This window comes from Pagrus major, chromosome 2 (genome assembly GCF_040436345.1).
Source record: "Pagrus major chromosome 2, Pma_NU_1.0".
Taxonomy (NCBI): domain Eukaryota; kingdom Metazoa; phylum Chordata; class Actinopteri; order Spariformes; family Sparidae; genus Pagrus; species Pagrus major.
Genome location: NC_133216.1, coordinates 7,662,194 through 8,183,009, shown reverse-complemented (window position 1 = coordinate 8,183,009; position 520,816 = coordinate 7,662,194). Strand labels below are relative to the sequence as shown.

Sequence of the window (520,816 nt, the reverse complement as noted above, 5' to 3'; positions counted from 1 at the left end):
AGGGTTAGGGTTAGGGTTAGGGTTATGGAGCTAGGGTTAGGGTTAGGGTTAGGGTTATGGAGCTAGGGTTAGGGTTACGGTCGTCTTTTGACCGATTGACTCGAAATTCGTCACGAATGTGGTCCTCTACTCGCTGAATGAGACACAGCAGTCCCCATCGGATTCCGGTGAAATTTGTATTTTTGGTGAATATTTTAAAGAAAAAAGTGGCCCATTTTTTCAATAGCTTCCAGGTCTTTGGACCGATTGACTCAAAATCGCTCCCAAATGTGCTCCTATACTGGCTGAACGAGACACAGCAGTCCCCATCGGATTCCGGTGAAATTTGTATTTTTGGTGAATATTTTAAAGAAAAAAGTGGCCCATTTTTTCAATAGCTTCCAGGTCTTTGGACCGATTGACTCGAAATCGCTCCCAAATGTGCTCCTATACTGGCTGAACGAGACACAGCAGTCCCCATCGGATTCCGGTGAAATTTGTATTTTTGGTGAATATTTTAGTGAAAAGAGACAATGTTTCATGAGACTGCCTTAAGGCTGGCATTAGGGTTAGGGTTAGGGTTAGGGTTATGGAGCTAGGGTTAGGGTTAGGGTTAGGGTTATGGAGCTAGGGTTAGGGTTACGGTCGTCTTTTGACCGATTGACTCGAAATTCGTCACGAATGTGGTCCTCTACTCGCTGAATGAGACACAGCAGTCCCCATCGGATTCCGGTGAAATTTGTATTTTTGGTGAATATTTTAAAGAAAAAAGTGGCCCATTTTTTCAATAGCTTCCAGGTATTTGGACCGATTGACTCGAAATCGCTCCCAAATGTGCTCCTATACTGGCTGAACGAGACACAGCAGTCCCCATCGGATTCCGGTGAAATTTGTATTTTTGGTGAATATTTTAAAGAAAAAAGTGGCCCATTTTTTCAATAGCTTCCAGGTCTTTGGACCGATTGACTCGAAATCGCTCCCAAATGTGCTCCTATACTGGCTGAACGAGACACAGCAGTCCCCATCGGATTCCGGTGAAATTTGTATTTTTGGTGAATATTTTAGTGAAAAGAGACAATGTTTCATGAGACTGCCTTAAGGCTGGCATTAGGGTTAGGGTTAGGGTTAGGGTTATGGAGCTAGGGTTAGGGTTAGGGTTAGGGTTATGGAGCTAGGGTTAGGGTTACGGTCGTCTTTTGACCGATTGACTCGAAATTCGTCACGAATGTGGTCCTCTACTCGCTGAATGAGACACAGCAGTCCCCATCGGATTCCGGTGAAATTTGTATTTTTGGTGAATATTTTAAAGAAAAAAGTGGCCCATTTTTTCAATAGCTTCCAGGTCTTTGGACCGATTGACTCGAAATCGCTCCCAAATGTGCTCCTATACTGGCTGAACGAGACACAGCAGTCCCCATCGGATTCCGGTGAAATTTGTATTTTTGGTGAATATTTTAAAGAAAAAAGTGGCCCATTTTTTCAATAGCTTCCAGGTCTTTGGACCGATTGACTCGAAATCGCTCCCAAATGTGCTCCTATACTGGCTGAACGAGACACAGCAGTCCCCATCGGATTCCGGTGAAATTTGTATTTTTGGTGAATATTTTAGTGAAAAGAGACAATGTTTCATGAGACTGCCTTAAGGCTGGCATTAGGGTTAGGGTTAGGGTTAGGGTTATGGAGCTAGGGTCAGGGTTAGGGTTAGGGTTATGGAGCTAGGGTTAGGGTTACGGTCGTCTTTTGACCGATTGACTCGAAATTCGTCACGAATGTGGTCCTCTACTCGCTGAATGAGACACAGCAGTCCCCATCGGATTCCGGTGAAATTTGTATTTTTGGTGAATATTTTAAAGAAAAAAGTGGCCCATTTTTTCAATAGCTTCCAGGTCTTTGGACCGATTGACTCGAAATCGCTCCCAAATGTGCTCCTATACTGGCTGAACGAGACACAGCAGTCCCCATCGGATTCCGGTGAAATTTGTATTTTTGGTGAATATTTTAAAGAAAAAAGTGGCCCATTTTTTCAATAGCTTCCAGGTCTTTGGACCGATTGACTCGAAATTGCTCCCAAATGTGCTCCTATACTGGCTGAACGAGACACAGCAGTCCCCATCGGATTCCGGTGAAATTTGTATTTTTGGTGAATATTTTAGTGAAAAGAGACAATGTTTCATGAGACTGCCTTAAGGCTGGCATTAGGGTTAGGGTTAGGGTTAGGGTTATGGAGCTAGGGTTAGGGTTAGGGTTAGGGTTATGGAGCTAGGGTTAGGGTTACGGTCGTCTTTTGACCGATTGACTCGAAATTCGTCACGAATGTGGTCCTCTACTCGCTGAATGAGACACAGCAGTCCCCATCGGATACCGGTGAAATTTGTATTTTTGGTGAATATTTTAAAGAAAAAAGTGGCCCATTTTTTCAATAGCTTCCAGGTCTTTGGACCGATTGACTCAAAATCGCTCCCAAATGTGCTCCTATACTGGCTGAACGAGACACAGCAGTCCCCATCGGATTCCGGTGAAATTTGTATTTTTGGTGAATATTTTAAAGAAAAAAGTGGCCCATTTTTTCAATAGCTTCCAGGTCTTTGGACCGATTGACTCGAAATCGCTCCCAAATGTGCTCCTATACTGGCTGAACGAGACACAGCAGTCCCCATCGGATTCCGGTGAAATTTGTATTTTTGGTGAATATTTTAGTGAAAAGAGACAATGTTTCATGAGACTGCCTTAAGGCTGGCATTAGGGTTAGGGTTAGGGTTAGGGTTATGGAGCTAGGGTTAGGGTTAGGGTTAGGGTTATGGAGCTAGGGTTAGGGTTACGGTCGTCTTTTGACCGATTGACTCGAAATTCGTCACGAATGTGGTCCTCTACTCGCTGAATGTGACACAGCAGTCCCCATCGGATTCCGGTGAAATTTGTATTTTTGGTGAATATTTTAAAGAAAAAAGTGGCCCATTTTTTCAATAGCTTCCAGGTCTTTGGACCGATTGACTCGAAATCGCTCCCAAATGTGCTCCTATACTGGCTGAACGAGACACAGCAGTCCCCATCGGATTCCGGTGAAATTTGTATTTTTGGTGAATATTTTAGTGAAAAGAGACAATGTTTCATGAGACTGCCTTAAGGCTGGCATTAGGGTTAGGGTTAGGGTTAGGGTTATGGAGCTAGGGTTAGGGTTAGGGTTAGGGTTATGGAGCTAGGGTTAGGGTTACGGTCGTCTTTTGACCGATTGACTCGAAATTCGTCACGAATGTGGTCCTCTACTCGCTGAATGAGACACAGCAGTCCCCATCGGATTCCGGTGAAATTTGTATTTTTGGTGAATATTTTAAAGAAAAAAGTGGCCCATTTTTTCAATAGCTTCCAGGTCTTTGGACCAATTGACTCGAAATCGCTCCCAAATGTGCTCCTATACTGGCTGAACGAGACACAGCAGTCCCCATCGGATTCCGGTGAAATTTGTATTTTTGGTGAATATTTTAAAGAAAAAAGTGGCCCATTTTTTCAATAGCTTCCAGGTCTTTGGACCGATTGACTCGAAATCGCTCCCAAATGTGCTCCTATACTGGCTGAACGAGACACAGCAGTCCCCATCGGATTCCGGTGAAATTTGTATTTTTGGTGAATATTTTAGTGAAAAGAGACAATGTTTCATGAGACTGCCTTAAGGCTGGCATTAGGGTTAGGGTTAGGGTTAGGGTTATGGAGCTAGGGTTAGGGTTAGGGTTAGGGTTATGGAGCTAGGGTTAGGGTTACGGTCGTCTTTTGACCGATTGACTCGAAATTCGTCACGAATGTGGTCCTCTACTCGCTGAACGAGACACAGCAGTCCCCATCGGATTCTGGTGAAATTTGTATTTTTGGTGAATATTTTAGAGATAAAAGTGGCCCATTTTTTCAATAGCTTCCAGGTCTTTGGACCGATTGACTCGAAATCGCTCCCAAATGTGCTCCTATACTGGCTGAACGAGACACAGCAGTCCCCATCGGATTCCAGTGAAATTTGTATTTTTGGTGAATATTTTAGTGAAAAGAGACAATGTTTCATGAGACTGCCTCAAGGCTGGCATTAGGGTTAGGGTTAGGGTAAGGGTTAGGTTTATGGAGCTAGGGTTAGGGTTACGGTCGTCTTTTGACCGATTGACTCGAAATTCGTCACGAATGTGGTCCTCTACTCCCTGAATGAGACACAGCAGTCCCCATAGGATTCCGGTGAAATTTGTATTTTTGGTGAATATTTTAAAGAAAAAAGTGGCCCATTTTTTCAATAGCTTCCAGGTCTTTGGACCGATTGACTCGAAATCGCTCCCAAATGTGCTCCTATACTGGCTGAACGAGACACAGCAGTCCCCATCGGATTCCGGTGAAATTTGTATTTTTGGTGAATATTTTAGTGAAAAGAGACAATGTTTCATGAGACTGCCTTAAGGCTGGCATTAGGGTTAGGGTTAGGGTTAGGGTTATGGAGCTAGGGTCAGGGTTAGGGTTAGGGTTATGGAGCTAGGGTTAGGGTTACGGTCGTCTTTTGACCGATTGACTCGAAATTCGTCACGAATGTGGTCCTCTACTCGCTGAATGAGACACAGCAGTCCCCATCGGATTCCGGTGAAATTTGTATTTTTGGTGAATATTTTAAAGAAAAAAGTGGCCCATTTTTTCAATAGCTTCCAGGTCTTTGGACCGATTGACTCGAAATCGCTCCCAAATGTGCTCCTATACTGGCTGAACGAGACACAGCAGTCCCCATCGGATTCCGGTGAAATTTGTATTTTTGGTGAATATTTTAAAGAAAAAAGTGGCCCATTTTTTCAATAGCTTCCAGGTCTTTGGACCGATTGACTCGAAATCGCTCCCAAATGTGCTCCTATACTGGCTGAACGAGACACAGCAGTCCCCATCGGATTCCGGTGAAATTTGTATTTTTGGTGAATATTTTAGTGAAAAGAGACAATGTTTCATGAGACTGCCTTAAGGCTGGCATTAGGGTTAGGGTTAGGGTTAGGGTTATGGAGCTAGGGTCAGGGTTAGGGTTAGGGTTATGGAGCTAGGGTTAGGGTTACGGTCGTCTTTTGACCGATTGACTCGAAATTCGTCACGAATGTGGTCCTCTACTCGCTGAATGAGACACAGCAGTCCCCATCGGATTCCGGTGAAATTTGTATTTTTGGTGAATATTTTAAAGAAAAAAGTGGCCCATTTTTTCAATAGCTTCCAGGTCTTTGGACCGATTGACTCGAAATCGCTCCCAAATGTGCTCCTATACTGGCTGAACGAGACACAGCAGTCCCCATCGGATTCCGGTGAAATTTGTATTTTTGGTGAATATTTTAAAGAAAAAAGTGGCCCATTTTTTCAATAGCTTCCAGGTCTTTGGACCGATTGACTCGAAATCGCTCCCAAATGTGCTCCTATACTGGCTGAACGAGACACAGCAGTCCCCATCGGATTCCGGTGAAATTTGTATTTTTGGTGAATATTTTAGTGAAAAGAGACAATGTTTCATGAGACTGCCTTAAGGCTGGCATTAGGGTTAGGGTTAGGGTTAGGGTTATGGAGCTAGGGTTAGGGTTAGGGTTAGGGTTATGGAGCTAGGGTTAGGGTTACGGTCGTCTTTTGACCGATTGACTCGAAATTCGTCACGAATGTGGTCCTCTACTCGCTGAATGAGACACAGCAGTCCCCATCGGATTCCGGTGAAATTTGTATTTTTGGTGAATATTTTAAAGAAAAAAGTGGCCCATTTTTTCAATAGCTTCCAGGTCTTTGGACCGATTGACTCGAAATCGCTCCCAAATGTGCTCCTATACTGGCTGAACGAGACACAGCAGTCCCCATCGGATTCCGGTGAAATTTGTATTTTTGGTGAATATTTTAAAGAAAAAAGTGGCCCATTTTTTCAATAGCTTCCAGGTCTTTGGACCGATTGACTCGAAATCGCTCCCAAATGTGCTCCTATACTGGCTGAACAAGACACAGCAGTCCCCATCGGATTCCGGTGAAATTTGTATTTTTGGTGAATATTTTAGTGAAAAGAGACAATGTTTCATGAGACTGCCTCAAGGCTGGCATTAGGGTTAGGGTTAGGGTAAGGGTTAGGGTTATGGAGCTAGGGTTAGGGTTACGGTCGTCTTTTGACCGATTGACTCGAAATTCGTCACGAATGTGGTCCTCTACTCCCTGAATGAGACACAGCAGTCCCCATAGGATTCCGGTGAAATTTGTATTTTTGGTGAATATTTTAGTGAAAAGAGACAATGTTTCATGAGACTGCCTCAAGGCTGGCATTAGGGTTAGGGTTAGGGTAAGGGTTAGGGTTATGGAGCTAGGGTTAGGGTTACGGTCGTCTTTTGACCGATTGACTCGAAATTCGTCACGAATGTGGTCCTCTACTCCCTGAATGAGACACAGCAGTCCCCATAGGATTCCGGTGAAATTTGTATTTTTGGTGAATATTTTAAAGAAAAAAGTGGCCCATTTTTTCAATAGCTTCCAGGTCTTTCGACCGATTGACTCGAAATCGCTCCCAAATGTGCTCCTATACTGGCTGAACGAGACACAGCAGTCCCCATCGGATTCCGGTGAAATTTGTATTTTTGGTGAATATTTTAAAGAAAAAAGTGGCCCATTTTTTCAATAGCTTCCAGGTCTTTGGACCGATTGACTCGAAATCGCTCCCAAATGTGCTCCTATACTGGCTGAACGAGACACAGCAGTCCCCATCGGATTCCGGTGAAATTTGTATTTTTGGTGAATATTTTAGTGAAAAGAGACAATGTTTCATGAGACTGCCTTAAGGCTGGCATTAGGGTTAGGGTTAGGGTTAGGGTTATGGAGCTAGGGTCAGGGTTAGGGTTAGGGTTATGGAGCTAGGGTTAGGGTTACGGTCGTCTTTTGACCGATTGACTCGAAATTCGTCACGAATGTGGTCCTCTACTCGCTGAATGAGACACAGCAGTCCCCATCGGATTCCAGTGAAATTTGTATTTTTGGTGAATATTTTAAAGAAAAAAGTGGCCCATTTTTTCAATAGCTTCCAGGTCTTTGGACCGATTGACTCGAAATCGCTCCCAAATGTGCTCCTATACTGGCTGAACGAGACACAGCAGTCCCCATCGGATTCCGGTGAAATTTGTATTTTTGGTGAATATTTTAAAGAAAAAAGTGGCCCATTTTTTCAATAGCTTCCAGGTCTTTGGACCGATTGACTCGAAATTGCTCCCAAATGTGCTCCTATACTGGCTGAACGAGACACAGCAGTCCCCATCGGATTCCGGTGAAATTTGTATTTTTGGTGAATATTTTAGTGAAAAGAGACAATGTTTCATGAGACTGCCTTAAGGCTGGCATTAGGGTTAGGGTTAGGGTTAGGGTTATGGAGCTAGGGTTAGGGTTAGGGTTAGGGTTATGGAGCTAGGGTTAGGGTTACGGTCGTCTTTTGACCGATTGACTCGAAATTCGTCACGAATGTGGTCCTCTACTCGCTGAATGAGACACAGCAGTCCCCATCGGATTCCGGTGAAATTTGTATTTTTGGTGAATATTTTAAAGAAAAAAGTGGCCCATTTTTTCAATAGCTTCCAGGTCTTTGGACCGATTGACTCAAAATCGCTCCCAAATGTGCTCCTATACTGGCTGAACGAGACACAGCAGTCCCCATCGGATTCCGGTGAAATTTGTATTTTTGGTGAATATTTTAAAGAAAAAAGTGGCCCATTTTTTCAATAGCTTCCAGGTCTTTGGACCGATTGACTCGAAATCGCTCCCAAATGTGCTCCTATACTGGCTGAACGAGACACAGCAGTCCCCATCGGATTCCGGTGAAATTTGTATTTTTGGTGAATATTTTAGTGAAAAGAGACAATGTTTCATGAGACTGCCTTAAGGCTGGCATTAGGGTTAGGGTTAGGGTTAGGGTTATGGAGCTAGGGTTAGGGTTAGGGTTAGGGTTATGGAGCTAGGGTTAGGGTTACGGTCGTCTTTTGACCGATTGACTCGAAATTCGTCACGAATGTGGTCCTCTACTCGCTGAATGAGACACAGCAGTCCCCATCGGATTCCGGTGAAATTTGTATTTTTGGTGAATATTTTAAAGAAAAAAGTGGCCCATTTTTTCAATAGCTTCCAGGTCTTTGGACCGATTGACTCGAAATCGCTCCCAAATGTGCTCCTATACTGGCTGAACGAGACACAGCAGTCCCCATCGGATTCCGGTGAAATTTGTATTTTTGGTGAATATTTTAGTGAAAAGAGACAATGTTTCATGAGACTGCCTTAAGGCTGGCATTAGGGTTAGGGTTAGGGTTAGGGTTATGGAGCTAGGGTTAGGGTTAGGGTTAGGGTTATGGAGCTAGGGTTAGGGTTACGGTCGTCTTTTGACCGATTGACTCGAAATTCGTCACGAATGTGGTCCTCTACTCGCTGAATGAGACACAGCAGTCCCCATCGGATTCCGGTGAAATTTGTATTTTTGGTGAATATTTTAAAGAAAAAAGTGGCCCATTTTTTCAATAGCTTCCAGGTCTTTGGACCGATTGACTCGAAATCGCTCCCAAATGTGCTCCTATACTGGCTGAACGAGACACAGCAGTCCCCATCGGATTCCGGTGAAATTTGTATTTTTGGTGAATATTTTAAAGAAAAAAGTGGCCCATTTTTTCAATAGCTTCCAGGTCTTTGGACCGATTGACTCGAAATCGCTCCCAAATGTGCTCCTATACTGGCTGAACGAGACACAGCAGTCCCCATCGGATTCCGGTGAAATTTGTATTTTTGGTGAATATTTTAGTGAAAAGAGACAATGTTTCATGAGACTGCCTTAAGGCTGGCATTAGGGTTAGGGTTAGGGTTAGGGTTATGGAGCTAGGGTTAGGGTTAGGGTTAGGGTTATGGAGCTAGGGTTAGGGTTACGGTCGTCTTTTGACCGATTGACTCGAAATTCGTCACGAATGTGGTCCTCTACTCGCTGAATGAGACACAGCAGTCCCCATCGGATTCCGGTGAAATTTGTATTTTTGGTGAATATTTTAAAGAAAAAAGTGGCCCATTTTTTCAATAGCTTCCAGGTCTTTGGACCGATTGACTCAAAATCGCTCCCAAATGTGCTCCTATACTGGCTGAACGAGACACAGCAGTCCCCATCGGATTCCGGTGAAATTTGTATTTTTGGTGAATATTTTAAAGAAAAAAGTGGCCCATTTTTTCAATAGCTTCCAGGTCTTTGGACCGATTGACTCGAAATCGCTCCCAAATGTGCTCCTATACTGGCTGAACGAGACACAGCAGTCCCCATCGGATTCCGGTGAAATTTGTATTTTTGGTGAATATTTTAAAGAAAAAAGTGGCCCATTTTTTCAATAGCTTCCAGGTCTTTGGACCGATTGACTCGAAATCGCTCCCAAATGTGCTCCTATACTGGCTGAACGAGACACAGCAGTCCCCATCGGATTCCGGTGAAATTTGTATTTTTGGTGAATATTTTAGTGAAAAGAGACAATGTTTCATGAGACTGCCTTAAGGCTGGCATTAGGGTTAGGGTTAGGGTTAGGGTTATGGAGCTAGGGTTAGGGTTAGGGTTAGGGTTATGGAGCTAGGGTTAGGGTTACGGTCGTCTTTTGACCGATTGACTCGAAATTCGTCACGAATGTGGTCCTCTACTCGCTGAATGAGACACAGCAGTCCCCATCGGATTCCGGTGAAATTTGTATTTTTGGTGAATATTTTAAAGAAAAAAGTGGCCCATTTTTTCAATAGCTTCCAGGTCTTTGGACCGATTGACTCGAAATCGCTCCCAAATGTGCTCCTATACTGGCTGAACGAGACAAAGCAGTCCCCATCGGATTCCGGTGAAATTTGTATTTTTGGTGAATATTTTAGTGAAAAGAGACAATGTTTCATGAGACTGCCTTAAGGCTGGCATTAGGGTTAGGGTTAGGGTTAGGGTTAGGGTTATGGAGCTAGGGTTAGGGTTAGGGTTATGGAGCTAGGGTTAGGGTTACGGTCGTCTTTTGACCGATTGACTCGAAATTCGTCACGAATGTGGTCCTCTACTCGCTGAATGAGACACAGCAGTCCCCATCGGATTCCGGTGAAATTTGTATTTTTGGTGAATATTTTAAAGAAAAAAGTGGCCCATTTTTTCAATAGCTTCCAGGTCTTTGGACCGATTGACTCGAAATCGCTCCCAAATGTGCTCCTATACTGGCTGAACGAGACACAGCAGTCCCCATCGGATTCCGGTGAAATTTGTATTTTTGGTTAATATTTTAGTGAAAAGAGACAATGTTTCATGAGACTGCCTTAAGGCTGGCATTAGGGTTAGGGTTAGGGTTAGGGTTATGGAGCTAGGGTTAGGGTTAGGGTTAGGGTTATGGAGCTAGGGTTAGGGTTACGGTCGTCTTTTGACCGATTGACTCGAAATTCGTCACGAATGTGGTCCTCTACTCGCTGAATGAGACACAGCAGTCCCCATCGGATTCCGGTGAAATTTGTATTTTTGGTGAATATTTTAAAGAAAAAAGTGGCCCATTTTTTCAATAGCTTCCAGGTCTTTGGACCGATTGACTCGAAATCGCTCCCAAATGTGCTCCTATACTGGCTGAACGAGACACAGCAGTCCCCATCGGATTCCGGTGAAATTTGTATTTTTGGTTAATATTTTAGTGAAAAGAGACAATGTTTCATGAGACTGCCTTAAGGCTGGCATTAGGGTTAGGGTTAGGGTTAGGGTTATGGAGCTAGGGTTAGGGTTAGGGTTAGGGTTATGGAGCTAGGGTTAGGGTTACGGTCGTCTTTTGACCGATTGACTCGAAATTCGTCACGAATGTGGTCCTCTACTCGCTGAATGAGACACAGCAGTCCCCATCGGATTCCGGTGAAATTTGTATTTTTGGTGAATATTTTAAAGAAAAAAGTGGCCCATTTTTTCAATAGCTTCCAGGTCTTTGGACCGATTGACTCGAAATCGCTCCCAAATGTGCTCCTATACTGGCTGAACGAGACACAGCAGTCCCCATCGGATTCCGGTGAAATTTGTATTTTTGGTGAATATTTTAAAGAAAAAAGTGGCCCATTTTTTCAATAGCTTCCAGGTCTTTGGACCGATTGACTCGAAATCGCTCCCAAATGTGCTCCTATACTGGCTGAACGAGACACAGCAGTCCCCATCGGATTCCGGTGAAATTTGTATTTTTGGTGAATATTTTAAAGAAAAAAGTGGCCCATTTTTTCAATAGCTTCCAGGTCTTTGGACCGATTGACTCGAAATCGCTCCCAAATGTGCTCCTATACTGGCTGAACGAGACACAGCAGTCCCCATCGGATTCCGGTGAAATTTGTATTTTTGGTGAATATTTTAGTGAAAAGAGACAATGTTTCATGAGACTGCCTTAAGGCTGGCATTAGGGTTAGGGTTAGGGTTAGGGTTATGGAGCTAGGGTTAGGGTTAGGGTTAGGGTTATGGAGCTAGGGTTAGGGTTACGGTCGTCTTTTGACCGATTGACTCGAAATTCGTCACGAATGTGGTCCTCTACTCGCTGAATGAGACACAGCAGTCCCCATCGGATTCCGGTGAAATTTGTATTTTTGGTGAATATTTTAAAGAAAAAAGTGGCCCATTTTTTCAATAGCTTCCAGGTCTTTGGACCGATTGACTCGAAATCGCTCCCAAATGTGCTCCTATACTGGCTGAACGAGACACAGCAGTCCCCATCAGATTCCGGTGAAATTTGTATTTTTGGTGAATATTTTAAAGAAAAAAGTGGCCCATTTTTTCAATAGCTTCCAGGTCTTTGGACCGATTGACTCGAAATCGCTCCCAAATGTGCTCCTATACTGGCTGAACGAGACACAGCAGTCCCCATCGGATTCCGGTGAAATTTGTATTTTTGGTGAATATTTTAGTGAAAAGAGACAATGTTTCATGAGACTGCCTTAAGGCTGGCATTAGGGTTAGGGTTAGGGTTATGGAGCTAGGGTTAGGGTTACGGTCGTCTTTTGACCGATTGACTCGAAATTCGTCACGAATGTGGTCCTCTACTCGCTGAATGAGACACAGCAGTCCCCATCGGATTCCGGTGAAATTTGTATTTTTGGTGAATATTTTAAAGAAAAAAGTGGCCCATTTTTTCAATAGCTTCCAGGTCTTTGGACCGATTGACTCGAAATCGCTCCCAAATGTGCTCCTATACTGGCTGAACGAGACACAGCAGTCCCCATCGGATTCCGGTGAAATTTGTATTTTTGGTGAATATTTTAAAGAAAAAAGTGGCCCATTTTTTCAATAGCTTCCAGGTCTTTGGACCGATTGACTCGAAATCGCTCCCATATGTGCTCCTATACTGGCTGAACGAGACACAGAAGTCCCCATCGGATTCCGGTGAAATTTGTATTTTTGGTGAATATTTTAGTGAAAAGAGACAATGTTTCATGAGACTGCCTTAAGGCTGGCATTAGGGTTAGGGTTAGGGTTAGGGTTATGGAGCTAGGGTTAGGGTTACGGTCGTCTTTTGACCGATTGACTCGAAATTCGTCACGAATGTGGTCCTCTACTCGCTGAATGAGACACAGCAGTCCCCATCGGATTCCGGTGAAATTTGTATTTTTGGTGAATATTTTAAAGAAAAAAGTGGCCCATTTTTTCAATAGCTTCCAGGTCTTTGGACCGATTGACTCGAAATCGCTCCCAAATGTGCTCCTATACTGGCTGAACGAGACACAGCAGTCCCCATCGGATTCCGGTGAAATTTGTATTTTTGGTGAATATTTTAAAGAAAAAAGTGGCCCATTTTTTCAATAGCTTCCAGGTCTTTGGACCGATTGACTCGAAATCGCTCCCAAATGTGCTCCTATACTGGCTGAACGAGACACAGCAGTCCCCATCGGATTCCGGTGAAATTTGTATTTTTGTTGAATATTTTAAAGAAAAAAGTGGCACATTTTTTCAATAGCTTCCAGGTCTTTGGACCGATTGACTCGAAATCGCTCCCAAATGTGCTCCTATACTGGCTGAACGAGACACAGCAGTCCCCATCAGATTCCGGTGAAATTTGTATTTTTGGTGAATATTTTAAAGAAAAAAGTGGCCCATTTTTTCAATAGCTTCCAGGTCTTTGGACCGATTGACTCGAAATCGCTCCCAAATGTGCTCCTATACTGGCTGAACGAGACACAGCAGTCCCCATCGGATTCCGGTGAAATTTGTATTTTTGGTGAATATTTTAGTGAAAAGAGACAATGTTTCATGAGACTGCCTTAAGGCTGGCATTAGGGTTAGGGTTAGGGTTATGGAGCTAGGGTTAGGGTTACGGTCGTCTTTTGACCGATTGACTCGAAATTCGTCACGAATGTGGTCCTCTACTCGCTGAATGAGACACAGCAGTCCCCATCGGATTCCGGTGAAATTTGTATTTTTGGTGAATATTTTAAAGAAAAAAGTGGCCCATTTTTTCAATAGCTTCCAGGTCTTTGGACCGATTGACTCGAAATCGCTCCCAAATGTGCTCCTATACTGGCTGAACGAGACACAGCAGTCCCCATCGGATTCCGGTGAAATTTGTATTTTTGGTGAATATTTTAAAGAAAAAAGTGGCCCATTTTTTCAATAGCTTCCAGGTCTTTGGACCGATTGACTCGAAATCGCTCCCATATGTGCTCCTATACTGGCTGAACGAGACACAGCAGTCCCCATCGGATTCCGGTGAAATTTGTATTTTTGGTGAATATTTTAGTGAAAAGAGACAATGTTTCATGAGACTGCCTTAAGGCTGGCATTAGGGTTAGGGTTAGGGTTAGGGTTATGGAGCTAGGGTTAGGGTTACGGTCGTCTTTTGACCGATTGACTCGAAATTCGTCACGAATGTGGTCCTCTACTCGCTGAATGAGACACAGCAGTCCCCATCGGATTCCGGTGAAATTTGTATTTTTGGTGAATATTTTAAAGAAAAAAGTGGCCCATTTTTTCAATAGCTTCCAGGTCTTTGGACCGATTGACTCGAAATCGCTCCCAAATGTGCTCCTATACTGGCTGAACGAGACACAGCAGTCCCCATCGGATTCCGGTGAAATTTGTATTTTTGGTGAATATTTTAAAGAAAAAAGTGGCCCATTTTTTCAATAGCTTCCAGGTCTTTGGACCGATTGACTCGAAATCGCTCCCAAATGTGCTCCTATACTGGCTGAACGAGACACAGCAGTCCCCATCGGATTCCGGTGAAATTTGTATTTTTGTTGAATATTTTAAAGAAAAAAGTGGCACATTTTTTCAATAGCTTCCAGGTCTTTGGACCGATTGACTCGAAATCGCTCCCAAATGTGCTCCTATACTGGCTGAACGAGACACAGCAGTCCCCATCGGATTCCGGTGAAATTTGTATTTTTGGTGAATATTTTAGTGAAAAGAGACAATGTTTCATGAGACTGCCTTAAGGCTGGCATTAGGGTTAGGGTTAGGGTTAGGGTTATGGAGCTAGGGTTAGGGTTACGGTCGTCTTTTGACCGATTGACTCGAAATTCGTCACGAATGTGGTCCTCTACTCGCTGAATGAGACACAGCAGTCCCCATCGGATTCCGGTGAAATTTGTATTTTTGGTGAATATTTTAAAGAAAAAAGTGGCCCATTTTTTCAATAGCTTCCAGGTCTTTGGACCGATTGACTCGAAATCGCTCCCATATGTGCTCCTATACTGGCTGAACGAGACACAACAGTCCTCATCGGATTCCGGTGAAATTTGTATTTTTGGTGAATATTTTAAAGAAAAAAGTGGCCCATTTTTTCAATAGCTTCCAGGTCTTTGGACCGATTGACTCGAAATCGCTCCCAAATGTGCTCCTATACTGGCTGAACGAGACACAGCAGTCCCCATCGGATTCCGGTGAAATTTGTATTTTTGGTGAATATTTTAGTGAAAAGAGACAATGTTTCATGAGACTGCCTTAAGGCTGGCATTAGGGTTAGGGTTAGGGTTAGGGTTATGGAGCTAGGGTTAGGGTTAGGGTTAGGGTTATGGAGCTAGGGTTAGGGTTACGGTCGTCTTTTGACCGATTGACTCGAAATTCGTCACGAATGTGGTCCTCTACTCGCTGAATGAGACACAGCAGTCCCCATCGGATTCCGGTGAAATTTGTATTTTTGGTGAATATTTTAAAGAAAAAAGTGGCCCATTTTTTCAATAGCTTCCAGGTCTTTGGACCGATTGACTCGAAATCGCTCCCAAATGTGCTCCTATACTGGCTGAACGAGACACAGCAGTCCCCATCAGATTCCGGTGAAATTTGTATTTTTGGTGAATATTTTAAAGAAAAAAGTGGCCCATTTTTTCAATAGCTTCCAGGTCTTTGGACCGATTGACTCGAAATCGCTCCCAAATGTGCTCCTATACTGGCTGAACGAGACACAGCAGTCCCCATCGGATTCCGGTGAAATTTGTATTTTTGGTGAATATTTTAGTGAAAAGAGACAATGTTTCATGAGACTGCCTTAAGGCTGGCATTAGGGTTAGGGTTAGGGTTATGGAGCTAGGGTTAGGGTTACGGTCGTCTTTTGACCGATTGACTCGAAATTCGTCACGAATGTGGTCCTCTACTCGCTGAATGAGACACAGCAGTCCCCATCGGATTCCGGTGAAATTTGTATTTTTGGTGAATATTTTAAAGAAAAAAGTGGCCCATTTTTTCAATAGCTTCCAGGTCTTTGGACCGATTGACTCGAAATCGCTCCCAAATGTGCTCCTATACTGGCTGAACGAGACACAGCAGTCCCCATCGGATTCCGGTGAAATTTGTATTTTTGTTGAATATTTTAAAGAAAAAAGTGGCCCATTTTTTCAATAGCTTCCAGGTCTTTGGACCGATTGACTCGAAATCGCTCCCAAATGTGCTCCTATACTGGCTGAACGAGACACAGCAGTCCCCATCGGATTCCGGTGAAATTTGTATTTTTGGTGAATATTTTAGTGAAAAGAGACAATGTTTCATGAGACTGCCTTAAGGCTGGCATTAGGGTTAGGGTTAGGGTTAGGGTTATGGAGCTAGGGTTAGGGTTACGGTCGTCTTTTGACCGATTGACTCGAAATTCGTCACGAATGTGGTCCTCTACTCGCTGAATGAGACACAGCAGTCCCCATCGGATTCCGGTGAAATTTGTATTTTTGGTGAATATTTTAAAGAAAAAAGTGGCCCATTTTTTCAATAGCTTCCAGGTCTTTGGACCGATTGACTCGAAATCGCTCCCAAATGTGCTCCTATACTGGCTGAACGAGACACAGCAGTCCCCATCGGATTCCGGTGAAATTTGTATTTTTGGTGAATATTTTAAAGAAAAAAGTGGCCCATTTTTTCAATAGCTTCCAGGTCTTTGGACCGATTGACTCGAAATCGCTCCCATATGTGCTCCTATACTGGCTGAACGAGACACAACAGTCCTCATCGGATTCCGGTGAAATTTGTATTTTTGGTGAATATTTTAAAGAAAAAAGTGGCCCATTTTTTCAATAGCTTCCAGGTCTTTGGACCGATTGACTCGAAATCGCTCCCAAATGTGCTCCTATACTGGCTGAACGAGACACAGCAGTCCCCATCGGATTCCGGTGAAATTTGTATTTTTGGTGAATATTTTAGTGAAAAGAGACAATGTTTCATGAGACTGCCTTAAGGCTGGCATTAGGGTTAGGGTTAGGGTTAGGGTTATGGAGCTAGGGTTAGGGTTAGGGTTAGGGTTATGGAGCTAGGGTTAGGGTTACGGTCGTCTTTTGACCGATTGACTCGAAATTCGTCACGAATGTGGTCCTCTACTCGCTGAATGAGACACAGCAGTCCCCATCGGATTCCGGTGAAATTTGTATTTTTGGTGAATATTTTAAAGAAAAAAGTGGCCCATTTTTTCAATAGCTTCCAGGTCTTTGGACCGATTGACTCGAAATCGCTCCCAAATGTGCTCCTATACTGGCTGAACGAGACACAGCAGTCCCAATCAGATTCCGGTGAAATTTGTATTTTTGGTGAATATTTTAAAGAAAAAAGTGGCCCATTTTTTCAATAGCTTCCAGGTCTTTGGACCGATTGACTCGAAATCGCTCCCAAATGTGCTCCTATACTGGCTGAACGAGACACAGCAGTCCCCATCGGATTCCGGTGAAATTTGTATTTTTGGTGAATATTTTAGTGAAAAGAGACAATGTTTCATGAGACTGCCTTAAGGCTGGCATTAGGGTTAGGGTTAGGGTTATGGAGCTAGGGTTAGGGTTACGGTCGTCTTTTGACCGATTGACTCGAAATTCGTCACGAATGTGGTCCTCTACTCGCTGAATGAGACACAGCAGTCCCCATCGGATTCCGGTGAAATTTGTATTTTTGGTGAATATTTTAAAGAAAAAAGTGGCCCATTTTTTCAATAGCTTCCAGGTATTTGGACCGATTGACTCGAAATCGCTCCCAAATGTGCTCCTATACTGGCTGAACGAGACACAGCAGTCCCCATCGGATTCCGGTGAAATTTGTATTTTTGGTGAATATTTTAGTGAAAAGATACAATGTTTCATGAGACTGCCTTAAGGCTGGCATTAGGGTTAGGGTTAGGGTTAGGGTTATGAAGCTAGGGTTAGGGTTACGGTCGTCTTTTGACCGATTGACTCGAAATTCGTCACGAATGTGGTCCTCTACTCGCTGAATGAGACACAGCAGTCCCCATCGGATTCCGGTGAAATTTGTATTTTTGGTGAATATTTTAAAGAAAAAAGTGGCCCATTTTTTCAATAGCTTCCAGGTCTTTGGACCGATTGACTCGAAATCGCTCCCAAATGTGCTCCTATACTGGCTGAACGAGACACAGCAGTCCACATCGGATTCCGGTGAAATTTGTATTTTTGGTGAATATTTTAAAGAAAAAAGTGGCCCATTTTTTCAATAGCTTCCAGGTCTTTGGACCGATTGACTCGAAATCGCTCCCAAATGTGCTCCTATACTGGCTGAACGAGAAACAGCAGTCCCCATCGGATTCCGGTGAAATTTGTATTTTTGGTGAATATTTTAGTGAAAAGAGACAATGTTTCATGAGACTGCCTTAAGGCTGGCATTAGGGTTAGGGTTAGGGTTAGGGTTATGAAGCTAGGGTTAGGGTTACGGTCGTCTTTTGACCGATTGACTCGAAATTCGTCACGAATGTGGTCCTCTACTCGCTGAATGAGACACAGCAGTCCCCATCGGATTCCGGTGAAATTTGTATTTTTGGTGAATATTTTAAAGAAAAAAGTGGCCCATTTTTTCAATAGCTTCCAGGTCTTTGGACCGATTGACTCGAAATCGCTCCCAAATGTGCTCCTATACTGGCTGAACGAGACACAACAGTCCCCATCGGATTCTGGTGAAATTTGTATTTTTGGTGAATATTTTAAAGAAAAAAGTGGCCCATTTTTTCAATAGCTTCCAGGTCTTTGGACCGATTGACTCGAAATCGCTCCCAAATGTGCTCCTATACTGGCTGAACGAGACACAGCAGTCCCCATCGGATTCCGGTGAAATTTGTATTTTTGGTGAATATTTTAGTGAAAAGAGACAATGTTTCATGAGACTGCCTTAAGGCTGGCATTAGGGTTAGGGTTAGGGTTATGGAGCTAGGGTTAGGGTTAGGGTTAGGGTTATGGAGCTAGGGTTAGGGTTACGGTCGTCTTTTGACCGATTGACTCGAAATTCGTCACGAATGTGGTCCTCTACTCGCTGAATGAGACACAGCAGTCCCCATCGGATTCCGGTGAAATTTGTATTTTTGGTGAATATTTTAAAGAAAAAAGTGGCCCATTTTTTCAATAGCTTCCAGGTCTTTGGACCGATTGACTCGAAATCGCTCCCAAATGTGCTCCTATACTGGCTGAACGAGACACAGCAGTCCACATCGGATTCCGGTGAAATTTGTATTTTTGGTGAATATTTTAAAGAAAAAAGTGGCCCATTTTTTCAATAGCTTCCAGGTCTTTGGACCGATTGACTCGAAATCGCTCCCAAATGTGCTCCTATACTGGCTGAACGAGACACAGCAGTCCCCATCGGATTCCGGTGAAATTTGTATTTTTGGTGAATATTTTAGTGAAAAGAGACAATGTTTCATGAGACTGCCTTAAGGCTGGCATTAGGGTTAGGGTTAGGGTTAGGGTTATGAAGCTAGGGTTAGGGTTACGGTCGTCTTTTGACCGATTGACTCGAAATTCGTCACGAATGTGGTCCTCTACTCGCTGAATGAGACACAGCAGTCCCCATCGGATTCCGGTGAAATTTGTATTTTTGGTGAATATTTTAAAGAAAAAAGTGGCCCATTTTTTCAATAGCTTCCAGGTCTTTGGACCGATTGACTCGAAATCGCTCCCAAATGTGCTCCTATACTGGCTGAACGAGACACAACAGTCCCCATCGGATTCTGGTGAAATTTGTATTTTTGGTGAATATTTTAAAGAAAAAAGTGGCCCATTTTTTAAATAGCTTCCAGGTCTTTGGACCGATTGACTCGAAATCGCTCCCAAATGTGCTCCTATACTGGCTGAACGAGACACAGCAGTCCCCATCGGATTCCGGTGAAATTTGTATTTTTGGTGAATATTTTAGTGAAAAGAGACAATGTCTCATGAGACTGCCTTAAGGCTGGCATTAGGGTTAGGGTTAGGGTTAGGGTTATGGAGCTAGGGTTAGGGTTAGGGTTAGGGTTATGGAGCTAGGGTTAGGGTTACGGTCGTCTTTTGACCGATTGACTCGAAATTCGTCACGAATGTGGTCCTCTACTCGCTGAATGAGACACAGCAGTCCCCATCGGATTCCGGTGAAATTTGTATTTTTGGTGAATATTTTAAAGAAAAAAGTGGCCCATTTTTTCAATAGCTTCCAGGTCTTTGGACCGATTGACTCGAAATCGCTCCCAAATGTGCTCCTATACTGGCTGAACGAGACACAGCAGTCCCCATCGGATTCCGGTGAAATTTGTATTTTTGGTGAATATTTTAAAGAAAAAAGTGGCCCATTTTTTCAATAGCTTCCAGGTCTTTGGACCGATTGACTCGAAATCGCTCCCAAATGTGCTCCTATACTGGCTGAACGAGACACAGCAGTCCCCATCGGATTCCGGTGAAATTTGTATTTTTGGTGAATATTTTAAAGAAAAAAGTGGCCCATTTTTTCAATAGCTTCCAGGTCTTTGGACCGATTGACTCGAAATCGCTCCCAAATGTGCTCCTATACTGGCTGAACGAGACACAGCAGTCCCCATCGGATTCCGGTGAAATTTGTATTTTTGGTGAATATTTTAGTGAAAAGAGACAATGTTTCATGAGACTGCCTTAAGGCTGGCATTAGGGTTAGGGTTAGGGTTAGGGTTATGGAGCTAGGGTTAGGGTTACGGTCGTCTTTTGACCGATTGACTCGAAATTCGTCACGAATGTGGTCCTCTACTCGCTGAATGAGACACAGCAGTCCCCATCGGATTCCGGTGAAATTTGTATTTTTGGTGAATATTTTAAAGAAAAAAGTGGCCCATTTTTTCAATAGCTTCCAGGTCTTTGGACCGATTGACTCGAAATCGCTCCCAAATGTGCTCCTATACTGGCTGAACGAGACACAGCAGTCCCCATCGGATTCCGGTGAAATTTGTATTTTTGGTGAATATTTTAAAGAAAAAAGTGGCCCATTTTTTCAATAGCTTCCAGGTCTTTGGACCGATTGACTCGAAATCGCTCCCAAATGTGCTCCTATACTGGCTGAACGAGACACAGCAGTCCCCATCGGATTCCGGTGAAATTTGTATTTTTGGTGAATATTTTAGTGAAAAGAGACAATGTTTCATGAGACTGCCTTAAGGCTGGCATTAGGGTTAGGGTTAGGGTTAGGGTTATGGAGCTAGGGTTAGGGTTAGGGTTAGGGTTATGGAGCTAGGGTTAGGGTTACGGTCGTCTTTTGACCGATTGACTCGAAATTCGTCACGAATGTGGTCCTCTACTCGCTGAATGAGACACAGCAGTCCCCATCGGATTCCGGTGAAATTTGTATTTTTGGTGAATATTTTAAAGAAAAAAGTGGCCCATTTTTTCAATAGCTTCCAGGTCTTTGGACCGATTGACTCGAAATCGCTCCCAAATGTGCTCCTATACTGGCTGAACGAGACACAGCAGTCCCCATCGGATTCCGGTGAAATTTGTATTTTTGGTGAATATTTTAAAGAAAAAAGTGGCCCATTTTTTCAATAGCTTCCAGGTCTTTGGACCGATTGACTCGAAATCGCTCCCAAATGTGCTCCTATACTGGCTGAACGAGACACAGCAGTCCCCATCGGATTCCGGTGAAATTTGTATTTTTGGTGAATATTTTAGTGAAAAGAGACAATGTTTCATGAGACTGCCTTAAGGCTGGCATTAGGGTTAGGGTTAGGGTTAGGGTTATGGAGCTAGGGTTAGGGTTAGGGTTAGGGTTATGGAGCTAGGGTTAGGGTTACGGTCGTCTTTTGACCGATTGACTCGAAATTCGTCACGAATGTGGTCCTCTACTCGCTGAATGAGACACAGCAGTCCCCATCGGATTCCGGTGAAATTTGTATTTTTGGTGAATATTTTAAAGAAAAAAGTGGCCCATTTTTTCAATAGCTTCCAGGTCTTTGGACCGATTGACTCGAAATCGCTCCCAAATGTGCTCCTATACTGGCTGAACGAGACACAGCAGTCCCCATCGGATTCCGGTGAAATTTGTATTTTTGGTGAATATTTTAGTGAAAAGAGACAATGTTTCATGAGACTGCCTTAAGGCTGGCATTAGGGTTAGGGTTAGGGTTAGGGTTATGGAGCTAGGGTTAGGGTTAGGGTTAGGGTTATGGAGCTAGGGTTAGGGTTACGGTCGTCTTTTGACCGATTGACTCGAAATTCGTCACGAATGTGGTCCTCTACTCGCTGAATGAGACACAGCAGTCCCCATCGGATTCCGGTGAAATTTGTATTTTTGGTGAATATTTTAAAGAAAAAAGTGGCCCATTTTTTCAATAGCTTCCAGGTCTTTGGACCGATTGACTCGAAATCGCTCCCAAATGTGCTCCTATACTGGCTGAACGAGACACAGCAGTCCCAATCAGATTCCGGTGAAATTTGTATTTTTGGTGAATATTTTAAAGAAAAAAGTGGCCCATTTTTTCAATAGCTTCCAGGTCTTTGGACCGATTGACTCGAAATCGCTCCCAAATGTGCTCCTATACTGGCTGAACGAGACACAGCAGTCCCCATCGGATTCCGGTGAAATTTGTATTTTTGGTGAATATTTTAGTGAAAAGAGACAATGTTTCATGAGACTGCCTTAAGGCTGGCATTAGGGTTAGGGTTAGGGTTATGGAGCTAGGGTTAGGGTTACGGTCGTCTTTTGACCGATTGACTCGAAATTCGTCACGAATGTGGTCCTCTACTCGCTGAATGAGACACAGCAGTCCCCATCGGATTCCGGTGAAATTTGTATTTTTGGTGAATATTTTAAAGAAAAAAGTGGCCCATTTTTTCAATAGCTTCCAGGTATTTGGACCGATTGACTCGAAATCGCTCCCAAATGTGCTCCTATACTGGCTGAACGAGACACAGCAGTCCCCATCGGATTCCGGTGAAATTTGTATTTTTGGTGAATATTTTAGTGAAAAGATACAATGTTTCATGAGACTGCCTTAAGGCTGGCATTAGGGTTAGGGTTAGGGTTAGGGTTATGAAGCTAGGGTTAGGGTTACGGTCGTCTTTTGACCGATTGACTCGAAATTCGTCACGAATGTGGTCCTCTACTCGCTGAATGAGACACAGCAGTCCCCATCGGATTCCGGTGAAATTTGTATTTTTGGTGAATATTTTAAAGAAAAAAGTGGCCCATTTTTTCAATAGCTTCCAGGTCTTTGGACCGATTGACTCGAAATCGCTCCCAAATGTGCTCCTATACTGGCTGAACGAGACACAGCAGTCCACATCGGATTCCGGTGAAATTTGTATTTTTGGTGAATATTTTAAAGAAAAAAGTGGCCCATTTTTTCAATAGCTTCCAGGTCTTTGGACCGATTGACTCGAAATCGCTCCCAAATGTGCTCCTATACTGGCTGAACGAGACACAGCAGTCCCCATCGGATTCCGGTGAAATTTGTATTTTTGGTGAATATTTTAGTGAAAAGAGACAATGTTTCATGAGACTGCCTTAAGGCTGGCATTAGGGTTAGGGTTAGGGTTAGGGTTATGAAGCTAGGGTTAGGGTTACGGTCGTCTTTTGACCGATTGACTCGAAATTCGTCACGAATGTGGTCCTCTACTCGCTGAATGAGACACAGCAGTCCCCATCGGATTCCGGTGAAATTTGTATTTTTGGTGAATATTTTAAAGAAAAAAGTGGCCCATTTTTTCAATAGCTTCCAGGTCTTTGGACCGATTGACTCGAAATCGCTCCCAAATGTGCTCCTATACTGGCTGAACGAGACACAACAGTCCCCATCGGATTCTGGTGAAATTTGTATTTTTGGTGAATATTTTAAAGAAAAAAGTGGCCCATTTTTTCAATAGCTTCCAGGTCTTTGGACCGATTGACTCGAAATCGCTCCCAAATGTGCTCCTATACTGGCTGAACGAGACACAGCAGTCCCCATCGGATTCCGGTGAAATTTGTATTTTTGGTGAATATTTTAGTGAAAAGAGACAATGTTTCATGAGACTGCCTTAAGGCTGGCATTAGGGTTAGGGTTAGGGTTATGGAGCTAGGGTTAGGGTTAGGGTTAGGGTTATGGAGCTAGGGTTAGGGTTACGGTCGTCTTTTGACCGATTGACTCGAAATTCGTCACGAATGTGGTCCTCTACTCGCTGAATGAGACACAGCAGTCCCCATCGGATTCCGGTGAAATTTGTATTTTTGGTGAATATTTTAAAGAAAAAAGTGGCCCATTTTTTCAATAGCTTCCAGGTCTTTGGACCGATTGACTCGAAATCGCTCCCAAATGTGCTCCTATACTGGCTGAACGAGACACAGCAGTCCACATCGGATTCCGGTGAAATTTGTATTTTTGGTGAATATTTTAAAGAAAAAAGTGGCCCATTTTTTCAATAGCTTCCAGGTCTTTGGACCGATTGACTCGAAATCGCTCCCAAATGTGCTCCTATACTGGCTGAACGAGACACAGCAGTCCCCATCGGATTCCGGTGAAATTTGTATTTTTGGTGAATATTTTAGTGAAAAGAGACAATGTTTCATGAGACTGCCTTAAGGCTGGCATTAGGGTTAGGGTTAGGGTTAGGGTTATGAAGCTAGGGTTAGGGTTACGGTCGTCTTTTGACCGATTGACTCGAAATTCGTCACGAATGTGGTCCTCTACTCGCTGAATGAGACACAGCAGTCCCCATCGGATTCCGGTGAAATTTGTATTTTTGGTGAATATTTTAAAGAAAAAAGTGGCCCATTTTTTCAATAGCTTCCAGGTCTTTGGACCGATTGACTCGAAATCGCTCCCAAATGTGCTCCTATACTGGCTGAACGAGACACAACAGTCCCCATCGGATTCTGGTGAAATTTGTATTTTTGGTGAATATTTTAAAGAAAAAAGTGGCCCATTTTTTAAATAGCTTCCAGGTCTTTGGACCGATTGACTCGAAATCGCTCCCAAATGTGCTCCTATACTGGCTGAACGAGACACAGCAGTCCCCATCGGATTCCGGTGAAATTTGTATTTTTGGTGAATATTTTAGTGAAAAGAGACAATGTCTCATGAGACTGCCTTAAGGCTGGCATTAGGGTTAGGGTTAGGGTTAGGGTTATGGAGCTAGGGTTAGGGTTAGGGTTAGGGTTATGGAGCTAGGGTTAGGGTTACGGTCGTCTTTTGACCGATTGACTCGAAATTCGTCACGAATGTGGTCCTCTACTCGCTGAATGAGACACAGCAGTCCCCATCGGATTCCGGTGAAATTTGTATTTTTGGTGAATATTTTAAAGAAAAAAGTGGCCCATTTTTTCAATAGCTTCCAGGTCTTTGGACCGATTGACTCGAAATCGCTCCCAAATGTGCTCCTATACTGGCTGAACGAGACACAGCAGTCCCAATCAGATTCCGGTGAAATTTGTATTTTTGGTGAATATTTTAAAGAAAAAAGTGGCCCATTTTTTCAATAGCTTCCAGGTCTTTGGACCGATTGACTCGAAATCGCTCCCAAATGTGCTCCTATACTGGCTGAACGAGACACAGCAGTCCCCATCGGATTCCGGTGAAATTTGTATTTTTGGTGAATATTTTAGTGAAAAGAGACAATGTTTCATGAGACTGCCTTAAGGCTGGCATTAGGGTTAGGGTTAGGGTTATGGAGCTAGGGTTAGGGTTACGGTCGTCTTTTGACCGATTGACTCGAAATTCGTCACGAATGTGGTCCTCTACTCGCTGAATGAGACACAGCAGTCCCCATCGGATTCCGGTGAAATTTGTATTTTTGGTGAATATTTTAAAGAAAAAAGTGGCCCATTTTTTCAATAGCTTCCAGGTATTTGGACCGATTGACTCGAAATCGCTCCCAAATGTGCTCCTATACTGGCTGAACGAGACACAGCAGTCCCCATCGGATTCCGGTGAAATTTGTATTTTTGGTGAATATTTTAGTGAAAAGATACAATGTTTCATGAGACTGCCTTAAGGCTGGCATTAGGGTTAGGGTTAGGGTTAGGGTTATGAAGCTAGGGTTAGGGTTACGGTCGTCTTTTGACCGATTGACTCGAAATTCGTCACGAATGTGGTCCTCTACTCGCTGAATGAGACACAGCAGTCCCCATCGGATTCCGGTGAAATTTGTATTTTTGGTGAATATTTTAAAGAAAAAAGTGGCCCATTTTTTCAATAGCTTCCAGGTCTTTGGACCGATTGACTCGAAATCGCTCCCAAATGTGCTCCTATACTGGCTGAACGAGACACAGCAGTCCACATCGGATTCCGGTGAAATTTGTATTTTTGGTGAATATTTTAAAGAAAAAAGTGGCCCATTTTTTCAATAGCTTCCAGGTCTTTGGACCGATTGACTCGAAATCGCTCCCAAATGTGCTCCTATACTGGCTGAACGAGACACAGCAGTCCCCATCGGATTCCGGTGAAATTTGTATTTTTGGTGAATATTTTAGTGAAAAGAGACAATGTTTCATGAGACTGCCTTAAGGCTGGCATTAGGGTTAGGGTTAGGGTTAGGGTTATGAAGCTAGGGTTAGGGTTACGGTCGTCTTTTGACCGATTGACTCGAAATTCGTCACGAATGTGGTCCTCTACTCGCTGAATGAGACACAGCAGTCCCCATCGGATTCCGGTGAAATTTGTATTTTTGGTGAATATTTTAAAGAAAAAAGTGGCCCATTTTTTCAATAGCTTCCAGGTCTTTGGACCGATTGACTCGAAATCGCTCCCAAATGTGCTCCTATACTGGCTGAACGAGACACAACAGTCCCCATCGGATTCTGGTGAAATTTGTATTTTTGGTGAATATTTTAAAGAAAAAAGTGGCCCATTTTTTCAATAGCTTCCAGGTCTTTGGACCGATTGACTCGAAATCGCTCCCAAATGTGCTCCTATACTGGCTGAACGAGACACAGCAGTCCACATCGGATTCCGGTGAAATTTGTATTTTTGGTGAATATTTTAAAGAAAAAAGTGGCCCATTTTTTCAATAGCTTCCAGGTCTTTGGACCGATTGACTCGAAATCGCTCCCAAATGTGCTCCTATACTGGCTGAACGAGACACAGCAGTCCCCATCGGATTCCGGTGAAATTTGTATTTTTGGTGAATATTTTAGTGAAAAGAGACAATGTTTCATGAGACTGCCTTAAGGCTGGCATTAGGGTTAGGGTTAGGGTTAGGGTTATGAAGCTAGGGTTAGGGTTACGGTCGTCTTTTGACCGATTGACTCGAAATTCGTCACGAATGTGGTCCTCTACTCGCTGAATGAGACACAGCAGTCCCCATCGGATTCCGGTGAAATTTGTATTTTTGGTGAATATTTTAAAGAAAAAAGTGGCCCATTTTTTCAATAGCTTCCAGGTCTTTGGACCGATTGACTCGAAATCGCTCCCAAATGTGCTCCTATACTGGCTGAACGAGACACAACAGTCCCCATCGGATTCTGGTGAAATTTGTATTTTTGGTGAATATTTTAAAGAAAAAAGTGGCCCATTTTTTAAATAGCTTCCAGGTCTTTGGACCGATTGACTCGAAATCGCTCCCAAATGTGCTCCTATACTGGCTGAACGAGACACAGCAGTCCCCATCGGATTCCGGTGAAATTTGTATTTTTGGTGAATATTTTAGTGAAAAGAGACAATGTCTCATGAGACTGCCTTAAGGCTGGCATTAGGGTTAGGGTTAGGGTTAGGGTTATGGAGCTAGGGTTAGGGTTAGGGTTAGGGTTATGGAGCTAGGGTTAGGGTTACGGTCGTCTTTTGACCGATTGACTCGAAATTCGTCACGAATGTGGTCCTCTACTCGCTGAATGAGACACAGCAGTCCCCATCGGATTCCGGTGAAATTTGTATTTTTGGTGAATATTTTAAAGAAAAAAGTGGCCCATTTTTTCAATAGCTTCCAGGTCTTTGGACCGATTGACTCGAAATCGCTCCCAAATGTGCTCCTATACTGGCTGAACGAGACACAGCAGTCCCCATCGGATTCCGGTGAAATTTGTATTTTTGGTGAATATTTTAAAGAAAAAAGTGGCCCATTTTTTCAATAGCTTCCAGGTCTTTGGACCGATTGACTCGAAATCGCTCCCAAATGTGCTCCTATACTGGCTGAACGAGACACAGCAGTCCCCATCGGATTCCGGTGAAATTTGTATTTTTGGTGAATATTTTAAAGAAAAAAGTGGCCCATTTTTTCAATAGCTTCCAGGTCTTTGGACCGATTGACTCGAAATCGCTCCCAAATGTGCTCCTATACTGGCTGAACGAGACACAGCAGTCCCCATCGGATTCCGGTGAAATTTGTATTTTTGGTGAATATTTTAGTGAAAAGAGACAATGTTTCATGAGACTGCCTTAAGGCTGGCATTAGGGTTAGGGTTAGGGTTAGGGTTATGGAGCTAGGGTTAGGGTTACGGTCGTCTTTTGACCGATTGACTCGAAATTCGTCACGAATGTGGTCCTCTACTCGCTGAATGAGACACAGCAGTCCCCATCGGATTCCGGTGAAATTTGTATTTTTGGTGAATATTTTAAAGAAAAAAGTGGCCCATTTTTTCAATAGCTTCCAGGTCTTTGGACCGATTGACTCGAAATCGCTCCCAAATGTGCTCCTATACTGGCTGAACGAGACACAGCAGTCCCCATCGGATTCCGGTGAAATTTGTATTTTTGGTGAATATTTTAAAGAAAAAAGTGGCCCATTTTTTCAATAGCTTCCAGGTCTTTGGACCGATTGACTCGAAATCGCTCCCAAATGTGCTCCTATACTGGCTGAACGAGACACAGCAGTCCCCATCGGATTCCGGTGAAATTTGTATTTTTGGTGAATATTTTAGTGAAAAGAGACAATGTTTCATGAGACTGCCTTAAGGCTGGCATTAGGGTTAGGGTTAGGGTTAGGGTTATGGAGCTAGGGTTAGGGTTAGGGTTAGGGTTATGGAGCTAGGGTTAGGGTTACGGTCGTCTTTTGACCGATTGACTCGAAATTCGTCACGAATGTGGTCCTCTACTCGCTGAATGAGACACAGCAGTCCCCATCGGATTCCGGTGAAATTTGTATTTTTGGTGAATATTTTAAAGAAAAAAGTGGCCCATTTTTTCAATAGCTTCCAGGTCTTTGGACCGATTGACTCGAAATCGCTCCCAAATGTGCTCCTATACTGGCTGAACGAGACACAGCAGTCCCCATCGGATTCCGGTGAAATTTGTATTTTTGGTGAATATTTTAAAGAAAAAAGTGGCCCATTTTTTCAATAGCTTCCAGGTCTTTGGACCGATTGACTCGAAATCGCTCCCAAATGTGCTCCTATACTGGCTGAACGAGACACAGCAGTCCCCATCGGATTCCGGTGAAATTTGTATTTTTGGTGAATATTTTAGTGAAAAGAGACAATGTTTCATGAGACTGCCTTAAGGCTGGCATTAGGGTTAGGGTTAGGGTTAGGGTTATGGAGCTAGGGTTAGGGTTAGGGTTAGGGTTATGGAGCTAGGGTTAGGGTTACGGTCGTCTTTTGACCGATTGACTCGAAATTCGTCACGAATGTGGTCCTCTACTCGCTGAATGAGACACAGCAGTCCCCATCGGATTCCGGTGAAATTTGTATTTTTGGTGAATATTTTAAAGAAAAAAGTGGCCCATTTTTTCAATAGCTTCCAGGTCTTTGGACCGATTGACTCGAAATCGCTCCCAAATGTGCTCCTATACTGGCTGAACGAGACACAGCAGTCCCCATCGGATTCCGGTGAAATTTGTATTTTTGGTGAATATTTTAAAGAAAAAAGTGGCCCATTTTTTCAATAGCTTCCAGGTCTTTGGACCGATTGACTCGAAATCGCTCCCAAATGTGCTCCTATACTGGCTGAACGAGACACAGCAGTCCCCATCGGATTCCGGTGAAATTTGTATTTTTGGTGAATATTTTAGTGAAAAGAGACAATGTTTCATGAGACTGCCTTAAGGCTGGCATTAGGGTTAGGGTTAGGGTTAGGGTTATGGAGCTAGGGTTAGGGTTAGGGTTAGGGTTATGGAGCTAGGGTTAGGGTTACGGTCGTCTTTTGACCGATTGACTCGAAATTCGTCACGAATGTGCTCCTCTACTCGCTGAATGAGACACAGCAGTCCCCATCGGATTCCGGTGAAATTTGTATTTTTGGTGAATATTTTAAAGAAAAAAGTGGCCCATTTTTTCAATAGCTTCCAGGTCTTTGGACCGATTGACTCGAAATCGCTCCCAAATGTGCTCCTATACTGGCTGAACGAGACACAGCAGTCCCCATCGGATTCCGGTGAAATTTGTATTTTTGGTGAATATTTTAAAGAAAAAAGTGGCCCATTTTTTCAATAGCTTCCAGGTCTTTGGACCGATTGACTCGAAATCGCTCCCAAATGTGCTCCTATACTGGCTGAACGAGACACAGCAGTCCCCATCGGATTCCGGTGAAATTTGTATTTTTGGTGAATATTTTAGTGAAAAGAGACAATGTTTCATGAGACTGCCTTAAGGCTGGCATTAGGGTTAGGGTTAGGGTTAGGGTTATGAAGCTAGGGTTAGGGTTACGGTCGTCTTTTGACCGATTGACTCGAAATTCGTCACGAATGTGGTCCTCTACTCGCTGAATGAGACACAGCAGTCCCCATCGGATTCCAGTGAAATTTGTATTTTTGGTGAATATTTTAAAGAAAAAAGTTGCCCATTTTTTCAATAGCTTCCAGGTCTTTGGACCGATTGACTCGAAATCGCTCCCAAATGTGCTCCTATACTGGCTGAACGAGACACAGCAGTCCCCATCGGATTCCGGTGAAATTTGTATTTTTGGTGAATATTTTAGTGAAAAGAGACAATGTTTCATGAGACTGCCTTAAGGCTGGCATTAGGGTTAGGGTTAGGGTTAGGGTTATGGAGCTAGGGTTAGGGTTAGGGTTAGGGTTATGGAGCTAGGGTTAGGGTTACGGTCGTCTTTTGACCGATTGACTCGAAATTCGTCACGAATGTGGTCCTCTACTCGCTGAATGAGACACAGCAGTCCCCATCGGATTCCGGTGAAATTTGTATTTTTGGTGAATATTTTAAAGAAAAAAGTGGCCCATTTTTTCAATAGCTTCCAGGTCTTTGGACCGATTGACTCGAAATCGCTCCCAAATGTGCTCCTATACTGGCTGAACGAGACACAGCAGTCCCCATCGGATTCCGGTGAAATTTGTATTTTTGGTGAATATTTTAAAGAAAAAAGTGGCCCATTTTTTCAATAGCTTCCAGGTCTTTGGACCGATTGACTCGAAATCGCTCCCATATGTGCTCCTATACTGGCTGAACGAGACACAGCAGTCCCCATCGGATTCCGGTGAAATTTGTATTTTTGGTGAATATTTTAGTGAAAAGAGACAATGTTTCATGAGACTGCCTTAAGGCTGGCATTAGGGTTAGGGTTATGGAGCTAGGGTTAGGGTTAGGGTTAGGGTTATGGAGCTAGGGTTAGGGTTACGGTCGTCTTTTGACCGATTGACTCGAAATTCGTCACGAATGTGGTCCTCTACTCGCTGAATGAGACACAGCAGTCCCCATCGGATTCCGGTGAAATTTGTATTTTTGGTGAATATTTTAAAGAAAAAAGTGGCCCATTTTTTCAATAGCTTCCAGGTCTTTGGACCGATTGACTCGAAATCGCTCCCAAATGTGCTCCTATACTGACTGAACGAGACACAGCAGTCCCCATCGGATTCCGGTGAAATTTGTATTTTTGGTGAATATTTTAAAGAAAAAAGTGGCCCATTTTTTCAATAGCTTCCAGGTCTTTGGACCGATTGACTCGAAATCGCTCCCATATGTGCTCCTATACTGGCTGAACGAGACACAGCAGTCCCCATCGGATTCCGGTGAAATTTGTATTTTTGGTGAATATTTTAGTGAAAAGAGACAATGTTTCATGAGACTGCCTTAAGGCTGGCATTAGGGTTAGGGTTAGGGTTAGGGTTATGGAGCTAGGGTTAGGGTTACGGTCGTCTTTTGACCGATTGACTCGAAATTCGTCACGAATGTGGTCCTCTACTCGCTGAATGAGACACAGCAGTCCCCATCGGATTCCGGTGAAATTTGTATTTTTGGTGAATATTTTAAAGAAAAAAGTGGCCCATTTTTTCAATAGCTTCCAGGTCTTTGGACCGATTGACTCGAAATCGCTCCCAAATGTGCTCCTATACTGGCTGAACGAGACACAGCAGTCCCCATCGGATTCCGGTGAAATTTGTATTTTTGGTGAATATTTTAAAGAAAAAAGTGGCCCATTTTTTCAATAGCTTCCAGGTCTTTGGACCGATTGACTCGAAATCGCTCCCAAATGTGCTCCTATACTGGCTGAACGAGACACAGCAGTCCCCATCGGATTCCGGTGAAATTTGTATTTTTGGTGAATATTTTAGTGAAAAGAGACAATGTTTCATGAGACTGCCTTAAGGCTGGCATTAGGGTTAGGGTTAGGGTTAGGGTTATGGAGCTAGGGTTAGGGTTACGGTCGTCTTTTGACCGATTGACTCGAAATTCGTCACGAATGTGGTCCTCTACTCGCTGAATGAGACACAGCAGTCCCCATCGGATTCCGGTGAAATTTGTATTTTTGGTGAATATTTTAAAGAAAAAAGTGGCCCATTTTTTCAATAGCTTCCAGGTCTTTGGACCGATTGACTCGAAATCGCTCCCAAATGTGCTCCTATACTGGCTGAACAAGACACAGCAGTCCCCATTGGATTCCGGTGAAATTTGTATTTTTGTTGAATATTTTAAAGAAAAAAGTGGCCCATTTTTTCAATAGCTTCCAGGTCTTTGGACCGATTGACTCGAAATCGCTCCCATATGTGCTCCTATACTGGCTGAACGAGACACAGCAGTCCCCATCGGATTCCGGTGAAATTTGTATTTTTGGTGAATATTTTAGTGAAAAGAGACAATGTTTCATGAGACTGCCTTAAGGCTGGCATTAGGGTTAGGGTTAGGGTTAGGGTTATGGAGCTAGGGTTAGGGTTACGGTCGTCTTTTGACCGATTGACTCGAAATTCGTCACGAATGTGGTCCTCTACTCGCTGAATGAGACACAGCAGTCCCCATCGGATTCCGGTGAAATTTGTATTTTTGGTGAATATTTTAAAGAAAAAAGTGGCCCATTTTTTCAATAGCTTCCAGGTCTTTGGACCGATTGACTCGAAATCGCTCCCAAATGTGCTCCTATACTGGCTGAACGAGACACAGCAGTCCCCATCGGATTCCGGTGAAATTTGTATTTTTGGTGAATATTTTAAAGAAAAAAGTGGCCCATTTTTTCAATAGCTTCCAGGTCTTTGGACCGATTGACTCGAAATCGCTCCCAAATGTGCTCCTATACTGGCTGAACGAGACACAGCAGTCCCCATCAGATTCCGGTGAAATTTGTATTTTTGGTGAATATTTTAGTGAAAAGAGACAATGTTTCATGAGACTGCCTTAAGGCTGGCATTAGGGTTAGGGTTAGGGTTAGGGTTATGGAGCTAGGGTTAGGGTTAGGGTTAGGGTTATGGAGCTAGGGTTAGGGTTACGGTCGTCTTTTGACCGATTGACTCGAAATTCGTCACGAATGTGGTCCTCTACTCGCTGAATGAGACACAGCAGTCCCCATCGGATTCCGGTGAAATTTGTATTTTTGGTGAATATTTTAAAGAAAAAAGTGGCCCATTTTTTCAATAGCTTCCAGGTCTTTGGACCGATTGACTCGAAATCGCTCCCAAATGTGCTCCTATACTGGCTGAACGAGACACAGCAGTCCCCATCGGATTCCGGTGAAATTTGTATTTTTGGTGAATATTTTAAAGAAAAAAGTGGCCCATTTTTTCAATAGCTTCCAGGTCTTTGGACCGATTGACTCGAAATCGCTCCCAAATGTGCTCCTATACTGGCTGAACGAGACACAGCAGTCCCCATCGGATTCCGGTGAAATTTGTATTTTTGGTGAATATTTTAGTGAAAAGAGACAATGTTTCATGAGACTGCCTTAAGGCTGGCATTAGGGTTAGGGTTAGGGTTAGGGTTATGAAGCTAGGGTTAGGGTTACGGTCGTCTTTTGACCGATTGACTCGAAATTCGTCACGAATGTGGTCCTCTACTCGCTGAATGAGACACAGCAGTCCCCATCGGATTCCGGTGAAATTTGTATTTTTGGTGAATATTTTAAAGAAAAAAGTTGCCCATTTTTTCAATAGCTTCCAGGTCTTTGGACCGATTGACTCGAAATCGCTCCCAAATGTGCTCCTATACTGGCTGAACGAGACACAGCAGTCCCCATCGGATTCCGGTGAAATTTGTATTTTTGGTGAATATTTTAAAGAAAAAAGTGGCCCATTTTTTCAATAGCTTCCAGGTCTTTGGACCGATTGACTCGAAATCGCTCCCAAATGTGCTCCTATACTGGCTGAACGAGACACAGCAGTCCCCATCGGATTCCGGTGAAATTTGTATTTTTGGTGAATATTTTAGTGAAAAGAGACAATGTTTCATGAGACTGCCTTAAGGCTGGCATTAGGGTTAGGGTTAGGGTTAGGGTTATGGAGCTAGGGTTAGGGTTAGGGTTAGGGTTATGGAGCTAGGGTTAGGGTTACGGTCGTCTTTTGACCGATTGACTCGAAATTCGTCACGAATGTGGTCCTCTACTCGCTGAATGAGACACAGCAGTCCCCATCGGATTCCGGTGAAATTTGTATTTTTGGTGAATATTTTAAAGAAAAAAGTGGCCCATTTTTTCAATAGCTTCCAGGTCTTTGGACCGATTGACTCGAAATCGCTCCCAAATGTGCTCCTATACTGGCTGAACGAGACACAGCAGTCCACATCGGATTCCGGTGAAATTTGTATTTTTGGTGAATATTTTAAAGAAAAAAGTGGCCCATTTTTTCAATAGCTTCCAGGTCTTTGGACCGATTGACTCGAAATCGCTCCCAAATGTGCTCCTATACTGGCTGAACGAGACACAGCAGTCCCCATCGGATTCCGGTGAAATTTGTATTTTTGGTGAATATTTTAGTGAAAAGAGACAATGTTTCATGAGACTGCCTTAAGGCTGGCATTAGGGTTAGGGTTAGGGTTAGGGTTATGGAGCTAGGGTTAGGGTTACGGTCGTCTTTTGACCGATTGACTCGAAATTCGTCACGAATGTGGTCCTCTACTCGCTGAATGAGACACAGCAGTCCCCATCGGATTCCGGTGAAATTTGTATTTTTGGTGAATATTTTAAAGAAAAAAGTGGCCCATTTTTTCAATAGCTTCCAGGTCTTTGGACCGATTGACTCGAAATCGCTCCCAAATGTGCTCCTATACTGGCTGAACGAGACACAGCAGTCCCCATCGGATTCCGGTGAAATTTGTATTTTTGGTGAATATTTTAAAGAAAAAAGTGGCCCATTTTTTCAATAGCTTCCAGGTCTTTGGACCGATTGACTCGAAATCGCTCCCAAATGTGCTCCTATACTGGCTGAACGAGACACAGCAGTCCCCATCGGATTCCGGTGAAATTTGTATTTTTGGTGAATATTTTAGTGAAAAGAGACAATGTTTCATGAGACTGCCTTAAGGCTGGCATTAGGGTTAGGGTTAGGGTTAGGGTTATGGAGCTAGGGTTAGGGTTAGGGTTATGGAGCTAGGGTTAGGGTTACGGTCGTCTTTTGACCGATTGACTCGAAATTCGTCACGAATGTGGTCCTCTACTCGCTGAATGAGACACAGCAGTCCCCATCGGATTCCGGTGAAATTTGTATTTTTGGTGAATATTTTAAAGAAAAAAGTGGCCCATTTTTTCAATAGCTTCCAGGTCTTTGGACCGATTGACTCGAAATCGCTCCCAAATGTGCTCCTATACTGGCTGAACGAGACACAGCAGTCCCCATCGGATTCCGGTGAAATTTGTATTTTTGGTGAATATTTTAAAGAAAAAAGTGGCCCATTTTTTCAATAGCTTCCAGGTCTTTGGACCGATTGACTCGAAATCGCTCCCAAATGTGCTCCTATACTGGCTGAACGAGACACAGCAGTCCCCATCGGATTCCGGTGAAATTTGTATTTTTGGTGAATATTTTAGTGAAAAGAGACAATGTTTCATGAGACTGCCTTAAGGCTGGCATTAGGGTTAGGGTTAGGGTTAGGGTTATGAAGCTAGGGTTAGGGTTACGGTCGTCTTTTGACCGATTGACTCGAAATTCGTCACGAATGTGGTCCTCTACTCGCTGAATGAGACACAGCAGTCCCCATCGGATTCCGGTGAAATTTGTATTTTTGGTGAATATTTTAAAGAAAAAAGTTGCCCATTTTTTCAATAGCTTCCAGGTCTTTGGACCGATTGACTCGAAATCGCTCCCAAATGTGCTCCTATACTGGCTGAACGAGACACAGCAGTCCCCATCGGATTCCGGTGAAATTTGTATTTTTGGTGAATATTTTAAAGAAAAAAGTGGCCCATTTTTTCAATAGCTTCCAGGTCTTTGGACCGATTGACTCGAAATCGCTCCCAAATGTGCTCCTATACTGGCTGAACGAGACACAGCAGTCCCCATCGGATTCCGGTGAAATTTGTATTTTTGGTGAATATTTTAGTGAAAAGAGACAATGTTTCATGAGACTGCCTTAAGGCTGGCATTAGGGTTAGGGTTAGGGTTAGGGTTATGGAGCTAGGGTTAGGGTTAGGGTTAGGGTTATGGAGCTAGGGTTAGGGTTACGGTCGTCTTTTGACCGATTGACTCGAAATTCGTCACGAATGTGGTCCTCTACTCGCTGAATGAGACACAGCAGTCCCCATCGGATTCCGGTGAAATTTGTATTTTTGGTGAATATTTTAAAGAAAAAAGTGGCCCATTTTTTCAATAGCTTCCAGGTCTTTGGACCGATTGACTCGAAATCGCTCCCAAATGTGCTCCTATACTGGCTGAACGAGACACAGCAGTCCACATCGGATTCCGGTGAAATTTGTATTTTTGGTGAATATTTTAAAGAAAAAAGTGGCCCATTTTTTCAATAGCTTCCAGGTCTTTGGACCGATTGACTCGAAATCGCTCCCAAATGTGCTCCTATACTGGCTGAACGAGACACAGCAGTCCCCATCGGATTCCGGTGAAATTTGTATTTTTGGTGAATATTTTAGTGAAAAGAGACAATGTTTCATGAGACTGCCTTAAGGCTGGCATTAGGGTTAGGGTTAGGGTTAGGGTTATGGAGCTAGGGTTAGGGTAAAGGTTAGGGTTATGGAGCTAGGGTTAGGGTTACGGTCGTCTTTTGACCGATTGACTCGAAATTCGTCACGAATGTGGTCCTCTACTCGCTGAATGAGACACAGCAGTCCCCATCGGATTCCGTTGAAATTTGTATTTTTGGTGAATATTTTAAAGAAAAAAGTGGCCCATTTTTTCAATAGCTTCCAGGTCTTTGGACCGATTGACTCGAAATCGCTCCCAAATGTGCTCCTATACTGGCTGAACGAGACACAGCAGTCCACATCGGATTCCGGTGAAATTTGTATTTTTGGTGAATATTTTAAAGAAAAAAGTGGCCCATTTTTTCAATAGCTTCCAGGTCTTTGGACCGATTGACTCGAAATCGCTCCCAAATGTGCTCCTATACTGGCTGAACGAGACACAGCAGTCCCCATCGGATTCCGGTGAAATTTGTATTTTTGGTGAATATTTTAGTGAAAAGAGACAATGTTTCATGAGACTGCCTTAAGGCTGGCATTAGGGTTAGGGTTAGGGTTAGGGTTATGAAGCTAGGGTTAGGGTTACGGTCGTCTTTTGACCGATTGACTCGAAATTCGTCACGAATGTGGTCCTCTACTCGCTGAATGAGACACAGCAGTCCCCATCGGATTCCGGTGAAATTTGTATTTTTGGTGAATATTTTAAAGAAAAAAGTGGCCCATTTTTTCAATAGCTTCCAGGTCTTTGGACCGATTGACTCGAAATCGCTCCCAAATGTGCTCCTATACTGGCTGAACGAGACACAGCAGTCCCCATCGGATTCCGGTGAAATTTGTATTTTTGGTGAATATTTTAGTGAAAAGAGACAATGTTTCATGAGACTGCCTTAAGGCTGGCATTAGGGTTAGGGTTAGGGTTAGGGTTATGGAGCTAGGGTTAGGGTTACGGTCGTCTTTTGACCGATTGACTCGAAATTCGTCACGAATGTGGTCCTCTACTCGCTGAATGAGACACAGCAGTCCCCATCGGATTCCGGTGAAATTTGTATTTTTGGTGAATATTTTAAAGAAAAAAGTGGCCCATTTTTTCAATAGCTTCCAGGTCTTTGGACCGATTGACTCGAAATCGCTCCCAAATGTGCTCCTATACTGGCTGAACGAGACACAGCAGTCCCCATCGGATTCCGGTGAAATTTGTATTTTTGGTGAATATTTTAAAGAAAAAAGTGGCCCATTTTTTCAATAGCTTCCAGGTCTTTGGACCGATTGACTCGAAATCGCTCCCATATGTGCTCCTATACTGGCTGAACGAGACACAACAGTCCCCATCGGATTCCGGTGAAATTTGTATTTTTGGTGAATATTTTAGTGAAAAGAGACAATGTTTCATGAGACTGCCTTAAGGCTGGCATTAGGGTTAGGGTTAGGGTTAGGGTTATGGAGCTAGGGTTAGGGTTAGGGTTAGGGTTATGGAGCTAGGGTTAGGGTTACGGTCGTCTTTTGACCGATTGACTCGAAATTCGTCACGAATGTGGTCCTCTACTCGCTGAATGAGACACAGCAGTCCCCATCGGATTCCGGTGAAATTTGTATTTTTGGTGAATATTTTAAAGAAAAAAGTGGCCCATTTTTTCAATAGCTTCCAGGTCTTTGGACCGATTGACTCGAAATCGCTCCCAAATGTGCTCCTATACTGGCTGAACGAGACACAGCAGTCCCCATCGGATTCCGGTGAAATTTGTATTTTTGGTGAATATTTTAGTGAAAAGAGACAATGTTTCATGAGACTGCCTTAAGGCTGGCATTAGGGTTAGGGTTAGGGTTAGGGTTATGGAGCTAGGGTTAGGGTTAGGGTTAGGGTTATGGAGCTAGGGTTAGGGTTACGGTCGTCTTTTGACCGATTGACTCGAAATTCGTCACGAATGTGGTCCTCTACTCGCTGAATGAGACACAGCAGTCCCCATCGGATTCCGGTGAAATTTGTATTTTTGGTGAATATTTTAAAGAAAAAAGTGGCCCATTTTTTCAATAGCTTCCAGGTCTTTGGACCGATTGACTCGAAATCGCTCCCAAATGTGCTCCTATACTGGCTGAACGAGACACAGCAGTCCCCATCAGATTCCGGTGAAATTTGTATTTTTGGTGAATATTTTAAAGAAAAAAGTGGCCCATTTTTTCAATAGCTTCTAGGTCTTTTGACCGATTGACTCGAAATCGCTCCCAAATGTGCTCCTATACTGGCTGAACGAGACACATCAGTCCCCATCGGATTCCGGTGAAATTTGTATTTTTGGTGAATATTTTAGTGAAAAGAGACAATGTTTCATGAGACTGCCTTAAGGCTGGCATTAGGGTTAGGGTTAGGGTTATGGAGCTAGGGTTAGGGTTACGGTCGTCTTTTGACCGATTGACTCGAAATTCGTCACGAATGTGGTCCTCTACTCGCTGAATGAGACACAGCAGTCCCCATCGGATTCCGGTGAAATTTGTATTTTTGGTGAATATTTTAAAGAAAAAAGTGGCCCATTTTTTCAATAGCTTCCAGGTCTTTGGACCGATTGACTCGAAATCGCTCCCAAATGTGCTCCTATACTGGCTGAACGAGACACAGCAGTCCCCATCGGATTCCGGTGAAATTTGTATTTTTGGTGAATATTTTAAAGAAAAAAGTGGCCCATTTTTTCAATAGCTTCCAGGTCTTTGGACCGATTGACTCGAAATCGCTCCCATATGTGCTCCTATACTGGCTGAACGAGACACAGCAGTCCCCATCGGATTCCGGTGAAATTTGTATTTTTGGTGAATATTTTAGTGAAAAGAGACAATGTTTCATGAGACTGCCTTAAGGCTGGCATTAGGGTTAGGGTTAGGGTTAGGGTTATGGAGCTAGGGTTAGGGTTAGGGTTAGGGTTATGGAGCTAGGGTTAGGGTTACGGTCGTCTTTTGACCGATTGACTCGAAATTCGTCACGAATGTGGTCCTCTACTCGCTGAATGAGACACAGCAGTCCCCATCGGATTCCGGTGAAATTTGTATTTTTGGTGAATATTTTAAAGAAAAAAGTGGCCCATTTTTTCAATAGCTTCCAGGTCTTTGGACCGATTGACTCGAAATCGCTCCCAAATGTGCTCCTATACTGGCTGAACGAGACACAGCAGTCCCCATCGGATTCCGGTGAAATTTGTATTTTTGGTGAATATTTTAAAGAAAAAAGTGGCCCATTTTTTCAATAGCTTCCAGGTCTTTGGACCGATTGACTCGAAATCGCTCCCAAATGTGCTCCTATACTGGCTGAACGAGACACAGCAGTCCCCATCGGATTCCGGTGAAATTTGTATTTTTGGTGAATATTTTAGTGAAAAGAGACAATGTTTCATGAGACTGCCTTAAGGCTGGCATTAGGGTTAGGGTTAGGGTTAGGGTTATGGAGCTAGGGTTAGGGTTAGGGTTAGGGTTATGGAGCTAGGGTTAGGGTTACGGTCGTCTTTTGACCGATTGACTCGAAATTCGTCACGAATGTGGTCCTCTACTCGCTGAATGAGACACAGCAGTCCCCATCGGATTCCGGTGAAATTTGTATTTTTGGTGAATATTTTAAAGAAAAAAGTGGCCCATTTTTTCAATAGCTTCCAGGTCTTTGGACCGATTGACTCGAAATCGCTCCCAAATGTGCTCCTATACTGACTGAACGAGACACAGCAGTCCCCATCGGATTCCGGTGAAATTTGTATTTTTGGTGAATATTTTAAAGAAAAAAGTGGCCCATTTTTTCAATAGCTTCCAGGTCTTTGGACCGATTGACTCGAAATCGCTCCCATATGTGCTCCTATACTGGCTGAACGAGACACAGCAGTCCCCATCGGATTCCGGTGAAATTTGTATTTTTGGTGAATATTTTAGTGAAAAGAGACAATGTTTCATGAGACTGCCTTAAGGCTGGCATTAGGGTTAGGGTTAGGGTTAGGGTTATGGAGCTAGGGTTAGGGTTACGGTCGTCTTTTGACCGATTGACTCGAAATTCGTCACGAATGTGGTCCTCTACTCGCTGAATGAGACACAGCAGTCCCCATCGGATTCCGGTGAAATTTGTATTTTTGGTGAATATTTTAAAGAAAAAAGTGGCCCATTTTTTCAATAGCTTCCAGGTCTTTGGACCGATTGACTCGAAATCGCTCCCAAATGTGCTCCTATACTGGCTGAACGAGACACAGCAGTCCCCATCAGATTCCGGTGAAATTTGTATTTTTGGTGAATATTTTAAAGAAAAAAGTGGCCCATTTTTTCAATAGCTTCTAGGTCTTTTGACCGATTGACTCGAAATCGCTCCCAAATGTGCTCCTATACTGGCTGAACGAGACACATCAGTCCCCATCGGATTCCGGTGAAATTTGTATTTTTGGTGAATATTTTAGTGAAAAGAGACAATGTTTCATGAGACTGCCTTAAGGCTGGCATTAGGGTTAGGGTTAGGGTTATGGAGCTAGGGTTAGGGTTACGGTCGTCTTTTGACCGATTGACTCGAAATTCGTCACGAATGTGGTCCTCTACTCGCTGAATGAGACACAGCAGTCCCCATCGGATTCCGGTGAAATTTGTATTTTTGGTGAATATTTTAAAGAAAAAAGTTGCCCATTTTTTCAATAGCTTCCAGGTCTTTGGACCGATTGACTCGAAATCGCTCCCAAATGTGCTCCTATACTGGCTGAACGAGACACAGCAGTCCCCATCGGATTCCGGTGAAATTTGTATTTTTGGTGAATATTTTAAAGAAAAAAGTGGCCCATTTTTTCAATAGCTTCCAGGTCTTTGGACCGATTGACTCGAAATCGCTCCCAAATGTGCTCCTATACTGGCTGAACGAGACACAGCAGTCCCCATCGGATTCCGGTGAAATTTGTATTTTTGGTGAATATTTTAGTGAAAAGAGACAATGTTTCATGAGACTGCCTTAAGGCTGGCATTAGGGTTAGGGTTAGGGTTAGGGTTATGGAGCTAGGGTTAGGGTTAGGGTTAGGGTTATGGAGCTAGGGTTAGGGTTACGGTCGTCTTTTGACCGATTGACTCGAAATTCGTCACGAATGTGGTCCTCTACTCGCTGAATGAGACACAGCAGTCCCCATCGGATTCCGGTGAAATTTGTATTTTTGGTGAATATTTTAAAGAAAAAAGTGGCCCATTTTTTCAATAGCTTCCAGGTCTTTGGACCGATTGACTCGAAATCGCTCCCAAATGTGCTCCTATACTGGCTGAACGAGACACAGCAGTCCACATCGGATTCCGGTGAAATTTGTATTTTTGGTGAATATTTTAAAGAAAAAAGTGGCCCATTTTTTCAATAGCTTCCAGGTCTTTGGACCGATTGACTCGAAATCGCTCCCAAATGTGCTCCTATACTGGCTGAACGAGACACAGCAGTCCCCATCGGATTCCGGTGAAATTTGTATTTTTGGTGAATATTTTAGTGAAAAGAGACAATGTTTCATGAGACTGCCTTAAGGCTGGCATTAGGGTTAGGGTTAGGGTTAGGGTTATGGAGCTAGGGTTAGGGTTACGGTCGTCTTTTGACCGATTGACTCGAAATTCGTCACGAATGTGGTCCTCTACTCGCTGAATGAGACACAGCAGTCCCCATCGGATTCCGGTGAAATTTGTATTTTTGGTGAATATTTTAAAGAAAAAAGTGGCCCATTTTTTCAATAGCTTCCAGGTCTTTGGACCGATTGACTCGAAATCGCTCCCAAATGTGCTCCTATACTGGCTGAACGAGACACAGCAGTCCCCATCGGATTCCGGTGAAATTTGTATTTTTGGTGAATATTTTAAAGAAAAAAGTGGCCCATTTTTTCAATAGCTTCCAGGTCTTTGGACCGATTGACTCGAAATCGCTCCCAAATGTGCTCCTATACTGGCTGAACGAGACACAGCAGTCCCCATCGGATTCCGGTGAAATTTGTATTTTTGGTGAATATTTTAGTGAAAAGAGACAATGTTTCATGAGACTGCCTTAAGGCTGGCATTAGGGTTAGGGTTAGGGTTAGGGTTATGGAGCTAGGGTTAGGGTTAGGGTTATGGAGCTAGGGTTAGGGTTACGGTCGTCTTTTGACCGATTGACTCGAAATTCGTCACGAATGTGGTCCTCTACTCGCTGAATGAGACACAGCAGTCCCCATCGGATTCCGGTGAAATTTGTATTTTTGGTGAATATTTTAAAGAAAAAAGTGGCCCATTTTTTCAATAGCTTCCAGGTCTTTGGACCGATTGACTCGAAATCACTCCCAAATGTGCTCCTATACTGGCTGAACGAGACACAGCAGTCCCCATCGGATTCCGGTGAAATTTGTATTTTTGGTGAATATTTTAAAGAAAAAAGTGGCCCATTTTTTCAATAGCTTCCAGGTCTTTGGACCGATTGACTCGAAATCGCTCCCAAATGTGCTCCTATACTGGCTGAACGAGACACAGCAGTCCCCATCGGATTCCGGTGAAATTTGTATTTTTGGTGAATATTTTAGTGAAAAGAGACAATGTTTCATGAGACTGCCTTAAGGCTGGCATTAGGGTTAGGGTTAGGGTTAGGGTTATGGAGCTAGGGTTAGGGTTAGGGTTAGGGTTATGGAGCTAGGGTTAGGGTTACGGTCGTCTTTTGACCGATTGACTCGAAATTCGTCACGAATGTGGTCCTCTACTCGCTGAATGAGACACAGCAGTCCCCATCGGATTCCGGTGAAATTTGTATTTTTGGTGAATATTTTAAAGAAAAAAGTGGCCCATTTTTTCAATAGCTTCCAGGTCTTTGGACCGATTGACTCGAAATCGCTCCCAAATGTGCTCCTATACTGGCTGAACGAGACACAGCAGTCCCCATCGGATTCCGGTGAAATTTGTATTTTTGGTGAATATTTTAAAGAAAAAAGTGGCCCATTTTTTCAATAGCTTCCAGGTCTTTGGACCGATTGACTCGAAATCGCTCCCAAATGTGCTCCTATACTGGCTGAACGAGACACAGCAGTCCCCATCGGATTCCGGTGAAATTTGTATTTTTGGTGAATATTTTAGTGAAAAGAGACAATGTTTCATGAGACTGCCTTAAGGCTGGCATTAGGGTTAGGGTTAGGGTTAGGGTTATGAAGCTAGGGTTAGGGTTACGGTCGTCTTTTGACCGATTGACTCGAAATTCGTCACGAATGTGGTCCTCTACTCGCTGAATGAGACACAGCAGTCCCCATCGGATTCCGGTGAAATTTGTATTTTTGGTGAATATTTTAAAGAAAAAAGTTGCCCATTTTTTCAATAGCTTCCAGGTCTTTGGACCGATTGACTCGAAATCGCTCCCAAATGTGCTCCTATACTGGCTGAACGAGACACAGCAGTCCCCATCGGATTCCGGTGAAATTTGTATTTTTGGTGAATATTTTAAAGAAAAAAGTGGCCCATTTTTTCAATAGCTTCCAGGTCTTTGGACCGATTGACTCGAAATCGCTCCCAAATGTGCTCCTATACTGGCTGAACGAGACACAGCAGTCCCCATCGGATTCCGGTGAAATTTGTATTTTTGGTGAATATTTTAGTGAAAAGAGACAATGTTTCATGAGACTGCCTTAAGGCTGGCATTAGGGTTAGGGTTAGGGTTAGGGTTATGGAGCTAGGGTTAGGGTTAGGGTTAGGGTTATGGAGCTAGGGTTAGGGTTACGGTCGTCTTTTGACCGATTGACTCGAAATTCGTCACGAATGTGGTCCTCTACTCGCTGAATGAGACACAGCAGTCCCCATCGGATTCCGGTGAAATTTGTATTTTTGGTGAATATTTTAAAGAAAAAAGTGGCCCATTTTTTCAATAGCTTCCAGGTCTTTGGACCGATTGACTCGAAATCGCTCCCAAATGTGCTCCTATACTGGCTGAACGAGACACAGCAGTCCACATCGGATTCCGGTGAAATTTGTATTTTTGGTGAATATTTTAAAGAAAAAAGTGGCCCATTTTTTCAATAGCTTCCAGGTCTTTGGACCGATTGACTCGAAATCGCTCCCAAATGTGCTCCTATACTGGCTGAACGAGACACAGCAGTCCCCATCGGATTCCGGTGAAATTTGTATTTTTGGTGAATATTTTAGTGAAAAGAGACAATGTTTCATGAGACTGCCTTAAGGCTGGCATTAGGGTTAGGGTTAGGGTTAGGGTTATGAAGCTAGGGTTAGGGTTACGGTCGTCTTTTGACCGATTGACTCGAAATTCGTCACGAATGTGGTCCTCTACTCGCTGAATGAGACACAGCAGTCCCCATCGGATTCCGGTGAAATTTGTATTTTTGGTGAATATTTTAAAGAAAAAAGTGGCCCATTTTTTCAATAGCTTCCAGGTCTTTGGACCGATTGACTCGAAATCGCTCCCAAATGTGCTCCTATACTGGCTGAACGAGACACAACAGTCCCCATCGGATTCCGGTGAAATTTGTATTTTTGGTGAATATTTTAAAGAAAAAAGTGGCCCATTTTTTCAATAGCTTCCAGGTCTTTGGACCGATTGACTCGAAATCGCTCCCAAATGTGCTCCTATACTGGCTGAACGAGACACAGCAGTCCCCATCGGATTCCGGTGAAATTTGTATTTTTGGTGAATATTTTAGTGAAAAGAGACAATGTTTCATGAGACTGCCTTAAGGCTGGCATTAGGGTTAGGGTTAGGGTTAGGGTTATGGAGCTAGGGTTAGGGTTAGGGTTAGGGTTATGGAGCTAGGGTTAGGGTTACGGTCGTCTTTTGACCGATTGACTCGAAATTCGTCACGAATGTGGTCCTCTACTCGCTGAATGAGACACAGCAGTCCCCATCGGATTCCGTTGAAATTTGTATTTTTGGTGAATATTTTAAAGAAAAAAGTGGCCCATTTTTTCAATAGCTTCCAGGTCTTTGGACCGATTGACTCGAAATCGCTCCCAAATGTGCTCCTATACTGGCTGAACGAGACACAGCAGTCCACATCGGATTCCGGTGAAATTTGTATTTTTGGTGAATATTTTAAAGAAAAAAGTGGCCCATTTTTTCAATAGCTTCCAGGTCTTTGGACCGATTGACTCGAAATCGCTCCCAAATGTGCTCCTATACTGGCTGAACGAGACACAGCAGTCCCCATCGGATTCCGGTGAAATTTGTATTTTTGGTGAATATTTTAGTGAAAAGAGACAATGTTTCATGAGACTGCCTTAAGGCTGGCATTAGGGTTAGGGTTAGGGTTAGGGTTATGGAGCTAGGGTTAGGGTTAGGGTTAGGGTTATGGAGCTAGGGTTAGGGTTACGGTCGTCTTTTGACCGATTGACTCGAAATTCGTCACGAATGTGGTCCTCTACTCGCTGAATGAGACACAGCAGTCCCCATCGGATTCCGTTGAAATTTGTATTTTTGGTGAATATTTTAAAGAAAAAAGTGGCCCATTTTTTCAATAGCTTCCAGGTCTTTGGACCGATTGACTCGAAATCGCTCCCAAATGTGCTCCTATACTGGCTGAACGAGACACAGCAGTCCACATCGGATTCCGGTGAAATTTGTATTTTTGGTGAATATTTTAAAGAAAAAAGTGGCCCATTTTTTCAATAGCTTCCAGGTCTTTGGACCGATTGACTCGAAATCGCTCCCAAATGTGCTCCTATACTGGCTGAACGAGACACAGCAGTCCCCATCGGATTCCGGTGAAATTTGTATTTTTGGTGAATATTTTAGTGAAAAGAGACAATGTTTCATGAGACTGCCTTAAGGCTGGCATTAGGGTTAGGGTTAGGGTTAGGGTTATGAAGCTAGGGTTAGGGTTACGGTCGTCTTTTGACCGATTGACTCGAAATTCGTCACGAATGTGGTCCTCTACTCGCTGAATGAGACACAGCAGTCCCCATCGGATTCCGGTGAAATTTGTATTTTTGGTGAATATTTTAAAGAAAAAAGTGGCCCATTTTTTCAATAGCTTCCAGGTCTTTGGACCGATTGACTCGAAATCGCTCCCAAATGTGCTCCTATACTGGCTGAACGAGACACAGCAGTCCCCATCGGATTCCGGTGAAATTTGTATTTTTGGTGAATATTTTAGTGAAAAGAGACAATGTTTCATGAGACTGCCTTAAGGCTGGCATTAGGGTTAGGGTTAGGGTTAGGGTTATGGAGCTAGGGTTAGGGTTACGGTCGTCTTTTGACCGATTGACTCGAAATTCGTCACGAATGTGGTCCTCTACTCGCTGAATGAGACACAGCAGTCCCCATCGGATTCCGGTGAAATTTGTATTTTTGGTGAATATTTTAAAGAAAAAAGTGGCCCATTTTTTCAATAGCTTCCAGGTCTTTGGACCGATTGACTCGAAATCGCTCCCAAATGTGCTCCTATACTGGCTGAACGAGACACAGCAGTCCCCATCGGATTCCGGTGAAATTTGTATTTTTGGTGAATATTTTAAAGAAAAAAGTGGCCCATTTTTTCAATAGCTTCCAGGTCTTTGGACCGATTGACTCGAAATCGCTCCCATATGTGCTCCTATACTGGCTGAACGAGACACAACAGTCCCCATCGGATTCCGGTGAAATTTGTATTTTTGGTGAATATTTTAGTGAAAAGAGACAATGTTTCATGAGACTGCCTTAAGGCTGGCATTAGGGTTAGGGTTAGGGTTAGGGTTATGGAGCTAGGGTTAGGGTTAGGGTTAGGGTTATGGAGCTAGGGTTAGGGTTACGGTCGTCTTTTGACCGATTGACTCGAAATTCGTCACGAATGTGGTCCTCTACTCGCTGAATGAGACACAGCAGTCCCCATCGGATTCCGGTGAAATTTGTATTTTTGGTGAATATTTTAAAGAAAAAAGTGGCCCATTTTTTCAATAGCTTCCAGGTCTTTGGACCGATTGACTCGAAATCGCTCCCAAATGTGCTCCTATACTGGCTGAACGAGACACAGCAGTCCCCATCGGATTCCGGTGAAATTTGTATTTTTGGTGAATATTTTAGTGAAAAGAGACAATGTTTCATGAGACTGCCTTAAGGCTGGCATTAGGGTTAGGGTTAGGGTTAGGGTTATGGAGCTAGGGTTAGGGTTAGGGTTAGGGTTATGGAGCTAGGGTTAGGGTTACGGTCGTCTTTTGACCGATTGACTCGAAATTCGTCACGAATGTGGTCCTCTACTCGCTGAATGAGACACAGCAGTCCCCATCGGATTCCGGTGAAATTTGTATTTTTGGTGAATATTTTAAAGAAAAAAGTGGCCCATTTTTTCAATAGCTTCCAGGTCTTTGGACCGATTGACTCGAAATCGCTCCCAAATGTGCTCCTATACTGGCTGAACGAGACACAGCAGTCCCCATCAGATTCCGGTGAAATTTGTATTTTTGGTGAATATTTTAAAGAAAAAAGTGGCCCATTTTTTCAATAGCTTCTAGGTCTTTTGACCGATTGACTCGAAATCGCTCCCAAATGTGCTCCTATACTGGCTGAACGAGACACATCAGTCCCCATCGGATTCCGGTGAAATTTGTATTTTTGGTGAATATTTTAGTGAAAAGAGACAATGTTTCATGAGACTGCCTTAAGGCTGGCATTAGGGTTAGGGTTAGGGTTATGGAGCTAGGGTTAGGGTTACGGTCGTCTTTTGACCGATTGACTCGAAATTCGTCACGAATGTGGTCCTCTACTCGCTGAATGAGACACAGCAGTCCCCATCGGATTCCGGTGAAATTTGTATTTTTGGTGAATATTTTAAAGAAAAAAGTGGCCCATTTTTTCAATAGCTTCCAGGTCTTTGGACCGATTGACTCGAAATCGCTCCCAAATGTGCTCCTATACTGGCTGAACGAGACACAGCAGTCCCCATCGGATTCCGGTGAAATTTGTATTTTTGGTGAATATTTTAAAGAAAAAAGTGGCCCATTTTTTCAATAGCTTCCAGGTCTTTGGACCGATTGACTCGAAATCGCTCCCATATGTGCTCCTATACTGGCTGAACGAGACACAGCAGTCCCCATCGGATTCCGGTGAAATTTGTATTTTTGGTGAATATTTTAGTGAAAAGAGACAATGTTTCATGAGACTGCCTTAAGGCTGGCATTAGGGTTAGGGTTAGGGTTAGGGTTATGGAGCTAGGGTTAGGGTTAGGGTTAGGGTTATGGAGCTAGGGTTAGGGTTACGGTCGTCTTTTGACCGATTGACTCGAAATTCGTCACGAATGTGGTCCTCTACTCGCTGAATGAGACACAGCAGTCCCCATCGGATTCCGGTGAAATTTGTATTTTTGGTGAATATTTTAAAGAAAAAAGTGGCCCATTTTTTCAATAGCTTCCAGGTCTTTGGACCGATTGACTCGAAATCGCTCCCAAATGTGCTCCTATACTGGCTGAACGAGACACAGCAGTCCCCATCGGATTCCGGTGAAATTTGAATTTTTGGTGAATATTTTAAAGAAAAAAGTGGCCCATTTTTTCAATAGCTTCCAGGTCTTTGGACCGATTGACTCGAAATCGCTCCCAAATGTGCTCCTATACTGGCTGAACGAGACACAGCAGTCCCCATCGGATTCCGGTGAAATTTGTATTTTTGGTGAATATTTTAGTGAAAAGAGACAATGTTTCATGAGACTGCCTTAAGGCTGGCATTAGGGTTAGGGTTAGGGTTAGGGTTATGGAGCTAGGGTTAGGGTTAGGGTTAGGGTTATGGAGCTAGGGTTAGGGTTACGGTCGTCTTTTGACCGATTGACTCGAAATTCGTCACGAATGTGGTCCTCTACTCGCTGAATGAGACACAGCAGTCCCCATCGGATTCCGGTGAAATTTGTATTTTTGGTGAATATTTTAAAGAAAAAAGTGGCCCATTTTTTCAATAGCTTCCAGGTCTTTGGACCGATTGACTCGAAATCGCTCCCAAATGTGCTCCTATACTGACTGAACGAGACACAGCAGTCCCCATCGGATTCCGGTGAAATTTGTATTTTTGGTGAATATTTTAAAGAAAAAAGTGGCCCATTTTTTCAATAGCTTCCAGGTCTTTGGACCGATTGACTCGAAATCGCTCCCATATGTGCTCCTATACTGGCTGAACGAGACACAGCAGTCCCCATCGGATTCCGGTGAAATTTGTATTTTTGGTGAATATTTTAGTGAAAAGAGACAATGTTTCATGAGACTGCCTTAAGGCTGGCATTAGGGTTAGGGTTAGGGTTAGGGTTATGGAGCTAGGGTTAGGGTTACGGTCGTCTTTTGACCGATTGACTCGAAATTCGTCACGAATGTGGTCCTCTACTCGCTGAATGAGACACAGCAGTCCCCATCGGATTCCGGTGAAATTTGTATTTTTGGTGAATATTTTAAAGAAAAAAGTGGCCCATTTTTTCAATAGCTTCCAGGTCTTTGGACCGATTGACTCGAAATCGCTCCCAAATGTGCTCCTATACTGGCTGAACGAGACACAGCAGTCCCCATCAGATTCCGGTGAAATTTGTATTTTTGGTGAATATTTTAAAGAAAAAAGTGGCCCATTTTTTCAATAGCTTCTAGGTCTTTTGACCGATTGACTCGAAATCGCTCCCAAATGTGCTCCTATACTGGCTGAACGAGACACATCAGTCCCCATCGGATTCCGGTGAAATTTGTATTTTTGGTGAATATTTTAGTGAAAAGAGACAATGTTTCATGAGACTGCCTTAAGGCTGGCATTAGGGTTAGGGTTAGGGTTATGGAGCTAGGGTTAGGGTTACGGTCGTCTTTTGACCGATTGACTCGAAATTCGTCACGAATGTGGTCCTCTACTCGCTGAATGAGACACAGCAGTCCCCATCGGATTCCGGTGAAATTTGTATTTTTGGTGAATATTTTAAAGAAAAAAGTGGCCCATTTTTTCAATAGCTTCCAGGTCTTTGGACCGATTGACTCGAAATCGCTCCCAAATGTGCTCCTATACTGGCTGAACGAGACACAGCAGTCCCCATCGGATTCCGGTGAAATTTGTATTTTTGGTGAATATTTTAAAGAAAAAAGTGGCCCATTTTTTCAATAGCTTCCAGGTCTTTGGACCGATTGACTCGAAATCGCTCCCATATGTGCTCCTATACTGGCTGAACGAGACACAGCAGTCCCCATCGGATTCCGGTGAAATTTGTATTTTTGGTGAATATTTTAGTGAAAAGAGACAATGTTTCATGAGACTGCCTTAAGGCTGGCATTAGGGTTAGGGTTAGGGTTAGGGTTATGGAGCTAGGGTTAGGGTTACGGTCGTCTTTTGACCGATTGACTCGAAATTCGTCACGAATGTGGTCCTCTACTCGCTGAATGAGACACAGCAGTCCCCATCGGATTCCGGTGAAATTTGTATTTTTGGTGAATATTTTAAAGAAAAAAGTGGCCCATTTTTTCAATAGCTTCCAGGTCTTTGGACCGATTGACTCGAAATCGCTCCCAAATGTGCTCCTATACTGGCTGAACGAGACACAGCAGTCCCCATCGGATTCCGGTGAAATTTGTATTTTTGGTGAATATTTTAAAGAAAAAAGTGGCCCATTTTTTCAATAGCTTCCAGGTCTTTGGACCGATTGACTCGAAATCGCTCCCAAATGTGCTCCTATACTGGCTGAACGAGACACAGCAGTCCCCATCGGATTCCGGTGAAATTTGTATTTTTGGTGAATATTTTAGTGAAAAGAGACAATGTTTCATGAGACTGCCTTAAGGCTGGCATTAGGGTTAGGGTTAGGGTTAGGGTTATGGAGCTAGGGTTAGGGTTAGGGTTAGGGTTATGGAGCTAGGGTTAGGGTTACGGTCGTCTTTTGACCGATTGACTCGAAATTCGTCACGAATGTGGTCCTCTACTCGCTGAATGAGACACAGCAGTCCCCATCGGATTCCGGTGAAATTTGTATTTTTGGTGAATATTTTAAAGAAAAAAGTGGCCCATTTTTTCAATAGCTTCCAGGTCTTTGGACCGATTGACTCGAAATCGCTCCCAAATGTGCTCCTATACTGGCTGAACGAGACACAGCAGTCCCCATCGGATTCCGGTGAAATTTGTATTTTTGGTGAATATTTTAAAGAAAAAAGTGGCCCATTTTTTCAATAGCTTCCAGGTCTTTGGACCGATTGACTCGAAATCGCTCCCAAATGTGCTCCTATACTGGCTGAACGAGACACAGCAGTCCCCATCGGATTCCGGTGAAATTTGTATTTTTGGTGAATATTTTAGTGAAAAGAGACAATGTTTCATGAGACTGCCTTAAGGCTGGCATTAGGGTTAGGGTTAGGGTTAGGGTTATGAAGCTAGGGTTAGGGTTACGGTCGTCTTTTGACCGATTGACTCGAAATTCGTCACGAATGTGGTCCTCTACTCGCTGAATGAGACACAGCAGTCCCCATCGGATTCCGGTGAAATTTGTATTTTTGGTGAATATTTTAAAGAAAAAAGTTGCCCATTTTTTCAATAGCTTCCAGGTCTTTGGACCGATTGACTCGAAATCGCTCCCAAATGTGCTCCTATACTGGCTGAACGAGACACAGCAGTCCCCATCGGATTCCGGTGAAATTTGTATTTTTGGTGAATATTTTAAAGAAAAAAGTGGCCCATTTTTTCAATAGCTTCCAGGTCTTTGGACCGATTGACTCGAAATCGCTCCCAAATGTGCTCCTATACTGGCTGAACGAGACACAGCAGTCCCCATCGGATTCCGGTGAAATTTGTATTTTTGGTGAATATTTTAGTGAAAAGAGACAATGTTTCATGAGACTGCCTTAAGGCTGGCATTAGGGTTAGGGTTAGGGTTAGGGTTATGGAGCTAGGGTTAGGGTTAGGGTTAGGGTTATGGAGCTAGGGTTAGGGTTACGGTCGTCTTTTGACCGATTGACTCGAAATTCGTCACGAATGTGGTCCTCTACTCGCTGAATGAGACACAGCAGTCCCCATCGGATTCCGGTGAAATTTGTATTTTTGGTGAATATTTTAAAGAAAAAAGTGGCCCATTTTTTCAATAGCTTCCAGGTCTTTGGACCGATTGACTCGAAATCGCTCCCAAATGTGCTCCTATACTGGCTGAACGAGACACAGCAGGCCCCATCGGATTCCGGTGAAATTTGTATTTTTGGTGAATATTTTAAAGAAAAAAGTGGCCCATTTTTTCAATAGCTTCCAGGTCTTTGGACCGATTGACTCGAAATCGCTCCCAAATGTGCTCCTATACTGGCTGAACGAGACACAGCAGTCCCCATCGGATTCCGGTGAAATTTGTATTTTTGGTGAATATTTTAGTGAAAAGAGACAATGTTTCATGAGACTGCCTTAAGGCTGGCATTAGGGTTAGGGTTAGGGTTAGGGTTATGAAGCTAGGGTTAGGGTTACGGTCGTCTTTTGACCGATTGACTCGAAATTCGTCACGAATGTGGTCCTCTACTCGCTGAATGAGACACAGCAGTCCCCATCGGATTCCGGTGAAATTTGTATTTTTGGTGAATATTTTAAAGAAAAAAGTGGCCCATTTTTTCAATAGCTTCCAGGTCTTTGGACCGATTGACTCGAAATCGCTCCCAAATGTGCTCCTATACTGGCTGAACGAGACACAGCAGTCCCCATCGGATTCCGGTGAAATTTGTATTTTTGGTGAATATTTTAAAGAAAAAAGTGGCCCATTTTTTCAATAGCTTCCAGGTCTTTGGACCGATTGACTCGAAATCGCTCCCAAATGTGCTCCTATACTGGCTGAACGAGACACAGCAGTCCCCATCGGATTCCGGTGAAATTTGTATTTTTGGTGAATATTTTAGTGAAAAGAGACAATGTTTCATGAGACTGCCTTAAGGCTGGCATTAGGGTTAGGGTTAGGGTTAGGGTTATGGAGCTAGGGTTAGGGTTAGGGTTAGGGTTATGGAGCTAGGGTTAGGGTTACGGTCGTCTTTTGACCGATTGACTCGAAATTCGTCACAAATGTGGTCCTCTACTCGCTGAATGAGACACAGCAGTCCCCATCGGATTCCGGTGAAATTTGTATTTTTGGTGAATATTTTAAAGAAAAAAGTGGCCCATTTTTTCAATAGCTTCCAGGTCTTTGGACCGATTGACTCGAAATCGCTCCCAAATGTGCTCCTATACTGGCTGAACGAGACACAGCAGTCCACATCGGATTCCGGTGAAATTTGTATTTTTGGTGAATATTTTAAAGAAAAAAGTGGCCCATTTTTTCAATAGCTTCCAGGTCTTTGGACCGATTGACTCGAAATCGCTCCCAAATGTGCTCCTATACTGGCTGAACGAGACACAGCAGTCCCCATCGGATTCCGGTGAAATTTGTATTTTTGGTGAATATTTTAGTGAAAAGAGACAATGTTTCATGAGACTGCCTTAAGGCTGGCATTAGGGTTAGGGTTAGGGTTAGGGTTATGAAGCTAGGGTTAGGGTTACGGTCGTCTTTTGACCGATTGACTCGAAATTCGTCACGAATGTGGTCCTCTACTCGCTGAATGAGACACAGCAGTCCCCATCGGATTCCGGTGAAATTTGTATTTTTGGTGAATATTTTAAAGAAAAAAGTGGCCCATTTTTTCAATAGCTTCCAGGTCTTTGGACCGATTGACTCGAAATCGCTCCCAAATGTGCTCCTATATTGGCTGAACGAGTCACAACAGTCCCCATCGGATTCTGGTGAAATTTGTATTTTTGGTGAATATTTTAAAGAAAAAAGTGGCCCATTTTTTCAATAGCTTCCAGGTCTTTGGACCGATTGACTCGAAATCGCTCCCAAATGTGCTCCTATACTGGCTGAACGAGACACAGCAGTCCCCATCGGATTCCGGTGAAATTTGTATTTTTGGTGAATATTTTAGTGAAAAGAGACAATGTTTCATGAGACTGCCTTAAGGCTGGCATTAGGGTTAGGGTTAGGGTTAGGGTTATGGAGCTAGGGTTAGGGTTAGGGTTAGGGTTATGGAGCTAGGGTTAGGGTTACGGTCGTCTTTTGACCGATTGACTCGAAATTCGTCACGAATGTGGTCCTCTACTCGCTGAATGAGACACAGCAGTCCCCATCGGATTCCGGTGAAATTTGTATTTTTGGTGAATATTTTAAAGAAAAAAGTGGCCCATTTTTTCAATAGCTTCCAGGTCTTTGGACCGATTGACTCGAAATCGCTCCCAAATGTGCTCCTATACTGGCTGAACGAGACACAGCAGTCCCCATCGGATTCCGGTGAAATTTGTATTTTTGGTGAATATTTTAAAGAAAAAAGTGGCCCATTTTTTCAATAGCTTCCAGGTCTTTGGACCGATTGACTCGAAATCGCTCCCAAATGTGCTCCTATACTGGCTGAACGAGACACAGCAGTCCCCATCGGATTCCGGTGAAATTTGTATTTTTGGTGAATATTTTAAAGAAAAAAGTGGCCCATTTTTTCAATAGCTTCCAGGTCTTTGGACCGATTGACTCGAAATCGCTCCCAAATGTGCTCCTATACTGGCTGAACGAGACACAGCAGTCCCCATCGGATTCCGGTGAAATTTGTATTTTTGGTGAATATTTTAGTGAAAAGAGACAATGTTTCATGAGACTGCCTTAAGGCTGGCATTAGGGTTAGGGTTAGGGTTAGGGTTATGGAGCTAGGGTTAGGGTTACGGTCGTCTTTTGACCGATTGACTCGAAATTCGTCACGAATGTGGTCCTCTACTCGCTGAATGAGACACAGCAGTCCCCATCGGATTCCGGTGAAATTTGTATTTTTGGTGAATATTTTAAAGAAAAAAGTGGCCCATTTTTTCAATAGCTTCCAGGTCTTTGGACCGATTGACTCGAAATCGCTCCCAAATGTGCTCCTATACTGGCTGAACGAGACACAGCAGTCCCCATCGGATTCCGGTGAAATTTGTATTTTTGGTGAATATTTTAAAGAAAAAAGTGGCCCATTTTTTCAATAGCTTCCAGGTCTTTGGACCGATTGACTCGAAATCGCTCCCATATGTGCTCCTATACTGGCTGAACGAGACACAACAGTCCCCATCGGATTCCGGTGAAATTTGTATTTTTGGTGAATATTTTAGTGAAAAGAGACAATGTTTCATGAGACTGCCTTAAGGCTGGCATTAGGGTTAGGGTTAGGGTTAGGGTTATGGAGCTAGGGTTAGGGTTAGGGTTAGGGTTATGGAGCTAGGGTTAGGGTTACGGTCGTCTTTTGACCGATTGACTCGAAATTCGTCACGAATGTGGTCCTCTACTCGCTGAATGAGACACAGCAGTCCCCATCGGATTCCGGTGAAATTTGTATTTTTGGTGAATATTTTAAAGAAAAAAGTGGCCCATTTTTTCAATAGCTTCCAGGTCTTTGGACCGATTGACTCGAAATCGCTCCCAAATGTGCTCCTATACTGGCTGAACGAGACACAGCAGTCCCCATCGGATTCCGGTGAAATTTGTATTTTTGGTGAATATTTTAGTGAAAAGAGACAATGTTTCATGAGACTGCCTTAAGGCTGGCATTAGGGTTAGGGTTAGGGTTAGGGTTATGGAGCTAGGGTTAGGGTTAGGGTTAGGGTTATGGAGCTAGGGTTAGGGTTACGGTCGTCTTTTGACCGATTGACTCGAAATTCGTCACGAATGTGGTCCTCTACTCGCTGAATGAGACACAGCAGTCCCCATCGGATTCCGGTGAAATTTGTATTTTTGGTGAATATTTTAAAGAAAAAAGTGGCCCATTTTTTCAATAGCTTCCAGGTCTTTGGACCGATTGACTCGAAATCGCTCCCAAATGTGCTCCTATACTGGCTGAACGAGACAAAGCAGTCCCCATCGGATTCCGGTGAAATTTGTATTTTTGGTGAATATTTTAGTGAAAAGAGACAATGTTTCATGAGACTGCCTTAAGGCTGGCATTAGGGTTAGGGTTAGGGTTAGGGTTATGGAGCTAGGGTTAGGGTTACGGTCGTCTTTTGACCGATTGACTCGAAATTCGTCACGAATGTGGTCCTCTACTCGCTGAATGAGACACAGCAGTCCCCATCGGATTCCGGTGAAATTTGTATTTTTGGTGAATATTTTAGTGAAAAGAGACAATGTTTCATGAGACTGCCTTAAGGCTGGCATTAGGGTTAGGGTTAGGGTTAGGGTTATGGAGCTAGGGTTAGGGTTACGGTCGTCTTTTGACCGATTGACTCGAAATTCGTCACGAATGTGGTCCTCTACTCGCTGAATGAGACACAGCAGTCCCCATCGGATTCCGGTGAAATTTGTATTTTTGGTGAATATTTTAAAGAAAAAAGTGTCCCATTTTTTCAATAGCTTCCAGGTCTTTGGACCGATTGACTCGAAATCGCTCCCAAATGTGCTCCTATACTGGCTGAACGAGACACAGCAGTCCCCATCGGATTCCGGTGAAATTTGTATTTTTGGTGAATATTTTAAAGAAAAAAGTGGCCCATTTTTTCAATAGCTTCCAGGTCTTTGGACCGATTGACTCGAAATCGCTCCCAAATGTGCTCCTATACTGGCTGAACGAGACACAGCAGTCCCCATCGGATTCCGGTGAAATTTGTATTTTTGGTGAATATTTTAAAGAAAAAAGTGGCCCATTTTTTCAATAGCTTCCAGGTCTTTGGACCGATTGACTCGAAATCGCTCCCATATGTGCTCCTATACTGGCTGAACGAGACACAACAGTCCCCATCGGATTCCGGTGAAATTTGTATTTTTGGTGAATATTTTAGTGAAAAGAGACAATGTTTAATGAGACTGCCTTAAGGCTGGCATTAGGGTTAGGGTTAGGGTTAGGGTTATGGAGCTAGGGTTAGGGTTAGGGTTAGGGTTATGGAGCTAGGGTTAGGGTTACGGTCGTCTTTTGACCGATTGACTCGAAATTCGTCACGAATGTGGTCCTCTACTCGCTGAATGAGACACAGCAGTCCCCATCGGATTCCGGTGAAATTTGTATTTTTGGTGAATATTTTAAAGAAAAAAGTGGCCCATTTTTTCAATAGCTTCCAGGTCTTTGGACCGATTGACTCGAAATCGCTCCCAAATGTGCTCCTATACTGGCTGAACGAGACACAGCAGTCCCCATCGGATTCCGGTGAAATTTGTATTTTTGGTGAATATTTTAGTGAAAAGAGACAATGTTTCATGAGACTGCCTTAAGGCTGGCATTAGGGTTAGGGTTAGGGTTAGGGTTATGGAGCTAGGGTTAGGGTTAGGGTTAGGGTTATGGAGCTAGGGTTAGGGTTACGGTCGTCTTTTGACCGATTGACTCGAAATTCGTCACGAATGTGGTCCTCTACTCGCTGAATGAGACACAGCAGTCCCCATCGGATTCCGGTGAAATTTGTATTTTTGGTGAATATTTTAAAGAAAAAAGTGGCCCATTTTTTCAATAGCTTCCAGGTCTTTGGACCGATTGACTCGAAATCGCTCCCAAATGTGCTCCTATACTGGCTGAACGAGACAAAGCAGTCCCCATCGGATTCCGGTGAAATTTGTATTTTTGGTGAATATTTTAGTGAAAAGAGACAATGTTTCATGAGACTGCCTTAAGGCTGGCATTAGGGTTAGGGTTAGGGTTAGGGTTATGGAGCTAGGGTTAGGGTTACGGTCGTCTTTTGACCGATTGACTCGAAATTCGTCACGAATGTGGTCCTCTACTCGCTGAATGAGACACAGCAGTCCCCATCGGATTCCGGTGAAATTTGTATTTTTGGTGAATATTTTAGTGAAAAGAGACAATGTTTCATGAGACTGCCTTAAGGCTGGCATTAGGGTTAGGGTTAGGGTTAGGGTTATGGAGCTAGGGTTAGGGTTACGGTCGTCTTTTGACCGATTGACTCGAAATTCGTCACGAATGTGGTCCTCTACTCGCTGAATGAGACACAGCAGTCCCCATCGGATTCCGGTGAAATTTGTATTTTTGGTGAATATTTTAAAGAAAAAAGTGGCCCATTTTTTCAATAGCTTCCAGGTCTTTGGACCGATTGACTCGAAATCGCTCCCAAATGTGCTCCTATACTGGCTGAACGAGACACAGCAGTCCCCATCGGATTCCGGTGAAATTTGTATTTTTGGTGAATATTTTAAAGAAAAAAGTGGCCCATTTTTTCAATAGCTTCCAGGTCTTTGGACCGATTGACTCGAAATCGCTCCCAAATGTGCTCCTATACTGGCTGAACGAGACACAGCAGTCCCCATCGGATTCCGGTGAAATTTGTATTTTTGGTGAATATTTTAAAGAAAAAAGTGGCCCATTTTTTCAATAGCTTCCAGGTCTTTGGACCGATTGACTCGAAATCGCTCCCAAATGTGCTCCTATACTGGCTGAACGAGACACAGCAGTCCCCATCGGATTCCGGTGAAATTTGTATTTTTGGTGAATATTTTAGTGAAAAGAGACAATGTTTCATGAGACTGCCTTAAGGCTGGCATTAGGGTTAGGGTTAGGGTTAGGGTTTTGGAGCTAGGGTTAGGGTTACGGTCGTCTTTTGACCGATTGACTCGAAATTCGTCACGAATGTGGTCCTCTACTCGCTGAATGAGACACAGCAGTCCCCATCGGATTCCGGTGAAATTTGTATTTTTGGTGAATATTTTAGTGAAAAGAGACAATGTTTCATGAGACTGCCTTAAGGCTGGCATTAGGGTTAGGGTTAGGGTTAGGGTTATGGAGCTAGGGTTAGGGTTACGGTCGTCTTTTGACCGATTGACTCGAAATTCGTCACGAATGTGGTCCTCTACTCGCTGAATGAGACACAGCAGTCCCCATCGGATTCCGGTGAAATTTGTATTTTTGGTGAATATTTTAAAGAAAAAAGTGGCCCATTTTTTCAATAGCTTCCAGGTCTTTGGACCGATTGACTCGAAATCGCTCCCAAATGTGCTCCTATACTGGCTGAACGAGACACAGCAGTCCCCATCGGATTCCGGTGAAATTTGTATTTTTGGTGAATATTTTTAAGAAAAAAGTGGCCCATTTTTTCAATAGCTTCCAGGTCTTTGGACCGATTGACTCGAAATCGCTCCCAAATGTGCTCCTATACTGGCTGAACGAGACACAGCAGTCCCCATCGGATTCCGGTGAAATTTGTATTTTTGGTGAATATTTTAGTGAAAAGAGACAATGTTTCATGAGACTGCCTTAAGGCTGGCATTAGGGTTAGGGTTAGGGTTAGGGTTATGGAGCTAGGGTTAGGGTTAGGGTTAGGGTTATGGAGCTAGGGTTAGGGTTACGGTCGTCTTTTGACCGATTGACTCGAAATTCGTCACGAATGTGGTCCTCTACTCGCTGAATGAGACACAGCAGTCCCCATCGGATTCCGGTGAAATTTGTATTTTTGGTGAATATTTTAAAGAAAAAAGTGGCCCATTTTTTCAATAGCTTCCAGGTCTTTAGACCGATTGACTCAAAATCGCTCCCAAATGTGCTCCTATACTGGCTGAACGAGACACAGCAGTCCCCATCGGATTCCGGTGAAATTTGTATTTTTGGTGAATATTTTAAAGAAAAAAGTGGCCCATTTTTTCAATAGCTTCCAGGTCTTTGGACCGATTGACTCGAAATCGCTCCCAAATGTGCTCCTATACTGGCTGAACGAGACAAAGCAGTCCCCATCGGATTCCGGTGAAATTTGTATTTTTGGTGAATATTTTAGTGAAAAGAGACAATGTTTCATGAGACTGCCTTAAGGCTGGCATTAGGGTTAGGGTTAGGGTTAGGGTTATGGAGCTAGGGTTAGGGTTAGGGTTAGGGTTATGGAGCTAGGGTTAGGGTTACGGTCGTCTTTTGACCGATTGACTCGAAATTCGTCACGAATGTGGTCCTCTACTCGCTGAATGAGACACAGCAGTCCCCATCGGATTCCGGTGAAATTTGTATTTTTGGTGAATATTTTAAAGAAAAAAGTGGCCCATTTTTTCAATAGCTTCCAGGTCTTTGGACCGATTGACTCGAAATCGCTCCCAAATGTGCTCCTATACTGGCTGAACGAGACACAGCAGTCCCCATCGGATTCCGGTGAAATTTGTATTTTTGGTGAATATTTTAAAGAAAAAAGTGGCCCATTTTTTCAATAGCTTCCAGGTCTTTGGACCGATTGACTCGAAATCGCTCCCAAATGTGCTCCTATACTGGCTGAACGAGACAAAGCAGTCCCCATCGGATTCCGGTGAAATTTGTATTTTTGGTGAATATTTTAGTGAAAAGAGACAATGTTTCATGAGACTGCCTTAAGGCTGGCATTAGGGTTAGGGTTAGGGTTAGGGTTATGGAGCTAGGGTTAGGGTTAGGGTTAGGGTTATGGAGCTAGGGTTAGGGTTACGGTCGTCTTTTGACCGATTGACTCGAAATTCGTCACGAATGTGGTCCTCTACTCGTTGAATGAGACACAGCAGTCCCCATCGGATTCCGGTGAAATTTGTATTTTTGGTGAATATTTTAGTGAAAAGAGACAATGTTTCATGAGACTGCCTTAAGGCTGGCATTAGGGTTAGGGTTAGGGTTAGGGTTATGGAGCTAGGGTTAGGGTTACGGTCGTCTTTTGACCGATTGACTCGAAATTCGTCACGAATGTGGTCCTCTACTCGCTGAATGAGACACAGCAGTCCCCATCGGATTCCGGTGAAATTTGTATTTTTGGTGAATATTTTAGTGAAAAGAGACAATGTTTCATGAGACTGCCTTAAGGCTGGCATTAGGGTTAGGGTTAGGGTTAGGGTTATGGAGCTAGGGTTAGGGTTACGGTCGTCTTTTGACCGATTGACTCGAAATTCGTCACGAATGTGGTCCTCTACTCGCTGAATGAGACACAGCAGTCCCCATCGGATTCCGGTGAAATTTGTATTTTTGGTGAATATTTTAAAGAAAAAAGTGGCCCATTTTTTCAATAGCTTCCAGGTCTTTGGACCGATTGACTCGAAATCGCTCCCAAATGTGCTCCTATACTGGCTGAACGAGACACAGCAGTCCCCATCGGATTCCGGTGAAATTTGTATTTTTGGTGAATATTTTTAAGAAAAAAGTGGCCCATTTTTTCAATAGCTTCCAGGTCTTTGGACCGATTGACTCGAAATCGCTCCCAAATGTGCTCCTATACTGGCTGAACGAGACACAGCAGTCCCCATCGGATTCCGGTGAAATTTGTATTTTTGGTGAATATTTTAGTGAAAAGAGACAATGTTTCATGAGACTGCCTTAAGGCTGGCATTAGGGTTAGGGTTAGGGTTAGGGTTATGGAGCTAGGGTTAGGGTTAGGGTTAGGGTTATGGAGCTAGGGTTAGGGTTACGGTCGTCTTTTGACCGATTGACTCGAAATTCGTCACGAATGTGGTCCTCTACTCGCTGAATGAGACACAGCAGTCCCCATCGGATTCCGGTGAAATTTGTATTTTTGGTGAATATTTTAAAGAAAAAAGTGGCCCATTTTTTCAATAGCTTCCAGGTCTTTGGACCGATTGACTCAAAATCGCTCCCAAATGTGCTCCTATACTGGCTGAACGAGACACAGCAGTCCCCATCGGATTCCGGTGAAATTTGTATTTTTGGTGAATATTTTAAAGAAAAAAGTGGCCCATTTTTTCAATAGCTTCCAGGTCTTTGGACCGATTGACTCGAAATCGCTCCCAAATGTGCTCCTATACTGGCTGAACGAGACAAAGCAGTCCCCATCGGATTCCGGTGAAATTTGTATTTTTGGTGAATATTTTGGTGAAAAGAGACAATGTTTCATGAGACTGCCTTAAGGCTGGCATTAGGGTTAGGGTTAGGGTTAGGGTTATGGAGCTAGGGTTAGGGTTAGGGTTAGGGTTATGGAGCTAGGGTTAGGGTTACGGTCGTCTTTTGACCGATTGACTCGAAATTCGTCACGAATGTGGTCCTCTACTCGCTGAATGAGACACAGCAGTCCCCATCGGATTCCGGTGAAATTTGTATTTTTGGTGAATATTTTAAAGAAAAAAGTGGCCCATTTTTTCAATAGCTTCCAGGTCTTTGGACCGATTGACTCGAAATCGCTCCCAAATGTGCTCCTATACTGGCTGAACGAGACACAGCAGTCCCCATCGGATTCCGGTGAAATTTGTATTTTTGGTGAATATTTTAAAGAAAAAAGTGGCCCATTTTTTCAATAGCTTCCAGGTCTTTGGACCGATTGACTCGAAATCGCTCCCAAATGTGCTCCTATACTGGCTGAACGAGACAAAGCAGTCCCCATCGGATTCCGGTGAAATTTGTATTTTTGGTGAATATTTTAGTGAAAAGAGACAATGTTTCATGAGACTGCCTTAAGGCTGGCATTAGGGTTAGGGTTAGGGTTAGGGTTATGGAGCTAGGGTTAGGGTTAGGGTTAGGGTTATGGAGCTAGGGTTAGGGTTACGGTCGTCTTTTGACCGATTGACTCGAAATTCGTCACGAATGTGGTCCTCTACTCGCTGAATGAGACACAGCAGTCCCCATCGGATTCCGGTGAAATTTGTATTTTTGGTGAATATTTTAAAGAAAAAAGTGTCCCATTTTTTCAATAGCTTCCAGGTCTTTGGACCGATTGACTCGAAATCGCTCCCAAATGTGCTCCTATACTGGCTGAACGAGACACAGCAGTCCCCATCGGATTCCGGTGAAATTTGTATTTTTGGTGAATATTTTAAAGAAAAAAGTGGCCCATTTTTTCAATAGCTTCCAGGTCTTTGGACCGATTGACTCGAAATCGCTCCCAAATGTGCTCCTATACTGGCTGAACGAGACACAGCAGTCCCCATCGGATTCCGGTGAAATTTGTATTTTTGGTGAATATTTTAGTGAAAAGAGACAATGTTTCATGAGACTGCCTTAAGGCTGGCATTAGGGTTAGGGTTAGGGTTAGGGTTATGGAGCTAGGGTTAGGGTTAGGGTTAGGGTTATGGAGCTAGGGTTAGGGTTACGGTCGTCTTTTGACCGATTGACTCGAAATTCGTCACGAATGTGGTCCTCTACTCGCTGAATGAGACACAGCAGTCCCCATCAGATTCCGGTGAAATTTGTATTTTTGGTGAATATTTTAAAGAAAAAAGTGGCCCATTTTTTCAATAGCTTCCAGGTCTTTGGACCGATTGACTCGAAATCGCTCCCAAATGTGCTCCTATACTGGCTGAACGAGACACAGCAGTCCCCATCGGATTCCGGTGAAATTTGTATTTTTGGTGAATATTTTAAAGAAAAAAGTGGCCCATTTTTTCAATAGCTTCCAGGTCTTTGGACCGATTGACTCGAAATCGCTCCCAAATGTGCTCCTATACTGGCTGAACGAGACACAGCAGTCCCCATCGGATTCCGGTGAAATTTGTATTTTTGGTGAATATTTTAGTGAAAAGAGACAATGTTTCATGAGACTGCCTTAAGGCTGGCATTAGGGTTAGGGTTAGGGTTAGGGTTATGGAGCTAGGGTTAGGGTTAGGGTTAGGGTTATGGAGCTAGGGTTAGGGTTACGGTCGTCTTTTGACCGATTGACTCGAAATTCGTCACGAATGTGGTCCTCTACTCGCTGAATGAGACACAGCAGTCCCCATCGGATTCCGGTGAAATTTGTATTTTTGGTGAATATTTTAAAGAAAAAAGTGGCCCATTTTTTCAATAGCTTCCAGGTCTTTGGACCGATTGACTCGAAATCGCTCCCAAATGTGCTCCTATACTGGCTGAACGAGACACAGCAGTCCCCATCGGATTCCGGTGAAATTTGTATTTTTGGTGAATATTTTAAAGAAAAAAGTGGCCCATTTTTTCAATAGCTTCCAGGTCTTTGGACCGATTGACTCGAAATCGCTCCCAAATGTGCTCCTATACTGGCTGAACGAGACACAGCAGTCCCCATCGGATTCCGGTGAAATTTGTATTTTTGGTGAATATTTTAGTGAAAAGAGACAATGTTTCATGAGACTGCCTTAAGGCTGGCATTAGGGTTAGGGTTAGGGTTAGGGTTATGGAGCTAGGGTTAGGGTTAGGGTTAGGGTTATGGAGCTAGGGTTAGGGTTACGGTCGTCTTTTGACCGATTGACTCGAAATTCGTCACGAATGTGGTCCTCTACTCGCTGAATGAGACACAGCAGTCCCCATCGGATTCCGGTGAAATTTGTATTTTTGGTGAATATTTTAAAGAAAAAAGTGGCCCATTTTTTCAATAGCTTCCAGGTCTTTGGACCGATTGACTCGAAATCGCTCCCAAATGTGCTCCTATACTGGCTGAACGAGACACAGCAGTCCCCATCGGATTCCGGTGAAATTTGTATTTTTGGTGAATATTTTAGTGAAAAGAGACAATGTTTCATGAGACTGCCTTAAGGCTGGCATTAGGGTTAGGGTTAGGGTTAGGGTTATGGAGCTAGGGTTAGGGTTAGGGTTAGGGTTATGGAGCTAGGGTTAGGGTTACGGTCGTCTTTTGACCGATTGACTCGAAATTCGTCACGAATGTGGTCCTCTACTCGCTGAATGAGACACAGCAGTCCCCATCGGATTCCGGTGAAATTTGTATTTTTGGTGAATATTTTAGTGAAAAGAGACAATGTTTCATGAGACTGCCTTAAGGCTGGCATTAGGGTTAGGGTTAGGGTTAGGGTTATGGAGCTAGGGTTAGGGTTAGGGTTAGGGTTATGGAGCTAGGGTTAGGGTTACGGTCGTCTTTTGACCGATTGACTCGAAATTCGTCACGAATGTGGTCCTCTACTCGCTGAATGAGACACAGCAGTCCCCATCGGATTCCGGTGAAATTTGTATTTTTGGTGAATATTTTAAAGAAAAAAGTGGCCCATTTTTTCAATAGCTTCCAGGTCTTTGGACCAATTGACTCGAAATCGCTCCCAAATGTGCTCCTATACTGGCTGAACGAGACACAGCAGTCCCCATCGGATTCTGGTGAAATTTGTATTTTTGGTGAATATTTTAGAGAAAAAAGTGGCCCATTTTTTCAATAGCTTCCAGGTCTTTGGACCGATTGACTCGAAATTGCTCCCAAATGTGCTCCTATACTGGCCGAACGAGACACAGCAGTCCCCATCGGATTCCGGTGAAATTTGTATTTTTGGTGAATATTTTAGTGAAAAGAGACAATGTTTCATGAGACTGCCTTAAGGCTGGCATTAGGGTTAGGGTTAGGGTTAGGGTTATGGAGCTAGGGTTAGGGTTACGGTCGTCTTTTGACCGATTGACTCGAAATTTGTCACGAATGTGGTCCTCTACTCGCTGAATGAGACACAGCAGTCCCCATCGGATTCCGGTGAAATTTGTATTTTTGGTGAATATTTTAAAGAAAAAAGTGGCCCATTTTTTCAATAGCTTCCAGGTCTTTGGACCGATTGACTCGAAATCGCTCCCAAATGTGCTCCTATACTGGCTGAACGAGACACAGCAGTCCCCATCGGATTCCGGTGAAATTTGTATTTTTGGTGAATATTTTAGTGAAAAGAGACAATGTTTCATGAGACTGCCTTAAGGCTGGCATTAGGGTTAGGGTTAGGGTTAGGGTTAGGGTTATGGAGCTAGGGTTAGGGTTACGGTCGTCTTTTGACCGATTGACTCGAAATTCGTCACGAATGTGGTCCTCTACTCGCTGAATGAGACACAGCAGTCCCCATCGGATTCCGGTGAAATTTGTATTTTTGGTGAATATTTTAAAGAAAAAAGTGGCCCATTTTTTCAATAGCTTCCAGGTCTTTGGACCGATTGACTCGAAATCGCTCCCAAATGTGCTCCTATACTGGCTGAACGAGACACAGCAGTCCCCATCGGATTCCGGTGAAATTTGTATTTTTGGTGAATATTTTAAAGAAAAAAGTGGCCCATTTTTTCAATAGCTTCCAGGTCTTTGGACCGATTGACTCGAAATCGCTCCCAAATGTGCTCCTATACTGGCTGAACGAGACACAGCAGTCCCCATCGGATTCTGGTGAAATTTGTATTTTTGGTGAATATTTTAAAGAAAAAAGTGGCCCATTTTTTCAATAGCTTCCAGGTCTTTGGACCGATTGACTCGAAATCGCTCCCAAATGTGCTCCTATACTGGCTGAACGAGACACAGCAGTCCCCATCGGATTCCGGTGAAATTTGTATTTTTGGTGAATATTTTAGTGAAAAGAGACAATGTTTCATGAGACTGCCTTAAGGCTGGCATTAGGGTTAGGGTTAGGGTTATGGGGCTAGGGTTAGGGTTACGGCCATCTTTTGACCGATTGACTCGAAATTCGTCACAAATGTGGTCCTCTACTGGCTGAACGAGAGTCAGAAGTTCCCATTGGATTCCGGTGGAATTTGTATTTTTGGCGAATATTTTAGTGAAAAGGGACAATGTTTCATGAGACTGCCTTAAGGCTGGGGTTAGGGTTAGGGTTATGGGGCTAGGGTTAGGGTTACGGCCGTCTTTTGACCGACTGACTCGAAATTCGTCACAAATGTGGTCCTCTACTGGCTGAACGAGAGTCAGAAGTTCCCATTGGATTCCAGTGGAATTTGTATTTTTGGTGAATATTTTAAGGGAAAAAGTGGCCATTTTTCATGAAAACCTTGGCCCATTTTTTCAATAGCTTCCAGGTCTTTGGACCGATTGACTCGAAATCGCTCCCAAATGTGCTCCTCTACTGGCTGAACGAGACACAGCAGTCCCCATCAGATTCTGGTGAAATTTGTATTTTTGGTGAATATTTTAGAGAAAAAAGTGGCCCATTTTTTCAATAGCTTCCAGGTCTTTGGACCGATTGACTCGAAATCGCTCCCAAATGTGCTCCTTGAGTTCCTCCTTGAGTCGACACTGGCTCGAGGGGACTAAACTGCCGTTTCTGGTATGGACAGACCATAAGAACCTTGAATACCTCCGGTCCGCTAAGAGACTGAACTCCCGCCAGGCCCGATGGGCACTCTTCCTGACCCGCTTCAACTTTTCCCTCTCCTATCGACCGGGGTCCCGCAACGTCAAGCCCGACGCCCTGTCCCGTCAGTTCTTGGAAGAGGAGAGGGACAGGGCCGACCCAGACACTATCCTGCCTTCTTCCCGTCTGGTGGCCACACTCACCTGGGAGATCGAGGAGAAGGTCAGGGCCGCCGCCCAAGACCAGCCCGGACCCAGCGCTTGTCCTCCCAACCGTCTGTTCGTCCCGCCTGACCTCCGATCCGAGGTTCTTCAATGGGCCCACAGCACTCGTCCAACGGACCAAGGACGTCGTGCAGCGCCGGTTCTGGTGGACATCACTGGACGAGGACGTTCGGGACTTCGTCACCGGTCTACCACCATCCAGCGGCAACACAACTATCCTAACGGTGGTAGATCGGTTCAGCAAGATGGCACATTTCGTGCCCCTGCCCAAACTTCCATCTGCCAAAGAGACGGCGAAACTACTACTCCTCCACGTCATCCGTCTCCACGGCATCCCAGTGGACGTGGTCTCTGATCGGGGTCCCCAGTTCGCCTCAGTATTCTGGAGGGAGTTCTGCTCGCTCCTGGGAGCCACCGTCAGCCTGTCCTCGGGGTACCACCCCCAGTCCAACGGCCAGACCGAACGCAAGAATCAGGAGATGGAAACGGCACTACGCTGCATGACGTCTCAAAACCCTACTTCCTGGTCCGAACAGCTTTTATGGGTAGAATACGCCCACAACACATTGACCAGCTCTGCCACCGGTCTCTCTCCCTTTGAGTGCACCTATGGGTTCCAGCCACCGCTCTTTCCTGCACTGGAAAAGGAAGCATCCTGCCCCTCTGTCCAGGACTTCATCCGCCTTTGTCACAGGACCTGGACCCGAGCCAGGGCGGCTCTACTCCGGGCCGCTGACCGCTACACCGCGGCCTCCAATCGCCACCGCTCCAAGGCCAGAAGGTTTGGCTCTCTACACATGATCTTCCCCTCCGGGTGGAATCCAAGAAACTGGCTCCACGCTTCATCGGCCCATTCGAGATCCAAGAGATCGTCAACCCGGTGGCAATGAGGCTCAAACTTCCTAGATCCATGCGAGTTCATCCCACGTTTCACGTCTCAAAGGTAAAACCAGTCCAAGAGAGCGCCCTGGTTCCTGCCACACCGCCTCCACCGCCTCCTCGCCTCATCGATGGAGGTCCCTCCTACACTGTCCGTCGCCTCCTGCAGTCTCGCCGGCGTGGGAGGGGATTCCAGTACTTGGTGGACTGGGAGGGTTACGGCCCTGAAGAAAGGTCCTGGGTCCCTGGGAGGGACATCTTGGACCACAACCTCATCAGGGACTTCCATCGACGCAACCTCACCCAGACATCCAGAACCAGGCCACCTCCCAGACCACATCCTCCGTCGGAGTCCCCGAACGACAGCGACGACGCCAAGGACAGGGCGGGCCCCCCCTACTCTGAGGAGGAGGAGGACGACGACACCCTCCCCGGGACCAGGGAGGTGGAGATGGACGCTGGACTCTCAGATGAGTATTAGCCCTCCTCCAGGCCCCCCGCCTCCCACCCGGCTTGGTCCATTCTTCTTGGGACGTCGAGAGCTGTCCCTTGAGGGGGGGGTTCTGTCACAGTCTGCTCATCTCCTGGTATTATTCCACTCACCTGTCTCTGCTCCACTCTGCCAGTCAGCCACACCTCCTCATCAGGCCAACTCTCCACACCTGTGACAGCCCTGGCTGCATTTAAGCCTGCTCCTGTCTCTGCTTCAGTGCCAGATTGTTCTCGATGCTTGCACCAGACTCTCCAGCGTTTTTCTGCCTGATCTCCCGGTTCCGACCCTGCTTGCCTCTGACTATCCTGCCTGACCGATCTCCTGGATATTACCTCAGCCTTCTGTCTTCGACCACGAGTTTCGCCTATCTCCTCCTGGTTACACACCTGCTCGGCTCTGCGGCTACACAGCCCACCACTGGACCTGTCTGCCTGCTAGGTAATCCACCTGTTGCCGGCTTTGCCTTCAGTCAGCGACACCAGACTCACTCCTTCTCTGATCTCGCAGATCACTGTGAGCCAAGACTTTTCTCCCCATCACTGTATAAACTGTTTAAGTCATTACCGACTGACATCCTGTCTGCCTGTGCTGCTTTTGGGTCCTCACCTTACCCGTGACACATAGTGTAATATGCTTACATGGTTTCCTTACCTTAAATGATTGTAATTTTCTGTTGTGAATTTGGCTTAATGGCTAATAGATTACTTAACTTTTTAAGGAGGATAGGCACCATTTAATGATGCAGCAATATAGGTTACAGCTGCACCAAAAACGTAAGGAAGATTAGGGGTTCAGCACTTCCTCAGTTGGGGAGGGAGTGGGGCAAGAGGAGGGATTGTGGGGTTTAGTATGATTTTTTTTTTTTCCCGTTTAGTCTCGTTTTCTTTTTTCTTTTTACACTCTCACTCTGCGCACAAGACATAGAATTGTATCTCTTAGATAAGACAATAGCCTGGATTTATTGCCCTGGTTGTTTCTGGATCTTGCGTCGCCTCATGGGAGAAATAGATTAAGAAGATGACAGTTGTAGCTTTTAAGTATTTGACATGGAATACTAATGGCATCAATGACTTCTCAAAACGTAGAAAGGTACTCAACTTCCTTAGGAATCATAAAATAGACATAGCTCTACTACAGGAGACCCATCTAACTGATGCTGAGCACTTTAGACTAACACGCCAATGGCAAGGGCAGACCTTTTACTCCTCCTTCACATCCCAATCTCGAGGTGTTGCCACATTGATTGTCCCCCTACAAACAGGGCAGATACTTGATACTTAAGGGCTCCCTAGCAGGTGAACCTATCACGCTAGTTAATATTTATGGCCCAAACTATGACTGCCCTCAATTTTTTCCGAAGTTTGTTTTTCACACTAATCTGTCATGCTAGTGAACTTTTCATAGGTGGTGATATGAACTTAGTTCTGGACCCATCCAAAGATCGGTCATCCTCTAATCCCAAAACTCTATCCCAAGCAGCTAAGACTCTCAAAAAAGAAATAGCACATTTCAAAATTATATATGTCTGGAGAGAAAAACATAAGTCAGTACATGAGTATTCCTTCTACTCACACGCTCATAAAAGCTACTCCAGGATTGATATTTTTCTTACTCATGCTGACAGATTCCACCTTATATCCTCATGCGAATATCTGGCTATGACTCACTCGGATCATGCCCCTCTCATGCTCCAGGTGGCTCAAAGGAACGTTACTAGTAGTTACAGACTCTGGCAATTCCCCACACACCTACTTAACGACGAAAACTATGTTAAACTTAAATTGACAGTTTTATTAGCATTAATAGAGGGACTGCCTCGCCAACGGCTGTGTGGGAATCCTTAAAAGCATGTGTGAGAGGTGAGACTATAAGCTACACATCATGGAAAAAAAAACAATACATGCTGAAAACCAAAACACTTGAATCAGAGATTAGGAATCTTGAAAAGGAACATTCTCAAACTCATAGTGAAGCGACTTTTGATCTTCTAAACGTCAAAAGGACCGAATATAATCTGCTAACCACTAGGGTGATTGAGAATGCCATGGCTAGAACGAAACAACAGTACTACGAACATGGGGATAGGAGTGGTAAATTATTAGCCTGGCAGATTCGAAAAGAGGAAAACTCTAGATGCATCCCCTCAGTTAAGACCAGAGATGATGCCACAATAGTCCATGATCCCAAACGTATCAATGACATTTTTAAAGATTTTTATGTAGACTTGTATTCCTCTCAGGGCGTCGATACTCATAAAATGGTCAACTTCTTAGAGGGGCTTGTCGTCCCGGGGGTGGGGGTGGGGACACGGGATAGCCTAGAGGCAGATATCAAACAGGAGATTTTGAACGCAATTGGTAAGCTTTCAGCAGGAAAATCGCCGGGGCCAGATGGGTTCTCTATGGACTTTTATAAAACATTTGCATCTAATTTAATAACACCGCTGATGGATATGTTCAAGCACTCACTTAAAATACGCCAACTACCTAAAACTTTGGAACAGGCTCTGATTACTGTCCTGCTAAAACCAGGCAAGGACCCAAAACTCTGTGGCTCCTACAGGCCCATAGCCCTTCTCTCATCAGAATATAAGATATTTACCAAGGTCATAGCCACCAGGCTGGAGAAAGTGATACCTGACCTTATATATAAAGATCAGACTGGCTTCATTCAGAACCGCTTTTCCTCTGATAACATTCGTAGGTTTCTGAATGTAATTTGCTGCGCCAAAAACATTAATGTGCCGGTCGTTGCCCTTTCATTAGATCCTGAAAAGGCATTCGATCGTTTAGAATGGCCCTATCTCTTTGCAGTTTTAGAAAAAATGAATTTTGGTCCAAATTTGATACAGATGATAAAGATACTATATCTTAATCCATCAGCAATGATTCTAACAAACTCTGACATCTCATCTCTTTTCCCCTTGTCACGTGGCACTTGCCAGGGCTGTCCCTTGTCTCCGCTCCTCTTCTCATTGGCGGTCGAGCCCCTCGCAATTGCTATTAGAGCACGTCCTGTAATAGAGGGCGTTATGGTCGAAGACGTGAAGCATATTATTTCGCTTTATGCTGACAACATTATGCTGTATTTGACTAATATAGAGACGTCGCTCCCCGCCCTCTGCACCTTGTTAGAAGAATATAGCTGCATTTCCGGGTACAAGATAAATAAACAGAAAAGTGTGATGATGCCTCTTAACCCAGCTGCTCAAGGATTATCAAGGGGAAACATTCCCTTTCATTGGGACCCCTATAAGGTTTGTTATCTTGGTCTGCAAATACCTAACCAGTTACATCAGATTTACTCTCTCAACTATGATTCTCTGTTTAAAAAAGTTGAAGCCGATTTGGACAGATGGAAGTCTCTTCCTATATCTCTAATTGGAAGAATAAATTGTATTAAAATGATTATTTTACCAAAATTTCTTTACTTGTTTCAAGCACTGCCAACACCAATTCCGAAAACTTTCTTTAAAAATCTGGACAGACTGATATCTAGATTTCTGTGGAACGGTAAAATTCCCAGAGTTAAGCTCAAGACCCTCTGTCGGCCCACAGACCAGGGAGGCCTGAATTTACCAGATTTTCAGTTATATTATTTGGCTGCTCAGTCCAGAGCTATCTGGACTTGGATTAAAGATCTAGAGCACCCTCCAGCTTGGAAACAGATTGAACAATCTTATACAGCGGAAGTGTTATCTAGCATTCCATTTATTCTTATCACAAGCAAAAAAATGTAACTCCGAATCCAATGGTAAAACTTACATCAAAAATCTGGGATGAAATTAGAACAAAGTTCCATAATGTCCGCACACTATACGCTTCCACTCCATTTCATTTTAATCCGACTTTACCTAGGGCATTGAGAGATGGCATTACCAGAGACTGGTATAACAGAGGTATAAGCACTTTTGGACATTTATATGAGCACAATAATTTGAGATCCTTTGAACAACTGAGGCTCGCTTTCAGGCTCCCCTCTGCACATTTTTTTAAAATATTTACAAGTCAGAGATTTTATTAGGGTACAGCAAGGTGGGAAACTTATCCCATTGGAGGATTCTGAGATAGACAGTATGATGCGAGACAAGCATAACTCTAAAGGCTTTGATACGGCTAACTGGAACCAGTAAAAACAATAAGCCGCGGTGGGCTGAACACGGGAGAAAATTGTTTACGCGCACACCAACTCCTATTCTTGCTTCCGAGGCACCTTTATTTTTATCTCACGACAGTACAGCTCCAATACTTACAATCGTCCGAGCAAAGATAATAAGGAATGCACACAGGAAACAAATGATTATGATGCGACAGTGTTGCGGTCAACAGAAAATATCACTCCCGACGCTCACCCCACGCCATGTCCAAAAAACCAGCTGATGAGACCAGGTGAGTGCAATTACAAGTAACCACGGTGACACACCCCCACAGTGACACACCCCTCACCTGAGCGCCAACGCAGCGTGCACACACCCACAACCCAAGCCCATAAACACAAAACTTACATTATGGCTCCTACAGGCTTTTTATCCTATGCTTACAACAGACTAATGAGCCTGGCAGAAAATAAAGCTTTTAATGCAAAACTTAAGTGGGAAACAGACACTGATTCTGCCTTTGAGGACTTTGAATGGAAGGAAATTTGTAGTAGCTCTCAATCATTCTCCTATAACAGCCGCCACAAACTTTTACAGTTTAATCTTATACATAGGGTTTACTTGACTCCCTATCGTCTCCATAAGATAAGTAGTAACCACTCTGAATGCTGTCCTAGGTGTAAGACTGTTAATACCCAATGTTCACTCTGGATTACTGTATTGTATTTTGTTTGAAAATTTGAATAAATAAATTGTTCAAAAAAAAAAAAAAAATCGATCACAAATGTCGTCTGGTCGAATGAGACACACCAGTTTTTATTGGATTTTAGTGGAATTTGTATTTTTCATGAATATTTTTGAGAAAAGTCACAATTTTTCATGAAAACATCAGCCGATTTTTTCAATTGCTTCCAGGTCTTTTGACCGATTTACCCATAATTGATCACAAATGTCGTCTTATACTGTTTGAATGAGACACACCTGTTTTTATTGGATTTTAGTAAAAAAAAAAAAATTCATTATTACTTTAACAAAAAATCACCATTTTTCATGTATGAATCGACCACCTTTTTCAATACTTTCCAGGTCATTTGTGCCATCGACTCAAAATCAAATTGTCATGTTATACTGGTAGAATGAGACACACCTGTTTTTATTGGATTTTAGTGGAATTTATTTTTTTCATGAATATTTTAAAGAAAAAACACAATTTTTCATGAAAACATCGGCCAGTTTTTTCAATACCTTCCAGGTCATTTTAGGCATCAACTCAAAATCAATGCCAAAATGTCTTGTTATACTGGTAGAACGAGACACACCTGTTTTTATTGATTTTAGTGGCATGTCTTTTTTTCATGAATATTTTAAAGAAAAATCTGCATTTTTCCTGAACTTATCGGCTTTATTTTTCAATAACTTCCAGGTCATTTGAGCCATCAACTCAAAGTCAATGCAGAAATGTCTTCGTATACTGGTCGAATAAGACACACCACTTTTCATCGGATTTTAGTTGAACTTCTACTTAGAAGAAGCAGAAAAATCCAATATAAAGAGGTGTGTCTTATTTGTCCCATCTGGCTTTGCCAAACCACACTTAATTAAACAGCATTGTTTAACAGCCAGAAAGGTCTGCTGAAAGGCTAAACTTCAGGGTGAAGATGCACCATAAGTTTCAAGCTTGTTAACCTGTTTTAATTGAACAATCGCGGTATCTTCCTGCATAATCACCACCTACTGTTTACAGAGTCACCCACATGTTCATGTGATAATGGTGCGTTCCATCACAAGTCGGAAGTCGGAATTTCTCGAGTCGGTATGTCCGACTTCCAGTCTAAAAGCATTCCAGTGCATTTGCTGCTAACGTGTGTTTGAATGACAAGTCTGCGAACTTCACAAGCAACTACAGCAGCTGATTTAACAATTAAGGGCATTTTTTAAAAAAAGAAACAGGACGACAAGCCTCCTAACGCATACTCCCAAAGACTTCTATTGAGTATGATACACAGATCAACTGAATGATCGTTCAAATGACAGCTGCGAGGTTGTGTTAGCTGCACGTTTCACAAACAAAACACTTTTTGAAGTTAAAATTGACGAAGAGGTCAAAAGTCATGTTTAGTGTGCGTGTCCGATTGCAATGGAACGCACCATAAGTAACACGCAAACAAATGAACGTGTGTAAAAAAAATGACGTTTCATTTAAACAGGACTCTTATTTTGAAGTCGTGCTGGGTTTCCGCTACACGGCGCGCGAGGTTTGTTTTCGTAGCAGGGCTAAAGTAGAGTTAGCTAGCTAGCAGCTTAGTTGACTCATAGTCATACTGAGTTTATGTTGTGGTTTATCATTAACGTCGTTAACAAGAGTTTCATCACGACATGAAAGTCTACGTTCTCGTAAGCCGCCATGGTAAATCAGAGTTTCTCTTTGTGAACAAGTAGCAGTCAGTGTCCGTCAATCGTAATTTATGTGATTTCTAAACATTGTCAGCTCACTCCAACTGTGAATTGAACGTTAGCTAAAGATGCCCTCTCGACAATTCGTCCAAAGCAGCGTAACTATCACGTTATCTAAACTTCACGTAAGCTAATGTAGCCGCTAGCTACAAAACCTGTGGTCGGAAGTGGCAGTAAGGGTGGCCGTGCCCACCCATCATTCATCTTGAGGCTGACTAGCTTCGACAAATCTGAGCTCGTTATCTTAAGTCATAAAAAAAAAAAAGAAATGTTGTCTTTCTTCTCAGGTGTGCCACACAACAAACTTTAGGGTTTACACAAGTCAACTGGGATGGATTTGCCCTCCAAAAACATGTACGACACATTTAAAGATGACATCTGGAAAGGTAAGATAAACATTATAAGGTGCACAAATACTGATTTTGTAGGATTTTGTAATGGATTATTTTGTGTCCAGCTTCCTGAGCTCTAAATGGTTCTTCTACAAAGAAAACACAATGGTCTGTATGTTGGAAGTTGTGTACTTATTACTGATCTTCAAACCGTTTTTAATGTCCCAATTTAGAGCTGGGATCACTGGACCCTGACTGGTTTGAGACGCTGACAGCTCAAACTTTAAACAATGAGGGAAATGTCTCTGATCAAGATGAGCTGTGCGCTAACCAAGAGGGGAATTTTAAAGCACCTTTTGACAAAAGCGCAGCAGAGAGTCAGCTATTTTCAACCCCGAAAGTTTTCAGACACAGTCGAGTCGTTTCACCTGAAACTGAGGATGAACATTCGTTCACTGCTGAACATGGTAAAGTTTGATTAAAGTTTGACTGTTAAAGTGTTTATGCAGTCATCTAAGCTAATGAAAGTCTGTATGTTCATTGTTGTACATTTTTGTAACATTCTCGTGTCTGCATTGAAGTTGTGTCCAAAAAATAATGATTCTCTGTGGTACATCCTAGAAAAAGAAACATTGCCATGGACAGCAACACAAAGTCCATGTTTGTTTGGGATGTTAAAAGAAGGGTGAGTGCAACTCTGAAACTTTGCTATCTTTGCTGTTTCAAAGAGATTTTTTTTGTTTAATATTCAAAATTCATTTTTTGCATATTTGTTGTCATCAGTAGGAACGGTGTTTGTTGTTAGACATCTCAAAAAGCTTTTCAGTTAAAGCAACAAAAAAAACAACCCAGTTTTAATATAACCTTGATGGTAATAACTATGCTTTGAAAAAAGACTAATAAGTTCACAACTAAAATCCATTCCCATTCGTTAATTTGGGGCTATTTTCAGGGTAATTTTGTAGTTACTTGTGTTGTCCCAGCAGTTGACAGTTTTTGATTTCTGTCTTGTTCTTTTTTAGGTTCCAAGGTGCAAAACATGGAAGTATCCAGCATCAGAATGAGGACAGTTTTGGTGAGCTGCAAATGTATTTCTTGTGTTTTGAATTATATTTTGAAAAAAAAAAAAAAGTATCCTCACTGGTTTATTTGTTTGTTTGCTGTTGTTATCTGTACAGATCTGCTTCGTACCCCACAAAAATCCCCAGTAAGTATATTAAAGTCTAACAGTCAGAAAATGCCAGTATTGAATGTGGAGCAATGTTTGATATTTTATTTTTGAATGAAACAGGTCAGCTATGCTAAGCATATATCTGAAAGTCTCGGTGCACAGATTCATCCTGATATCTCGTGGACCAGTTCTCTGAATACCCCACCAGCAATACCATCCACCCTGATTTTAAGTAAGTGAATGACACAGTTGGTTGTTTGAGAAAAGGATATACGTGATTTGTTAAATAATTAGTGTGTCTTCTCAATTTTTATAGCTAAACCTGATGAGAGTCCCTGCCCACTGAGTGCGTCTGCAGACAAAAATGTTGTCGTGAGTACTCTGGGAAAAGGGTTTTGGATTTTTCTAAATAATATAGTAAATGCAACAGAATTGTAAGTAGTTGTCAAGTCTCACCCAAAGAGGAAGGATTCAGATCTTGTTCCCAGTTCACATTTTTTTCTGGTGTACGACAGAGGAAGTCTGCCATTACAGTAAACATAACATGAAACTCTTTTTCTGTCTTATCTTCCTTAGTTTGTTCGGAAGCTTTTTCCTTCTCTTTCAAATGCATCCAGAGTTGGAGCGGTGTCACCCAAAAATAGTGACATGCCAACTGTTCACAAAGGTACTGTGTTTTTTCTTTACAGTTTGCTAATATCCAAGATTTTACAGTAGCTCTGAGTCTGAATTACACAACTATACATTAAAACAGATGTACATTTTGTTGCTGAAGGTTTTGGGTTGATAATACAAAATACTGATGCTTGTCTGTAATCAACAGGTGTTGTGTCCCCTGTGGCTGGTCAGAATCCAGAGTCCCTCGGCTCACCCCAGAGTTCTTTGAATCAGAGTGAGGGAGTTTGGAGACCAAAGCTACCAGATGCTATTGAGGATGGAGACATTTGCAGCACCGTAGCAAGTGTTCTTGATGGAGCTGAAGATGTTCTCTCTATATTTTTCCCCAACAGTAGTTCAGCACTGAGAAAAGTGAAAACCGACAGAATCAAAAGAAAACAAATAATTCCCACAAAAGAACACAGTTGCAGCTCTGCGGACGTCTCAACAACAAACAACCCTGCATCCAATGAACAGAAAACAGCTGATCAGGACTCTGGCAGACTTCTCTCACCTCCACCTGTGAAAACAGGAGATATGGGAAACACCCAGTGGTCTCCATTGAGTTTATCTGATATTCCTCCTTGCACTGTGGATTCCTCTTGCCACGATAATGGTTCTGCTACACATGTGGAAAACAGTATTTCAACAGGACAACTGCGGGGAGACTTTGATTCTGGGCAACTAAGCAGGCCACATATGAAAATCACAGACTCTGGATTTACCAAGAAAAAGAGGACATTTGTTTATACTGTTAAGACTTCAAAACTGCAAGTTGAAGGAATAGAAAAACAGTCTCAGAAGATGGACTCGTCACCTGGGATTCCAGATTCTGGTAACATTTAATATGCATGCAAAGTGTAAAAATTCTATAATATCTAATGTGTTTACATGCCCCTTTGAATGCCTAATGAATGTATTTTTTTATTTTTTTTATCATCATGCTTTATTTCAGGTCAAAACGTGAATGTGAAGCAGTTGGTGAGGGCCCCAGGTGAAGCAGAGTGTTGCAGCATCAGCAAGAATGACATGCAAAAACAGGGAAATCTGACTGAAGAAAATCTACCTCCCTCTGTGCAAGCAAAAGTCCAGGATCTTGACATATCGCAGCTTTCCAGAGATTTTGCACAAGACTTCAGTCAAATGCCAGACCCGGTTACACTGAGTAAAGTGGCAGAGGATACTCCTCGAAATGACTTCTCTCCATCAGCTTGCCTGTCAGCCATGAAACGAGCTAATCAGAAAGCAGGGCAAGCAAATCTTGCCCATGACTGTGATGACGCCAGTAACAGAAGATCCGTTGCTACGACTAATCAAAATAACTCTATCAATGAAGGCACAATAAGTGACAGTGGATTCCAGTCTGCTGTTGCAGATATCATTCATGTGACTGCATCATCCTTTGTTGTTCCCAGCTCGGTGAACAATGGGCACAGTCAACAATGGACAGGCTTTAAAACTGATATCCAAAGGACTACTTTTACATCTACAAATAAAGGAAGCGGAAAAACACATGTGGATGATATTTTACAAGAAGCTGAAACTGATGCCGATATGCCCAGCACAATAGAGGGAAGGGAGACACTTGACCCTGGCAGAGAGAGTGAGTTGCACATGGAGAGTACATCAAATCGACTACCGAGCAGTCCAAAAGGAACTGTTGATAACACTAATTGCATTCCACTTAATGGTCAACTTCATGGCAGTCTGCCAAAGAAAACAACAGTTTCTCTGTCCTCCGTCCATACGTCAGGATTCAAAACAGCTTCAAATAAGGGCATACAAATCTCCTCAGCCAACCTGGAGAGAGCCAAGCATCTCTTTGAAGAAACGAAAGGGGAAAGGATTTTAAGTGATCAGCACATCAAATGTGCCTATGACACTGAACATGAACTTGGTATGAGTCATGGATCAGTCAAAGACGCAACCTTCAACTCAAACCAGCCTCTTTCTTCAAATGAAAAAAGTGTGGACAGCAGTTGCCAGTTAACAGCTTCACAGAAAGCTGATGTGACGGAGCTATGCACTCTCCTGGAAGAAGCCGATAGCCAGTTTGAGTTTACTCAATTCAAAACCGCAAAGCTAAAACTAGATAATGTCACCTCTCCCCAAAAAGTTGACAAGGAACTCGACCCTGATTTTCTCACGGGTATAGATTTTGATGACAGTTTCAATTCAGATCTTGAAAAGCACCTGAGAGTTACGGCAGTGCATGACAAAATGACAAAAGTTTCAGATGGCGAAACATCCACTGCCACAAGTAAATCCACAGGTTTGTCCTTGTCGAGTGAAATGAAAAAAGAAAATTCCTCGACTGAAGATGCATCTTCCTCTTCAAAGCAGATCTCTGAAGGCAGTAAGAGTGTTATGTCAGATGAAAACAAAAATCTTTACAGAGCTGGCCACACTGAAACAAGCAAGCTGGAGAACAATAATCCTTTGATGCTTGGTGTTGGATTTAAGACTGCAGGAGGAAATGTTTTGAGAGTATCAAAGAAGTGTCTGAGCAAAGCTAGAGCTTTGTTTGCAGATTTAGAGGAGAATCTTATGATAAATGAAAAATCCCCGGACAAACAAAGTAGTGAAACTGATGCTAAAACACAGCGCAAATGCAAAATGGACAAGCACACTGGTAATGTTTTGCCTCATAAACAAGATGGAGGAAAAATAACCTGTTCAGACACACAGGTCACTGGCATTAGAGATGAAGATGCTACAAAAAGTCTAAACAACAGCAAAGTGGACACAACCAAGTGTCAAAGTGGTTTCCAGATGGCCAATGGGAAAGGGATTTCTATTTCAGCAAAATCCATGCAAGAGGCAGATGCTTTCTTCAAAGACTGTGACATGATGGATACTAGCGCTGGCGTGTCAGTAAAACATAAAAAGAGCACAGAACCCTTGCCTGGAGTCAGTGTCAGTGTCAGTGTCAGTCATAAGAAAAACCTCCAGAAATTTAAGAATGTTCAAGGGATGAAAGCAAACATTTCTAAAGAACCAATCAATGAAGTTGAAGATGTGAATGCTGGGCCAACTGCACATCACACAGACGTTGTACGACATAAAGTGGAGACTCACAATTTTGGTTTGAAGAGTACACTGACTTTAACGAGCGCAGCTTCTTACCATGGAAACCCATCTTCGACTGCAAAGGCACTTTCATCTCTCTCTTATACAACATCAAAGAATATTGGCTCTTCTGTCATCAATGAATTGAGCGCCAGTGGTGGATTTTGTACAGCCCGTGGGGAGAAAGTATTGGTTTCAGCTGACGCACTGAAGAAAGCAGAGTGTCTTTTGAATGACATTGATACACTTCCGGACACAAACAAACAACGGAAACAAAAGGAAGATGCTTTAAGAACAGGTCATCTCGTCAATCAAATTCAGGGTTCACCCCCCAAAAATGGTGGATTTCAAACAGCCAGTGGCAAAGGATTCACTATTTCATCTGCAGCTCTCAAAAGAGCGGAAATGTTGTTGAGTGAATGTGGTGAAGTTGATGATAAAATAGGTGTAAAACCAACACATTCCAAGATGCCAGTTCCCGGTCCGACACCCAGGAATCGTGGATTTCTTGCAGCAAGTGGTAAACCAGTGGCATTTTCATCTGAGGCCCTCCAGAAAGCAAAAGCTCTCTTCAGTGACATCAATTCCAGTGCAGAGACCCCAGCTGTTTCACACACAAGGAACGGTGACAAGAAACAAGACAAGGATAAACATATGGAGAAAATACATTCTGGTTTCTCAACTGCAGGGGGAGCAGAAGTCCATGTTTCACAGAAAAATCTGTTGAAAGCAAAGAACCTCTTGAAAGAATTTGATTCTTCTATTTCAGCAACAGCAATGCAAGATTCAGATGTGTTCTTCAAGGATTGTAACTCTATGGATGTCAAAGAAAGCATGTCAGTGACTCATAGAAAAAGTATATTATCTCTGAGTGGAAGTGGCAGTGAGAAAAAAAACCTTTCCTTATTTAAACAAGATCAGGTGACGACAAATGAGGAGTCTGGAAGTGGACACACTGAGATTGAAAATGTGACAGTGGGACGAGTCGTAAACCATGAAAAGATGCTGCATAGTGAGATTCATGATGAGGGTTTTAAAACGATGCTGGAATCAACCAGTGCAGCAGCTTTAAATGGAAATCCACCTTTAATCTCAAAGCACTCTCCATTTTGCCAAAAATCAAAAAACATTAGTTGCTCTGCCAGCAATGAATTGAGCAACATTAGTGGATTCTGTACAGCCAGTGGTAAAAAGGTATCCATTTCGGATGATGCAATGACAAAGGCAAGGTCTGTGTTTAATGAAAATTCAACATTTGAGGACACAAACAAACCGGTGAAACAAAAAGTAGACACTTTGTCACAACCGAACGGAGGATTTCAGACAGCTAGCGGCAAAGGAGTTGCTGTTTCATCTGCGGCCCTAAAGAAAGCAAAAGCTCTGCTTAGTGAATGTGAAGGAGTTGAGGATAAAATTAGTGTACAACCAACATGCTCCAAGATGACAGTTCCTGGTCCACCACCTAGGAGTCATGGATTTCTTGCAGCCAGTGGTAAACCAGTTGCATTTTCATCTGAGGCCCTTGAGAAAGCAAAAGCGTTCTTCGGTGACATCAGTTCCAGTACAGAGATCCCAGATGTTTCACACTCAAGGAACAGTGATAAGAAACAAGACAAGGGTGAAGATAAGGAGAAAATACATTGTGGTTTCTCGACTGCAGGGGGAGCCAAAGTCCATGTTTCACCAGGAAATCTGTTGAAAGCAAAGAACCTTTTGAAAGAATTTGATGGTTCTATTTTAGCAACAGCAATGCAAGAAGCAGATGCTTTCTTTGCGGACTGTGACATTATGGACAGTAGAGATGGCATATCAGCCAGTGGGAAAAACGTATCTGTGTCGCATGACGCATTGACAAAAGCAAAGTCTCTTTTTAATGAAAATGCTACATTTGAGAAGACAAACAAATGGCTGAAACCAAAACTAGAAACTTTGCCATCACAGAATGGTGGATTTCAGACAGCCAGTGGCAAAGGAGTTGCTGTTTCATCTGCAGCTCTCAAGAAAGCAAAAACTCTGTTCAGTGAATGTGAAGGAGCTCAGGATAAAATTGATGTAAAACCAACACATTCCAAGACGCCAGTTCCTGGTCCACCACCCAGGAACCATGGATTTCTTGCAGCCAGCGGTAAGCCAGTGGCAATTTCATCTGAGGCCCTTGAGAAAGCAAAAGCGCTCTTTGGTGACATCAGTTCCAGTGCAGAGATCCCAAGTGTTTCACACACAAGGAATAGTGAACAGAAATATGCTCAAAATGATAAAGAAGAAAATCATTGTGGTTTCTCAACTGCAGGTGGAGCAAAAGTGCATGTTTCGCAGAAAAATCTGTTGAAAGCAAAGAACCTCTTGAAAGACCTTGCTGATGGGGAGTGTCACGATTCAAGTCCACGTGACACCCATAAATCAATCGTAAAAGATGTAAGAACTTCAAATGTCCCCACAGCCAGTGACAAAGACATTCCTGTGAAGGACAATGCCCCCCAGGAAGTAACATTTCAATCCTCTTTACAACAGTTTGATCGTGAAAATGAAACTTTTCAAAAATCACATGCTCTTGGTAACATTTTAATCAAAGCCAAGGCACCTTCAGATGCATTTAAGGTTAAAGAAGGAAAAATGACCAACCTCCATGACGGCCCTGGAGAGGAAATGGCAACTGTGTTGGACCGTGAAATGAATCAGACAAGCAGCAGTGAAGGATCTGAGGTCAAACGGACAGAAGAGTCTTCAGTTCTGTACTTTCACTCACTTAACCTCAGTGGCTGCACTGAAACCCAGCAGAGGTTTCTTGCCCAGGAAGCTCTGGACTGCACTAATGCTTTGTTAGAGGATGAAAATCTAGCAGAACAAAGACTCTCAATGACTTCAGTAAATGTGCCACTGCAAGATAACCCCAAATCCTTTGATAGATCTGTAGAGGAACAAAAAGGAAAAGGGAAAAGACTGGTAGAGGATCCAGATATGACCGGTTAGTGTCTATGTAATTATATTACATTTATGTACTATAATATTGTGTGTTTTTGTTCATGCTACACAGATTACCTCAATGTTTTCAGATCTTATTGAATCTGAATTGTTTCAAGAATAGAATTATTTCACCATGGCCACCGCTTGCCTAACTGTTTTAAATTTTCTAGGTCAGCCTCCCCTGAAGAGACGATTGCTCGAAGAATTTGACAGGACTGTTGATGGTCCAAGAGGTTCGACACTCAATCCACAAAAAAGCAGTCCAAATGGTAAATTACTGTAAGAAATTATCTAAATAAATCCTGTTTTGTCTTCTAAATTACATAACTGCTGATCTGTATTTATTTTCTTAATTAAGGTGTTATGAAAGACAGGAGAGTTTTCAAGTACAGTGTCTCTCTGCATCCAAACATCACAAGGCCACACAGGTAAGTCACCTGTGAATCGTTGGACATGTTTTCAAGCAGCTGGCCAAGTTAATCATCCCTCTGTCATGTCTGTTTACGTCTTACAGGAATGGAAAAAACTATGTGGAAACCAGATTGCAAAAGACAACACCAACACAACACTCAACTCCAGGAGACAGCAGATCAGCCCATTCCAAGATGTCCACGTTTGATCCACCATTCCTCAAGAATGTAAAGACGGAGAGCTGCAATCATGCAGTGCTCAAGGACAATATAAGAACACCTTCTGCATTCGTTCCTCCATTCAAAAAACAAAGAACTGTTGTCCAAGAGAGCTCTTCTAAACTACAGGAGGAGGATAAACAGCACCATCTCTTTGTAATGCCCTTTAAGAGCAACACTTATGTACCGCCCACTAAGAAAACACAAAGCTCTACAGGTGTAACTGATAATAAAAGCAACGAAGAACTTCAGATTGTGACCATGGCTGACACTACAAAAGATAACCTGATCAATAATCAAAGCCTGCCTGTTGGCTGTGAATCTGAGGAGTCTGCCCCAGAGGCCTCACTCTTGGAGGACAAACTGTCCAAAAGCCAAGGTGCGGTAAGCTTTTTGGATGAAGTCAGTATCACTGTAATACTCTGCACAACGTAGGTAAAATAATGGTGTGTTTATGGTCTACAGACATGTTTCAGAATCTTCATAACGTGGAGCTGGCACGAGATATACAAGACATGAGGCTGAGGAAGAAGAAGCGCCAGACCATTCGGCCTTTGCCAGGCAGTTTGTTTCTAACCAAAACCTCCGGAGTGTCGAGGATACCATTAAAGGCTGCAGTAGATGGGAAGCCCCCTGCAAGATACACCCAAAAACAGGCAAGGCCAGAACTGTTGTCAGTGTTTTTTTTTTGTATTTAGTTAAAACTGAAATCAGTGTCATGTAAACAGCTTTATTGACATGTTCATGTTCTTGTTTTTCCAGCTGTATAGCAGAGGACTTCATCAGCATGTGTGTGAGATCACCAGTGAGACTGCAGAATGTTTTCGCTTCAGTTTAAAGCAGTTTGTCAAACAGGAGGCATTTATAGACGGAGGTGGTGTTCAGCTTGCTGATGGAGGATGGCTGATCCCCAGTAATGATGGGACTGCAGGGAAAGAAGAGTTTTACAGGTATTGAGTTTAAATTGTGATTTGTTAAGTGAATCTCTCTATTATAACAGACCAGGTGTATCTTAGTGTGCAAATGCAGACTTCGGGCTCATTTTAATGATTGTCTTGTCTGTCCACAGAGCATTATGTGACACCCCCGGTGTGGATCCTAAACTCATCAGTGAGGAATGGGTGTACAATCACTACAGGTGGATTGTATGGAAGCAGGCCGCCATGGAGAGATCATTTCCAGAAACAATGGGCAGCCTCTGTCTCACCCCAGAGCAGGTTCTCCTACAGCTGAAGTACAGGTACAAAAGATTATAGCTTATTTTAGATCATTATGTTCCTGTAGTTGAAGTTGATTTTCCTAAAATTGTATTAACACATTGCCTACCTGGATTTTGTGTAGGATTTAATGGCTTCTTGTAACACAAAAATGACATTTTATAAGCATTAAATCAAAAGAAATCACCAAAAAAATACATATTTATATATTGTACTTTTATAAAAAAAAAGAAAAAATCACCTGCCTCTAAAACTCCCAGGAGAGTCAAAATGAGGAGGGAAGTTGTCAAATGTAACTAATTGTAACATGAGACTTTAAAACATTACCTGGGATGTGTACATTAGTGCCTGACTCACTTAGATTTAATCAGCAGTGGTGGATTTTAAACTGAAATTGAAGACAAGAACTCCCATGATCCCATGTTACTTATGTTTTCTGTTTTTTGTTTTGATTGAGAGACCCCTCTTGGCAGAAATAACAATTTGCGTTTTAATTTCATGTTAAAATATTTTAAGTAGTTTTATTTAAACACTTTCTAAGGCATTGATTATATTTTATGTGTATTAGATACGATGTAGAGGTGGACCACAGCCGCAGGCCGGCTCTGAGGAAGATCATGGAAAAGGACGACACAGCAGCCAAAACCCTGGTCCTCTGTGTTTGTGGGGTTGTCTCTGGGGGTCACTCCCCAAAAAGACAAAGTGGTGTTAAGACCCCAGGTGGCGACGCCAAGGCAGAAAACCCATCTGCGGTTGTTTGGCTGACAGATGGATGGTATGCCATTAAAGCCCAGATGGATGAACCTTTGACTGCCATGCTTCGAACAGGTCGACTGGCTGTCGGTGGGAAGCTGATCATCAGTGGGGCTCAGCTGGTGGGATCACAAGATGCTTGCTCCCCTCTGGAGGCACCTGATTCCCTCATGTTAAAGGTACTTTAACAGGGACGCTACAAGTTATGCTATCTTTCCACGACCAAATAACAAGTTGGGTTATTTATTGTTTGTGTTTAGATTTGCGCCAATAGCAGCAGACCCGCACGATGGGATGCCAGGCTGGGATTTCACAGAGATCCAAGGCCATTCTTGCTTCCTGTTTCCTCTTTGTACAGCAATGGAGGACCAGTGGGATGTGTGGACATTGTCATACTGAGAAGCTACCCCATACAGGTGCGTTCAGTCTTGCATTGATATATTTATACTGTTTCTCCTAGAAATTAATATTTATATTCATATGCTTGTCTCATTTTCCAGTGGATGGAGAGGAAACCAGATGGAGGTGTTGTGTTTCGTTCTGTTCGTGCAGAAGAGAAGGAGGCGAGACGATACAACAGCCACAAACAAAAAGCTATGGAGAGCCTGTTTGCTAAAGTTCAAGCTGAATTTGAAAAGGAGGAGAAAGGTAGGAATCATGTTTGCAGCATGATGAAAAAAAGTACAGGTTAAAATGAGATAAGTGTTAATAAATTGTCTTCTTCAGGTAATGAGAAACCTCAGCGCAGAAGACGGACAATGAGTCGTCAGGATATTGCAGGTCTCCAGGATGGGGAGGAGCTTTATGAAGCAGTGGGGCATGACCCAGCTTACCTGGAGGTGAAATTTACTTCACAGATTATTGTCTTCATTTCTCTTTATGAATAGAGTTCTAATCGCACACCTATTTTACTCTCATGTCCAAGGCTCATTTGAGCGAACAGCAGTTGCAGACTCTACATACGTACAGGCGTTCTCTGATGGAGAGGAAGCAAGCTGAGCTGCAGGATCGGTACCGACGAGTTTTAGAAAACGCAGAGGACCGCGAAGGTAGCTGTCCCAAGCGAGACGTTACACCTGTGTGGAGACTCTGCATTGCGGACTCCACGGATCAACTTGGCAGTGGTGTGTCTTTATTTTCATTAATTTCAGATGCACTACGGGTACTTTAATGTATGTACGATTGGGTATTCAAATGCTGATTCAACATTATGTTTTTGTTGTTTTAGTTTCCCAGTTGAATCTTTGGCGACCTCCCTCAGATCTTCAGTCTTTGCTGAAGGAAGGCTCTCGATACAAAGTGTATAACCTCACTGCTTCTGAAGGAAAGAAACCTGGTGGCAGCACATCTGTTCAGCTGACTGGGACAAAGAAAACACAGTTTCAGGACCTACAGGTTAGAGTTAGAAACGAACTATCTTCAACATGCTTAGTGTGCACATTCAACTGAAGATACAGTATTCAGAAAGATGATTAAATATTTTATAATACTTATGATTTGTGTTATCTTTCAGGCTTCTCAGGGATGGTTATCAACACATTTTCAACCAAGGTTCTCAACCCATTTTGTGGATCTTCAAAACACAGACTTCCAGCCGCTGTGTGGAGAGGTTGATCTCACAGGATATGTCATCAGTATCATAGATGGACAGGGTAGGTGATTTATTGTTTTTGCTCAACTGTTTCCTCCAGGACTATATTATTTACTAAATGGTTATTTATGTTCTTGCACACAGGTTTCTCTCCTGCGTTTTATTTGGCTGATGGGAACCTGAACTTTATTAAAGTGCGCTGTTTCAGCAGCTTGGCTCAGTCTGGCTTGGAAGATGTGTTAAAACCACGTGTCCTGTTGGCTCTGAGCAACCTGCAGCTGAGAGGTCAGTCCACATCTCCCACTCCCGTTGTGTTCGCTGGAGATCTGACCGTCTTCTCTACAAACCCCAAGGAAGTTCATCTACAGGAATCACTCAGCCAACTCAGAAGCCTGGTCCAGGTACAGTGCTGAAATCTGAAACTGAAAAGCTGCTGACAGGCTTAAAAAACAGTGTTTGCCAATCATTTTTTAGCAATAACTTTCATCATATGTTTTCAGGGTCAGGCGAACTTTTCTCAAACTGCTGAGGAGAAGCTTTCACATTTAATCAAATGTGGTGGGCTGAGCTCCATCTCCTCTCCAGCTCTGCAAACACGAACACCAGCTTCAGCTACTACAACGGACAGAGGACAAGACACAAAGCCGAGTGTGAGTAAATGTCTATGACTGTTGGATACATTTACTCATATAACCACTTCATGATGACTAAAAAACAAAAAAAATAATGTCCTTTTAAATAATGCAGGTCACGTCTCAGCAGCCAGTCAGAAGCTTGGGATCATTCACGCCTCTCAGCAGGAACCCTCCTGCACAGAACTGTTCAACAGAGAAAGATCCGAGCAGCCTGAAGAGGAGGAGAGCTCTGGACTATCTGTCTCGTATCCCGTCTCCACCGCCTCTCTCCCATCTGGGCTCTGTGGCTTCTCCATGTGTAAATAAGACATTCGTCCCCCCTCGAAGGTCTGGGACACCCAGCACTTTAAAAACTGTACAGACTCCAGCTCGCAAATCTGTTAATTCACCTGTGGAGGAGGAATGGGTGAATGACGAGGAGCTGGCAATGATTGACACTCAGGCGTTGCTTGTTGGTGATTTGATGTAGGTACATAAGACTGTGTGATGATGCTACAACTTTAAAAACAAACTGTACAAATGAGTGAATGCAAAGGCTAAAAGCTGCATCTGGCACATATTCTGTAGTTGTTTTTGTCATCTCACTGGACTCATTAAAGATGTAAAATCACTTCAACAGTTAAACCGCTTCTTACTGATCTACATTCTCCTCTGCAGCACACTGATTTGTCTGTAAAGCTCAGTAAGTAGAAGACAAATTTGGAATTGCATCCCTGCAGTTTAGCTCAATATAATCCATTATTGGTGTTGTAAGAAGCTGTTTTTCTGTGAATTCTAAAATATACATATTCTGGATAGGATAATACAATATTGAACAAACTGAGGCTTGTCATAGTTATGTTAAAACAAAAATGTTAAGTTCTTAAAATAGTAATTATGGGCTTCTTTTGAAAAGGGATTCTCCATTTTGATGCTAACGTTGTCTACATGTGAAAAAAGGTTAATAATTAACACTTTATTATAACCATCATTCATAAGTCATTTGTAAAAAGTTATTACACCGTTAACAAATAAATGCTTATAAACCATTTAAGCAATTCTTTACTGAAGTTGAAGCTGATGCTTATAATACTTTGTAAATGGTGGTTAAATACTGTGGAGTTCATCTATAAACATTTGAATGGCCTTATAAAGTTTTACTTTTAAAATGACTTAAAGGTGCATGTGTAAGAATTGTCCCTCTGTCAAATTCATCAGCATATCACCACAGTAACCACTAACTGTTGCTAAGTGTAGCTGCACTTAGCTAGTTAGCTCAGTTAGGCGGGCACCTAGCCGTTCAGACTGGGAGCTCAGAGACCCGGGGAGTGTTGGTGTTCAGACGGCTAGCATGAGGGCCTTGGACCAGGACAGGCCGGGCTAGCTGGTTAGCATGCTAACTTCAGTTGAAATCTCTGCAACACAACACATAGGCATCACAATGTCAATACTGCTATTAATTAACATTCTGTAGATGATTGTAGTTAATTTTTTTCTGTTTTCAAATAAAATTCTTACATATTGCCCCTTTAATGGTTATAAAGCATTTCATTGTTAACAGTAAAGTAACTATTAACTCGGGATGCATGATGCACCAAGACTTTTATCTTAATAGAAACCCAATCAGTCATTTTGTGCCAACAGGAGATGAAGCGTTGCACTAACAGTCCGGATGGGGGCGCTCACGTACTCATCTGCTGCTTCCTCTGCGCTAACGAGGACACGAAGAAGAATGTCGTCACTTCCGTAAACACAAGACACTTGCAGTGTGGAGATTGTGAACCGCGTGTTTTATTTATTTTTTTGTTAATATTTCCATCATTTAGTTATGTGTGCTGATTGTTTACGGTGAGCATACATGAAGAGCGACATTTGCGCTGTGTACTTTGTGTTAAGGCGGTAAATTATTATCGTAAGAGTTGTTTTTACAATCTTCTGTAACGCTACAGTGAGTGAGGTGGCACTAGCTAACAGCTTGTTTCGGATTAAGCTTCAGTTTATGGTAGTTTCTGAACACAAACAATCATAAAACGTTTTTATAAATGTTTCATATACGTCTACTTATGTATCTACTGGCTGTAATTATAATGAATTGACGGCACCAAGACTAAAAATGAAAATAATAACACTAATTACTTATTCAAATTGAATAGTTTTTGATCGTCCAGTGTATTAACCGTGTTTTAATCTGTTTTAATGCAGATGTCTGATACTAAATCCTCTCATGGCATAGAAAACCCTTATGAGGATGTGTGTGAAACAACAGAAGATGGCTCTGCTGGTAGAGACACTACATCTGTGAGTGCAGACATAAATGTGAGGCGCCGTGTGTTGAAAGAGGTGGGACTCACCAGCTCCACCTTCATCGGTCCAGCATTTCCTCCACCAAAAAACACAGTCAAGTCTGACATTGAAGACTCACTGAGTGAGTTTTACAAAGAGCTTGAGAAGATCGATACACCCGATGCAGCTTTTCCTCAACCACCAATACCTCTCAAAATATCTACCAGCAAAGAAGAGATTTCTCAGGATGTAAGCAAGGAGAAAATTGTTCAATCTGTAGAAACAGATGGCTACCAGAAAAGCAGTGGGCAGAGACAGCCATCCTGGCCACACTGGTATCAAAATGAGCCATACTACCCCAGAAGACCAAGGCCAGGCATGGACCTGAACTCTGGTAGAGCTGCTCCTCCTCAGAATCAGTGGCATCATCCTCAAACACTGAACAGACCACCAAACCCAAGATTTCAAAGACCACCATTCCACCCCCTGACACCCCCACCTGCATTCCCAAATCCACAAAACCTACCATCACACGTGAATCACAACTGGAGTGGTTCGAGCATGACAAACCAGTATCAAGAGGAGTCGCATTTTCCAACATTTCCAAACTTCCCACCTCCGAATGTATGCAGTCGCCCCCCTCAGGGCTTTTATAGAGATTCTCCACACCACTTTGACAGGGACGAACGGGGCCGCACCTCAGATAGTGTCAATATTGGATGGTCGAGAGACAGAAAAGAAGAACGGTGTCAGTCGGGTGAAGATTATGACAGGCACCAGAGATATGACCCAGAAAATGAGGAGTGGGAGAATCACTGCCAACAACCTGATAACAATGATGTACACCGTTCTTCATTGGCGCTGATCTTGATGAGGGGGTTACCAGGATCTGGGAAATCAACACGGGCCAGGTACGTCTGTGTGATATTGAGTCTCATAAATAAGTGCAGGTCTGCAAGCAATTAATCAATTATTGAATCAGTTGGTGATAACTGTAATAGTTGAAAATGTAATATTCATCTTACATTTGTGTCCAATCTTTCGCACAGGGAGCTGCTCTCCACTGGTCCCAGTGGGATAATACTGAGCACAGATGACTACTTTGCTCACAGAGATGGCTACCGCTATGACGTAGGCCTTCTGGGAGCAGCACATGAATGGAACCAGAGCAGAGGTATTGCCTCCTTAATCTTAAGAAACCGAACAGTCCGTGCAGAGAGCACAACAGGCAGAACACATGGCAGCCAAATGTAATCTCGGGACCCATTGGCTATCATTTGATGATGATTTAGCTTTTTATTTCCTTTTTAAAATTTAATCTGCTTATATTACAATATCTGTTTAAAGAAATTAGCCAAAATGTGGCTTCTCACTTCTTAAGCTGCTAATTGGACTGTGGGCAATGAGCTTGAATATAACCAGATATCCGCTGGCTACACTGGAAGGCCAGAAATGTTGGCCATTGTCCCCTGAGGCTAAATTGTTGTCTGACCGTAGCCAATGGGTTTAGAGATTTATGATATCTTAAACGCTCACACGGCTCAACTGGTTTATAAAAGTGTCAAGAAAAAGTTTTCATGCATCATTGTGAAGGCATCTCTGTCACACTGCAATCAGGACAGTCCTCTCTGTGTTGTGTTCGCATTGAAGGTAATTTCAGATACATGAAGAGTAGTTACAGTGGAAAATGAATGCCATCCATACGCACAAAAACATAACATAACCCCCTTTCAGCTAACAGAGATAAAATATGAGATGACATATTAGATGTCAGTTTAGAATATCTGATTTGTTGAGGTGTTTGTTTCTTCTCATTTTATGTTTTCTTTATTATTTCAATCTTTTTTGTGTGTTATTCCTCGTCCAGCTAAAGATGCTATGCATGACGGCCGATCTCCAATTATTATTGATAATACAAACCTCCAAGCCTGGGAAATGAAGCCATATGTCAAATTGGTGGGTATTGGATTTTCCATATAATTGAGTGTTAAGTTATAGTGTACCAATCACACGGACTTCATAGATCCTAATAAAAATGTGTGACCTTTCAAACAGGCGTTGGAGAGAGGATACAAAGTGGACTTTTGTGAGCCTGACACCAGCTGGAAGTTTGATCCTTATGAGCTGGAGAAGTAGGATTTCTTAATTATCATTTTATGTTTACAAGCCAGTGCAGACTTCGAAAAGCGTATAGAAACTTGCGTTATGACACCATACTGTTTTCCCTCCAGGAGGAACAAGCACAGGGTGCCGCAGGAGAAGATCGCACAGATGATGGATCGTTTTTCGTTTCCCATATCCATCGACATCGTCATGAGTTCACAGGAGCCACTTCACGTGAACCAGAGACGTCGACCAGAGCAGCCGCAGATGAGGCGGAACAACGATTTTCATTAGACCTTTACAGAACTTTAACCAGCCAAAGTGATTTGCCTTGAAGAACATTTTTGTAATGGTGTAAATATTGTTAGTTGCTGTTTCTACTTGATTTTTAATATATTTTGTAAAGTGTAAATTTATACAATGAGAGAAGAAATGTATTTTTCTGAATAATTTTTCACGACTGTCGTGTGTGACATTTTTGCAAGGAAAGGAAAGCAGCACTATTTTTGCATTTAGTATTAAATTACTGATATTTCAAACTTGTCCTTGTGCAGTTTGTGTTCTGTACGATATGCAACATCAAGGAATAGATTCATAGTTAGTTTACGACTCTAGTTACGTCAACATGTTTCTTTTTAATACAAGGACTTGTTTTCTGCTGATGCCTGCAAGGCTGTGTTTCTCCCAGAAAGTACTCAATAGCTTCTATTGTGAATATCAATATAATTCACATGACTGAGCACAGCACTCAGGGGGGTATGTTATGTATTATACAGTATATGCAGTTATGTAAGGAGAGAGACTATAGTCTCATTATGAAGGGGGGGTTAATCTGTTAATCAGATATCAATGGAGTCAGAGAACATTTATATCATGATTTTATCAATTGGACTGTTTTGTAAGTTTTTAAAGGACAAGTACACAATTCTTTGTCTTTAAATCTTTGTCAGGTTATATATATATATATATATATATATATATATATATATATATGAACACTGAAACAGGTTTTACCTGCTGTGATGGTTCCTGTTTTTCCATTAAGACAGCTTCCTTGTGCGTTTTCATTTCAGAAGTATCAGTTTTTCATGGTCTAAAAAGTCTGTATCTTGGGGAGGTAATCACTTGATTTGTCTAATTCAGACAGCTGAAGCCTAAATTAAGCTACAGATAATCTTCTGAAAACATTTTTGCACAGAGGGAGGACTGTGGATTGGATTTTGTCCCCCATCGCTTACATTGGAATAGTATGAAGGAGAATGACTAAAGCCAGCAGGAGCTGTGTTTGTTCAGATGGGCCGACCCAATCACCAGAATAAACGTTAGCTAAGTATGTTAAAACTGAAGATTTCTTTACGTTGCAACTTGATGTTTAGCTCGAATTTTCTATTTCTCTCGTCAAAACGCTGTGCTTAATATGCTCTGCTTAGGTTTATGCACAAAAAACACCTGCCAATGGTGTCACAGTGTTACACTGATCTACAGGTGGCGCTAACAGCCAACATTTACAGCAATGAGTCAGCTTAGGTCACATTTGTGACACCTCAGTGATACACTCAGTGTATTTGGTGAGTAACACTGAATGTAAACATGACTTCTGTTTGTTTATGTGAAAAAACTCCACAGAGCCCCTTTAAATTATGGGTGTGTGATAAGTGTGAAAGTGAAGAGATGGTAAATATACTAGTTCAAAACATTCATAAACAGTCAAGTGGTAAAATAATATATACAGACCTTACCACAGAGAAAGCCCTGCTATGATAACAGTGGCAGTGGAGAGCTCTGTGTCTGAGAACATTCATTATTGTGTCTCGCAGGAAATCACATTTTGCCTTTGTATTCCCTGTGGTGTTCATTAAAGCGGCACACAGAGGGGCTGTTTTGTTGACATTCTGTTCTTCTCTTCCAGTCAGTGAAGTCCTGTAGAGAAACAGGAATTATTTTTCTCTGGACCTCAGACTTTTTTCACTCGACACCCTCCATTGGAGCTTGAAAATTTGATCCAGTGGGTTTCCACATGATAGATGTAGTTGGATGAAATGTTGATGTTGGAAATCATACCGTATGTTGCTCCCTGTGTATTTTGGGACATGGTAATATTTGTCTGTGGAGCTTCATGTGACAGATCTGGGTTAGCTTTGCTGCTCTCTGCTTCACATTATGCAAATGCCACTATTTCATGTTTAATAATAGCAACAATAAAAAAAGAACAATTTGGTGCACCAAGTATGTGTTGTAGAAATGATCTGTGGAGGCTTAAACCCCCAACAGGAAATGAGAGAAAATAACAGACAGATCTTACAGTAGTAGCTCTGCAGTAAACAGTCAATTTGGTGTATTTGGTGTCTGTTTTTTTTTTTTTTGCATTGATGCTGTCAATGGTTATGTATAGTTTGTATGTGTTGTTAAGCAAATATGCTTGTTAAGGCTAGTTTAACCTGTGATGGTGAGGATCTACGTGTGATCACCTCTGTATCTTTTGTTTTTTTAAGACTTCCCTGCTACATTATCTCATTCGGCAGTGTTTTAAACTAATGCTCTTCCAACCAGCCGACGTGGTATTTACTGCCAACACATTGTTTTGTATTATTTGTATTTCCATTCATTTATCTACCTCCCGTCGGACAGACTCAAAGCTCACACAGCTTTTAGCAGCACTTTCGTCTTGACAGCTGTGCAATTTTCAGCTGGCCTTTGTCCAATTGGTTTGAAAGCGTTGCACTGACCCAGAAACTGTGAGTTGCTGAGGAGAACACTTATCCCTCTACAGGCAATGAGCTGTCACTGTGATAACAATGGAAGTAAAGTTAGTGTTTGGTATAAAAACACTAAATTACATCTTGCATCTTGGCGTTTCAAGGCCGCCTGATGAATCTGACTGCAGTATCCATTGTACTTCTGTCCGCAGCTTCCTGTCTTTGCTCTGGGGGTTTATTAACACAGCACTGACCTTGATCTGAATCCAGTTCCGATGTGTAAGCAAAGGATGTAATGTAAAGCGCAGTCTTTTTCTGCAGTATGTATATGGTGAAGGTGAACCGAGATGTTGTTGCTTCAGAAATCTTGTTACAGCCTGAACAATGTCAGTTTTGTTGGGAAATAAAAAGACCTGCACAATTTGGGATCAAAGTAACTTAATCTGGAGCAGGTACAAGAAGGAAAATGCTGAACTGTTGGATTACTAATAAAGATGTGTAGGGGGAAAAAAGAGGCATTTTCAGTTTTGGCACCACAAACACAAATGATGGATGACAGGAAGATGATGTTAAACATGAGATGCAGAGTTGCCAACAACCTCAACGGCTACATAAGCAATAATATAATACCCAGTTTATAACTTTCTGACTTCGCATCACAGGTACACTTAGAAATATGAAGTCATCATGATTCCTACTTATTAATATTAAATGAGTCTTGCATAAAATGTCACGTGGGGGTTTTGTGTAATTAATTCATGTAAATGACTTGTTTTTGTAAACTGTTTTTAGTGTGCTTGACTACAGAAGAGTCTATGGTAAATTACAAAGAGAGACATGCAAGGAAGATAAAAGAAGACGACATGAAAGAAGTGTGACAACCATTTCATGGATTACCAAATTCATTTTTAATCTTGATCTTGATCAACAAGATGTAGAAGTGGCCCCAAATCTTTGACTTTTAGGAGATAAAAAGAGAAAGCTGTGTAGTCGGGTCTCCCTGAGATAACCTTGTGGAAGAGTGAAGGCAGTTTTAAAGGAGCTTAAAGTGGGTTTACCTTCCAACATGTAGATGGAAGAATTTTAACTCATTGTCAATTGTTTAACCTTAAGCTTATCTTGTTTTATTGCAATCTAATACACTGATGCTCACAGGCCAAAATGACCTTCAGCAATTATGTAAGTTAAAGAAAAGATGACTAGTTGTTCCGACACAGTGTCGACAAAAATTGTGTTGAGCGCTCTTGGAAAACGGGGAAAAAGAGTACTTCAAAAACAAGACAAGCCAGGCACTCCAAACAAAAAGACGTATCAGAACGAGGAAGGAAATATTAAAAAGTCTTTATTACAGTGGTTAAATCATTAAAAGGGCAATCATTAAAAAAGCCTACATGTTCAAGGTGAAGACCTTTTTTATTTTTATGCTTTCTTGTTTAGAGTGCCTGGATTGCCTCTGGTTTTTGAATTTATGTAAGCTGTTCCTGTAATTATAAACACTTCAGTCCCAATTTTCTTTTACAGTTACAGAGTTTGTAAATGACGTGGTTTATATCTGCTTCTATATAAAACAGTGGCCTTTACAAACATTTCAGAGGCTCCATCCTTCCAGAATATTTCATTTCCTTGAAAAACAAAATCAAGAGCACCACCACATTCTCAACAAGAAGCTCGGTGTGAGCTGCCTTCTTTAGCTTGAAAGTAAAAGCTTTGACCTTTTGAAATCCTCGTTAAAGCCAGCAGCTGTACATGAACGGGAGCACTGATCACTCTGACAGGGGGGGAAATGAACAGCTCGTTTGCATGGAAAAAGCTTGTAGTTAACACGGAGCTCCTGAAACAGAAGGTCAGTTAGCATCCTTCACACAGATTATCTGTGAGATGACCTCATCCAGGAAGTTATTAAGATTTCTATTTGAACTTTAATTCAAATGAAAAGAAGAAGGTCTGCCCGCTCCGATCCGTGCAGTATTCATTGCTTTCACTCAGTGACCCTCTTCAAGTGTTCCTTGAAATGATCTTCCTATTATTAGAAAGGATCAGATGTACTTTCTGTCATACCTGAGTTTTAGCTCCAGCTCAACAAGACTTAATCAGATGAGGTTTTCAACTATGATTAAAATACAAATATAGACTGTTATTTCATGTGATTTCAGTTCAGCTAAGTTGTATTTTTGCACTTCATATTGTTGGGATCCTTGCACATCACTGTATTTTTAAAGCTACAGCAAATCTCTCATATATATGCTCTCATATATCAACACTATTCCAACGGATTTCAGTCCCCAGAAAGTCAGAAAGTACACAGTACGGCTGCCAGCACTGCTATGCCAACTGTGGACTGTAACTTCTTTCAACAATGACACAATATCCTGCTGTTTTTCATCAACAGGATGTTAGAAACAGGAAAAGCCACGCTGTACGTTTATATCTGTGGAGGAGCTAATGTGCCCATTCTTCCTGCACTGGCATCGCAAAAATCCACGTCCCTGTTCTCAAAATTTTCTTTAAAATTCAAAGTATATTCTTTAAATCTTATTACAGTCTATCTCAGTGGTAAACACAGTACAACTGTATGATATATTACAGTATTTCATTGCAAACTCCAACCTTGCAGTCAGTTACTGGCAGCTGTGGTTGCCAGAATGTCAATGTAAAGAATACAGTAAAACACATGAGGCATTACAGTTGTTTGGCGTAGATTTTACAATCAACAACTGCTGAAGATAAGTCACAAAGGAAACAACAAATAAAGCTAATTGTACACTCAGGTACAGACTCATTTACGGTCTTTTGTGCACACATTTCGGTGATGCTAACATAAACATACAGAGAATAGAAATTGACCAAATCCACTGTAAACGTCAATCAACAAAATAATAATATGGTTCAGTTTTTGGCTGTCAGTGACATCTGTTCGTATGTCTTCCATCTTTACTCTGCTTTAGTTTCTTGACTCTCCCGGTTTTTCAGATTTCTTCAACCTGTGAGATTATCTCTGCCTCTGAGGAACATTTGTATCTCTATAAAAACACTAATCTTCTAATGTAATCTCAGGCTGGGGGGCTGGCGAGAGTCCTTGAAACGCAGACATTATGGAGGACGGAGCCTGACTCCTGTCTGGATTCATGATTGAGTAGATTAAACAGAGCGATGGAGCAGAAACTGACAGCAGCGATGTGGAGGTGGAGGTCTGCAAAGTGACTGCTGTTCATCGCTGCAACATGTTAAACCTCGCCTTGAGGGGACACGTGTGTTTCTAACATCTCACCCTCTTCAGTTGCCAGCAGTGTAAGAGTGTGTTTTGTAGTGTACTGTGTCATTGTAATGTTAGGCAGCCAGCAGCAGAATAACAGCATGTGTGCTTTGAATGATGATGATGTGAGGGAGATGTGATGAGCTCTTTGTGCTCCCTGAATGGCAGCGATGAGCCACAATTAAGTCACTGCCATTAACCATTGCAGAGGCAAAAAGGGCAGATGAAATCAGAGCTGACACCCACGTAGGAGGCAGAGGACGACAAAACTAGGCACGACAGCCTAATGTGTGCTAATTACCACCCTGACAAGCAACACTTCATGTTGGTGAACTCAAAGCTGTCCTCGGTTTGTTGCGTTTTTGTAGACACCTTTTCATTTATGCTTTTGCAAGTAGAAGTTCAGGATGAGCAGGAAACAGATTGAAACTGTAGCTCATTCTATCCTGTATACTTGGTACTAAAGGGATCAGGTGGTCACTCAAACAATGCATTACTTTGTTATCCAAACACATGGGTCATTGCTGACATGAATGGAGAAGGTCAACTTGACAACATGCAGGCTGTACTGTAAATGTACACATAGATGGTTGTCAGCCTGATTAGATGAGATTATTCTCTAGTTTCTTTAACTGCAAACAGACATTAAAAGCCACTTTGCCTGAACGGAGATGGAGAGTAAAATCAAAATTCTGATATTAATACAGCAGATTTGTCATTAATGATGTTTTTTGTTTTTACAACTAAAGGCATGAACATAAACCCCTTTTCTAGGCCTAATGTTCCCTGTACAAACTCATCCTTTTAAAGGGAACAGGAGGTGTTGTCTGTCGGCTCTACACGTTGTTTACTGTGGTTGTCACGTGAGGCTGCCAGCCAATGACAGGCGTGTTCTGCAACCGCACAGCGTGTCATCTTTTTACACACCGACGACCAATAAGCAGAGTCAAGTCAACCACGACAAGACAGGAAAGCTAGGAGTAAGAGCTTCAAAATAAAAGCACGCAATTGTGTTATTTTGAGTAAAAGGACAAGAAGTGAACAGCTGTGAAGAAACAAAACAGCAAATGATACAATACTACCGTATACTTTATTTATATAGCACCCTTAAAAACAGAGTTTACAAAGTGCTTTGACAAACAAGCAAAAGCAGGAAACTCAGGAAGACAGTATTACAGAATAAACTCTCAACAGTGAAGCCAAACACAATTTAAGACTTTTACTGGAGCACTATTTGTATGGGTGACTTTAAATTGAATATAGTAATATTTAAGCACGATATCTTTACTTTTACTCGAGTATGACCTTTGTGTAGGGTCAACATTATAAAACAGTCTGCTCAGTGTGTTCTTAATACTTTTTTTGCTTTTTAAATGTCCACGATTTACTGCTTTGAGTGAAAAAACACATCAGTTATTTATTTATTTAACTTTCAGTTAACTCTCGTGTTCTGACAGAGGGGAAGATATTGGGCGAATACAATATTCGAGTCTTTCACCAGTGAGGCTTTTTATTTTGAAACCCCTCACCGGAAGTGTGGCTGTACCCCCTCAGCACGCTGACAGGTGTGTGGGTCTCTCACCGAGCCGTGGCTCTGATCCCGTCCGGCGGGCAGGACGCTGCTGGGCTCGCGGTCACGCTCGGCAGGTGTTTCCCTCGGGTCACGTTCCCCGTCCTCGCGATGTCGTCTTTGATAATGCACTCGGTGCCGCCGTGTCGAGCGCGAGCCTCTTATGCTCGTGGCAGATCGATCATATAGATCCATCTCATGAGCGGCGGACAGGGAAGTTTACCTCCAGCGACCTGAGCAGAGAGGCGGATCACTGCACGGCGGTTCAGCCTACACGCTGCACGGTAAGTGGCTTTGCATTTTCGGTGGATTAAGGATGTAAACATTGACGTGATTACAGCAGTTCTTGCAGCATGTTTACTATATTTACGTTGGTTTCATCTACAGAATCCGACTTTGGAAATACAATCATGTATATTTCAATTCGTCCTTTTCAAAAAACTTTAATGGAACATAAAGAAGTAGCCCACATGTCCTACTTTGAAATCATTCTTAAATCTGGATAAATTTAAATGTAGTTTGGTGCACATTTCAAGGAACACAAAATGGGCAAAGAGATGAATGATTCTCAGCTTATGAAAACATTAACTCATTATTATCTGCATATTAAAACAACATGTTACAGTTCCATACATCACAGTGGGGGAACAAAAGCTGCCTGAAGCGGTGAGAGGAGTCTAAGTTTGGCAGACCATCCTCTCACCACATGTTGACTCATTAACTGCTGGGTAAACCTGTTCTCTGTGGTTCCTTGTGTTCATCCAGCGGTTAATAGCACTGGGCAGCCCTGACTGTCTGCTCATCGTGACACCACTAATGTCATCAGAGCACTGCTGAGGTCTGACCTGAGGGACATTTGTCTCAAGATATCTGCAGAATTGTACAATTTTAAAGCCAATCTGATGCTCATATTCTGATATTTGGAGATTTTACCTGCTAAATTAAAAAAAAAACACCAAAGGCTACAAGTGATGTCTGATTCACGTCCTACACCTCGGTCAAATCTGTGTGCCAGACGTTCCCTCTGTCCCCTGATTCAATTTTAGTTCCCATTGTCAGTCAGAGGCAGTGCTGAGCCTCCCCAGCTGCCGGTTACATAATGTCAGCCGAGGACCGCCACAGTTTAGTGAGCAGAGGGTGGGAAACACAGGCGAAATTGAGCAGCAGAGAGAATAGTGAAGGAGGCCAGATTACAGCGTTACATAAGGGATGTTTTCCTTCCACTTGGCTGAAATGATGCAGATGATGGTGGTCCAGAAATAGGTCTGAGTGAGGGAAGATGCTGCACACAATATATTTACCTACGGAGGCAGCGAAGGTACAGCTCAGTTTATAGAGAGATGTACTGTCATCTCATGGAGCAAAGGTTGGCCTCTGATGCTCATATCCTGTGGTAAATGCTCCCAGTAATATTCATTGTGTACAGCTGTGCACACAATTGGCACCAGACGATGTTGCATTCAAGGACATATGAGTCTAATGTCTTTTTAAAGAGGTAGAGAGGAAATGTCTGATAGCTTTCCTTCTGGTTTCCCTCAAGTGCACAGTGGATCTAATTTGTTATTGAGAGTTTCATTACAGGCAGAAGTACTTGTAGCAGAGGCAGATATAGTTGTGACTGTCTCTCAAAATGCAGGTACTGAAGTGGAAGAACAGTCTGACTTGTTAATTTCCAAAACTCGGTGGATGGAGAAGATTGAAGTGGATTGTAATTGAATCTTATGTAATGCAATCGGAGATAAACTTTCCTCAAGTATCTGCTGCCAAAGTTGTATTATATTTACACCGCTTATTGATTTTGCAGCATTTGGCAGCTGCATGCTGGCAGTGATGTATGATGCTCGCTGGTACGAGTCGGTGCTGACGACTTTGATCCATCACACACGGGAGATTCAAAAGAGCAGATAATCTCTGTACAGCAGAGCAGAAAATCCCTGTCACATCGCTCAAGATGGGGTGAAAAGTTGAAGTCAGGTGTCACTGATTTCAAAGCAGACGTTTGTCAGCAAATGTGCTCATATTTTGCGCTGATCCTGCACTGATTTAATGAGGATTTTAAACAACTGATGTACCTGGAGACTTATTTTTATAATAGATGGTTTGAGTTTGTTCTTGTATGGATGCTTCAAAGAGAGGCGCTGTGAGCTGTGGCTAATCACTCTTTGTTTGGATCTCAACTCCTCCACTGAACCTCTCTGGGTAGTGAAGAGAACAGTTTTCACCAGAGGATTAGCATCCAAAAACGCATGGAGCAAATATACAAGTGTTCGAGCTTGTGCACCCACGTCAAGACAGGTTTTAGCTTAGTGGGGCTGAATAAACATTTTTTCTATTCAATTTTGGATCTCAGACCTTCCGTATTTTTTTGGTCGTCCCCATCTACATCAGTTGTTTAGGGAGAATGCTACAATGCTGTTTTGCTGTGAAGCTCCAAAAATGTTTCGTGGACTACGAAACTTTCTATCACATGGGGGTGAGCAGATAATGACTGAGTTTTCATTTTTGGTGAACTGTTCCTTTAATATCAGTGTAAGTAAAAACCAGTAGTTGAATGCAGATGAAGAAAAAAGCTTCCCTCCCATATTGCCATATTCAGTTGTTAGAAGCTACCCTTTTTCTTTTTTTCTTTTTACTATCATCTAATTTAAAAGTTGGAGATACATGATCTACAAAAGATTTTTAAAGCAAAATATTTCTAGAAACCTACATTTTTTGTAAAATAAACTTAGTCACTCAAACAGTGAAAAGAGGAAAGAGGAATAAAATCGCTGATATATTAAGTCTTTTTTTAAGAGTCAGATGTGATAAATTAATAGTTCAGTTGTGTTTTTGTTAAATATTTGTTCTGACCTACTTAAACCATCTGATGCTGTGCTACTAAAAATAATGTGTTAAATTAATGCATCACAACTTTCTGAGAAAAGGCAGAAAATCATATTAAGATTATTACAGTTTGATTAAATTCTTCAGGTTTGCAAACATCTGCTTATCAAACCTCCTAGTGGTCACCACGTGATGCAAATTGTGTGGGTTTGTTTTGCATGAAATGAAGTGAACCTCCTGATAATGTGCTTATGAAAGATAGCCCACTGGGGTCAAATGAGAAGTCTGCATATGGAGGTATTTGTTTGACTACAACAACAGTGTCATCTCCTGGTTAATAACGCAGAAAAACTCTTTGTACATGTAGTGCTTGAGGGAGCCGCAGCAGCACTGCAGGAGCTGTGGGCCGCATCCTAATAAAATGAGATGACTGCAGTGGGAGCTGTGAAAACCAGACAGAACACAAACACCACAATTACATAATCCCCAAATTTGCAATCGGTTCTGAAATTCAACAGCGCTCTTCTGAAAGTTAAACAGTGAAATTTGAAACCATATTACATCCCAACACTTTATATCGAGGATGTTGGAAGAAGCGTTAGTTAATAGATCTTAAAAGGCCCTTTTAAGTCCTTGAAGGAGGATAAGATGCTTATTAACAAAAATCAAATTACATCAATGATAATTGACTTCATAAACACATTTATTGTTAGATTAAAAGACATTTTGAAGCACTCATATGAAGCTTGTTATCAGTTTATAGATGCTTAAGAATGTTAATAAAAGCCTTATGAGTTTTTCTAGAAATGTTACATTATATTTATTTATTATTGAGTTTAACCAAGTCTAACTAATAAAGGATTTATTAATCTTAACAAGGCCTTGTTGCTGTTAATAACAATTTTAATAAAGCAACAGAATAGGTTTTAAAATGACACGATAGGTAGGTTGGCGAAACTCAAATGTTTTTGTAATGATATTATAAACCATGATAAGAAAATCATAATGTTTTTAATCATTAAAGTGTCTATAAACTGTTAACAGGCTTCTTAAAAGTGCTTATCTAACAATTAACATGTTTATGATGTAATTATTAACACTTATAGTCTTATTCATGTTAATAAACATCTTATAAAGGGCTTAAAAGGGCCTTTTAAGCTTATTACAAGGACCTTAATACAAAGCATTACTATAATCTTTCTGATAAATAAACACAATATTATCTCCTCATTGGAAAAAGCTGTGACAGGACTACAAGTAGCCACAATTTTGTATCAGAAGAAGACAAACATCTTTCTATTTCAACTAAAGCTGTGACGCAGCTAAATGATATTCATCTACGCAGCCGTGTGCTGTCAGATGATAGAAAATCATGCAATCCGACTGAAAATCTCTCCACGTGTGCACATATTAGCCTTGCACATCCAGGGAAATTAAAGTCCTCCTCAGAATCAATGAGGGTCATCATAGGTAAAAGAGATTCCTAGAATGTGAGCCAATGCTGAGATCTTTCATTGATACCGAATTAGATGTTATTATAATAATATCAAACCCAGCAGCAGCAGCAGCAGCCTGGTGTCCACTAACACAGGCTAACATGGTTTCTGTAAAAGAACCTCTCACTCAAACTTGATTGATGTTGTTCGTTTGGCATGTTGTTGGCAACAAACATGATTTATGTGTTGACCTTTTGCTGCTGTGTTACCGAAGAAAACAATTTGACATGGCTCTGAGGGCTCTGTGAGAGGGGGACCTCGTTAGTCAATTTATGATCCCATCTCTGTTTATTTCACAGTTTCAGATGATTCATGACAAATTAAACCTGATGACTTAGTGTTGAATATCAGAGTCCTTCTGGAGGACTGCAGGGTGGCTGAGAAGGCGGACTGATCATGACTGCAGCTGCAGCAGGTACTTCAGCCACAAAGGGAGGGTTTAAATTACCGCTGCTGCCTGACAGATGTTTGAGTGTGTCTGCTGATTATGGCCTCTAGCTGACCTTGTTGGATCTTAACAAGCATGTAGAGAGGAACACCGCTGTGCTGGTGCCTGCAGGGGGTCTACACTGCCAGTTTTTATATTCCTAATGAAATAAAGTAACTATTGGATGGATTTATTTGTCCCTGCAGACATGATACTGTGAGGCCGCTGCGTGAGGCAGCCCGGACGAACATGATGGAGGAGGCTGCCAGTCAGCTCGAGAGGGACCACGTGCACAGCGTCTACGACAAGATCGCTCCATATTTCAACGACAGCCGCTATAAAGCCTGGCCGAAGGTACGACAGTTCCTGCTGGAGCTGCAGCCGGGGAGCATCGTCGCTGATATTGGTGGGTGACACCTCCAGGCTGTGACACTTGATCATTAATGCATTGTTTGTACTTTTTTTTTTATTGGCTTTTGCAAATAGAATGTTGTAGCTGACTGTCTTGACCTTGGCAGGTTGTGGCAATGGCAAGTACCTCCACATCAACAAAGAGGTGTTCAAGCTGGGGTGCGATGTCTGTCGCCCCCTGGTGGACTTTGCCTGGAGTCAGGGACACGAAGTCCAGATGTGCGACGGGCTGCATTTGCCTTACAGAGACAGCTGTTTCGACGCTGTGCTCTCTATTGCAGGTAATGGACAAACACAAACAGATAAAGGGAGGTTTGGATATTGTTGATTCCTCCCACTCAGTCACAGATCACTATCTTCACATGCACGAAGCTCAACTGCTGCAGCTGCCATTAAACGAACACATAACAATGACAAACATCGGTTTACCACGAGCTTGTGTTGCCTAGCCAACAGTGTCAGATAATTCACGTGTGTCCGCCAGCAAAGAGTGTAATTAGGACAAAAGACAACGGCGCCCACCCACACTATTAATTTATGTTGTGTGCCGTACACAGTGTACATAATGTGTTTTGTTGCCTGAGGAGCTGAATGTGACACATCATAATTAAATGAATGCCTACTCGTCGCTTTGTTCGTTCTAACAAATTAATGTTTTTTTTCTCAGTCATCCATCACTTGTCCACCAAAGAGCGTCGTATTCGAGCAATAAAGGAGATGGCACGCACCCTGAGAGTGGGCGGACGCATCATGATCTACGTGTGGGCCATGGAGCAGAAACGCCGAAAGTTTGAGAAACAGGACATCTTCGTCCCCTGGAACCCCAATCCACACTCGCCCAGACGGAGGGCGGCAGCTCAGAGCGTGAGCGAAGCCATAGACACCGACAAGCACAGGAAGGTTAGAAGCACATCCTCCGTGGCAGACGAAGAAGATCTGACCTGCACCACGCCACAGCAGAGGACACAGAGACTGTGGTTCTTCTCCAGGTCTCTGGATTCTGTGTTCGACTTCGGAAGCTTAGCCATCTCCCGGTCGTCATCCAGAGACCTGAGCACTTTATCTTCACCCACAGGGGAGAACGAGGGGAACAAGGCCACACAGCGTGGGAGAGGACGGGGCCTCATTAAGCAAGTGTCGAGCTTCTTTTCCCCGCCGTCTGTGATCGGATCAGAGGAGGACGTCTTTGACTCAGTCACAGACCTGCACAAGGGACAAAATAACCCTGAAGGCGGCAACAACAACGGCACAGGAAACCAGAGCATCTCAGTATCTTTAGTCCAGGAGTGTGGCTCTCTAGCCCTGCCGGATCTGGTCCCTTTCCAGAAAGAGCACCTGAAGCAGGCTGGAGATGAAAGCGAACGAGCCCCGCAGGGAGAAGAGCAACAGGAAAGCACAAAGAGTCCTCAGGGGAGCGAGGGGCAGGTGGAGGGCTCCTGCCTGAGGTACTACCACGTCTTCAGGGAGGGAGAACTGGCAGAGCTGATAGAGAATCATGTTGAGGAGCTTCATGTCAAACACACCTACTTTGATCACGCCAACTGGTGTGTGGTGGCAGAGAAAGTTCAGTTATGGAAAATCTGATTTTAAACTTGTTTGTTTTTAATTTTGCATCAACTCTGCCTCAAGTTTCCGCACTGAATCACACAGTTGATGGTCATTAACTGAAAGGTGGAGAAATATACAGATGTAGCCATTGTTGAAGAACACTAAACTACTCTGCTTCTTCAGCTCCCTTCTTAACAGTATGGACTTTTTATTTTTTATCTAGCATTAAACTTATTTGAGATGGTTTTGCAGCAGGATGCTCAACAATGGCTACCACTGTATACTACACCACAATTTTAAAGTATTTATTCTATTTCAATACATGAAACCAACAAGCAGTGTCCATATATCCATTGTGTTCTCTTTTAATGTCAATAATTTCTTTTTATTATAAAACCACAGCAAGCTCTAGTGCTGTTAATGACTCTTTTTTAAAGGGGCATTTCTGCAAAGGGACACGATAAGAAATGCACTGATTTCCTCTTTGGACTTTTTAATATGAGCCAAAGAGGAATTTGTGACATTACAGTTTACTCTTCCATCCACTCTTAAATGTTTTAATGTATTAATCGCAGTGGAAAATGTGTACTTTATTCTTTGTGTCTGCCTGTTTTAAAATTGCACGTTCTTTAACTCTGAATATGAGGAGCTAAACTTGTAGCCAAGTATCTGTTATGGACTTCTTTCTGTGAACTGCTCGTGTGTAATCTATCATAAGAGGAGCTCAAAGTTGTGCAGAATTATCTTCCAAAACATTTGTGCAGTTGCTTGTTGTGTTTCAAAGAACGTGTTGCCAGTGTGCGTGTGCGCTTGATGTTTGTAATAGTCGTGCACTGTCTCGTGTTGAAGTAACAAATCAACTGCCTCATATACTGTGAATGAACATTGCACTGTACCACTAAAATGTCGCTGCTTGATGTCAGTGAAAGACATAAAATTAAGTGAAACTTGAAACATGCTGGTGATCTGTACCCATTGTGCCAAGGACGGTACACATCGTATCAGTACAGTATGTGTGGACCAACTGTGTTTGTTCTGAAGTGACACTGGTACCTTAATGTCTTATGTGACCTGATGGAAACACTTAAGAGTTTGTTTTTCCTTATTAAATATTTTTGTTCATGAGTGTCGTTGTGTTGATTTTACTGTCATGAATGAAACCTGTAGATCTTCAGTCAGTGACAACCACAAACTGTATAGTTCAATAACAGAATATTTAACATTTAATACAGTATGAGGTATTTGATGAGGTAAACAACAAGATGAACAACTTCTGAAAACAGTCTTCAGCAAACATACTATCAGTGGTGGAAGTATTTGTATCCATTACTTAAGTAGAAATACTAATACCACACTGAAAAGGTCCTGCATTCAAAACCTTACTTGTCTAAATGTACATTTAGCTGATAAAACTTTAATACTTTTACATAAGTACCAAAGTAAAACTACTTCTTGTGCAGTAAAATGTCCCTGTCAGTGTTTTCCTATTATAGCTGATCTTTTTGGATTAATATTACTGCTACATTAAAAGGGGCACCATGTATTTTTTTAGAGAAGAAATTCAAACTTTACAATATTAATGAGGTAATAATACAAGCTCTATTAAACTTTAGCTTTTTCATGACTGAATAAACAAGCTGTTCTCACTGTTTGAAGCTAGAGAGTTGGCAGGGTGAAGAGCATATGGTGGACCTGTTAGGAATCCATTGTCTCTGACATCCTTTTAATAATTAATGTAAAGCTGTTGCATGTACAGCAAAAAAAACAAAAAACCTTCATACAGCAATACAAGATTATTTTTATCCCAAGTGTCGGAATTGGCTCCTGAAGATCAAGTTTCATTTAGGATGTGATGTCTTCTTGATTTACGGCTTAAAAGGTTTTACATTCCACACTCCCTCCAAACCTAAAATATGAAAAACATGAAGAACATAAATACAATATTAAATCACGTTCAGGCTGGCATTTTTTACCCTGTTAAAGTCAAGGATTTTGTATTAAAATGGTCATCCAACAACATTCACGTGTCCAGTACCTGAGTCGCTGCTCTGTGGACGATGGAGTGTCTGAGGGCCAGCTTGTCGATGTCTCTCGAGTATCCTCCTCCAATAACGGCAGCGACGGGGATTCCTCTGCTCACCACAGTCTTCATCACGTACAGATCTCTCCGATACAGCCCTGAGAGATACTCACAGTCATTCACAAGCAGTCTAGAGATAATTTGCAGGTGAAGATATGTGGGTGTCAAAGTTATCTCTCACCTTGGTCGGTGAGACGGAGCCTCCCAAGTTCATCTTCCCAGTGAGGGTCGACACCTGCGTCGTACAGAACCAGGTCTGGACGAAAAGTCTCAAGCAAGCTGGGCAGGTGAGCCTCCACTGTGGATCATCAGACAAGGACTGTTTATATACTGCTGATTACAATTTATGTTATAATTTTCATTTAGCTTTTTCATTTTGGGATCCAGGAAACTGTGATGGGCGTTTTTAAAATTTTTTGTGGCATATTGTTGACTAAATGATGAATCAGTGAATCACGAAAATACTCATCAGATTAACTCATAATGAAAATAATCGTTAGTTGCAGCCCAAACATGTATTATCATGGCCTGTGTTACGTGCCTGTGGAGAGGTACTCCTTGTCCTCCAGCCCATCCTCCACACTGACATCGAGGTCGCTCTGTTGTTTACGGAGGGGGAAGTTTTTCCCACAGTGCACCGAGAAAGTAAACACACACGGCTCCTCTTTAAAAATGAAAGCTGTGCCGTCACCCTGTTGGATGCAAAAGACAGAAGTCTACTGAAGAGAAGAAGTTGTGCTTATCAGTAGGAACAAAGACAAATGTTGCCCACAACATTCAAGTAGCAGAGACACGTTAAAACTACCTGATGCACATCTAGATCCACAATCAGAACCTTTCTTCTGGGAGAGGAGGAGATCAGGCATTTGGCTGCAACCGCCAGGTCATTGAGGAGACAGAAGCCTGAACCAAAGCTGGGAAAGGCGTGATGGGTTCCTCCTGCTGTACTGCAGGCCAGACCCCTGTGCAGAGCCACTTCAGCAGCTAGAACAGTCCCACCTGTCGACGAGAGAGAAGGTGAGCAGCTCGTGGAGCCATCCAGCTGTTACATCATCAACAGACATCAGACGCTCCTCTCACCTGTTTCATATCGACAGCGTCTAACTATGCCTTCGCTCCAGGGGAAACCCGTCCTCCTTTGTTCTTGCTCATTTATTTTGCCGTTTATGAAGTTGTTCAGGTATTCCTCCGTGTGCACACCGCGGAGTAATTCTTCAGAGGCTATTTCAGGGACCCACACCTACTGTGAAGAAGGAAATTCACATCAACAGGAAAATGTGGGAGAATAGAGAATATTCATAATATCAGCCCTGCAACTAACAATGACTTCACTATCCTTTAAAGGAACAGTTCACCCAAAAATGACAATTCAGTCATTACTTATTCACCCCTATGCTGATGGAAAGTGAAGTCGGCTGAAGTCTCGCAGACCACAAAACATTTCTGGAGCTTCATAGCAAACCAGCACTGCAGCATTCTCCTAAACATTGGAACTTGTTTTACAACGTAAAAAAAAAAAAAAAAAGATTATTTACGACCTTTCTTAAGCCGAACTCTTCACTGTAGTTGCACACACCGTTTGTAGTGAGTACAAAAACTTGACCGCGCCTCGAGGGTGTGAATGACGTCTTTTCAAATCAATCTTCCAGAGACTTGGATTACGTCGGACAGCTTTATGGATCCATTTCATGTTTTTATTTTCTTAGTTGTTTAAAATAAATCCCCATCTACTTCAGTTGCTTGGGAGAATGCTGCCACACTGTTTTGCTGTGAAGCTCCAGAAACTGAACTCACTGAACCCTCCATCAAAATCAGGGGGAATGGGAATGGGACTCCCAAAATGGGAGTAGATAATGAGCGAATTTTTATAATTGGGTGAACTGTTCCAAAAAGTGACAGAACATTACCCAGCAGGGTTGCAGCAGTATGAGATGTTCACTGTACAAGTATCACAGCACACAATAACTATTATCATTATTATTGTAAGTGTATTTTTAATGGAGATATGGGATGGCAACCTCCAATGCTTCAGCTCTGGAATAGACTTGCGAAGATGTCTGATCATAGACCCACTAAAAAGATATTTAATTGGGACATCTCGCATGGTCATCTCAGGCAAAAGAGTTGAAATCCTTATTCTATTTGAACGACTTGTCTTTCATTTTTTCGGAAAAAGTATAATGTATAAGAAAAATGGTCCGTTGATATATGGTCTAAGCAAAAATTACAAACCTACTGTCTCATAAAGGACAGCTATACTGTAGAACCTTATGTGAAGTGTAATTTAAACAACAGGGAAAGGTCCCTATGTGCACAGTAACGATCAGGAACATTATCGTGAGCCCTGGAGACCGGAAGGTTTCGTGCCACTCCAGAGGAGGACAGACTTGAGAGTGATGGTCATTTCTTGTTTTGTTGTCCTTGTCTATGATGATGTAAGGAAAGTACTTCATACTAAAATGCCCTCCATTTATTCTGATTTCTTTTGGTTGAATTATTATGAAAAAACTTGAGCTGTGCTTCAGGAAGGGAACCTTTTTTGTAGCAGATTTCCTTTGTCAAACATGGGAGAGGAAGCAGAATGTTTTCTATGATACCGAGCGGCAAAATAATTTCTAATGTTGTCATGAAATGTAATGACCTGTTTGACTGCTGCAGCTGTATGTTTGGTGTCTTGTAAACCCATGAGGGTTGGGCACTCTATGTGCATGACACAACAATAAAAATCAAATTCAAAAGTTACAATGACAGAAGGGTCTTTTTGATTGAACATTCACTTTATTATAATAAAGTGTGTAAAATATATAAATATATACAAAATATGTTAAATTTACAGTCATATTAACCCTCATCCAACTGTTGATCCATTTAATGTTTTTTAAACTTTCATTTGTGATCACTTTGGCTGTAGTAATGCATACTGCATACATTTTGGTAAAGGTGTTTGTCCCTTATATACACAGTGTATTATAGACATAAGGGGTGAGGTAACGGATAGCTTAAACTGTTGTACATAGTATGTACCATTAAAACTATTTATTTTTTTCATCCCACTGTCATTACAGCATAAAATCATGCATCCCATATCATCAGGTTTTCATTCTGTGGTCCTGGGCGAGTTTGTAATTTTTAATAATTGTTACTAGACAAGGCAATTTACCTGAATTTTGGCCCATATATGCCGTTTCCCCTTTGTCTCGTAATAACATTAAAACCTCATGCAACTGATAAAAGACCACATTTAGTACAAAAAAATGTCAAAAACTGCCATACGAATACTATATATTCAGTATATGGAAAATAACAATTTAGTAACAACAGTGGCATCATGTAAACAAACTGGCATTTAAGGGGTTAAAATCCTGGACATGAATAACACAGTGAAGGTTGAAAATAACATTAGTATATAGTATTTTATGGCAGTTGCAAGAGGGTTAAACCAGGGGAAAGCACCATTATCACCAGTAAACATCAGAATGACTGACTGACTATATGATTACATTGGTATTCCCCATCATCACAGGTGTGCTCTTACGTCAGTGAGTCACTCACCTGCTTCTCTGTAATGACCTGATCTTTGATCAGGAAGTGTAAAACCCTGGGGAACTTCTCCATCGGGAACCTGTGGTTGGCTGGAAGGTCACACACATACTGACTGTGATGAACAACAGGCAGTCCGCTGGACTCAGGTCTCACCTGTGAGGTAAACATGTTCACTGTGAGCTCAGGATTCATTCAATGAACTGTGTTTTGCAATGTTCAGTGAAATACTTAATGAAAGCTGTGAGTTCTCACTAGTTCAGCGTGGAAACATCTGCAGGAGGTGAGAGCTGCTCCGAGCAGGCGTCCGACTTTTAACCGAGGTCTTTTAGAAAACATGTGTCTGATGCAGGTCATGCTCTGAGCACAGGGGTGTTAGGTGTTGTGAAACGTGCTGAAGGTGTCTGCTGTTTGTTGACGGATGTGTGGCTGTGTTTGTCCTCTCTAACACCGCCACCTGCTGTCAGGGAGTGAGAAGAGTAACACTCAGTGTGACGTTACATGGCTCATTACCACCACCTGCTGGTGTGGAGTGAACACTGCAGACTGATGTGAATGAGTCAGAGCCAGACAGGCTGTTTTATGATACATTTCATTTTCCTATAAATGCATCAGATTTCTCCTTTTACCAGATCTAGTGAAGGTTTTTAATGAAAACGTTTTTTTACCCGCAAACAGGCTCTCAACATAATCATTCTGAAAAGCACTGTAATATGGTTTTATATTGTATGTACTTATAATTGTATGGTTTTTAATGTCTTTATTCTTTTTAAAATCTATATTTTATATAGATTCTTATTTATATTTTACTGTTGTTACTATTATTATATAATAACTTTTTTAAATCAACATTTACGTGCAATATTTTATTGCTTGTTTTTATCTTAATCAATAATGATGTAAGTTGCACAGCAGGATAAAAATAAATTGAAATAACCATTACAATGTGCAACAATAAAGTAATGAACTGAGTAATGCATCAATATGATATCCATTATAATCTATCTATCAATGTGTCAAACAATTTGTGTAGCATATGCTGCAATAATTGGTAGTAATTCAATAGACAAATAGAGAGACTAACTCATCTAGTAACATGAAGAATAAGTATTACATCTGATCTATAGTGTATTCATATTCAAACTACTGTCTTTACTGTATAAGAATAATAATAATAATTTCATATTATTGCCATTAGTTGCTCTTTTACCTGCACTACTCCTCAGACTGTTTATTCCATATCATATATTACCATTAGCTAGACTCTGCACTGTTTTTGCACATATGGTTAGATGCTAAACTGCTGTTCTTTGTCTCAGTATGTGTACTTTCTTTCTTTTAGTCGACAAATCATAAAATTATCCTTTGATGATCGAAAATTTACACATTCTGTCTGCAGTTCGTTGAATGCAGCTTTCACTCTGTTAAGAAGAAACATTTATCAGTTTGACTTGAAAGAAAGTCAGCTCGAGCAGACAGCTGATTCAAAAGAGGTGGATTTATAGATTCATGAGGATCTTTTCATTCTGCACTCTGTTTTTTCCTCTTGATTCATCAAATGATCAAAACTTATTTTAAATGTAGTTCAACCAGTGACAAATGGCTCATCCTTTTTGGCTCATCCACATCCACTTTCTCTCTGCATTCACCAGATTTCCTCCCCCATTTTGGTTCGTACCGTGACCATCTTCATCCATCCTCCTCTCTCCTCCTCTGCAGCCTTCACAGTCAGCTCTCCTCCTGTCAAACCGAGTCGTGCTGTGGACGAGGTTATTAATCACAGTGACAGAGGATCATTTATTCTGTCACACTGAAGTCACGTCAGACTCAGAGCCTGAGAGGTTTGCTGTCTTCACTCCCACGTGTCACAGTTTAAAGTGACAGAAGGGTAAGTGATGTGATGCAAATAATTGCCTAATGCCTTTTTATTTGTCCACAAAACTTCCAATATCATTGCTTTTGAAAGATGAGAACTACGTTTCCTGAGCTTGACAACACTGCAGTTTTGTTTCCACTGCACTAAAACATTTTTGTGTCTGGTTTTGCTTCTCCATCTGTCTCTGTTTTACATTGCTGGCAGGCTGCTCAAGGCACTGTCTGGCGGACTGTTGGCTGTGGGGTTCTCCCATGAGTGTGTGTGTGTGTGTGTGTGTGTGTGTGTGTGTGCATGAAGAGTCTGGTGGATGGGGATTAGTACAGCCCCCACTGGGAGGGGCTAAAGCACTCGGGCAGATAAGAGAAAAGACAGAGCGCTGGCCCCAGGTGCAGAGGAGAGAGCTCCTCATAATGGAGGGAGGAGATTAGAGAGGTAAAATCAATTACTGACTTCAGCCTTGTTAACAGGCGTTTCAAACAGTGAGAGAGGAAGGAGGAGAGGGGACGCTGTCTTCAAAGACTCCAATATATGCTGACAGAAAGATTGTCTGCTCTGAGCAGCAGATGAAGGTTAATTTAATGAATTAACATATAGATGTTTTTGTGCTGATTTAGCTTGATTTCATCCCGTCTTTTTAAAGGACAGTACTGGTTGTTGTAGATCCATCACAGCATCAAGTCTTTATTTATTATAGATTAATCAATTGTTTTACTTAATCTATATCGTTTTGGTTGATAAAATGTTACAAAATAGGAAAAAAATACTCATCACAACCTGCCTGAGTCCACAGTGACATCCTCACATGCTTCTTCTGCCCAACAAACAGGCCAAAAATACATGTATTATAAAAAAGGACAAAGGACCCAGTTTATATTCACACTTTATCAGTTGGAACCAGCAACAATGAATCAATTGACAAAATGGCTGCCAAAACATTTCCTTGAAAACAGACATGATAGTCGCACACTTGGCTCCATCTGCATTTCTCTTGTTATTCTGTTGAGGTTTCAGCCCTCAGGCCTTCTTCAAGATCAACGACCGTACTGAGACACAAGCGCTGATATGTTGCACAAGCCACACCCTAGTAACACATGTGATGCTGACCAGACAATCGTCCTCGGCTGCTAGGGTGGGAACAAACGCTAAAGAGGCTGTGAGCGAGTGACTTAAAACTCTGAAATAACAGTGACAGGATTCAGCCAATCAAATTACTTCAAAACATCGCATACCGATTACAATTTTACAAACATTTTTGGTGAAACACCTTCCAAAATGATTAAAATACATTAATTCTGAGTAGATTTCAAACAGATGTAAAGAAAAAGTTAAACATGAGCTCTAAATTGTAAACATCATAAAACTGTTTCAGCTCTACTGCTGACCCTTTCTAACCAGCCTACATGTAAACTGCATTACCATGCAATGATAAAATGACAATAATAAGTAATGCAGACAAATCAAGCAAGAATTTGCTGAAAATCAATGGCTGCCTGGAACAGCTGTAACGATACATCCAAAAAAGAGAAGATACATTTGAAAATGGTCTACAAAATGTGAAGTACACATGATTTTTAGTCGGAGTTCAAACCTTGCCTGGTTCTTTAATATTTAATAAAGAGAAAGCACAGCTGACAGTCAGCTGTGAGCGAGCAGCGGTCTGCTTCAGGGCAGCTGTTTCCAAGGCCTCGCAGTTCTGCTTCTCATTCCTGTCAGAGACAAAAGAAGAAGCTGACGACTGCTCGGCTTTGATCCAGCGTTCTCTTCTCTCATCAGGCAAAATAACTTAAGTCAGCCCTCTGAATACAGTTTGATTTTACTCTCAGCAGTGTGTTGTCATAAATTACTGTCAAATTATCTCAAGGGTCAACGAGTTGTTTCTTTTCTTTGAAGGTAGCGTTTAAGTTTATCCAGCTATACGAGCCTCACAGACTTGGCTGAAAGCTCCATACATGTTGGGTTTTTTTTCACACATGGATGGGATCAATGATTTGCTGCACGCAATGTGTGTTTAACCAGATGAATAACCCCGTCATCTCTGAATAGCCCTGTCATCTTGGCATGTATCTTCACGTTCTTGGAAGTGTTTGTTGTCCGACCCCAGCAGGGGAGAGGGCGGTGTGCAGTTTGCATCAGACATTGGATTCAAACTGTCAATTACACAACATCACAATCACAACACTGAGCCCACAAACCCCCCGTCCTTCACCTCCACCTCACAGCGGAAGGAATTCGCTGGTTGCAGAGCGTGTTGCAGCAGGCGAGGACAGGGGCTGTTGTTGGAGTGAATTAATTTGTAGCTGCTCTGTGTGTGTGTGTGCGTGTGTGTGCGATGGTGGCGGCCTGCTGCCTCTTCGCTCAGGGCCAACCCTCAGGACACATGAAAGACTGAGCTGATTCACCTCCCATGCATCCTTGTCCTCCTATAATCACAAACTCGTTGGGCTGTGAAATCATTGTGCAGTAATGTCATTTCCCATCATTATAGTCGTTGTTTACATCTCCCCTCATTATCACTGGAGCTGACATCTCCCTTCTCTCTTGCATCGTTCATTGTTTGGGAATGTCCGTACAGCTGTTGACGTTTTAAGTTTAAGATTTGGCATCTTGTCGTGTGGTAAACAGCGGGTGTTACAGGCCGCATGTGTTGTCTGAAAGCAATTATGTGTGGCCCAATGACATACCAAGGTTTCATGAAGAGAAGCCGCGAATAAACACTCGCGTCATGTTTTTTAGATCAGACATTTCCTCAGATTTTATAGTATAGCAACAGTTCATAAATTAAGTTGTGGGAACAAGACTCTTGTGGTGTTTGAGGTTATCAAGTTTAGTTACTTCACCTTTTCATCTTATGTTTGAAACAATTCAGTCTGAATAATTGGATAACTTAAGAAAACCAGTTAATTTGTATTCAAAATAAAGTAACACACCAGCATTTTTAAGATTAAAGTACACCAGGGAACCGCCACACTCATTTTTTGTCCCTTCTTTTGCACAAATAGCTTCAATTACTTGCAAATATAAAAAGAGTATTCAGTGTTGTTTTATCAGCAAAAGACAGCCTCTTCTTTCTAACCAATTATTAATCCACATTCACATCTGTTGGCTGCTTAAAGTAATAGTTCTCATGGGGTGTTAAAGGAGCAGGTGGGAGTCTAATTAACTGAACAAAACGTGTCATTTGAAGTGGTTTGGATGATGGTACCACTGATGTGTTCATTAGGATGTCCGCACCCTTTTGCATGGACAACTCTTTTACACTTTCTGTTGTTTCACAACCACCACTGCTGAAGAAATCTATCTGACTCGACTCAGGCAGGAATGGTCACGTATGAGGTAATCTGGTGTTTCCACAGAAGATATAGCAACAGGCAGCCACATGAAATTACTTTGAATAAAATTACATATTTCCCTGGGTGTGAACATTGTTGGAAGCATTTAGTTTTCTCACATTTTAATGCAGAAATGTTACAGTACATTCTATATATTTAAATTATTTAACACAATAACCTGAGGTGACTTTGTCCTCTTAGTATCTATCTGCGACCCAACTTAGACTTTCCACAGGAAGGTTCGTACACTCTTATGTGCTCTTACACATGAAAAAATGATATTGGTCTTGGCTTCATCATTGATGTCGTTACCTGCTGAGTAAAAACTTTATTTATAATTTCTCATCTGATGTTACTGTCACATTTGACTCCGTCCCATTTGCTCGCCTTTGTCCTGAATTTGCTTGTTTAATTAGCCATTATTGTTAATTAGCTTGCAGTTGCCCCATTCTGAAAAAAAAGGATTTCATGGAGGAAAATTCTTTATACTTTTTCAAATTCAAATAATGAATTGCTCCTTATTATGGCTGGGGAACAAAATATGAGATCACCTTTATACCTTATACCGGTTTTACATTTGTTTGTCTATGAAAGAAGTCAAATGTTAAAAGGAGCAGTTTGTTTGTGACAAAAACTAAGCTTTGAATTTAAACCTCGACAGCCTCTGACACAATCTGAATCATGGCAACATCAACACAATTGTCTTTGCACCCACAACAACCCTCTAGTGATTTGATCAGCTCTTTGGATAGAGACAAAGTGAGACCGCAGAGTGAAGTGATAATGCCGAACATCTGCCCAGGATCTGTGGTATGCTTGGAATCCACAGGGGAGTTGAAAAGCTGCAGAGATATTGAGTCAGACTGTGGTATTGCTGGAATGTTTTCTAATGATGTTTACGTTTGGTATTGTATTCATCTGTTTTCCACAGCTGGGTTTGCTTCATGTTACATAAGAGAGGTGTGTACAGCAGCATAACAAATAGTAGACTTTATGCTTTTTACACATATTATTCTCAGATATAAATTCAGCATGGTGTGAATGTTAGTGTTCCAGCAGTAGATTAGTTTAATAATTTTCAATACTGTGGATGTAACTGAACCCTGTCAGTCTTTGTTGTCTTAACAGACTCACATTTGTTCTGTGCAGCAATAACACGCCGCGTTGCTGGCAGGCAAACCTGCAACCGTACAGCCACATGTTTCAGCAACACAGCTGGCTCCATTCTCTTCCCCTCACTTTAATCTCACTGTGCCATGCGAGGACCACAGGCACTTCACAACGTCTGCCCCGTCTTGACAGCCGCGTTGATACGGCTGATAAGGAGAAGAGGGAGAGAAGAGACAGCAAGTGAAGTGACAGCGCACAATGTGTTTCTGCTCATACACTGTAAAACAATCTCACAAGCCGTGAAACCTTCGATGGCTGCATGTACACTGATTTTAGTTTGAAAAAGTAAGTTTCAGGTAACTTGATGCTGAAGAATTTATCATTTTTGTGATTGCGATGTGATCTTTGCCCATATCTGATCATATTTTTAAGAAGTTTATTTATTTATCATTTATTTGTATTGGTGTGATGTACTTATGACAAACATACATATTACTGTTGACTTTATGCTCAACACGTCCACAGGTTCCTCTGTCAGAAGTACACTTTAGAGCTGGATTACATTAGAGTTTTTTGTCATTAACTGATTTGTGTTGTTCTCCAACCACAACAAAAATTAATTTTGCACTTCAACACTGTTGTGGACCTCATGAGACGCACATTTAAAACTGAATAGTCAAAATATTTGCACCAAACTCCAAATAATTTTCTTATATTTCTCATAATGCACATCAAAAGCTTCCTTTGTATGACCCCCAGTGCCTGAATCTAAAACGGATCATTTCATTGGAGATTCAAATCATTTATTTCATATTAAAGCAGCTACAAGGAACTTTCATTTTGTGTTGATTCTGGCGGCCCCTGTGGACAAAAGCAGAATGAGCTCCACCGCCTCGTGCAGTAAAGATCTTGATTGTGCTTTTAATACTGTTTTTCCTTTTTTTAACTTAGCAATGAATAACAGACCAACTTAAGCTTTTTTTGTTCTTCACTTTTTTTTTCTCTTTCCCTTCCCAAGTATCTGCCGTTACCACAAAATAGAACATCAAAAATACAATCATTAAAGGAAAAACCTCCTCCTGCTCCCTCTTAAGTGGCAAATATATGCTGCAAAACTTTGCCTGGGAAAATGTAAACATATCAGACAAAATGATTTATGACACAAGACCAGAAGAGGTCTCGTGTCATAAATAATTTTGTCTGATTTCGCAGCAGACGTTAATAATAACTATATACACTGAGACTGTTTCAGAAGCAGTTAAAACTCCTTGTAATGTTTTCACTTCTCTAAAGTAAATATTAACAAAGCTTTTTGTCTTCAGTAGATCCAAAGAGAAGTAGGTGAAGGTAAAAGAGGAACCTTTCATTCATTCATATTTAGTAAATGTAAGTCAGTCTAACTACTGTAGTTGTTTTGCAGCCCTGAGATGTTTTGATGAGTATTTTTTACAGTGAATCAGACGGCTGTGTGTACTTAGGGGCCGTTGTGGAGGGCTGAAATATTTTGCACAAGCTTGAGTCATGTTACTTGTGTCAAACTGTCATATCTTATAAAGTCTAAAGAGAGAACAGACCAGAAGAGAATCCAAAATGGAAGCAAATGAGCTGAACAGATTAAATTTTTATATTAAAAAGTGTGTGTTTCTAGTCGGGTTTAAGATTGATAATTCATTGAAAGAGTAATTTGTTCCCTCAGGTGTTGCAATTCTTTAGTGAACGGGTCGTGAACTCTGTCAATTTCAATCTCTTACACTCAGCTGAAGTGAATGGTGAACAGACTTGGAAGTTATCATTCTTATCGCTCTGTAAATCAGCCAAAAACAAACAGTAATATCCTCTTACACTTACATTTGCTTCTTTCTGGAGGGGTTGGCACTCAGCTTCCCTGCCTGCTGAGGATCTGCGAACGACCCTTGGTATGCTTGCCATCTCTGGCAGTTTGCTTTGGCAGCCGGTCCACGTCCCCCCTGTCGTGTCTTGACATAGTTGTCATAGCGGTGATCTGCAGCAGGAAGCCTTGTCTTGTTTGCACTTAATTCAAAACAGCTCTATGTACATATGACTGAAGTAAATAAAAGTTAGAGTTAGCATTGATACTGATGGGATTCAAGTTTTTATTTGGATCAGTAGAAGACAGAGGCTCAAATTGGCACACAGTACCCAAACTTTAGGATAACGCAATTCAAATCTAAATATACTTTATGTTTATGGTCATGTTAAGTCAGTTTTATTTATATAGCCCACAATTACAAATCAAAATTTGCTTCAAAAGGCTCAACAATCTGTGCAACATACGTCACCCTCTTCCTTACACCCTCAGCTCAGATAACGTCCAGGGAGAAACAGACGATACATCAGAGAGGGACAAAGGAAGTTGGCAAAGTAGCGAGCTAGCTACTGTTTACTGTTGTTGGTGTTGCTCACTTGTAATAACTTGTTTGTCTACTACCTCAGACAAACTTCTCCCACATGCAATTCAGTAGATATCGTATACAGTAGAGTTGAAACAAACAAATAAAATTACAATATTGAGGAACAGAATGACAATTTAGTGAAAAAACAAATATGAAGGATCAAAAATGACCATGCCCATCAACCTCACCTGTACTTTGTGTTTAGTGCTAATTAGAAAATGTCAGCATGCTAACATGATGGTAAACATGGTGAACATTAACATGTTAGGAGTTGTCACTGTTAGCATGTAAGCATGCCGACATTAGCATTCATCTCAAGTATAATCCCACTGTGACGTCACCCATTTGGTTGTGAACAACCATTTTTGAAGTCTTGATTTTGTGACCATATTTGGATGAGAGGGCGGAGCTAAGGAGGATATCCTGTCTTGTCAATCACAAGGTAGCCCCGCCCTAAAGCATACCCTGCTTTATTGTCTATTTTACTGTAAATGGGACCATAACTTACAAAATGAACGTCATGCTGTGTTGAAGAAGAGTTGAAACTAGTGACTGAAATAATAAATCAAGTGAGAAGTAGAGTCATTTTCTCATAAGCTTACGTACAGTCAGATTTATTTGTGAAACCAGTGGAGTCGCTTCCTGCTGGCCATAAGAAAGCAGCACTTCCAACTTTGCTGCACTTTACAGACCTGCTGTGCCCAAGTACAGCCTCATAGAGCCCCTGCAGTATTTTTATTAGACAAATTACCCCAAACAAATACTTCCAAGTCATAGCAATAGCAACTTATTCTGCCTATGAAAGTGAGAATATGAACGTGAATATGACACCTGACATAACACAAGTGAACCTGCCAACTTCAATCAGGCCTGGCTGAAGTACAGAGTCAGAGGTGGTGTTTGGTCAGTGTAAAGTGACTTCTTTAAATACACAAAGACCTTGTTGTCTCTTATTTCTTCCCTCCTGCTCCAGGTGCTGATTCTGCCGAGGAAGCAAAGTCGGTGTTTTCCTGGCAGTGTCGCAAACAAGCTTGTTTTTTCTTTCTTATTTCAGACAGAGCCTCCCAGGTTAACTCGTGAGAACGTCCAGCTGTGTTTGAGTCTGACTGTTCTCCCTCCCACTGGCCTTGGACTGTTCACCTCCACAGCTCAGATAGAGAAGGCTGCTATTTATTCAGTGCAGTCAATTGTTCAAGTTGGTGTTTTTTCCCAAATGTTTTTTTTTTCTGTAGGTAGATCAACACAGGGGACAGACACATTTTCTGTTTCTGTGTTTCCCTCTTTCTGTCTCTCCTCCACTCTTTTGCTATCTCTAACATGCACCTGCAACCCTTTGTTACCTCTCTCAGACTGAGTAAACAAGACCACAGCACATTGTCTGACACACACGGTCTGTACCGAGGATATCTTCATGACTTTAAAGCATGTGTATTCTCATAGGTCACATATTCTGAACTTCTCAAATCTTGCCCCAGACAAATAGCCACCATATTATATGATAAACCCTTTTATTCTTACTGAAATGAATTCAACTTAAACTAAAACTGAAGATTTTAAACAATGAAAGTTAAACTGAAAGGAACAAGCCCACTCTGGAAACTGAAACTGAAATGAAAACAACAATTTAAAACCAAATAAAAACTAATGAAAAATACAAAACCATAATTACAAAACCACAATAAACAATTATTCTACAGAGATATATTTTGGTTTTAATACTGTTTTAATATATAAACTGATTTAAAGGAGCAGAAATGATCCACTTGTCCTACTTGACAAAAGCCAAAGCTCTTGTGTGCCGCCAGTAACCTTTCCATGTAACCATTCAGACAGTAGGGGAAATGTAAACACAGTTACCAAACAAGGACATCAGGAATGTCACTCACTGTGAACAAAAGATCTGGAAACATTAAAAGTTTGCACACACGCCTTATCTCACCAGCCAAACAGTGGATTTAATGCTGTTGCGTGGCTGCTGTGACAAGCATGGCTTTATATAGAGCAGACTACGTCTCCTTTTGTCTTTCAACACTTGTGTCTGAATTTCAGTTGGCAAAATACCCATAATTTCTGTATACTGTAAATATATAGGTACAGAAGTTAGGTTAAAGAGAGACGAGGGGATCTCCATTTAATAAAGTGAATATGTTTTGACAGCACAGAGCAGGGGCTGAAGGTGACTTGTAAAAACCAAAAAAAGAAAAAGAAGCTTTTTAGAGAGATTGACAGCCGAGGGCAGATTGCAAAGTGTTTTATGAATGAGAGGAGTCAGTCAGCGCTCATTTTCTTCCCCCTGGCAAGAGGTCAAACTGAGTCCAAGTGTTGATTTGTGGCCGAAGCTTCACCACCTCACTCCTGGTGCGGAGACTGAATAAACGAGTGAATCGACAAATGAACCAATCGTATAAAGTCAGGGACAACTCACAGAGTGTGACCTCAGAGATTATTTCTGCAACACTCCCGTCCTATCAGAGGGCCCAGGAGCAGCATGAACAACAAGTCCTCAGCCAATGAACAAGCAAACGCTCAGACATCCCCCTCTCATGTTTACTCTCTGTGCTCGTCCCTCACTCACTTTCACCCTACATGTGGTATGCTTGGCTCTTCCTACATGCATTTTTAACAAAATCTCAAGGGGACTATTGTTTACTGAGGAATGCCTGGGCTCACATTTCCAAGACAGTGTTTATTTTTGCTCTCTGATTTTGCTTTTGTTTATCAGCCACGTCAAATGGGAAGCTCTTGTAGCTTCTGTTCCACATACCGCAAATGATGAGCAAAACACTTAATAGAAAATATGTTGTTATTGCGAGGATATCGAAAGATGGATGCATTTGAGAATGAAGCATGAGGCAGCGCAGAACCGAGTGTACATCTACTCAATAACCAGGGGCTAGCTAAATAAGTTAACAAACCTAGCTAACATCACAGCTCAACCAAGAAGGAAGGAATCCGTTATTCTATCATGAACAGGACCCTTTAATCGATGGGTAGATGCGCGTGTGCGATGATATGGTTGAAAGACAATGGGCAGATTCGTACAGTAAAATTGTCCAGAATAAAGCTCAGTCAGAGCTGTTTGAAAGTATTTATTTCAGAAGCTTAAAGTTTAATTATTTTCTGTCTGGAGACTTTCCTCTGTCCTGTCACGTTTATAACTGAAGCTTTTTAGTTTCGCTGCGTAAATGTGTCGCAGTATTTGTTGCAGTGATGTCACTACGTGCATGGAAACATTCAAAATAACTGAAAGCCCGCCTGTAGGTGCCTCTTACTATCTAAATAATGTGCCCTTTAATTGCACCTGACCACACCTCACTTTAAGACCGACACACCCAGGGGCGCACAGGTGGACGAAAGTGTGTTTGCTATTTATACAATGTGGGCGCTGGGCCTGAAAATGGCAACTGCGTCGGTCTACTAGCGTGCCACTTTGCGCCGGGCGTGAGATAGAGCCCAATAAGTCCTGCATGGAACTCCTTCCATTATGTGATAGTTCAATTATATTTAAGAGAAGGCAGACATCTCTACAGCTGATATCAACAAAACATAGTCACTCACAACAAAACAATCTAGATGTATCAATAACATTGCAGGTAGCTTTTTTAGACACGAACAAAATATGAATCAACTGTCAAAAGTGTGTTTGCTTTGCTCTCACAGACAATTAAGCGTCCTGTCAGTTCTTGATTTATAATGTAATTCCTTCACCACAAATTGCCTCTCTGTCTGATACGCTGTCCTAACTGGCAGTTTTTCTTCATTTCCTGTCAAATCAAAACTTGAGGAAACATGCATTTGGTTTCAGTTCAGCATCAGATCCCCTCATGAAGATATCATCTTGATCTAAAGTAGAATACGCTCCAGTAAATCATGCTGCTTCACAGCTTCCCCCTTTGACTTGAAAGCATTCCTCAGCCGGGTGTTTTGAAGCCACAGGTCACTGCAGCGGCTCATCTTGCTCCCTCGCAGCTCGGCCACAGTGAAGTTGGCCGTTCCTCACGGCCTGTTTGTGAGGGCAGCAGTTCACCTAGTTCTTTTACAGTGCCAACCACTGCTGCTGCTGCTGCTCCCTCCAACAACCCACCCACCCTCTCCCTCCCTCTCCCTCCCTCTCCCTCCCTCTTTGACCCCCCCCCTCCTCCCTGTCTCCCTTTCTCCTCCTCTTTCCATCTCCCAACAAGAACACATTCTCCCTGCTCTTACGTATATTCTGAATGGTTGAGTCGCTGCTAACTGAGCACTCCTGCAGGCCCCCGGGGGAAACACAAGAGGAGGGGGTGATAGTTGTGATGATAAGCTTGCCTTTTAGCAGAATAGGCCTATGGGGACATAAGTGTGTCTCTGCGAGGGGCCGTCCAACCCTCTCCGCTCCTACAGGAACAAGTCTCACTGTCACTGTTGTGCCATGATCTCAGTGACACTGTTTGGGCAACACAGACAGCTTTTTTTTCTTCCACTCAGCAGGTGAGTCTCCTTTTTCTGTTTTCCTCTGAATCTTACTCAGTGACGGCATGATGGAGAAACACTTGATAAATCGACTCCTCTCCTCACTAACCCTCCTTGACTGAGCTGAGAAAGTTATACTATAGGTTGTTTGTACGTGAGAGGACTTGTTCGACCTCTCCGTTGAAAATTCTTCTTTTTTTTTTTCACTCTTCTAAATAAGTTGTGGTCTCGCCTTGCCAGTCAACACTCCCAGTTCACTTTCAGTCTGTGACTTCTTCCCTCTATTTAAATGTGCTCTGCATTCATTTGGGAATAATGAGACCCTCTTTGCAGAGTGTTTTTTAAAAGAGGGGTTTCTTGGAAGGAACCCTAATCTCCTATAGGCTCGCTTTACTTTCACCATGTAGGAACAGGTTGTACAGAGGGCATTACTGAGAATGTAATTATGCTGTGTAGAACTGGGAGTACATACAAACAGAGTGCAGGACTCTCCAGTTGTCCATCAACATGCAAGATTCATAAAAAGCATCGTCCGAGTTAGATTTTGTCTTTGTATGAAGTTGTTGTATCCGTGTCCTAAAAGCAAAAGAGAGTGTGTGCTTATTTGTGTGTGTGTGTGTGTGTGTGTGTGTGTGTGTGTGTGTGTGTGTGTGTGTGTGTGTGTGTGTGTGTGTGTGTGTGTGTGTGTGTGTTTGTCAAATGTCTCAAGGCCATGGTAAAGGCGCTGGCAGCTGCAGCTTTCTCACAGAAACAGCAGAGACCCGTGTGTGCAAAAATGACTTGAATTAACTTTGTGCAGCTGCGTGTGCATGTCTTTAAAAATGCACTGAAATATAACTGATTATTTAAAAAAAAAAAGATCTCTGGTCTTCCATTTTGTACAATCAAGAGAATTGCTGTTAAACCATGAGAGGTAAAACATGTTGGCTGGACTCAGCTGGTCTTCTATGGAAGCTTCCTGGTTATCCCATCTACAAAAAATGTCTTCTGAGGAAAGGTGATAATCATCTGCAGCAGCACAACCACCCCATTGTTTGTTTTTCCTCGTCTCTATCGGATGTCTCTGACCTGTCCAAGGTGTGTTCTCAAGAAGGCCTTAATGAAGGGGTGAGTGGGATGTTAACCACGGTCGACCGGGGACACCTTCTGCCCTGATGAATGGTGTAGCGCGTAGTAAATCACCGACTGGGGAAGAGCAGTCGGATTCCTCAGTGCAGTGATGTCACTGCGATCGTGTGTGAAACAGATCCAGACTTGAACGGCGCAGGCTGAGCCAGATGTTGAATTTCAGAGCAAGCTTCTTGTGGTATGGCACGTAGTCAGAGCTGTTCAGAGCTGGATTTAGGAGCTTCACATTCAATTCTGGTTGTGTACTGAGACTTTGATCATCACAGGATACAGAGACATGTGGTAACAGCCTGAGGAGTATGTATAGTCCATCATATTTTCTTTGGAATGATCCCTCTGTGCTTGTTTGCCATTCACGTGTGTTTATTTCTGTTTTTCAGGTTATCTGCTGTGTGGCTTGACTGAGCATATTGGGTAAAAAAAAAATGGCCATCCGATACATCAAGCACAAGTACCTGTGGATTTATGTTCTGAATTATGAGAAACTGTAGAATAAAAGAATAATGGAGATTCCACCTGTGGTGAGTTTGGAGGGACAGCAGTCTTGGACAGCTTCAGGATTACAAACATTGACCTTCTCCAAACAGACTACACAAAGCTCTGCTCTCTCAGCTAATGGTTCAGCAGACCACAGAGGGGATGATTGTCTACCTGAAGCCCGAAGCTCGCTGTTGGAGCCAGGTGAGGACATACACAAGCTGAAGGAGAGTTATGTTCTTGTCAGTCAAAACAACAATGAATTTTCGGAAACTGTGGGCCTACAGGAGCCTGAACGAGTCGCTGGTGAAGCACATCTGGGCGTGAATCCACTGGTCACAGCTCAGCTTCATGAGTCCACATTACCTACATCAAATAACTTTACACTTCCTGAGGGCCAGTCACACCAGGTGCTTTATAATCATGTTGGTCAGACAGTAGATTTGAACTCTGGATGTGTAAAAACAGACCTCGAGAGGTCAGAACCACTCACAAATGGCCATGTCTTCAGGCCGTCAGAGGACGCCATCTTCAATCTGGACTCCAGTCCTACCCTCGCTGTCACTCAAGCTGCTCCTGATCCAGGCCAGAGAGTCCTGGATCTCCCACGCATCGTGAAGCACAAACCGAGCTCCATCACCTTTTCAAACTACACCTGTACCTCCGGAGCTGACGGCCATTGTTTCCTCAATGAGAGCTCTGACGATGGAGAGTGGTCACCTGGCGAAGAGAAGGACGATGGCGATGACGATCACGATGATGGGGATGATGACGACGACGACGATGACGATGTCTTCCTAGAGCTACCTCAGAGTAGAGAGCGTCTGGTCAATCACAGACAAAGGAGCAAAGACAAACAGAAGAGGAGAGGAGCTGTGAGTGCTCGAGCAGAAATCGATCGCACGGCCAGAAAGTGTGGTTATGAAGCAGAAGGAGAAGGCAGCAGTAAGGAGGTATGCTGCTATTGATTTTAAAATCATCCACAGATAGTCAGTGTTGCCCTTGCATTGTAGTATTAATCACATATTAACTAACAACAAATCATTAGAAGAAATGTTTGGCACTAGGGACTAGAATTTGTTTACATTTATTTATTTTATACGTTTATTTGACAAGGGCAGTGTCCGTGCTGTGATAACAGTATACTCTGGTTAGGTTCTGGCAGGAAAACCACTTCGTAAGGGATAGCAAAACATCATGTTTTGGCTTAAAATGCCTATTTTGGTTGCAGAAACTATGACTGGAGACATTGTGAGGTCTTGTCGCGACAAACAAGGCTGGATATTGTCTCCTTTTAAGGTCAAGTGTTGAAATGCCGTGGTCCCTTGTCAGAAGTATCCAGTGGTTTCACACTTACGCATGTTGAAACATAGTCATTGGCTTGGCCGCCTTCTCGCCTGTAGTTTGCCGATATGAGAGTCATTTCGTAAACATGTAATGTGAATATAGAGGTTTTGAACACATGTCAGTATGGTACAGTACATTGCCAATGACACCTACAGATGTTAATGTATCAGCGGTTTGCAGAAACAAGAACAGCCAACATTTTATCCTGGCACCTGGGCTGGAATGAATTATTGTCTCCTACAAAAGCACAGCAGCTTATAATGTCTTCACTTGTGATGCCTTCAGTTTCACTTATGAAATATCTCAAAACCATGAAAAATGTCATCAAACCGTGTGTGCATAACTGTGAATTAATCACACAGACAGTGTTTGACATGGGCTGAATATGTTACGTTGCACAATGTAATAAACTGTTATGTAAGATTTTGAAGGGAGACAAGTAATATGTCAGATATCTAATGCAGCTACTATTCAATAGGCTGTTATTATTATAATAATATTACAAAGGTACTTAAAACTAAACTAAAAAGGAAATGGACTTGTGGCAGCTTTATTTTGCCATTCAAGGAAAAGACCCCAGTGTCATATTTGCCATTTCTCAGCAGCTGACATCATTACACTGTGAGATAATGCATAGTTGGTATAAGTGTGTAGGAGTACACTGACTTAACGTTTAAACCGGTGAAACACAGATTCAGAAGGAATGCAAACAGCTTCTGCTTTCCCTCCACTCCCTCAGCAGGCAGTGGCTTTTGACAGCAGGCCGTATTAGCACTGATCTTAGCCTTCCATTACTGAACGGCTCCCTTCATCTCGAACAAGTCGAGGCACATTGGAGTCTCTTTTTCACACAACCTCTACCCTGACCTTGGTTGTAACCATCCTGTAACCCCTCATCCCTGCTTCTTTATTGCCCTTTAAAAGACTCATATGGACATTTATAAATACATGACATAACTGCCTCCTCTTCCTTAACAGTCTGCAAATCATAGCGCACATGTAAACACGACAGAGACCATGTCAGCTTCTCTGTCTGTTGCTCGGGTTGGATGTTGAGGTCACACCAGCTTTATGTGCAGAATCACACTCACAGTAAAGTGGAAGGACAGCAGGTCATGCTTCTCATGCTGTCACACCACAAGCTCAGTTATCATAAGATGTGAGCATCCAGAGAGGAAAGTCTTCAATTTCATGCAGCAGTCAGGGATGAAAAAGTCTACTGGTATTTATTTCACAGAAAAATAGAAGCCAAAACAAGCTGTCTTGACCATGTATATACACTGCATTAACTTTATGTATATATGCACACATATATAGATGCTTTGTGTTTTAAAAAGGAGAGTCTTTTCATAAAATTCTCTTGAAATTGAGAGCAGCATATCACCAGAGTAACCGTTAGCTGCTGCTAACTGCAGCTGCTGTCAGCTAGTTAGCTAAGTTAGCCGCGCAGTAAGCGGTTTGGACTTGGAGCTTGGAGTGGTTTTATGAGAAAAGACAGCTTCCTTCCTCGAATAGCGGCTTATCATACTAACGTCAGAAGATATCTCAGCAAAACAATACTTTTTTTGTCGCTGACAAAATGGCAGCACACTTATATCCTCACACTCTGTTGATAATGTTCAACTATGGTTCTTACATATTGCACCTTTAAGGAAAGTCAAGTCCCAAATCCAATCATGATAGAGAACTGCAACCGCTGCCTGTTCACATGGTGACATAGAGAGGAGGGGATCAGTAACTGCAAAACGGACATGAAGTTAGCTAAATTGACGACAGAGCTTACAGCAGTGTTCTCTGGAAATAATGCATGGATCTTTATGAAAAAATCAGACGTATTCAAGTGGCTGGTATCTATGAGTGAGCACAATTTGATGCTGATCCAAATAAAAAAGTTTAATATGATACTGGATGAAGTTTGATTGAATTGTTGGGCCTTGGTGGAAGTATATGCTTTATTGAGTGCCGTTGTGGTTTATTTTCAAATTTCTTCTCAATTAAAAAAATATTCCCTTTCCCTAATTTTTCCACTTTTAAACAGTGAAATACTGACAGCCAGACTAAAAACAAAAAAAGCATAAAATCATCATGTCTCAAGACTCAAGTCAAGTCAAGTCACAAGTCTTAAACTTCCAAATTGAGTCCCAAGTCATTAATTTTCAAGTCATCAAAACACTGATGTCCACATCTTTGTTATAAATAGCCAAAAGCTAAATCAGAGCAAAAAACATCATCAATATCATGAACAGGATTCTTATTTGCATTAAAATAACACTTGAACTGCATCCAAAAAACAACCCAACGGATCAAAAAGTCTAAAATCTATTAAAAAAAGACCCAATAATGACAGGATTAAGACCAATATTAAAACCTTTAATGCATGTGTATGTTTTCATTATTAGTGAAACAACCACAAATTGTCCAAATGAGGGAGTAAAAACGCATATCACCCACAAAAGTCTGCAATTCTGATAATAAAACACGTGACTGCAGAAAGCTTAAACAAAATGTTTTAGTAAAGGTGTGGTACACATTCATGCTTGTGTTAAAATTTAGTGAAAGTACTCAAGTCACTGGGGAAACCTATGGATGCAGTTGTTAACATGAACCATATGAGGGCACTGTATGCATAGTGTTTCCACTCGGTCTCATCTCACAGCTCCTCGCTGCTTTCATCATTTAGTTCAGCTGTGACTAAAAACCTCTAAAAATACACATTTCTTCGCTCCTTCCTCCTCTGCAGACATGTCCGCTGCTGTGTTCAGTTGGTGCTTTGCATGGCAGGATATTAAGAATGTAATTTATTCGTCCGAGTAGCCAGGTAGCCGTTGCCCTTTCGCATGACCGGCTGCTACATTTGGACACCTCCATGGTGATCTCTGGCACTCTCTGTGGGTGGCGCAGACTAGGCACCAAGCCCAGAGCTCACACACTTAACTCCTCATTTCCATGTCAAAGCCGCTGTGTTTGGGTTCACAATGTGGCCAATTTGCGCTGATAAAGTTATAGTCAGCTCACATTTTGTTGTCCCCAGAAGATAACATTAATGCATTTATCTCAAGGATTGACTCATACCAGCTCAGTTGCCATGGTGTGAGGACTTCACACAATCGCCGGGGCCGGATCGAGGGGAAAGGCACGAAGAGATGAATCAAGGGTAGTGTCTCACTTGAGCGTCAGGCCCTCTCTGGAATTTGTCTCATTCTAAGTAAAAGTGCCCACATTCCTGAGCAGCACCTTGTGGGGATGTCGCTGAAAAGAGACAGTGTGAATGTGTTCCAGATTTGGCTCACGCATGTGCCAGAATGGGGCATCTGTTTCTTGCATTTGTGTTTGTCTGACTCCGGGGGTTAATTAGGAGTGCAGCTCACAAGATCTTCAGCTTCTTTCATTTCCTTTTGTCGTAGAAAGGACATTTTTCATCATTTGGCTCAGAATATGATGTTTTTTGCCAACCAAAATCTTTAAGGACGACTGAAGTCCAGCTTTTTGCTCTTGATTTAAAGAGGTAAAATTGCCCAGCAAGAACCGCCGAAGTCAATTTCTTACTTATGAACATGTCAGCAGGATCATAACAGCTAAATCCATCGCCTTATTTTAGAACAGTTTGGGCAGTCGCTGTCTTATCTTTAGCTGGAGGAATGTACACCCACTGAGGTGCAGACATGAGGATTTGTTCAGAGCTCACATGCGAAAACAGTTTAATTTGCACACACTTGTTGTTCCTTTTAATTTGGTGCTGACCTAATTTTACCAAACGTTCTGGCTGCAGGATGATGAAGAAGAACGACAGCCATGTCCTGTCCAAAAACATTTTTATAAATACTGTGACAATTTATTCATCACATAGCATCATGCTAAGTATTTTTGTGATCCACAGAAATGTTTCTAATTACAATCAAGACAGAAGTCTTCCTAGTTCCCTCATTTATTGTGAATGAAGCTGAACTTTCAATCTTGTCGAGATAATGTTAACAGGTATTCCTCTTAAATACCATTTGAAATAGCAGAATATTGAAGTATTATACACCAAACACACATTATATTCCTACAGAGGCCGGAAAAAAGAAAGGGAAAGCATGCAAACAGTTATAACTTTATCTTATGTGTCAAAGCAAAGTACCCAAGGCATAAACTTAACTAATTAAACACACAGTGCTCTCATATATTAATGACAAGCCGTAAACACAGGGCCGCCCAAAGCTGGCCCGCCAGATGTTTTGAATTAGAAAATTAGTCAAAGAGAAAATGATAATATGAATCTCTGTCTAGCAGGTTTAGTTTTTGTGAAGTAAAAAGGCGACAAGGCTGACAATTTGTGCAGGAAATCAGTCAGTTAAGGGACTTCAGATTGTGGCATTTTGCATCTTGACATTAAAATAGTAATTTGTTTTTCGCCCGTCACCCACCATTATGTTTCAGTTTTGGCACCTCCAAGGGAAAAAGTTGGAAAATGAAAAAGTCACTGAGCTAAATCAAACACCATGTCCTTTAATATAAATTCATCTGTCAGGTCAAACACACTGGAATGTCCTGCATATATTCAGGAGACGCTCAACTCCATGAATCTTTCAAAAGTTTGTAAATTTCAAGGGAAAATATCAAGACCTTGAAGGTTATGGAAAATAGACATGGGCCATTAAAGTGCTAACATTTTTACATTTAGCAGAAGAAAAGTTATTGAAGTCCTTTTGATATAAATATTTATCTTAACATTAAATAAAAAGGCTATGTTCGGCTGTGTGCGTGTCTCTCTCTAGTTTTCTGCGATCACTATGACACAGCAAAAGTGTTCACACATTCAATTCAAGCACCTCCCTTTTTCATTTTTGTCTGTGAGCATCTGTGGAGCCTGCTCGTTGTCATTTTTTACCTTGAAAGTCCTTTTAAATGTCCTTCCATTTGATTTTTGGAAGGTGAGGGAACTCTGTTAACTCAAAGGACCAGAGACTAGAATATAAAATGCCTTTCATTCTCCATCTCATCCCATACATCTTTATGTGTCTGACTCTATAAAGAGGAACAGGAGAGCAACTTGTCTTTAATCTGCGACGACACTCCTTCTGATGATATCTAGGAAAGCGGGGAACAGAAACTGTAAAAGTATGTAGGAGGGTTTTCCTGGAATCAGGGCTCATTTCTTTGAACTCGTATCTTGTTATAAAGCCGACACAGAGAAGAAAGTGTGAGGAAAGGTTCCTCTGTATTATTCTTGTCTCACTGAATACAGAGGTAGCTTTAGTGTGAGCATTTGTGTTTGAGTTTGTGATGTCTGGATCCTGTTCTCTGGAGTGGATGTTCACGATCTGTCGCTGATCTGTCTTTACATCAGCAAAGTCTGAAAGTATGTGAGTGCCTTTTATTTGTTAGCAGACACAGAGGATTGAGCTGTCTAAACATAATGATCCCAATGTCAAACCTTTTATATTCCCTGGTCAGAAGCTTTATTTTTTCCTCTCGGTGACCCCAGGTGACCTCTCAGGCCTCAGAGGTCAGCAGGGGATTGGCCAGATTTAGGTCATTCCTCAGGGATTGGGAGGAAAAAGGCACTTTCTCCCAGTGCTGGGTCAGTCAGCTGACACTGGGTGGTCAGCGGGATGAGTGGGCCGTCTGGTGTCTGGTCCCTTCAGTCCTCACAATTTAGGGGGAATGCAACTTAATTTATGTTTATCAGTGCCTTAATTCGTAATATACTTCAGATGTAGTGCTTCATGGAGTCCGTGGGAAAATGTAGAAACCTGACCGAAATTATGACTCAATGCAGTCTGTTTGTGATTTCAGTTACTGAAAGTAAACAGTTTATGGACTGGACAGTGATTACACAAGAACACAACACAAGAATCCTGCTTTTCTTTTATCTCTCTCAGTATATTTTTAGTCAGAACACAGTGAATCAATGAAAATACCAAAACAATGTCAAGCTTGTTTCCAGAATTTAAGAGTTTATTACTTCGGACAGGGCTGCAGGGGTTTCCCATCAGGACATTCATTGATGAGTCCCTTCAATGAAATGTTTGTTCATTGAGAGGCTTAATGTCTAAATGGAAACATGGCTTAGTTTAGAAGGAACTGGCAGTAATCATGACTCATTTACATTTTTTTATTTTGTATTCCAGGAAAGGAAAGTAATGTGTTTGTTGTTTCAGGGGTTATTTTGATGGTGTTTGGTGATCTTCACCTTAAAATTCAGCTAGACAGTCACTGATTATTGATTGATAAACACATGCAGAACATCTTCACTAATATCAACGTCATCCTCTTTCCCAAAGGTGGAGGTCACTCCTAAGCAAATTTAAGTGGTCTCTAAACAGATAATGAATGACAATATAGTAAAACAGAGTTGTTACTAAATGAAAAGTCCTTATAGCTGCGTACAACTACATATAAGCATATTATGAACCATCGATTAAATGTTTAAAAACTGAATGCTTCATGGGAACGCTCACAGTAACTTGTTGGATGAACTGAGGATGAATATTTCTGGATCCAAAAAGTCAGACTCCCGTTGACCAAACTTCTCTGTCGGCCCTCATTACGAAACTTTCCACATCAGTCATATTCCAGGAGGAGCTTCATAAGAAATATATGATGAAACAACTGTGTCACAAACTTTGGAAAAGAAATCCCTCAGAGAGCCCACTCCTCTGTGGTTCTGGGATTCTTGAAAAGGGTCCAGCATGATGCTTTCAAAGAGTATGTAGCATGTGTGACCCTCTCCAGGACCAGGCAGGAAACTGATATCTCACCGACATTCTGCTCAGATTGCAGAACAGCGATGTTAATTTATGCTCTGGTGACTGAGGTGTATCCTGCTGATTTATGGGGCGTTTTGTTTATGGGGACCTCCAGATCCTCAGACACAGCTCCTGTCTGTGTGAGGATGGTCTATTTATATACACGGTGTGTCTGGGGAGCAGTGAAAGCCGGTGCAGGGAATTCCATCAGGCTCTGTATGGCACACATGTCTGGAGCCCTCCTCCTTTGCTCTTTCACCCCGAGACACGGCCGAGGAGATCACATTTCCATGTGTGGCAGCACTGATGTAGCGTCTGCAATTTACAAGAGACTTTTCTGGGTTTGCTTGTAACTCTTTTTGAGTTTAGGACAGTGTGGTAAACTGACAGCTGCTCTCACCTTCCCAGACAAGGCTCTCATGTGTTAAATAAGTCTGGCACGGATGAAAGGCAATTATTAGATGAACTAATGATTTTTACTGATTTCAATTACTTTAACTGCGGGTTTGAGAGTTAGATCATTGCAGAGTTAGATGAAAATTAGCTGGAGCGTATAATTAAGCAATTTTGATGAAGTGTCAGCAGCTCAACTTGACATTAACCTCAAATGAATGCCTGAAACCCCTGTGAGTAACACTGTGAATATGTGCAGATATTGATATATGCTTTTTGATTTTGTCGTGCAGTCAGTGCTTAACATTTATTAAGTGCTTTAAAGGAGATTTCAAAATATCAATATACGTATTGTTTATCGTGATATAGCCCGAAAATCTTATTTTGTCTTATAATCCATATTTCCGTGATGCAAAAATGCTTACATTATGTTACAGGCATCACAAATATGGATAGAAGAGCAAGGTGTTAAAATACCAACATTTCACAAGAAATCTGGAAATCCAGATAAAGCTAGAATGGCAACTAAGCGTAGAGCGCATACCTCCGCCAAGGCCTAACAGTCCCCTTTTGTACGCCATCATAGATACCAGCCACCAAAACATGCCTGTTGATCCATCCATGCATCATTTCTTGAGAAAATGTCAAAAAGCACAATGTTATCCCTTTATCCAGATCTGCACCAAATCTGAGTTTCGTGGAAATCTGTTCAGTAGTTTTTGTGTAATCCTGCTGACAAACCAACCAACCAATAAATGGATATGGGTAAAAACATATCCTCCTATGTCAACATACCAAATTTGGAGGAAGAATATCTGAAAATCTGATTTTAATAAAATACAAATTCTTGCTTTAAAATGGTTTAATCCATCATAAAGACATCTGATTAAACAAGACACAATATCTGTGCTCAAACATACAAATCTGGCACAGGAAACCCTGACATGTGTCAAAAAGTGTATCAACATGCTGATACTAGCTCAATCTTTGGTTGCAGGAGTGTCTTGTCTTTACTTAAATCAGTGCTTTCCTGATCACCCGCAGGTATCTCCGCAGGTCAAGTCTCCTTGGTCGGAGTCGATGAACCAGCTGATGAGGAAACTCGACCAGCTTAATCTTGACATCGAGGAGGCTCTGAGTGCAAGCTCCTCCCCCTCCAACACACCCTGCACCACCCGCAAGAAACAGGTGAGCGTGCTTGACAGCAGTTTTGTCCACATACTTAGATACAAACACAGTACGTACTCTGCATTATAAAGCAGCATATGGACTGCAGCACTCCAGCCTTCAGTACTAATGGTATGGGCACTGTCACGGTTGGTACTGTACACATTCCTGTGAAGCGTATGCTGCATACTTGGTCATGCTTGTAAACTTCCCCTAAATCAATTTACTTTGCTCTGTGGAGAGAAAATCCCAGCGGATTATTCGGACCTGTGAGCAACAGGTGTTGCAGAACAGAATTTTATGTCGTGGTCAGTTTTGTTCCACATTAGGTTTAGATTCAAACAAGCTCTCTCGGGTCAAGCAGCGGTAACACATAAAGCCAGTCTGTGAGGGCAGATCCAGCATGTTGAGTTGTAGCTGTGTCTGTGACTCGTGAGATATGGGGATATAGTCTGTCTGCCACACTGTGGGCTTTGTCAGGCCATCTAATAGTGTCCTCTGACTTGTTTTATGATGTAGGTCTGCAGCCCTTAGATGTGATACTGCAGTGTACAGTGCTTCAGCCGGGTCAGAATGTTGTGGCAGGAACAGACAGCACCATTGTGCTTTTGAGGTTGCAACTGGGACCATGCAACTCTGTTCCTAAAAAGGGCTCGTCTCATGGTGGCATGTTTCATGAAATATCCCACTAGAGTTAGCATTCAGGAACAAAAGTGCTCTTTCGGGGTCCATATGTATGTACCGCACAGAGGAGCTATTGTACTGGAGGGAGTTTGTATGATTTGGTCCATTAGGAATGGTTGAGAGAGGCTCACATGCCTCCCAGGCATCTGCATAACCATCCCAGGCATTCACCATTACTTGCTTTAACTAATGACAGGCGACTGGGCAAGACAAGACATCTTTACTGGGATATTTGACGAGGTCATAATCTCCGTCCTCTCAAGGAGATCCACACATACAGGCTCCTTTGTGTACCTCTGTCAAGCTGAATCGAGGCTGGAGATTTCACTTCCCCAGCAGTTGACCTCAGCCTCTTGTTTTCTTTCCCCCTGGCCACCGTTGAGACCGTCCTGTACTTGCCTGTTCGGCCACCCAGAGCCGGACCCACAGTCTTGATTGTTGTTGTGATGTTGTTGCAGTGGGGTGCTGTTTCAAAGTTGAACCAAGCCCAGAACGATCTCCAAAGACCGGATAGAAGGGGATGCCCGAGCCAGGAGAGGTCCTCTGATCCTCGCAGCGCCTCAATGGGAACGAGAGCGACAGCCAAGAAGACGGTGAGTTTCTCTGAACACTTCCTGCAGGCGTCACAGTCTCTCTGAAAATCAAACAGGTTGTGTGTAGTGCTGTACATGCAACTTGCTACATTCAATACTGTTGTCCAGTTCTCCTCTTTAAGGCTGTGAGATACTAAATTCCTTTGAGTCTCCACAACTGGTTGCACATGTTTTTTTTTGTTTTTTCAGCTAAAATCTGGCTTTAGCCTTTTTGGGTGACTGCCATGACCTGTTCCTTCCTGCACTGCACAACCTAGTTCACTCTGATAATTTGTGACAAATTCAATGGAACTAAATTGGACTTTTCAGTCTTCATTGTTGAACTTAGCTCTTCGTCTTCTTTTAGCCTTACGGGTTTATGTTCCTGTCAAAATGCCGTGTAGTACGTCATCATCCAGATCCATTCTAGATGTTTTAGTTGCTTTAAAGTTACTTTTATAAGAAAATGAGGGTACAAATACATGATGGCTGCGTGGAAAGAAGAACAATTTATCCTCTTATGAAAGTATTTCCCTAAACTTTCTTATCAGAGTCCTTCATGAATAAAACCACACTCTGTGAAACCTACATTTCACAATCACATATTTGACCCTTATGCCATGATGTCTGTGCTGACAGAAGACACAAAAAGTTGCAGAAGTGGATTTTTTTTGTTAAGATAAATCCATCACCAGTTGGCCGAAATTCTGACATTCCCTTCTGTGCAGCTGCTCTTTCCTCTACATCGGTAAATATTTGAGGTTTGCGTTGGGAATAAGGTCAGCTTAGGCATTCTCAAACAAGCAGGACTCACTTCTGCTGGACAAAGTATATAAATGTCACTATTCAGCCGCCCTAAAGGAAACAGACAACTGAGAGATTTGCAGAATGCGGGGCGGGTTTAAATTAAAGCCTTTCAGCTCGTGCTTTGTGCTTTCCTGATGGCTCCGCTGCAACGTGATGGCAAACAACCTGCTTATAAGAGCAAACTGTGGCCGTCCGCTCAGACTCTCCGACACTTTCTAATCTCATTCAGTGATATCAGATATAATTTGGCACCATGTTTCCTTGTGTGTCAGGCTTATCAGTATATTTTATAGACTGGACGTAAAGAGAGGGCTGAGACAGACTGCAGTGTAAAGAAAGATTATTTTGTCTGCGGGCACTTCAAATGAAATGAAGTTTAGTTCTAAGAGGTGTTGCCACCTGTTTTTTTACCTCTTGAAAATGACGGCAGCATGGGTGAAAACTTGGCATGAGGACAGCTGGGAATGTTCACATGTGTTAAAGACAAGAGTATTTTGGCTGCAGTGTAACCTTGAGCATAATGAGATCGCATGTTCAGCGGCGACATGTTTTGGGGTGTATGATGATTATATGTTTTTTTCTTGACAATCTCTCCAATTATAAAATGATAAATTTCACATATGCACTGCTGTTAATGATATCCTTGTAAGTGTCAATGTAAGATTCAGAGATGAGAGCAAACTGATCGTTTTCTGCATGGAAAACTGGGTGAAGGCTGAAAATTAGGATCGGAAAAATAGGATCTTACTGGCTAAGGAAAAGTTTAAGTTTAAAGGAATAGTTCAACATTTTGGGAAGTACAAAAGGGATAATGCATGATGAGTGACAAGAAGGTGAGTCCATGAATTTCTGATAATGGACATCTCAAAGGTCATCCCATTACTACCTTAGTCACTTCCCTACAAAAAAACTTTTTAACGCATTTTTCGATCAGAATCTAAAGATACTCATATAAGCCATAACTCACTTTCCCTGGCAACACCTGATGATTTGACTAATACTTGGAACAAATATGACCAACTTTGCGTATGATTGACAAACCCTAAAAAATATAATTTGACGGTCATGTATTCGAGTCCGGCCTCCACACCATCCATCATTATCCCTTACTTAATGGTCATCATGCAGCCAAAATTGAGTATTCACCCAGACAGTAGTATAAGCTTATGTGCTTTCTGGCAGACAGCTACTGTATAAGGCTACAGCCAGCAGTCCGTTAGCTTATCTTAGCAAAAAAGAATGGAAACAAGGGAAAACAGCTAACCTGGCCCTAACCGAAAGCAACAAAATTCCCCGACCAGCGATGTCAGGGGATTTTCAGCGAGCACACATTCCCGAAAAAGTCAAATTATTCCTTTCAGTTTGTCCACTGGGTTAAGTGTGACCTTGCAAAGTTTCCGATAACAGTTAGGACGACGTCCCAGCAGCACTTCACATGCAGAGAGATCCCCTCTGAGTCTTACATAAGAAGCTCTGGAGTCAGGATGAAACTTCTGACAGCAGGGAGCGAGAATGCGATACAGACTGAATCACAGCCTCGAGTCTAAGAATAAACAGGCGAACGTGTGAGCCAGTATGCCCTGCTCAAACAGGCAGTTACGGCTTTACTGCAAGATGTTTTATGGAAGTATCTGGTAAAAGTTTTTGGCACCTGTCCGACAACCTTTGACTCCCCCCTGCCTCTGTATGATCTCTATAAAGTGGAATGCACCTCATATCTCTGTCAATCTGCTGCACATCATGCAGGCTGAGCTAATCTGAGCTGGAATGTGTTGGGTGTTGATTTGGATGTCGTTTTGTTCGAGGGAGAGTTATAAGTTCATATGTTCATGTTTATGCTTCATATCGTTAGTTACGCGATGACTGTAAGAAGATGGTATGCACCTTTTGTGGACAAACTTCATATCAGCCATTGTCCTTAAATCACTTCCAATAGCATCAAGCAAAATAAGGAATTTCCAAGTTTTTAACTATTCATCTACCAGAGCTGCTCCATGTCGTATCAAATAAAAGTTATTTTTCTGACTCCTCAGTGCCAGATATGACTCTATACACTCAGCAGCTATAAACAAGCCGAGGTTTATGATGCAATTTATGTTTTCTTTTTTCTAACTTTGTTGTAATCCTCTGTAAACAAGTTATTCAAAGCCATGCAGGAGAAGAATTGACTGTATCTTCCATTTAAAGTTGTTACAAAGATGCTATTCTGTCTCTTTCATCAAGTGTATATGTTCAAAACCAGTCTTAAAAGATCTTTTTATGCACTGAATATGGAGCAGAAATGACTTGCTGATCAATCAAATTGTCAACTGGTAGGAAATGTATCTGACATTCACAGCTTACAGCCGTGTTACTCTACTTATTTGGATAATGGGTCAAGTCTGGCTCGCAGTAGGGTGCCGGGAGGCCAGCAGAACATTTACTAATTAAAAATAAACTGAGCAGATTCACACTGCGATTTTTAATTGTTTGTTTGTTTATACCAATTATGAATTCATGACGCTTGGCTGACAGACGCCAGTTTTGTATGAAGATACAAATTAGGCTGTTAGTAACACAGAGAAGGCTGATCTTTGAGTTATGGCCTTTGAGGCTGTGCAAAGTGCAGCAGGATTAGACGGTGAAGTGTTCAGGCGAAGACAACTTTTAGCTGAAGATGAGCAAAAGCAACGAAGAAACTGGTAAAATTCTGATCCGATAAATGTGTATTTCACATTCAAAGAGCTTGAATATGATGTTCATTCTGTAACTGGAAGGAGCAGTTTATATGTATGAATCATTCCAACATTTGAGTTATTACATGATAGAGGAGACTCATACAGGAGAGCATAAACCACAGAGTTTACAACTAAAATGCAGTTGCAGCTATTAAATGCAGTAAAACATTTGATTTGTCTGTCAAAAAGGCCCACTGTCATACCCTTGTACCCAGTAAATCTAGTTAATAAGTTAAGTTCATTTGAAAAAAATAGATTTTTCAAAAACAGATGATAGATTTTATTTTGTATTCATTTGATCTGATAACAGTTATTCATGTTGTTTCCCCTTGGTTTCCTTTCTATCATTGTAAATCATTTTCTAACATGTTATAGACTGAACAATGAGTCCATTAATTCTAAAAAGTAACTAAGCGATTCCTTGATGATGAAATAGTTTCTGCTCTGATTGTATGTTTGAAGTTGTCTTGACCTTGCTGCTCAGCACAAAGCCTGGTTGAGCCCAGCTGTACACTGTGTTCTGTTATCGGTGCGTAGAGACGTATTTGGGTTGAGGATTCCTAGTTTTAATTGGTGTTGACAGAGACGGGCAGAACAGAGGACGCGCCGCTCTGTCATTCGGACTGACCGGTCCTGTAACTGCTCTGTTGACTCTCGGGCAGGGTGTCATTTGTGCTGGGACAGCAGCTATCATTCACCCACACAGACCTGTCACTCCATATAAACATCCTTGTTGGTGTAAGCAAAGGGAAGTTTCCCCTCTGACAACAGCCCTGAAAGGGACTCAGCGCCGCTCCTGCGTGGAGGAGGTTGTCACTTTTCCTGACCTGCAACCTTTGACATGTGTCCGCCATGTGAGTGCGACTGCACTGAACTAGGGCGTTGTGTGTTTAAAGTGGGTCAGCGCTCGAGATATGCCAGGATGAAATACTTTCTCTTGGCTGTTGAAAAAGAGAGAGAGTGATGCGTTCAAGTCTTTGAAGCCTTGTCAAATCGGCACATCTCCGCCGGGGCCCAGCATCTGGTTTTTTGGAGTGCTAATTTTCATGAGTTTATTTCTGAAACTGGGTCTAAAGCTGCTCCTTGGAGACTAACTTATCAGGTCCATCGCATTTACACAAGACAGTCCTGTCTCTCTCTCCTCAAAGACACATGTAGTATAAGATTTTGCAGGCACCAAGATAATGATCCTCCCTGTTCCTGTACATTAAACTCAGGCTTTGAAGTCAGTTACAGAAGTGTTTGGTTGTGTGATGGAATTCTGCCAGACTGTGGCAAATCTCACAGTCAATAATGAGGGATACATCAGTGGCTGCACCTTTCAGAGGCCCCGCTCCCCTCTTTATGTGTAAACAGAGGTAAAAATGCATACATAAGCATATGAGTCATACTTTTATGACCTGTTTTCTTATTTTCTTGTTTCTTCTGTTGAGTCAGAGTGAGAGAGTTGGAGCCTGATAACCCTGCAGCCACATGAACACCCCTGGCGGTTCAAGACAGAAACCTGCCAGGAATTTCTTGGCTGCGACGCTCTCTTTCCTTTTAAATCTTCTTCTTCACCTGAATAAATCAAAAACGGGCTGCCAGGTGCCCGCTGTCCTCTGACCTCATATGCCGTTTGGCCTAAAAGTGTCACAGAGCACGTAACGAAGACAGATAGGGCACAAACAAAACCACCTGTCCTGTTTAATCCAGCCAGTTAGGTCTTTTTTGTTGTCACAGCAAAAGTGGCCACCATATAGGTCGCTCGTCCAGCCAAGTTCTTCTTTACACTGCGAGCGTTTCTGGTGCCATGACAACACCGGGGGGCCGTGGCCCTCATGAAACATGCAGTACAAGACTGACTTATTGTGTTGAGTCCAACTTCACAAGAAAACCTTTGCAGATATGTTGATAGAAGTTTGAATCTGCACCGCGTGGGCTGATTGCCAACTGACTGTCAGGATGGAGAATCAACAGTATTGCAAAAAGGCAGGCTGGGAGTTTTCTGCAGCGTTTTGTCTCTGCCAGCGCAGAAATGTGGAAACGGGGCAAGCAAACAAGAGCGTAAATCAGACCAGTGGGGTACAGAGGGGAAATAGAAGAGAGAGTTTGGCAAGAGAAGGGGAGCAATCCTGACTGGTCCAGATCAGGAAGATACTTCGAGTCCTCTTTCAGTCATTTTATCACCTGCTCAACTGACAACCCAATCGCCAGAGTAAATGTTAGCTCAGTATCTTCCTGCGAAACTACAGAGAAGTTCAAACTGAATGTTTCTTTATGTTACAACTTAATGTGTCTTTAGGTTGAATTTTCTATTTCTCTCTTGTTACAACGCTGTGCTTATGGTTTGGCCTAAAATACCTGTTTTGGTCGCCGCGATCATGGATGGAGATGGTCCGACCTCAGGTGAAAAACAGGCGTCTTTGGTTGCCACAATACCTGCTGGAAATATCCCCAGGTCTCCTTAAAAAGCTGCTTACTGGGCTGAAATGAACCATTAAAGCAACATTTTGCAGGAATGCACCTCTACAGTTTACAATTCACTTATACACCACTGTTGTGAATGTAAACAGCTGTACAAGTGAATTTGGTATGATTACATTACTTATGATTAACAACACAAGACATCGCAAGCCAGCTAATTCTAATGGCTAGAAGTCCTGCTCGGCGTCCGTCTTGCAACTTTTTATTTTACGAAGCTTTCACAAATTAATAAAAACCTGTCCAAGATTTACTCGTCTCTTGCCTACTTCTTGGTCACTGTTTTTTCTTCTTGTTCTTCTTCTGTCAACATCCTCATCAGTCTCCCTGCCTCTGTCATAATGTCCATAGAGGCTGCTGAGCCCTGTTGCGTTGCCTGCTCACTTGGCTTCAGTTTTGGTTCTTATGCCAGCGCTGCTCCTCGCCGGCATTCTCCCACTCCGAGCCTGAAAACCTCCTCAAAAGCTCCTGTGCTTGCAGTGTAAACACCAACACTCCCCTTGCAGTCCTCCAGAGTCGTCTAGCTGTACAGCTAACTGAGCTAACTGGCTAACAGCAGTCACAGTTAGCAGCAGTTAGCGGTAACTTTAGCAACAAGTAAAGCTATCTCTGTAAATCACAAACAGTTGAAGAAGAACAGTCAGAAAAAAACATTTTCGTCATGAAATATGATCCAGTTGTGTAACATAGTGCTGTAAAGCGACTTTTTAGGTTATAGAGTGAAAGAACAGGTGTTTGGAGTGCAGATTATAAATCAGTGTGCCATCAAAATGATTTCTAAGCTGTTATTTGAAGATATAATAGGTAAATCTGCATCACCCAATGTTTTTAAGTGAGAATCCTTTTCCAAGGTAACATGTGTCATCTCATCTTTCCACTTCCTTGTAACACCTCCAGTACAAACACTCTATTCCTGGGAAACAGTTCAGCTCAATAAAATTCAATAAAAACAGCACAATAAAATATTTTTTAATCTTCAGCTGAATGTTTTTAAGCTCCTGCTATTTCCTTTGGGTTTTTTTATTTCCTGACTTATCACCACTTCACTGACAACACATGACTGGGGATAGCAGGCTGGTGAGCACGACAGCAGCCTCCCAGTTAACAAGTGTTAAATCATGCCACCATTTCTGCTGTGGATGCCCTTTATTGCCTTTACAGCAGTAGTAACTGCACTACAGCAGAATGCAGAGAGACATCCTCTATCCCTGAATTCAAGGAACTGGGCGTGTGTCTCTAATGGTTTTCACAGCCTAATAATGTGAAATGCTTGTTTTCAGAGTGTAGCTCCGTTCAGGAAAAGATTATATCCTGATTTTTTTGCTCACATCTACCTTCCATGGTTACATAGGTATCCACCATCTAGTGCTGATGAGTTCAGAACCTACTGTTCTGTAGTCACTGAACTTTTGTTGTTTCTTTTGTCTTGTAGATATTCAATAAGATGACCAATGCAGCAGGGGCAGGTAAGAAATCATTTGTTACCACTTATCCTTTACCTTCGTGCCAATTTCACCTTCCACAAACATGTATTTCAGGTAAGATGTGTGTGTGTGTTTCTGTCCTGTGATGGACTGACAACCTGTCCACGGTGTTTGTCTTCGTCTCTGCTCAGTGCATGCTGGGTAGCACCCAGTGACCTGTAAATGTTAGAGAGAAAAATGATTAAATGTGGTAACAGTAGTGGCTTAAAGCAGCTACGGAGAACTTTCATTTTGTTGATCTGGGCGACCCCTGTGGACAAAACTGGTATGAGCACTGCTGCCTCCTGTCAGAAAGATCTAGATATGGCTAGAGCACTTTTGCTTTTGAATTTTTCTTTTTTAAACACAGCTGTTTGCTTTACGTGCTGTTTATAGACCTCGGTTACATGTAATTCTGCAGCTTACATATTCAGTTGCTCTGTAACAACAGTTTTGTTGAGCTAAAGCTGAAGTCATCAACATTCCCCTGTAATGTTCTGTCTTCATGATGATAAGCAAATAGCAAGATATAGTTCGGGGGCAAGGCCAACCTAAAATGATACATTATAAGCCAGATGTTGTAAGTATGCACTGCTGAACCACCAGACTACAGAGCAGCTTCTTTCCTCAGGCTAATACCTTTATAGAAACTGCTAATCTTCTAGCTGATGGTGTTAAAAGTTTCTCTTTGTACATTTAATGATTTAGAAAGCACAATAAATACTCATTTGAATGGCCGAAATGACTTTTAGACCTCAGCACACTTTTCCTGCGTATTCATACTGAATTACATCAGTCTAACATTTACTTGAACTGTGCAGGAAGTCCAATCAGTGTAGTAGCCTGTGCATTGATTTCCCATTTTAGTTCATTTCAACCAAGACACTAAACAGATATTCAGCTGGAGGAGAATTAGATGTCCCTGTATATCACATCATTGTTGTTCACAATTAATTTAAAAATATAGCAAGATAAGAAACTTTTGTACTGAAATATAGAATGTAGGCTCTTTTCCAGAGGTTTCTGTTGGATCTATTAAAGAATCTGTTCAGTCTCCGTCTACTATAATTGAAGCAGTGCTGCGCTGCTGTCTGGCACATCAGGAAAATCTCCCTGCAAGTTGATCCTGCACTGTGTCCTGGCTTCGCTCAGGACTCAGACACTGCTAATAAGACTGACAGCCACAGGTGTGTGCTTGCTCCCTCCCAGCCGGTGTCTCGAGAATGTCCAAGTGCTTTGTCCCTTATTTTAAAGCCTTCTATATATTGGTCACTTGGCGGGATGCAGTTAAAATTAGGCAGCGTGCCAGATCATTGTTTCTGTTTTGCTGAGGGGAAATATTTGGCCTGGTGTGATGTGGCCCTCGGGGGGCAGCTGCGGGATTTGGGTAGATGCCATTTTAGGCTCAGGTTGCACTCTCACATGACCTCAGTTGTGCATGATGGTACCGCACAAGTGGACATTATGGTCTGGAAAAAATTCCATGTCACTTTTATGCAGCAGTTAACTAATGTGTGGTCTGCGGGCGTGCATGAGATATGCCCTGTGACCGATCGCTGGTCATTCCGAACTGTAACTCTTGGAAACCTGAGTGTGAGACCACCGTGAATAACATCAACAAGTTTGTCAACACGGCTCTCTGAGGCTCTCCTCTAATACATTTATCATGATATTTTTTCCACCATCGCAAGCCGTGTATTCAGCCACACGCTTTCTCTTTTAGGTGCTATAAACCTTCCCAGAGACAGTGTCACTGTCAGCTTGATTATGTCATCAAGTAGATGAAATTAACGTGCTTTCAATTGAAATCTAATGACAAAATACCTTGTAAAATGATAATGTTGTAAAAAGGGACAAAGCTGGCAGAGAGTCAGACACATTAGGTGTGATATTCCCTGTTTGTATTTTACAGCTGGGCTGAGGAGACTCGGATACGAGGTGGCCAGATGGTTCCCGGTATCGACCATAACAACACTGTCCACCTCATTAAAATGACATTGTCCAGGAGAGGAAAGCACATTCTCTGGGTCCAGATCCAAAATAGCTGAGCAGCAGTGAGAAAACGCTTGGTATTCTGCGCTATAAATGTGCAGTGTCTTTTTATGGCTCTCATATGCACATGGTTGAAGTATTCAGCATGTGTGTCAAGTACACACAACATTTTCATCGATGGCTGCCTGTAAACAAAACACTCTGGTTAGCAAGCAGCTATTAGAACTAGAGCTGCGACAATTGATTGATTAGGTGTCAACTATTAAATTAGTCGACAACTATTTTGTATAATCGATTAAAATTTTTAAGATAAGTGACAAAATTCTCTAAATCCAGCTTCTTAAATGTGAATATTTTCTGGTTTCTTTGCTGCTCTATGACAGTAAACTAAATATTTTTGGTTTGTGGACAAAACAAGACATTTGACGATGTCAGCTTGGGCTTCTGGGAAACACTGATCATTTTTCTGAACATTTTTCCCCACAGTCATAGAAACCTGTATTTGGCTGCATCTCAAAAACTACAAGGAATTATATCAAATTCTTGGTAGCACTGGATCCAGAGCAAGTCTAATTGAACTAATGCATGCTTTGTTCTCATGTAAATCTTATATTTAACATGTCAAATGAATGTGAAACTTATTTTGGTGATTTTTGGCATTTAAGTCAACTTTATCTACCAGTTATAACATGATAAATATGTGAAATCAAAACTTGTCTTGACAGTCTCTGCAGTAAATTTATGTCTCCACCTATAACTGAAAAAAAAATCTGTCAGGCTTTTCCTTAACATGCCAAAAATAGTCATGAGTCATTAAAGGGTTGAATTTAAATTGATTTCTTGACACAGTGATGCAGTTTGGCATCTGAAAACACATCTACTACAAACACACACAACTTTGCATGCACTTTGCATGATGGATTTGTTTAGGTCATGTTTTTGCCTTATTTTTATCAAGTTACGTAACATGTCCCATATTGTATAACACTCTGTTAACGTTGGTTATTCAGTCACAAAGGTGATCAGTCAGTTGTCATAAACACTGGAGGAGCGGCCTGTAGGAGCCACCAGTGGGCAGCTTTTTTAAACTCTCATTCGTTTACATTTCACTCATCTCTGCAGTGCTTTTAACAGCCTTGAATTGTGTTGAACAATGGCCTGCTTGTTTGTCATATAGTCAACACTGAGATTGTGAAATGGAGATGGCATGTCAAAAACAGTTCTGGGGATTTTAAAACTCTTCCTTCTAGTTTTTTATATATTTAAGCGCGTCTATGGAAAAAGCACTAGACCTTTGAGCCCTCTTGACTTGTTGTTTTGTTTTTCCTGAGGCAAAAAACAAAACCCGGAGCTCCATCCTGAAACTGCATATGGTTATGCTCAGAGAACATTTGGTCTATGGAGAGAGCAAAAAAGAAAAAAAACCTTAATCCTCCCTCTCAAATGTTTATTTTCTGAAGGCATTACTCAACGTTTATAGAGCATTTTTCAAGTCTTGAGTAGATGATGGGCCAAAAGTGCCTTATTCCCTCTCACGCAGTGTAATTTGTATGGAAATCTATTCCCTATAGTCTCTTTAATTGCAGTGTGGAAATTAATGGCTTCCTCTGGTGAGAGGAGGCAGCTATGTTCATCCTCACAAACCCTGCTGCCTCAACCGACATTAATCATAGAATTAATGAATCCGCAGTGACACTGCAAGCTGAAAGCTCCCCATCCAGTCAGGTTTCTATCAGAGATACAGTACAGATAAGGAGGATGAAGCTGCATTCACCTGCCTGGCCTAAAACATGTATTTAGCAGTGGACAGACATAAGATTTTGTAATGGGTGTGTGTTTTGTAATGTGTATTTTGTAAATGTGTTTGTGTTTAACAGGAAAATAAAGTTCGCAGTGGAGAGGGGGATAGACAAACAGAGGGATTGACAGGGTCCAGGGAGAAGCAGTTATGCAGAACTCAGTGACTTTTAACTTGCATAACTAAATGGTCATGCGCTTTGTTATGATAAACATTACCTTCCCAAATGCCACAAGGGAAAATGACACAAGTGAGGCTTAAACAGCACTTTCTGGCGCAGAACTGAAAGTCCGAAGCTTCCAACTCTGCCTCTAAGCTTCTCAACAGACAGACTGTGTGCGTTTACACTGATCCTCTCTCTGAATGAATATGCTAATCTACTTTCAATGTGGAAATCTCCTGCTACTGATTATAAGGAAAACAAAGAGGAAACCTTGTGGATCCCTTGGAGACTTTTTTTTCTGTTAGTTAGGAAAGTAACGTAAAGCCCTGTGTCCCTCACACGTTGGTGTGAATGACTCCCAGAGAAAAGCTGCAGAAAAGAGGGGAAAGGGATATTTGAGTGTTTTAAGCCGGTGTTTTTTTCTTTTGCTGTTAGTGTTAAATGTCAGCTTGTGATTGATTCCAAAATGCAGCCTTTATTGATTTAGATGTCAGGGTCTTCTAATCAAGCTGCAGACTGAGAGGATTGTCTTTGTCATGTGCTCCAGACTGGGAAAGTTAGACGAAGTAAAGGTTGAATGTGTGGGATGTAAAGCCGGAGAAATGTGCAGCCAGCACAGTCACTAGAACAAAATCATGCCACTGTACTGTTCTGTAAAACACAGATACTTTAAATGTGTGTTTCATACATATCTTATCAATATTTCTTCAGTACCTGTAATATCATGTCAGATTATATGAGCTGACTTTCATCTCAGAAGGAAGAGTAGAGGATGTTGGTGGTGGGTAGCAGGCAAGACAGTTGCCAAGCGAGAGAGCACCATTCACACAATAAAATTGTGGATTATATATTTTTTTTAAGACAGGACCACGCAGACACTTGGCATCCATGTCATTGTGAATAATGATATAATGTACGTCAGGCGCATATCTGAGATTTGCAGGAGCGTACATTGCCAACATTTATTTTGGTGGTTGGGTTTTGGCAGCAAGCGTTTCTACTAGAAAAATGAATTATATTAATATTTTTGTTTTGGCAACATTCCTGGTGATGTGCAGTGATGGCTGTGGTGTTTTGCGGTGCACATACTGTGCATAACAAAGGGCAGTTGAATGGTGTCAACAATGCAGTGACGCACTTTCCCCTGAATTATCTGTTGATGAAGTTAGAGCGTCTGTAGGTTCTGTATTTCATTATGTAAGTTTCTCCACTTTGGGTATCCCTGTTTTACTGCTGTTGCTGCTTGTAGTAAGACAGTAGTCGTGTCTCATCTTGTGGATTTTGTCCTGATTGACATCAGGTGTTTTGATCCAGTGTTGGTGGACGATCAGGATGTAAAACCTTTATTTATTTATGTGAAACATCATCCCAGATTTTACAGTCAAGACGAATATGAAAAATGTTGAGTCAGTTTCACTTGAAACAAAGAAAACTTCTAACGTGCCTTGATGATTTGGATTAATGGCGCAGCAGAGTTACAGTCATTTACCAGCCTTTAACTCCCACTGTATGAGACTGGCCAGTATGAGCATCCATCTTAGTGTGAAATGACTCCCCTGTGGGCCCCCGGTGAGTATACACTGCTGTATAAATCACCAGTCCAGTTATGGATGAAGCACTGGTGGGTATTATATAATGCCTATAGCTGCTAATGCATTACAGCAGGCTTGCCTTGTCTGTTTTTGCCTCCTGCATGTCCCTCAGCTGTTCTCAGAGCCTTCAGTCTCACCCAGGGTCACTGCCTGCTGGTGGAGGCTGACTGTGACCTCAGACAGCTGCAGTCTCTCTCTCTCTCTCTCTGGAGGCCTGTTAGCGACCGTAATATACACATCACAAGGCTTCGTGGCAACAGATGAGGACATATGAAACAGCCTGTCACCTACGTAGTTGTCATCAGAACATGAACACGGGGGCAGAATATTGAAATCATATGTAACCCTGGATGTTTTGAGCTGTGAGCAGGATTATTAACTAATCTTGTTGTTATTCACTGACCTCAGTGCTGTTTTTATTATGAAATCTTTCTTGTTGTGACAGAAAAGGTCCAGACTTAGCTAAGTGTCACATAGTCCCCAAGGGGAGTCCACAAGGTTTTTAAAGGAACAGATCATTTTTGAAGAATTAAACCCTTTTTTTCCTACTAGAATTGTGCAAACCGTGATTATTAATGTGCTGCCGTAACAGCATCCAATCTTCTCGGAAGACTTTCCATCAGATTTTGGAGCCTGGCTGCAGGGATTTGTGCCCATTCAGCCCCAAGTGAGATGACCAAAGTCACGGATGGATGTTGTACGATGAGTCCTGGCTTTCAGTCAGTGCTCCATAAAGGTGCTTGATGGGGTTGAGGTCAGGACATAGGCCGGTCAAGCTCTTCCTCAACAAAGATTTCTTTATTGTATTCTTTTATGGAGCGATGGAAGCACACTATTGCCGTAAATATCACTGGCTGCATATTTAATAATATTGATATAAAGAGTTGATTATCAATAATATTTCATAATAGTTGAATAGTTCATTAATAATCTTCAGGTCAAATACTGTAGTCACTGCAGCTCTAGACTGCTGTAGCATTTTAGATTCCTTTTCATTTGAAAGGGAGTCCTCATACTGTTAATAATGGTCAGATAACCTCCAATGTAATCATCTTTTGTCATTTCAATCATTTCTGTTATTGTGGCTGTGGGCACCTATAAACCCACGGATCAAAATGTTTACATGATACATTCTTGTTATTCAAAGTGAAAATAGTGACAGACCAGCTGCCCCTCTTTAAAGGCATATTGTCATCATTTTGCTCAGCGGTGGAAGAAGTACTCAGATCCATTACTAAAGAAAAAGTACCAATACTACAATGTAGAAATACTCTGCATCCAAAACGCCTGGCCTGGCATAATTTCTATCTGCCTTCATGTCTTCACTTTTGAATAATTGAATGATTAAACTAGCTTTTTGTCCTGCGTTGTTGGTAGTTGCTTCTGTGAGGACAACAGAAAGTGACTGGGAATCTTTGCGACAATAATAATACTCGGAAAAGTATTAACAAGAAAATGTTCTTAAAGTATCAAAAGTGAAAGTACTTGCTCTGCAGAAACATGTGACTGATGCATGATTCTGATATTATTAGATTGTTAATTTTGGTGCATCAATGTGTGAGCAGCACACTGTTGCTCAGGCTGGAGCTAGTTTTAACTTTTACATTTACAGTGCACAGTTTAATCCAGTGCAAATACATGAATAAGACATTAACATTTCTGTACAAATCTGACACGAACGAATGTGGCTAAGCTTGAATGTGCTGATGGGAAGAGAGACTCGTCTTCCTTGTGAACAGTCCTGACATAGGAGTCATCACAACACAGGACTATTTAAACTTGGTTTAAACATGTCAATGAATCCGTCCTACTTCTGTGTCGCTGCAAAGAGTTTGTGTGGCGCATTTAGAAGTGGCGTCAGTATTGAGCAGAAAAGGCAACGAAGCACATTTTGTTCCACAGCGCTGTTTGAATATGGCCAAGCATTTTCATCTGCTCTGTGACTATTTAAAGGCAGAACTGAACGTTGTGCAACATCTTGATTTAAAGCACATGCAGTCCTTAAATGCTGCAGGAAAATCCACTTTCATGAGTTTGTACCGTTATTTCTGTTCCCCCGTCTATCCGTTGCCTGACAGGTGCCAGATCAGTGACATCATGCGCTAAATTTATAAGGAAGTCGTCATTTGTAGATCCAGCTCAGACTATAAAGGGTGCTGCTGGCATGACGAGTGCATGAAAAATTCCACACATGGAAAGATGGAAAATGACTTGTGGTTTCCTGAGAGCAGAGGCCAGCTCGGCTGTTTGACAGGGAAAGAGAAGGAGGGGGGGAAAAAAAGAAGCCTGGTAGTATTTCTAGACTTTCCTTTGTATATACAGTAATTTGTCAAGGTTGTGAAAACATTAGAGAAACTATTTGGTTAACCCGCTCTGAAATCTTTTAACGTTTTTATTGCAATTTCAACATTTTTACTGCAATTATTGTAGCGATCATACATAAAATAGAACATAATATCATTTAATAGTGCCTTCAAGGCCTTCGTAGTGAATGAGATCATCATGTTCAACAATTCCCATCATGTTAGGGCAGAATTTATCCCCCAGTATAAATCAACTGGTATGATCCTGACATGACGTGTACGTGTGTTTGAACAGAAACCGTCTTATCTTTAGTGAGAGGAAACAGGTTTATTGTCCTGATTTTCAATTATTTCTACACCGCCAATTAGAAAAGAAGCAGCCAATAAATCGTTTGGGGACGACTTCCTCAAAGGTGAGAGTGTTTTCTGTGTGCGTCTTGAGGAATTTAGGCCTGGGCTTTGTAAAGTAAGGGGAAGGAGACGTGGGCAGCCGTGTCAGGATGCAGGCCAGTCGCAGGAGGACAGGCAAGCTGTGTGTCCAAGTGTGTAAGTGTGTGTGTGTGTGTGTGAGGCAACACAAAAGCTAACAGGTTGGTCCAGCACTCAGCTGCCAACTGAGAAGAAAGGCAGAAACAAGATTTAGGAAGTAATGAGCCAGGAAGGGCCACACCACCTCAGGACCCTGCACCAGGATGTAGTGACTAAACAGTCAACAGGCTCCAGTCCTGTTATCTCCTTTTGTGTGTGCGTGTGTGCACAGCTTTCCTATGAATGCACACCACTCTGCTGGAAATGAATCCAAACAATAACTCCTTTCTCATCCAAATCTGCTGCTCCACTTTGTAGTTCCTCAGTGATCCTGCTTACACACACGTTCTCTCTCACACACACACACAGTTTCCAAGCCAAGAACATTTCCGCAGGGTCGGTTTAGATACAGTAACCACATTGGCTCTGTCACTGGCCTCCCAAATTTCCCACATAAACCACAGAGATTCCAGATGTTGCAGGGAGGCAAAAAGTCTGCGCCTCCGCTGGGCCCACGGCCCTCGCCTCTCCATCCTCGGGTTGGCCAAGCACGTGGCACGGCTCACACCTAAACACTGTGTCCTTCTGCACAGGAGCGAGGCCACGGGTAACCATGCTACTGGAGATTTACATAGCTGTGCGCTTCCACCTGTACCCGGATAACAAAAAAGCACAGCCCTCCGTTAAAAGAGACTCTGTCCTGGGGCAGTGTAGCACTGCAGCTTTCTTGTGGTTTCAGACCTGATTAAACAATTTGGCTCAGCAATCAAAGAGCAATAGCAGGCAGAGGCAGAGCAGACTTCCTGCATCCTCTCCGCTCTCCGGCTCGCCGGCTTTAAAAGTTAAGGGCCCAGCAGGACCTGTTTGTGTCTCAGTTTGAAAACAATACCTGCACTGTACTTCCAGCTTATCACGGCTGATGAGTTGAGCAGAATTGTAGGCCAAGCTGATTACAGTCCACACACGCATCCTTCAGAAAACCGATCATTTGTTTGCTGTTCAAAGTATAAATTCTGCTTTTTATTGTTTTGGAGGCATGAAAACTATTTGTTTTGTTCTTGTAATGCAGAAAATCATTTTCCTCTGTGTTGCCAACATAACTCAGCTTTGCAAACATCTGGTCTGAGTGTTCACACAGATGTTGACTGCCCGGGTTTGGTTTCTATTAAATAGAAATGTTTTGTACAAAAAGTTGGGACACTGTGTAAATAAAAACAGAATGCAATCATGTACAAATAAACAGTGTTTACCGACAAAGTTTTCCCAAGCCCATGGAGTAAAATCATGTGTTTCACAAAGTGGTGAACCTCGCCCCATCTTTGCTTCCACAACTTTACCGGTCTTTTGTTGCTCCTGTAGTTGAAATGTGAAGCTGTCATCAAATTCTGAATTCTGAAAACTGAACCTCACATCATATTAATATAATTCAAACACTATTAAACTTAAAGGTAGAATCAGTAAGATTTGTCCAAGCTGGTCATAAACGCACCAGAAAGATAGCTGATAGTTAAATCTCATTCCCAGTCTCTGTCTGTTTCTGTTTTGTTGACGTCTGCCATGCGTGAAATGCACTGATAAGTTAGAAAGATAAGTTATAAAATAAAATAAATTAAAATAGAAATAATCGATAATTCTCCTTAGATGCATTAAAACTAAAGTAAGAAGCCTGTTTTGAAAACGTAAGGGGGAGAAAGTACAGATATTTGTGTTAAAATGTAAGGAGTAAAAGTATGACGATACCTGAAAAATCTACTTAAGTACGATAGCAAAGTATTTGTACTCTGTTACTTCCCACCTCTGGATATTTCTCATGAGAGGAAAAACTACAAGACCAACTGTAGTTTCATTTTAAGCAGCTGTCATTTGCTCCTTTGGTCTTTGTCAGACTCTTAAACTCCAGTTTCTCCCCTGGGATGAGGCTCAATCTCGAAACATAAACATCGACTTCCTGTTTGAATTTGTTTCATGGAGGCTAATGTCATGCTACAGTATATCACAAGATGTCATGTATGAAGAGTCGCCCTGTTGCTGTGTAGCTGCCTCGGAGCAGAACTCCCCTAATGTGAATTTCACATCGTCAGAAAGGTGATGGAGATTAGTCCCCGGTGGAAAAAAGGAGACTTGAAATCAGCTTGAAAATGACTTAAAATCAATAAAACATGAGCTTATTTTACATCCGCCACCTTCGAGAGAGGAGAAGTGAGATGGAGGGAGTGAGAGTGATTGAGAGAGAAATGTACCTCTGTGATTAGATCCTCATTGCTCTAATAGAAACCAGGTGCCGGACGGTGGTGTAAATGTTTTCCCATGCATTTTTGCGGGCAATGCAGGCTTAACTGATTCAGACCTGACAGCATTACATGCTTTGTCATTCAATGAAACAATAGCCACGTACGCTTGTCATGCCAGTTTTACGTTCTTCGGGCCTCTTTATAGAAACTTTGACCCCTGCGAGCTCTCACTTCTACATACGTTTCATGATATGGAAATAAATGTTTGAGTTATATATGTTAAGTTATGTAACAAACTGCTGCAGCGGGATGCAGTTATTTTATATTTCTAAACATATCTGACATAATTGATCACGTGTTTGGGAATTAATGAATCTATAAAGATGAAACTCCACTGAAGGATGAATCTATGACGTTACAACAGGCGGCCCTCTAAGAAAACAGAATTAGTGGCCACTTTAATGGATTGGGACCAAAGTCTCCTCCTTCCCCAACCCCATAATCTAAACCCAGATATACACCACATGTGTGGCTCCTCTGGAAAAATGAACTCGACTTGGGAATATATGGTCAGGAAATTTATAGCACATGCCTGCGACGAGCCCTCAGGGGCCGGGGGTAGAGGTGGAGGGGCGATCTCCCCCACTCCCCGCTCCCCGAGCCTTGTTTCCATTAGGCTGGGAAGAGCAATCTCCCAGACTATTCAAGGGGGCCTGGTGTAAGACCTCCTGGCCAACAACATGACCCAATCGCGTAGGAGAAATCAGTTTCCTCACATCTGGGATTTTCCCACTGCAGCCATGGGGCAGCATTCCTCATCAGTCACCAGACACGCACAGCAACTCTGGAATTCAGATAACTTGTGTACAAATAAATATGTGAGTGAGGGGGGGAGGAAGAGCGGACAAAAACTAGCCCAGGAAAACGTGCCAGTTTTTCAGGGAAAACGGGAAAACGAGCGCTTTCTAAAAAGCTGCCTGGCCAAAACAAACAAGTGGGTGAGTCAGCGAAGGGAAAACATTCTCAAGCTGATTGATGTTTCCTCTCCTCGCATCTGCTATTACTTCCACTGCCAAGGACCACTCCAGAGGCTAAGTCATCGTCTCGCCACAATGATACTCGCTGCGATAATGCTCTTCATTGTGAGAGTTTTCTGTTATAGAGTAAGAGAGAGGAGTGCTTACCTCTCTGGTGATTCATGTCCAGAGAGGTCAGAGCCTTGTTGCTGCGCTTCCTCCATCACTTTTACTGTCGGGGGCTGACAGGGACGGTATTGTCTGTCTGTCCATTCCTGCCCTGTCAGTCACTGGGGATTGATAGCTTGTTTACAACTTTGACAACTAGCACACTCATTCATTATCCTGTTTTCAACCCATATCAGCCAAAGGATTAGTCAGATGATGGACAGATGACTTTTGAGGATTTTGAAGATTGTTTAAAGGGACAGTTCTGCCAAAAAACTCTTAGTGCTGTTTGTCCATCTGGATTTTTTTGGTGTGATTTGCAGTTTTGGAGATAGGAGATCAACCATAGAGAAATCTACCTTTTCTCCTATAATGGAAGTAGTACTTCTCCTGACTTCCTCCTTTGCTGCTGTAATGATAACTACTACCACTAGAGGTCTCCACCTAACAATAGATTAAACTACGATACGATGTGATGCTACTTTATTGTGAGTTTAGACTGAAATTATTTTTGCATCTTCAGGCAGCTCCACTAAATAAGATTATACACAAATTGGACATACAGATACACATATGGCACGTATTCATAAAAGCACAATTAAACAGTCATGACGATGAAATATATCCCATAATGTCCTCAGATCCAGATCTTATTTAGCATCACACTGATTGTGGTTTAGCAACAGGATAGACTGATGTATAAAATAATTGTTTAGCCTGTTGCGGCGCCTATGGCTATGACTGTCTCGTGCTGTCACAAGAATGAGAATGAAAATTTCTAGATGAAATTGCTCACAACAAGGTCTGTGGATTATCTTGAGTAGTGAGAGACATCACTGTTGTGTCTATCAAATGTATTTTATTGGGCTTTATGCACCATAGTCCGAGTGTCATCTGGTTCCATATCATTAGACGGAAGGCTGATATCTCCAAACCTCAGAGCTCACACTAAAACAATCCAGATGAATAAAGCACGAGACAAAAAGGAGAAAAGTACATATTTTTTCTTTGATTTTGTAGCAAATAGACCACAGGTCCTTTATAAAATGAAGGATGAGTTATTGTTTAGTTTAGTTTTGTTGTGTTTTTGTTTAGTTTTGGTGTTAAATTGGCAGAATTTGTGTGTTAACTTTCAGCCTCTGTCTCTGTAAGCCTCCTGGTTCACGTGACCAGCGTAAAACAAGGTGCTTGACTCGGCCTAACCCTGACCCTTCCTGAAAAGTCACAGGCTCAAATGAAACAGGTTCTCTAGACGTGTGTGTGTGTGTGTGTGTGTGTGTGTGTGTGTGTGTGTGTGTGTGTGTGTGTGTGTGTGTGTGTGTATTCTGTCCTTCAAGCTTCATTTTAGCCTGAGGTCCGAACAAGTGGGGCTGAAAATAGCAGCATGCTGATCACAGGCAAACAGGTTTCTCCCTCTGACCCACGCTGAACCAAAAAAGCAACCATGTTTTCTCACATATTTTCCATTCCTGCGACTTGCTAAACCCTAAAATAACGGTGACAAATTCAGTTAGATGCAAATGCAGATGAAAAGCTTTCACGCTCTGAGAATGATCGAGTTTCTTTACCGTGAATGAGCAGAAAGTTTCGATGTTTTGCTTCGTAGGAAGGTAAAGTCTTTGATGTTTTCTAACCTGACATATGTAGATTTTAATGTTTTCATGTCACATCCAGTGAGATCAGAGCAGGTCTTAGGTTTATTTCCTGACGCCACCTCATTTCAGTTTTAGACAGAACTAATGGAAAACTGATCCCTTCATTTATATTCTCCCCTCAGCTGCAGATATCTCACTGTGTGACCTTGTAACGATCTGTAAATCACTCGTCCCGCTCGGTGGCAAATGGGCTCTATCTGCTTATTGAAATGAAGTAATGTTAGCTCAGCTTCATACGGAGAGGGCAAACTGAGGTCAGCCCAGATTTGCTCATTTAAGAGACTGTCAATCTTCAGCCAGTCACTCTGTGTTAAGACCGTGTGTTTATAATGGTATTAAACCTGTTATAGCAGTAATCCCAGCTGGTGAACGAGAAATTAAGGCAGCTGATATGATATCACTGCTCTCAGGTCACACGCTGCCTGAATGGGCACACAATAATAGGAGGAAATTCCTAAAATAATTATGGTATGATGATTACCGAGATCTGGCTGGCAGCAACAGCTGTATAGAAGAACTTATCATGTTTGTTCCTCGGATGTGAGCTGAGGTTTTCTTTTCTTCGGTATCTGCGGTGCAAGATATTGTGACAACAAAAGTCAATGGTGCTGAAACTGAAACCATGTTTCTGCTGCAGGGTTGACCTACTCTGATCTACCTCGAGAGAACTGGCTGAACGCTCACTGAGCTTTAGAAAAATAGACAACATCGTCCTGACAGAAAATGTTGGTCAAAAATTCCTAATAATAGTTGATAAATAGGTCAATCGCATTTTTTTGACTGCAAAAAATGACTACCAGATGTTGATGAGGATTTTTTGAAAGGTTTTTTTCCTTTACATCTTATTGTTTTGGGGATGATAATGGAGAGAGAGAGTGGACTGGAGAAAGTGTTTGCTGAGTTTTGAAATGTGTCATGTGAGAGCCACAGTGATGTTTGTAGTGGTGGTGGTGGGGTGTTGAGTGGTTTGCAGTTTGTGATGCCTTCGGGTGCTCTACGTAAATCTCTATTTCCTACATCAAAGTGTTATAATGCACTGTTGATCTGAATGGATTTGGATCGAGAACTCTGGAGTGTGTTTTATTCTAGAAGTCAGGTCCCTCCCCTGGCTACATGTCAAACTATCCTTGAGCAAGATACTGAACCCCAGATTCCTGATGAGCAGGTTGGCACTTTGCATGGCAGCTTCTGCCATCAGTGTGTGAATGTGTGTGAATGTGACAAGTGTTGTAAAGCGCTTTGAGCTGTCAGTCGACTGGAAAAGCACCATAGAAATGCAAGTCCATTTACCAGTTCACCATCTCCTGATGTTCAAATCCACTTTCTGTGGCTCTGTGCTGTGATGGTAATCTGGTGTGTTTTTTAATTTGGTCAGTCAGTGGAGGAGCCGCAGGACGCTGCATACAAGGTTTCTTTCAGACAGTGATGAACTTAAATAGGTAGCTCATTAGATATGATTAATGTTTACAGGTTACTGTTACTAATGTACATTGTACGCTCACAATAGCTTTATTTTTATATATAAATATCATAGATTTGTGGGAAATGTACTTCTGGGTGAGGCTCTTCTTGGTCCCTCCCCAGTGTCAATACCATAGTTCTGCCCTTCTCCAGGAGAGTTTTCCTAATGTTCTGTAAATCAATCCCTTGTGATAAATGAGATGGAGCCAAAACTTTTTTAACCTTACCAGAACGTTGCATGGTTCTGAAGAACTGTGAGGCTGGGATAAATCATCATGAAAGAAGCATTAGTATTCACACAGCCGTGACAGAACATTATACGGAGACAGAACCTTCATGGAACATTACAGATCTCTATGTTTTCTGGCTCATAACGTGTGTGATATTTAATATTAAACAAAGGCTGAGTAGCCTGTATACAATCAATCATCATCAATACGATAATATTTACATATCATGCAAAATAGCAATCATAAAGTGGTTCACTTTCACCATCTGTTGTTACCATCAGCTCTCTCCCTTCCTGCTTTCCACTCATGCGCTCAGCTCGTCTGGCAGTTCTCATATTTCCCGCAGCACATGAAGGTACCACATCTTTGTAGCGCTCGCAGCGCGTGAATCCTTCACACACAAACACACACACACATCTGGTGTGAAGTGTGAAAGTCTGCTTCACTATCACTCTGTGACTTTTTCACTCTGAGGAGTATTTTTTATTCTTTCCACTCAAAATGTTGACAGCTGTGTTTGAGGACCGGGCGCCTGAGTCAGGGTAGAGGAAAAAGTTAATAACCGGGAAAAAAAGGACAGGAGACTTTAACATAACGGGCGTGTGTGTGGGGGGGACGAAGAGGATCCAGTTATTATGAGCGAGTGGAGGATTTGCGATGACATCTAGAAGAAACTCAGCGAAACTGAAGCTCCGGCGGTCGTTCAGCGAGCAGCTGCGGAGCTCCACATCCAAAGCCTGGGATCTACTCTGGAGGAATGTCAGGGAGCGGAGGCTGGCAGGTCAGTAGCCCGCTGCAGGGACACCGGAGCCCGCAGACAGAGGGGACTCACCCGTGGGCTAGATTAGGTGACATCAAAGTGCTGCAACAGGGGGACTCTGAGTAAAGAAATGCTTTTTCATTCATTTCTTTTGTTTTTTGATAGTTTATTTTATTGTATTATCTCTAATTAAAGGGTCAGCCTGTAGTTTTACACAGTGCACAAACATATTGATCCTTGCATTGTCGGATATGAAATGTGCATGTGGTCCAGGGTCATTTAAGACATTAAAATGTGAGCTTTGCAGGACTGAAGCTGTGTGCTTTAACACCGCCTGAACAATATGTTCAATTTATAACCTTTTGTACACGCGGAGGAAATCCTTGGCCCTACGCTATGGTACCATGTTAATCTTTAACACCAACTTTATTCATTATAAATGAGCAGTGGCGTCGTGGTGCCGCTGAGTGGCGCTGATGGGTCGATTTTAGCACTGTGAAATGAAAGAGGAGAGTGGGAATGGACAGTGTGTGGACATTTTTCCCATTTGAATTGTGGTTTTAAAGTATTAAGGTGCTCATAAACAAATCTATCTATCTATCTATCTATCTATCTATCTATCTATCTATCTATCTATCTATCTATCTATTTCAGATAGTATAGACCCACATTCAAATACAGAAATTACAGTAGGATTTAAAGTTCATCTCCTGTTGCTCTGTTTGGCTGCAAATAAACCGCGGCGCCACTGAAATGGTCCATTCATATTTGCTTTAACCGCTTCAGATGCACCTGTCTCTCTCTGCAGGAGAAGACATTGTGTTGCCAAACATTGTTCAGTCATGTCTCTTCAAATACAAGTATTTCCTGCATGATGTGCTTAAAAGTAATAAAAGGTTATATGTGACCTGTCATGCACTGTGGAGAAATGAATTTATCTTTAAAGTTACTTTGGGATAAATTTGAGAGAAACACTGGAGATTTAAGTTGACGTCTGCTGCAATGATCGGTCAGAGATCTTGAGAGTTTTGTGTGAGAATAGTTGAATCAGTGATTTGTGCAGTAAGCAGAGTCCACCACTGGGTGCAGTGAACTGACCGCAGCAGCCTCCTCATGAATCACAGAGCGGCTCTGCCTTCATCAGGAGGAGTTTGAGTGTCACACTGTGTGTGTTCTCCTTGTCAAACAGGATTCAGAGCTGCTGTTTTGTTGTATTTTGTGGCTCAGCTGTGCAGCCTGTCGAGGCACGCCACTGATGCGGCAACTGAGTCGTGCGTTATCTGGATATCTGACACATTAATCTTGCGTTCTTTTCCATATACAGTAGGTATCGCAGTGATGGGTGCCATGCAGTCTCTGCAGGCCTTGAGCTGCTTTAGAACAAGCAGACACATATAGACCTGATGCAGCTGACAGACTCGACACTTGGATTGAACATTATGTGAAGATTGTTATACTTTTTGACGCCAGCAAGGAAGTTTTCTACTTTTTGCTCGGTGTGCTACAGATATATACTTTTGCAGTTTTTCCGTGCCGCTTTGTAGATGATGTTGATCGTGAACGTCACATCAGGCTGTATCCGAGATGGATGTGATATCTGGGGCAGACAGGAGAAAACTTTCTTAAGGAGGAATTCATGATTTGTACAAAATTTAGGTCAGCTCTGTTAGACTGGTAATTTCTGGCTCATCAGGTGATCTGGCCGGTCAACAAGGAAATTCATGTGTCAGATCGCAGATGGTGGTGGCCTCTTTACAGCCAGATACTGACACATGTCAGCTGTGTCAGAAAGTCAGATATTAAAGGTGCAATATGTAGTTTTGGGGAATAGATTTTAATCAGAAGAGAAAGATCTTCATTAACAGTCTTTTATGCCTAAAGAAACTAAATAAACAAACTCCCTTTGTTTTAATGACTGAATATTAAACACACTGATCTTAAAGGACAACAAAGTTACATACTGTTTTACTTTGCCACCTTTCTAGCTTCAAACAGTGATCTGGGACCTTATTTTCCTCTGAGAACAGCTTCTTTATTCAGTTATGGAAAATAATAATATTTCTGAGTTTGTATTATTACCTCATTAATATTGTAAATATTAAAATTCTTCTCCAAAACCACATAGTGCCCCTTTAAAGAAAGATGCAAAAGATCATTTTGTTCAATAAAGCTCAGACTCTGACCTGATGGACTTGAATTATGTGCATCAATCCATCACATGAGAAGTGTGGAGCCTATCTTTTACATTTAAACTGTGTCTGAACCCTGCTGCTATGTTGAAGGTCCCTCTGCAGTAAGCAAATATTTAAAAAGACGTGGTTGGCCTCACATACTCCCGTGTGATTAATAGGTTTTAACTGTCTGGAGCCAAAAACTGATAGATGTGAGCTGTCATACTCTATATATGTGAATGACGCTCCAACAGATGAATGAAAATACAGGATATTGTGAAACACTGATGGAGGAATATTATCTCATTTTGAGCAGAAAGTTGGGCTGTGAATTGAAACTATGTTATATATGTTATGTTATATATGAATATATGTTGAAACTTTATTTTTCTTTACATTTCAATTTTCAGTTTAATATTGTGACAAGTCTGATTAAGTTTAGGCACAAGAACCACTTGTTTAGGGGTCAGGAAAAGATTATGTTCTGGCTCAAGTTTTGTCACAGCTGGAAAGGTCCCCATGTCTCATTAAAAATATCCATATAGAAGTGTTTTTATGTAAGATGGCTAGATGACCCAGCAGCTTCATGCAGTGCTTGCTACGAAAGAAGAGATTAAGCTCTGAATAGATAATCATGCACGGAGTGGTGAGTCACAGTTGTAGGCAGTAAGAAATTTGCAGTAGAGCACCTACCACCTCCTCCACTGAGCCATTATTCAATTATAAACTGTTTCAGGTTACCTGCTGAGCGAGAAGACTGGTCCTGCAGTGTGAGAGTGTGATTTAGTCCCAGACCTGAGCTCAGAATTCAGACATTTGATGGCTCATGAGGTGGAAACCTTCAGTCACACTGATGCTATTCTTAAGCCTCAACCACAGGAAACTTAGCCGCACCAGAGCCAGAACTGCCCAGTGCAGATTACATGTGTCTGCTGCTGAATCAAACCACATCAGAGCAGCGCCTAAACCCCACTCAACTGCCTCCTTACTCATCGTCTGTGGGGCCCGAGCCTCCACTCCATGATTCAGACTTTATGTTTCCCTTTTTTTTAATCACTCCTGGCTGAAGATGCTGAATGAAGGCTGGACATTTCATCAACATGGTTTCATTTGTCATCACACAGTTACATTTACTGTCTTCATCCACTCTACCAAGCTGGTCGGCATCTTACTTCCAGAGCCTCGGTATGTGTTTGTGTGTAACGTGAGTCTGGATTCCTGTTGCCATGCTGTATAGTAGTTGAGCTCTGAAGCCCAGACAGGCATGCTGGAACAAGTTTGATAAGGGCTGGAGTCACTGCGCCTGACACACAACACTCCCACTAAGGACACACCACAACCATTTCTTCATGGCATGCAGCACAACGTTAAACACAGGGACATTCACAGAGGGCACAGGAGATCTCGCTGCTCTTTCACAATCCCCGCCGAGGTATCTGAGTGCCGACAGAGACGAAAACACCATTAATCTCATTCATTATGATGTTGCATAGCAGTGGGTGATTGATTCCGTAATGCGATATGCATGATGCGCGCGGTGTGTTTCTTTCGTCTAGACGGGGAGGGAAGAAGAAAACACAGAAATGGGTTCAGAGAGATCGCGCTGCTGCCAACATCCTGTCACTCATTTTTTAGTATCTGACACCTGAAGCGATCCCTGTACAGTATGAATGAACACAGGTGTTTGTGTGTGTGTAGAAAATGAGTCACAGCCGAATGAAATCATCTGAATAGTGTCACACCACCGCTTAAAAAAGCAACAATCACATATTTAAATGCTCCACCTGAGAGTGTGAGAGGGTCATTAAACCCAGGAGGAGTTTATGAAAACGTGCAGTGGGCTCTGAAGTGTGCTGCTGAATTGTGCTCTTTGTGAGCTTAAGCTTGGGTGGATTTTGCCAGCCAGGGAGTGAAACAGACAGGGGCTGTGTTTGACTTGGTCGCATGCCCATTTGTGCTCGTTTCACATATATGGCGCCATGCTTATACTACACAGGCAGGCCTGTATGAAGAGGCCAGGTCCCAAGGAGAGTGGCAGAGGCCCTGATTGGCGTTGGGTGGGTCGGCTTGTGCGGATGTGGACTTTATTTCAGGTGTGAGGAGATCGTTGTTCCATGTTGTAAACTGGCAGATACACATGAATTTTAATTCAGGGAAGTATGAGTTTTAGTTTTCATCAAAAATATTCCAAATTAAGGCTGCAGTCTACAATTTTTATCAAGTAACAGTCAAAAAAAAAAATGCTCATCCCAGAGCCCAAAGTGATGTCTTAACATGGCTTTTTTTGTCCGACCGACTGTCTAAAACCCAAACTCTTCATTTACTACCATAAATGATAAAAACAAGCAGTAAATCCTCACATTTAAGGAGCTGGAACCATCAAATGTTTGACATTCTTGCTTGAATAGTTGCTGATTGATTTGCTTTCTGCTCAACTAATTGATTAGTAGACTAATTGTAAGACTCTGTCCCAAATTCACACACGCTCACATCACATAATATATACACTGAAAAAGTTGCTGTTGATTGACACTATTGTCCCATGATGCATATTGTGGATAATGGTCAAACAGGTCCTGAAAGATCTTCACAATGGAAATAGCATTTTTTTCCCCCGTAAAATTGTTTTCAAATTGTCAAATTTTCAGGTTCACATGCAATTTTTCATGTCTTCAAATCAATGAAAATACATATTTAATATTTTTTTATCATGATTTCTTAGTTTATATATGACCTTCTACCTGCCTAGTCCTAATCTTCTGTAGATTATATATATATATATATATATATATATATATATATATATATATATATATACATATATATATATATATATATATACATATATATATATATATATATACTTATATCACTTCCCTCTTGTATACTAACTGCAAAAATATAGAACATGAACATGAGCATGCTAGATGTTTGTAGTTGTGACTGGGGACACACTGTAAGAAGAGGCTTTGATTCCTGTCACTGAACGGCCACCAGAGCTGAATGGATGACTTGCCGGAGCTTGATCTTTCCTTTTGTGCTGAGCTAAGGGGATATAGGTCACTCATATGTATTCAAGCTAAAATTTCGTTTCCCCCTGAGGAGCTGACACTTTGAGGAGACCTGCTGAGAGGCCTTCCTGTAGCTGGAACGAGGGGTTATGTGGTGGGGGTGGGGGAGCAGAAATTAGCATTCTCCAACCAGGAAAACAACTTCTCCCTCTCCGCTCTTCTTTCCCTCTCCTCTGTAGTACTCTCTAAAATGGCCCAGACTCACTCTCGCCCAGTAAACTTGGCACCTGTGTGACCAGCAGCAACAGCAGAAGAGTTGTTCTAGTGCAGGGCGGGTCCAAAACCACTATTTTTGTAAGCCCTCCCACACCCCTCTTTCTTCCACTCCTGCTCTCCTTAGTCAGTTCATAGGCATTCCAATGGTATTTATATTTCCCTCCAGAGCAGGGGGAAGTTGACAAGCGTTCACACAGACATTGGATTCAGCTCAGCAAGGTGGGCAGTACTCCCACTGCTCCCCTATCATTGGCCTCCCTGTGGTCACATGGCCTGCACAGACAGGCTGAAGTGTTGGCACTCCTCCCCCTAGGCTCTGCTCTGCTATCCGTCCCAGCTCACTTAAGGCTTTTTGCGCCTGGATGTGAAGTTTTTCTGTTGGTGGGAGAGTGTGTGGGTGAGTGTGTACTAGCCAGCCAGCCAGCCAGCCAGCAGTCAGGGGCTTGTTTTGGGTCCAGTGTTTCAGTCATGTTTCGGGAGCTCTCAGAGTCCTCAGGCAGCGAGTGTCTTGGGAGTATGACCCCAGAGACTCAGGATATCTACCTGAGAATGGACCATCACCGCAGACGCTCCGGGTACAGGTTGGGCAGGATCATTGCCAGGCAGCAGCTACTCAAGAAGATCGCTGGAGGTAGGAGACGTGACAGTTCGGAGTCTTTTGGTTGGATATGTAGCCCTGGGTGAGGAGTTTAAATGAATCATTCCTGGTCATACCTCCAGGAATGCAGGCTGGTAGCCAAAACATGCAGTGAATAAGACATGACACATGAAAATGAGAGTGGGAATGCGGGATAACCTGGTGCCAAGTGAGCCAGTGTTTATTTTGGAAATGTCACTTCATATCTGGCTCTTTTCTTTGTTCATTTATTTCCAGATAAAGTCAGAATTCAACAGAAATAATCTTTAGAGGGCAGATTTAGAGCTATCAAAGTGTGTTTGTGTTTGTGCCACTCCAGACAAAGCCAAACTTGACCTTCAGCCAATAAGCAGTCAAGGGTGCAGTGCTGGTAAACACTTAGTATTGACTGACCATAAGGAACGCTGATAAGTGATAAGCTGTAGGATCTGTTACGTAACAAGAGTCCAGCCCGCAGTGTAAACAAGAGATATCAATGAACGTGTCGCCTGACAGTTTTACAAGCCCTCAGCTCATTTGTGGAACTGGCCAGGAGAACAATAGTGGTGTTTTCTTACTACGACGTAGCCCGACCTCCCATACATCATTTACCTGGTCAGTTGGGGAGGGGCCAGGGCAGCATAACAATAGAGAGGACAAAGCACCACCACTCCTGCAGGTGTGAGCGCCCTGATGCTGGTCCAAATGCTGGCTGCGTTTCATAACAGAAGAAGCTTCATCACACAGCATAGTTCTCCTCTCAGTCACTCTGAGGAGCACATGAGTCAGAGAATGGTGCCTCTTGTATGGCCTGGATCACCACGGAGGACTGAGGCGACGCATGAGTTTTGTGATTGTGACGATGTGAAGGATACACAGAGGGCCTACTGTTGGATGTGAAGATGTCCCCTGAGCTGTGTGGGCGGAGGGGGAAATCTGCATGATCTGATGTTCGCAGGCGTGTGCGGTCATGTAACCTGGCGGCATGTGTTTTCAGATTGCAGATGGCTGGTTTGACAGCAAACCGACAATTTGGGTCATCTGTGACCAGGACTGAAAATATGTACATGTTTGAAGTGAGGTGCAGGATTCTTTTAGCTGAGTTAAAAGTCATTTAACAGCTTTAACTTGCACGTTTGTTGTCTGGTGTGAACATTTTAACTACTTTTAAACATAATGTGCTTTGGTTTTACCTGCTTTCAGAGTGACCGAAGATAACATTAAGCTTTGATGACTGTTTCTCCTCAATATCATGAATCTGTATTAACTGTTAACATGCCACCATATGCAGACAGTCATGTTCCTCATCTCCCTTAAAACTGTTTCAGCTAGATGTCCAGTAAAAATCATGACATCATAACCCGAAAAATAACCCGTAGGAAAAGAGCTTTATGTCCTGAGGTGTCAGAAGGTCAGAAATGTACCTACATTAATGAACAAAATATGAATAAACAACAGTAAATGTTGACTTTCTAGTGAAAGTATCCTATAATATCTAGCAGTTTGTTGAAGAAAATGAATAGAAACACAATGTTCCTCACACATGGTGGATACTTTTCTGAAGTGTCCTTTTCTTACAGGATAAAAGACTAAAAACAGCTAAAACTACGAGACACTTAATGTGTTTGACGTCTGTTTTCATTGGCTGTCTGAAGTACTGTGATTATGCCTAATTTAGGTAATTGTAGTTTTTTAATCTGACTTGCTCTAAATGCCTCAGTTGAGCAATTTTCTCACCACAGTTTTCCTTCATTTTCCCCACGAGTGCAGTTTCAGCCCTATATGAGTCTTAGCTCCTTTCATACCTCATGCCTCACCTTGTCGATGCATACCTGCTTGAAATGAGAGATAACAGCGAGGTAGCATTATGAGAGACCGACTGCAGAGAGTGCAGAGCCACAGGATTGATCCCCATGTGTCGCAGTGGCTCCTGCATTCCAGCTGGCCGGCCCTGTTGACATAGCAGGTTGAAAGTGAGAGGGGGCCATGGCGATGGGCAGAGTTACTCAGTATTGTTTCACCTCAAATTCCAGGCAAGCCTGTGGGGGTCTTAGTCATGTTTCCGATTTGATGGCATCTCCAAAACAACAGAGCTATGTCTGTGGGTTCTCTTTCAGTCCACTGTGATGACCAGGATAGACTGAAGGCCAACTGTCCAAAATGTTCTGACCAATATGTCACATCAGCTTTTAGAGTCGATGGATATGAATGCACAGCTGTGTGAAGTAAGATGGAAAGAAACAGGCGTCAGACTGCAGCACAGTGGGATTGTTGTGTAAGAGTCTGTTTTCATTTTGGAGGAATGTGTCCTGAAAATATTCCTCGGATTTTGGGGGACTATTCCGTACTTCATCACTGTGGAAGGGCTACTGTGCTTCTGCTCTGTCTGCCTCCATTCCTCCCTGCTTTCTGGAGCAACATCTGGAGTCCAGATTCTCAGAATTGCTGCGTCTGTTGTCACTACTCATGCATTTAATGTATGCGACCAATGTATTTAATTTCCTTCATTTTTTGTACAACTGTACATAAACCAGCGTTTTCGAGTTAGCTGTTCGTGCCATCATCGAGAAAAAAATAATCTCTATTTGTTTATCAAAATTTTTCATAAATCGCTGTATTTTTTAAATCAATTTAATTGCATAAATGTCCAAAAAAAATATTTTTTCAATGTTAAATTGGTTGATCGTTATAGTGCGTGTCTGTGCATATTGCTCTTGATGAAAAACTATGTATTTATTATTCAGATCTCACAGGGGACATTGTTTGCCTTGAGTTTATATAATATCAGACAGTGTTGAGAGGTACTGAGGTGCGTTTCATTCTTTAATGTGACTAATTCAATGGGTATTTCAGCAACTGTCAGCATATGAGTGAATCATCTCATAGCAGTATGCCCACATATAACTTACAGACCACATTTATCACGTTAGATGATGGTTTTCAGCTGTTTTCCTTGTGCTGGATCATAGTGAAAACCGGACAATTCACAGATTGTTCACAGACTGTTTTCAGCCTGTGGAAGTGTTCCTGTTTAGCCGCAGAAAAGTCCTGGAAACTTCGGTGGAAACCCTGAGCAGCTGAATGCTGCACCGTGACTAAAAGGTTGCTCGCTGACTGTGTCTGTTTGCTTCTATTTTGCCTCATTGAGGAGCTGTTGTGTTGCGGACAAGAAGCTCTGTCCGGCGTGACCCCTGCGTGGCCCTTCTTCGTGGCTTATTGACCTCGCTGCAGCCAGCGGGCTCCGATCTCTGCCCTGGAAAGGCCATTAGTGCGTTCTGCCGTAGTCGAGGACGTTGTGCCTCTCTTGTCAAATGACACAAGTTATTGCGCGGCAGCTGGGTGCTTATCATGAATGTGTCTGTGTGCTGGAGTTACAAAGCGTGCCTTTTGTCTGGCTGTCACGGCTGAAAGGCTTGTGTCTCAGGTTAACGTGCTATCAGTCACATTTGTTCTCCTGCTGGCATGTATCAGTGTTTGTTCTGTACATGCACAGTGCTGTCTTACAGTGCTGTCTTACACTTATATTTTAATGTGGTGTTGTCAAGGTTTGAAACGTGCTTGGATTTTGGCTACTTACTATTACTTTCATAGTAAACTGTTTTATATTGGCTCAGCTCGGACTGGGGAATATATATGTATTATATCAATATCGTGATAGGAGATAAAATATTGTCTCAGATTACAGCTATTGTTACTTTGTGATTTGGCATAGATGTTGTCTTTTCGTAATATAAAGACAGGATTACAGTAAAGTATTTCCAAAATACCAAATATACTGTATATATATAATATATTGTGTCTCACACATTATTTTATGACCATTTCACCCAGCCCTAATCTCAGCCAGATTACACAGGATGCCAGGTCTACTTACAGACCGTTGACACATTTTGAAACAGCTGTTCCTATAATTTGTCACCCTTCTGTACAATTGTATTGTATGTTTGACTGGTTATAGCACACAAACATCTGATTAAATGTGATGAAGTGAAATATTCATTTTGATTATAAATATGTAATGTACCACAGATGAAAGTTGCTGGAGAAGCTTAGGCGTAGAGAGCCCGCATTTTCAACTATTTTGTAACAAAGTTTCATTGTTAATCATTGTTAAGAGAAGTTCAGTGACAAAGTTTTAACCTGCCTAAAACTTTGAAGGGGCTTTATCAGCAGAGAAAACCTACTTAGGGAGCAACAAACTGTGTCTAAGCAGGATAACAGCGTGTAACAGTTACACACTTGAAGATTTTGAATGCGCAGCACAGAGAGGACGGGGACACTTCAGCTCAAGAGGACAAGCTCTACCCTTCTTCCTCTGTTCTGCCCCTGACTAGCAGATGGATAATTGTTAGAAACTGGCTCTGAAAAGTGGCTTGTTCTGTTCTGTCTCTTCTGAAGTTGTAACGGTACAAAGGGCTCTTCAAGGTGAGGAATCTAGTTAGACTCTGTCCTCGCCCACTCAAGACTCCTCGCTCTAAAAGCACTGAATTATTCATCAATGGCACCACTACAACACGAGGCACGTTAGATCGTCTTTGTGTGAAACAAATATAACTGCTCCTTCATTCAGATGGAGGTTTGATGATAAGTGAAGATGTAGCCTCACACATTGTTTACTTAGTACACACGGAGCTGGTGTATCTTTTATTCATGAAGCTCTCTGTTGTGGATGTGATTGTTATGCAGATTTTGTTTGCTACCTTCAGAGGGCAGTAAATAATACTGTCAGGGAGGCAAAAGCAATTATGACAATGTGATTAGCTGGTCGTCGTTATCGCACTTCAACTAATTAAATCTGTGGCTTGTACTCTTGTTTTGTGCTGCTTAATTTATATGATGATTTGGTTCAACAGGTACTAAATACGTATTAAAGTAACAAGGAAATAATGTCACACAAGGGTTTAATGACGTTACAGCTCAGTCCCAAATCCTACTGCAAACTAATTCTAATTACATTTAAGTCTGTAGTGTTTTTACACTGGAAAAGGGACAAAATGAAGTACACTCAAGCCCGACAGTATGCAGACTGAATGCTCTCATTTTTGAGGCAGCTCTTGATGAACACTATACCTTCTTATTGCAATGTTCAAAGGAAGCTGCTCACAGCTGGAAAAATGAAAAGAAATTGTGGGTAGTGGTGAGACAGCTTGGAAAAGAGATTATAAGCAAAAGTATATCTAAAAAATAATACATTTCTGATCCTACCCTCTCACTGAAGTTACATAGCGCAGGAACAAGTGATAGGGGGACAGACAGAGACACCACTCACCCTATTACACGACACTGTAACATCAACATGATTTTGAAGCTGCTATTTTAAGGTAAAACAGTGACATAATGTTGCTTAAATGCACTTAACCAACAAAGAAATCCTGCTTGAGCAAAGTGTTTCCAAGCAGGGTAATAGTTTGTAATACTTACAAACAGAGAGGACGGGAACACTTCAGCTGGTTTACAAGACAAGCTCTTCCCTCCTTACCAAATCCATACCACATACTAATTTGAGTAGGTAGTGTTTTTACATCAGAAAAGGGAACAAGTGACCAAATAAAGTATACTCAGACCAGACATGATGCATTCTTATGAATTAAAAGACATTTGTCTCTCTCTTTTTGAAGTTTTACTGGCGGTAACTGTCCAATGATGCAGTTTGACACCTATCATCACTTACATAGTAAAATTTACTGTAAATAGCTATAAAATTGAACAGTATGTTATTTTATTATATAGTAATTGCTATGACAGTTTACTATGGCATTAGTGTGTAATATCTACATCTATAGATTTAGTATGTAGTATGGATTTGGCACAGAGCCGATGTTTGCCATGTGCTTCATGATTATGTGAACGTGTTAGCTCTGTGATAGACTGGTCCAGAGTGCATGCAGGTAACTAAGTACATTCACTTACTTATCTGTATATTGTTATTTTCTAACACATTATCTTTACTTTTGAAACTGGATAATTTCCTCATATATGAATAACTTGCTCATAGGTCAGCTGTCAACAGATCTGATTTGTCTGCAGCTCTGACTGGTTCTCACTATACATCCCACATTTCACCAGCCTCTGCTCCGGAAGCCAGAATGTCCCAACAGTCAGTTGGCAGCCGTTAGTAATTTCCCGCCCCGCTGATAAAGAACGAGTAAATGATTCAAGAATCTTCCAACGGCTGGGAACAAACTGACTCCATCCGACAAATAAAGGTTACACTCGTAAAGCTCTCATGTACAGTAGACTCCCCCTCTCTTCCTTTAGGTGGCAGGCTGAGCTCACATCCTTCCTGTAAATCTTTCTCCTGTGTGTGTGAATCAGTGTTGTGCCCACACAGTCAGAGAGGCTGACAGCTGCCACATGTGCACAGCTAATCATTTACTAAGAGGAGATTTGAGAAATGCCTCTGTTGCACTGTAACAGGAACGGAAAGTCACATATTAACCGAGCTGGGATGGAAAACTTGTCCTGTTGTACATTCCACAGATTAGAAAATGGTAATTCACAGAGAAAAAAAAGCCTTATTAACCTACATCCAGTACACAGTACACTACATACGTTTTGACCCAAATAATCACGTCTTAGTCATGAGGGAGCTGCAGAAAATGTGTCTTGGATGAATAAAGCATGTAGAGATATCGACATGTTTTGTTTTACAAAAGGATCCAAATGTCCACATCTGCTTGTCTAAAGAATATAGATTTCAAATGACAGTATCGACAACTGTCAGGTGGTATGTAACAACATGTGTTGGACAGTCTATTCATCAATATAATACATTTTCTCCTCATCTGCATGTAAGACATCCCAGAGTTCAGCACTTGGCTGCCCTCTTGTGGTAGAAATGTCTATTACAAGTCATTAGCTGGAAAAACTGACAGAGGCTGAAAGGCGGCGGGCATCCAGACCCCAGACATTCAGCCGCTGTCTCTTCACTTTATTGGCCTTACAGCCGGGGAGTGACTGTCTGAACACAGCCTGTCATTGATGGCCACGCATGACAAACAGTCCTATATTTTCTATTAGCGCTCTGTGTCTGTGAAGCCGAACAATCACTGATCTCTTTCAGCGCATTCTTGATGAGCTACGTCGCACCTCATCATACACAACAACACATGCCGATAGGATCATCATCTCTGCTGCGACTTACAAGTCTGTTGCGCTCCTGAGGCAGTCCTGTGGCCATTCACTTTGATGTTGTTAATTAGGCCCGGCGTCCCTAGGGATGGCTCCATGCTTTTATTGTGGAGGTCCTGCCAGGGCTTTCTCACGGTAGGGGCCCTTGTTCTGACATTGGCCCCCTCTCTACCCTCTGACTCTCAGAGGCCACTCTCAGAGAAGGAGGGAACCCCGAGTAGTCCCCTCTGGGATCCAGTCCAAATGAGAGGGAGGTGGACCTAATGGAGCTCCGCAGGACTCGACTTCAGAGGAGTTTCTTCTGCATGTTTTTCTTTACTCGTATCCTGTATTTTACAGAGCTGTGGTCACATATGAGACATCATCTGTTAGTTTAGAGAAGTTAAGCTAAAGTCTTTCATCTTGAGGCATTTGATTCGTGTGGGTGCCAGTGCTTACGAAACATGTGTTGATAAACTTTCCAGTCAGTCTCTTTTCCATGTTTGAGTCAGGATTGTTGGTCAGCCGGCTGAGCGTTTGTCAGAAATCATAGTCATCCCGCTGTAGTTGTGTTATACGGCGCTCTCGGAAAACCAAATTACAGTGTTTATATAGGCTATCAAAGGGAAGGAAGAATTACAGCCACACAACCGTGTATTATGAGTGGGAAAACAGTATGACACGGCAAGGCATGCATACTGTGGAGACATGTATGGACTTCATACCAGGAAGCACACAAACACACGCCTCGAGAAACTTGATGTATATGTTGGTGTGACTAAATACAGTTAACTACATGACCACATGGGACAGTGCAGGAGCCAGCTGTTAGGGATCAGGAGGGAGTTAGAAAGACATCTGAAGAAGAGAGAAGGAGTGGAGAGACTCAAGGAGATGTTAGTGGACAGTAGAGCTGCAACAATTAGCTGATGAATTGATTAATTGATTGACAGAAAATTAGTTGTAAACTATTTTGAAAATCAATCTTTTAAGCCATTTTGTAAAGGAAAAGTGTCAAACGTTTACTGGATCCAGATTCTTAATGAAACACTTCACCCAAAAATGGAAATTCAGTCATGATCTTCTCACCACCATGCCGAGGGAATGTCTGCTTTCATGCAGCTGTCAGGGCATTATCCAAGTTTCAAGAAGCCCTAAGTTGATTTGAGAAGACGTTATTTACACGCTTGATGCACGGTCCAACTTGTGTATCCACTTTAGATGGCTTTTTGTGAGGAGCATTTCTCAGAATTTTTAGGACATTTTAAAGACTAATCGCTTAATCGTGTAGATTAATCGATAATGAAAATAATCTTTAGTTGCAGCCTCAGTGGACTGGGAACAAAGTTGAGGGAAAGTCAAGTCCATTCTGAAGTTTCTGAGCCTTACATCTGGAGATGCCCACAGATACCTCTGCTGATCTGTTACATCAGACTTTCTTACTGTTTATATTCTTCTTAGGAAGATTTGTCATGCTATTATTAACTTTGAGGAGCTCACTTTAATAAAGAATATTTTAGAATGAAAAATAACAGAGATAAGAGCGCCTGTTTGGTTAAAATCACCGTTTCTGAGAGAAGAAAACCAGATAGCGATCCCTTGATGTGTCTTATCTCTGACTAGCCTGCATTACTCACCCCGCACTGTGTTGTTTATTTATCTGCGAGTAGAGAGAATGACTGAACAACTAGGACAATGATTACTCTGCAAAGATCAACACTGGCTTGAAGAAATAGTCCAGGGGTTTCGGGGAGGTACGCCCGCATGAAATGAAAAAGGAAATTTCGAAAAGCCAAAGTTGATGTTTTTATCACCAAAGAAAGCAAATCTTTCATAAAGGCCTCCAAGATGGCTGCCAAAACACTTCAACATGCGTGGGAACATGGCTGCGGTCCAGTGTCTGGAAGTGTTTAGCTTGTGCGTTGTGCCTTGGAAGTCACTGCAGTATGTATTTCACAGAAAGCTCTGCTGATTGATTTCTGTTCTGTACAGAGTTACTGGCTGTAAAGTGGAGGTACTTGGGGATCTGGAAATTGCTGAGATGTCTCCTCCTTCTAAGAGGTTCGGGGTCAGGGGTCCCTTTTCTAGTAAAGGACACTTCTCTTGATGTGTCTGCTGGAATTCATGTGCCAGAGTGTCCTGCAGTGTGACCAAAGGGGAAGAAGGAGAACACCTGTCTGTGGAGCTGCAGCACACTCGACACGTTCCTCAGAATCAACTTGAGGTTGTTAGAACATTTTCTCAGAACTGAGTGAATGTGAGACATCACAACGACTTGGATGAAAACACTGCTGAACAGTTTGAACTTTGAAGTCCACACAGCCCACATGTCTCAGCCCATTATTTGTCTTCTGGCTGTGACACCCAACAAGATCCAGTAGGCTGTTATTTCGCAGTTTGGGTCGGGGGTAATTTGTAAATCCTTCGCGAAAAGCTATGTGTCGGGACGAGACAGTCGCTCTCTGAAAATCTTTCCCATTTCTCTCCCAGGCTATTGTGTGGCGTCTGCTTTTGGAAACACTTGAGAGTTTTTCCATCGTTTAAAAAATGTTTACAAGATCATGTTGACCCCACATGGTTTTAACTGGAGGCTACAATCCTCATTCAAGCCGTCATCCATCTTGATTTTGTGTCACAGGCAGGACTGTGTAAAAAAAAGAAATGAGACTGCTGGTGACCAACACTGCACAGGAATAAAGGTGAATAAACGTCTAGGTATTCCAGCATTTCATCATCATTAGTAACATGTAAATGAAGCGGTAACTGGTATGTCCAGAGACACAAAGAGAGACAGAGAGCGCATTGATGGGTTGTTGCCCCTGAAGATGAAAGAAGCTTCTCTCTGGGTGTCCTTCAGAGGTGAAGGAGAGTGTTACCACAGCTGTGCTGCTCTTGTTTAAATTCAATACAGGACCTCAAGAGAAAAACACAGCTCCGGTGACTTTTGACCCAGCAGGCTTTGGCAACGGTCAACAACAGCAGCTCTGTAGCTCACATGTTATTTACTCTCACAATCAATAAGCTCTCGCTGTGAGTGTGTGTCTGCTCGGAAGTGAAAGGTGGACCTCTGAAAAATTCTTGAACCAGACTGTGTTTATACTTTAAAAAGTATGTACCTGCTGTTTGTCAGAAGAGAAAGAAAATGATGATGATGTGCTTTATTTAAACGGCTGGTTCTTGTCTGTGAAACCCCGACTTACGCAGGTTCAGAATGCTAATGCCTCCTTGGCACTGGCTTTTCCTGGGCTGGCACCGTGTTTGTCCTCAAGTCCCCGGTCCTCCAGGAGGCATTGATGTCTGCTTTGTATATCCACTTGTTACTGGAGACCTGTGGCCCACTGAAAGCAGCTCTCCGCAGGTCACCGTGGACCACAGGGCAAAAGCAGGGTCGGGGATTTGCTCGCTCATTTGTATTTGAGGAAATTTTATTTTGTCGTCGTAGCAACACAGCCAAGAGCTGATCATTTTAAACCTGCATCCCGTGTCGGCTGGAGGATAACAGGTCCCCCGTGTGCCCCGCGGGATCAAATGAGGGGGCTGGAAGAAGTCCGTGAGTGATTCAACGCCGGCTCTCTGTAATTACTGGGCCTGTGGATCCAGCCGGCTCATGTGCCAATCACTGCAGAGAGAGAATAAAGAATAGAGTCACATCCACAGAGGCACTGTGTTGTTACTCACCTCTGCAGACAGATTATCTCTGAGATTTGGCTGTTGTCCTTTGTCTCAACACCTTGAGAGTCTGTAGGTGATGAGAATGAGCCGAAGATGTCTCGTGATATTAGCGAGTGGCACCTCCTGTTAGGCTGATGATTTTGGCGTATTGTGCCGAGGATGTTGGAGTCTCGGGGACGTGTAGAGCTTTGTTAATTAAAACCTGCTGTCGAAAACAGGCAGGCTTTATTCCCACGACATTAGGTGAATTACATGGGGCACTGCAGTGTTAATCCATCTTGGGCATTCCCAGTATTTCCAGGGAACAGATCTGCCGTGCCTCCTGTACAATCATACAACTTCTCGGACATCACGTCCATATTTTTGCCGTCATTATTTTTACTTCCTGTTTGCTCCATTATGCACAATTGCAAACCTTGAAACAGAAGGAAATGTTTGGCTATTTTGAGCATGAGACATCAGATGTTGTGGTTTCTGGGCAGACTAGAGGAGAGGGGGCAGTGTGTTTCCCCTGGCTGTCTGTCTAGTCTTACTTTTACAGTAAGGCTGACTGCTCTGTGAGTGGGTGTCTGTATGCAATTAGCATCATAAAGGGGGAAGAGAGGCCTCTCCTCCATGCCTCCCAGCGTGACGACACCTCACCGCCAGCCAGCCCACGAGTGGAATCATTTTTTTTTTCCATATAGCTGGCTCGCTTTGTTTTTCTCCAGGTGTTTTTGATACAGACAATCTCAGCGCTCAGTTATTGTCTGTGTGTTTTCTGACTGATTCTGGCTGGCTGATTCATTCACTGCGGTGCAGGGAAGGAATGGGCAGGCACATTAAGGGTCCACACAGTTAGTTTTAGAGTGCTTTTAAAGCTCTGAGTGTATTTATTGTTAAATTTGTTAAGGTGACTGGTGGCCTGTCTACGTCATTGTGTCTGTGTTTGCAGAGGTGTACCCATTCCTGGCCCCAGTAGGTCAGAAGACGTGTGTTACAAGAGGAAATGGCCGATTCGGGAAGGCACAGCAGAAGCAGCCACATATGGGATTCTACTCACGCTGTAGGAAATTATAGATGGATGTGATGTCCTTACGTAATCATGGTGCCATGGTAAACCCCAGTAATTGAAAGTGCTGGTCATTTTATCCACATGTCTAAACTAATACATTTTCCTTACATATTATAGAATTTTGTGATCTCATCTTTTAAAACATAATGTAAAATTAGGCTGTTAAGTGGATATAATTGGGAAAAAATGACGGCAGATTTGCATTTGAGGAAAACGGATCTCCTCTTTTTCTACTGTACATACAGGACTGTGTTCTTAGTGCTTTTTCACTACTTTTGTGTTTTTTACCTCCACCAAGGAGGTTGTGTTTTAACCTGTGTCCATTAGTTGCTTGGTTTGTCAGCAGGATTACACAAACAGAACTGAACAGATTTCGGTAAAACTTGGATGGAGGATGTTTTTTATTTTTTTCCAGTTTGATGCAGATCCTAGATCTCATGTTGAGCTTGATATTTGGATTAGGCTTGATTGAATTAAAGGGGGGACTGTTGGGCCATGGCGGAGGTATGCGCTCTACTGAGTGCGGGTCTAATTACATATTGATTTTTATTGCTATTGATGCTGCAAGGTTGAGGAGTGGACACCAAATAATTTTACTCTATTATACCGTATATTTAGACATAACAATAAAGGAATCTGAATCTGAGTCTTGAAAACCCACTCATCATATCCTCTTAGTTTATGTGTGTATATCTCCTTTTTGGATTTTTATCAGTTTTAATTCAGCTATTATTACCTTTTTTCAACACTTTGTATTATATCTTTGGATAGATGATGAAACTAGTTGCCTTTACTAAGTCTTTTAAATGTGTTTTAAATATCATTCACTTAAAAGTATAATACATATCATTAGATACAATCAGCCATCATGTCTTTTCTACCACATTTCTTTCATTCATGATGTTAAAGGAAAATTATAGACGCTCTTGAAACTACTCGTTCGTTTTGTGTCAGCAGCAGCACTGTCCCAGATGACACAGGTCACACAATTCCCCCTCATTCATTGATTTCTCCTCAGACAAAGAGGCTGAGACAGAGGTGTAACAGACAGATATATCACTGTGATGATGTGAGCGTGGCGGAGTCTTGTGAGCTTAGTGCCTCAGCATGATTCACTGCTGCTGATTGCTGACAGTTTATGTCATGGTTTTCCCCCGGCTCAGCTGCCTACGTTTTTCCATTTCGTAGATCTACTGGAACAACATCTGGACTCTCCAAAAGCCAAGCTTCCCTTTTGTTTGTTTAAAATGAAACATTTCCCACAGTGTTAACACTTCTCGGATGAAAATTTCAGAGATTGCAAAAGCTGACGTCGTGTAATCTGGCCAAAGTGACTGAAAACAGAGAAACATATCAGGAAATGGGAGTAAATTCTTCACGTTTAAAAACAGGGTCTTGATATACAAGAAGGGTCGCAGAATTCAGAGGCAATGCTCGCTCAGATCTTTGCCAAAAATGTGCTGAGTGGGGTATAAAAGAGTTGTCGTGGGCAGAGCTGGGTAGGAGGGTCGGGCACAAGAAGCTGAGGGGGGAAGGAGGGAGGAGGGGGGAGTGGGTGAATGTTAGGGAGGCTGACACAGAAAGGGGTGGGTTGGAGGAGAGATTTAGTGTTGGGGCAGGCACATGGTGGTTGGGGGTAGATGGAAAGAGAAAGGGGAAAGAGGGAGCTGTGGATCTGAGTTCAAACTGCAAGCTGTGCTCAGAGAGAGAGCAGGAATGTGGCTCAGCGTGGGAATGAAGATGCTCTGACATGTTGAGAGACACTCTTTAAGTCTTGACGGATATATGAACCTCCCTGGCTGTATGATGAAAATATCCCGTAAGTAGGCGATTATTTGTTACCGGAAATAAGCTATAGTTTGTGTTGATTGAAGGATTTTGGAGAGTAGACATACAGTATTAGGGCCTGTGCTTCAGTGATGATGACGGCTTGTTTTTATTCACAGTAAGCCCGGGTGGATGAATCTGGTATTTATTTTGTTGAAATGAAAAGGCAGAGGATTAGTGTTAGTCACAATATTTTGCTGTCAGAGAGAAAAAAACAAAGCGTATCATAAAATATTCGAAAGTTTTCAGCCTGTAAATATTTTGCGTGGGAGTGGAATGTGAACGAGTCTTTAAAACTGTCATCATTTTGGCAGTGTTTGTGTCCGCTCTGCCAAAGTGTGCCATATCTCTACCTGTGGCACTTTGTCACATGTCATATCTCAGCCAGGAATTGCATAACCAATGTTCTTGATAGTGAATGTTGCATAAAGCTGTAAAGGAAGGAGTCGCCCTTGCCACGGATACTTTAACCATACGCAGCTTTTTGACATTCTGGGCCTTTGTCCTGCAGCCAAACTGGGTTTCATCCCTTTGTGAAACTGTAATTTTATACTGTACACAGTTTTAAAGCTGCGGGTTGTGGAGAGCAAACACAAGTTCTCATTCATTGGCACGATGCCCGTCCAGCCTTTTATCCACAAGAGATTTCCTTAGAGAGAGGATGAGAGGACAGAATGTCTCGGTATCGTGTTACAGAATGCCAAACAGAGAGGAATTCCCAGCTCATGTTACTTGCTCCCAGTGGTCCAACCTGCGGCTGTGGGACACAAGAGGACCTGGCAGCGCTCTCACTACGCGCTGCAGTTGAATAATACAGGCCTGATATTATTCACCTGGGAGGGAAGCCTAGCTGCACAGAAAGCCTGCAGCTCCTGGTGATACAGGTGGGAACAGAGCAGAGCGGAGCAGAGAGGCTCCTGGCAGCGAACACATGTTGACTCAACTGCTGGTTACAGGGGTAAACAGTAGAGGTTTTTTGTCATCCAAGGACACAGGGAACTGTTAATATTTATTCAGTTGTGGGTCAGTCTGACGACCAAAGTCACTTCTCATTGATTTCTCTGTGAGGCAGACGTGAAGCAGCGCAGGTGAGTCCTGGCACAACAGTTTAGTAGTAGAAGAGGTGATAGCAGTATCTCGTTCGCAAGGTTACCGTCGCTGTAATTGCACAGTATTGTGTGATGAATGAGCTCGGTTCGTGTTTCAGCTGTAGTGTGACAGGCACAGACAGGGAGTGGAGCTGAGATATGTGATGGGAGAGCTGTTTGTTACCCGTGGGTAATTCCTCTTGGACGGGATGTTTACGCTCTTTACATTGTGGATAGCTGGCTGAATCTCAGGTGTGTGTGTGTGTGTGTGTGTGTGTGTGTGTGTGTGTGAGAAGCAGCGGGAAGTTTATTAGCTGTCTGAAACTGGTAAGAATACTTTTGTCTTTCAAGTCTGTGCGTTAAAGTTTTTTTAATTTAAATGATTTATTTATATAATTTACCACATTGGCGTTGTGATTTGTAGTTCTCATTTATAGCTTTGGAGTGACTCATTTTGGATATAAGTGAAGGAAAGCATGTCTATTTGGGGCATCCTCATGTTTTCAGATTTTTTTAGATTAGATTTCTGTTCGATTACTTATTTTCATCATCCATTTCATCATCCATTCACCTATTAGTTTTTTTCTTTGTTAACTGATTTGTTGTTTAGTCAATAAAAACATAAGAACATGGTAATAAAAAGTTTATACAAGTTTCCAATTTCCGTTTTTTTGTCCTACCCACGGTCCAAAACTCAAAGATATTTATTTATTTATTTTTAGCAGAAACTAGTAACATGTGAGACCAGAAAAGAATGAATTACCTAAACAACTAATCAGTTATATGAACATTGTCCTGATTGATTTTTCTTTTTCCATTAATGGACAGTTCGTTTTAGCTCTTTTGTTACAGTTAAATGAAGGAAAACTGTCTCTATATATATGAAGAATACATTTTACTTTACTGGTGCAATAATTTTAAGTGAGCTTTAATTTAGTTATTAAGGAAACATAATCATATATATTCTTTCTTGACCTAAAGCGGACTGTGTGCTATAGCACTGGTGTGTCAGACTGATGTCTCACCGAGGCGGTAAATGGCACCCAACTCTATTAGCATTAATGGAAAGGTGCCAACGGTCTGTTTCCTCTCCTTGTCATCAGCGGCGCTGAAGCCTGCAGACGGCTCGGCGTGCAGTTCAGCAGGAGCAGCATGTGATCCTGACGGCTGGGGTCATTTGTTTATCAGAAAGTCAGTGTGATAGCTCGCTTGGACTGTACTAAGGATTCCCGGAAAGCTCTGTAGTTTTTCTATCAGTAGTGTAATGTTGTTGAGAGCTGAAAGTAGTGATTATTTTTATTGTTGATTTATCTGTTAATTATTTTCTCGATTAATCGATCAGTTGTTTGTTCTATAAAATGTCAGAAAATGGTGAAAAATGTTGATCGGTATTTACCAGAACCCAAGATTACGTCCTCTAATGTCTTGTTTTGTCTAAAACTCAAAGATATTCAGTTTTTCAGAAAATATTAACATTTAAGAAGAATTTGTAAATGACTCAAAACGAATTCATCCATTATCAAAACAGCAAGTAATTTAACGTCTGACAACGAATCGATTAATAATTGCAGCTCTGTAGCTTTTGTCTTGAAATGTGTTACTTCTCTTTTAACATGTGGTTTACATGATAGCCTCTCTGGCTCTACGCAGTGTATGGTGCTGTCCTTTCCTTTTCCTTTCCTTTGTGTCATTATCTGCTCATCCCACTCCCAGTCCACAAAACATTTCTGGAGCAAAACAACGTTCTCCTAAACAACTGAAGTAGATTTCAGTTCTGAAACTTCTTGTAAATGTAAAAGAAAAAAACATAAAATGGTTTCATACACCTTGTCTGGCTTAATCCAAGTCTCCGGAAGCCCAGAGATCCCAAATTGATTTGAAAAGACATTATGTACACACTTTCTAAACTAGCTGCTAAGCTAAAAGCATTAGCTCGCAACCTGTCTGAAGAGAGTGCTGCAACACTGTTTTGATGCTAAGCTCTAGAAATGTTTTGCAGACTACGATACTTCACATGAATTACCAACTGCATGGGGGTGGGTGGATAAAGACAGAATTTTCATTTTTGAGTGTATTTATCCTTTAAAAGTAGAAAGACGACAGATGGTTATATAATGTCCCATGTGTCCCATTCATGTGAGTGAGCTGCTTTACCTTTGCCCAGACAGGCTGACCTGCAGGGTCATCATCACATCCATGTTATCTCAGAATAATCAGACTGGGGAAGGGCGTCCAGTTTCAGAATCACCCAAAAGTCTGTAGTGTTTCTGGGAAACCAGGTGCAGGGGAGTTTATGCTGCTTTTGTTGTTGTTTTGTCAAAGTGAAAATGTCTTACAGTGGTTTAGTTTCACTTTTTATCCCTGTTTCAAAACACCTACTTTCTTGTGTTTCAGAAATTGAGGCAAAGGAGGCGTGTGACTGGCTGCGGGCAGCAGGATTTCCCCAGTATGCTCAGCTCTTTGAAGGTAATAAAAGCACTCGGTGAACTCCCACACACATTCATCACAAAGAGGGGAAATGTTGTTTGGTTAAAAGGTAGAGAAGAATGAATGAAAGGACTCTGTGATGAACCAAAAAATGGCATTTTCGTTACAGCTAATTTTATATCTGTTATGAAATGAAACACTTAACTTTAATGTGGCCTTTTTAAGATGGTGAGTGAATAATGGCGCACAGTGTCATCTGCTCTGACGCTGTAGTCCCAAATAATGTGCACAAAACCATGTATTCACGGGGTGCACAGTGAGCCTCATTTACACAACTGTCCTCAGGAAGCCTCGCAGCTACGGCTCCAGTCGGATCCCCAGACACCACAAAACAAGCGGAACGTCAGCTGCTTTTAAGGTCTAATCTTCTCCAAGCTAAAGTTACTACATAAACATGTCTTCTGTGCTTAAAGACTGAAGTCATGGGAAGAAATGGGTTTTTATCAGAGCTTAAAGGAGCTCTACTCCCTCAGATCTCTGTGCCGAGGCCAGACGTTTGATGTGCTTCAGTGCGATATATTTGTTTGCTGACAGTTTGTACATAGTTGTAACAGAGCTCCAGCACTGATAGTGGCTGCTGGAGTGCACAGTTTCACTCCTGATGCAGGGCGTCATGTATTAGAAATGACATTAATGAAGAAATATCTTATTATCATATTTCAAAGCCTCCAGTATCTCTGAATGTCTGCCCCCTCGAAGAACAGACCGAGCCTTGTTGAGGTCTTAGCGTTCAATGCTGCTTCTGCTTTTCATAAAAAGTTAACGACTTCTCATGAATGTGGTGGAATGTTGGATTCAGAGGGTCTGGATTCAGTCTCTTAAGTTATGTAAGAGGAGGCCCATACCCAGAGCAAGACGTAATGCCTGCACAAGCCTGAGCGCCGTTATTTGGGCAAATTCTGTCTCTTCCCATTAGCATCACATGCAAAACAAGTTTGAGAGTTTCCCAGCAATCATTGTACTTCTGGAAAGAATGTGGTTTCCAGATCTTTCTTTCCAATTTCTCCTATCCATGAGCACTGTCTGAAATAGCACATGTAATTTTGACACTTATCTAATTTTTATGCTTTTTTCCCTTCAGATTCCCAGTTCCCCATTGACATCACTCCGGTGAAAAGAGATCATGACTTTCTGGACAAAGATCTCGTGGAACCTCTGTGCAGGTAACCAGATTGACATTGTGAGGACGGTGGCTCATCCATGACTCATTGATGAGCAACCATGAGTGTTTCCATCACAGAGATTAGGGTCTAATTTCAGTTCAGGGGACATTATTTTAACTCCAAAAAGTCCCTGGTCTGGAGGTAGTTCTTTTGAAAAATACAGGGATTATGTGTATGAGGCCTACAGCACCGAACATTTCTGATTGGTCATGTACTCGCAGTATTAAGGACCCTGTCGGGGCCATCGATGAGCATCCACTTTTGGCACTAGTTGGTTCTTGTCTGTGGCTTTTTCAGCCGACTGAGCAAGTAGAAACTGCCTCTGTCATTTGCAGCGTTTTATTAGACATGTTCTTGATTTGAAGTTGCTGTATTATCGAGAGTGATGTGAAAACAATAAATGCAAATACTAGTGTAATCCCATAAGAGCAGTTTGTGTATTCCGGCGTCCCTTCTTTAGCCATAGCTCCCTGAAAATTAATTAATAATTTCCTTGCCAAAAGTAAATGTGAGAATCCTTATATGAGCTTCCCTTTATAATCATAACATTATGTAACTTGTATTTTCTAATCCTGGGTATGAAGAATCTCATTAAGAAAAGACGATTTTCCACACACTTACTGTTTATTTATTTTATTACATCACTCCATAGACCTCCATCAGACCCTCATCTGTCAAGACTAAACATACTGGTTTAACAAATTCCAAAAACACTGGCGGGAATCCTCTTCAGTACTCTGAGCCTCTCTCTGTCGTAACAGCGTGGCAAACGTTGGATGTGTGGGTTTTTCTCCCCAATTAGCCAGACAGTATTAAGAATAGAAAAGTGCACTAAGCCAACAACTGGTGGGTCCGCATCGTTCCCTTGTAGGGCAAGACGGTTCGTGCACTTTCTTCAAGCCGAGATGAAAACAGCACTTCAGTTACCACGGTAACCATGGCAACCACCCCGAGCGGGGAGCGCGAGGGTTGCCTCACACAGCTCAATATACTGTGACTCTAAACAACCCTAAAGCAACTCATCTAAATTCCAAAGTAGCCACGGGATAAATGGAAGACAATTGGAAACAGTTCCACCTCCAACGTGATTCTGCCCATGACTTCCCAGCATCTCTATGGTGACATAAGGATGGCTTTGTTGTCGGCTACGCCACTCCAGTCTAGTGTGAAAAAATAAATACCACCCTACGTGCTGTGGGTGTCTTTGATAGAACTGAAACTGATAGATATTTCATGTATGCGAGTGCTCTCCCAGATCCCCTGGCTGAGCAGCCCCTTATTTTAGCAACCACATTCAAAGCTCTTTAGACCAGTGGAATAAAGGGCCCCCAGCTTAGAAATCCTCTCTTCACTTGGGTCCCACTATCTACAGTAACAATCATGAGAACGTTTTGTTTGCCTAACCCCGACCATCTAAAGCACTCGGGGATAGTTACAGCCTCCATCTGAGGCCGTTTACTGCCCAGCACAATGCTCTCGATCTGTAAAAAAAAGACTGTTAGCAATATGTGGAGCTGTTAAAGCTTGTGATTATCATACCACAAATGTGTTTCCTTTTGTGTAAAGCCAAGGCACAATGAGCTGGAGTGAACTCTGTCATGCCGTCATCTTTTCCCCTGTGCTATTGTTGGTTCATGTTATGTTTTCAGTGCTGTTACTTAATATATCCCAGTTTGCACACCCACAAAACCTCTAATCACTGAGCACATGCTCCAAGGCTTAGACTTTTGGTTGATTAAAAATATTGCAAAAGTCTCATTGCTACTGCGAGAGACGTTTGGAAAACTGAGTTCAGGGGAGTTGCAGCAGTAGTTTTTCAAAAGCAAAGTTTTCTTATTGCACTTGAGAAAAACTATTACAAACTGTATGTAAGAAGCAAATGATGAGCATGCATCTGTAGATTGAGATATACATATGACTATATCGATCGAACCAGGCTGTGATTAGGGCAGACATGTAGCTAATCCATTGCTTTACCTTAAATTGACCTTCATTCAATCTACTGCACACCACATTTCAAGCCACAACCCCTTACATCCAGTGCTGAGAGAACAGAGCAACTGACAATTACCGCTGTTCATTAGGTTTAGGAGTTTGTGGCACGGACAAACTGAATTTCCCTCCGGGTCTGGTTGTATGTCCAGACCAGAAGCTGATCCAGTTAACACATAACAGCCCCGCACAAAGGGATTTCTGGAGAGCTCATTAGGGGTAACTATTTTGGTGTTTTCTCCTGGAACAGTTCTCATCCTCGGGCCATTTTTCTTTCAGGCGACTCAACACCTTGAACAAGTGTGCCTCTATGAAACTTGACGTGAACCTTCCGAAGAAGAAAGTAAGTGTCGACTGCAGATCACAAGGCTTATCATCACAATGACGCTTCTGCAGTCTTTGACTTTGAAGATGAATTATCGTATGAAAAATGCAACAATGTGAGAAGTGTGACACTTCAGTATCTCCCCAAATGTCTATTTTCCAAACTTAAAAAAAAACACCCTGATTCATTTGGTAAAAAGAATACTTATCAGTCAAGAGTTGTGTCATGCTTTCTTTCTTTCTCTTTTGAAACATAGCACTTTGCACTCATGTACATTTTGTCACGATTTTACCCCTCAAAAAGCCTCATTCCTTTACTTGAATATCACAGTTGTCATTTGAACTGTGTAAGAAAGAAAAGGCAAACGTCAGCGCCTCCATAAGAAATGGTGTTTTCTTACAAAGAAAGTCATACATCTGCTTCCTGCAGCAACACAAACATAATCTGGCTTCATCCCTTTAACCCAGATTCTATGATATTTGAGACTGTACCATTGTTGTATTCATGTCTTTTTGAGGATGAATACTTTTTATCTGTCCCTACTTTGGATTGTAGCCTGCTGGCTTGTATTAATTTTCCTGCCTTAGTCTATTTATGGAAAACTCTTCAAGTCAACGGAATCATTTGTCTGGTGTTACATCACCATTGGCTGTATAATGTTATTAAATCTGAGCAGAAGCATCCTCCAGCTTTTTCCTGCATTTCCTCTGAAGCTGTTCTTTGTGGCGTAGATGATATGTGTCGTGCTGTATGTGCCTAACTTTGCAAGCCAGCTGATGTTAATATGTTTTTACTCATAACTAAAAGAGAAATGACTAATTATCTTGTGTAAGGTAAGCAAGGTTTGAAAAATATGCAAAGGCTGTGTAGGTTATTTTTATGTTGGACTCAATTATTTTATTTCCACACTCTGCACTGTATTTGTATGCGTGATCTTTCTAATTTAATTGTATTTATAAATTTAATTGGGTAGTTACGAAGACCTTTTGGAGAGACCTAAATAGAAGCATCCATTATGGAAAATAAGGTCAAAAATACTAAATTAAATCAAGTAAGTTGTGATCATCTGTCTTTCCACAGAGTGAAGACTCTGATGAAGAAGACCTGTTTGCTATCAGTGATAAATGGACCTTTGAGTGGAGCAGTCGGCGCTGGTCCAGGTTACAGGACATTGACTGTCTGCTGGAAAACCACGGAGAAGGCCAGCCCTCCAGGGACGGCGTGCCTCTGAGGACCACCACCAGCAGCGAGAGTGTTCTGACAGACCTCAGCGAGCCGGAGGTCTCCTCTTTGCACAGTGAAAGCAGCGGTGGCAGCGGCCACAGGGGCCTCAGCACAGAGGACTCTGACTGCTCCAACCGCACCTGCTCGGATTCTGCAGCAATGCCAGACTCTACTTCCCTCACAATGCCTCACATCCCCAAAGAAATTGCTCACTATGGCTCGCTACCTGATAAGCATGGCAAGACGAGCCGCATCCGTGCCAAAGACTTCCTAAAGCGCATGGAGACACTGCGCTCTCGAGGAACTCTGGGAAGGGGGCGTAAGACGTTGGTGATCAGCTCTCCGGTGCTGCAGCAGGAGGCCCAGGCTCTGAAGACATTGCGGTGTGTGGAGATCATAAATGGAGATGGTGGGGCTCCAGAAATACCGTCCAACAAAGTTCTGCCGTCCCACTCCAGTAGTGAAGGTAGCAGCCATTCCAGTGGCAGCGCTGTCAGCACACCCAGCCTGAAAGAGCGCAAGCCTCACCGGGCTGACCACAAGCGCAGCGGCATGTATCTGGAGGACATAGACATCTTCTCAGGCACTCAAGTGAATAAAGTCGCAGAACAAAACCGCAGGAATGAGTTCTGCTCCTATGAAGACCTGGTGGTCCACATTCCCAAAGACCACAAGCCAGGAACCTTCCCCAAAGCACTGTCCATAGAGAGCCTGTCCCCAACAAACGGGGCCTCTATCAACTGGCACACAGGCAGCATGCACCTGGATTCCCCACTGATTTCAAGCAGGAAGGAGTCCAGGCCTGTCACCCAGTGCTGCTCCAGAGGCAGCCGCATCAGTGTGTACGATAATGTTCCCGGCTCGCATCTGTACGCCAGCACTGGAGACCTGATCGACCTGGAGAAAGAGGACCTGTTCCCTCACCTGGACGATATCTTGCTGCATGTCAATGGTCTCCAGCAGATAGTGGACCACTGGTCTCAGAATGTGTTGCCCGTTGGAGAAGGGCTGACGCAGCTGGACGGCGCGAGGGAAGACTTAGGGGGCCTGCAGTCCTCTAGTCAGATCACATTGGACTTTGAGGGAAATTCTGTTACAGAAAGTCAGACCCCACCTAGTTACGGGGACAGAGACAGAGTATCGCTCGCTGAGACAGAATCTACAAGGCTCAGGGAAAGGAGGGACTCTGGAGTAGGTGCCTCACTTACGAGACCTAATCGGTAAGACTCATGGAGCTGTATCAAAAGTACTGGAATATTTGAAATATCTTCTGTGAACAAAAAGAACATTTTTTTATTTTCTTGCTGTTTCATCTTTTATGGCTTTAGGTTACGATGGCCCAGCTTTCAGATATCTAATCGTCTGAGTCACTCAGTGGCTTCGCTGCAGATTACCAACCAGTCCGCAGGCCAGCTGAGTCTGCTGCAGAAGTTTTCTCTGCTGCGTCTTACTGCAATCATGGAGAAGTACTCCATGTCCAACAAGCATGGCTGGACTTGGTAAGTCTAATTTTAACATCCATTTGGTACATGATGTACTGAATCTTTTATTTATTAATGAAAGAACATTTTATTGAATTTCTTTGAACTGATGACAATTATGATGTTGGAACTGTTAATTTCTGAGTTTGTCCAATACGGTTAGGCCTTACCGAATTACTTTACCTGATTCACTTTAGGTTTACAAGCTGTTAATACTAGTTCATGTAATATAAATGTGTATATAGGGTTCGGTAGTAACAGATTACATGTAATTGGGATTATGTAAAAGGATTACAAAAAAAGTATCTCTCTATAGTATCTATTATCAGCCCAGATAGCATTTGAAAAAACATATGATTAGACTGTAGAAAGATTGTTAAGGATTACTTGATAACATTTTTCATTACGTCTTTAAAATATGGCAATTTGAAAAATATTCAACTTTTTTCACCAGTGCTCTGTTAACCCATGAAAAGCGTATCTGACATATGGGGTTCAACTTTCACCAACTTGTGATCAACTTTTGCAGGAATAGGAAAGTGATATTACACAGTAGACAAGGTGTCAAAGATGTTGTGTTGATGTTTCTCCTAGGTCCGTCCCAAAGTTCATGAAGAGAATGAAGGTACCAGACTATAAGGATAAGAATGTGTTCGGAGTGCCCCTCATCGTGCATGTGCAGCGTTCTGGACAGCCGCTGCCCCTCGGCCTGCAGCAGGCCCTGCGGTACCTGAGGAGCCAGTGTCTTGACCAGGTCAGCCACAGCACACATACTCTCAGGTTGCATATGACTTGCATTTTCACATGTGATGTAACAAACATGCAGGTTTATCTAATGTGTATGACATGGTGTAAGGTTTCAATGCACAATGAGTGACACAGGTTGTAGGCGGATAGACTAGTAGTATAATAACAATACATGAGCGGAACTGCTGTACAATGCATTCTGCTGTCAGCTGTCAAGTTAACATTAACACTACTGTTTTGCTTCCAGGTGGGTCTCTTTCGTAAGTCTGGGGTGAAGTCTCGAATTCAAGCTCTCAGGCAGATGAATGAGAATTCTCCAGACAATGTGAATTATGAGGATCAGTCTGCCTATGATGTGGCTGATATGGTGAAGCAGTTCTTCAGGGATCTGCCTGAGCCTCTGCTCACCAGCAAACTAGGGGAGACCTTCCTTCATATCTACCAATGTAAGGACACAAATCTCTCTTTCACTGCCTTGTGTCCCACGTCAGGTTTTAATTTAATGTCTCACTTGGTTTTGTTGTAATTTGGAGAACATTGAGAAACCTAACAGTAGAACACATGTTGCTGTGTGAGAGTACAATTTCAAATGATCTTTGGCAGTTAATGATTGCTTTGCTCTCCTCTGTCACTGTGTCTGTAAAGCAGAAATAATAGAAATCAATTCTCTCCAATGTGCAGATGTGCCGAAGGACCAAAGGTTGCAAGCCGTCCAGGCAGCCATCATGTTGATGTCAGATGAAAATCGAGAGGTGCTGCAGACACTGCTCTGTTTCCTCAGCGATGTCACTTCGTCTGTGGAGGAGAACCAGATGACACCCATGAACATTGCTGTGTGCCTGGCGCCCTCCCTTTTTCACCTCAACATACTCAAGAAAGATAACCTCTCACCAAGGTAATTTTTTTCTTGTGTTTTTTAGTCTTGCAGTTGCCCCCATAAAAAATAAAGAGCAAGACATGCTTGCATTCTATTAACTCCTGCATGATTATCTTTACCCATGACTCCATAAAGATAGACATAAAATGTGTTACAGAGTTGTCTCAGCCCTCAGGGGTGCAGTAGATTACTCTCTATCTGGGCCAGTTTTAAAAGGACATGGCACTCTTTTTAAAACTCAGTGTTTTATGAGATCATGCTGTGTACAAACAAAGCAAAGCTCTCTAATTTACCATGTTGAAATTGTTGCCAAAGGGATCAAAGGGGTTTCCTGCAGAGAGGAGGAAGGGTTTATACACTGTGTTTGGTGACCGGGGGACTCTGCTGGCCTAATAAGTTCCTCTCCCCATAATCCCCCAGGGCAATGCAGAAGAAGTACGCCACTGGCCGACCGGACCAGAAGGATCTGAATGAAAACTTAGCAGCAACACAGGGCCTGGCTCATATGATCATAGAGTGCAACCGTCTCTTTGAGGTACAAGAACCTGTGGTTGTGATGATGCAAGAATTTCAAGCCTGGGTGCAATATACACAGGCCACCCTCTGTTTATGTTTGCTGTCAGTCTTACCTCATGCTTTTATACATCCATTAGATCCCTCATGAGATGGTTACTCAGTCGCGTAATTCATACGTGGAGGCCGACTTGCACGCACCGACAATTGGCGAGCTATGCAAGCAGCTGGAAGATGATGACGGAACGTACCAAACGCATATGGAGGGGAGGCTTCAGAACCTGCTTAAAGAGGGCAGAGAAAAGTCCAAGTACTGGATGTCCTGCAGCAGCTCTGATAACACAGAGCTCTACTATAAGAAGGTTGGTGTTCTTCTTATACAATAGTACATCAAAATAATCCCAGTGTCACTTATCAACTCAAGGTATCAAATGATTATCAATAATGCGAAAAGTAACAAACAATACTTGATACCTCACGCATGGATCTTGCTTTCAGATCCACAAGTTAACATGATGGTTATGTCTGTGTGTCCCCTCCAGGTGGGAGATGGGAACCCTTTGAGACGCTGGAGAGTGTCTGTGGAGGTTGAAGCGCCACCATCTGTAGTGTTGAACCGTGTGCTGCGAGAGCGCCACCTGTGGGACGTGGACCTGCTGCAGTGGAAAGTGTGCGAGACATTGGACAAGCAGACTGAGGTGTTTCAGTATGTCCTGAATCGCATGCCCCCTCATCCCAGCAGGGACTTTGTGGTCCTCAGGTGAGTTGGGAAAACGCTACTTTGTTTTAAAGTAGCCAAAATTTGTTTTCCTTCATGGTACAAACTCAATCACTTTCTTTTTATCCAAGGTCATGGAGGACAGATTTGCCCAAAGGTGCCTGCTCCCTGGTTTCTGTGTCTATAGAGCACGAGGAATGTCCTCCTGTTGGAGGTGTACGAGCTATCGTCCTGGAGTCCAACTACCTGCTAGAGCCATGTGGCTCAGGAAAGTCAAGACTAACTCACATCTGCAGAGTCGACATGAAGTAAGTCCCACAAATATCTTATTAATACATTTTTATGTGTGACTATGTTGCATTTAAAAAAATATTTATCTGAAGCTCCTGTATGTGCATGTATTCTATTTACACTGTTTTGATTTTCAGGGGAAGGACTCCAGACTGGTACAATAAAGCCTTCGGTCACCTTTGTGCCGCAGAAGCTGCCCGGATCCGCAACTCCTTCCAGCCAATTATCACAGACGGCCCTGAGACCAAAATCTGAACTCTTTGCCAGTTGTGTCTGCTCAGCCTTGACATCAAGATTGAGCCTTTGAGTCAATGCTAACAGGCTGACACATAGACCCCAGAACTAAAGCACAGTTTATTCCGTTTTCTCCGGAGTAGAAATGCTCTGAAGATAATGTTGAGCTCCTCTGTACTTGCACAATGACAAAAGAGGACATCTTAAAGGTGCTGAGCATAATTACTCAATGGGAAATTAATCATCCTGCCAATGTCCTTAGCATTAGGATTTTATTTACCCTCATGTTGCTAAACCTGTATATTATGATAATTATTATCTTTAATAATATTGTATTACTATTGCTTTAATCTACAATGTCTAGGACATTCAAGCTCTTAAACGCTTCTGGGAAGCATGTATATGTTATTCATTTCAGATTTAAAGCTATAATTATTATGATGTAGACTCAAGTGTCTGTACATATGTGTGAATATACTGTACATGCAAATAAGATGTATATATTGTATATATGTGAAGGGATGAATAGTACATATGTTAATATCCTATATATTGATTCTTTCACTTTCCTGTAATACACATGGTACAAAATTGTAAGCTGGTTTTACTTTGCTTCAGTATTGCCATTTCGGAATGGGTGTAATTTTATTAAACTTTGACCTCCTATGGTTGTGAAAAGAAAGACTTAAGGTTTGACTTGATCATACCTGCATAAGGGTACTGGATTGTGCAACCAAGTACAAGAGACATCATTTTTTAATAAAACTATCAAAAGTATGAAATGTTTGTATGCACTGATTCTTTATTGTGCTGCCACATCACACAGATGGAACACGACATTTTAAAGAATTGTGCAGTAATGGACTCGTGAAGGGGTCTAAATAGCTGTTATAGAAAATTTGCATGTACACCACTCATAGGCACTAACTTGTTCTGACATAAAACACATTTCTTCCTGATCTGGGATGAGAGGGACCTCTACTGGCCATTCAAAGGAAACACGTGACCGCAGGCACTCCACATGGGAAGATGGACTGACATGGACATCTTATCTGAGCTTTCAGCCAATTTTTTAAACAAACATAACAGCCATTCAAAGTGTAATGCAAAAGAATTGTGTAATTTATCTGGTCTGGCCTTTCCATATAAAGTGTATGGAAAGGGAAAGGCTTGAACACATAACCCTGGCTGATTGTCATTTCTGTCCACTAGATGGCCCTTTCTGATCAGCCAGTGACAATTCATCTTGGCCACTTTATATTTTCCTGAGACAATATTATTGAAATTAAGTCTCCCTTTCAACCATAACCCATTACCCATTTTTTGCAAAGGCTTTTTCAACAGGTAATTAAGGTGAGAACACAGATATCCACTGCTATAATAACCAATGAGGAAGTGTTAGATCCAGTGGTAATGGAGAAAAAATGACTGTTATGTTTCAGTTTTAAGGGATGCCACACAAACAATGATGGCTTGAAAAATTAACACCATTTAGTACCTATTCAAAACCTTACTGAGATACAGTTAGAGGTCGTGGCAGCTCAGGCATGGTGGAAGTATATAAAAGGAGACAAGTGAGATGCTGTTGCGGCAGACCTTACTGATCATTATGAACGACGCTGCAGGCCATTGAGTCTGGATCTGCTCCTCTGATTCAGTTCCCTGTATATTCTCTTAGCGTGTGAATAGCAAAGTCAAACCCCCACCATTGACCTCTATTCCAATACCGGCAGGTTTTATGGTTCTTCTTAACAAGGTTCAAGCTTAACAGAGGGGGTGGGAGTATTAGAGGTAGTTCCTGGAAGTGATTTCCCACTGACGTTAAAAGGACATTATTAGTCAGTCACATTGGGACATAGGAAAACAAAAAACAATAGCTATAACGACATTTTGCACAACTCAACTCAGAAAATGAAGATAGTGTTTGCTTATTCAAAGATATAGTATTGTGAAAGTACATTTACAATAGCACATAAGACTACAGTGCAATAAAAACGACCCACATCACAGGGTGAAATTACATTTCATCTACTCATAGGTGAACAGGCATAATTATCTGATTGTCGGTTGCTATGCACTGCATAAGTGCAAATTAAATCAAGCTTTAAAACTGTTAAGTAATATACATCATAGGTAGCTTTTTAAAGCCTGCCATTATTTCTACCTCTTTTGAAACCATGCTGTCACAGATCGGCTTAATGAGGTCATGAAATGCAAGCTCAGCTTCTGGCTGTCAGTCAGCAGGATGGACAGGATTGTTGCCAAGCTGTCGGTGTCAGTCACTTTTATGTAACCATTGGAACTGTTATGTTAGTTGTTATTGCATACTGTATATCTCTTTCCATATGACTTAGCAAAGTAAAACAGGCCATAAATGCGATAATGGTAAAGTCACTCTTCTTGATACTGTATCATAAAACACTCAAGACAAAAGGCAGTAAAATGCATAAATTCTACAACACAATGTGTAGATCAGACATCATTCAAAGAAATAATTCATTTGAAAAAAACCCCTCTAATTCTTAGAATTCTGTCTGTAATTAGCAGATCAATGTGACAACAAGCAGACCCTAATACTAATTCAATGAGAGCATTGGGAGAAAACTTGACTTCTAGTTTACGAAGGTTATTAATCTCGATATAATAGAATTTGTTGTACTGCTTTGCATTGATGACTCAGGGTCACCTTTACCCCTCACAGACTGATCAATATATCTCAGGCACCAGATGCTCAAACTGTAATGAAACTAGTGCACATTGATATGAACAGAGGAAGAACCTGTAGAACAATTTTCAGGTGTACATTTAAGCATGGCCTTAAGCAAAAAGATGGCCTGAATGGTTCAGTGTCTGGTCTCTCAATTAAATGATAACCTTTAAGAAACCTATTAATAAAAGCAAACCATCACACCTTTATAGCTTTAATTAACCTAACAGCCATTGTAATAAAATTTTACATGACCATAAAACTCATATCTCATTTTAGTCTGGGCTACTGGTCCTATAGACCAAAATGACTTGAGCTTTTTTCACTGTTGTAAACTTTAAGACTGACAACCATGAACCATTATCCATTTTTTTGGAGAATCTGTTAGACTCAAAGGCACGGGCGTCACTTTGTGTTGAAAAGTGTTGGGTCTCAGATGCAAAAAGTCTTCTGAATGGTCTTCAACATATGCGATTGTAGGCAATGTAATGAGGGGACTGTATGAGGTCAGAGTAAATATTCATGGTTTAGTTGCCTAAAAGTTTAATTTCTGATTGGATAACAGGTTTCCTTTAAAATTGTAGTGGGACAGGTGTATCTAATTAGGCAATGGATGCCATTGTAAATGTTATTGGCTACACCTGTGCTTTTCCTGCCATCACTAATTATAATCAACTATAAATATTTTGTTTGGACAGATATTTTTTGTAATCAAGCTTATTTTTGTATCGCTTTCATTTCAAATGATTTTACATGTCACATTTATATAACAATATTTAATATTTCCATTCAGACCGGAAACGTTAGTCACACAACTTCCGGCTGCCATCTTCGTTTTGCGACTCTGAAGCTAAACTCTTGAGCCGTAGCCAAATTATCATTATTACTTTATTTTTCATCAGTAAAACCTAACTGGATTGGTTTAACTCACCAACGGGCAAACTTTATTAAATGGACGTGAGTGGCAATATAAAAGCACTGCTTTTCTTGTTATAATTAGCCATGCTAAGCTCCAAGAAGTGCTCCGTACTGCGCCGCTCCCACCTGCCCGCCGGGCGGCACGGGGAGGCCCCCTTGCTAGCGGTCAGTCTCCGGCTCTCCGGCTCCATCATCGCAGCCAGCGCAGGCGTGGTGAGCGGAACCGCAGGCAGGGGGCGGCAACATGGCGGTGACAGCAGCACAGACACGGAGACGCGGCACATACACACATCTTTGTGTACACAGCGCAGGTCAGTCAGCTCAGTTAACCGGCTGACACCGACAACACACCGGACTCCCTCACCGGAACTGCTGAGAGTGGATTTTACTGACAGAGAGTGGGTTCTTGTTTGTGTTTTGTTTTTGTTTTTCGGGGCTTCGCGAGTCTTCTTCTTCTTCTCCTCTTTCATTTCTTCTTGATGCTTCGGAGCAGTGATTCAATTCATCACAAGGGGGAAGACGTGTAACAAGCCTCTCTTGAAGAGCCGCCCGGTCTGGGTGGACATGACAAGCGAGAGACCGGTGACAATGCCGGGCTCGGTGTCGCTCTCGGACCGACAGCCTCCTCCAGGTCACAGGCAACACGCGGCAGCAGTCTCCGCTACCGCCGCCGGTGAGACGATGATGATGTCCGGCTCAGGTTCAGTGTTCCTCCCGGCTGGGATTATCAATCCATCGGTTCCAATCCGGAATATCAAAATGAAATTTGCTGTTCTCATCGGACTGATCCAGGTCGGAGAGGTTAGCAACCGTGATATTGTGGAAACGGTGCTGAATTTGGTAAGTAAACGTGTTTCCCCCCCTTTTCTCTCTTTTCACTCTGTGACTGGACGTTATTGCCTGTAATCCCAAAACGGGAGTGCTGTTCAGTTGCACCAATAACAGTGTTGACATGCAACAAAACAGTGTTATTTTTAATATCGAGACACAGTGCAAATGATAATTAAATTATTTGCTGCACTAATGTGAACAAGTGCCCCGGGATATGTGCGAGTAAACAGCCAGTGAACAACCAGCAGTCACACATGCACCGAGACAAGGTGGGATGAGGGATGCTGATCCAAAACCAGCCCTCAAGTTTTCAAGTTCAACAACTTCTCTGTGTGACTTGTAAATCTAGCAGGCTGGTGTGAATGATGTCAGTGAAGGTAAAATGCATTAAGTGTATTGTGAGTACTGCATTGCTTGCTGCTGCACAATTTAGGCAATTTCCAACTGCATTTGTGTTGATGTAGTGTGATGTAGGTGAACAGAGGCAGCAGGCATCTGCTTCTGCTGTGTGTGTGTGTGTGTGTGTGTGTGAGTGTTTAAGTGGAGGTCCCCATAACATGCCAGGGACTATGGCTGTTGATAGGGTTGCAACTCATCTGCTGATTATTTTCATGATTAATCATTTAATTTATGAAATGTCAAAAAATGCTGATCACAATTTCCTGGAGCGTGAAGTGACATCAGATTGCTTCTTTTGTCCAACCAACAGCCCAAAGCACAAATACTCTGCATTTACTATGAAAAATGGTGAAGAAAAGCTGCAGATCCTTTAAGATGAGGATCCACAATAAGGATTTTGTTCAGATGATATGGATAACCCATAATTAACCTGTAGTTTATGCACAGCGGAGGGACCTGAGGGTAAGAAATGCTAGAAGATGCAGTGAGCAAAGATGGATGATTTAATATTCCATAGCTCTGATAACATTGGTTGTGTTAAAACAGACTTTTCCCCACCTATCGGTACCCTGGAATGTGGAACACGTATTACAAGTTGCAAACATGTTGTTTTCCTCTGAACCTGTAAAAAACGTTCACACCGCCAATGACGTGTTTGGGTCTTTAGTCTACCCTGCGTGGCTCTATCCAGGTGCAGCAGTTTGATGTCAAGAGCACAATGGCTGCACTTCTTCTTTTATGATAATAATAATAATAACTTTATTTATAGAGCACATTTAAAAACAGAGTTTACAAAGTGCTTTGACAGACAGAGCAAAAGCACAACACTCAGGAAGATAATATAACAGGATAAATGCTTAATTAACAGTCAAGCCAAACTAGGAAAAGTATATGTATACGTGTGTATGTGTGTGTGTGTGTGTGTGTGTGTGTGTATGTATATATATATATATATATATATATATATATATATATATATATATATATATATATATATATATATATATATATATACATAGTGCATCCCTAATTTAAGATGCTGAAACAAGCAAACGTTTGAATTTTTTTCTTGGAAAATGTCTGAAACGATTCATCCAATGGCAATTCATTTTCCTTCTATCTACTTATCACTTCATCAACTAATCATTGATGCTTTAATAAGCTGTTTTCAGGGAATTCAGAGTTGCTAGCACCACTAAGAGGAGGGCTCAAGAACCGGTCAGTGTGTGGTGATAATTTGGGCACTGCAGCTCCTCAGCAGTGTGTTAATGAGGAGGAATATTCTTGGTGTATCCTGGAGCTGCTCCTAACTGAAGTGTGAAAACTTGTGGTTGTTTGATGCTGGTCTTTCCCAGATCGATATTGACCCAGGGACTATTTTCTCTCTAGCCTTTTCCTCCACTTTCTCACCAGACGTGAAGTGTCTGCTCTCATAATTCGCTGTATGATATTATTACAGATGCAGCTAAGTGAGAGGAGAGTGACAAGCAATGATGATGAATGAGCAGAAGGTGGTTGAGGATTTGAGACCAGGGTTAGCAAATGAAGACAGTTTCCTCCATTGGCACGGTGTAACATGATATGAAAGGACCGTAGAAGGAACTTACACCTTTGCTTTGACCATCTGCAGGAGTACTACAGCAGAGCCTGTTTGCAGTGGTTTCGCCTCTCCTTGTTAGCACACTAGAGATTAATTACGACCTGTTCTGGCACAACAGAAATCCACTTTGTGGAGCAGGACAAATTGTAGCCCTTGGCATGTTCAGACATGAGAGTAGTACTGCAATGGCTGGAGTCTCTGACACCTTGGCCTCTCACACTTTGAGAGTGCTATTTTCACAGGAAATGTGTTCAAGGAATAACACGCTGTGGTTTACACTGATTGTCTAGACAATAGACAATTATTTGAACCAGACACTGATCTCGTTTTAGTCATTTCTCCATTGTACTGTTACTGAATGCAGGGCTTAATTAATGTCACATCTGCCTCCTCTGTGCATGTTTATATTGTAAAGTAATTGCCCTGACATGCATCATACAACAGTGCACTTCATCCATTTTCTCAGTGATGTACAGGTCCCAAACTTTTGAATGACAGTTTTAATTAACGGAGGCCAATAGTGCTTTGTTGTGGTGTGCTATTTAGGGTATCAAACCATTGTGATTTGATTTGACTTGTTTGCAAACAAAAAGACAACCTCCATCCATATTATGTGCATACAAATGAACCACATATAATGCAGCAATCATTGCACCAGATGACACCGTAATTGTTATTATATCTGCCTCTTCATCTTAATGACATCACAAAACGTGCATGAATAATACCAGAGAGAAGAGGGTGGCGAAAGCTATCATGTCGGCAAGCCCTCAGCCTGTAAGATGCCATGGCTACAGAAATTCTTATGCTCATAAATTCAGATTATGTTTGAAGTGTAGAGACGGTCTGAAGATCCTGAAGGATCCTTAACTGTTTCTCATGGGGTCCAATTTGTGGAGTAATGAAATAATAATGTTCTTCTCCATCTCCAAGGAGCATCTTGGGAAAGTTGTGTGCAGGAGATCCTGGTCTGAACATCTATCATGAAAAAGTGTCTTATTCTGGTATTTTTTTAAATTTTATTTAGTTATTCAGCTGAAGTTCTTGTTGAACTGCTTAGATGGCAAATTTGATGATAAAATGGATCTGATATTACTGCTCCTTAACATAATGAGAGCCTGCATATTAAGCAGTCTTAGATTTTGAGACGGGACATCAGGCATTTTGTTAGATTTATGAAATGGGCAGCACCCATCAGAAAGATACACCTCAACTGACATAAAACAACTTTAGAGTGTAAAACACTACATTAGTGTCCCAGAATCCTCAGCTCTGTACGGATATTTTACTCTGTGCTGGTGTTTTTTTCTTTCCTCGTCAAAATGACATTAACTTATCAATTTACTGCAATGTTCCTGTCATGGAATATGCAGATCTGGAGCCTAATACAAGCAGAACCGCTGTGGACAGTTTGTCTGTTTATCTCTGGGTTGACATGGATAAGACTGTCAACCAGTTTACGTGTGCACACATACAGGGCTCCAGGGTGTGACTATTTTGGTTTCAAATGCACCCGAAAATCTGTCAAGTGCGACTAAACACTTCCATTGGTCGTACCGGTGCAACTGAAATTTAGTTATTAATTTAGTTTGTTTCTCAAACAGTTGAGGTTATCACAATTTCAGATTTTAATTCATTTACATAATGTGTTAGAATATATTATAAGGTGCATCAAAATTATGTGCTGGTGCACCTAGATGAAGCAGTTAGGCACACCAGTGCAACCACTGTGAAAAGTTAGTCTAGGAGCCCTAAAAAACCCTGATAATTTAAATTATATGATATGAAAAACAGAATAATGTGAATCCTAGTGTGATAATTGCCCTCTCTGGCTTGAAATGGCTCATAAAGTAGTCAGCAAAAAACACTACTTGCATAGAAATAAGATGGTGTTTATGACCTCTTCATTTCTTTCTCATCTTCATTCTCTCTCCCAGTATGCTGTTGTTTTCGGCTGGTGGTATTGTTATTCTGTGCCTTTAGGTGTGTGTGTATATCGATGTACCCCTTTGACCTTGTATAATAGTAATAGAATAAAAACAGTGCGTCTGACAACTTAGTTATACTATATTCCTTATTAGATTATTGGATCAAATTATTGCCCTTATGGTAGGGATACACAGCCGATAACAATAACAGATAATTAACTGCCTCTCATGGTTGATACCATTAAGATAACCGATAAATTCACATTTTTGAAAAGAAGTTCATTCCCTGTAATTTATGTACACTCGAGGGTAAGAAAGGCTAAGATGTAGCGCTGTTCTCAGCTGCAACTTAAGCTCAGGCTTCCATCAAACTCTGATCATAGATATTGATCATACATCTAATCAAATTTTGGTGCAAGCAAGATGATGTTGATTGTTGTCTTCTAACCATTAAGTCAGAAATAAAGTGAATTTTTGTCTCATACTTGGATAGTAAACCCCTTTGTAACAAGTCAGCTGACTCACTGCGCTCTCCAAGATGTAAAAAAAGGAGTGGGTATTTCTGCTGTGCTCATTGTCACTTAATCATTCAGTGAACAGTTCTCTGACAAAGGAGAAAGTCACATTGCTCAACAGCAAGTCAACTATGATCAGATGGGTAATGGAGAGAGGTGTGAAAAGAAGTTCACCTTGATCCTGTCATTTGGGAGGAACAGATTTCTCATGTGCTGTCAACAACTGGTTGATATTAACACAAAAATATGAAATACACTGTTGGTTCCCTTGAGTGCCATGTCAGGTCAGAGTTATCGTCAAGCTTATTTAGACCTTGTTCAAGCGACACTCCTCCCAAATTATATTCTTTTAGTATCAATCACACCCTCCCTGTAGACTTGAAAGGTTGGTGTTATAAGTGGTAGATTCCTTCTTCATAAAGAACTGGAGCTGCTGTCAACCTGAACATTTGTGGTTACAACGCTTTCATAGTAGAAAAAAGTATGGAAAACACACACAACACTTGTGCAACATAGTCCACTTATCTACCATCCATTTATATGCTCACGTTCTACATGTTCATGTATAATCCAATTTGGCAAAATACAGTTTCTGTTTGCAACTCCTGCAGTTAGCTGTTTATGTTTGTGGCTTGCGATCACATTTGCTTCTGAAGGGAGTCTCAAGGGACTGCTTGAAAAAAAGCTACTAACAGGTACAGTGTGCAGAATTTGATGAGAATATGTGTTTGGATACTGCAGAGAGTGTAAACAAACAGGGAAGAAGATACAGCTTCAGGAGTGGGTTGATAAGTTTCGACATTATGGATGTTGGAATTCATGTACAGAGTAGGGCTGCAATGATTGAGCCATTGGTTTTAAACTATTAGTTGGTCAATAGTCAAGTTGAGTTATTTTTTGAAAGAAAATGCTTCACCTTGCTGGCCAACGCTCTATAAAGTGGTAATGAAGTCCTGTTCCAGTTTCCAAACATAGGATTTTACTTAAAAACATTTCCAGGATAAATTCCTCTCACAGAGGTGGATTACTCTTGCTACTGCAGTATCCCCTTCCCATCTGTGTCAGTGATTTGATAGTTAATTCTCTGATATGACTTCGAATTGCCAGCTTACACACCAGCCTGCTGAGACACTTTGAATGAGAAAATGACAGATTCTCAGTATTTGATATGCCCTTGCTGCTTCGTTAAATATATGATCACCAATAGTTGCCAAATCAATTATTTTCATTAGCTTAATGGCATTACACGCGCTACTACAATTATCCTTATGACAGGCGCAACGATGCATATTGGACTATGATTAGTAATCACTCATCCTTGCTGTTTTTGATTAGGAGATGCTTTTGAGAGTAATTTCCCTGAATCAGAACTGAATTAAGAAAGGAAAATCTCTAAGGTGAATTTTTTTTTTATGTGAGGATATTGTTGTGTGGAAAGCCAAATTAGACAGGAAGCGTGGGCCTTTTGTTGGGTGATGTGACTGGAGAGTTGGCATGCCTGAACCAAGTGACTGCTCTCCAGACTTGGTGTAAGCAGAGTTCACTGGAGCTTAACTGATTATATGCCTCTAAACAGGATGTTGCCACTCAGTGTAAACAACTTGAAGTACCTAGGAATCAGGGTTTTTGTTACAAAAACTTGGTGCTGATTCACGTGTGCTGGATGATTTCAGTGCCCTGGACAAATGGGGGAAATCCTGGTCAAGTATTATCTGTGTTTATTGGGCTTTAAAACAATTCATGGAGACCACTGACCAAAGCGTCAGAATTTGATGACTTGGGAATGAGACTCAACAATCAACTACAAAGAGAAGAGAAGAAGAGTAAAAAGTGAGTTGATTGTTGGGTCTCATTCTGAAACTGGCTCGGTCTGAGTGTCTGTGCTTGTGTTCAGTTCAGCCTCTCACTGAACTAAGCACCCTCCTGAGACTCCAGTTATTCCTCTCCAGTCTCTTCTTGTTCCCCTCTTTTCTCTGTATGTTCATTATGTAAAGTACATTTCCTGTCCAGTAAGCAGTCAACAAGGTCGAAGAGAGACTAAGGAGGAAGTGTATCACACTTTGGATCCTCTGGTCTGCAGATTTAAGAAGCTAAATTGTTGTAGTACCACAGGACACCTCTGGCTACAAAGAACATATGTAAGAAGTAATTTATCCCACAGGTAGCTGGCTTGCTCAATTCAAAGAGAGTCAATTTTCATCCTCACTCTGTGCTCTGTTCTATTTCAGTAGTATATTTCACTCTGGCATGAGGGAGCAGTCGCTAGCTGTTGGATCAAAAGTAAAAGCAAATGTCTGTGTCCAATCTACCAGTCATTTGGGGAATTTCAATTGCTTACTTGTGGATATTCTGCCAACAGACCAAAGACATACATTTAGCTGGACTGAGTGCTCTAAATTGCTAATAGGTGTATGTGTGAGAGAGACTGACTCCGTCTGTCTGAGTTAGCTCCAACAACAGACTGGCGACCTGCCCAGAGTCTTTGTCCTTTGGCCAACTGAATTCTAGGATAAGCTCCAGCCCCCTGCAAGTAAAAATAATCCTACAGATCATTAAAGAAATGTATATTCTCAGGGTGCAATGCCCGCGAGTTACACGCTCCCCAACTTCCCAAAATGTATTTTCAAGGTAAAAGATAGATCACTGCATCCATGTGAAAATTCATTGAGTATTGAGGAAAGTTTTCATTGAATACGGTTGATGCATCATCATGCATGTAGGGCTTAGCTGGAGGAGATTCCTCACAGACACGTCAACCTCAAACAGCTGCAGAAAGGAGAGGTGCTGAGGGGCAACCTCCCACCCCCAGGTGGGTGAGGTATATTATATGCATTGGCTTATTGATATCTTGTGGCAGGAAGGTTCAGACAGCCTGTCAAAATACATTTCTAAATGCACTTTTCAACCATCTGCAGCACCTAGAAAAGGTGGTTTTGTCATCATGAGTGCTTTCACTGTAGTTATACGGATGTCATATTGTTTCACTGACACAATGGACTGGATACGGGACTATGTATATTCCATTTAGTGACTGATAAAACAGCTTGGGTAAGATCAGTGTTAGCAGGTTAGTAAAATAAGAATTAAACATCATTGCCCCTCATGACCCTAAAAATGTTTGTGCAATGGAGTAATTAAATATCCTAAACACCCAGTTGCACCAGACAAAGTGAGAAATGGCTGAGTAGCAGATGTTTTTGGTGTTGCAGGTTGTTTGTTACATTTATTCTAAGTCTAAGATTTTTAGACCCAGCATCCTGAAGAACATTTGTGACTTCATAAATGGGTTTCAGATTAGCACTCACTTCCTGTTTTGTCTGTTATCTGTTAATCATTTTCTGAGAAATGTGACTTTTTGTACGCTGAGTTCTTTTTAGTTTCAGACAGTGAGTTTATTTTGAGTCCCAGAAAGCTGTAAATAAGAACTAAACCCCAGAAAAAGGTAATTATACACTTCAGTTATAGGAGAGTAGGTTTTCAGCCTTGTTTAAAAGTCTCGAGCTGTTTTTCACAGTAGTGTTTTACGCAAGAAAATTCTAAGAAAATAGATTCATCTTTGGAATAATGTGATGTCTGCCAAGTAAGAAGGTGCTTATCCTTCAAGAGTTTTGTAGTTAATAAGTAGAAGCATGTACTTTATGAAAGTGGAGTGGAGTCTGTATTATGTTTTTCCAATGTTTTTGTTTTTAGTAACAAATACAGCAGCTGCTTTTTGGACTAGTTGGGTTTTTTTTAATGCTACAGAGTAAAAGATCATCTGATTTTGACGTGATGAATGCATTAATTTGAATTTCTGCATATAACTGTGTTAAAAACTTGTGTTGTTGTTGATGTGCTTTTCAAACGGGAGTTAAAGGTGACATCCAGATTTTTAACTGTTGACTTTGGAATAAAAATACTGCTCTCCAGGCTGAGAGTGGCATTTGGGTGAATATGATCATGATAAACAACAATGACATTTTCACATTGAATTGTTGCATGCATGCATGTGAAAAAAAACTGAGAACAGTATGTTTTGCAGAGGAAGAGATATCTCTTCCTCTGCTGACAGTTGCTTCAGTAGAGCAGAGTACAATGCAGGCACAAGGCGTGTTGACACTAAGGGGATTTTGCTCATCTGGGTAAACTGCTCTCTTCATGTTGCTATTGGCACAACTGTTACTTTTGCTCTCTGCTTGCAGACACTGCTTTGAATCTCATATTGCTCGCTTCCCCGCAAATCGCTAACGGCTCAGAAAGTAGCTTAAAGTAAATTTGCACCATCTTTCTCTCAGGCATTTAATTTACTCAATCTTGTGATTACAATAGGCTTGATTGAAATTATAGAGCTATGATCACACCTGTCAGAAGCAGACAATGAATGAAAAAAAGACAAAGGCATCATTCTGCAACAAACTGTTTAATCATTGTCAGTTGACTAGATTTGACCTCAGTTGTTTTTTAGAAATTACGTCTGCGGTGATGGAGTCTGAAGGGTCACATTGTGGACGTAACAAGGACTCTCTGGGAGTTGTTGAAAGTCTCCCTGGAAAATATGTTTGTGACTGACATTAGAAAATAGCAGAGCTGCACGATAATATCAGCACCTCATCGGTATCAGCCTTTAACATGAAGTATCATCATCGACCTGAAATAAAAAAAAAAATGCTGATATGGCAGGCACATGGCGTGAATCGTTAACTAAGTAGGCTTCTTATTTTGAAAAATATTGTATGCCTGCATCTGTCAGTGGGCCGTCCCGATAACATTAGGCATAATAATATGTTGATAACAGACGAGGTTTATCCTAACAGCATTTCCGACTTTTGTTGGTGCCGCTGTCATTGTCCTCAGTGTAGAAACTACTGACTACACAGGACGACATGTGAAATGGTGCCAGGCTGCCAGCTTGACTGCATTGCCAGTCAGCTTTCATTTTCCTAGGAAATTAGGTTCCCCATTTGCAGATGAAATTTGTGAAAGCGAGGTTTATAGGGAACCAATCAAAATGTCAATGGTGTCATTAATGTAATGATAAGTTAAAGCAAAGAACTTGTCTATTTTAACAACAGGAAAGACTTGATGTTCTCCAGTTAGGTGGAAAAAATATGTGCATTTATTGTTACTGGCAAATGGCCAAAATTAGTTGGAAAATATTGGATGTCAGCAAAATTCCAATATTGTGCATCCCTACAAGATAGTACTTCACCTTTTTGGTCTCGGCGTTGATAAAAATTCTCACAATATTCATAGCACTTTTGTCCCCCCCAACAAAACAAACCACAGTTCCTCTTCAATCTTCTTTTATACGTAAAACTAATAACATGGTCACAGTGGTTATCAGCCCCATCTGAACTTTTATAGCTCATCAGGTTTGGCCTCTTAGATCATCCATCATTGTATGAATCTTCCTTCTGGAGGAAGTTTGGACTGTCCTTCTTTATTTATTATATTGTTATAAGTTATTTATTGAAAGATATTTATTCAATGATGTTTTCTCATGTTTTGTGTGGATAAGTCTGCTCTTTTCTGCCTCTTCCCTCTGGTCAGACCCTGGTAGTCAGTTCTATGGCAAAATGCTGATCTCTGTGTTTTCTTCTTCTCTGTTATCGGTTCTTTCTACCCAGAGATCTCAACAGTTAAAAACCAGAAGGCATCTTTCACATTACTTCCATTTATTTAGAGAGTAAACCTGGAAGAAGTAGAAGAGCCTCTTTTATATTAACAACAAATAGATGTTTTCGTTTATGATGGCTTCAGGGAAGACTTTCAATCTCCTTCTCTTTGAAGGTTGTCTTGCCTTCTTCAGAGACAATCTAAGATTCATGTTGCCCCATATTGAAAGCCAAGCTGGCAATTTTAAGTTGTTTTTTTTTTTTTTTGTCATAGTAGCAACTGAATACAGTATTTACTGGGTATTGCAAAGCATATTATTGCATTGTGAATTTATTGAAAATGGAATCAAAGCTGCCCTAAATTAATTAACATTTATTTTACAGTGAATGAATGAATGAAAATCAATTGAACCACACCAGAGCCAACCCTTTATGGTCACCAGCTGCCTTCACTGAAAAAATAAAACTCCTTTAGTCTGCAGCTTTGCCGTCAAGGGACAATCAGTATATCTGGAAATGCATAATAGATGAAAGACAAGGATTGAGACTTGTGTGTGGCCTAAGCTGCTTTCAGTTATGGTTGGCCTTCATTGTAAGCATCCCTCTGCTGCTGTTGAGTCAATTGCGCACTTTCATCAATCTTAGATCGATAGCGCCTCTGGTACAATTTTGCAAATGTCACGCTCCAGTTTTTTCCCCCACAATTGTTTTCTTTGCTGCTCTCAAAACATTACCTAATGGGACCTTGCCTTTTTTGCTCTTTACTGCACTGACTCATGGCATACATGCATTTATTGCACTAACATTAGAAATTATTTATAATGGATTTAAACTTTAATTTACGTTAGGGCATGCTGCAGTTGTTTTGCTGAAAAAAACAAACAAACAAATAACTTTCAGTGACATGAAGAATGCTACTGACATTTTGACCTGGTTCTGGGTTTGTCAGACATCATGCCAAGCCATTCTATAAGAACTGTTATTGATCTGAAACTTGTGTATTTTTTATTACACCCCTTAGCACCACTGATATCTTGCTAAAAATGTCCTTGAGCATGAATCTCTACTACAGGCTGCTGGGAGCCCTCAGACCTGTGTGTAGACTGGGTCAGTGAAAGATAATTTACCTACATGGACCAATTAAGTATCACATTAATGCTGGTAATGTACCTGAGATAGTAGTACTCAATATGCTACATGCTCTGTATGGTGAGATAATTAAGTCATTTATCAGGAATAGCAGTGTTCACCTTCATGAATCCTTTAGTAAGCCTTTTCTAGTTTGAACCACATGCATCAGAGGGGGGGTACAGTATGCTGAAGTTTCACTTCCTCAGTGAAGTTTATTCTCTTCTGAGCCATCCAATTTCAGCCAAGAGCAGTTCCATCTGATCTACTTCACGATAATCTTCTCAGGATTTGAGGGTAAATTGAAATTCTGATTTTGTCCAAATTTGTTTGTTTAAAGGTGATTTACCTGAACTGTGGATTGATTGGGAGTACGTGCTGAAATGCATTTTTTTGTCCTCAACCAAGGACAAAGTGAATGACTGCATTTTTAACATTTTCTGTTTACTGCTATGTCTGCAAATGTTTTTTCAGCTTTATTGGTCTCTTGGATGACTAGGTACAGTTGTATACTTGTGTTTCTAATTTGCATGAGGTCTTCTGGTTCTCAATGCCCTTGATTCATCTTATATCACGTTTTCTTATCATCAGTGTTTATAGAGAAACTTTTTGGGCCCATAATGTTCTTCTTCTTGGCAAATTAGCACAATTGTACATTCAGTTTTATTCTTTGTCCATTGTTCACCATTGCCAAAATGGCTGTGCAATATTTTCTGGTCTGTGTCAGACTTTTCATAAACAAACCACGTCTGTGTGACAGAAGTGGCCGCTCTTTAAGGTAAGAGGCCCTCATTTTTTCTCAGTTGGTAGGAGTCCTTCTCCTCCGGAGAACTCCTCACTTCTGTGTCATATTCACTCTCTTTTTGTGTTGCCTTAATGCAATTTTCCTGCCAGCATCCACGCAGAAGATCACAAAGGGTCGTCCAATTGGTGGAAAATGTTGCCGTAAAGAGTACGACTAAATAAATGATAGAACACATTATGAAATAACAGACATTTTTCTATCATCACCATCGTCAGATCACGCAGCTCAAATAGCCTAAATACGAATCTAGGCTATCCTGTAAGTCAACTTTCTCTATAGAACAGCACCAGCAAAATGGACACACTGTTGGGTACAGACTCATTGGGGTTTCATTGATAACCAACAGCCAGTGCCTTGAGGAAATGCTACAGATAGGTCAAACGACTGTGCAAAGGCCATGGATCTATTTTCTCTCAGTTCTTCCCTCGGCCCTACTCTTCTCTTGCTATCCTCATCTGTCTCACTCGCTCACGCAGTGTTACCCCAGAGAGACACTGATGGTATATTATTTGGCTGCTGCCTGCATTTGTGTCTGGGTGCATTCTGTGCCGCAAACCCCCAGCTCAGTGGGGTAATGTTTACTAGGAAACAGCTCACTCCTGGTTGCGTGGGGCTCTGTAGCAGTGGGTGACCCTGTCTTTCAGGACTTTTTTTAATACAAATGCGTTTCTGTGCTGCAGTATGATGTGAAAAAGTGTGTAAAATCCTGTAGAGAATGGCGACAATGAAATTGACTGATCCAGCAGAATGCTTGAGAATTCCTCCAAGTACCCTTTTCTTCTTTTCTGCTTCAATTTCAAACATAGTGTTGTCACAGCCACATACAGCACATGCACAGCCACTATACTGAGCTGAAGGTTGTTTGTGACCTTATACAGTACAGATTATTCTGCTCCCAAAAACACATTGAACAGAATTTGACTGCAAATGTTGTATTTATTTATGAATGTATCTGTTTATTTAACAAGATAAAGTCCTATTGGGATTTTAAATTGAGCTCTTTACAAGTATTTAAAAAAAGAATATAACTCTGTCTCTATGCCAACTCAAGCCTGCGATTGACCATCTCCGGAGTTGGGTCAAACTACACCCAAGCATCTCTAAGCAGGTTGCGGTGATGTCAGATGGGCTTCCTCTTCCTCCTTTAGATTATCTGTCATCCCGTATCCGTTTTTTTTTGAGCAACAACTGGGAGGCGCCAAACAAAATCGGATCAACAGCCTAAAACTCCCTGATGATAAGTAGCTCGCTATCATCAACCGTTGCACAGTGCTATCAATGGAGGACGATTGCATCTTTTGTTAAAGACGCACCTTCGAGCAAGTAGCCCTGTTGTCATGGAGATGTGAATCACTGCTGTGGTAAAGCGCCGAGTCAAACCGAGTCAAGCCAAGCCAGCACATGTGTCTGGAAAAGGGCTATTAGTCTCTCATTGAGAGGGCATTCCTTTGATGCTTGATCCAATTTGGCATCCCTCTCCCTCAGCCAACCTCTGAAGGGCATTTTACAAGGAAGTCTGTTCAAACCAGTATGTAAATTACATTCTTTCCTCAGATTAGTCTGTCACTAAGCTAGACTACTATACATGATGGACTTTACAAACAGTACATATATGTACGTATTAGGGATGCAACAATATTCAATATTTTATCGAACCGTTCAATACGCCCTGTTAGGTTCAATACACAAAATACAATACAGTACAATACAATACTACAATAATGTTTGCTGTTTAACTTGATTGGATACTGCATATGTTTTTTATGGAAGGCAATTAAGATAAGTGTTAAATTTTTATAATAAGGTTTGTGGTTTGACTATATCTGCTTTTAATTATTTTTACATGCAATATTGCCTTTGCTAGTGTGAGTAGTTTTATATTAAGATATCGAAACCGTACCGTTACCGTGGCCCAAAAACTGTGATGCATACCGAACTGTGGGAAAACTCTACCGTTGCATCCCTAGTACGTATTAATAAATTTAAATCCTTTCACTCAATATATCCAGATAACAAATTAACATATTTTTGCTTTGCTAAACATCACACCTTACATGCCAAATCTGCAGAACATAGTGATCTTTGAGTAGCATGTGTCATGCAACACATTGTTAGCATTGCTCAGCAGTGGTCAGTTAATGAGCCATTGTTAACCAGAACTGTTTACAGCAAGGGGCAAGTGTGTTGGATCATCATCATCAGCAGCAATGTGCTTACTCCTGGGCGGAGGTGGTTTTGGCAGTCACCCAAATCCCAGCCTGGGTGTTAATGTGTTGTCTCCCCCCATAGGGGATGAAACCCTGCACACACACGCTCATTTCTATGGAGATGAGCTGCATCTCTGATCAGGCAAACATGCAAAGTCATATTGCTTGCTGCGGCAGGGTGACAGCCAGTTACTTGATGCAAAGCGTTCACATCACAGTGGAGATGCAGCAAAGACTACTTGATAACTAGATGGTGAAGGTGGAAATAAAATCTTTGGCTGTGTTCCTCAAGATCTCTAGGGATACAGGCATACTGGGAAATGGAAATCTTTGTCCAAGTTGTATCTAATAGGAATACATATGAATTGAAGCCAGGAAACTTGTTTATGTGCTGTAATGTTAGAAAATAGTTGCCATGTATGAGATGTGGCCTAGCTTAAAACACTTGAAATAAATTTGTGTTTGACTCTAAGGAAATGAATGTAGTGTTACTGGATATGAGTGATTTAATGTTTGAATTGTCTCTGAGACATTTTTAGTAGATCTTTCAAGGGAAACTTTGTGATTTTCAACCAGCAGTTGGATAGTATATTCAAATTAACAATATTAAACTTTTCTTCATTGTACCTGCACCTACAGCTCTGGGCTCTGGGGCTGTTGATCAAACTACAGATTGTACTTCCACATTTTTGTATGCCCACCTCCACGGACTTAAAGTTGGATTGAGAGAGGTGGCAGCACAGAAACTAAGATCAAACTGTCAAAAGTTGGCAGTGCTGATCAAATATGAATCAGGATTCTGTTACTGCATTTTCTATTTCTCGCCTCAAAAGTTTTCAGAAACATATTCTAGTGCACTGTTTGACTGAAATATGGGTATTTGTAACCAGGCTGCCATTTTTTCCTACTTGAAACCAGACAAGCCAAAACCAAGTGGTGCTGGCCCAACTTGCAGTTAGTCACCCACCAAAGTAAGCGTTCATCCGCCCGGTGAGACACATTGCATTGTGGTTGTTGTTGGTTTTCCACCTTTTGAACAAAGGGGGATACCACAGCCCTTCTCCTCTGTTTTCTCTGGTCATGTAACACCAATTTCAAACGGACTTGCGTCTTTCGAGTACATAGTCAGCCCAGTTTTATGAAAAGACCATCGTTCCAGCGGTGAAATACTTATTTAAGTCATGGAACCAAAGACATGGATTTAGGTGGATAACAAGTCAAAGACGGACAGTATTTGCTTTTGATAGCAGCAGGCGACCTCATTGGTTGCACCTCTTCTTCTCTTTACATTGGAAAAAGTGATTCATTCAAATCATGTTGGAAAGGTATATCGACATTTTCTTTCAGCTTCTGTACTCTTTTGTAACCAGGCTGGGATTAAAAAGGGTGTGGACAAAAAGTAAGTAAAGCAAAACAGAAATGTGCACATATTTTGTGATGATAGAGAAAAACAACAACATGTTTGATGGAAATTAGAGCACAAATATCAGCCTGTAGCCTGTAATATCTGACTGCTTCATTTGACCCATTTGAGATGAGATTCTCTTTGATATACAGAAGTTTCTGATCATCTAGATGCTTATATCTCTCTTTGAATATGGTAGCATGGCTTGTCAGTCATGAAAGGATGTACTGTATATACTTAAGCTCCCGTTGTTATGTTTTCCTGAGGCAGTGAGTGAAAGAATAAACCTGTCTGTATGCTGTGTTATAACATGAAGCATTGCCCTCAGTGCTGTGCACGAACAAATACAGATACATGTTCACTGTCATACAACAGTAGCTTCCCAATGGAAAAGTGGTCTTTGTATAAGCGATTTCTCTTTCCAATTCAGCTGCTGACAGAACACATGCTACAGAGACTAACTCACTTTATTGGTGTAGCATAAGGCATCTGAGGTCCGTATTACAGGAAGTGACAGATTTATAATTCTCTGTTGCACACAAGCCACTAGGCAGTTAATGATGTGTGCTGTGAATACAGATTTCTACATTATGCCTGACAGGGCTGTCGTTGTTGATGGGATGGTTCTGTTTCGAATATGTTATGTTTTCATTTACACTTCATTCCCTTTGGTCTTGGAGTGTTGTTGCGCTGTAGCCTGCAGTCTGTTGCCATTAGACGACTGAGGCCAGGGTGCCATGTTCATCCTGCTTTCCTGCTTCGCCCGAGAAGGCTTTGCTTTTGATAAAGGTTAGTGTAATCAATCTCCTAGATGTTTATGTTTATTTCTCCAGTACAGCTGGGATGTTTCCATTTCCTGCTGATATTGGAGCATGAAGGACTCTTTAAGAGCTAGATCACATGCTGATTTAATGTGGCTCAAGTAAGGGGGAAATAATGGAGGGCTTAGTGAGAGTTAGGGTTTTGGATTACAATTAATACTAAGGGATCAGCATAATGAACGAAGACACCATCCATTTTTATGGCTCATTATCCTCCCTGCCACATTCTAACTGGATCTTTTTATAATTAGTCACTTGGACATACTTTGTCTGCTGTCTGCTTGTTTTTCCATCTTGTTCAGTGCACTAACTCTTAACAGCCATTTTGATGGACTCTTACCAGTTTGCTTCTGAATATTCAGGCATTTCTCTAATGAAACATCAGCGGTGCATAGCTTCTGATTCAAATGCCATTTAATGTCAGATTTCTTCAGCACAAAAGTGTTGCTCATACATATATTCATGACACCTACATTATGTTCTGCCTCCCTTGTTTAATTACATGATGGCAGCCTGGCTTCTATAGTCAATCAACTCAGATGGTGTTCATTTTTCAGTGGCAGGCACATCAGTTTGTCTTCTATTGTCTGGGATTATAAACCTAATAATGATTTATGGTGCCCTATAGATGTATTTTTTATGCCAGTTTTGACTCTTGGTTAATTGAAGTTGATTGAGTAGGGAATTAGTGTATTATACTACCTGTGTAAACCCTCTTCATCAAGAAACTAAATCATCAGGAAAACTAGAATTACTGCCTTGCGGTTGTCTGCACACTCATCAAGTTGCTGTTCCTGACTAAAGGCGTTGAATAACGACCAGGACATTTCATATATAAAATGTCATTGCTTCGTCGTAGTATCCTATTAGAAATTTGTGTAAAATTTTGTCATGATTATTATATGAAATGTTGAGTAATGGCCAAAAATCTGTTTTGTCAGAGTGACCTTGGCCTTTGACCACCGATATCTAATCAGTTCATCCTTAATTGGATTTTTGTGCCACATTTGAGGAAATTCCCTTAAGGATATCTTGAGATCACGTTCACAAGAATGGGACGTATAAGGCTTCAGGTCATGGCTATCACCAGCGCCAAGACATAAATCATTGTAAATTATGCATGTGCAGTTTGTCTAGTCTACAAATGCAGCTTAACACAATAGAACAACAGTGGATACATTTATCTGCTCCATACTGCACTGCATATCTCTTTCGTACCTTTGGGGATGCAGTCAAGTCTCTGTATGTTGTACGCATGGGCATAGTGAAGCCCAATTTCAAGCAAAGGCTTGATGCTAAATGTGTGTCTCTGGCTAATGCTATTAGTTGTGAGAGTTGGACTGCTTTGAAAGGAACATCTGGCTGGAGAGCCTCACTGTTGCTCCAGAGTCTCAAGCAGAGAAGGATTACTGCCGTGGCATTTGGTTGAAGATGATTCAGCATGGAATTAGATGGCCTATATGGAACACAGCTTGGGACAGTGTGACAGTCTTACTCTTCTTGTTAATATGAATACAGGGTGTTAGGAGTGCTGAAAGGCTGTGGAGATTGCTGAATCCTGGCATCATGCTTCTGACTGATAAAACATGCTTTGATTAATGTTTGAGTACTTTATCTCATATTCCCTGGCTTTGGGCTGAAAATCCCCTGTCTGGACACAGCTTATATTTGCCTCTTTCTATAAGTTGTGTTGACCATATTTTATTTCACAGTAGGATGGTCATACAGTATGTGGCTTTTTCAAAGCTGCAGGCTGTTTGCTGATTTTATCCATCCTATCCTATTTATTCTATGAGTATCCCTCCTGTCAGAGCCATCTCCCCCCTCAGGTACTATCCTATACACACAGTGTAGGAGGAAAAAACATGCATGAAGAAGTAAAAGTAAACTAAGGAAATAACAAAGTAAGTAAGTAAAACTTAGGGTCCAGCAGCAGCCTGCCAGCAGACACCTGGCCTGTCCACTTTGCCGAGCCCAGGGACTTTCTGCTCTGGAGGATGAGTGACCCCAAGAGGAGCAGCAGAAGACCAGGAGGGAGGCGGAAGAGATTGGGTGTGTTTACCGGGGAAACTACATAAACCACCTAGTTAACAGTTTGAGTCAAGAGTAGAGAAAGCAACCAATTAGAGGAGGACTGGTCTTACAAGACATGCAGTGGGATCAATAATAACGCTTCAAATATCCTCCATTACATATATTTATCACAAGTGTTTGATAACCACATTTGAGGGATCAGCCCCAAAATGAAGTTCTGGTGGGGCTCTACTTGTAAGCATTAGATAACTACTAAAAGATATATTGTGTATTGCGGCCTAAAAATATTGCAATATTCTTCTAAGGCCATATCGGCCAGCCCTATTATCCTCTTGTGTCCAACATCAAGTTTGTGTCTGGAAAATGGACAGCACTCGTAGAAAATATATACATAATGATCAGTGTGGTCCACTGCTACTAAGGTAGTTAAATTTGTGTATATATATAGATGTATTTGTTTATTTATTATAGTAGATTTTTTTATTACTGTACTTAGTATTTATTCGCATATATACACCAACCGCGTCTCCCTCTATGAATGTGCAGTGTTTCAAGGGGACCGGGCTGCAGCCAGACGAGTAGTGCAGATATGCCTGTTCAAGAGAGAATAAAAGTGCATATGTGGTTCTGTATCCCAGGTGTAAGTTTTAGGAGGTGGCATATTTTCTCCTAGAAAGCACACTGTTCTGTTATTCACTGATAACTTCGTCTGCACATAGTTTAAATATGGGGTGTCTGGAGAGAATCTGGGTGTACTATTTATTTGGTTTACTGGTATCACAGTGTTGTGTCTTCTCACACCTAAAGTGGGACTGCTGGTTTTCACTTCTATCAGCGCCATAATTGCATTCAGCAGGTGTCTCAGGTCTAAATCAATACATGCAGAATGACTAGAATGAAAACCTAGAATTCTGTTTGGCAATAACTTGCACAGTGTGACGGATAAAAACATCATTGTAGAACATCAATACATGAGGCAAAGTTCTCTTTTCTTAGAATTCCTTGATATGATGGTGCCACTAACACATTTTGTATATTGTGTAATACATTTTTAGAATGTGCATTTAATGTCTGGTTTTGGACTTCAATGATGTTGTTTCAGGAAACTATAATGCTGTCTGGCTTGTTTTTGACAGCCAGCTTTACAGTTCACAGCAATTAAAGTGTGTTTTTCGCCCCAGTCTCTGAGGAACTTTCTTCTTCAGTGGCACATTGCCAGCCATGGCTGATGCAGGTCACTGTTGACCTTGGAGAAACCTCTGTTTCACAACACGAGGTAGTCGATGGAGGATGGGGAACGGGGTGAGGAGAAGTTCAGGACAGCCTCGTCGCTACTCCGGGGCACAGGAGGACAGCCAAGCTAAATCCATGTGGCAGCTGTGCCTGCACTTCATAATAACAATGTGTTCGCAGTGTAGGCTTAACGATGATTAGATTGTTCCAAGTTCATCTTCACAGCTAACAATAGGAAGTGTCCCTGTGGCTACAATCCTGCAGTGGTCATTGTTAACGTTTCCAATCAGCCGTGCAGTTTTGTGGTCATTACTCACAGCCAGCAGATGTGCTGTGTAGCTGTCCTCATACTTTCCCTGTTTAAACAGACCCTCGAGTGTAATCCCTCCTGCAGAAACTGGGCTCTTTTTACAAGTTGTCTGTTTCCGACAGTCTCAAAGAACATCAGTGTGATTGAGTTTTTCATAAAATAGTTTATGTTCATGATGTCCCCAATGTCTATCGACCAGTGCCCCCGTAGTCAGTGTTGTTCCCTCTGCCCTCATTCTGCGTGCGCTGGAGTCGGAGCCACTTCTCTGAAACACTTTTATATGCCTGACTTTATTAAGAGCATAGAACAAATTAGTGAGCCACTACTGGCCCAGAAACGTCCTTGAGGCTTAAAAGTAAATTTGCACTGCCGAGGCTTACAGAGTTCTAAATCAAATCTCTGACTGTCCAAAACTTCTCAAACCCCCAGTGATCCCATGTCGCTGCTGACTAATCTTTTCTTTCTGTCTTAGAGCCACCTGTAGATCTGCGTTTTTTTTTATATTATGGAACCACTTTTTTGAGTTGAAAAGGTTTAAAACAGCAGTAGATGTCGTATTTCTAAGGTAGAACTGGCTAGCTTGCAGAGACTGTGACACATTTGAAGAGCTAAATTTCCGCTGTCACTCTCGGTACAGTCTGTAGCTCCTTGAGCATCAGTCTCTTCATTGTTACACAACCCCAGAAATGTCAGAGCATGAAAGTCTATATAAATGAGCTACTTCATAGAGTAGTTTGTTGCATACAATCAAACACTGTTTTTTTAACATTTTTATTAAAGGTGAAACAGAAAAAACAGAAACAGCAATTTCAAAAACACAAGAGTGACAGTCATACGTTTTCACAGTTATTGCTGTGTTCTGAATAAACTTGGTCTACTTCTTCCTCCTCCTGTGGATTCTCTCTGTGTGGGTCTTCAACCTGCAGCTTTGAATGGCAGTGTGGCCGTAATGGCGGTGTGAAGCAAACAGGGTTTGTAAATAAATACCTGCCATGAGCCATATGTTGCTTAATACCCCAGCCAATTGTACATACATTCCTTGCATGTTTTCAGACTTTGTCCCTGCGGAGCCAACATCGAACTAATCATATCACGGATAAAAGCGTGGCCTTGTATCTAAGGCTATTTTCAGACTGCCAGCCCAAACCAATTTTTTTGGCATATCCAGATTGTATTCATATTGATTTTAGGAAGTCTGGACAGCAGAAAAACACATCGTTTTTTTGCAAACTGGGTCCAAAACGCCTATGGAGGTGGTTTGAAATGTGATCCAAATTGTATTCCTACAGATGTGTCTCAGTTCGGATGCTCTGGCTGCTCTTACTGGTTTTCAAAGTGTTTTTTGTGTTGCTGGCAGCGCAACACACGACAACGTCAACTTCACAGAGACAGAAGTGCATCAGAGTGGCTGAGCAGAAACCATGCTGCTACGAGCAGAGCTGTATAGAATACAATACAGAGAACAATCGTACATGGACAGTCACGTTGAAATAAATTGTCTTCTCTACGACTTGACAGCGGGGTTGTTTGGTGGGAAGATGATGGATCTATATTTCTCATGCTTTGGAAAGCCACGTTACCAGCGTACATAGTTACTGACTGCCAGTGTTGTTACCACAGCAACCCATGCAGATAGGTTGGTGTGGTAACGATGCAGTGTGGACACTCTGTCTTTCAGATCTGATTTGAGAAGAAAATCTGATTTGTCTGCTGTCTGAACATAGCAGACCGTTGGGTGTCTGCTTCATTGGCTCGACATGAAGTGGTATCAAAAACTGCAAACTTTTCCCTTCTGTCCCTGAAGTCTTCATGATTTCAGCCCACGAACAGATTGCTGTCGAAAAGTGACCAAATATTAATCTTCTGTAAGAGATATTTTGGCAGGTAAAATTTACTAGCTTGGCTCGTGAGCCGAGAGATGTTAATTTCGGTCACTGAGAGTAAATATTTGTAAAACATCCTGAAATCTGGTCTTTTGGCAACCTTTGAGCAGCAACTCTGAGGCTGATTTGGAGCATCCACAGAGATCCATGGGCTGTTTGGTCCTGAGTGCCCTGTCTGAAAACAACATTTTTAACCCTCGCCCGAAAGAGCTTACTGGTTGGAAAGGGGTCAGAAGAGACTTTCAGCCAAGAAAAGTTTGCTGTGTTATCTGAACCAGAGACTGAAAAAACGATTTATTTTTTGATTTATTAGAATTATTTTCTAGTAAAGTTAAATGTTATTATTGTTGCTAATACTATATATGTTATACAGTCTGAAAATCTTAATCTGTCATTTTAATGATAACATGGATAATTAGAAAGTTGACTTGTTATATCAATTATGATAAAATAAAGGCAAATGCCCAAGAGATTGAATAAACAGCAACAATTCCATTGTGATATAAGAATTAGAAGGCACAGAGCATTAATGATTGCATGTTTTTGTTGATGTCAGGTCCTATACTTACATTTATAAATCAGAAATGTTTATGTGTAAAGATGTGTAGATGATTGCTTTACAATCGCATTGTAACCCTCTGGATCAGAAGTGAATCATGAGTTGCAGAGAGATTCAAACCCCTAAAAGCCAACATCAAAACTTCCTATTAACTGGTTTCATTTTTAATTAATTAGATAGGATATATGAATGAAAGTTTAAGTTTGAATGATGGGATGTGATCAACTGATTATTTGGAGACATACCAGTCACTTTGTTGGAGTTGTACAGTGAAGTTACATAAACAATCTTTGGCTGAGTACAGGCACCGGCTGCTGAGAGCACACCAACCTGACAACAGCCAAGTTTAATTTCAACCTGTCATCAAATTACTCAGGGAATTAGCATTAATTAGTACCACCTCATGTGATCTGCCACCACCATTTGTCGTTTTCACATGTGAAAGCGACTGTCAGTGCTGGCTAAAAGTGAGAAGCTGCTACCTGAATGTTTATTCAGTTCTTTGTACTAAATACCACAAAGGATTTTTCACTCAGTGTGTTAATGTATATGTGATGATTTTAGAGTGATGAAAATGGTACTGCATGATAATACATTTCAGCATCTCAGCTCTGTTCACTGTACAGTACCTTCACCATTGTGAATTTGTGAGTATTCAGCTGCTGTGTTGTGTCAGTGAAGTCTTGTTCATTCATTTCCTCCGACAGCTGTCATTTCAGTCAGTGAGTGGGAATGATTTTACTGTGCTTCCAGCAGTCGACCATGTTACAAGTTTCGACCGGTGTTCTGTAGCAGGTTTATGAGATTGAGTGTGTGACCTGTTATATGGGGGGTCATCTTGAGCTTGGCAGGGAAAAGAAAAAGAAGGACGCAGCCTGAGAGTGACAGAGGAAAATAGAGTAAGCTGAAGAGGAGAAAATGTGTTCTACACAGTTCATCAAGCAGTCATCATTATCCCTAGGCCTCTGGTATTCAAGTGCACACACTCATTTACAGTCCTGCAATAAGTACATTAATGCATACCAGTGATAGATATTCATGAGAGCTGAACATTTTGCAGAAGATTTTATTTTCCATTAAAACAAATAAAACATGCACAGCATCATTAACATAAATGAGGCTTGCCGCTGTTCAGAATGCTTGTAAACACTCAGCATTTAAATGAACATTACTGTTGAACTGTTTTTGTCCAAAGCATGAACAGTGTTTTCTTCTGAAAGTCTGCTGGACTCCTTGTGATTATTAAATGCAGACTGTTGTAAACTGATGTCATACTAGCTCTCTGTGTATAGCTGGACCCCAGTGTGTTGTTTTTAATTTGTCATCTGTCATGTAGGACTTGAAGTTAATCCCATTTTAATTTAATAGATCCAAACACTGCATCATTTCTTTTACTGACAGAAGTGCTGAGTGACCATAGCATAGTGATCCATGGCTTACTTATAATAATGATGAACTGCAAGATGGGCAGTATTGTCAAAATCTTCCATCTGGTTTATGTGATTTTATATCACGGTAACAATGTATACAATGCACTAATTGTTAAAGGGTTGAGCAGTGAAAAACTTAAACAAACTACAGATGCGTTACCACCACCAACTGTTGCTGTCATGTCCCACAGAACGTGGTAAGCAGTCCGGCTGCCCAAACCACGTTAACTTGGATGGGATCACGAGATCCAGAGATCATAAGATGGTGATTGACAAATGATACATCCAATCAACTGAAAGTACATGCCTTTTTCCAAGACGACTTCCCAGATGGTTCTGTCTAAGAAACCATCTGGTGCGTCATGCTAGGAATTGCAAGATCACGCGGAAATCCAGCCATGATTTGCTACATAGCCTGCCCAGAATATAAAGCAAAGACACTAAGAGATAGCTCCCTCATAGAGTAAAATTTGTCCAAGTATTTGTGTTGGCTATGAATAAACCAAGAAACCAACTATAGGTAATATTACTGTCCATCCTGGGTACCTTGTTTTTCGGAAAACAATCAGTTACACTCCACAAGTTACCACATGTGATGACTTGTTTCTTGCCAAATCAGAATCTCAACAGGACTGAAGAATGAAAAACCATCTGCACTGACAACATTTGCCAACAAATGAATGCAGTAAGATGTGTGCAGCTCAAGCCACAGTAACCAGTTTAAAAATTGATGCAAGGCCATTTAACTTAATCCTCTTGACAGCAGTCAGAGCTTAACCAGGTTATTCTAAACAAATTATGACATTTAAACGCAGCACACACAAAAAGTGGATTACTTGAGTAAACAGATTAAGAATGAAACTCTTCATGCCTGTAAGTGTGGCCACTGATTGAATCAAACCGTCGCTCTTAACACTCTCAGTTCAGCTCCAAATAACCTCTCGTCTCTCTGCCTGTGAAGCCTCCAGGATGACACTTCGGGGGGGGAGACAGGCGGTCCCTGTCCGTACATTCATCTTCAGTCAGAGGGCATCTGGTGCTTCCAGGTCCGTCACTGAGTCAGTGGTGTTTCGGACGATGTGCCTGTGTTTCTGCACTGAGCCGTGTGATTGCCATGTGTCAGAGAGCATGGCCAAGTCTCACTCGGGGCATCTGCAGATTACTGGGTGTTGCCTGAGTGACCATGTTCTTGGCTGTCCAGTCCTTTCCTCTCCTGTCTTTTTCTCTCCTTTGTGTCTTGAGATGCTGGCTAGTATTCTGAACACACTCCAACTGTGATACTGTTCACAAAGGCATTAAGGTAGCACTGTTTGGAGCCTATATGGTCATTTTTAGGTCTTTTGATGTGCTTGTATCACACGTTTATTTCCCTCTAGAGGCCCCATTTTGATTTGGCTAAGACCCAGTTTACATAAGTGGTTTGTCAATGAGGTGTCCATCGCACATTTTCATTGATCACCGCCATTTGTCAACTGTCTCAGCCGGCCTTCTGCTATAAGCTAGTAAGACAACACTGCATAAGAACGACCACTGCAGAGAAAAAATACCCCAACAATAAACTTAAGGCTGCAGCATTTTACAAACGGTATCGGTGGAACTGCGATTCATTGGCTATCTGCTTTTCCTGCTTCAAACTATAGTTATTTTATTGACTTTTTAAAAATCCACCATCAGTGGAAATCTACAACGTACCAGTTGACATACTTGTCCCTGACATTCATTCATAACTATTGCTCAGTATAAAAAGAAGACCTGGGTACTTTGGCATGTTTTAATAGAAAATCGTGATTTCTAGGAATTCAAAATGAAACCAGGATGGCATCCACCACAACTAAGGTTAAACCTTAAAATAAGGCTAAATCGATGAACTGTAAAATATTTAAACGTCAAACCATTAAGTATTTTAGCTGGGGATTTTCTGAAAGAGTAGATGTGTTGTTTGTATCCATGGTTTTTAAAGAAGTTGACAGTTACACCTGTTGCAGTGTTTGCCTAAATGTTATTGGCTGGCGTGCATTTAACGAGAGTTAAGCTAGTTTTTACCTGTTTAATTAGTGGTATTTTACCCAGAATGTTATTACAGAAGCACTCAAGGTTTGCTTTTCCCCTTCATTTCCGGAGGTAATTGCTGTGCTTTTTGAGGACAGATGATGTGAAGAGCTTCACGCTGTGGGCAAACTCCAGTGTTGGCTCTGTGGGGTGACTCTGCTGTTTCACAGCCATCTGGCTCCTCTGTCTGTCTGTCTAGAGTCTAGACTCAGGTTGCTTCACCACACCCTGGTCCATATATGATTAATTAATGTCCACATGTGCTTATATCCATAAACTCTGATATATGGTTGTAATGATTGCGCATGATTTTCATCCTACACTTATGCAGTAATTCCTTTATGGTTTTGCCTACTCATCACATATGTTGACACCACTGGGAAACACTGGTGGTGTTTTGAGTGTTACTGCTTTTTTTCCTCGCAGAAGCAGGTGCAATAGATCTTTGAGAATGTTGCCCGGCACCGGCAAATTAATTCCTGTTTTTTATGAAATACTGACTGTAGCTCATGTGGTGCTGACACATGTAAAGAAGCTTAAGCTTTTCTGTTTTTGTGCAACTAGTTTTGAGTAATATTTTTGACAAACTGAAGGGAAATTACAACAACATTTTGCTGCCTAGCAACGCTCTAAAATAGTTAAGAATTCTGCTGGGTAGATATCCTTTAAGCTAAGGCAACATGATGAAACAGACTGTCATTCATGCAATAATTTCCCTGCTACTCTCATTTCTATTTTATTTTATTGGGTTACAAATCTACACACTTCTACCCCAGGCACTGAACAAACAAGCCTCATGTTTTGGCCATCTGAATAGTTAAATCTGGTTGAATATACATATTTCTGCAGAAGCAAGGCTAGCATGTGGACTGTCTGAATAACTGTCTGGAACTGATCAGTGCATGGGAATAAAAAAGGATGCATTGTTGACAATACTTTCAGGGAGCAACATTCTGCTCAGGAGCCCCATGATGTTAGGCAGATTGAGGCTGACAGGTTGTGTTGATGCAAGTAATTACACAGTAGATCAAATAAGACCATAATAGAGCCATCAATCACTGTGCTGTGACCATACCACGCTCGCACACATGCGCATACCCGCATAAACACACAGAGATGACGCACACACACAATTTGATGAAATGACTGTAGTCTTTCACTTTATATCTCCGTTACATTCTGTTTAAAACTGCAGCCCCATTTCTGTCTTATTCTCCAAGCATCTGTTTACTCAGTCTGAGATGCCGTTATATTTTGATTGATTTGGACAACTTGTTCATTCTACACTTCATCGTCAAGAGACGGTCCATAACAGTTTTTCATGCAAATGATTCCAGCTTGTTCCTGCTGTCCTTTGTTTGTTTTTGGTGTTTGATAACCTATTTGACATTCAGCTGGAGAGAAAAGTGTCTTGGTCTAATATAAAGTGAGCATGGCACTCAACTCTGGTTTTATGTTGCTGTTGCTTGGTTCAGGGGAGCTTTCAGAGCTTGTAAAATCCCTGCTGCAGAGGGGCAAGGAATTGCCTCCCTCTCTGACTTCGTCACAGCACAGTCCACCGATGGTGGATTTGGGCTGATGTATATAGTATCACTGAATTTTCTGGTAAAGCCTTAAAGCTGGCTACAAGATGAGACAGAGTTTTTCTTTGTGTGTGAGTTGTGCATATTCACATGCCTTAATATATGATGTATGCGTATCCCTACTCTGCTTTTCTCCATAGAGCAAAGAGGCTGAGCTTGAATAATTCATCCCCTTTTCATTTTCTCCCAGCATGAACATGACAGTCAGGGTTGAGGTAGAGGTTGAAGTATGAGGGAACCAAGGAAAGATTCACCTCTTTCTGTCCTGGCTGGCTGTCCTGTCCATTTTTATGCAGCCTGACTAAGTGAAAGGAGCAGTTTGGACTCTACATGTGTAGCTGAACTATAAATATTTGGACAACAATGGTTTGGCTCCAGACTGACATCTATTACTGGTTATGAAGTGATGACACAGTGACTGAGGTTAAAGTGTGCACTGTCAGCTTTGACTAGAGAATGTTTTGGGGAATGGAATGGGAGTTGTCTTCATGCAGTCATCTGACATGACTTGGGCAGAAATGTTCATAGACAAGATAGTTTTTTTAGATTTCATTCACATGAAGTTTAGTCACCTTTCGCCAACTTCCTTCCTCACCCTCTGTCGTCTGTTTTCTTGAAAGTTATAGTGACAGACAACCAGTGCAAAATTATGAGTCATAAAGTTGTTAAATTAATTCAGGTAATTTTGAGGCTGTGGTTTGAATAGTTCTGTTGATTTGCATTAAATTGCATTATATATGAGATTGGATAGGAATGTGGATATTGAATGTCTTATATCGGAGTGCACTGTTCAAGTCTTACCTCGGCTATTGACCTTTAAATGGTATTATATAGATTATTGCTTTAATATTAAGAACTAACAGGAAAATAAATCCCCAATTAATATCAGAATCACAGGTGTTCTCTTTGCTTTTTTCACCTTGCACAGAGGCTTACAATGCTGAACATACCTTTCGGCATAACAACTTCATTCTTTGCCATGAGAGCAAATTAAGCAAATCATGCCTATGCAAATGTCTGATAGTAGCGATGTAGCCCCCATAAAAAATGTAATTGTAAAATAGTAAAAGGTCATTGGTGCTTTGTTACTCGTATTTTCAGCCTTTAACTTTTCTTCTCTACCGTTTTCTGCTTTAATTCACTTTTTGATTCCAGACTACTAACTTGTTCGGTCTGAGGTTTTATGTCAGCACACCAGCAGCATGCATCCTTTTGAATTAGGAGGATTAAAGATCCAGCGAGTGTCTAGCCTGCCTCTGTTACACTGATTTCATATTCCAACTGGCATGAGAGGAGAATCAGGGATGATACCAGCAGCCACAGGTAAATCCTCACAAAGCTGCAGAGATTTCTTCATTTTGCTGGAAATGCTGGCTTTGAATACTGGAACCGTCCTCAGTTGGAGTTTTACGGCATTATTGAATTCTTCTCCATGAGACCTGAACGTTGCAGTGAAATAACTTTGTGATGTATGTGACCATTGTCTGACTTTCAATGTTCATGCCTTATAAAGCAGCTATGTTACTACTCTCACCAAAAGCATCAAATGGAGCATATGGGGGTCCAGCATGGGATGAGATTTGTCCTTTTGTCACTGGGTAATGACCATGAATTTTCCTGGACTGACAGACCAGGCAGGTGGGGCAGGCAGTAAGCAGTCAAGTAATTACACCGCAGGACCTGGGGGGTAGAAAGGCAGACCTGCAGGGACTCAGAGGTGTGGAGATTGGCTGAAGCAACTGGCCTGCCCTTGTGGAGATGACAGAGTGGTACGAGAGGGCAGCTGGTGCTTGAAGGAACAGTTTAGGGCAAGGCGTAGCATTTGTCAAGAGCAGTGAGGATAGTGGCTAACACATGGTCGGTAGAGCCCTGCAGGTAGAGTAGATTGAAGAGAATGTATTTGACAGAATGTACTGATGGATGACAGCAGACTTGGGACTATCAGTCACAAAAAATTGGCAGCCCAGTCACCAGAAGAAAGTGTTGGCAATGTACATTCTGCAAACCACAGATACATTAAATGTCACATTTCATATGTATCAAATGAATAATTCTGCAATACAGGTAGTGTGACATAGTGACATAGTTCAGATGACATCTATATGAGTTGACTATCTCATTTTGAGGAAGAGGCTTTGGCGGATGGCTGTTCCAGATCACCTTGAGACTACCGTTTGCAGCCAGGTATCTTTTATTAAGACATCGGGACATTTTGCAGCCATCTCTCTGGCAACAAAAGCAGATATTTTTTAGCGGGACATTGGCACCCTCCGTAGCCATCTTTCTGGCAACCTCGGGACACTTTGGCTGAAAAAACTGGGTATTTTTACACAAGACATTTTGTCGGCATCTTTCTGGTGACAAAAGCAGGAATATTTTTAGTGGGACATTAGCACCTTCTGCAGCTGTCTTTCTGGCGACAAAAAGGTTGTGTTTTTTTTTTTTTTTTTTTTAGCAAGGCATCAGGAGACTTTGCAACCATCTTCCTGTTAACAAAAGCAGGTATTTTTTTGTGGGATATTGGGACATTTTGCAGCCATCTGCAACGGGTATTTTAACCCAAACCATGATCTTTTCCAAACCCTAACCAACTGGTTTTTGTGCCTATACCTTACCCAACCATAACCACAGTGTCCCAGTGTAAAAATGAAACGTAGCAATTCAGCGTTTCCATGGTTTGCAGGAACGCACGTGGCCATTTATTCTGGCCACTGGGTTTAAATTTGTAGTGTCCTCAGGTGTAGCCAGTTTTGGAGGCAGCCATGAAACCTCCTAAGCCCCGCTTTGACACCATGTTGCTCAAATCCCTTGCATGTGTAACTCTTTACTACAACCTTGGCCAATAGAGACACATTCTCGAGATATAATTGGCCAGATGATCGTTATCAGCCATTGGACTGTGATTAACATCAGATGTTGGACGTCAATGGCATAAAAGGACATCAGGGTCCTCCCACTACTCCCAGCAGCATGCCTTTTGAAGTTCCCATGAAGCTGTTAATGTACCTGCACTGAGAGTCGACAGAGCATCGTACTTGACCCCTGTCTCACACTGACGTTGAATATGCAAAGCTTTCTGCTCGTTGCTGCTACAAAGACACTTATAATGAGCTTGAACATCTGATTAATTGTGCTCATCCACTGGCTATTAGGGTATGATATAACTAGTACCTAGCAGATAATGATGCGTGGACAACCAGTGGCCTGATTCGTTTAATCCTCACCCCAGCCAACCCTGTTGCTTTTTGTATTGCCCTTGCCTGTACCACAAGACCTGGTATACGCTCACCAGAAAGCCCTTACATGAAATGCAATTAAAGTGAATTGCAGTTTTCTCTGTAATTGGACATTTAACACTTCACTGTTGCTAAGCGTTTCATTTTCTAACTGTGATAGTTTTATTTATAAAAGTATTAAAATCTGTCTTGGGAATAGATAACATTTGCCAGTTTAAGAGAGGTTCCCACTCCTCTTCATTTTGTTTAACTCCACCTTTAGTGTATATTTTCATCCAGAATCTATGAGAAATTTGACATTATAAGAAAAGAGCGATCCTTTTGAGACTGTGGACATTATTCTTGTGTGAACATTATCTCCACTGATTGTCAGGCAGCTCAGATTTGGTTGAGCTGAGAGAGTCTCTGTTGCTTGGGCACGTCAGGTATCTGCAGCATTTGAAATATAGCCAGTGGATGGTTTCTTGGTGGTACATGTAAATACAAATTACATTAAAGGGGAGAAAGATTAGGAGGATTTAAATGTACATGCCCCAGGCGAGGATCTGTGAGAGAGTGGAAATCAGAGAAATGGAGTCCTACAAAAAAAAGGCAGATGCTTCATTATGCCCATTCATGTATTAGGTGTTGAAAGCGAGAGGTGCTGTATATGCTGTGTTCTAATTTTAGGGCTCAGCAATTTACAGTTTTCCCTTGTGAATTTTAATAAGGAAAATATATGCTTTCTTCATTCACTCGGCTAATTGTACATAAACCCCCTTGGGAAAAGGGTTACTTTACCAAAGTACCACTTCTAGATGCAATACTTAAAGTCTGACAGCTTTGACTTCACAGTTGTAAGCATATTCTTGTGCTTTTTAGTTTGTGGAAGGACTTTCTCACATTACGGGAATAGAGGTATCAGCATCCAGCCCCAAAGAATATTTCATTTATTACTTAACATGGTTAGGAAGGAGACCAGTGGGTTCTCTTTACAATTTTTAAACCTAAAATTGCAGGGCTTTTTGGATAACGTTATGGTGGTTTCTTTTTTAATGTCCTTTATTTCAGTCTCTCTTTCAAACTCACTCGCTGGCTGAACAATGTGCAAATGCTGCTTGAACTGAGACGGATGGAAATGTATTTATGCACCTATGTCCTTAACTTGAACGTGCTTCATAGTATCGCACTGGAAAAAGGGGTGAAAATTAGCGTGTCCTCCTGGTTGTCAAGTTACCATCACTGGCGATCGGAGCTGGAGCCGATCAGAGCTGGAGTCGATCGGAGCTGGTGCCGATCAGAGCTGGAGTCGATCGGAGCTGGTGCCGATCAGAGCTGGAGCGGATTAAATAGCCATGACTGTCATTTGACCACGGAATGGATGCCGATTGCACTCTTTCCTAGTGAAAACAAAAGCCAGATGTTAGTGGGTGTTGTGTTTTCAGATGTAATATATATTTTACTGAATGTGTACCACTGTTGTTACCTGGATGATTTGTCTGTCTACACGGGTCATCTGAGGTTTGCCTGCATCATAATCGCTCAGTGAAATAAGCTAACATGTCCTGCTGTCAGAATGTTGATAAATTGTCTTGGAGGAAACAGTGTCATTAGAGTCGTGGTCAGACGGAGGAAGTGGGAAATTGCTGCAGTAAACACTGTGTGGACTCCCTCCACCACTCTCCCCTCCCTAGTTCTGTGACCTGCATACTGATCCCTTCTTTTAACCTGGAGGACATCTTGTCCCAGTCCTAGCCTGGTAAGAGCAGTGACACTTTGATGATGTGGAGAGGACAGAGTCAAGAGCTCTCTGCTGTCATTCCCCTTTTCATCTTTTGCCTCTCTTGCCTTCTATAGGTCCATCTCAACCCTCTCTGTTCTCCGTCTTCCCTTCCTATCTCTCCCTCTGGTGTCTGCATTGCAGTGTACTTTTCTATCCTCTATCAAACAAGAGATGTTTATATCACCGGTGGACCTTTAAACTCCTCCTCTCCTCTCCTCTCCTCTCCTCTCCTCTCCTCTCCTCTCCTCTCCTCTCCTCTCCTCTCCTCTCCTCTCCTCTCCTCTCCTCTCCTCTCCTCTCCTCTCCTCTCCAGATGGAAACTATCAGCCCATATTTCTGGATGGATGCGCCTTGCTTCTCTCTATACAGTGTATGAGACATCAGGAGACAACATATGTTTTTTGACAGCAGTATTCAGCAGGAGGAAACTGTGCTCACTAATCACAAAACCCCTCGATTGTTGGGAATACCTCCAGCTGTCTGCTTCATCAAGTGTAGATAGAGCATGATGTGTTTGAAATGTGAGCTTGATTTCAACAAAATTACAGTTCAAGGTCAGCGGGGTTAATGCCAGCTCACAACTGTTGTTGTATATCTAAATTGCTTAATTAGCTGGGAATTACGGAAGCTGGATTGCTACTTGTGTGTTCAGAGATGGAAAGGAAGACTTTTTTGTTTCTGTCGTCCTGTATTATGCCATTATATCACAGGGTTTGACCGCATCAATAAAGGTGAACAGAGGAGAATGCTGCAGTGCAGAGCACTCTCAAGGTGACTGTCTGTCTTGGGTCAAATTTATAACTAACTTACGGTACCTGCCAATTTCACAATAATAGTGTTTGGAGAGCTCTTTCATGTCTCTGCAACCTTTCTTTGGATTAACAGGGTGTTCCTATTCAGATCAGGTACAAAGTATTTTACCTTTGCATAGTTTTGAGTGTGCTGTTTATGGCTACAACTCATGATTATTTCCATTATCGATCAATCTGCTAATTATTTTTACGATAGTAAAATAGTAAAACAGTAAAAACCTGTAAAGGACAAAGAAAAGCTGTGAATCTCTACACTTAAGAACCAGCAAATGTTGGTTAAAATTAATTGTCTTTCAATGGACTAATTAGGGCTGGGGAATATATTGACATCATACTGTTATTGTGATATGAGACTATTTTCTTAGATTTTGGATATTGTTATATTGTGATTTGGCATTGGCAATTGTTGTCTTTTCCTGGTTTTAAAGGCTGCATTACAGTAAAGTGATACTACCAACTCACCAGACTGTTCTACTCCAGTCCAGTCACCAGAATAAAATGTTAGAAGTTAACATTTCTACAAATCACAGATACGTCCATATTAACGTGGCATAGGCTTTGTACTATATTGACATTTGTACAGGCAACAAGGCTGCCAGGCCAGTGACCGTAGCTAGAGTCTGCGCTTCAGCATTTGTAAGTGTGAAACTACTTGATGTTTTTGATGAGGGACGTGGCATTCAACATTTGTAAGCGTGACACCACTGGATATTTTTAATGAGACCTCTAGACAATTCCCAGCCATGTTTATGCAGACAAAACCGGGTCTTTTCAGGAGACCTTGGGATATTCTTGCTGTGTTCGTGGTGACCAAAAAAGGGATTCTTACTCTGACCAAGTGGTTTTTGAGCCTAAACATCAGTAGAGCAGATGCACAGCGTTGTGACAAGAGAGAAATAGAAAACTCTCCCAAAGAAATGTTAAGTTGAAACATAAAGAAACATAAAGATTTAAGTTATCTGTGGTTTTGCAGAAACGTACTTTGTTAAAATTTAATAATGGCCATTGGGTTGTCTATTTGTTCTAATACTTGCCTTTACCCATTTAATTACTATTACTGATGATTATTATTTATTACAAGTCTCACTGTGTTGATTGTAAATTGATTTGTAAAAGTACCAATAGTCATCCCCACAATATCATCACAACATGCATTTTATCACCCACTGCTAGTGCTAGTGAGGAGATTTCAAAATATTGAGATAATATCATGTATCATAATATTGCCTAAAATATTGCAATATCATTTCAAGGTCATATGGCCCAGCACTGCTTTGCAGCTCTAGTGCTGTTTGTTGAATTTGGTACCCTCTGTTGACGAGCACTTTCTTTAGAAATTACACATCACATATTTTCTTTCCTGTATCCTGTGGGGTTTTTATTGTGTCCATCTCAGATTTGGTGATGTGTGTTCTGTGACTAGCCCTATCATTCCGTCAGGTTTCCTGGTAGCCGTGCTCGCGCAGCACACCCCCCCTTCTTCTGCAAGATATATTTCCTGCAAGATTGCCTTTTAATTTTCTTCCTCTCCCCCACTGGAGAGGTGAGCACTTCTGCTGTTTGACAATTCGGAGCATTTCAAGGGATTAGAGGAACGACCACATGATACAACCCACCAGAATAGTAAACAGGCTTGTGTTGCCACACAGTAAGCTGTGAATATGAGATAGGAAAAGCAGTGTGGCTTGGAGAGTTTTTTCCCCCTTGGACTTAGACCTCTTTCCCACTAACTGCCCCACAGCGTGTCCAGCTCAAAGGTGTGATTAATTAGTAGAGTGGAGCAAAGGCCAAGAGCTCTCTTACCCTGTCCTTAAGTGCCATTCAAAATCAGCCAGACCAGCATTATTGGGCTTTGACCCTTGTTTCGTTTCGTATTGTCAGGCTGCTTTAAAGTTCAACACTGGCCGTAGATGAAAGGCCTCACTTTTGTGACCATTGGCGGCTCCAGATGACGATTTGGAATGGACACGAGGAGCTGAGGGCAGATGGTGCAGACACTAAATAAAGCATTTTACACCATAGAAAGTGAGAACACCATGTTACAAAGCTAAACCTGTCAGTTTCACTTAAAGCGGACCCTCCCGTTTGACACGTCAGAAGCCTGAATCTCAGTGGGTTCTACAAGAAGGGAGCTGAAATCAAGACAGGCAGCTGTGGGAGTCTCACTTTTCATACGCCTCTTTATCATCGCAGTAATCAGTCACTTTACACTGTAGCCTCCCACACTGAGGGAATCTTTCAGGACCTGACTACTTTGTCCTTAATACTCATATTTGGTTATTTTAAAATTGCCAAGATGTGTTGCAAAATATACCTGGGTGAGCCACCCAAGTAAAGTCTATTTGTGGGAAACACTCCAGGCCAAGACAGCCAGTGGCACAATCACAAGGTAACAATAACAATAACTTGCCTTTCTTTTTTAAAGATATGTGTATTACATCTATGTGTTCCATGGTAGACAGTATACAGTGTGTGCAGGCATTGACGATACATACATGTTTATAACATCAACATAGTCCAGCACAAACATAAAAGTGGCAGTAACAAGTCTGTTTCCCCTCAAAGGAAAAGACATGTTTCTAAACTAAAACTCCGTTTTTTCAGCAGCAGCTGAATCTGAGGCTTACAATCAGCAGGGCAGGTCAATGTATGAATAATTTGACATAATCTTTTAAAATCAGGACCCTTATGTTGCATTGTTCTCCAGTTTCACCTTCAAATGTCTTGATTTATTCACCCCTTTGGCTTTCGGATTCTAGATCCAGAACCCCTAACTTGCAAGGAAAGCTAAATAAATGCACAACTCTTTTTTTTCCTTCAAATGCTGTCTGTTTTTTTTTATTTAAATATTTCAAGATTTGCAGAGAGGTTAAAAGTTGTTGGGTAATTTTAATCATACAGGTGAAATTATGAATAATGCGATTCATCACACAATCAAATAACAGGGCCCCCATAGTCCTTTGTGCTCTTCTCTCACCTTCAAATTAAATAACCTGTCGTACGGACTAAATGATTTTTACCACTCCTGACATTTATTTCCATTTATTCCATTTTCCTGCAGATGGAAATTGTAGTCATGCTATTACTGCTAATTTAGGTGTAAGCATGAGCAAACATCCCGACCATTTTACTGAAAGTCAGGGAAGCTAGACAAATTGCACTTCCTGTGCTTGCTGAGATTAGCTACACTTCATTTTCTTAATTATTGGCAGAGAAGATGAAAATAGACAGCAGTCACATCTTTCCCAAGGTAGGCATTATTACACTTGACAATGGAAGGAGCTTTAAATATTCAGGTCATGTTTCTGTGCTCCTGTGCTCTCTTTGTTTGATAACCTATTCCTTTCCTTTTAGATCAACTACAAATATGTTTTCAGTGTTTACTAAGGGCCTGCTGATTTTATATGATTTATTTTTGATTGAAATAATTGTAGTAGCTGTGCCAGTTCGGGGAAACATTTCAGAAATTGACAGAAATTATTTTATTCATGAAATTAATGAGTAAATGTTGGTTACTATGTAACTCTTTTGCAGGGCGGGAGGTCAAAATAGGATAATGTTTGTCTGACTGCCACTTTAGTTGATGTCATTCTATTGGTTGATGCTTTATTGCTGTTTCCCTGGATAAATTGGCTATTACAGGAACACTGTGTTGTTCCAGCTTTGAACTGAAATGACACACAATACTAATGTTGTGGTACAGCGCAGAGACCAGGACATTTATTATAGCTGTAAACTGCCAAGATCAAGATGAGATTAAATATATGAGCTGGCTGGCTGTGATGCATGGTGGGACATGGTCACTCTGCAGTGCACCCAAGATGATGATCAGATGAGGAGATCCACTGCCATCTGTCCAGTCATATTCACCACAATTTCTTACTTATGTTTTACCTTGGTGGTTCAGTAATAGTATTTTGACCTTTCCCCTCACTGAAAGCTTCTGGATTCAAACCTCAAGTCTGGTTCTTTCAGCTCTCCTTGTATTTTTGTAGGTTTCACCTGCTTTTCTGCCCGAACTGAAACCAACCAGTTCTTGTGTGAATCAAAACGTGAAAATGAATCAATGAGTGGAATTCATGTGTATGCAAATGAAGTAATGATTTGCCTCTCTCTGTCAGAATACCCTGTGTCTCTTTTCTCTGCTTGTGTTCCACACTTTGCTCTTTCTTCTTCCTATTGTTGCACTCTCGCCTCTTCCATTCACTCTTTCCCTTCACAATCTGTCTCTTTGCCATATCTTTAAGTCTGAATGCTGCCGGTGGCTCAGCCTGCCGGGCTGAGGACCTCCATGTCTCAGCAGCAGTAAACTCCATACGATGGCTGTTCATCTGCCCTGTTTGCTGTCAACAGTACTTTTACTAATGGCTAGATGAGATTGAACTCATGTTGCTCTCTCCCAGCCTGTTTTCCACTTCACTCACAAACACGCACAATGTAGTTGTCTTTCTCTGGCCTCTTAATCTTAGGTCAGACTTCAGAACAGCTCAGACATAAAGGATGTTCTTTATTAAATCCCCACCTTGCTGTTGGATAGTTGTACTCAACAACTGATGGAGCAAAGATTAGATGTCACCTCAACAAAAGGAACAATCGTGTGACTGATGTTCTCAGTGTCTTGTTTTAAAATTAGTAAATTTCTCCAAAATACCTCCTGTTATGTAGACAGCCAGGCAGGATGACAGTCATTTGCAAAGGTGGCTGTCGGCAAATAATTAAAACCATTGCTTGTAGAGTATGAGCAACAAAAGATTCTCTCTAGGGCTTTGTGATATGACCGAACATTTGAGTGTTAGCATCACCTTATGTAACCCCCGTTTCTCAACCATATGACTTGGGTAAATTGTCTTTGAAGATGCAAGTTGCAATGGCAGCCATTATTTCCTTTCATCTTCATGATTCTTTGCCATATGGTGTTTTCCACCAAGGCTATTTGGCGGATGGTTCAGAGCAAGTGCCTTTTCTTTGCCTTTCGAAAGCCAAATAACTGGCTCTCAGCCAGGAAAACACATTGCTAGTCTAGAACAAAGAACCGTTTACGTCAAGGGGGGAGGGATTATCGTGTGATCACCATTATTAACAACCAGAGCTAGCATAGCAGGTAATCTCCCTTATCCACAGAAGAATAAACGAAAGATTGTCACTATGGATCGATGCCAGCATATTCAAAGCTACATAGCTAGCTAAAGGCTAGGGCTTAGAGAGGCTAATATTATCAGCTTATGTTCAATGTTCAAAAGAATCAAAATGTGGTAGGAAACTACCTATCTTCTTGAGCATAATCGCCGTCCATAGCATCGCAATCAACCACGACGAGCATGTGTTGGACGACTCGTGTGGATGCCAGTGTAGGCATGCAAAGTCAGGAGCACACACAAATAGTCCATGTAGTCTGCCATAGGTGATCCTATTGATTTAGGAAAATTTGAGACGTATACAGTCAGCTAATGACTCTACTTTTGGTGGCTTATAGCCCGGGGAAAAGCAAAATGGTTCCTAGGAGGTTCACCAGTTGAACCAACTCTGAACCAGCACTAGCACTTGGTTGGCATTGGTGGAAAGAGGGTATTTACAGCTCTTAACCGTAGAGTCTTTCCCTACTGTTTGACATGATTCTTGTGTAGCAAAGGTAGTAAAAAAGACGTTTGGTGGTTAGAGTCAGTTGAGGAGATCAGTCTGTGGCATAATTTGCTGGCAAGTATGGTTTTCTAGTCAGCGTCAGGCTCTTCATAACAAACAAACCATGTCCATGCAACAGAAGTAGCCCCTCTTTTAGATACGAGTCAGTTTTGTCTTGACTGGTCGGAGTCTTTATGCTGTTTGGAATCACCTGGTTGTTCATCATGTTCACTCTCCTCCATGTTGGTTTGTGTTGCGTTAAATTTTTCTGTCTGCAATTGGCCGTGCAGGGAAGAAAAAAGAGCTTCATCCACTTGATGAAAAATAAATGAAAGACATTTTTCATGTACATCACACACTCACACACTTATTCTTTCATATCCATTTACAGACTTTTCTTGTTGTCATTGTTGTCACCTGGGACTTCTCTTTTGGTTTATCCTCATTTCCTCAAGCTAAACTCCCATTGACTATAATCAGGACAGCACTCAGATTCCAGTACTTGGGGATTCTAGACCACAACAGAGTAATCAGACCCACCTACACTGTGCCCAGTGACAACAGGAAAAAAAAATGTAATTTGGCACTCTAGAGATCCAAGACTTTCACACTGGTGGGGACTCTGCAGCAACTGCTGCCTTCAAGTGCCCCATGTTGTGCTCCAATTAACCCAGATTCACCCTGTTGTTTGGAGTGAAATACACTCAGAGAAAATGATCATCTGCTCCGACCTTGACTTTCTACTAAAAGCTGTTGACATAGTTTTAGCTCAGCATTTCAACAATCAGTTTATTTACACAAATTCAAAACCCTACAGCATCACACCCACTGCTCCTGTAACTTAGCATGTTCTGCCACACATTGTGTTACAAGTTGTTTTTTTTAATGCAAATTGCAGTTGTGGCTGCTTATGATGATCAGTCACCTTAATTAATAGTTCAAGTGACTAAGATATAATTTCATCCTCCTTATTTAGAGAAAGAAGTATCGAACTAATTAAAAAAAACATGAAATTGCTGCAGATTTTAATTGGTTTCATGGCCATCAAATAAAGTTGAGACATAAAAGAAGTTCCTGCATAGTTTAAATTAGGTTAAATTAAGTGGCTAAGGGATAATTTATTGGTGATTTGGATTATGTGTGCTACACAATGCAGGCCTATTCAAATACTCTTTTATAAAGATGATTTGAAAAATCCCTCTGCTTAAACAGCCAGGGTTAAAATGTTTTAATAAAATAAGAATATTTTTGTGCTTTGCAACAGACAAAACTAATGAATGGGCTTATCAGTCTATTAACAATAGGTGTGTTAAAAGGCAGCAATTGGCCCACAAGCCGCCAGTTGAATGTTTAATTTAATATTCCCAAAAATATGTTGTGCACAAGTTCAAACAAAACAATTTTACTAGAAAGTTGTATCTTTTGTCTACGATTCTGTCACTCTTAGCTACAAATCGACGCAATAGATGGGATTCTTAGTGTGTACATTTTCAATCTCGTGATCAACTATGACGACGCTAAGCCCAGCTGATAATCAGAGAATGTAGGAAAACAAAGCTGTCACTAAACTGACACACAGATGTTCACAGACAGATGATAAATTGGTGCAATTCTAAATGAAATTACGGGAAGCAAAGAAACACAGCATGGCTCCATTAACTGTAAAGATTTCCCCAAATCCTCAGTGGTTGACTCCCCGCTAGAGTGAATCATTATGAAACACCTTTCATCTCCGGTTTCCTGGGGCCTTGTTAGCCACATCTGTATGCTGCAGGCATCCAGGTCAGTGAGGCATAAACACTGTAATCTTTAAATCTTTAGCAGTGTTTCCACAAACAATACACCGACCCTCCTGAAGTCTCAATCACAGTCTGGTCACATGCGGGGAGTTAGTCGTTAATTCTGGTCACATTCCCTCCAGGCCTGCCAGTTCTTACTGGTAGGTTTACACTAATCTCAATTTAAATGCAGCCGAACAGTCAATGCTCCTGTTTAGGTTGTGTAAATAAACACTACTGTGGTTCTCACCTCACAATGTAGGCACAGTAGCTGTAATCGAGGGATGATGTGTTAAACTTAAGTACTAATGGTCCTAAATATTGCTGCTGTTGTCCTTTTAAGGCTCCTTGTATAAACTGTAATTACATCTCTGCTTTCCTGTAGCACATTTTATCACTGAAATGATAAATATGGTGTCTGAGCTGTGAGGAAACAAATATAGACTTACTGTAGATCTGTACTCTCACTGTACATGGCAGGAGATGCCTCAGAAACTCAGACATACCAGGTGGCTGCTGTCTGGTCGCTGTTAGACTGAACGTAATTTTTAGTGAAGCAGAGGAGACTCTCCAGGTGTCACACAGAACAAAACTGGGCATTATGCAGCCGTCGTGTCCTCTCATCGGTCTAACTACAGCTACTCAATCATGTACTATACCCTCAATTATGACATACTCATCCGCATCAGTCTGCAGCAAGATGAAAAAAAGTTTGGTTCCAACTTCTGGCTGATGGTTGATTTTTAAGAGATTCTGGGCTGTGTTTTTATATTGTTGTAGCAAAGATACCTGTGGTGAAGACATTCAGTAACCAAGAAGGCCAGTAATGGCATTTTTGCCTTAAATAGATTCAGTTTTCACATTGTTTTGTAATGGTGGCAATGCAAATATGGGTCTGGATTAGGTAGAAATGAGGAAGTGTTCCACTCTCTCAAGCATGTCAGGAACAAGATATGCTCCCGTGTTACTGTCATAGCACATATCTATCGCAAGACTCTCTTTTTCTTAATTCAGTGATATATGAACTAAATGGAAGCCATATACAAGCAAGCTTTATACATACTGTATAACCACAATTAAGTCTCTCTTAAGACTCTTTCTGTATCTTGCTCATGCTGAATGATATGATCATTTCTACAATATTATGGTTTAAATACAATACTAAGGTTAACGTATGCTCGAATTCATAGGGCATTCAGTTTCTGTAGTTTCAGCGCCTTGACCTCGTTGTGAGTTGTCTCAGACGCTGCAACTGATTTCAAACCTGTTAGATTTTATTGTAGATGGAGCAGTTGGAGACAAGATGAGACAGATGGGAGTAGTCCTCTCATTGAAGCAGTATTCAATGAAGGGTTTTTTGTAACAAAGGCTCAGGGTGGGACAAAATATTGATACGGCAATATATTGTGATACTTTGCCTTTTGAGGGGTATTATGTCTTCAGTTAGACCGATATGGTGATTATTAGATGTCTGTCTTGCAATGTATTGATTATCGCAGATTTGTTGTATCATTATACTATCATATTCATGGGCAACGCACCTGTTTACTGCTGTAACTCAAGTTAACTTATAGCTTTTATTACAAATTGTCATTTGTTTCATTCCCCCAATGCTTCCACGCCTTGTGTAACGTGTGTGCTTGATAAGTGCATTGCAGCAGCTGCTGATAAGGGGGCACAATAGTTTGGGCATAAAAAAAAGCCTTTAAATTTTTGTGGCAAATTCAACAGAGGCTGTGACCATCTAGGGCTGGGTGATATGGCCTTAAAATAATATTGCATTACTTAATATATATTTAGATATTTTGAAGTCTGTTTCAAAAGCACTTCTTAAATGCCAGGTCCGAGTGACAAAATCAAATATCACGATATTTTATATATCTCAATATCAATATTGCAACAATATTGTAGGGATGACTTTTGGTACTTTTACAAAATATTAACACAAAGATATTTTCGATAAATAATCATCAGTAATGTGGATATAATGACTAAGTAGTTAACGACAACAAGTGTTAGAACGAGTAGACCAGTGAGAAAATTACATCACTTTACTGTAATGCAGCCTTTAAGACCAGGAAAAGGCAACACTCATGTTATATCATGATGTAACGATATGCAAAATCTAAGATGATACTCTGTATGGTCTCAAAACTCAATAACGATAATATTGTTTTGATATATTGCCCAGCCTTTGAGTTTGAAAGGCAGAGAAAACCCTGCAATATCAGACTCATTTTCACCAGTGGCTGAGCTCTCCAACTTGAATTGTCTTGTAATCAGTACAACTTATCTGAGATCAGTTGCATAAATTGTGCACCCTGACATCAACAGGCTGGGAGAGGATGTCTGAGCAGTGCCCAGCTAGTACAAATGTGCATTAAAGATTTGCTCATGATCATACATTAAGAAGTAATCAAGGAAACAAACAGATAAACAAGAAGGAAGTTAATATTTCCAAGTTGGCTCATTGTTTCCGTCCCCTCTCCTTTCTCTGTGTGTTCTTCATTAAGACGATTATTGCCTTTTAAAGGGAAAAAGATTAATTCTTTTCTCACTGCCGGTCAGCGTGCAGCACAGTGGTGAGGTTAACTCATCAGTGAAGCGGAGCGGATAGATAGGCATTTGAAGTGTGGTCATTAGCATGGTTCAGCATTGATGTGAAAGCCATTCATCATACTAAATGGACCCACAGAAGCAATAAGCTTCTTTCTTACATATTTCACACCCACCTCCCTTCAACGTTCCACACCCCTGTCCCTTAAATGGCTTGACCTTTATTTTGGTGACATTTTTAAAGTAAAGAAAGAGAGGCCTTAGAATAGTTCCCTGGAGTGACTGTGCCATTTTGTCTCAATGCAAGCTATTGTTTGCATAATATCTCTTCATACATATCTCTTTCCAAGTCGTTCGTTTTAGCAGTCACACATTGAGAATAGACGTGAACTACTGTAAATGGTCATGTTTGTAAAGTTTGGTCTGGTCAACTGATTTTCCAGTCTGCACTCTGATTTGAGATATCTGCATGCCCTTGCTAATTTATTGATTTTCTTCTTTGAGAAAAAAGAAAACTCCTCCGCATAAATTGATTTTTCTTCGCACCTTTTCCCACATTTGTCCTCATTGCTCTATCAAGTAGATGGTTGCATTTTCTTTCCTCAATTTGCATGTCAGGGGTTCAAAACAAAAATCCATATAGTCCCCTCTCTGTTTTTCTGGCAGTTGATTTTTTTTCATAGATCCATAAGTTTTAATGATGTTGCTCCAGAAGTATAGGATTAGATGTTAGCAGACAAAAAATCACACCTTCTTATTGTTATGATTACCAATGACTGATGACTGAAGTGGCCATAATTGTTTTATTGACAGCCTAATATATCAGTCTGAAAATTTACTGTATGTACTATTAATATTCCAACCTTAATGTTTTATTATTATAGGACTATTATTGGATAATTTATTTTACAATTCAGTCATAAAAAATACAACATCCAAATGATTTCAATCAAATACTGTGAAATTCTGTTATCGTCATAGCTTTTTTGCCATTCTTTTCAGTTTTCTTGTCTTTTGTTGGGATACATAATACCCTCTGTGCTTCAAAATATAGGCATTTAAGTATGATTCATTATTTTTTCAGTGAGACATGCCAAAAGGAGTGTGAATCTAATGAAATGAATCTATTGATGTAAAAGATATTTGTGGAAATCTGAGGTCATTTATCCAAGTGCTTTTGTGAATAAGTTATATCATCATTACATAACTTCTCTTTACTGTTGAGCGGTTCAAACACATTCGTCTAGACTGCCTCATTGTTACTGAAAAATAATATATTTTTTAAGAGTGGCTGTGAAGTGCGAGCGGTTGATGGAAAACCCAAGTATTCTGTATGGATACAGTGTTTTGTGTCCAACTCCCTCTGGTGCTGCTAAGCACTTGGCTGCGGAATGGCCAATTCATTGTTTCCTGTGCTTTACTTCTGCATACCAAATTTTTGCATCATACTTTATCCCTTTGACTGCTTTTGGTTTAAAAGTCCACTGCAGGCTTTTCTCATTCTGTAGCTGAACTTTGGTATTGTGGTCTGCACACACAAGTTCACAAGGAGAGGAATACTAACTGGAATAAGACAACAGCTATACTGTCATTTTTATGACATCCACGTTTAGTTTGTTTTCTTGGTTTGGTCTTCTGCTAGTGAATGCAGTGCTGTTTGTTACTGACACTGAACATCAATAGAGCTTCATTCTAACACAAACATTCACCACATAGAGACAGTTTGAGTGCACAAAGTCCTAATAGGTAGGGATGTAAATCACCAGCTTCATTAGGATACGATTTATCAATTCTTTCACCATTGGTTTAAGTCTAGGGGTCAACCGACATGTTTTTTCAGGGCTGATACGGATACCAATTATTGGTAATCAAGGAGACCGACAACCAATAATTGGAACTGATATACATTTGCAGTAAAAATAAAAATCTTAGTCAAGTCAGGTCAAAGTTGAGAATAACCAGTGTTATGATCTAACTAACTACAATTTACTCACGTACTGCACTTAAGTAGGATTTTGAGGTACTTTTTTATTTTTGTTTTCTGTCACTTTATACTTCGACTCCACTAAATTTATTTTATAATTTATTTGATAACTAACTAAGTTAGTAGTAACTTTGCAGATTCAGATTATTCAGTGTTGATAGGTCATTACTTGTGACGTGTAACCAATCAGACAGTGTTGTGAGCAGGACGTTGAGTGGGACCACAGCATACAGACAGAGAAAGGATGCTGCATCAGAGCCAAAGTAGTGCGTTTTTAAATTAATTTTATTGGCCAAACAAAACACCCATAATAGGAAAAATGCTGAATATTGGGCCCGATAATCAGCAAAGCCGATAATTCGTCTACCACATTTATGTCACTGCACCTCCCAACAGAACAGCACAGTTGAATTTCAGCCTGCATTCATGTTTTTTTCAGCATCATACTGCTGAAGCATGAGCAACAAGTTGGTGGACTGCTGGATGAGATGCCCTGTTTGTTGACCCGGCTTTTCTCCAAAATCCCAAATATTTCCACACTGCTGATTGATTTGCTGAGATGGGAGTAAAACATGCTCATCATCTAGTTCTTGGCTGCTTGCCATCACCTGGCGCTAGCACCGGGCTTGGACGAACGTGACGTGATGGGAATTTCAAAATACAGGCATATCCTAAATATGATGACATAGATTAATGTTTTGACTTTGTATCGACGTTGGATCATTAAACACTGAATTGATAGATTTAATCTGGATTGTTGGATTGTTACACCTCTAGGAATAGGCAAACATTAGATGAGTGTATCTGGGCTTTTATCAAGCCAGTGCCTTCTCTGATCATGATGATCATGACTGGACAATACAGCAAACAGTGTAGTGTCATTTCAATCACTTGTAGGAGCAAAACAGCTTTTCTGAAGTTCGAATCTTATTATATTCATTTGAAAATATCAGGCTGGACAATACTGTTCACATCTGGCAGACTAGATAAATGTGTCTTTGAACCTGGATCACTTCTCATTTTATTCATTTACCAATATCAGGGAGGACACCCTTCCTCTCCACGTCTGCCCCTCAGAGACTCCCTCACTGCAACGTCCGCACTCCGCCAGCAGTCTTCGTAAATAGGACATCAGTTCTATTTATTTTCACCCAATTTAGTGCCCACTGTAGGCTTCCCGCGGAAACTGTCTCAAGTCCAATCTTTGCTGCCTGTCACCATGGCGACGGCGAGCCTTCAGCCCCGGCCTAATCAGAAGCAGTTGAAAGTGGAGGGACTCTTGAGGGCTCGGATGCAACTCTCTTAATTCTCCGCCTCATAGCGGTGACGCACAAATGAATTTTCTCTCAGGGGGAAAAAAACGCACTTGATTGAGGCTCATAACCCTATCATGCTGAAAGAGAGGATCCACAGGGGTGAAAAATTAAACCAAGCACACACCTTAATTGCTTTCACATAAACAATTTTTGGTTTTGCTGCACAGTTAAATAAATGGCTGCTTGGTGGTTCGCTATTCCCAACACATTAAGAAATCACTGTAATGGCTCAGGTTCTTTCATTTCCTCAGACACAACAGGCTCTGTTGGATTATCTGTAGCATCACACAATCTCATCTCTCCAGGTCAGACAGGTGAAAGTGACAATAAGCCTGTGAGCAGTTCACTGAACCTCAGGCCAATGTGCAAGGTGACTGAAAGACATTATTGCTAATCTAGTTTCACCTCTGGTTTATTAACGGCGAGGCCTTCTGTCTAAGTCTCTGTAGAGTGAGAGGAGCTGGCTGTCACTCACTGCCCCTGTGTAACCACCCTGACAGGTCTGCCAGCTTGAGCTGCATAGATACCAGTTCGAGCCTAATTAAAGTGGTATTACTCTCCTGCCTCACATTCTAGTGTTGTTTCTATAACCTTCCTCTCAGGTTTTGCAAATCATCGAGCCACAGCTCCACTGAGCTTCAGAGCGTCTTAATAATTCAGAGCAGATATTCTTAATTGAAATTACATGATTAGCCAAAGCTGCAGGAGGCAGGTTTTCCTCCTTCTGTGAGCACCTCTCTGGGGAACATGGAAATGGGTCAGCTTTACCTGCGTCTGCAAAACCCTGATTTGGACCAGCATATTGCATCATACAACATGGATTGTTGGCTGCTGAAATTGCTTCTCTCCCTTACACTGGGCTTATAGACGGCCAAGATTTCTTTTTCATAAGAAGTCTGTGTGTGTGGAGCAATTGTGTAGAACAAGTAATCTATTAGTTGTAAATGATCAGTTTAATCACCAACTATTCTGGTAATTGATTAAATCCTTTGAGTATTTTTTTTTAAGAAACAAAGTCAAACTTTTTCTTTCTTAACGGCCTGCTGATCGACTCGATTTTTGGGGCCTGATACAGATCATTGAGCAAAAATTCAGATTTCCATATATCAACCAATAAACACAATTTTTTTCCAGTGATTCCTTAAATGTGGCTATCCAACGCTTATCCAACACGCATATTTTACAGTTTATCAATGAAATGTATTGACCAAAATGACATCAGTGCGCTGAAACAGTAAACATCAGTGGAAATTTAGTAATTATAAATTACCCCAAGGAACTTTTTCTGCAATATAATCCAATGAAAAGTTTTTTTATATCACTTCAAAAGAAAAGAAAAAGGAATAATCAATAATGAAATTAATTGTAAGGTGCAGCCCTATGCGTGTGTGTCTGTGTTTGTGTGACCCTGCAATTCAGTGCATTCACACTGTATAGAACTTCTGCAGCTCTTTGATGTTGAATTATGGTGCATTCAAAGAAATGTCAGCATCTTTAATTCCATTTGCGTTCGAGTCGAAACGGCGTGAATACCAATTGGTGAGGTGGGTGTGCAAAGATAAGTGCTTAAGCCGACACTCGACATGCTGACTGACAACTTGTCTTTTTTACTATGACTGTACACAGAGCTCAGACACTTGTAGCACCTGAAAGACTTCAGTTAGAGCCCATCATTTTTCCATTTCCACCCTTTGGTGAGACACAGAGACAGAAAAAGAGCATCCTGTACGTGGAATAATTAGTTGGGTATGACATCCCATATGCTGAGCTCCTAGCCGAGAAAATACACACTTTGGGTCATCTATCCCATATGGATGAATACACTTAGAGGGTGTCATCATCATAGCATCAATTAACGGTTCGCCCATCCATAAAAAATGCAGACTTGTAGGCTGTGGAGATTTGCCTTAATGATGAAGCATCAACAGGTGCAGACTAATAAGCTAAAAATAATTCAGGACATTTTGTCTGTGATAAATATTCCATGCTTTTAGTATTTACTCATGAATCAAGATAAGTTTGAAATTATTGGGTCCAACAGCAACTGTGAAAAACAGGCACAACACAGATTGTATGGCAGATTCACGGCAACATGGTGACCACATGGCAGGAACAGTCCTGCGATGATAAACTCCTGCAGAATGCATAATATGATTCCTTAGAAAAATACTGATCCATCTGATGCCATTTTAGTTTAATAAAGTCCAAGGACAGGCTGAAACTTTTATTACCCAGTCATTTCTGATCTTTATCTGTATAACCTTGTTCTCAGTCATGCCTTGAGGGTAATCAAAGCATCTTTTCAAATGCCTAAAAAATGCCTTTTGAGTTTGATAATTCAATTAATACATAGATACAATTCCCCCAACAACTTAAAGCAACATTTTTATTAAATTACATTTTATTTTTAATTAAATTATACCTGATAGATAGATTAAATACTAAGAGGGCAAATTCCTTTCATTGACTTTGCAAGCACAGAATCTGCACACTCAAATACAGTAGGCGGTGGTATGGACCTTTTGAAGCTGGTTTGCAATCTGCCAATCAATACAGAAGAGAGCCAAACATGTCGTAGCCAGTGTGGACCTTCTTTACAGTTTCAGAGAAAGACGACACAATTGCAATTTACTGAACATGTTCCTCAAGGGTTCAGAGAGGAGGGAAAAGGCTACGAGTTTTAACACAGCAAACCTTATCAGAGCCGTGGATTATTAAATCATCCATCTTTGCTCACTACATCTTAGCCTTTTTACCCCCTCAGGTTTGCATAGAACTACAGGTTAGGAACTTCTTTTTAAAATAAAAAAATATATACAATAAGCAGTTGTCTGATCAGTATCAGCCATGAGAAATAGTTAATTAGTAGCAGTACTGACTGAAAAAAATCCATATTGTGCATCCCTGTTTGTTAAATTAACATTTTGTTTCTTCGAATGTTCTGATTCATTTTCATCTGAATTTATAACATGTCTTTCTCAAAGCAGCAATTTTATTGTGCAGATTACTGATAGTGCTATCATCTCTGAGTCTCAGTGAGAAAGGATTTAGCCAAGGAGCTCAGTCTCACCAGCACACTGAGCTGCCGTTGGGTTCAACTGTGGTAAACAGACCACGGCTAGCAGTGTTCTATCATCAGAAACCATCAGGACTAGAAGTCAGAGATAGGCGCACAATAAATGAGTGTACAGTCACATTCTTTAGCTTTCAGTGCTCCCTGCTGTTACAGTATTTTAGATAAGTCCCGGAGAAGCCGCAGGGAGTCTGAAAGAAAATGTAACTTTTAATTCTCTGGAGTTTTGGAAGGAGTGAAAATGTACCTTGCATGTTTTGTCTTGGCCTCTTGTTGTTTCCATAGTTTCCCCTAAACATGAGAGTTTAACAGTTCAAGGTGTTGACAGTAACACATTTTAATTGCATTAAGCATTGCTTGGCTAAGACACACCAAAAATAAAAGGAAATTTATAAAAACAAGGCTTTGGCAGTAACCTTTGTCCACATTTAGATGTGAGATGCGAGACCTATTTTACAATATTTCAAAATACATTTAAATTGTTGCAGATGTGAAACAGAGAGGCATCTGATTTATATTCAGACAATTACTTTCTAAAAGCACCATTTGCAGTAATCACATCTTCAAGTCCTCAATGCTTTTTCCATCCACTGCACCTCCTGTCAGATTGGAGGGGTACAGTCAGAAGAATTGCAGTCTTCAGGTCTCCACAGATTTTCAAACAGCTTCACCTCCAGACCTCTGTCGGTGCCTGGGTCACTAGACACTCAGATTTTTGTCATGAAGCCACCACAGAATTGTCTTTTCTGTGTGGTGAAAGGTCCCTGTCATGCCGAAAGATGAATCCATTCTGACGTCATCTGCCTCTCTTTAAAGACCTCTCTCTTGTTTATTGTTTCCTCTATTCCTCTTTTGGTAATGCTGCAACCACCTTCTTTGTTGGAACAGGTGATGAGTCGTAGCCGCTTGTTGTCGCTTGGTTTGCCACATTGTGTTCAGGCCTAGGTTCCATTTTGTTCTCAACAGACAACAGAATATTTTCATCTTGTGCTGTCAGGTTAAATAAATTAAATAAACTCCAGGCAGGCTGCCATATGCCTTTAATTTAGGAGAAGAATCTATATAGCTATTCTACCAACAAGGCCTAATTAATGGAGTGTTACAGAGATTGTTGTGTCTCTGACAGGTTCTCCATCTCTGCAGAGGAACTGCAAGTGGCCATTTGGTCCTAATGAAGCTCTAACAAACAGTCCCAGTCAATCGAAACACTTTTCGATACTGTTTTTATATCCTTCCCTAAATTTTTTGCCTTAACCAGTTATCCTTAAGTTCTGCTGACAGTTGTGTGGACTTCATAGTTTAAAGTTTTGTCGGACTTGTCAACTGTTGGAACTTATAGAGGTCGAGATGTGTTTGTGCTTTCACATTTAATTAACTGAATCTCAAGATCCCAAGGAAAGCAAAATAAATGTAAGCTAAATGTGTGCCATAATAATGGGTCGGAATATACGGTACAGTTTCCACTTTATTAGGACACCTACAGTCTAATGCAATCCAATACAGCCGTTCTGCCTTAAAGAAAACCTTTTTTTAAATGTAGTCCAGTACAACACCTACCTCAATAACAAACATACCACTGAACTTATACATTTCCCACAATGTCACCAAAAAGTGAAAATAATGAGCTTTGTAAAGATATCTGTCAGAGCCGTTGTATTGGATTGTATTAGACTGTAGAAATACCTCATGAATTGTAAACTCACCATAATGTTTCTATTTTGAAGCCTCAAGATTGGCATGACCAGCATTGCCATCTTGTTTTTTTTGAGCCTGAGCCAGTGTTGTGGGGACAAGTTAACCCACTTTGTCTCAACATCCTCTCATGGTGGGAGCAGAGAAATTGCTATGTTATTATTCTATGTTATTATTATTATTATTATTATTATTATTATTATTATTATTATTATTATTATGTTTCTGGAGTTGAAGATGAACAAACCCACATTCCAGTTTTCTTAATTGTTGAGGGGAGATTTGATTCACATTTTAATCCAAAAGTAAAGTTAATCCAGTAGGTCTTGACATCCTCAGATGGTGTTAGTTCTTGCAGCCAACAATAGATAGATTGCTTTGCTCACACCTCCCACATCATCATATACAGCCTATTCGCTAGGATATAATGTTAGCAGTTAACGTTTCTGCAAACCACAGATACATCCAGATGTGACCTTGTTTGTGATGACAGATTTTTGTGTTTTGAAGGAGACCTCGGGACACAGCTTGAACTCATCTGTGGATTTGCAAAAAAAAGGACCTCAGGTTACATTTATTCTGCCGATTGGGTTGTTGTATAACAATGGCTGCAAGGTAAATTTACAGAGTTTCAATGGGCGGGACTTCACGTACCTTCAGGATGGTCTCCTAACTGGAGGTGGTGCTGTGTTACATAGTGACATAGCAAAGTAATGGAAGTAAAGGCTGGCCATAAAGAAGGTGTTTCAGACAGAACAGGAGCAGAGTGTCCCTTTGCCATGGACTTTGGGCTTGTAACTTTGCAGGTGTTTTAAAATACAAAAAAAAGTTAGATAAGACATGGAATAACCCATAAAGAGGAATATGGTGTCTTTATTAATTTTTGGCACTCTGCTTTTATTAAACAGGTCACGAGGGGGAGAAAGGAAAAGATAGATGGATATGAAGACGTGTTGTTTATTTAAGTGTGCAATGCAACCAAGTTAATGGAGCAGAAATTAACTAAACAGGAGACTTGGAGCATATAAAGTTTTAGTATACTCATTTACAGTCTTTTACTATGTTAAAACTAATGTTTTTATGGTTGTAATATGTAAACAGACTGCAGCAGTTTGCCCCTGTATACAAGAATTTGGACATGTACTTTGATTATAGGGCTCTTCTCTTATATAGCTCTTCTCTCCATGTGTTAAGTGTGTAATCAGTGATTTCATGTCTTTATTTACCTCTTGTAACATAATGGGAGAAAATTATTCCGGGGTTCTGAATCTGCAATTACACCACTTCTCAGGATTGTGGTGTGCCTGTGAATAGTATGATTAATAGAAACAGCCTTGAAGACTGATAAGATTTAGTCTAGACATCATGGCTTTTTTCTTTGCGTGCAGTATTGGGTGGTATGTGTTTGACTGCCTCTGGAACCATTAAACGTCTCTTCTTGATTATCAGTTTATAATGTTATATTGTTCTGTTGGTATTCTTCAGTCTTTATTGGTATTCTGTCTGGCACAAAGTAAGAACCATATAAAAACATGGTGTTAGTGGGAAAACACTGTGTTGACACTGTTAATTTATAAAAGCACCACAATCTTCCTGTCCTTGTCGAAACAATAAACTGAACGTAAATAACTTTTTCTCATCTTCACATCTTGGTGCTGCACTTAAAGTTGTTGAACTTATTCATCATTGATAGCAAGACTTTTGCACCTTCACTGGAATTCATAAATAATCTTGAAGAAAAGTAGAGCCCAACAGTTGCTGTATAGACTCCATTATAAGGTTTTTGTCCTTGGCATAGCTGTATCTTATATTGTTAGTATAATGACAAGTATGATTGATTTAGTTTCTTTGGAATCTTGTTTGCAATTTATTACTTAACTTGAGTTTTCTCAAGTATGTTTTACTCCATTCACTAAAAGAGGTCATATTATGCTAATTTCCAGGGTCATACTTTTATTTGGGTGTTCTGGTAGAAGAGGTTTACATACTTCAATTTTCAAAAAACACATTCATTTTCTCATATGGTGCATTGCTGCAGCATCCCTTTTCACGCTGTGTCTTGAACGCTCCATTTTAGCTACAGAGGGAGACATCGACTCCATGGTGAGAGTTGCACATGCGCATTACTTAACGGGCAGGATGTAGCCAGTCAGTGGCAGAGTAGCGAGGGTCACGCTGAGTAAGTAAAGTTGGTAACCACGGCTGCGGTACAGCCATATAAGTTATGGAAGTGAAGGCTTGACTCCAAACCAGGTGTCTCAGGCAGTGCATGAGCAGAGTTTTCTGTTGGAGAGAGTAACTCCCTTTGGCGTTGACTTTGGGCTTTTTCACTTTCAGACCTTTTATATGCACACAAATGCTACATAACACAATAAAAGAAAGGCAAAAACCCCAAAAGCATAATATGACCTCTTTAAGCAGTTGTAACAATGGACTTGTGCGGGGTTTTGGATAAGTTTGTGTAAATATTTATTAGTATGACTGACCTTTTTGGGCAGGATCAGAGGTTTTGGTAGCAAACTGATATTATACTGTCAAATATAATCCTCACTGCCCAACAGACTTGGCCACCAGATGCAGCATGTTTTACTCAACAGAAGGATAAAGCAACAAAATGTTAGTGTCTTGTGTTTGGCTTTTTCCTGGTGGACATGCTTGGTGGCATTTGGCAGTGGTGGGAGGAGTAGGCAGTTTGGCGTTGGGGATTGTCCGTATACCAATAACGAGCTTTCTACCAGTTTGTTAATTTAACATACCAATTAACATTGTGACTGTATCTAGAAGACAGACGTGTTACAGCTTGTTTGGCCTTATAGGAGTCGTCTGCACATTTTGGCTGACTCAGAGTGCACATTACACCCACCCCATGAGTTTTCAAGCTGTGAAATTCTTCTTATTGTTAGTGCCTCACTGCCCTTTGTGCTCATTCATAAAGATGTCGGCATTGCCCTGTGGTTTTATGTAACATGCAGGCAATAACTTTTTCATTTTTCCAGAATAAACTGCCTCAGTAAATTGCTGAAAATAAAAAAATATTTTAAGATTAACTGTCACTTGTACTGGATCTACATACCTGCAACATCACTTAGGCCTATTCCACACGTACACGTTTTAGGACTGTTATGATAATCTCTGTCCATAAAACAGACCTGACAAACTTAAACATCATCATAACACATACTCCATGTTCACATTTGCTAAAGATGCTACGTACACTGATAAACATGGGTGTTTGCCTCATCGTTTCCAAAGATCTCTGTCTCTGCCCATTGAGACATAAACACTGGAAACAGAGTTTCTGAATATCTTCAACCTGGAAGGAGTTTTCCAAAAGCTTTGTTTTTAGTGACCTAAAAATTTATGTGTGTACAAAAGGCCAAGAGGCATTGTAAAAGCTTTGTTTTAAGAAATACCTATGCACGTGTGGACAGGGCCTTAAATGTGTGGCACAACTTTGTTTGACAAGTTTTACTTCTTTGGATTAGTTTGAATGCATCATTTCCCATGAAGCCTTACTCATTTTCCACCTGAAACTTTTTAATGTACATTGAAGTGTGTTATACCTAAGAGAGTATAAAACATTTCTGTGGAGGTCTGCACAACAACTGCATTCGGGAAGGAGGAAAAACTGTCTCTCCAATCTTAAAGTCCTTGCAGTCCACTGACACACATCATTGTAATGTAATTTCACCAAGATCTGATGATGATTGAGGTGAGGCTCCATTTTTAACTCCATGGACGAGTCTCTTCCCACTACTTTTGATCTCACCTAGCTATTACCTGTCAATCACAGTAATGTGCAGTGGGTATCTAGGCCCATTTTCCAGCTGCTTGCTTTGATGCCCACCAGCAAGTTGTTGTCAGTGCTCTCCTCATATACCATGCACTTCTTTAGAGGCCTAATTTCATGCTTGATGAACTTGAAGAACTGCATTATTGATTGTTGTTTTCTACTTTCTTAATAGTGATTATCATTTGTGACTCACAAGCGGCAGCGGGGCAATAGGGACTCCCCCTCCCCTCCTCTTTTCATTAAATGCCCGGCTATTTTATTTTCATGGGTGCTTAAATTCTGATCAAAACCTTTTAAGGAGGAAAAGGGATCTCCACTTTTTTCTTCCAGTGCTGGCCAGCCCTTTAACATCAGAGCAGTGACCCGAAAAATATATGAAAGCGTTCTCTTGGTTAATTTCCCCTCGGAGAAGGAACCTGATCAAGACCAGAGGTGAAAGCTGGGTCAAACAGCAACACTCAGAGTGAAAGTTTAGTTCAGATCCATGTCATGCCATGCTGCGCGTGGAAGGTATAAAAATCCAATCTTTTCTTACATTACCCTTCTGTCCCATCTTACTCTGCAGTTGGTGGGTGGTGAGTTTGATCTGGAGACCAACTTCATTATCCAGGATGCGGAAAGCATTGGCTGCATGGTGGAGCTGCTGGAGCACTGTGATGTCACCTGCCAGGCTGAAATCTGGAGCATGTTCACCGCCATCCTCCGAAAAAGTGTTAGAAACCTACAAACGAGCACTGAGGTGGGACTCATCCAGCAGGTGCTGCTCAAAATGAGCTCAGTGGATGACATGATTGCAGGTATGATAATGGTGTGAGCAGGCTTTTTTCTCCTCAGTGGTAGGGGTAGTACATGTATGTTTATTTTCACATTGATTCTGTTATCATGTTAAAGTTCCCATTTTAAGGAAAGTAAGATTTGAATGTGTTTTTTGATTATAAAGCAGATCTAGGTACCATAGAAATACTGTGAAAGTATCAAAACAATGGCCCAAATTCAAGTACGGTTTAAACAGATGGTGCTCTCTTAATTTTAGCTTTAATAAGACGACAATTTGTCTGTATCTTTTAACGGATGGACCATTGTATCTTTTAACGGACCATATGTCTTAAAACTTTAAACTTTTAAAACTATTAATGTCCCTGTTAGTTTTGTCTCTGTTTAGATACGTTTAAAATATGGAAGCAATGAAAGAGCTATGAATAAGAAAACAGTGTTTTAATATTACAGCCATTTAATCACTATCATTCCCTTGTTTGTCAGTAATTGAAGCAATTCATTTTTTTTAAAAGTCACAATGACAAAATTAATCTTGATTTTAAACAATATTGCTTTACTTTATAATTGATAGTAGGTAGGTATTTGCTTCACATAAATGGTACTCTTTCACATATTGGATCTAGAATGTCATATATATTTAGTGAGTCCCCTTCCAGTCGAAAATGTTTCTTTTTCGTCTTTTTCCAGAAGTTGAATGTTTTTCAAATCTCACTATGTAGAATCATCTATGTGTAGAGTTTGGCACAAGCAGGCTGTTTTCACATTCATTGTTCAACAGTGATGTGTACATTTTCTCTGGGCTCATTTAAAAATCTGATTTTAAGAAGCGAACCTACAGGCATGATCTGTGGCATCACAAATAGTTTGTAAGCCAGTCCTGGTCCAATATTCAACATACACAAGTGAGATATGGAAACAGTGCACATATGCTGAGAATGGACTTTACAGTGAAGTAGGAGACATCTTGTGTCCATGTGTTAAACTTTTGAAATTAAAGATTATGCATATTCATACAATATGGATTTTTCAATGAAAGAGAAAGAGTAGATGCCATTTAATGATTTTAATGTGGAAAATGTCCTTTTTCCCCCTGTAAAAACCATGCCACACTTGAGAGAATGGTTTTATCTATGTCTTAATACATGTGTGGAGGGAGTCTTTAATAATAAACTACAGTTGTCCCCCCCTGGCTGTAAGACCTTAGGATGTTCTTTTGAATAAAGCTTGACACGTTGCCATGAGATTTGGTACAGGTATTCATTTATTTATGGGTCATTAATTATTCAGGGGTTAATCGCTGTGTAGTGGTCACTGTGTAGGCACTTCCTGAACATTTTGTCCAGCACCAGCCTCAGGTCAGAATTTCCCCTTGACCAACACTTGATTTATTAACAAGGTGCAGTATGTGAAATGAATTGGATTTGGTTTTCCATGACATATTGTAGTTGGTCACACTGTGGTTTTAGACAAGTAGTTGGGATTTCTTTAGTCTTGTTATTTGATCAGAGCACCTATAATCTGTATTCAGGTCACTGTGTGGTTGTCTGTGGAAGTCAGTGTCACTTTGATATTTTGCACTGTGCAAATTATATCCATACCTTGTGTAACCTGTAAATTATGTTTCGGCTGATGAAATTCAAATGCATTTTCCCAGCAGTGTTGCTGCGCCTCTGAGTTTAACAATTTAGACATCACTTTGATTTACAAGTCAGTTTCCATGTAATTGTAGTGGAAGTGTTTCTGTGACAGATTTAATGGAATTTCACAGACAATGAACTCAGTGAGAACTAAAGCGAAACTGTTTTTTATTATCTCTGGAGTTGATGCATATGAATACTTTTCACCATGAGGACCTCCTGTGCAGTGTGGATGAAATGTAATATCTGTATAATGCAGCAATTTCATGATTGCGCTCTCGCTCCTCTTGTTTATGTGTGTTTTGTGATGTGTGCATGATATCTTGCCTTTAAAGACTTGCTAGTGGACATGTTGGGAGTGCTGGCCAGCTACAGCATCACAGTGAAGGAACTGAAGTTGCTCTTCAGCATGCTACGAGGGGAAGGAGGCCTCTGGGTAAGTGATAGCACAGTGCGGATGCAGTGAGTTAGACTCAAGTTTTTTTTTTTTTGTGGTTTGACACTGTCACTTGAGTTGCCACCAGAGAGCCATCACACTGATATGTTTGAGGCTTGTTCTGTAATTGACTTACTGCAGGATGAAGTAACTGACAGTGTATTGACTGCATTCTAAACTGTCAGAGAGAAGGCCTTGACTTTCTTGCTCTGACTCTTTTCATCACCTGTGCAGCCGAGGCATGCGGTCAAAATGTTGTCGGTGCTGAATCAGATGCCCCAGAGACACGGTCCAGATGCCTTCTTCAACTTTCCTGGTCGCAGTGCAGCAGTAAGCTTTCACTCTTTTCCACTCTGCAGTCAATTTTAAAAATGGCATTAAGTGTTAACTACTTTTCTTGGACAATATATTGCCCCAAACATAATTCCATTAAACAACATTATTGTCATTTCAAGACCATTTTATCTCACTGATATGGTAATGAAACAAGAATGAAAGTATTCTGTAATAGTTCAAGGACACCTTTTCAACAAGCAATGATGAATAATTCTAAAGAATAGTCAGACTTTGGGAATGGAATGTGAACATTTTGTATCCCTTTGCATAACATCAAAACATGTTGACTAAAGTAGATGAATGAGTTGTCACATTCTTTTCATAAAATTAACATTTTCACTGCAACTTTACCCAGAAGCAAATAGCTCTCGAAGCACGGCTGGATTTATTTCAGAGGCTGGACAGTTGCCAACATAAAACTTTCAGCATGAGCAGGAATTATAATGCAATCAGCTGCAATTAGCAGTTTCTTGTGTGTTATTTATTTTATAACATTTTTAATAACTTAGAAAATAAACAGTTGTCTTACCTCAACAAACAATCCCGTAAATCTTGCTGTTATGTCTTGGGAACAAAAGAAGCGTGAAAATCATTGGTCATTTTTTCACACATTAGTTTTGGTCTCTAATTCAAGTTTGTTTCTACGCAGTCCAGCTTGATTTGACCTAAACTCACTCCAGTAGAGGCAGTGCAGTGGAGTTTTAATGACTGCGTGTTTGTGTCTTTTTTGCTTTTTGTCACAGGCCATTGCTTTACCTCCTATTGCCAAGTGGCCTTATCAAAATGGGTTTACATTCAACACCTGGTTCAGGATGGATCCCCTGAACAACATCAATGTCGACAAGGACAAACCATATCTCTACTGGTGAGTACACAATTAAAGACATTTGTGCTCCTTAGCTCTCTCACAGGTGCTTTAGGTCTACATTATGACACCAGAGAGAAGAGAATTACACTTTCCTGTTTTTCATCAATCTAATTGCTTTAGCTGTGTATTAGAAATCATTCCCTCTCTGCAGAGACCTATAAAGGTACCAGCAGCTTTATTGACAAATCAATATGCTCTCTGATACTCTGTGACCTACAGTGATTTTCCCAGCTAAAGAGATTATGACTGTAACTTGTTTTTCAAGGTTAAACTAGTTTTACAGACATTATTTTTCCACACACAAGCGACAGTTATTTAATGTTGTTTGTGAAAGGGCCTCATTTTTTTCCCAGATAGGTGCTCATGAATTATAATGGAGAAAGAGGGGAATTAGGTGAGATTATTAAGATTAAAACCCATGGAAGCGTGAACTACAGAGACTGGCGCTGGCTGTTACAGAGGTGGACTGCTGCAGTGGGAGGCACTGTGGAGGTATTAATTTAGATCCGAATATCTGCCACATAGGCCCACATATCAGCTCCTGCAGGAGGCTTGTGGGTAATTAGAGCAAAAATCAATAACCCAAAAGTGCACTGATGTCCTGCAGCCGTTTTTTCTGTTTATGAGAGGAGCTTTGGGAGAAAATCACAAAACACAATGGGATGTTTTAAAAGAGTGATGTGAGGGAATAAGATGAAAGGGTAGAGCTGACCGATGGGTTCACACTATTTGGTCAGAGATAACAGTTAGCTCATTGTATCATCTGCTGGCTGCCATTGCTTTACCTGGATCACACAGTTTCAATGAAAGAATCTACTCACCTTGGAAGTACTCGTTCTGTGTTTCTCTGATGTGTAACATCAAAAAGAAAAAAAAAATAAGCCCAAAATACTGGCTAAGAGAAGTTATTGGTATTCATGTGGCAGCGATTTCTTACTGACAGAGTCACAAAAAGGCTGAGATATGCCAAGCTAATCCTGTTTGTGCATTGCTCCAAGGGCCTCATAGCTCAGTGGCCGGGCATGTAGACAACAAAAAAAAAAGAATTGTATCTTCAGAGGCGGACCAAGGTTTGCTGCTTTTCATCTGATGTGCAATCACAAGCAGGTTTGTCCAGTGGAGCGTCTTGGCCGGCTCAGTGGTAGCGAGGTGTGGGGGCTCTATATCTCTCTGTCCCTGCATGCGCCCTGCAATATAAAAGCCCAGGTTCTCTTTATCTGCCCTGACAAAGAGGTCTGTTTGTTTTAGATGATCCCAGTAGGTGGTGGTGGTCTGGGGCTTTGAAGGTGGTGCACTGCTATAGACGTAAAGACTGTGGGAGTGTAGTGAGTATATGTCAGCAGTGAAAAAGATGTTCAGTCCAAGGAGGTAGAGAAGAGAGAACTAGCTTGGTATTTGCATTTGTTGTGTGTGTGTGTGTGTGTGTGTGTTCAGGGTGTGGGCTGGACAAAGTCTGCTGATATTGTATACAGGCGGCATTTCCTCAGTGCTGACATTATATATCTTTTATCTGTGGAGTCAAGAAGATCAGAGTGGAGGGATTAGACCCTGGGAGCATCACTAAAGTGTGCTCGTCTAATAAGAGTCTTTGTAGTTGTTTCCGTGCCTGCAAATTTTTGCCGTCAGTATGGTCTCTCCTCAGGTTTGTTCCTGTTCTGTCTGGTTAAATATAATATAATTCTCTTAAGATTTTTTTAGAATTAGCTCTGCAGATTGCTTTGCGTCTTCATAGCGCAAGGCATTTAAAAGTATGATGATCCTTATTTTATTATACAGAAGAAAGCCACTGTTTCACTTCAGTTATTGGATTGTATGGTGTTCATATCATTGTTAAAGCCTCTGGAGGTTTTACCTGAAATGGCAAAAATGCATATATGATATGAAAGTTTGTTGTCTCCTTTAGCCCCACAAAAATCTGAGTGAAAATAGGCATTCATAACTATGAGAAAACCTTGTTCAAACAACAGCTCATTTAGCTGTTAAGAACATTTTTTAAGACTGTGTAGGCATGGCAGATTAGGTTTATTGACATCATTTTGACAACATTCAAAAGTAAGATAACCTTAATTAGGCTACAGTCTAATAATGTACTAATAAACTAAAGAAAGTTTACAAAAAACTTATATGATAATAGTGTTAATGTAGATTGTAACTCATTTCAAATACGTTCAGGATTGTTAACTATTATGTACATAAGACCCTAAATTACATAATAAGAGGGCTATTGTGGATTTGGGTTTTCAGTGGCTTTAAGGAGGAATGAATACTTGAAGCAACATTATGTAGAAAAAAAGTAATTTTGTGAGATTTGGTGCCCCTCACAGTTACAACACTGTCGTAAATACAAATCCCAGGTCTGTAACAATTTGCCAGATATAATGTAGGTGCTTACTACAAACAAAATTCATTACGTCATAAGAATGTTATGTGTTGAAAACTTATGTTGAAGTAAACATGTATGTAACACTGTAATCCCACCCTCTCACTGAAGTTACATAGTGCAGAAACAAGTGATGGGGGCAGAGGGGCCGTGACAGAGGCACCATTCACCCTATAACAAGACACTGTACCATCAGCATGATTTTGAAGCTGCTATTTTAAGGAAAAAAAGTTACATAATGTTCCTCTAAAATCCTAAAACATGTGACAGAAACCTTCAATCTGAGGGAGCAAATATATTTTATCATGACTGTTGATGACTGAATTAGGTAAAAACTGTCAAGTTTCTCAGTTCACGATGTATACTGTGTATGTTTCTGCTTACAGCTTTCGTACCAGCAAGGGCATCGGGTACTCTGCACATTTTGTTGGTAACTGCTTGATCGTGACATCACTCAAGTCTAAAGGAAAAGGTTTCCAGCATTGTGTGAAGTATGATTTTCAGCCCAGGAAGGTAAGAGCAGCTCTCAGTCGTGTGTTTCAGCTTTTGTACAGCATATGATTATGTTATTTAAACCTATATAATTTTAATATATGAAATAAAGTACTGGACACTGAAGACTAGGTAGAGACTGTTTCAAATGTAAGTAAACCACATCTGAACATAGATTGCATTATACCAAACATCAAATACCAGAATAACACATATTTGTGGCCTGAGCTGAGTGGAATTAGGTTTATTTTTCATTCAAAACAAACAGAAATTATGCTTCTCTTTAAAAACACCCTGCAGTTTTGGCAACACTTAAGTGTGACTCCCTCCCCACCACCTGTTCTTTTATTGGCATTACAAAGTTGTATGTCTACACATAGTCCTGGAGTGTTTAAGTCTCCCGGAGGAGTCTTACAGGTGTAATTGGATGGAAATGTAGATGAGAAAATGAAACTTAATTTAGCGTGGAATGTCAGTGTAGTGTAGCTGTCCCTGCAGAGAAGGAAAACAGGCTCAAAGCACGTGTCAAACAATTAGAGGCTTCACGCAACACCTGAGAACAACTATTCATCCTGTTCCTACTGCCACAGCGTGGGTATCGTTTTGGAGAAGCTCTTAGGAGATAAAAGATGTTGAATGAAGTTTTTAATTGATTCTAGGTTCAGACATCTGCAGATAAGTGGCATTCTAAATTATCTGCAGGCTGCCTCCACTCCTCCCCTCAGCCATGAATCCTCTTTAAAGTGTCCTTACCTTTGTGTGAAGACGGCTGTAATTCCATTAGACTGCTCACAGTGCCCTTCATGGGTCAAACTAATAAACAAGTGGGTGCACAGTCACATAAGAGATGGACAACCTATTGCCTACTGCTGTGAGTTGTTGTGCCCAGCTTGCCCCTATCTGTTATATTCATTTCATGAGTTAACACAGCTAGTAAGCAGGTATAGCCTGAGGGCTAGCTGTAGCAACAGTCTGTCTGTCATCATCTAAAATAGATGAAATGTTAGAATATTTGTTGAGCATTCGTTTTTATTTTGATCTCCTTAGCAGAAAAAATCTGCTAAGCCTGCCTGCGTGGTGCTACTGTTATAATAACAGAGGTTAGTTACCCTTGTTAACAGATGTTCTGCTTGGTTGGGAAGCAGTGGCACTCGTGCAAACAGTCAAATACATGACATTCTTGGAATTTGATCCCATGTTGCATAGAAAGATGTGTTTCAACTGTGACTTGAAATAATAATTTTACAGAAATTGCAACAAACACTGTTGTCATCTTTCTTTGTGAAATGAAACCACACTTTGGACCTTTTATTCGTCTCCGCCATGACTCCTTCTTGTTCCTGTTTCTAGCAGCGTCAATACATGAATTAAAACTTAAAGCGAACAAATTGTTTCAATTAAAATTTTGAAATAAAAGATATGGAGAGCTGAGAAACTGTTAAGGCTGTATTCTACTGTGTGATTCTTTATATCAATGTTTTAAATCTCTTTTTATTTAGAATTGCTATTTTATTAACGAATTTTTTTTTTTTTTTTTTTAAATTAGTACAATATGACCGTTTGCCTACTCATCCACCCATTTAGCCAGATACCCACATATGCAATGGTTCCCTGTTAGTTTGTTTGTTTCATAGACTGTCCTTTGGAAATTATTTTTGTGTCTGCGGCAATTTTTAAACAACAACAACCACAGTATTACAACAATTATCAAAAACAGACATTTAACTTACAGTGCTTCACAACATCACCAACAATAAAGAATAGAAATATACCAATGCAACTGACAAAAACCTGATATCACAGGGATCTCTGGGTACGGGAAGTCCACGAAGGTGCCCTGAGTCTCTGTCCTGATAGTAATAACTCATATTCACCATAGAGAGCGTGTGATACATCACTTAGGATTGCATGTCCTTCTTCTGCCACTCGTGTCCCACAAAACAGTGTCACATTGTGTTGTTGTTGACCTGCAATCTTGCCAGACATATTAACAACCTTACTGAGTTTGTTCTGAAATACAAACAGGGAAAAATATCAGACAACAAAGCAGAAAGTTAAAATACATCTACAAATGAATGATAAGCAGATACAGTATTTGCATGTCCACTCAAAACTGTCAAAGCTTTCACATAAAAAAACACATTACACAATCGTGTTAATCCTTTTCTGTAGATTACACCTGTGTCACTCTATAGTGTTCTTATATGTCAGTGTTCAAGACAGAATCCTGAAGTTTGGAATCGTAGCTAAACTGATCCTTCCATTTTCAACTTTTCAAAAAGATCTGAGTAAGCGAACATTTTGGAGAGATGTTCAATGTTAAATCAAAGGAACTTACATCAGTATTACAACTGCTGCATCAGCAAAACAGAATAGGAGATAACCCCTCGGATAGAAAACAGAAAAGTTGAAGAAATAAAAATGCAGCTACAAAGTGTTCTGATGTGAATAAATAATATAAAGTATGTACAGGATCTGCTTTAAGAAGTGCAATCAAAGCAGTTTAAGTTTGAAAGGTTTTTTTTCTATTTCACTATAAACAGTGCTTAAGATATGTTTCACTTTATCGACGTGGAAAACGGCCAATGTTTACATGTTCGCATATCTGTAAATATGTCCACAGGAAGGGCTTGCAATCTTTAAGAAATACGGTAAAGCAGTCCATTAATGTTTCCTTGTCTTTACCAGACTGTTGTTTAGTGATCAATGCCTCTTTTTTATGCCTTCTTTAATGTGATTTTTGTATTCGTTTGACATGACATCTTTTTAAAGTCACCTCCCTAGCTGAGGACTTGCTTTGACTCAACTGGCTGTAGCCCCTGAATAATTACAACCGGTATCTGACGTGGCTTTGTTCCCACTGAAAAATGAGTTGTCTTGCCTTCTGTTAGCCTTTTCTCTGATCTATTATTCACAATGTTCTACTGCAGATTTCAGAACATTAGGTGGGAAACCTCATGGCCGTGGATTTCCACTGTAGTAACTTTGAGGTTTATGTGAATTTCCTGGCTTTAAAAGAAACAAATTGGAGAGCTTAGTATTTTGGAGATGTTGCTCAATAAACCAAACTCCATTTTATTTTGAATCAAATTAAGTTAAGTGTAAAGATGTCTAACAAAAGAAAGATAATGACTGAGTATTTTTTCAATCTGACTCTCTTCTTCCCTCTCAGTGGTACATGATCAGTATAGTTCACATATACAGCCGCTGGAGGAACAGTGAAATCAGATGCTACGTCAACGGACAACTTGTTTCTTATGGAGACATGGCATGGCACGTCAACACAAATGACGTAAGCACTTTTCTTTTTCCTCCTCCTCACTGCTGTCATCTTTTCCCCCCTTCATTTTGATGTTTACTGGCACAGGAGTGACTGAGGCTGCCACATCGACATTTCACATGGCTGGAAAATGTGAGAGGGAAAAAAAAAAAGCATTTCAAGAGTGTTCATTGAGCAAAAATGAGTTTTACCGCTTCAACATGGATTTCTCTCAGAAATATGACTGACATTTCAGTCTTAATTTGAACATCCATTTGTCACAAAGCTGTGCTGCAAGAGGGTGGAAGATGGAACATCAAACATTAAGAGAACAGATTTATGTATAGAGGAAATATTCATGTGTGTATAGAGTGCGAAAATGTCGAAATCTCACTATCTACTGTATATATGTGTGAGCAGAGATTGTGAATACTGTCAGACTGAAGCATTCTTGTTTAAAATGTATGACAGCATTGTGAGTGGTGGTGTGATAGTATAGATATTTGCATGTTTGAATGACTCTAATCCAAAATGAAGCTTGTAGTCGCACACGGCTCTTAAAGACAGATTTAAAAAGCAATTTCCACTTGTACAGATGAGACACATTTCCAAGGGTGTGCTTCATACTACACCTGTGTATTCAAGGGAAGATTGTACAAATGACAGGTTTAGATTTAAGTGTGGCTCATGAAATATTCCACTATATTAAATAAAGCTGCCTTAAATTATGATGGATGGTTTTTGTAGAGGGATATTCCCATGTCTGAAGAGAAAGTAGAGCCCATAAGGTAGAATTATTCTGATGAGGAGGACTATTTTCCGTGATGGAAGCAGGTACATCGCAAAGACACTAGCAATCATACCTAGGACACACCAAGAGAATAGTTTCGATTAGATTAGCCTATTTCAACCAAGTGAGGGACATCACACCACCACAGCGAGCTACCAGATGAAGCTGTATTCTACACCCTTGCAGTTTAACATTTCCCCGGATCAGGATTATTTAAACAACAGCAGCTGCTGTCATCTCATATGTCACAGAGAGTAAGGTCATGCAACAGGAGACAGAAAATATTCTAAGCTGTGACAGCTAGCATGGTGCTACATGCGATCAGTTTCTGGTGACATGAATAATTTGAAAAAGCTTAAAGGAAAAGTTCACCCAAAAATGAAAAATCACTTCACTATTTACTCACCTTCATGTGGATGGAAAGTCAGGTGAAGATTCAAAGTCACGAATCATTTCTGAAGCTTCACAACAACACATCACTGCAGCATTTTTATAAACAACTTAACTAGATGGGACTTGTTTTAAAATGTAAAACAACAAAGGAAAAAACATAAAATGGCTCCATACAGCTCATCAGGTGTAATCCAAGTCTGAAAGACTGAATTTAAATGTTTTAATTTTTTTCATTGTTAGACATTGATGAAGATTTGAAACATGGATAATTTGTATTATTGATGTTCAAACATGTTCCCATTTTTTATCATTTTTCTTAAAAAGTGTTGTCTTGTCCTCAGCCTACTTACTTACAAAATAGATTATCACCATCCTTCTGCTCTTGCCAACTTAGAAATAGGAATGAAGAAAGTCTGTTTAAAATGTTCTCATCTTAGTTAGCACAGTTACGTGTTGTAAGATTTACTTTGTTTGGAAAAGATTTCGTATTACTTTCTATCTGTATTTAGTTGGTTAAAAAAGGGTATCACAACACACACAATGAGATTGAATGGGCTCTTCTAACAAGGTTAAATGTGTAAAACAAGCTTGTTCAAGATTTTGAATCATCTACAAACAATTGTGATGTTTTTTTTCACCTCCAATACTATTTGTATGGACATCGATATTGTCTGTATCTTCACTTGTTATTTAATTCACTCCTGCTGGTGTAAGTTACCCTTCAATTTTATCTTGAATGTAATCACAGCACATATTCTCTCTATCCCAGAGGTTATATTGAGGTTTCCTATCTTTGTAAATCAGAGCCATTGTTTAGGGAGTTGTCAAGGTTGACACAAAAACAACAAAGATGGCGATGTTGTTCTCGATAGTTACACAGTTTCTTGGTAAAAAATAAAGAATATAACCCATTCGTGCAATCAAAAGTACTTCTAACGTTTTTCCAACTGGGCTGTGTGTGAATTTGGATATATTAATGGATAAATTGATGGAGCTTTTTTTCTGTGTCCCTCTTCCAGAGCTATGATAAGTGCTTCCTCGGCTCCTCTGAGACAGCAGACGCCAACAGAGTCTTCTGCGGTCAGCTAGGAGCCGTCTACGTGTTCAGCGAAGCTCTCAATCCCGCACAGATATTTGCAATTCATCAGCTCGGACCAGGCTATAAGGTATATGCTTGAGGGTAACTAAATTAGATTACATGTAAGCAGTCTGCATCACCTATCAATCTGTGAAATCAATGCCCCCTGCTGCCCTGTCGCAGCTCCTTTGCCGTCCTGGGAGCAATGCTTTTCGCCCCAGATAAACGGCTGCATAAATTACCTACTTCTTGGAAATAATGGCACAATACAGCGAGGGAAGCAGCGGGCGCTCTGAGGGGATAGAGTCTTGAGCCGACTTATATCAGCTGCAGCAGGTGTAGCACTCCCAAGCTCCTTGACAAAGACCAAAAGATTGTCTATAGAAAGATGCTGACCTGCCCAGAAGGGGATTCAGCTGTGAATGTTAATCATAAGGTGACAAAACATTTGGTTTGCACATTTTATTTATTTAAATTTTACTTTATTTATTTACTCTGTGTTCCCAAATATTCTATACATCTTGAATGAGATGCAGGGAGTGTCTCACTTTATTCTCAGATTCAGAGACATCTTTCTCTCCCTCTCGCTGTCTCACTTCGGCTCCTGATGCTCACAAAGTGCAGCTGTTTTCTTCACAGTTTTAAGCCCTGCACTCTGTCACAAATGGAGGAATGACACGCGCTGCCAAATCAGCTTTGAACACAGGATGTGTCTCAGACTATATACAGTATCTCTGTCTATTTAACAGCAGATCTGTTTGCTCTCCAGCTGCTTTGAAGACAAATTAAGTTTTTTTTATGGCAGGAAGGAGCAGTGTTCTGTTGGAGATTGTGAGATGGATGTTTGTGATTTCAATCAGGTCTCTGAATGCCTGGAGATTCCCATGAGAACCCGTTGTTTGCTCTTTTCACTAATGGATGGTGACTTGCAGTTTATCTCTGTAATTGTGGTTCTAGACCTTTGATTAGAGAGGTAACACACAGCAGAGTGATCCTCCAGATTTCTCAAAATAATGAAGAGCATGTCCCGGGGAGACAATTACCTGCATTTGATGAAGCTGCGAATGGTGTTGGTAATGGCGAGTATGATAGAGGCAGCCAGGTGAGTTGAGGAGGAAGGTCAGAGAGTTGTCAGACCCACTGATTGGTTGCTGCAATGGGAGTGCTGTCCAGGGGAAAAGAGGCCTGTCTGTTTTAATTGAAAACTGCCAGGAAGAGTGCAAGTGCAGCAGATCACAGCGCACATCTGCTACAGTATGTACATCGGACTCTCATTATATGTGCTTCAGCTCAGCTCCACAGCCTGGGAAAAGACATCTGAGCTGATGTATGATTTATTTTCTGATCCATGGTCCTCTCATCCATGTTTGATGTCTGACACGCTTTCCCTTGCTCTCACAGTGTACTGAATGTAACTGTAACTTCTGCGGTTAGTTGAAATGCAGAGATTATTGCTGCCTAGGGTAACTATTTCTACATTATGATTTATGGCCGTAAATCTGACAGACCTGTTAGAAGAATCTGCTCCCTGGGCTCTTTTCATATTGCCGTATGCGAAATTGCCCTCACACTCTGGATTTATTTCATTTAGACTCCCAAACAACTCTTGCTGTATATTGCTGTTTCTGTGACTGACTCGAAACATTCCCTGCCTTTTGGAGATAACATCAAGGGGCACTGTTGTATGTACAGACGCTGAGACTGATATATCGGACTGTCATTCATCACTGCTGTTTTAGCAGATCTCATAACCTTTGGTGATAGTCTTGGAAGTTGTAGGCTAACCCTAACCCTGAATACAAGGGAATTGCCTCAGAATGGTGTGAGATGTATCTCAGGATAATTCGAAATGGAAATAAACTGAGGGGGTGTCACAATCGATCGAAATGAGCCTTCAATTTCAATCATCGAAATCGAAAGCAGGAATGGCAATTCTCCCAGTATTTTTTCTCTCCGAAGTCCGAAGAAGAAAAAATAAACACTTCAAAGATGAGACAGCCAGATGTCAGGGTTATTTTCTTTTTCAGAGATCCTTTATTGATTTGTTTGGGAAGAGGGTTTCCTCTGGACACATTTGTAGAACCAAACATTTTAATTGTTGAATCCCTGAAGGGAGAAACTGTATCTTTGTTGAACTCTGGAATCTTTATTTTTGGTGAATATTATTTGAACTTGCTTAACCCTAAAGTGCAAAAAGTCACCAGGATAAAGTTGAGCTTTCGTGGTAAAATAAACTTTTCAAAGTTTAAAGAATAATTTTGAAATGTAAATGAGTTGTCAGGGCATAAGACCAATGATCTGTTGATCTTTGATCGTTGAGCTGTCAGTGCTTAATTGAAACAGATATTTGCAGAATGGTGACCTTAAAAAGCCCTCCTTGTGTGTTTTTTCTGAATAGCTATTTATCTCCTTCCAGCTCCGGGAAATAGCCTGCTCTGGAGTCATAAAGTAACATCCTTTACAGCAATATCCAGTGACGGCTTCACTGAACACAAAGTATTAGTCATTGAGTTGAGTAGTCAAAACAATTAAGCCATGACTTTACGTCTTTTCACTTCGAGTTATTTCTGTCTTTGCCCTCTATCATCACTACCATATGTGTTCTACATGAGGCAGATTAGCCCATTGAATGTGTGCCAACACTGCTCTGCAGTATGCACCACAGACTGCTGTAGAAGAGACTGAGGAGCTGCACCGTCCTGGTCCTCCCTTGTCAAGGAAGACAAATGGTATCTCTGTGCAGAGCCGGCCATGCAGTCAAACAATATCTGAACATTACATGACAAGCTCACTGATGTCAGACCATTCTGAAATACTATACAGGCCAACAAACTGCAAATTGTAGAAAACCAGTCTCCTTTAAACGCCTTCAGGCTGTCAGTGGAGCAACAACTTAGTCTCATTCACAACTGGAGAGTATATGATACCTCCAAGGCTCCACTATAGAACATTTTAAATGGTGTTTGATGTTTTCATTTGCATCAACATACTGGTTTTGCTCAGAATGCAGTGGATAAATGAGGAGGATTTCCCTGGATCTGGATTTTTTTTTTCAAATTTTCTTGGCAATTGGCCTAACTCTTCACACAGTTTAAATCTTAAAGCTATAACTGGACAATATGGACTTAAAGCAACATTATGTAACATTTTACCTTTAAAATAACAGCTTCTCATTTTGATGGTACAGTGTCTTGTAATAGGGTGAATGGTGTCTCTGTCTCAGCCACTCCGCCCCCCATCACTTGTGTACCTTCAGTGAGAGGGTAGGAACACAGTGTTACATGCATGTTTACTCCAAGATAAAAATTTTCACAAGTGTTCAAGTGTGTTTGATAACCACATTTGAGGGAACATTGCAAAAATGTGTGTATATCTGCCGATATATTGATATTGGAATTTTTAACTCCCTGATTTAGGAATCGACTTCAGCCCAAAAAAATCTGCCGGGCTCTACTAATATTATCAATCCATTGCATTTTTGACTTTGTTTCAGTCTGTAGTCACAATAAGACCACAGGTACTGTTGCATGGGAGTGTCCCCAGCTTGTCAAACGTCTGCCTGTTTGTTGCAGTGAGTTGTGGGGATGCCCCGGGTCAATGACAGCCTTTAGCACCAGGAGAGGACGAAGGCAACTGTGCTGTAATTCTTAGATATGACTGGCTGGCCTGTGGAATGATACTGTCATGCTACAGGGTTTGTTACTGTAGCTACAACCCATGAGATCATTATTTTCACACTGCGGCAGGGCTCATACTAAAGTGGAGGGCACTGGAGCTTGTTATTTCTTGTCACTTGGGTTTCTTGAGTAGAAACTTTTGAAGGATGTTAGAGACTGCATGATGAGATGCATGCTGGCTGCAGTGTGGACTTGATCATAGAGGATGAACAGAATAGCTCTTATGCCTTTTTTATCATCTGACTGGAAGGAGATATGCCATTAAATGTGGCTCAGCCCTCTCCGTTTCTGGAACTAAAACTCTTGTTGGAGTAATACTGCAAGGAAACAGATACAGCAAAAATACATGGATTCTGACCAATGTTGTTAACAGGATTAACTTGCCCAAAGTAAAATCTGAAACCCAGAGGATAAAGTTCTAGGTTGAGAAAACATTACATATTAAGGTTTTAAACTGTTTTAATAAAAGCCGATTCAAATGTACTGTTGTCTAGTATTTGTAGCAAGTATATAATATAAAGAATAGTGTTGTATGTTTCCTGTAAAGGTTGACGCCCACTTTAAATGCTGCACTTTAGAGGCTCTCAGAATAGAATGCACAATTATTGTACACTTGGCAACATGAGTCAGCTCACCTTTTTATCCATTTACTCCCTTTACTGCCACCCAGATTTAGATGCCTTTTAGGCAGGTGCATGAACCCTCTTTGCTCGTGTTGCATAACATACTGTATTTATCTACGGTCCCTCTAGGACCAGATGGTTGTTTCCTCTCTGGTACTCCAGCTCTTTTTGTCTCGCTTTATCTTATCACCATCGGCATGCTGCCCATGAGTCAGAGAGGGAAGGAAAAACACTTTTCTCAGTCATTAATAATTCAAGCCTCCTGATTAGAGGGCTTGATTTCCTTATGCAGCACGTTCCATTCACACTGCATTGACGGATTAATTCAGCTCATCTGTCATCGGCTAATTGATTGACTAAATTAAGACTAGCCTGTTATTGATCAGCTATTTGTTAGCCATAATGAATATGTTACCGAGCCACTGACTGATGGAAGCTCCACTTCTTTTCACACAGACATCAAATGGCTTCATGCTGTATTTTTTAAGGCATATGAAACATGACCAGGGTTTTCCCTTACATTATAAGGCTTAGGCACAGCACCCAAGAAGTTGTGGGAAATACCAAAGCCGAATGAATGAATGCAGGGCATTAAAACTAACTGGATGACTGTTGTGATTGGTCCCCAGTGGACATCTTTATCTACTTTTGTCTTTAAGGTTTTTGAGTGTTGTTTATTTATTATCTGCTCTAGTTTTTCCAACTTTTTGTACACGGGTATGGCAACAATAATGATCCAAAATGATGCAAAATTGCATCAAAAACATAACCTTTTTGTTAGGGGAGGACCTCCCCCCCAGTCCTCGCCCAAGACGTGCACTTTACTCTTCCACAAACTGAAGGAATACACTCAGTATCTTGGGCTGCAAATGATGATTATTTTCTTGATTAATACATCAGTTGTTTGGTAAGAAAATGGTAAAAAAAAAATGTTGATCAGCATTTTTCAAAAGCCCAAGATGACATCGTCTAATCTCTTGTTTTGGCCACAACCCAATGATATTAGTTATTGATTTACTGTTATAGAGCAGGAAAGAAACCAGAAAATATTCACATTTAAAAAGCTGGGATCAGACATTTTTTTTTGTTTTTTTCTCAAACTGATGATTTGATTATCAAAGACGTTCTCAGTTAATTTGATAGCTGACGACTAATAAATTAATAGATTAATCGTTGCAGCTCTAGATATGACACATTAAAAAGATATAAAACATGGGATCGATCCCTATAAAGAGTTGATTTATCAGTGCATTCAGTCACCATTGCAATTTATTCAGTATTCATGAGAATTAAAAAGGTTGCTGTAATGCCGATAAATGTATCTGAGCTGGGTGTACTTTAGTTCTCGTATTTTTCTCTGGGTCTATATCGTGATCTCAACAAGTATTTGCGCAATGTTTTGACTCAGAGTTTGATTACTTTGGATGTGAAGTGACACAGTAACTTGAAGCTTAATTGCAGACTGCCAGCTTTAATTTGAAAGTGTTCTCAGCTGCACTGGATAAACCCTTTGCTCCTGTTTCATGAGTGCAAAGCGTATTTGAGCAGAAAAAATATTTCTTCCATAAAGAAACATACGCATTGATTAAAAATATCTTAATGTTTTCAATCGCGGCACACACTCTTCTTATAGTCTTTTTCCATTGCAGTGTATTTTCATGAGCAGTGAATGTGCTCAGCTAGAGTAAATGGCTTGGTAAAATTAATGCAGGTAAACAATCATCTGGGCTATCAAAGCAACTCTGATCCTTCTCATCAGCCCTTGATCCTCCTTATCGTTGTTCTCCGCAGTAGAACTAGAAGATTGTCATCAAACAATGTTCCCACAGAGATCAAAAGGCTCCAGCGTAAACATTTAAAGTGAAACAAATGAAGCCAACTGAGAAAAGGTAGGCAACAATTACGTACAGAACATAACATGTCCTATATCCCCTAGGAGCTACATTTCCAACCTTCCTTAAGCGATGTAATGCCATAGTGCAGCTTTATTTAACTGGTTGCCCTGAAACACTGACTAGGTGTACATTCACACTAGTTTTCCACAAATATTCCGAAGATGGCAATATTCAGAATTTGAAATAGGTCATGTAAACAGGATGCTTTGTTTAATTAAGACATGTGGGATATCCAGTGTTACTCTGGGTTATTTTAGGAGCATTTTTCGGACGTACATACAGCGCATTCAGAATATGCATCTCAATTAGGGGGGTTATACCACAACAATCTCAACAGGGTGAGATGCATATACACGAGAAAAGCCCACACTTCTGGTCAGAAATAGAAACACATCTTCTTTTAATATAATGAAAGACTTGGATATTAACCGATTTTTGGAAATGCACAAATATCAGAATGCCGACCATTTCAAAAAGGTGTTGAACAAATGAAGGAGGAGGGCTGTGTTGACTGTAAACAGGAATATTGGTGAAATGTTCATTTTAATTAGCCATGTAAACAGCTTAGCAGGAATATCATCTTTTTTGGAATATTCTGAATATTTTGCACATATACTGTTAATGTAGTCAATATAGCATCACTAAAAATAAAATATATGGTTGGATTGTGTTGTTGATTGCAGGATTACAGAATGATGTAGATGAAAAGGGATAGCTTTTCATGAATATATAAGATGCATTTTCAATGTGTTGGTATACTGTGATGACCCAACCAGACTGACCACTAGAATTCTGTGCATGCTGACACACAAAAGCATTTTGCCATTTTTTATTCTTGAATGGATACATTTTAATCAAATTATAATTAAAAGATAACACCCAGGAGACACTGATTAAAAGAAAATCACCACCCCGCCAACAAAAACAAACAGTAATTTTTAAAAATTATTATTTTCTTCTTCTTATTTTATTAGTTTCTTTCCCCTGCTTTTGCCTTTTGGCTGTTTCTGTTGTTTCCAAACCACTTCCTCTTATTTCTCCCCAACACACACACACTCACGCCTACACACACAGGAACCCTACTCACAGACTGACCAATAATTTCTCGTACACAGCGCCAGTATGGCAGTATTTATGCTTTGCTGTTGCCATTGTCTGCACTCAATGTATGATTTCCCTTGACATGCTCTGTCTTGTCTTTTCTCACTTGCTATGTCTTACTTAGCTAATTAAAACAAAGCAAATACACAAACAATACAGAATGAAAGAGGTAAAAGGCATAGTTTTTAATCAAATCAAATCAAATCAAATTTTATTTATATAGCCCAAAATCACAATCACATTGCTCAATGGGCTTTACAGTCTGTACAGTGAACGACATCCTCTGTCCTTAGACCCTCGATTCGAGTGAGGAAAAACTTGCCATCTTGATGGAAAAAAGACCCTTTTAACAGGGGAAAAAAAAGACGATGGAAGAAACCTCAGGAAGAGCCACAGAGGAGGGATCCCTTTTAATCAATATAAAAATATGCATTTTCAAAATTTCTATATACTGTGATCTACTCACCAGACTGACCTCTCGAAATGTGTTCTTACCAATACAAAAAAGCATGATTTTCATTCTTGAAAGGATATTTTTTAATCAAGTTAGCATTAAATCTATCCATCTAACACTCTCTCCGTGTCTTTCTTCTGCCTCATTTGTTCTTTCTCATTCTCTTTCTTTACAGAGCACATTTAAGTTCAAGTCAGAGAGTGATATCCACTTAGCGGAGCATCACAAGCAGGTGTTGTATGACAACAAGTTAGCCAGCTCCATCGCCTTCACTTACAACGCCAAGGCCACTGATGCCCAGCTCTGCCTGGAGTCCTCGCCTAAAGAAAATGCCTCCATCTTTGTGCACTCACCGCACGCCCTTATGCTACAGGTCAGCTGCGTTACTCAAAGCCAACTCTAACTCTCTGAACACTGTCCCAGATATTGATTCATTAATTTATGTTGGACTCATTTTAAAAATGTTGTTACAAAATGATTTATATTCTCCTCACAGGATGTAAAAGCCACAGTGACTCACTCCATCCACAGTGCCATCCACTCCATCGGTGGGATCCAGGTGCTGTTCCCGCTTTTTGCTCAGATGGACTACCATCAGCAGAACGACAGCCAGGTGGAACCTACAGTATGGTAAGACGTTTATTAGTTTTATTAGTATATTAGGGTCCCCATTACATCAGCTAGTCCTCCAAGGGTTCAAGGCAGAAATCATATGTTTTTGACATACATACAGTACATATATGTACATTATATACATTCAAACAAAAGACAATATCACTTACGTGTTCTTAAAAGCATCTCTGGTGTTTGTTATACTTACTTATTTACTTACTTTGGTAAAGAGTTCCATTCTGTATTTGCTTTGTAAATTACAGCAGATTTGAAGAGATTTGACTTGCCTGTATGATCAGATAGTTATATTTGTATCTGTTGCAAACTTCTTGGTCAGAAAAACACGGTGGTTTCTTCGTTTAAGTCTGCCTTTTAATCTGTTTTCTGCAGGAAGCCGTGAGAGATTTGTGTGCATTTGAGAAACACTTGATTTGGCAGCTTTATTATCAGCTAGTAGGAGATTTCATTTTTATTTATTTTTAAGATCATTCATAGCAGAGGATGACCAAATGTAGAAATGCTGTTATTGTACAAGAGAATATAACTTTTTGGAAATCTGAGTTGTTGTCTTAGAAATGAAACACATGAAACTGTTGGTGATTAAAGTTATTGTTATTGTGAATTTGATTGCTTTTAGAGACTTTAATCCTGATACCTTTTGGATTTGTATATGAGGCTGTGTTTTTTACTGATGGAGTGAAAATGGAAATGTAATATTAATGACTTTATGACTAGAAACACATCTCATCTTCCCTAATTTTGGTGTGGTAGACTTGTTATTATCACCATTTTGGTGGTGTTGGGTTTACAGGCAGTGAGAAATCAACCAAAAAAGATGCTCCGCAGCAGCAGCTGTGTTGAACCCTTCATAAAACAGAGTTGACATCTAGGTGATAAAATCTTTATATCCAGAATTAGAGCAGGTGTCTGTTCAAAGCAATGTGGTGTTGTGAGTGTTTCTCTACAACGCCAAGTACTTTTTTCTGCATTCAGAGATTGTACAAGGTCTTGAAAGTTTTGAAAATGCTTAATGTTAACCATAATGTTTTTAAAGTTATATGGAATGTGCTTGAATTTGAATGTACTTCCTTAAAAAAAAAGCTTTATTTTCGACATAATCTGGTGTTTCATCTACAGAATCACTCGTATAACCAAAATTCTTGAATATTTGAAATGAAATGATCCCATAGTTATGTTTGTTTATTTCTCTCTTGGAGTTAAAATGATCAAGCATTAAATAATCACGATTAAAACATACAATCAAAGTTAATTTGAACAGCCAGTAAAATAAACAAAGTGGCAATATACATTGATTGCTGCTGGTATCACACATTTCTTTAAACTTTATTGTTTGCACTTGCATTTATAGTAACAATGTAGAGGTGATGATAAAGGCTTCAAGAGTCTAGAAATCACTGGTTTAGATACCTCGAAAGTGCTTAAATGTTTCTCTTAAAAAGCTGTACAAGAGCATTGTATGCTGTACTCGTTCTTGTTAATATCAGTCAACATGTATACTGATACCAATATATATGTAAAAACCACTGCCTGCTTATAGTGCCAGCTGTGGTCTTGCTGTAGTGCAGTTATTATCTCCACTCTCTGGTTCAGACTCTCATCCTGTGGTGGTCAGTCCACAGCTTCCCCGCTGTGCCCTGGATGGAGTCTGAGCTCTGCTCTAATCCCGTGTTAGTTCAACGACAGCAGTACGACTAGATAGTCGCAGGAGTGGCCACACAGCAGCACAAACCCCTGATGCCCAAAGCTTTCTGCCTCTGTAGTTTCCTCTCATCTCTTCCCTCTGTCCCTCTTTCTCTCTCGCGAGCATGTCGCAGGTCTTTCCCTCTCAGTGTGTCTCTCTCTCCAACGCTCGCTTTGTCCTTGTCTTGGCTTTTAGGCTGAGTCCTTTTAAAGCCTGCTGAGCTGAGGAGTTCAAAGCTTCTGCAACAATTAACTCTCTGTAATGCCTGTGGAGCTGCTGTGGCTGTTCTCAACAGCACCCACAAATAGTGGTTATAAAAAAATCCTTCTAATAAACATATTACTCTTTTCCCCGTTGAATTCCAAACAGCAGTGGTATAGGATCAGTGACTTCTGATCTATCACATTGTGAGGAAGCTATGCTTGCAGTAAAGGATCTGAGGCTAAACCGAGAGCACACAGAGTTGATTGTAACCCAGATCTGTGTGTGTTCCTCTTGGCTCAGTTAGAGCTAAGTTGGAGCGCTAGTTAGAAATGAGCAACTGCAAACCGACAAGGTAGTGTGCATATAGTTTGTATGCATGCAGTGTATGTGCAGTATCTCTTGGCAGGCCTGCACAGGAGTGGTTGTGTCCTTGTGATTGTTGCGCTAGAGCGGAGGCCACCAGAGGATGTGAGGGAAAGCCGATTAAGAAGTGTCACTGAGCACCACTGTCACTCAGCCAAAGGCTTCAACTGAAAAACCCTGCAACAAAGAAGAAAAAAAAAACGTCTTCAGTGGACTGCCCCTTGAACCCCGTCCCCCCCAGCTCACACACATACACACACACTCTGTTACAACTCGCTCCCCAGACCACTTTTTGTCCCTAGAGAGCCCAACACACCGACCCTTTCTTCTGAATTGAAGAGGGATGAAAGTGGCGAGTGAGAGTTCCCAGCTGATTGCTGACATCCTCTGAAAATGACCTTGTTTTTTTCCCTCTGCCACACTGTCTCCTCACACTGCTGTAGTTTATAGAATAACTCCTTCACCACCTGATGAGTGTTTGAATAGATGGGTTTTATCCCTGTGTGATACGGTATTGCTTCTTGTATTGCAGTGCCACTCTCCTGGCCTTTCTGGTTGAGCTGCTCAAGAGCTCTGTGGCCATGCAGGAGCAGATGCTGGGAGGAAAGGGCTTTCTGGTGATTGGATACCTGCTGGAGAAGGTATGTTGGCGCTTCCATTACATTTCACAATGGTTTCCTAACCTCAGTGACACATTAGTTCTCTGGAAGTTGCAATTTCCAAATTGAGGCCAATGCAGCAGGCAAACACATAAAACAAATGTTAATCTTTTTAGATTTTGAGCATTTTTGCTTCCCTCACATGTCTTCTTTCAGACTCATGGAAAGAAAGTGTTTCAAAATGCACATTTAAGTGTTCCTTTTTTTTATATTTTTTTTTTTTTTTTTACAGATTTCTGTTGTAGAAATGTGTACAACTTCATACATATTTAATTGGATAATGTGTTATTTGCATATTTAAACTTGAAATAAAATAACATGTTATCTTAATGTGAGTAATCAACAGGGGAAGGTTTTTGTTGATATCTTGTTGATTTTTCTTACCCTATTCACCTGTAGAGTCTTATTTTTTGGTCTAAAAAAACAAAAAAGGCTGTCTCCTCAAATGTAGTTTTTTTTTCATACTTTGAGCCAGAAATCTCCACTTCAGTAGCACTTACCTACACCACTTACCTACATCAAAGTTTTACTTCTATCTATTTTTCTGAAGGTTTTTTACTGATTTTTTTAATTGCTGCTGACAGTATTTTCTGATTTATGGAGTAATTTAACGTTACATCCAAAATTCCCTGTGTGGAAACTGTTGACTTTGATATGTCCAGAAAAGAAAACAAGAATTTTGAACTTGGCTTTATCCAATTTTCAGATTCCTGTTCTGAAAATGTATGCAAACTAGTGCATATTTAATTAATTCATGACTCATTTGGATATTTTAAAACAACACTTGTAACACTTGTAAATAACACTTATAAAACGTGTAATACAAAAAGTAATTGTCCTGATGTAAGTAATCAACTGCTGAAGTGTCATGGTTTCTCCCCCAAGTGGTCTTGTATACACTTTTATAAGAGGTCACAATACATGTAGACTAGCAGTCTGGGAACAGTCAGTAGGACTCAACACAGTACAGCATAATTTTTTGAACAGTGATTTGAAAAATGAATATGCCCAACTCTTCTTTTCTGTCTTGAGAGAAACAGTGAATGGGGAATGATCCACTGATATGCAAAGTTTTTACACGTCTTTTTGTGCTTTCTTTTTTTTTTACTGGAAAACCCATCTGCTTTTGAAACGTCTTTCACCTTCCCCACTGGTGCACTGTATCTTGTCTGCTCTCTCCAAGTCCTGTCAACAGCCTGATCTTCCATTACTTGTAAAGTCTTGAATGTGTCTTTGAACTAAACAGAGCTAGAGGAAGAACACCACAAGACTACTTCCCTTCCCCTTCCCCCCCTCTGTTTCACTCTCTTTCTGCATCAATCTTTATTTACCCATTTTGTGATGCAGATCTAGCAGCTTGCTGGTCTCCCCAGAGTGCTGGCTCTTTTGGAGCTCTGAGAAATGACTCCACTTTGTCACTCAGTGACTTGCCTGCCTGCTGGCTTCAGCTGCTGTTAACTAACAGCCAGGCAGAGTCGGCACCTGAGAGCTGCCACTTTTTTCTTGCTTCCTTCCCGCTGCCAGGTTTCACACTTCCACATATCGCACCATCTGTTCATGATCTGTTTATGCCACACCTTCTCATCCCCCCCATGCCTTCATTTTTTCCCCCTCACTCCTGCCCTCACCAAATCCCCACCTGGGCAGAGAACAGGTGCCAGACAGGAGCGGTAACGGTATTCGTCAAAGTGAAATTCTCTGCAAAGTCAAGCTTCTAAAACTTGGCCTAATCATTTAGACATTTCTTTAGATTCAGTAACTTGATCAAATGACTAAGTAGATCTATGCTAACATGCATACCTGCTCCCACAGAACATAAATAGCACACAAATCCAGGTGAACCTTTAACTGAGCCTGCATACAGGGGAATTGACAAAATGATGACAATGGTGAGTCATATTAGGCGACACTATAATTACAAACTTCTATACTTTACCTGTCATTTAACCCAATATGATCCACTTTTGAGTTACAAATGTGGTTCTTTACATTCAGGGTTCAAAATTTAGTAAGGGTGTTGTTCTCCATCATGTAGTCAGTGTTAAGATGGACAAATGAAATCTTACAGCAGAATAAGCTTTGCAAAATCATTATCGTATAACATGAGTGTGCTTTTTCCTCCAGTCATCACGTGTACACATCACCAGGGCTGTGTTAGAGCAATTCCTCTCCTTTGCAAAGTATCTGGACGGTCTGGCACACGGGGCACCGCTGCTGAAGCAGCTTTGTGACCACATCCTGTTCAATGCTGCCATCTGGATCCACACCCCAGCCAAGGTGAGCTCCTGCAGGTAACTCAGCCCAAGAAGAAGGGGCTGGTATCTTTGCATGTGATCAGGTTGATGCATAACGGGAGCTCTCAACCTCAAAAGGCTTCAGTAATCCTTTGCACTATTGTTCCCTCTGTAGAATTGAAACTGCTAGTCCTCGCACAAGCCTTTTTTTTAAAGAAAATTTTGCAATGTGTAAAGTATGTATAACACTGGTGTGCTGGTGAGATTCCCCATGGCAGCAAGTGTTTGTGCAGGTGGTGATCAAACCAAGTGGTGAAGCACACACACCAGATAGAAATTCTCACATGTTTAAGACATTAAATGGTTGCAGAGTTCGTCATTTGCTTCCACTTCGCTATCTTCAGCCTAACCAACTTTTTTAAGTGTTCCAGAATTTTTTTTCCCACCCTCCCTTTTAAATAATGACCCATGAAAAAACGGGATGAGGTATATCAAAGGAGTTGAGTTTGTGTGGCAAATACATTTGCCTCAGGATTGCTGCTGGTGGGCCAAGCCATGAATAAATAAAAGGAGGAAATAAATACAAAAGTGTCTGAAGGCTTGCCTGCGACACTCCTCCAAAATAGAGCATAGAGAAAGAGGGAGTGAAAAATGAGAGAAATGGCGAGGTAATGAAGTGGGTTAGAGCACTTTTAGCTACAACGGCACAGAGAGCCACACTAGCTCCTTCCCTGAGGACATGCAACAAAGTCCACATTTCCTCTGTACCTATGTGCTGCATGGGGTACAGCTGTGTGAATAATGGGGGAGCATGTAATATGCATTAATTACACGGGCTCACTGACCTTGTCCTCGTAGACAAATAAGATTTTATGAGTGCATTTTACTTTTCTCTTCTCATGGAAATTACATTACCGGCAGCATGGCGTTCACTTATCTCGAATGTTTTATTTCAGTTGCCTCAAACCAAATCACATCATGCTAACATCGTAACCACACCGCTGCCTTTCATCATGACTCACATTTGACTCGTTAATATCCTATAATTTACGACATATGAGAAAAAAAGCCCCGTATTTATAGCTGGAATGACTAGGGGGATTAAGGATTCTTGTCAGGTCTGCTGCTAATTACAGAGGACATGCTAATCATCTCTGAACAGAGTGGAGCTGCGACAATTATGAAATTGAGTAATATAGGGTCAGTGGCCATTGCTACTATACACCTGCAAGGCTCAGTAAGTGCAATCCAACACAGTTAAATGTTTCTGTTAGTGTAAAAGGGTATATGGTTCAAGAGACTAATAACAGTGTGCCGTGGATTACATGAATATATCTATGTGTGTGTATGTGTGTTTCCACTCCAGGTACAGCTTTCTCTGTACACATACCTCTCTGCTGAGTTCATTGGCACTGCAACCATCTACAACACGATTCGTCGAGTGGGCACAGTGCTTCAGCTCATGCATACCCTAAAGTACTACTACTGGGCCATCAACCCAGCAGACTGCAGTGGAATCACGCCAAAGGGTCTTGGTGAGCATATTTTAGCATTTTGGATTTGTTTCAGCATACGTCAAAGTGTATGTGCTGTTGGAACATTATTTGATTTGTTTTGGTTTGCTGTTTGTATAAACTGTTTTCCATCCATCTGAAGGCTCATCCAAATAAAAGCTCAGTGTTTTAGACAGAGAATCATAGGGAGTGAACCAATCACAATCAGTGTGTGCAGTCACAAGCCTGATATCAAAGTGTCTTTGTGAAATGGCAGCAGCTCCCTCATATTTGAAATGACTCATCCCCACATGGAAGCTCTTGCCTGTCAGCTGTTAGGACCGTGGCCATCAGTGGAGATGACAGTGAGGCAGACCCGCCACATAAATACTGTCATCCCCCTGTGGTGCTTGGTGTGGGTGTTAGGCCTCTGAAACCTGGGCCAGTAGTGTAACTGGCATCCTCTCTCTGTGAAACAACAGTACGTCACCAAGCAGACTGTGCTGAAAACTATCTGTGTCGAAGTATAGGGAGTTGTTTCATAATGGTACTGAGAACTCAGTTTATGCTGCACCAAAGCCTTATAAAATCTACTTCCTGAAGGTGAAAGCTTGTGTTCTTTTTTTAACTTCCATCTGCATTCTTAGCAACGCTAATAATTTGTGAAAATCACAATTATTAACACTGCAAGATAAAAAAACAAATTCTCACAGGCAGTGTCAGAGTTGGCTGAATTACTTTAGCCTATTTTAATGCAACATCAAGGCACTTGGCCTACATTTTTGATCTCTTACAGCTGGGAGTGATCCTAATTGATTTCCTACTAATAGTGGAAGTGACCTGTAGACTGAGGTTAGCCAGCATAATATGGGAACACATATCTATATCTGTAAAATAGAGTAAGATATGTAAGTTAGGTCAGTCCACAGGCCCCTCAATCTCACTTTTCCTGATTTTAATGTGTTCCTTATCCCATCTACTTAAGCTGTCTGGTGTCCCTTATCCCTTCTTATGCTGTGTGGGGGAACAAGACGTAATAAGTGATGAAAGCTCAAACTAGAGCTCGATATTTAGTTTGGGCATCAGAGGGACTTTTCTCATGACTTTATTTCTATCATTTCCAGTACGTTGGACACTCTTAGGTAGGTGTTTTGTTGCTTTCACCACTGTTTAATAATAGATTTTGATGTTGAAATCACTTGTTGGGGAAATCTCTATGTAGCCTCAGGCACTGCAGTATAGTTCTGCTTTATACAAAAACATCACATTTTTACACAGGATGAAAAAACCTCAGAATAAAACACAGGATATGATACAGTGTACTTACTGTAGTTTCTGCATCATGTCGATGTTACACTGAACAGCTACAACATTAACAGGACAGGTGAAGAGAATAACACTGATTATCTCATTACAATACAATTTAACATTGGAGGACTGGTGATTGTACTCAACTCGAACTCGTTGAGGCATGGACACAGGACCTCTGGGGTATCCTGAGGTGTCCGGTACCAGGGTGATGCCAGCAGATCCTTTGAGTCCTGTTGGACGTGTGGTTGGGTCTCTGTGGATCGGTCCCAGGGATGCTCAATCTGATTTGGATCTGGGGAATTTATAGGCCAGGTGGACACCTTTGTCTGCATAGTTTTGGCAGTGTGGCAGGGCACATTGTCTTGCTGTGGAGCATCATTGCTATAAGGGGGTGTGCTTGGTCTACATCAGTGTTTTGATAGATAGTGTGTGTCAAGTGGTGTCTATATGGATGCCAGGACCCAAGGTTTCCCAGGAGAGCATTGCATTTTAATGAGATGATTACTTCTTAACTTAATGTGTTAGTCCTTTTAATGTTGTGGCTTATGAGTGCTGATGTCTTTGTTGGGTGCCAGGCTGGGGCAGGGTTATTGGCTGACCAATTCCTGGCTATTAAACAGACTCTTCGGAAATGTAAAGTCATCCATCTGGTAGGAAGGGTGATGGAACTTGTTCAAGAGGCTCAAGAAGATCTCGCTTTTATTTTGCTGATGATGAAGTCCTGTTGGCTTCATCTTACCATGTCCTCTAGTGCATACTGGGGTAGTGTCAGCAAAGTGCAAAGGGGTTGGAATGATAGTTGGCCCTTCCAAGGCTGTTGCCATGGTCCACTGCCAAACAACAGATTGCCACTTTATGGTTTCTGAGAATCTCAGGGTTGCTTTTGTGAGTGAGGACAACAGGTAGATTGGTCAGCAGTAGTGCATTGCATTGCTTTGAACTTCCATGGTGAAGAGTGGGTTGAAACTGAAGAAAAAGCTCTATCGTTACCTGTGGTCATGAGTTCTGCCTCGTGACCGAAAGAGCTGCTGGCTTAAATATATGCTTTTTCTTGTGGATGCGTATCAGGGTCTGAAATTAACTGCTGCCAAGCGCCAAATAGGGGCAGATTTTCCGTTTAGTGAGTAAATCTCTAAAGGCTATCCCCCGCACTAATGGGAAAACTATGCTGAGAGTTTCTACAGTAGCGTGTTTTGGTGTAATTTTACAGGCACACTGCTTCTGTCCTCTGCTGTCTGTCTGTCTTTCCTGTCAGGACAGGGTCTTCATGTTGCATTCAAGTGCACTTATATGCATCGTGTAATTTAAGAATCTATACTCAAATGGCCCTAAAGGTTGTTTGAAATTGGTATGCTTCTGTTTGTTTTCTTATTTTACTCTGTTGAAACACATACGCCTACAACTGTCATTACTGTTCTTTCACTATAGCCTTTTAAATAATTACGTTATAGTCATAACGATATAGGCCTGGGCAATAAAATGATAGCAATATGTATCAGCGATAGACACGTCATCAGAAAATAGTTTGATAAGATGATCGATAGTTTCACGTGTATGCATTCCAACCAAAAGCGTCAATGTTTGACGACCTGAGATAGACACTCAATAGTCAACTATCTTTCTCCAGAAACGTCCTGATCAAGCAAAAAAACGAAGAGAAGAATATAGAGGCAGAGTGCAGGTTCTCGCACACACTTCTTGTTGATCATACATGATGATTGGGTAGCATTATTTTTCTGTAATGAGTCTATACTCATGTTGTTTTTCAGGAGAATCCTGCATCGTGTATCTATAGATTGCGATGACTAAACATTGCATAAAACACACAGGGCAAATGTGAATAGATAAACCAAAAATTAATGGGCAAGGCTCTTTCAACAACTCTCTCTCTCTGACCTCCATTTGCTCTGGTGGATTTCCCAGGTGTAAATGTGTAAATCTGAATCAAGGGAGCGTTAAAAGAAGAGCATGCATGTGACAAATTGTTCCTTGACTTCCTTGTAATCAGTAATTTATATCTTACATCAGATTAATTCATCAAAATGAGGGCACACACAAATCAAATCAGCCACAAGCCTTGATAAGATTATTCATCTGAAGCACCTACATGTCTGTCAGTGGTGATTTCTCCTCTAAAGGGAACAAGACGGAAGGGGCTTGAATTGAAAGTGGTGACTGGCCAAACAGCTTTGTTAACTGCCCATCTCATTACTCATTATTTAGTAAAACAGAGACATGGCAGAGACAGAGACAAAGGGAGAATGATAGAGATTGAGACAGATTATGTGTTGGCTCGTGGGCACATATCAAAGACTGAAAAAAAATGGAGCAATGGGCATCTGTCTGTGAGCGCCTGCAGTGATTCTGTGTATAACTGAATGATACATGGCTTTAATTTGATAGCACTCTCTATTAAGACCTGAGGAAAAAAAGAGGAGGCACTTCCAGAAACAGAGTGAATAGCTGGAGGAGCTCCGCTTTAAATGTGTGCTCTGTGTCCCTATAATTGAACACTTCATTATGTGCTTGGCTCTCTTCCTCGTCGTATGTGTCTTTGTTTGGTCATTTCTCAGTTTAGAAGGACAAAGAAAAAGTGGCCTGCCAAATCAAGCCAGATCAATGGAACCAGACTCACTCTGAAAATTACCTACAGCAGGAGGGCGATCCATTTCAAGATACGTCTTCCCCGGAATCTCAGCCATTTTCTCTGCCCATTACAATCCACTAGGAATTCACCACCAATCAGCACCTTACTTACAGTCGTGTTTGAGAGGGTTTGATTTAGCGGGGGCTTAACCATAGATTTTCTATCAGAAAATCTCAGAAAAGGGTCCTTGATTAATGTGTATTTCAGTAAAAACCACCTTTATGTTTACTGTTTACTGAGCAGTGATTCTTATCCCCTGTAAACTTTTGAAATGTGTAATTCTTTGTCATAAAAAAAAATAGATTGCCCACAACCACAAGGGACTGAACAATGTGTTATCTGTTTCCGCAGATTCATTTTTGGACCCATCTGAGAATTGGGATGATTTATGGATTCTTATAGCTTTTCACCTTGTTTCCAATATTGTTCACAATCGACCTTGTGAAGGAACATCATTTAAGGATCAATCAATCAAAAATTTTATTAATCTATATCATTCAAATGAAGATTGATTTGAAATGGGTAAATCAATTTTTAAAACCCAGCCCTGTTTGAATGAGACTCAGCCACTAACAATCTTTCTCAAGAATCACTTAATGCATCTTCGAACGGTGTGTTTACAAACAGCAACCAACAAATCCTGTATAGTATGTCTTTAAAGTCAACATACTCCAAATGCTTTAAACAGAGCAGGTAAAGCAGGCACAGCTTTTTACTTAAAACTTGAGAAGAATTCTGGAAACCAATTACTGCTGCTACAGTTACTAAAGTTAAATACTTAATGCATTTGAGTGTTTTATCTGCTTTTGTTTGTTTAAGTGAGTGAAATTATAATTATTCTTCTTATTTAAAGGTCTGTGCTGTTGTGTGTGCCGTGACGTTATTATCATCAGTCATAAGCCGAAATAGATTCCTGCATTAATCACACAGACATAAATTGTTTTTCAATAAACTCTTTCTCCTCGCGCCCTTGGGAAGCAGCAAGTAAAGCAATATGTGAATGAGAAACAAGAGCTGTGCAGAGCTGCTGAGCATAATTGGTTGTGAATAACTTGCATGCAGTGGCCGCGGTAATAATGTTCTTATCATCCCTTCTATGTCAGTCTGTGTCCCTGCACTGGGTTTTCCTCTCTCTCTATTAATCAGTGTCGGGATGCAGCAACACTTGCCATCCTCCTGCAACCTCAGGGAGCCTCGTCATTGATTACATTGACTTGCTGTTGGAGCAGCAGGATGGTCAGGTGTCTGCTGCCATTGTATCTGTCATCATGGCATTGTCCCCACTTCAAATGAACATGTGTCCAGCCAAGGTGGAGGTTGGAGTTTATCAGGGCCGAGAGGAGAAGAAGGACATTTTCCCTGCTGTTGTATTTGGCCCAGTTACTGTTGTTTAATACCTGCAAATATAAAAGATTTTGTCCGCGTGTTTATACTTGGCTTGCTCCAAGGGATGAATAAGAAATGAACAAATATATGCCAGGTTTAACTGCCAAAATGAAGGCTTTGTGCTACAGTGAGAGTGCTGCTAATCTTAAGGAGATTTGTGTTTGCATTGTTATAAGTGGTAATGTATTCCATATCTTGCATTCTCTGATGTGTCTGAATGAATAGCTCTGTGTTGTATTGATCTGCCTGTTGCTGCAGCCCATTAGTGTGCTTGCTCAGTGTACGTGCAAACACTTTTTGGTTGAAAACAAAAGAGCTCAGCGTATTGAACAGCATCTGACCGTGCCAAAATTAATCCCTGTGCCAACCAAACCAATACAGCGGCAGCAGCTCTGTGAAATGACAGTCAATCAATCCACTATGTCATATCCTGTCATTCTTCTTTATTTGCACAGCATACATACGCCTGCTGACAGCGTTCAGCCCATCAGATGCTGAATGAGGTTCATGACAGGGATGGATTGCATTGTGAGTGTAGCTTTAGAGTGCCAAAGTGACCTTAAGTTGGCAGAGGAATTCTGGGTAGTTTTAATGAGATCTTGGCGAGAGTGATGGGCAGGTGTGACTGTGGTGACCTTGGGCTGCTTGCCTGGCTGCAATGTTTTGACCGAGACTACCTGGGATACATAGACACTTTGGATGCAGCATGAATGATAAATACATTTTGGTGAGACTTGATTGAGAGTGTGGCGCATAGAGCCAATCTCCCAATTTGTAAACAGAGGAGAAATTATACATTTAACAATTAGTAGAATGTACTTTAATCCACCCCGATCAACCAAAACATTTAAAGGACTAACAGTTGACATTGAACATTGTTCATCTTGTTAAGATGAAAAATTCTGCCGGGAAACCTTGGGCCCTGGCATTCATATGGTTGCACCTTGAAATGCACCACCCATCCAAACACCTTTCCAGAACAACTACAACCTTCATGGCAATGGCACTCCCCAGTAGCAGTGGACCTTTCTCCAGCGCTGACACAGTGCTGTGGAGATACATCTGGCTATGCGAGACTACTTCACGAGCTAGTCCTCTTAATATTTTTGCTGATTGTTAATATACAAATTCCTCTATGTTTATAAAGTGAGAGAATGGCTCAATGTGCCACATGTTCTGCCTAAGTTGTTGGTAAAACCTTCTGAAAGTTTTGATGCCCACATTCAAGGTGGTTCCACTGAAACAGTACAAAGCTGATGATACATACTGAGGATGTCCTTGAAATGTCCTTATTTTGTCTGTTTGTTTGTTTTTTACTGCTCAAAGCACAAAACATCGAGTGAAATGTTTTATAATCAAAAAGCTTCAAAAAGAAAACATTTGCAGACATAAAAAGACATACAAAATAAGATGAGACGAAAAGATATCTTATCAGGTTCCAGTACTTTCTGTCTCAGTTTGATTGTCTCTCTCACTCTCTCTCCAACTGCAGATGGTCCAAGGCCGACCCAGAAAGAAATAATTTCTCTGCGGGCGTTCATGCTTCTCTTCCTCAAGCAACTCATCCTGAAGGTATGTCCCACCTGTCTTCATGCCTCGCAGCCCCTCACACGGCTTGATTTTGAGCTGTGGCGAGGAAATATGGAGATTGTCAATTTTCCCTGTTTTATCCTTTAAAACATTCTGCCGGTCTGCTTCAAAAGCGCCTGCTTGGAAGAAAACCAGTTGTGCTGAAACTAATTTAACGTATTCATTAGTCAGTCAAGCAAAAATTAAGAAGTGACAGTTTTGATAATTATTTAATCTTTTAAGTAATTTATCAAGCAAAGATAGCAAACGGTTGATGGTTCCAGATTTTTAAATGAGACAAATTGATGATTTTCTTTGCTTCAATTAATTGTAATTGCCTCCCTCTGGGTTTGCTGACTGCTATCAGGCAAAATTTGACCTTCTAAGGCACCATTTTTGGCTCTGGAAATGTATGACAGGTATTTGTCGGAATTTAGTTTTTTACTGACTAAATGCAGTGAATTATTTAAAATATAAATGATACACTCATCAATAACAAAAATATTGGAGTGCCTGACTACAGGGAACACATTTGGTTTGTTTCTTTTAAGTCAGTGTATTGCTGCCCACATCCCAGCATGCTGTATCTCTGCAGATAATTACCCTGCCGCGTTCTGTAACAGGTTTTGCGGGGCATGGCAGAAATAAGAGGATTTTTAACACTGGGCAGAAAACAGGCTTGGCAAACAAGGAAAACAAGACTTATCAGGCTGTTCAATCTGTTTTGTTGTAGAAACCTAAATTTGTGTGCATCACTTGCACACTCAATCTAAGCACAACAATAGAAATTGACACACTGGAGGCCAAAACACAGAATGTTCATCCCCCAGCAATTCCTAGTACCTTCTTTTCAGCTCTGTCAAATTGAAGAATACTGTGATGTTTTTTGTCAGAATATAGAGCAAACATACTGCACATTTGTAATGCAATGACCATTCATTAATATTTGTCTAGTACCTCATTTAATTGTTTATCTGTCTCATTCCAGGACCGTGGTGTGAAGGAGGATGAGTTGCAGAGCATCTTGAACTATTTGTTAACAATGCATGAGGTACATGAGAGTCTGTCCCTGCTCCAAGTGAATTCACTCAGTGTGTTAGTGTGCCACTTTGCTGCGCTGAGCCACAAGGTCACATTCATCTTCTGAGTTGCTATTCTAGGAGAAGTTTATTTTTTCCAGCATTTAAAATGCCCAGCAAGAGGAATGAATCATTTCGATTTGCAATGGCCAGCCACTGCCCCTGTTCTGCTGTTATGTGCACCAGGGGCTCAGCAGGGGCTTCTGCAGTTGCAAGGCACATATATTATGTCTTTGCTGCAGCTGCAGTAAGTCTTAGCCAAGAACAAAGACTGTATTCTCTCTCTACACCTGCTTCCTTTTCTATTTTTCTATCTCTCATCATCCTTCTCTCCTGGTTTGTCTGCAGGATGAGAATCTGCATGATGTGCTGCAGCTGGTGGTAGCCCTCATGTCTGAGCATCCAGCCTCCATGATCCCCGCTTTCGACCAGAGAAATGGAATACGGTAAGCCCCTCAGGGGGAGACACAATCCCTTTGCTGTTCAGGCACAAAATGAAGAGGTGATTTCACAAAATAAACCTAAGCACCTGACACACTCATGCTGTTGCTGTGTGCCTATGAGATGCATGAATAACTCATAAGTTCGCTGAAAAGATATGCATGGAAAAGTAACAATATTAACGCATTGATTTCTCAATATGACACGGATGATCAAACTTACCCCATGTGATCCCATAAAATATAAATGCACAGGCACTACTTGTGGGTTCTGAGGAATTGGTTGTGGAAGGGCTGCTGCTTTCATTAGGACATTCATTTAATGCTAATGTAAATTCTCCCTGAAGGAAAGTGGTTGTCAGCTAACCAGTGCAGGGCCTTTTCATCAACAGGGCTATACTTTATTCTGTCAAGACAGTGTGCTGTTGCCAGCTTTTGCTGCTTGTGTCTATTCCAGGGTAATCTACAAGCTCATGGCCTCTAAGAGTGAAAGCATTCGAGTACAATCCCTCAAAGTCCTTGGGTACTTCCTCAAGCATTTGGGCCACAAGTAAGTAACCGAATCCAATAACTATGTAGTGGATTGTAATTACACACTTAAGTGTTTTTATAATGAATAGTCGAAAGATTAATGAATCGTCCCATGTCTGTGTCTAATTCTGTTATCTTCTCTGTGTTGTTTTGTCAGTTTAAGCTTTTCTATGTCCTTGCAGTGTCCAGGTTAACAACGAAACTGAAGATTCATAAATCAGGCTTTACATTCAGTGATATGATTCATCTGTTCCTGCCACTCCTTTGACAAAGTGTAGGATTAGTAGAGCCAAAAAATTGTTCACTGGATGGCAGTTTTGTAAATTAAGGTACACTTCTTTGTAGAACACCTGAATTCCTGGCATAGTGCCCTAAAACCATTACTTCACCTAAGAGAAAGGTGGAAGAGGTCCAAGTTGGGTGAAATAAATAATAAACTACCTGCTAGGATGTCAGCGTATCCTCTCTATGCTGCACATTGCTGACAATAGAGAGAGTGAGAGGATGGTGGAGAGCCTTTAAATCAAAATGCGAGATCCAGGGAGAGAATTTTGCTGCTCTTACAGTGGTGGGGGCACCAGGTGTTGTTGCGTTACTGGTGCCTGCAGAATGGAGAGAAAGTGCAGCCATAAACCTATGCTAGACCGCCCCAGGCGCAGGTGAAAGGCCTTTATCCTCAAGGGACTTGTGGGCTTCATGAAAGCCTGCCTTTCACCCCTCACTCTAATAGCTTTCATACATTTTAAAGAACCATCCAAGTTCACTATGAGCTTGAGTGCACCTCATAAATAATTAAACATGTTTGTTCTATGCTCTGGTCATCTTATTGCTTTGATAATTTAATTTGTCATTTTTATGTATTCAGTGATGTTAGATTTTAGTTGTGTCTGAGTTGGTAAAACAAATACCCAGTGTCATGTGGTCTCCAGATTTGCAGTGCTAGTGAACACTTTTTGAGGCCATGCAGTCCAAAACAAGCATAAAAAGTGGTGGGTGTATGAGATAATCTCGGCTCCGAACTTCTTTCTTTTGCAATTACTGAGCCTCTTTATCATAAACGTGAAGATAAAACATAATGAATACTGCATGATGTCAATTTAAAGTGTTAGAACTAAATAGTGTGATTACCTTGTCTCTCTAACAGCAGCATTGTTAAATCTCTTCTCACTGAATAACATACATCCAATTTTCATATTTCAAACAGTGTGGCTTCATTTTAACATCGTCTTAAATGCTAACACCATCAATTTTACACATGAAAGTGTTTACAGGTCTTGTCGAGTGCTACTGCATATGTGAAATGAGTAATAAAAAGATTGTTGTAGCACCATAGGAAGCTGCATGTACTCCGATAGTTGCAGTGGGTAAAGGAAGAAGAAGACGTGGAATAAAAAGGCAATATCTCTGGATCTCCAATATCAATGTTTTTAAACTGTCCATAATGAGTCCAACAGTGTTATAGGAGTGCAATGATAGATGAGTGGACTGCTTTTCAAAATCTGGTTCCTACATTACCCATCAGATTTTTTATCAGATTACATGCAGCTTCCTCTCAAGCCTCAAAAGGCTTTGTACTACCCTCTTCACATATGCAGTAGCTCTCCCCAAGACCTGTAAACACATTTTAATGTATAAAATCGGTGGAGTTAATCTTTAACTGATTATTTAATCTATATGTAGGATTAATGAGAGTGACTTTGTTTGGATTTATACAACAAGACCTCTCCTCCCACTCTGCGTCGTTGGTGGAGTTTCACCTGAGCTTGCTATGCATCATCAGTCTGCCTTATCACCCAAATTTCCATATTTATACAGTTGTGATAAATGCTGCTCTTCTCCTAAGTGTCCAATTTGGCAGCCTCCACAAAATACAATAAAAAAATCGTCAACTTATGAAGAAGACCCAAGCCATCTTGAGGCTGTGGCAGCACCTTTGGCTTAGCATTGTGACAGCAGCCCTTATGCTGTTTGCAGAAGTAGTTTGTCACTGTTGAACCCATTCACCTGCGCTACGCCTGTGTCGTATCTTGGAGCCATTCCTAGTGACAGGCTGTCTTCGTTATCCTACACACCTCCAACAAAATTTCACCCAATTTATGACAGCAGGCAGTTCCTGACACTTGTCTCCAGAGCCTGGCTCCCTGTGGGTGAGAACAGGGAAGCAAGCTGACGGCGCTCACTGATCCTTTCACTGGCTTAGGGAGCTCTAAACAAGGCACTTTACCATTATGTGTGTGTGTGTGTGTTTATCCACAGGAGGAAGGTGGAGATCATGCACACACACAGCCTCTTTACTCTCCTGGGAGAGAGACTCATGCTGCACACCAACACTGTGACCGTGACCACCTACAACACTCTGTACGAGGTAACGGAACACTTTCCTCTCAAATGTCCCAAAAATATTGTTCTCTATGTACAGAATGTGTGACTGATGTCTTCTCACTGCTTCCAGATTCTGACAGAGCAGGTGTGCACGCAGGTAGTTCACAAACCTCATCCTGAGCCCGACTCCACTGTCAAGATTCAGAACCCAAGTAAGCGTGTAATGTGTTACATTGAGTTTTATTCTTTCTAAAGTGCTCTGTTCTCTGGTGAAATTGACAATGTGTGTATATATCTGTGTTGTGTGCAGTGATTCTCAAGGTGGTAGCCACCTCATTGAAGAACTCCGCCCCCAGCACAGAGCTGATGGAAGTTCGGCGGCTCTTCCTCTCAGACATGATTAAACTGTTCAGCAACAGCCGAGAGAACAGACGGTGAGCAGAACTTAAACCACTGCACACTTCTTTAATTATCTTACTGATTAATGTATCAAAGAGAAAGAGAAAAAAGGCACACTGTTCCTCCTCCCGCTCATATTGGTGCTGAATCATCCAAAGACACGCACAGTTTTTGACAATTGCTCATTCAAGCTTTTTCTTTTTCACTCTCACACCCCATATCTCCTTCTTACAGTCACATTTTAAAAATATTGCAATTAAATTATAAGTCTTATGAAACCGCTGAGCTAAATCAACAACATAATTAGCCTTAAATTAAAAGGCAGAGACGGCTTCGTCAAGTCAAATTTGTTGAATTTGATAAAAAAAAAATCCTCCAAACTGGTTTTCACTTGCTGCCCCTCTATCTTGGCTGTAGTTCCATTTAGTTTTGTTTGATTCTTCTGCCAAATAAACAAACAAATTAATATGTGACTGGCCAAATGATCAAAACAATCTGTTGTAAAATAAATGGCGCCTACATGTTCGACATAAGGAAAGGTGAAGCAGACGGAATAATTGGCTTAAAACATTTTTAATTTTGATGGGAAAGCTCAGAGTAGACTGTTGTTGAAAATGATTCCTTTTGCCACCAACATCGAGTCTAAAGATAAGAGGATCAGAGTTTGCTTAAATTACTCGGACTAACTGTCTGGCTTGCATGCGGTTGATTTAATTTGCTGATCGTGTTGCAGGTGTCTGCTTCAGTGCTCCGTATGGCAGGACTGGATGTTTTCTCTCGGCTACATCAACCCTAAAAACTCTGAAGAGCAGAAGATCACTGAAATGGTGTACAACATCTTCCGTATTCTGCTCTACCATGCTATCAAGTATGAGTGGGGGGGATGGCGAGTGTGGGTAGACACACTCTCTATAGCCCACTCTAAGGTGAGTACTGTACTGTACAACAAAGAGGAAACACTGACCTCTGGTGTTGAGGCAGACATTTTAACTGTTTTGTCATGTCTTTTACAGATGTTTGCATCTGAAATATATGGCTAACATAGTCTATAACGTTTCTTTTTTTACAGGTGACATATGAGGCACATAAAGAGTACTTGGCTAAGATGTATGAAGAGTACCAGCGTCAGGAGGAGGAGAACATTAAGAAAGGGAAGAAGGGCTTCGTCAGCACCATCTCTGGTCTGTCTGCTCAGGCCACTGGCATCAAGGGCACAGTGGAGATCAGAGAAATGGATGATAACTCCCGGACACCCGAGAGTGAGAAGGACTTTGAGAGCACAGATTCACGTAACCTTCTCGCTGAAGGGAAAGGGCCTGAAGAAGGTCTCAGAGTAACAGAGGGTACGGTAGCTGGCGTCAGGGTCGAAGTTCATGACCTTCTGGTGGACATCAAGGCTGAAAAGGTGGAGGCTACAGAGGTTAAGTTGGAGGATATGGACTCTGAAACTCTGGGAGTATCTGTGAATGGGGCACTGGTGGAGGTGGATTCTCTGTTGGATAATGTTTATTGTGCTGCTGTGGAAAAGCTCAACAGTAACGTCAACAGTGTGTTGTTGCCAAAGGGCAGCATGGATGACCAGAATGCACCTCCTCTCATTACTCTCGATGATGACAAGGACACGATCCCTAACAGCAATAACTTTCTGTTTGGCAAGGTGGCAGCCAGCATGGAAGACAAGCTGCTGCCTGATCTGAGTCCAGCTGAGCCTCTGGTCCTGCCCAGCCCAGAGCCTCCTGTCCACACCAGTGCCAGTGATGAACTGAGCCTCCTTGCTCATATGACAGGCAGCTCTGAGCTTGGCTCCTTACCCAGCATCCTGGAGAAGGATGAGTTTGAGCTACAGGCAACTTTGGATTGCATCAGCTCTGTGGCTGGTACCGATGCTGAGGCCTCCTCCAAAAGCCCAGAGGTCACTGAGGCCACAGCTGCAGCAGCATCTGAAGGAGACACCTCGACTGTTAAGACCAGCAGTGCAGCAGACGCAACAAGCAACAACTCTGACACAGAGAGATCAGATGAGAGCAAAGACAAGGAGAAGAAGATTCAGACGACAGCAACAACACAGGTTGGTGTAAAGCTAAATCATCCTCAGTGTTGTAAAAAAAAGTACACAAAAGTCATACTTTAAAAAACTGTAAAAAGTAGATATTGTGTTAAAATATTACTTTGGTAAAAATGAAAGTCACCCATATGAATAGCACTTGAGTAAAAGTCTTAAAGTAAATGCTATTAAATCTACTTTAAGGGGCTCTATGTAACAATTTGTCACTTTATTATTGGCCACATGTGAACAGATGGTGATGTGACATTGTGACTTGTTGCCTATATAAGTCTGTGGATGATTTGTTTAAGTTGTTTAATGCTGCTGGACTGTGGATTTCTTTGTGTAGGACTTAGGTCAGATTTTCCGCAACAATCCAAAGGATGTAACTTTATGCATGTTCTCGAGTGCCTCTCTCCACTCCACTAACAGAGAGCAACAGTAACTAACGTTAGTTTAAAAATGGAGTCTAACATAAACTAACCACCGGCTTCCAGCACAACACAGAAGTTCCACAGAGTAATTTTCTGATACTAAATGTACCTAAGTATCAAAAGTACAAGTCAAAATAAATTCTGAATATACCTACATGCATGTATATACTAGTGTTGTCACAATACTGGAATTTCTAACTCCAATACAATACCTTCACAGATATGATACCATGTTTGAGAACACGTACCAACAACAAGTACCTCTAAATTACTACTTGAGTACTTGAGTAAATGTACTTATTTACATTCCATCACAGATCATCATGTAGTTCTTTCATGTATATTGAGTTATTTCCCATTTTTATACATGTATTTTCTCATAAAACAAATAGTAGAGGTTCTTTGACCTCTCTAGGTTCAAAGTAACGGTTGGGTTTAGCCGGAGGGAAATATATCGTTTACGATCATGCTTGTGGAAACACAGCAGCCTCAGGCTCACAGAATAGAAGTAAGGAGGGGGACCGTTTTTCCTCGTCAGGATGTGTTGGCCTTTGGTGAACAGTTCTATATTAACACACCCATAGGGATCATTCCCTTTCCCCATCTCTGGTTGTAATGGGGACAGAATGGCCTGGTGCACATCAGGCATCATCCCTGTGAGACTCAGGAAAGTGGGCTGCTGGAATAGATGAATGAGCCAACAGAAGGGCAGAAATAGACAAGGCATTATCCTGCAACGGTCACCTGGGATTTGTTCATTGCTCCCCTCCTCTCATGTGAGCTGTGCTCTTTCTCAGAGGTCAGGCTCTTTTGCCTAGACTGGGTCACTGATGGAGGGCCAGTGGGAGGCAGGGTGTATTTTTAAACCTCTCTCTGCTGTTGCATAATTGCTCATGTTCAATTCATCGCTGCTGCTTTTTTAACAGGCGTTTTTGGCAGGACCTTGCTGACTCATTCATCTTGTGTTTAGAGGTTGCATTGAGCTTGGTGCGTTTTCTTTCTGTACCTGCAGGCGGGAAGAGGTTATTACAGGACTCACTTTAATCTGGCGATTCATCATTCTTAGTGAATAGTATGACAGTAGCATTATGACTCATTAAGGCTGCACTATCGATCTCAACAGAAGAATATGACTAGTGCGTAGACAGTCTAATACTGATTAATTGATCTCCTATCAGAGTCTACATGGCCGCCTTGCCTCTCAGATGGAGAGGGACATACGTGTGGATTTGGGCTTCAGGGGGATGCCCATGACAGAGGAACAGCGACGTCAGTTCAGCCCCGGCCCACGCACCACCATGTTCCGCATCCCAGAGTTCAAATGGTCAGCCATGCACCAGAGACTGCTCACTGACCTGCTATTTGCACTGGAGAGTGACGTCCATGTCTGGAGGAGGTGTGTGAAGTGGTTTATGTGCTCCTGAGAGAGACGGGGGGGGGTGAGCACGGTGTAGTGATACTTAGATCACCCCTCCATAACAGAGCTAATGTATATACAGTCGTCCTCAAAATTATTCATACCCTTGCTAATTTTTGTGATTTTCTATTTTTGTGATGAAATGACTGCATTTTTTCAAGTTTGTTTATTAGGTATACGTGACCAACAAGTGAAAGAATGACAACAATACACAATTCAAGAAATTCTTCATTTCAGGGGTATTTTATTCATGGATTCCCAAAAAATGCCATGTTCAAAATTATTCATACCCCTGACAATACCTCAACAAAAATCTTTGTCCTATGGTTATTTCAAAATGTTACAATGGAATAAATACCATTAACATTGTTAAACAAATGTTAAACACTGATTTAAAAAAATAGCATCTTTCCAGAAGAGTATAAATAGAGGAAAAGTGTTCTGGTCATTCTCAATTTCTGGTCATCATGGTCAAGAAGAAGGAGCTCAGTGAAGACCTACGTCGACGTCTTGTGCGTGCCCACAGTGAAGGAAAGGGTTACAAGGCCATTTCAAAGCAGTATGATGTCCCTGTGGCAACCGTCCAGAGCATAATTAACAAGTACAAGAAATTCAATACTGTTAAAAACCTCAGCGGGCGTGGCAGGAAGCGTAAGGTGTCCCCTAAACTTGCCAGGAAAATATGCCGAGAGGTCAACAACAACCCCCAGACCACAACCAAGGCCCTAATTGAAACGCTTGACCAGGCAGGGACAAAGGTCTCACGGTCCACCATTGAGCGAGTCTTGCACAGAGGAGGTCTCCATGGACATAGGCCTCGGAAGACGCCGCTGCTCAGGAGGAAACGTGCAGGCTCACCTGGCCTTTGCTAGAGGTCATTTGAAGCAAGATCCCAGCTTTTGGTCAACCATCCTGTGGTCTGATGAGACCAAGTTGGAGTTATTTGGCCATATGGATGCTCAATATGTCTGGAGGAAGAAAGGCGAAGCATATAAACCAAAGAACACTGTGCCCACAGTCAAGTACGGTGGTGGAAGCATAATGCTATGGGGATGCTTCTCTTCCAGTGGCACAGGGAACCTAGTCAAGGTCCAAGGAATAATGAAAAAGGAAGATTACATTAGGATCCTTGATGAAAACGTGAAGGAATCTGCTGAGAAACTACAGCTTGGCCACAACTGGACGTACCAGCAAGACAATGATCCCAAACACACTGCCAGGGTAGTGAAGAAATGGTTCAAGGACAATGATGTCAACGTCCTAGAATGGCCAAGTCAGAGTCCTGACCTGAATCCCATCGAGAACTTGTGGCATCACTTGAAGACCAGAGTGGTGGCTAGGAAACCGACCAACCTGACCCTGCTTGAGGCTTTCGCAAAGGAGGAATGGGCAAACATCCCACAGGAGACATGCAGGAAGCTTGTGGACACATACAAGAATCGTCTCAAAGCAGTCATAAAAAACAAAGGCTATGCTATTGACTATTAAAGAAAGACATTGGACTAGGGTATGAATAATTTTGAACATGGCATTTTTTGGGAATCCTTGAATAAAATACCCCTGAAATGAAGAATTTCTTGAATTGTGTATTGTTGTCATTCTTTCACTTGTTGGTCACGTATAACTCATAAACAAACTTGAAAAAATGCAGTCATTTCATCACAAAAATAGAAAATCACAAAAATTAGCAAGGGTATGAATAATTTTGAGGACGACTGTATGTGTGCTATTTTGAGACATGTATCGAATCTGTTTTTTATACACATCCTTTACATATCTCAGTTTAATTCACAGTAAATTGACATGATTTATATAATGTAGAAAATGCTTGTACCCCTAATGATCTACTTTTTTCCTCCTTTCCCCAACAGCCACTCCACCAAATCTGTGATGGACTTTGTTAATAGCAATGAGAACATTATTTTTGTCCACAACACGATCCATCTCATCTCACAAATGGTAGACAACATCATCATCGCCTGTGGAGGGATCCTGCCCCTTCTCTCAGCGGCCACCTCTCCTACTGTAAGTGCACCTCACTGTCTTCATTGCAGGGGAATAACGCCATCTAGTGGTCGTTTATTATCACCACTCAGTATGTGGTGTTTACAGTACAGTATGTATGTACCTGTGGGAAATAAGACTTGCTTGCGTTTACTGATTGGGGCCACCTTTATTTGCTCAGCTTCTCTCTGCTACAATTAATGCTGAGGACATTCCTTTGAAATTATTTCATATGTTTGAAATTAATCTCCCCGTGTGACATTCATGGTTACGCTTATCAGTCTGCTGTAATTCTCTGATTTAATTAGCAGGCTTGAACTGAAATCGGTTTTAATCATCTTCCATTGTTTGTTTTGCCTGTGCATGTCAAGAGTGCCAGTGTTGTTATGTATGCAATTTTTATTTCTCTCTCTTAATTTCACACTTTATTTACAACCCATTGTGCTTAATACTCATTAAATACATTTTAAAAAGTACTACCCCTCTGGACTGCTGCAATTGGCATCCTTCTCAAATATTTTCCTGAGAAAACCTCTTCATGTTTTGACTCAGAAGAAAGGATAGATAGTTCTGCTTTTGCTCGGCGCCCTAAAAAGTAGTGTATTCTTATTGCTTCCTCAGAGATAGGCCCCTACTCACCTTCACACATATAATGATAGCCAATGTGGCTGCCCTCTTCCTGACAGGTCCTACATTTTACAGCACCCATCACTGTGTTTATATACATCATATGTCTCTCTCATCATTGTTATTGCATTTTTCTGTTTAATAAAAAAAAAGTAGAGAAAATGTGATAAAAGATGTGCACTTTTCTTTTATGTGACAATTGTCTTTCATTTCGCTCGTGTAAGACGGAGTTGGACAACATCGAGGCGACACAGGGCATGTCCTCGGAGACCGCCATCACTTTCCTGTCCCGTCTCATGGTCATGGTAGATGTGTTGGTGTTCTCGAGCTCACTCAACTTCAGTGAGATCGAGGCTGAGAAGAACATGTCCTCCGGTGGCCTGATGCGTCAGTGCCTCCGACTCGGTGAGATCAGGATTGTTGTATGTTGTATGTAAAGCAATTACAGTATCTTTATGTGTGGTCTGGGGAGGAAAAACTGCATCTTTTGTCAGTTGCACTGGAAAATTGATGAGCTAGAAAATGCCGTGACAGTATTCTCTTCACACACTCTAATAATTCCCTTAATCCCTGAAAAATCCTCTGTTTGATCAGCAAAGCTAATTAATTTAAGAGTCCTTTGCTAACTGTATACTAAATTGGAGAATCTGCAGGGTTTTTGCTGCAGTTTCCAGCAGTAAGATATGACAGGATCATCGTTTTGGAATTCATAAGAAGGAAAGAGAATCATTTGCAGTGCAATCGGGTACTCTTTGCAAATACAAGCCTTTTGTCTGTCATTGGTGTGTCCCATGGGACTCCATGAAGTCCTCTCTGCCCTTGTGTGTGTTTGTCTGTGTACATGATAGAGATATTTTACTGACGGCTAAATTCAGAATTTTATTCAATCATCTGTTAAAATTAGATTTCTGTTTTCGTAGAATTTATTTGATATATAAAAAAAGCTTGAAAAATGTGTGTCTCTTTTTATCTTGGTGCAAGTCTATATCTGTTTGTGCCTGTGGGTCTGTGTGTGCGCGAGCCTGCGTTTGCCAGATTGTTGACTCCAAGTTGTGCCCTGGGGGATGGGAAATAGCCTTCAGACTGCACAGTGTCCTTGTTGCAAACATACAGTTTCTCATCACCAGCTTCAGTGTGAAATCAGTCTGGCTGCTGATTTTTCTCCCGGCTTCTGTCCCTGGCAGCCTGGAACAAATAGTCATCAGAGATAAATGATTAGTTTTAAAAGAGGTCATGCATGTTATCAACATTTAATTTCCGTTTAACTCTGCAATGAGAGCCTATTTGTATGCTGTTTGTGTGTGCAGTGTGTTGTGTGGCTGTTAGGAGCTGTCTGGAGTGCAGGCAGAGACACAGAGACAGGGGACATAAGTCTTCCATTCTCAACAACCACAAGACTCAGGAAATCCTGCTAAATGCTGTGATTTCCAGCAAGGTAAGATGTAATGTCATAACTTTGCTTTCTGTGTCCCTGGTTGCAAACTTCATCTGTATGATGAATTATTTACAAGAACACTTTGCCCATGCTTATAGTGTCACCTGAGTAGTGACGCTAAATCGTCAGTGTAGTTTATATGATACTACGATACTAGATGTGTCTTAAACAAACAATAAAAAAGCATTACTTCAGAAGAAACTTTAATAGTAAGTGTTCTTTGGTGTGTAAAGGGTTTCAAGGGCATTCTGTGTTAAAGGTGCAACATGGAAGAATTAGCCACCTAACAATTTTATCCTCCAAACAAATCAACAGACTAACTGCACTGCTGCTAACTGCAGCTAGCGGTTCAGACCGGGAGCTCAGGGATTTGGAGAGTGTTAGTGTTTGCACTTCCATAGATATCTCTGCAACACAATACATGGACATCATTTGTCAAAAATTCTATTTACACAGTCTGTTGCTAATTTTAGCTTAGATTTTTGAATGTTTTCAACTTAAATTCTTAAATATTGCCCCTTTAAATGACAATATTTATCTGTTACATCATGATAGTTTCAGTCGAAACCTGTCCATTTTCTTTTATCAAATGTTTGCGATGAGTACTGTGAATGTGTGTTTTTGTTTTCTCACCATGTTTCTATGCAAAAGCTAATGCGGATCCTAATAAACAAACAAACCTTTAAATGTTCGCAGATTTGTATCAGTTCCATATTAGTCATTTTGCTATAATTTGAAATTATATAATGAGAAAAATATTAGCAAAAGCTTTAGCTTCGACTGAACAGAGTAGCATGTCATATTGTGTTATCTCTCTGCTTTAGACAGCCATAGAGACTGTCCCTAGTAACCTGTCTCCCATCAAGGACCCTGATCGCCTTCTGCAGGATGTGGACATCAATCGACTGCGTGCGGTGGTGTTTCGTGATGTGGTGAGTGCAGGTCTTGACATTATTATATGACATTATTCAGTCAACAGGTGAAACAGTAAAGGTGCCCTTGTTGACTAAGCTGCAGTCTGTTGAACACAAGAACGCTACATTTGAATGGATATATTTCAAAGCAAGTATTGGAAATATGTAGAGCTGGGTAATATGTTGATATATCATTATCTTGATATGAAACTATATATTGTCTTATAATTTGGATATCATGATATCATAATATGACATAAGTGTAGTTTTTTCATGGTTTTAAAGGCTGAATTACAGTAGTGAGTAAGTGATGTTGTTTTTTGAACTTACCAAACTGCTGTTCTTGTTCTAATACTTGTCTTTAACCACTTATCTCATTCTATTAGTCCCAGTTGTCAACCCTGCAATATTGTCGCAATTGTCGATTTCGAGGTATTTGGTCGGAGAAATAGTGATGCCTAATTTTGTTGCCCACTCTTAGTTTTTATGATGTGCTTTAAAATATCAAGATATAGCCTAGAAATTTCACAGTATCATTTAAAGGCCATATCGCCCAACGTTAGAGATATGTTTGAGAATAATGGAAGTACTCTGAATGTGTTTTGATGCTCTATGCAAGGTGCTTTTACTGTGAGAGAACCACTTCAGGCAGCAGCACTGGATTGTGTGAAATGAGATTGTCTGGCGTAATCATATTGTGATTCCTCTCCATAGGATGACAGCAAACAAGCCCAGTTCCTGGCTTTAGCCGTGGTGTACTTCATCTCTGTCCTCATGGTCTCCAAGTACCGGGACATCTTGGAGCCCCAACGTGAGACTGCCAGGATAAGCAGCCAATCAGGCCGCAGCATGCGTCATGAGATCAACTCACCAACCAGCACAGGTGTTGACAGCAGTGCTCTACCTTTCATACATCCATTCTTTCCTGCTCACTAATCTTAGCTCGTGGAGACTGTGTCAGATACAAATGAATGTTAAGTGTCCTTGGTCCTTCCTGATACACTGCTGCCAGTTCGAGCTGAGAGCTCATTCAGTATAATAGCAGGGATACCCTGCCTGCACTTCACTGGCTCACGTATGATTTATTCATGAGCTCTGCTAATTGCACCGCACAGAATTAAATGTGGAAGCAAATGGAGACTGGGGCTGGAGATGGTAGTTATGAACTTGAATAGGCATCATCGTTCTCTATGAAATGAAAGGTAGTGTTTGCCTCAAGTCATAAATCATGCATTAAGTCACATGAAAGGAAATCAGCGGCTGCCTACAAAGGTTTAACGCGGTGCGGTGCCAACTTGCTGTTAAGAGACGCACGAGTGAGCATACTTTATCAACTTCCATTCAGACAAAAGGTGAAGTGAATAAAAGAAACAAAGAGGAGGAGGCCAGAGGAAATATGAACGTGTAATTTGAAGCGCTCGGAACACACTGGGAGCGAAGAAAAAGAAGATGAGCAGTGAGAAGTTGAGAGATGGGAAAGCAGCAGCATGCTGACCAACTACTGTGGGTTTTTGGGGCAGTGGAGCCAGGCTTGCTATTTTCAGCCCCATCTGTCAGTGCCCATTAGGCAAGCAATCCACCAGAGGAGAATGGGATCATAGAGGTTGCTGGGAGGAGAGAGGCACACTGCCGCCTTCATAAATTTCACCAGAAAATAGGGGAATTTTCCAGACGGCATGTGGCAGACGATTGTCTGATGGACCAGGAAACCAGACGACTTGCTGGCTAAATCAGGCCCCGCTGACCTCGTTAGGGGGCATGTGATGAATATTAATATGGCCGGCCTTGCATCTAGGTAAGCACTGGGTCAGGATGAACCGAAATCAGATGAGATTCATTTTCGGGAAAAATCAGGATGTTTTGGATCAAGTCGATGGCTGTATAGACGATGCATTTCATGCATACATTTTGAAGATTCTTGTTTCAGGCTCACCATTTTGTGTATATAGAAAGGTACAGTGTATATTATGTATCAGAATACTAGAGCAGCTATCTGACTCCTCTGCCACAGTTTCAACTCAGTTAAGTAGAGATGCCTCTCGGGGCTTTTGGCAGGAGGAAGCTGAAGAAAAGGATTCATGTTTTATTAGCATAGAAGAAGAATAACTGAGAGATAATCTCACCAGAGGATCAGAGCTTCTGGAGAGAGATCTAAGGAGTTGCGTTGCCACATGGCTCTTTCTTCACAAGCTAAATCTACTTTGACGAGGGATGTAAAGCCAGCTCTGAAATGCATTAGTATTGATATCAAATGATTTCGTGTTTCATTTCTTTCTTCTCTTGACAAATGCTATTATATTAATTTAGTGGCATATAAGACTTAGTTGAATAAATATGTGAGATATGTTATAAATATAATAATTGAATAAATAATTGAATTAAATTTATCACTGAAAGACATAATATGTAACATTTCTGCTTTAAAATGTCCAAAAACTAACTCACGAATAAAGTGTTCATACATTATCATTATCATTATTATAATGTGAATAAAACTTTCAAACATGACCTCATCTGTTAACAACCCTGCCTGAGTCACCTCAGACAGATTTTCATTGGCAGTGGTGGTTATTTAACATTAAAGACAACAGCCCATATGATCCCGCACTACTTACCTCTTCTGTTTCTTTTTGATTGAATGACCCTGAGAAGCAGAAATCACATACTGTGCACTGAATTATCCAGCCAGGGCACCAAACATTAGATAATTCTAACTTCTTTGGGTTTTGGAACTATTGATAAAACAAAAATGTGAAGACATTACATTGGACTATGAAAGCTTGTTCATCCCTTTAATGTATTTTGATTTTTTTTCTGGTTTTGCATGAACATATAATTATGTCACCAGAGCTTTTATAAAAAATAAAAACATATATATATATATAATAATATAATAATAATAAATAGTATATAATCCTGAGAAAAATATAACACAACCATAAGCAAACAAATAACACAAAAATACAACAAACAAAACAAAAAAACATGTTTTTGGACAAAAATTATAATTAAAATGAAAAATGTATTGAATATTTTTAAATAATTGTATCAAATTTGCGAATAGTGTATATATATTTGTATGTGGCTAACTGTAGTCTCTACCTGTCAACCCCTGTTTTCTGTGTTTGAATGTGTGTGTTTGTGTGTGTGTGTGTTCTACAGAAACACCCCTAGCCTATAACGGCAGTAACAACCATCCAGCACCATCAGAAGACCTCCACATGGAAAGCTCTCTTCCCCACACAGACTCTGGTATCGGGGAGGAGCACGTAGCCAGCATCCTTAACGGGTCAGACCTGGACCACAGCACAGGAGGGCCGGATGCCATGAGTGAGCTCATATCTACACTGTCCTCAGAGGTGAAGAAGTCCCAAGAGAGTCTGTCTGAATCACCCAGCATGGAGGGGCTGAAATCGTCCTCCTCTATCCTCAGCATTAGTCAGCCCAAAAGGGGCGTCAATGTCAAGGAGATTCTGAAGAGCCTGGTGGCAGCTCCAGTGGAGGGCATGGAGGCTGGACTGGAGCCTGTGTCCTACCCAGACCCTGCTGCCAAGGCCCAGGCCCAGGCCATGTTACCCATGCAGTTTCACTCCTTTGACAGGTAAGGAAGTGTCGTAAACATTTTTTCTGCATGTTTTAGCTCATTTAATACAAATCATGTACACATTACATCACAGTTAACTATTATGCAACCCTTTTTGTCCAAGTATCCATTGGATTCTAGTTTCTTTTGCACATGAAAATCAATCAAACACACTGTCTTAAGTTGTCCATCACAATGAAAATTTAGTCTGCGTTCATTTTTTAATTAAAGTCACATTATCATTGTTGGAAAAATCAGGCAAGAAAAAAACAATTATAATGTAACTGACAAAAACTAATGCAGACTTGATGTTGACTGTGATGGATTACACAGCTCAGGATTCCGCGACTAGTTTTCCATACCTTACAGAAATGTATGGAAACCAATAAAAATAATTACCTTACCAATCTAAACTATACCAACTTGACGCACCAGATGATATGTTATAAAGCACCATCTGGGAAGGCGCTGCCATAAACTGTTTGGAAAAGGGTTGGCACTTTCAAAAGTACTTGGCAGGTGATTGGAAGGACCAATCTGTTTTTTACAGTCTACTAAGGGTAACTTCAACCAATCAGATCAACAGTGGGGGAGCGCTACCAACAGCGGAGCCAAACTCTTAGCAAAGGTAGTGTGGAGAAGAGTGAGAACATCCTTCAGCCTTCAGTGCTGTTCTTTGCTCTTCTTTCAATGAAATATACTCTCCAGTTCTGATATAACTGATGGTATAGCAGCCATGCCAACCTTTTAAGGAGCCGCAATTATTATTTAGAAATGAACAGTCTCTTCTCTCGCTGGCATGTAAACCATGCCAGTAGCTGCCAGTAGTTCCTCATAGGACACTGATTGGTTCAACACCTGTGTGTTTAGCCACAAGCATATTGCTTCAAGCCTGGCAAGATGGATTTGTGTGATGACTTGGTATATCCAGCTGCCTTGCAAGAGTAAAATTATACAACTTGCATTTGAAATGGACAGTAAAGATGTACAGTATACAGTACATTATTTGTAACTGCAGTAGGAACCTAAAACTTTCAAGAACACAGTCTGGTCTTTTAACTGAACTCAAAAGCAAACTTTGTTAAAGCCAAAGTAACAAAAGGATGGCAATTATGAACCATCATACTTTTGACTATCATTCTCAGAGTAATGCAATAAAAGATGTGTGTGTGTTTGTGGTTGTGTGTGTGTGTGTATGTAAGTGCGTGTGCATGTGAGCTTTCACTCAAGCCAGCGTAAAATGCTGATGTTAATCCTCTGGGTTTATCTTAGTTATTCAGTACACCACTAATGGTTTCTAAGCAGACACATGCGACACATTATTCATTTCAGGCCACTTGTATTGTACTCATCCCCCACAGCAAGGAATTCCTGTGTTTGAAAAGGTCTGTGAAGCACTGTGGCACTGCTGCGGTTTATTTACATTCCTGGATTAGATAAAACCACACAGTAATCTGTCTGGATTTGGGAGTTTACAAACCTGCTCCTGCAGGGATTTCAAGCTTCAGCTCCCCCCTGATCCCTATCCCCTGTGGTTGGTAAAGTTTTGAAAATCATAATTTTTCTGAAAGTAATTTAAGTTGGTTTAGCACAAACAAAAACTGCTCCTGCCCTCTGGACATCGCTGATTTGGTATTGTGTAATCACAGCCAGACCCCAGAGAGACAGCAGAGGACACTGTGAGTCAGGGGGAACAATGGGGCCTCCCTTTCTTTTTAATGCATTCTGCTGCTGCTGAGCTGGGCTGAGGTGAGCCTGATGAATAGGGGAGAAGATGGAGGAGTATGTGGAGAGAGGACAGCTGAGAGGGTGGGGGTCTCCAGGGCCTTGATGACAGATTAAACAGAAGCGGCCTCACGCCACACCGCGGCCAGCCCTGTCACCCTCACCGCTCACACCCGTAATGGGAACTGGCAGCCTGAAATGAGTCGCCACAGCCAAGTGTATTATTTTTGAAATGCTTTCACACAAACCCTCCTGACCACATATACAACTTTGTCTCATGCTTTTCATGTCAGCCCCCCCTCCAGCCTCCATTTGCTGTGTCTAATTGTTTGCCACCTGCCAGCGAAATGAGCTGCCAGACATGGACAGGCCTTTCATTTGTCTGTCAGGGCAGAAATAGATTGAGAGTGACAACATCAAAAAAGAAAAAAGGAGAGAAAAAATGGCTTTAAGTGGAACGCACAGGGGCAGCCGTCGCAGAGGCCCCTCAACCAAAGACTTTCATAGAGGAGGGGTTTAAATTGCTCAACATCCAGATTTCCGTTCAACCAGATGGGAATACAGTATCTTCCTTAATCCTTAACTTCCTCCCTTTCTCCCTATTTTTCCCCCAAAAGTCTCTAAAGTAGCTCTGTAAGATATTGTTCGTCCATACATATTTGATTTTTCCCATGATGTAGAGCAACCATAATTGGATTTAATTGAATTTGTGAGTGGAATGTAAGCACATTTCCTCTGCATCTATCCTTGTTTTCCTGAATGAAGCACTATTAGATTAGATTCCATCTATTGGATTTATAAAGGAAACATTTCTTTGGTTATACTTTATGCCGCAGTCGTCTCCCACAGCCGCAGACCTCATTAATATTAATTCCAAGATTAATCCTTGCTTTATTCTCTGCAACTCAATTAAGACAATCCTATTAATAAGATATGCGCTAGATAATCTATACATGATTCATGAGCACTCACCTTATGAATTATTCATTAAAAGAGGTTCATGTTTTATCAACATCCTGTAGATCTAATGTATCGTCCCTGCTATGCCAGTGGTGCAAGAGCAGGCAGGCAGGCTTCTGCTGGCAGATGCAAGGGATACATTTGGAAAACAAGATCAAATTCATGCCCAATTCCAACAATCAAAACATGCTGGTGATGTTCAGATATCTGTTGATGAGAGCAGTACGGAGATCTACTAAATAAATGATGCTTGTCATCAGTGTTCTTCAGAGCACAGCGGTATCTCTAGAGATAAAGATATTTCAGTAAGCTTTCAAGCTTTACTCTGGCTCTCTCTCTCTTCTACTCCCCTGTGTGATTGAGATGGTTTTGATCTGCTAGTTTCAAAAATTATTCAACTACTATTTTTGGTATTGTATGCCTGTCAGGTAGTTGTCAACTAGGCAACTGTGTAATCTACTTTTAAATATTTTATCCATAGAGAGAAACTACAGAGCTACTACATCTGTTACATTAAACATTATAGCATTTATAATTCTGAGAAATTGGCTATAAAGTAGAAACAAAAAAAGCCTGGAATACATCGGGACCAAGTTTTAGGTTTGTTTCCCATGGATTTCTACATGTTTGACTATGAAATAGACTGAGGATATAAACAGTTACAGCTACATAAAACAGTAAAAGTCTGTGTTGTTTTTGTTGAGGGAGGATTTCTGGGGATTTGCTTCAGATGACAGCAGGCTTAGCTCGTGACAGAGCAGAGGCCTGGCCTCTGTCACCCAGAGTAACTGCCGGAGATTGGACAAGACATTATCTGGCACCCTCACAAACCCAAAGGCCAACTGCAGACCTGATAAGGACAAGCTTTCCTTCTCTCTCCTGACAGGGAGCTCTTGCAGGCCAAGTTCACTGCATCATTTCTAATCCTCAGCCAATCAGATTGTATGTGAACAGAGGTCCGGTGGGTTACCGGTGTGTCTTTGCTTTCATTCGCTGTTACATAAGGTCACAAGTGTATCTTTCATCTTAAGCCTCCACAAGCTTTTCTTTACATGTTTCATTCATGAGCTCTGCCCCTTTCTCTTTTAGCACAATGTAGTGTTTTACACAGTAACTTCTATGGATATAGGGGAAACCACCACTTAAATAATCACATTATAATTAAAAAAATATTCCGATATTAAGTTGTTTTCCATGTCTTAGTATCGCTATATAATATATACTCTCTGTTCCATATTTTGTGCATACCGACAGGAACTACATCCAAAGTAATGTTATCAGTTGATACTGAAAAAGCATTTGACCAGTTGGAATGGTCCTGCTGTACCTCTGGAAAAGTCTCAGCCGTATGGGTATTGGTGATTTAATTAATGTGATTAAAACAATTAACACTAACCCATCTGCAACTTTCATTACAGTTCACAAGAAGTAGTAGACAGGGGAACCCACTCAGTCTTATGGTTATCTTCATATGCAGACGATATCTTGTTTTTTTTTTTTGAAGATATGGGAGATTTTCTATCTGACATAAGATCTTTCATGCAAGACTTTGGTCAAATCATTTGTAAGTAGCTGTGATTACTTCCTCTAAACTAAAGATATTAATGCGTGCTGTTTCCCACTTAAAATATTTAGGAACTGAAATACAACCCATTTTCGAAAAGAGTGTCCATTGGATTTTTAATATTACTCATAAATCTGTATAATCTGACCAAGTGAGATGGAGAAGTTTTCCATGATCTTTTTCTCAAAGCATATTGATTATAAAAAAAAACATTTTACCAGGGTACTTTTTTTTCACTCAGTGGTCTTTTACCCAGCTCATATTGCCTGCAGGGAAATCTCTATTGCATAAATTCACTTTATATATTGAAAGGGAAAAGATTAAGAATTAAATTATTAGTCCATCCTCAGAGAACAAAGGAAACATTTGCTATTTCAATTCCAAGTTTTAAACTATAATATCAGGCTTTTCAGTTTTGTCTGATAATAAATTGGTTCAGATCTTCAACAACCCCATGAGTACACATGAAAAGCAGCATCATAATCTTACGTATCTATTTCACAAACCTAACAGAGCAAATGAAAAGATGGACGTCCTTTCTCTATATCTCTGTGGAGAAAATCACCCATTTGCTTCATACAGCATACGTTCTTGATGTGCTTACAGTAATTACAAACATTCAGTTAGTCAATTCATGATCCAATCACTACTCAAATTTCCTGAACATCCTGTTTAATCTGTCCTTAAAATGGTCTAATCTGTCCCTGAAAAGGTAAAATACCTCTACCTCCAGGAATTACACAAGTATGGAACACAGACCTACTGTATCAGTGTCTCAGAAGATAATACATTGGAGTGTAGGGTCTGGAGGAATATTATCATTTCGTCTCATAACTTGAATCATCAGATTGATTATGCATTTCTTCACAGGATGTCATGCAGTTAAAAAAAATGGGTTGACATGACTACCTTTCTATCTTGTGTGAAAAGCAATCAAGAATTGTTACTTCTAGTCGATGACTACTTCTGTAATGTGACTCTCTCACTCTCATCAGAAATGTCTCTGGCTTGTTGGTTGTACTGCAACAAGGAAGATTTTTGCATTAAGGTGACAGTCCCCTCATCTTCTTGAATGGATTATAGTCTTGTATACATTGTAATCAGGGAATATTCACCAGCTGAGTTGTGTTGTCGGCACAATTGCTCCTGGCATGAGTGGTGTTTTCCATTTTTTAAAAGGGGGCCTGATTGTGTTCTCCAATAATCAGGATATTACATGGCTCAGTCTTCCTGGAAAAGCTTACGCCTGGGTGCTGGAAAGGAGCTTCCAACCGATTGTTGAACCTCAGATCCAGGAGGAGCATCTTGGATTCTGTCAGGGATACTAGAGAGGTCATGGGAGTATGCCCATTTCGTCTACACATGTTTTGTTGACTGGGAGAAAGCTTGTTCTCCTGCCAAGTCATGTACATGTAGGGGATACTGAGGGAGTATGAAGTACTGGGGCCATTTGTAAGTCCTGATATAACAGGAGTGAGAGCCGTGTCTATATTTTCCACCGGAAGTGTTGGCTTCATCAGACTGTTACCTCAGCATGCAAAAGTGTAGTTTGCACTCAAGTATGAAGAGGTCGGGATGAGAGTCAGCCCCTCAACTCCTGCCAGAAATAGTGGATTGGTCGCTCTGGGTTTGGACTACGTTTCTGCCCAAGTGAAATAGTTATAGGGTGAAGCGAGATCGACAGATGAATTGGTGTGGCATAAGGTAAGGCTTATGATTAGAGAGTATGGACGCAAGTGTTTCATCCACAGAGTGGCCAGGCTTACTGTTAGAGATAAGGTAAGGGGCTCAGGCATCTGGAGGGAGGGAGCTACAGTTTTGCATCAAAAGGAGCCATTTGACGTGGTTAGGGCATCTGATCAGGGTGCTTTCTTTTGGTGGTGTTCTGGACATGGTAGGAGACCCCGAGGTAGACCCAGAACACAAGCAGGAGATTATATATCTCATCTGGCTTTGGGTAATCTCGGAAGCTGGGGGACCTGGGGAGAGGGATGTATGCTGTATGTGTTGCTTAATCTGCTGCCACTGCAACCTGGCCTACGGGGAGGTGGCAGAAAATGGAAGGATGGAGTATTCGTCAACAAAAATCAAATGTGGCTCATACAGACACCATGGGTGCCTGGAAACGTTATACATGTATGGTGTAAAAAAAACCATACTCTCTAGATGGGTTTCCCTTGTTTTGGTTATTATTATTATTATTATTATTAGTAGTAGTAGTAGTAGTAGTAGTATTTTATTTTTTATGTATCTAATGTGTAAGGGTGCAATGTGTATAGTTATATATGAAAATGTATCTGACTAAAATTGTACAGATACATTGGACTGGGTCCTTACTTTCACGTATTTCCTGTATGTATGCTATTTTTTTTCCTTATAAAAAACATTTGAAAACCATAAAAGGGAACCCACTGTTTTAGCTACCTTTTTTAATTAAAGTGTACAAATATTCATGATTTATTCTGACTTTCCAATAATTTGGTGCTATCTCTTGCATCTCTACTTTCAAAGCTTCTGTTTCTCAAAAAAAAAATAAAAAAATCAAGTAATCAAAATCACCAAAATCAAACCTGCTGTAGGCCATGTAGGCAAATATGTCTAACACTCAACATGTACTTTCTGTCGAAGCCAGATGCTGCTCTTAATGTGTATGTATGCACAGAGCAAATGCCAACAGATAGGTCTTGAATTTAATGCGCAATAAGCCGTACAGTTCTGTCAGTTCAAACACAGACGGTAGCTATGCAAATTCATGTCAGTAACAACTGCCAAGTTGCTCCTGGAGAGCCTCTCATTAGGGTCTGGGATGTTTTCAGCTCTTCTGAGCAGAGCAGAGCAGAGGGCAGCAGAGGGCCAACAGTGGCAAGAGCAGATGTAAGGAAAAGCGTAGTAGCTGGCCTCCTGCCCTCTAGTTTATTTCCTTTAGCTTCGTATGTTCATGTGTGTGTGTTTGCATTGCATGTGTTACGCTGAAAGACGGAGTTACAGGTCAGGATGTTTACCTTTTCGAATGCTCTGACTAATGTCTGGGGAGGCTCATGCTGGCAGGGCCTGAGAGCAGTAAGAGACAATGAAGATCTTTACCAATCAACTTGTTTTCCTATAATACATGTGATTGGATTTTATTTTATCCGCTTTGGTCTCGAGGGTATTTCAGATGGGAGGATTACAGGGTTAACAGTTGAATCATAAGTCAATGAAATTGTGGATTCTCTGTTCGAATAGCAGAGCTGCTGTTTTACTAAAAGTGAGTTTTTATCATGACAACTTTTGTCCTGAAGCTAACCTCCTATATGGCTGGCTACTATGATCATAACTCCAATCATTGAGCTCAACTGTAACCTTCCGACCGTCTTTTTATATTACTGTATTAGGGTCATAAGTCTGAGTATATGAATAATTCTATGAAGTTATCACGATTTGAGTCTTCAGTGGAGGGTTTAAGTGTCTTTCTTAAGGGCACTTTTGCAGGAAAGATACTTGCTAAACAGAGTGCATAAACCTCCAACCTCCAACTCTTTTGCCCTTTTACTCATTCATTTTGCATTTGTTGTTTACTGTGCACCAGTAAAATCTCAAATTGTTCATTTCTATTTTAAATATTTAAACTGTTTATAAGTATATTTTCTCTGTGCATGTGTGAATGCAGCATATTGTGTGTGTGTGTGTTTCCTGTAGGAGTGTGGTGGTGCCTGTGAAGAAAACCTCCCCTGGCAGCATGGCAGTTAACACAGTGGGAAGCAGCAGCGGCACCTCTGCCGGGCTGACAGCTGGCAGCACCCCCAACATCTTTGCCGCTGCCTCTGCGACCCCCAAAAGCATGATCAATACCACGGGTAGGTCATGCACAAGGTTACTGGAATGTACTTACACAGTTAAAATGCCACATTCAACCCCTGGTAATGTCGTTAATTTTCAAATAATTCTGCTTAAGAGCAATTTGAGAGTGCTTAATTTGAGTAATTACTGTTCATCATCTGTTTTTTTCTTTCTTTGATGCCATTCCAAGAATAGAAACAAAGCTTTTTCTCTGTTGGATCATGTGATCCTGCATGCCTCTGCAGGGGCTTGTTCTTACCACTAGATGGCCCTCTTTACCTTCATATCCGTGTCTATATTTCAAGTCAGTGCACTGCCAAATAAAAACTGCTGTCCTTGAATCACTAGGATTCCTCTTAATGCAACCAAACCAAGCAACCTCATTTTAATCCACCTTAATTATACAATTAAACGAATGCCTTTACAATAGTAAAAAGAATCCTGTCTGACTGCATGCACTCTCCCCTCCCCCTGCCGTCACGTTGCTTCTCCTCGGCCTCTGCTGCATTGAGCCGGTTCCACCTCAGGGCTCCTGTAGCCTGGGTCTCTGAAAGGACCCACTTAACACCGAGAACCATTAGGAGCTCCAACACCTTTTTAATGTGCTCCATTAAAGAAAAAACTCTCCCTCTCCTCTCAGAGCCCCTCTGCAGGAATGTGAGAAATCTATCCAAGTCAAAGTGTGCTTTCAGCTGAAGCCACAGGCTCTGACCCAAACCCCATGATCTCACTCGCTCTGGTTTTAACCTCTCACAAGGACAGTTGGAATCATTTTATACTTGTGCTTACGCTGCCCACATGATGGGACTCAGGGCTCACCTTGAAATTACAGTTGTCATGATACCCTAATTTGACCAAAACTATGTGTAATATGAAGAAAATCTATTGCGGATGCTGTTTTGATATGTCGGCTGATTCTTCATATTTGTCGTCCTAGTGAGCAAAATAGTTCCACATGTTGCTGCTGGCACCAGTTTGAACAGCCAGCTAAGGTGCACTTGGTTGTAGTTAAAGATGTGGTGCATGATTTTACACCCGTACCATGTTTTCATTTGTATGCCGTGGTTGAAATTTGCTGGCTGCTGAGGTCCACTGTCAAGGGCCAGATTGTGTCTGGTTTGATAACTTCCTGTTCATTCTTCCTTTTAAAAAAAAAAAAAAAAATTAAGTCTGTGTGCCATTACATAAATTTACAGTCCTTGGAAGTGACACTGAAATGTAATTTCATTAAACATATATATTATTTTTTTAAGATTCAGTCCTAGATTTAATCTTTGAATAACTGTTTTAGTAATTAATAAAATGAATAATAAAAATCAATCCTCACCCCTCTGAAAAAATAATTATTGATTGAATTTAAATTTAAAGTTATTATAACTTTTATTATAACATGGAACAATTCTGCATTATGAGATTGATATTTGATATGTTGAGTTGTGTACTTGTGTATCCCTAATGTTTCACACAATGTTCAGGCCAGAGAAATCCGTGATTTTGCTTAAGGTAACTTCATTTGTTATAAATAAAAAAAATAATTGTACAAGGGAAATTCTTTTTTTCACTCACATTACACACAGGCACACACAGTATAGAGGAGATGAGTGAAGGGGCTGCCACATGCACGGCACCCAACGAGCAGTGTTAGGGGTCGTGCCTTGCTCAAGGGCACCTCTGCAATGCCCAGGATGTGAACTCCCCAAGCCAAGTCCCTACGGACTGAGCTATTGCCACCCCGAAATTTTTATTTTGGTTACCTGCCGCTCTAACTTCCTTTACCTTCTGTCCAATGATATGTCAGAGGGTGATGAAGGAAATCGGCGAATGTGACTAAATGTAACGTCAAACTTTCATACACCTTGTTTGTGAACCTGATTTCTGTATCAGTTACATCAGATAGTTTTCATCGGCAATGGTGGTTGTTCATTTGCATAATTATTCTTGTATTGCACCAATGATGCATGTATCTGTCGGTCTTCCCTGCAGGAGCTACTGAACCAGCCCCCTCTACCGCATCTTCCTCCAACTTTGTCAACGGAGCCACCAGTAAGAATCTGCCGGCCGTGCAGACGGTGGCCCCCATGCCTGAAGACACAGTTGAAAACATGAGGTACAACAGAGCCCTCTCTGTTCATGCACCCTCGTAATTCCTGCGTTAGTAAACTCATTTTATTTGAATTGTGTGACTTGGGTATAAAACGTGCTCATACGCAAAGTAGAGCGTTAAATTTATCTTTCAGATTTTTTAAAATATTTATTTAGTTTTATTCCTATTTTTATTAACTGAATGATTTATCTTATCGGATCTGTTTTGATTGATATTTACGAGGTCTACATGCTCAGATTTAACGAACAATGTTTTTTTGATTTGGCATTTTCTTCGTCTCTATGTAATCAAAACAAAATAGCACAACTAAAACTGAGGGTTTTTTTTTGTGTGAACACGATGGCAAAATTTAGCCTTATTCTTCTCTGCATGTGTTTTGTGTATTTCTGTGTGTACATCTTGCTGTGACCTTGACTCATCTTCCTCACTTGCTCTAATAGTGTGTGACAGAGGTCCTTAGTCCTGCTCTCCCACAGACTGCTAAGAGCCCAGGTCTTTCTACAGAGTCTTTCTTTTGCTTTGCTTCAGTGTGTTCCGCTGGAGGAATAGAGATTCAGTTGCCATGGCAGCAGTAACCGACATCACTTAGTGTAACTGTGAAGTCAATGATAGTACTATCTCGCTGTAGAGCCCACTGATACCTAACTTAAATTTAAGAGGGGAAAAAAGATCCAAGTTGAATTTTCCGTTCTGGTGAAAATAGCAAATAAATATTATTAGAATTCAGAATTTTATCACTAATTTTATGAATTTGTAATTAGTTAATGAGCCCAACCCATTAAGTCAAAAAACGGTACGATGCAAGTACTGCCTGTGGTTTTATTTGTCATATTTCAGTTTTTATAAAGTGGGCCAGAGTCCATTACACTAGGGACTGACCCCTCCTAAGTTCAAACCATTTAGCTCCCTGACAGCATTACAGGCAGCCTCCAGAGGTGCAGGCCAGTGTTTTAGGCAAGAACTTTTATGTTAGCCACCAAGACCCCTCACACCCTGCTTTTTATGCTAGTCTGTCATCCCTCTGCCATGTTTCCCCAGGGTGCCGGAAGACAGATAAGACTACACACAAGGAACACTCGTACAAATCCCAAACCAGATCTTCCTCTCCACTCTCTCCGTGTTTTTCTCTATCCTGCTGCTTTCTGCCCATCTTAGCTGAGAAAACAAGCCTCTACTCTCCTCATGTTGCCTCGTATCTGCGTGTGTACACGTAGATATGTTGCAGCTTGAGTCGCATCTCTGCTTGTATGCAGTCTGAGTTGTGTGGCTGCACGACTCCAGCTCACAGTTTCTCTGAGGTGCTTAGATAATGTCAGGCAGCGGCATGTAGCGAGTGTGTGTAAGATAAGGAACTTCCTTCAGCAGTGTGCAACAACTGTGATCCCATAGGCAAGCCTGGTAACATGTCACAACAACGAATGCAAACAACTGTTGAGAAATCCTCTTTGAATGCAACAAAAATAGTTTTGTTGTGGTTTTAACAACATGAAATCTTCTCTCCTCTAAAACCGTCACTTCTGCAGTGATAGCAACCACACTCTCATGGATATCCCGGTTGGTTTGCTTTCTCTGGAATTTGTTGGTTACTCTCTGCAGCCACCAGGGCTCCATCAGTCTGCATACACACTAACCTTCAATGCTCATGGAAGAGCATAACGCTACCTCCCTTACGCTTGTACTAAATCAAGGCTTTTGTGACTTCTATCTTGATGTGTTTTCTTTGACAGCATTACTACAAAGCTGGAGAGGGCCCTGGAGAAGGTGGCGCCCCTGCTGAGAGAGACCTTTGTGGACTTTGCACCCTTTCTGTCGCGTACCCTGCTGGGAAGCCACGGACAGGAGCTGCTCATAGAAGGTACAGATGTTGGATAGTGCAAGCTGTGTGTGGAGTCATGTCCCCAGCACCCTGCCGCTGTATGTACTCCACTGGCTGCCTCAATGATGGATGCGTGCGCAGTTGTAGGTGTTGACAGGAGAGTCACTATTTTGCACACAAGCTGGGGGTCTGTCAGAGTCTGATTAAATCTGCTCTCCCTTTCATTCATCTTGTGACGTCTGTGTGTTTTGTTTTCTTCATGAATCTCTCCACATATTGAGTATTATTCCTCGATGTTGTATTTTTAAACATCAGTGTTTCAAAGTCACACCAAGTGTCATGTGGAAATGTTAAAACAATTGGCGGCTTTTGGCCTAATGCTGGAGATATTTTTAGCTTTCAAGTCTAAGGTTGCCTCTTACCCTGTTGCTTGGTGTTAAAGGAAAAATCTTTTTATCCGTCAAATGTTTTTTTTTTTTTTTTTTTCCCTGTTTTGCTCTCAAGAATCCAATCAGAATCCACTTAAATGCTAAGTAGAATAAAGTAAAGATACTTAAAGAGGCCGTGTTAAATTTTCATTAATGTGTTAGAGATAAATGCAGTAATGACTTGCTGATGTTAAAATGATAAAGGACTGCAAGTAAAACCTGGAATCATGGATGTTAAAGCACAGACTTACTCTAAGTCACAATGAAACAGCCTTTAAGATTAATGTCTTGACATTAACATCATCATAATTTTGTTTTAAACAGCATTACAGCAGTCACATTCCATATATCTAAAGTGCTGGTCTGACTGGCTGGATTGTGCACAGTGTTTGCAGAAGTGTGTGATCCCTTTGCTGCACTCCACTCTGGGCTCTAGTCTTATTTCCTGGTGGCTGTGTGAAGGCTCCCAGTGGCTTCATCAGGCCTCAGGTTGGCAGCCTCTCATAGTGCTGCTTGTGCCTAACCTCAGGGACTGTCTGCCTGCATGTGTGTGCACTGCCACTCTATTCCTCCAGCTTGTTTTGGCCTCAATTCACAAGAACACGCTGCGTGTGTGTGTGACTGTGAGTGTCTGCAGACGTTTGTGTGTGTGTGCACAGTGCGGAATATGTGTGTGGCCTCCAGTCTCTTGAAATGCAGTTTGCACGGAGTGAAATTATATCTCTGCCTTTTCTCACTGCCAAAGTCTTTTCTTTTAACTGTAAGCTCAACCGATATTAGTTTCAGGAGTCTATGCAGAGAATGACAGCAGGCTGAAAGAATGCAGTCCCGTGACTGTATTAAAGCTGGTTTCTGAATGAAGTTGTCTGACATATGTCCACTGTCCTGAGCATAGTGTAATTAAAACATTTTGCGATTTATTTGAGAGATATATTACGATTGCGTTATGACTCACAAGATTCATGTGAATTACACAATTATCATGGCCAAACAAATTCACAAAAACGGTATTATCACAAATCTTTGTTCACTGTGTGTTTTGTCTCTTTTTTTAAAAAAAGGTACAAAAAGAACAACTCCACTCAATCACTAGTGTAAAGGCAACCAGATGAACTCAGGCCGGACATCTTCGCTGGATTAATCACATGTTTTTATCATCTATGTACTATTAACACAATATTAGTTATTCATTTTTTAATGTCACTATTATATTGCAATATTGGGAGTAAAACGGTCACTTAGTAGTGACCGTTTTTGAATCACAATTTTATTTTTCACGAAAAAAAAAAATGTTTTAATTAAAAATGATGTTGGGGTCTGTACCCAACAAACATGTTTTCTTGCATCTAGAGAACAAGATTTGTCGGCCAGACATCTTAGCAGCACTACAGTACTTCATTATGATGCTGTTTTGTTATACCTAAAAAAATCAGCTCCTGTTATTTGGATATTGTGACTTTGATTTGAGTTGATTTGGATTAATTGTGCAGCTCGAGTTTTGAATAATTAAATATTAGCTTATTTTTGTTGTTAAGCAGCTAGTCCTGATATTTTAATACATTTTGATGATTTTAAAACCAAGATGTGTTTTTTTAATTTAAGTATTTATTTCATTTAACTTTTTTTTTGTTTTATACTGTAACACAATAAACATAATGCCACTTAGTTACATTGGATAATATACGCAAGAGTTATTAGTCACAGAACGGTACACTTTCATTCAAATCTACTTCTGTGTTACGATTGTGAATTTGAGCTTTCAAAGTGATCAATCATGTCGTGCTTACTCATGTTCAGGCTCTTATTTATTTGATAAACCAGTCCTGTAAAAAATGACTGGTGAAATGATGAATTAAGTTCTTGTCTACAGTCATTAAAATGACATTAAAAGAGTCACTGCTTTTTAAAAATATTTCCATTTGAGCCAGCAAACAGTTTATCCTCCATATATCATACACATGCCATATATACAGTGTATGTAAATAGACATGTGGGTATGCCATGCACATGTGGCTTAGGCTACAGACTCAAGCTCAGGGGAGGAAGGAATGAAAAATCAGGTAGCATAGCCTTGACAAGTGTGAATATGTCTGTTACCCTTTCACTCAAAGTCTGTCAGCAGACTGACCAAGCTGACAAACCAGAGCTGAGCTGAGAGTGTAACCCCACAAACAAGGTCGTAGATAGACAGCTCGGGCCTCAGCGCTCTTCACCAGACATGTTTAACCCTGTCTGGGTCTGTGAAAAGTGCACGCTGACACGGATTAGAGCAGGTTTATCAGACAAAACAAACGGCCAGATTTACCACGTGCACTTTAAATCTTTAAGGCTCAGTTCATTGAGCCACTCAGGTCTGTCCTCGTTGCGCTGCGTGTGATTTTGCAGTTCCTCGCTCTCTTTCTCCTTCTCTTCACGGCCCTTCCCAGGCTCACAGTTGAAATACTGTGCTGCAGTGCAAAGGCGCTCCATTTACCAGTAATTACCAGCCATCCATCACTCCCTAGATTGCCCGGGGTCGAGCCCCCTGTGCCCCCTGTGCCCCTTTGCCTCACCCTATTCCTTCACCCCCCCCTGAAGACATGTGGTCACTGTGGCAATTATGTTGAGTGCACCCTGAGCTTTACACTTGGAGTTGGTGGGTGAGGCCTGTGTGTGAACACTGCTGCTGTTGTGATGCCTGCCGCCTGCTCCTTGCTGTCCCCTGAGTGGCCCGGTCTGCTGGCGCATTACCCCACAATGCCACATTCACCCGTGCCTTAACCCTGCCCTGTTTACAGGAAAGGACTGGCAGGCCGTGTTTAAATAGAATGCATTTAGTTTGTCTACCAGCACAAGGCCAGGGTCAGTTGGCCACCTGACTCCTGTGTCAGACCGGACTGACTTATGGCTCAGCACGTCACAGCTATAACAAGAGGTCAGCCGTGGCACTCTGTGTACAAGAGAAGGGTCACATCCTCTCTGAGTATTTACAATACGCTCCCTGGGACAGTCTCCGCTCATGAATAGAGATGGATGTACTGTAGAACCAAAAGATCCATCCATTCTGAGTTCTGAATATTTTGCATTCCATCTTACATTGTTTAGTATTTACACACGTTAAACTATGTCTATTAAATATTAATATCCAGCTATGATATTAACTTATATATTTTGTTGTTGTACAGCGTGAGTGTCTGTATTAAAAACCCAGTTGAAGTCATTGCTTGTGTTTTGAAATATGTTTGATATATGAAAGGTTTGTTTACTACTACATTTAGACATCAGATTCTGCCTTTTAATATAAATATGACATTTTTTATGTAAATAAATAATGAGTAGAGAAATTTTAGCTTTATAGCTAATTTCAACATGCATATACCAGGAAGTATGCAGTGTATATTCCCCTGTAAAAGATGTTTAGACATGTCATCAAGAGCACTATTTTCTGATTGACTGTTGTACAAATTAGTGATTGTGATAACAGCCAATGGTGTCACAATATCAGATTTTGACTACACGATTATCATGGCAATAAAATAAATCACAATAAAATAAATAAATAAATAACGCTTTCAGTTTAAGTCATCTTTCATGGAATCCAGAAAAACATTTTTTGGTTTAGCTAAAGTGTAGCCACAAAAGTAGCCACACACTGTGGTCATAGTTAGTTTGCTAGTTAAGGCGTCTTTTTCTTTTTTCAGTTTTATGGAGGCTGGCAACTAGGGATGGGAATCACAGAGTAACTCACGATACGATACAATCACGATACGTTGCCCACGGCAATGGTAGTACTATGACACAGCGATTCTGCGATAATAGATCCTCAATCCTCTAACGAGACATCATGATGTCTTTCTATTTGAAGAATACAAACTACCTCTTAAAACGCAAAAAGTAGAACTTACGTATATATTCATTGCATAGTGTTGTCCATTTTACAGAATTTGACAAGTGAAATGAAACAATGTACAAAAAGTGTATAGAGAGCACTGTTTTTTTAATATTTGAATATATATTTGAATATATGAATATTTCATTTTTAAATATCATAGCTATTATCAATAGCTCGGCTCCTGCAACAATGTAACTGAAGTCTTAGATGAAGAATATTTTGCTCTTTCCTCTGATTGACATCCCGTGATCCATGAAACAATGGCAGCCCTGTGGTACAGACTTCTGCTCCTGCCAGCCTTATAATGAGTCCTACAGAGTTGTATTCTTTCCCTTTACTAATGACTGCACCTTTAATGGTTCTCGCCAAGTGCAACAGAAGGAGCCGGAGGTGCAGAATACGAGACCAGTTGCAGCCATTGTTTCTGCAAATGAGCTTTTCACACCTGCCCTTGTTTCATTAGAGAGTTGTCGGCTTCTGCGGCTCACCGTCTACAGAATGGAGATGAGGGAAGAAGCTGTGAATGTCTGTGTTCACTTCTCTGAGTGTGTGTGTGCATGTGCAAAGGTAGACGTGTGTGTGTGTGGTGTGGGGGTACTAGCATGTGTGCATCTGTTCTGTGCACGTCTACTCGGTGCAGATGCAAATGACTTTTTTTTTTGTTAGTTTTATGACGGGCAAATTGGAAGCACAATTTAGGGGGCTTACAAATTGCCTGTCAATCCTTCCTTATGCTTTTATGTTACTTTTGCAAAAACAATCTAGATTTTTCCAAGTTCTACCCTACGTATCAGAAATTTAAGTCAGGCTATCTGTTTTTAAAGTTTTATATAGTATCTTGCCACATAAATGAGATAATAATTACTGATTAGACCCTCAGATGGTCTGTTTGTAAACCTAATGGTTAATAATTGTGTTCATCTGGTTTGTCTCCACAGGTCTAGTGTGCATGAAGTCAAGCACCTCAGTGGTGGAACTCGTCATGCTGCTTTGTTCTCAGGTGAGCACAATCCTCTTTCCCAGCCTCCCAGTCTTTTTTTCTAGGTCCCATCCTCTCTTCTTTACCCTGCCCTTCTGTTCTATGGTTCTCCTGATAGCGTATTTTCTGTCAACAGTATGTGGAGATCTTTTAGGAACTGGTTTCACATCTCATTAATTTGACCCATTTCCCAATCTGACAAATTGCACACGGGCAGTGCAATTGCCACGAAAAACACAAAAAAACAGTCTTTATCATGTAAAAACTGCAGATATTTTGTAAATGTATAAATGTATGATTCATGCTTAAATGCTAAGGGCACTGTCTTACATCATAGAACAAATTATTTAATCTCCACTGAAGCTTTGCGTAACGTGTATTTTCCAAACCAATGACGACACTCAGACACACACAGCTCTCTGAGAATCCAGTGGCTTTCTCACTACACCCCTGAGCTTTAATCGCGAGCCCTCCGAAAATGAGCCCCACCTCATGCAACACTGCTGGTGACTGATCACCTCCGAGCTGACCCTCTGAATCTCTTGTTAAGCCCTTGTTTTAGAGAAGGTCAGAGCCCCGATGTAGCAGTTAGAACAGGAGATATTTAACATACCTTCTGTCAGCCCATCAGTCTTGCGTCGGGAGCCCATAAGGAAGCCATTACTTGGTGCCTCTTTGTGGAACCAGACTGGAGGTGGATTGCCACTATGTGTGCTCTGTGGTATCCGCAGTCCAAAGCCCTCTTCTGCAGGGAGCTCCGTTATATGGAGGCCATTATTCAGGGGCTTTCCTCCAAAAGACGTACATAAATGGGGCGGCCAGCGATGAGTTATTGTCGCTCTTTTGAAGGTTTTTCGATGGGCTTCTTTTTGCGCTGCTTTTCTGTCTGTAGAGTATCTGTGGGAAGTTGCTTTTTCCAGCTCTAGGATTTATTGCAGATGAGAACGTCAGCATGCTGTTAAGGGTCTGAGTCCATCCCCCCTTTACACAGATAGCATTACTGCGGCTCCAGAGGTTCCTGCCATTAGGGGCTCCAGGGATGAAACCCAGGCTGAGATATCGATCAGACTGTGAGGCCTTGAAACTGTACCGTATAGCTCGGTGTCCTTCTGCAACCTCTCAGTTAGAGATGAGCCATTGCCTTGTATCCTAATACTGCAATCCTGTTATGCTGCCAGTTAATACGATTTAAATACCATACTGTATTGATGGATAATATTACCCCCTCTAGGTGACAAAGCTCATGTGTCATCTGTTTGATAATCACTGTTTCAAGTTATATTGTATTACAAAATTATTATTTCTATTATTAGTTCCAATGGCCTTAAAGGAATGAAAGGAGAAGGGTTTTTTCAATTTATTTTTTGAGTAAATGCTAACCATAACTGTAAAGAAAGAACACTCACTTAGTAGTGAAAAGGCAAGAAGATGAACTCATAAACAAAAGTTGCATGGATATCTTCGCTGGATTTTTCACACGATATTATCGTATGTGTATTATTAACACAATAGCAATATTTCATTTTTTAAAATCACGGTTATTATGAGTATTGCGACACAACTAGTCCTGACAGTCATGAAACTTGTCATAAACTAGAAGTACACTAAACATTAATACAGTAGAACTCAATACCGTTGATAAGCAAATGTACATAGGATGATAACTGTCAATTATCATCACGGTGTATCTCAAAAACATGTACCACTGCAACCCCGGACTGACATTAACATTGCAGTATCCTCCTAATTAATGTCACATACTGTTTCTTAAGTCTTCTCTGATGCAGTGTGAGCTTTGGCTGACATCACTATAAAATGCCAACTTCAACGCATCCCTCACATATTTCAACATTAATGTTTTAAGACATCAAGGAAGGCACTTAGCTGACCTTTAGTCCCTCTCTGTTTTGTGACCTGTCACTTTTATGAATGAATTAGTGCTAATGATCTGCCTTTTCTTATTTATGCATACTAATCACAGCAATCATCGTGTGGCTGCCTGGCCACGGTTGCAGACACTGTGTGTCTCTCCTCAGCCTGGGCAGCTGAATGAAAAGGTCAAGCAGCTCTGTTTCTTGTAACAGCTTAAGCATACAGGGGGGCTGGGATCCAGAGTGGAGCCACAGAGATTTAGTGATAGAAGGCCTCCAGATGTGGAGAGTATAACAGAGCAAAGCAAAGCAGATAAAAGCAATGGCTCCCGCACACTGACAGGTTGGATTGAAACACCACAAATACTTAGTGCCCTGCTGAATTTCAGGAAGATGAAAGTGGGAGGAGAGTAAATCCAGCAGTGGGCAGCATGCTGCTGTGTCAGTTGGGAGTTGTGGGATTTTAGGTCCACAAAAAGGTGGTGGGTTTTTCAAAGATCGATGAAAGAATTTTTGGTTTAATCAAGTGTAAACCCACCATGAAGGTCACCCATTGGTTTGTGGACTACTGTTTGAAGCTTTAAGTTTGAGATTATGGCCGTTGCCCTTTTGGAGCCATTTGTGACCATATTTGGACAAGAGGGTGGAGTTGGGGATGATCCAGATTAGTGATGTCAAAAGTATTGAAATATCGAATCTGAATATTTTAAATTGTGTCACTACTCATTTTTCACAGGATCGATCCTCCAGTACTAGCTGTATTTTTTGGCTCTCCTCTCCAGCAGCAAGTTGACACATGCACCTCTGTAGTGCCCACATAGTCCCACCTTCTCCAGAAGTAAATTAACCTAGATGTTGTACATTTTTTAGACCCAGTAGCTCTGTCCATATTTAATACAGTCATTGGGTTTTACTCACAGATTTATGGTATTTTTAATCAAACTCATTAGCATTGTTTTCAGAAGCAGCAGGCAGTTGTTTTCAGGAAAAAAGCTCAGGTAAATGAACTGTTCATCACCAAATGCAGCGTTTGTAAGCAGCTTGTGGAGTTATTTTTCTCAGGTGTTTGTGGAAACATCACCAAGAGAATACTAACATTGGCCATGCCTGCTGGATATGAAGGCAGATGTTAGCTCACAAGTTAGTGTGAACACTATAAGGCGACACGTCAAGGGTGTTTTTCAGTGTGTCGTGGAGCTCTTCTGCCCCCAAAAGGCCAAAAGCTCAATAAATGCAGCTTTAAATCGCAGCTTTTTATATCTAAACTACTAAAAAAACTTCCAATGGCCAGAGGTGCTGCACTCTGATCGTGGTCTGCATTTACATCAAGGATCTCATCTCTTTTTTTCAGCAGCTGCACGTCAGGCCTAATTCCCTTCAAATGGGCAGCAGAGGACTTTTTAAAATCTCTGCAATCAAAGGCAGCCTCCTCTGGGAGCTCTGTTTTCCAGGAAAAAAAACAGACAAGAAAAAAAGAAAGCCTCTGAAGTGCTATCGCAGCTGTCAACAAGCATACCTCAGACAAGATAGCAAATTTGACTAGTTCATGCTATACCTCCTCTGACCTGCTGCCATTTTCCCGGCGACGCCCAAGTGTCACATCTGCCTTGATTTCCGTATTTATTTTTGTCACGTGAGTGCGGTGCAAGTGTAACCTCAGAAGACTGGCTGTACATGATCCCTGTCCAAATCAAGAACAGCTTATTCCAAGCAGATACTGTTGCAGAGGAAGGGGGTCACGGGGAACATTTGGAGACCAGATGCTCAGCAGTTTGTCAGCACCATCTCCCTGATTTAACGCATCGTAGGGTCAGACTGTGTACTCTTGCGTGAACCAGTATGTGTCAGGCACGACAACTGTGTACAAAAACACATGCCCATACATAATAATGTCAATGTCAGTTATTGTGTTACTGTACACAACAAATGCTGCTTACCTGCTTACCAGACACCGGCATAGAATAAGCTTGGCGTTCTTGTGCTTTTTTTCCATTTTCTGCTACTTTCTACTGCGACTTGTTTCAGTGGCAGGTGTAATTTTTCCACCTCTACATTTATTTGATACTTTAAGTTACTTTACATTCAGATTAATAATCCAAAATATAATCAACCAATGAATTATTATGTCATATTATTGATGGCATAGGCTGATCCCCAAAGTGAAATTCACAAGCCACCCAGCAGTGTACATAGTAAGAAAAATATCTCAATCTTTACCAGCTACATCATTAAAGGTCCGGTGTGTAAGATTTAAGGACAGAAATGGCATATAATATTCAAAATTATGTTTTCATCAGTGTATAATCACCTGGAACTAAGAACAGTTGTGTCTTGGTATCTTGAGCATTTTCTATCTGCAGAGGGAGCGGGTCCTCTTCCTAAGAATCTGCCATATTGCACCATAATGTTTCTATTGTGGCTCAGAACAGATAAACACCATAGAAGGAGTTTCGCGTTTTTTGCCTTTTCAGCGTTTTTAGCCGCCACGATTGGGCAGAGTGAGACGAGGGGTGTTCAGTTGGTTGCAGTCTACAACCACACTGCTAGATGCCACTAAATCCTTAAACACTGGACCTCTAAAGTAATGTATGTCTTACTAGATCAATAATGGTTATTCAATAATACAATATGCATTATGCTGAAATGGGACATTCTGCTTGTTAGTTAATCAGTTTCACTATTTTATAAAAGAACCCAAAAAAATCAACAATTAAAAACTAGCTTATTTGTATAGCACTTATCAAAACCAGCATTACAATGTGCTTTACAACAAACATCCAAACACAACAATAAAACTCACAGTAACGTACGGATAGACAGGCAGGCTTAAGAGTAAAAGATGAATTAAACTTATAACCAGGGATGATTAAAACCATAAAAACACCAAGGATAAAATGTAAAAACAATCTCTGAGTTAAAATACTGCAGCACCAGACTTTAATGCAATGTAAAGAGTAAAGTACATTGTAACCCAAAAAAGAAAAAAACGATCCTAAATATTTAAACTCCACATTTATAAGAAAGCCTTTTGATTAATGTAACTGTGTAGTATATTTTGTTTCTAATACTTTCAAGTACAATTCTTGAATGCAGGACTTGTACACTGTGATATTTTTACTTTTACTTAAGTAAAACATCTTAGTACTTCTTCCACCACTGACGACTCTGGATCGTATATCTCCATATAAAGTTTCTGTTGGACATAATATTAATTACTGCAAACCGTAAATGGTTCAAAGGCTCCTTATATATGTGAATAGCCTTGATTTGCGTTGATTTGTAGTCCTTAGGAATGGAAACCTTTTTCGTTCATTGTCCTCTGTTTTCCCTCCTTTTTTGAACTGTGGCCTGCTCTGTTTTCTCTTCCATTTGCACCTCGGTGAGGGCACAGGAGAGCTGAATTTCCCACAGTGAAAGGCGCGCTCTCAAACTGCTTTTTAATCATTTCCAGAGCATGTTGTGAGACAGCAAGTGCTGGCACTCTGGCCCAGTGCTCGGATCCCTTCCAGGCGTATAGTGCAGGGCTCAGTGAGCCTGCTCGGTAATCTGTCACTGTAAGGGACAGAGGAAATGGCTGTATTTAAGTGAGAGGATACAGTTTCATCCCACAATTACATCTCTCCTGTGTTTACAGATCTTTTCACAGAGGAAGAAGGGATGGTCACACATGCTGTGCAGGATTTCAGCTTTTTATAGACGTCACTTTTTTTCTCAAATGATTCATGAACTAAATGCTTTCTTTACCTACTTGAATTACAAGCTATGAAATGTAATCCAAATTACAGTTGAAATATGCAATTTAGATGGTGAAATGTGATTCTTGTGTGTGTGAGTCATTTATTTTGATACTCATACTCTACCATTTTAACTTTTTGGTGAGCATTGCAAAGCTGTTTGGGAAAGTGTGTTGGCTTTTATCTTTGCTACCTCTGATTCATTTTTTGTTTGTCTGGTGAAACTGGCCATGCCATCATGAGTTTTTCCTTAAAGAAACATATAATATTGATTATAAGGACATCATTTTTTGTGCTTTTATTCAGATTTTTTGACAAAGCATTCACATGCCACAAAATGCAGAGTTTCTGTAAGTAACCGATCACAATTTCTGTCATTTCAGGAATGGCAGAACTCTATTCAGAAGAACGCTGGCCTGGCCTTCATTGAGCTTATCAACGAAGGAAGGTAATGTAGCTGTTCTCTGAAATGTATAAATCAAATCACTCAGCCAAGCAGTAGTTTATTTGCCCTTTTGTCACCAGTATGTGCTTTCTAAAAAATATTTCTTCTCCCTGGCAGCTGTCGAAAGGTTGTTGGAAAAAGTAGCTAGGTGTAGATTAGCTCTAAGCCTCTTGTTGGCTGCTCTGCAGGGGGTAACAGTAAATAAGATTGTGGTGACTGTGGAAGAGTGAGGTCACCCTCCCTTATTCTCTGCCTTCTCATATCGCTGCTTGTTTTACTGTACATCCCAGAGTGTGTGTTTCTCTTTCTGCCTCCCTCCCTCTTCCTCTCGTCTTTGGGTGTGGCCAGACTTTTTTCGTAGAGCAGATCAGGGGCGGCTCAGCCTCCTTGTCCATCTGCTGACCCATCTGGCCCGGCCTTCTCTGCGTCCGGGCTCTTGCCACAGCCCAGCCAGGTTTCTCTGTGTCCCCCGCTGGCCCTGGAACAAAGAGCTTCAGTCAGTAGGGCCACACGGCGCTGTCCAGGGTGCTGCTGACAGATACATAATTTCCCAGTCTTACTCAAGTCTCTGCACACCTGCTCTGCTTAACTAGGCAGATCTAGGGGTAGCTAAGAGGCTGGTAAATCTGTTTGCCTTACAAGGCGTGGCTGACAAAGTATCTGCTGTACTGTATGCGTAATTGTGTGCTGTTCCTCTGTTTCATGAAGCAGCTGTTAGAATGCAAAGCTGCTATCAAGCAGCTATCAAACTGATGACTTTGCTTCATTATTTTCTGCTTCGTTCCCATTCCTTGTATGAAAACTGCCTCAGGTTTCCATGTTGATACACAATATCCAAAAAATGCAGAAGTATTTTCTGCATGCAGCTATGTTAAGACGAGGGATGCACCACTTGTGAAATTCTGGGCTGAAGCAGATACAGATGTTTAAAATAACAATTTTGCCTTTTGATAATAATAATATAAAAAAAAGATTTGCCCTTTTGTGCCAGGGAAGCAAAGGAATCTTCGTTATAAAAACATAACTGAACAGTTTTACATTCATTCAGCCTTTCATTACACTGTCTTTGAAAGAGCACACATTTGATCATACAAATTTATGAAACAATCTTTAAAATAACCTTTCACATAAAAACTTTAACTGCTTCATAAGCCTTTTTAGCCTGCTTTATAACTACCTACTCAATGATAAGTTTTTTTCCGTACTTACATAGCATTAAAGGTGCAATATGTAAGAATTGGAGTTGAACTTTTGCCACTGCCGATAAACGTTGGCCACTGCCATCAGTGAATGGATATTTGCTGATAAGCCAATAAGCAAAATGAATATTGGCACATACTGATGTTGGCCAATGAATTGATGCATCCCTAATTAAGACATTGTCTTTAAGCCTCAAAAGAAAAAGCTACAGTGCTAGTGCTAAAATGAATACAAAATATTTGATGCTTTGAGGTGATCGACGTAGACTTTTTTGTGCGTTGTGTGTTGAATTCGTTTGTCTCTTTCAAAGACCAGTTGAAGGCTGTTTATGTGTTATTTTTGTCATTTACAGCCCGTATACAACCAATTATTAGTGTTACCTATCCATGAGATATCAATGCGAGTGCATATCTTTTTCTCCAACTCCAAATATCACTCGTCAACATGCTTTCTCATCTATTCTTGGTTTCAAAACAAAGCTCGGCGTCGTCAACGTCTGTCTATTAATGAGTGCCTGTCAACAGTTAAAGAGGCAGTAGCAGCTGATGAATGCAGCCCCGGGATTACTGCCTCTCCTTGGGACAGAAGGGAAATTACAATCTGTATCAAGCACTGGAGAGGAACAGGGGATGCTTTAATTAAAACAAAGCTAGCCTAATGGTGTGTAAAATGGCATGTAATCTACACACAATAGCCAGGGTGTTTTCAATTATTAAAGATAGTGGAATTTAAATGTGAATGTGGGTGGGGACCGCACAGCCTCCAGAGTCAGCCATGTGAGAAGTTGTTCACGGCCAGACTTGTCAGCAATACAGGCACCGGGTTGATGTTCTGGTCAGTGGGAAGGGATGCTCAGTCAATCAGGAGTATGCCAGACAGGCTTCGATGCTCTAATGACACTCCATTCCCTCCTTAATGCCACAGAGGAGTCTGTCACTGACCTGCAGCCTTGCAACATAACGCAGACAAATGATGCCGTTTACCACTCTGCTCTTTCAACAAGCACGATGTTGCACAATTCTGACAAGCTGTGTTTGCCTTAACATTGCCCCTTCCTTAGACAACAGATTTTGGATAATAAAAATGATATGTTACATGATTAATGATGGAGTCTACTGCATTTAACTTCCTCTGCAATGTTAAAGGTTGCTCTGCCACGCCATGAAGGACCACATAGTTCGGGTTGCCAACGAGGCTGAGTTCATCCTGAACAGACAGCGAGCGGAGGACGTCCACAAACATGCAGATTTTGAGGTATAAACTGCACCATTCTTTCTAGCATCTGACATTAAAGATCCAGTGTGGAGGATGTATTGGTAGTCCAGGTGATGTGCCAAATTTGAGATGAATCGTTCACAAAAGCATGAAAGTTCATAAAAAAGTCTCATTCCAAGGTGACGGAAACTCATCTTCTAAATCCCCCTAAAACCTACACACCGGACCTTAAAATGGTAAAGTTGGGCTTCAGACAAAATATTGTACAAAAGGGATAATCAATAGTGAATAGCACTATTGCAGATAACCGGTTCTCCAAAATCAAATGTGACCATCTTATGTGAAAATAGTAATTTAGTCTTCTAATGAACTCCTAACAAATCCTATTAGTATAAAAATGCCGTTCAACTGTATATGCTCAGTAATTGAGTCCCTCTGTGTCCTACTGAGGATTAACTCCTAACCCTTACAATTCCCATAAAATAATTTAATTACTGGTCGCAAAGGGAAATGCAAGCAATATTAATTTAGGATTATGATGTGAGCTTTTGCCAACCACCTCAGTGGAGTGAACGCAACAGCTAAGGAGGTTTAAGAAATATTATATGAATATTAGTTTTCCTGATGTAATGAATATTTAGCTTTAGTAGCACACAGAGCTAATAAATGCCACAGAGATTGACAGAAAAATATGTAAAAAAAAAAAAAAATCTTGCTGTACTCAAAGTTTGTTTGCTTATTGTAGAACATCGGAAGACATGTGTGTGTGTGTATGTGTGTAATCACACACACACACACACACACACTTCCACCACCTCTGTTAGCAGCTTGTACATGTGAGGAGTGATGAGTTTCTTATCTGAGGAAAGCAGCCTTCCTCAAACAGCTGCTTGATATACAGTTCTTGAGGATCCTTGACCCGCTAGATAAACTGGAAGAGACGGCTAGATATGCGATGTCAGGAGAAGGGGGGAAGTGTACCTGGCCCCATCCGTTCTGTCTGCCAACTCCAGACAGCCTACACTTTTCATCTAGCTCTGACGTTACTTTATTACCCACTCTCCAAGATTGAAGATTCAGGACGCAGATAAGACATTTTTACAATTAAGTTGGTGTCGCGGCGAAGCGTCATATGCTTTAAAGTGATAAATAACGTTTGATATTTGTCACAGCGTCACGTGGTGATGCAAGGTGACAAGCAAAGATTGAGTTATCTGCCTTATGAAGAATATGTTGAAGTATGATATCTGACAGAATTCAAATTTGAAGCAGGAAATTCAATTAACTTCCAGCTTCTGTTAGCAAATTAGATTTTGAATATTAGCAAGAGTTCCCCCCGGGGGGTGCATCGTGAGACAATCTTGTTTTAGCCGCAAAGATGGAGTCTGTGCATTGGATTACTTTTAGCCGCCTGGAACACTTAAAGCGATGCACTGACTTCCAGAAATTGATTTAAACCTTTATTTTAAACTTATTCCTCTGACACTTAGATATCTAACTTTGTATTACTACATTATCATTGATATTATTATGTTATATATTTATTTAAACTTTGTTTTTATTGATTTTGTGGAAATGAGAAGTCAAGAGACAACAACAGTTCCAATCCCACACAAAAAGCATGAAAGGTGATATCTCTGGAGGTTGGTATGAGGTTTGTTTAGCTTCATGGGGATAGGAAAGAGTGAGTTATCAGTGGAGTGATCTCACTGGTGCTGAGAGAGAGAAAAGAGAGTAAAATAAAATAATGATACAATGATTAATTAGCAAAACTAAATACAGTACATTATTTAATTATATAATAATAATAATAATAATAATAATAATAATATTTATTATTATTATTATTAAGTGATGAAATATTGAAATTAAATGTTTCGGCCATGCTTTGTTGTGTATATCACATCATCTCAAGATGAAAGCAACTCCTTCAAGGAACATTTCACTCCAAAATGAAAATTCAGTTCAAGCAAATTCAGGCAAAGTTTCGTAGTCCACAAAACTTATCTTCACAGCAAATCAGCGGTGCGGCATTCTCCTAAACAACCGAAGTAGATGGGGAATTGTTTTAAAACATTAAAAAAAACATAAAATGGCTCCGTACAGCTCGTTTAGTGTAATCCAAGTCTCTGGAAGCTCTTAGGTCCCAAATGTATTTGAAAAGACGTTATTTTCACTCTTTTTTAAACCGAAATCTTCACTGTAGCTGCTGAGCTAAAAGTGTGCACCACCTCTGGAGATGGTGCATACTGTAAGCTTAACTGTGTCTTAAAGGTGTAAATCATATGTATAATCATATTTTTTTCAAATCAATTTGGGATCTTGGGGATTCTAGAGACTTGCATTATGCCAGATGAGCTGTATGGAGTCATTTTATGTTTATCTTTCTGTGTTTTTCATGTTTTAAAAGTCTCCATCTACTTCAGTTGTTAAGGAAAATGCTACAACGCTCTTTTGCTGTGAAGCTCCAGAAATGTTTTGTGGACTTTCACCTGACTCTCCTGTGGCATGGAGGTAGCGACTGAATTTTGAACTACTCTGTTTAAAATAATGTATGACCCACCTCCACTCATTGCTATCCCTGGGCTCCCACCCCAAAATTAGGGTAGAGTATTAATATAGTCAATAATGGAAGAATTTTCATTTTTGGGTGAACTTTTCCTTTAATGCTTTAAAACAGCATCAAAATTGACTTCCAAAAGGTAAATAATGAGGGGCAAAGCCAACATATGTGGAATACTATTGATATTTTAATGTTTGACTTCTGCAAGCATTTTGAAAGGCATTTTGTTCTTATGGCACACTCTGTTTGAGAAAATGGCTGCTTATTTACAATGAAGTCCATTCCTACACCAGGGAACAAAAACATATTTCTTGATACAATGGCAGTGCAGCTTTGTTAACCTTGACAGACCATATTCTGTGTGGATCTATTAGAGTATTTTCCCTTCTCCTTTAATAGCACCATCCATGGCTACCTAGCGGGGAGCCTCATCTGTCCACAGTTAGGGAATGGACTGCCTTCATGTGCTTGCCATGATTTACTACACTCCTCTGAGGGAGCAGAAATATATCTCTCAGCTGTCCACTAATATCTTTATGCACTCAAGTGTGTTGAATGAAGCCATAACATTCTTCAGTGTGACAAATGCTCCATTAGAGGGTATATATTATTCGGCTTTATTCAAGTAAAACATTCTCAAATGCTATTAGTAGATGTGAGACATCACTTTTGGCAGTGGATACTGTACCGAAACCATAAATATACAATGAGGTTCATGCTGTTTTTTTTTTCCTTATTCCTTTCTTTTTTTCTTTTTTTTATATCTCAAATTAGTCCAACTGTGCCCAATATGCTGCTGACAGAAAAGAAGAAGAGAAGATGTGCGACCACCTGATCAGTGCCGCTAAACACAGAGACCATGTGACGGCCAACCAGTTAAAGCAGAAAATCGTCAACATCCTCACCAACAAGCATGGTGCCTGGGGGACACTGGCCCAGAGGTAAGCCCTCACACTTGAGACCAACATGGGCCATGTTAAGTCTTTAACAAGAGCCATAGCTGCTCAACCAGAGGACAAAAGTTACCTGTTCGCAAAACTCCGCAGTGATGGGATTGGACCACCAGTTAATGTCATTTTCCCAGGATCCGATAGGGTCAGCGATCGGGTCAGCAAACGCAATTACAGTGTGGAGTGGCTTAATCCCCCGGGGACAGCTGATTGGCCAGTCGTCCGACAACAGACCAGGATAGAGGAAGGGGAAGAAGGGGGTTGGGGTGTTTCTGCAGTGTTGTCCAGGCATTCATTGACCCTCTCAGTCACACAGCCCAGCACCTGGTGGTAGTTGCAGACTTCCCCACGGGCCCTGTTAAAATAACTGCTGGCTCTCCTGCTCTGCCTCCCACCTCTCGCCTGCATCCACATGGTCCACCGAGTGGAGAGGCAAGATCAAGAGGCAGTTACAGCAGACAAACAGAGGTGTTACAACATACTGTTTGTGTTTTCTACTGAGCTGAGAGCCGAGAGTTTGAACATTTATCTTTTGTTACAGATGGAACAGCATACATGCAATTGTTATAAAAGATGGAGCTGGAAAGCTTTAGTTGCTGCTCACAGGTGAAGCTGTCGTTGGGTTTATCTGAGACCCGTTAAAAAATCAACACCACTACATGCAGGTCAGATGCAGAAATATATAGTTAAAGAACTTAATATAAATTGTGCTGTGAGCTGCATTCTCGAGAGAAAGTCTGACACTCTTTTCAGCCCACCAAACTGCTGATTTTCCAAAGCAAATTTTGCCCCTTTGCTGAAACAGTAGCTTTGGTTTTTGTTATTAAATTTTCAAAATACAATACAGATGTTCATCCTTGTTTGCTGAAATTGGGTTGGTTTCATATCGAAACCATGTTACCGTTGTCAAGAAAAATATTCTTTCTGGCATAATTACTTTTTATGGCTATATTTTATGTCTTTCGACTTGAAGTAGAGTTCAAATAGTTTCCATCCAAAACAGCAGATGTCATAAGCAGCTACATTTGGTTTCTTTTTTCATGGATTCATGAAAGATTATCCACTCTGTCTAGAGTTTGACTTCATGATACTAAATATAAGTTTATTGTCATTATTTACTGTGTCATTTTGTGATTTAGTTTTTAAGTCATGTATTTGTTTTGAATAATTTCAGTACTACTTCAAAGAAACTGAAAGGGTACAAATGTTGTGTCTATTATTATAGATACTTTCAAATGAAAAAAATATTTTCGCCATGACCGAAAAGGTTGCAGTATTCAAGTACAGATTTTTAGAAAACTGACTGAACCTTTGCAGAAATACCCATGACAAAATCTGTTGGATTGAATTCTGGGCTGCTGTTCAAATATTTATGGAGCCCCTCTCAGAGGCACAGCATTTGCATTGAAACAAAAGGTTATTGAGCGTGGGTGCATTGTAAATGATACTGCAAAACTTCCAACAAATTCAAATTTAATGGTAACCTGCTGGTGCAAGAAAAATGATGCAATATGCTCACAAGCTCAAGGCAGTGTTGCAGTTCACCAGCTTAGTCTTATTCAATGCTACATTAACTTTCCCATTTATGCTGCTCTTGTAAAATATAAAGCCCTCAAGCATTTTGAGGTGGCTGTCTGTTATGTCTGTGTGTGTGTGTGTGTGTGTGTGTGTGAGAGAGAGAGTGTGTGTGTGTGTGTGTGTGTGTGTGTGTGTGTGTGTGTGTGTGTGTGTGTGTGTGTGTGTGAAAGAGAGAGAGAGAAAGAGACAGAGAGAGACTTTAGTTGTTAATGTTTGTTTTCACCCTCATGCACAGAAATTGCTTTGCCTTTTACTCCTAAGTTCTGCCTGGAGGCATGCCAAAGGACATTTATCATTTTTGTAGAATACATTACAAACAAAATTATTCTTTGGCAGACAGGAGACAGAAACTAGTATAACTTATATGTTCATATTTTTTCTTTTACCGCTGTGTGCTCATTAGATTGATATAACCACCTGGCCCACCGTTAGATGCATCCGTTTTTTCCTGAATTACCCGACATTTGCACATAACCTGTGTCTCCGAAGGCCACTCCATTTCGAGCTGTAGTTCTCTTTGTGGCAAACTGCGTAAGAAATCGTCTTGCAGCACATACGACAGGGAAATAATCTGTGCAAGGCTTCAAAACAGCTGCTCTGCAGTCATGTGATCTGAGTGAAGAATAAGCAGATCAGACCCTATGGTGCCCTGTTAGATCATACTATATGCTTGCTTGATGATGAATGTCCCCCTGTATAGAGTCAGCATAGGAAAATCAATACCCCTCAAATTGAAACAGTATAGGGTTGTATTGATCCACCCCGCTAAATCAAAATGAGGAGGCTTTGATACATCTCTCCAAGACAGCTCCCTGCCCAGTAATGACACACTATCAATTTTAGCTTTACACTGATAAATCAAGTTGAAAATTGGATGTCACAGTTTTTTCCAGGGAGAGAGTGATTTTCCCCGCCCTCTGGTCCCCTCTGCTGTTGACCTCTGAACCCTGCCAGTGGATTATAAAGTTCAGGCTCGTCTAAAGTGAAAGTAGATGTCAAGGCGAGGCTGATGAATTCATTGAAGAATAACGTCCACCACTTTTGCGGTGTAGGACTACCTTACTGTGACAATACTAGGAGGTCTCTCTCGTTCTGCAGTTTTTTCTCACACCGCTGAAAGGTAAATTAAGCACCAACTGTTTGTTTCACACACATCAAAAGCCTGTAACTCATCAAAGAATTTAAAATACACAGAGACGGGTATACATGCAAAATAATTGCCTTTTTTAAAGTGCATTTTTGCAAGCATCCTTTTAATGTATACGGATAAATTATTTTTATAGGAGTTGTACCATTTGATGTACATTATAAATTCCTACACAGACACATCTACAAATTACTGACACTTATGTATTCACAATGTGAGCTTCAGTGAACTTCCTGAGGTGCTAATTGTTTCGACACAACCACCCTAACAGAAACGTAAAAGGGGCTGAAGGAGACAAACCTCCCTTTGTTCCCATGCGGGCGTCCGTGTTCACATCAGCAGCATCAGTGACAGCTGACGGAGGAGCCTCCGCTGGCCTCCACAGCAGACCTTAACCTTACCTGACTAGTCTATTGATTGTCAACATTTCTTCTGTATAATTACTTTTTTGTAGCAGCGGAGAGAAAGGAAAATGGCGGCACATATTGATCTGTGGCAAGGCAGTGAAACAGCCGTTTCCCTTGACTAACAGTGAGTTTCATCTCTCACACTTGATGAATGGTAACAATCTGCCTGTGGATAATAACTTTGTGATGGAATGAACCTTTTTACTCACGATGTGCCCGGAGTATTTGGTCCCGTCTGAAAGGGTTATCAATTCTAATAGAAGTGTACGAGCTTGGGGGGGATCACCTTTAGAGGGTCATACAGCCTCAGAGGGTTTGAGGTTTGATGACCCCTCTGGGGCAGAAAAGCAAGGCCAAGGTCTCTGGTTGAGCCTGACAGTATAAACAAAAATCAGCTTGACAATATAATCTATATAATTCAAAAATACTATTTTTTTTGACATCCAGAGTAGTAAAACATGCATCTTCTTCATTTTTGCTTTCCGTGGGAAATCGTTGTGTCTTTTGTAAAATAATAATTGAAACTAGAAGGATTTCCACCATGGCCAATAGTCTACTCTTCTATGATATGCAAATCTGCAACCACTATCTTTGTCTGGATATATTTCTAAAACTGTTAGAATTATGTGAAAATACGGTTGTTCCCTGCTGAAACCCCATCATTTCAGCTGTGAATTTATTATGTACTTCTAAACAAAGAAAATAATATTTCACATTCTTAACATAAATCTGTTAAAAACAGATACACTTATACTTTATGTACACATTTCAAATGCTTTGACTGGAATAACATCATGAACATGGCAGCTTGTTATCAGAAACAGTCGTTACAAAAAACTGTATACTGACAAGGATGAAACAGGCTAATTTGAATTTGCATAAAGAAAAAAACGTTTAGGTATAATCAGTTGTGTGATATGTATTTATGCATTTATATTTCCATAGCCGCATCTTAGACAAAAAATGTGTTGTTACAGTTGTGGCGATGTTAAATAAACACATTGTTGCCAAGTGCTCCATAACAACTGCTTTCTGTATGAAGTTTGAGTGGCTACATGTGTAGGCCCCCCAGAGGATTACTGGTATGCATTAATGTGGATTGTGATATGGAGTCATTGCATTTCTACAATTGGCTCTGTTTGTATTGACCTTTACTATCATCTACTGAATTTTAACATGTATGGCATTTATTCTGCCAAGGCCAAATTTCCTATCTTGCAATTACTTGAAAGTGAAAAATAATTTGTGCATCTGCCCTGTGTTTTAAAGAGGTCATATTATGCTAATTTTCATGTTCATACTTTAATTGGGGGTCCTAGTAGAATAGGTTTACATACATTAATTTTCAAAAAACACATTGCTGCAGCATCCCTTTTCACACTGTGTCTTGAACGCTCCGATTTAGCTACAGAGTGAGACATCTCGCCTCTGTTCAATCTTTGGTGAGAGTTGCATATGTGCATTACTTAACAGCCAGCATGTAACAAATCAGACACAGAGGAGGGCGGGTCATGTCGAGCAAGGTAGTGTGATCTAAAATAACGCAGCTACAGCAGTAGCAGCTGCATGTCTGCTGACTGACTGGAGTGTATATATATAGATATATATATATATATATTTATATAATGCCTGGTACATAGTGATGCACATAGGTTACAGCAGTAAAGGCTCAACTCCAAACTAGGCGTTTCAGGCAGTTCAGGAACAGAGTTTTCTGTGGGAGAGAGTAACTCCCTTTGGCATGGACTTTGGGCCATTTCACTTTGCAGACCTTTTTATATGCACAAAAATGCTCTATAACACAATAAAGGAAAGGCAAAACCCCAAAAAGCATAATATGACCTCTTTAATGGGTTCTGCACTAGGGAATGCTACACCCTTCCACCAAGTTTAAGGAAAATTGAAAACTTTAGTTTTTTTTGTAATCCTGCGAACAAACAGACAAATGAACAGAACAGAAAACATAACCCCTTGGCAGAGGTACTTATGGGTAACGCCATCATGGAGGTGCCTTAAACTTGCATTCTTTCTAATGGCTAGCAGTAGGTGACTCCACTGGTTTCAAAAACAAATCTTATGCTATGTAAGTTTATGAAAAAATAATGCTTCCTCTCACTTGATTTATTACCTCAGTGAACCGTTTCCTAATGTTTTTTTGGTCTCAATTGCTAGTTTCAAGTCTTCTTTAATACTGCATGATGTTAATTTGCATGGCTACCCAAAGTCACATTGGGTTTACACTTGGGTAATCTTAGAAATCATTATAAAATGAATGCACCTCTTAGTGTTTCTGTGGATTCAACACTTTTGAGGTTTCTTTTCTTCCCGGTCCACCAAACGTCTTTGTTTGGTCTGCATACTATGTTTAATTTTTCAGTCCACTATCTAAAGAGGGTTGGAATAAAAAGCAGCTCCTTTTAAAAGAGCTTGCAAGTGATAATGTTTTTTTATTCTTCATTTAATTAGATCTTATTTAAAACATGATGGTCCTTTGTTCTTGCATGCTGATATTCTCTCTACTTGCATTTGCTCTTGACCTACACCAGGCTCTATTCCCTTGGGGCACTCTTAACCTTGCACACTGTGCTAATTATCTCTGGAAAGAGGCCCATTCACACAATCATCAATTTCAGCGGGTGCTGAAATTGAGCTGGGCATCGCCTCACTGTGCCCCATTTCCGATGAAAGATGGGGATCCACAAAGCTGGTGATCCAGGGGAGTTCACCTCCAGTACAGTACGGCTCCTCATCCCTCGTCTGAGCGCATACGTCTGTCTTCATTACACCAGATGACCTGGAGTTAATCTTGTTGCTGCTGTGTTGTTTCCCTTTCGTCTGTGTCCAATAGCCATTCCTCAGTGTGTTTATTCTCTATCTCTCAATCTCTAAAAGAAAAGTCATTTCCAATAACTAGAAGCATTTGGATCTTAAGGTCGGTATCCTCACGACTGCAACAGTGTTGAGTGCAGTGATGATATGTAACGGCAAAATTAGAGAGATGAAAGTCTTGTGTACCATTTGCAGCCCTCTGTGATAATCTGATCATGATGTTGGCCATACAGTCACTTTACACTTGGCATTCGACAGACGCATGATCAAACTCGATGTGTTTTTATACAGGAAATCACAGTGGGTTTTTTTCTTAGTTTATAGGTTACTTTGAAAGTAGTGGGCTGAGAAATGCTCATCACCATATGGTTGCCAGTCATCACTTTTTGATGCAGTGTCTTTTTACACTGGTATTTTTTTTATTTTTTTTTATCTAGCAGCAGTATGTTGAGAACTGTGGCATAAAAATGCTCGCCAAAAAGAATGAGCTGGTTGACAGACAGTGTTTTAGCATTTCCTCGCTTCAGTTTGTAGCGTCTGCTGGCTGCCTGATGGTTTTCATGATGCGTGGAATCCACATCATTACAGATCCGCATATGTGGTTGCCATTTTAATGGGATCAAAGGACCAGTTCGATTAAAGGTTAAATATATAAGATTTTGAACATTCATATAGCAACAAACAACCATTTTCTATGTTAAGATAAGATAAAAATGCATCCTGAGCAGAGAACAACATCACTCACTTCTGAGCTTCTCTGTTCTTTGTCTTGGCAGCTTGTTTGACTTCGTAAGCATGTTACTCCCTTTTCTGTCCTCCATGTGTCTGTTTTCAATATAGTGCCCTGGTGAGTGAATTTTCATATTATAGCTAAACAGCACACTAAAATAAGTTTCTAAAAACACTTGAGGCGAGCATTAGGCTGCAGTAACAGATTCTTAATTTATATTTGATCAGCACTGCCTAATATTACAGTTTGATCTGAGATAAATCAGTCTGCATCATCATTATGCATTATTAAGACACAAAATGGCCACTGATAAATTTGTATTTCTGAAAATATTTTAAATGCACAGTTTGTAATTTCTTTCAAAAGAGGGAGAGCTCAGATTACTTTTTAACTTTTGGGATTACAAAGTGGATTTATCTTCACTCCCGTAACAAACTGACTGCAGCAGCGATACCTCGAGGTGACCTCCATTGTTGGGTGTTTATGTTCTGTAATGTTTACTGCTGACTGGAGCTGGAGGGGAAATGTACTTTACTGCATAAACTATATTACAGAGGGTAGAGGGGGAAAGGACAGAGAAACTGAGTCTCTGGTGAGTGCTGAATGAAGTGAGAGTTGACCTGAATTTAAACACACAGACACACACACCCTCGGTGGATTTTTCTTTTTGATTAAATGTCCTCAATAATTCTGTTTGAGCAAGTACATTCTCAGTAGGTTAACAGTGAACTATGTCTTTTGTTTTTTCTTCATTTTATTTTATAATCAAGTTTTTTTATTTTATTTTTTAGGTCAGTGACATGTGCATCTCAAAGTAATTCCTTACGGACTTTGTAACTCATAGTCAGTGAGCCTGTTCAGACAACTGAAAATGAAAGAAAAGACCACTTGTCCTCATAGTTACTTGAAAAATTGACGTGTGTTCAGTGTCCCAGTGCGTGTGATAGAAACCAGCCACTGCGCCTTTGAATAGAATTGTCACTGATTACTGGCATTTATTATAATTACCCCCTACTCATGTCACCAATGGAAGCTTTTAAAAGGAATATAATGGTGTTTTATTGGATCAGCATGTCCCTGTCCTTCCTCTCGACTGCTTCACATAAAAAACTCTCCTCTGAGCATAAATAGAATAAAAAGGAAATCTTTAACCATGAGATCCTCTTCTGTCTGCATTGCAGCTGTGTATGTGTTTTAGTGAGCCATTCTGGTTAAAGTGGCTTGAAAAAAACAGAAAGATAATTATTACTTTAGACAACAAATCGGTGTAACGTGTAATCGTTTCTTTCAATGATTTTATCTTAATTGTATGTGAATTTTTTTCACCACAGAAGGCAATTGTTTGCCCAAGTCTTGCTCATTTGACACACAATTCAGACCTCAAACAACCACCTTTTAACCTAGAAGACAGCACAGGTTTTTCCTATCGCTCGCTCTAGTTTACCCTTTTACTCAAGCACCAATACTATTTTCCAAAGCAGACAAAATATGATAAGACTAAATAGGGTCTCTGCTGCACTAATATAACAGTAGCACTGAGAATATATCACCCTCTAATCCAATATGAGCCCTTGTCAGCTGTCAAAAGTGTCTCTCTTTTCTAGAATGATGTTATAGTTACCTATAAAACTGTTATCAATCCTTTTACTTTTATTTTCCTCCCCATCTTATTTTGAATTATGACTGTCAGGTTTCCCTTTCCTTCTACAAACAAAACACATTCCCTGTAGACTGGGCTGTTAGATCTGGCAACTCAAAAACCTCAACACCGGCTCCTTGAGGAGAGGTGTGCTTTAAATACCTATTTGAGGGAGAAAAGACAATAGTCCTCCTCTAACACATTTATCCTACTGCACTTAGCAAGTCTGAAAGCATCCGTAAATAATGGTGCTCCTGTTTCCTGTAGGTTATCAGTGCTGGAAAATTAGCTTTTAAAATGCGGTTTGAAATCCATTTGGGTGATTGATGGGTGACGGGACTAATAAATTTTGCGAGCTTCTAGGAGGCCGGCTCACAGCCATTCTTTATGGTTGTCATGAAGCCAGACATATTTGATGTGGAAAATAAGGAGGTCTCAAGTCAACGCAGCTTAATAAAGAATGCTATTGGATAGACAATTTGTTGTTGTTATAAAAACAATACAGGGAACTAGCTTCTATTAATGATTCTGAAACAGGAATTGTGTTTTATCTGCAGTCTTGAGGGATCAGACTTGGTTGTTTTCTGTTGCAGTATACTAAATGGCACAAATGTGTGCACGTGCTAGTACAATTATCCCTGTCATGATAATTACGTCATCAACTTACTGCATATATCTTATGGACTTGTATGTAGATTACCTCAATCATTTCCCATTGTTTTTAAATGCATGTTTAAGGAATGAAGAATGTCACCAACATGTTAGCCAACATAATGCCAGAATAACTACCAGGATTTTCTCAACCAATACAATATTTTTTTGAAAATATTTTATTTATTGTTTATTGTTTATTTATTTGTTTATTGAGAATGCAGGTGCCTGGTATCTATGAGTATGTATAATTTGTTGCGGATCCTAATAGAAATCTGGATCTAGTGCATTTAATAGAGGATAGTCTTTTTCAGCTGCTATATGGGAACATATAGGGATAGAAACCTGCAGATACCACCAATGTGCAGCTGAGATAATGTCAATATCTGTTTACTCGTGTTGATGGAGAATCCTTATGGGATAGTTTAAAGAAAACTTGTTCTGTAAATAATTTTGTAAATCTGTAAAAAGTTCCCTTATTCTTGTTATCAAAAACATTGATCTTAAGCTCAATTCTGATAATGAATATAACAACTTCTGGTCAGCCCATAACCACTTGTGGTTAGTTCGGCCTACTTCAGGTTTAAGCCCCGCCCATTCCACGTATGAATACGGCTACAGATAATATAGTTGGCTGAAGTGGTTGGTGTGTTGTTCACTCATCCCTAGTTTTCAGTCCCATATGAGTGAGGTTGGCAGTGATTTTGACAAAACATTGTACTTTGTGTTTATTTAATTTATTTAATACAAAGCAGCAGAAAAACAACAAGAAAAGAAAAGACACACATTGTGCAGGTGAGATTAAGAAAGCCCTTAGAGACTTATGATAAAACTCAGTATGCATTAAAAACATCTACAAAAGTCATGTAATGGGCAAAAATAAGCAAAGAATTAACCATAGGATGAAAAAGCTAAATTAAAGGAGCCAAAACATAAAATAGCAAATAATGAAAATAAAGTAATATATTGAGAGTGTCTGTGCTTTAGCATGTGTGTGAGTGCATGTGTATAAGTTTGTGTATAGCTGTGCATGTGAGTGTGTGCACACGCGTACTGAAGAACACAGTCATCTCCTTACAAAAGAGAAAGGGAGAGAGAAAGGTCAATTGTATCAGATTTGGTCATTTTGGTTTAGCGCATGGACACCCAACTGAAACCCACTGGGACACATGAAACCATTTGATAATATTCCTTATATCCCACTATGTTTTGAGACATGACTGTGCTGTTTGGTGGCTCAGTGCCACCTCAGAAATCCCTTGTGTGAGAGCTCAGTAGCTGCCAGCTGTAGATCTCCATCAGGACTGTGATCCTCCTGTGCACTTTCTGGACCACCCTCAGAGAGGAGGTTCCTTCAGCACGGCACTTTAGCACAGGCAAATCCGGTCTAGCACTGACCACATGGTCTAGAATATCACAGGTCCTACTCAAACAGCAGAATACCGCATTCAAACTGAAACCATCTGCACAGGATAGAACAAAGGAAACGCACCCAACTCATAATAATCAGTCATTATTACTTGAGGGTTTGGTATGTTGTAGCCGTGATTGCTGTTAGACGAATGAGAATATTTTGTTTTAAACTTAAGTTATACTCAAAGCAGACCAAATAAAAAGCATCAAATGCAGCTAATGCTGTTATAAGGGAATCTTCAAAGTGCCGGATATATCCCCCACTGGCATCTGCTGTCTGTTTGCACTAAGAATTAGGGGACATAATCTTCAGCAGTAATCGCCCAGTTTCCTACAGTGGATTTACATTTTTCACACTGTGTAATCTTGCATTTACAATATCATTTACGTGGGTTTCTCCTTTCAACCCGCTGACATCTCTCTTTTCCTTAGTTAAGCTTTGAGGGAGATTGACAGGGGACAAGCTCAAGGCGTTCAGTCTTGCTTTGCATACAGCGCCTCATGATACTTTGTGCATACAATGAGGGCACACACACACACACACACACACACACACACACCCTCTCTCTCTCTCTCTCTCTCTCTCTCTCTCTCTCTCAGTTTTGATTGATACTTAACTGAAACTGAGCTCTTGTTGCTGTCAGAGCCCAGCTAAGTCTCCTGAGCCTCTTGATTTCTGACATTTGTAGATATTATATTCATGGAGCACGCAGGCTGTATTTTGTGATGTGATCCCCTGTAACACTTTAATCTGTTTAGACTGCTTCAATTCTGTGGCAGGGAAGGGGGCAGAAACCATACAATGCAAAAGACGGCTGCCTGCCAAGGCCTTACTGTATCCTTCACGCATTGAAAAATCTCTACTTGGATTTGGACACACAGGACAAGATCCAAGGTTTTATTTGGAGCTTTGGGTGGCTTTTTGTAGTGTTTTTCTTTTTTACAACATGGAGGTAAAGACAACATTTTGGATAAGAGCATAGAGTCCTGTTCTACGAGAGGATGTTCTTCGTGTTTGTGTAATAAATAGCTATCTATAAGAGTTAAACTCCCCTACGCACACATGCTGTAGCTGTTGAAGTTAAACAAAATTAAACGGTGATCCCATATTTCTTCACTTTTGACTGAAAATTAAATGAAAACAAACCCCATGCCAGGCTGATGTAATCACGTCTTACCTTACTGTTAACTGCACACCAATGATTTGAATCATCACTGTTTTTAATGCATTGCCCTTCCCTGTTCAGGGTAAATTAAAGTAAGATTTTTTGCTGCATTTCCCTCTAAAGGAAACACGAAGGCTTTGAAATAGCTCCAGCTAGTGCGAGGTTGGAATAAGCAGCACTTAGTAACCTAATGCTAGTCCTGGTGCTTAATGGTTTGCATTAGCTGCAAGCAATAAAATTATCCTAGGTCCTTGCTAATGTTGGAATAATCATTTACAAAGATGGTTACCACATGCTGGAACTGTTTTCTTCTTTCTCTCTTTTTTTTACGACCCTAATTCGCTGTTATTAATAATGAATAAAAATGCAATTTTCTGTCGGTTGCTCCAGGGCTCTGGGAATCATTTCAATGAATATTTCAGCACATTATTTTAATCATGGCTCCACATATGCAGGGTGGGGGCTTGTTTTATAGGCTCATGCCTCAACCGCCCCAAGACCCCGATCATTAAACCCCACGCTGTCTGCGTTGAGGTTCCTACCTTTGATTTACAAGACTTGTTAAAAAACATTGTAAAAAAGGAGGCAAGCTGTGCCATTTATACTTGTAATTTGATGCTGTATTTGTTAATGGGAGTGCCTGTGATTTATGTGTGCAGCGGCTGCTGCTGCTCCCTGCTGTTCTGATGCTATAGGCCTTAGCAGAGCAAACATTACCGGGCCTCTGCAGAGCATGCCACTACTCAGCCTAATAAAACTGCTATCTGTGGCCTGATTTTTCTCCTCAAGATGTTTTCCACTGATAAGGAAGTGGCTGCTGTAATCAGACCATCACTGAGGGGTGTGTGCTCTATCTAACCCTCCTGTCCTCTTGTCTCTCTCCTAGTCAGCTGCACGACTTCTGGCGTCTGGACTACTGGGAGGATGACCTGCGGCGGAGGCGGAGATTTGTCAGAAACCCATTTGGCTCCACCCACTTAGATGTCATATGCAAGTCGCTGCAGGAATATGGTGAGTTTTTCATTTCTTTGTGCAATCAGAATGTTTCTTTAATCAGAATTAGAGAGGTTAAACATTAAATGTAGAATCAATGTTGCCATTAAAGCTTAATAAAAAAAGCATTAAAAGGGCACTAAAGTTAGCTCAGGCTTGTCCACATCATTTAGCATATTGCTTAGGAGAATTTGCGTGTCATTTTTATGGGAAACGTATTTATGAGTCCTGTGAATTGAACATGACACATCCATTTTACTGCACTTTTTTATTTCCATCACATCACATACTCAGGAACAAATTGGATCTCTCGCTTTATTGTTTCTTGTCTTTGCCTGAAACTTTCTTATTGACCCGGGCAGTCTTGTACTGTTGCCCACCACCTTGTGTCAATTTTGCCTTATGTCATGCAACACCGCCTTTTAAAGGAAGGCAGCTCAGTACTATTAAACACCCTTGGCCCTTCTCTCCCTCCTATAATTGAATAGCAGAGCAAATGTGCTCACGGCACAAGGGTGAAAGTATTGATTCTGAAATTAATGGAGTAAGAGCCTTTTTTATTTTATAGAAAATAGAAAACAGGCAATGCATTATGGTCAGGATTGCCTTTAAAAACGACTGTGGAGTTACAACAACACAAGCATAATGATCACCATGTTCACTGACCTCCTAAAGCCAGCCGTTGGCTCCCGAGTTCAGGATGTCATCTGGCTGCTTTCAACTCTGCCATGGCTGCTGTATGAGGATCATGGCAGCACTGGAGATAAACACATGCCAGCTGCTGCCTCGGCTGCAGGTGGTCCATATATGAGGCACACATGCAATAATTGCACCGTCTGCTTTACAGTTTGTTGCGGTTCCATTATTTTTAGCCACAAACTAATTTGTGGGTCTTTGGTGATGTGTTCAGACTGTGGCGGGGAGGACTAAAGGAAATAAATGTTGCAACTGTTTAGTTCTTTTAACTAGAGCCCGGCCATTACCTGATTGTTGGAGCCATTACCGATAGTAGGAAGTAAAAAAGTCTGATATCAACATACCAGCCGATATACACACCTTTTTTGCAATGATCCTTCACATGTGTTTATTAAACATTTCCGACAAAAATATGTAATGGAGGCAGAATATTTTATATTTTACTACTACAGCAGTGTACTTAAATTACCCAAGCATCTTTTTCTGCATTATAATCTCTCAAAAAAGAGTTTTAGCATCAGTGTATATCTTGGCTATATTTATATATACTTTTAACATGCTCAGAAATATTTAAGGCTTTTAAGAACTTCAGTATCATCTGCAAAGAAATGACTTTATATTACATCCACAATGCCTACCTGTGAAAAATATCAAAGCATCAATATTAAACTCAAAATATTAATCTAGTAATCCCTATTTTCACTATGCTGCAAACTCACCTGACTAAACATGGTGATTGTAGGATGGGTCGGCCACCATCCCAAACTGTCAGTATGTGACGAGTCAGGAATGAGACTCAAAAATCAACTTTCTTACAAATAGGAACTTTAAGCTGTTTATCTGTTTTTATTTTTTGGGTATTTTATTATTATTATTATCATTTTGTGACTTCAGGACCTAAATAAAATTAATTTAATTTAAAAAAATGTAAAAATCCATAAATACACTACTTCAAGTACTTACTTCAAGTGGAGCGTCTGAGCTACCGTATGTAGATGAATAGTTCAACATAAAGCTAGTGTATTGAGCTGTTGTGGCTAAACTGTGACGATCCATCACATCCTCTGGAAACAAGGATGCTACAAGGTTTTTAGAGATACATTCCAAGTCTAGACCAAGTATTTGACTCACTCTTTTTTTTTTTTTTTTTAGATTTCAAATCTGGAGAGAAGATTATACTGATGTCAAATATGAAAACGCTATATCATCCATTTCCATTGCTCCATCTGCTAACTTTATCAGTACTGGCCTCTTTATCTACTGTTAAGTTGCTCAAATTGGTGTATGAGTGAACCACTTCCTTTATTAACATATGTGACAGATGTCCTCAAAACAATGCCACTAATACACATCATGTTGTTTAGTCCATCAGATCACTACATAATGCTTTTGAGCTATCTGTTTTGTCTCTCTTCTTTGACGTTAATGCCTGGTTGACTGAAGAGTTGTTGAAGTCCTGCTGGCATGTGGTGGTTTTAATGAGTGGAATAATGTATAAACTTGTCAAGTGAAAGGGATTGCCTGCGGTCGGATGGCCTTCTTGCTCTCCTTGAGAGGTGAGCTGCACTTTCAGGCTCTTTCCAGCAGGCTTTGATGTGGCTGCACGGCGGAGGCCAGGTTTTGTTGTGAGTTAAAATGAGAGGGATCTTTTGTTCTTTTGCAGAGCTTCAATAGATTTTTCTTGGCAGTGACAGTTTTTGTTTTAAATGTGCGATGACAGCTTTGTGGGGTTTTTTTTATCATGAATATTCACTTTTAATTAGCATGGTATTAAAGATAGGACCCATCTTTAGCAGATAACCCTGGCACGGAGGCTCAGAGGTTGGATATCCATTAGTCATAACATCCAGACTTTGTTTCCTAAATTTGACAGGGAGTCTATAGAACTTTTTTAGCGGGTTGCCGGCTGCATAGGCACCAGAGTAGAAAAACAAAGAGGCTTGTTTGAGTTGGCCCTGGAGAGTCATTATTAAAGCTTTAAAATCGGGGACTATTGGAGAACCAGTAGGTTGTCCAAATTGAATACACAGTTTCTGGTTTGACAGTGAGATATGACAATATACGCCACCAGCCACCATCTAGAGTTTGAAGAGGGCAGACTTAAAACTGTCGTGCTCACAGTAAACGTCAGTCTTACGAGCTCACTTGGGGAAAATGAAAGTGAGCAGGAGAGTTTATTTTTCACAAGAACATCGCAGTGAGTGAGTGGCCTGCGTCGATTTTGACAGCATCTTAGAATCTTGTAATCGTCTTGTATTTCTCTTAGTAAGAAATGCTTTTTTTTTTTTTTTTTTTGCCATTTTTAGAAGTGGGATTATTTTTCTTTATTTGTAGTTTCCAACAGATATTATTTGACCAATTATTTTGAACGGCTTTTTTGAAAGCTGATATTAATATTTTAGACTAAAACTGCCAATAACAATACATCTAAACCCTTTCTTGTGGAAGACATAGTTCAATGCTTTTCCCAGAATTATCATATGCCAAGTTGAAACATACTCAAATTCTTTGAGCGTGCAAACGTCAAGGAGAAACTTTTTAAATTGGCAAAATCCATGCATCAGTGTAACCTTTGTAATCACTTTTGTGCTGTGTGTGTGTGTGTGTGTGTGTGTGTGTGTGTGTGTGAGAGAGGAGTGTGTACATTCATGAACGTGTGTGATGGGAGGTTAAACTCTGCCTTAAACTCTGCCTCGTTGTCTATTAGCAGCATTGACAGCTTAGCCAGCACATTCTGTCTCTGCCCTCTGCCTGTAATAACCTGCCCTGTTACAGCCAGCCACGGCCCAGTATCAGAGTATATTGTTAGGTGATTGGAATTGGGCAAGCATGAAATGGAAGTCACGTTAATATTGATCCAAGTGTTTAACGGGGTGTTTTACCTCCGGGTGTCCTTGCTGTCTCATTTCAGGTGAGCAGCTTCTCTCCGAGCTGATTGCCCCGGGCGGAGATCTTTATAGCTCTGTACTGCAGCAGAGGCACCAGCCTCATGATGTGATGTTAACCGTCTCCAGCTTTATGATCAACGATATTACATTGTGACAAATCGCATTAGGGCATTTACTAACATGCAAATCCAAACATGTTAATGCAGCCTTGCAGTAAATACGTGATATGTTCAGAAACACTTCTCTTAAGTACCTAACGTTCAGGTCCAGATGTGGGGATTATGAGACTTTCCTGGTAATGTTATGATTGAGAGAAGATGAGGTTGTTTGTAACCTCTGGAAGCACAGTAGACACGCACTGCACATCCCAGGATATTGAATAAAGATCGCCCCAAGAGGAAGCGTCTGCACCGTATAAACTCCCCTACATCAAAGTTATAATGTTTACTTTTACAGTCTCGAAACACATTCTCTGCAAAACGGATGGCTTGCATCACAGGAAGTACGAAGCTGTCATTTGTTCCCCCTCATTTCATCTTTCAGTGCAGAGTAAATAAAAGTGAAGAGACAGAGGGCAGAATTGCATTGCCCTAGCGGTAATGCAATCCCATAGACTGGACTTTTTCTCTCCATGTGGAATGTGGAGCCCGTGGAGAGGGTGCGTAGGAGGGCAGGATCTGAAACAGATAGAGTCTGGGAAACGGAAGAGATATATTTAAAACATTTTATAGAGCTCACGTTATATGGATATTGGAATGACTCCACAAAACGCTGATGTATATTACAAGATAGTAAATAAGCTGTGGAAACAAGACTTGTACTACTGCACGTTATCTCCACAGATCTGACAGAACGAGACATAAAACAGAATAATTTCTGCAAAAGCTCCGGAGTTTGAGCTCTCTTTCCGAGTCTTTGTTTAGAAAGAGGTCGAGATAGCTGTTTGTCTTTAACTGTGTCCAAAATGTTGCCTGTCAAATCAATTGACAAACATTCAGTGATTTCTACGTTTGCCCTTTTCTAGCATTTTCCAGATCGTGCTTTGCTCATCAAACCGCTTCATGAAAACTTCTCAAAAAGAGCAACCTGAGGTATTTTGTGTTTTATTTATAGTCTTGTATATTGAATTACCCACAGTATTTGTGAAATCAGCTTTTTTCCCTCTTGAAAAGAAGTACCCATATACTTTAGCTGAACCTTAAGTGAAACATGATGTGGAGGATTTCTTTTCGAGGAGTGCCAGTGAAGTGTTTGCGGCAGGCTGTATAATACATAGGAGACTTAGAAAAACTCATGCTCGCCGGCTCTATGAGGCTATAAAAATGAAAGGCCAGTTCCACAAAACTCTCCAGAGTTACAGTATATGAAACATGGAGCCTTGGCAACAGTATTATAGTTAATTCAACTGTCTTTTAACGGCCTTTCAACTCTTATCTATTCCATACAGTAAAACTACTGAGCGCTGAAATATTTCCAAAGTAGGAGCTTGTATCTAAGATTATAAAGTTTATTTGAATTGGGCTTTAGCTTGTTCACAAAAAGAACACAGTTACTTGATTTCATCACTATGTGGCTCTGAGGAAATAATCCTCATTTTTTTGTCTAAAACACAAATTATTGCTGCTCATGCACGTTAACTTTCTGGCAAACTGTCACTGTTACAGTCATGTTCTCCCATCAAAACAGCATTTTTTCTCCTGAACTGATTTTACATTGGTTTTCACCAAATATCCCTCATTGTGTTGTATCCTGGCTCCTAATCCTGTTTCAACAGGAGTAAGATCACATTAAAGAAATACAGAGGCCATGTCATGGTGTCTATAAAATGGATCATATGACTATTTTTTCATCATTTTTAACATTGCATTTGAAATATAATCTCAAATATAAAAACGTTTAGTTTCATTTAAGACTCCATTAATAAAGAAATCCAAAATGTCATCTAACATTATGTTTTTTAACATTCTGAGTGAAAACTGTGCAACAAGGCAGTCGGTAGATACCCTTGAAGCACCTCAGTACCATGGATCCTTGTTGAACCCCAGTGATGAGGGCTCAAAGACGACCTCCGTTGGTCACAGCTGGCAGGTCTTCATCAGCCTCCAATGGGGTCACAAAAGCTCTGCAATGCACTTTACTGAGTGTAATTAGTGCACTCTGAAGCAGTTTCAACTCAGTGATTGAACAAGAGGACCCGTGAGACTGGTGATCGGTGGCTTCTCCTGGCACCGCTCCTGAAGGGCCTGAGAGCCGACATGAAATGAAACTGCTGTTTTTTTCAGAGACGTTGAGAAGTCAATGGAAGTGGCTTTTGATGGACTGTTCACTTTGTAAGGTTAATTAGATAGATGCTAGTTGGTGTAGAATCATTATACAGTGACGTGGCATAGGCTGCATTTTTTTTCCCTTTATTGTGCAGTGAATATTGTTTTGAAATGTGCATTTAATAGGATTTGAGGGGAAGATTTGACTGAATTTACAGCTTTAAACTAAAGTATATATTAGCAATTGAATTGCTTGATAGTTTTTGACATTTAAAAAAAAGTATTATTACGCTTGACCAACATAGGATTATTCTGAAGATCAGTTCAGTAAACGATGGATAATGTATGTATGCAGACAATAACCACAGTTACATTCTGAATAAGCTTCTTGCAACATAAATTCAACTGAAAAGAATGTTTAAATCAACACATCCTCATACCTGAGAAACTAAATAGGTCAATTGCCAATAACTCCGGGAGGACATTTAGGACCTTTCCCAAAACGACACAAATTACCACATATAACTGTTGGACAGTACCAGCGACTGGCAAACTGGACCAGTCACTTGTTGTCACCTTGTTAACGTTGTGAAATGGTCGCAGTTTGGTTAGGCAACTAAAGCACTTGGTTAGGTTCAGGCAACTAAAGCACTTGGTGTTCAGGCAACAAAAGTACTTGGTTAGGTTCAGGCAACAAAAGTACTTGGTCAGGTTCAGGCAACAAAAGTTAGTTTAAATACATTAGGTAATTCAAAGACCTCACCAATGACTTGGTTTCGCACAAGACACAAACAGTGGTCTCCTGAGTGAGTCCTTCACCCAGTGTCACCCAATTTCCTCCTTTGCTCCCTCATGAGTACTACAGCCACTAGAGGTCGACCTCTAAAAATACACATAAATATGAGTTGTACCTAGCTGCTTGCACAGACGACCTAGACAGCTGTTTTTTTTTTTTTGTTAAGGGGCTTCATTGATTAGATAGGCAAATAATATCTACCCTAGCCTTCACTTGTCTCATTTTATTTTTCCTTTTAGGTCATTAATGCGAGTGATATCAGATATCCAAAGGGTCATTCTCTTTGTTTTACCATTTAGTGGTCAAGGGTGAACACGTGAAAATGTTTCTAATGATTCATCCTCAACACCACTGCACAGCAGATCCTTTAATAGTGACAAATGGTGACCCTTTTCACAGCCACACTTTTAATATGAGAATGTCTCTGAGTCGGCGGGCGATCACTCATGAGACGATCACTTTTCATGTCAGCACATTTTCTCCTTCATGTCATAGCTCTTCATTTCTTGTTATTTATAACCATATTACTACTTTTGTGAGAAGTGCATTGTGGGTAAAGCTGACCCTCCCCCCCTCCCCCACTACAGTTGAAGTTGCTCATTCGCATGTGGAAATCAGTATGGTTTATTTGGTCTACTCAACCCTGCAGAGACTTGCCAATCAGAACATCAGCCTGTCTGCTGCGTGTTCCCTCATTTACTTGGAGCATAATGATGGTTTACAGAATTACAGTTTTAAGTTTCACTCATTCTGCTTTGATCTGTGACCGCTGGCTGGCTTTTGCCTTTAACATTACACAGAATTCATTTCCGAAAGGCACAGACTTCTTCCCTCCCTCGGATGAAAGCACACCAGATATGAGACAGAGCAGGAAGCAGACTTTTTTCTCAGTAGCAGTGTTGACAACAGTCAAATGTGACCTCTTCAAGACAAGGTACATGTTCCTCAGGGTAGGGAGAGGCGAATTAAGAACCGTGCTGAAAGGAAACATGTCAGACGGGTGTCAGCCACCTCCAATTACTTGATATGTGTTCTTCCTTTCACACACGCAAGTTTTTCCTACATTGGACTTCAGAAAGACAAATTCACATAAGCGTTCTGAACAGCCGTGTGGCAGGCACATGTTGGAGATGGGCTGATTTAAGCTGATAAATGTGTCGTGAGACCTCTTTGTTTTGCAGGATGTATGAACAGATCTTGTTCAATGAGAGTGCTCCACTATAGCCATATGATGAAACCCTGGTGTAAGCAGCCCTCCTAATTGTGCTGTCTGTTCAGTCTCACTCTTGTCAAGGCTCCAAAAGCTGCAAATGATATCTCTAATCGACTATGAGCTCGAGATGTATCCCCCTACTCAGCTGCTGGTCTTTCAAGATAAAGATAGTGTTTCATTGTTGACCTTGTCTAAAAAAAAAAGCCGAAACACCTCTGATGTTCAACCATGCGAAATGTATTCAGTGAACGAATGTGTACCCTGACATTCTTTTATATGCTGCGGCAAGTACATTAGTGAGCATCTCATGTCAGGTTCATCCTGCATGTATTGAGTCTTTCCTGCAGAGATTCTCCATGGTTTATTTCTTTTTATGTATTTTACTAGATGTTATACATGTTAATAGCCTATAAAAACAGATTATTTTGTTTGAACTTGAACACGCCCAGACTGTATTAGAATAAACATGTTAAGCTCTTACTCTGGTTATATGAAATGTGGCTATGATAACTGGTTTTGTCCGTTATTTTGAGGTTATGATATGTAAATGTGTTACTGCGTGAAATTAGTTATTTTTTTCCCCTACTTTTCAAATTTAAATCTGTGTAAATCATCACTCTTTGTGTGAGTGTGTTTGTGTGTGTGAGGTTTGTGGAATCGATGCAGCGGTCGTCAATGTCTTGGTGGTTGTGTTTTTCCCTCTTATATTGATGCATTTTCTTGTACTTATTTATATGATTTTCTATTATATGCTAAATGTATTACTAAAATCTAATATGAATAGGCAGATTATCTGATCAGATACTCAGCATTTTTGCTGATAAAATAAATTAAAAATATGCAGTTTAGGCTCTGATGCAGTTGCTTCTTACTGTCTGTAATCACCACTCTGCAAAGGCCTATCAACACTGAATAATCTAAAACCTCCAAAGTAACTAGTAACTAAAGTTACCAAATAAATGTAGTGAAGTAAAAAGTACAATGTTTTCCTCTAAAATGTAGTAGAGTGGAAGTGTAAAGCAGCAGAAAATAAAAATACTAAAGTAATATACAAGTTGAGTTAATGTACAGTACACTCAATTTTACTTACTTACATTCACCATCACAACCATCACTGGTTATTTGAAATTTTGACCAAAAGAGTTTCATTTTTACTACAAATGTATATTGGTTCCAAATATCGGTTATCGGCCTTTTTGATTTCTACTAATCTGGTCCTATGTAAATATGTTGGTCAATCCCTAAAATGTACTTTATTTTGTAAATCAAATTGCCTTTTCTTTCAAAGCCAGCTTTTTCTCAGTCAGTGAATACAACAGCTCAACCTTTTCATACTGTGTTCACAAGTATATAAGCAGAAACTACAATAGTTAGTTTCAGAATAGGAAAGGTTAGGACTTTGCCAAGGAATAGACGGTAGCCAGCTGTTTCTGTCTGTTTAAACATAGTGACGTATAAATCTGAGCTTTAGAGGTCAGAGTACAATATTTTAGTGGTTTCTCTTCCCCGTATTTCTTTTGACAGGCACAGAGGAGGACGAGGTGGTCAAGTCTAAGAAGGTCTTCCGCAGCCAAACTGTGGCCAGCCAGAACCCAGAGACAGAGTTGCTGCTGGACGGAGACGATGATGCCGTCAGCCTGCTGCAAGAGAAGGAGATGGACAACCTGGGTGGTAAGTCAGCACACCGGCACCTCCATTAACCCCAAGTCAACATCACTTCTGCTGGAGCATCGGTGCTCCTCTTTTATCTGTGTGCCTGCTAATAGCTGGCATAGTTACACGATTAATACCAGTGCATCAGATTAAGTGTTTGGATCAATGCAGTGGCTTTTAATGCTCATTATGCTGCATTGGAAACAGTAACGCTGAAAGGGCAAACTTTGAGATGTTTAGCATTAGCATTATTTAGTATTCAAATCTATTTATCTAATGTATTCATAGTTTACAGGTTGTTTTCTGCAGCTCTGAAGTCAAAGACTTTGTGTCCTAATCTGACCAGCTTTTCTTATGTTTGACAGCTAGATATGGTTTTGGTCTGATGAGTGTCCTTCTCTGTTTTGTTTTGGATCTTGTCAGCAAAGTTCCTTCCTCGCGTGTTTATCTCAAGAGGCAAGTCTTCTAAAGTTAAACTAACACCGGAAAGATGATCAGTCCAGATATGTCACAACTCATATTCAGGATTCGTCAAGCAATCACTGATTAAAGTTGATAAGAACCACATGAACTTCACGGTGGCCTTATTTAACCTGTCATCTGATTAAATAATCTACCCTCAAAATCTGTTTGTATAACTTGAGACTGAACATCATGTTTAGTTCATGTTATTAAACTCATATTATACTTGTTTAAATACTATTATTATTGAATGGACATTCTGCTGTCCTATGGCTAACATATATATACCTTTAATAAGGCCATTGTCAAGTGTCAACAAATCTGAGCAAAGATATCTGATAACAGTTATTTCTCTTACTAAAAATCCTGTGTAAAATAACACACACATAATCCATCGTGTCTATCTATCTAACAAATGATTTGTTAGTTAGATATTGTTTTTGTTAATCAATGCTGTAGATATATATTTTTCCAGTAAATACAATTCATTCCATTGGAAATCTTAAATTACAGTAATTATCTGTCCTCATTCCAAATGGAAAAAAATGTGAACTGAACCTTGCCAAGAAAAATGCAAAAGTGTATTAACTGTGTGGATGGGAGTTAATAAGGGAGAGCAGACAACAGCTTAATTATCCTGCAGTCAAACTAACCCTTATTCTCTCCACAGTGAACAATCATTAAGAGATTAAGTGGCCCTTAACAGCTGAGGAAAGAAAAATGCAAAATTAAATCTTAATCTTTGATTTATTTTACCCATGTGATTTTATATTTTTGTCTTAACCCAGCTTTAATACCTTCTCTGACGTAATTCAGTCAATAGCGCAACCTGCTGCCGAGGCAACGGTTGCCCAAAGGTTGTATAATATAACCGGCACCGCACTCTGTGTGTGTGAGCCAAACAATCAAGCCAACCCTCGTAGCTGCATTTCAAGTAACTGCCATGGCTTTAAAAGGTAAGTTATCCAGAGTTCACTTGAGTTTTGAGTGCAGATCAAGAATGCTGCACCACGTACTCGTCAATAAAGCCCAATCTTCACCTCACACCTCATGCAAATGATTTAAATAAGCAGAGTCTGTTAGTGGTTTGTTTAAATGATACAGGCTTTTATGTAGAATAAAAATAATACTCAGCACTGGCAGCCATCACCAGTTATATTTCTGTGAAAAGGATAATAAAACAGTGTGAAAGTTTCTCCTCTAATGGTGAGAAGTCTGGGCCGTGTTGTTTTACTTTGGATTAGTGGCTACTTTGGACAATTTAAAGTTGAGATGAAATGAAAATGCCTTTTGAACACTTTTAGAGCACGTCTCCAGTCATATTGTGGCTCTATTTAACTACATATGCCAAATGAAAATCCATTTCTTTGTATTCTTGTATCAAAATCCAATCGGGATTCTTTCTGTAAAACAAAACTACTATATGTGCTTACACAGGCTTGATTCAAGAGTCATGTATTTAACTAGCTTGCATGTTGGCGTCTCTTCTCCATGTTTGTTATGAAACGCCCACTTTCAAATCAAACTCAAATCAAATTCCTGTCAACGTTAAGTCCCGCCTGCGTATCCTGTTTCACTCAGATAAATACCATGATACAGAAGATAGACATCCTTGAAATGCTATTTAACCTAGACTTTTAAGGAACATTCACTGCTCCAATACTGTACATGCACTTAGGCTGACATGTTGTGCATTAAAAATGATTGTTTAAATGATGTATAATCTTAGAGATGTTCCTGTTTTCATAGAATTTATGAGTACTTGCTTGATCATCTGCAAAAATTACACAACACGGGAAAATAAAAGGCTGTTCTCTTTTTTGTAAGATAATTTTAATAATAATCTAATGCTGTGGTCCTGCGAGTGAAGGAGTTTGGTGCTTTTATGAATATGAATATGAATGCATGTATCTAATGGAGTAATTCCTGGTACAAATTTTGATTGAAATGGTATTTAAAAAGATGCCCTACAACTCTAGATTCCCACACACTTAAATAATGACATCAGGTTCATAGCCCCGTATATATTAGCTAGTTATCCTGGCTTAGTATATGAGGCTCAGGCTGAACCAGGGCACTGCTGAGTAGTGAAATCCTCTCGGAGATCCCACAGATGAATCTCAGAGGAGGAGGCTAACCCCTCCTCTTTGTCCCAGAGCCAGCAGGCAGCCAAACACTCCATGTCTGTCAGATGAACCCTGCACTGGCCAATCAAAAGAGCAAGGCTGGAGCTGAAATACAATAAGAATGTATTCTCCCGAGAGAACTAAAAATGACCTTGTTCAAAACAGAAATGCTGAGATTTACTATTTCTGATACATTAATGATGTGTGAGCTTGTTTGCCGTAAAAACCAAACTTTGAAGAATACGAGCTGGGATTTATGGTATTTTTAAATCAAAATTGAGTTCATGTTTTTACCAGTAGGGGAGCTCCCTCGCTCACAACATTTGGGTAATGTTTTTACCAGGATGCCCTGTCTGTGTTTGGCCTGTATCTAATCTCAGGCATGAACAGCCTTAATGAGAGATCTGGGACTAGGTCCTTGTCAACAACAGTGCTCCTCCTGCCAGCCGTTGGGTCAGTGCCTGCTGCTGCTGCTGCTGCTGCCAAAGGGGCGGTGCCTGCACTCAAGGGCCCAGGCAGTTGTGGTTACTGAACCTATGATTAGTTTTGCTCCCCCACAAACATAGAAAATGCTGTCTGTGCTCACATCGGCATTAAGTGAGCCTTTTTTGTGTGCACATATTGTAATTGAAATCAGATAAAATAGAAACTGACGACGAGCATGTGAGAGGAAAGAAGAGGAGCCTCACAAGGCGTTTCTTGTGTCAAGGAGGAGTCTGTAGATTCGACTGTCCTGCTGCCGTATACCGGAACTGTGTTAGTATATGCCCCGAAGTGTGGTTTAGCGGCCACAACCATTTTGTTCTGCCTTAATTTAGTCTTTCTGTATCCATTTTAGTCCCCATTCACAATACAGTTCCATTGAATGGTTTCATGTTTATAAAAGAGTAAAACCAACAGAACATTTGTGAATGCGAATCTCAGAAAAAAAAAAGAGAAAGACGGGGTGTTATTATTCTTTTTGCATGACGAAGTTCCTCAAGTTTCTTTTTTTTCATTTTAATTCAAAGTTCTACGAATCCTTTCCTAATATAAACAGAGTAGTGTAACATCAAAAAGAAAATACACAAACAGCACTCGAAAACTGATTTATTTATATTAAATATTTAAATGTTCCTGCTTATTTTAAATTAATCCTTGTATGCTGCAGCCTCATTAAATAGTCCGTAATGCGGTATATATTTCTTCAGGGTTTTACATGTAAATGTTTTATGTTGAAAGATGAATGCAGGCTTTGAAATCAATGGAAAACATGGTCACTGCTACAGCACAGCGACTCGAATGAACAAGGCCCTCAGCATACAGTGGGTTATAATGACTGCAGCTGTGCATGTGTATGTGGGTACCTATAAGTCAACATGTGCATGTTTGCAAGTGAATGATTGTACTCAGGTGTGCAAGTAACCCACTTCCACTTGTATTTCTCCCATAATGTACAAAATAAAAGCACTCGGCCTCATCAAACATACAGTCCAGCGGATGGCTTGTGGATAATAATAAACCCATCTTCTCAGCACTTCTCCCAAACTCCCTCCACAACCAAATGAGACTTTTCATCACTTCATTAAATTGACCTGTCATTTGACAAATATTTGCATTTTCATTAAAAGAAAGCCCCAACAGCCGGATATTTTCCGAGCTTTAGCGTATACACACCACTCATCCCATGTAACTTGCCCTTAATTTCATTATTCTCCTGTAAACATTTTAATGCCATATAGCCTAATTATGGAAGGATCCCTGAGGGGATTACTGCCTAATCCTCTTCCTCCCCATGAGCAATGGATGCTGTGGCTTAATGCTTCAGGCATTGTGTCTTTTCTCTCTGGGTAGCCCTTTAGGGCCGAAACACAATACATCAGCCCTAAAAGTGTTATTTTTAGTAGGAGGTGAATGAGCTTGTAATTTGTAGTGAACATTAGGACGATCTCCTTTTATTGTAGACGAAACAATTTATGCTACAGAGAGGGTCAACTGGCAATAATAATAATAATAGTAATAATAATAATATTAATAATAATGATAAGTTAAAATAGATACTTTCACTTTTTGATGTTGTATCTTTTTTTCTTCCTTTTTTAAATTCTGTTTTTTATAAACGTTATCTAAAATTCAATAAAACAGGCTGAGGTTTCTGCAAGTATTTACTGTTCATATGAAGCTTGTAAGCAACGTGCAGCGCTCGGGCTGATAGCATCAGCAGATAGGATCACCGTTAATGGACCCGAGCAACGCTGAGAATAAAAAAAAAGAGAAAAAAAAACAGGGAGGGAGGTTTGACTGTGCAGCCTGCAAGAGCGATGAAGGGGCGCTCTGGGAGTTGAGACCGAAATCCACTTGTATTCCTGTAACACTATCGGCCATAATTGGCTGAGGAACGCAGATTAAGATTGATGAGACATTAAAGTGGCTCTTTGGAGTTTAAGGGATCGATAAATATCCTGATTTCGAGAGCTTTCGTTTGAGAGCAGACAAATCACTGTAACGGTGCTCCACAGCGACACACTGATCTGAGAACATGGAGGATGAAGCAGAGAGAGAGAGAGGGAGGAGGAGGAGGAGGAGGAGGCAGAAATAAAGATGTGATCACTATCAGCTGGCAGGGTCACAAACCCACCTTAAAATTCTGGACAGTTTTTAGGACTTGAGAACAAGCCTGTGGTTTTATTGTTGTCCTATATCTTAATGTATAGAGAGGGAGGGAGGGTGTACTGGAGAATAAAAGAGCAGCTTTTTAAATTCATGCACGGCTCCCTCTCATAGGTCGATGCCCCTTTTAAACCAACCCTGACTATCAATGATGCAAATTAAAATGTTTCACCTCTACTGCATTCCTGCATTCAACTTCCTGAAAACGTTTTCTTCTCTCGTTATGATCCGATCATATCACAAAGGCTTTTATTATTATTTTTATTATGATTATTATTACTATGATCAGTGCATCTGGTTTACAAACAGGTACAAAAACACTTCTATCTATTTATAGGCCTGATAATTATGCGTATTGTGCTGCATATATTGCTCGAAATGCGCAATTCAAAGACGAAAAGGCGCTCAGGCGGCTTTGTTTCGTAGCGTGATAAATGATAAAGGCTAAAATAAAACGGAGATTTCACGGGGCTGTCACAATGTATAGTGTCTGACTGAACTGCGGTAATTCATTTAAAAAAATATATCAAATGTTTTTAAGCGCACGGCGTAGACGCACATAGCGGATTGGTGCAAACAGGCCGCTGTCTCCAACCGCATTCATCAGCTTTACAGAGTGAACCTCAGCCTCGCTTTATTTTGCATAAGAATCATCTTTTTATTTCCTCCTTGTTACTGATGGTGCACATGGCTGCCCTCCTCTGCACTCTGCAGGCCCAGTGGTCCTGAGCAGCCCGGCCCAGCTCGTTGCCCCCGTCCTGGTGGCCCGGGGGACTCTGTCCATCACCACCACTGAAATCTACTTCGAGGTGGACGAGGATGACCCTGCCTTCAAAAGGGTCGACCCAAAGGTAAGTAACCTGCAAGCAAGTGTGCAGCTCAAGTTTAAAGCGGGCAGTTTGGCTTGTGCATGTTTTTTTTTCCTCCCCCTTTTCGTTGGAAATGGCCGACAGGTATTAAAACATTCAGTATTTTATAAAGACAAAACGGGTTTGCACAGATGTTTTCAGAGAGCTGAGCTGCTTTGTCTCGCTTCTTCTTTTGTATTTTATAACGACATTTTGTGCATTTCTTGTGAATCGCGGTTGACTTTTGTTTTGTGTGTTTCAATTTTATGCATTTAAAAAAAAAAGAGTCATGTAATGATACTTGAGGCCTGCTCGTCAACCATCAGACAGTGGAGACGTCTATCAACCAAATTATGCCAAGTGAGCTGGTTATCCAATTTTTCAAGAAATTACACGCAGATTTCTTGCACAGCTGGTTGTGGTTTTTCAAAAAAAAAAAAAAAAATACAAACTGGTGGAAAGGTTACAGATCTTTTCATGTCGTGTGTGAAATTATTATTTTCCTTATTAAGAGTCGGCGAAATTAAATATGTCATATTATTACTGCATGGCGTTAGGCCTACTTCACTACTGTAAAGAAACACATTTAATAAAACCATAAGGGGACACAAATATAAAACAGCTCGTTTTATTAGCTCTTTAAATTAGATCAGAGACAGAAATTAAAAAAATCAGATCACAGATGTTATAATCCAGTGTATTTCAAGTGCATTTTTTTTTTCAATTAAACTGTAATATATATATACTATATATGTTATCATTTTCATTTTTTTTATCATGTAGGCCTAAGCATGGTAGAGAAAAACAACAACCCAAAAAAAAAAAATGTTCGAGTACTTTAAATAATAATTCAAGTAAATTGATGGAATGTTTTCAATGTAACAGATGTCGTACGCCTACCATCAAAATGTAAACTTTCAAAAATGAGACAATGTCCATTGAAACAGATGAGTCAGACTACCACTGATGCAAGTATAAATTAAAAAACGTTTCTACCAGATAAAGAAAAAGTTCAGAAGTAGATTTAAACAGGTGGATCCTATTTACGTGTCACAGAACAACATTCACAATTTCAGACCACTGGAATCACAATCTATGAATGTATTTACAGTATAAAATGTACAGATGTGTGTGTTTTTTTTTAAATTTCTCCAAAGTTTGTCACGGGGCTTTATTTTAAAGCATTTAAGAAAATGTAGGATTTGGACATTTTGAGAGAGAGAAGGAGCCACTGCTGAGCTGCACTCCTGGATTAATGGTAGCCAGTCATTTAAATTTGCTCCTAAATATTGACACCGCCAAAAGGTGCACGGGGATAATGGCAAACTAAATTTGTCTGTCATAAAAATCAACTTGAAACAGGCCAGGCCAAAACAGATTCAACAACAGAAGGACAGTCACGTTTCACAAGACTTTTGCAAATTGGTTGGCGATATTTTCTCTGTCCGTTTATGAGCTCGTTAGGCCTCTTTACCACATTTTTAAGAAGAGGTGAACTAACATGTTTTACCTCAGAGTTTCTCCAAGCTTTTGGGGTTGGTCAGTATTTCTCTCGCCAGTCGCCAAGTCTGTTTGGCTGCGTTCTCTAGAGCAGAGTGAGGTTTTCCTTGAAACAGGTCTAAATTAGGCAGGAAATAATGCGGGCACCTTCTGCACTGCAAACATGAAATGAGCTGCAATAGTATCCCGTTCAGACGGTCGCCGAGGCAGTTCTCATCCCAGTCCGACTCCCTGGGATGCTTCTCACACTCATAGGAAACCAAAGTTTTCATGTGGTAGTTGTTCAGGGGCTGTCCGGGCAGTTCGAGGTGTCGGTCGCGTAAGGCTTTGAGCACTGACAAGCATTTCTTCCTGCACCCACCCAGGAGCAGCCGGTTCTCGGCCTCGGCGAACTGCAAGACCCAGGCGTCGCTCTCTGCCGAGCTCTGCTTGCCGTTCAGGGAGTAGCACTCTTTGGATAAAAGATTGAACCCTTCCGCTTTGACTTCTGCAACCCGGTTAGGTCCTGGCCAGGGGATGTGGGGGAGAGGCCAGTGCGCAGCGCTGCGTGGCCAGATCCCAGTGCACTTGAACGCCGGCGTGATTTGCACCACATATCTGTCTCTAATGCGCAACTTCACCTCACTTGTGTCAGCGACCATTTTGACAACATCTCTGTAGCTGCATTTATCCACTGCCTGCGCCACCAGTGTCTGAAATCTCGAGCGGATCTTGCGCGCCGAGAGGTAACCGGAGGCTGTGATGAATTCAACCCAGAGAGACATGCTTCTCTTGCGGCCGTCGCTGAGCTTGAGCACGGCGCAGCCCGGGAGAGAGCCGTCATCCACAAAGTTGAATACTCCCATCTGATTCAGATAGAGCACGACCTCGAACTCGGTGGGTGAAATAACCTCCAGTCCCTCGAAACGATTATCCATCTCGCTGAGGGAGCTGATGAAGCGGGGCTCCTGCACCTCGACCTCCTTCAGGACATCCGATACCACCTTGCACACCTCCCGGATGGTCTTGGAGATGGCAGCTTTTCGAGACTGACATTTCTCGTTGTAGTATTTGTTGAGGTGATACACCAATTTCGCCTGGGCGGCTATCATATTAGGGCAGAGATCCGGGTTATACACCGGAGTCTCGCAGTAAGCCGAGGGATCCAACGCGGCTGTTTGTACGGGAGCCAATTTTAGAGAAGAAAGAGGCTATTTAAAAAGAAAAAAAATTGTCTATTTATAAGACAACTATTGAAAACTGTGCTCAGAGCACATGCGTAATAATCAGATCATAACATTCACAGCTGTTGTACCGTAAACTGCATTGAAGTGAAGTCCTCGGATTTATCAGGATGACCTGATTAAAAGTCCATTTCAACCTTGCGAGGTTCAGTAGCTGGGAGGGAAAAAAGCCTTTTTGCTTTTTCTCTGATCACCGTGCCAGTTAGGAGTCCGCGTAATTGCGCAGAGTGGAGTGTGCCCTCCTGACGCAGACGCCCGGTGTTGCTGTGTTTTACAACAGGGAGACACACACACTCTTTATTATAAGGGAGGAGTTGAGACCAAGATGTCCAATCGCTGTCGGATGCGTCACCGCTTCCCAGTTTATCGAAAACAAATTCATCCCCGGGTGTTATATACAAGTAAAAAGTACAGGTAGTAGTAGTATATCGAGGAGCGGAAGTACACCTACGCATTTGGAGAGAAGAAAAAAAAAACATTTTCGCTGCGTAACGTTGCTTTTTTTTCTTGGACTCTATCTGCTGCTTTTCAGTCAGCTATATTGAATCATATATGAAACAGTAGGTGGATTTAGAATTGTTAAAGTGGGCTCGTTATGCTCTCGGATAATAAAACATTTAAATTTACTTTATTAATTACCTTTTTTTCTTTTTCTCCAGTGGACCGGATCTAACTTCTTCTCCATCAGGCTCATCGGATAAATTGAAATTAAAGTCATTTCGGGAGCTTTTCTCACGCAAAATATAATTATATTCTACAAAAGTGTTTTTGCTTATTTTGAAGCCACATATTAACTAAAATAATCACGAATCGGTTTATTAAGTAGATCTTTCCGCGTTAGTTAAATTCATTGAAAAGTCTGACTTATTTATGAAAGGTGTAATAGTTGTTGTGCTTTTTATACTTAACGTTGTGATCATATTTGACACATTTATTATCGTGTCTGTGATCCATAAGCGAGTTTAATATCTCGAGCTTGATTGAGAAGGCGTATCTGTTTTTGCTCTTTACTGTGCGGGGACTGCCTGCTGTGCTGTGTCACTGCTCCAAGCGCCAGTATATTCACGTCTCAGTTTAATTCATTTATATTTTCAGGGGAAAAAAGATACATTTCTCTCTTACATAACTGAAAATGAAACGTATGTGAACCTTTTTATTAAACTAAATATTGCAGTGTTTTATTGTATTTATCTGCCAAACGAAAGGAGTGTTTAAATAGTGAGTGCTTTCATAGTTATTAGTTTTTATTTTAAATGCTTGTAATATTGAAATTATTATTGTTTTTTTCAACATATATGTCATTATTATATGAAAGAGAATAATATACATTGACATTCCACAATCTGTTAATCTGGTAGGTTTATAATAAATATATATTCTTTTCTTCAACAACAAAACAATAATAGCGTAAAAAACATTTTAATATTTATGAAAAACATAACTTGATTTAAAAAAAAAACCTGAATTGCTAATAATTCTAACAATTATGGCTGAACATTTTAATGAAAGTGCCATGGTGTGTAGTGGGTTGTTTTAGCTATGATGGTCTGATTCACAAATAAAAAAGATCTTGCATCCACACTAAACCCTCTCTGGCTCTCATCATTGCACTCGCACTCCATCTCACAAGGTACAGTGCATCCTTTGAAGAGCACTTCAAAAAGATAATGCTGCACAGATCAGATAAGGAACACAAAGGCATTTACACTCATCTCTGCTCCAGTCAGAGCTGCATAAGACCAGACATTATGAGGGCAAACGGCCGCACGTCAGCTCTGACTCTCGCTACACGGATGCGGCTGAGCGGGAGGTGGCGTGCGCGGGAAGGACCCTGATAGATAGGTGACTCCCTTTATCATCACAGCCTGTCGTGGACTCACTGCCAGTGCCTTCTCAGCAAATCCCAGTGATAATTTCGCACTGTTACCAGGCAGAAATTACGGAAATGGTGTAGCTTTTTTTTTTTTTTTTAATAAATGTAATTTTAGGATAGGATAGAAAACTGTATAATTCTGATATTAAGTAATAAGACAAGGTCTTTATTCTCGTTGACTTCACATTTAGGTCTGATTAAATTCACAACAAAAATGCATATTCTCACTGACATATTTCTGGAGGATATGGAGGACATTATGGAAGGTTTTCATGTGGTGAGAGGTAGCTAAAAGCCTCTTCCCCTCTCCAGCTTTGATAGTCTTTTCCCTCACTCTCTCCCACTGTCTGTGGCCCAGCAGGTACTTGCCTTTTATTGAAACCAGACTACCCTGACTTTCCAGGCCATCTTGCTCCAAGTCAGATACCTCAGAATCCAGTTGCACCTCTTGAGTTTGTATTCCAGCCTTTGGTCGTCCGTATGCGTGATAGAAGGGGGGATTTTCATTGAGATTATCACCTCTTAATCTAAAGCATGTGGCTGCACAGATCTCACAGTAACTCAACCTGCTCTGCAGTCCCAAGACTCCAGCAGTTGTAAGGTCTAGCCTAAGACAATCCAATCTTCTTATCCATATCTTTACCATTACAACATTGCATGCTTTGTTGCTTCATTCGTCGTCCCGCTAGGCTATTGGAGGCCCTCTACCAGTGTGATATATGGTGCTGTGAGTCGAGCAAAGGCCTATTTCTGACCCAGCAAAATGCATGCACGATAGTGTAAATCAATACAATGACTTCTCCTTCCCCTAATTTTGCACGAGCATGTGACCCTGTTTTGAAGGCCTCTTTGTTTCCAGAGCATGCCTCTACACTTATTCATTTTTTTCTCCTCCATTTTTTCGTTTTCCTTTCTTCTCGTAAGACTGATCGTCCTGTTAACATGGCCGGGCATAAGGTCAATGGTGCTTGTCTGATGACTGAAATTGCCCTTTGATGACACCACTCGTGCTTTGAGTGACTTCAGATGATACTCTACTGATTGTAGCAGGAATCATTACATGTATGTTGCTTTACTTTATCCTCGAGGCTTTATGCAGTATTTACACACATAAATTAATAATATATATGCATTAAACTAACGCATATGTGTTCATATACAAATGAGCATAATCTGTGTAAAAACAGGATTATTTTTATTGTATGTACAAGAGAGTTCGTAGCCTCAAGCATTTGATTAAAAAAAAAAAATATTTTGAAAAAGTGAGTCTCCAGAGGGGGAAATGAAAACACCATGCTCCACAAAGATGAATGTTTATTGTCTGATTTGACCAACACAATCCTTTGTGCCTCTGGCTTTAGATATATTTAACAAACCAAAGGTTTTACAGTAAAACTATTCATGCAAATTTCAATTTTATGTATTACCTCATCATGACTATTAACAAAATAGTCAATGATGGTATACAAGTATAGCATTTAGCTGATTTTAAGCTGGATCAAGGGCATTATAACACACAATCTCCTGACTGGAATCATAATTATGGATGACATTTTATTATTTTGATAATCCTATTACACAAGAACAAATAGGTCTGCCATGTGGGTTTTCATTAATTTTCTGGGGTCATTTAGTTTTGAAAAAGAGAATCTGAAGCCATTTCCCATATAAAGGGAGTTTACCAACTAGCTCCCAAGCTAATATGCAGATTAGTCAAAATGGACTTAATAGGATGACATATTTCTATATAAATCAGATTAAAAGCAGTGACACTTCAGAGAAGTGACATCAACACTGGCACTCAAACTGTGAGACATAATATATCTCATCTCATGGGATAGCCACTCACGTTGACACATTTTCTATAATTTTATTTGTCACAAAATGAAATTGTCATTGGGATTTTTAATAACCGAACATTATTATTCCAAGCAATATGGTGTCTCTGTAGGAGACCAGTTAATTTCTGGGCCCAGGGCTGCACCGAGGACCCCCTTTGGATTGTGTCCATTCATTTGTTTAATTCTCTGCTGTGTGTTAGCAGCCTCCAATGGAGAAGTCAGGAAGCTGGACCACATAGCCAGAGGCGCTTAGAGACCCAAGATCAATTCAACAGGCTCTGTTCACTATGACCCACATCAATAACATACACACATAGAAAACACCAAAACAGAAAGCTGGCAAAAAGTGTAAATTATGAATCTTAATTGATTGTCTCAGCTTCATTTGGCCCTTCACCCCTCCCCTCTGCAATATGGTACGCTTGTCAGCCTTTGTGATAAATTACATGCATGTATTTGCATGAACTTAGCCCGAATACAATTCAGTTCTGTTTACCAAAGTACCGATCCAGATGAATGTCTGGTTTGGTTCACAAAAGGAAAAAAACAGCAGTACATTGTGTTTTGTGCACAGGTTATGCAGTTGGCAGTTGAGTTCAGTGAAAGTGCTGGTGCAGTGTTTTCCACTCGTTTTATTAGCACACAGTTTAGCATTATTTTCTGTTGTACATGACAATGCTAAATATTGGGATTGTTGGAGACTGGAGCTGGTTTATTATTCCTTTATTCAGCGTGTTTTTTCCTGCTGTCCTGCAAACTGGTAGGGCTCACATTCTTCTAGAATAATTTACTAGTAGTTTATTTATAAACACGCAGTTCTTTTTTTAAAATTTTATTTATCAAAGAATATTCCTGACTTCCATCTTGTCTGTTGTAAAAGGCAACCATTCAGCAGCAGTAGCAGCAGTATATATATATATATATATATATATAGTAGTGTGATTAATCTTAATGTTTGCGAGATGTCTACCATCTAAGGGTGGGCGCTGTAATCATCTGCCCACTGACCCCATGATGCTCATCTACAGTCCTCCCTGCAGCCCCTGTGTCTGATAAGTATTTTCAAATTTCAGATTAACTGAACACACTTCTCTCCCACATGTCATGTGATCTAGGAGTAGGAGTAAACCTCACAAAACAAAGGAAATGGAAGTGTTGGTGGCATATTGTAGGTGTGGGGCTGTTGGTAATCAAATGCTGCTGGTGAGGCCTGTGATGAAATTAGGCAATGTTGCCTAAATAAGGGATGAAGGGTTCATAATTGCCAGTCCTAGAGATCTGAGGTGCCGGGTGCCAACTGTCAGAGCAAGGCTAATGATGACAAATGTCTCTCTATGCAGATTGCTGCAGCAGCAGCTCGGGTGTGCAGCTGAGGAGGAACAAGAAAAGAAAAATGCACAGGGCCTAATAAGAGAGAGCTTGTGTGCACATATTTAGTGACCTACATGGAAACAAACCTCTTTAACTGATGGACTGCCTTTGGACGTACTCAAGCTTGATGCTGTTTACAGCTACCATAAAATGGAGGAGTCCCCTGCAGTACCTGTGACTGATTTTTAATAGTCATTAATCTGCATGACTACGAGGAATCACTGCAATCTTCTGCTTTACAGATACAGAGAACAAAAAATACAAACTACAATTAACTCACATATGCTTGCAAGCTTGTCAAGATGATTTAACAATAAAGATTTGTTATGTTGGAAAAGTTAGCTCTATATTTAGCCAAACAATCCATCAACTCTTGTGGAGAGGACATGTAAGCATGGATCAGCAATGTCCCTGTGTGTAGTTTTCCTCATTAGTTTTTCTAAAGTTGATGTTTGGTCATTATTGTGCAAGATGGCAAAGTGTTGTTAAAAGAAAAATGGCTTGTTACTCTGTGGTGCGTGTTCAAAATAACAGGCTGTTTTTGGTTAACATAGCTAAACTGCTGTTGGTTAACATGGCTTAAAAAAAGTTTTGTGTCCTAAAAGTGTGCTTGATTTTAACCATCTTTTGTAGCAGGGAGCCATAAATCTGATTTCACTTACTGTGACGTAAGGCTCACGCTAATAAAAGAGCAAACCCAGAGTGTTGCATGGCCAGATTTCCCCAATTTGTTGCATGAATGGCTTTTGAAAGGGGTCCCTCTTTGTACAAAGGGAGTCTCGTCTTTGTTTGGTTTCGCCCCATCTGTGTCATCTGGTGGTCTGTGCAAGAGGGTGGTGTCTCGGGGTGCTCCCCAGCGGCGATGCCAGTTGTTTTATGGACTCGGTGGAGTGGTGCTGGGAGTTCATAAGTTGGCTGGCCCATTGTGTGCTGAGCCCAGCTGACACGTGTGAATTGACTCCAGCATATTGACAGATCATTTCCATTAATGAATCGGAGGAGTCTGCCTTGTTTCACTCTGTGATTTATGCCCTTGCTTCATCATCCTCAGAGCTCAGGGTTAACTAACAGCCCCCTGAATGACTCAACCACAATGTGCTGGATGAAGGGAGTTTGCTTTGTTCAGTAGTTTAATGAATGCACTTTGAATTATATTTTTAACATTTTATGTCTTATATTTCAAGACAAATCAAGTGAATTCATGTATATAGCCCCAAATAAAAAGTTTGTCTCAGAGGGTTTTACAGTTTGTACAACATCATTAGATCATTAGACTCTCTGAGACTAATGTTAGTGTTTTATATCTGATATTTACATTGAACATAAAAGCAACTTGGTTGAACTATGAATGAATGTTTTTAGGGCTGCAACTAACTAACTAATTATTTTGTTATTTTCTAATTAATTATTATTTTCTCATCTTCTTGATTAATCGATTAGTGTTTTTGTCTTAAAATTTTAGAAAATGGTCAAAAATGTTGTTAGCTGTTTTCCAAAGCCCAAGATGACGTCCTCAAATGTCTTGTTTTGTCCCTAACCCAAAGATATTCACTTTACTGTCATAGAGGAGTAAAGAAACCACAAAGTATTTGCAATTTAGACACATTTTAGAAAGTACACATTTTAAAAATAACTCAAGATGATTAATTGATCATCAAAATAGTTGGCGATTAATTTAGTAGCAGACAACTAATGGATTAGTCAACTAATCAGATTTCTAATTGTTGGAAATTATTTTATAATGCAATTCTGCACATTAAAACTGCCTACAAGGAATAGCTGGATGATGTGCAGTCTGTCATTAACAAGCCCCACTAGACAACTAAGTTAACATTTATCAAAGAAGTGTTTTGTGTTGGGGATGGGTGGCCTGTTTCTTGATTTGCTTTTGTTTGTAACCGCTGGTGTCTCATCAGCTCAGGCCCTGATCCTCCATGGCGTCCATCCAGGTTGTTCAAAGCAACAGCCACACAGTGCTGATAGCGCTGGCCTCAGCCTGCCCTGTCACCCCCACCACTGCTGCCACATGGAAGGCACATTTGCTCGCCACCATTTTATGCCGCTGTCACCCTCCCTTCAAGAGCGAGGGGAAAGAGGGGAGGTGAAAAGGAAAGGAGGGAAAGAGGGAGGCTCACCCTGAGCGGATGCTAGACAAAGATGGCAGCAGAGACATTTTGTCTACTTTCATTAGTTCTGGTGGTGGTGAGCGGTGCTGAATATTAGCCTGTTACTGGCAAAGCCACACATTGTGGTGCGCAGACGGAGAGCATGTCAGAATCAAATCTACCCCACCTCATTTCCATCTTCCTCACTGAAAAAGTGGGACATATGGGGCAGGATGCCAATTGCTTATTTTATATGGTAATTAACATCCTTCAAACCGTGTTATGTGGTAGGTGTGTCTCAACCGTGACAAAGTTTATCTCACAAATTTACATATATATTCCCAGTAAGGGGCGATATTTTAAGATCCTAACAGACTACAAAGGCTCATGTGCTATATGTTATTGGGAAACAAATGAACTTTGCTGGCCTTCACTCATAGTTTCCCTGTATTAGTTTTGTTGTGACAGTGTCACATTCAGCTAAACTCAGAACCACCCTAAACCAGTGCTGTCATTTCTTTGAGTATCTACTATCTGGTATCTGTCAGCTTAAATTGGGACCCTACCTCAACCCACACTGTTTGTATCTGTGTGTGAGTGTGTTTATGATATGGTGTGTTTCTGAGTGAGTGAAGGACAGTTGGGTATGTGATATTCTTGTGATGAACTTGATTGTTAAATTGCTGTTTGTGATCAGTGTGACACAATCACCCAAAAATCCTTCTCTACCAAAACACAGATGCTTCTGATTCTTTTGTTTACCTAAATCACAACATTCGCACAGTGAGTCCCTGATTGGTGCTAACCCTGGTGTGTGTGTGTGTGTGTGTGTGTGTGTGTGTGTGTGTGTGTGTGTGTGTGTGTGTGTGTGTGTGTGTTTGTTTAGATGTACTGTATCTGAATGTTGTTTTGTCCTGCTGGGCTTTCATCTGTTGGACTCATTATAGCAGTCATCTCACTGGGCACCAGTGGAGAAGCTCAGGAGACGGGCTCCCCATGAAAGAGTCATGATGGATGAAGAAGTGCTGATGTGCTGGTTCCTGCCTCCAGGCTTTCACCTGCTCAGGAACAGCCCCAAGGCAAAAAGAACCAGGCCGTCAATGAAAGGCTGAGGAGCTAAAGTCAGACTTTCCGAGTGTTGCACACTGTGAACTGAGGGCTCAGATTTGTTGGAAAAAGTTAATTTTTTGAATCTCTTTCTAATGATAAAAAAACAAGTCAAAAAGGTGGATGAAAGCACTGAAAAAGACGGATAAAGTTGTGCCGTTCTACCTTGTTAAATTTCAAACGATTTTATTAGAGTGTCAATGCCGTGGTCTTGGCAGGGCTCGGGAGGTGTCTGAGCGGGGAGTGCGGCAGCAGGGCGAGAGCATGTCGGCTGTTGACACCATCTAACGAAGGGAGGATTAGGAGTTTACAGAGGCAGTAATATGATAGGTCAAAAAGAGGAGGCACTCCTCCGCAGCACTTGGCTCTGTAATGAATGATTGACTGGAAAAGGAGAAGCTGCCACTCGCTGGCTGAGTGCTCATCTTGACGCCTGCCGCACCGCTCCACGGCTCCCCTTGATCACGTTTCGCTGCTCCCTTCTCATCTAAGGCACCAGTCTGCAGGGAAAAGCTGCTTTTCCCTCTTATTTTTCTCCCTAATTTACACATTTAAGACATTTTTGTTTGCTTATTTGCAATTCCCTTTTTTTGTCAGTGAGCCTCTCTCTATCAGTCCTACTCCCAGCTCTGAAACCAGCCCCCCACCACACACACACACACACACACACACACACACACACACACACACACACATACGCACACACACACACACACTCACACTCACACTCACACTCCCTCACTTACAACCTTCCCTTTCTCTTCTGTTTGCCTCGAGGCAATGAACTAATTTCAGGTTCCATAATTGCGGTGTGTTGTACACCTGTCTGCTATTAATTCTCCCCTGTCTCTCATTCTCTTTCTTAATGAGATATTATTGTAATTATTGTCATTATGCTATTTTCCGTAATGAACTTGATTGATGTTGTTGTTATGGCACTATTTATTCTCTATAATTACTGTGAATGTGTTGAGAACTTGTGCAGGCATTGATAGTCTAAGACTGTGGTTATGAGTGAACTCAGTCGCTCATTCACTCATCAGCTGACCCCAGAGTTCCCGCTTAGTGCAGAGTTTGTCTTGGATATGGAGAAGAGAGCTGAGCAGCCTGGTCACCGCTGAATAGGGCCCTGCTTGTAGCCATTTTAAGACCATTACAACAGTGAAAGGCTACACAATGGCCAGCGCTGGGCTTTGTTTCAGCCTGTCACTTGCACCCTGTGAAAATCAAATAGTGCTTTGCCTTAAAAGAAAAGGTGAAAAAGGTTTTGCCTATACTCCCATTTTTGGAAAATCTGGTTGTGTTTTGAAAAGAAAAAAAGTTTTCAGTGACTTGATTTTGAATGTTATTGTTGAGGAGGCAAACTACTGGAAGGAATGCTAAAGAAAATCTCCGCTGAATGAACTATGTTGAATTTTTTTTTCTTAGCAGCTCTCAATCCAATTAGGAGTTTAATAAGGGTCATGCATAGGGACTTCACGCTGCAGGTCGGTTTCTTTTGGGTGCTTTTGGGGAGTAGGATGGGGCTGAAGTTGGATACGGCCTGACTGAAGGCTGGCTCTTTAATGTGAAGCGAGGGGTCTTGTGCCCTGGTGAGTCATTGAAACTGTCTGGGGAGCACAGATGATCTTCTCTGTTATTTCTGAAGGCGAGGTCGGCCGATAATCTGACACTGTGGTTAGATTGGTTTCTCAGGTGGTACCAATTACCTGACCTCTCACAAGCCTTTGCTTTCCCCTTCCTCACCTGCTCCTCTCAGCTCCTGTCTCATTTCTCAAGGATTTATTTCTTTACATAAAACATCTTTTCACTGATCAAGGCAACAGGATGCACTCTCAATTGCAGATGTAGTATCGTATAAGTTTTGTGTCTTACCAGGAAAGCTATAGCCCTTCTTGAATACCAGAATTTGAGTAAAGGCTATATGGGTCTTTAAAGAGGCCTTAGTTGATCTTTAATCTCCCCCTATGAGAGGGAAAGTGGGTAGGAGGGCCCTAGAAGTGGACACGTCCAGCCTTTGTGGGTTCGTTCACATGCTGGGGAGCTTTGAGTGTCTGACAGCCGTTTAACTCCACACGACCTGGTTCTCAAGTGCCATCGTTTGGGCGCTCTTGAATTCTGTTAGGAGCCATAATTACAATTCATGCACTCCCCGCGCTTCTTTGAAGAGGCATTGAGAGAGCAAAGAGGGGTGCGGAGAGCCTGAGAGAGCCCCAGCAATACTGGCCCTTCATCAGTGTGGAAACACTCCACAGCGGCTTTCAGTAAACTGCCTGAATACTGTGGCCAGCATCATCAAACTAAGCGTCAACAGAGTTTCATGTGATACAAAGATCCACAAAATGCTAATAAAAATGTTGGGTTATAGAAATGGTGTAAAATGTGTATACAATTACTTTCTTCTTTCTGTCGTGCAAGCGGAAATCTACATTTTACATGACACATTTTATAAAACTGCCCTTCTTTCAAGTATGCAAACAACTTGTGAATTGAAGTGCGAGTGAAGTGAAGCACATTCAATGACTTTCAAAGGAAAAGAGGAGAAAGGGTGAGCATAATGCCTAATAGGTGCTTTAGTAATTTCTGAGTTTTCATAGCTTAATCCGTTCTGAAAAGCTCAGGAGAAGAAAGGCTGCAAATGGCCCTCAGTATTAATTTGATGTGACTTCTGTACAATAAGGGCTGTGGATCCCAGAAGCCCATTTTCAAGCTTACCTTCTTTCATCATCCTCAGCCCTTGGAACTTTTGCCTAAATGTTTCATGAAACCAAGGCTGTAAGCCTCTTTGGTATTCTGTCTTTATAACGCCTGGTTTAAGACTATTATTACACCATGTTCAAGGCAGAGAAGCACATACAAACAGTGAAGCTGCCTCTCCATTGTCTGAAACTCAAATTGATTTGGTACAATTGGGAGAGCACTTGTATTAAAACACACATATTCTATGGCTCATTTCCCCCCTTTCATTGTGGAGTTTTGCAAATGCAAATGAGGGTTAGTTTCCCTCCTTCTTTTTTTACAAATACTTTTTCTTTGTGTTTCTGAGTATATCTACTCATTTTTAAAGCAGATCAAATGGTGTTTTCTTAATTATTTGTATTAATCACATGTTTCAACACATCATTTCCTCAGATAAACAATTGTGTGACCAAACCACACATTAAAATCAGCGCCTCATTACTCAGATTTCATCCTGATATTTTGCTAAGATAAAAGTAAAATTAAAATGAAATTTTGCACTGTTGTTGTCAGCATGTAGAGACCCTCCTGAGTTCAACTATCTCCATCCCCACATGTGAAAAACAGTTTTGTGAACTCTGCTACCTCTGTGAGATTCTTAAAAGGCCTTATTTTGTTTTTCTTTTCCTGCAGAGAGATGAAGCAGGCAAAGGATTCAGTTTGTTATCAAAGAATCCTGTGATGATGTGCCTCAGGAAAGTGCAGCCTGTATCTCACAGCTTTCTCTGCTGTGGAAAATAACACATTCTCTCCCATTATAAGAATAACGTCAGGGATATAGACACATGCTCATTGTTTTTTAATTTTAAGAAACAAAGAGTCTACTTTCTCTCTTGTGTATGTTTTGTTTGCACCAAAAAGGGGGGAACTAGCAAGGAACACACTGGGTGGGTCAGTGACCCTGGAGAAAACAGCTTGCATTAATATGGTCTAATCCAATGTAATTAGTCAAATTACAGCACGCCAAGCAGCTTGTCAAGGGCTGTCGGCTTTGGCAGGCACACAAGATGGCCTGGAGTCCCCCTGGACAGCAGAGAGACCTCAAAAGCTCTGTAAAGCTGCCCTACTACACTTACTTTTAGTCCTTTCAGTCCATTTTTCTGGTCTCCTCCATCTTTTCTTTCCTGACAAAAAAAAAAAAAAATGGGGAGGGCTCTTACAGCTACGCTACAATGTTTTCACCTTTTCTGAGATGTCTCCCATACCCCCAGGCTGCAAGCTTGGCTTCCTGCCTGCCTGCTAAGGTGGATCAAAATGATATGAGGATTCATAGCACGGGCTACAGAAAGTCAGAGTAATTATATCAGCGCCACACTCCTCCTACGTGATTTTATGAGAGAGAGTCAGATGCGCGCTAACTAGTGCAGCTAAGAACCACAGACACGGTTAAGACACTTCCTCGTGTCGTAGGATTAGCATTGGTAAAAAGATTTAAACTATATAATTACATGAGGATAAAGTACAAATTATCTAGTGCACTCAACAGCCAGATTATCATCCCCTGCAAGCCCCGTTCAGCCCCAAGGGGTGAGCCTGGATGACAAAAGGCCCTCATTAGCATAAATTTACAAGCGCTCTCGTTCAGAGAAGCCGATAAGAACCTGTTCCACCTTTGCTTTGGCCCTGAATGGCTTGTTGTGCTTTTGGCAATGACAGATAAGTCAGGGTAATTCCACTTTATGCCTGAAAAAATGATGCTCCAGATTCTGGCTGCATCCCGAAGGTGTCACCCACGATAATCCTCAAAGAGCGTCCGGCAGAAAGGGGGCTGTGTGTTTTCCAGATGATATACTGCGAATGACAGAAAGAATTATACGAAGGAGGACAAATCTGTAACATATTATTAAGCAATTCCCAGTGAATAACAGGGATAAAAGGATAATGGATGAGGGTGTCGTTATTACCTTGGTGCTGAGGGAAGCGCCAAAGCAAAGGTAGAGAGACAAGATTAATTGAGGACGAGTGAGGCGCTCATTGCTCATCAGGCCCTCTCGTCTAACCACTTGCTCTTTCTGTCCCTCTCCTCCTCTGTCTCTCCGCCTCTCCATCCTTGTCTTGTTCTTTCTCTTCCTCTCTGTCTTGCTCTGAGCCCCTATCCCTCCCACACACCACTGAAAAAAATAAAAAAACACAGAAAAAGAAAAGTTGGATTTAAAGCGATCAGCTTGGCACTCTCAGTGGCAGCCAGAGGAAGCTGGTACCCAGGCCAGGAAGATTTCAGTCATCTTAAGGCTGACAAGTTGCTGAAAAAGTCCCATTAGGAAAAGCTTGCTGAAAAGACCCCATACCAAATGACTGCATCCCTTTTCTCAAGCTCCTTAGTGAAGGCATCCTCAAGCTGTTTATCTGGATGATGTGTTCGCTAAGTGCTCATGTATGTGTGTGCATGTGGCTGTGGGTGGGTCAGCGCTGGAGTATGTTCATACATATCTTTAAATGTTTGCTGTCTGACTTTGTTCGTTTATTTGCTCGTTATAAATTCAAGAAAATAGTGCGTTTCATTTGGTCTCTGCTATAACTTCCAGGGAAATGCAGATTATATGTCAGAGATTGAGGAAGTAAGTCAGCAAACGTGACTAAACAAAACATGAATAAAACTTTAAAACATTACCTCTTCTGTGAATATTTCTGCCTGAGGCACACCACATAGAAATTCATCTGCAGTGGTGGTTGCTTAAAAATGAGGACAACAACTCAAATGATCCCACTCTACTTCACTTCATCATCAAACCCTGCTTTTTTCTGTGTTTCGATTGAGAGACCCCCCGCGGCAGAAATTACTCTGCGTTTAAGCACTGCGTTTACTTACATGGAGGACTAACTTTTTATGCTGGTTGCACTGGTGAGCCAAACTTTTCCATTTAGGTGCATCAGCCCGTAATTTAGTTGCATTCAATAACACATTTTAATTTAACAAATCATGTTAATGGTTGTTAACAGGTATAAAGGTGGACATTATATCCTTGTTTTTAAATCACAGCACATGCAACAAGAAAATGTAGTAACAAAAATATTTTATACATTCCTTATAATCTTAATTAATGAATTAATGATGAATATCACGTTGACCGATGGAAATGAATGCACAATCTGTCATCTTTAAAAGAAGTTTGAAATCTGCACTTTGACCTGTAAGTTAAAAACACAGAGATAACTAACAAAAAGAGACAAATAATCAATACCCAAACTGCAGCTGGTTGGTTAATAAAAGACAAAACCTTAAAAACGTACTACAGCAAGTTTTTAATTTGTGAACTGGGGAATGTTGATATCTTTAGTCTTCTCAACAAAACTGCCATAATCGAGCAACCAAATCTGTTAGCTGTAGGCGACATGTAGGCTAGCCTAGGTGTATGAACTTTACAGCAGCGTCTAAAGAGAAAAATAGTATTACATGGGCTGCGTCTTTCTTACACTCATTTTCATACACAAGTCAGATAAAGATCTTTATGACAGGATACTGGTTGTGTCCACAGGGGCCGCCAGAAGTTCCTTGTACCTGCTTTAATAATGAGATTTCAGTGGTTAATGTTTTATGTAGTTTTAGGAGTATGGCGTTGTCAGAGAGCAGTATGCATTAAATACATGAAAATATATAGTATGTGCTTTCATCATTACATATTGATCATTAGACATCATAATTTAATATGTATTTTCCAGCTGCCCTCGTACATTCACCACACTGTGGGTATCAGTAAGGTCGTGAAAGAAATACATTATATTTTGATTGTTTTTCCACTCAGAAGCCTCCTGCAGGCATCATGTGGCTGGATGCCAGACTTTGTACCATCGCTGTGGACAACCAAAATTCTAAGAAGCTGTGTGGATTTTTTTCCATTGCATTTCTTGAGGCTTTATATTTTAACATAGGCAGATAAAAGATGTTTAAAGAGCCTTGACTCTTTTAGAAGAAATTGCATACCAGGAAGAAGGCTCCTCCCACCTGTCCTACCATGGAAGTGTTGACGACAGCGCTGCAGGGCCTGCTAATGTGCGTGAAATACCATCCCTGACGTAAATGTTATTGACAAACTTGGCTGGACATTTGGGGCAGTGAACTGCCAACATATTTAATGCATATTCATCTCCTTTATCCCACTGGTCTTGCCAGAGCACCCAAGCTGTGTCATCTTTCCACACTCCAGCTACCACCCAAATGTATAGTGACACTGATTATGCAAATCTGTATCTTGTTTTCCCCCCAATACCTGCATTAGGAGCCTGCTACTTTATTGAAGCTGAGATATGGGTCTCACAGCGAGGAACCAAGTTGCATGCTGATTTTTTTTTTTTTTATAATCTGTTGGAATCTTTTACATTTTTGCATTTCTACACTTCATAACAGATGTCACATTAAGGGTGGGATCAGATGAGAAACATGCTTTGATGCTCAGGCATACGTTGTAAATCTTTACAGGATGTAAAAGGGATTAAATAAAAGTGTGGATTTGGGCACATCATGGTCAGACGACGCAGACTTCTGTCTTAAAGTTTAGTTTAATTTCACAGTGTGTGGAACACCTGAGTCATTTGTGTAAATAAGAATATGTAGACACAGTTTATTCCTTCTTTTTATTTAAAGGACTCATGTAAATTGTAAAAAGTTCTTCCCTACTAGTTGTATTTATTCATGCAGGTAGTTTTGGTTTAACTGGTCATTGAAAAAATGTATATTTAATTATATTGTTTGTCCCTGGAATCATTTTGAAATTCACTTTTAAATAAAAAAACAGTCTTTTATTTTCATTTCTGTGAGCACAAATCTGCATTAAACTCTGTTGTATTTGAAAAGAAGCAAAATTCTCAAAATTTTTGCAAATTAAATCAAAACACATGGCATGACTAGATATCATATGGGTAAGCAAGAAAATATTTTTTTATCTCATTCTTCTGTTTTATTTTCTAACATATCTAAATATAAATATTTTTTCCTGACCCAGTCTACCACATTATCTGTGGCTGACGATGCTCTCCCACTTAGCTGAGAGTTGCTCTCTGCTCTCGCTGTTACCAGCCTTTATGCTTTCCTCTTTTTGCCTTCACCGACTGCTCAACCTCTTCACAGATTTGGCCCATATTGCCCGGGGTCAGCCATTGAATACAGTATACGCAGTGTGTGCTGATCCTCCAAATTGCCATGTGTGAAATCCATCCCACTCGCTCCTGGGGGACTAGTCATATCACTCAAAATGAAACTGCCTCTCGTATCCTCCCCTTATTCTTCCACTTTGCCATTCTCTCTGGCCGCCTGGGACCATGCAGTGGTTAGGCTTTATGGTGGAAGCCTATTAGACAAATCTTAGAAGAATGCAGCCATGGAGGTGCTGTGATACCAGGTTGTCAGAGTGCTCCACAGTCTCATATAAATATATCAGTCATGCTGGCTTGGAGGTCTCACTGAATTATATTATTTTCCTATTTTGGTATAAATGCAGAGGAGGGGGATTGTAGTGGTCCATATGGCAGAAAACTGCATCAGGTTTTAGAGAAAATGCTTCGTTAGATTTATTAATAACATCTGTCAAAGTGTCTCAGCCAATGTGGGGTTAAAGCTATTGGGAAGTCAGATATGATTAGAATCTATTTCCATGCATGAAGTGGCTTCCTATTGCTTTAAAGTATGATGTGCTCCATTTGAGCATCTGCACGTTATTATATATGAGTTTCAGCCTAAACACCGGTGTCACCTGTGCCTCTCCTCATCTCATCTGTCACAACATTTTTTCTGTTTTCCACCTGTGATGTTCTACAGGCAGAATGCAGCCTGCCCTCTGTCAAATCAGGGAGAGAAGAGAAGGGGAATAAAGGAGAGAGAGGACAGAGACGTTAAATTGCATTATGGCTGTTATGCTGTGGAGATGTATCTCCCTGCAGCTGGCAGAGCAGCGCATGCGCCTGTGGCTCCTAATGAGCCTGCGTGGAGGGACCTGTGTGGAAACAAAAGGCTGTGCTTGTCGGCCATACCAGACCCCTCCACCCAGCCCTCACCGCTCCCCCAACCCAGAGCGTGACAGACCAAGAGCAGAGCGCCGGTCCCTTCCTGGTGGCGTGATTAGATTGGGGCCGAAGTCTCCAGCTGGCAGGCCTGTCTGTGACTGGAGGCGGCGGTCCCCAGCGCTTGTCACTGGCTGACACCTCTGACAGGCAGGGGACAGCTTCAGCAGACAGGTTCATTAAATGGCATTTTTTACAGCTGGGCCTCTAAAAATGAGGGCTGGGCTTTGTCAAATCTCCAAGTCTACAGGGGCCCCTGCGTGTTGGTTTTAGACCAAAGCTTTGTTGTTATGACAAATTTTTTGATCTGGGCTGTTTGAAATCAGCTCTTTTTTCTCCTCTTTAGCCTCTCTTTTGTTGACAGCTAGCCCTTTGGCCTGTACTTTGTCATGGCAACAAAATGTTCACTCTGGCTGGGTAACTAGAAACAGCCAGTGCTAAAATATTAGTTTGCTGACAATCAGTTAAGAGTTGCTATATTATAGCTGTTTTTATATATTTTTCAATTCTTAAGAACCTGAAGTAAAGTATCTGTTTGACAAACCTGTTCTCACTGCATTTTTGCTACTTGCTGGGTTGTTTGTTGCAGTTTGTTTTAAAAATACATGATATAACAAATGGAGAATTCAGGGGGCAAATTTATTATACTGTTAAGATAGTAAAATAATAAAATGAATAGAGACTTTGCTGAACATGACAAACAATTCAAAGTCTCTTGACATCCAAATAACTTAATATGTTTTCAAATAACAGCTTGCTATTGCCTCTGTAAAGTAAGCTGTAAGCCTTCCCATGATGCATATCAGTACGACTTGCCTTTCAGCATTGCACTCTGAAGACTACTTCCACAACATCTGGCTGCAGAGCAGGAGGGGGATAAAAGCTACCCTGCCTCCTCAAGCTGCTGCCGGCCCTCAACAGTGCGCCCGCAGCTCCACTGCCGTCCCTCCATCTCACCTCCCTTCCTCTCCACTCCCCCCTCCAGTCAGCACGCTGCCTCCTCTGGGCCGTGCTGTCTCTATGACAACTGTTTGAGTTGGGGGTTGCAGAGGTGTCAGGCAGGGGCATTACTGGGAGGAGAGCACCAGAGATGCTGCGCTGCACATCCAGCATCTCCACCTAATCCAATTTTAATTGAGCTCCAGAGATTTTGGATGTGGCACGGAGGTCGGGCATGAGCTATTCCAGGGAGAAATTAAGGCAGCCCGGCTCGTGCTGCACTCTTCCAGCCTGTCACTATTTTAAATGAGCATTAGCATCAGACCTAACCCAGCCGAACATCTCACTCTGGCTTCCCTCCCTCTTCGCCTACTCCACCTCAATCACCCCCACACACACGTAGGGACACCCACACATACACATGATAATGTACTTTATGGCCTCACCCCTTACCGCCCTATTATATCTTTATACGCTCACACTCTCTAAACTTAACATATGTGTGATTATAACCTGGGGAGCTGATGAGGGTGCACCCTGGCTCAGACTGTTGGACAAAATTGTTCAGTCAGAGGAAGTGAGATGGAGATGGGGGGGGGGGGAGGGGGGGGGCAGGTGTGTGAGGGGGCCATTCTCACCTGTCAGAACAACTGTCTTGGGTTTTGTGTGTGTGGAGCCCCAGTGGTGCTGCATACACTAATGATCCTTTGTCCACTCTCTCCTCTTCTTGGCATGATGGTTTTTATTGATTATTTATGTGTCACTGACCCAGGGGGTTGTTTCTTTTCTTTTTTGACCACTTGCCTTGCACTTGAGTTTTATAGACCAACTGAATAAGTGTGAAACTCTGTAAAGAGCTTCATATTGTGTAGAAAATTGCCTTGAGACATGATGCTTTGTAACAAGTTAAAGTAAGAAATATATGAAATGGTGCTGGTGTGATATTGATATTCCATTTTTATTAAACTAGAATCTTAATAAAATAGTTATTAAGAATTTATGGGAGTAGAATAATGGTTAAAAGAATAACATTGAAAGTGTACAAGAGAACTAATCAATGTCTCACAAACTAAGAATAAACAAGAAAAAGAAAATGCTCAAAATAAAAAAAACGTGCAACAGTTGCAACCTTTGCACACTGCCCATATCACATGACTCAGTTTACACCAATATTTAATTTAATTTAATTATTTAAGTCCTGACTCCTTAACAGGGGGTCTGCAGCTCCTAGGGGGTCCTCAAAATTACTGCAGGGGGGCCACAAATTATTGTTTGCTAAGATTTTTTAAGTTTTTATTTTTCAAAACTAAAATGTATCTGAGAATTCACATCAGCATGAATCAAACATTAGCAAAGATAAATTCTTTAAAAAAAAAAATATTAATTGACAAAACATTGATGATAGTCCACCCATGATTCCTCATGCAACCTAACCATTTTCCACTTCTTCTTCTGCCCTTCTAGGTCTTAGCATACACTGAGGGTTTACATGGGAAGTGGATGTTCAGTGAGATTCGGGCGGTATTCTCTAGACGCTACCTTCTGCAGAGCACAGCGATGGAGGTCTTTATGGCTAACAGAAGTAAGTGGAGGTGCCAATTAGAGTATTTGAAATTCATGGTTCACAATCATGCTTCTTCATCACTAAATGATATCTGTCGCTGTTTCACAGCATCAGTCATGTTCAACTTTCCCGACCAGGCCACAGTAAAGAAAGTGGTCTACAGTCTTCCTCGAGTGGGAGTTGGCACCAGCTATGGACTTCCACAAGCCAGGTGGGTCACACATGTCAGAAGAAAATGAACTCATAACTGAATATTTCTAATATTGTAATCCCTTCATGGCTGATGTTGCCTCCTCTGTGTTGTCTGATGGGGCCTCTGTGCAGCCTGGCCTGCAGCAGAGTCATTTGGAGTCCCATTGGTTCAGTCATTGAAGTGGATGTGCACTGACCCTGACTGAACTGACCTAATTCTCTGACAGAAGACTCTATATAGCAGGGCTGCAGCCCGGCCACTGACCGCAGTGAAACCACAGATTCCCTGTAGACCCTCATAGTGCTAACAGGACTATTTATAAACTGTTACAAAACAAGAGCATTCCCTTAAACCTACGACAAGGAGCTTTTAAACGGTTATGCAACAGTCTTATTTTAATACTGATGCCTTTATGACCTACAAAAGCAAACAAGAACATCAGCAAGAAGATTGGCTATTTCTATACTGTTATTCTTAATGCCAGCCACCAGGTTGGATTCTGAAAATTAAAACTATTTTTTACGGCGGTGTGCTGAGGATGAATTGAGGCTTACTGCCTGAGGAAAGAAGTTGCTCTGTAGTCCAGTGGTACAGCAGCTGATACTTCTGTATTGCCAGACAACAGCAGAACAACTGGATTATAATATAACATTTTATAGTGGCCTTGCTACCAAGCTATGATAATAAGCTGCAGGCTTATTACTAAGAAGATATAATATTACTAGGGAATGTTGATAACTATAGCTTTAGGATTAATTACAGTTATTAATCTTACTTAGCCACAAATAGATACATTATCTCATTGCCCTGCAAACAGCTGTGTTTAAAAAAAGAAAAATAGTATTAAAGATACATTGTGTCTTTCTTTTACTCGCTGCCAAAATCAAATGTGCAAGCTAGCTATACTAAGACCTTTATGACACAAGGTCGTGGTGCTCATACCACTTTTATCCACAGGGGCTGCCAGAAAGTTTCTTATAGCTGCTTTAAATCTTATGTTGGTTGAGTGGATATAAAGCAAGCCATCCCAAATGAATAACAACCACTCTTAGTTTTCACCTAGTTTTCATTCAATCGACTGGAATCAAGTTTTGTAAAACTGGGAGTAAAACTGGGAGTACCACTGCAGTTGATGCCACAATTACTGTCTATGTTCTTCATCTCAGAATGTTTTTCTGACATGCTGGACATGAACTGGTTATCAGCTATAGAATATTGTAATTCATATACCAGTTGTCTGCGATGTAGCCACTTCTCTGACTTTAACCATACCTGCATATGCAGTTTATGCTCGTTGCTTTTAAATTTTTCATGACAAAAGTTTTAAAATATCCATAATTGACACCAGCCTTCTGTTTCCTGGTTCGTCGTTGAAATGTTTTTCCAGGCGCATCTCCCTGGCCACCCCTCGACAGCTTTTCAAATCCTCCAACATGACCCAGCGCTGGCAGAGGAGAGAGATTTCCAACTTTGAGTACCTCATGTTTCTCAACACTATCGCAGGTAAGGATTCCCAAGTGATACTCTATTCTTTTAATTTGGAAGTAGCTGAAGGTGCAGAAATGATATATTCTCTTTTTCACAGCCATCAGTTAAATAGGTTCTGAATTGTTTTCTTCCTTACCCGGGCAAAATTTACAAGTGTTAAGTTTTAATCTATTATCTATGTGAATCTCTTCACCATTAGAGACTTATGACTTTAACTTTAGCTATCATGATCAATAAACTTTATGTGTCAGTGGAAGCAGAGGCATACTATAAGTGGCCTCAGGTATGTCATATTTGTTTAAGAATCCACAGTAACCTTAAGTGGTGCTCAACGTGGTAGACTTCACTGTTCATGGGAGTGTGCTGTTTGAAGCAAAGAGCAGGCACAGCAGATTTTGCCAGATAATTAGTGCCTGGCTTTGTGAGAGCTTACACATGTGTGTCTGCGGAGTTGAGAGGTTCTGTTGTCGACTCTCTGATCTGAACTGCGACTAACAGGGAAGGCGAGAGCAACTGCACGCTACTCTGCTCTGAGAGGTGTCATCCTCTCTCTCGCTGCATATTCATGCATATTTATATTTAGCTCATGCTCGAGTTCGATACATTATTGTCAGCTAATTAGATGTAAGGCAGACAGAAAAACATGCCCAAAATTCATTAAAAATCCCTGGTAATGACCTGGGCTGACAGGGATGTCAGAATAGTGTGGGGCGGCAGACAGGCGGGGGGTGAAGTGCTGAGAAGAGGTGCGAAAGGGAAGTGGTCTTCTAATTAAACACTATTCCACTGTTATTAACATCCTGCCACCCCAACTCAGGCCTCAGAACCAGCAGGTTGAACCACACCAACACCCCCGACTCTTCCTCCACGCTCAGCCCACTGCTTTCTTTTCACTGTGTGGCATTAACCTGGATAATTATGCTCTTTAGCTTCCCCCAGACCCTGGATAGTCTGCTGAAGTCTTCCCATTGACTAGCCTGTCACACATTATCACGCGCTCAGCTAGATTTAGATTATCTAATGCCAACCTGCTGCAGTCCAGGAGTGAGCAGAGACAGGCCCGCTTGATAGGTGTAAGTTCATAAAGATTAGTAGGTAATCATTAAAAACTTTTTGTCAGGAGCATGCAGATTTTGGAGGAGCTATTCCATTAAGAGCTGCAACGATTAATTTCCTTCGCTAACTTTTTTGTTAATTAATTGGTTTGAGTAACTTTTTTAAAAAACAAAAAGTCCAAATTCTCTGTTTCCAGCTTCTTAAATGACGATATTTTCCAGTCTCTTTACTCATATGAGGACGTAATTTAAACTTTGGGAAACACTGATCAACATTCCTCATTTTATAGACCAGACAACAAATCATTTGATAGAGAAAATTGTCAGATTGATCGACAATGAAAATAATTGTTAGTTGCAGCCCTAATATCCATTTAACAATCTTATTTCATTGCATTGCATAATATTGTATACTAATGCATTAGCTTTTATGTAGATGTTATAAAACTGCCTTTATTATTCTAACCTTAGTGTTGCCACCTCTTGATGCTTCTTTGATTTGAAATGCTTAAAGCATTCAGTAAGTTTGCTTTTACATGATGGAGCTAGTTAGAAACAACGTGCTTTACATAATTGAATTTGTTGACCTAAGATATTCTTTTCTGACAGCTTCGTGAACATCAGTTAACCATGAAAACGTAATATTTTTAATGTGAAGCTGTGCAGGAGTGTCTCATTTCCTCCAATGGTCCCTATGTAATGATGCACTAATGTGTTGCTTTGAAGTCACTATTGACCTCCGAATTAAAAAAGTCATTCTTACAGTTTATGTTAGGATGGCTTGGTATGTGCTAGTCAACAACAAGACTGAAAAAGAATGAAAACATGTGAAGTGTTTCTGGAAAAAATGTGGTATTCGATTAAAAAAGGATGTCATAGGAATGTGGTCAAACCTTGGAGTTTGCACTGCTTCCAATTGTAATTTATTATGATCTTTCTTTGTGGGTAAAATAAAATGTTGATTTGCTTTGAGACCACATTTCTGGCTTGATTCATCATCAACAATAAAAATTCCAAATAAATCCATCCATAGCAGCCCTGTCTCAGTCCTGGATTATGACTTGCCACCACCTGACCTACCAGCTATATCAGTGTCATCTTCAAAAGAAAAGTAGAGCATTAATGACAACATGGTACATCATTTTGGCTTTTCCCATGGATTTCCTTTGACACGTTTTGCCATCTGAAAACCATATTCCCACTGCCACAGCACTGAGAAAATTCACATCTGGCCACTCAGACTTGCAGTGACATTTCAGGCGTTTGGAGTCATGGCCCTCAGGAGAATCTATATCCTTCAAATTACATCCCTTCTTCACAACTTAGAGATACTTGTGTTCTCTATAAATTTAAAGACAGCTTGCTCAGACCTCTTGTAACTCCCACAGTCCACTGATGATGAGCACTCAACAGGAAAAGGCATGGGGAGCACAGAAAACATAGCAAAGAGAGCTCGCCATTAGTGTATGTTTCCCCGGCAGACTCCATATGAGACAGGAAGTGCGTCTGATTGAGGGCTCTGAGATTGGGGGCTTGTTGGAATGTTGCATGCTGATCCCCCAAAGTAACTGAAGCCTCAAGTGTACCCTGCCCCGCTTTCAACCCCTCTGTTTCCTTCTAAGCCTTCATCACTCACAGATTTCTGTCTGCTCTGCGTGTCTAGGGAGGACATACAATGACCTGAACCAGTACCCGGTCTTTCCCTGGGTGCTCACCAACTACGACTCAGAGGAGTTGGACCTGACCTTGCCAGGGAACTTCAGAGATCTCTCAAAGGTACCGCGGCCTCTTGGCCATGCACCTCAGTATGACAGGGAAAGGGAGGGGGGTGGCCCTGACAGCAGGGGATTTCCTTTTTAAGGCCCAGACTGTACAAGAATATCATATTTAATAGCTAAGTAATCATGTGCAGAGTCTAAAGTCATGAGGTGGAATGTAGAAAGTGGAAAATGCTGATTGTAACATCCTGAAATGCACTCAAATAGGTTATGTAAGTTTTCTCCCCATTTATTTGATACTGTATTGTTTCAGCATGTATTTGCACTTGACCGTAAGCTTAAAGTGGCTTCTGGGACCCCATTACAGAAAGATGTCCTATTGACTTGCCCAATATCTTAACATAAGTACCAAAGTTGGGAAAAGTCCTATCTTCCTTTTACAGCACCAATTCCCAATCACATGGCTGTGTCCTCTTACCCTGTCTCAGACACCGTATCTTATCTTAAGAAATCATAACTAAAATTGTAAACCCAGTTCTTCAATAGGCACTCGTCCTGTTGTACCTGTATCTGTGTTTAGAACGTACAGGGGCCTGCCTGTATCCTTAACAACAGCTGTCTCTCGTCACCTGGCACAGGCTAGCTAGCTTGCTATAACAGACAAGAAAAGATCGGCGTTCAATTTTAGCTTCAGTGCGTGTCGGTGGAGGAGTGGTTCAGGAAATGTAAAGCTAACAGGTTAATGTCAGTGTTGGCTTCTCCAACAGACTAACATCAGTGTTAGCTTCTCCAGCAGGCTAACATCATTGTTAGCGTCTCCAACAGTTATGGTTTGAGTAGCCTTTCAATCATATTATTTCAGTGTTGATGTCCCCCATCTTCATTGTCATTGCAATAGCCTACAGACCCAACAACAGTGCTACTGCCATTTTTGTCAGTTATTTTGAATGTAGGACAGAGTTATCCTAATTTAGCAAATTCAGTTAGCATGACTGAAATAGCTTTGTTCCTATCCTAAGATAAATGCAATCAGGAGACATGTTTCTGTAATACCACAAATCCCAAATGTCATCTTAAACTGAGATAAGATAGGATTTCAGACTTACAATGTTTTTGTAATGAGGACCTGATTTCTGCATCAGAGAGGTTTATACATTTTTATAACCATATGTGCCTTGTACAATGGATTACCATACATAATTTTCATGATCTCAGGGTGGTTTGGGCCATGTAGTTGAAGTAGTTCTCACAATGTTCAAGTAGCTATTATAAATATTTTGTCAATGGACCACATGCCTACTTGTAAGTGAAAGGGTTCACTCGCAGTGATGAACCTTTCAGCTCTTTGTTTTGGTTGTCCGGTGCTTAACTTGTTTTTTCTCTTAGTTTGCACCCAATGCTCTTTTAAGCAAAGTTTTCAAAGGCAGCAGTCTGGCAGCCCAGGACCACACGCCAGACAAGACAAAGTCAGTAACTAGCCGAGGAACATAATGGAGCATAAAGAGCCAGATACTTACCACAGGAGTTGGTGGAGAGCGAAACAGAGCTAAACAGAGAGTAAATATCTGATTTACATTTACACATTGGTTCACCAAAAGTGATGCTATAACTGGCCAAAAATTAGTTATTGCATGTTCAATAACAGTATTTTCTATTGTAGATATATATCATGTTCATCCATGTTCAAAACTAATCTCTTCATATGTGTAAAACAAAAACTCAATAACTAGTTTTATTATTAGGATCATACCATCACTGCAGCTTGTCTGTAGTCTTTACAGCTTATTTCTACACACTGTAACGTGAAAAATAAAGCATAACATTGGCATATTTTTTATAGCTTGTAATTTTATTAATAAAACATTGCCATCTCAAGTTTCTGCTTGGATTTGACTATCAAGGTTGATGATCTGTTAAAAACAGGTCATCTTCACAGTGTTGCACTGGAAGGCCTTCTAAATATGGCAGGTCAAAAATGCATCAAGCTGTGCAGTAGCGAGAGTTCTGCTAATGCTGTCAAATCACACAAGCTGAGACACAATGACACGAAAGCCCCGCAACCCTGGGAGATAAAGTTCAGCATTATGTTTGCTCTGTCTTTGACTGAAGAGGAAAAGGCAGCGGATCACTCTACCACAAACTGTGGCCTGGTTTACTTGTTCACCGCCCCCTTCTTTCTCTCTGTCTCTCTGTTTCTGTCTCTCTCTCTCTGTTGCACATGCACACTGCAGCTCACTGACCTGAAAACAGTCGCATTCCTGTCTGAGTTCTCTCTCTCTTTCTCTCTCGCTCACTTTATCGCTCCCTCATTCCCCCTTGTTTCCCTCAAAGCGCCGACGTTCTGACTAAGAGCCTCAGTTTGCCGTCTCAGTTCTCAACAGTTTGTATCAATTTTCAGCCTTTCAAGGCATGTGTGTGCTGTGTATTCTAGCAGGAGAGGAAGAGAATTTTGATATGAAAAAAAAGGAAGTTCCTCTCGAACGCAGACAAGTAAAGAGTGTTGTGAATTTGAAAAATGAGCTCCCAATGCTCTGGAGCGCTTTTTCATATTTCAGAACGTTTTGGACAAACAGCCCAGTTGTATGTCTCGCCATCGTCACCTCAGCACTTGTCTTCTTTTGGCGGCTCCGGCCTGTGGGGTATCCAGGTGGGCTGAGAGAGCCACGGGGTGTGTGTGTGTGTGTGTGTGTGTGTGTGTGTGTGTGTTGGCTTGGGGGGGGATCAGGGCTGAGCCATGTGCACTCCTCCTGCCCTGGGGAGACAGTTATGTATTGTAATGTATTCCAGTGACATCCTCCCATGCTGTTTACAGGGCTGAGCTGCCTTCATTAGCATGAGTTCACAGCCCGTGTCTCCTGACAGTTGTCCTTGGAACCCCGGGGCTCTTACCTCCAAAAGTTCACTGCTAGTGTAGCGGGGAGGGACACAAGCCCCCCACACTACTCTCTGCTTGGCCTGCCCTTTTGTTCAATTATGGATCAGAGGTAGCCGCACAGTCTCTAGAGACTTGTTCATTGTACATTAGGGGCTGTGTGTGTCTCTCTAAGGTGTATGTCCAGTGGATGTGGTTGTGTACCACGCAGGATGTGTGTGTGGTAACTAAGGCTGGGTATGGTTTCATATTTTTTGATGCGGAACTCATGTTTTACCACCAATTGTTGAGGAAAATATATTTGTTTATTTTGTTTTTATTAAAAAAATTATCTACAACTTAACTTAAACGCACAGTATGTAATGTCTGCTGCAAATTAGCATCAAGCTAAGTAGCTGGAATGTAAGTCATATTAGATTCAATGCTTGAATTATTTTTCCATGACATGCACATTATTTTTTCTCCTATCTATATGTAGTATCTTAAACAAAAGTATGTTACTTCTGCCACTAGGGGTCCCTCAATCAAACACTGTAAACAAAAGTTGTAGTTTGATGAATCTGCGAAGTTGCGTGGGATCATGGGAGTTTTTGTCTTCTTTGTTAAATAATCGCTATTGTAGATGAAAGTCTGTCTGATTATCTCACATCATGTTTAGTCACATTTATTCAGGTAATGTCATTTCATTCTAATGAAATAGCTAAAAGATAATATATGCTATCGTAATGTTACAACAGACAATGAATACTTGTGCTCCATCACAATGAGCAATACAAACAATCGAGTCACTGGGTAGCTAGTTTTCCATCTTCTTTTCTCACTCTCTGACGTTTCTTCTGGTGTTTCCCCAGAATCTATAGCAAAGAGAGGGGACAAATGGAAATTAAATTTTACCTTGAATAAAATTACAGATTTTTCGTGGTTTAAACATTGTGGAAACATTTGGGATAATGTAAGTACACAACTCAACACATTTCTTGTAATTTTTAAACATTTGAATGCAGTAATGTTACATATTATGTCTTTAAGTAAAATAATTTTAAATAGAAGAGTATGAATCTAAAAAGCATTCAGTGCCGGTTTTCAATAATCAACAGTTTTTGATACAGACACATTTCAATCTGTTCCTAAAAAAGGTGTTGCGGCTTGAAACTGAGCCTGAGCGGTTATTACATTAAGCTTTTTACTCATTTCCTGCTTTAATTTGTATGTTTATTTTTTTCTCTGCACTTGAATAATATCAAATCACCTCATGTAATATCATCCGTCACTCCAGAGCTCACTGAGCTGTAGCATCATGAAGATAAATTGTCATATCATTACTTTTAGGTTGGCTGAAGCAGTTAAACTGTAATTGCAGCTAAATTATAAAGTGAAGCACACCGGTGTTGCACAATTAGGGCGGCTTTTTTTTTTCCCACAGATCGGAGTCATACCTGAGACCTGTTTGTCAATTACAAGTAACTGCCATTTGATTGACAGCATTGTTTAACCTGCAGGAGCTCTGTGCTGATCTGCCAAATAATATCCTCACGAACCCGCTGAACACACCTACAATTACCTGCCGGTTGGGCACTCAGTCAACTGTGAACAGGACTGTTGATCAGTGCATTGCTTTGCCTCAGGGCCAGACTTCTGCATATTTGGATGTCAGATACATTCATGCAGTGAAGTTTTTTATTAGATTCTAATGATTATTTCTTCATGGATTGACATGGATGACAGATAGGCGGAAGCAAATCTTCCTCATAGCTGTTAAATGATGTGATGGAAATTCATATAATTGCACAAGAAGGAGAAATAAGCAGATGTGGTAACACTGTGCATCTCCACAACTGACAAAAAAGTTATTAGATGTATCCTTTGTTAAATATTGTTTTAAAGACAAGCAACACCAAAAAACCGTTCATTTCTCAATAACTGTAATTTAAAGTGTTTACATACGTTTTCTAGTTACTTAAAATGACTGAAATAATGCTGATAATTTAGACTTATCCTTGTAAGCACATTCTTTCCTTTTCAAACCTTCTGCTCTGACATCTGTGAGAGAAACACTCATGGTAATGCAGACAGAGCTGTAAAGAACCCCTTCACACGTTTCTTTCCATAATGGAGCCTTCTTCACCCTCACTTCCACTCCAGTCAGGCTCTTTGGGAGCACATCTGCTTTATCTTGAGTTTGAGCAACTTGATTGCATTAGACTGGAGCTGCATGCGGTCCTGCCTCTGACGAGGCAAGCAAAAAACGACTGCGACTTCTCCTGACAGAGCACCATAGCAACATACTGTAATGTAATTTATTTTGAAATATTAAATGTAATATGCGTCTCTTTGGGAGGTAGCTTAGATATAACCAAACAAATAGAAGCACTCTATGCACGCTCGTTCATCAACAGCCATGTTCTTTCCTGCATCTTTGGAGTGCAACAGCGCAGATGATCCTGATTGAATCTGAAGCCAAATCTAAGTTTGATCATACTTTGTTTAGTTGTGTTGCTACATTTCACTGGGTCAGGTGTTATACAAGAAATCAAGTCGGATAGGAGCAAGTGTGGAACTGTCTGAACCAGTTGTTATCATTGTCTTATATCTGTGATCAGTATGATATGCAATGCAGGAAGAAGGGGAGAGGTGATTATTCTTTGTTGAACAGAGGTAAACAAAGCCTGATTTGGGGCTTATCAACAGATGTGAATATGACAGGAATACAAGCACTAAAGTACCACTGAAGTGCTTATTCTATCTTATCATAAGTGGGTTTTCATTTCTCACTGAGCAGCAAATCAGTCATACATTCTTCTCATATTTTTGGCTGTCCTTTCATTGTCAAAACAAAATCACATTGTAGTAGTTTGCATTCATTTCAGGAAGTATTGTTTATCCAGAATTTTACATTTCCATACAAAATAGGGTAGATTTTTTTATGGCAAAGACAGCACACCGAGGCAATATGGAGAGGATTTGGACTAACCTAGAAGTAGCCTTTTAGTTTATCTTACGCTTGAACTCTCTCAAGAGCACCGGTGTGTGAGCTACATTATGCCAAGCTTTCATGTTCTTGTAGCTGAGAGTGCATTGTCTTGGCAAACATGCTGTGGTAGTAGTATCTCTTTTCAAGGCTACCTATGGTCAATTCATTACAATGTAACATGGTTTCTTTTATTGGCGTGCTTAGTCTGTTTTGGTGTCAAACACTGCCTTCATTATATGTCACATTTGGGACACATTGAGACATCAGGATTTGTGAAGACAGAGAATCACATTTGGTGCTTTAGTCTAATTTTGACTTTAGAGGGAAACGACGAGCTCTTTAACCAGCACTCAACACTTTGGTTTACAGCTTCGTGTTTATATGCAGATGGTGGACCACAAGCCACCAGAACAGCCTTAAACTTCCCTCCACATTCATTTATTCATATCTTTTCCTTGATTTTGTCGGCCAATATGTTTTGGGCTGCATGATATTGTGATTATTTTTTAATCGTTATTACGACTGCGATACAACTGACGATTAGTGGGAATGGTCATTTTTGCATCACAATTTTTATTTTCACTGAAAAGAAGTATTTAAATCACGAGATGTGACATTTGTGGGGGTCTGTACCAAACACATTTGCTGTCTTACATCTGGAGAACTAGATTTGCAAGAGATGACATCTCTGCATCAGTACAGTATGTCTTTACAATGCTGTCTTGTCACAGATTTTACCTTAAAAAAAAATAAATAAATCAGCTTCTGCAATTTGGATATTGCACTTGGTCATGTTGTGATTTTGATAATAATTGGATGAATTATGCAGCCCTACATCTGTACCTGCCCATTAATCACCTGAGAAAGATCCATTTGGTGATTTCTCAGCTTTACTTTAACTTCACTTATATTTTTGTCTGTTTTTGTCTGTCTTTTTTTTTTACTTTTCAGTGTATTTATTATATGTTTGCTGTATAACAGTCCCAATTTAAGCACTGTTCAACAATCTGGCAGGTGCGAATTCCCTCCAAGATGACAGCAACCTGTAACAAAAAAGAAGTTCTTCAGTGATATGGCTGAACCGCTAAAAGTTTCTCCATGCAGTCAATATAATTATCCTAGCTCGCTGGCCACACAGGGTTTCTAGAAAACACAATAAAAGCAGCCTTCCTTCAACACTACATGTCACACAGAAAGTGTCTTATTATATTTCTGCTTACACAGCTGAGTGACTTGGGAACACTGTGAGAACATTTTTGCTTCATTTATGTAGTGCCAGATATAAGAATGAAGAGGAAATGACTTGTCGGTAAACTCGTCTTTGGATGCCTTTCATGTAACTTGGTGCTTCGTTCAAGATGTGTTTGTGGTTAGTTTAGTCTCCAGAAAAAGTAAAGAACTGATGGCAAAGTCTAGTACTTTTTGTAAGTTTAAAAGTAAATTTAAAAGTTTAAAAAGATGTAATTAGCTTATAACATCCCTTTAAGCACAGTTATATGTTTCATATCACATGTGCTCGCCTTTAATAACATGACTTAGTTTGTTTTCCAGCTTCTTTTGATATCATGATATTAAAAGGAAAAAATAAAACATTTAATAACCACATTGTGAGCTTTGTTCCAAATATCTAGGTTGTTTACTTGAACTCATCACTTCAACCTGTAGCTCTTTTGCTTATTCCTTATTCTCACATGTCATGACATGTATTACCTGCATCTTTCATACAGCCCTAACCTGCATTAGTTACACTAGGGGCGGTTTTACGGAGTGCGAGACGTCTTGTGGCTCGCACCCCGATCCAGCTGGGCCAAGACGTCACAAGCAAGGCTATTATCACCCCATAAATCTATGCAGATCTCAATAAACTTCTCTTTCAGTCTATTCAATTGTGCTAACACTGATGTGGACTGCCATTAAATTTTAAGGAAGAGACAAAAAAGAAAAAAACTGGCCCCATTTAATTTTGACATACAGCTTCAGGCATGTGCCACACATGGATATGACCAAAATCTTCAAAATGACCAAGAGTCTGTGTCGTTCTGAGGTTGCATTCAAACTGTCCCCAGCCAAAAGAATAACTGTGCAATTTTAATAATGTCAGAATAAGTGGCTTTATTTCTAGGCATCAGTCTGAGAACATTTTGAATTGAGGGCTGTTATTTTATTTCTTCTGACCTCTGAGCTGCAGCTTTCAGGTAGAAAAGCTGCCATTGATTACATTACCAGTCTCCCTTCCCCCTCTGTAACCGATTCAGTGGTACTGAGTATATTAATATTGACTGCCAATATGCCTCCGAGGCTCTCATATTGGATGAGGTGATTGAAAAGGCAGAGAAAGCAATTTATTCACCACTAAATGTATGTTTAATGGGAGTAATTTTGTTGCCTTAAGAACACATGAAAATGAAACAGCCGCCAAAGGGCAAAAGCCCAGTGATGGTGTCAGGACAATATTGAAATTATTACTGAGGCTGCGGTTAAATAATGGCCTAAGCTATCCAAGGTTTGGCCTAACTATGAAATAATTGGATGGATGTCAAATAAATATAGCAGAGATGTTTTTTTTTCTTCTTTTTTATGTCCTCACAGTAATTAGGCTGCAGTTCTTCAAATGTAGAGCAGGGAATGAGAGAGTTTTTATGATTTCTGACATTTTCAGTCTTGACACTGCCTTTATTGCTCATTTGGCATTTTGAGGCTCTGCTATTTACTTATAAGAAGATGGTTTGAGGCTTTAAGAAAATGTGTTTTCCTATAATTCTTATATTGATGAAAGGAAATTGTTAAGGTGGCTAACGTTCACTGTTTGATTTTATGCATATGTTGTGGGAGTCTTTATGATAACATGCAAACCTGGTTAATGTAATGTAATCTAATAGTTTTTCTGCAACAAATGCAAGCCAATTATGATCAGTGTTTCAGATTTTGATTCAATTCTACTGATTGGTAATTTTAAAACCAAAGCTTGTAGTGTCTGCTTTTAGTTTGTACAACATTGTATAGGTCCTGATACCTCAGATTACAATTTCCCAGTTGCACAGAAGGGCTCTGAACACATTTGGGAGTAGCAGTGCTGAGTAAAGTGTTTGGCTCTATGGGTGCGTTCGGTGTAAATCAGGTCAGCCAGGGTTAATCCACATGGATTACCCACAACATTTAGCAGGAGACGCTCATATCTCCTCCCTCTTCCCTCAGTGCACCATGCTACTCGCCCATGCTGCTGTACCCCTCTAAATTTCAGACAGAAGACAACACAACAGGAACTTTTTAGGGTTCAGGAGAATAATGGGCTCTGACAGACAAATCCCAGAGAAAAGCTGCTTGTCTGCCCTGAACTCTCCCCCAGCCTCTCTGCCGGCCTCACCACATGTAGCCTAATGGGGAACCACTAAGACTAAGTATGATCAATTATGTTTTCGTGCTTTCCCAACACGAGGAATAAGGCAGCAGTTAATATAAACTGTGTACCCAATAAATAATTTTTAACCTGTAGGTAAAAGTAGAAGTATTGTAGCTTCATTGCCAGGAAATGGTCTTAAATAAGTTTCTCTGCAGCCATGAGTTTGGACCATCACATGAGAAAATTGGCAGCAAATCATCTGTGTCACAGGGCAAAACTGTGTCTGATACACATGTTGTTGCTTCTGCATACACTATACAGTACAAATTGCAATGATGCATCCAAAAGGTGAAGCCTACAGAGTGTAATACGAGATAAAAGAAATATCCTTCAGACCTATGAATGCTTTTGTGCACTCTAATAGTCTATTCTATAAGCATAAGGACCAAATATTTTCCATAACCATCCCATGACTGCCATATATCTGCATGGTCGTTAAAATTTGATGGATGGAAGACTGATCATGAGACCTGCTGTATCTGTAAGCAGTAAGATTTTCCATTTTGAGACTCAAAAAAGATGAAGATTGGACGGTTAATGCAGAAGAACATGCAGAAAAAAACTATTCTACTTCTACTTCCAAAGGCAGATCTCTTTTTTTACGAGGCTTTTAGTGCGACATGTGTGATTGCCCAGTAAGTAAGCCAAATTAAGTACATTAGATGAGTCAGACTAGCTTAAGTTTACCACTGGTGTTTCATTAAAGGATTTACTAACAGTGTTTTTGGGGACTGTGAGGTCTGAGATGGTACAGTTTAAAAATGAATTAGATGGATAAGAAAATGATTTATTTCCATAGTTTTGATAGCATTGGCTTGCACGATGATATACTGACCAACAGATACAAGTTTTCACTGACCTGATGACAGTAATCTAAGTTAAGTCAGTCAGTGTGTGTTTGTGATTAGAAGGCAGCTAAGACAAGAGCAAAGAAGAGAGCCAGTCATGCTGGTTTTCAGATATGCAGATATATAATAGAGTTTTTAAAATCCTTGAACTTGTCTATAAAGCCTTTCATGTGCTTGTCTTTCACTATATCGTTAATATGCTGCCGAGACATGTGTCTGGTATAGTCTTCAGATCTACAGACTTCCTGCTGCTCAGTGAAGCTACTGCAGTTTTGGATCCAGACCCAGAAATGTTTGAAACAGCAAGATCAGTGACTGGAGCGTGGCTTCTGGCCTTTATTACTATGTTATTACCATAATTAGTTGATACTTCTACATGATTTTGCTTTTTATCTATTGTTGACTGTGCTTTTTGTATGAAATTTTATTTTAAGAGTTTGACCAGTCTTATCGGCTGTAGAGGTGTCTGCCTTCTCTTGTATATAATGCAACAAGATGGCACTCTTGTGGGGCTCAAAGTGCAAAAAAATACAGACTTGTGCTTGTGACAGCTCAGGATGTAAACATTAACGGCGTCCTCTGTGGCTGAGCTGTAACATGAGGTAGCTTAGGTAGCTTGGATAGCTAGCTTCTCGTCAGTGAGTAGATGACCATTTTCTACAGCCCTGTGCTTTAGAAAGAAAATAGAAACTACATGAAACTGCTCACAACAAGGTCTGTGGATTATCTTGAGTCAACTGGTCATAATTTCTGGAAAGAGACATTTCTGTCTCGTGTATTAAGCTAAAGCCATCTAGTTCCTTTAGATTTATGACAAGGCAGACCTCTGTATGGCCAATATCTCCAAAACTCGGGCACTCAAGCCAATAAGATATATATGGATAAGAAGCACTACAGGTAAAAATGTGTATTTATGATTTCTGGGTGAACTGTCCCTTTAAAGTAGTATAGAACACAAATACAGTGGTGTATATTCTCATGCTTGCAAAGCCAATTAAAATATCAAATTGTAACAGCCATATGTACGTGCATATCAAGTTTGCCCTCATAAAGCATATGATTTACAAAAGCATACTATATGAAATTTAAACAATTTCTTAAGGTTTGCCTTTATCTTACTTAATAGGCAATTAAGTTACAAATGACTTCATTGCACAAACTGAACCTCTTATTTCCTTATTTTTTTACAGCCCGTTGGTGCTCTGAATCCGAAGCGTGCAGCATTCTACGCTGAACGCTATGAGACTTGGGAAGACGACCAGACACCACCTTGTCATTACAACTCCCACTACTCCACAGCTGCCTCCACCCTGCACTGGCTTGTCAGAATAGTGAGTAAAATAACTCCTTCAACCACCTTCAACCACCATTATTGTACTGTGTTCAAATTCCCCCGAATTAGTCAAGCATCTGAATAGGAATGAAGTCAAACCCACATCCTCAGACAGCTTTTCATTTTTGAGTCTGCATTAGCTGATTGTCACTTGTCAGACTTGATGATGCTGTTACTTTGAGGTCTGTCGGCTTCTGCACAGGAAACGTCTCGACATCTCAATTTGATTGGGCCTGAGTTAGACCAATGGCGCTCAGAAAACACATTTCACAGGCCAGTAAACCGGCATATGTGAACTAAATAAAGAGTGGCTGGGTAATGATTTACAGAGGCTGCTGTGACAGGTTTATGTGTTTCAGGCAACCCAGTGAGCGCTGGAGACGTGTCCATCAAGGTTACTGAGCACTGTCCTCATTTACTCTGGAGGAGAAGCAGGAAGCACGCGCACTCTCTGCCAATCTGCTCCCCACAAAACAGGCCCTTATAACCCACACAGCTTCTTTGAATTGGTGTATATTTGATTTTGAAGTCAGCTTATTAATTTGAACGAGCTTTATGAGGAGTTTATACTGTATTTCTCCTCCTCCCCCATCATTAGTAGAAAGAGGCTGATGAACTGAGGGAGCTCCCTTGACAGCAGTTAGATTGGCCTCTGTGGGTTTGTTCCCACAATCCCTTTCTTCCTCTGGTGAGTGATCCATCCGCCCCAACCGGCAATGGTCGCCATCTCAGGCTGAGAAAACCAAATTTCAACCAATTATCACTATGGCTTACTGTACTCAGGAAGAGCACTAATTAATTCTCCCCCAGGCTTGGATACAATGAATGACTGATCTCCGCAGAGAACCTTTCGTCTGCCGCAGAAAGAATAACAATGGAATAATACAGATAATCCAGACTACTCACATGTATATTAATAAATTGCATGGTAATCCAGTAAGTTAAAACAGAGATTTTAATTATGTTGATATAATGGGTGTACTCAAAATGCAGATCAAGAGGGTAAAAAAGATAATGATGACTCTAAAATTTGGTGTGGATCTTTGATCTTTGTGATGTCTAATTTGCCTTCTCTGCAGGAGCCCTTCACCACGTTCCTCCTTTGTGCCAACAACAACAAATTCGACCACCCTGATCGCACCTTTTCAGGCATCACCCGCTCCTGGAGGAACTGTCAGAGGGACACCTCCGATGTGAAGGTGAGAATCACATCAAAAGCAAGTAGTAGAATCCATGTTTATGTTTATATTGATACCTGGAGACCTGAAAATAAGTGGAAGTTAAATCTGTAATCATTTCCTTGTCACATATCTTCTTTAAACTGGTGTTATGGACCTGTGGCTGCTGTCTAATTTAGACAACAATGATAGTAAACATATCTATGCATTGCACAACATATCTACTAACAAAATTGCAACTATACACTCTATAATTGGCAATATAACTATACCAAGCCTCTCACTCACTGTGCTCCCCTCCTCAGCCAGTGTGCCTCAACACTACTGCAAAAATATATACCATTAATTATAAATGCCTCATCCAAACAGCGAATCACAGAGACCCACAGTGTGCAGGAATACCCTAAGCACTTAGAAATGCACATCTGATTTATCTCATGCAGAAAACAAACTATCTCCGAGGTAGACTGATCTTGTATCTCTGCATGCAAGCACTCACGAGTTTGAACAAAGGCTGTGTCTGAGAGAAAGACAAAGCCCTCCCTCTGCAAATCCACAGAGCAGTTACCGAAAACGCTGAACCCTGCTGATTCGCCTCCATTTTGCCCACTGCATAACACGCAGCAGGAATACGCACTGACCTCAAAGTGTCATATATTTCTAGCACACCCTGCATCGGGTAGTGTTGCCCCAGGCAATTAATAAAGCTTTAATGACAAAAGCTATTTAAAATGTAGTCTTTTATGTACGGACAGGGCTTTTACTCGCTAGGATCTGGGGGAGAGCAGCCAACAATCCATGTGAGGCAGAGGCAGTGAGCTGCGAGCCAGCCAACAGCCGAATAGTCAAACGCCACCCTGTTAACAAATACAGCCTACTTTCAACTACTTGTATGTCTGCATGCATTCGTTTTTACACACATAAGATGGCTACTGATCTATTAGGAGAGGCATTGTAGTGTGGAGGACAATGTTGGATTACTAACAGTATTTCATAATGTATTAGAAGCAGGAAAATATTACGCAACAGCTTGTTTGGCTTGGTCATGTCGCAATAGGGGTAAACCACTGTATGAGGCAATGCCACTATAATGACTAGATTCAATTATAAACATTTGCAGTGATCCTTTTTGAAAATAATCACAATTTCTGTTATTTCTCTTGTTGTTTTTTCTTCCAACCCAGTATTTAATTTATGTATTTTTCTATGTATAAAAATGGCATCAATCATTATAATCACATCCAAATAAAACAAAAGGAAAGCATAGGTTCCCATGCATTCCAACAGAAAGGCAGCCAAACATGTAGACAGACACACAAACGGCATGCGCAGACATCATGTAGCGACTGAGACTGACGGGAGAGTCCGGGGTTAAGGTCAGCTTCGGCCCAGTACACCAAGCAGGTTATCAGGCCCCTGATTAAAAGGCAGCTTGTTTTTACCAGGGTCTCTCCTTCATTAACCCCGGCCTCCTCCAGCAGTAATGACGACAAGACCGAGGGAGGCTGAACCCCTGATGGGGATGACCTCCTAAAAGAGCAAGTCAAATGGAAACAATCCTTCACCGACCGTGCCCCTCACCTCCTCACGACCACCCCGTCATTATGTGCATCCATACCTCTCATTTATTTTTGTGCAGTTATGTTAAGCTGGCACAGCCACCATGGGCAGAGAGAAGCAGACATTCCTTGGAAGAAGTGGGCACACACACACAGACACACACGCGCGCACGCACACACACACACACACACACACACACACAAACTGCAACCATGCTGTCTGAAGGAATCCAGCAGCACTCCACTGGTGACAGATTTTGACGAACATGTCATTAAGGTGACACAGTGTAAAGCAATGGAGGCTTGTGTGATTGACTTGTTAGCCCATTACGATGCTGTTGCAGAATTAATGGCTGCCATGGGAGGGTGGCTTGAAAACAGAGCTGGCAGTTTTAACGGCTTGGCGGTGAGTTACGGCAGGAAGTTTACAGACGAAAAAAGTGGAGGGAAAGAGCATTTGTGTGTATGTGAGAGACAGAGGGAAACCAAGAGAAATGGCTACTTTACTCCCTTCCCTGTCGTGTGCGCAGGGTGAAATGTGACCAACAGCAGACCAGCAGTGTTATTGGCCTGTACCTTGTCTCGCTAACTCGCTCCCTCAAAACCCAGTGATTTATGGGGGCCTAAAGGCTCTCCACGTTATGTATCCCATAGGCAATATAAAGCACTATACTACCACTGAATCTGACAAACATTGCATTCATAAAACAGGCCTGATACAAGGAGTTAAAATACGGTCTTGCACCCTTTATAATCTCAATCTAAGAGACAGACAACATTTAACTTGTCCTGTGTGTGTGTTTTCTAATGAGGACAGAGCAGAGGATCTACATTCCTCGTGTGCATATGCCTCATTGTTCAGAGGCTTTACTCACTCATCCTTTCTTGGCTGTATGATCAGGAGGAGAGGAGACAGAGCGGGGGCTTCAAAATCACAGAAAGTATACATACAGTAATTTATGTAGCAAATACCTTTTCTTTATCTTTATCTTTGTTAAATGACCATTTCAGTAGTTTTACATTTTGCCCCCATTACCTATCCAAAGCATGCTATAGTTTTAGTCTAAGTTTTTGACTGACTGTTTGAAAAGCCGGAAGCCACCATTAAAAGCTGTTAAAAGTGATATGTTTTTATTAGAATAAGTGTTAGATAGCTCTGTATTCCACTGTTATCAGGTGTTTGGTCAGTAACCCATGTCTCTCCTCCCCACACTCATGTGAGTGAAAGTGAAAGAGAAAATTAATTTTCTGGTATCCGTGCCCACTTTATCCATTCAGGACAGAGAACTCCATAAAGAGACGATCCTGTCTGCTCGTGAACATGCGGAGTGCATGATCCTTCTGTTTGCTGCAATGTTACCACTTCAAGGTCATGCGGTGATGTCGAGAGGAGTGAGGGGATTGCTAACGGCAAAATGGACAGTTTTGAAATGACTGTTGAGATTGACCTAGAGATTGATATTACCATGGACATACAATGAGAACTGCACACAGCTTCAGAGGCAGGCCATGTTCATTCCTATGAAAGCTACTCAGTGTAGCATGTAGCCAAAATTGTTCAAAATTGGGTTATTCGTGTGGCTCTTCACATTCGGATCACATTCTGGCATGAAACAAGTCATCTTGCAGCGGTTGCAGGAAAAATCAAACTTTAAGCACCCTTTACAGCTGCTTCTATTGCCATGTAAACTTTTTTGACCCTGTGCTTCACGTGACGTTGTAATTACACAGTTTGGCCACTATGTCCAATTAGCTTCAAAGCCTGGTGCTCTTCCTGGTGGCTTTGGGCGTAACAGTCACGCCATCTCGTTTTTTTTTCAACAAGAAGTGACTATTTTTGGATAAGATTGGGGGCTGAGGAGGAGGTCCTGATCTCATCCTGATCTTGGATCTGACTGAGAACCTGAGGACATGCCGTGGTAGCGACCTGTAATTGAACATTATGCTGTATTGAAAATGACTTGACACTAGTGATTGAGACCATAAATCCACAACAAAGCAGTTAATAAATCAAGTGAAAATTAGGGTCATTTTCTCATAAGCTTACATAGAATCTGACTTCTTTTTTAAACAAATTGAGTTTCCCCCTGCTGGCCATTAGAAAGAATGCAGGTTGGAGACTCATCTGCACTGGCTTTACTTTTCAGACCTGGAAGCTTCATCCATACTTACAGTCAACGGTTAAACCCAAATTTAAAACTTTTTTGAGATAGGTCATCATTAAATATTATTATATTGGATATTATTGTTGTATTATTTTCTGTTGAAGTAAAGGTTCAGTTATTGCAGTTGAAAGCAAGTGCTCTCTTTACAAATATTCTTGCTTCTAGTTATGGTATGACATCTAAGTTTCAGAGTTAGCGGCCAAAGAGCATTCCACAAGCTGTGTTTTTGGAAACACAAACCAAGAAAACAAAAACTAAGCAAACATTAATATTATAAGAGTTTTGGTACGTAACTTTGGCAAAAAAAGGCATTAAAATGTTGATGCTCCAATGGTTATAAGAACAAAAACTGTACTTGATGTGTACTCAACGGCTTAAAAAATGTTACATTAACATTATTATGGTCATTCACCACAGAGAAATACCTTTAGGAATAGTCTAGTCTTGAAGCACGGGTAAATATTTGCTCTCGTCTACGATGTACGGAGTCACACCAGGCTTTATGTAGGGGGCTCCTTTACCATGCTGACTTCCCCTTCACCGCGAGGTCCTGACCTCATCACAAGAGCCCAGAGACTAGGGAGAAAAACCCAGCTCAGTTCCAGTTTCATTTAACACACCTAACACCTCTGCCTGGAATAACTGGACTAGCACCTCTCACCGCCTTCTCATGGCCTGCTGTTTAGTTTGTTTGTGTTACCTTTCCCCCTGAATTCTCACTTCATCTCAGTGGGATACAGAGCCTTTTTTCTCTGTTTTTCGTGGCTCTGTCCTCACATGTGTTATTTCTTGCACTTTGCTGAATTGTTGGGCGATTATATGGTGAAAACTGTGGTACTAGATGTGGCCCTGTCAGTGAGCTGTAAAACATGAACATCTTTCTTTTCCAAAACGCAGGAACTGATTCCCGAGTTCTACTACCTCCCAGAGATGTTTGTCAACAGCAACGGCTACCACCTGGGCATGAGGGAGGACAGGACAATGGTTTGTGACGTTGACCTGCCAGCCTGGGCCAAGAAGCCTGAAGACTATGTTAGGATCAACAGGATGGTAAGGTTTAAAGAATGTGTAAAATTCAAAATCAAATAGAAATAGAAAATCCTCGGACAGAATTCAGTTCCACTTCATCTTTATCCTTTTTCTTCTTTTCTGTCGCTGCCAGCAAAACAATAATTCTCCTGAATCAAATCATGTATGACACAGGAAAACAGAATTAATACAGGAGAGTCAGGTGCCCCGAAAATTGTTCGAGGTCTTTGAGGGTTAAAATAAATTCTTGACATGTAGCTTTTCTGCCTCCTCCTCACAGCAGCATATAAATCCATTTCCCCTTCTTCGCTGTAACCTTCCCATGCATCTGTGTCTCCTTGTCTTATTCATGAAGCATCTAATAAAGTGCACCGCTCAATACAAACACTGTACCCCTGACCCCGGTGATGTCACTAAAGGACAGGACCGAGGGCAAGTTTGCCCTATAGTGTTACCTTTTCTAATGCCGGGCCTCATCACTTTGTCAGTGCGCAGGGCCCTTTCCGTCTGCACGTGTGTGAACTGTGTGCACACGTTTAATACAGACAGCCCATCAACATGTGGTCCACAACTCCCAGCAGGTTTCAGGGTGCAGCGCGGAGATAGAAATGGAGATCCAATACATCTCTCACTGTCGGACAAACTCTGTTTTCCTTTAATCTGGAATCACTTACAGTACAAACTCAACAGCTCTCCTCCACACAAAACCTTATGAAAGAGAACACAAATATTAATACATTAACTACATGATGATTGGCCATTGCATGTATTTACAACTGTGGATACCCAGGAATCCTGTATCACAGTGTCAGTATACTTTACACAACATGTACATTTTTCCCAGCCTGGCAACCAATTTTTTTAGTTTTTTTTTTACTTAACACGAAAGAATACAGTTTGTAATTTGTTTGCAGTTATGTGTTAATAGAGATTCAAATAGGTCTTTGCGAAAAGCCCACGTGAAATGTGATGGTCCACATGTGAGAAAGATGATTTTACATGTGAAGAAAACATTCAGCATGTCATGTTGCTATTACACATGTGAACCAAAGTTTCACGTCTGAAAATGACATATTTACCTTAGAATTCACATGGTAAATGGAATGTTTTTATATTGTTCTTTTCTAGTCTTAGTTGACAATCAAAGTGCTTTACAACAAAAGTCACCTGCTCATCAGGAGCTACAACCATTCACACCACATGGATTTGGGGTTCAGTATCTTGCCCAAGGACACTTCAAAATGTAGATTGCAGGGGCTGGGGATCGAACCACCGACCCTCTGATTGAGCCTCCTGAACCACAACCACCCCCACGTGTATTACATGACAACATATTTTCAGCTTCCAAACTTAAACTTGCAAAAAAAACCCATGTAAATTGAAATATTTCACGTTAAGTTTTAATTCCACATGCAACTCATGCCATATCACGATATACAGTAATTACATCCAAAAAGTAAGACGATATATATAGTCAGATATCACAATAGTGATGTGATATAGATATATTGCCCACCCCCAGCGGTAAATAAAATAGATATCTCCGACAACAGAATGTAATGAGTAAATTTACAGTCTCAGTTTAGAGTGATGAAAATACTCTGATATGTCTCCGCTTTCTAATTTAGGTTGGGTGAACCTTCAATAATGCTGCCAGGAAGACACAAAGTTTCATACATTTATGTATCCTTAGGTGAGGGGCCATAGTGTTTTTGGTCCAGAGGTAGAAAGAGGCTGTGGGAACACACTTGACCTTTTCAGCTGGAGTGACAGAGCCGGGCTGGTCTTATGGAGGTGACCTTTCCCCGTGCTCTGCCCACGCTGCCTGGTCGAGCTCTATCAGGCTTGTATACCGGCAGAGTGGGTCGGTGGAAGGGGGGCGAGGCAGGAGGGGAGAGAGAAGCGAAAGACTTGGAGTTGTTACGGGCATGTCTGCATCTCCAAAACAAGGAGAGAGGATGACAAAAGGATTACAGTGGATATTTTCTCTCTGTTGAAGGATACATGTGTGATGTTGCCTTGCATTGTTACAGTCTCAGACCAGCGTATTCACATGCCCAGAAAATCATAGTCGCTCTGCCTCCATGTTTTTGTCTTTCTTTTGTTCTGCTCCCTAGCTAGCCCACACTCTTGCTTCCTCTATTATTTCATTTCTGTCAGTGAATCTCTCTCCCTGCCTCCCCCTCTGTCTCACTCTTCCTCTTTTTTCCTTCCCTCCTTCTCCTCCTCCCTCCCCTCTTCCTCCCACTTCCCATCTTTGCATGTGCCACTTTCAATTGTAGTGATATGCCCTGTGGCAAACTCTGCCTCTGTGTGCTCGAGCAGGCTTTGTTGGTAATGGCTGTTATTCCTGACGCGAGGGGAGGAGTGTAAATTCCTCTAGCAAAGCCTTACCCCAGCCTGCATGGGAATTATATTGTACCGTATTTTGGAACAATACATCAAACCCGCCACTGCATGGCTTCCATAGGTATATTTATAATAATTATCTGCCCTGAATCTTATCCCAAATCTCTCACTAAGACTCCCACAAGAAATCAAGCCTCCTTTTTCACCCTCACAAGTGATTTATCAATGTTGCTGCTGCAGACAGCTTTACAGTAAATTGGAGCCCTGTTAGTATTGAACCGATTTCTTTGTCTCCATGCAAAGGCAGTTGGTCTGTATATAAAGTGGACGGAGAAATCTGATACGAGGGGCTCATCCTGAGTTAGCTGATTACATTAGAAAGAAGGGATGCAGCTTTCTTTCTCTCTTTTCTTCTGTAATCTTAATGCGCAGTAAAACAGATTAGATACTTATCTTTTTTTAACTAAATGCATTTAGTTTTCCCTTAAAGGGACAGTTCACCCCCAATATCCCAAAATATGTATTTTTCCTCTAACCTATAGTGCTATTTATTCATTGAGTTTGTTTTTATCTGAGTTGCACAGTTCTGGAGATATTTGCAGAGAGATGTCTAGATGTCTACTTGGCACTCGGCTTGTGGTGCCGATAGCGCCAAAAAAGACACTTTTAAAATCTCAACAGCAATGTCTCTTTCTAGAAATCATGACCCGGTTACTCAAGATAACCCACAGATCTTGTTGCAAAGCACAAGCTTTTCGGTAGAAAAAAAAAAATCCTACATGACACTGCTCACATCAATGTCTATAGATTATCTTGAGTAAACCAATCATGATTTCTGGAAAGAGACAGTGCTGTTGAGTTTAAAAAAATAATCATTTTTTTGACTCTTTGAGCTCCACAAGTCGAGTGCCATCTAGTTCCATTTTATTCAAGAGAAGGCAGAAATCTCTACGGCCGATATCTCCAAAACTTGTCAACTCAAACCAAAACAATCTGGATGGACAAATAGAACCGCACGTGAGAGGAAAATGTTGTTTTTTATTTTGGGGGTAAACTTTCCATCTAAAGTTCTCTTAATTAGATTTGGGATGTTTGATGTTTTGTCGTGTTCACTGTTGTTTGTGAGGTACAATTTCTGTTGTGTATTTCGGCCCTCGTGCCGGTGGTATGCCTCTCTCCTCTACTTGCCCTGTGCTCCTCTGACAGGCCCTGGAAAGCGAGTTTGTGTCATGTCAGCTGCATCAGTGGATTGACCTTATTTTCGGCTACAAGCAGCGAGGCCCAGAGGCGATGCGCGCCCTCAACGTCTTTCACTACCTGACTTACGAGGGCTCCGCCAAGCTGGACAGTATCACTGACCCTTCGCTCAGAGAGGTAAGGCACATGCACACATTGCCATGGAGACTTAAGCCCCTCCCCCCTCCTCTCTTATTCTCCATAGGCACACAACTTCCTGTCTCTATTTGTCCTGGCATGTGCCGGAGCTCCGGGAACATTCATATCATGCATCTGTCAATCAATTATTGTGTCACGCAGATGTAACCCGTGAGAGAATTGGGCAGAGCTGCTGACTCATCGAGTTCACTTTGAGATTAGCGTCATCTTCTGAGGACCTGAGTTATTAATTTCCTCTGTCTCTCTCTCTCTGTCTCTCTCTCTCTCTCTCTCTCTCTCTCTCAGATAAACAGTAATCTTTTAATATCTGTCCACATTATTTATAGAATCATCTTAACATCATCTTTTCTGCTCTTTTCTTCGTGGTGCTGAATATACTGTTCCCTTAATCAGATCAATGAATCTGACTGAGCTCTCTGATCAATCAACAGAGGTCGCTCAGTCAATAGATGAGGGAGTGAATCCTCTTGTTCTTATCTAATTAATTGAATATCTATTAGCTCGACCGTACTACTCGTGAATAGCTTAATTGCGTAGAGGGGAAAGGGGACCAGAGACTGCAGCAGCTGGCATGCATTGTGGTACTTTCCAGTGTGAGCTTGTCTCTCCCTGTGATATCCACCATCTGCTGTCTGCAAAACAAGTCATTTATATACTGTCACTTCCAGGGGCGCCTTTATTTATCAAGTGACCACTATGCAAATCACCTGCAGAAGATTTGGCTGATCTAATTACCAAACCATATTGTGAAAGGTTTGGTTTTCATCATTTTGAGAGAGGTTTAGGCGCTGCATTTCTTTTTTAATTTTGCGTCAGGCTGAGGGGGTTCTTAGCTGTCGTACACCCTACTGTTACCCTGAGAGATGACAGTACTGTTAGTTAGTTGCACATTAGGAAGCCCGCTACTCAGACTCCCTAATTGTGCCCAGTTGATGCAGTCGCTATTGTGACAAGTGAATGTATTTGTGCTGGAGAGAGAAATTGGCTCAGCTAATTGCAACTGATGTAATGCGGATATGATGAGCACTAATTAAGACAAGCCTTCATACCTTCAGTCATGTTTCCCATTCCAGATGGATTCCTCTTTTCACTGTAACATAAAGTATAACATTGTATATCTAAACCCCATATACTAAAACCTGGCAGTTTCCTGATAAAGCTTTATGAACAAGTCTGTTAAACAGGGGTAATAAAATGTATTTATTTGATTTCCTTGCATGTAAAGGATGTGAAACTGATTTACTGGCTATTCCAATATTGTTAACTGATGATTATTTTCATTGTCAATTAAGATTCTTTTCTCAATTAATTGATCAGTTTTTTGGTCTAGAAAATATAGAGAAAAATCACAGCCTCAAATGTCTTGTTTTGTCCACAACTTAAAGATATTCAGTTTACTATCATAGAGGAGTAAAGAAACCAGAGAATATTCACATTTAAGAGGCCAGAATCAGAGAATTTTGATTTTTTTTTTTCTTGAAAAAAAAAAAAACTCAAACCAATCAATCAATTATCAAAATAGTTGACAATAAATTTAAAGGTAGAGAAGGCAATCATTGCAGGTCTACAAACAACACATTTTTCAACAGCCCGTGCAATCCTTTGCACAATTTTAATGTAGAGAATGAACATTTAGTATAAGCATTAAATGTCCAAGTATTTCTCCTGGCCAATCCAATTACAGCAGTTTTACTGCACTTCCATGCTCTGCTGTTAAGTTATTTAAGTTGAACAATTTTTTGCAAGGCTGTGTTAACATTATGATAATTTTGTAGGTGATATCTTGCAGGATTTATCGTACCTTCATTCCCACTACTGTTTACCACTCCTCCTGTCTCACACAAGCCAGCATGTGAGTCTGAGTCAGTGAGGTGGAGCATGGAAAAGTGCCCAATGAATGTCTTGCAAGGACCTGCTGAAATGTGACGATTGACTCCAGGGTATTGATTCATTCTGGGCTTGACAGGTGAAACTGCCGATCTGGCATTAGTCAGAACAATTAAGGCATTTGAAATGTCAAGAAATTAGAGGTCATGAGAGATAATTTCCGTCCGCGTGTCAGATGGAAATGCTGACACTCCTGACATGCCGCCGGGCCTCTGGTTGAGGGCACGGTGACAGCTCTACTGGGCACACTGCCGGAACAGCGGTCCTTCTCCACGATGCTCCTCTTGACAGGCTTCTCTTATGGAAAAACATGACAGCAACCCCTTGATTCAGACCCTGCTGTGTCACTCAGAAGTAAACAGACAAATTATTCATCAGTGGGACTCTATTCCTCCTCAGCTGCCACTGCCCCTCCCGCCCCCTCTGAATCGACAAAGACAACAAAGTGTGCTGTGGCTAGCTGGTGAAGGGCTTTGAAGCATCTGACATACTTTAAATTGATTTCACCTTGATATTCTGGTAGGGATGGAACACAAGTGTTTAAATGCTTGACCTTAATGATAAACTCCCTTCATATGTATCACATTATGTATATGATCCAGTGTGCATGATAGGTGCATTAGAGGCAATCAGCTACTGGTGGACACATTGTTGGAGACATTCCTTCTCCCACATACAGTAGTGCACATGTCAACTCTAAAGCTGTCACTCAAGACACAGCCTCAGGGTAATTCTTTGTTAGTACTTAAGGATTAAAATAATTCCTGATGAGCTTACTTTAAACAAAATTTCAGTGGCATGTAAAGAATGGGCAGGAGTGCAGTCACATGAGAAAGTAACACAATTACACAGCAATTACATTGATAGTTTGTTTATGTGTATTTGCCTGTGCCTGTATCATCTCTGTGCTGTTTTGATCAGTTTTTGTAATCTGTTTAAACTATCTAAAAGCCAGAAGTACTTCAAGCAATTTGCTTCTGTAATCTACAGCATCAGTCAAAAGGTGAAAGTTGTAGCAGCTTCATATTTGTAGTTGCCACGGCTGATCTCAGGTGTCGTGACTCAGCATGATCCCACGGTGCTTAGCGGGTCACTGCAAGGCCGTGTTTGCATTCTGTCTGACAGAGCTGTTGTGTTGCTGCATTGCATGAGTGCACTGGAGGATGCTGTTAGGGGGATCATCCTCCAAAGAGTCTCTCTGTCACCAGTTTGGGGACCAGGCAGCAGATAAAGAGAGAGCTGCAGCCATTCACCTCCTCACGCCAAAATCAGACGCAAACAAAGTCAGACAGACAGACACGCAGACACAGTGCGTTATGATGGATGTTAGGTGCTCACCCAAGCAAGGCGGTTGTTGCTGGGAGGGAAGATCATCCAGATGGCTTTGGCAATAAGTGTCACTTATCAGCCAAAAAGCAGAGCCTGAAGTGACTTAAACTAATGAACTGCCTGTTAAGTGCTCTCCATCTCAGACTGAGATAGAGATACGTTTCTGACATACCTCAGGGAGGATTAGTGTTGAAGCACCTGAGAGATATTGACATGTTTTGATCATCTAGTGGAGGAACATGTTCTTGAGTTAACCTTCAACAAGTCAGACCCCCGTTCCCCTGACACACAACACACAACACAAACATATACAGACAGACCCTCCCCCTTGCACTCTGGGAATAATTGCTGGGCGTCAAGGTTGTCAAAGACTACCAAAACGGGACATGCAACAGCCCAGTTTCCCTGGTAATAGAATCATCACAAGAAATATGGTGATGTTTTCCACATGGCCCTCTCAGCCTTTCTGATCTTTGTATCGAATTTCTCTATTTGAGCAGACATTGTGACCCTCACCCCAAACCTAACCTTAAATAGCCATAATGTCAGTTGCTTATTACTTGACGGACTGCGTTGTAAAGAAACACCGGCTAACACTTAATGGTTGCCAAATGTGCTCACCAACTCGCATGAAACTTTCACTGCTGCTGTGTGACAGCAGTCAGCCGTGCAGACAGCGCCTTTTTTGGTGCTGTGGAAGATAGGAAGTGACCATGGGGTGTTAGGGGCGACTGTTTGACTTGCAGGTGGCCTGTCCTGATTCAGTATCACCTCCAAACTTCCCGTGCCACATCTCCCTCTGTGGCATGTGCTACCCAATAGGTCCTTTTGATAGTGAGTGGTGTGTACAGGGCAGGCGGAGGAAAATGAGGGCTAGTCACCCAGGCAGTCAGAAGGGCGGGTGAGAGGCTGAGCGATGTATGTTCCATTGTGCACAGTGGCATTGACGGACGTCTACAAGCTCCCCTCTGATGGTGGAAGTGGCTCCAGTCACATCAATCACTCCCACCGTGGAGTGCCCCACTTTCAGTCAAGCTCAGCAGCTCTTACTGCTTGTTTCTTTCCTCGCTCACTGGAGGCAAATGAGAGATTTGTTTATTTAAATAGAAGTTATTTTCTAATAATTTTCTGGTGTTGTTTTTTATCCTCTACTCAGTGTGCCACTTGCCACGCTGTTTTTAGTTTTTTCCTAAGTCACAAGCACCTACCCCATCATACCCCATAAATCATCCTTCATCAAGGTACCCTCTCCCAAATCACCCTGGTCTACTTGTGTGATTTTGTGCCTCTGTTTCATACGTCTGTGTGTGCATGGACTTGCTTTTCCCCTTTGTTTCAAGCACAATAACATCTAAAAGCGGGCCGGCCTGCTGCAGTCCTAGCTGGATGTCACTCCAGGTTAACGTTTATGCAGTGGGGGCCCCTGCGCCTGGAAATGGGAATGGTTAACTGAAGCATGTTAATAGGAAAAGGCTTGTCTCTTCCATACTAACACTTGGATGACTCTGCAGGCCGAGGGGGGAAGGGGGAGCACCCAGGCGGATTGGGAGTGCTCCCCTTTCCCTTTACCTCCCCCCTTCCTCAGAGGCACGGCTGAGTTAGGATTTGCTTGCATTGTCAAGTAACGCATTGACCCATCACTTTGATGCATATTGATTGTGACAGCCGCTCTCTCTCTCTCTCCTTCTCCCCTCTCTCTCTCCCGCAGGCCACAGAGGCGCAGATCCAGAGCTTTGGACAGACGCCATCTCAGTTGCTTATTGAGCCACATCCTCCACGCAGCTCCGCCATGCACCTGGTGAGAGCAGCAAGCATGCTGGGAAAATTCCCTGCACCTCTGGTGTTGAAGGTGGTGTGTGTGAGAGAGGGTGTTAGACCTGTGCGAGCCTGGGTGGTGTGTGTTTGTAGGTAGACACAAGATTGAGATAGATGCTCTCTGATTTTTCATGTCTATATATTTCCTTCAGTCCACTCTTTTATAACCTAAGATAAATATTTTAGAAGCTTTACCTCATGTAGGTCACAGACCCGCAATATAACAACACATTTTCAGCACTAGTTCTCTGCACTGTTTTATAGCTGTTACTGCCTTCTAGCTGTGCGGTGTAAAGGGAAGAGTGCTCCCTACTGGCCTAGCAGCTCCCCTCCTTCTGCTGTAAGCTGCTCTTCCCTGTCTAATCCATGTAATAGCCAGCCTAGCCCTCATTATCCACATGTGGCTCTCTCTGTTTCTCTCTCCCTACAAGAAACTTTGTAAGGCAGATCCCTTTGAGACCCTTTAGTTCAATTTTCTACTTTTCTAACAGATGTGAATGTTTTCATCCACTTCTGTCCACTTTTGTCAAAGGTCTCAAAATTAGAGATAGAATGAGTGCTGAAACTGGTTCAAAACTCACAGGGTATTGTCAGGATCACTATCTCTGCCCTTGCTTTTACTCCTGCTACACATGTAACCCAGGGTTGTAAAAGTTGAGCTGAATTTCACTGTGATAAAATCAAACTCATGCTTCTGAATCTTCCTGATACATGTGTGTCATTTATGCACCATCCCATGTGTACAGCCTATCTCATCTCAGTTTTTCATGTCTTACCCTTGTCTGACCAGTCCCCTTGTCTGACTGCACTGTCCGGAGGGGGTCAGTGCATGAAGCTCTCCTCTGTGTCTGAACCTAGTTTTTCCTCCAACCTCCACACTAATTGCCTCTTTCCATTCTTTTTCTCTCATCTTTCCATACCTGTTCTTTTCATTTTCTCCATCCCCCCTTCCTCTTCCTGGTTCTCTTTCCTTGTACTCCTCCTCCCCTGCCGTCATCACATCCCTCCATCCTTCCCCACACTCCGTCTTTTCTCTCTTCTACTCAATAGTGTTTCCTTCCACAGAGTCCTCTCATGTTCAAGGACCAGATGCAGCAGGATGTCATCATGGTGTTGAAGTTCCCATCCAATTCGCCAGTGACACATGTGGCCGCCAACACGTTGCCCCATCTTACCATACCTGCTGTGGTCACTGTCACCTGCAACCGCGTATTTGCCGTGAACCGCTGGCACAACACCGTTGGTGAGTGGAGCTCAACACACATGGCAGGTGATATGTTCAAACATACACGTGCCCTCGTAAAAAAAAAAAAAAAAAAAAAAAATTGTGCCACACCACATGTGATACCTACCACAGCAGTGGCCCTGTAAAATCACTTCATCACCGTCACACACAAGCCTGCCCACAGCGCATAATAGAGCTGTAGCCAGCTGGCTATGTGAGAGGCTAGCACCTCCTAGGTAAGCTGACCATGAATGTTTCCACATGTTCCTTTTCAGACATGTGTGAACAACATTACCCACAGAGCCCCTCCCTGAGAACCGGCCTCACCTCAGGGTCAGAGGGCCAAAGCAATGGTTACTAGGAAATTAGGCCGCAACTGCACCACATTCTCCTCACACGTCCCCATCTGTCACAGTAGAAACACACAGAGCTCAGGACCAAAGAGTCCGCACTGTGTGGCTGATCTGGCTGCTCCCACACTAATGAACACAGCTGCAGTGCCCTTGCCATCCTGTCGTAGAGGAGGGAAATGTGGTTTGGCTTTTCAGAATAGTAATGATAATAAGGCCTCCATATTTTCAGGCATGTTGCTGTTTCAAATGTGGCTCCAGATACAGATTGCATGGATAAAATATCTCCATTCAGTTTGACACTCTGAGAAAAAAACAAAAGCCCAGTAAGACAGATGGAAATCTTTCTGATGAACCTCCAATACTTCCATCTCCTGGAAGAGACTCTGAATTAACTTTGGCTCTGAAAAAGGGAGCAGGTGTGTGATTATGTGTGCGTGTGTTTGTGAGTGTTTGTGTGTGTGTGTATGTGTGTGTAAGAATGCACATGTGCAGAGGTTAGAAATATCCTCAATAATTCATTTCCTCATGTATCCCCAGGTCTTCGAGGAGCACCAGGCTACTCTCTGGAGCAGGCCCATCACCTCCCTATAGAGATGGATTCTCTGGTTGGTGAGTAAGCATCCTTGATTTTAATAAAAAAATAAAGGAAACAAAAACTAGAACACTGACTTTCATAGCGGTTTTAGCAAGGGTCTCATTTCAATAACTTATGTTTGTAACTCCTTACGTATTGACACCTGTTCTCTATTTCCTTTTTTTCACAGCCAACAATACTGGAAGCAACAAGCGTCAGATCACAGACCTAGTGGACCAGAGCATCCAAATCACCACACACTGTTTCGTGGTGACAGCTGACAACCGCTACATACTGGTGTGTGGCTTCTGGGACAAGAGCTTTCGTGTGTACTCCTCCGAGACAGGTAGGTTGCAGTGTAAACTCTATTTCCTATAGAGGTGTGCAGTGATGTGTGGAGGACTCAGCGCTATGATGGGAATAATACAGTATTGTTGCTGTTCTCTCCTGACAAGCTGTGTAGAAAAATGGATGTCTATACTGTAATACACTGGAATCCACTGATTTTCTTTCTGTTGATAATGACTAAGTGGGAACAAGTTGATAATGTCAGAAACATTCTTGTTTAATTATATAAATGGTTATCACTGCCACTTGTGAGGACCACCCAAAGATGAATCAGATGGGTCACAAGACGATTGAAAGGCAAAGAAAAAATCTGTTGTGTTAATTTTTATTTTGTCTGCATGTTCTTAGAGTCCTATGTTGCCATGGCTCAAGTTAAATATTCTGTTAACACACATAAACCCTGCTTCTGTGTTCGGGTCAAAACCCTTAACCTAACCCTTGGAACATAGGACCCTCGGAACATCGGGCCCTTTGTCATAGCCTGTACTTTACTTGAGTATTTTATTTTTTCTGAGGCAAATATTGTCCTTTTTACCCAATATATTTATTTGATAACTTCAGTTACTTGTTACATTGCAGATTGCATGATGCATCAGAGCCAAAGCAGCATATTTTTTAATAAATTCATTTTTATTTTAACGGCAATCAGATAAAAAACACTGATTCTGATAATGAGAAAAATGCTGAATATCGGATATAATATTGGGCCAGGTGGGAAATCAGTACACCCATAGTATACAGTATACATGTAAATACACACTTATAATTTACATTTAGTTATTACTTTACTTTATTGCAAGAAAATTACTTTTGATTCTTAAATACTTTTATTGTTATATACTTTAAGTACTATTCATATGGGTTCCTTTTACTTTCACCAAAGTAATATTTATTTAGTCTTGTATAGTAGGACTTTTTGTAGTTTTACAACATTTGGTGCCATATGAATCTGAAGAAAATAGGACCCTGGGAACATAGGAATGACTCCGAAACATGTCCACCTCTTCTGGCCTCTAAAAATCATCCAATTATAACAAATCAAGAGGAAAAAATCGCTCCTGCATGCTGATCTGAACTGTGTCCACACTAAAGCCATAATATGTGATGAGAGGTCACAAGCAGACATTGATTAACTTCAAAAGCCAAAAAGTTTGGGAACCATAGTTTTCACTATACTGGAAATATTTTTCTACTTTTTCATACAATACTCCCTTAACAGTCAGTGGGCCTTTGAAAACACAGTTGGCAGTAGTTTCACCGTATTGCACTTCCTTTCAACTTCATCAAAAACATGTTCGTACATACTTTCTTTAGGGAAGCTGACCCAGATAGTTTTTGGCCACTGGGACGTGGTGACGTGTCTGGCCAGATCAGAGTCATACATCGGAGGAGACTGCTACATCGTCTCTGGGTCCAGGGATGCAACACTTCTGCTGTGGTACTGGAGTGGACGGCATCATATCATCGGAGACAACCCCAATAACAGTGAGTAAGAGTACACATACAGTGGCAATACTCTCTGGACAAAGTTACTGGAAAATGTTTCAGTCTGGTATTTCACCCATTAAATGTTCTACTTTGTTGTTGAGTAAAAGCCCATAAAGGTGCACGAGTTTACTGTCAGCATTTTTAGAGTGATATAGGAAGAAAGAGTCTTTGATCAACACTGAAGAAAAGGCATTCTACCCCTAGAAATCAAATAATGTGTAGAGACAGAGAGATGATAATTTATATGCACTGTAGCTGTGATATATTAGTGTGATCCACGGCATTGAACTGTGCTGCTTTTAGGTACTGTAGAGGACTCCAGATGTCTTGGCATTCAAAATGGTAGACCCCAGTGTGTGATTTATGCAGCTCAGTTCATTTAGCTGCTCATTCCCACTGATTGTCTGTGTTCAAAACAATCCATCAGAGCAGGAGAGGCAGACTTCAGAGTACTGTTTAAGCAAGGAGCGCCATATATGGTGTGGAACTGGAACACTGAAGATGAGGAAGAGTGTTTTTATTTTATTTCTGGATGATATTATGTGTGTGTGTGTGTGTGCATGAAGATCTTGTGTTTCCAATTGTCACAGATTCTAGTAGCTCCTGATTAGTTGCGAGTGTTCTCTAATTAACTTCACTGAGGCTCCGACAGTTAATTAAGAATTTCAGCTTGGTTGCCTCCAATTAGCAAGGGGCAATAGCACTTGTGTTACTGCAGCAGGAAAACAGTATTCCCCTGATATTCACGCTACTAGTGCTTACAATGCATCTTCAACGGACAAAAGGACAGGACGCTACATGGCTCATCTAGAAAAACAAGAGACAGGATGTGTTTTCACTCAGTCAAATCAATTCCAATGTCAATATCTCATCAATAGTGTCTGACCAATATGTTTTTCTTCAGGGCCGATAACAATACAGATTATAGTTTATAATAAAAATCTCAGAGTCAAAATTTAGAATAACCAATGGTGGAGTAACTAAGTACAATCGTCTACTAAGTACTGTACTTCTCTGCTACTTTATACTTCCACTCCACTACATTTTGGTTACCAATATTGTACTTTTTACTCCACTACATTTATTTGCTAACTTTAGTTAATAGTTACTTTGCAGAGGCTCGAGGCTTGTAACAAATCAGATAGTGGGCAGGACATTGAGTGGGACCGCAGAGTGGTGACTACAGACAGAGAGGGTGCTGCATCAGGGCCAAAGTTGCACATTTTTGAATTAATTTACTGTGTTTAAACGTCAATCCGGCAGGAAAAAAATAAAAAAATAAACCTACTCAGATTCTGATAATCATAAAAATGCTTAATATCGGATCCGATAATCAGTCTGTCTCTGTTTATAAACATAACATGTCAGAAAGACCTAATTTGGTTCAAGAATGCAGAACACTAGATGTGTGGGAGCTGTGAGAAAGGGGACGGTTCCGTGGAATATGACTCAATCTGCTCAAACTGTTAATACTGAATGTTTGACGCAGCACTGTACAAACATCTGCAGCCAGGAAATATCAGTCATGTTCAAATATGGATGGCAAGCATTTGCAAGGACCCTAAGGGATAAACCACGAACACCTTTTCATATCTTCACATTTGAAGTCCTTTTTATTCTCTTACTTATTGGCTTATTCATTCCACAAGCCTCATTCTGGTGATTTCATGCCTATTATATTTTCTATACGACTGCTTGAAGGTTGTGTGAATATGTGGCGGCAGCAGCCCTCTGGATCACTGCTCCCTCACCCCGCAGATGTGGCGTGCCCGAGAAATTGATTTCACCCGCGCCCCAAAAGGCTGCATGTGTCTTAAATGTGTAATAATTAAAATAACTTCCAGCTCAATCAAGGCCCTGCCTCTCAGACTCGGCCCGTCACACCGGTGCAAGGGGATATTTGCACCGGGTAATTGTGGTGGCTGACTTCGGCTCGTCCCAGAGGGCCAGGAGAGGGTGGGGGGTACGCAGTGCAGGCTGATTGAATCTTTTGTCGGGTAGGTGAGCTGCACAAGGTCCCTTTTTCCCCCTGGAGGCTTTTTCTGACACTTGTCCTATTCAGCCCCCCTCGACAGTGGGTGCTGGGACTGACAGCGCTGCTCAGGTCCTGGTCTCAGAGGGACTGTGCTGCATCGATCACAGTCCAGCTCACTGACTGGACCGCTACAGCTGCAGAGGCGATATGCCGAGCTGGAGGAGGAGATGATGGGGGAGGAGGAGAGAGGTCTGACACATGTCCACATCATCTATCAGGGCTTAACTGTCATCGAGGTGGATGGAGAAACTTTCACTGAAATTGGCTGAACTTGTGTGGACACCAACAGCTACATACGGTATATTTAATGGTAACTCAATGCAACTCAACTCAAGTCTTGCTTGAGTTGCTATCACTACTGGACTGAAAGGTGGTGAATATTAAAGGTCCACACAAATTACACCATTAATTTAAATTACTACAAGGAGTTTTTAATAAGGATGGGCATTTCAGGCAAACGGTATTCGATAGTCAACGGGAGCTATTAATGTAGAAAAGACCGTGCTATACACGTTTTACCGGAGCCTGGTGATAATGACGCAATTCTACCAAGGCCCATAATAACATGACAATGGAAAATGTTTTTTCAGATGAAACCCTAGTCACATGATCTATTCAAATTTTCAAGTTTAACCAGTATTCGAATATTCAAAAATAGAATGTATTAAAAAAGTGTTTCTGCTTTCTTACTTTCACTCACTTCCAAAACAAATCCACACTTTTTACAAAAGAAAGAGGTGGTGCTCATAACTCTTGTCCACAGGGGCCACCAGAATCAACAAAAAATTAGTTTCTCAGCGCTGCTTTAACAGAACTTTAAATTAAAATTAAAATGATATATTAAAAACATACAGTAAAAATGTGAGTGCCTAAACCTTGGCTGCATTTGGTTTGCATTTCATAGTTTGTTGTCAAATACGGATAATTCCCACTGATTACAATTATGTGTGGGTGATTCATTGAAAGGGTTCAACTCTCTGTAAGAAACAGACGATCATAATTATAAATTACCATTATTGGTGATCAGTGAACACAAAGAACGCTGCTTTCATACTTCTCTCCAGACACCATTCTGGCAGCACTCGGCTCCAGTTGCCATGAAACTCCCCTCACTAACCTCTCCCCTGGCCATCATCAATCATGTGACACGCAGGATGAAATCAAGTGGCTCGGCTGCCATCGGTGGGCATCCCTGCATTTACATGACAATCCAAAGGGACCTCCCTGCTAGCAGATGTGTGTCACAATCGCTGGGCTTGTGTTTATATGATTTTATTGCCTGATGAAGGTATGCTGGTGATTATTCACAAATGCAGCATACTCAGCATATTCAATATGCTACACAGGTATCTAGATTGTTTAGGTGATGTTTTTAGAGTCAGACAATAGATTTAATAAATGAAACCATTTGTTTAATGACATTGTGTATCTGTTATCTTTTAGGTGACTACCCAGCACCAAGAGCAGTTCTGACGGGTCATGACCAGGAAGTTGTGTGTGTGTCAGTCTGCGCAGAGCTGGGCCTCGTCATCAGTGGAGCCAAAGGTCAGTGTACTTTTCCATGTCCCTTCCACGTCATTGTCATCAGAGAAAAGAGAAAATCAGGGACACTTCTGTTTTGAATTTAACTACAGTCATACATACAATTGTATTACAACCTCACATTGACAGATAGTCATTTCAGTAAACACTCCAGACCTGCGCATGTCCCCAGCCAAACAACATACCTCACAGAAAACTGTGGGACCAGGAATCCATCTCTGATCATGCTCAGTAGTGATCTTATAAAGTGAGAATCGTTTATTTTTTTATTTTTTACATTGACACTTTGCTCACGTTTGTGCGTCTATCTGTGCATATTTCGGTCTGGCAGAGGGTCCGTGTCTGGTCCACACCATCACAGGAGACCTTCTGCGGGCTCTGGAGGGGCCGGACCACTATCTGTGCCCACGGCTCATCTCAGTGTCCAGCGAGGGGCACTGCATCATCTACTACGAGAGAGGCCGCTTCTGCAACTTCAGCATTAATGGAAAACTGCTGGCACAAATGGAGGTCAATGATTCCACCAGGGTAAGCTGACACATGCCTTTACACCAGGGTACTCCATTAAAGATGTATCTAAAGCTTTGTTCATCTTAAGTCTTCAATATTTAAAGATTTGTAGCTGCCCACTATTTCAACCTTTTACAGATATACAATGTAACATTCCTGCATTAAAGCAACATTATGTAGAAATTAGATTTCTCACAGTTTCTGAGTGCTAGTAACTTCAAACTAAATAAAAACAGAATGTAATGATTTGCGAAATCATTGGGACCTATATTCAATTAAACATAGTACAAACACAAGATATTTTCTGTTCAAACTGATAAACTTTATTGTTTTGTGTAAATTTACACTATGAATGTGATGCCTGCAACACAGAAAGTGAGAAGAATCACAGCGTCCAAACCTTTTTTGGAATCTGGGTTTCACAAAACTTTAGTATACATAGCTGCTGCATGTCACTCTCATACTGGACCTCAACCATCATAAATGTTGTGTAAATAACCATTTCTCAATCAGTGACATCTTTTGTATGCTGCAGCAAGTCAACTTTTCCTAGAAAGCACAATGTAAGTTAAGTTGAAAAATATCATGTTGAACCTCTCTTCGCTGTCCCTGTAGGCTATTCTCCTGAGCAGTGATGGCCACAACCTGGTCACAGGTGGAGATAATGGTGTGGTGGAGGTGTGGCAGGCCTGTGACTTCAAACAGCTCTACATCTACCCTGGTTGTGATGCTGGCATCCGAGCAATGGACCTATCACACGATCAAAGGTCAGAGCAGGCAGCTGTGTGGTAGATACAGTATGTTGACACCATAGAGTGAAGAGAGGATGTGTACGCACAGCCACATTAACAAACGGTCTCCCACTTATCATATACCGTACAGGTATATTTACTGTTTTAATGTTGTCCTCAGATGAGTTGAATCCAGAAAATTGACGGTATCCCTTATTGATTTCCTGTATTTAATCTTACCATTCAAGAAGGAGATACAGAGAAGCAAACAACATTTTTTTTTTTAGTTTTGAAGTAAATCAAACTGCAAGTCATATCCAAATGGTTGGTACATTTTTGTGTATGATAAGAACGAGACAGTGCGTGATGTGGGCTCAGCTTGGCTCCACAGAATCATTGCGTGGGCTTGTTGTGTGTTTATGTGCCTGTGTTAGACTGTATGTGTAGGCTGGGGTAAAAAGCTTTGTGTTGGCTGGGTTTCATGGTTGTCGCTGTGCATTTTAGTTAGTGGAACATCCACCATCCTTTTCCTTTAAATAGAACCTACAGTTGCCATAGAGACAAAAAAATTACCGGGGTATCTTCTGCAAGTGCACTCATTTTGGATAAACAGACAAAAGGGAGCACACATACGTACTGCACAAGTCTGTTGGCAGGTCAGCAGCATGTTTTTCCTCAGTGTTTGCATTCTGTAAGATTCGTCAGGAGTCATATAATGGGTGCCTGGATGGCGGCGCAGAGGCGACAGTGTTCGCTCTGAGGCTATAAGCCTGACGTCATCATGTGACCCTGGCAGTCAAGAGAGGTTAGTGAGTCTGAACATTCGAGCTGCACTTCACAGCCACAGGCCAAATCCCCCTCGGCACTTACAGTCTGGCCCACAACAGAGGCCTGGTTCTTAATCATGACGAACTGCACAACCTGCAGAGGATGGTCCAACAGAGGAGGATATGAACATTGTTTTACCGTAAACTATTAGTCACATTAGAGGCTAAAAATACTGAAGTACAACTTGCTATTTTTAACGTTTCTTTCAACACCACTTAACAAATCACTTGAATTAAATATTTGAAGAACCCTTTGATTAAGTTACAATCTCATCCCTCAGTGAGTTGACATTAGGTAGCATAAGTGAGCCCTGCTCTGCGACTCCATTTACAGAGAGGCATTCTGCTTCAACTCTGTTCATTGTGCGTGAGCATTTAAGCCCTCGGGGTGTAGTAGTATAAGACGACCCTGTGAAATCAGCTGCTTTTCCGACATACCAGCCAGCCGTGGACACAAGAGCAAAAGGGTTGCAAAAAGACACTGGGACTCAATGGTCTACTTCAGCTGTCGGAGGAACCTGGTAATTTACTGTCACAGCCTCTGATGACCTCCTGTGCTCATTTCATTCACCACTATGGACGTTTTAACAAACTGTTCATACGCACGGAAATAATCTTTAACAAAGATCCCATTTTAATACATGTTGCTCCCTTGCTGATATAAATACACCTTTGAAATATATATACATTACAGCAGCAATGATTAATCAATTAGTTGGCAATTAATTTATTAATTTTGAATTTTTGAATTATTTTGATAATTGATTTATCTGTTTGAGTAATTTTTTAAGAAAAAAAAAGGAAAAATTCTCTCATTTCAGCTTCTTGAAAGATCCGGTGTGTAAGATTTAGTGGCATCTAGCAGTGAGGTTGCACATTACAACTAAATAAACACCCCTCGTCTCTCCGGATAGTCGCTAAGAATGTGAAAGGCTCTCTCCAGAGTCAGTGTTAGGTTTGGCCGTTATGGGCTACTGTAAATTCATGGCAGTGTAACATGGTAGACTTTAATATATACCATCAATATGATTAGTTTTATTGTGATTTCTCCACATTTCACAGGTTATCATCTGTTTGCTAACACTGATTTCATGTTTTTGTCGCTCCTCAGGACTTTGATCACAGGCATGGTCTCTGGCAGTATTGTGGCATTTAACATTGATTTCAACCGGTGGCACTACGAGCATCAAAATAGGTACTGATCACAGACAGATCCACGCGACAGGAGGCAAGTTTGGTCAAGAGAGACACCTACCAACCAAGCTGTGTTGCTGAAGATCCACAGAGCACTGAAGAGATCCAGTGGGCTGGGGAACAACAGCATGGTGGTGACACTACTAAAGATCAGGGTTAGCTTACATGTGTTCATCTGGCCTCTGAGGCAAACCTGTTGCTGAACAATCTGGACACATTTTCTGTTGGTTTTCATGTCTTACCTGAACACCAGCTGATGCATTTCCACAACCAAGTCGAGCAGATCTGATGGTCTGGGCAAGGAGAGACTGAGATCAACTTAAATTAAAACAATTACACAGTTAAGTTAATAAAATGTACTTAATGTGAGCTTTTAAGTTCCTGTTTCAAACTGTGAAAATGCAAAACAAAATGAATCCTCTGTTAGGAACATTTATACAACATTTGTATGGCAGATACATATCTCACTTGGAACACTTTTCTAGGAAAATAAAGTTAAACTGTAAATATGGACAGTGTAAAGTGTTTCTCGCTTGTAAAGGCTGAAATAAAGATCTAAATGCTGTTAGACTAGCCACCATGTCACCAACATTTCCATCATGCGAGCCATGTATAAATGTTCAAAACGTCTTCATTGCACTTCAGATATTAGTTGGATAGTATTACATGTATATGGCCATTGTTCGCTCATTGTTATTAACAGTGGTCAAATGTACTGTTATGTGTACGTGAAAAGACAAAATGTTCATTGTTACTTTGTGTTTGATTGTCTATATGGAAGAAAAGTCAAATTCAGTGTGAGCTTAGTCCTTTGTGAAATATTTGTTTTTGATCAAGATGTCAGCAAAAAGTAAAATAATGATATATCCATATTTATTTTAAACTGAAGACTATTTTGTTTATTGATGGCAAACATCTTTAAATCAGTCAAGTGGGATATTTTGAAAAGCAGTTATCAGTCTTTTGTTGTGTTTTCTTCCAGAAACATATCCAGAGGATTCAATACCAGATTTATTGGATAGTATGTGACGACTGTTAAAGTGTTTGTGGTAAATCTGTAAGACATTTTGTAAAAGGAAGTGTCATTTTAAAGACATCCTACAGTTGTTAATACAGTTACTTGTGCATCTCACAGTGTTTTTAGTTTGCCTATTTTTGCACAAAATGTTTGCTCGTCTATTTTCAATCTGTGAAACCATGAACACCGGGCATTGGTAAGCAATATTATGACTTGGTTGCTGCAAAGGTCTAAGGAAGGTCTTCAGCTGTGTGACAAAAAATGATCACAGGAAAAACAGGATAGTCTTCCAAAATGACTACGTCTATGTCTAGACTATGTCTATTTTTGGTGATATGAAAGCCGTTTTTCCGCATTTAATTGCAAAAATGAGAAGGCTGTCGCTGTGAGCTGACAATTTAAAATGAACAAAAATATGCAAGTTGATTTTGAGTTTGCATTCTGATTTTCTAGCGGTGCTACAAGACACCACCTGACCCAAAGCTGAAGTTTTGCATGCTAAGAGCTACTGAAGGCATTGGGTTTACTTTGCTTTCCTGTGAAATCATTTGCATTATCGTGAATCTTTTTTTTTTGTTGACAAAAAATCATTTTCTTAATAATATGTTTCGGATTATGCAGTGCATTTTGATTTCATGTAATTTATTTTATACATTGATTTATATATTTTAGTTTCAACAATTGTTTTTGCATATGTTTGAAGCTTATGTGATAATATCAAAATTAATAACTGTAAATTCAGCTGCTTTCATTATTTTTGTGTTTTTAATAAAACTGAAAAAATGTGGCAGTGTTGGGAGTTTTTTTTGTTGAGATTGTACTTATGTATGTGTGTAGACTGACATAATTCATGCATGTATTAATCCATAATAAAGCATGTATAACTAGCTCTGTAAATGCATGCTATAAATGAGTAACTGAGGGTGGGATTTTATTGGATATTATAAACTTGTGTTGTTTGATTGTACTGCCACCTGCTGTCCAAATTTGCTGCTGCAGATTTAGTGGCACTACTGCAAGTTTTCTTGCAAAAACAGTCACCTTCTGACTCATATATTAATTAAATCCTTTTTTATTTCCAGGTTTGGTTTCTTTGCAGAGTACATTGGAAGTTTGCTTTATAAACACAACAATAGATCTTTTCCTTATGAACTGAAAATGAGTGTATTACTAGTTGTTGTTCTCATTTAGATTGTTTTATAACATCCTTACATTAATGGGATATGGATATGAATATAATACAGCAATCACATTCTCCATCTGCTTCCACATAACACTGACATTCTCAGTTGTCTTTGAGTACCAGTTTGTCATACTGTACATAAACATTACATGTTTTTCAGATGATGAAAAACAGACAGTCTTGAAAGCAAACACATTGCCAAAAAGTCACAATCACAACTTGCTTTCCTTGTGCTTTTTGGTTCACTCCCTTCTAGTCAAAAACTAAAAAGCCCTTTAACAAAATCAGTGGTGCGATGTTACATTTCTGTTAAAATATGTATATACAAGTCTTAACTCAGCTGTGGTGTGACTATAGTCTGCCTTAACTGAACTGCATTCACCAAGACAGCACGTACAATGACAAGAGAAATGGTTTTATATCTGACAGGCGTATATCAAACAGTAGAAGACCAGAACAACTGATTTAGGATGCATATTAGTACACATGCAGGTTACAGTATCTGATGAAGAGGACATTCACATCCATGAATATTTGGTCTCTGGTGAACCAATGTATGAAGTGGTCAGGAGACATACAGTACATTTAGTCTGGTGATCCAAACGTCTTAGTCATGTTGTCTGATATTTAAAAAAGTCAAAAATGTGTTGACTGAATGAGCAAATATTAAAATAACAGATTTTACTGGAAGCACTGTTGTGTTTACCAACATATAACTTGTTTCTTATTTCAGTGTGTGAAAAAAAATCCATGTTACACATGAGCTAATCGCCCCCATACGATAGAGAAGTGTGTCAGTTGCCAATAGATCCATTCTCACTCGTTCTAGCCTTTCGTAGGACAAAATTTAAAAATACTGTGCTCAATGGGCAGTACACCTAATTGCACTTAAATCCATATGTGCGCCAAGGCAAGGCTTTAAACATGCACTTACTACCAACTACACAGCACTGACATTCATCTGTACCAACACTGAATTACAACCACTCTTACAGACATCTGACAAAACTACTGGTTCAATAATCATCCTAAAGCACACAGGTGAGCTAGATCTTCAAGAGTCAAACATTAGCGCCCTCAAGCTACTGGGTGGGCAGGACAATATGTGTCCTACTCAAATAAATATGTTCATTACAGATGATGCTTATGGTACAACATAGCAGCCTGTTTTTTCCCATCTCTTAAAAGGTGCATTATGTAGTTTTGGGGAAGAAATTTTAGATATTGACTGATTTCTCTTCATCTCTTCGTTGTCATGGCTGAATAAACAAACTGACCTTAGGACAACACGATTTCATATTGTTTTAATTTGCTTATATTGGCGGACCCTGCCCTCTTTCAGGCTTCAAACAGTGTTCTGGGGATCTTATTTTCCTCTGAGAACAGCTTGTTTATTCAACCATGGAAAAGTAGTTTTTATTATTACCTCATTAATATTGTAAATATTATTAATTTGAATTTCTTCTCCAAAACCACGTAGTGCCCCTTAAAGGTTTATGCACCAGAATCTTAAGTACCACAGAAGAGTCACCTAGATGTCATACAGAGCAGCAGGAAGGTGACTGTTACTGTTAATGTTGAATTGAAGCTTTTCTATTTAAACCAGTATGATAAGTGATAGATACTGAACATGTCATATCACAAAACCATGTAATATTTAAAAGCTATGGTTTTGATATTTTGCCTTTACACTTCCCATTAAAAAGCCAAGTGCTTCATGAGGCAGGTTGTCTTTCCTGCAGTATACAATATAAACCAGTAGAGGGCTCTAGAGTACTACAATGAACCAGTGCTTGCTGTGTAGAAATAAGGCTTAAACTGTTTGGTCGCTTTTGTGAAAGAAAAGGGAAAATGTATTTAAAACTGTTGCATGCTCTTAAGGTATATTCTTTGATCCAGAGACTAATGTGCCCCTTATTCTGTTCAATGTATTTTGTCTTTAAAATAAAAGTATTATGACTGGGAATACATAAAATAGTTACAGGTAAGTTTGCAGTCTGAATGTCCAAGTCAGCAGACTGACACATTTTGCACTCCACCCTCTCCTAACTTTTCCAAGGAGGGGTCAACGGCACCGTGGCCTCAGCCAGGCTGTTAGAACGGAGAGATGGGTGAACGAACAGTGTCGGCCGAACTCAGAGAAAAGTCCTCAGACTCAGCAGGGGAGATGGCGTAGTTGGCACTGTGGGAGGCACCAGCACCAATACTGTGCGGGAAGTGGGGAGTGAGCTTCACATCCTGGTGGCGTCTTCGTCGGAAAACTTGCTTCTCTTTATCAAGTGCCGTGGTCTGAGAGAGGGTGACACAGCAGCTACCGTTAGGTTCTCCACAAAACCACAGAGATGAGGAGTGGCATCCACTCAACCACCAGTGAGACACTCGGTAAATGTTAAATAAGCCAATGTCAGCATGCAGTTGTATCTGAAAAGCTGCATTTGACTCACTATTATTCTCTTGAGAGAATATAACTTCTTGCGACAGAGCAAGTGTAACTTCATCTTGTGACACAGCATACTACTGCAGTGCTCAACAAAATAAGAGAAAGTAACAACACGAGACAATAAAGTCTACCAACATCAGGTCTGTGAAATCAGCACTTCTTTTAAAGAAACAAAAGTGCATTCATTTTGTTGATCAAGATCATGTTGCTCAACGCATCACATGAATCCTCAAATGCAGCTAGCATTTTCTATGCAAAATAAATAAATAGCAAGCTAAACTACACAACCAGGCTAGAGGAAACAGCCACAGCACTACTGAGATGATGAAGTACTAAAGTAATGGATCTGATGAGGTAAATAAGGGCGAGGCATGAAAGGGCTCCGTTGAGTGTCAATGGCACAAACCCTTTGGGAGATGGGAAATGGAGACTGCCAGCACTTTGCCATGGAAATACTGCGTATTAGCGCTATGCTGTGTCATACCTTATCCAGTACAATCCTGGATGCTGGTAGTGGTCCAAAGACCCTGACTTCTGGATGGTAAAGTCCTGGTCCAGCTGAGCAGAGAGAGACGAGCGCAACTCAGAGGATCACCTTGAACTCAAAGCATCACTGACCCGATAAGCATTAAGGAGCACAGCTCTAAACTTCTGTTACAACTGCTGTGATGAGAGGGAAAAAAACTGGCAGAAAAATGTCATGTCACTGTCAACTGACACTCTGTGATCTGTCAGAGAAATATTTCCATTTGGAAACTGACAAGTGAGTGCTAGGCTCGCCTGCAATGGCAAAAATAGGTAGTCTAAGTTACTTTTCTTTCTGCCAATTGTACAAATCCAGCTCAGCTTTGAAACTATTCAAGAAATCATATATACAGAAACCTAATGATTGTGGTCCAAGTCCAACTATGTTATCTATAAGATCTCCAAACAACAGTGCTGACAGTCCATCTACAAGAGGAGGATGAGAGGCCAGAGCACACACAGGAAGACCTGGCAGCAAGAAGCAGATGGATGAACTGATGTGTATCATACAAAATAATGTAGGAAAGCCGCTTATTATAAAATTACAAAAACAAAGATGGACAACAGATTAATATGCTAAAAAGCATAAGCTCAAAAGCAGACAATTCTAGCTTCAACTTAAAACAAAGGAACTTTGATGACATCCAAAGGATAAAGATAAAAACGCTTTTGCACACTTCAGCAGCAGGTGCACATGAGGAACACTGTGGTTCAAAATTCAAAATTGCAGGTGTTTTCAATTTTGAATGACATCCAAATCATTATCGCTAAAGCACATTCATAAAAAAGCATTTCATCTCCTGATGCAGAGTTGCATGCAGTGTCAGTTTGTGGAGGGCTGCGGATCAGTGCTTACTGTAATGACTGACACTCCTGCTGCGGTGCTGTTGAGCTTGGGCCCGGGGTTGAAGTGCTTCTTGATCTTCCCAGCCACAGGCAGCTGGTGCTCGTTCTCTGACACACCATCATCCTGGAAAATACAAAGAACAAAGCTTCAGCAACTCTACCTGTGGATCAAGCTGCATATTCTTTCTCAGCAGTACTTGTATGTACACAGGTGATTCTGGTGAAAAGACTGACTTCAACATGCCGAACTCACATTGACCCATGGGTTATCGAGCACCTGCACAGCGGTGTATCTCTGATCTACCTCTACCTGCAGCATCCCAGTGATCAGAGCCTAAAAACAGACATGTTAACCATGAGTATCCAGTATAATGATGTAATCTAAGACACAGAGCAACAGATCACTGACAGATTCTAGTGTTTCACATGGAGCATAACGTTGGCAGATGAGGAGAGCACTTCCAAACACAAACCTTGGCAGTGTCAGACACATTGTCCCAGTATGGTGCAGGGAAATCAAGCACGCCCTTCAAAATCTGTTCAAAGACAGCCTCCTGATCTTCACCACTGCTGTAGAAATTAAAACAATGCATATTTTATAAAGCTCGACATTTCATCATCATTGTCTATTGTCTAAGGTGATGGCATACCACAGACATTTTGATTGATGCAATTTAAACAAATTAAACATTGATGTGGTTAAAACGAGAGGTGAAAGAAGTACTCAGATATTGTAATATTGATATTGTAAGTCATGCATTTAATTGTTTACTTTGACACACTAAAAGGAACATTCAACTGTTTATGAAACAGTCTCAATTTAACACTGATGCCTCTATGGATATTATAGTTACGAACTGCTGTCAGCGGGTCAGATTCCGACTTATTGGGGTTGGCTAAGTCATAAAATTAAAATTATATTTATGGTGGAGTGCTGAAGTACCAAAAATAAAAGTACTTGAGGTGTCTGCTGTTAGATGCAGCATATTTATACAAATGGTTTGTATTAGGAAATTATATTGGAATGTTAGTTGTTGTTTGGGCCTTCCTGACTTAGAGGTGGTTAAGGTAAACATATACCAAATGTTAGGTCAGCAGAGTCATGGAAGTCCTGGGTCAGAGGTGAACAGACATATGGTGGGGCATCCTAAAAGAGGTGCCTCTATTCTTATCTGTCCCTCTCCTAATGTAAACCATATGTGGTAACTAAGTTTTTGACTAGAATAAGCTCAGTATATAAGGAGCTGTCTGTATACGTTCGCGAGAGTTTCTCATTATTCGGCTGGAGGCTCTCCAAGTAACGTGTTACTTGTTTACGATACTGAACTTATTGTAATAAATTTGTTATACAACTAAGACAGTGTCGGCGGAGTTTCTCTTCAAACATCTTCAACTGCATCACCACTGAATATACGACATACTCATTATGCAGGAGAGAATATTTTAGAATATAGCATATCATATTATTAGATTATGATTATTGATGTATTAATGTGTTTATCACTTGAATGTTGAAGCTGAAAAACTACTTTCAGGTAGTTTATCTCCTGTGTAGCGTATTCAACTCAGCTCAATAAAGTTTTATCTTAATCTATATATCATGTGATGATTTATTTGTTGATGTTTATTTGTTATTTTGTATTTATAAAATCTAAAAAGTAAGTAGTAGCTAAAATTGTCATGAATGTAAAAAGTACAATATTTGCCTCTGTGCAGTGGAGTAGTATAAAGTAGCAGAAAATGAAAATATTCAAGCAAAGTACAAGTACTTCAGAATCGCACTTAAGTACATACTTCTGTAAATACACTACGTTACTTTCCACCACTGGTCAAACATCATACAACCTCCTGATCAAGGAGCACATACCCACGGAAAGGAGGAAAGCCACACAGCAGTATGTAAGTGATGACACCAGCTGCCCAGATGTCAACCTTGAGGCCGTACCTGTTATTGAAGAGGAAGATACCAGGTATCAGAAAGACTAATCACATCTGCAGGTAGAAATAAACACCAAGAATTACAGTGGCCATTTTTGACTGTCATTATTTTCTACTTTTTTCACAGCAAATGCCATATTACTCATGTCTTAGATGGCTCAGATGATGTAACTCATCTGACTCACCCTGACTCAGCAACAATCTCTGGTGCTACATAGGTGGGAGTGCCACACACAGTATGGAGGGGCCCATTGACGACGGTGGCCAAGCCAAAGTCACCTAGCTTCAGAGATCTACTACCATCAGTGTGTTCATACACCTGTGTAACACACACAACATGGGAAAGTGAGAAACAGCAAGCAGGAAGGTCACCAATTAATATTCACCGCTGTGATAGGAAGTCCATAAATAAGCTCAATGTGATGAGAAAATGTAACACTGAGTGCACTGACTTCAACAGAGTTGAAAAATAAAGAACTTGGAAAGGACTTTGCTGCATTTACATTACAATAAAACAAGACAGTCTACAATAAAAAAAGAACAGGAAAACTATATTCAGGAACTGCAAATACAGACGATCACTCTACAGACTGAAACTTTGGCTCAATTCATCATATAAATATTATGACAACTATGTATTATAACAGTAAGACTAAAACAAAAAAAACTGATAATGTACTGAGTTCACTTGTACTTGAAGAAAGTATCTTTTTTGAATCTCTGTCTTTTTTTCCCCGTTTTAAATGAGCGAACTATTCATTCAATTCAGAAATCTTAAGACTTCTGCCTCTGAAACTACATTTTTACAGTTAATAGATCAAAGCTATTTTAGATCTAGGTCAGACTTTACAGAGGGGGTGTGTTAGAAGTCTGAGTGCCAAATGACCACAGTGAAATAATGGTGTAGAAATAAGGTGGAGTTTTGTACAGTGATTTCATTTAACAATTTTCATAGCTGCATTTATCTATGTTGCATGCCTTAATGTTAGTTTTAAATGCAATCTTGCATGCAGAAACTGCAGACAGGTGATTAATAGGTTACATAGAGGATTTAAGATGGGAAGCTTTTACAATGCTGCTCCTCTCACTGCCAGTACAGAATGTTTGTAGTGTCATACTCACCAACAGGTTTTCTGGTTTTATGTCTCTGTGGACAATATTGAGACTGTGCAGGTACTTGATGGCACTTGCCAGATTGAACAGCATACAGCTGGCATCTCGCTCTGTGTACTTGTTGGAGGAGGTGATTGCATCAAAGAGATCGCCGCCCTGGAAAAGAAATGAGTATTTGGGATGTGAAAGAGTACCAGTTGCTAGTTTTTAACTGTTGATGGGCAGATGCAGCTGGGGATTTATTGAACATGAACACTTTATCCTGAAACAGGAATTGATTTTTTTAAGACTGATATAAAATTGTCAAACAGACCTCAAGTGAAAGAATTTGGATAGAACAAAACTTCATAGTGAGCCCTAAAATACTACTTTTACAGCATTTGAGCTTGACATTTCTACCTGAGAATTAACAAATGTGTAGTACCTTGACCAACTCCATCACAAGGTAGAGCTCACTATGGGTGTCCATTTCCTCAATTAAAAGAACAATGTTGGGATGTTTCACACGCCGAAGGATTGACACTTCACTCTGGATCATGTGCTCCTGGGTAATAAAGGAAAATTCAATTAAAGAAAAATATAGAAATATGGTACGGTGAAAAGATTTTAAACACATACATATCAATGGAATGTTAGTCTAAGCCTCCTGTCACTCATTTCAGACAAGATGATAAAAAACAAACTGGTTTCTGAATTAAGTTGAAATAATTTTGATTCTTGTTAATACGTGCTAACTAGTTTGATCTGATGGTGTTATAAAAACAAAAAAGAACATTTTAGTCTCAGGGGAGATAGCACCATCTGCTGACCAATGATGAAAAAGAAGCTGAATGAGCATCCTAAAAAGAACATTATATACAGAAAGAACCTCCTGACAGTGAATCAGAACAAACTTGATCTCTGATTATTGAAGTCAGCCGATGTACAGGCAGGCTCACCTTTCCTCTGCATTTATCTTTGCTGATGATCTTCAGAGCGTACTCCCTCCCAGTGGACCTCTCCACACACTCTCTGACCACAGCGAAGTTTCCATCCCCTAATGTCCTCCCCACTTTGTACCTCTCTGCTATGGAGGCAGGAACTGAGGGGTACTCATCCATTGGCTCAGCTGTGGTGCAAAACAAAAGAACTATATAATTTAAAGGTAGAAATAGTAGCATGTACATTACTTGCAGTCTCTTTCCACTGTTTGTGTCTTACCTTCACTGCCAGGCCCATCTCCTTCATCCATTGAGCTGCAGACCTTGGTGGAAGCTAAAGAGAGTGAAGAGCCACTGTGCTGTGATCCCTGGAAAGAAGAGACGGCCATGGCGTGAGAAAGACACACTGATGCACTTGTCTTACATAAACTTGAGAGAAGGCAAAGCTTGTAAAAATGTGATTACAGCCAGCTTACACAAAGCCTATTTGTTCCACTCTGCCAGCCTTGAGTATGCAGTTTGAGATTAGATAGAAATAAATCAAGCGTGCTGAAACATTATATTAACCTTTCCACCAGCATAAAGACTGGCATGTGGTTGGGAACAGAATTGAGAGAAAATAACATCCTCCGTCACAGCAACAATACCAACCCCAGCCAGCCTTATGACTAATTAATGATGGTATCACTGAAAATTGGTTTTTGCTCCAGACTGTGCTATGCAGTCTCAAAACTTGCTTGTCCTCCCAAGATCTTAGATAATCACAACGAAACTGTGCTGCTGCAGTACTGATGATGTTTCATGACAACAGCCCAAAAGCTGCATAATACGTGCAAACACAGACTGTGTTGACGGAGGGGACAGTGAAGCTTGCCGATTTTTTTTTCCTGAACTCACAAACATGTTGTATACGAGTTGATATTCGCATCTGAACATCTGTGTAAACTGCAATCCCCTGTGCCATCTTTTTATGACCTCCCAGTAATATAAATAACAATGGCAGTGTCCTAGCCACATTACTGTGCAACAAAAACAGTGCAGTCAATAATGTATAGCTAGAGGAAGCTCACAAATGTTCTCTGAAGGAGAGAAATTAATAACATTTATTCCCATCAATAAACTACAACATGTCGGTTCAATCCCTAGTCACTAGAGTACTTATAAATATTATTCATTGTTGAAGAGAATTGTAAAACTCGTTCACAAAGCCTCTCTGGTATAATGTATGACATCATATAAAATAAATCTTCATAAACTTATTTATAGAAACATCAATTTTCCTACCTGTCGTCTTCGGAGGCTAGCTGGACTGGTTGGAGAGGGGCTTGGAGACTTTCCAGATCGAGGTGTGGACAGCTGACTGCCTGCAGTGCCGTTAGCTGTCGGTACAGCAGAAATGGAAACAATCAGCACAATGATGAAATATTGCAGTTTCTTTGTGTCAAGGCATAACAGACACCTGAACTATTTGATGATGGAGACTTGCTCCTACGGGACATCCCACCACTTCTTGGAGAAGAGCGACCCTGCAAAGAGGGCAGCCGGCCATATGACACAGACTTTGCCACCCTGCATTCTGTAGAGAAAGAAAAAAAAGACATAAAGACATTGATTACTGCAGCAGCATTGTTCCTAAAAAGTACTAAACTACTGTACCTTGTCTTTTTCACTCAGCTTTAAGGCTCTGTGCTAGTTTCAGAGTAATTTTACATTTGTCAAAAAAAGGCAAAGAAGGGATTAAACAACAGTTCCAAAAACTAGGAACACACAAAAGATCAGATTATTAATAAGGATGATTTTCTCTTCTCTTGGGTACAACAGCCTAAAACCACAGAGCCATAGACTATGAGTGATGACATCTTCTCTATTGTGACCTGCACATTCATCAAATACACACAGCTATAAAAGTAGGTCAAGTGAATTAATGATGGTGGTGATAATATCTCACATATCATCTGTGTTCAATATGAAGCAAATGTGTATTTCAGACAGTCTCCTGACCACACCAACTGCGAGCATGAATGCTGTGTTTAACCTATAACACAAGTTACCATTATTTTTACTGAAGTCTGGCCAATACATTTTGAACACAAATATTTGTATTGAAATCTACTGCTTTGACTGCTACTGCTTCTAAATGTATGAGCAGTAGCAGCCAAAACAGTAGAAAGAATAAATGCGTAGGTACAAACATGCAAATAACACAACAATAATAATTCCACGTTTGGCATATTCAGCATTTAGTTGGGCCAAAAGGGAGGATGATTTAATAAAAAGTTTAATAGAGTAAATGGCTTGCGTTGCTTCAAATAAAACAAAGAAGACTCACCACTTTCATCCAAGTTGAAGTCATCCTGATAACGAAACTTCTCGGGGCCACAGGCAAAGAATATATCATCGTCTCCAAAAAAGTCCTGAAGGCAGGTGATCTGGTAAAAATGCAGACACTTATGTCAGTCATAGAACAAAAACAAGTTTGATATGTGATGTGTACTCTCCCCAAAACTGATTTAACACAGAGTCATGCTGTAGAAAGTATGCAACATAAGCGTATGCATTATTTTTCAATCAGTGCACGGACACTGTTGCTGCACTCTAACACCAGTTTTGGACTGGACTTTGGAACATCTCAGAGGATAATTAGCAGCATTTCAATGTGTGAAGGCAGTGACAAACCACACAGAAATGACTCAGAGAGTAATATGATTTACAGATATCCCAATGGCAACAATGAAAACCATATTTAAATTAAATTGTAGGAAATGTCAAATTTCATACTCCCTTGTGCAACAATCACTCAGTTAGTGATCAGCTCAAAAGGAAAATTCAAAATATACTTTTAAGTACTTTTTGTTTAAATCTGTAATTACCATTAGCAATTATATTTTTGTTCTACTACATGGCACATATACTGTAGTATATACAGTACTAGATGATTCTACGTCAAAGGGCATACAAAAGCACAGTTAATAACATCACAATGACTGACAAATTACTCTTTGCACATTGCCCTCCCATGATTCATTATATTTGGGCCAATCTTCAATTCATAAAGGTGAGTACATATCTTCTTTATTTATCATAAATAAAATTCAAGTCCTCTCAGTGTACAAGAGAGAAAACCATGGAGGAAATAACACTGGATTAATGACATACTGTAGGATTGCAGCTGAGCAGACCCGCAGTAATTGCATATTCAAAAAGGCCAAAGTACAAAGGGAAAATGAATGCTACAGTGTGTACAGCATATGAATAATGGAATTAATATTTTTTCTACTGGTGTATCAGCCTGGTTACATGTGAAAATGTCTCTAGGGTAACTACAAAGAGAAGTTAAGCTTCTTTTAAACCTGTTGGATTTTATTCAGTACAGTCTGTGACAATGGTGTCTGCCAGTAATTAAATTGTTCCACCCCCTTGTGAGAGATTACGTTAATTGCCCTCCATTGTCTTGGACTACTCAATGTAAAACTTAGTTTTAACCCCAGTCATTCCTTTAGGTTGCCAATCACGTCAAGACAGATTGTTACTCAAATGGAAGTATTTTCACAGTTTACTAGATCTTTTAGCCAAAATCGGATATGTGATGGCATAAACAGTTGGAGGTAATACTAACTGGATCCACGAAATATGCCTAAAATCTAATAAATTGTTATATGATAGGAGATTAAAATGTTAACTTTAGCTAGAGGATGGCTATGATGCTTTGTAACTTTTGTTAAAATAACATGGTCCCTACATATCATCTCAATAAAAACAGAGAGAAATAAATCATGATCTTTTCACCTCCCTACAAAGAGAAAGTGGATGATTAAGTTGCTGCATCTGCTGCTCTCATTAATGCAGAAGCCCATCACAGTGGATGCGCTGTCATAAATAAATGAAGATGCTGATGGAGTCCTGACCTTCTCCTCAAAAGGGTTATTGATGTGCTTAACTACAGCGGTGTTCCAGTGAATGCAGAGAGCTCGTCTTTTCATTTCCTCTTTAAAGTGGTGGAACCACAAAACCTCTCAACAAAAATGTGATCCCATATTGATATAAGTGGAAATGTATTTTGTCTTGAATTATCTGTTAAGTTTCATGTGACTAATTATAAATTGCATTGCATTCATTTATAAATAATGGATTATAGATGTTGATGTTATAGAATAAGTCGTATTAAAAAGTGCAGATTGTCACCTAACGCCTAATGAATGTGTTCTTACAATGCCATTGAGGACAACAAGGTTTAGAACAAACAAACTAAACACTGAAACATCAAGACAGCCAAACAGCAAAAATCTAATATGTACAGTACATAAATTATTCATTGTCTCATCATCAAGACCCATAGAGAGCTCAGCAGGAGTCTAATAATATGACTTAAGTGCTGAGACATACAGTAGAGCAAAGAAGACCAGACAAGAAAGCCACCACAATCGCTAAACCCACCCTCTAACCGTATATTAAATGATGTGTTATCATCCTTCTTAGTAATTATGTGCCAACTTCTGGTTTCCACTGTATAAATCTCAGATTATTTTGGAAGAAATATCTTCTTTAAAATAGTCAAAAATTAAGATAATACAGTTAATCCAAAATAATGACATGCTGGATTATCCAGCAGACAAAGGGATTGTTTTATCAGTAACCTGCAGCAAAACTACCTTCAAACAGCCAAAGGTCACTCAGCCATGAAATCTTAAAATAAAAATTGCACACAGAAGGGGGCTTAATATGGCCCTTTTCTCTGCAGACGCCCCTCTCTGACAGCCCCCATTCCTCCTCCATCCCTTCTCCACCCCTCCTCCAGTGAGAGATCCAAAAGGGAGGAGAGCTGCACAGCCGTTGCCAAGGAGACCAGACAGAATCTCAGATGAGTGAGACGATGAGAGGGACACGGCTACTTTAAGATCCACTGTCAGATCCTATCTGGAGCAGCGAACAGTACAAACTGCAGGCAACAGAACAATCTCGCCATCAGTCGAGGTACAGCGGAAATAACACAGAACACCTTGTCCACGATGACATTGTGGGTTCAAATCTGGCTTCAGGCATTAGGTGGATGTCAACCACTATAACTCCCAATGCCTATCGTATAAAAACAAAATATGTCCAAAAGTTTAAAGTTAAAATAAGCAATCAGTAAATCTGACTAGAAAGAAGTGACATTATTTGATAATAGGATCATGTTATCAGATTTAGATGGTTGACAATTACTGCTAAGGGGTTAAAGCCATTAAAGAGATCTAATCAATGGTGAACAACCTCTTAACAACAAATGTGTCCAACCTAAAAAAGACTAAATATTAGAGCTGGATTGATTAGTCGATCAAAAGAAAATGGATTGTCAACTATTTTGATGATCGCTTAATTGCATTTTTCAAGCAAAAAATTGCTGGTTCCAGCTTCTTAAATACAAGGATTTGCTGCTTTGTCATTCATGATAGTAAACGAATACTCATTGGGGTTTGGACTGTTGGCTGGACAAGAGAAGCAATCTGAAGATGTCACTTTGGGTTCTGGGAAATTGTGGTAAGCATTTTTCTCAATTTTTGGATATTTTATAGACAAAACAATCATGAAAAGATCAGCAGATTAATCGACAGTGAAAATAATCTGTTTTAAATATGACATTGTTCATCTTAAATACTAGAACATGGGGAAACCTCAACCTAAAGGATGGAACGGCATAACTGGGGCAATCATGAATCAGTAGCTTTATATTGATTGCTTATGCTTGCTGGCTCAGTGACACAGCAGCTTCATCAGGCCTACCATCCCCCTCACACACACACAAAGGCAAAAACACTCCTTGCGGTCCTGGAGCATCCTGCAAATATTGATCACCAGGGTTTCATCTGTGATATCTGAAGGCATTAGCATTTCTGCTGAAGAAAGAAAACACAATGGGAGGTATGCATGCCATCTAAGCTAATCAATCTGCGCCATGGTAAAGACCATAGATTACACAAAAGATACAAACTGGTGATAAAACAGATCTCTACCAGTGGACAGGTGGAGCTCTCCAGGGTGCTGAATCCCCTCTTTGAAGTGGAACACCGCAGCCAGTCAAATGGTTCTAGTTAATTTTGATTAAATAATGTTTACACTGTAGTAATTTGTTTTCAGGAATCAAGAGTCAATTATTTGCTGTAATTTACTATGACTCTGCAAACTCAGAAGAATCCAGCAGTCCAGCAGCAAGAGGAGATGATGTAACGGAGTATATTCACAGACATACATAATCCAAGATTCAAATTAGGTCTGCAGCAGAATTCTGTGACATAACTGCAGTTGCTGCAAAGACAGATGAGTAATAACTCCCTTAAAAAGTGGAAGTCAGCACTACGAGGACATCCATAAGGACACACCCGAATTCCAAACACACATTTAAACTAAGAAGCCATTACACAAGCCCACACATTTCCAGCATCCCTAATCATAACATCCACGTCTTGCATTTCTATATTTAGCCCTTAGTAGTTCTAACAATCTCTGACTTTCGGAAGCAGGAAAAGAAAAAAAGACCATTTCAAATCATTTTTCAAAAAGACTTGCTTGCTGATATGACTAAATTTATCCCTGTAATAAATGTCAGATCATGCCATGTAAGATGACTTTGTAAAACAGTGTTTTCCCTAGGTTTATGGGAGACTAATGTGCCTCCCCCAAGAAAATTTTACATTCCTCAATAAAAAAATATGAAATTTCAAAACATTATTGCCATATTTGTACACAACAAAGTTGGAAAAGCAAGAGCAGATAATAAATAACCAACACCCAAAAAGCTCAATGATTAAACTTGCTACAGAAGTTGACAGGATCTGTCCTTAAGTCAGTTTCGACTTCACATCGATTTTACCTTCATTTGACTTTGGTGCTACCCAAAACGGAAAACTTGATAACATGATATACTGTGTGTCACCATATGTAAAAGTCATGTTAAATCAACAACTGGTGATCATGAAATAGGCTTGTCATTAACTGGAATTTTAAAAAAAATCTAACAATTAATGTAACAACAGAACCATTGATTAAATTGTATTAATGTAGACCCTATTTCTCCTATAAACAGCGCTCACAGGACTCACTTAATATGCTGTAAAGTTTCTGCAGTATTCTAATATTAGAACAACAGCAACTTCCGCTTCAGCTCAAGCATCAGAACAAAGAGAGGATAACAGAACATTTCTTCTCTATGCCAAATGCAGTGGGACACTGAACAAGTCACTGTTCTGTGTGTAATAGCCAAGTCACAGCGGTCGGTATGAGGAAAGCCAGGCAGCCTCCCTATGTCCTTCATCCTTCCTTTTCCCCTTTAGTCACAGTGAGAGGATTTAAAAGAAGATTAAGGTTTAAGAATGATCTATTCCAGCCACTTATTTAAGGAGTAGTAGTATTTTTCTTTCATTAAACAGTATTTGAGAAAAACACCATACACATAAACACTATATTACATTTACAACAAAAGGCAGTTAGTCTGTCTATGCACCACACAGAAATTACACCTGTGGTATGAGCAGAGACCAATGGAGACTCATTGTGGGCACACACAGGCCAAACCAGTAAATGACCGAGTCAAGGTCAACAGGGAGAAATGAATTGGAAAACACAAGTTAGGTTTTGCTCTCAACAACAAAGGGCACCATGAATGTAACTAACCACTTCCACTCTGTATCTAATTTCTAAAGCATGAATGGGCTGTTTATCACATCAACAGATACATAATTTTAGTACCATGGAGAATTAAGCCTTTGCTTTCATGCGCTGGTATCAAGCCAGGCTCTGTCCTCAGGTGGCTGTGTCGACATCTATTTCAACAAGAAATGTTGATGAACACACAGAGAAGTTAGCGGCGTGCAGAATAAAATTACAGTACAGAACCATGTCCACTGAAGTGGGGATTGGAGTGCCATGGGGTAAGTCTCCCCAGACATATTCATTCATGCTAATATTCTCTGCTCCATCTCTACACACATAACAACAGGCTCACACCAGACCATAGCATGTTTTCTTGCCTCAGAGGGGCTTGTCTGTTCCTCTACCGCTTTATCTCTACCTTTCGTTTGTAATACTGGATAATGTTTTATCAATAATCAGTCATCTGAGGTTCATTAAGTGCAGCCCACTGTCATTAAGTGTGCTGTGTCCATTTGAACAAGTTAAACCTCTCTCTGATGGCAGAACACCATTACAGAGTGACTCAGCAGTATGGAGGGATTATAGATATCAAGCTGAGCCACCCACTAAGCAGATCCACTAATAGAAACATGAATCATGAGTCAAAAATAAATGTGAATAAAAACTAAAATCGCAAAAATCGTCTGTCCACTACTTTTGCAATAGAGGAATAAAGAGAGATACTAAGACGGATGAGAATATCTTCTTAAAACTAATAGAAGAAAAATAAATACATTACAAGCAGTTATACTATTTTAAGTAAATATACAGGCTAATCAAGTGATGAACATGTTTAGAAAACAAACTTGCTAGAATTAATCGTTTCCACAGACTTGGCATTGCCTCAGGACCAAAACCACAAGCAGGTAATTTACCAAAAGGTTAAACGCCCATGAAAACTTGCTCTCTGATGCCAACGGGAGCTTTCTTGGCCATCTGGAGCCCCAACATGGCAAAAAATACAAAAAGCAGTGAAATTAGAGCACAGAGCAGCACTAACAAGCACATTACACATTCAGCTTATCATCAGGAAATCATAGATAATATCAAAACCACTAAACTGGTGAAACATTGATATCTGGCAATTTCTGTGTCACAGATGAATGCAAAACCATAGAAAAAAATTGCAATTTCATGTCCATTCCAAACAATCCGTATTCCTAAAATGATTTGGGGGATCAGTGAAGGCAGATTTGTTTGTTGGTGTGAAAATCCCCAACTCTTCCCTCTACATACCATTACAGAATGGGTTCTATCCTGGGATTATACCTGAGCCATGTGCTCCATCTTGCTGCCATGTGTCTAATAAGGCTGACCGACCAGACGCTGCATCTACAGTATGAGCCCTCTCACACTACACCTACAGTCCTGACACATCACTACTGCACCGCTCTGCCGCAGAGGCTGTTCCTTAGCAACCACGTCACCATAGAAACCATCAGAGGAAAAAAAATTCATTATTGTGATAAGGTTACTAATATGGAGTGCAGGTGACAGAGTTTATGAATAGGTTTAGTTTAAGATGATTATTTCTGTGGGATGTTTTGTAAACTATTTGTAACTAAAAGAAAATCCACCTGTTATAGTGATAATATCCAGAAGAATGTTAATTCATGTAATGTATGGGACACACTGTAGTGTGAAATAAGGCCCTTGCCCCAAGAATTTATTCCATTAAAGAATACAAATGTAACAAATACTACTGTCCATTACATTTAATTCAATACATATATGTTAAAAATAAATGTTACGATCAAATTTCCTGTCTGTTAGTGAGTGAATATCATTCAATAGTGTGCTACTGTTTGGTAGGAATATAACACGGAGTCCTAGAAACCTATTTCTCATAATACATTTAGCAAATATTCCCAGTTGGCTTTGAACCTACTGGGTTGTCTCTCTTTGGGTAAGGAAGCAATTCTCAGAGACGTGAATGAAGAACAGAGCAGACTACCTCTAATGTCAGAAGCAAAGTTCTGTTTCTTCTAAAACCTGGAAATTCACTCACGGTGTAAGATAAACTCAACGTGCATTGACTGCAAATGTGTACCACGTCTGCCTCATGTGCAGTGTGCTGAGATAAGCATGAGATACAGTACCACAAATGGGAGGACAAAGTAGAATACCTGTCTCAGTAGGTACTGTACACAGACAAGCTATAGAGAGAGGTACCACATTCATGCCAGTCTCCTTTGACTTCAATACAACAAAAGCATAATTCCCCTCTTTCTCTCTTGTGAGCAACTGATGTGTCAGTGATGGACAAAAAAGGCACTAGATAATGGCAGTCTCTCGGGCCGCTTCGTTCCCAGACTTTCAACTAAACAATTAGTTGAAGTGATGTAAATGGGAAAGGCATACTGTAAAAAAAAAAGTGTCAATAAACCAACCTGAATGCGGGCTACATTAGCAGGTTGACATCTCTTAAATGTAAGGAAATTTGGTTACTTTTTCAAAAATGCAGATTAACTAATGTTGGCTAGAAATGTGCAACCAGCTTCAACAACTGCAAGCACAACCTGACAGAGTTACTACAACAATTTAACTAAATCTTCACTGAGAAGTTGATCAAGCAACTGTAAGTGTTTGCCGCAAACTGCACTTAATGGCATTGTTGTGCGAGTATGCAACCAGTAAGAGGTACTGTATGTTTAATGCTTCCTCTCTGAGTAAAGGGAGCACTGAAAGTCAGACACAGACGATGAGCTAAGGTCAACGTGACTTTGGTAAACCTAAGTAGGCCGCAATAGGATTGCTTAATTAACTGATATACAGTATATCATATTTTAACACAATACAATGTGTGGCTATTAAACTTAATATGGGCTGTGTACTTAATAGTGTAGGACCACAAGACAGTAGCGTTCCCACACAGCTGATCTGTCGTCACATTCACCACAACACAACGCATTCATATTTTCTGAAGTTTCAGTAATTGACAGAGCTGCAGCAATAAGTTGATTAATAGATTAGTTGATTGAAAAATCAATTTTATGATAATTGATTAATTGTTTCAGTCATTTTCAAGCAAAATTTAAGAAGCTGGTTCCAGCTTCTTAAATGTAAGGATTTGCTGCTTGTCTTTTTCATCATGATGTAGTAGAGTATATAGTATAATAGAGTAAATGAAGAGTCTTTGGGGTTTGGACTGCTGGTTGGACAAAGGAGGCAATCTGAAGATGTGACTTTGGGGTCTGGGAACATGACATTTTATAAACCACACGAATAATCTACTAATCATGACGATAATCGATAATTGAAATAATCGTTAGTTGCAGCCATATTTAAAGTTTACCTAGGCCTGTTTTACATTCAAGATATTTTTATCTTTGTTCTTATATGGGGAGCTTTTTAGTTTTGTCTTACACTCCCAAGGACATTGCCTAATTTGAATGGTCTCCAGTGTACCTTACTTCTTAATATCATAAGCCCATGTTAAGATCATATAAGCTTTAAGTATTAGCAAAAATGAGGTTCACAAAATCAACACTAGAAATGTTAACTTAACACCTACCATCTTGCCGTCAACAGTATACAGCCTTTTGACGACTCCAGTGTCCAGCTTAATGGCGTCAGTGATGTCAGTCAAGACTTGCTCAAAGGAGTGTGCAGTCTTCTTGTTGAGCAAGATACGTACGGCCTTGCGAGGCTTTACTCCACTGCGGACAATGGTTACCAGTTTGGGCTTGATGAAGTCTTTGCTCTCTCTGGTCTCTAGGGGTACAGCCTTGGCACTGCCGAGGGAAGGAGGGTCACGGGTGGACACGGCAGTCTTAGCACCAACTGCCCAGTTGGGATTTACATTCTTTGTGTAGTCCAGCTTCTTGTAGGGCTCTATGGATGCACAAACATAGCTCTCTCCTGCAAAAAGTCAAGAAGACACATTAAGAGATGTTTTATTTGCCCACAAAAAAGCTTTAATCACAGGATGGTATAACACTTGCTGCTGCTGCACTACAAGACTGAGGAAGTCATGCTTTTTCTAGCAGCATGTTAATTTTGGTGGAGTCTATCACTTAATTGATCTTACATTACTTAATATAAACTAAATCTGAGGCAAATTTATAACAATTCACTAACACTACTCACCTTCCACCAACTGGTCCATGCTGGTGATCCTTGTTGTCCCATCAACAGTATATATGGTCCGCACCCCTTGTGGCAAGTTGACATTATCTGACAGAGATCTTGTGAGGTCAGCCAGTAGTGCTTCTATGGACCTAAATCTCTCCTGAGAAATGGCATACACAATCCCTTTGAAGTAGCGGTCCCCATTGCGGTAGAAACGAATCTTCTTGGCCTTCTTTTCAGAGCTCAGTGCTTGCAGTGTCCTGGTTCTGTACAGGCTGCAGTGAGCACTGTGAGTGGGACTGGGGAGCCCATTCCCTCTTGAGCCCCTTCGGGTATATCTCAGAGCCTTGTCCCGCTCATCAAAGTGCTCCAGCTCCATGACTGTGCAGTGCTAAAATACCTTAAATAAGACAAGGAGACTGCTTACTAGTATTCCAATCAGCTCTTTAACTTGAACTTGCTTAATACATGACAGAAACTAGGCTCTCTGTCAGTCTAGTTGCTTTCAGTCCTGATACAGCACTGACACCATCATTGATGCTGCTGCTGCTGCTGCTCATACACACATTATGAAGTAACATGTCACACCCATTTCATATGGTGAGTCTCAAATCAAATCTTTATACCAATGAAATTCACATGTATTTGCAGTGAAAAGCACAACAGTATACGCCTGTTCAGGGATCTTATATTTATAACAGGTAAGCAATTAAACGTTAAAATCAATATAAGATAGCAGGAAAACGCTACAGATCGTATGGATTTCCTTGTTCTGGTGCAATCGCTCTTACCTTTAAGGTGACGACGGGACAGATGATGCAGAACGCGTATCTATAAGCGGAACTTGTCGCAATTGATCATTAATTCATGTGAAGCCTGAGATGAACCACGCGTCCCTTTGTTGCCCCTGTGCTGGTGCTCTGTCGTCCTGCCTGGCCGCCGTGTGTCTACTCTGCTGTGTGCTCACATGCAGAGAGGAGGCAGGGCTGTAGCCGGTGTCCTCCACCCTCCCTCTGCCATTGCAGTGATTTACACCGGACCGCTCGGGTGTCAGCGCTCCTCGTTCACGTTGCTGTCTGAGCGCGTCCTCGCAGTGCATGGCTATGTGATGCGCGTTCACGTAGTTAGGAGGTCGACCTGCTTATAATTACAATCCAATTGTCACTTCATCGATTGTTGATCGCGTTTGAGATGTGCCATGAACTACACGTATGATGTTTGTCAATTCAAAATGTAATTTTCCAAGTCAGTAAAGTCACAGTTTTGTCGTAATTTAGGAAAATATCATCTAGTTTTGTGTTAAACCGCTCGGTGAACTACATCCTGTCGCTCAACTGACGTCACCAACACCAACGTGGCCGCCGGCTCGGCTCGGCACAGACACGGTACTAAAAAAAGGTGAAAATCACCTTATTTGTGACCAATAAAACGGGTCACATTGACAACTGCAGGTATGTGAAAGTGTAGATGGCAAGTTGTGTGTCCAAGCTTACACACAGGACCGACTGCACAAGGTTTAAGTTACGGGTTGGCTGTGTAGTCTTTATTATAAGCAACGTATTTCCAATCTTATATTTCATTAGTTTTGTGACATACTGCGACTTCATTGACTTGGAAGAGTCAGTGTAATGAAAGTCATGCATAGGTGCGTCACACCCAAAGCTCGTCTATAAGCGTGATGAGCGGCTGTACCAGTGGGTCCATGACACATAGCCTTCTGTACTTTTATGGCTATCAATCATTTTTCGACCTGATGCAAACAATCACTTTATCACAGGGCTTTTATCCAGCTGGCATCTGAAGCCATAATTTACTTACCTTCAAAGTTTGGAAGGTTCAGAAAGCCACTGTGTGCTGATCAAGCTGTCCCACTAGCCTGAAAGACCTTAATATAATGGACACACTTGTGAGTTGTCTAGAAAAGTTGACTTACTTTTCTCCCAACTCAAACGACCTTTATGTGTGTATGAGGATGAAGTTTGGATATACACTAAATTAAACCCTTAAAAGGATAGTGATAAGGCTTTCAGTGAATATTGGATCTGACATTGGGCCCTTAGGACCTTCAAAGCTGTATCAGATGTAAGATAACATATTAAATGATCATATTACAGAGTAAGACTGTCTGTGATATTGGGATATATAGCCTAAATAAAATGTACTTGACTAAAAGAAGAGCATAATGCACTTTTCATCTTCACTTGTTTAAACCTTAATATGTAAATTAACTGTTTTGAATATGAAGGAGACATCCGTGTGGATTCAGGGCTGGGTTTGCCTGCAGGTCCAAATCTGAGCTAAAAGATTAACCTACAGGGGGAAAGCATTATTCTGAAAAGGAAAGTGAGCTCCAGGCTTCTCTTTATTCTGGCAAGGAACAGAAATGGAGGTTGGACTTTGCAATTTGCTTAAATTCTTGTGTTTTCTGTTCAGTCATGGGCTAGGTATCTCTTACATCCTGTGTGTGTGGGTGCCAGAATCCTACTTTGGACAGAATTAGTTGATTGTTGACTATCAACAAGCAGCAACCCCACTAGGTACATGAGCAACCTGAAGCCACAGAAGAAACGGTACAAACTGTCAAAGATGGCCATGGAGTTATTATAACCGGGGAAGTTAATTTTTAGCTTTAGTTAATTTGAGTTTTTTATGACAAAGAGAGCAAAGCCAGCTGTAAAGAAGTCAGCTGACATCTTATTTATTGTATTTTTTGTGTGTGTTGAATTGTTTGAGAATCTTTCCTGCAGTGTAAGTCTGATGACATAGTATTTAATTTCAGTTCATGACTCAAGAAGATACACTCAGCAGATGATGTATAAACAAGTAAATCAGCCATTTGTGACAATAACCAATAACTCTGATAGTGGATCAAAAGCTTAGCAGACCTTTGACACAGTCCACAGGACATGGTAATTCCATTTTGACTGGACTTACTTGCGAATGCTAAAGGTAACTTGTGCCTCCTTGATGCTAATCCTGATTGGAGATGTTACTGATAATATGCATAATACAAAGATGTAGATGTTTATGTTGGTCGATACTGCATGTCTGAAGTTGGAAGTTTATGTTTTTTTGACAGTTTTCTGCTAGAGCTGCATTGTTGTGATTTGCTTGACTGGGTCTACCTACAGTAAGTTGGCATTCAGTACATGGTCCTCATTGTGACAAAGTCTAGTCTAGTGGTCTGTGCATTTTTGAGTAATACTGCTTGCAGTTTTTCACCATTGTGTTGTTACTAAAAAATACAGATGGCACTTTAGGGTTGTTTTTTTGTACATCTTAAACTGTGTAAGAATTATGGTATGTTCGCACCTCTTCACTTTCTGAGGTAAATAAAGCAGATCAGTCTTGTCGTATTTTCCATGTGACTGTAATAGTCAATATACAAGTGGATTTTTTGTGTTACATAAATGGGAAGCCATTGTGGATAACCTTTTTTGTCTTCTGGTTGTATACAATATTTCCTTCATTTCAGTAAAGAGTAATACTCAAATTTTGCCAGTATTTAACTCTGACATGAATGATTGTAATCTTAGTCATTATTTCAGTATATTTAAATTTGAAATTTAAATTGTATTGAGTGAAATTCAACTGACTCAACAGCACAAAAATACCATATAGCCCCCGAAAACCTTGTGGGATTTCATACATATGAATTCAAATACTTTACGGTGCTTCATTTCTGAAATTTTACTTAATCACAAGACTTAACACTCGATACAGAGTCATTACTCCAACCAAGGTTGAACGAAAAATACAAAAAATATGTTTGATTTTTTTCAAATTGGCCATATAATAAATTACTAAATGGTAATTAACATGTTGTAAAACATACAACCACTAGATGGCGGTATTACGCTGACAGATTCAAGATGATGTTTAAACAGATTAAGGCTGCGCCAATCTATTCTGCTCTTAACACGCAGATCACAAAATAAATGGCCACAAATCCCCAAATCTTCAAAGATACAGAATTTCTTTAAACATTTTATTTTTTCAAAAAAGGTTTCAGGTTGGAAATAAATCTCAGTTCGCAACTAGAATACTTGAAAGCTATCTGAAATGAAAATTACATTGACCTGCTCAGGTCTTAAAGCTGGAGTTTAGAAAGAGACACACCAGATCACTCAAAAAAAAAAAAAAAAGTTAGCATCACACTTCAAAATTCACATTTTGTTAAACACTATAAACATTAACATTTCAAAGATATTTGGATAAAACTCAACTGAAATCCAGGAGACATTAATGTAGATTGCAGCAGAAGACAAAAAAAAAAAATCAATTATACAGTTTTAGACTCCTCAGACTTGCAGTTGAGACATCAACAGTGTTCAATAGCCCTCATTCACAGGATTGAGGGTTTAACAAAAATACACAATAGACTATATAAACTTTAGTTTTACAAACCATTAGATTTTAGCATATCATTTGATAGTTGCAGGCACAGTCAACAGCAGTGATGACGACTCATTTTAAACACCACAGGGAAAAACAACAGTTTAGCAGACGCTTTTCTGTCCAGAACAGTTACATCTGGAGATAATGATATACAGATAATATTTTTTATAATTCATTCAAAGTATTTAAATTGCACTTACCCTACCAGGTTAAACTCAAACACACAGATGCTTTGTGAAGATTTGGAAAGATTCAAGTGTCAAAATAACAAAAATTCAATGTTTTCTTAGTACAAAGAGCAGAATTAAAGTGGTAACTATTAGGATAAGTGAAAAATACCTCAATGTTATATGTGTATCAATATACTGAACACTCAAACTGTATGTTTTAATTTGTGTTATCTGCTGTTTTTCTTCATTTAGGTCCATATACCTTAATTTAAATAAAGATTAAAGTGCTTAGGAGCTGTATCAATATATAAGATATGAATAACAGTAGTAATCTCGTGAATATAGATCATATTTTATAAATAAAGAATATTAAATATAAATTTATTTGATAGAAGAATACAAACTCTTCTTTAAGGCAGAATGAGGCAAGGCACTACTGGCTATTTGCCTGATTTTTCCACTTGCTTCCCGTTCTCTGGTTTTTCCTGAAGATTGTAGTCTTCCAAAATGGCCTGCGCAGTGTGCTTGCCAGTCCTTTTCACCACAGCTTTGATCCCCAGGTTGTCAACATTGAAGGCAGTGAGACCGACATTAATGGCAGAATTGACGGCATGGTCTGTGGCTTGTCCTGCTGCTGCCCCGTACCTTCGTCAGAAGTCAAGATTGGATGAAATGTCAGAAGAGGAGGCGAGAAACAAGAGGATTTGGAAAGAATTGAATAATTAGCAGTGCAAGGGTTGCAAAGATGCCAAGCTGTATGTGAATTTTAATGTGAGGATTACACCCATGCAAGTGCGCAATCTTAAATTAAGAAATTTCTGAGGGCTAGAATGTGAATATATTTTGTAGTTATTTTTCTCATCATTGGAACATGTGGCACCAAATCACACAATATAGGGAGATTTTAAAATCAGACAGGACAGAAACGTTACTAATTGTGAATTTTCCACTAGAAACATTTAAGAAGTCAGTGAAAAGCAGGACCAAAATGTGAATTGTGACACATGGGCAGGCAGTGAATTGGCACAGCATAAAGAGGCTCATGTCATGCTCTTAATTAGCGGTGCAAAGAGTTAAATAGCTGTGTATAATTAGGGCAAATTACATTTCTCCTCATTAGGTGGGTCAAGGATTTTTTGTAGACCCCTAAATCTGCAAAGCAAATTGAAAAGTACAGTGAGTGAGTGCACATTTTGCATGTGTAATGCAAGAGGTCATTTGCAACATACACATCAAAAACATTTTGATCACTGTTTAAGTAAGTGACAGTGGTCCGACATGCAATTTGAAATAAGAAGGAAGACTTACTTATGTTTTACGGTGGTGACTGTCTCTGCTGCTACACTCGTAGTGATGTTCTTTGCTGCTACTTCCAAACCAGTCCACATGGTCGCAAATCCTGGACAAAAACACAAGATACAAAGCACGTTAGGCCATTTTAGTACTTCCCTTGTGAACAACTTTCTCTGAAGTGCAGATGCACTCTACCTTGCACTCCGCTGGCAGCCACCACCATGGCTCCATCTATGTTGGAACGCCCATCCTTGTCTTTCTTCATAGACTCTGGGATCAGCTTGCCTCCGTGTTTTTTCACGTGTGGAGCCAACTCTCGACCCACACAGCCGGCAACTGCACACACCCCGTCCACTGTAGTAACACAGCATTAGTTAATTAGAGGTCCACTGCCAAATAACAACACAAGGTTAATAAAACATGCTGACTGGGGACAACTTAGTCACCTAGAAATTGGCTGACTTTGACGGCTCCTCCTGTTGCTTGCTTGGCAACATGGAGGCCTTTGGTGACCGTGGGGCTGACGTGGGTGGGTTTGTCCTCTGGAGTGATATGTTCTCGGAGTTTAGACGCCCCTTTGTGAATGGCCTTGCCTGTGAACTCAGCCCCCTTCACCAGGCTCCAGCTGAGCCAGGACGCACCTGAGAGGGCAACAGAATCACACAGAGCTAGTCATGCAGTCTCTAGTTTTTCCTGACTAACTGTTACTAAACTAAAGCCTAAAAATATTTAACGGGAAAGATGCAGTTTGACCTCACCTGTCAGAATCCCACTTGCCACCTTTTCACTCCACTCAGGCAGAGGTTTATCCTCCTCTGTCGCCGCCGGTGCAGCCTCTTCAGGTGTTGCGATGGGCACCTTCTGACTGAGATTAACGGTTTCTGCAGCTTCATCTGGAGCCTGATCATACAGACACATTGGTTAGCTACTGTTTGATGAAGACAGACAATGTGGGCCAAAAATAAGATCAAAACCATTGGACAGCTTTTTGCTACTTTGTACAAGCTGTACACATCTCCATTCAGATGCTTGTCTCCAAGTAACCCCTCACACAATAGCTCCTCTTATTATTCTGTGCTTCTTCTTACAATGCACTTTTTGTTTGCCATTTTCAAACGTCTCTGTGCAGACAGAAAACAGTCTCCCTTTGTGCTGAAAACCTTAAATCTTCTACTTGACCCAAAAATAAAAACAACACAAAAGTGCCTACTTGCTGAAAGGGAATCACGTCCATCAGAGGAGATAACTAGCTTGACTGCATTCATCAGAAATGACCTTGTTTGGCATCGATCTGAGCCAGCGTCTCTCCCTCCATCATGGCTGAACTGGCGCTAGTCTTTCAGCTGCAGCCCTGAGGTTGTTCTAACTGCTGCAGATAAGAGCATTATGACTGATTAATTCTCCTCACCTGCCTGTCTCAAATCCCCACAATGCTGAGGCAGGGGTGACTTGGAAAAGTGTGCCAGCTCAGAAGTAAGCAGCGGCAAGAGTTTCATGCCAGGCCAAAACTATGAAACAGTTTGAAAACTTCTCAGTCTGCAGCCTCAAAGCAGCATGTAAGGGGCAACTACAATCTTTTGTCCTGGGAGGAACAGATTTAAAGGGACACGTTTGGAGATATTTGCCATAGGGATGTCTGCTGTCTTTTTTTCACTTTTGAACACAACAATTATAAACAAAAACAAAACATGTGTGTTATGTGTGAGGTCAAATCTACTCAGGTGGCCACCTGACCTAAATCGATTCCTCCGTATCCACTGATCCACTGATTTGTTAAGTCAACATTAGCAGCTGAAGTTCACCATTCTAGTGTTACATATTAATTATCATGGAACAACTAGACTAATGAGTTGGATCTCAGGTTTCAAAGAAGAGGCAAAATGAAGATTAACCCACTTCTACATGCCTGTAACCACCAATAGCAGCAGAGCACTCAAACTTCACAGCGTCACTCACTAAAATAGCTCTTTGTGTCCCACTGGCACAAGAGGATTTGCCAAAAGGCGTTGTGTAACAACTCTTTGGTGACCACAAGTATTTATGTGAACATATTTTAATGTGCAAACAGTGAGTGGCATTTGTTGAGTTAGAAAAACAGCATAAAAATAAATGGCGTATTAATATATATAGGCCCCTTTCTTTTTTGTTTCCCATGGAGTGTCAGAACATTGTTCTTGTTGTTGTGCTGTTGCAGATCCGAGAGCACGCTGACCTGAACCCTGAGATCTGTCATCTGGGACAGCAGGTCCTCGAACAGCGCTCTGTTTGCAGCAGGCAGCTCAGAGGATAGCACCACCCCCACATAATAGCCGGGGCCTGGCGCCATCATGTCCGGAAACATAAACACACCAGTGTTACACAGCAACACCGGAGAGTCCATGGCCATGAGAGGGTAGAGCCAGTCACACACCTGCAAGAAAAGGAAAGTTTACAGAAATAATGAAGCTGGAAAATGTGATAATAAGTAAAAAAATAAATAAAAATGATGTCATGATGATATATATCAGCACAAAACATTTGTTTCGCCGCCCTAATATACAGCAAAATAAGAATGATGACTGGATTTACATGGAAGTCTGATGTTATAGGGGATGAGAGCTCTGCAAAGAGATATGGTTAAACTATAAGTTTTCAAATGACCTTACATGTTGATAGTGATTCTGCTTAGTGCAACACAGTGAAGTGTCTGAGAGCAGACAGACCAGAGGACACTGTCTCCCTCTGACTGCCGCATGTCTAACAGGATTATGGGGCATAACAGTGTAAGCGGGGTTAAGATAATCACTTGCACTCATGTGAATCGCTGACGTCACCCGCTGGCAATACCACCTGGGAAATTCCCCAATGAAGAGTCAAATTTCAGTCTCATGATCCACTAATGTCGGTGCATTGGCCGTTTGAACAGACAGCAGGGGAAAACACCAAAATAACAACACAAAAGTGCTCAAAACAGGATGACTTGGATAAATTGGAATGATTTAGTCTTTTAACAAAAAGCTGAGCCGAGGTGTTTACACGGCTTCATGTAATTTCTTATCTTATCACACTTGTTATAGTGTTTACATATGACCTGCACATTTACAAACCAATCTAGTGGTACAAAGGCCTGATGTTGTGTACACTAGCTGGGGACAAAGGAACAGTGGAGCTAAATGTGAGCTGGTTTATTTCTCCTTTCACGGACTAAATTACATTAAGACAGATTAACAGAAATACCTGGTGAGCATCTCAGACTCATCTGTGCAACTGGGGGCTTTTTCTTATGGCACAATATTTCTGTGCCATAAGAAAAAGACAGCTAATGTTTTACATGGTGACACAGATGCATGATGCAGAACATTCAGAAACTGATTAGTTGTTAGCTAAGCGGCTCTATAGCTGCCTGACTGCAGGGCTTTTCCTTTATTAAGAATTTTAAGGCAAAGTTCCCGTCTTAAAAAAGTCCAAAAATAAAAACTTATTTACTGGCAGTAAGTAAACCTGCCTGGAGGCATTTATTGCATCACTTTCAACTATGATTGCAACAGCAGAATCACCCTAGTGTGGTTCATGGTGAAAAGAAAAACCAGCAAGATGACTGCCAAAAGCATAATTCAAATTACTAACAAGAGGATGTAAACGGTCAGGTCTGACAGAAAAGAGGATAGCGACTTCAGCAGAAGAAGACGGATGATGCCAATCAGAGTCGCGATGGTAATCGAGGACCGGTTTCAGTTCAGAACTGGTTCCAAATGTCAGATCCATCAGAATTATTGACGCTGGCATGTTTGCATTGCGAAATAACTGCGTAACTCGCTGCTGAAAAATTGCAACAAGAGGGAGGAGGAGGAAGGAGGAGGAAGAAGGCCTAGAGAGGGAGTAAAGGTCCAAAGTGTTGCTTCATTTTACAAAGACAACAGTACTTGTTGTGTAATGTCTGTAAAATTATTATTTTACGTAAGGCTGGAAACACCAGTAACATGCTGCTGCTGAAAAATCTTTTTTTGCAACACGGGCTTAAATTACAGGAATGCCGTGAATCGCCTTAGGACGAGTGCCACTGCCTCCCAACTAGGGATGGGACGATGAAAGATTTTATTGTGGATCGTGATGCAAAACACTCAACACAAAACATACGAGTTGATTGTGGTGAATTGGAATAATCGGGATAATCGTGACTATCCTCACGAATCATGAATGACCGCAAAAGGCTGTCTAGCTCACTGACGTACAGTTTTGTATTGGTTTCTTTTTCCTTTAAGATTTAAGATTCTTTAATTGATTGTTTTTCACTTAAAAAAAAGAGGCGTGTCCTCTCTGTGATGTGAGACAGTGCAAACTGGTTAGTACTGCCAAAAAAGGAGGGCAGCGACTTCAGCAGAAGAAGACGGATGATGTGGATTAGAGTCGGGATGGTAATTGAGAACAGGTTTCAGTTGTGAACTGGTTCCAAATTGTCAGATCCATCAGGGTTATTTACGCTGGCATGTTTTTCTGACAGTCACGCATTGCGAAACAACTGGGAAAGTCTTGTGTCTACGCTGCTGAAAACCTGCAACAAGATGGAGGAGTAGGAAGGAGGCCTAGAGGGAGTAAAGGTCCATATGTTGCTTCATTTTACGAAGAAGCAGTGCTTGTTGTGTAATGTCTGTAAAATTATTATTGTATGTAAGGTTGGAAACGCCAGTAACATGCTGCTGAAACATCTTTCTACGCAACATGGGCTTAATTTACAGGAATGCCGTGAATTTGACACTCTCGAGTACCACTGCCTCCCAAACAGGCATCGGACGATAAAAGATTTTATTGAGGATCGTGATAAATTGATCGTGGTGAATTTGCATTATCGGAATAATTGTGAGAATCCTCACATGAATGACTGGAAAAAGCTGTCCAGCTCACTAATGTACAGTTCTGTATTGGTTTCCTTTTTTCTTTTCTTTTTTTTATTTGCTAAGCCTGTCACCATGGCTGAAGGTATGGCTTGCACATTGTATCTCCCATAAAAACAACGTGTGTAACACAGATGTGTGTAAACAATATCCTTTATTGTGCTGGAAGAGCTTATGATTTTATATGATACGATATGATATAATGACTAATGTAAGATTCTTTGAATGTTTGTTTTTCACACAAAAAATGTGTCCTCTCTGTGATCAAACAATACAAATGTTTGTTTCCTGACAGAATTGAAGGTTAAAGTGATTCCAGTGTGTTTTAGTGCAATTTTTAAGTTTTAAGAATTAGTTTGATGAGTATCAGGATAATATCATGAATTGAAATTATGTTGGACAGGATAATCATGCCTACTCCCAACGGAGCAGCACGTACATTACCTAGTGTAAATATATGCACCACATTTGCATATTCAGTTGTTTTTTTCTTTGACTGAGACCTAAATGAAGACTAATGCTGTACAAATATTCAGCTGAGAACTGGTTCCAGATTAAACAGCAGGGAAAGACCTGACCTTTTGCACACCAGTCACATGCACACATTTCCTACACTATCTTCAGAATCACAAAAAAAAAAAAAATCACAAAAGAGTTGCAGTAATACTGAAATGCTGTGGGCCTACTTTTTTGCACGCACAGACAATTGATTAGGAATCCTGAAGGGAATCGATGAAGAATCTGACCTTTACGCAGAATCAATAAAATGGATTGGTATCAATAAAATGTTATAAACTCCCACCCCTAAATGAGAGGCCGCATCAATGCAACAAATCAACTTGCTTCCTTGCAAAGTTGCAACTTTCATCTGAATGCGTTTGTAGGTTGCAGCTGTAATGGACACAAGAACATAACAGTCAGCCGTCACCTCATTAGTTAATGAAGTGCTGCTGTATCTGATTGCATCAGATTGTACAGGTGTCACCATTTCCTGTTTTTTTCTGATGTCCACTTTGAAGTAATGCTCTGTCTGATGTGGGATTTCCCAGGAGGATGACATCATATCCACAGCCCCATTGGGATTAGGGCACTGAGTAAACAGCGCTCACATGATCACGTTCACAGGGTGAAGGATAGAGATCATTAACAGGCCTATCTTCTGCTGATGACTCACAGTTAAAGAAGTCTTGACGAGCCGAGCAAACGGCTTACAAAATCAGGTTAAAGGGCACAAGATTCAAGAGATTTGGTGACGCAGCGGTGGTGACATTTCGATTGCACTTTGACATTGCATCAAGCTTTATACCAGAGACTGTTGAAGTGTGCTGAAACACCTGGGGGAGAAAATTGTTTTCTCTTACCTGCAGAAATGCTGGTGGTCGGTTGGGCACTGTCTCAGAGTGATCACTAGTAAACCTCACCAGCCGCAGGTAGCCTGGGTACGACGGAGCGCTCACTTGCCCTTCAGGTGTGACAAAGAATATCTGTACACCATGAGGGATGTACAGCAGCTCCTCTCCCTCTTCACCCATGCTCTGAGGAGATGGTGTCGAGTTAGATGTACGACTGTAGAACTCATCCCCAACCAGCGACATCTCCCCTGATTCTGTCCCGTATGAGATAGCCAGGTGGCCGTCAGCCGCCTGAGGAGAGTAAGCTGGAGGCTGTTCGACTGGAACCACAGGCTGTCTGGTTGGCGACAGAGATGGACCCTCCATCTTGCCTCCTACAGCTCCTCCTGTCTGGCCATTACCAGAGAGGAGGTTTGGTGGAGCTGGCCTGTCTGGCTGCTTTTTGGTGGGCAGGTCTGGGTAAAGACCCCCTGCAGACACACTGTCAGCGCTGGGTGTGGGTGCAGAATCGGGGTCAGAGCTGGTCTCTAGGATGGCCAGACGGGTGGTGATGTTGTTCAGCGTCTCCTGCATCTTCTGCTGCATCTGTCTGGCTGATTCCCAGGAGCTGCCGACACACTCCTCCCCGTGTGAAGGCACGCTGACGGCCCTGAGGAGGTGCTGTCGCCCTCGCTTGTACAGCTCCAGAGCCTGGGTCTTGTCTCCAGCCTCGTCTACTGAGAGCCCTTTGTTGATGCACTCAAAGGCCCTCTCATAGCCATCTTTGATCACCTGAAGTCTGGCATTGTCGAAGGCATCTTGTTTAGCTTTCTCCATTCCCTCTGAAACAAGACAATCAGCTGGCTGTGAGTTTGCTGTGTGCATCCAAACATGGGCTGACATCAACACATCACCAATAAAGCAGACTGTCAGTCACTTCAGCTGGAACTGAACACACTTCTCCATACTCTTGCTTCAGGCAACAGGTTACTCTACTAACATTTCACTGCTTCTCACCTGTTATATCACATCACTTAGAAAACAGTGACACGTACAACTGAACTGACCCGTTTCTTTCACTGATGATCAGAAGCATCACCTGATTCACTTTAACTAGTTGTGTGCGTTTGTTTATCTGTATAACAGGTCGCTGAAGTAAGCTAAAAACATGCTAAACTTGATGACAACACGGCAACAATGGCTAATGTCTCTGCTCACCTGTTACGCCACTGTACCAAAAGCACACGAATACAACAGTGACAAGTCTGTTGTTAACTTAATTTTAATAGTATTAGCTAGTAAGCATTAGCTCCTCTAGTAGCTAACGGTATCCACGCTTACCCCAGTGAGCGAAAAACTCCGACGAACAGCTAATTAGCCAGTTAGCTGTGTTATAGCTAACGATCTTCGTCACAACAGATCCTAGAGGCTTTAATTTCACTCAGCAGCCGTCTTCCTGAGCAAAGAGGTGCTCTCTTCAAGACTCCCCACAGCAGAGTGATGATGTTGCACAAACTCTCCACAGTATTGACCTTTCGAAACAAACGTATCGTGACCGGATGCATCGATGTTTCGCTTCAACACGTCAAAATAACGTCCCCCTCTGTGTCATACGGCTGCCTCGAGCCGAAGCGTCGCTTTTAGTTTTAATTTGAAAGTGTTGACCGGAAGTCTTAGCGTGCTACCTTGGTTGCATCGACGCTAGCTTGACTTGGTTTTTCATGTGTTGCAGTTCGTCATTGTGGCCACTAGAGGGCAGCACACACTCATTGGAAATACGTTTAAACAGCGGCGCTCGGCTCGACTCGGCCCCTGGTGGAGATGGTATTGTGGCATTTTGCTGCCCTCTAGTGGTCACAGCGGGGAACTGCAGCATATTCAATTTAGTCAAGTTGACGTCGATGCAAAACAACACTTCCTGGTTTGTACTTTCAAAATATAGTGAAAAAGATGGAGGCGTTCAGAAACGACAAAAAAATGTCACAGTATCTGAAAACACTGTGTGCGAAACAATGGATGCGCATTTTCAAGATATATAATATGAGAGCCTACCTTTTGATATAAACCTGCAACAATTCGGGAGACTCTCGACGTGTGAGATTAACTTCCGGTAAGTACTTTCAAAATATAATGAGCAAATTCAGGTAATTGGGAACGCACAGAATTAGCATAAAATCCTGTTGTTAAGTGTCCTCTGATGATGTAGTGGTTTCTTTAGCTGGCAAAAAAGTAAGCAGGAAACAAACAAACAACCTCCCTACCCTCATTTATAAAAACAGATACATTGTTCTGCTTAAATCCACACTAACACTAATGATAACGACTAAAACAAACCCCAAAAGTTTTATAAATAATATTTTTAGACTGAAGAGACTCACAAACATTCAGAAAAGCTTTGTCTTAACCCTGTTTATAAAGGCATTTCACCAAGCTGTGGTACTGACCTCTTCTCAAAAGGCAAACCCAGCTGCTGAGAAAGTTGTATTCCCATGTGATTTCCTGTGGCAAGACCCGACACTAGTTTGATTCATGTGTTCAGGAGGCGACCACTTTAATGCACAATGTGACCTTTCCATGTTTGCTGCTGGCCACCCACAGCAGGAGTCTGAATCACGAGACTGACTCTGAAAAAAAAAACAAAAAAAAACATTGGTTAAAGACACAGGAAATGGCCACACTGTTTAAACAGTTGTTGCCACATAATTATTATTATTTCAGATGATTCATTAGATACACAGTTCTCAGGGTCCTTGTGCTTTTTTGTGCGTCTTTTAAATTTCCGACAGCAAATTTGGAAATATTCTTGTATGTGAAAAGTTAGTGTAAGAACACTAGTGTAAGATAAATGTTTATTTAGCTTTGGATACTTGTCAGCTTTTCGTGAGCACCACAGGGGAGTAAATGCTGAACATCAGCTTGTGGTTTTGTTAAAACTATCTATCAGTGCTGGTGTCAATACAGCTTACAGACAACTGTTAGACGAGCAGAGTGCTGGTAGGTGAAGACTAAAATCTGCAGAGGGCGCCAAATCCAATCTCAAATAAAAGCTCTGATGAGATTGGAGAAAGACAGAGTGGTGTTTATACTGCTGTGGCTTTAACTTCATCAAAACAGCTTACAGCTCTCATGATTTAAGGATTTTGCCTGCGCATGGAAATCATTGTTGGCACAAATGACCATTAAATTGCTTTTTATCAGCATATGGGCATTAAACAAAAAAGGCCACAGGCTTTAAAAGTCTGCAGTGAAAACCAACATGCATAATTAACTAAGAAGTCATTTTTTTCATCAGCTTTCATGTCTCCGCTTTATTATTCCGACTGTCGCCTGTTTTTGCACAAGTCCAGATAGTCATTGTGAGCCTGAAGCAAACACATGTGATTAACATCAGTCTCATCACCATATTGACAGTTTCCCAGAATGTTTGCTGCACAGATACCACAGCACTGGGACCAGACTGGACACGCTCTGCACACATGTGGAAGTAATACAGTGGCCTCATGATCATATGCTGTCATAACCAATCATGTTTTGTTTTTCATCACAAACACAGAACATATATTTATGGGGAATTGAAGCTCAGCCCTTAAAATACTGGTGCTCATTATTTTCTTAAATGTCATGTTTACTATTGTGCATAGTATCACAAAGTGAGTGAAAGAGAATTTGATGATGATTCTCCTTTAAATGCAACACACAGCATTTAACCTCTTTGCACTACTCTTTACTGTATTTACTCAGTTGGTCTCGTATGCACATGCCGTGAATCATATGTGTATCATGCTCTACTCACCACGAGGAAGTTGTAAATTTATTCTATTTTGTCACGGTGGGTTTAACAGCAACTAATGTCTGTAACTGAAACACACTGGAGGTGATACAAGCGTTCAGTCTTTCATGTTGGTTCACATGTGGACAACACATGTGCCCATCATTGTCTTGGAGGACTGACTTCTTTTAAATCTATAGAATCGTAAATGTGGTTTGGTCAGAGCAATAATTTGTCACCCAAATAAAAATGTACTTTCCTTTTTTTTCCACTGTGAAAAGTCGGTCATTATCTCTGGGAAAGTTAGGCGAGGTTTCATAGTCTGCAAAACATTTCTGGAGCTTCACAGCAAAGCCATGCTGCAGCATTCTCCTAAACAGCTGACGCAGATGGGGACTTGTTTGAAAACATTAAAACAAAAACTGAAAAAAATGCCTCAATTAATTAATCCAACTCTGGAAGCCCTGAGATCCCAAATTAATTTGAGAAGACATGATTTACACCCTTTTTTAATGCTAAAATCTTCAGTGTAGCTGCGTCAGTAGTGGGTGCACAAGCTTGAATGTGTGACAAAGGTGTAAACATCTTTATTAATACATTTGGGATCTCTGGGCTTCTGGAGATTTAGATTACACCGGACAAGTCTTATAGGTTATTTTTGACAATCTACTTTAGTTGTGTAGGAAAATGCTGCAACCCTGTTTTGCTGTGAAGCTCCAGAAAAGTTTTATGGACTGCAAAACTTCACCCAACTTTCCATTCACATTGTGAGTAGATAATGACTTTCATTTTTGGGTGAACTCATCCTTTAAAGTAAGCGCTGGCAGCCACGTGTGATGATTCCAGCTGCAAGGTTAAAAGTTAGAGTGACATAATTAATACTTAATTTTTGTCTTAATTGTTGTTGTTCTTCATAAGCAGTTCCCACACGCAAAAAAGCCACAATAAGATTTTTGTTAATCTGAAACAGCCTGTCAGCATTCTTTGCACAGACTGATAAAACAGTGATAGATGAGCAGTGACAATGATAAATGAGCAGCGATAATTGAGCCAACGTTCAAATTACATGCACGTGGTCGGTGTTAGAAAAAGACAATTCAAAACTGTTTATTGGCTTCTTTGATCTTCTGCTACTTTAGCTATTTAAATTCACTGAGCTGCTTCAATTTTGACTTTTCTCCTCAGCTAAGCTGCATGAATGTTACACACACATTTAATTAAATGGCTATAAATGTGAATAATTTATTATGGAAGAATCCAGTGGATGAAACTGAACGTTAATCTACAGCTCTGTACTTATTTTTACAAGCTGCTCTGTTGATCACTTCTACAATACTACCATTAGCTTTTATAATGTCAGTTTTCCCCCCATTAAAAAAAAAATCATAAAAATGTTTTGCTCCACTTTCCCCTTGTCTGACCTCTTATTTTCCTAGACTGCTGGTCTTCAGTTTAATCACTGAGCACATCAAAACACACCATCCCACTCAATGATTAGTTTTTGTTCTTCTTGCCAGAATCTTTATTTCAGCTATGGATACATTTACAGGAATCCTTTATATGCTGTTCTATACTCTGCTGTGCTTTGTTGCAGACATAAAAGGCTGTTTTTGTTCCATAACTTATTGTATGTAATATGAACATGATGTGGTCCGTGTTTATGGATCGATGATGTCACCTAGATACATCTCTTTGGTTGGTGTGTCATTTTAAATAAGGACAGGGTAGGTCAGAAGAAAGAATGAGAGCCTTCTTTCATTAACTGCATAAACACAACATTGGTATCAAACTTAGTGCAGATACAATGTAACCCCCCTCACAACTCCTCACAACTGTCAAAGAGACACAAAAACTTTATGTTCACAAACTGTGATCCCTACCAGGCTTAACATAGCATAATGAGTTTAAGGTCAATTACCAACACGTACCTCGTGCACTAAGCATATATTTTAATATTTTAATGAACTAAAAATAATGTTATGAAAACGTATACAAAATGTTTTCATGCTCATATTACATGTCGTCACTGATAACTTTCATGTAACTGTACTGGAAAGTGTTTTTTTTTTTAATGAATTTGGATTTAGCTGAATTATGAAATATATACATTTGTCCCTTTAAAATTACAATTATATAATTGTTGTAAATAAAATGACAAGGTTATGACACATCATTATGATTGGGTTTAATAAACATAGAAATAAACATTCAGCAACCTGATCATTTTATGTATATAACATATATATTTCCTGTTATTATGACATAGAATTAAAAGCTCAAAAACATTTTTTTTCATTGTTTGATTAGATTAGACCAAGTTCTGTATAACTGAGATACATTTCCAGTCAGACAGGGGTCATGTGACACATTTATTTTATGTCTGGTGTACTAACCTAAACATTTTGAGTACAAGCTGTTCCCAAAAACTTTTTAAGTTGAGTGAGCGAGTTGGGGTTTACAGTGTAGAGCATTATAAAATGGGACTTTTTGGTGCAAAAGCAAAACCACAAAATATGCAGCTCTAATGTCAGCCCTTTTAAAGTATTAATGTGTCATTTGTACCACAAATAACTGATTTCTAAAAACTAATGTCACTGAAACAGCACTAGGTCAACTTAAAATCATGCTTTCCTTTAGTGTTTGCATCAGCTGCAGTCATCACCTGTAATTAATGTTGTCAGTTTTAACTTGTAGTTTATAGACAGATAGTTTGGTCCATTAAATGAGCTATCAATAAAACAAGGAACACTACAAAGCTATATGAAGATAATTAAGCAGACATGACAAGCAACAAAGTCTACAGATGCTGAAATTGGTAAGGAACAATGTATGCTGTCACCAAATACAAATATTATATCAACAAACTGGAAAAAGTACAAAATGTGCAGTGAATTGAATTCCATATGTTTCAAGTTCCTAAACTGATCCATTAAAGCGTGATTGAACCAACTATACCATAACTATAAACAGGAGCAGATGGAAAGTATGCAACCAGGACAGAAGGGAAAAACAGATAGCACATGACTCCAATTAATGCTAGTGTGAAAACTCATGTTTTCTGTCTTTTCCTACTGAAGCTGTAAAAACAAAGCTGAGGAAAAAAAAAAGCCAGCTGTGTCCTCTGTCCCACATTTTGTTATTTTGGAGACACAAATACATACCTCTCATGCACACTTAATAAATCCCACATGAATTAATGCAGTCAATAACAGATATCACACTTGTCATGCTCATGCTCATGTGGTAAGTTATTGTCCCCACAGTGCAAAGAGTACTGTCATTTGGAAAGCTAGCACCTTACATCTCAATGATGCTGGACTGGAACTATCAAACTCGCTCAAATAACTGGCTTATGCTTCAATTCCCCCCTTAGCATGACCTGAATTTGGAAAGTCAGCCTTTTCTTTTACTGCCCCGAACTCTTGGAATGATCTTAAACGCACACTAAAAATCAAGACCAAACTACCATGTGGTCAATTTAAAACCACACTCACAATGCTCCCATATGTAACTGTTTTAACTTATTTCACTTTATTCTCATCTGTGTTTTATCCTTTTTATTTTCAACTTGACAACCTCGTCAACATTTATTAAACAACTGTTTATGGTAAAGTTACAACTGATGTTCATAATACCTTGTAAATGGTAATACATGCTGTGAAGTTATCTATAAACACTATTTATTTGGCCATAATAAAGTTGCAAACCTTTACAATTGCTTAATAAATGGTTTATAACGTTTGTTTTTTAATTTAATCAGCTATAAATTTACCTTTATTAATGATATACCTATCATAAAGTGTTACTAAGGTTTGAAGTGGAATATACTGTTTACAATAATTCTCTCCTTCAAAACCAAAAACTTGCTCTGGTTTCAAGAAAAGTGTTACCCTGCAGCCATGGCCGCACATCTGGGGGGAAAAAGGGGGAAATGTCTAGGGCCCAGCTGCCACCCAGCCCATACAAGCCAGCTTTAATTAAGTTCATCCTCATGTAAGCAATGGTATCCAAATGTTGCATCTAATTAAAATCAAAACAACAAAAATACACATTTTATTATTGTTGCTTTAGTAAAATGCAGCCTGTTTCTTAATGAAAACCCCCTGAAAATAGGTGGCCGGCCACATGACGCGAGAAATTTTCTGATCCTTACTAATTACTAGCTATTACTGGAGTGAACTTCCTTGCAATGCCAGGACCTGCACATAAATTTGGATGCCAGAAAAAGAAGGAGAAGAAAAAGAGGCAGCTGGCAACAGCTTTAGAGCCAAATATTAATGTAATGACCAACTTTTTCAGTCTTCAGCCAGACTGAAGATGTGAACAATAGCCAGGAGGTAACATGACAAGCCAAAAGGTAGCTAGCACCTGTTAGAAAGAGGATGATGTAGCTAATCACAAAGACGTTTTGCATGTGTGTAGGAGAGAGTGCGTGTTGGTATGAGAACAACAGTTTTGGGGAGGGCCCATTCACCGGACCTTTTCAGGGGCCCAGCCTGCCAGCAGCAAGTTCACAACAACCTTTCAATGAAGTTTTTATTTAGCCCCGTTAGCTTCTATTCTGTTTTCTTCTTTTCTTTTGTTTACATGATTAGCAAATACAAACTAACTGCAGATACCCATGACAGGATACAATCATTAAAATATAAGTATTATTAGTGTTTTAGAGAAAAATGCTAAAAATGACTGTGTCAGACGTGTTACATATACTGTGTTGCCTCAGGTAAACGTCTTTGAAACTGCTGTCATTTTGACAGCCTTCATTTATCATGGTAGGATGTTAAGACATTTGAAAACAATCAATCACAAGGTACATAGTGCTATAGGGAGTAAGGGGTGTTAGATCATATCAGGAAGTCAGTTTATGAGTGTATACTCTAGTGATTAAGGTGGACAACACTGAAATACAATAACAGAGTGTAAATGTGCATTTTTAAAAAAAAAATTTTTTAACAAATTTTCATTGTCCTCATAAGTTACAGGAGGCTGATTAAAAAACAAAGTTTTCTTCCACTGATGGATGAAGAAAATGGGACTGGATCACAGTCCCCTAGTAAACCTTTCCCTGTCCTGTGATTTATGGGCAGAGAGATCCTGTTCTTTTCTGACTCCAAGAAGCACCAGAGTCTTGAGATATCCTTCCCGAGGTGAAACAAGGCTCCAAGATTGGGAAAAACACTCTGTCCGCTGTAACCGCTGTGTCTCAAAGTGTGCTAAATATGGAATGGGTTACAAGTAATCTGAAACAGTCTTGTACCAGGAGTGATTAAGTATAACAGGAAGGTAAACTTTTAAGTGCTCGCGCATTATAAAAAAAAAAGCGTCTTCAGTAAATCACTCAGCTGTTAAAAAGTTATTGGCTTTACCAGGGGCAAAAGTAAGTCATTTCAGCAACCTGCCAACACTGCATGCATGAGCACTTTACCTCAGGAGAAATGAGTCAAAGATACAGTAAATGACGTCATCTGCACTAAACTGAGGTATGTTTCTCATAAACTTCAACCCGGGGAGGTCGTTTTTCCCGGGCACAGTTTAGGGTTAAGACATTTCCCTCGGTAAAATTCCCAATCCCAGATATTTTAGCTCAGTTTGCCCCTCATTTCTTCTTGTCCTGTAATTACATTAAAGGGACTGCTCACTCCAAAATCAAAAATGCATGGCCAAGTACCTGTTCTCGGCTTTTCTCCTGTGTCCTCACACTCCTGGGTCAGTGGGCTGCAATGAATTTACACTACATCACAAAATGAGAAAAGAATTAGATAGCTAGTGTGCTGTTTCAGTAGTTCAGTAATGGGTTTAGTCTGTGTTTTTCTTGCAGTTGGTTTGTAAAACAAACAGCCAGGGGCAGAGGTGACATGGCTAATTGGGAGCTGTAGTTTCCCCAATAAACACATGAACCTCTTCGGCTGCTGCAGCTGCAATGTCTATGTGCTACTTAGGCAGAGCAGGCAGACAGGGTTCACAGAATTGACCAGCAGACCAGAGGGCCAGCTCTGTCTACCCCAGAGACACGCTGGCAGTAAAGATTGTCTCTGGAGAATGAGTTACACTGAGAGGAGCTGCAGAAGACCGGGAGAGAAGTGGAAGAGGTTGGTGTGTTAGCCGTATCAGAACTGCAAGAAAAACAGACACAACCAGAGCTATGCTATGAGTTAACAGTTTGAGAGAACGCAACCAATCAGAGGCGGAGTGGGTGGGTTTTGGAAGAAAACCAATGAATCCATAACATTGCTGTCTCTACTCATGGAGGCTAGCCAACTAAACTAACTAAGCTAGCTAATGCTACAGCTCAGCTGCGGAGGAAAATTAATTTTTACATCCTTTGCTGTCATGAGCATGAGCCTCGCGTCCATGAGCAGATGTAAGCTTCATTTTGTGCTGCTGTGACATGTTTGGCGGCAACTCACACCAAAACAATCTAGATGGATAAATAGCTTGACAGGTACGATGCCTTTAAACTACTGAGGAGATTGTCAGGTTTAATTTTGACTGTGCATGGCTCAACTAGTGAATTGTGTTTATGTGGTTATGGCTTTCTCCCAGGCTACAGCACATTCAGTAGTTCTGCCGAAGTATACTTGTAGCTACATATTTAGAGATGTATCACTCTTCCATGCAGCTTTGTGTGTTTCTACTTACCAGTAGAGAAGTTGTACTTCAACCCCACTAATGTTTATTATGTTGTATGTATTGTATACTTTCTGGACAGAACTGGAACTGTAATGTACAAGTAACATGTAATTGCTTTGCTTCCAGCTAGTCTGATGAACCACATTTCCATTTTGAATCTAAAATGTTGTCTGAAGTCATTACAAGTTATCCTTACACATTGCCTTACACACTGTGCACTTCTGCGTGAAGTTATGTCAGGCCACATTTTATAGTCATGGCTGAGCTGCTAATCATCATGTACCAGATTCAGGAGAAGTAGTCAGGTCAAACATATCTGGCCATATTTGCAAGTGGAATATCTTGCATGTGAACCTAAAGTCACTGACCGCGTTTGAAGTATTTCAAGTAGATGAGCCACACTAATGACAAAGCCAGTAATGGAAGTTTCACAAACACATGCAAACATCATTGGTGCAGTTTCCCAAGACAGTAAAATATCATTGGCAGGAAAGAGTGGGAGGAAGGCCAAACATATTGGGTCTGCTGCATCAACATCAGGACAGCCAACAGCCGATCTCAGCGATAGAAAAATAAGAAACATACCGAGAAAATAAGGAACATATAAAGCATTCCTCTTGCACTGAATTTTACAAATCTGTTGTAAACTTTATTCAGATGTAGAGATCTTTTAGTGATAAATTAGATGCTTTTTTAAGGGTGCAGAATACAGTAAAACATGTAAAACAGAAGCCATTAATGGTGCTAAATGATTGAATTTATAGCCCAAGCCCAAGCATTCAGAGAGAAAACATTCTGTAATTATCATCAGAAGGGCTTGTAAAGTGAGTGTTGAAAATAGCATGATTAATGGCCTGAAGTTCTACCTTGAAATGCAAATATTGCGTAGAATCACATTAGTGTTTTTTTTTGTTTGTTTGTTTTTTTGCAAACATCACATACAGTATGCAACACGATTCAGTAGAAGGGATTTGTAGACCGAAACAGTGTCAGAAAAACACTAAGATAAACTCCCTGGGAGGTCCCATTTTGGCCATGTCCTGTTTTTAACACTAGATGGATATCATATAAAATAGTCAAGCAAAGTCAAATAATTTGTAACATAATCCACAATGTATGTAAGAATACAATACTATACAAATATTGCTGTACAGTATCACTGTCACCACTTGCCTCAACACATCATGACTTACAGCACTCTTGGCTAAAAGTGTGGAAAAATGGGGATGTGTTCAGCATGCCAGCACAGAGAGAGGAATGCATCAGCTGCATTTAGGTGTGGCTCCGCTATATTGTCTTATCTCAAGGCTATGACTTGAAACAATCAATTCTCATTTCAAAAACTTGACATTTAGAGAGTGTAATAAATTCTGAGTAATCATGTATGAATAACCTGGCAGAACATAGTGTTAAGGTATTACATATTTAGTATGAACCTCACACAACCCTATGACATGACTTTACCTTTGTAGTTGGGCACTGCTCATCCTTTCACAAACCCATAAAAAATGTTTTCTTCAATACCATTATGTACATTATCCAGTTTCTGATGAACCTTTGGTGCAAAAAGTAGAATACATCTTGTAGTCTGCAGTAAAACTTTCACAGACTCTGGATTTTTCCACCAGGTAGAGAAAATGTAATTTGAAGTTATTAAGTAGGTAATGTACTTTTTGTTTAATGTCAAACCATATCAGATGCAAAGAAGAGACTTTATACATCTTAAAACAAGCCTAAGAAGGATCTTTAAAAACATTTCAATGCTGTTTGAACATCACTTATTCTGCCTACTGGTTCCAATGAATAAAATATGAATTATTATTAAACATATTAATAGTTTTTATGGACTTCACCATTACATCACATGGAAAAATCTAAAATATCCTGTGGGTCATTTGATACACATTTTCCTGTTATTTAGCTTCATACATCCAGTTACTTTTAAGGCTCTGTCCTGAATTCAAAATAAACTTCTGTGGGTTTGAATCCTGCATGACAACATGAATATGCAATAATGGACTTGCTGCAGGGGGATTGTGAGGTTAGGTCTTAATGACACTTTTTTTTCTCTATAAATGAAATTTATGCTGCACACGAAAAATCTGTTCCTTTCAACTAAGTTTTTCTTTCAGAGAAAACAACTTATGTGGAATTTCTAACAAAAAGTCTTTGTGTTATAAAATATAATTAATGATTCCGTTAGTTTGCCTACTAAGAATATTGAGCTGTGTGTTTCTGTGAACTTCTGTCTCCCTGCAGGGATGAGGAAACACTGAGCCAAGACTCAGACCATCGCACTGCCACTGCCTGGATGGAGAGGAAATGGCAGACTGGAAATCTGGACCATGAAAGCACAGGGAATCCCGTCTACGTGGCTCATGGCTCCCAGAAGCTGCTGGAAGAGGGGAAGGGGAGTGTTGCTGGCCACCAGCTAACTGTTCCTTAAGGAAAGAGTGAAATATTGCCCTCCTACTCTTGTGAGCAGCAGCAAAAAAACAAGATTCGTATGTGTAGCCTGAACAAAGATTGTGAATGTGTGCACTAATGACTTAATTATGAACTCAAATGCAGTGGACAGTTTGTAACACCATTCGGGTCACATAATTCAAAGTTTCCTGGCTCCTTACTGTACATGTGTCGTCATAAATCTCTTCTGACTCACTGTAAAAAAACACTGAATACTTGGTTTGTGCTAAACATAAGTAACCACAAGATAAATGTATTTTGAACGGGTTTAAGTCAGAATAAATAAGTAACTTCAGTGACTTTCTTAAGAGATCACTCTTATTTAAGTTGGTTCACTCATAAACAGATTAAAGAAAAAGAGTGGTCAGAATTGATGCAGCAGAGGGAAAGATATCTAAACTTATAGTTCAAACTCCACACATGCAGAATCCTGAATTTCCTTTAATGCATCTTGATAGAGTCTTTTTATTGGAGACATGCCCATTTGTAATGCAGGCTTTCTGTTAAAAAATTCTCCAAGCTCTAGCTGGTGTCATCACTCAGGTTTTTATCTCAGACTAGACAAAACATCATCCAAAGCCAACACAGACATTATACAGATGTGTTTATACAGTGAGGGGCCGGAAATCCTAGGAATTATGCCTTTATTGGACAATTCCACAGCTCAAGACTAATATCCAATGCCACCTTTACAGGAAGTATAGTATCCTGTATATAGTGAGGTGGAAAGTAAGGACACTGAGGTTGGTGTGGTGGATGCGCATGTTGCACATCCAGCCCAGTTGCCGGGATATAATGTTAGCAGTTATTGTTTCTGCAGACAGCATATACGTCCAATGTTGACATTTGTGCCAAACCTGGCATATCACCTTCACATTAGTTGTTTTACGGGCACCTTTCACAACTGTAGGTGGAGGGGATGGTGATGTTGTTATTACAGCCAACAAGGCTGCCAAACGGCAGACTGCAATACGAGGCACACCACTGGATATTTTTAAGGACACCTGGAGACTTTTCCATCCGTTTTTGTGGCGACAAAACCAGGTGTATGTATTTTGACCCGTTTTTTTTGGCATGGAAAGTGGGTGTTTTTTTAAGTAGACCTGCATACATTTCCAGCAGTTATTGTGCTAACCAAAACCAGCTATTTTTCATGAGAAGTCGGACCATCTACATCTGTGATAGTGGCAACCAAAACAGGTATTTTAAGCCAACTATGACTTTTTCCTAACCTTAAACAAGTGGTGCGCTCAGTGTTGTGACTAGAGCGAAATATAAAATTCAACCTAAACAAACGTAAAGTTGCAACATAAAGAAATGTTCAGTTTGAACTTATCTGTGGTTTTGTGGAAATGTATTTAGCCAACATTTATTTTGGCTATTAGGTTGTACGAATCAGATTTCCATGCAGGACATTAGAATTTGCATCCTGTTACGTACCTGCAGTTAAAATGTTACTGTAACCGCAATCTCTCTCCAATATTAACCAGAGGTTTTACTTGCCTAACCGTAATCCTGCCGTAATCCTAAATTATTACAAATTCATAGTATTAGATTTACCACCTAATTTCTGTTGATCTTCTCCAAAAGGTAAAGGTTGTGATATATCATATTCCTGAGGAGTTACATCACTGAATGGTCTGACAGATAACTTGACACCAATTCGATGCTGTACCCACTTGAGCACCATGATGCATGTCCTCCTTTGGCAAAGTGGGAAACATCTGGAAGTTTTCCACAAGGTTGAGTCATGAAGAAAAACCCACAAATGAAGCCAAACCTGTGCATGGTCTATTGGTTATACTGTTCAATTAAAACAGTACTGCACTTACCCAATAATATTAAACATTCTCCGAGCTCTCACTTAAGCCAAGAGCACTCAAGTAAATATCCAGTAAAAATGAAGTGTGTTATGACACCACTGTCCAAAGTATGTGTGCAATATAAGAGGATAGTGCTCCAGAGGAAAGCAGAATTCTCATTTTAACGTCACACTAGCCTTTCTACACTCTTATTTAGAAGAAGAAGAGGCCACATTCTTCTTGGAAGCACTAAAGTTGCTGTGAAAAAAAATTCCCAGCTGTTGAACTTCTTTCTAGGTCAAAAAGGACAAATAATCAGTAAATGCAGCATTGAAGCATTGAATATCAACAGCAGACTGCCATTCAACTTAGTCAAAGTTACCATTAGCTGATGCAATGACTTACAGTACTAATTCTCTGTCTCCTTCATATTGTTTCAGGGTTTTGAAAGAGTTAAAATCCCCATTGTGTCATGCAGGCTGTCCTGCAAGCCAGGACTTGTGATAATTCAGGCATTTCACAGTATTTGGGTTGGCCCAGGTAATGAAAGATGTTGATCCTGAAGGCGATGAATTTCTTTCAACAAGAATTATTAGAATATTGTATCCTCATGTGTCCTTTCATCAGCACGCAGGAGCTGTCTGCTCTCAGGTTCTTATTTAAAACAAGTCACCAGGTTAAATGTACAACTGCAGAGTCCATAGTATGTTCAGCAGAAAAACTCTGATGGTAACAAAAAAGTACAATCAAGATTGATGTCCTGTCAGTGTGGTTTCATGCTGGCATTATCACATTTATTAAAACTGAGAGAGTTATCCAAATACTAGATCTCAGAGGTCTTACTGACAGAGAGCTTTATGTGTTTTCCATAAAAAAAAGAATATTACCAAATCTTTTCTATCCACCTGCATGTGTTGGACAGACTGTTTGGGAAGTTGCTGCATGTTGTTGATCCCTCTTGTGCTTTGAGCCAGCAAAGGAATCTGGAAAAAAAAAAACACGAGACTGCAGCTGCTGGAGGTCAAACTGCCCATAATGTTTTTTTGTAATCTGACTGGTCTCAATGTTAAGATACAAGACGCTAGCTGAGCACCGAGAGTATGTTATAATATGAGACGCACAGTGAAATATGACAGGAAAGCTTACAGTGACATCTTAAACTTTGAGTTGGAAAGTACAGTTTGGGGGGAAAGATGAGGGAGGAAAAAAGCTAACTTAGTATGGATAAAACGCTCAATTTGAGGAAAAATCTATTTCTGCCAATATTTTCTCTTCAGGGGAACAAAAGGACCTGTCCACGAGCACCCAATTCATCTCACATCTCCGTGGAAACATGAATGTTACAGTGCTGAAAATACAGTGAAAATACTTTTATGTCTGTATGCTCCATAATGCAATTTAAGTCACTGCATCTTCAATACAGGTTGTAGTTTCAAAAACAAGGAAAAAACAAATGTCTAATATCCATGACCTCATACTTCACCAACCATGCCCTGGACAAGCATATCTCAGGAAATTTGTAAAACAGTAAATTTGCTTAAATTTTAACCGTATAGACTTAAAGCAAAATTATGTACCTTTTTTTTACCCTAAAAAAACAGCTTCAAATCATTTTGATGGTACAGTGTCTTGTAATAGGGTGAATGGTGTCTGTGTCTCAGCCACTCTGCCCCCCATCACTTGTTTCTGCACCCTGTCACTTCAGTGAGAGGGTAGGATCAGAGCATTGCAGTTTTCAATTTTTCAAGACATAACATTGTCATGACGTAATGAGCCCTCGACATTCCAGCACCGCTAAAGGAGATTTTTTTCTGGCGGCAAGTGAACCATAAAAAGCACACAAACCTAAAGTACTAAAAAAACTTCCACACGAAATCAGGAAGCATGATGAACGACAGAAACAAAAACAGAAAAAAACTACCACATAAAACCTTAAAACCACACAAAGTACAATGTTCATAAAATCCAGCTATCACCATCCAGTCAATAACAGCTTTTTTGGAAGAATCATTGTCAGGAACCACACAGGCAGTGTGGCAACAGTTTGATAGTATTAAACTGATTTAATATGGATATCAGACTAAAGCATCTTAAGTCACAGGCGCTGTTCTAATGTGATTTAGAAATAACTTTAATCCAACACCAGAAAAGATTCCAATTCATTAAATATTCTCCATTGAGTTATTGCTGCCTTGCGGCAATATTTCAGTCCATTTCCAATTTGTTACAGATACTACGCCATCTAATCCTCATTAAACAGTTAAGGATTAGTAAATTGTGCAATGTTGGAGGCTGCAGTTTCAGGCTGAGATTTGTGGGTAAATAGAGGGTTCATGTTTTTTGTCAGCGTCAAGATATTATTTAATCCATATGTGCTTTTTACTGCGTTTTACGTAATTATCTAGACTGGAGCCAAACGATCGGTATTTTGGACCTGCATGGAGTAACGTAAAACACAATGTCTGTTTTTCACAGAAGAATATTGAATCCATCTGAACACAGCACAAATTTTTAAGTAAAAAAGAAACAGATCTATTGAAGTGTACAAACATTTACAGTTATGGTTAGCTTCCAAAGCCAACAATAGAGCTAATAATTAAAACATTCAAGATTTTTTGAAGCTGCTTTGGTCAGCATTTTGATGTGATTATAGGATTTTTCAAGTTATTTTTGCAGTCATGGCAAGCAGCATTCATCAATGTTGGCTTCACTGATATTTGTCATACTACCACTGGGGAGTGCAAAGTTTGGAGAAAAAGATGAGGGGAACAACTGATTTTTGTATGATTTAAGGATCAGCTTCAGGAAACATAATGAAACATTTAGATATTTTGTCAGGTTGACCAAATTGAACATTTTCAAATTTATGACTTTAAATTATCGCTGTTTTTGTACTTTCTCCTTGTGGTTTTGCTCCTGTTGGACTAATAGCGGGGTATTTAAAATCTAGCATTGTGCACCGACAAAGGAATAAAAAAAGGTGACCTGATAAAAGGTTTTATTGTGAAAGTTTACTGTGAAATTAGAATGTCCAGTTAGCCACTGAACATTTTAATGTTAAGCAACAAGTAATTACCTTACTTACTTGGTGATTAATCAGGGTAGGTGTTTAAACCTCTTTTTGGTAATTTTGTGTCAGATTTTTTATTAAAAACCCTTTTAAAGAAGAATCCATTTTCACAAAGGCAGATATATACATCAAAAGCATAAGAATGTTTGTCAGCCATGTTTGTGGAAAATTCTGTATTTATCGAATTATATTCATTTATGACCATTTCACTCAGCTTTTTTAACTGTCGTAAAGTTTTAATCTTATTATCTATACTGACACTTTCTCCTATTGTCTGCAGAGTTCCCGACACCACATCTGCTCCTAATGCTTGTTCAGAAGTGTACAGTGTCCTTTAATCTTTATTGACAACTGCGAGGAGTGACAGAGGCGAAAGCTGACAGGAGCTTTTTAAAAAATCTATGTGAAATCTATTCATCTAGGCGATGAAACTATAATCTGTTTAGAGGCCCAGATATTATGTAACAAAGTGGTATTCATGAGTGGAAACAGTCAAACAAAATTTAAAGTCTGCCTGTTTTGGTAATAGTCATAAGATGAGACGTGGTGTCTAGGATAACTGGCCTCATTATGATCAATAAAAATGATGTCATTTTTCTTTTGTGTATGTTTTTTTTTGGGGTCTCACTACAAATTTATAATTATAGCGGGTATTTTTGAATTGACATTAAAGAAAAAAGTAAATGAAGTGCTAACTAAAGACAGTTGGATGTGGAAGCACACAAAGACTATACTTATACAATGTACACTTCTAAACAAAGAGTGTTTGCCACGAAGGGTTATAGTAAATAAAAGTATTGGCTAAAGATGTTCAGTAATTTATTTATTGGGCTCCATTTCTGTAGCTCTGGCAATTATTCCTGGCCCTCTGTAAGAGAATGACAGATTATGTAACTTTTGAATCTGCTCCTCTCTATGACACATAACACAGTGATGGAAAACGAAAGTCGCTGTGCTCCATAGATCCTTATCAACAATGACAAATTACCGCAAATGAGCTTATAGTAATAAGCTTGACAGTGTTAGGATGGTTTAACAGCTACCACCTGATTATAGTGCTACAAACATTTAAGTGTGTATCACTCCCTTATTAAAAGATTTTAAGTTGACCTGTAGGTGGAAAATTTGATGAAGGACAATAAATCTGTGAATGTTTTTCTGAGAATTTCCTCAGTGACTATATAAGTCACCAAGGAATACATGGTGTCTTGTAAATAACAATTGTACCTTTTGTAAAAGAACAAAAAAAAAAACATGTTCATGTTTTAGTAAGAAAAATAAGAGTGTTGATCCGAAAGGCATCTACTTAAGTGTAGTGTTTTTACTGCAGTAGATGCTGAGTGAGACAGCAGTGTATCATGATGGGTTTGAGAGTGGAAATGGGAGCAGGCCAACAGGCTTGAAAGTGAAATCTTGATGCCTGAGGTCTTTCTCATGAAGCCTTCACAAAACCTGAGTACCTGATGCCGTAAAGCTGCTTATCGGGCTCAGGTTATACAGAATTTTCCAACTTAGCTACATGTGTCTAAAAACAACTAGACCTTTGTTATATATTTTGTTGAATCGTGTACTTGCATTATACCAAATGTTTCCTTCAATGTTCACACAAGTTTACTCAAGGTAACTGTGTATTTCATTCTTTTCTCACTCTGACACGCGTGTCAGAGTGAGAAAAGAAGTTGGTGAACAAGACTAACTAATTTGAATGATACTAAAACATTATCTTGTCCACCATTTGTGTGTGAGTCACGCCAGGTAGATTTTCATCAGCACTGGTGGTTGTTTCATGGTGTGTTCACCACCAGTGAAGCGAGTTTGACTAGACAATCATTTATTGTTTACTTGCGCTCTTCATAAAATAGTTAAATTAGAGTTGTTAGTACTGATAAGCGCACCTGCAGCATTTATAGTAATTTTGTGTTACAGGATAATGAAAACCATGCTTAATTCACATTTAAGCAAATAATCAGTATCTGTAAGTCAATTCAGGTGTCTTTTTATGATTTTATGTAAAAGAAACACTCCCCTGGCCTTGAACTGTCACTCAGAAGTCAGAGGGAGGACACTGACTCATGTTTACTTCAATATAAGTACATTTAAAAATTGCTTTACTGCTTGGATAATGTTCAGTCATACTGCTCATCTCATGTGGAAAAGGACAGACTTTATTTTATTTTATGGCCTATAGTCTATACATGTACATGATGGCACTGCAGTAGAAACTCAGCCGAGACTGAGCAGCGATTGTGCCAGGAACACGTCAGCTCTTCGGAGTCAATGTTGCATCCAGATGACAAGTCACTTTCACAAAGCTTCATCCAAGGCATTCACCGATACGCACACTTAATGGGCCAGACAGCTCTTCTGGGATGCTTACATGATTGATATGGGTGGATTAAAAACAGACTGAAACCTTGCCTGAACTCCATTTGAAGGTCAGATGAGGTGTACTTGTATCCTACAACAAGAACTATCCCTCATACTTTACTCAATGCACATGTAAATCTCTGGCATTTTGGAGTTTGAGATAATTAAGTCATTCATGTGCACCAATGACACCCAATCAGCTCAGTTATATATAACACTTACAGCTTTTTAGCTTTTTAAGATATTTGCAGGTGTGATTTTCTAAAATCTGACCTGCAATGAACTTTAACTGTTGAAAGATCAGCACGGAAGAAGAAGTGCAGTTATCCCCAAGTCCTCATTCCTGTAAATCATACTCCAAATATGGAAACTTACATATTATTGCATGATATATTATGTATTAGGCCTTTAGTTGATTGTTGTTCTTATTTTGTCATTCTCTCACAGTAAGAACATTATGTTTTGTGTAAAAGCCACAGCATGATGTGCCTTCTAAGTCTGAGTTATTACAGAAGTGGAAAACTCATGTCATCAGTACAATGCATGGTCACAAACTTACAGATAACATAATTCTGAAAGATGAGCCAAAGCTAATTCGACATAAGGATACTGTATATGGATTTGCCGCCTGTGTTGTTTCACTTAAGGATGATGAACAGACAGCTGCATGTTGGTGACAGTGATGAGTGGAAACTGCCACGCCAAGTAAAGTGAATTTGATTCCGTTGTTGCTGATACCAGCAGTCTCATAAATGACTTAATAATTGATTGCAAGATCACAGCTGAGTACAGTGTGGAAAATCCGAGACCAAATGGAAAAGCAATCGGATCCTCCAGCAGATGTTTTCTCAATTCTCAGACAATGTTGTAAATGTATAAATCGTTGCTTGCTGTGTCTTTGACTGCAGATTGTATTCGCTCTTTCTTCAGCCACATTTGCATGTTACAGTTGCAGTTTGCTGAAATAGTTACTATTACATAATAAACAAACTAACAAACAGGAGGATAAATTATTTATTTTTATGGCCCAAGCCCACCTCCAGCATTACAAACAGGCAAGTTAATATCATTAATATCCTCATATTGCAAAACAGAATCTATGAAGCTGAGGATGTTTCACTTATACTGAATAAGGGTCATGTCAATTACAGCATGACACTCATTACACAGGACAAGACACATTTCCCTGGATCAAACACAAACGTATCAAATAGCTGCACAACATCAAAGTCAAAGTCATTTATCTTCATCAAGATGTAAGAAAAATATGGCATGCAGATTTACATACATGCATTCAGTCATAAAGACTGTCAGCTCTACAAGTTTTAATCAGAGATATACAAAGTGACCTCATTGGTATGGCGAAAAGCAAGCAAGCGTTTAACAGTGATATTTGTTCAAACAAGCAGAACATTCGTTAATTTGTTCATACATGCAACAAGGAGCAGTATTTAAGGGCTACATACATATATCTGTTGGTATTTCTCTATAGTAAAGAACAACAACATATTTTATTGTGCTTCTTGTTTGATTGACAGGCAAGTTATTATCTTGAACTTCCACAGGCCACTGACTGGATGAGCCGACAGAATGCTTCACTTAAGGTGTTGTTTGAAATCTTACTAATTAAACCAGCATGTAAATGGCAACACAATGATAATCAGTACGATGACTTAATCACTTCAAGCAATGATTTAACCAACTGCCTGGACCAATAAATCCTGTTCTCGAGTACAGTGAATTATTTTTAATGTAAAATTACAGATGAACAAAAAAATGCTTTTTCCATTTTGCCATGTCTGTGTTTTTGTATGGTGCAAGCGTTAGTGTTTGTATCTTGGCAGTTGCTCAGATTTTTAACCATTTTAGTCGATCCAAGAAGCCATAAACTTCAGTGAACAGCTTTGCACAAGAGCCAAATAACAGAGGAGCTGCTGGGCCTGATCCAAATATTTGTGCACAACAGCTCACACAATATCCCTGCAACCTCAGGGCAAATATTTCAGCTGGCTGTACAGTTAAAAACATCAGCTTGAATATGATTTACACTTTCTTCTGATCAAGTTATGTAGCAATGCATTTATTGTTCTTAACATAATACCCACTGTAAATAAAACCATATCTACTGATAAAAGTTAAAATGAATGATTTGTTTTCACCTTATTCAACTTACACACACTGTATTATATAGCGATAAATACATTCCATGAAAAAATGGGAAAAAGAGAGTTTATTTTGCAAATTAAACCCCGTTTATTTTATATTTCACATAATGTCTTGGAAGTTTCCAAAGTAGACAGCCAAACTCCCTTTCAAACATAAAGAAAAACGACTGGGCCACTGAAAAGGATCAGTTCTCAGTTGAATTTAAAGACCTTGTACTTGTAAATACAAAATGTAGACATAATATTTAGATCTGACATTTGATATTTTAGTCTCTCTGAACCAATGTCATGTACCTAAGAGTTTTAGAAGTAGAAGTTACTCCAAACAACACTGTCTTCAGATGCCCTCATCATACTGGCATATTTATTGCAAAAAAAATGCACTTTATTAGCAGATTCTGGACAACCTTCAAAACCTGCAGTTTGATACATTGTTCCAAATGACAAAAGCATAGACAACATTTACATAAAACCTTAAACAACTTACAGCTGGAGAAATGAAGAGTTTGTAAAAGTTTAAATCTGAAAACACATCATCATTTCTTTTTCACTCTTTATCATGCTGAGATAATATAAATCTCGCCAAACAGCCAGTAAAATCTTCCTTTAACCTTCACCCGTCGCAAAAACATGGAGGAGTTTAATATTGAAATGTTTTTATTACAACCTTAATGGCTTGGATTTTATTGCTACTCTGACTTGCTCCATGTCTTTAAAGTCATGCCAAAACATTCACTTGAACACTGTTTACATACTATGCTGAATTAAAAGTCTCTTTCCAGACATTGCACACTCATAATAGATATACATTCAAAGCACCATTAAATTGTTTATGAGAATAGTTTTATTTTTGTCAGTTACACCTATTACAGTATATTTGAAATCACTGACATCCTAAGTGTATCCCCTGTATCAAAAGACTAGTTTCAACCTCTGGTTTTGGTTTCTCTCTCTGCCTCTACAATGTGGAAATTCTCATCCGTCCAGGCTCAGTCCCTTCCCCTCCTCCTGTTGCCAGCTGGTGAAAGAAAAGTAAAAGGGTACAACCATTAATATGTCATTGATCACTATGTAATTATGTACTGTACCCCATTGAAGTTTGGCGTCTATTCTCTGATCTCATCGCTTCCCAGAAGGAAACACCAAGCTCAGCAGCAGGGAGTAGGGAGTGATGATGATGATAATTATAGACGCCGAGCTCACAGGTGGTTTATGGCGTGGAGGTGAGGCTCATGATGTGCTAAACATTATGAACAACAGCTGCAGCACCAAGTGTCAGCATAGCTTTCATGAGAGCATTGTGACGGCAAGCACGGCAGCAAAAGAGTGAGCAGCACACAGTTGGCTGGCAGGTATAGTTATAGATTTTGGGAAATATGCTTATTTGCGTTTTATCAAGAGTTAGATGAGAAGATTGATACCATTGCCACGTCTGTATGGTAGATATAAACATTCAGCAGCTGCTTAACACCTCCAAAACGTATTAAAAGGACAGTCCACCCTAAAGTGACCTGTAGTGCTATTTATCCATCTAGATTTTTTATCTACATCTGTTTTAGTTTGAGTTGCAGAGTTTGGGGACATCAGCCATAGAGATGTCTGCCTCATCTCAAATTAAATGGAATGATGACAAAGGTGCAGAAGGAAGCGTGCATCTAGTAATGGATAAGAGGCTCATGCTGACAGCATGGGATGTAAACATCTGTAACGTTGGCAAGTAAGTTAGCATAGTTTGCTATGCTCTTGTCCACGTATAGATGCACATTTGCTTCTGTGCGGGTAACATGGTGCAGCTTGGTTGAAAGAAAATAGTTCACAAAAGGGTTCACGAAACAGCTCACAACAAGGTCTGTCGATTATCTTCAGTAACCAGGTCGGACCCGGTGCTTTTAGCACCGCAAGCCAAGTGCCATCTAGTGCCATCTCACAATAGATCAATCTAGATGAATAGCACAGGTAAGAGGAAAAATATTTATGTTTGATTTGGGGATGAACTAACCCTTTAACACATTATATCATGTTTGTTTAATCTGTACAGAGTTAAAATGACACATTGTGGTTTTACGTGGGATTATTTGCAGGACTATATCGTGGCAAAGATATATTCCTTCACATGACCCCCAGTAAAATGTTTTGCTCAACAACAAGACATAATATGACAATAATGTAAGCTTTAGAGGTGTTGGTAGGCAGATTGTGCTACCTTTGGACAGGTAGCACAGGCTTTGTTTCTCAATCTTTCAGTGTTTGTGCAAAGCTAAGCTATTTTGCTGCTAGTTGTCTCATCTTCTCATCTAATTTACTGCAAGAAACTGAGAAGCCTAAGCATATTTCCCGAAATGTTGAATTATCCTTTAAGTACACCCACCATTATTGAAGGGGTGCATTGGATATATTATGCAGGAAGCATAGTAGGCCATGTGAACGTGGCAGTTGAATGCCTGAAGGAGCTCACATAGGCCAAACTGCATTTATTACAAATGCAGGATTTCTTTTAGACTGGCCGTTTCTTTTAATTCATTTTTTAAATCTATTTTTACCTAAAACTCTTCGGGAAGAGGTTTTTCTCGAACCACTTCCTACAGAGGCAAAGAAACATATTAATCACATTTTATTTCTAAATTATTCTTTCCCAGTCACTGGGATGTACAAACTCACCTTGGATAATTCTGGTAAGCCTTTCAGCGTCAAAATTAGGGTTCACGTCATGGCTGGAAATTTCTGAAAGGTCAGTTCCTGAAGATAAAGGAAGCAACCTTAAAGAGAAACTGACATATTTTGTGCAGACATACATTGTACTGTTACGTAAGAAACTTTGTCTTCAAGACTTATCAGGTTATATTCTAACTGCAGTTTGAAGTGATTTACATAATAGGTGTTTTAAGTCTATTTAATCTCTCATTACCATCCATTATAATAAGTTTGTCTATTGTTTTTTACAGTATTTTTAGGGTTACTTGTAATACATTACTTGAAATAGTGTGAATTTAACCTATATTGTTATATATTTATAGGTGGGAAATATTTCCCGACAAATCCAGCCACATTTACCACTGGTAGTCTGATGATTATAGTAAAATGATAAGTGGACTATTTCTATAGCACTTTTCCAGTCTACTGACCGCTCAAAGCCGCTTTACACGCTTGTCAGATTCACCCATTCACACACACACATTCATACACTGATGGCAGAGGTGCCAAGTGCTCATCAGGAGCAATTTGGAGTTAAGTAGCTTGCTCAAGGACACTTCGGCATGCAGCTAGGAGGAGCTGGGATTTGAACCAGCAACCTTCCGATTATTGGACGACCCGCTCTACCTCCTGAGCGACAGCCGCCCCCAGTCACACAAACCCCAATGCTCAAAATAACTGAAGTTATCCTTAAATTTCTGTATTCAAATTTGAATCCGTTTCACTGACCTTCCAGGTTGATGTTAGTGGTACCAGTGCTGACCGAGTACTGAGGACCTGTAGATGATGACAGTGTTCATGTGTTCTTAAGATGATAAATTATATAAAGTTGATGACATTCTGATTCAACACAGCCTCAGCAATAACGTCTTTTGGTTTCACACAGGACATGAACACCGGTCTCCTGGGTGAAAGTTTGTTTGACCCATCCATCAATCCTGAGCTCCTCCCTATTTGAACTCTGTTGCTCTTTATATTACCTCACCTGACACTTTTTATGTGTGGTATTTGGTAGCACATGTTTTCCATGTGTTATTATAGATCCTTTACTCTTCCTGGTTGCCTTTATTGGTTTGGTTGATTAGGTTTAGGCAGGAGGAGTAAGATTGGTTTGGGTTAGGGTTAGAATAACAGGGTAAGCCAGTCAAAGGCAGAGTAGGGTGAAGGCATGACAACTTTCACAATTTGAAAGTGTGACGTGTTATTTTAGCGCAGATTGAAGAGACTGGAGCAAAGATATTTACCTGAGACAACCCTTGTGACTTTGGTGACGGACGGCTTTGCTTCAATGACTCGGGTGACTTTGGTAACAGATGGTTTTGCTTCAATGACTCTCGTGACTTTGGTGACAGAGGGTTTTGTTTCAATGACTCTGGTGACTTTGGTTACCTCAGGAACTATAAAAGCAGAGAATACATGTTTCAGCACATTGAAACAGGCGACACAGCATTGCCCCTCGATACAGAGAATTCTCCATTTGTATGCAGGTTACATAACAAATGGACCTTTCACTGGATCAGAAAGGTTGCTTTGACAAAAATGTGATTCATAATCAAATGATTTCTGCCATCTAGTTTTTAAATATAATTTTGCACAGATGTTTTAATTCCATTAATTGTGTTACTTATATAATATTCATTCATTCAGTTTAACCGTGAAAGTTCTTTATTTACTTTTCTCTTCCCTTGTCTATGATTAATACTTCAGTTGTCAACCCCAGCATGTGTGTACATGTACTTGCATGTGTATGTGGAATTATCTGGATTAACAAAAAGTGTCAGCGGTTTATCAGTACGCGTTTCAACTCAACAGGCACTAGCCTTCCTATTTTTTCTGCCTATTTTAGGCACGCAACTATTATTGTCCAAATACAACATGTCAGACTTTACTGATTAGGAATCACATGATGATGATACTCTGCAATCATCATTACTGTACCTTCCTGGACGACACGAGTGATGATCCTCTCTAATGACAACAGGAGATATATAAAGCCATTATTGACAGCAAAGAATGCATTTAGGGGTAATTACTGCAAAAACAAATAAATAAATAAAATAAAAAGGCAAAACAAAAACTAAAATATTGTTACTTACTCATAAATGTAAGGGGAATCTCCTGATACCTGAATCCTGAAATATACTGTGAAACAAAGATAAAGAAAGGCTGTTATAGTAACTATCCAGATTAACATATAAATGTACAGTATGTCCGTAGTTGGACTTTTGTGTATGCTGCATAACGAATCCTAAAATTAATCGACATTTGTTTATGATTAAAAGCAAAATTAATACGTGTGCTCAGTCAGAAGCCACACCTTATGACTCTCTTCTTTCAAATCACTAACTTCATGCTCTGCGTAGGTGGTTTTCAAGCAGGTTCTTGTTTTGTACTTTATGTTGAGAAATACAATTTTTTTGGCAACCAAAGAAAGAATTTAAAATAACACTGCACCACACCCTGCCCTTAATAATAAACCTTGCTAAATAATGTTTTGATAAAACACCTTGATTTGCATGTAAGAGATGAGCCTCTTGAATAGCATGAGGAGATCCTGGCTTCCAACAGGGATATCTGGAAGAAAAAAACAGGGCGTTAACTGCAGTCGGGCCTTTACAACAGTTATAAATTACATCTCTTGACAGATTTACAGAAGGAAGGGAGTTTTAACAATGTTGACGGGGTAAAAATTGTACCTCCAGGATACAAGACTTGTTTGACGAAGTGAATGACTCCATTTGTGGCCATGATATCAGATTCAGGGACTTGGATGGAATTCACTTGCATTGTGTTGTTTGCCTGAAGGAGACAGTTAAAACAATTACAGACGCGAAAACCACAAAATGAGGGGCTTGAACGAACCTGTGTTTAAAAATATGAAGATGATGTTATTAGCTTGCTGAGGTGATGGCTTAGGTCCCATAATTTTAAGGACTTTTTCAAATATAGTTTTTTTATTGTTTTATTTTGTATATCTTTATATTTAAGGATAACAAAAGGTATAATGTTTATTGGCTCAAGACAAAAGATGTTCAATCTTGCTGCACTAAATACTCACAAGCATCACTTTGATGTTGCTGCCCTGCAGAGACTTGAGAAGGTTTGTCACCCCAGTCTCCAAACCACCACCAATGAAGATACCATTATTGATGTGATACAGAAGGATCGTTCTGAGAGCATTTATGTCACCTTATATAAAGACAGGCAAACACAAATCATTTATTTATTTTGTGTAATTATTAGTTTGCAACATAAGTGCTTGAAGCACCTAAAAAGACAACGAGAGTCCGGGAGACCTACCCTTCAACAAGTCCAAATCTCTCTCGCTCACACCAGCAAAAGCCTTATCGGTTGGGGCGAACAGAGTGAAGCCTCCCTCCTGTTTCAGAAGGTCAGTCAAGTCAGCAGCTTCCATCAGAGACAAAAAGATCCTGCAGCACAGAGAAGAAAACAGTAACTTGGCTGTTGCAGAAACCACTGAGGACTGACAGCTTGCACCAACAGCACTTTCTCATTCCCATATGTGCCATGTGGATTTAATGGAAAGATACGAAAAACTGTGGTCTGAGTATTATGCCGGATTTTAATACCACAGTCCATTTTTACTAGCATTGCTTAGTACTTACTTGAACCCTCCATTTTCTGTCAGAATCTCAAACATATTTTTTTCCGCTGGTTTCAAGAAAGTCCTCATGAGATGAAGGGCCCCGTTGCTTCCTTCCTTGCTGCCTCTTATCAGACAGGAATTCTCAATGCACACAGCCTGCAGAAATATTCCACAAGTTAAAGGACGGGAGATTAATGTTACGTGTCAAAGACATGAGGATTGATGGTCAGATGATATGGTTAATTCATATAGTGTATGTATAGTGGCAGCCAGCCACAATTTTTAGGCATAGTTTCAGAGAGGTGGACGCACTGTGCGGTAGATGAAGACCCTCAAAAGCTTTCCTCCAATGGTCTCCAGCTGCTGGCCATTATACAACTGTCCCAGGACAATCTTGTTCTTCAAGATGTGGCTCTCCAGAATAATCTTGAGCATCCTCTGATCCATGGCCATCACTTCATCTGTAGAGAAAATAATTTGTTTTTTTACATATATATTTCTGATTAAAAATTAAACATACCAGCAGGATTATACATTTACACCTAATGTCTTGGCTTCATTGACAAAAACTCTGTTTACATTTTTATTATTTTGGCCTCAATGTCCTGAGAACAACAGCCATAATAGTAACTGTGAGCAGAGACATATATCTGCTATTAGTGACTTGATTTACTGCACAGTTCTGTAGGTGAAACATGTACAGTAACCTATAAATCATGTCTCATGATTTGTAGGTTACTGTACATGTAGATTCCTATGAATTTATGGTTTGAATGCAAGGTTCCTTTTACATCCAGATGTTTCTGCCATGTGCACTCCTTACACCCATTTAAAATCGTATGTCTATAAAGATAAAAGTATTCTGCCTCAATTTATCACACCTTCTTGTTACAGAAAAACAAAACATCTCTACTCCCTTTGGGTGAGGTTCAGGAATGTTATCTGGGGGTGTGGGTATTTGTTCTTACATGACATAAAAGTGTCCCAATATATTAAAAATTTCCCTGAGGCTACATATATGTGCATATCCATTCAGCTATGAGTCAGCACGCCCAGGGAAATAAAAAATATTTCCCCTTATTCCAGACTGTGACTGGATGTGGAGCAGCCAGGGTTCATATTTAGCCAACCGCTGAGAGGAAAACAGAGAGGCTTGAATGATGTAATGATCAGCATGTGACTTACCACTGAAGGCGACGTTGAGGGGAGCCAGCAGAGTGTACTCAGCCTCTGGTCTCATGGCAGCAGAGAGACCCAACTCGGACACCATGTCACCGAAGGTTGACTGAGAACTTCCAATTAGTTCCATCACCTGCTTAGCTTAAAGCGCACAGGAAATCCCAGCATTTTAATATGGATAACAGCAAAATACCAAAAACCTGTACGTATATACATTGTCAAGCACAATGTATATATTTATGCAATAAATCATGCTTTAACAAGAAGAGGAGATGTGAGTCTTACCTGAGTCTGGCATGAGCACTTTGTCAATAAGGTGGATGACACCGTTGGTGGTGACAATGTCCTTCTTGAGCACCATCTTTATACCATTGACTGTCAAGCTTTCACCATCACAGCCGATCTCAATGTTGTTGCCCTCAAGGGTCTCATAAGAAGTGCCAGCCATGATGGCCTCAGAGCACTGGACTGAGTCCAGGAGGTGGAAACTAATAAGAGCTGAAAAAGAGAGACAAAAATGAATGGATTAAATGCATCAGTAGATCTCAATCAGCTGTGGCTCAGCACCAGCCAGCACACGCACCGCTGCCATGAGTGTGTAAATGAGAGGCAAAATGTAAATGTAAAGTGCTTTCGTCTGTAAAGGTAGAAAATATGAATGCAGTTCATTTACCCTGTTTATTTGAATGTAGACTATGTCAGTTGGCTTCGTGGGCTGTTTTATGTCCTGTCTCATGTTACACTGCAGCTGAGGCTATAAAGACCTGGGAACCTGAAGACCCTTTGGATCCCTTGGGTCCTTGAGCGAGAAGATTTGTGATTTCTTCACAGTTCTGTTTAACTTTATGTGAAACGGTCTGATCTCACATCATAGGGTGAGCTGTGGGCTAATAAAAAGTTTTGGATTCTTGTCAATTTGACCAGCTTCCTCAATGAAGCAGCTGTTTCCTGCCGCTCTGTGTTGATGCAAAACAAGCTAATGTTAAAAATGTTAAAAATCTGCACTATTTTTGTTGTATTTGCCATCATTTTTAAAAAGCTCATAGTCATGGAACATTTAGAGCTTTACCTTGTTCTAATTGACAGTTACATTGGTACAATTCCATCAATGTAACCAATGTATCTATATAAATGTTTGAGAAAACTACTACTCGTAACATATATTTAAACAAAACAAAACAAACATTACCAAAGTGTCAAATGATGCGTTGCTTTGTTTGACTTTCCACCCACAACTTCATGCATGACTTGAAACTAGAGACCTATTTTTATTACTGTTCAACACAACTTTGCTGAACAGTTTGCCAAACGTGTGTAGGCTCCAATCCACTGCGGCTTCATCTGTTTCAAATTGCAAGAAGTTGAACATGAGAAAAAAAACTGAGTGACTTAGTCTAGCATACATGCCGTCAGGGGAACCACTGCTTTTCTTTCCCTGTACCTTCATCCTAAAATATAAATATGGTTCTACTTTGCTACAGTTAATATAAACCCCCAGTCTCCGCTGCAATGTTTTAAATGGCCTTGAGTGATCTTTTGGGCATTAAGGAACAGAGACAGACCTCTCAAGAATAAAAGTTTGGGTTACCTTTGAGGACCTCCGTGTCGCTCTGAAGTCTCTCCAACACGTCGCCTCCCAGACTGTCAAAGGCTTCGTTGGTGGGGGCAAACAGAGTGTAATGTCCTGGCTGACCCAGCTTATCCAACAGTCCACTTCTCTGTGCCATATCCTAGAAGATGATTTCACCAGTAGGAGTCTGTTAAGTGAACTTTAAATGTTCAATAGAGTAAAGTAGACAAAAAACTGCACGAGGTAGGCTCAGCAACCTTATCATCTGAAAATGAAATTTAAAAGTACAAAATCTCAAATACAAACTGCATTTGTTTTTCAGTTTCCTCTAAATCCCTGCAAATGTAAGTTTGAGCCTGTGGTCTGGTGTGGCACACCTTTGCAGCAGTGTTTGCAGTTACTTCAGAAACCTTGTCCTTGAGGTGTATATATTATTTTGTCTACTTACACTCAGAGTTGTCAGGTCATCCTCAACGTCGATGAAATCCTGGATTGTGTTTCCAACAGAGCTGATGACACGGTCAATGACATGCACAACTCCATTGGTGGCAACCTGGTTTCCATAGATAATCCTGGCGCAGTTCACAGTCACTACCTGCACATTACATATATATCAATGTTATATTGCTAAAAAGGGTTTTAAGTAAAACTGCAGGGGGACTGTTATATTAGTACTGAATGATAATACTCACCCCATTGGAGTAATGATTAATTTGAAGACCAAGGTCATTGTACATGGAGGTGACTGTCATCCCGTTCCTTAAATCTTTAGTTAAGAGGCGTTTGTTGGCCATATGATAATGCAGAGCGTTGAACAGTTCAATGTTCACGTTGCTGACGAGTGCACCCCTCACTGTCTGTTAGACAAGGAAAATTAGATGTTAAAACCTCACAGTCAAAGAGGTTCCACTGCTTTTCATTTTGTCCTTGACTCACCTCATCCAAAAGCTCCCAGGCCTCGTTGCTTGGGGCGAAGAAGGTGTAGGATCCAGATCCCTCAATCTCAGGTCTTAGCTTAGAAATGTCAGCGTAATTTTGGGTTGAGGTGGCTTTCACCAGACCCAAGGTGCCATACACATGGTCAATTGGAGCCACTAAAAAGAATTTAGGATAAGCATTATCAGATGTAAGATAACAACCCAGAAATAAGAAATCTCTTGGCTTGAAAAGAAAGACCCTACATGTGTCGTCAACATGCTACCGCATCCTCTTCTAGTGTTTTTGGCCTGGTTTCAACAAAAGCATACAGCTGCTCTACAGGTGGAGGATACGGCCTCATCTAACCTCTATACACAGACTACATTGTAGTTAACATACTGTACCTGCAGGGCAACCACGCATGCCCTCCAGCTTCATGTACCCTGGGCAGCATTCATAAAGCACAGTCCTGCAAGAAAAGCACACAGATCACAAATGTTGACATTACCTCATGTAAGTAGCACATTCTTTGAAATACTGTTTGTATGTTTTCAACATAACCGTGCAAGAGATTTGTATTTTTCTGGCTGCCATGTTAGTAGCTGAATCATTATTTGGCTTGTGTATTCACTATTTCCACATGTTACTCATTATCTCCTTCATTACCCCAGCAGACCATGTGCTCCAACAGCTCAGGCCAAAACCTAATGGAAAGGCTGCCTTGAGGATTGTGCTTCCATTACAGTAGTAGATTTATATTACCGAGACCTCCTCTTTGAAGCTAAACAATTAGTTTCGACTCTACTTGGCATTTGGTTAACCTCAGAAACATTACGATTTTTGCCTTCAAAAAACTGCAGTATAATTAGAACTGAGTTTTGGGAAATTTTGGTTGACACAAGGAACATTTAAAGGGTTTAATGGTCTGTATGGAAACCTTTGAGCTAATCTGAAAAACAACATTATGCAATTGTCACCAGAGTTTTTGTTACAGACTTTTATAATTAAGAGAATGACAATTATTTCTCTTTAGATATATTAGATACAAAAAACCAAAAGTTTAATTGCTGATGGACTAACATGTTAGAGGCAGTCTCCTCCTATTTACTGCAAATGGTGCCGGACACTGTAGCCTGAGGAGGATAGTAAAATTCAAACTGCAGCTGCTACATATAAACATGACTTTATCCCTGGCCTCAGCAGGTTTGAACATGTTGGAATTATTGCATTGTTTCCAGCTCCTGGAAGACCAGAGATGTACATTTCACCTCAAATTACTCACAGGTATGCAACAATAAAAAGACCCACAAGATATAAAGATCACCACAGATGTACCTATTAGTGGTAAACAATACCACATGCGTCCAGAGTTGGCTGCGGGGTTCATCACTGTAGACTGCCCAGTGTTTATTGTGAGAAAACTAACAGGGAAGCTGCTACTTCCTCCGTTTTTCACCTCAACATGATCAAAATAATCAGTGGCAACTAACAATTGTTATCATCATTGTTTAGTCAGTCTAGTTAGTTGTTAGGTCCATAAAATATCGGAAAATGGTGCTTCAGTGCTTCCCAAAACCCAAGATGACCTTCACAAATTTCCAGTTTAGTCCACAACACAAAGATATTCCATTTACTGTAATGGAGGAGTAAGGAAACCAGAATTGGACTTTTTTTTTTCTTAAAAATTACTTAAAATTATCAAAGTAATGGGCATTTAATTTCATAGTTGACAACTAATCGATTAATTGTTGCAACTCTAATCATGACAAACATGTTTGTTTATTTACTTACTTGTAATACTTGATAATGTTCTTAATATAGTAAAAATCCTCGTCCTTTACAAATCGCTCACTTACAAATGTCAAAACATAAAACATACCTGTAGTTTTATAGTTATATAGTTGTATGGGAGTGAAAAATTCATGGGAGCACTGGTGATACATAACCCAAAAGGATGATCTGGACACCAGGAAAGCGCTGCATGCATACCAGTTGTAGTTGAAAACAGACAACAGAGACTTTGGCAGCATTGACAGGGGCAAATAATGACATATCTGAATTGAATTAACAGATAACTAAAACATGCAAGTGGAAATAGTTGCACTTCATAAAAATACATTTGCTTTTGAAAAATCCATGTGGAACTAAATCAAGCAATTGTTCGCAAGGACATCATGGTTGTTCAGGAATGTAGATCATGAACATGGCAAGAATGTACCACACACAAGAACAACCATCTGTGGATAGCAATTAATGGCTAAACATTGAGACTTTGGGTCGAAAGAAAAGGCTTCAGGCAGAAACTTGTTTCCTTTCCTGTGGCGGGTTGCTCATGGCTGTTTTCCACTGTTAATGTCTCAGATTGAATACAGACCGAGACTTCTGGGTCATGGCTAACTGCACCCCTTCCCTTCAACAACTGTATTTGAGTCAAAGTTGAATAGAGTTGGAGGGATGGGGATGAGATCACACAAACCCCATTGGGGCAGAGTCAGCAAAAACCCTTGCTACATTGCACTCCCACACTGAGGGACTGTGTCTGGCCATGGAGTTGGAAACTTTTGACTTGTCAGCATCTCTATAAAAGACCATTTCCACTAAGATTCATGATAACTCTGTCAAACGTAACATAAGCCATATGTGGCTTTATTCCAGTTCAACCCATCACTAATGTGCAGTGTGGTTGTACACAATTTTCATGGAGACAGAGCTGCTCTGGAAGCAGAAATCCTCTCATTTATTGAATTAGACCTCAGAGGGTGAAGACAAGTTTTTTTGGCTGCTTAATGAAGTTAGACTGAGCTCCGATTGCCAAAAGCTACTGTAAAAAGTGCAATTTAAGCCATATTAGATAATCTCGGTCAGTGAAATAACCTGAAAAATTCTATCTGTTCAAGATGGGAATGCTTGCCTGCTGCTTATACATATAGTAGTAGAGGTGTCAATTGTATTGTGTCAACACAAGTGACCTCTGCTGGAATTTCTTTTCATTTCTTTTAAGATAAACTTTGAAGTTGTGACCGGTCTTAATCACTTATAATGAAGTCAAATGTACATGTGCATTTTCTCTAACAGGCAATATTTACATGATACATGATTAGCAGAATCATTTGCTGTTAAATCAGTTCCATTGAAATTGCTGACTAAAACAATTATACAAACAGCTGAAATACAGAAAATGTTATGTCATTGTGCTTGTGAACTGCTGGGAAACATCTGGGGAGCTTCTGGAGGATATGGTGGGAGGAACGATGTGAGGTTTGACAATTTGGAGGAAGGTAATATAATCTATGTCATGATAATAACTAATGCTGTATGTTCACACCTCATTCTCTGAATGCCTGTTTAACATGTTTGTCCATCCCCTGAATCAAAAAACAATTTAATGAACATTTAATTCTGTCTTGAAAAAAAAGAAGATACTTCACACTGCTCTCAGCACCACAATTTATTAACTCCGCCAAAGAGATTATGCTTTTACCCGTGTCTGCTTGTTTGTCAGCATGATTACTTTAAAACTGTTGAATCGATTTCCAAGAAACTTGGATGGAGGATGGGTCTCGGCCCAGATAAGACCCCATTAACTTTTGCTATCAAGCCAGATAAACAGACAGATCCAGGAAAACATTGCGAGATCAGGAGTTTTTCAACATTTTGTTTATTTCTAATTTTTTTCATATTTAGATGGCTGGTATCTGAGTAAGTACAAAAGGGGACTGCTGGGTCTTTGGCATTTGGTCCCTCTGGACCAACACCACAAGTGTTTCAAACAATTGTTACAACCATGATAGATAATGCTCCGCCCTTTCTTTGTGTGCAGGCGTGGGTCAATTATTCTCCTCTGGGATTGTCTCTCGATAATTAACTATTATTTATTATCTATTTAAAATCTTTGCCGTAGGAACTGTTTGAAACACTCCTGATGAAGTTCCAGGCGGACCCAAATGTTACAATTATTACTGAATAGTGATGCAGAGCAACTGCAGTGTGTGTGATCTACTTCCCTCATGACTGAAGTGATATTTTCCAATGTACCATCTGAGAATTACAATTGAATTACAAAAACAACATAATTGTATCTTTAATTATCCAACTATAAGCTAACTCCAGTGTAGCTCTGCTTTGAAGAAATATTTTCAATTGTTCAGGAGATCTTGCATGAGGATATTGTAAAAGGAGTAAATCAGTAAACCAGTTTACCATTTGAATTCAACTCTGGCCCAGCTTTCTTTTGATTGATTCTGTAGTCTCACGTCAGACTCCCATTGAAATAGATAAAATTCTTTGGCTGTTGCCAACGTTATCATTTGCCAAGTTCAGCGAACAGTGTGCATTCATTATGAAGAGCTAAGCCTATTTAGAGAGCTGAGCATGACTTAAGCATAATGCAGGCATAGAGGGCAAGCTTAGTATGCATGTGTGAGAGAGAGGGGAGAGAGACACTGTATAATAGGCATGGCGTCGATCCATGTTTAAACATAAAAGTGCTGAGAGAGCTGGAACAATAAGAGAAAAAGAGGTTGTCTACAATGATTGAGCTGAACGCTTTTCCATTCATGAGTACAGTCAAAATTTTGCAGCCACATCATATCCTGGAATGAGTGGTTCACCACTGTGGCGTCCAACGACGACCAGGCTTCCTAAGTTATGAAAACCTTAACTTTCAGTTTATAGGACTGAATAGGACAGTCTTCAAAACAAATGCCTTAGGGCTGCGTCCATGAATGTGTTTTTCATTTTGAGTGGTAGTTTGATTCAAAGTAAGATAACAGATGTCTGTCTCTATGGAAACATTAAAGTTTCCATTAAACCCCTCAGAGTATTAGCAGTAGAAGAAGGAGAAGAAGCAGATAGTAAAGAGAAATGCTACATATTACAATTTGACACTTTTTAGTCACTGAATTTGCTTGTAATGTTTATCTTTAAAGAGGAGAAACAACTTGTGTTGTTGGAAACATGAAATAACACTTACGCTTTCTTTCCACAGATGGCCCCTTGGTACCAGTTACGACAAGTGCTAAAGTACTTCTTCTTGGTCCCCATGACTTGCTGGAGCGCGCAGACATTGGGTCTGATGAGAATTAAGGGAGAACATTTATCTTTTTTTTTTTAGATTTATACTTTATCATCCTAGAGAGGGATTTGTTTCCAGAGCCATCTCAACATAGCAACACACAGATAAAAAACAATGCATACATTCATTCAACAAAATGGGGTTAAGCATTAATCATCAGGTGAGACACACATGTGAGATTCTATTCAAACTCTGAGATAATTCATAGTTAAATTGATGTGACAAACAGCCCTGCTGGGTAAGACAAGGCTGTTTAAGTGTGAATAATTGTTGGCAACTACCCCTGCTGCTTCTGAAACCACACAGTCAAAAATGAATAATGACATCCACACCTGCTGGATATTAAAGTGGTTTGCAAGATTTGAGTTATTATTCAACTATTCAATGACAATTCATGAAATATGCCACAAATAATATATATATATATATATACATTGGTGAAACAATTGTGACTGCATTATACTAGAGCAGATTTCCTATAAAAACATAAAAGATAAAAATGCAGAGATGATAAAAAATAATGATGCTTGTTATGCTCAAGACTCAACACTATTTGATGCATGCAAAATAAAATCAAAAAAGCCTCTAAAATAATAACAATGACAAATATTAATAAGCTTACCCTTCTTTTCTTGCCCTGATGCGACTGTGGGCGACTATTTTGTCATAAGCTGAAGAGTCAGCCTTGTCAAATGTAGAGAGCACAAACAGTGCAAATGCAGCTACAAAAAGGAGCTTCATCCTTGATTTCTCAGCCAGCCCTTCCAGACTCAGAGTAATGGGAGAAGACTCAGAGTGGGAGTTTATATACCACAAGTCTCACCCTCCACTCAAGGAGGATGGCAACATTTCACGCATACATGGACCACCCAGAACCTCTCCAAATCTACATTTCTTTTTTATCTTCATCATATTATATGTGATTAACAATGTGGAATTGGATTTAGTGCATTCTTTAATATATAAGATTATTTATGGATGTCAATTTTTAATAAATGTTTTGCAGTCTTTGCACACACTATTGATGCATTTCTCACAAAATTTGATTATGTAAAAACAAAATTTCAATTTATCTGGACACATCAGCATGCTTTTAATTAAAAAAATTCAAGATTTTAGACTCAAAAATATGTTTAAAACTAATTGCTTAATTATCTTCTCAGTACACTGCTACAAAAAACTAAGAATATATATTAGAGCCCTAAGTGAAGCGCTTGACTGAGACATTTATAATAAGCAGATGGGATAGAGAATCCAGCTGTATCTTTTCTATTAAAGTGTCATTTATTTGGTCATCTAACAAAGAAACATTACATAATATCTGCTCTGAACAAATGCCAGAGCACTGGCTGTATAAATCTTTCAGAGTGTAGTTTGCTCCACCTAGTGGTAAGAGGGAGTGCAGGCAGTGAGTATCACTGCATCACTCCTTTAAACATAATACTTTTTACATTGAGAGGGAATAATGGTGTGTCGAATCATTATTTGAACAATGACAGACCAGACAACTCAACCATAAATTGGATGTAAAATCTGAAATTTTTCATTTCAAAATCCTAAAACATGCACTTGTTTCCTTACTAAACCCGAGTGTCTATAGCTACTCTTATTGTTTTGTCAGATGTACAGAACCTGATCTATATCTCAAAATGTCAAACTGTCCTGTAACACAAGAACTAACAGGACACAGACATTTGCTCTTCCATGTAAACAACAGAATCTTGGCGACAAAAACAGACACAACAAACTATTTGTCTGTGAAATGGCTCACACATGCACAGAATTGTTAACAGGAAATGAAGATGAGGTAAACATGAACACACGTGTCACACATATTAAAGTGGCTACTTTTAAATGTGGTATTATTTTTTTGTTCCTGTGAAAGGAAAATGTTTTGGGTTTTTTGTATATTACCATTCTTTATTTCTAAGCAACATGACCCATGGCAAAACAGACTATCATTTTGTTTATGCCATTCAAACGTGATTAGATTTAAAAGTGTAGCTATTGTTAGCCGTACAAGTGGGTATTGTTACTCACAGCATACCCAAGTGGCATTAGTTATACCATTCATTCCGCCATATGTTGTTCAACCTCCTAGCTAGCCAGATGTTCCAGATGTGAGCAGGAAAATGTTTTTTTTTTTCTTTTTTTTAAACAATGGGATGTTTAAAAGAGGAAAGACACAGTGCTTGATTCAATACTGCAGCACAGATTTGAAAGTGAAAACCAGTGGCCTTGTGTATTATATTTATGTCTAACCAGTGAGTTTGAAAGTAGAAAAGTTTAAAATATAAGAACATGAATTATTCAGCAAACCACATGTCCATTAAAAAGATGACACTTTCAAGGCAGCAAGCCTCTTATGAACTTGATTTGTCAAGGTCTTTAGAAAAGCACTTACACATAAAATCCCTTTCTGGGTTTCTCATCTCTCCTAAAATCCCAAAGACTGGAATACATTAACTTTACAATCCCCACATTCCAATGAGCAGCCAATTTTCAAACTTGAGACTCTATATTTGCTTCGATGGGGGAAATAATGGCACTCATTAACTACACTACAGCGATAATTAAACGCAGCGTGACTTTTACACTTTGAATCAGAGCTCTCTGCATGAATCAGTCTCTTTCACACACACTGACACACGGGCACAAACACTGCATGTGCCACAAAGAACGGATAAAAGTCAGTTTGGGTACCAAGTACTTTCTGCTCTTTGTATCTTGCTAAAAAAAACCTCCTTTAAAGTGGAAATTGAAGGGAAAAATGTAACAGCAATCTAAATTGAGGGAGCTCTTCGGATATAGTACAAAGACCAAAACATTCTGTTGATTGCCTTTCTAGAGATAGTCTGACTTTCTTGCTCTCGGCTGCTATGGAAACAGAAACATAAAGACTTCCTCTAGCACCCATGTAGCCTGCAGCTTCAAGCTATGAAGGTGTGGAATTAAATATCTGTGCAAATACAATAAAAAACAACTGCTACTACTATTAGTTAATACTGTGCTATAGCAGTTATACAGCAATTACTGCACCTCAAATTAACTCAAATACCTAAAAAACACAATCAACGTAAGTGATTGCAGATTAAAAGCAGTTACATCTTTCATAACATGTAAACAGGTTTAAAAATGTTTCCACTTTGGAAGTAACATTCGTGGGTGCAAGACCACAGTGATGCCATCGTTTACATATCTTAGCCTACAACAGTGCACTAGTCTTTTCCATCACTAGAGGGTGCTTGATGCCTGATAAGTAGGAAAGCTTTGAACCAAGTAAATTATTCTTCCACAGATCATTACAGAGAGCTGAAAAAAAACAAACATAATCACTAGTAAGTGTTAAATCATAAGAGCGGTAAAGCTACTAAATTTAATAATTTAGTTGTCAGCAATCTACATCGAGGTTCATGGAAATCATGTTGGGATTATAAGCCTGCATTAACATGGAAGCAGTATTTTTCTGATGTTGTAGCTGGTCAACGTGGAGCTAGTTTTAACAAATGTTCTTTTGGGCAGTTTAATTTACAACAATGCATCATATGTTCATGCATATCATAGTCTTTTGTACGCCAAGACTTGAGTCCAAGTGGCATACAATAGAAATACTCAAGTGAAGTACAATATCCCACATTGTACTTATGCACAAGTCTTTAGATTAACTTAAATTTAACCTACTAAGTTAATTTACTGTTATCAAATTATATTACTGCTCTTTTGTTGCAAGAGCTAATTTAAATTGGGTTAAAAAGTTAAGCAAATATAGCTAATTGGTTACAGAAGGTTGTGTGGAAGCCTCCCGTTTACTGGAAAAGATTTGACAATGTATAAACAATAGGCATCATATGAATTTTTACACTAATTATGAATTATATGAATAATTGTTACTACAGTCAGGTAGGATATGAATAATGGTACCAAATTAGCATTTATTCTACAAATAAGAGAGTGCAACTGAGCCTTAACTAGTGCTTCTCCTCTGACAGGTCACAAAGTACAAGGGGAAAAACCCTCAGAAGGAGGAAGTCCATGTAAACTGTGTATCTTGTGCACTATGTCAGAGGGACCACTGTATATACAGCCAGAGAGAAGGTAACAAACTATTTACTGAATTTTTCTCTCCAGTAAACAAGATGAAAGAGAATTTCAGAAGTAAGGCAAATCAAGAGACAGGCCAGTTAATGCAAGAGTGCCATTTGTTTTCTCCATCTTTGTGCCATCTTCTCTGTCCTAATGTTAGTATTGCCATTATACATAAAATTGAGAAGTGTTCACCAAGCAAAGAGAAGAGAAACATGTTGCCTTGTCACATGTGCAACAAACACTGCTTTTTGAATAAGTGTTCTCTTTTATTATTTCTTTTTTTCCTTTTATTTTTTTACAGAGTGATGTCATTACAAGTTACAAAATTGCACAGTTAAACACAGGTCACTAGAGGGCCCTCATGCCTGCAAGGTATAGTAGATAGTGCACATGGCTGAGGAACAAATCCTCCAACAAATCATAACTAGACTGCATTGCATGCTTTCTGTTCAAAAGTAGTCAGGACAGTGATGATGGATTAAAAGAGAAGTTGACCAGAATCTCTGAATTAGCTAGGTGCTACAACTGGATAGTTTGTCTAAATTCAATATAGTTTACTCAGGTATTAAATATAATAACATTTCTGTTAATTATGTCTTTCTTTATGATCGATTTTTAGCATTAAAGGACTAGATACTGTCAGCGTATGAGAAGTAATACCTTTTCCACAGAGATAGAGATTAAAGATAGTTTTGCATATCACAGTAAGAGGACAGTGCAAGGTGAAGGAGGAGAGTATAGGCAGCAGGGTGTCAAGGCTCTTTGGAATTAAATGCTCAAAGTAAAACCTGAATTACCAACTTGCTTCACAATTCCCTGAGCATCAAGTCAGCACTCACTGAGGTCAAATCTCACCCAGTACGTGTTCTATTAATCAGAGCTGAATGCATGTAATATAATGTGAGATAACATGTTATTATGCCATTGTATACATTAAAGGATAATTAAATTGAGTATATCATTTAAACCTGCAGTGCAGAACTTTTGTCTCCTCTTTCTGAAAAAAGACCTTTATTCAAACAGGGAAGGGCCAATAAGAGCAAGCTCTCTCTTCAGGGTCCCCTGAAAAAATACATACATCATTTGGATATAATACAATATAATAGAGCTGCAACGAATACGAATAGATGGAATGAATAGTTGTTAAAATTAGTCGATCAAAAGAAAATTAATTGCCATGTCATGAATTGTGCACAAGGGGCCAGCCCATCTCATATTTCACATTTCTGCAGATTATTCTTCTTTTGTGGAACATATTTAAAAATCAGTTTCCCAGTGTCAGTATTAAGATGCTGTTTTTCAAGGACTAGATTGTCCTGGGACTTTGTGCAGTGCAAATTTGATCGATATTTAAAACGACAAGTGAGATGCTCAGGTAGCTTGCCAAGAAGTGCTTTGTGAATGACAGCAGTGCTGTTCTCCCCAACTTTCTCATATAATAAACAATGATGCATTCTAAAGCCATCCCCAGTTATGAACCTAAGGGCAGAATGATAGATCATTCAATTCAATAGAGCATCGAAAGGTTTATGAGTCCAGGCAGGAGAATGCATTACTCTCCTGTAATTATTCTCACTGCCAGATACTGTAGACATGCCTCTGACACCGTAGACCCCCATTTACTCTTATTTGCTCCGTCCCCACAACTGCACACAGAATCCAAATATAAAGACTTAAGTATTCTGTGAAATACACAGATTTGTCTGGCACTGATAGACTTCATCAGCACTGTAGCGGACATTCATTTATATGAAAAAATGTCCTGCACTGCAGGTAACTATAGTACATTTTACAATGGGAGAATTAGTTTACTCCATAAACTATTTTCAACATGTAGATTAGTGAATGGAAATTAAATCTCAAAATGTTTAAAACTTGCAGACATGGCCTAATTTTTATATATTTTTGGCCCATTTTTCACTTTCTTGCTTGCAGCTTTCTGTAGGACTTCCACAACCACCTTCTTAGTCTGAAGTTCTTCGTTTTGTTGATCAGATACCAATGTGTCTTCCTCTGACACTGAATGAATTTCATCACATTTCAGAGAGGGGGGTCTGCTGTGTCTCTGGAGGGGCCCAGATGAGCCCACAGAGCCAGTAGAGTTGGGGACTCCACTCAGCACCAAGGTGGTGGTGGTCAAATCAGACACGCTCAGCCTGTGTTGAGGCTCTTTAGTGGCCAAGTTCGGAGAATATTTGAATGAGTTTCCAGGATAAGCCAAGGTGGAGCTTGCAACTGTACCCTTCATCATTCCAAGGACTTCATAGCGGAAACTGGAGATATCCTGCTTCAGCTCCTGTTGAGAAGCAGAGAGGAAACAACAGCAGAGATTATAAGCAATTAAAAAACATGGGAAATTAAGGTTTCAATACTGAATATTTACATACTACCTTGAAATTCTCTTCTGTCAACCCTTCCTCTGTCTTGGCATCTCTGATCATTGCAGCCACATATCGCTTCATAAGGTTCCTCAAAACCTCCTAAAAAAAATGCACATTCTTTTTTTAAGGCAAACTACAGATTCATTTTTAAATATAGTTTAATAAAAAATACCATAATGTTTTACAGTATCTGTGGAAAAAAAATTAATACCTGATACTCATGGTTTAATCTTACATTTTCAGCTGCACGTCTCTACAATTAAAGAAAATAAAAAGAGCCATTAACAAAGCGGCATGTTATGTCAGTTTGCAATGATAGGGTGACTTTCTTACTTGGTGTTCTATCTTTACTTGAGGTCTTATGATAAACATTATTTTAGTGCATAATACATTTCTGAAGAGAACAGGAAATTCAATTTAGTCTTAATTCTTTTGGAGACTGGAAACTACTTACCCCCAAAGTTTCAAATGTTTCAAGCCTTATTATGGCTGGTCTCTTCAACAAATGCCTCTTTATCCATGAAAATAGATAATAAACAGACTTTGGACTGGGTATTATATTGAATGGAGATGGTAAAGTTCCGCCTTCTTCAAAATAGCTCATCCATAATTTTGTTCTTGCAAATTTCCACTCTATATCTGCATGATCCTGAAAAACAAAACAAAAACAAAACAGCAATTAATCAAAACCTTTTGCAAAGTACTGCAAGACAAATTAGTGTGGCTAAACGATAAAATAGGTAAGCTACACCACTCACAGCAATGTGCTGATAGGAGTTGTTCATCATTGCAATTAGCATGTTGAGAAGCACTACCAGAGAGATGACATTGTACGTGCCAAACATGGTAGTGCCCACAAACTCAGTAAATTCATGTTGTGGTTCCACATTTGTCACATAGAGGGAAATCAGGCCAAAAATAGACCAAAATAATGACTGCAGCGTCTCGAACAGCCTGAAAAGCAAACAACCATACATCACATTATGCGCTATTGAAAAACAAACGTATTAATTATTAATAATACAGATTTCTCAGGAACAACTTATTTGAGAACTTGCGTTGAGAAGGCATTGTTTTGCTGACTGCAGCGAATACCCTTGCATTCACCACCATCTGTTTCATAATAAAAGTAGAGCTGGTTGAGGCCATTGGCGAAGGCTAACAACACTAGACAGTAGATGAAGAGGAACTTAAGGATGTCCAGGAGCATGCGGCCCAGTGAAATCTGTAAGGGGCCCAGATGGGAGTTGGCAGTGAAAAGGCAGATGAGACGCAAGGAACTGAAGATGTTGGCGATGGCAAACAGTGCCTCTGCAACCAAAGTCGGGTGCCACATTTCCCAGCTGCTTCTGGGTTTACTGCAACTGTACTGTAAAAAAGAAAAGAAGGATGAAAATGGCAAATTGGTTTTGATCATGGATTCAAGATTTCCAGTACACTTGAAATATGTTAAATTTCCTTCCTTTTACGTTTCTTTAATTAAAACAGCTACAAGGAACTTGAATTTTTTTGTTGATTCTGGCCATCCCTGTTGACAAAAGCAATATGACCGTCAAAGCCTCACTTGGAAGTGAGTGACAGAAAGAGGCAACATATTTTAAATATTATTTTTCTTGCATCCCCAAAACAACTGTTTGTAATTGTGACTTTTTCATAACCAGTAACACACATCCGGTAATCCATAAGTTCTTTTTCGTACGTTTAAGTAAAAATGCTGGAATCCTTGATACACTGTGTAGATTTGAAGCTGTGGCTGTCAAATACCTAGTGCTGTAAGATGCACAGTACCTTTACATGAGCGACAATCTTCAGTGAAATTGTTGCAAGATACAAGGAGTTCATTATGAAGTCCATCAAGTTCCACCAGTCATCTATGTAGTCTTTGAAGCCACTATCCCACATCTGTTTGATCTCAGTCCATATAAAGCCTTGGAGAAATGAACAAACAACAGAGGTTATTTGTCACTGAAATAAATTATTTGACAAGCATTGTGCAGGTTGTACATTAGCATACATATCACAGTCACAGTAAGCACCTTAGTTTGAATTTTTCAAACGTGTGTGATCACAGTGTAGAGTGTATGATAACATGACATGACATGTTAGTGTCTGTGTATCTGTATCTGTGTGTGTTCATTGTTACCAAGCACCCATGGCAGGATCATCCATTCCACAGTGGTGGGTGGCGGGCCCTGATAGTCCTTCTGTGCAGAGGCTATATGCTGCGAGGCCAAGAAGAGCAGGAAGAGGAAGCTCAGGTAGGAAGAGGTGTGACAGATGAACTTGATAAACGGCTTCCGGATAAATAAGCCATAGCGGCTCTTTGGAGAGATCAGGTAGAAGATGGATAACAGGGGGAAGAGGAGGCCGATGAAGATACATGTGATGAGCTTTGCTGCCCAGTGACGCCTCCTCCAGCCTGGGAACTCATCATACCACCGAGAGGCCAGCAGCTGTTGACAGTTGGGCTGAGCAACAAACTGAGGAGAAGAGAGGGACAAAAAGAGATGTTAACTAAAACTTAAACAAAAATCATCATTTACATGGTTTTAATTTATATATACAAAAGCTTTCTTTTAAACAATAAATATGCAGCTGCAAATAAAACTGCAGACAAAATAGCTTATTCCACCACTGAAAAAAAACATGTATTTTATTGTTATGCTATGATATTTAGTCTACAAGTATGTTGAGTGACTATCCCTTTTTATTTTTTTGACACAAAATAGTAATGTTGATTATTGTTGCCACTGCCACAAAACCAGCGGTATCTGATTCTCAGATCTGATGCTTAGTGGTCCTCAACATACAAAGCTTGTCTGTCCCTTACAGTAAGCTCAAAAGGACATGAAGAACCTTCCTTCAGGGAGCCTAAATAACCCCCTAATTCAGCATGTTGAACAAACAAAGACTCTCAGTTGCTAATTAGAAACAACAGCCCTCCCAGGTATGCCACCTTACCATTTTGATAATGCCTGGACCAAAAAAACCCTTTTCTTCACTCACATGTAGCATAAATTGTTTTCCCCTGCAGTCTCAAACACTCCCAGATTGGATGTTGAAATTTAGAGACAGAGAAGACATGCTTCAACACAGCAGAACACTTAAAGAAATAAGAAAACCGATTGCTCATGCTGTCCATACTATGTCAAGCATAACATCCAATCACAAGCATATTAAAACAATGAGATACAAAATTAATAAGACTTTGTCTCTTGCAAGCATGCAAGACACGAGTTTCAAGTAGATCACTGCCTGCATTTTTTTCTTTTTGTCTTCTATTTTGTTTTTATTTTACTTTTCTCCACAAGCCTAATCCTCTTACCTAGTTGTCACCTCTCATGTTTTTGTATTATGTATTTGTTTGTCTATGTGGTCTATATACTGTATGCATGCACTAATTGGTGAATAAAGGGGGAAAAATGGGCAAACATTTCTAAAGTGTTCTCTAATGCTCTGTTAAGAAGTCAAATCTGTTTGTGAGAGATTTGATATCGGCATCTGCTGGACATCTGTGGATGGTGATGGAAGTTAATCTCTTCTTAACCATGTTACAGCCAAATGGATTCTCATTAAGGTACTATATAGCATTAAATTGTGGTTGATGAGGTCATGTATCAGTGCAGGATCTGATATATTGAACGTTTCCTATCTGTCCTTGTGAGATGTTGACTTGCTATAACATGACTGGAGGCAAAAGGTGACATCTGGCGAGACCAGATTTTGTCTGCGGACATTTTTGGAAGGCGAAAATCACCCCATCCACATGTCACACCACACTCCCCTTCAAAACAAGTGTTAATTTTGTCCTAAGGCACCTTTATACTGATGACACACTGTGTTGTGCAAATCAATTAAGCTATATAATAACATTTGATCAGTTTATATGAACATGATCTAAATCAGTTCCAAAGATAATAATTTAAAATGTTCCTGCAATGGTTTCTAGTAGATAACATTACAACAGATGCATAATGTACATAGACACACAACCCAAACAGCGATGTGATTTTTATATACAACCTAAGTTCTGCACTTTAGTTTAATTAAAACATAACAAGCTATTATCACTCCTGAGTGCAGCAGGTAGCAGGATAATAGTGGAAAAACACTTCTGAATGCATTAAAGGAATATTTTGCTACTAATAATGTGGACAATCACTAAGTGCTGGTGGTCTATGAAGTCCATTAAAATTCTTCAACCACTTTAGTGCATTTTCTTTGAAGAAGTCCAAAATGGCAAGTCATCATAAAGAGCCCAGCTTAATGATGTGTGTTTTTTGTACAGTTGTTTGTCCAAACACACAAATGGACAGTAGCATTCTATATGCCCACAACATACTATACTGGTAGTAGCCTATGCACCAACCTCTGGGTGGCCACTCCTGTGCAGTTAGGTAAGTGCAGAACAAACAATAAACACTCCTACTGTATATTCATTTTACTTACATTCTATGGCTGTCCGGAGGTATGGTTTCAGTTTGGGGGTATCTGATGCACCTCACAATGGCCTACAATGTTGACACTCAAATTCCAGTCTGATCCAAGCATTGGTCAACTCCCCAGAACTGGATCTTGAAATGAAAACTATGCAACTCTCTCAGATTTCTGTTTGTCAGTGTGCTTAGTAATATATAATAAAAGTGACGCCAACACTTGTCCCCCTAATACACATTTTGTACCACCTGCTGTAACAGCGGGGAGCCTGAATAAAAATAGCTCATCCTATGAAGTGGTCTTGGCTCATAGGTAAACAAAAAGTAGTGTTAGCTGTTTTTGTGCAAAACTTGGACAACCACAGATGAAATCACAATGACTAGGTTGTCAGAGGTTGACACATGAAAATCCACTGTTGACAACTGATCATACTGTATGTATATGAGGCATGAATAACACACTAATTCTCATAATTAATTTGGATACACCATTTTGGATAATACAAGAGGTCAATAATCTTAATGTGTTTGCATGAAATGAAAAACAACTCTATGATCATCAAAGTGCATTGACTATAAAAGGAAAACGATTGCTACAGCTAGTGCACAGCTGCACCGTTCCTCAAAACAAGAGCACAAATAAGGAAAAAACATTCAGCTCTCTGTTCTATCAAGTTCATTGATTTATCTTGATTCAGCCTCAATCCAGGCTATAAAAGACCAAATACTTAAATACATAAGATGAGTAGCACACCACTGCAAGGCTTGTATAAAATGTTAATATTTATTATTGCCCCGGAATTTTACTGCATCAAAAATGATCACATTTTTATTTCCAAAGCTCAAGTCAAGTCTTCAGGCATCCATGTGTAAGGAAAAATCTAAATTTACTCCAGATAAGTCTGAGAAGAAATTATGATTAAACTTAATAATAAATAAAGCAATACAGCAATCCAGGGTGGCAAGTGTTCGGTATACAGTACTGTCGCCATGTTATTTTTGAGCCAACAGTATTATTCTGTCTAGTGTTACTTTTACCATTTAAAAAAAGTTTTTTTCTTATTGTAGTGCAGCCTGCTGTCTGTTTCCAAGTGAATATTATATTTTAATGTTTTCTAATTATAGCACTGCAGCACTGTATACGACCAGGTCCTTATTATTTAGGAGCGACGGTAGTAGTAGTAATAGTAGTAGTAGTAGTAGCAGTAGTAGTAGTAGTAGTAGCAGTAGTAGTGGTATTATGTGATCAGTGTTGAATGTAGTCTGAAATCAACTAGAGAAATCTTGTCTAAAACAACCAACAGCCACTGAGCCCTTAAAGTTCAGCTATAAAACCTTTTGCCATGAACAGCAGTTGTGCCAGACAGAGATGCCAACAGTCGCACTGATCTTTCATTCTCACATTGGCAACTATCTCATCAAAATAACAGCAAAGTCAAAACACTGCAAACTGCATGCAATTACTCTTAAATGTAGGCCAAGTTTAAATCTAAACAGAGCTGATGAGCAGTACACAGGTGGCATGAGCTTTTAACTCTGCAAATACTATGTAACGGCTGTATACAAACAACACCCAAGGGCTCTGAACAGTCTCTTTACTGAGTGAAACAAATAAAAGACACATGCTGAAACTCAGTCTGTACTTTATACTGTAGCCTGTTCCAAAAAACCCTGAAATTTATTTACCTTGCATGAACAAAGCCAAAGCTATAAAGCAACATTTCCTGACAGAAGAGAAACAAGATTTTACTCAATGTGTTGGATCACGACCAAAAGTTTCAATTTTCACCAGCTTATAGCAGCTAGCAGCTTGTTGTTGCTGTTTTAAGCAAAAATCCTCACAAATTTTATATATTTACAGATATAATCCATCATCAAGTTCACAAGTAAGCGTATTCTTACTGTTGCTGTGTAATCACAATGTGTAAATTCTTAGTAGCACTATCTAAAAAACAAATAAAATAATGTTTGCATTGCATCCAAAGAAAATGTTGAAAGACCGTAAAACGTTCCCTCCCTTATTAAAATATTATGAGTATGTATTTCAGGGAAGTGGCCATCACTTATTCCATCATTACCCCCAATTATCCAATTGTCATGGGACTGTCTGAGAGGGCTACTGTAATGCATTGCTAAGAGCCAGCCTGACAATTACATGTTGTTCTAATTTCCCAAAGGACATCTCCACCCTTCTTAAGCCATTTACAGCCCATCTTGGCACTGTCTTTGTAATCCAGTCCATATTGTTCAAAGAATTTCATACTTACTCCTATTTGTACTTAGGTTTTATCCACTGTAAATCCTGCCACTTCTCAGTATGTCTGTATGTGCATCAGTGTTATCAAGACAAGACATCTTTGCTCGTGTTATCTTTTTTACTTTGAAGATATCCAGAAAAAAACAGTTGTAGTGCTGTGCCGCTGTAGGCCAATCTGACAATGAGGATAACAAAACAACAAGGAGCTTACCTCTTTCTGGCAGTACTTGATAGCCAGCTTCAGTCGGGCCAGATCATTAGCATTCTCATCCAGCAGAGGGTTGATGTCATCACGGTAGTTGAGGATTATTTCCAACTCTCTAGAGCTTCTGGTCTGGTCCAAGAGGTCCTTTGCAAATTGTTTACACGTATGGGACAGCTCCTCATACTCTGATTTGAACTCATTCTCCACTGTGCTGAGCTCCTTCAGCTCCGAGCTGAGCTGAAAGGCAGTGAGGAAAGGATCCTCGCTGGAGAGGGCGATGAGCGAGGGGCTGGAGAGGGCCTTGTAGATATTGAGACGGGAGCGTGAGTGACGAAGGCCGTCCACGTCTGAACTGGACGCACACTCCACGCAGTTGCAGCGCACAGCATGTGGCTGAGGTATGGAAACACCTCGCTGCACGAGCAGCTTGATGATCTCATAGTTGTTGGTGTGGGCTGCAAGGATGATTGGAGTGATGTCTGGGGTGAAGTCTGAAAACTGTTTGTCCAGGAGAATTGGTGGGACCTTTTCAGAAAGGCAAAGAGAGGAACACACAGATGGACAGACATGAAAATTCACTATAATTTGATCTGATAGTTCACAAAAGAGCACTGCTTATTAAACCCCTCACAGGAATTGAAATTACTGGTTTGAATGGATCTGATTTCATCTGTCTTGTGTCTCTAACCATCTTGTCTAACAGCAAGCACACAGCTAATGGCTTGTGGTTCAGCTGGCCATAAAATATCTTCCTGGTTGGAAGCAACAACATCCTTTATTCTTTTCCCAACTCTTCACAGAGTACACCAAGTCCATTACAGTGAGACCCAGCAGCGTCAAAACACAAATTTACAAAAAATGTCAAGAATTCATTTGAAAGCAACCAGGGGCTTTTATTTAACTGGCTGGTACACAAACTGTGGACTTTTTGTTGTAAAAGCTGCAGCAAAAAAGACAGCACATCGAAGAACATCAGCTTTCAGTCAGAAAATAACATTGGATTCTTAAAATAACCTCAGTCATGCCTTAAACTAAGAGACAGAGGAAAGCATAAGGGATGACTTGATTCATGGAAAAGAATAACCTAATATTAACAGATAGCAACAAACAAGCCACATTGTCCCCCCTGTTGCTTAACAGGAACGTTAGCGTTACTCATCAAAGCGGATCAAAAGCATCACATGATGCTGTAACTTGTGCCCACTGACTCCTGATAATGCATTTGCAAGCCCCACAGAGACTTTATGAGAAGTGAAAAGAAAACATCACATAAGGGAAAAGAAATCTAAATCATAACACTTATATCCAAACGTTAACATGTTAAGCGATGTCATTGCTTTAACACAGGTTTATGAAAACTCTACACATGTTAGTGACAAATACAAACACAAGTATAGCCTATAGTACATCACATGAGGCATAACTGTTTTGGGTTCATATTCTGTTGCAGAAGAAGATCAAAAAAGGTTTTTGGAAGCCCCATTGAACACAAAAATAATAAAATTAAACTGTCTGAAACTTTGGGAGTATGTGCTTTCAAAGATTTGCTTGATCGGTGTTGCAAACATTTCCAGTGCCTATCTGTTGTTATAGCCTCAAGTGAGTCGCTCAAAATGAATTAAGACTAAATTAAATTTCCTGTTCTCTTCAAAAACGTATTAAGCACTAAAATAATGTTTATCATAAAACCTCTTATTGAGTGAGGCAAAGTAAAGAAAGAACAATTCACCCTATCATTGCAAACTGATGCTTTGTTAATGGCTCTTTTTATTTTCTTTAATTATGGAGACTTGCAGCTGAACATATATAAACCACCAGGTAGTAATTTGTTTTCCATAATATACTCGAAAGTAAATGAACACAAAAATAATGAAATGAAACTGAGGCTAGAGGAGTTAGCAACAGGTCTGTCAGAGAAACACCTGTAGGAATGCGCACTGTAAAAAGGATGTTATTCATCTACAGTACCTGTTTCTCCCCACGTGGCTTCTTGTGGTTGAGCAGCAGCTCCACAGCTCCCACCACTTCTTTGCGGATGGCATGTAGCAGAGCATCACCCACATATACATTATAGCTGAGCAGCAGCTCAATGATCTCCAGGTTCTCGTTATCAATGGCGATGAGCAGCGCCGTGCGTCCCAGGGGGTCGATGCAGTTGATGTTGATCCTGAAGTAGATCTCAGCCTCCTCCAGGGCTTGTTTCACACTGGCATAGTCCCCCTTCTCAACAGCCCCCAGGTAGGCCCTCTCCATGGCAGAGAGCTCAGCCTCGGCCCGCACGATCCGCAGCGGGATGCGGTCCCTGTATGACGAGTTGTCAGCTTTCCTGTAATACAGCTGTGACATGGCTGCTACAGCCACAGTCTCAACTGAGAGCAAGGGCGACATAAGACAAGGAAATGTTAAATCGAGTTTGTAAAGTAGCCTACAAATGTCAAATCTGGACTTTCAAACACTCATTTGAACAATACAATATCATTAAAAAGTTCACATGGTAGGAAGACATAAAAAGAAAACGGAATTGGTTGATATTTTTTGCGGTTGTTCGGCCAAAAAAAGACGCATTTCAGTTTTTCAGTGAACATGTTAAAAACACGCCATGTTTCAACTTAAACGCTCATGAGTAAAATGGATTTTTCGTAAGAAGGAAAAACAATACAATTATTTCACAACAGCTGGCTAAAAGAGACAAATCGCTTGAATCCATAAAGAATCATTTAAACTTTACCTTCCCGGCTGTGATTGACGTGAACCACTCGATGGAGAACCAGACGCTGCAGCTGTCAGAGAGGAAACTTGCGTGGTTGGATCCTCATCTTATCACCCAAGTCTCCTCTGGAGACACTGTTAATGGCATTTCAAGCAATCATCTGCCCACCCCTTTCGCTCTCTCGTCTGTGGGGGCATTAGGACATGTTACTGACCTGCTCTTCTCTGAGAAATACGCGTCAGATCAGCTGGGAACATGAGGTGTCAGATGCTCTCGCACAAACTGCGCGCTCCAAAGTCAGAACATGTCTTTTTGGCCATCACCGCCCCGCTGCTTTCAGGTTTGCTTGGCAACAGCGTAACAAGTGTGGATGTATGGGTAGTTTCCCATTAAGGAAAGCAGTTACCCACTGTTTATTTTCATGCAAAAACAATGTCATTATTTCTACGAATATTGCAGGGCAGCCATATTAACGTTGCATTCTTTCCCAGAACAATGTGGCGTTGTATTAATAAGACATCACAGTGAAGAAATGCTTATAGTTCATTTGTATTATGCTCAGATTTTGCAGGCTTATTGGGCTAAAGCAAAATGTATGGATTGTGAGCATAATTACATTTTAATTATAAGAAATGTATTTAGTCATTTGTTTCTGAGTAATTAAAATCCTGAAGCCACTGGGACTGACGTTTCTATAAAACCGAAGCAGCATAAGCTCTTGTGAAAGTCTCTTTAATACCCTTTAAGCATGCAGGGTAAAAAATTATTTAGGATTCTCCCCCACAAAAAAACAACAAAAATAATTAAGCAAACACTGATTAAATTGTCACAGCGAGATGCATACACTAAAACAAGTTTTGTTCATATGATTTTTGCATCATGTGACAGCCGTATTATTGCACATTTCCATAAATGTGTATTTTGTAAAAAACAAATGGGTCAGGGCAAATTATTTCTTTCTATACATTTGTTTTGGCCTATATGTATGGCTTTAAAACATCATAGTTTTGCATTTGCATTAAATGCATTATCAGGTAATTTATTTCTTGCAAAATCAGATATTTACTGCGATCACCTGCTGATCACCTATCTTACCTCTGAAAGGGAACATTGTCTCGATGTGGACAACCTTACTGCCCTTACTCAGTCGTACACAGTACTTGCCAAAAATACCATCCTGTATCCCTGACTTCAATTCAACTTGAGCTGTGAACAGATCTTCCTGCTACATTGCTGGGAGAAAAAAAGTAAACAAAGCATAAATCTGTCAAGAAGGCTTGTACTTGCAATGTACAGCAACAACACATTCATTTACCCATATGTGATGAACACAGACCATGATTGATCATACATCTGTCTCCTGACTCATACTATACCTTCAACAACAAATCAAGTGTCACGTTTAGCTGACGCAATGGTCTCTTCTTCAGTGTCTACTGCAAATGTCCTTCTAATTACTGATAATTATAAATCTGTGATGTCTATCAGCAGGAAGGTTATGGGTTAAGAACTATTGTTTGAAAAGTTTATCACACAACATGGAGAACATCCTCTTGTTATGGGTGAATTCACTAGAAACTAGCTACCTCAGCATTTAGAATTTTTAAATACGTGTAAGCCAGCAGCTCCTCAAACAAGTTATTTTCTATCAACTTATCATGTTGCGTTAACATGCCAGCATCCAGATTACTTTCCAAATCAGCACGAGTATTTCATTGTAGTTGTGTTTTATGGCAACATGATGAATATCCGTACAATCTCCGGTCCTCATTTGTTCTCATGCAACTCCCTCGAAACATATCTGTGTGTTTAGTTGCCATAGTTGCTCTACTTCTTCTAGTTCTCAGTGGGGTTGACACACTGGATTGGATGATACTACACAGTGTATTGGTTGTGTGAGCATTATTGTGTACAGCTGGCCTGGTTGGATTCAATCAAGAAGCATAAGCTTGCAATATTATGCCAGTTATTTAATACAGGAAGCCATCAACTTACAGACTCATGAATATATGTATGCTAATATGTTTCAGATAATATGCCATAGGTGAATGTATACAATGTTAAAAAAATATGATATGTAATGTTTGTTTGAAACCACAATGAAGGCATAAACATCATTGCAGAGTCGATCCTGGGAAAATGAAAACACACAGAGGCCCTGTTGAATGTCGTTAGGATAGATTGATAAGATTTACTGATACTGAAACAGCCATTGGAAAAGTTTGCCCTTTCATGATGTTGGAAATATTCACAAGAAAAGCAATATACTTTCCACTGAGCTTTTAAAGGGTAATTACTATAGTAGGGAAACAGCCATAAAAGATGTTTAACATCAGTCTTTAGCTGGATAGTGAGCCTGCACAGTTGCTAAGGAACCTCTTGCAAACCCATTTCTTTATTTCACTTCCATAGGCACGAAGAACAAAACACATACAGTATGTTAATGTTCATTACCCCCTTAAGATACAGCTGCGGCTTAAGTCTGTATAGGGCAGTGTTTATCAATGAATCATGGTTTCATGTTTTCAATTGTGAGCTCATCAGCTATTTTGAAAGCTTAAAAGAAGCATGTGTAAAAGTATTTTTACTTAATTGGGTACAATAAAAACTCATTAGACCTTCTAGTGACACACTTCATTAGGATTTATAGAGTCAACTAACATATATAATGATTAAATCATGATTTTGTCATACATTTTAATTGGATATTAATCCTTCTGAAATGTTATAGTTTTGCTAGACATTTATTTGTTTCAGCATTTGCACATTTTTAGTACTGTTCTGAATTTAACAGTTCACTTTCATCTGTTGCTTCAATGTAAGAAGACACTGTTGTGAGGATCAATGTGCTTGCTGTACGAATCATGAGTTCCCATTCAGCATTTCCTCCTTCTCCACTTAGAAAAAAGCAGGCAGCGTGTGCTAGCCTGGAGCAAAGTGTGTGCTTTTGCGTTATTTTTCGCAGATACTGTACGTGTGAGAGGACACAGTATGTGATAAAATACATTTCACTCCCTCTGAATCAACAGAATCTCTCACTTATAGGACTTGTGGACATTATCATCATCACTGCACATATTTTCCCATCACACTCAGTACAAGACATCTGCAAGGCAATCTGGTTTGTGCACTTACCAATGCAATTATGTCTGGACCATCTTATCCAGCAGTACAGTGAGAGAATATGTTAAACACAGGCGCTATATTTAATTGGACTTTGGACATAAATTATGTATGTACTGTGAAACCTCTTTAAACATTATAAACTAGTCATGGGTTATTATGGTTTTACACAGCCAGACTAAATGGCTCTTATTAGCACAGCGTAACTTTAAAACAACTTACTCATACTTTAATGTAGATTAATTAAAGGTGCAGTGTAAGATATAGCCACCAGTCAAAGGTCACTCCAAACAAATAGGGGTCAGCATATCACTGCAGTAACCGCTGACTGTTGCTCATTAAACTCTTTGGTGTAGCTATCTTTGACTGTAGCTAACTGCTGTTAGCTTATTTCAGGAAATGAATGTCTACTGACTAGCGAGAGAGAATTTTTTTTTATCCCATTTGACCAAACCGATGACTGAAATCTTGTAGAGCCGGTCCCTTATATTAGCTAGCTCACAAAACTGACTAGCTCTCCTTTCTCATAAATGCATCCGTCATTATGGCCAGACCTGTTGTAATTTTCACCCTTTTAAATACTTTTTCTGTGCCGTGATGGCAGCCATGTTGGTGTCGGTGACATATGAGTGAGACAGTGTAGTTTACTTAGTGGGTTTACACAAAACTTAACAGTATTTTACAACAAACTGTGACTTTCTTAGCTGATAAAGTTATTTTTTAAATCGACAAACATCATATGTGTAAGTCATGGCACAATTCAAACTGAATCAAAAAATATTATGTCTCTTGCCATTGACTACTATACAATTTTTTTCTGAAATAAGGTCCCATTGGGCTCACCAGAAGGGGTGTGACTTTGCCTCTCTATTAGCACTTAGCTGACTCGAGTCTCTGCAGACCGGGAGCTTGGAGCAATGGGGAAATGTTGGTGTTACACTGCCGGCAACAGAACTGGGCTCAGTCAGAACACAGCCAGATCGAGACCGGAGCATTGCCTCCGTAAATGACCAATGATGATGTTTTATGATGAGTTAACAAGGCAGTTAAGTTAATCTTGGTTCAGTAAAAGAGATGCTTGAATTTGAAATGGTGTGTGTTTGTAATTTTCTGTTTAATAAGGATGTATTTATTGGACTAAAAAAAGTGAAGAGAGCTTGTAAAGTGTAGAAAACTTGCCCCTCGCTTACATTTCCCAGCTGAAACTACGTGGGGGCCTAAGACTAACGGTATTACAAAACAGGATGGGCCGGGACTGGCTGGTTAGGATGCTAACTTCAGTAGACATTGTCTACAATACATAGTTGTCTTTGACATAATGTCAACACTGCTGCTTCATCACATTCTGGTGATAATGTTGGATCATTTTTTTCAAACTCAATTTTGACCTTATCTTAAATATTTCCTCTTTAAAATTAGTTTTTGTCACAACCTTCAGACAGAGAAACATGTTGAAATGTTTAAAAGGTTGAAGTACTTTATTGCCAAAATGATGTATAGTGTAACGAGACTATATGCAGTTAACTGCACACTCCAGTGTAATAAACCCCTTTTCCATTGGTTAGTCTGATTTAATTGGGGAGTCTCTTTAAACACAAGACTATCTTTTTCTCACTTTGTGCAGTCCGGGCAAAGTGAATGAGAAATCTCCACCAACTTAGCCTTTTACACAGATACAAGCGTAACTTTACACTTACAAATGGCCTAATACTGATTTTTTAGCTTCTGGTTAGTTGTCAAGAAGGCAATTGTCTTTAAAATGATCAGACAACGATTTTCTAGCTCCAGGCTTTAAAATAAATTCCCCAGAAAGTGAACACACACCATCTTAATTCTTCCAAGGCTGAGTTTAACATCACATAAAACAAGACAAAGAAAAAGCCTGTAAAACCTTCACAGCCACAGTCAATATGGCGATTGAGAATGGTTATAATTCACAGAAATGGACTTCTGAGGAGACAAAGATCATGCTGCAGTGTCACCACAAATGAAAATTTGTAAACATCTTGACATTAATAATACATAAAAGCTTCCTGCTTTGCTGTGCTCTTGCAGATGGGTCAGCTTCAAATGGGTCTACTTAGAGTTAAACATTTATTTTTTGTTTTGGAGAGCTTAATATGCAGCTCAGAACATTTTTGTCTTCTAAAGTATTCTTCCTAGATTAGGTTATTTATTCAATTTGTCTACTTTTATTCAAGACAAGTTAGTTTGAGCTAAAGTACATTTAGCTACATTGCTTGTCTCTGTCGTTTAGTTTGGAACAGTAACAGAATTAGAGAAATATGCAGTATTTGCAACATCATTCGTTGAAGTAAACTGAGATAGAAACAAATTCAATTCTTGGTGCTTTGTGTGTCTGCATGTGTGTGTGTTTTATAATAATAAATCTTTCTCGACTGTCTTTTGAAGAGTATAAAGCAGTGAACAGAATATTCCATTCCATAAAACCATTTTAAGCCAAAAAATAAACAATTAAAATGGGGTGAAAATGATTTGAATGAGTAAACTAATTCATTCAGCAGTTTATGACTCAGGCTGAAATTCTAAAATAACCATCCAGTGAAGATCAAAGAATGATTAATAGGTTCACGACTGACATTTGAAAATCTGTTATAGCAGGTGTTTCATCTCTCTAGTTTGTCCCTTGTTGCTTTTTAGTATGACAGAGCACAGTTGAGGCAGCTGCTACATTTCTTTGCCCCGAGGAGCATTCAGCCTTTTCTATTTATTCCAACCGAAATGTGAGGGCACCTTTCGAATATTACCTGTTTATTTTTATATCCCTGGTTGAATTGCCTGCCATAGCACTTCCCTGTCAATTTAAGTTGAGGTCACACGGTATGATCAGCTCATGTACTGTATTTTTTAGTTTGGATGCCTTCTGCAGGGAAGAACTGTTGATAGACAGCTGAGACAAGACTGCAGGATTAGATCTGTATTGCAAGATATTTCCTCTTCTTGGTCCCGACAGTATGCAGTGCAAAACATTGTGTGTTTTGTGGCACAGCAGTATTTGTCTTTAGCCTTTGATAATGTCACAGACCTAGACAGATGGCTTGGGTGGTAAACACACAATCTTAACAATTTTACAGACAAACTCAAATTTGGATCTTCCACAAATTGACTGACAGTTGTTTTATTACATGTAGTAGCTCTAGACAAAAACTAAACCTATTAATGTTTCTAATGTTTACACCAGTAATATTGACACAGACGTAAAACACTTTTTATTCATATTCTCTTTAATTATATATGAAGCTGCAGAGTCAAAAAAATCTGATGGAGCTTTTAATAATAACACTATAATTGACTCAATGAATTATTGAACTCCTTTGCCACTAGAGGGCAGGAAGAGATTTCTTACTGCTGATGAACCTCTTCCAGTGCAGATTTTTAGGGCCATCAGATTACTAACAGCATT

At 40.6% G+C, this 520,816-nt stretch overlaps 12 protein-coding genes across 26 annotated transcripts; 6 read left to right on the top strand and 6 right to left on the bottom strand.

Moving 5' to 3' along the window:
• The first annotated feature begins 75,610 nt into the window (after positions 1-75,610).
• On the top strand, positions 75,611-83,500 carry LOC141012022 (uncharacterized). The gene is made up of 12 exons (XM_073485406.1): positions 75,611-75,708; positions 76,043-76,141; positions 76,321-76,554; positions 76,709-76,772; positions 77,110-77,162; positions 77,266-77,294; positions 77,379-77,490; positions 77,575-77,630; positions 77,835-77,925; positions 78,082-78,750; positions 78,871-83,427; positions 83,496-83,500. The coding sequence occupies exons 2-12, from the start codon at positions 76,087-76,089 to the stop codon at positions 83,498-83,500; spliced, it is 5,925 nt and encodes a 1,974-aa protein (XP_073341507.1). The 5' UTR covers positions 75,611-75,708; positions 76,043-76,086.
• Positions 83,436-89,397, top strand: LOC141015184 (breast cancer type 2 susceptibility protein-like). Its single transcript, XM_073489138.1, has 17 exons — positions 83,436-83,949; positions 84,119-84,217; positions 84,307-84,376; positions 84,463-84,956; positions 85,043-85,233; positions 85,340-85,527; positions 85,647-85,817; positions 86,363-86,726; positions 86,808-86,963; positions 87,048-87,195; positions 87,274-87,386; positions 87,473-87,671; positions 87,776-87,942; positions 88,061-88,199; positions 88,283-88,539; positions 88,639-88,788; positions 88,886-89,397. The coding sequence occupies exons 1-17, from the start codon at positions 83,598-83,600 to the stop codon at positions 89,240-89,242; spliced, it is 3,615 nt and encodes a 1,204-aa protein (XP_073345239.1). The 5' UTR covers positions 83,436-83,597; the 3' UTR covers positions 89,243-89,397.
• A 1,127-nt stretch (positions 89,398-90,524) lies between these two features.
• n4bp2l2 (NEDD4 binding protein 2-like 2) lies at positions 90,525-93,677 on the top strand. Its single transcript, XM_073489149.1, has 6 exons — positions 90,525-90,600; positions 90,955-91,946; positions 92,085-92,209; positions 92,903-92,991; positions 93,091-93,167; positions 93,267-93,677. Exons 2-6 carry the CDS (start codon positions 90,955-90,957, stop codon positions 93,430-93,432), a joined length of 1,449 nt encoding a protein of 482 aa, XP_073345250.1. The 5' UTR covers positions 90,525-90,600; the 3' UTR covers positions 93,433-93,677.
• A 7,040-nt stretch (positions 93,678-100,717) lies between these two features.
• Positions 100,718-108,316, top strand: trmt9b (tRNA methyltransferase 9B). 2 transcript variants are annotated; one of them, XM_073486946.1, is made up of 5 exons: positions 100,718-100,941; positions 105,276-105,391; positions 105,610-105,809; positions 105,922-106,095; positions 106,482-108,316. In XM_073486946.1, the coding sequence occupies exons 3-5, from the start codon at positions 105,653-105,655 to the stop codon at positions 107,396-107,398; spliced, it is 1,248 nt and encodes a 415-aa protein (XP_073343047.1). In that variant the 5' UTR covers positions 100,718-100,941; positions 105,276-105,391; positions 105,610-105,652; the 3' UTR covers positions 107,399-108,316. The 2 variants fall into 2 exon arrangements, with proteins under 2 accessions (XP_073343047.1, XP_073343040.1); XM_073486939.1 differs by lacking the exon at positions 105,276-105,391.
• A 243-nt stretch (positions 108,317-108,559) lies between these two features.
• On the bottom strand, positions 108,560-113,376 carry hdac12 (histone deacetylase 12). The gene is made up of 8 exons (XM_073486926.1): positions 113,238-113,376; positions 112,995-113,138; positions 110,523-110,682; positions 110,248-110,441; positions 109,984-110,134; positions 109,624-109,740; positions 109,398-109,540; positions 108,560-109,268 (listed from the first exon to the last, which is right to left on the bottom strand). The coding sequence occupies exons 1-8, from the start codon at positions 113,337-113,339 to the stop codon at positions 109,245-109,247; spliced, it is 1,035 nt and encodes a 344-aa protein (XP_073343027.1). The 5' UTR covers positions 113,340-113,376; the 3' UTR covers positions 108,560-109,244.
• Positions 113,377-137,322: 23,946 nt separating this feature from the next.
• On the top strand, positions 137,323-195,662 carry stard13b (StAR related lipid transfer domain containing 13b). 3 transcript variants are annotated; one of them, XM_073486896.1, is made up of 16 exons: positions 137,323-137,421; positions 138,543-138,677; positions 146,076-146,109; positions 185,223-185,294; positions 186,397-186,478; positions 188,750-188,813; positions 189,876-191,239; positions 191,348-191,518; positions 192,095-192,254; positions 192,495-192,693; positions 192,929-193,142; positions 193,545-193,659; positions 193,778-193,999; positions 194,180-194,397; positions 194,487-194,663; positions 194,784-195,662. In XM_073486896.1, the coding sequence occupies exons 1-16, from the start codon at positions 137,326-137,328 to the stop codon at positions 194,899-194,901; spliced, it is 3,441 nt and encodes a 1,146-aa protein (XP_073342997.1). In that variant the 5' UTR covers positions 137,323-137,325; the 3' UTR covers positions 194,902-195,662. The 3 variants fall into 3 exon arrangements, with proteins under 3 accessions (XP_073342997.1, XP_073343006.1, XP_073343015.1); XM_073486905.1 differs by lacking the exons at positions 137,323-137,421; positions 138,543-138,677; positions 146,076-146,109 and adding an exon at positions 181,624-181,732; XM_073486914.1 differs by lacking the exons at positions 137,323-137,421; positions 138,543-138,677; positions 146,076-146,109 and adding an exon at positions 182,851-183,080.
• A 3,407-nt stretch (positions 195,663-199,069) lies between these two features.
• nbeab (neurobeachin b) lies at positions 199,070-427,112 on the top strand. 5 transcript variants are annotated; one of them, XM_073492021.1, is made up of 57 exons: positions 199,070-199,345; positions 255,006-255,237; positions 257,190-257,290; positions 257,525-257,620; positions 258,370-258,491; positions 261,261-261,387; positions 264,539-264,658; positions 266,828-266,974; positions 274,812-275,009; positions 275,133-275,266; positions 278,050-278,158; positions 280,301-280,453; positions 281,777-281,945; positions 288,740-288,819; positions 289,805-289,867; positions 290,244-290,341; positions 290,793-290,885; positions 293,123-293,231; positions 293,319-293,400; positions 293,499-293,622; positions 294,321-294,513; positions 294,657-295,655; positions 297,244-297,461; positions 299,354-299,507; positions 300,338-300,518; positions 301,421-301,548; positions 302,373-302,480; positions 303,177-303,345; positions 305,625-306,063; positions 313,973-314,130; positions 316,097-316,220; positions 317,945-318,072; positions 323,271-323,332; positions 329,300-329,364; positions 331,707-331,815; positions 335,114-335,280; positions 347,736-347,860; positions 357,224-357,370; positions 357,776-357,808; positions 363,304-363,440; positions 385,594-385,711; positions 385,802-385,904; positions 387,274-387,389; positions 390,093-390,205; positions 401,429-401,569; positions 402,651-402,770; positions 407,371-407,523; positions 411,058-411,225; positions 416,171-416,260; positions 417,328-417,520; positions 418,393-418,464; positions 418,620-418,775; positions 420,092-420,262; positions 423,744-423,845; positions 424,174-424,370; positions 424,968-425,119; positions 427,022-427,112. In XM_073492021.1, exons 1-57 carry the CDS (start codon positions 199,070-199,072, stop codon positions 427,110-427,112), a joined length of 8,733 nt encoding a protein of 2,910 aa, XP_073348122.1. The 5 variants fall into 5 exon arrangements, with proteins under 5 accessions (XP_073348122.1, XP_073348136.1, XP_073348114.1 ...); XM_073492035.1 differs by lacking the exon at positions 357,776-357,808 and adding an exon at positions 317,121-317,171 and having other exon boundaries at positions 299,354-299,513; positions 302,415-302,480; positions 316,097-316,253; XM_073492013.1 differs by lacking the exon at positions 357,776-357,808 and having other exon boundaries at positions 347,715-347,860.
• Positions 364,949-366,028, bottom strand: mab21l1 (mab-21-like 1). The gene has a single exon (XM_073493559.1). The coding sequence runs from the start codon at positions 366,026-366,028 to the stop codon at positions 364,949-364,951; it is 1,080 nt and encodes a 359-aa protein (XP_073349660.1).
• Positions 427,113-427,148: 36 nt separating the features above from the next.
• On the bottom strand, positions 427,149-449,813 carry dclk1b (doublecortin-like kinase 1b). Of its 6 annotated transcripts, none has more exons than XM_073492090.1 (17): positions 449,615-449,813; positions 448,842-449,223; positions 448,267-448,613; positions 439,417-439,516; positions 438,547-438,663; positions 438,372-438,466; positions 437,368-437,455; positions 437,106-437,296; positions 436,592-436,711; positions 436,177-436,323; positions 435,240-435,373; positions 434,984-435,061; positions 433,590-433,686; positions 433,370-433,450; positions 433,127-433,240; positions 427,347-427,397; positions 427,149-427,217 (listed from the first exon to the last, which is right to left on the bottom strand). In XM_073492090.1, the coding sequence occupies exons 2-17, from the start codon at positions 449,200-449,202 to the stop codon at positions 427,149-427,151; spliced, it is 2,190 nt and encodes a 729-aa protein (XP_073348191.1). In that variant the 5' UTR covers positions 449,203-449,223; positions 449,615-449,813. The 6 variants fall into 6 exon arrangements, with proteins under 6 accessions (XP_073348191.1, XP_073348157.1, XP_073348166.1 ...); XM_073492098.1 differs by lacking the exons at positions 427,149-427,217; positions 427,347-427,397 and adding exons at positions 431,446-431,594; positions 432,230-432,303 and having other exon boundaries at positions 437,106-437,275; XM_073492056.1 differs by lacking the exons at positions 427,149-427,217; positions 427,347-427,397 and adding an exon at positions 430,803-431,594.
• A 2,984-nt stretch (positions 449,814-452,797) lies between these two features.
• Positions 452,798-462,448, bottom strand: spartb (spartin b). 3 transcript variants are annotated; one of them, XM_073484305.1, is made up of 9 exons: positions 462,228-462,448; positions 460,917-461,728; positions 456,897-457,094; positions 455,443-455,584; positions 455,131-455,325; positions 454,880-455,038; positions 454,700-454,790; positions 454,497-454,543; positions 452,798-454,036 (listed from the first exon to the last, which is right to left on the bottom strand). In XM_073484305.1, exons 2-9 carry the CDS (start codon positions 461,721-461,723, stop codon positions 453,930-453,932), a joined length of 1,746 nt encoding a protein of 581 aa, XP_073340406.1. In that variant the 5' UTR covers positions 461,724-461,728; positions 462,228-462,448; the 3' UTR covers positions 452,798-453,929. The 3 variants fall into 3 exon arrangements, with proteins under 3 accessions (XP_073340406.1, XP_073340398.1, XP_073340414.1); XM_073484297.1 differs by lacking the exon at positions 454,497-454,543 and having other exon boundaries at positions 453,732-454,036; positions 462,228-462,388; XM_073484313.1 differs by lacking the exon at positions 452,798-454,036 and having other exon boundaries at positions 454,396-454,543; positions 462,228-462,388.
• Positions 462,449-483,518: 21,070 nt separating this feature from the next.
• Positions 483,519-498,956, bottom strand: postnb (periostin, osteoblast specific factor b). The gene is made up of 19 exons (XM_073493568.1): positions 498,817-498,956; positions 498,093-498,191; positions 493,525-493,589; positions 493,139-493,296; positions 492,895-493,059; positions 492,651-492,797; positions 492,221-492,362; positions 490,918-491,130; positions 490,639-490,773; positions 489,766-489,914; positions 489,473-489,609; positions 489,147-489,277; positions 488,905-489,035; positions 488,543-488,645; positions 488,353-488,420; positions 487,943-487,988; positions 487,785-487,814; positions 487,091-487,243; positions 483,519-484,173 (listed from the first exon to the last, which is right to left on the bottom strand). The coding sequence occupies exons 1-19, from the start codon at positions 498,933-498,935 to the stop codon at positions 484,145-484,147; spliced, it is 2,220 nt and encodes a 739-aa protein (XP_073349669.1). The 5' UTR covers positions 498,936-498,956; the 3' UTR covers positions 483,519-484,144.
• A 5,212-nt stretch (positions 498,957-504,168) lies between these two features.
• trpc4b (transient receptor potential cation channel, subfamily C, member 4b) lies at positions 504,169-513,905 on the bottom strand. The gene is made up of 10 exons (XM_073485370.1): positions 513,528-513,905; positions 511,566-512,084; positions 506,805-507,141; positions 506,450-506,589; positions 505,720-506,030; positions 505,420-505,615; positions 505,116-505,310; positions 504,873-504,914; positions 504,671-504,760; positions 504,169-504,576 (listed from the first exon to the last, which is right to left on the bottom strand). Exons 1-10 carry the CDS (start codon positions 513,903-513,905, stop codon positions 504,169-504,171), a joined length of 2,616 nt encoding a protein of 871 aa, XP_073341471.1.
• Positions 513,906-520,816: the final 6,911 nt, after the last annotated feature.

Coding starts and splice junctions, on each gene's coding strand:
- LOC141012022 (XM_073485406.1), top strand. CDS start 76,087: ATGGATTTGCCCTCCAAAAACATGTACGACACATTTAAAGATGACATC. Junction 77,163..77,265: donor TCAGAATGAGGACAGTTTTG/GTGAGCTGCAAA, acceptor TTATCTGTACAG/ATCTGCTTCGTACCCCACAA. Junction 77,631..77,834: donor CTGCAGACAAAAATGTTGTC/GTGAGTACTCTG, acceptor TATCTTCCTTAG/TTTGTTCGGAAGCTTTTTCC.
- LOC141015184 (XM_073489138.1), top strand. CDS start 83,598: ATGACCAACCTCCATGACGGCCCTGGAGAGGAAATGGCAACTGTGTTG. Junction 86,964..87,047: donor TGAGAAGCTACCCCATACAG/GTGCGTTCAGTC, acceptor CTCATTTTCCAG/TGGATGGAGAGGAAACCAGA. Junction 87,672..87,775: donor CACGGATCAACTTGGCAGTG/GTGTGTCTTTAT, acceptor TTGTTGTTTTAG/TTTCCCAGTTGAATCTTTGG.
- n4bp2l2 (XM_073489149.1), top strand. CDS start 90,955: ATGTCTGATACTAAATCCTCTCATGGCATAGAAAACCCTTATGAGGAT. Junction 92,210..92,902: donor TGAATGGAACCAGAGCAGAG/GTATTGCCTCCT, acceptor TTCCTCGTCCAG/CTAAAGATGCTATGCATGAC. Junction 93,168..93,266: donor GATCCTTATGAGCTGGAGAA/GTAGGATTTCTT, acceptor TTTTCCCTCCAG/GAGGAACAAGCACAGGGTGC.
- trmt9b (XM_073486939.1), top strand. CDS start 105,653: ATGATGGAGGAGGCTGCCAGTCAGCTCGAGAGGGACCACGTGCACAGC. Junction 105,810..105,921: donor GAGCATCGTCGCTGATATTG/GTGGGTGACACC, acceptor TGACCTTGGCAG/GTTGTGGCAATGGCAAGTAC. Junction 106,096..106,481: donor CGCTGTGCTCTCTATTGCAG/GTAATGGACAAA, acceptor TTTTTTTCTCAG/TCATCCATCACTTGTCCACC.
- hdac12 (XM_073486926.1), bottom strand. CDS start 113,339: ATGACCTGCATCAGACACATGTTTTCTAAAAGACCTCGGTTAAAAGTC. Junction 110,135..110,247: donor TGGATCTAGATGTGCATCAG/GTAGTTTTAACG, acceptor TGCATCCAACAG/GGTGACGGCACAGCTTTCAT. Junction 109,269..109,397: donor TCCACAGAGCAGCGACTCAG/GTACTGGACACG, acceptor TTCATATTTTAG/GTTTGGAGGGAGTGTGGAAT.
- stard13b (XM_073486896.1), top strand. CDS start 137,326: ATGAGGAAACTCGACCAGCTTAATCTTGACATCGAGGAGGCTCTGAGT. Junction 137,422..138,542: donor GCACCACCCGCAAGAAACAG/GTGAGCGTGCTT, acceptor ATGTTGTTGCAG/TGGGGTGCTGTTTCAAAGTT. Junction 188,814..189,875: donor TGAACCTTCCGAAGAAGAAA/GTAAGTGTCGAC, acceptor GTCTTTCCACAG/AGTGAAGACTCTGATGAAGA.
- nbeab (XM_073492035.1), top strand. CDS start 199,070: ATGACAAGCGAGAGACCGGTGACAATGCCGGGCTCGGTGTCGCTCTCG. Junction 281,946..288,739: donor AATCACGCCAAAGGGTCTTG/GTGAGCATATTT, acceptor CTCCAACTGCAG/ATGGTCCAAGGCCGACCCAG. Junction 329,365..331,706: donor GAGCTTATCAACGAAGGAAG/GTAATGTAGCTG, acceptor GCAATGTTAAAG/GTTGCTCTGCCACGCCATGA.
- mab21l1 (XM_073493559.1), bottom strand. CDS start 366,028: ATGATAGCCGCCCAGGCGAAATTGGTGTATCACCTCAACAAATACTAC.
- dclk1b (XM_073492056.1), bottom strand. CDS start 449,202: ATGGAGCTGGAGCACTTTGATGAGCGGGACAAGGCTCTGAGATATACC. Junction 438,467..438,546: donor TCCATCATCAAATAGTTCAG/GTGTCTGTTATG, acceptor CTGTACCGACAG/CTAACGGCACTGCAGGCAGT. Junction 436,324..436,591: donor TTGTGATGGAGTTGGTCAAG/GTACTACACATT, acceptor TTTCTTTTCCAG/GGCGGCGATCTCTTTGATGC.
- spartb (XM_073484297.1), bottom strand. CDS start 461,723: ATGGAGAAAGCTAAACAAGATGCCTTCGACAATGCCAGACTTCAGGTG. Junction 457,095..460,916: donor GACCACCAGCATTTCTGCAG/GTAAGAGAAAAC, acceptor CTTTTCTTGCAG/GTGTGTGACTGGCTCTACCC. Junction 455,039..455,130: donor CAAAGTCAGCCAATTTCTAG/GTGACTAAGTTG, acceptor GTGTTACTACAG/TGGACGGGGTGTGTGCAGTT.
- postnb (XM_073493568.1), bottom strand. CDS start 498,935: ATGAAGCTCCTTTTTGTAGCTGCATTTGCACTGTTTGTGCTCTCTACA. Junction 487,815..487,942: donor GATTCCCCTTACATTTATGA/GTAAGTAACAAT, acceptor TGTTGTCATTAG/AGAGGATCATCACTCGTGTC. Junction 484,174..487,090: donor AGTCACAAGGGTTGTCTCAG/GTAAATATCTTT, acceptor TTCTTTCACCAG/CTGGCAACAGGAGGAGGGGA.
- trpc4b (XM_073485370.1), bottom strand. CDS start 513,905: ATGTCACAGCTGTATTACAGGAAAGCTGACAACTCGTCATACAGGGAC. Junction 505,616..505,719: donor CAAAACAATGCCTTCTCAAC/GCAAGTTCTCAA, acceptor TTTGCTTTTCAG/GCTGTTCGAGACGCTGCAGT. Junction 505,311..505,419: donor ACTCCTATCAGCACATTGCT/GTGAGTGGTGTA, acceptor TTTGTTTTTCAG/GATCATGCAGATATAGAGTG.